The sequence below is a fragment of the Camponotus vicinus genome, unplaced genomic scaffold (assembly GCF_025532165.1).
Source record: "Camponotus vicinus isolate PSW18456_S1 unplaced genomic scaffold, iyCamVici1.0 SCAF_3, whole genome shotgun sequence".
Classification (NCBI taxonomy): Eukaryota; Metazoa; Arthropoda; class Insecta; order Hymenoptera; family Formicidae; genus Camponotus; species Camponotus vicinus.
The window spans coordinates 21,707,955-22,213,958 of NW_028141967.1; the positions used below are offsets into that span (position 1 = coordinate 21,707,955).

The 506,004-nt window shown below is 34.0% G+C and overlaps 49 protein-coding genes, 7 long non-coding RNA genes, 1 other non-coding gene and 3 pseudogenes across 89 annotated transcripts; 47 read left to right on the forward strand and 13 right to left on the reverse strand.

The window, feature by feature from the left end:
* Positions 1-3,113: 3,113 nt before the first annotated feature.
* Cpr21 (cuticular protein 21) lies at positions 3,114-10,612 on the reverse strand. Its single transcript, XM_083094345.1, has 3 exons — positions 10,516-10,612; positions 9,753-10,136; positions 3,114-3,643 (listed from the first exon to the last, which is right to left on the reverse strand). Exons 1-2 carry the CDS (start codon positions 10,525-10,527, stop codon positions 9,756-9,758), a joined length of 393 nt encoding a protein of 130 aa, XP_082950471.1. The 5' UTR covers positions 10,528-10,612; the 3' UTR covers positions 3,114-3,643; positions 9,753-9,755.
* A 7,487-nt stretch (positions 10,613-18,099) lies between these two features.
* LOC145967977 (cuticle protein CP14.6-like) lies at positions 18,100-19,769 on the forward strand. Its single transcript, XM_083093123.1, has 2 exons — positions 18,100-18,193; positions 19,006-19,769. Exons 1-2 carry the CDS (start codon positions 18,182-18,184, stop codon positions 19,411-19,413), a joined length of 420 nt encoding a protein of 139 aa, XP_082949249.1. The 5' UTR covers positions 18,100-18,181; the 3' UTR covers positions 19,414-19,769.
* Positions 19,770-22,122: 2,353 nt separating this feature from the next.
* Positions 22,123-23,753, forward strand: LOC145969109 (endocuticle structural glycoprotein SgAbd-3-like; annotated as a pseudogene). Its single transcript, XR_014437946.1, has 3 exons — positions 22,123-22,224; positions 23,056-23,285; positions 23,510-23,753. The product of XR_014437946.1 is annotated as an endocuticle structural glycoprotein SgAbd-3-like (transcript).
* Positions 23,754-25,825: 2,072 nt separating this feature from the next.
* Positions 25,826-30,684, forward strand: LOC145969110 (uncharacterized). The gene is made up of 3 exons (XM_083094964.1): positions 25,826-25,878; positions 26,586-27,005; positions 30,240-30,684. Exons 1-3 carry the CDS (start codon positions 25,867-25,869, stop codon positions 30,516-30,518), a joined length of 711 nt encoding a protein of 236 aa, XP_082951090.1. The 5' UTR covers positions 25,826-25,866; the 3' UTR covers positions 30,519-30,684.
* Positions 30,685-32,178: 1,494 nt separating this feature from the next.
* Positions 32,179-36,257, forward strand: LOC145968324 (uncharacterized). The gene is made up of 2 exons (XR_014437716.1): positions 32,179-32,304; positions 35,539-36,257. It is a non-coding gene; the product is annotated as an uncharacterized LOC145968324 (long non-coding RNA).
* A 3,693-nt stretch (positions 36,258-39,950) lies between these two features.
* LOC145968727 (cuticle protein CP14.6-like) lies at positions 39,951-44,174 on the forward strand. Of its 3 annotated transcripts, none has more exons than XM_083094438.1 (5): positions 39,951-40,006; positions 40,796-40,921; positions 41,008-41,109; positions 41,776-42,050; positions 42,907-44,174. In XM_083094438.1, exons 4-5 carry the CDS (start codon positions 42,039-42,041, stop codon positions 43,327-43,329), a joined length of 435 nt encoding a protein of 144 aa, XP_082950564.1. In that variant the 5' UTR covers positions 39,951-40,006; positions 40,796-40,921; positions 41,008-41,109; positions 41,776-42,038; the 3' UTR covers positions 43,330-44,174. The 3 variants fall into 3 exon arrangements, with proteins under 3 accessions (XP_082950564.1, XP_082950562.1, XP_082950563.1); XM_083094436.1 differs by having other exon boundaries at positions 39,966-40,006; positions 40,612-40,921; XM_083094437.1 differs by lacking the exon at positions 39,951-40,006 and having other exon boundaries at positions 40,424-40,932.
* A 783-nt stretch (positions 44,175-44,957) lies between these two features.
* On the forward strand, positions 44,958-49,408 carry LOC145968062 (endocuticle structural glycoprotein SgAbd-3-like). Of its 2 annotated transcripts, XM_083093290.1 has the most exons (4): positions 44,958-45,073; positions 45,668-45,818; positions 46,664-46,967; positions 47,930-49,408. In XM_083093290.1, the coding sequence occupies exons 3-4, from the start codon at positions 46,956-46,958 to the stop codon at positions 48,341-48,343; spliced, it is 426 nt and encodes a 141-aa protein (XP_082949416.1). In that variant the 5' UTR covers positions 44,958-45,073; positions 45,668-45,818; positions 46,664-46,955; the 3' UTR covers positions 48,344-49,408. The 2 variants fall into 2 exon arrangements, with proteins under 2 accessions (XP_082949416.1, XP_082949417.1); XM_083093291.1 differs by lacking the exon at positions 44,958-45,073 and having other exon boundaries at positions 45,556-45,818.
* A 703-nt stretch (positions 49,409-50,111) lies between these two features.
* On the forward strand, positions 50,112-52,294 carry LOC145968868 (uncharacterized). The gene is made up of 3 exons (XM_083094729.1): positions 50,112-50,171; positions 50,969-51,067; positions 51,180-52,294. Exons 1-3 carry the CDS (start codon positions 50,160-50,162, stop codon positions 51,576-51,578), a joined length of 510 nt encoding a protein of 169 aa, XP_082950855.1. The 5' UTR covers positions 50,112-50,159; the 3' UTR covers positions 51,579-52,294.
* A 237-nt stretch (positions 52,295-52,531) lies between these two features.
* On the reverse strand, positions 52,532-60,802 carry Cpr17 (cuticular protein 17). 2 transcript variants are annotated; one of them, XM_083094730.1, is made up of 2 exons: positions 60,679-60,802; positions 52,532-53,422 (listed from the first exon to the last, which is right to left on the reverse strand). In XM_083094730.1, the coding sequence occupies exons 1-2, from the start codon at positions 60,718-60,720 to the stop codon at positions 52,976-52,978; spliced, it is 489 nt and encodes a 162-aa protein (XP_082950856.1). In that variant the 5' UTR covers positions 60,721-60,802; the 3' UTR covers positions 52,532-52,975. The 2 variants fall into 2 exon arrangements, with proteins under 2 accessions (XP_082950856.1, XP_082950857.1); XM_083094731.1 differs by lacking the exon at positions 60,679-60,802 and adding an exon at positions 56,172-56,707.
* LOC145968871 (uncharacterized) lies at positions 52,922-57,016 on the forward strand. Its single transcript, XR_014437901.1, has 3 exons — positions 52,922-53,436; positions 54,064-54,276; positions 55,603-57,016. It is a non-coding gene; the product is annotated as an uncharacterized LOC145968871 (long non-coding RNA).
* Ine (solute carrier family 6 member inebriated) lies at positions 60,342-73,555 on the forward strand. 4 transcript variants are annotated; one of them, XM_083094722.1, is made up of 12 exons: positions 60,342-60,711; positions 62,656-63,480; positions 66,829-67,013; positions 69,590-69,724; positions 70,022-70,247; positions 70,438-70,705; positions 70,778-71,006; positions 71,206-71,318; positions 71,662-71,802; positions 71,887-72,087; positions 72,435-72,611; positions 72,889-73,555. In XM_083094722.1, the coding sequence occupies exons 2-12, from the start codon at positions 62,672-62,674 to the stop codon at positions 73,057-73,059; spliced, it is 2,655 nt and encodes an 884-aa protein (XP_082950848.1). In that variant the 5' UTR covers positions 60,342-60,711; positions 62,656-62,671; the 3' UTR covers positions 73,060-73,555. The 4 variants fall into 4 exon arrangements, with proteins under 4 accessions (XP_082950848.1, XP_082950847.1, XP_082950849.1 ...); XM_083094721.1 differs by lacking the exon at positions 60,342-60,711 and adding an exon at positions 61,796-61,896; XM_083094723.1 differs by lacking the exon at positions 60,342-60,711 and adding an exon at positions 61,825-61,892.
* Positions 73,556-73,796: 241 nt separating this feature from the next.
* On the forward strand, positions 73,797-80,515 carry LOC145968863 (1-phosphatidylinositol 4,5-bisphosphate phosphodiesterase). Its single transcript, XM_083094720.1, has 19 exons — positions 73,797-74,025; positions 74,121-74,180; positions 74,295-74,435; positions 74,737-74,816; positions 74,978-75,113; positions 75,517-75,617; positions 75,693-75,859; positions 75,958-76,168; positions 76,263-76,521; positions 76,619-76,810; positions 76,926-77,073; positions 77,526-77,683; positions 77,909-78,311; positions 78,508-78,678; positions 78,754-78,894; positions 79,041-79,215; positions 79,309-79,512; positions 79,605-79,851; positions 80,240-80,515. Exons 1-19 carry the CDS (start codon positions 73,855-73,857, stop codon positions 80,306-80,308), a joined length of 3,234 nt encoding a protein of 1,077 aa, XP_082950846.1. The 5' UTR covers positions 73,797-73,854; the 3' UTR covers positions 80,309-80,515.
* LOC145968872 (uncharacterized) lies at positions 75,288-78,690 on the reverse strand. The gene is made up of 4 exons (XR_014437902.1): positions 77,877-78,690; positions 76,598-76,870; positions 76,252-76,519; positions 75,288-76,158 (listed from the first exon to the last, which is right to left on the reverse strand). It is a non-coding gene; the product is annotated as an uncharacterized LOC145968872 (long non-coding RNA).
* A 126-nt stretch (positions 80,516-80,641) lies between the features above and the next one.
* On the reverse strand, positions 80,642-83,312 carry Aqp (aquaporin). The gene is made up of 5 exons (XM_083094728.1): positions 82,827-83,312; positions 82,281-82,465; positions 81,659-81,933; positions 81,199-81,337; positions 80,642-81,118 (listed from the first exon to the last, which is right to left on the reverse strand). The coding sequence occupies exons 2-5, from the start codon at positions 82,459-82,461 to the stop codon at positions 80,913-80,915; spliced, it is 801 nt and encodes a 266-aa protein (XP_082950854.1). The 5' UTR covers positions 82,462-82,465; positions 82,827-83,312; the 3' UTR covers positions 80,642-80,912.
* Positions 83,313-83,959: 647 nt separating this feature from the next.
* LOC145968862 (uncharacterized) lies at positions 83,960-96,836 on the reverse strand. 12 transcript variants are annotated; one of them, XM_083094709.1, is made up of 20 exons: positions 96,616-96,833; positions 93,773-94,136; positions 91,697-91,815; positions 91,358-91,503; positions 90,316-91,263; positions 89,624-89,814; positions 89,494-89,533; positions 88,234-88,389; positions 87,726-87,852; positions 87,454-87,660; positions 87,175-87,333; positions 86,920-87,096; positions 86,607-86,758; positions 86,407-86,495; positions 85,896-86,228; positions 85,553-85,820; positions 85,398-85,474; positions 85,078-85,297; positions 84,531-84,949; positions 83,960-84,228 (listed from the first exon to the last, which is right to left on the reverse strand). In XM_083094709.1, the coding sequence occupies exons 2-20, from the start codon at positions 94,000-94,002 to the stop codon at positions 84,102-84,104; spliced, it is 4,185 nt and encodes a 1,394-aa protein (XP_082950835.1). In that variant the 5' UTR covers positions 94,003-94,136; positions 96,616-96,833; the 3' UTR covers positions 83,960-84,101. The 12 variants fall into 12 exon arrangements, with proteins under 12 accessions (XP_082950835.1, XP_082950839.1, XP_082950836.1 ...); XM_083094713.1 differs by having other exon boundaries at positions 90,316-91,191; positions 96,319-96,833; XM_083094710.1 differs by having other exon boundaries at positions 90,337-91,263; positions 96,319-96,833.
* A 782-nt stretch (positions 96,837-97,618) lies between these two features.
* Tif-ia (RNA polymerase I-specific transcription initiation factor RRN3 homolog Tif-IA) lies at positions 97,619-100,423 on the reverse strand. Of its 3 annotated transcripts, none has more exons than XM_083094727.1 (8): positions 100,284-100,423; positions 99,869-100,072; positions 99,495-99,714; positions 99,303-99,408; positions 99,035-99,187; positions 98,482-98,964; positions 98,223-98,401; positions 97,619-98,147 (listed from the first exon to the last, which is right to left on the reverse strand). In XM_083094727.1, exons 2-8 carry the CDS (start codon positions 100,070-100,072, stop codon positions 97,825-97,827), a joined length of 1,668 nt encoding a protein of 555 aa, XP_082950853.1. In that variant the 5' UTR covers positions 100,284-100,423; the 3' UTR covers positions 97,619-97,824. The 3 variants fall into 3 exon arrangements, with proteins under 3 accessions (XP_082950853.1, XP_082950851.1, XP_082950852.1); XM_083094725.1 differs by having other exon boundaries at positions 99,303-99,411; XM_083094726.1 differs by having other exon boundaries at positions 99,303-99,411; positions 100,280-100,329.
* A 17,963-nt stretch (positions 100,424-118,386) lies between these two features.
* Positions 118,387-127,516, reverse strand: LOC145968320 (diacylglycerol lipase-beta). 3 transcript variants are annotated; one of them, XM_083093699.1, is made up of 14 exons: positions 126,592-127,516; positions 123,437-123,535; positions 122,918-123,130; positions 121,874-122,190; positions 121,207-121,350; positions 120,942-121,110; positions 120,689-120,812; positions 120,477-120,620; positions 120,289-120,400; positions 120,112-120,204; positions 119,798-119,952; positions 119,568-119,702; positions 119,316-119,431; positions 118,387-119,091 (listed from the first exon to the last, which is right to left on the reverse strand). In XM_083093699.1, exons 2-14 carry the CDS (start codon positions 123,529-123,531, stop codon positions 118,914-118,916), a joined length of 1,995 nt encoding a protein of 664 aa, XP_082949825.1. In that variant the 5' UTR covers positions 123,532-123,535; positions 126,592-127,516; the 3' UTR covers positions 118,387-118,913. The 3 variants fall into 3 exon arrangements, with proteins under 3 accessions (XP_082949825.1, XP_082949824.1, XP_082949826.1); XM_083093698.1 differs by having other exon boundaries at positions 126,556-127,516; XM_083093700.1 differs by lacking the exon at positions 126,592-127,516 and having other exon boundaries at positions 122,918-123,116.
* A 5,538-nt stretch (positions 127,517-133,054) lies between these two features.
* Positions 133,055-268,466, forward strand: Lov (BTB/POZ domain-containing jim lovell protein). Of its 6 annotated transcripts, XM_083093420.1 has the most exons (4): positions 246,956-247,585; positions 248,091-248,165; positions 255,017-255,422; positions 257,396-268,466. In XM_083093420.1, the coding sequence occupies exons 3-4, from the start codon at positions 255,232-255,234 to the stop codon at positions 259,395-259,397; spliced, it is 2,193 nt and encodes a 730-aa protein (XP_082949546.1). In that variant the 5' UTR covers positions 246,956-247,585; positions 248,091-248,165; positions 255,017-255,231; the 3' UTR covers positions 259,398-268,466. The 6 variants fall into 6 exon arrangements, with proteins under 6 accessions (XP_082949547.1, XP_082949551.1, XP_082949548.1 ...); XM_083093421.1 differs by lacking the exons at positions 246,956-247,585; positions 248,091-248,165 and adding an exon at positions 133,055-133,566; XM_083093425.1 differs by lacking the exons at positions 246,956-247,585; positions 248,091-248,165 and adding an exon at positions 192,583-192,639.
* A 5,722-nt stretch (positions 268,467-274,188) lies between these two features.
* Positions 274,189-281,934, forward strand: Nord (neuron derived neurotrophic factor nord). The gene is made up of 7 exons (XM_083095594.1): positions 274,189-274,622; positions 278,441-278,571; positions 278,997-279,303; positions 279,432-279,672; positions 279,936-280,169; positions 280,295-280,450; positions 280,706-281,934. Exons 1-7 carry the CDS (start codon positions 274,351-274,353, stop codon positions 281,072-281,074), a joined length of 1,710 nt encoding a protein of 569 aa, XP_082951720.1. The 5' UTR covers positions 274,189-274,350; the 3' UTR covers positions 281,075-281,934.
* On the reverse strand, positions 281,280-284,656 carry Smyda-5 (SET and MYND domain containing, arthropod-specific, member 5). Its single transcript, XM_083095595.1, has 4 exons — positions 283,879-284,656; positions 283,274-283,648; positions 282,824-283,159; positions 281,280-282,640 (listed from the first exon to the last, which is right to left on the reverse strand). The coding sequence occupies exons 1-4, from the start codon at positions 284,304-284,306 to the stop codon at positions 282,325-282,327; spliced, it is 1,455 nt and encodes a 484-aa protein (XP_082951721.1). The 5' UTR covers positions 284,307-284,656; the 3' UTR covers positions 281,280-282,324.
* A 378-nt stretch (positions 284,657-285,034) lies between these two features.
* LOC145969449 (calpain-D) lies at positions 285,035-297,085 on the reverse strand. Its single transcript, XM_083095593.1, has 11 exons — positions 296,207-297,085; positions 295,252-295,613; positions 293,805-295,171; positions 293,042-293,281; positions 292,555-292,947; positions 292,059-292,360; positions 291,919-291,955; positions 291,500-291,825; positions 291,086-291,428; positions 290,725-290,903; positions 285,035-290,653 (listed from the first exon to the last, which is right to left on the reverse strand). Exons 1-11 carry the CDS (start codon positions 296,638-296,640, stop codon positions 290,473-290,475), a joined length of 4,164 nt encoding a protein of 1,387 aa, XP_082951719.1. The 5' UTR covers positions 296,641-297,085; the 3' UTR covers positions 285,035-290,472.
* Positions 297,086-297,584: 499 nt separating this feature from the next.
* Positions 297,585-297,657, forward strand: Trnar-ucu (transfer RNA arginine (anticodon UCU)). The gene has a single exon. It is a non-coding gene; the product is annotated as a tRNA-Arg (tRNA).
* A 42,819-nt stretch (positions 297,658-340,476) lies between these two features.
* Etf-qo (electron transfer flavoprotein-ubiquinone oxidoreductase) lies at positions 340,477-347,557 on the forward strand. The gene is made up of 8 exons (XM_083094807.1): positions 340,477-340,617; positions 341,675-341,782; positions 341,864-342,212; positions 342,331-342,637; positions 342,727-342,968; positions 343,050-343,444; positions 343,548-343,769; positions 346,719-347,557. The coding sequence occupies exons 1-8, from the start codon at positions 340,587-340,589 to the stop codon at positions 346,880-346,882; spliced, it is 1,818 nt and encodes a 605-aa protein (XP_082950933.1). The 5' UTR covers positions 340,477-340,586; the 3' UTR covers positions 346,883-347,557.
* Positions 347,558-351,319: 3,762 nt separating this feature from the next.
* LOC145968928 (uncharacterized) lies at positions 351,320-353,552 on the forward strand. Its single transcript, XM_083094819.1, has 7 exons — positions 351,320-351,359; positions 351,425-351,753; positions 352,015-352,363; positions 352,631-352,861; positions 352,946-353,059; positions 353,245-353,400; positions 353,496-353,552. The coding sequence occupies exons 2-7, from the start codon at positions 351,497-351,499 to the stop codon at positions 353,544-353,546; spliced, it is 1,158 nt and encodes a 385-aa protein (XP_082950945.1). The 5' UTR covers positions 351,320-351,359; positions 351,425-351,496; the 3' UTR covers positions 353,547-353,552.
* Positions 353,553-354,001: 449 nt separating this feature from the next.
* Positions 354,002-355,485, forward strand: LOC145969111 (uncharacterized). The gene is made up of 2 exons (XM_083094965.1): positions 354,002-354,717; positions 355,131-355,485. Exons 1-2 carry the CDS (start codon positions 354,467-354,469, stop codon positions 355,483-355,485), a joined length of 606 nt encoding a protein of 201 aa, XP_082951091.1. The 5' UTR covers positions 354,002-354,466.
* Positions 355,486-357,834: 2,349 nt separating this feature from the next.
* LOC145968949 (uncharacterized) lies at positions 357,835-359,202 on the reverse strand. Its single transcript, XR_014437929.1, has 5 exons — positions 359,127-359,202; positions 358,813-358,997; positions 358,660-358,715; positions 358,420-358,545; positions 357,835-357,993 (listed from the first exon to the last, which is right to left on the reverse strand). It is a non-coding gene; the product is annotated as an uncharacterized LOC145968949 (long non-coding RNA).
* Positions 359,203-359,431: 229 nt separating this feature from the next.
* LOC145969112 (4-vinylanisole receptor-like) lies at positions 359,432-363,528 on the forward strand (the record flags this gene model as incomplete). Its single annotated transcript, XM_083094966.1, has 6 exons — positions 359,432-359,712; positions 360,180-360,537; positions 362,002-362,232; positions 362,312-362,440; positions 362,895-363,050; positions 363,341-363,528. Coding segments are annotated over 6 exons (1,206 nt in total), but the record flags the coding sequence as incomplete, so codon positions are not given.
* A 515-nt stretch (positions 363,529-364,043) lies between these two features.
* On the forward strand, positions 364,044-366,465 carry LOC145968929 (odorant receptor 13a-like). The gene is made up of 6 exons (XM_083094820.1): positions 364,044-364,394; positions 364,516-364,870; positions 365,284-365,505; positions 365,682-365,795; positions 365,892-366,047; positions 366,123-366,465. Exons 1-6 carry the CDS (start codon positions 364,117-364,119, stop codon positions 366,171-366,173), a joined length of 1,176 nt encoding a protein of 391 aa, XP_082950946.1. The 5' UTR covers positions 364,044-364,116; the 3' UTR covers positions 366,174-366,465.
* Positions 366,315-367,874, reverse strand: LOC145968948 (uncharacterized). Its single transcript, XR_014437928.1, has 3 exons — positions 367,380-367,874; positions 367,123-367,289; positions 366,315-367,064 (listed from the first exon to the last, which is right to left on the reverse strand). It is a non-coding gene; the product is annotated as an uncharacterized LOC145968948 (long non-coding RNA).
* LOC145968923 (uncharacterized) lies at positions 367,038-373,039 on the forward strand. The gene is made up of 9 exons (XM_083094812.1): positions 367,038-367,235; positions 367,453-367,807; positions 368,938-369,165; positions 369,237-369,350; positions 369,552-369,707; positions 372,246-372,476; positions 372,542-372,655; positions 372,766-372,921; positions 372,989-373,039. Exons 1-9 carry the CDS (start codon positions 367,081-367,083, stop codon positions 373,037-373,039), a joined length of 1,560 nt encoding a protein of 519 aa, XP_082950938.1. The 5' UTR covers positions 367,038-367,080.
* Positions 373,040-375,224: 2,185 nt separating this feature from the next.
* LOC145968945 (odorant receptor 22c-like) lies at positions 375,225-377,433 on the forward strand. The gene is made up of 6 exons (XM_083094836.1): positions 375,225-375,550; positions 375,639-375,981; positions 376,155-376,376; positions 376,724-376,843; positions 376,949-377,104; positions 377,294-377,433. Exons 1-6 carry the CDS (start codon positions 375,297-375,299, stop codon positions 377,342-377,344), a joined length of 1,146 nt encoding a protein of 381 aa, XP_082950962.1. The 5' UTR covers positions 375,225-375,296; the 3' UTR covers positions 377,345-377,433.
* Positions 377,434-379,239: 1,806 nt separating this feature from the next.
* LOC145968938 (odorant receptor 13a-like) lies at positions 379,240-381,538 on the forward strand. Its single transcript, XM_083094830.1, has 6 exons — positions 379,240-379,542; positions 379,623-379,962; positions 380,130-380,351; positions 380,746-380,865; positions 380,944-381,099; positions 381,295-381,538. Exons 1-6 carry the CDS (start codon positions 379,289-379,291, stop codon positions 381,343-381,345), a joined length of 1,143 nt encoding a protein of 380 aa, XP_082950956.1. The 5' UTR covers positions 379,240-379,288; the 3' UTR covers positions 381,346-381,538.
* Positions 381,539-381,780: 242 nt separating this feature from the next.
* Positions 381,781-384,197, reverse strand: LOC145968947 (uncharacterized). Of its 2 annotated transcripts, none has more exons than XR_014437927.1 (3): positions 384,074-384,197; positions 383,782-383,961; positions 381,781-383,389 (listed from the first exon to the last, which is right to left on the reverse strand). It is a non-coding gene; the product is annotated as an uncharacterized LOC145968947 (long non-coding RNA). The 2 variants fall into 2 exon arrangements; XR_014437926.1 differs by having other exon boundaries at positions 381,782-383,389; positions 384,077-384,196.
* Positions 382,111-388,910, forward strand: LOC145968922 (odorant receptor 82a-like). 2 transcript variants are annotated; one of them, XM_083094811.1, is made up of 9 exons: positions 382,111-382,613; positions 382,679-383,024; positions 383,191-383,412; positions 383,795-383,914; positions 384,091-384,246; positions 388,117-388,347; positions 388,413-388,526; positions 388,637-388,792; positions 388,860-388,910. In XM_083094811.1, the coding sequence occupies exons 1-9, from the start codon at positions 382,360-382,362 to the stop codon at positions 388,908-388,910; spliced, it is 1,650 nt and encodes a 549-aa protein (XP_082950937.1). In that variant the 5' UTR covers positions 382,111-382,359. The 2 variants fall into 2 exon arrangements, 1 of the variants encoding a protein (XP_082950937.1); XR_014437925.1 differs by lacking the exons at positions 382,111-382,613; positions 382,679-383,024; positions 383,191-383,412; ... (3 more) ...; positions 388,637-388,792; positions 388,860-388,910 and adding an exon at positions 383,952-384,003 and having other exon boundaries at positions 384,091-384,171.
* LOC145968942 (uncharacterized) lies at positions 385,540-386,932 on the forward strand (annotated as a pseudogene).
* Positions 388,911-391,094: 2,184 nt separating the features above from the next.
* LOC145968946 (odorant receptor 22c-like) lies at positions 391,095-393,305 on the forward strand. Its single transcript, XM_083094837.1, has 6 exons — positions 391,095-391,422; positions 391,511-391,853; positions 392,027-392,248; positions 392,596-392,715; positions 392,821-392,976; positions 393,166-393,305. The coding sequence occupies exons 1-6, from the start codon at positions 391,169-391,171 to the stop codon at positions 393,214-393,216; spliced, it is 1,146 nt and encodes a 381-aa protein (XP_082950963.1). The 5' UTR covers positions 391,095-391,168; the 3' UTR covers positions 393,217-393,305.
* Positions 393,306-395,109: 1,804 nt separating this feature from the next.
* On the forward strand, positions 395,110-397,611 carry LOC145968935 (odorant receptor 13a-like). The gene is made up of 6 exons (XM_083094827.1): positions 395,110-395,414; positions 395,495-395,834; positions 396,125-396,346; positions 396,741-396,860; positions 396,939-397,094; positions 397,291-397,611. Exons 1-6 carry the CDS (start codon positions 395,161-395,163, stop codon positions 397,339-397,341), a joined length of 1,143 nt encoding a protein of 380 aa, XP_082950953.1. The 5' UTR covers positions 395,110-395,160; the 3' UTR covers positions 397,342-397,611.
* A 207-nt stretch (positions 397,612-397,818) lies between these two features.
* On the forward strand, positions 397,819-400,567 carry LOC145968943 (odorant receptor 13a-like). The gene is made up of 6 exons (XM_083094833.1): positions 397,819-398,614; positions 398,680-399,025; positions 399,190-399,411; positions 399,794-399,913; positions 400,090-400,245; positions 400,458-400,567. Exons 1-6 carry the CDS (start codon positions 398,361-398,363, stop codon positions 400,506-400,508), a joined length of 1,149 nt encoding a protein of 382 aa, XP_082950959.1. The 5' UTR covers positions 397,819-398,360; the 3' UTR covers positions 400,509-400,567.
* Positions 400,568-401,407: 840 nt separating this feature from the next.
* Positions 401,408-403,970, forward strand: LOC145968930 (odorant receptor 22c-like). Its single transcript, XM_083094821.1, has 6 exons — positions 401,408-401,739; positions 401,983-402,337; positions 402,744-402,974; positions 403,057-403,170; positions 403,558-403,713; positions 403,890-403,970. The coding sequence occupies exons 1-6, from the start codon at positions 401,483-401,485 to the stop codon at positions 403,938-403,940; spliced, it is 1,164 nt and encodes a 387-aa protein (XP_082950947.1). The 5' UTR covers positions 401,408-401,482; the 3' UTR covers positions 403,941-403,970.
* Positions 403,971-406,540: 2,570 nt separating this feature from the next.
* On the forward strand, positions 406,541-408,948 carry LOC145968931 (odorant receptor 13a-like). Its single transcript, XM_083094822.1, has 6 exons — positions 406,541-406,797; positions 407,003-407,357; positions 407,668-407,895; positions 407,966-408,079; positions 408,549-408,704; positions 408,820-408,948. The coding sequence occupies exons 1-6, from the start codon at positions 406,541-406,543 to the stop codon at positions 408,868-408,870; spliced, it is 1,161 nt and encodes a 386-aa protein (XP_082950948.1). The 3' UTR covers positions 408,871-408,948.
* Positions 408,949-414,813: 5,865 nt separating this feature from the next.
* Positions 414,814-416,895, forward strand: LOC145968937 (4-vinylanisole receptor-like). The gene is made up of 6 exons (XM_083094829.1): positions 414,814-415,183; positions 415,271-415,628; positions 415,893-416,126; positions 416,215-416,328; positions 416,550-416,705; positions 416,845-416,895. Exons 1-6 carry the CDS (start codon positions 414,930-414,932, stop codon positions 416,893-416,895), a joined length of 1,167 nt encoding a protein of 388 aa, XP_082950955.1. The 5' UTR covers positions 414,814-414,929.
* A 994-nt stretch (positions 416,896-417,889) lies between these two features.
* LOC145968927 (4-vinylanisole receptor-like) lies at positions 417,890-421,094 on the forward strand. The gene is made up of 6 exons (XM_083094818.1): positions 417,890-418,231; positions 418,593-418,962; positions 419,715-419,945; positions 420,178-420,291; positions 420,584-420,739; positions 421,044-421,094. Exons 1-6 carry the CDS (start codon positions 417,954-417,956, stop codon positions 421,092-421,094), a joined length of 1,200 nt encoding a protein of 399 aa, XP_082950944.1. The 5' UTR covers positions 417,890-417,953.
* An 858-nt stretch (positions 421,095-421,952) lies between these two features.
* LOC145968925 (odorant receptor Or2-like) lies at positions 421,953-424,377 on the forward strand. The gene is made up of 6 exons (XM_083094815.1): positions 421,953-422,287; positions 422,506-422,848; positions 423,261-423,491; positions 423,551-423,664; positions 423,738-423,893; positions 424,016-424,377. The coding sequence occupies exons 1-6, from the start codon at positions 422,019-422,021 to the stop codon at positions 424,064-424,066; spliced, it is 1,164 nt and encodes a 387-aa protein (XP_082950941.1). The 5' UTR covers positions 421,953-422,018; the 3' UTR covers positions 424,067-424,377.
* A 1,533-nt stretch (positions 424,378-425,910) lies between these two features.
* Positions 425,911-428,147, forward strand: LOC145968944 (4-vinylanisole receptor-like). The gene is made up of 5 exons (XM_083094834.1): positions 425,911-426,179; positions 426,417-426,753; positions 427,146-427,376; positions 427,436-427,549; positions 427,632-428,147. Exons 1-5 carry the CDS (start codon positions 425,911-425,913, stop codon positions 427,797-427,799), a joined length of 1,119 nt encoding a protein of 372 aa, XP_082950960.1. The 3' UTR covers positions 427,800-428,147.
* A 1,148-nt stretch (positions 428,148-429,295) lies between these two features.
* LOC145968919 (uncharacterized) lies at positions 429,296-435,400 on the forward strand (annotated as a pseudogene). Its single transcript, XR_014437924.1, has 8 exons — positions 429,296-429,548; positions 430,339-430,684; positions 430,936-431,161; positions 431,231-431,346; positions 431,430-431,583; positions 434,264-434,494; positions 434,563-434,922; positions 435,094-435,400. The product of XR_014437924.1 is annotated as an uncharacterized LOC145968919 (transcript).
* LOC145968291 (uncharacterized) lies at positions 433,162-433,991 on the forward strand. Its single transcript, XM_083093668.1, has 2 exons — positions 433,162-433,430; positions 433,637-433,991. The coding sequence occupies exons 1-2, from the start codon at positions 433,162-433,164 to the stop codon at positions 433,989-433,991; spliced, it is 624 nt and encodes a 207-aa protein (XP_082949794.1).
* A 1,089-nt stretch (positions 435,401-436,489) lies between the features above and the next one.
* LOC145968936 (odorant receptor 13a-like) lies at positions 436,490-438,490 on the forward strand. Its single transcript, XM_083094828.1, has 6 exons — positions 436,490-436,749; positions 436,945-437,281; positions 437,577-437,807; positions 437,884-437,997; positions 438,070-438,225; positions 438,393-438,490. The coding sequence occupies exons 1-6, from the start codon at positions 436,490-436,492 to the stop codon at positions 438,441-438,443; spliced, it is 1,149 nt and encodes a 382-aa protein (XP_082950954.1). The 3' UTR covers positions 438,444-438,490.
* Positions 438,491-439,806: 1,316 nt separating this feature from the next.
* On the forward strand, positions 439,807-441,816 carry LOC145968934 (odorant receptor 13a-like). The gene is made up of 6 exons (XM_083094826.1): positions 439,807-440,075; positions 440,274-440,610; positions 440,854-441,084; positions 441,144-441,257; positions 441,347-441,502; positions 441,674-441,816. Exons 1-6 carry the CDS (start codon positions 439,807-439,809, stop codon positions 441,722-441,724), a joined length of 1,158 nt encoding a protein of 385 aa, XP_082950952.1. The 3' UTR covers positions 441,725-441,816.
* Positions 441,817-443,190: 1,374 nt separating this feature from the next.
* On the forward strand, positions 443,191-448,307 carry LOC145968921 (uncharacterized). The gene is made up of 9 exons (XM_083094810.1): positions 443,191-443,438; positions 443,638-443,974; positions 444,200-444,430; positions 444,490-444,603; positions 444,675-444,830; positions 447,357-447,587; positions 447,655-447,768; positions 447,843-447,998; positions 448,195-448,307. Exons 1-9 carry the CDS (start codon positions 443,191-443,193, stop codon positions 448,243-448,245), a joined length of 1,638 nt encoding a protein of 545 aa, XP_082950936.1. The 3' UTR covers positions 448,246-448,307.
* Positions 446,761-447,862, reverse strand: LOC145968950 (uncharacterized). Its single transcript, XR_014437930.1, has 3 exons — positions 447,440-447,862; positions 447,289-447,367; positions 446,761-447,157 (listed from the first exon to the last, which is right to left on the reverse strand). It is a non-coding gene; the product is annotated as an uncharacterized LOC145968950 (long non-coding RNA).
* Positions 448,308-449,616: 1,309 nt separating the features above from the next.
* LOC145968920 (odorant receptor 83a-like) lies at positions 449,617-455,305 on the forward strand. The gene is given in 8 exon segments (XM_083094808.1): positions 449,617-449,864; positions 450,069-450,405; positions 450,632-450,862; positions 450,932-451,045; positions 451,146-451,301; positions 454,443-454,673; positions 454,739-455,077; positions 455,255-455,305. Coding segments are annotated over 8 exon segments (1,707 nt in total).
* Positions 455,306-456,621: 1,316 nt separating this feature from the next.
* On the forward strand, positions 456,622-459,588 carry LOC145968933 (odorant receptor 4-like). The gene is made up of 6 exons (XM_083094824.1): positions 456,622-456,890; positions 457,069-457,405; positions 457,620-457,850; positions 457,916-458,029; positions 458,114-458,269; positions 459,342-459,588. The coding sequence occupies exons 1-6, from the start codon at positions 456,622-456,624 to the stop codon at positions 459,390-459,392; spliced, it is 1,158 nt and encodes a 385-aa protein (XP_082950950.1). The 3' UTR covers positions 459,393-459,588.
* Positions 459,589-460,704: 1,116 nt separating this feature from the next.
* On the forward strand, positions 460,705-462,863 carry LOC145968924 (odorant receptor 4-like). 2 transcript variants are annotated; one of them, XM_083094814.1, is made up of 6 exons: positions 460,705-460,982; positions 461,161-461,497; positions 461,714-461,944; positions 462,008-462,121; positions 462,206-462,361; positions 462,549-462,863. In XM_083094814.1, exons 1-6 carry the CDS (start codon positions 460,714-460,716, stop codon positions 462,597-462,599), a joined length of 1,158 nt encoding a protein of 385 aa, XP_082950940.1. In that variant the 5' UTR covers positions 460,705-460,713; the 3' UTR covers positions 462,600-462,863. The 2 variants fall into 2 exon arrangements, with proteins under 2 accessions (XP_082950940.1, XP_082950939.1); XM_083094813.1 differs by having other exon boundaries at positions 462,008-462,361.
* An 834-nt stretch (positions 462,864-463,697) lies between these two features.
* On the forward strand, positions 463,698-466,235 carry LOC145968932 (odorant receptor 22c-like). The gene is made up of 6 exons (XM_083094823.1): positions 463,698-464,007; positions 464,312-464,651; positions 465,042-465,269; positions 465,437-465,550; positions 465,645-465,800; positions 466,185-466,235. The coding sequence occupies exons 1-6, from the start codon at positions 463,757-463,759 to the stop codon at positions 466,233-466,235; spliced, it is 1,140 nt and encodes a 379-aa protein (XP_082950949.1). The 5' UTR covers positions 463,698-463,756.
* A 1,228-nt stretch (positions 466,236-467,463) lies between these two features.
* On the forward strand, positions 467,464-469,927 carry LOC145968939 (odorant receptor 22c-like). Its single transcript, XM_083094831.1, has 6 exons — positions 467,464-467,714; positions 468,026-468,368; positions 468,761-468,988; positions 469,142-469,255; positions 469,337-469,492; positions 469,877-469,927. The coding sequence occupies exons 1-6, from the start codon at positions 467,464-467,466 to the stop codon at positions 469,925-469,927; spliced, it is 1,143 nt and encodes a 380-aa protein (XP_082950957.1).
* Positions 469,928-472,174: 2,247 nt separating this feature from the next.
* LOC145968940 (odorant receptor 22c-like) lies at positions 472,175-474,350 on the forward strand. The gene is made up of 6 exons (XM_083094832.1): positions 472,175-472,428; positions 472,700-473,051; positions 473,132-473,362; positions 473,674-473,787; positions 473,854-474,009; positions 474,300-474,350. The coding sequence occupies exons 1-6, from the start codon at positions 472,175-472,177 to the stop codon at positions 474,348-474,350; spliced, it is 1,158 nt and encodes a 385-aa protein (XP_082950958.1).
* A 1,117-nt stretch (positions 474,351-475,467) lies between these two features.
* On the forward strand, positions 475,468-486,241 carry LOC145969113 (uncharacterized). The gene is made up of 11 exons (XM_083094968.1): positions 475,468-475,724; positions 476,100-476,448; positions 477,388-477,630; positions 477,759-477,872; positions 477,962-478,117; positions 478,562-478,605; positions 480,816-481,167; positions 481,914-482,144; positions 482,307-482,420; positions 482,511-482,666; positions 486,112-486,241. The coding sequence occupies exons 1-11, from the start codon at positions 475,468-475,470 to the stop codon at positions 486,118-486,120; spliced, it is 2,025 nt and encodes a 674-aa protein (XP_082951094.1). The 3' UTR covers positions 486,121-486,241.
* A 3,397-nt stretch (positions 486,242-489,638) lies between these two features.
* LOC145968926 (odorant receptor 4-like) lies at positions 489,639-494,378 on the forward strand. Its single transcript, XM_083094816.1, has 6 exons — positions 489,639-489,919; positions 490,362-490,707; positions 490,996-491,220; positions 491,472-491,585; positions 494,027-494,182; positions 494,328-494,378. The coding sequence occupies exons 1-6, from the start codon at positions 489,639-489,641 to the stop codon at positions 494,376-494,378; spliced, it is 1,173 nt and encodes a 390-aa protein (XP_082950942.1).
* Positions 494,379-496,383: 2,005 nt separating this feature from the next.
* Positions 496,384-499,238, forward strand: LOC145968118 (uncharacterized). Its single transcript, XM_083093365.1, has 6 exons — positions 496,384-496,786; positions 497,148-497,493; positions 498,044-498,256; positions 498,465-498,578; positions 498,723-498,878; positions 499,038-499,238. Exons 1-6 carry the CDS (start codon positions 496,530-496,532, stop codon positions 499,086-499,088), a joined length of 1,137 nt encoding a protein of 378 aa, XP_082949491.1. The 5' UTR covers positions 496,384-496,529; the 3' UTR covers positions 499,089-499,238.
* Positions 499,239-500,406: 1,168 nt separating this feature from the next.
* LOC145968748 (odorant receptor 13a-like) lies at positions 500,407-502,742 on the forward strand. Its single transcript, XM_083094464.1, has 6 exons — positions 500,407-500,663; positions 501,081-501,426; positions 501,513-501,746; positions 501,958-502,071; positions 502,165-502,320; positions 502,517-502,742. The coding sequence occupies exons 1-6, from the start codon at positions 500,407-500,409 to the stop codon at positions 502,565-502,567; spliced, it is 1,158 nt and encodes a 385-aa protein (XP_082950590.1). The 3' UTR covers positions 502,568-502,742.
* Positions 502,743-506,004: the final 3,262 nt, after the last annotated feature.

Consider the following 506,004-nt stretch of genomic DNA (forward strand, 5'->3'; position numbering starts at 1 on the left):
TTGAACGGGTCGCTATCTGGTCGATCACGAAACGACCGTCTGGCGAATATAGGGGAAAGTTTGCGCGATATGCGCGTTTGGGCTTTTAATTAGCTGTATTACATAACGCAACCGCGGTGCGGAGGCAGCCACAAAGGATGTGCGAATAAATATCAGTCGTGAAAGCGGCTAACTGGGTAACATTTGCTATCTTGCGATTTACGAGTACATCTCTCTTCGAAGAGGTTACACCCCGAAGAAAATCTCCAAAGAGACACCGCGACATCTTACGCGATTATGCATGTCGTTAATGCAATAAAATTTTTTTATCATCAAGTTCACGCTCATCGCATCATTAATTTTTTATATTTCTGAGTAACATTTGCCACTTTATCTAATCGCTTGTTAACGCGTACATTAGTCTTTCGAGTCGTCGTACCATGTCGCTTTATAGAAAAAGAAAAAAGAAAGAGAAATTCTATATGTGATATTTATTACGTACATTTATTCTAAAGAAAACTTGTGTTATTATGGAAATTGTAATATGAAACTTACAACCGCCCACGCGAACAATATATTATGTATAAATTAATGCTTTATTTAGATGATAAACTATCAACTTTTATATTTCCACGTACTTGTACCTTCCTCGAATATCATGCAATATGTCTCATTACTCATCATCAACATGAAGTATTTATAGTTGGTAAAACCTGCAATTGCGACTTCTCGAGCAATATGTCGCTTCGCTGACCAACATCGCGGACGATGCACTTCTCGATACCTCTCATTTTTTATTCACTTGACAGATCGAGCACCATCCCGATACGGACGTATCGCCGCTGGCTGTTCTTCCCACCCCTCTCCCCATCGTGCTGATTGTGATTTTATAATACAATCGCCATTTCCCCATACGACGAACGCGATAATGAGAAAGTTGTACCGTAACAACATTTCGTTACTTTAAAAAATGCCCTGGTATCGTATCGCGTCCCTGATTCTCGCCGGTCGTACCGTAATAGATTGCGTTTTCAAGATTAATGTCTCCGAGATCTTTTCGTAAGAGCTCTGAATTCGTGGCTTATAAAGTACATCATCCTGGCGACCGTGATTCGAATACCTTCAGCGAAGTTTTCTAATATAAGGCATCTATTGCTTCACACATACAATTTTTATATTAGAAATTAAAATAATATAATAATATTGGAGAGTTAAATAAATCATTTTTTTGTTCTACGAAAATTCTATAAATTTAGTTTTCTACACCTAAAAGTGAAAATTATATTCTATCTTGAATTTCTAAAGAAATTATTTTATAATCTTATTTATATTTGATTATTTAACGCAATAAGATTTCTCTATCGTAAACTTTTAAAATTACAAAACGAATTGCGTGTTGATGTAATATCGAATGCTGCCAGGGCCTATGCAAGGATCGATTTTCATAACGACGATGGACACTGTGTCGAATGTATGTTCTCGCCAAATGGGTACTCTTGCCAAATATTTTAATTGATGATTAAAAGACGTTCGAGCCGCACATGTGTCTCGTTATCGCGTGATTCACTCTTTTCTCCTCCTTTTTGGTCGACAGTTTCGCGCTGAAAAATCACCTCAATATATATTAAATTAAGCGTTGAATCTTTTTTTTTTTGATACTTTACTAGTGCTAACTAAATATAATTTTCTCGAATTTTTGAATATAATTATTTCAGCTAATTAATTGTATTTTAGAAATCTAATATTTTTATAAATTAAAAAAAGATATTGTTTAATTTTCTGAGAAATTTGTTTTATAATATTTTAGCAAAGTATATATTATTTCATAATAACTTTCTTATTCTTTTTATAAATTGAAGTATGTTTGCAATTGATATATTTACAAATTGTATAATTCTGTAAAATAACATAATCAGTGGAATAATCAATGATAGCAATAATTCTAATTGAAAATTTTGTTTTTGACTGTAATTGTGACATTTCTCACAAGAATTTTCTAGACGCATCATTAAAATATTATAAATATTTTAGATACTTGAGTAACATCGTACACTTTCACGTCAGTCATTCAGCATATAATAATATACTTTGTATGCTCTAAACTTACGCAAGGATTTCACTAAATGATGCCTGAAATATCGAAAACTTAGCTACATATGTATGCGCATATCCGAAAGGTTATTATATGTATATACGTAAGCGTATAATACTTGAACATACAACAACGACCACTGATGTAATCCTTCGAGCATTATCTCGTCTCCTAGCAAAAGAGAGAGAGAAAGAGAGAAAAAGAACACAGACACAAGAATGTACAGAATGATCAAATATAATTGCATCACTATTGGCCATTTACGCGCTTATACTCTGCATGCACATGTGCTCATATGATGCTGATATGTATTCCACGCAATCAGTAAAGTACACGCATAATCATTTTTCGCGATCTTTACAAACAATATAATTAAATTGACATTAACTGCGTTTTCCTAACCAGTCGGGAAATGCAAATCTTTCTCGCATATGATTTCTATATTTATGTGATCAGGATTAAAAATATCGATTTAGAAATTTCAGGCTGTACCAATCGTGTGAATCATAAAGTTAGCTTGAACACATCTTTTATCTTTATGCAAGAAGATATATATATATTTTTTTCAATATAATATGCTAGAAAATGTCATACACGAAGATTATTTTATGTTTAATTTGATTTATGAGATCGGGTCTGTCTCCATTATATTAATCGAGCAAACCGGTTCTGTTGACCTGTCGATTTCCGGCGCCGCGTTTTTCGCACGAACAAACCTGCCGACAAGCTCACGAAACTAACAACGGTGCACGAAGTTATTGATCATTACTCGAAATGTCAACGATAAACGCAGCCACTTCGGCGCCAGGCACTTGGTTTCTTCTGCATGAACGTAAGCGGATAATTTGTATTATGATCAGAGAAATGTCCTTCGCAGATTCAAAGAAAAAATATACAAGTTATTCCAGAAACTCTAGTTTTAACAATAATTTTTTAACAATCAATATTTGATGAATATTATTTTTACCTGAAATAATCAATAATTAAGATAATATTTCGACAAATATTATGTATATTTTATGTGACGGATATCGACGGTAAATAAGAATCAGCCAGTTTTATTTGAAATCTAAATATGTAATACAAGCGTGAACACTAGAGACTCTTGTTTCGTTTCATATAAAAACCAATCGCGATTCTCTCCTTGTGCACATGTTTGCCTCATCCATTCACACAGTCATTCGGCTCTACGCTCGCTCCACGTGTCCTCTCCTTTGCTCCATTCTGTCAATTTCGTCTTTCTCCGTCGTTTTTCTTTCTCGTAGCCTACAACGTAGCCGGCTTTCATTCAAGCGTGCATTCCTCAAGATGCGCCGCGAATGGTAGGCGCATCCGCGTGCAACCTTTCCTTTTCGACACGGCCTTAGGAACAGCCGGTGTGAGACGTGCCTCTATATTGCGACAACCAGTCGCCGTGGCTATATCGTACTTATAAGGCCGCGGATTGCAACGTGTTCCTATGCCAGATGATATTTCGAGTCTCTTGCGCGAGATGCATCTCCTTACATTTGAAACCTCGAGGATCCTTCGCCCTTAGTCGTTGTCATCTGGATCCATCGAGACATCTGATTGCTAAAAAATATTATTTTATATAATACGGATCTTGTAATATGTATAATCTTGTATTTATTACAACATATATATATATATATATATATATATATTTATTTATTTATTTATTTATTTACTTATTTAATGGAGACAAATATATGTGCTTAATTTATTGTAAACAGAGAACTGATTTTGTAACAGTAATTTCTCTATAAATCGACAATATTGTTTTGAAACATAGCAGACGTATTTAAAAAAAAATCCATATATCACAATAATTCTTTCTATCGTATATCATAATAATGTCTATTTTTCAATTGTTGATATTTAACAAAAAAACTTAATATCAGTATGTTATGTAATGATTAGCTTCTTGTCACTTAGTTGTTGCAATTATGGACGACACTTTAGTATCACTATATAAAATCGAATAAAATATTCGAAGCGCAAGTAGCATATATGATTATAATGTCAATATGTTTTTATTAAATTAAATTTAATTATGTTTTTTATTGATAATTATATTTTTTCGAAGTTTAATTAATTTCTACTTTATTTTGAAAACAAAGTTGAATTTTTATCGATAATAATTATGTCCATGTATTCTTTATTATAAGTAATCAAAAATAAAAAATCGAGGTTATTAAAAATATTAATGATATTATCAACAATATTATGTGCATTAATTTTATATATTGGCGAAATATAAAGTAAAAGCTAGTTATTAATATTATATGTCATTATATCTTTAAGAGATTTACAATTCTTTTTATAATTTATTATTTGTAATCCAAAAATAGAGTCTCAAGGTATTATTCTGAGTAACTGCATGAAATACATTTATTAAATACGTTATAGATATGTACGTGATTTTTATATCGTTATGAATGATTAATGAATTTCTTTACATGTTATTTCTACCTTAATATGAGGTAAATTGATAATTGGATTTTGCGTCTATTTTATTTCTTTTCATGTTATTTCTCAAAGGTATAATTTAAAAATATTGTTTCAATGACTCATCGCGTGATGAACATAATTACTCTAACAATAATGCTAATAATAATCCCGAGGTCTTGAAGCAGCGAGGCGGAAGTAATGGTGGTATAATTGCAAATTGATTTGTTGTTTTAAACTTGTAATTACTTGTTTAGCAACTTTAACGTTTTTCGTTCAGAAAATTATATAAGAAGATTCTTCGTCGATCTTTTCAAAATATCCATAATTTCTCTGACGTTTCTGAGATGTACCCGAGACAGTCGTGCAGATTTGTATCGAGGCGGGTGTCGCTCGAAGAAGAACAGTACTGTCTCACGAATATCAAACAGGCCACCGTCGGGGGTTTAAAAGGCGTGCAAATACTGGGGAAGGAACAGCCGGTGTTCTCATGTTAATCGGACGCCTTAAAAGTCGGTCGCGGGTCGTCTCGCCTCTCACGAGTTGTCAAAGTAATTTTCGCAGAATCCTCGCGCGCTCCTGCCTCTGGGAGAACATTCCGCTTGCGCGGGATGAAAGTAAAATTGAATTCGGCGTGCACACGTTACGTCTTCTCGCCTGCGGGCAGGCGCTCTCTTAGAACGTTCGTGGTATGTTCTTATATGTCAAGGTCGCCTTCCACACACTCTTATACGTCGCGCATTTGCCTCTTCTTTATCGGTTCACCAGAATAAGTTCGCACGATAATTAGCGAGAGATAACTTTCAGAATATCAAAATGACGAGCCTTTGTATAAATCTGATATATTATAATTGCTATCAATTAATTTATTCGTCAAGGAATCTGTCATTAAATCTGAAGTCGATACTTCTGAAACAAACCCTGTATTATTAACGAGAGACTTCTTTATTAAATACAATTTTCTTACGACCATTTCTTCGGGATTGGAATATTGGAAAAGACGAAAATTATAGTATTTTCTCTATTTTCACGACTGAATAATTCATGATTCATTATTCATACAATAATCGAACGATCCGTGATCTATGACATTATGTTGCAAGAGATGCGCGCACGAGGATCGTCTCGTTTAATCACGTCGAGACGAAAAATCTAACGCTCGTAATTTTTTATGAGCATTGAAACACGTTCCATAATGCTTTCGGCGTAAAAGACTGCGAAACAGAAATTTATCAGTGACATAATTTCATATCGAAATGTCACCGTGGTCATTTAAATGATTAAATGCATGAAACTAGTATTTTTCACAAATTACAGCTATAAATAAAAAAAGATTATTTAAGAGAAAGAATATTTTATTTATATCCATTCTTAAAAAGGTATGTTAAATTGATACTCAAATATATATTAAAATTTTCTCGAAACTTTTCAGTTTTATTGCTGCTTCTTTCCCATGATGCCCATTGGCTCTTTTAACTTATCAATTTTTTGTGTCAGTATTGGATCAACATTTTGTTGATTTTAATCGCTACATCTAACCAATTTGATCTCTATTAAAGATTTGTTGTCGATTAATTATCATTGCTAATATGTAAAATATAAAGATATAAAAGCGCCAACATTTTACGCTCTTTTAAGATCGTGCAAAGATACGATCGTTTGTTTAATATTTATTTTAAAATATAACTTATATTTTAATATAGTTTTATTTTACCATATATGCATATGAAGATACATATTTCAAGCAAGAATTAGAAATCCGAAGTAGATAAATATGAAATCGACGCGAATTTTGTTCGCCCGACACTTATCTTTCTCACAGCTTGTATATTTCAAAGTGTAAAAAAAAGGAGGCCATGGTGTTCAAGAAACTACATATGAAGACACGGCGACATGTTATGATGTATGTAATATGCACAAAAAAATTACTAATTATAGTCTATAAACGAAAATAATTGAAGTGCATTTTATTTAAACATGTTTGACCTGTTGGTGCTACACAGTATCATCATTTTCATCCCATCATCATTTTGTTATTTATTGTTTCTTAAGCGCACGATCGTGACTACATGATCGCGCAGGCCGATATGAGAATCAATGGGGATCATCGAAAAATCTATAACGAACACAAAAGAACACACTGAGATCGATGTCGTGACGAGGAAAACTTTCTCCTTGGCGAGGGTGCGATGTAACAAAAGAGAAATGACGAACGCGTGTACCTGGGAGGAACCGATACTGGTAATCGAATCTGATAGTCTAATTATGTTAGTTGCATAACCATATTGCTCGATTCAACATTGGAAATTAAAACTACTTATGAATGTCGAACGAAATTATTTTGAGGATACCTGTTGAGCAATCTAAAAAGAGAGATACAATTAATTTCTGCAAATTAAAATAATTTTTGATTACATAGAAAAATAATATAAATAACGAAAAAAGTATTATTCAAGAAAACTTATTCTTTTATCACATCCATAATAGACGAAAAAATTAAGTAAAAATTAAATTAAATTAAATTAAAAAAAAGTTTTTATATAATAATTCGTTCAAGATTTTATATAATAATTCGTTCAAGATTTAGGCTTTTAAAGTTGGAATTCATTACTTTGTTATTTACGCTAAAAGAGATGCTATTGGATCGATCTTTGAAACCGTTTCGCCTGCGCAGCAATTCGATCTCTGAACCTCACGAATTGCGATGAAACGCGAGAAGGAGAACGTAGTGCACGGAGAATGATCGGGATCAGATCATATCTTTCGAACATGCAGCCAACTATTGTATTTGCCGTCCGCGCGGAGGCGGGCTTTAGATTTGTGTAGAGATATTTCGCGCATTTAATTGGCGGTGCTAGACATTTATCGACAAGAAAACGGCTCTTACAATGAGATATTTGATAGTTGAGTAATGTGATTTCCACACGAACGACGATTGTTAAAGAATAATTGTCGTCTTGTTCTATATATAAAAAGAAAGAGAGAGAGATGATTAAATGAAATGTTGAATTAAATGGCGATCAAACGAAATCGTTTCGTTAATTTTTAAAGTTTTTATTAAAGTAATTTATCTCGATTATATTATATCATGTATAATAAAATATCTTATTTGCTTCCTGAAGTAGTTACCTTATATTAGGAAACATTCATGACAATTAATCATGATGCAATTTTTGAAGTAACCGCCCGGTATTCGAAATGTCGATCAAAGCCAACGTATCTAGAATTGTCAATCGCAAGTAGCAATTCGGTCGAGGCGTGATTTCGTGGCGGTAGCGTGAGAGATCTACGATGATCGGGCTAGCGATTAGATATTTCGAGGTGCATTCAATCGTTGCATCCGGCCTGATTGCGAGACTCGTATGCAGATTCCCGTACGGATATCACGGGATACAAGCTTGTAGAGATGTAGGCGATTTCGATCTGCCAGTATACCCAGATCAAAGAATACGAGATAAGAATTTATAGAAAAATTTAATGAAATTTATAGAAAAAAGAATGTTATTTCGTTAATCGTTTGCAACATATTGTAATATATTTACATTCAAAATATGGCCACATGTGTATTTCTCTCACTATTATTTCAAAATCATTAATCGGCATACTATATAATGCAATATAGGAATAGACAAATTTATTAAATAGCCGAATTAGGGAAACTGGGTGGAGCGAATGCCACATTTTCCCGTCCAACGTAGATTCCTTAAAATACGCCCCGGGGGCAGAGTGATTTACGAGAGAAGAGACGTCAGAGTCCGAGATTGAAGAGGCTTGTCTTGCGCGAAAAATATTTTCAATTTAATGTAACAGAGAGACGAGAATCTTCCCGCCGCGCAATTTCGTACTATTATCCACGCTATTCCTTGAAGCGCGGCATCACCGACGAACTAGTGATTTAATCGTTCCGACCACGGAGATATACACGTTGAATATGGAAAATACCTTAGGAATAAATTAATCTCAAGGACCGCCTCTTCCCGAGTAATTTGTAATCGCGCGACGCTCATTTAATTAACACAACATCGTATTTTATGTTTCTATTAATGCAAATGTAGAAGCACTAGTCTCTCTCTCCCTGTCTTTCTGTCTCTCTTACGTCGCCGGATCGATACGCGATTTTGCGACACAGTATATTTATTAATACGCAGGCATCTCTCGTCCTTTTTCGGCGCGAGACGCACCATGCATTGTCCTCGAACGTGGCATAAGTGAGCTTCTGAATGTAACGGACACCGGCTAATGCGATGTCGTAATTCTCGTTTTTATACTCACGGCACGTCCCGCCGTAAGATGCGCGCATTTATCTTATTTAAATCGCACGCTTTTGTGTATCCGCGAGGATACGTGCCACACGAGGATTGTGTCGCGTTTTGGATTAGCACGTGCTCCGTTCCCGGAATATTGCTCTCCCAGAGAGTACTATTTCTCAGTCGGAATTGCGAAAATCTATTTTCGAGGATATCCTTAGACAGAATAATTCAGTAATTGTATAATAATAAACACACGATGCGAATAAAAAATTCGATGCAAATTTTTCGCAGAAATTCTCTTCGAAAAATTTACATAGTAAATTACGCAATATATAAAAATATAGCTGAAAAATATACATATAAACGATGCTAAATTTTGCATCACGAGATATGTTTGATAGCGCTGACAATTATGTCAAAGTCTCCCGCTATTTCGCCACGTTCATTATTACGTCATCTACACATGCGGTCCGCTATTAAATATCGCTTTGTGTTATCCGCAAAATAACCAACCGAATTCATTCATCGATGTATTCAAATCACGAGCTATTTGATGTTTTAATGAGCGGAACATCCGCGATGCGTTTATAGCACGACAAAATCGAATGAATAAAATCTCTCCATCGAATAAAAACGCGTAACTAAATTTTCAGCATTTTTATTTCATCGCTAAGAGCAATACTTAATATAAACATTGTCAATGGTTCTTTGCACAGTGCACGCGCTGCAGGATTTCTTAATTAACACAATAGTACTAATTAGTTGTACTAATTTCGCATTCTGAAATGATGTTCTTCGCAACGCGAAAGGAATTTATCTTATGCAAAACTCGTATGATATATATGTAAATGTTAGAAAATAAAACAAAGATTGTGATATAAATATGTAACTTCAATGAACTCAATTTTTAGCATTATAAATTGATGAGAATTTTGAATTTGCTGTAATTAATCCACTCACACGATCTGAACATAATAATAAACCTTTTACAAGTTGTCCTCCTCGGGATGCTGGGCGATGTATTCCAAAGCTTTTAGGATACCAGAGGGGACCTTAGGCGTCGTCGGCAGATGATCACCCTTAGGCTGGAAACCGTTTTCGTCGGCGACATAGCTCAGGGAGACGGATTTGCCATCGGGATTAGGATAACTGAAGGATCCCTGAACATAAACAACGTCTTCCTTGCCATTTTCAGTTTTCACGATCTGACCTTCTTCTTGCACATGAATGCCGTTTCCGGTCTCATAATTATAGTTGTACGAACCGTCCGAATTTGGTCCGTAAATATTCAAAGTCAAGCTGGCCTTTGTCTCTGGTTTCGGTGGAGAAAGCGCAAACACTGCGGACACGCAGAAAAGTATGGCGATCTGGAAAAAATATTCTACGATCAAGCCAGGATGAAAGATTTTGAATAAATGTGACAGTTGAAATATATATCCCAAATAATATTTCAAAAACGTTCAAAATTCGAGTTTTACATTATTATATAACTCCTATTGTAACTCCTTATAATTAATGTATGATATTAATTTGACTCGGTATAATTAATTTTTTTTCTAACCTGATAATCTGAGACTAAAATATTACAAGTTACATATGCATAGGATATTTTCTTTTAGCTTTATGAAGAATCCGATATTCTTTAAATTAAAAATACAGAAAAATACAAAAAAGAAACCACAAAAATGCGAATAATTGTGTGGATCAATAATTCTCTATTAATTTTATTAAGTATATAAGACTTACTAAAGTATTCATGATGCTGATCGTGGCTGTTTATAAAATGGAAAAATTGAAGAGGCGCCTTTTATATATAGTATTGCCGAAACCTAGCTAAGGTGTGAGAATTCTCCGTCTCATTGAGATATTTTTAGCCAGTGTGTGTTGTCACACATTGATATATGTATGCTGTAACACATTTGATTTATAGTAAGAACGTAAAGCAAGATGAGTGTAAAAATAGCAACATAAAAATGAAATCTTTAGTGCAATATTGATATTTATCAAATATTGATTTTATTCGAAATTAAAATAATATATGTAATACTTAGAAATATTGGAGACTAGTTTGAAAATTTTATTGTTTGAAATTTTCAAGCTTTTCTTCTGTTTAGAGTTTTATAATTAATCATGATTTTCTTATTTGTTATAAAAATTAATAATAAATAATCTCTCTTTTTCTTCTTTTCAATAAAATTTTGTTAATATTTATTATCTTTTCCTGCGAAATTTCTTACACGTATTCCGCATGCTATACATGTTCACAAAGTAAGCACGTATGGTATGCGTTTACCTAAGGCTAACAAAATTCAAGATCAGTTTAGTCAAGAGAGCTTTAAGATATGGACATATTTGTAGATAAATTAAATTTGTAGATAATCTATTCTTCACACAAAAATTAATCAAAGACTATTTCATAAAATTAAGATATAAATTTTTTATTAAAGAATTTGGAAAACAAGTTCTTTCTTACAAAACAATATTAAATCCATATATGTAGTAAAAGAGCGTTTGAAAGATAGCTTCTCTCTTCCATCGGATAAATATTGTGCTGTAAAATATTAAAGGTAACAAGGTAAACATTGTCAAGCAAACACGTTGGTCACAAAGGATTATCCTTCGTACATATGTTTCAAAGAAATAAAAATTTTCTCTACGCTAAGTCGATTGTAAATTTTTCTTGGTGTTGGTGAAGGAGCGTGGAATCTCCTAATACGGTATACGTTTTGACCGCTTTTCGTTGACCCGATGATCTCGTTATGTTTCATTACATTATGTGCGTTATAAATTCAGCCAACGTGTAACAAATTCGCGGAGCCTTGGGACAACGCAAACCGAATACGAAAATTTATTTATCATTTATCCTGATCTGTCGCACGACAGGATGATGACAGCAGCTAGTATTCCTCAACTATTTTTTCATATCTTAAAAAAGTAAATAATTGAATATTTAGGTGTAAAAACCAAAACACGCTTTAAACATCTTTCAAATGCTAAGAAATTACTCTAAATAGTAATGTATTTAATATTTTATTACTTATTGTACTTATTTTATACTAAATGTAATAAATAAATAAAAATTGTGAATATAACAGTGTTTTTATTTTCGAATAATTTTTAATTTTATGCCACTTTTAATTTACAATAATTAAGATATTCATTAAAATCACAGCACATGATTTTTAGAAAATTTATTATTTTGTTTATTTTATATTTTATATTGTTTGTTTATTTATAATATTACATTTATACATTTTATTTAAAAGCATAAAGATGTTACATTCTAGTAATTATATTTATTCATTTCAATTATAAAAATAGAAACCAAGTGCGTTTATCTATTTCACTCGAAAAGTTCTCTCTGTAAGAAAATTATTGTAACTTTATTCTAAATACAGAGCTTAAGTAATGTAATTTAAGTATCATAATTTAAGTATAAAAAAATCAATTGGAGGATAACGAAACGCGCACACGATTCCGGTATCTTTTTTTCAGAGGCTATAAATTTCGCTAACGTTTCGCTAATCTACACACAATTGTAGCGCGTGTCATTAATCTCTCGATTAGAAAAAGGTCATAAGTCGAAGGACTGGCACGATCGTATCCTTTTAGTCGGTAGCAACTTGGATTTCTTCTTCTGAGGTGAGTAATGCGCAAAAACGAAAGTCTTTAGTGAAACTATTTGTATAAATCTATAGATAAACAAAGTGACTGTGAAGAGATGCAAATTCAGTAATAGGAATTAATGCTTACTCCACGACAATGCATTCTGAAATGCACCAACCGGAAATTGCATTGGTACACGTAAACAGATGTTAAAAACACGTTAAAAAGTTCGCTAAATCATACATTCATAAACCATAGTTGGAAACAAGGACATATTGTGTGTATTTCATGCTAAACAGCATAATATTTTTCTTGTCAAATATGCTAGAAGGATTTTATCTCCGAAATCGAAACTTATACGCGGATGTCATCCTTTTGCGCAACTCTTTTACTTCAACGTTAAATTATCTTGGTAATTATATAAATTTCTCTACAATAAATTCTCACACAAATCGCACAAATATGTATTAGCAGAAAAATAAAGTTACTCTGTCTATTTGTATCCTTGAAATTTAATTTATGAGAGTTTCAAGGTTTTTAATTTTTTATGATTCAGAAATTGTGTCGGCAAAATATCGAATTTTATTTAAAAAAATATATATAAATCAATTGTAAAATTTATGAGTCAAACTAACAAAAAAAACTCAAGATTTTCTGTATAATATTTTACCCCGAATAAAGGATCAAATTTCTCATTATGATTCTGCGGCGTCTTCGTAAAATTTTTCTGATACATCACTATGTTTCATCACTCGCAATTATCAATATTATATTAGCATTTCTATATATAAGTGTTAGAGACTAATTATTGTTTTAAAAAAGCATAAAAATCGACATGTCCTGCTTTCATGCATTAAATATTTGTAGAGTTGGGATAGAGTAATCTTCAGATAAAAGTAATTTACATGTTAATCATGTTTAACGTCATCCTAATTCTGTGTAAAAGTTACAGTGGAAATGTCACTTCGAGTCATCTAGCTGACTTCGTGTAGGATTCCATGCCAATCTCTTCTTATGCTATCGATAAAGCAGAATTGGGACTTGCGATTTTCTGCGGGGCCTTATTATATTTCGAAAAAATAATTATAACAGAAATAAATAAGACAAATGTTAAATCAGTAATAAAACACAATTTTTTCCTTTTTAAAAATTAAATATTATTTCAGAATTCTGACTTAATCTGAATGCTCGTCGTTTGTAGCATGATGATGATGTAAATATTAACGATAGATCATAAGCAGAGAGTAAGTAAAAGATATCATAGATCGCGCTATAAGATTAAAGAGAATAAAAAAGAAACACAATTTTAATGTTTTCAAATTTTCGCACAATAGAAATTATATCAAACATAATTTTTGCAAATATTAGAACAATAATTCACAATTATCTAGAGTACTCACACTAAGAATATTTAATTTATTTTAAATCAGTGAAATGAATAAGTAATGCGTCAAATCGTTTTTTAATAATAAACTTTATATCAATTATCATTTTTTTAGAAATTACTTAAATTGAGAAAAATATTAAAAACAGAATTAACCAAGAAATAATTTATTCGTTAAATTAGAAAACTTAATGTGAATTTCTATTTTAATGTAAGGGCAAAGAGATTTCTTTATTTTCTCTTTTCTTTCTTTTTTTTTAATTAAATTTTTGAGATTCTTTTATTCGTCGTATATTCACCGAACATTCAACGATATGTAAAGTGCCACTTCATGAAATGCAAGTGTAATAATGCACAGGCGCCGGATTAAGATTACATCAATTTATTTGAATAACGGGAATTTTTTCGCATCACGATTGATTAGTTTGCGGCTCCGCACAAACATTCTTTATGCTGCCGATCGGTAATTTCATTAGGTATCATTTTTCATCTCGATTTTTGCTCGCGCATTTCCAGTGAATACGCCTGCTGGACGTGCCTATGCTGTAAAGTGCTGCAAAGTATAGGTGATGAATTGTCATAATCTGTCGTCCACGGCTCTTTAATCACCGATTACATAACATTTCGCTGAAGCAACTTAAGTGAGTTGGGCTCATCTGTTGCGTGAAAGTAAAAATGCTGTGTATAATATTCAGGTTAGCGGGATGACCTCCGCGCGAGAACGAATTACAGCATATCTTATTCCATTTACCGCAGGAGGCAAATGGGATCATCGAAATATTGGCCAGTTACAATTAATAGGTTGCGAATTATTCAAGGTAAATTGTGGTAATAATTATTAAAATATTCTGAAATGCATTATTTTACATTATTTTGTAATATATGTATAATATATAATACCGGAACTGTTATAATTTTAATAAAATTGTAGAGACGCTATTTCTTTCAATGCTATTTTTATTGATATATAACTTATTTTTCAATTTAAATTCTTTATGCTTAAAAATTTTGAATAAAATTTGAAATGTCAATTATGTATATGAAGGAACATAGTTGTTTGTCATCTACATGAATTGAAATTCAGTGTAAGCGATCAATACCAAGATATACTGAAGTAATTGCACGTCGTCGTTCGTCTGCGTTACAATTTGCGCGTCATGGGAAAATTACAAATGTGGTATTAGATTAATTTAACAAGTGTATCTTGAAATTCGACAAGATAAGACTAACGAGGAACAAGGCGAAGGCGCATAATTAATATGGAAATTAGAAACCCATATACGCACGGGTTTAATTTTATTACGAAATACATTGTGTATGGTGAGAGGGGAGAGCGGAGGCGGCTTATCGGGATTCATTATGAAGTGACGATATCTAACAACGCTGTTCGCGGCGGATCCTGACCTTCGGCGATTCGGCGAGATTGGCGGCTTTCGCGCTTCGAACTTGGATGAAAATTGCACGATCGTAAAGTTTTGCAGTCCGGATGCTGATGATGAATGTCCACCGACCGTCATGTACGACGGTCTTGGCGTAAACAACGGTGATTTGAATAAATAATCAATGCGCGCACGATTTTATTTGAATACCAAGTACAAATTTGTCATTGACGTAACGGCTATCAATTTAATTCAACAATAACTTATCTCGTTGTCGTTTTCCACTATACGGAATATTTAATATATTGACTTTATTAAACAGGATTGTTCCTTGATTAATATTTAATTGTTTTTTTTGTTTGTATTTTTAATAACATTTTTGCATTTTTTTTGCGAAGTGACGAAAAGAATGACTTTTCTTCCTCTTTGAAAATTAGATATGTATGTTTCATTGTATAATATTGCGCTATAATACGATAATGCTTAATAATTTCTTGCGAAAACCGTTCACACGTGTCCGAAGATTATCCGCGGGCGATATTACTCAAAACCGAAAGTTGCCATTGCTAAATATTATTAATATTAAATTTATAATAGCATTGTAATCATATGTAATAGTGCGCGTTATAAATCGATTCTCGCTCTTTCATTCATGCTGAGCATAAAAAGCATGGTTTTATTATACGTATTACTTATAACTATAAAAAAATCAGTTGTACTTACATCTTGCATCAATCCCAATACTCGGAAACAATTCGCAATAAAAGATATTGGCTGGAGAATTTCGAAATCCAGGCTGAATGCAAACTCAATATATTTCGAGAAGAATATTTTTTCCCTCACGGAGATAGAATGGTCCAATGATTTGATTGCATTACATCAATCGTAGTCGATATCTCATATGTTGTTTTTAATGTCGTAAATATGTGGAATTCTCCGATGGTCACGAGTTGTCCTTTAACATAGATATCTGTCTTCTTTATATTCCAATGACGTGTTTATCATCGCTGCTTATGCATCCTTTTTGATGAAAAAAGAAATCCCATGGTGACTTCATCTGTTTTTAAATTTACGATATCTTCCTTTCTTTCTGTTCATTTTCGAACAATTTATGGATTTATGAATAGATTTTGACGATCAAATGTTTCTCTTGAATTAATAGAATAATTATCTTTTATTAATTTTATTAAAAGAATAAAAAAATTATATAATATTACGTGAAAAATTCCAATTCCAAATAAACATAATTACTACATAATTATAAATGAAACATATAATAAAATTATTTATAATACAAATACTTATCTCTGATGTTGCAGCTCTTTTAAAAAAAATGTTACAAATAAGATTTTATTGAATTTAATATTGAATATATTAGAATATTTTATATTGATACACACACACATATACAGGGTGGCCCATTTTAATCCATCCAGTCGAATATCTCGAAAACCAAGTCCGGGAGAGCAAAATGTTTCAGACAAAAGTTGTTTGGTTTCGAGGGGGCCATAAGATGGTACCATTGGTTTGACCTTGAAGAGTCACTTGAGGGTCACGTGAAGGTCACCTCAATTTTTTTAAATGGCACCCCTATTTTTTATTACATATTCTTATAGCTGACCTCGAGAGCTTTCCAAAAAACTATAATTAAGTACCTTTTCGTTAAGTACTTTTTGAGTTATGAGGCTTGAAATAATTTCTTAATTTTACATAAACCGTAAAATATGTTGTAAAATATTCATTTTTCGATTATCTTACCTTAATACTTTTACGTACAAAATAATAAGAGGAATCAATTGGTGTAAAGAAAACACATAGCTGTTTTGAAGAAAAAATATGTAATTTGCAATTAACAATTCCATATTTTCTCTTAAAAACAACTATGTTTTTTCTTTACACCAATTGATTCCTCTCATTATTTTGTACATAAAAGTATTAAGGTAAGATATTCGAAAAATGAATATTTTATTAGATATTTTACGGTTTATGTAAAATTAAGAAATTATTTCAAGCCTCATAACTTAAAAAGTACTTAACGAAAAGGTACTTAATTATAGTGTTTTGAAAAGCTCTCGAGATAAGCTACAAGAATATGCAAAAATATATAGGGTGTTCCATTTAAAAAAATTGAAGTGACCTTCACGTGACCTTCAAATGACTCTTCAAGGTCAAAGCAATGGTACCATCTTATGGCCCCCTTGAAACCAAACAACTTTTGTCTGAAACATTTTTCTCTCCCGGGCTTGGTTTTCGAGATATTCGACTGGATGGATTAAAATGGGCCACCCTGTATATATATTATATTTATTATTTTTTATTTATATATTTTTATTTACATATTTTTTATTTATATATTTCCTTATAATAATTTTTTTCCAGATTAATGCTATTTTTATGTATAATGCATACTGTGTGTGATTGTTCTTGATTTTTAACATATATTTATAATATATTTAATATAATATTTATTATAATATATTATCATATTTGTATATGTATATTTGAAGTTTTATTTAAAATAAATGGATTGTGTAGCTTGTTTTTATAACAGTTTTTAAATTCCAAATTTGCATCAAGAGTAATGCATGTACGTCATCAAATCATCGTTTGGCAATTGCTAGTAATTCTCCACAGTAATTATTATACATGGATTGCTATAAAACATATCATTTCTTCCTTTTATAATGACAAGATTTATAACTTTGTCCATCAGATCTTAAATGGGTGAGTTCATTTCTTTATTAAATTCAGATTCATTCGATCTTTTGCAATTTTAGGCACAAACATGACTAAATGCTATACGCGTGTGCGTGAAGCACGTGAATGCGCGTTCGACTCATCTGCAAAATTCGGATGTATAGCTCGCGGAGTGGGGCAATGGACAAACGAGGTCCGGGGCAAAGAGAAGTTTAAATAAGGTATTACCAGAAGATCCTAGATCTTCGGCAGATATATAAAGCGGAAGGCATGTACAAGATGTTAAGTCAGTGCAGTGAGAAACTTTCGAGCAGCAGCTAGGAAAAATAATATACCTTTTTTCAACATGAATTCATTGGTGAGTTTGAGTTTTTGTGCAAGTAAGAGACGTTACGTGAGCGTATGAGATATCTGCACGTGATCTCGCAGCATGTTTGTAAATGGAATGTTTTTCATAAATTGATATAAGTGATTTCTCTTTCAATGAGACAATACAGTGTCTGCAAATTTTCTTTAATTTAAAATTAAAATTCAAAATATTTACTTTAAAAATTAAATAATTACGCTAAACTATCAAATATTTATGCTATATATTGATAAAACCATGTAGTTTAAATATTTCAATTAATTAATAAATAAATATATATAGAAATCATTATAATATAATAAATATTACAATGCATAAATATATATTTTGCTACATATATTAAATTTCCCTTAAAAAGTTAACGAATGTATAGAATTATTTTAATCAAGACGTTAAAAATTATGACTGATTATAGGCTAATTAATATATTTTATTGTGATTTAATAACGCAAACACTAATTACATGGAAATGTAAATCATCACATATTACATATAAAACGAAATATAATATCATAAATTATTTCACTAAATGATATGCTATATAAATAAAAACATTTTGCACCAATACAATAATATTTTTTTATCTTTAATGCTCATTTAGTTGTAGATATTTATATTACAATCAAGATATTTTAAAATTTGTCAATTATTTGTTAAATAATCTTCTCTGTAAATATATTTTGTTATTTTCGTGAGTCTTTTCTTTTGTTAGTATTTACACATTATGTGATATGTAATATGTAATATAATTTAAAATTTAAAATATGCAATTCAAAATACTATACAATTTTCTGTCTTTACAGGTAATAACTTTATGCGTCTTCGTGGCAGCGGTATCGACAATAGCAGCATTCCCACAAAATGTTGTAGATGACGTGTTAGCTAGATCTAACAACCAAATTTCTATTGTCAGGCAAGCTTTAGATGGGCCAAATCCTGATGGTTCTTATAGCTATAACTATGAAACCGGTAACGGTATCCAAGCTCAGGAAGATGGTCATCTCAATAACGTAGGTACTGATCAGGAGGCCTTGGAAGCGCGAGGTAGCTACAGTTATACTGACAACGAGGGCAACACCTTCCAAGTCTCATATGTAGCCAACGAGAACGGATTTCAGCCAGAAGGTGCTCACTTGCCTTCAGTACCACCACTAATCAAGAAGGCTCTTCAATATATCGCCGAACATCCTGAGGAAAACGGACAGGAATAAGGCTAGTGGACATGACAGAAAAAATCGGCAAATCACAAACGAATCGGGATAAAATGACAAATCGGAATAAGTTCAACACGGATTCGATGATTGAATTGAGAATTAAAAGATATCCAATTCTCATGGAGGCTGACAATCTCGAGATGCCGTTATTCGTGGCGTGATTATTTTTATAATATTTGTATAATATTATCAATATATTTATATAATATATTTGCATATATTATTATTAATTTTATACGGTAAATATATATTGTAAATCTTGCAAAATGAATGTGTTAAGATTTTGATAATATTTATTAATTTTTGATGCGCATTATTTTACCTTTTCTTTTCCAATGACAGATTTTATAACTTTGTCTTGTCGAAACCTGAATAGTTAAATTCATATTTCTTTATGGCTGTATGAAGTTACCTCGACATGCAATTCCGATTTTTCTGCTTAGAGTTCTTGTTTCCTTTTTAGGAGTATAAGAGTTCTTATTAATAAAAAAGATTCCGTCAATTAAGAGTTCCAAATTTGAGTTCGAGAAATGGGATGCTAACTTCTTGAAAATTGAGAGTAACCTAATTGCTTTATTTTGAAAAATTTTAGAGTTCTTGTGTGTGTGTGTTGAACTTACAATTACTTTAAAAAAAACTTAAAATTTAAAACATTGCAATTAACGTAATATTTGGTAATAGTGCAGCAATATCGTGCTAGACCAATACAAAAATTTCTTATTATTAAATTTTAAGAAAAGACAAATTACTCTTTATATATTTATATATTTTTATTTAATTTTAATTGTAGTTTTATTTTTAATCTAAACTTTGATGTTGATTTTCAATTTGTCATTTTTATTTAATCTGTATTGTAATGAAAAGATAATCTTTCAAAAAAACTATCGACTGCACAAAGTTAATCTAAATATTTTATATTTTTTTAACATTCTATAACTACATTAAGTTTAATTTAAGTTTTAGTATTAGCATTGCAATAGTTTACATTTATACGTTGAAGATGGTCCGAAGAATGGGCCGAAATGTTCGCGTTAATGTTATTTTAATATTAAAATAATTTATAGTTAATAGTAAAATTACTCTGTACAAACTGCACTGCCTTTTTTTGCCTTTTCTTATTGCGGATTATTTTTTTAACATCGTTATAATTATTACAATATAATTATATTTCAAAATTATATCTTTTACATTAAATATTATATTATATTAATTTTTATATTAAATATTATTAAATTATATTATATTATTGCTATACTATTACTAAATATTATATTAATTTTACAATGTGTTTGATACATAATTTGTACGTTAATTGTAATGTGTTTGGAGCATAATTTGTACAATTTTATATAATTTGTTAATATACTCATATCCTGTGTGTGTGTGTGTGTGTGTGTGCGTGTGGAACAAAAATTATTTATTTCATCTACATATTGAATCAACGTAAAAATTTTTTTCTTATTTTTAATTAAAATTTTCCCTTGTTGCTTATTATTTTTCCTTATTATTGGAAAAATAATTTATTAATTAATTAGTTAATCTTCAACATTTTCTATAACACTTTACCAACTTAATTATATAATTAATTAAGAAATTGTTTTATTTTCTTGCAATAAAATCAATCTCTAGTTAATAATCGAACTAATCTTTTACTGATTCAATAATCTTTGCAACAATGAGATTTGTTTTGACCATAATTTATATAATTCTATAAACTGAGTCCTAATACATAAACGCTTTTTGAAAAATTCTAAAGTAGTAATTCTTAAAGTACGACATGTTGATATTAACTGAAGGTTTGAATAGCGACTCAATAGACACGTGACGTATTAGATTCTTCCAAGTTTGAGAGGCGAATATTATTTAAGGATTGTAAGTTCTGAGCAGTTATTAATCAATTTTGACAAAAACATTTATAGTGCAGATTGAATCAACGAGGCTTATGAAATACTCAATGTATTATACCGTTTATAATTTTCAAAAAATCGCGAAGACAAAAATTTTTTGAGAATTCTGAGGAATCTAATAAATGATGTTCTGTGGGTAGTTTATGAAAAATTCTAGAGAAAATTCTAACGATAAAAAGCAATGCGAAAATAAAGAAGTTATTTTACATTTTTGAGGTTTTTTTTGGAAATTCACAGAAAGATAGAACCTTTTTCATTTTTAAGTAATTTTTTTTAATTAGCAAGAACTCGCAGGAAGGAATATGAATGAGAGAACATTCAAAAATTATCAAAACTATTGTATATCAAAATTTGAATTTTCAAAAAAATTTTTCTTGATCGACTGATTTTTTTTTAAGTATCAGGAACTCTAATATTGTGCAACATAAAGCTATTAGGCTATTCTCAGAACTATTCCACCTCGATTTTTGATTAGAAGTTAGCATTCTATTTTTTAAATTCAAGTTTGGTATCATTAATCGACCAGAATTCTTTTTATTAATAATAAAGAACTCTTAAATTCTTTAAAAGAAAACTGGCTAGACTACTTTAATCAGAACTTTACTGAGTTCAAGTTCAGTCAACTTTTTACGCACATATAGGTAATATTAGATTTAAAATCTTGCCAAGGAGATCAGGTTTTGCATGCGTATGTGTGCATGCGCGTTCGGCTCATATACAAATGTGGTTTTTTTAAATAAAGATGACAGCAAGATAGAAGAGCCCAGGGTTAAAAAATTCCGGAATCTTTGATGCTAGATATATATATAAAGCCTGTACAAAGAGGATATTGAGTCAGTGTAGTGAGAAATATCCGAGCTGTAGCTATAAAATTATTTCTCTTTTCAACATGAATTTATTAGTGAGTTTAAATTTTTGTGCGAATACATTATATAAGGCAATGTCGAGAAATCTAAATATGTAATGACCTATTATTTTTGTAAATTGAATACTTTTGTGATATATGTAATTTCTCTCAGACAATCATAAAAATTTCATTTATAACTCATCAATAATATTTAGATACAAAATTTAATAGTTACGTTAAATCATTTAAAAGTGTTAATATAATTATATAATTCAAACATTTCTCTTTTTAATTGAAAAAAGTAAATTGTATGTATGAAATAAGTGCTTATAATAAATGTTATAAAATGCATAAATAAGTCATACAATTCTTTCTTAATAAGTTTTTTGAAAATATAGAAAACCTATCGCTATCATTAATTATATATAAATTGATTAATATTTTATTGCAATCTATCAGATAATCACATTCTATATGAAATTTTAATGAGTTGTATATTGTATATATATATGTATATATATATATAGCGCAAAAAAAAAGTTTTAAATATTATAAAGCGTTTGACTAGAATTGGTAATAAATTACTCTTCTGCATTGGATACATTATAATTTAATTTTTACACATTATATTTATAGTACATAGATATATCGGTGTTCCTATTGCTTGTTAATCGATCTTGTCAGTACAAAAATATTCAGGAATTTTTCGTCTTTGGTAATAAAATTAAAGAGTTTTTTAATAAACTAATATTAAAAAAAGAAAGAAGTGTTGTTGCTTCTCTGCGTTCCAACTACCGCGCGTTGGTCCTTATGCCATTTTCTTTTTAATAAAATTAAAATCCAATTTATAGTTTAAAGAACTGTATGATTTTTTATTTTTTTCAGATAATCACTTTATGCCTTCTGATAAAAGCAACAGTGATAATAGCCAAAACAGAAAGATTAACAACTATAACAACCCCTTCTAGTGTAAATTATGCCAAGCTAGCTTTGTATTATACAGTCCCTAATTATAATACCACGCCAAAATCAACTACGCCAACATCAACTACGCTACTGCGTCAGTATCCAAACATACAACCAAGCAAGCCTCTTTATAATTACACCTATAATTCAACATGAATTTATTAGTGAGTTTAAATTTTTGTGCGAATACATTATATAAGGCAATGTCGAGAAATCTAAATATGTAATGACCTATTATTTTTGTAAATTGAATACTTTTGTGATATATGTAATTTCTCTCAGACAATCATAAAAATTTCATTTATAACTCATCAATAATATTTAGATACAAAATTTAATAGTTACGTTAAATCATTTAAAAGTGTTAATATAATGATGCCGGTATTCAGGCTCAAGAAAGTGGTCATCTCAATAATGTGGGCACCAATCAAGAGGCTCTGGAAGCGCGAGGCAGTTATAGTTACACTGATAAGGATGGCAACACCTTCCAAGTCTCATATATAGCTAATGAGAACGGATTTCAGCCAAAGGGTGCTCACTTGCCCACAGTACCACCACTAATTAAAACAGCTCTTCAGTAGATCGCCAAAGAAGAACAGAAAAGAGGAAAGAAATAACAACGCTGGAAATGAGTAAAATTAGTAAATCAGAAACAAATCTTATCAAGATGATAATTAAAAGAAACAGTATTGACTCGATCGTGGTCTTTTTGCTAGTAATCTCGAGACACAGCTATTAGCATCGTTATCATTTTTGTATTTATATAATTATTAAATTTATACAATATTTGTACATGATATTAGTAATTTTGTACCATCGATAAATACATTACAAATTTTTCAAAATAAATTTGTCAATATTTGGATGATATATTAAATTAATTCTTTTCAAATAATTCCTCTCAAATTATTGTACATACATACATGCATACATATATATATTTTAACGATTTTTATTTTAAACATTAAATTTCTTGATGTCGGCTCTCGAATATAAAATATGTGATTTTTATTTTGTTATTATTATTCTATCTTTCATTATCTTATATCTTTTATTTTTCTTTCTTCAAACTTTACTTGACTTTTGCGAACCAAGCAGTCATGAATTCAGTCGAAGATGCCTAATAATATTGTCTAATATAAGCAATTTATGAATCTAGTGATTAGGCAATTTCATATTTGTGAATAATAGTAATTGATTCGAAACTTAACGATCATCTTTTTCATATATATACTGAGCACAAAGAATTGAAATATATATCTATTTATACTTACGAGAAAATTAGTAGCACGTATATCATCCGATAAAGCGCGACACTTTGATTTGCGAGACATTCGAAAAGAAGGTTTCAAAATTTTAGATCAAATATGAACTATCGCACGAGATGTGTGATTCGATATAATTAAAATCTCAAGAACAAAATATATATTGATGAATATGCTAATTCTCAATAATATAGTAATTTAATTATTATGAACCTTACATTAATTGCAATCTACACATTGTTTTATATATCATGAATAATAATATATCATGTAACATATCATCTCAAGATTGTTTGATAGTTACGAATCGTCCTTTAACATAAATATCCATCTTTTTTATTCCAATGGCGCATTTGTTATTACCTGCTCATCAAGTTTCACAAAAAAGATTCTGTCATTATCTGCTCTTAAATCTTCCTTTCCTTATGCATTTTTAAACAGATTCTTGCATAATCAAAAAATAGATTTTTACAATCGAATGTCTTCTTTTAAATGATGGAATAATTACTTTGATTAATCATGTTAAAAAAAATTATTGGAAGGTGTTGTTAGCATTCGTAGAACTTCTATTCCAAATGAAATAAAATAATTACAATACAATTATGATTGTAATTATCAGATGTAGGTATATGTTATCTTTTCTTTTTATTTTCAATGATATAATTTACCTTTTTCTTCAACGACAGAATTTAACTTGATCTTGTCGAATCTTAATTAGGTAAATTCACATATTTTTAATAATTAAATCAAAAATTGGCATAAGAGCCACAGCGCAGTAGTTGGGGCGCAGGGAAGAAACAACACTTCTTTCTTATTAATTATTGTTTATTTCAAATTAAAAAACTATAAAAATAACGGACGTTTCGTCTTTGATCCTTCTTCAGCGCGATTAATAATATAGAAAAAAAACTATTACATAGCAAAAAAGAGAAAAATTTATCTTTTCCTCGACGCGCAGGTGACGCCAAACTGCATCGCGCGGAGATCTAGTAAGCGTGCTGCTTCCAAAAGTTCATCAAAAATATTAAAATTTTGCTGTGCAAAATCGCAGCAGATCAGATTCCGCGCTTTTTCTTTTTTAATTCGTACACAAAATGCCATTAAGTACAGTAATGCCAGAATGGACACGCACCCGACAACGCAGCAGAGGGGACAGGCCTCATATTTTTAAATTCAAATTCAGTCGAAACTTCGACTTTTTGTGATCTTACGTTCATATAATTTCAGATTTAAAATGTCGCTAAGGAAATCAGGTTTTGCATGATGTATATGCATGTGTATTCGACTCATCCGCAAATATGGTTTATTGGAATGAGGGAAATGGCAAGGAGATGAAGAGAGGCATAATTTTTAAAAATCCGGAATTTTCTGTGATGGCAGATATATAAAGCTTGCACAGCATATTAAGTCAGTATAGTGAGAAATTTCCGAGCTGTAGCTAGAAAATAGTATATCTTTTTCCAACATGAATTCATTAGTAAGTATAAATTTTTGCGCGAATAAGACTCATTATGTAAGATAGTGTGGTGAGATCTATATGCAGTAATGAATCTATTATTTTTATAAATCCAATATTTGTGTTAGTCGAAACAAGCAATTTTTCTCAGTCAGTTAATCATAGTGAATATTTCATTTATAACTAACCAATAATATTTAGATATAAAAATTCAATAGTTACATTAAATTATTTAAAAGTATTGATACAATTATAAATTTAAATATTTTAATTGATCAAAAAATAAGTTGTATATAAAACAAATGTTTATAATAAATATTATAAAATATATAAATAAGCCATACATTGTCCGTCTTTCTTGACAAATTTTTTTCTGGATATATAGAGCAACTTAAATCACTAATTATTTATTATATATAAATTGATTAATGTTTTATTGCAATTTAAGATTATAATTATATATTATTCATATATAAATATAATTAATTGTATGTACATTACGTAAGAAAAGACATTGTACCGTATAATAAATTACTTGTTAGCACTAGACACATTATAATTTAATTTAGATATATTATATATCTACATTACGGAGATATATTATACTTCGGTGTTCCTATTGCTTGTCGAACTTGTTTATCAAAATATTTAGGAATTTTCTCGTGTTTTGTAATAGAATTAAAATTATTTTATGGTTTAAAAAACTATATGATTCTTTGTTTTTTTAGATAATCACTTTGTGCATTTTGATAGAAGCGACAGTGATAATAGCAAAAACAGACAGATTATCTGTAACAACCTCTGCTGCAACTATAAATCCACCTAAGCTCGTTCAATATACCAAAACCACTCGCTTTACGACGTCCATTACTACGCCAAAACCAACTATTTCGTCAACGCCATATTATTCACAATCAAAAAAGTCTCTTTACAATTATAACTATGAAACTGATACCGGCATTCAGGCTCAAGAAGATGGTTATCTCAATAATATGAGCACCGATCAAGAGAATCTGGAAGCGCGAGGCAGCTATAGTTACATTGACAATGACGGCAAAACCTTCCAAATTTCATATACAGCTAATGAAGACCAATTTCAACCGGAGAGTCCTCAATACTTATCTGCAATACCACTGAAAATTAAATTAATTTAACTATTCAATATATCGTCGAACATTCCGAAGAGAATAGAAAAAAAGAATGCTGAACATAACAGAAATATGGATAAAATCAGCAAATTGTGATGACAAAATACAACAGATCGACGAAAGCGTCATTCGAAAACGCGGATTCGATCATGGATGATTCGAGGATTGACAGATAGTTGATCTTCGTACACAGAGAAAAGTATTTCTTTACATTTAGTATATCTATTTGTTTGACTTATATTTGTCTCGCTAAAGAAAAAATTATTTTATACAAATATTATTTGTTTGAATAAAAATTTGATTGTTTCGTTGCATTAATTTATATTGTTTAACAGAAAAATGACAATTATTTGAAATAATACTGATTCAAATAAGAGTGTTGTTTGTTTCAATTAACTTATTATTTGGAATAGCCAATAGTATGTGGCACATGTTTCTTCGCTTATCGTAACGCGGCGCACCAGTCTTAACTTTTCTCGTATTCAATATTTATCATGAAATATATATAAAGGACTAGTATTAAACAGTAAGATCTAAAGTATATTTTTTCCATCTTAGCACTAGTGCGAGAAAGAGGATGCTACTCACACGCAGGTTCTCTGATCATGTGCATGTTGAGTATCCTCTTTCTGACGTATCACTGTTTATCAGTTTAATTTCAAACTGAATTTAAAATAATTTATTTAATAATCTGGATTCTTTGTTGGGATTTAGAATATTAAACAGATTATTTGAAATTAAACATAAAGAAACTTTTAGACGGTATGATGCTGTGTGGATTAATATAATTGTTAAAGGTTAAAGTCAAAGAAAAAGTAAAATTCTTCAAGATAAAATTTTATTTAAAATAAACATATACGTTATTTGAAAGTCAATCGTATTTGTTAAATCGAATATTAATTTGGTTGGACTATTCCAATAATTAAATTTATTTGACTTCAGCGAAATTTGTTAAATCCAAAGAAATATTTTTCTCTGTGTAAAGGCCGGCAGTCTCGAGACTATTATATCGCAACTATTAGCGTCATGATTATTTTTATATTTCTATATTATCATTAAATTATTTTTATAAATATTTATATTTATAAAAATATTATATTTTTATAAATTAATATTATCATTAAATAATATTATTAATAATATTAATTTTTTATATCTTCATAAATACATATTGTAAAATTTGCAAAATAGATGTGTCAATATTTAAATAATATTCAATTAATTTTTTTCAGATAAAGATTCATTTCTTTTTTTTTATTCTCCTCAAATAATTACTGAGCGTAACTGCGCGCTTATCATATTTTTAACATCAGTTGTATGAAATTAATATAAATTAACATAAATAAAATAAATTAATATAAACAAATTTTTATTTTGTTATTATTATTCTAGCATTTATTATATTATATTTGTTTTTTTCAAATTGTATTTTACTTTTGCGAATTAAGCATGAATTATGAATTTAATCGAAAAAATGTGGAATATGTCTAGCAAATTTGTGAATCTCATGATTAGGCGACTTCATATTTGTGAATCATGACAATTGATTCAATAAATTTAAATATTTATATATGATTCTTTCATTTATATTGAGCACAAAGAATCAATGTATGTAACTACTTCTACAAAAATATTAATAGCACTTATATTATTTGACATCATGCGGAGGCCGTTCATAAGACAATCGAGAAGAAATTTTCGGAATTTCAGATTAAATGCGAACTCTCGCGCAGGATAATTCAGTAATTAAAACTTTAAACAGAAGATTGTGAATATTGAGTACGGTGATTTGATAATATTATGATTCGATTATTATGAATGTTATATTAATTTATTAGACAATCGAATAAAAGTTTTTAAAATTTCTGATTAAATGTGAATTATGAGATATGATAGAATTTATAACTTTGTCCTGTCAAATCTTTATTAAATTCATATTTTTACTAAATTCAAGTTCAATCGACTTTCTGGGATCTGACGTTTATAATCTTAGATTTAAAATCTTGCCAAGGAAATCAAGTTTTGCATAAATGTGTATGTATGTGCGTTCGCCTCATTCGCAAACGTGATTTATGAAATGAGCAAAATGGCAAGGAGATAAAGAAAACTAACTTTTAAAAATATCAGGAATTTTCTGTGATGGTAGATATATAAAACTTGCACAGCATCTTAAGTCAGTGTAGTGAGAAGTTTCCAAGAGCTGCAGCTAAAAAAATAATATATCTTTTTTCGACATGAATTTAATAATGAGTTAAAATTTTGCGCCAAACGCATTATGTAAGGCAGTGTCATGAGATCTGTGTGTGTTGTGTGTCTGTGTGTATATGCAATAATGAATCTATTATTTTTATGAATCAAATATTTTTGTAAATCAAAACAAGCCATTTTTTCGGTTAGATAATCATAGCGAAAATTTCATTTAGTTTATAACTAATCAATAATATTTAGGTACAAAAGTTTAATAGTTACATTAAATCATTTAAAAGTATTGATACAATTATAAATTTAAACATTTTAATTGATTAAAAGGTAAATTGTACACATGAAACAAATGCTTGTAATAGATGCATAAATAAGCCATTATCTGTCTTAATAAATTTTTTCCTAGATATATAGAGCAACTTAAATCACTAATCATTAATTACGTATAAAATGATTAATATTTTATTTGTGATTTAAAATATTATAATTATATATTATTTATATAAAAATTTAATTAATTATATGTACATTACGCAAACAAAAGTAATATTGCAAAGCTCTTTACCAAATTATTATACTGTAAGACGAAAAGACATTGTACCAATAATAAATTATTCATCAGTACTAGATACATTATAATGTAATTTGGATATATTATATTTATACTACAGAGATATATTATATTTTGGTGTTCTTATTGCTTGTCAATCTTGTCAGTACAAAAATATTCAGGAATTTTCTCATGTTTTATAATAGAATTAAAATCCAATTTATGGTTTAAAAATATGATTCTTTGTTTTTTCCAGATAATCACTGTGTGCATTTTGATAGAAGCGACAGTGATAATAGCACAAATTCGTCCTGAAAGATTACCTACAACAAAACCACCTGAAACTATAAATTTGAACAAACCCATTCTTATTAACCTCAACATTTCCGCTTCAAATTTGCGTAAGCGCTATGGATACGAAATCATTTCTTTTACTACACCAAAATCAATGCTAACGCCCGCGTCAACGCCGTACTACCCAGGATCAAAAGAGTCTCTTTACAATTACAACTATAACACTACTGATACCGACATTCAGGTTCAAGGAGAGGGTTATCTCAATAATGTGGGCACTCATCAAGAGACTTTGGAAGAGCGAGGCAGTTAATTACGGCAATGACGGCAACACTTTCCAAGTATCATATATAGCCAATGAAGACGGATTTCAACCGGAAGGTGCTCACTTGCCTACAGTACCACCACTAATCAAGAAGGCTCTTCAGTACATCGCCGAACATTCCAAAGGGAATGGGAAAGAATAAGAATGCTAAATATTACGGGAATATGAGTAAAATTATGAATGAGTCCTCATAAGATGACAGATTGAAGAAAGCGTAGAGTGGATTTGATAGTGAACGATTTAAGAATTGATAGATATTCGATCTTCGTAAAGGAGACCCGGCAATTTTGACTATATTATATCATGATTCTTAGGGTCGGGATTATTTTTGTATTTGTATAATATTATCATAAAATTTATATGACATTATTACTTTTGCATTCATAAATACATATTGTAAAATAAAACAATTTGCAAAATGAATGTGTCAATATTTAAATAATGTTCAATTAATTTTTTTCAAGCAATTCTTCTCAAATAATTACTGAGTATAAATGCGTGCTTATCATATATTTAACATTAGTAAAATGAAATTAACATAAATTAATATAAATAAGTTTTCATTTTGTTATTATTCCAGCTTTCATTATTTTATATTTTTTTTCAAATTACATTTGACTTTTGCGAACGAAGCAGTTATGAATTAACCGAAAAAACATGCGGAATATGTCTAACAATCTGTGAATCTAATGATTAAGGAATATTTTTCACATTTGCAAATGATGGCAATTAATTCAATAAATTTATATATTTATTATTATGATCGTTCTTTCATTTATTTTCAGTACAACGATTTGCGATGTATGTATCTATTTATTAAGAAAATTAGCAGCATTTACATCGTTTGACAACATGAGCAGGACATTTATAAGACAATTGCGGAGAAGTTTTCGGAATTTTAGATTAAATGCGAACTCTCGTGCAGGATAATTAATAGTGATTAAAATTTTAAGAAGATTTGTGAATATATATAAATATATATTGAATATAATGATTTTTGATAATATGATTATTTGATTATTATGTTCTATATCATTAAAATCTTATATATATATATTGTGGATATATTGATGAATATGCTGATTCTCAATTGATGATTCTCAATTGTGATTCGATTATTATGAATGTTATGTTAATTGCAAATGACATTGCATTATTTTAATATATCATGAATATTTCGAGATTGCCTGATAGTGATAATCGTTCTTTAACACAAATATCCATCTTTTTTATAATCCAATTTGTTTGTTATTTCTTCATCAAGTTTGAAAAAGAATTCTGTCATTATCTTCTTTTAAATCTTCCTTTTTTTATGCATTTTTGAACAGTTCTTGCGTGATCAAAAAATAGATTTTGATTGGATGTCTTCTTTTAAATAATAGAATAATTACTTTGATTAATATTCAATATTAAAAAATGGAATACTTACTTTGATTAATTCATATTTAAAAGAACTATTGAAAGGAATTATTTGTAGCATTCTGTAGAACTTCTATTCCAAATAAAATAAAATAATTATATTTTTAATTGTAATTAGCGGATGTAGGTGTATGTTATCTTTTCTTTTCATTGACAGAATTTATAATTTTGTCCTGTTAAATTTTAATTAGATAATTTGACATATTTTTACTAAATTCAAGTTCAATCAACTTCCTGCGATCTTATGTTTGTAATCTCATATTTAAAATCTTGTCAAGGAAATCAAGTTTTGTATGAATGTGTGCACGTACGTTCGGCTCATCCGCAAACGTGATTTATTGAAATGAAGAAAATAACTAGGAGATGTCTAACTGTTAAAAATATCCGGAATCTTCTGTGATGGCAGATATATAAAGCTTGCACAGCAAGTATATTAAGTTAGTGTAGTGGGAAGTTTCCGAGAGCTGTTGCGAAAAAAATAGTATATTTTTTTCGACATGAATTCATTAGTGAGTTTAAATTTTGCGCGAATAAAACGCATTATGTAAGGCAGTGTCATGAGATCTGTGTGTGTGTTATGTGTCTGTATGTGTATACAGTAATGAATCTATTATTTTTATAAATTAAATATTTTTGTAAATCGAAATAAGCAATTTTTTTCGGATAATCATAGTGAAAATTTCATTTAATTTATAACTAATCAATAACACAGACCCACAAAAAAAAAAAGTTTTCAGTACTTTTGACCAGACATACTTTTTCTTTCGTATTTTTTGACGCTGAATCCGAATCTGCAATAAAAATATAGCCTTCTCCTGCATATTTTTAATTTTCCTTAGAAAAACCCCATTTTTTACGTTTTTTTCGTGGTTTTTTAAAATTAAAAAAAAATGGAAGAAAGATACGATTAATTTGACTTCAGAATTGAATTCTACGGTAAAAAATACATCAAAAACCATATCTTGAATATTTTTTTAATGAGATTTCAACCCCTCATACGGCGTTGAAAAGGCTAAAGAACCAGAAAAAGCCAACATTCATTCCAAATTTGATTAAAACGCGATTAAAATTGATTCTACCACTTTGAAAGAGTTTATAGGCATTATAAATACTACTCTGGGGATTTTTGAGGTCGCTGATCATGAATTTGATGTCAGATTTTTTAAAAGACCACTCCCAGGAGACGTTAGTGGATAGCATACGGGATAAATTAATTGGTTTTTGATAGTACCACTATTGAGTACTAATACTTGTTTGAGATATCATAATACGTCTCGAATACAAGTGACAATTGTGATTGGGCTTCTTTCACCCCAACTTGAGCTTCAGATTAAACTAACACTTTATGTTTAAGATGGCAAAGATCTATTCCTATCGGTTATGCTGATAAAAATCGAGCAGAAGAATATTTAGATTTACTTAAAACTTATTTTTCAAATAAAGAATTGTATTCGGTAAAACATATTTCAGAAAGAGAGAGAGAGAGGGGGGGAGAAAGAGAGAGAGAAAGCGTTGACACCTAGTATCCGTCACCTCACTGAAATTCAGATTTGTTAGCAAGTATTGCATTATCTCAATTACAGTATCATTAAAAGTATGAGACACTTTCTTGAAATTAGCTGAAAATACTATACCGGGGTTTATTAGCGTCGCTGATCATGAATTTCAAATCCAATTCACAATTAACAGTCCAAATAAACCTTGTTTTCATGAACCATGTTATGGAAAACCGCCAAAATAGTATTTGAAACATCGATTTTCAGAAAAACCAATTAATTTATCCCGTATGCTATCCACTAACGTCTCCTGGGAGTGGTCTTTTAAAAAATCTGACATCAAATTCATGATCAGCAACCTCAAAAATCCCCAGAGTAGTATTTATAATGCCTATAAACTCTTTCAAAGTTGTAGAATCAAATTTTAATCGCGTTTTAATCAAATTTGGAATAAATGTTGGCTTTTTCTGGTTCTTTAGCCTTTTCAACGCCGTATGAGGGGTTGAAATCTCATTAAAAAAATATTCAAGACATGGTTTTTGATGTATTTTTTACCGTAGAATTCAATTCTGAAGTCAAATTAATCGTATCTTTCTTCCATTTTTTTTTAATTTTAAAAAACCACGAAAAAAACGTAAAAAATGGGGTTTTTCTAAGGAAAGTTAAAAATATGCAGGAGAAGGCTATATTTTTATTGCAGATTCGGATTCAGCGTCAAAAAATACGAAAGAAAAAGTATGTCTGGTCAAAAGTACTGAAAACTTTTTTTTTTGTGGGCCTGTGTAATTTTTAGGTACAAAAGTTTAATAGTTGCATTAAATCAATTAAAAGTATTGATATAATTATAAATTTAAACATTTTAATTGATTAAAAATTAAATTGTATGTGTGAAACAAGTGTTTATAATAGATGCATAAATAAGTTATTATCCATCTCTCTTGACAAGTTTTTTTCTGGATATACAGGATATCCCCACAGGATATGCGTCAATGCCGTTGCCACGGACGGATTCTGTCGCTCGTTGATCAAATGAGCGTAAAGACACGTCCGACCTCCTCCCACATACATCCCTATCTTTCTCTGGAAAAGTCGTTTGAAGGTCACGTGAAGGTCACCTCCAACTTTTTAAATGGGACACCCTATATACTTTTGCAAATTCTTAGCTTGCCTCGAGAGCTTTCCAAAACACTATAATAAAGTATTTCTTCATTGAGTACTTTCCGAGTTATGAGGCTCGAAATAATTTCTTAATTTTACATAAACCATAAAATATCTAGTAAAATATTCATTTTTCGATTATCTTACCTTAATACTTTTATGTACAAAATAATGAGAGTAATCAATTGGTGTAAAGAAAACATACAGTTGTTTTTAAGAAAATATATGGAATTGTTAATTGCAAATTACATATTTTTTTCAAAACAACTATGTGTTTTCTTTACACCAATCGATTCCTCTCATTATTTTGTACATAAAAGTATTAAGGCAAGGTAATCGAAAAATGAATATTTTACTAGATATTTTATAGTTTATGTAAAATTAAGAAATTATTTCAAACCTTATAACTCGAAAAGTACTCAATGAAGAAATACTTTATTATAGTGTTTTGAAAAGCTCTCGAGGCAAGCTATAAGAATATGCAAAAGTAGGGGTGTCCCATTTAAAAAGTTGGAGGTGACCTTCAAACGACTTTTCAAGGTAAAACCAATGACACCATCTTATGGCCCCCTTAAAACCATACTTTTGCTTAAAACATTCTCACTGAAACCGCCATGGTTTCGAGTTACTTCGATGTCTCAAGTTAAATGGGACACCCTGTATATCTGCTCTATATAGAACAACTTAAATCACTAATCATGAATTATATATAAATTGATTCATATTTTATTTGTGATTTAAAAGATTATAATTATATATTATTTATATGAAAATTTAATTAATTGTATGTACATTATGCAAAGAAAAGTAATATTGCAAAGCTCTTTACCAAATTATTATACTGTAAGACGAAAAGACATTGTAATAAATTACTCATCAGTACTAGATACAGTATAATTTAATTTGGATATATTATATATATATATATATATATATACTACAGAGATATATATATATATTATATTTCCGTATTTCTATTGCTTGTCAATCTTGTCAGTACAAAAATATTCAGGAATTTTCTCATGTTTTATAATAGAATTAAAATCCAATATATGGTTTAAAAATATGAATCTTTTTGTTTTTTTTCAGATAATTACTGTGTGCGTTTTGATAGGAGCGACAGTGATAATAGCGAAATCAGTAAGATTATCTGTAACAAACTCTCCTGCAACTATAAATCGGGCTAAGCTCTATGGACATGGACATAGAAAAACTACTTCACATTATTCACGATCAAAAAAGTCTCTTTACAATTACAATTATAACACTGATACTAGCATCCAGGCTCAAGAACAGAATTATCTCAATAACTCAAAACTTGAGCACGGATCAAGAGACTCTGAAAGCGCGAGGCAGCTATAGTTACATTGACAATGACGGCAATACTTTTCAAGTATCATATATAGCCAATGAAGACGGATTTCAGCCGGAGGGTGCTCACTTAATTATAATATCACCACCAATTAAAAAGTTCTTCGGTACATCGCCAATTTCGAATGGAATGGGAAAGAATAAGAATGATTACGGGAATATGGTTAAAATCAGTAAATTATGAACAAGTTTGAATAAAATGACAGATTGAAGAAAGCGTAGAGCGGATTTGATCGTGAACGATTTGGGAATTGACAGATATTCGATCCTCGTAAAGGATAGCCGGCAATTTCAACTCTATTATATCATGGTTCTTAGGGTCGAGATTATTTTTGTATTTGTATAATATTATCATAAAATTTATATAACATTATTACTTTTGTATTCATAAATACATATTGTAAAATAAAACAATTTGCAAAATGAATGTGTCAATATTTAAATAATGTTCAATTAATTTTTTTCAAGCAATTCTTCTCAAATAATTACTGAGTATAAATGCGTGCTTATCATATATTTAACATTAGTAAAATGAAATTAACATAAATTAATATAAATAAGTTTTCATTTTGTTTTTATTCCAGCTTTCATTATTTTATATTTTTTTTCAAATTACATTTGACTTTTGCGAACGAAGCAGTTATGAATTAACCGAAAAGACATGCAAAATATGTCTAACAATCTGTGAATCTAATGATTAAGGGATACTTTTCACATTTGTGAATGATGGCAATTGGTTCAATAATTTAAATATTTATTATTATGATCGTTCTTTCATTTATTTTCAGCACAAGGATTTACGATGTATATATCTACTTATTAAAGAAAATTATTAACATTTACATCGTTTGACAACATACGAGAGACATTCATGAGATAATCGAGGAGAAGTTTTCGGAATTTCAGATTAAATGGGAACTCTCGCGCAGGATAATTTAGTGATTAAAATTTTAAGAAGGAGGTTGTGAATATATATTGATGGATATAGTGATTCGATAATATAATGATTCGATTATTATGAACAAATGAACGAAATATTAATTGCAATCGACATCTACGCATTGTTTTAAATATGAATACATTATTCTAAATATAAGTTTGTTTAGAGAGAGAGAAAGAGTGAGAGATTCTCTGATGGTAACGAATGATTCTTAAATACAACTGTCTATTTTTTTTATTCCAATGACATATTCATCATTATGATGATTGCATCATATTTGATGAAAAAATAATTTCGTCGTAACTTCATCTGTTCTTAACAGCTGTTAAGTCTTTCTTTTTTTATGCGTTTTAAAATAGTCCTCCCATGATCAAGAAATGAATTTTTACGATCAACGTTTTTGTCTAAATAATTAACTATATTCAAAATCTTAAAAAAAAACTATTTCAAAGAATTACTTGTAGAGTTTTATTATGTTGCATGCATTATTTCACACATCATCAAACTCATTTGACAATTGTTACAATTGTTTATTATAATTATCTGACGTACGTTATTTATATGTGTATATTATTTTTCTTGTCTTTCTACAATGAGGGATTTATAATTCTGTTCTCCTGGATTTTAAATGAGCGAATTCACATATATTTCTTTTATTAAATTTAAGTTCCGTCAATTTTCGATGATTTTACACATATAATCTTAGATTTTAAATCTTACTTACGAGATAAGGCATTTTTTGCATGCGTGCACGTTCGTTTCACTCATCCATCAAATATGATTTATTGAAATGAGGAAAATTATAAAGAGTCTAAGATATTTTAAAAAATTACGGAATGTTCGGGTAGCAAATATATATAAAGCTTGCACAGCACATTAAATCAGTATAGTGAGAAATTTCTAAGCCGTAGTTAGAAAAATAGTATATCTTTTTTCGACATGAATTCATTAGTAAGTATAAATTTTTGCGCGAATAAGACACATTATGTAAGATAGTATGGTGAGATCTATATGCAGTAATGACTCTATTATTTTTATAAATCCAATATTTGTTTTAGTCGAAACAAGCAATTTTTCTCAGAAATAATTTCTTAATTTTACATAAACCATAAAATATCTAGTAAAATATTCATTTTTCGATTATCTTACCTTAATACTTTTATATACAAAATAATAAGAGGAATCACTTGGTGTAAAGAAAACACAAAATTGTTTCGAAAAAAAAAAATGTAATTTGCAATTAACAATTACATTCTTTTTTTCGAAACAATTATGTGTTTTCTTTACACCAATCGATTTCTCTCATTATTTTGTACATAAAAGTATTAAGGTAAGATAATCGAAAAATGAATATTTTACTAGATATTTTATAGTTTATGTAAAATTAAGAAATTATTTCAATCCTTATAACTCGAAAAGTACTTGATGAAAAAATACTTTATTATAGTGTTTTGGAAAGCTCTCGACATAAGCTATAAGAATATGCAATAAAAATAGGTGGTTCCATTTAAGAAATTAAAGGTGTCCTTGACTTCACCTTAACGATGCCATCCAAGGTCAAACCAATGACACCATCTTATGTTCCCCTCAAAACCATACAATTTTTGTCGAAAACGTTTTTCTCTAAAATGCTTAGTTTTTGAAAGAAAAGGGGTGTACGGGTGGTCTAGGACACCCTGTATTATTAATTTTATATTTTCGTAAATACATATTATAAAATTTACAAAATGAATGTGTCAATATTTAAATAATATTTAATTAGTTCTTTTCACATAATTCTTCTGAAATAATTACTGAGCGTAATTGCGCGCTTATCATATACATATTTAATATTAGTTGTGTAACATTAATATAAATTAATATAAATAAATTTTTATTTTGTTATTATTATTCTAGCTTTCATTTTTGCTTTTTTCAAATTGTATTTGAATTTTGCAAACCAAGCAATTAAATTAGCTGAAAAAATGCGAATATGTTTAGTGAATCTAATGATTAGGCGACTTCATATTTGTGAATAATGGCAATTGATTTAATAAATTTAAATATTATCATTATGATCGTTTTTTTCTTATATTGAGCATAAAGAATTGCGATGTATCTATTTATACGAGAAAATTAGCAGCACTTGTATCGTTTGATAACATGCAGAGACCGCTCATGAAACAGTCGAGGGAAAGTTTTCGGAATTTCAGAAATGTGAACTTTCGCGCGGAATAATTCGATGATTAAAATCTTAAGAAGAATATAATATGAATGTGATATCAATATGTTGTAAATATATATTAATGGATATGGTGATTCGATAATATGACAATTCGATTATTATTACATTAATCGCAATCGACACATCTACGCATTGTTTTAAATATGAATACATTATTTTAAACCTGAATACCTTGAGATTCTCTGATGGTCACGTGTCATTCTTCAATACAAAATATTCATATCTTTTATAGTCCAATAATCATTTATCATGATATAGTATAAGCTACATCATGTTTGACGAAAAAATAATTCCGCTGTAACTTCATCTATTTATAACAACAGTTAAATTTTTTCTTTATATGTTTTAAAATAGTCTTCTAATGATTAAGAAGTAAATTTTTACGATCAGATATCTTTCTTTAAATAATTATTATTAATAATCATATTCAAAAAAACTATTTAAAAGAATTGTTTGTAGCATTCTTCTTATATGCATGCGTCATTTAGTACGTCCTCAAAATCATTCGGTAAGTATTGCAATTGGTTATTATTATTTATATGTTATTTTTCTTTTCTTTCTTTAATGATAGGTTTTATTAACTTTATCCTGTTGGATTTTGAATTGGCAAAAATTCACACATATTTTTTTACTAAATTTAAGTTCCGTCGGTTTTACATTTATATGTTGTAAATATATATTAATAGATATGATGATTCGATAATATGACAATTCGATTATTATTACATTAATCGCAATTGACACATCTATGCATTGTTTAAATGTGATTTTATACTTATATATAATATTAGATTTTAAATCTTGTCAAGGAAATCAGGTTTTGCATATATATGCTCGATCGGTTCATTCGCAAATGTGATTTATTGGAATGAGGAAAATGATACGATAGAAGAGTCTAAAAGTTCCGGAATCTTCTTATAGCAGGTATATATAAAGGTTGCACAACATATTAAGTCAGTTTAGTGAGAAATTTTCGAGCTGTAACTAGAAAAATAGCATATTTTTTAAATATGAATTTACTAGTGAGTTTAAATTTTTGCACGAATAAAATGCATTATGTGTAAGGTGTCATGAAATCTGCTACTATAGCAATAAATCTATTACTTTTGAAAATTGAATGTTTTTATAAATTGACACAAGCAATATTTCGTTCAGATTATAATATACAAAATATAATGAAATTTTATTTTAAGTTTAAACTTAATGATATTAAGATACAAAAATTAAATGATTACTGCAAATCAGCAAATGTGAAGACATTCGTCTCTAGGTGTTTATCTGTTCATTTCCCTCTCAATGATTGTAACTTTAAATCAAAGCAAAACGATTTATATATCGTAATTTATATATCGTATATTAATGTATATATTACATATATCGTAAGATAAGAAAAATATACTATACTAATAATAAATTACTGTTAAGTATACTGGACACTACAATTGAACTTGAAAATATTATATTTGTACTACAGAAATATTTTTCAGCGTCTCTACTCTATATCAATTGAATTCATTGTCAGTATAAGAATATTCAGGAATTTTCTATTTATTCTCTAACAGAATTTAAATAAAAAGGTTTATAATAATTTATGTATAAAGAACTATATGATTTTTTATCTTTCCAGATAATCACATTGTGCATTTTGATAAAAGCAATAATGATAATAGCGATTACAGAAAGGTTACCTCTAACAAATTCTTCTGCAATTCTTCTGTATTCTTTAAATCCGACCAAACTTCTTGATATACGAGCATACTAGCATTACATCAACACCACTCCTATCCAAGACAAAGAAAATCTCTTTACAGCTACAACTATAATTAGTACTGGCATCCAAGCTCAGGAAGACGATCACAATAATATAGACACCAACTTGAAGGCTCTGAAAATGCGAAGCAGCTACAGTTACTGATAAGGAGGACAACATCTTTCAAGTATTATATAAGTATATATAGCTAATGAGAATGTATTTCAGCCGAAGGGTGCTCACTTATCTACAGTATTACTAATTCTTCCGTAGGTAAAACGGGTCTTCCGTACATCGCCAAAATTTCGAAAGTGAAAAGAAAGAAGAACGCTGTAATATATACATAACAGAAATATGGGTAAAATCGGCTAAATGGTAGGCAACCTCATCAAAATGATTGATCATGAAAAGTCTAGCACATACTTATAGTCGCATTAAAGAGAGATATTTAATCTTTATGAAAATCGATTGCTTTGACTATTTATATTGTAATATTTTTTTTGTGTTTGTATATTCTTATTTATATTTACATTATTATCAATAAATTTATGGAATATTTGCACATAATATTAATTTTGCGATGCTATCGGTACAAAGATGCAATAAATGCAATTTATTCTTTTCAAACAATTATTATACATAAATGTGCACTGTAGAGTTTTATATAAGATTATTATATGAAATTAATACATTAATACATTTTTCGCGTTAATGTATTCTATTGTTTTTATGATTTTATCTTTTATGATTTCATGTCTTCTTTTCTTTCTGCAGATTGTATATTTTTTGCTAATCTTTAACGAATTAATTAAAAATTCTTCTGTTATAATATAATTTATAAATTTACAATTTAATAAATTTGCGAAGTTTATAATTCATGTATCTCTATTATGTAATTTACACATTAAAAAAGTTTTGAATAATAAATTAAAAATAAAACAATTAATAGTAAAATTTAAAACTGACCTATGATCTTAAATGAGTAAGTTTATATTTTTTATGTAAATTTATAGTTTCAATTTCAATTTATCGTGATTCTAGACACAGACAGATAGACACACATTTAAAATCTTACCAAGGAGAACAAGTTCTGCATGCGTGAGTGTATTTTATTCGTAAATCACTGATGGATATTTTTGCTCGTCGGAATGATGGACAAGGGGATCTGAGGAATGAAAGATTTAAATAAAATCCTAAGAACTTTGAATGGTAGATATATATATAAAGTCTGAACAAGATATTAAGTCAGTGCAGTGAGAAATTTCGGAGCAAGTAGTTAAGAAAATAGGATATCTTTTCTCAACATGAATCAATTGGTGAGTTCGAATTTTATGACGATAAATTACGTGACGCAATGTCTTATATACATGATCATATATCATAAATCAGCAGAATCATACTCATATCATAAATCAGCATAATTTTTCGAAAAATTGTTTTTATATATTACACAAATGATTTTTTTGGACAGATAATCATTTTCTTTAATTATAGATTAAAACTATAATTAGTAATATTGAGGTATAAGAATTAAGCTATTTTAAGTCTTTATCTACAAATTATATTTACTATTTACGATTAATAAATATATAATTTTTTAAAAATATTTAATAATTAAGTGTATATAGAATAATCCAATAAATAAGTGTATATACAACAAATACAAAGCGCTCAAATGTTACATATATTATCTGTTTTTCTTGAAAAAGTACTTTCGGAAATATTGAACTATCTCAATAAAACTACCTACTTTAATCAAGATGCCAAGTATATATAGACTTATTAATTTGTTTTATGCAATTTAACACATCATTATTACATATAAATTATATAGAAATGTAATTAATTGTATATATATTGCGCAAGAGAAAGTATAATTATATGCAAAATGTTTTAACAAATATTATATAATTATATAACGTAAAATAAAAATATATATTGTTTCAATAATAAATTGCTCTTGATGATAACATGTTTAATTTGATATACATTTACATTACAAAGATATTCTTATGATTTAATTGATTTTATCAATATAGAAGAGTATTCTTTCTGTCTGAAATCTATTTTCTTATTTAATAGTACAATAGTACAATTTAAATCAAATTTACAATATACACACATAATAGACAAATTTAGGTCAAAGAATTATATGATTCTTTATCTTTGCAGGGAATCACTTTATATATTTTAATGGAAGCGGTACTGACAATGGCAAAAACAGAAAGATTATCACCTCTCATAATAATCAAGACTAATCCATTACTAAATAAGCTCGTAGCACTTAGCACACCGCTAAATTATAATCCAGAACCAAGCAACAAGCCTCTTTACAGATACAGCTACAATACTGATACTGGCATTCAAGCTCAAGAGGAAGGTTATCTCAACTATATAAATGCCGAACAGGAGGCTTTAGAAGTACGAGGTACCTACAGCTATACTGATACTGTAGGTAATACCTTCCAAGTCTCATACGTAGCCAACGAGGACGGATTTCAGCCGGAGGGTGCTCATTTGCCCACAATACCACCATTAATTAGAAAAGCTCTTCAGTATATCACCGAACATCCTGAAGAGAATGAAAAGAAATAAGAACACTGGATATAATGGAAATATGGTTAAAATTAGCAAATTGCGAACGAGTCTTGACAAGATGACAGATCGAAGAAAGTCTAGCGCGGATTCGATCATGGATAACTTGACAGATATTGGATTCTTCTATAGGTATTCGACAATCTAAAGATTATTGTATCACAGCTATTAGTGTCATTTTTGTATTTGTATAATATTACCATTAAATTTATATATTATTAGTTTTATATCTTCATAAATACATATTATAAAATTTACAAAATGGATGTGCCAATATTTAAATAATATTTAATTAGTTCTTTTTATATAATTCTTCTGAAACAATTACTGAGCGTAACTGCACGCTTATCATATGCATACTTAATATTAGTTGTATGAAATTAATATAAATTCATATAAATAAATTTTTATTTTGTTATTATTATTCTAGCTTTCATTTTATATTTGCTTTTTAAATTGTATTTAAATTTTGCAAACCACACAATGAAATTAACCGAAGAAATACAGATATATCTAGTAATCTGTAAATCTAATGATTAGGCGACTTCATATTTGTGAATCATAGCAATTGATTCAATAAATTTAAATATTTATCATTATGATTGTTTTTTTCTTATTGTGAGCATAAAGAATTGTGATGTATCTGATAACATGCGAAGACCGTTCATGAAACAATCGAGAGGAAGTTTTCGGAATTTCAGATTAAATGTGGACTTTTGCGTAGAATAATTCGATGATTAAAATCTTAAGAAGAATATAATATAAATGATATTAATGTTGTAAATATATATTAATAGATTATGGTGATTTGATATGGTGAACATGACAATTAGATTATTACATTAATCGCAATCGACACACATTGTTTTAAATATGAATACATTGTTTTAAACCTTAATACTTTCTCTGATGGTCACATGTCATTCTTCAACAGAAATATTCATATCTTTTATATTCCAATAATCATTCATCATGATATAGTATAAGCTACATCATGTTTGACGAAAAAAGAATTCCGCTGTAACTTCATCTATTTATAACAGCTGTTAAATTTTTTTCTCTATATGTTTTAAAACAGTCTTCTAATGATTAAGAAGTAAATTTTTATGATCAAATGTCTTTTTTTTAAATAATTATTCTGAATAATCATATTCAAGAAAACTATTTAAGAGAATTGTTTGTAGCATTCTTTTTATATGGATGCGTCATTTCGTACATCATCAAAATCGTTCGGTAAGTATTGCAATTATTTATTATTATTATCTGACGTATATTATTTGTATATGTATGTTCTTTTTCTTTTCTTTCTCCAATGACAGGTTTTATAACTTTGTCGTGTTTGATTTTAACTGGATAAAAATTCACACATATTTTTTTACTAAATTTAAGTCTAAATTCCGTTGATTTTTTGTGATTTTACACTTATATATAATCTCAGATTTTAAATCTTGTCAAGGAAATCAGGTTTTGCATATATATGCTCGATCGGCTCCTTCGCAAACGTGATTTATTGGAATAAGGAAAATGATACGATAGAAGAGTCTATTTTAGAAGGTTCCGGAATCTTTGGATAGCAGGTATATATAAAGGTTGCACAACATATTAAATCAGTTTAGTGAGAAATTTTCGAGCTGTAACTAGAAAAATAGCATATTTTTTTCGATATGAATTTATTAGTGAGTTTAAATTTAAACATATTGATATAAAGATACAAAAATTAAATAATTACTCCAAATCAGCAAAGGTAAAGATATTCATCTCTAGGCGTTTATCTATTTATTTCCGTCTCGATGACTGTAACTATAAATCAATGCAAAACGCTTTAAATATCGTAATTTATATATCGTATATTAATTTATATATCACATATTGTATATCGTAAGATAAGAAAAATATATTATACTAATAATAAATTACTATTAAGTACTGGACACTACAATTGAACTTGAAAATATTATTATATTTGAACTACAGAAATACTTTTCAGCATCCCTACTCCATATTAATTGATCTCAGTCATTGCCAGTATAAGAATATTCAGGAATTTCCTATTTACTCTCTAACAGAATTTAAATAAAAAGTTTTATAATAATTTATATATAAATAATTTATATGTAAAGAATTATATGATTTTTTATCTTCTCAGATAATCACATTTTGCATTTTGATAAAAGCATTAGTGATAATAATCACTAATGCTTTTATCGAAACGATAACAGAAAGATTATTTCTAATAAATTCTTCTACAATTCTTCTATATTCTTTAAATCCGACCAAACTTCTTGATATACGAACATCAACATCACTCCTATCCAAGGCAAAGAAAATCTCTTTACAGCTACAACTATAACTGATACTGGCATCCAAGCTCAGGAAAACGATTATCTCAATAATGTAGACACCAACCTGAAGGCTCTGAAAGTCCTCCTGGAAGGCGAAGCAGCTACAGTTACTGATAAGGAGGGCAACACCTTTCAAGTATTATACAAGTAAATATAGCTAATGAGAACGGATTTCAGCCGAAGGGTGCTCACTTATTCACAGTACCACTAATTAAAAAGATTTTTTAGTACATTGCCAAAATTCCGAAGAGAGTGGGAAGAAACAAGAACTCTGTAATATAAACATAACAGAAATATGGGTAAAATCGACTAAATGGTAGACAACCTCGTCAAAATGATTGGTTATGAAAAGTCTAGCACATACTTACAGTCGCATTAAAAACAGATATTTAATCTTTGCGAAAATCGATTGCCTTGGCTATTTATATTGTAATATTTTGTGTTTGTATATTCTTATTTGTATTTATATTATTATCAATAAATTTATGAAACATTTGCACATAATACCAATTTTACATATTTCAAGATAAACATATCAAAATTCAAATAATGCAATTTATTCTTTTCAAAAATAGTTCTTTTTAAACAATTATTATACATATATGCACGCTGTAGAGTTTATATAAGATTATTATATATTATAATTAATACATTTTTCGCGTTAATATATTCTATTGTTTTTATGATTTTATCTTTTATGATTTCATGTCTTCTTCTCTTTCTGCAGTATATTTTTTGCTATAATCTTTAACACATTTATTAAAAATACTTCTATCATAATGTAATTTATAAATTTACAATTTTGTATAAATTTGCGAAGTTTCTAATTCATGTATTTTTATATAATTTAGACATTAAATAAATTTTTGAATAATAAATTAAAAATAAAACAATTAATACTAAAATTTAAAATTAGCCTGTGATCTTAAATAAATAAGTTTATATTTTTTATTTAAATTCATAGTTTCAATTTCAATTTATTGTGATTCTAGACACAGACACATAGACACACATTTAAAATCTTACCAAGGAGAACAAGTTCTGCATATGTATATATGCGTGAGTGTATCTTATTCGTAAATCACTGATGGATGTTTTTGCTCATCGGAATGATGGACAAGGGGATCTGAGGGATGAAAGGCTTAAATAAAGATATGAATTAGAAAGTCCTAAGAATTTTTAATGACGGATATATATATATATAAAGCCTGAACAAGATATTAAGTCAGTGCAGTGAGAAATTTCGGAGCAAGTAGTTAAGAAAATAGGATATCTTTTCTCAACATGAATCAATTGGTGAGTTCGAATTTTATGACGATAAATTACGTGACGCAATGTCTTATATACATGATCATATATCATAAATCAGCAGAGTCATACTCATATCATAAATCAGCATAATTTTCTAAAAATTGTTTTTATATATTACACAAGTGATTTTTTTCAAACATATGATCATTTTCTTTAATTATAGATTAAAACTATAATTAATAATATTGAAATAAGAATTAAGCTTTAAGTCTTTACCTACAAATTATATTTACTATTTACGATTAATAAATATATAATTTTAATAAATATATAAATATATAATTTTTTTAAAATATTTTAATAATTAAATATATATAGACTAATCCAATAAATAAGTATATATACAACAAATACAAAGCGCTCAAATAAGCATCACATGTGTTACATATATTATCTGTTTTTCTTGAAAAAGTATTTTCGGAAACATAGAGATATCTAAATAGAGCTACCTACTTTAATCAAGATGCCAAGTACATATAAACTTATTAATTTGTTTTATGGTAATTTAACACATCATTATCACATATAAATTATATAGAAATGTAATTAATTGTATATCTATTGCGCAAGAGAAAGTATAATTATGTGCAAAATGTTTTAACAAATATTATATAATTATATAACGTAAAATAAAAATATATATATTGTTTCAATAATAAATTGCTCTTGATGATAACATGTTTAATTTAACATACATTTGCATTACAAAGATATTCTTATGATTTATTAATTGATTTTGTCAATATAGAAGAGTATTCTCTCTGTCCGAAATCTATTTTCTTATTTATATATAATAGTACAATAGTACAATTTTCATATTCAATAGTACAATTTAAATCAAATTTACAATATACACACATAATAAGCAAATGTAGATAAAATTTACAATATACACACATAATAAACAAATTTAGGTTAAAGAATTATATGATTCTTTATCTTTGCAGGCAATCACTTTATATATTTTAATGGAAGCGGTACTGACAATGGCAAAAACAGAAAGATTACCACCTCTCAATAATAATAATAATGAAATACGAAATAAGATCGCAGTATTTAGTACATATAATCCCGAAAAACCAAGCAACAAGCCTCTTTACAGATACAGCTACAATACTGATACTGGCATTCAGGCCGAAGTGGAAGGTTATCTCAACTATATAAATACCGAGCAAGAGGCTTTGGAAGTACGAGGTAACTACAGCTATACTGACGCTGTAGGTAATACCTTTCAAGTCTCTTATGTAGCCAACGAGAACGGATTCCAGCCAAAGGGTGCTCACTTGCCTGCATTACCACCATTAATTAAAAAAGCTCTTCAATACATCGCCGAACATCCCGAAGAGAGTCGAAAAAAATAAAGATGCTGTATAATGGAAATATGCTATAGGCATACAAATATGTACACAATCAATGGTGAACTTGGACAAAATAAAAAATTAGGAGAATTCGACACGCACTTAATCGTAATTACATGAAAACATAGGACTCAATTCCTGAAATCAATCTCAAGATTTGATTCCCTTCTTGAGCACGTAGAAATATTTTAATATGTAAAATTATTATTTATCGTAAGGCTAATTTTTAATCTGCGAAAAGTCCGCTTGTTTTTTATAAAAATTTTTTATTATATATTTTATAAATTACTATTCTCGATTTAATGGACACTATTTTTATATTTATATGCATATAGAAAATTTTTTATTTTTTGCACGATATCTTGTTGTATAAAAAGAAAATCTTAATGATATTCTGTAAATATATATCATCGATTTAAATATATTTTATATTGAATTGATATTTATCAAGAATAATAACAAGTAATAATATCTAGTTTTTTAATTATTGTGTTAACGGTTGCTTACAATATTTTTAATTTACAGAAAGTTAATAATGTAATAAAAAGCGTTAAAAGGTGATTATGGAAAGATGATATGCAGATTTTTTCACACATAAGCGCCATTTTTTGGAAAACTTTCTTTGTAGTTTACTTGTATTATTTTACAAAGATTGCGTGTGATAATAATATTTCGTTTATTAAATAAATGGCAACCATCGTAATCATAATTAATATTTCAAATTCGAATGTTAATCGTTCTCATGACATTTTTATTTCAGAATTATATAAAATAAAAAAATTGCAGACACACAATTCCATAGAAGAGATAGAATATATGCTGTTATAAAAGTACACAAATTATGTGTGTATAAGTGATTATGTTAAAAAGAAATAAAAATAAATATAATACATTAAATCACATTAACGCACACATATAAAAAATGTATAAAAGTATGTTTTTGATGTTTAATATATTTTTAAGGATTTATATAGCTGCAGACACACAAAATTTATTCCCAAACCTGCTCAACAAAAATCATATTTTGTAAAGAGAGAGAAATAATAAAGTGCCCTTATGTGTGTTAAATAATTCCAGTATATGTTCTAGTTTACTTATTTATGCTATGTTTTTGCATATATATTCAAATAAAAAGGACATAAAATATCTTACTATAATTTTTTTCTAGTGATTAGTGACATTTAAATAATTGGTTGTATTGACATTATAAGTGTTTCTGATAATAATTATATCTATCATGTTCTTATATTAATATTTGTAATTTTGTTTGCAATAAGTATATATAGACTGCATAATGTTTTTACAATATTCAAAATACAAAATTGCATGAAACATATTGCATATATTATTTGGCATGTCAAATTTGTTTGGCAATTTCTATGATTTGATTATTGATTATATTATAATTATATGAAAGATGTAGATGCATATTATTTTTCTTTTCTATTTTTCCCCATGATTTATAACTCTGATCTGTCGAATCCTAAATGGATGAATTTACATTTCTTTACTAAATTTAAATTTAGTCGACTTTTTGATTCCACACGTTTAAATGATTTATCAAGTACAAATTCTGCCAAGGAGATCAGGTTTTGCATGTAGGTGCATGCATGAACATTTGACTAATTCGCAAACGTGGTTTATGGAAATGATGAAAGTGGCAAGGAGATAGAAGAGAAGAGAGCCTAAATATTTTAAAAAATTTCGAAATCTTTAGATGGTATGATAGTAGATATATAAAGCTTGCACAGAATTATTAACTCAGTGTAGTGAGAAATTTCCGAGCAGTAACTAGCGAAATAGTATATTTTTATATGATATGAATTTATTAGTGAGTTTAATTTTTTGTGCAAATAAGATGCGTTCTGTAACGTGATGTTGCGAAATATTTGTATACACAGTCTATGATTTTTATAAATTAAATACTTTTTTAAATCAGTGCAAGTAATGTCCTTTTGATGAGAATAAAAATCATAATGAAAATTTTTTAGTGTAAAACTTATTAATAATATCAAAATATAAAAATTAATTATAGTTATGTCAAATCATCTAATATTTAATATTATTGATAAAACTATTTAACTTAAACATTTCAATTAATGAATAAATATATATGAAATAAATGCTTAACAAATATCAATGTATAAAATGCACAAAAATTGTTATTTTTCTTGAAAAGTTTTTTTCAGAAATATAGAACTTGAATTTTCATAATATAAAATCAAAATTTTTATTCTAATAAATTTTTATGTACAATTACTATAAAAAAGTTAATTTTATATAAGATAATATATATTTGTAAGTTCGACATTAAATTATATTCTACAGGACAAATCTTTACTTTAATTCATAAATTAATTTTATATTTTAAAAGACAAAAAGTGTAGTGTCCAATTCATGAATCTCGAAATTATAGATTTATATTATAGATTTATATTAACTTTTGACATAGCTGATCCAATTCAGTTCCTTCTTAATTAATTTTGTCAATTTAAGAATATTTAGCAATTTTTTCTTATTCTATAATAGAATTTGAATCAAATCAACAATACACACATACACACATAGACACATAGCAATATATATATATATGATTTTAAAAAACTATATAATCCTTTGTTTTTTCAGACAATCATTTTATGCATTCTGATGAAAGCGGCAATAATAATAGCGAAAACACAAAGATTACCTGTAACACACTCTCCCGATATAAATCAGAATAAGTTCGTAAGTATTATATATATATACAACCCCTACTATATATATATATAGCATTACTACCCAGCTAGCAAGTCTTTTCACAACTAATTACAACACTGACACCGACATTCATATTCAGGGAAACAGTTACCCAACAGTTAGTAATGAGGTCGTCGAATACAAGATCCTGGAAACGCGAGGTGAAGGCTACAACTATACTGACGATGCGACAATGATAACAGTGAAAAGAAAAACGTCACCTATAAGATTACCTATACAATTCAACAGAATTCCACCCGAAAAAGAAAAGAAAAAAGAAGAATTACTTAATATCAACAAGTTCGGTGTACTTGGATTATCTCAGGATGGTATGAATGGGACGATAACACCTTCTGTATTTCCAACGATGCCATTATTTTCCCGTTACTATCTACCAAGCAAATCTCTTTATAGCTATAATACTGATACCGGCGTCCAAGTCCAAAAAGATGATTATCTCGATTATGTAGACACCGAGTTAAAAGCTCCGGAGGCATGAAATAATTATTAACGCTAAGGATAATGCCTACAAGGGCATATTATATATAGCTAATGAAAACAAATTCCAATTGAAATTAACTTATCTACACACACATTAATCAGATTCTTCAATATATCGCTGAACATCCCGAAAAGAACGGAGAGCAATAAGAACATTGAACTGGAACAATATGAGTAGAATCGATGATAAGCTTGGACAAAATGAGAGATCAACTTGATGACATCACGAAACATGGAGTACTTAGTTCCTGTAGCAATTCCAAGATTTGATGCTTCTTGTAATTATTTTTGCGCTTAAAATTAATTTTTATTTCCTGTATCTGTCTAAGAAAATCTCGATAATATCCTGTAAATAAATATCATCAATATTATAAGCATATCTCTCTTATTGAATTAGTATCTATCAAGGGCGAGGGCAGACAATAATATCTGTTTTTTAATTATTATGTTAACGGCTGCTTACAACGTTTTTAAGGAAGGAGCGTTAATAATGCAATAGGGCACAGAGGAGCTATAAAATTGCGGAAAGTTTGATGTACTATGTGTTTTTTCGAGAAAAAAATGGTAAGCATTATTAACGTCTCGATTTCGAATAATTATATCTTTTGACATTTTTATTTTCAAATTACTTCAAAATAAAAACCTTAAGTGCACAATTTCACGGAGACAACAATAATTTAATTTGCAAGAATATACATCATTTAGATATATAAATGATTATAATAGAAAGGAAAAAACATTACATGAGTAAATTATAATGCATGAAAAAATTGCATGAATATATAGTGCTTTCATTAATGCTCTTGAAAATCACATTTAGTAGTACCGTATTTATATGATCGTAAATTAAACTTGTTTTGTTGTAAATTTGTTCTACAAAAATCAATCTTTGTTAAGAAATGTTTAGAAAAACATCAAATGTATTTATGTATGAATTAAAAAAAAAAATAATAATCTCAGCGTATACTTACTTATTTGCTTGTATATACATTCGAATGTCATATCAACTATCAACTATTCATTTCAGTTTAAAATGACAACAATAAAAAAGTGACAATAGACGAAGATTATACTCGAATAACGTAAAAGAATTCTTCTCTTATTTTTATATTTTAAAGTATTTCATTTTCTGCGTTTAATTGTGAGATTATGCGCAAATTCTTCGAAGTATAAAAGTATGTGAAGAAAAATGAAAATATTTTTATTTATTTGTAGAAAAATTAGTAATATCTCGATTCTATCTATGATAGGAAGCAATGTAATCTCACTCAAAGTCCATCCAATGAAACAGTAGTATCTTGGGAGAATTTCTATAAAAATATAAGTTTATTGGATGTTACATTACGATGCGGTAAATATATGGGATGTGGGCGGACTTAATTCGAGGACGCGCATTTAGTTTCGTTTATTCGAGAAGAATCTCTGCGGACGATTGTCGCGAGGCACAGCATTTTGCGTCGGATTGTCTTTCTCGATCGGTTCCGGAGTGGTGGGCTGCTTAGCAAGCCATTCCAGGGCACGTTGGATCTCCGGTGGGATGGGCGGTGGAGTGGGGAGATGGGATCCGGCTACCTGGGTGCCGAACTCATCGGCGGTCCAGCTTATGGAGATAGGGGTTCCGTCCGGCGCGTTGTACTGAACGGAGCCCTGGATCAGCTGTGCCTCATCTTCGGTGCCGGCGTACTTGCGACTGCCGGTCTCTTGTTGGATGATTCCGCCCGCCGTTTCATAAGCGAAGGAGTAGTGTCCGCGGGAATCACCGAGATCGCGCGAGTAGCTGACGATCCTCTCCGGTTCCGGAGAGAATTGACCGTGAACCAATCCCAGCAGGCCTATTAACAGCTGAAAATGTAAAGGTAAAGTTATAATAGTATCTTTTTTCTTTTCGTAATCGTATCTATCTTTTAAAAGTAAATATATTATTGCAAATTTTGAAGTTGTTAAACGCAGAATCAATTTATGTATTATGTATCTGTGCCGTTTATTAGATTTTATGTTTGAAGATTAAACTTGCAGGGATTTCAAAATTACTGAATATTCGTGGAAACGTATATAAGTATCACGATTTGATCGATAATGTTTACGTTATTTATTTTAAAGGCGATGTAAATCTCTGCTTGATAAAATTTATATTCGTGTTTTACATTAAAATCTAAAATGTCTCAAAACTGTGCTTGATTTATTCGCGAAAACGTACGCGATAGTAGGTATAATGGCGGTGACTAATGATTCATCATAAATATCGAGTTAATTACATCATTCTATAATGGATAACATCGTTTCTGGAATTAATGGGACAGCGATGACACCGGGCGTCCTTCTCGTGACGAACTCTCACTTATCGAGTAATAAATACATTGACTTCGCATGGCAAACGTTTACAATCACACTACATTTGTTTCATAGACTTTGCAAGCGTAAAGGCCATATTAAAAATATTAAGAATGTAGCTCGCATTATTACATGAATATGTTAATGGACAGATTTGGCACGTGATAATCAAGATGATAGTATCCAGGTAGGAGCAACATCGAAAGGTTGGAGTCGTTTAATTGTAATTCCATCTCCAGGAGGATGTTTAATGGCGTCGATACGACTCCGAAGTGGAGAACTATCTATACACACACTACGCGCTTTGTAATCTTCGTCATGTCCGTTCTATAAAGAGACGCTGGAGATACCTTTCCCCGCGAAAGGTCAGCACAAGATGAATGCGTTGGTAGATAGGTCACGATATATTCATTGCGATCGGTAAGAGGAACGGGAGGGCATCGCACGCTAATGACACCGTATTACGTTACAATCGCTTAGAACGTAACTTTTTCCTATAATCATAGTTTCCAATTAGCATCCAAGACCGATTCGTTTTGTTGCCGGTTTAACAGGTGTGCTTGTCACCATTCATCGTGCAACACCGAACCAATCGACATAAATATTCCCTTAGATGAAAGAGAGAAGGAATCTTATAAGAAGCATCGATATTAACATAATTGTAATTTAAATTTAAAAAGTTGAAAAATATATTGAAATAATTTCAAATTTGTAATTTTTTATAGAAAAATAGAGTATCATACTGTTTTTTCTTTTTTCGAAATTTTTATTGTTTTAGAAATTTTACACTCTTAAAAATCTCTCTTAATTCATATTTTATAATATTATATTCTTTGGCAAACTATTGCGATTTTTGTTCGCTCTGCTTCAAGATGTATTCTTTACGATAACATCATTGATCAATAATAATATTGTTACTAGATATGGAGCAGATGTTTTGGATTGCTCGATCAATTTATGTCTTTTATACGAGAAAGTAGATGCTTAGAAAAAATATGTAAATTAATGATTTAGAATTTATTAGCTGTAGTGGACGATGGCTATCCTCTGTGCAAGATGCGCGATAATGTTGCCGTTATGTGAGCTTTACAATTTAATGGAGTTATGTAATTTAATAGATTATGTAATATTGTAATGGTTGTTTTGTGCCGCGTAACTTTCATGCGATGACGAATAGCCCTACCATATAACGTTAAATCATGTACGATCGAAATTATGAATATATAATATGTACACGTGACCAATTTCAATTTCGCGATTTTGAGAAATCAATGATCGGATTTGCGTTTATTGTTATGGAAATTAAATGTATGAAGTATGATTAATATAGAGATATGTATGGAAATTGAAAACGTCCTATTTTTCAAAAGGAATTATTGCAAGGAAAAATTTATATCCTAGTTTTATCGACATTTTTATCACGGTGATTTATCATAACTGTGTAATCATAAATAAAGAAATAGATGGCATTAATAAATGATTTTTAAATAATAAAATCTGTATTGAGAGAAGAGAGAGAGATTAACGATGCCAATTTAAAATGCACACATTGATGAATATAGTGAAAGCGCGAGTTGATTTGTTATTTTTTATATTGTCAGAGCTTGATATAGTGTTTAATGTTACGTCAAAAATGCACAATATATATATATTTTACATCTATAATTTATGTGTATGTTCCTTTGTTCCAGATACACATAAAGCTCGTAAAGTTACAAGAGTACGGTGGCACATCATACTTTATCTGCGCTACGCGTAAAAGCTTCTTCCACAAAAGCAGTCTCCCTCGTAAAATTACAACTTATGTTTATACATATATATAACATGAAAGTTATCTTTATAAGTATCGGACCAAAATTTGTTAGATATTTTTTTATATAAAATATATACATTTTTTTTAATACTTAAGAAGTTCAGTAAACATAAAACAGTTTTAATTATTGTCATTTGTTTTAATTATTGCCAATTGTTTTACGTCTGAACATTTGAATTATTCATATGACCACAAACTATGGTTTATGCACAATTGCCAGAGGTTTTCTGCAACTATATTCGGTATCACCATATCATAAAAGAAAGATATTGGTTTCCGATTTTCCTTTTCATTTTGCTCTTTTTACATATTTGTATTACATATTTAGTACATATTATTTATGAATCAAATAGATTATATTATGGCTCAACAATTCAAAGTTTAATTATACAATAAATTGTACTATTTAGTAAAATCTAAGAAAAATTTAAAGAGAAGCGCACTTACCAGGGTACGCATGTCGCTCGACGATAGACTCACGTGTTTTATGTTACGATTACAATGCACGTGCCTGAGAAAGCGAAGCGCCTTGAGTCGAGCTTGGAGTACGGGCGTTTTTTTAAGTAAAATAAATAATGCTGGCAAAAAGGCAGGTAAGCAAACAAACGCGACAGACAACGTCACATGTAGAGCGTCGCTCGCCTCTCTCGATGATTGTCGGCGTGGAGTTCGCGAACAACTCTCGGATCGTTGGGGGCAGAGCCGACCTTTATACCGGCGGAGTGCACGAAGCGGAGGCGCCGATCTTTACATAACCCGGGAAAGTTTATTTCGGCGTGGCCGCGCCGCTGCCCCTGAGGGTTCCAGAGAATCGGGAGCACGTCACCCAGGTGTCACCCCCGCTCGAAATCTCCGGGACACGCGGTCTTCTGCCACACTTGCGTTCTCCATCTGCCTCCGGAGATCACTTGCACCTGCGACGCGCGTTGCGTTCGTGTTACACGCGCGACACCGGACTTTTCCTCCTTCGAGTCTAACAAGACGGCAATGTCGGCCGTACGGCTTGCAGTTTTCGCGCTTACGTAATGAGACGATATGAGGCAAACGATGGTTGTGCCTTGCGCAACCTGCGAAGACTCTTGAAGATATGGCGACTTCTCTTTTTCGATTACCGCTTCCGAGATCGTTCTGATCTCCACGATTGCGTCGGTGAAAAAAAAAGATAATTGGTCGCATTTTTGAGAAAACGATCTAGTCTCCACGTGATGCTTTGACGATCAATATCAGAGATTTAAATCGATACGAGAGAGTCGAGATTTAATAATGTAGAGACACACATAATAAATGTAATCTTTTCACACATAATAAACACACATAATAAACACACATAATAAATGTAATCTTTTCACAAAAAGCATATTCTGACAGCGACCTGAAAGGCGATGACTTGTGCACGTTTGATTATTAATGCCATAACATATAAATTTATGCGTATTTTGGAATACATATACATATATGCATTTTCATGTGTTAACACATCGATAATCCGGTGTGACCAAATTAAAATAATTTAGCTGACAGCGATTTCATTACTGTTTTATGATCTTGCTGGATACGAGGTAGTAAATTGCAGCGTCTCTGGTTGTAACCGCGATCGAGGTATTTACGAAATACAGCTTGTATAGTTTTTATCGCATATTCTAAGGTTCTATGAAGAAATCTCTTCATATCTCTTCTATGAAGAGACTAGAGAAATCATATGATGTTCTTATCTGATACAAAGTCCCAGAAAAAAATATGAAATTCAGAGAAACAAAAAGTTATTTTCATGTAAAATGATGTAAGAAAGCATTCCGAAAAAAACTCTACGAAAACTAAATGTCAATCTTTATTATCATATAAATTTTTTAATGAATAATCACAGATTTTGGAATAGAAATCTTTATTTTACCATTATTCGAACGCCAGAAGCGCGAACGTGTTCATGAGGAGAAGATAATGATTGGAATTATTCAACAAATAGCTATAGAAACGTCTACGTGGGTTTTAATGTCAAATGCAAACGAACGCGTACAATGCACCGTGAAAGGGCTTCGTGAAAATCTGGATATCTCCATCGAGAACAGAATGGATCTTATAAAAATTAAGTAACGGTTGCTTTTAATACGACTAACGATTGCGAAACTCATCTTCGTATCGTTGTTTACGTCATCTATAATTTCTAATACGTGTAATATTACGATAGAAAAAACATTTTCGTTACCCAATCTACGAAATTGACTCTGCTGTGCAAATTTGAATAGTAGATTGCTCAAATTCTAATCACGCTGCTCGTAATTGCGCGGTTATTTTCCTCTTCACAATAAGCAGAGAAAGATTAGGTTCAATTGTACCTGTTACTTATCGGAGGGTAATGACACTAGCGTCTCGAACATCATGACCAGTTACCGTCTTCCGTGGGAATTGAGCATGACTGAGCTGCCAGCCTGGTCCTTGACCCAATGATCTTACCGTCGTGTTACATGAGCAAATGAGCAAACGCATAGATGAGAAAGTATTACAAGATAATCGATATTTATCGCGAAAGAGAAGGATCGTGCAGTGAAAAAACGGAATCTTTCTTTGTTTTAAACGGGAGGTGAGCCCTCTTTGAACAGATATATACATTATATATATAATACTATATAATATAACTATATAATACTGTATAATATTATATAGTACTGTATAATACTATATAATACTGTATAATACTATATAATATACTTGAGTCATCAGACAAATAATTGTAAATATATCCCGTGATTTTTCGTATTTTAATATTCCTGTAATTAATATAGTTTGTAAGCTACTTTCGAAAAGATTTACCTATAATGAAGATTGTTTGTATACAATCTTGTTTATTTTTACATATTTCTGTAATATATAATTATCATAAATAAATCATAATTTTTATTCTAAAAAATTATTATATAGAAAAATTTATGATAATTAAAAATCAAACGTAAATTTCTCCCTCCATAAGCTAAAATTGAGTTTTACATTTTTTGTTTTCTCTTGTCAATAGAAATTATAACTTCTTTTTATTCTAATATGTTTTATATCTTCTTCGAATATATTGTTGAAAAATATTTTAATTAGAAATATTAATTAGAGGTAATTTATTTAACCTAATAATTCTTACAACTTTATAAATGTATTTAGAAATGTTATTTTTACTATCTCACTTTTTAATTATAAGAATTATGAAAAATTAGAATAAAGTTAAAAATAGGAAATAAAATAATGATTAGAATAAAATAATTTTCTATGTGCAAATAACGATTGGAAGATAAACAATAGAACTGGATCCTTATGTCTATCTTCTGCAGAAACTTAAAGCATCGCAGTAGATACAGTTGCCACTGGACAGGCGAGCGACAGCGTTTCACTTGTTACCTGTATTCAAGATAAGGCCACTCTACGATCACTATTCAGTATCGTCAAGGTTGTGAATTAAATACCTTAGGAGGAGAAAGTTACATGCATTATAAGTAAATTATTACATCACTTGATTGTGTTACTTAATCGGTATCTATTAAGAAACATAAAAAGCTTTTGCTCTAATCTTTCTATAAAATCCATAAATCTCTTTCATTATAGATTTTCTACGAGATTTAAGAAGATAAACAAAGTACGATAACGTTTAACTATGGATAGACAATTGTTTTAGAATGGATTTAAAAGTGGCCTTGTACCGAAAGGCAAAAGTACGAGGCTATCAATCATTTACATTAAAAGTTAGTCGATTATATTAGTATAATGATATGATATCATTCTCAAGAGCAGAAAAAACCTTACATATCACGAATTTTTACAATCTTAATGTGGAGTAAAGTACAATCTCTTGAAATATTAATTTTTATTATTTATATGTAAAAATAAATGTGTATATGTATGTGAGTGAGTATGTGTATGTGTATGTGTCGGATAACTTTTCATATTTTTAGCAATATCTTAGGTCGAAATCAGACCAAATAAATGAGCATAAATGAATTAATTAACGAGAATAAAATAACATAAATTATAGATAAAAAAATTTTACATATTTTTGAATTAAATTTGCACAAGATAATTTTTATAAAATTATTAATTATTAGTAACGATTTTTTATTGATATTTATTCGCTTAATTTAGATTTCGTTTTATATCAGCTGATATTCGCATCTTATACGATTGACCAATTTGAAATCTATTTTTTCTCTCTACATCATTAGTACATATCTTTAGTACATATATTATCTATTATTACGTTATCTGACTTTTGTATTTTTGTCTCGTAATAAATTCGAAATTTCTTCTTATCTCTTCAAATCCCATAATCTAAATAAATCTCTATCACTTAATAAATTATCTATCACTCTCAGTCTATATACACACATTCATCTTTCTCTTTAATCATATGATCGAGCGTACATTGATGCCTCCTCCTACTCGACTCGCGAAATACTTATCGATGCGTTGGCCACCAGAGAAGTAGACAAGCATCCAGAAGAGGATATCACTGGTTCCCACCAGAACCGGTCGAGTTGTATGAGTTGTACAATTCAAGCTCGGAGTCTCTCTCTTTTTCTCTCAACTATACACGCGTCATGAATACCGCACGTATTGCGGCGCTGACATCGCAGTGTGCGGTATCATAAATGTATGCGTGCTCGTGCGTGTGCGTCACGATTCGCGGGTGATCACGGGCGCACACACAAATCTGGATCGTCGTGAAACGCGGTTCACGACGGTGTCGTCGGTATTTCGCAGTTCGAAAACGATCTCGCGCTTGCTCGGAGAAAGAGAGAAGACGGAAGAGAGGGAACGAAAAAAAGTGAAAGTGCATAGATAACGAATACGCGATCTGTTTACGCACTGTAGACGATAATACACGTGTGCAATATGTGTATATGTGTGTTTACGTGCACATCGGTCTCATTATCACTCGAATGATACGTAGATGAGTTTTATTCAGCTCGTTGGGACGCACCCGATCCACTCGAGGCACGCTGCGATCCGACAGGTAACACATGACACGTGACGCGCATGGAAGTGTCACTGAATGTGACGTTCACCCGCGACGACGTGCTCCAAAAAGCGCGCGCGCTCCGATCGGTCGATCGTTTGAATAGCGCTGATTGCTTTTCCTCGTTAATCGAAAGAGCAAATGCTTCCCGTAATGCTTGCACAATAAGCTGAGTCTTTGAAAATGTTCCATCACGTGGGGCGAACTGATATACGCTTGACCTCTTAGATACCCTAGTACAGTCATATAAAGTTGTTCGTAAAGTTAACGCAGATGTATATATATTTATCAAAGTGTGTTGATTCTTGTGACTATTGCAAGCATTTTTCTAACAGTTTGTCGAGACATCAATTGTTGCTACAAAAAGAACTTGAAAATTAAAGCTTAAGATTTAATATGAATGTGTTAAAAATATAAGCGCAATATATTTCTCATAGTGATCACTCAAAGTAACATATTGGTGGGAATTGTTTGAAATCGTAAAATGTGTGCAAATATTGTTGAGCGTAGGAATTTCGTAACAAATATTAGATTGATAATTGTACGCACCTGACGATGACGTTATCACTAGCTATCAGAGAAGTCGTAAAGAATCGTGTAACGCGATAGATCTATTTGTACTCTAACTATTTGTATTGAATCGCGTGATCTTTTCATGCTAAAATAAAACGATTATTTTAGCAAATTTAAGCTATTTGAAGAGACAATTAGATTATAAAAATAAAGAAAATTAGGTAATAAAAAAATAAGATTTTTAAAAAAATAAATTGAATTAAATCAAAAAACAAAATTTTTCAAGTTTTAAGAATCTTAATGCGTTCTCTGATTTCAAATGTTGCGATATCTGTACGAAAACAATTTTTGAATGATAATAAATTTTTAAATGATATAAATGCTTCATTTCTTTCATATTTAATGATGATAGATGAGATACAAACATTTGCACGTAAATATTTTATATTTCACACACGATTTGCGATTTGAGTTTTACAAGCGATAATAAATCATATCGTCGGGTAATAATTTAAATTATCAATCCGTACGATTTTCAAATTGAAATTTATCGCAGGATGCTGTCTAATATATCCGACAATTTATGTTAATCAAATGGATAGTATATCACAGAGACTCTTTGCTATTCAAAGTTGCTTCCATCGGTCAACGAATTGCGAGCAATAGTGAGTATGTATGTGTTATCATGTGACTTAAATATCTCATCTCGAAAATGCCGAAACAACATTCGAATATTTAATCGACATTTCGCTGTGGAATCGTCAATTGCTAACTGTAAAACTAAACGTACGCTTCGATCGATCAGTTCGATACCTAACAGTGCGCGTATTCTTTTCGTTTAAATCCCACGAGTATTCTATCGTGCCTCGCCGCCCACTATTACCTTCTCGATAAAATCGGCGGAAGCCCGCTCGAACACCGTCCGACATTTCTCTCTATGGTCCATTTATATAAAGTTCCTGGTGTCCCAGAATCACATTGAGTGTTTCTTCAGCTGCAAACTCTGCGATAACTCCGGAATTAATTTTTCATTTGAAAAAACTTGATAAATAAACTTGATAAATGATAAATTAATCGTTCCCGTGTTTTTCTCTTTTATCCGCGTCTTTGAAAGAATCGGATGTAATTATGCATGGACAAATTGACGATTTTAAAATTTACATTTTTGTGTTGCCTGAAAAGTGTCATACAAGAGATTTGAATCACTATTTATCCAATATTTTGATCAAATCTAGGGATTAACTTTAGTGTAAAGTATTAAAGTAGAATATGTGTGCACACATGTTGTTCAAACAAAAAATTGATTTGCAGAGAGATTCTATAATATCTATAATTACGCTCCCCTTCCCTCTTCCTCTCTATTAGTCTAAGATATTAATAAAGGTATTCTTTCCCCCTCCATCAATATTTCTCTTTCTCTGTCTACAGAGGTCGTCATGCGATCATGAACACCGAGAGCGGCAACAACGATAGCGGCGTCAGCGGCAGCGTCAGTGACGAACCGCGCGATAGTGGCAAACCCGTCCTGCCGAGGCATGGCAATGTCATCCACAAGTTCCACAACGGCAAGCAAGTCGCGAACTGCGTGCGCAAAATGAGCGCGATGCCGGAAGAGGAGGACATTGTGTCCGACGACACGGAGTCGAACGTGACCAGGAACGGTCGTCATCAGAAACATTCCGAAGTCGAATCCACCGAGTGGTCCTCGGAGGAGAGAGGTCACTTACTCAATTCCGCACGTAGAATCATCGTCGCGCCTTCGGCGGGAACGGACGCCGTGAGAAGGACGATCGCTAGTCGCGATGACAGTCCCGAGAACGTGGTTCGGAACGGCAGTCATCGTCCTCGTTGGCCGCGATCTCGGCCATTGACGATCGACCTGGTCGAGTCCGGATCGAGTTCGGGTCGTGACAACGGAATCCCGCAGAGTCCTGGAGGACTGAGCTTCAGGAGCATCGATCAGCCGTACCTGGTGCGACATCATCATTGTCTTAACGCGCGTTCGCCGAGGATCTCCAACTCTGCCATGGACGAGAGTCAGCTGCGCTGTTCCTGCTGTCATCAGTCACCTACCTGGCCTTCCATCCTGTACTCGGACTCCAACGGGAGTCAAGTTCCCCGTTCGTTTCCCGATACGATATCGATCAAGTCCCTGGCGTCGATCGGCCTAGGCTCTTCCGACGGCCGGAAACTGACAATACGTAGAGTTCCCACTTCGCCGTCGGAGCTGCTTAACGTGGTACATCCGCCGCCGTAAGTGAGACATATTACCTACGATCATGTGCCTCAACGCTCTCAAAGAAGCGGAACGTGAATCACGCTTTACACGTGATCGCGCACATGCATGACCGCTTGAGCGTGAATCTGTTTTCGCACGCTTTAAAAGTGAATGAAAAAATCTTTACTGCCATCAGCTTATGTTTTTGTCTTATAATGTTATTACATGTTAAAGTTCGATATATACAGATGTATCGGTTAATTCTTGTGTCATTATCTTTAAAAATTGATCTTGCGCTGAATTTTCTCTTTTATTCTTTCATTCTTTGAGAGAAAAAATTACTTCTAAAGGATAAGTTAAACAGATATAAAAAATGTAGGCTTATATTATTATTAAATTATCTAATTATATACAAAGAACACAAGTAATAATTCCAGTCTTTGTGTTTGCACAGTGCCAGTGAACACACGCGACAAAAATAATACTAGGTCAGAGATGAGATTTATTACGAGAAAAATAATGGCGTATGCATTTTAATGCTGTAACACCTGTGCCACTTTTGAATTTTAAATGCAACACTTGTGCTATTGCGGAATGCCAGTAAATCATCGAGATACTGTCTTATCTTAAAAATTGATAAACAATTGAAGTAACCGACAATTATCGTGTTTTAAATCTCTTTCATCTCTCTTCGCCGACACTGCTTTAAAAAAAAATTATTCATTTATTTTTCTCATTTTCAAACTTAAAAACATCATCATGCATCATAGTGACTAATGTCACGAGTGAGATGAAATGTACACGAAACTACATTCGCCATATGTTTCTCTCACGTGTGAGTTAATATTTGACGTAAACATTTTAAATTAACTAAATCTGCATATGACATATAAAAATGAAGTTGCATCCCGATGTAATCTTCAGTGCAAAAGATCGACAACAGCAACTTACGCGTGGGTTATAACGATCCTCTTTAGTGATTATCTGTGAGATAAGATTAATGGAATTTTTTGCTTAACGCACATTAATTATAATTATATTATATCTTGAATGAAGAATTTATCACGTTAAAGCAGCATTTAATGAAAATAATAACATTATACAAAATTCATATCATTAAAGATTAATTGCGGTAACAAATGATGTTTAATGATAATGGTGTCTAGATCACAGACTTTAATGTGATTTTAGTAAAGAATTAAAAATATAGAGAAGAATGAAATACATTAACATTAACACATTAACAGGGATTAAGAAAATAAAATAAATTAAAATAAATGCATTTCTGTTTTAGGATATATAAATCTCTCAAATTAATTTATGTAAAAATTAAATGGCATTTGTGTATGATTAAATTTGATGGGCAGCGAGCAAAAACGTCAAAGTAAATCAACTTTAGAACTTTGATTCAATTTTCCATTTCAGATGATCTTAAATAAACAATTTTTAAGATCAATTGCACTATTAATTAACACTAACTTGTTAATAGAAGTTCCTCGCTATGCATATCTGCATTATAGGCCAGACCTATGATCTGGAAAGGAGTAAGGGTCAAGTTAGTTAATTAACGACGTCGATGAAATTGGCTCTCAGTTTACCACGGATAGCTCTAATCAACATCGTTGCGCGATAGGCTGACGCTTTAAAGTGAATTAGAACCGGGAATCGAAATCGATATAATTTTCGTTATAATTTTCGAGTTCACAAATACATCTCAATGCTGCGAACGCACACGCGAAAATCATCTCTATTCGTGTGACGCGAATTATCGAAAATTGAAGTCGCCTAAATTAGACCCGATTTCGATTACCCTGATTAGAATCTCATCCCCCGTCGAGGGCTGCGGCGAATTCTACGTGACGAGAGATGCGTTACATGTCTAAGCTCGATGAGAAGCCGGCAGGTCTCGTTATCCAGGGATTGCAATTCCGGCGTATCATTTCAAAGACGTAAGTGGATAATAGATGTACAATGTAAGACCGTGTCGTTGTTGCAAGTATGTCGGTGTATTCGTGCGGTACGGCATATTGTTGCTCCGTCCCGCTTCTTCCATTGAAACGGGACGGCGTTTGAAACGATCCATAATCGTCGTCCTACATTTAGACCTCGTCACGTCTCTTTTTGAACTGAGCACATGAAAAAGAGACTGGTCACATCGCGTTAACGTTGTTAATCGAATAAAATAGAGTCCGAAACGTTAAACGTAAATCCGCCTTTATTTATTTCGATTCGAATAATCGATTCGCGCTCGAAGCAGAAAGGAATTATTGACAGAGATAATTGAAATTGTAACAAATACACGATATAATAGATAAGAGACAAAGACTGTCGATGCTTGTCTTCGTTATTGTTTGGAATAGCCATGTGCCGCGCATTTTACTCCGTTTTATTTTTTTTTTCTTTTAAAATATGACATCGAGTAACGGCGTGCATTATCGTATCCGCGGTATATTAGTTTTCCGTTGTGAAACGAACGGGAATGTACACAGGTGCGTCGCGTATATCTTTCAGCATTGTCGACCACCCTTTCCTACCCCTCTGCCCGCTCGTGGCCTGACACCATTTCTGCGCTCATCGCACCGTAAAGCATGAATTTATGCGATAAACGCATAAAAATTCCTATCCGATCGCGATTCTTACGTAATGTAACGCACACGACCGATTTTATGCTCCGCGATATTTCGCGACACTTTATCGTGATATACGACTCAGACTCCTCCATTTGGGTTTATCTGCGGCAGGTTTTTCTTCCTCCTTTCCAAATCAGTGCAATTGACAATCCATCTAATCTAATATAGTATTACTGTCATCGTTAATCGGCAATATCATGATAATCGAATTCGATGACTACTGCGTATATTACATTCTATAAACAATGACGATGAATATTTAATAGTTGCTAGTGGACTTGTTCGCGAACGCGTGTCATGCAAATTGCGCCGACGCGTCTACGCGTAACACGATTGACATGTGATCGACTCATGTGTGATTTTCCGTCAATTAAAATTCACGATGCATCAAATAGTTTTCATAGACGTGCAAAGTGGTTGTCAAATAATTGAAAAAAGACGCACTGACTGAATATCCGTCAATTTATATTGGTTGTTTGAGAGAAATTTGGCGGCGTAATGCTGTCTTTCAAAAACTTCGCCATCTTTTACAGGAATTACAATTATTCGCTCAACGAAATATTTCATAAAATGCTTGTTACGCTATTCTCTCTTTCGCTAAAATCTCATATCTCATAACATCATAAATTTGAATCTCGCAACATTTTTCCAGAGGTTCTCTCAATTTTTCTTTCACATTCCGTAGCGTAGATGTCTTTCGTGCTTGCTTCACTGCATTTGCAATATAAAGGCTTGTATGACGCATTTTTGCAGTTTCGAGGACGATCTTTCCACGTGTGCTAGTTATGACGGAGATGCGGATGATTTTGGTGATTATCGGCAACCCAGGAGGGCCCATTGGGAGAATAAAGTGCAATTTGTGTTGGCCTGCATAGGCTATTCCGTTGGTCTCGGCAATGTCTGGAGATTTCCTTATCTATGTTACAAAAGTGGCGGCGGTGAGTCTCGCGATAAGTAATATTAATCTATTAATCTACGTAAATTGAGCGTAATTGTGACGTGAATTTCGATTCTACAAAATTGAAAGACATGAGAAACGGGAAAAATACAGAGGAAGCAAACAACGTGAATAAAGAGTTACATAGATGTTATCTATAAATATAGGATTGTGGCCGAAAATAAATTTGTAAATGTGCAAATAAGCAGATGATGCAATCGGAACATGTCGCCGCGATTAGCAAGACTATGATAAGAGAACGCAGTTATTTTGCGCGTCGCGAATTACGTCAGTGACGAAACAGCTGACGAAGCAACATGCCGAGGTATCGTCCTCTAATTTTTATGAGCATCAGAGTCACGTTAAAGATCGACTTAAACTATGAAACAGCTCTTTATCTTTTTTTCTTTTCCAAGAGTCTTTCAAATATCTCTTCTTATTCTTCTTACATACATTTCGTCAAGGACAAAACAACGTTTTAAAACGTTTCAACACTTGAATTGTTATACTGTATGGTCAGTTGCGTGAAGAGTATCATTATTGAATGAAAAGCGCGTGCTCTAAGTGAGGGGAAGATTACACCGTGTCGCGGAAGATCGAATTAAGGCGGTTCCTGTGAAAAAATCGTGACGTCTTGCGTAAGTCGAGCTTCGGATTCAGGACAAGAGCAAGCGCTCTTGCAATCCCTGCAACGTGAGCGCGTATCGTGTTGCCGGCAATTTTCAAAGTCTGGAAGCATCCGGAGCCCGGATGCGTGGCGCAATTCGCTCGCGGAACTTGATACATGACCTTGCCGGAACGCGGCTACTCCGTCGGGCATAGTAAATGATTTCAATGACACCGGTGGAAATAATCGGTCGGGAATCACTTCGTTCTCTCTCTCTCTCTCTTTATGCTACCGGTTTAAATTGAAGAGCCGGAAAACCGGCTCGCGATCCGATTTACATGATTGAAACGATTCATCGTTTCATTCGAGCTAACGTCGAGTGGAATCTACACTTGAGAAAAATAGAAATGAAACATCAATCGAAAATCAATCAAAGAAATCGATTAACGATTCCTGTCGAAAGCATAAACTGGGAATCTATTTAGTTTTATCAATCACGCGCGTCAATTGTGTGTCAAAACATGCAGTCTCTGTCAGCGAATATTTAGAAACGATTTTAATGCTTATATTCTCCCCAAATTTCCACAACAAAATTTCTCATCTTGATTTTAATTAATTCTTTCTATTATGACTGCTGAATAAAGAGATGTAAAGTGCTTATTAATAAGAGCAAAACAATTTTTTTGGCGTTTAAATAAACAAATTAATTAATTAAATCATACAAAATATATATCTCTTAAAATTTTTATCTTAGACAAGCAACTGAAAGCAGCTTTAATTGATCGTAATTTTGTGTAGCTCATAATCTCCGCATATATGATAAGTTAGAAACTACTTTGTGTAATTTCAATCATGCGTACGCAAGTTAATTTATTGTACAAATAATACGCAGGATTGTGTTGTAAAAATACACGTGTATGAGTATGTAATTTTGCGAAATCATATATTAAACGGGAGACCGGAAAATCAGAGGAAATAATAATGGTTCTACTTGCACGAGATGCATGCTCCGATATTCATTGTGCTACAACGCCAAATTGCATTTTCGTGATAAAGACGACATTGTTGGAAATAACTGTAACAACATTAATGCGAATGTGTGTCATTATCCGCCTTGTAATTCGACGCGATTGGATTTTCGCCAGAAATTAAATCGCCTGCAATCTCCATTGATACGTCACGTGAAATCGGCCAATTGTTATCTCCGCGCGCATCCACGTTTAATATATCTGGCGATAATTTATTTGAAGTATAATCGCGCAAATATATATATATATATTATTTGTATCGCCAGTTAAACTAAACGAAAACTGTCATCCGCACGTTGTTCGTTAGATTGAAGTGACGAGGAAACAGATCGGATAACGTCCCACGATTTATGCGTACGACGCGATATAACATTTTGCGGAGGGGGGATTAATTTACATCTTCCCGAAATGTACGAAGCAAATTACGTATGCATGATCGTGCGCACTTAAAAAAAACCTGTGTGAACAATTTGTCTCTTATCTTGCGTGTAAATAACGTCGGGCCAAAATTTATACCATCATATAATTGCGTTAAATAAATAAGAAATGCGATTAATGAGATGGTAAATGAACCGGCGAGTTTTACAATTGAGGAAAACTTGTCAACAGCTGACTAATCGTCGTATCCAGTAAGAACTAAATGCTCGAATTAAGTCATAATCCGCGATACTACGATCGTCGTTTATTGCGAATAAAGAGTTACATCCAGTGACCTTGTCACTGCCCACATTATGATTAATGTCGAGTACCATTACGTGCATGCATGTAACCGTGTTTAGCGAAACGTTTGGCAAACCCACGTGTGTCTTGTGTAAACTGGATCATTTTTTTTTGTACTCGAGGAAAAGAGCTCTCAACGCTTTTTTAAATAGAAAATTATATGATTAATATCGAGCGCCTCCGATGGGAAATTTTGCTTATATCGTTCGCATCATATTTCAGGTGTGTTCCTCGTGCCTTACTTTTTAATACTCGTAGTATGCGGAGTACCATTGCTATACATGGAACTCAGCATCGGACAGTTCACTCGTCGCGGTCCAATCGGCGCTCTGGGTCAAGTGTGTCCGTTATTGAAAGGTAAATGAATAAAGTCATCGAATGATAGATTGTCGATAAAATCTGATGTTGAAAGCTTTCACGCGTTCATTTTTATCCTAAAATACACTAACTTGAAACACGCGTTTAACTTGGAAATTATAATTGGAAAATGTTCAAATTATAAGATTAGTATCGTCTTCTCTTGATTTTTTTGCGAATATAAACGTAAAATTCTAATTTTAATTCTTCTTCGAAAAATTTATATTTTAATCAAAGAGAGTAATATATGTGTTTCTCTTTCATGCTATTATCTATGATATATTTATACTTTTGCAGGAGCTGGTTTATCGTCGGTCGTGATATCATTTTTGATGTCAACCTATCATAATGTGATAATAGCCTACGCAATTTATTATTTCTTCGCGGCATTCCGAGCGGATGTCCCGTGGTCGCGTTGTGACAACTCGTGGAATTCGCCGCGTTGTTGGTTGCCCAGTTATGGATCCATCCATAATCGAACTCGACCAAACTTGACGAGAACACCATCCGAGGACTTCTTCGAGTACTCTTCTAAAAAATTTTAATTTATTAATTTATATAATTTCTATAATATTACATATTAACAAAATATACGTGTACTATTTCCAAAAAAGAAAGTGAGAAAGATTTAATTATAATGTTAAAAAATTCTTATAAAATACACGTAGTACGCAATTTCGAAATATCTGAAAAATAGTTATTTTTCTATTTAGCAAGAAAGTCCTGCAAATCAGTAGCGGTATCGAAGAGCCAGGAATCTTGAGGTGGGAACTTGTGGCGTGCTTGCTAACCGCATGGATCATAGTATATTTTTCTATTTGGAAATCTATCAAGTCATCAGCGCGCGTAAGATATATCACGGCAACGTTACCTTTCCTTCTGATCATCGTCTTTCTCACACGTTCTCTCACCTTGGAGGGCGCCGCGAAAGGTCTGCGATTCTTTTTTCATCCACGCTGGGAATTGCTCGGCGATGCCAAGGTACTGAAAAAATAATTAATTTTTCGTTAAAAAAGAAAAAAGTATTATATTGTCACTATTAATGCTATTTAGGTCTGGATAAACGCTGCAGCACAAGTCTTCAATTCTGTAGGTATCGCCTTCGGATCGATGATATGTTTTGCGAGTTATAACCGATTTCACAACACGGTGTTGGTAGATACCATTGCTGTCTCGCTGATAAATGCTCTAAGCAGCCTAGTAGTCGGAATATTTTCTTTCGCCACAATCGGCAATATAGCGCTGGAGCAAAACATGTCCGTCGAAGATGTCCTGACTGACGGTACGTATACAAGATTAGAAATAAATGTTTGTTATGTTACAAATGTAAAAGAGTATATTTTTTAAAGTATATATTATACACATCAACGATTCTCTTGCGAAGAGCTATATATTTTTTTTCTATTTTTTTCCCGCCACTTTGCATCGTCAGATTAATTCTCTGCCTGACATTTTATAGATAAATCATAATTTCGTTCAAGGACCTGGTCTAGTCTTCGTCATCTATCCGCAAGCGCTAGGCAAGATGCCAGCTTCTCAATTCTGGGCTGTACTATTTTTCTTCATGCTGGTCTGCCTTTCATTGAATAGTCAAGTAAGTATGTACAGGATGTGTATCAGAAAGCATACATTTCCTTTCAACACACATACATTTTCCTTTCATATATTATAAAATTATTCAACAAATAAATCAATCTCTTCCGTCAAATAAATTCAAAATTTAAATTATTATCAAACTGTATTCTCATATAAATCCGTAGACAAATAGTATTAATCATGCGTTGAACAAAAATTTGAAATTGAATCTCAGAGTTTTGCTCAATCGCGCTTAATGGAAATGCAAATCATATATTTTTACAAACTTTCTATTTTAGAGATCGTAATAGTTTATGTTTTGCAATGTTTTAACAAGTGTTACGTAAACTTTGGGATTTCAGTTTGCCGTTGTTGAAGTGGTCGTTACGTCGATCCAAGACGGTTTCCCAAAATGGGTGAAGCGTCATCTTCTCTGTCACGAAGTGCTGGTTCTTGTCATATGCGTCGTCTCCTTCTTATTCGGATTGCCAAATATCACACAGGTAGAATAAAACACATCGATTCGTTTTTCATAATGCTAAACTAGATGTTTATCTCTTACTAAGTTAATTTCTCGACTGTTGCAGGGTGGTATTTATTTCTTCCAACTGATAGATCATTACGCTGCATCGATGTCTATCATGTTTTTGGCGTTCTTCGAGGTAATCGCTATATCTTGGCTTTATGGCGTGCGGCGACTATGCAATAATGTTAAAGAAATGACCGGACACTTGCCCTCGATGTATTTTCGATTCTGTTGGTTCCTCGCTGCACCTCTACTCATAATGGTATGAGAGTATCAATATTTCGAGATATTATAATAAGATTCTCGTTTTCAAACGGAATTAATTATGCAACTACGTATTCGAATAAAAGGCAACATTTGAGATAAATGATTGTATCGAGTAGAATGCGATAAAACGCGGAACTGGGATTAAAGACGAGCAATTACTTGCGCGCAATCGATATCTTCAGAGAAACATAAAGTACTTTGTTTTTCCTCGGAAATAACGATTGCGTGGATAATTGCCCACTTTTAATTCCTGTTCCGTGTTTCGTTGCACTCGGCACTTTTGATGCAGTTGGCAATCTTTAAAATATGGCCGGTATTTTCATAATTATCTCATCTCCTTAGGCTGTATGGGTGTTCAGCTTAATTGATTACGAGCCACCGACTTACCACAACGGCGATTACACGTATCCATGGTGGGCAGAGGCGATCGGATGGGGCATCGCGTCTCTCTCCTTAATTTGCATTCCCGCTTTTGCAGTTTATGTATTCGTTCGAGCGGATGGTGTCACGTTCGCCGAGGTACGTCGAATTTTGTTGCACTTTGTTAGGTAACCACAAGATCAGTTTACGTATGATTAAATTCTTCTTAAAATTTAATCACTTATAAGGAAATTGATCGATTCTTCGTAGAATTTAATCATCTTATTTTGAAGTTTAATACTACAAAATACACATTTATAATATGTATATCAGTAAATACAGAATAACGTCTGATAAAAAGTACTAGGATACATTGTATGAAAATTAAACGGATTGCACTTATATTCTATAAAGAAATTGATAATATTATTTGCAGAGACTCAAGAATTCCATCAAGCCACATTTCGAAGCGTGCAAAGTTTGCGGTCAGGAATACTGCATGGAGCCTATGCACAATTTGGAGGAAGACATTCTCAAGGAACCTCAAACAGACGTGAATACTTCCATACAATTAAATTCGCATTATCTACTGAAGCCTCAGATATGATAACGTAATAGATAAGAGCAATTAAATAATTACAGTTAACTCATGCCCATAAGTTGAAATTGTATAATAATTATCTGGAGGAATAATTATTTAAAATTACAAGATGTCGTTTACTTACTTTATTTTCATCACAAATCATTACACCAACTGTCGCGTGACAGTTCACATTCCACTATTTATAGCTCGTTACAAAGGATAGCAATTACTTGCAAAAGAGTCATTAAAATAGGATTATATTTGTTATCAATGTGTTATTATACTTATTGTATAAACTATTACTTTTTGCGCCATCTCGTCATGTGATAGATATTACAGACCATCACTGATTCGAAATAAAATTGTATTTCTGTATATATCGCAATCGCCATGTGTAACATGTATGTAACATTGTTAATCATATAATTTTAATAAATTATATATTGTCAAAAATGTGTAATTTCTTTTTCAATTTAACTTCTTTAATAGCATTTAATAAAATTTATTGGTGTCACGTTCAGACGTCGCATTTATTCTCTAATCATTCCCTAATCATTGCATATATTTGGCTATTAAGCAACCATACAATAAGGAGAGCGGATTTCGACATAACGATGTACTTATGTAAGTTTAGAATCTCCGTTACGCAGCGAGTTTCGATCGTATTGAATCCTCATATGGTAAATTAGATATAACTAATTGCATTATGCGTCCCTGGGAGACGAGTGCTGCGATGGCATTTTCTCATTCGGGCACTGGACAAGCTCATGCTCACGTCAAAGTTTACCTTAATTGCGTTCCGCTTAAACTTATCGAGACATGACAAAGAAGTTCGAATTTAATTGGCGCATCGAAGTGCCGGAGCTCTTGACGAAGGGCGCGGTATTCGATCGATGGTTTGAAGACAAAGAGACGACCGAATACGAGCCGAATTGCCTATTCAAAGTCGATGAATACGGGTTCTTTATCTATTGGAAAAGCGACGGGAAGGTAGCCCAGTTTTTAGCTCTCTAAATAGATAATTATCTTATTATTATTTCTCGATAAACAAATACATGAATAAATTATTTACAATTTTTCGATAGGACGGGGAAGTCATAGAATTGGCTCAAGTAAGCGATATTCGTTATGGAGGTACACCGAAGGTAAATTTTCAAAATGAAAATAATTCGCGCGAGACCAAAAAATTATAATAAATAATAACGAATAACTATATCGAATAATTATATCGAATAACGATGGACGATGGGTCTGTCTAGGAGCCCAAATTATGCAACAAGTTAAGTAAACATGGAACGTTGGAACAGTTGGACGAAAAAAGTTTAACTATATGTTCTGGAGTGGATTATACAAACATCAATTATCAGCATATTGTATGTGCGAATGCACAAATAGCTAAGGTAATAATAAAAAAAAATTAAAAAGTATTAATCAATACCTATATCCGTGAATATAAGCTTTAAAAAATCAATAATATTTAGAATATTTAATTCTTTATTTATGAAACAGACAATTATTGATTTTTTGCTTCAAAGTCGCGATTAAATCATGTTTGCATTTAATTCATTATTTGAGAGAGAGAGATTACACGGTTCTAATTCTTTATTTTATATAATTACGCCTATTCTAAACTTATGCTGCTTTAATATAATCGATACATTTTATTTTCTATATTCTAATGCTGACTTGTGATTAATTCAGGATTGGCAGGCTGCTTTGCGATTAATTACGCACAACACAAAAGCGTGTAATGTTTGTCCGACGACACAGCTTATGAAACAGTATGTATTTATTAATTCGAACTCACACGATGTAGTTTCGCAAAATTATAATAAATATAAAATATAAAAATATAATAAAATATTTGTTTAAATGTTGGCGCTATGTTTTTCCTTTAATCATTACATAAAATGTGACTCTAATCGTTGATCAAATCTGCCAGTTGGATGCGGCTAAGTTTCCAAGTCGATCCAAAGGGAAAGGTCCCTGTGAAAGTGATATCAAAGACTTTTGCATCTGGAAAGACCGAGAAACTTGTTTATCAAGGATTATCGGAACTCGGTTTGCCCAATGGAAAGGTGAGTCATTAAATGCGAGAGTTTGTAGAAAGAAAAGTTCTTAATTAATGTTTAAACGCAATCAACAATTTAATTAGAAAAATTTCAAAGTCATCTTCAATTAATTACACGACGTATTGCTTTATTAATTCAATAGTAAAAATGTTTTACTCTTAAATGATATTTCGTAAAAATTAGTTCGTATAAATTTTATATAAAATATCTCGTATATATATAAAATTCACTCATTGTTTAACTGTTCTTATGGCATTATTTGGTATTTAAAAATGTTAGTGTTTACCAGAAAGAATTATTAAAGAGCATGTGTACGAGAAATCAAATTGTTCAAATAATTAAATAAATACAATAAAATATAATACAATAAAATAAAAATATGATATATTTCGCAAACCGCTTCTTTTAGAACGACAAAATAGAGCCTGAGGCTTTTACGTTCGACAAGTTCTACAGTTTATACTTTAAGATTTGTCCTAGAAATGATATCGAAGAACTTTTTCAATCAATGTAAGTACTTACAATCAGGCGGTAACTGTCAATATCAAACATTACGAAGCAAACGTTATTATTTTCGATTTACAGTACAAAAGGAAAAGCCGATGCTATAAATTTATCGCAGCTCGTGGAATTTATGAACACGAAACAGAGAGATCCACGACTCAACGAAATCTTGTATCCTTTGTACACTGAAAAGAGATGCACGGAAATTATCAATGACTACGAAATGGACGAAAAGATGAGAACGGAAAGTGAGTTTCTCTCTGACAAAAGAGAAATAATTTTATTTTATCACTATTAATTTTGAAAATAAAAAAATCTAATATTTCTGATTTAACTTTGCATATAGAAAAATTGACAAAAGATGGCTTTATACGATATTTAATGTCGGATGAGAATGCACCGGTATTTTTAGACAAATTAGAAGAATGGATGGAGATGGACCAGCCACTCTCACATTATTACATTAATTCAAGCCACAATACTTACCTCAGCGGCCGTCAATTCGGTGGCAAGAGCACCGTTGAGATGTATCGACAAGTTCTGCTTGCTGGTTGCAGGTAATGTTCGTTGTACAACAATGACAAAATAACTATAATATTGACAAAAAAAAAATAATTCTGAATAATAAAAAAAGATTTACCTCGATTTTAGATGCGTCGAATTGGACTGTTGGGATGGTAAGGGCGAAGACGAAGAACCCATCATAACCCATGGCAAAGCTATGTGCACTGACATTCTTTTCAAGGATGTGATCTACGCTATAAGGGACACCGCATTTGTCACTTCTGAATATCCTATAATTTTAAGCTTCGAGAATCATTGCTGCATGAAGCAGCAATATAAGCTGGCAAAATATTGCGATGAGATATTCGGCGATTTGTTGCTAAAGGAACCTCTGAAGGATTATCCTGTAAGTTATCGCGTGAAAAAGACGTCACATTTGATGATTATTTTTATGAATCAATTAATGAATTAATATTCAATACCTCGTAAATATATTTTTCCAGCTTGAGCCGGGGTGTCCTCTTCCTCCACCATGTGAATTGAAACGCAAGATATTAATAAAGAACAAACGGTTGAAACCAGAAGTGGAAAAAGTCGAGCTCGAACTTTTCCGTGCCGGACAATTCGAAGACAAGGATGATGATGTAGAAGATGCCAGCGCGCCTGCAGCTGCTCCACCTCCCGAGCCGCCAAAGGTTTATTAATTACATTAATGAACTTTTAGAGAAACGAAAACTAAGTTGCTCTTCCTTTCTCTGAAAAATTAAAAAAATTTTTGGAATTATCTTCGATATATTTACTGTCGTGTAGGAAAGCGAAGCTCCTGCCGGAGGCGAGGGAACCGAGGAGGTACAAGTGACTCAATACACGAGCAGCACTATGCGAGTTCATCCTTTACTTTCCTCGATGATAAACTACGCGCAACCGATAAAGTTTCAAAGTTTTGAAATAGCGGAAAGTACGTGGTATATTGACACCATAGAAATTTTTATGTCTATCTTTTTAGTAATCTCATATAATCTCATATAATTTTTAAAAATATCATGCCGTCCTATAATTAACTATATTAATTAATTATAAACTAACAAATCTGTATTTATTTCAAGAACCTATCAGTTGTGTCATTTTTTTGAAGTACTATTTGTCTTTAACTCTTGTCTTAGAAAGTACTCTTTTAAAATTTTATGAAACTACAAAAAAATTCTTTAATAAGTATGTAAATTTAAAAGTGCGTAAAGAATTTTATGTTACGTTTCTTTGCAATTTTTATGCACAAAAGTATTTTAAGTTAATCGAAATGGCAAAGCGTATATCCTGACTTAAGAAGGATTAAATGAATGAGCGTATACACGAGCGTGTGCACGAGTCGCATACATGACACGTACTAATGTCTCAACCCCGACATTCTAGGCAAGAATATACATCATAATATGTCTTCGTTCTCCGAGACTGCCGCTCTTAACTATCTGAAAACTCACTCCGTGGAGTTCGTTAATTACAACAAGCGGCAAATGAGTCGAATATATCCAAAGGGCACGAGGGCTGATTCCTCGAATTACATGCCTCAGGTAACTGCAATAATAACACAAACCCGCTCAAATTCCCCGTGGAGTTATTACTCATGTATTCCCGTTATTTAACAATAAGCTGTGCCAAAAGTCGCATTCTTTTTCGCTACGAACTATTTTTTATTCAATTTTTGATATTTATCTATATAGAACAAGAGAAAATAAATGAATTTTTTACATACTGTATAATTACCTTCTCATGTAATACGCTTGCACTTTATCTAGGTCTTCTGGAACGCTGGCTGTCAGATGGTAGCTTTGAATTTCCAAACTCCGGATCTACCGATGCAACTCAATCAAGGGAAATTCGAGTACAACGGGACTACGGGCTACCTGCTGAAGCCCGACTTCATGCGAAGACCTGATCGAAGCTTCGATCCTTTTTCCGAGGACGTCGACGGTATCATCACCGCGCAATGCACAGTTCAGATCATAGCCGGGCAATTCTTGTCGGACAAGAAGGTGGGCACGTACGTGGAAGTTGATATGTACGGTCTACCGGCGGACACAATTAAGAAAGAATTCAGGACACGAATGGTACCGGCGAACGGTTTGAATCCGGTCTATAATGAGGAGCCATTCTTATTTCGAAAGATCGTGCTTCCCGACTTGGCGATGCTTAGATTTGGTACTGAGATTCTATTTCTTTCCTCTACTTTTTACATATATAAAAAAATATAAAAATTATCCATGTATGTATCACAATATGAATTTGAAGCAAATTTCTCCTAAATATAAAAATATCAATTTTTAAAAGAGATGAAGAGATAAATGTGCCACCTATAAACAGGATATAATTTCTAATTATGTTTTATTTTACGCAGGCGTATATGAAGAGAGTGGCAAATTACTTGGGCAACGAATCTTACCTCTGGACGGTCTTCAGGGCGGCTACAGACACATCTCCTTAAAGACTGAAGCAAACTTCCCGATGGCGTTGCCGATGCTCTTCTGCAACATAGAATTGAAGATTTATGTTCCCGATGGATTCGAAGGTAACGTATGAAGCACAGCTCGAAAATAGTAGTACTTCTCGCGGCGTTTTCGCTCAAGTTCGCTTCCAATTTCAGATTTTATGGCCGCCTTGTCGGATCCGGGTGGTTTTAGCAAGGCTGCCGAGCAGCAGAATGAAACGATGAAAGGACTCGGAATAGAACAGACTGATGCCAAGGCTGAGGCTAAGAAGAAGAAAGAGGAAGAGGCAAAAAGAGGTATAACAAAGTCATATATAAAATACGATTGTATCTACTCTTTTCTTCTTACATCGGCTTGAAAAAAGTGATATCAAATTGAATGATAAAAGAACGATAAGAAAATTATATCAAACGTGTGTGCAATCTTTATTATACAATTCCAGAGGAACTAAAATTGGAACCCATCACCCTAGAATTCTTGAAGAAAGAGAAAGGTTTCAAAATCGGCAAAAAGCATCAGAAAGAATTGGATGCCATGAAAAAGAAGCATATGAAAGAAAGGCAAACCATGCAGAAGAATCATTGCAGTGCCATCGAGAAACTAACTAAAGGAAAAGAGTGCGTTTGCATTTTTTACTTAATTAATAATTCTGTGTTGAGAGAGAAAAAGAGAATTGTGCAAGAAAATTTATATCCTTTATACACTTTTAGCAAAAATTCTTTGGCGCAAGACGCTAATGTAAAGAAAGTTATAAGTGAACAAACGGCTCAATGGTCCGCTATAATGGAGAAACAGAGGAAAGAGGAATGGGAATTATTGAAAAATCAAACACAGGGCTCTCGCGACGAATTAAAGAGACTGATCGAAATTGTACAAGCCACGCAAGTTAAACAGATGCAGGCAAAGCACGACAAGTTGGTTTACATCTTAATTGATTATATAATACTTGCTGACGCACAATAATATAAATTCTGATTTACCACCAAATTATACGTTGATTTTGCAGAGACGCTAAGGAAATGAATACCAATCAAGCGAAAGCATCCGTGGAAACGGCGAAGGAGATAATGAACGACAAGACTTTGAGAACAAAAGGTGACAAGGATAGACGACTTCGTGAAAAGAAACAGCAGAACACGAAGAAGTTCTTGGAGGAGAGAAAGACTATGGAGATCAAGCAAGGTCGTGAAAAGGAGAAGCTGAAAGTTACGCACGGAAAGCAAGTGGAAGATTTAGACAAGGATATCGACGGGGTAAGCTTCTGCATAGAGATAAAAATTCGCTGTAATAAATATGCTAATTTTTGTAATAAAAGAATATATCGAGTTTTTTGTAATTGGATTACGAAGATAAATATTAACATTTAATTTTTTTCTTAATTTTAGAATAGTATTTTCGATTATAATTTTATATTTTGAAATTTGATTTTGTTTTTTAAATTACGAATGAAAAAATCACAATTATTATTAAATTTTGTTGTTTAACATTTATGAATAAAGAAGATAAATAATTAGTTAGTACATCGTACATAATTAGTACATAGTAAATAATTGAATAAATAATAAAGAAATAAAAAAATTGTACAATTTTTATTTATAAAATGTACTTTGAAATAATGCGCATCCATTAATCATGTTGCAGAATATTGAGATGTACAAGAATGAAGCGATTGAATATGATTTATCGCCTAAGACGGAACTTTATATATAAAACTATATTTTCTAATCAGCATACTTATCATATTTTTATATTCTATTTTATAATCTATTTTATAATCTTTTAATAATTATGATATATATCATAAATACTATATGTAAATTATTTTTAACAATTTATGACTTGTTATGAAGTTTATATTAAATATTTATAATATCTATGTATCGATCAATATATCTCTCAATAAATAAGAAAAAATGATGTTCAAGAAATATTTTATTAAAATACCCTACTATGAATATTCTGCTCAATTATAAGTATATAATAAATTTTTTCATTCATTTTTGAGAAGTTACAAAGGTAAGAACGTCTTTTCACAACAATACATTGTATAATATATTTTTTAAATATTTATTAATACAGTTCAACAACATCTTAAGGCATTTTTAAATTTCATCTTCCAAGATTGTGCGTAGCTCTATTATTGTTAATAATAATCACAATCGGAATGTATAATTCTATCTTTTGGCACGTAATTTTGTACATGGTTAATTTTTGTACGTTATTGGGAAACAAAAAATATATTATTAAATAAAAATCATAATTATATAAATACCGAGTATCTAAAAAATTTTCAAAAAATCCTTTTAAATTTTATCTAAGAATATACAGTATCCTTACTCTCTTGCAATTGAATATAATTTTGAACAAACGGCATACGATACACGCGCAAAGAGGCGATAGATCCGATACACGCTCCAATCCAATAAACAATCATATGCTCCGTAGACGTGGTTCCCAGACAACCGTATTTTAGAGAAGTCGCCAAAGCGGGATTGAAGTAACCACCGGTATAATTGAAAGCTGAAATACATAGTATGTGTGGAAAATATTGTAAAGGTAAACTGACATTTTTATGCCCACAAATGTATTGATTCGCCAACCTGCAACGACTAAAGCCGTCCCTACGAAAGCATCAATGATCGTACTAAATCTCGGATTCAAATCAACCAATGCACGAGATACCACTCTACATATACATGTTGCAATGCATTCCACAAGTGTTCCAATTATAGCAGATACCTAAAAGTCACTTTACATTTTCATCGATATTTAATAATAAAATTATTCTAAATTAAGCACACATTACGTATTACATAACAATATATTATATATATATATATATATATATATATATATATATATATATACCGGGCGTAAATTATAACTTAATTATAATTTAAATAAATCAATAATATGTATATATAAATTTATAATATATTTAAAAGTATAATTTGTGTATGATATATAAATGTAACATAAAAGTTAATAGGTTTACTTAATGAGACAACACATTATATGCAAATTAAATACTGTTGTGGAATTAAACGCTATTTCTCTTGCCTGTAAATCAGTAGTGCAATCTCCGTAGGCCCTGTTCTTGTGCGTAGAAACAAGTTGAAACGCCCACAACATTTGAATATATTTGAATATGATGAGACCGCCGGCCAATTCTGCACATATTGATAGAAAAGCAATGCCTAAAGGTTTTTTACCCTCAACTACATCCTCCATATGTGTGTAAGGACATGCTGAAGCTTCATCCCAATTCAGTGACCACCAAATCGTTAGCAAGAACAGATAAAGCGCGTACATCCATACTCCCCAATTGTCCGCAACTGTTTAGAGACAAATTTAACATTTTCGAGAGGAAATGAAGTACTTAAATAAGATAAATTGTTAATGCCATATAAAATAACATAGAAAATATTAATGTGAAAAAATTTAATCAAACATTTAAAAACAGATATAAAAAAACAGATACAAACGAATAATTATACTAAAAATAATATATAATAATATATATACAACATAAATATACAAAATAATAATTGCAAACTAAGTAATATTCAAATTTCATTTTTAAAAGCGCAAGTTTATCGACTATCAAAAATTAATCCTACAGTGTCGCACGGCTTTATATTGATATAAAGGAAGTAATTATTGTAGAGTCGCGCGAACTTACTTATAATGAGTTCGAAACATGCCCCACAAAGTTCCGCCGTAGCTATAAATTCTAAGACCAGAATTCTCGTGAGGGGATAAGAATTAAGATAGAATAATGCATAGAGCCTTAGCCAATACGCTATCCAAATCGTAACTCCAATGTATGCTGTAGATACTACCAAGTCTATTGATCCAACCATTATCCTATTAAGATACGTAACATTTAAAGTACAGGATCATGAACATTTACGAGCGCAATACAATACATTCGACCTAACTTTATATGCAATAAAGATCTATAATTTGCATCCAATATAGCGTTATGTAATTAAAAATCATAAAATATGATATACTTGTGCTTCTATCCTCATGTTATAAATTATTAAAACAAATTAACAAATACACTGTTAATAATAATTATCAATAAATATCTCGTAATATTATGCGTATTAAATAATAAAAGGGTGACAAGCACACAAGCACATTATGTAATTAATCAATTCTACAGATTATTCTCCTCTAATTTAATTGAGATAATAAATTTAATGAAAATATAAAAACTTACGAAATAAGTTGACCGAATATCACCGCTGGCTATTTTTTATTTCAGTTTCTATTATTTTGATTTTCATAAATACTTCACGCAAGAAATATTCACATTGAGAGTAGGTTCCGCGTAGCGGTTATTTAAAACTACAAGTATCGAATATATCTATACGAGTATGTCGCGCAGTCATGACCTTCGCTGAAATTGTCTCAAAGCGTAGTGGTCATATAGTGAATTCGGTCACCCGACTACATCGCATTAATGCGTATTAAAGGTTGTTATACATGTGAAATTATATAATAAAAAATATATTTAAATAATTAAAATTCAATTATATTATCATTCTTTTAGAGCGTATATATTATTTCATCATCAAAGTGTTTATATATTATATCATTGCATTTAGATACTTTATACATAGCAGCCTTTAATATGTACTAGTTTATAGTGCGAATGACTGAATTCACTGACAGACATATATGATAGACCAGTCTCCGCCACAAGAGGCAATGTAGAAACATATCAAGAACAGAAATAACATTTTAAGCATTTGTCTCCTTGTCTTGAGTAAGAGTGGGGATAAAATAAATGAGGGAAACGTATGTGAACATTGATATTTGAATATATTTAATATATTCAGATATCAATGTTTTTTTTCACATGTATATTCCCCTTATTTGATTTCATCCCTACTACTCTTATTCAAGACAAGAAGAGAAATACCTAAAATGTTACTTCATGTTTCTATGCTACCTCTTACGGCAAAGACTGGTCTATATGTCTATGATAGTAGTATCGTCTAACAATAAATTGCTGTTATTGGATCAGAGAAATTCAAAATAAATATTAAAGAAAAGTATATCGGAAAAATAAGATTATATACATCACAAGATATACCCCAATCACACATACTTAATTTAAAGATGTACTTTTATATTTTCCCGAATATATAATCGATGGAAATTCTCGTAGAAAATTGGGTAGTGCAATGTATCAATGATGTAGATATTGCGGAATGACACTCCATCAAAATTTGATACCTTTTTCTTTATTATTAATTAAAAAAAAACTTATGTCTAATAATCCGGTATTAAATAAACCATTACAAAGCATACGTAAAAAAGATCAATTACATAAAGAGACATTAGATGTACAATCTAAAATCAAATCTGCAATTTTATTCGTTATAAAGAAATTAACTACATATTTTATTATATAGGTTGAAATAAATGATTTCGTATATTTCATGAATGTGGATTAACATTAAGCTTATGACTGTAGAAAAAAAAACATTTATTTACAGGAATTAAAAGACTCTCCTTTGAGTTTTTTAGTAACAGGAGAATCATCTTGATTCTGCGTTCTTACTAGCCTAGGAATTCGTTTATTTTTTAAATAGGACATCGTTTCACTCGATGATCTAAAAATCAATAAAATATTTAATATATTAAAATATAATTGTTATATATTTTTAATTATATGAGAAAATATTGATAAAAAAATTGCATAATTTTTTATATAGTTGTATCACATTTTGATTGATATGGAAATACGTTTCGGAAGAAAGTGTATCTGGAGAATTTATCCATGGAAAATTGCGGTGAATGGGAACGAAGTCGAATCAGGAAGACGGTTCATGGTTGTATATGGTCATATTTTGATAGTGCGGAAAATAATTTTTTATCAATTACAAAACTATAGAAGGTATATTGTGTGTTATACCTCGTAATTTTTTGTTCAGTCAAGTTCATTTCCGTTGTATTACTCTCGGTCGAATTAGAACTTAGAGAATAAGGAATGATCTGATAAGTTCTACTACTAACAAGTTCATTAGATGATTCAGTATTTTCTGCCATAAATGAGACAATACGTGTTTCTGTATCTAAATTTGTAGGCTTTTTCTTATTCTCCACTTCCGACTTTGCTGCTTTTACGTCTGTCTGAGTTTCGCTCTTCGGCTTCAATTTGCCGTCTTGCGTGGGGAAATTTACAGTAGGCAAACTAATAGTTTTATCCCCTTTGGTATTGTTCATCAATTTAATTAATAGATTTGATAATTCCTCTCTTTTTCTTGTCACAATAATTTCCTCAAACCACGATTTCAAAGTTTTAATTGGCAAAGTATAATCTTTAATTGGATCCTAAGAAGGGGGACAAGAGTTCATAATTATATTAATACTTTAAACGTAATCAAAAGTGTATAATAGCAAATAATTGAAAAAAATAGACTTTTGTTTTCAATGTATATATGGAAGTTGTATATTCTTACCTTAAAAAAACTTTCCACATACTGTAATACATATAATCCACAATCTGTAAAATTTGATTGCTGAGGTACTTTCGGGCACGCTCCCTTAATGGTATCTTTTGAGAATGTCTTTTCTACACCAAGTTTAGCGATATATTCGCAACTTAAATAATCTCTTAATGTAGCGACTACTCGTGCTCTACTGGCGCCAGCAAGTGAATCAAATATCAATATGCAAGGACTGTAAATAAAATATTTAATTCATAATGAATTGTATAAATTACACCTGTCTGTGTGTGTGTGTGTGTGTGTATAATATATATGTAAACATGTGTACCTACATTTTTATAGTTTCTTTTTGTTGTTCAATTTTAACTTGAGTTTGGATTTTATTTTCTTCTGGTTGTTCCATCTCGTCCTGTGTAAGCAAAATATGTTATACTATGATCAACTGTTTTAGAACAGGAATAATTATCATTAATAAAATTTATCTTGCCTCTTCGTCGCTGTCCATTTCCATCTCCTCATCATCGCCTTCAGCTTCATCCCTTTCAGATCCATCATCCGGCTGATCTATCGTTATGGTCGTAGGTACAGGAGTGATAGTTGTAGAACCAATTGTAACAGCTTTTGCTTTCAATTCTTTCAGCCTTTTACTTTTTTTCACAGTCTTATGAACATCATCTTCGTTTGTTTTCATAGCACATGTGGAAACTTTTCCAACCAGTCCAGGAAAACAAATGATAGCCAAAAACCAGTGTGCACTACAAACAATATTATATTGTCATATAAAAAAATATAGCATATATTACTCATGTTAAAAATCTAAGAATACTTACTGTTCGTTGATAGGAATTATAATAAAATCTTTCTCAAATATGTTGACATTTTTTGTCCACTTCTGTACTCTTGCGTGTCGTTTGGCGGCAGGCGTTATTGGCACAATGCTTTCGGCAGCTTGAGCATGTGGACTGGTCAAACGTTTATAAAAGTATGAACTGAACACATGAGTCCTATGTTGATCAGATTCTGATAATATCTCTAAAGTTAGGTACTTTAAATAAAAATCTATAATCACGTCGTTCAAAAACTGATCTTCCGCAAGGCATAAATAATCTTCAGTATTGATGGCTATTCCCCCTTTTGCAGGAGGTGGTGGATATACAGTTATTCTGTAAACAGAAACTTCTGTATTTAAAAATTTAACTATACAGAAAGTAAAAAATACTAAAGATGAAACAGATAAAATTATAAATTATACTTTATCATGTGTGTGTATATATATTTGCATGCACATAAAAAATATTAAATAATTAAAAGACAAAGTTAATTATTAAATAAAAGTCTTACGTTTGTATGCTATCACTGACACTGACAGTATTTGGTACTGAGCTTTGACTCTGTTTTCGTGTAGTAGTATTAACCGACTGTTGACCATTCTGTAGAGATTAAATATATTATAGAGATTATATATATATATATATATATATATATATATATATATATATATATATATATATATATAACGAATTTAGTTTAGGAATACATACATCTCTGGGCGAAGCTCGTAAAAGTATATCATTTGCTTCTTTAGGATTCAAATCTTCTATTTTATTTCCACGTGAAAATAAAGTCGTTAATTTGGACTTCGAATCGTCTGGTAATTTGTCTGACAATAATGTAATACGTCTATGTGTATGATCTAAAAAATAATAAAATAAAAAAAATATATTAATTTACTCATTAAAAATCTTATACTTTTTGTATATATATGTTGTGTCGAAAATTATAAAGATTAAAAAAATGTATATATTGCTAAGAATAATTATTTGAATAAATAAATAATATTAATTGCGTAAATACCTTTTCCAGCAGGATCATAATATGGTCCTTTTGGATCTTGCATTCCTAACAACTCGCGTATCATGGCGGCTGCACTTGGAGATGTATAAAAGAATAATACCGGCATTGCCTTTCCAAAATGAATCAATAGTTTGACTATATCTTTATATTTCACATCCAGAGTAACAAAACTTGTAGCTGTAAAATATCGGAATATTTTAAAATGCTAATAAATATTTTTAAAATGTCTTTTTGTAATGAGTAAAATGAACTTACCATCTTCTAATAAAGGTACACTAAATCTTACACCACTATGGGAAATCACTACGTTTTCCCGAGGAATATATTTATAAGAACCTATTCTGACCGTTCGACATTCTATAGCAAGCTGTGGTAATTGTTCATTATCTGAAAAGCTCTGATTATCACATATCCCTGAAATTTTATATTACTTTGTCATTATATCCACTTATATCACTTTATGGAATTAACTAATATTTTAATTGTTCAATTATTTATATTTTGTAAAATATAAATTATATTATGAAATATTACCTTTACTGCTTACTTCCTTATGCACCATATAATCATTATATGAACTAAAAATAGAAGTGTTTGTAATTACTGGTTCTTTTTCTAGAATGGTGTCCATATCTTCGTTAAAAGCGTTACTTGTGTTGCTTAATGGTGCATTGTTATTAATGCTTTCAATTTTTTTACTTCTACTTTCCTCTTCTTCGTCAGACGATATTGTCAAACATTCTAAAAATTAATAAAATAAACATTAGCGCTATATTATATTTTGTGCATCAAATACATTCTTGTACCTGGCTCTTTATGAATAGGCTTTGGTTTAGCTCTACCCTTTCCTTTGAGTCGCTTGGATATAGGACCATCTTGCTCCATTTTCTCTATTTTTATGGCATTTCTTTCATTATTTTTTTTATAGAATATCTGTAAAGAAATATAATTATAATATATAACTAAATAACTGAAAAATATTGATGAAATAAAAATTACGAATAGAAATGTACAATAATATTAAGATGATCGTTGTAAACTGCTGTCAGTATGACCTGTAATATGGCAATAATACGAAATAATTGTAAACTAACTCTTCTCTCTAAGTCTCATGAAACACTTCTTAATGACTATGTGCTGAAATAAGAGCATTTACAATTTGTTACATTAAGAAATGCTATATTAATACACAAATCTTAAGTAATCTAAATTTGTTAGTCGTTGATCAGTCACACATTTGAATCATTATAACAGATGAGCATTGCATTAATAAATATAATATCGGTCTTCTGGCACCGCAGTCATTATCCTTACATCGACAGGCAGCCCAGTCTCCTTCCTTTTTGCTATAGGTATCGACTTGACTTCCTCATTTAATTTTGTATTACATCGTTCACATCGGTTGAAGTGGAGTGAACTGTAGCCGCAATGTGGACAGAGAGCAAGCATTCCATTGACGAAAATAGGCTCCTAGTAATAACACGGTATACTTCGTACTTGTAGCATACTTTGTTTTGAATAATGTACTAGGTGTACTCCCTTAAGTTATTACAAAATCCTTATCAATTGCAGCAATGTGATATTATCACACTTGCATTGTGATTATTATTAGTTTCATTATCATATATACTATTTATTCCCCGTTGTATTTTGCATTTTACTTTTTTAAATGTAGTATATTATAATTATATATATATATATATATATATATATATATATATATATATATATATGTATATATATAATTTTATATATCATTTATACAAATACATCAACTAAATACGCAATATATATCATTATCCATTATTATTATAATATTAAAGTAAAGGAATTGGCATAGTATATAAAAATATTATAAATATAAATAAATAACAAAATATATTGTTTTGTATATATTAATATTAAATTCAGATTGATACAAAATTCATCAAATACTTTCATCATTCAATATATAAGGCTGTGTCCTCACTGCAGCCATATTGAATTATGACGTCACAAGCGAGAAATCCTCTCTACGAATTTTATTCTTGTAAAATATATCGAAATAAATTTGTTTTGAATGTACCCACTCGTATTCGATAATATAGATTAGTAAAATATATCGAAGATTTACTTTTTAATTCGTGAATTAATAAATAGCTATTAATCTTGCTCAATTATCATAAAAGTTTTATGCCAAAATGAGTTTTACTACATTTGATCAAGATTTAGCTATTTATTAATTTACGAATAAAAAGAAAATTTTCGATATATTTTACTAAATGTATATTATCGAACAAAAGTGATCACAGTAAAAAAAACTTATATATTTCAATGTATTTCCCAAAAATAAAATTCATATGATAGGTTTATTCTTTGTATGAATTTAGATGAATTTTTTACATTTTTTTGCTTTTTCTTTCTTTCTCTTCAACTTCTAAATATATATCTATTTCATTTTTAGTTTGTTACAAAATTCTGTTTTTCTAAATATATTTACAATATGTAAAAATAGAATTAAAAAGATAATATAATTTTTATGCCAATATCTTTTCCTTTTTTCTTCTATATTTTTTAATAAATTGGCGATCTTACCTCAGTTGATAAAGATGCATTACTGTTTTCATCTGATGCACTAAAAACGTTATTGTTTTAGTAATTAAATATAAAATTTTAATAATTAAACATAAAATTATCAATATGTGAAGCAATTAGGATATCATACTTGGCATTTTGTGATAAATTTTCGGTGGTTGTAGTAGAGCTTACAACTTCTTGAACAGAATTACAATCACTATGATCATTGCCATCAAAAGATATAAGTGTTCCGACACATTCTTCCACTATATAATTTATACCCAATGTGGGATCATCTACCAAGGAAACTGTTGGTTTACCAGAGAAGGAAATGTTTATCTAAAAAAATATTTTATATAATAAATAATCATTCATTATTGCTTAATCATATATTGATAAATTCAAAATTCATATACATGTATACCATAATAACATGCAAATGGGTGCATCTAGAAGCACCCATACAATTAAATGTAATTTTTATCTTTTAATTTATCAATCACACATTTGTTTGTTTATTTAGCCATTCAGTGAGCAATTGTGCTTTTGGCTGCACACATTGTAAAAAATATTTAATCAGTGAAATTTTGAACATTAAAAATTTCAAAATTCATATATACGATAACTACATACAAAACATAACTACATACAAAAAAATAGCATGCAATTGTAAAAAAAGAAATAAAAAAAATTTAAACAAATAAAAAAACATGATATTATATTTATTATTTTAACATTATATAAAATCTCTCTGTTTTTTTCTTTCCAATTGCATAGCAATTTACTAATCATTCTGTACTGTTTTTCAAATGTACATATCTTCAACACATATAGACATACCTGACCCAAGACTGCACGTACCTGATCCAATAGGTCGTGTACAGTGCAGTCCTCGTTTGGTATCTCAAACGTGATTAATCTCTGTTCTCCACTAGCTAATATTACTAACATTTTTGCTTCATTTCCTTTAATTTGATGTTGAACTATGGCAGTTGATGGATCATTAATAATTTTTTGAAGATAAGCAACGCTCTCATTTGAATTATTTTCGTGTTCCGATTGTGGCGAAGAAACCTGTTGTATCACATGTATCTTCTCCTGCACGCATTCCAGAGGATCGACTTCCATACTAGTACTACTAACGTGCATATTATGTTCAGCTGAAGAGGGAGGCGACGTTACCATGGATGATTTTTGTTGCATTTGTTGCTTTTGCGAAGGGATCGAAATTTGCTGCGTCCTTTGTTGCACAGAATTTGCAGACGAGGCAAGGGTCAAGCGACGCGCGGGATTATTCGACGAATTTTGAACTGGATGCTGCGCAATATTAGAATGTTGTCGTTGTGCGTTATTTTGTTGAAACCTTAATTTCTCGACAGGCTGTCTTTGTAATTGCATTTGCTTCTTGGCTTGCTTGATTTGTTCATTCAAATGCTCCATATCAGGAGGTTGTATCCTTGTTGGTGTTTTAGAGATTTCGGGAGGAACTATAGCTACGGGCCGTAACGTATTCAGATCAGAAGCACGAATAGAAGCACGAATTGGTCTTACAGTTACAGTCTGTCCCAGTGAATTGACAGCTTTGTTGGAAATGGGCATCGCAAATTTGGAATTTCCTACCACAGTAGAATTTTGAATTCTATTTTCTGATGTAATTCTTGCATTTGCCCCATCTGGAGTTTGAGATGTCGCACCTGCCTGTACGTTATTGGACAACTGTTGATTTTTATTATGATAAGATTTGGCTAGTTTTTTTTCTGTTTGCCCAGAATTTACATAAAGAGGTGGCTAAATGTGAAAGTAGTTGTTAGATAGTAAATATGAAAGAGTTGAAATTATAAAGAAAGTTTTGTCTAAAAATTACTCCAATACATAAACTTACTGGTGATGCAATGTTATTTTGTACGTTATTTTTAGTTATAACGGCAGTTGAATTTTTTTCTTGCAACGTTTGTTTTGTCGTTGTAGCATTTTGCATTTTTATCCACTGTACTTGTTGCCCTTCATTATTACATTCCGTTTTAGTACCTGGAAAACAAGATTTATATTCACAATATTGTATGCAGATGTTGAGAAATTGTTGTATAAGTAACTAATGTTACTTATACAAGATAAATAACTAATGTTACTTATATATAAGATACTAATATATAATAAAGCAGCTTTGCAGACTTAACATTTTATAAAACACATTATAAAATAAAAACTTGCTGATATTTACCTGTATTATCTGCAATGCTTACTATATTTTCATTAACAACATGTGCATTCACCGTATTAGATTTTAATATGGCCTGTGTTGTAGCTATGTCATTTGTTTTGATTATAAAAACATTTTGTCTGAAAAAAGATAATAAACTTTATATATATATATATATATATATATATATATATATATATATATATATATGTATGTATACATACATACATACATACATACATACATACATATATATAATATTGTTTCATAAGTATTACAATCTTATTCTAACTAAAACATGCAAGATATTAGTATGTTAATTATATTAAATATGTGTATTAAAAAATATATTAATATAAGAAATGTTCATTAATAAAATAGTATATAATTGAATATTGTTACATTTAAAAAAAAGTTAGTTTTTATATGGATACTATTTATATTAATTAGATGAAGATAATGAAGAGGAGAGTGAATGAGAGTTAAAAGTTTTTAGAAACTTTTTACTTTTTGCATGAAAGACCATTTTTTATTATATTGCATTTTTATATTATTTATATAAGTATTTGATAAAAATTAATATACACACAAATTATATTTGATAAACAAATATTCTTTTCAGTTTAAAAAAAGATTAGATATTGTTCTATCATTTTTTATATAATTTAATATAATTTAAATTATTATTATTTATATAATTTTATATAATTTAAATTATCATTACTCTAACATTGCCAGTACTCATCACTTTTTTTAAACATATAGCTTTTATATAATATAATGAGATTCTATAGTATAAAATTAATAAAACAAGAATTGTTCACAAATTAATCATTAAAATAGCAATTTATGATTTAAATTATAATAAAATTAAAGAAACTTAAAACTTAAACTTAACTTATTTATAAAATTAAAAATATTTATCGGTATAAAAATATTAATATATAAAAATTGCTCATAGGCCACACATATTACGAAAAAATAAATTGCATGAAATAATGTGCACAATATATTATTTCAGTATCATTTATAAATACACATTCATATATATAATTTTCATATATATATTATATTTTATTAAATTTAATAACTGTATTTTTTTTATTTGTTAAGATTAATATAGATTCTTTATATTCGCACACACACATACAGGCACACAATACATCCATAATCAATAATATTAGTAAACAGGCTCTTATGACAATTTGGTAATATTTTCTTTGAGGCACACGCGTACAAGATATTTTGAAATTCTATATAAATTCTGAATTATTCTTTTTTGAACAAAAGAAGGGAAAGATTTATGAATCTTATTAAAAAATCGATTGACGAATAGTGTTAAAAGTGTAGAATCTCAAACTTTTTTTTAAATTTTTTTATAAAAAGTTTTAAAAATATTTAGAACTATAATTTTTTAATAAATATTATTACAACATATTGTATCATCCTATAAATATAGCAATATTATTATAAAATAATAGTGTATTATTTTATAATAATATTGTATTATATTAATAAGTGTATTATATTTTTTTTAAATATACATTTTGCAAATATAATACATATATGCATATAAAACACATAGAAGACAATGCAATAGAAGACTACTTTAAGAAGCATCTATTGTATCAATGTCTCTTCCGTGTTATGCCTAATATATGTGTTAATTCTGATATGTACAAGTTGCTTTTTCATATTGAATAAAAAAAATATTAATATATATAATATATTATTCAAATTGTACAAAATATTATTCTTAATTGTATATTCTATGTTTATAAAATTATACATTTTAGAAATCAAAACAACATTTCAATGAAAATGTATGGCCCATTGTATAATAAGATTATAATACATATTCCTACAAATTAAAATATTTAGAATTTTAAAATCTCATTCAAGTTTTTATTTCTAACAACTGATAACGTATATCCCAAATTTATCTCCTCTGAAATAAGCACTATACTCTCTTAAAATGGTAAGTTTAATTAAATTCTCGAGTTCTCGTGAAATATCAAGAGCTTAGAGAAATAGAACTGTTATTTCATTATTCGAGTACATTCAAAAGTAATTGAAAATGCATGCCATATGAGTTACCCTTGCTCCAATCGTGTTGCAGCTATTTGATTCCCTAAATTAATAGTTTGCGGGGAGAATATTGCCTGCCTGTTTTGTGGTGCAGCGGTATAAGTCACAAGCTGTTGTGAACCATTACCGCTGTTATTAACGTCTTCAACAACTAAAACCCGTTGCCCGCAGAGTCTCGGTACTTGCTCAAATGTAAAAGTACCGCTGGGATTCGTCACAACATTAAAATATTGTGCCATATTATTCAACACTTAACCGCTGGCAATTATATGATCTTTTCTCAATTAATAAAGATCAAGATTGGATTGTCGCTAATACAGTGAGATAGACCAATCCATCAATATCATATCTGCTAGAATTTGTGCGGTAAAACCTACGGAAAATAATTACGAATTATGTTCGATTTTCGCGATTATATTCCGTATAATTTTAAATAAAATATAATTTCTAGTATTTATTTACAAAAGATTAATAAATAATAAAAACAAAATTATTAAGAAAATAATGGAAATTAAAAATAGAAATGTAAATGAAAATCTAATGTGTAGAAAGTTATACAGTGTTGCAAACTTTAAATACACCACAAACTTTATTAAAAATATAGAAAATTGTATCTATATAATTATAGTTTTTATAGTTTTGTAACTGAAATTTGCATTTAATTTTATTAAACAAATATTTCATATATAATATCATGAGTAGAAATTGTATATTAATTATAATTTATTATATAATACCGACAAAGCATGCTTTTGTTTTAAATAAATCATAAAGATCTTCAATGTCTATCAAAGATAAACTCTCTAATGGAAATATAAATTTTCACACATTTGATATTGTTCAACTTTTAAAGTAGTCTCCTATAAAAATTAATTTCCCTCAAGAAATTTTAAGCATAAATTCTATTAATTGTAAAAAAAAATAAAAAATATAAACGATATATTTATATTACTCTAATATTCATCTAAATATTTTGTTCCATTATAAACAAATTATCAATTTTTGTACAACATGTGCTTCAAAGAACCCTTATTGAAAAAAAAATTAATTATAAATATGATCACATATGTTTTAGTCTAATGTTTAGTCTAATTGTAAGTTATACAATATGTTGATTTGTTCATCAAACAAACATTTTGCAACTCATAACAACATGCAAGAAGATACATATGAAATAATTAGATGATAAAACATGATATATTGTGAAAAAAACTTTTTGTGCGAAAAAAGCAATAACTATAATAGAAATAAATGTATATAACAAAACTTTCTATATTGTCTCAAACTACTTATAATATAAAATATAATTACTTATAATACAAAATGCCTGATGAGGCAACAACTACAAGGACTACTCTTTAATTGAAATTTCAAAATAATCTATATATTGCTAATTTACTTTATAAAAGATAGTTTTTCACAATTATATTTACCATTATATATATATGTATATGTTACATATATATATATATATAAAAGGATGTGTAAGGAATACATACGTATGATATGTTATGAAAAATATTACCTAAATTATATATCATGAGTTACGTTCCAATAAATTTTGGACAAATTTATACGTATCTCATGGCAAGTGAAATCAAAAAGAAAAAAAAAATGGAAAAAAAACATAATACTTATGTCTTTCTGATTAAGTTTATAATTAACAAGATTCATGTCCAAAATCAAAATCAAGTTTTTAATAAAATAGCATATAAATTAATATAAAAATCATATTTAAATCAATGTTAAAACAAAAAGAAAAGATTTAATAAATTTATAAAATAATTAAAATATTCTGATGCAATTTTAATAATTTATTAAATAAGTCTTGAAATACATATAACAAATCGATATTAATTTTTTATGTTACGTTACATTGGAACTGAATAAATTTCTAACAAAATATATAAATAATAGATTATATATATATATATATTTTTAAATGCTTTCTTGCAAAATGTAAGACAATATTTCTCTCTTTTTATGTTATGTTATATTAGAACTGAATAAATTTCTAACAAAATATAAATAATAGATTATATATTTATTTATATTTTTTAATGCTTTCTTGTGCAAAATGTAAGAAAATATCTCTCTTTGTCACATCACTGTCAAAAACTATATTATGTATTTAAAAAAATATACTTAATATTATATTCTAAAGGCTAGTCGCAAATATAATCAGAATAAGATAATTAACTGCAAACACTTGTCACAGGAAGCTTTGCGATGAATCGTAACGTGCGATAGAGCTGCAACTCTAATCCTCGTGGGAGTTGACACAAGATTCTCTCTCGTCCCGAAATGCTTAGTTGCATTAGTTAATACATTGGAAAAACGACGGTTAACGATCGCGCGAATTTAATCCGATCGAAGGGAACGGCATACGGGAAACGGCTACTCCGCTCCCGTTCTGATCATAACCTAAAAAGCAACGGACAAAGAGAGCCGCGCTTCTTCCCTTGCCTCGCGACGTCACTAAGATCGATCGAAATCTCCAGCGAGGACGCGAGACGAATGCTAAGGAGAAACGTCAAATAGGCACGGTTACTCACGATCAAATCAGGGGATCAGTCGCGGGATCTTCCGTTGCGGGAAACTCTCATAACCTCGTCGCGTGGATTACGGGGGATTAGTCGCCGAAGGCCGGTAGATCTTATCTCGCGGAAACACGAACGGTCGGACGCGACAGCTCGAGATCGCGGAACAACACGTGGCTAGTCCTCCGCGCGCCTGCAAGACACGTACGGCGTTGTACGGGGGGCGGACGATCCCTCTCGATCTCTCTTCGTGCACGCGCTTGGATAACCGTCTCGATCCCAGGAATCAACATATACAACAGCGATACTCACGATCGTCCGCGTATACAGTTTCGCCGATACGCGAGACCGAGCTTGATACGACGCGCCGTGAACAGCCCCTCGATTCGCTTTTCTCCCTCACTTCGCTGTGTGCGGCGCGAGTAAATAACAACTATACTTCGCCATTACGTATCCACTTGTACGAATCGCGCTGCGACCACTGCGATCGACGGACGAACCAGCGAGGTGGATGCAGGCGAGCGCGCCACTGCGCAATGTCCTACGCCGCCAACTTCCGGGACGCCGCTCAACCGCCAAGTTCAATCTCGCGCCGTCTCGCTCGAGGCGTATAGACAGTGTTAATACTGAAATATTATTAATACTAATTATAATGTCATAAAGCTCCTATAACGCGGTAAATAAATTATGTCAGAAATCATATGTATAAATCATCCTCATATATAACGCGTAAATAAATTCAAATTTTCTTTTATAATGAACAATATATTTAAAAATTTTTTATAATCCATGAATATCGTATAACGAACAAAATCGTATAATGTAAAATGTATCCTTCGCATTATATGGAGGCTTATTGTATAATATCTCGTCGATGATGTAAATTTGTCGAATTTTTAATACAAGTTCACTTACATAGCACACATCTTATATGCATTATATTGTCATTTAAATTTATTTGATAGGGTCCATATTCTGAATCCTCTTTTATCGATAAAAGTGCTCCTAAAAGCGGCCTGTAGCCAATCAGAAGGCTTATATGCCACTTTTAGAGGCACTTTTATCGATAAAAGAGGATTCAGAATATGGGCCTAGGTCTCTCTGAGAGCTTGATTAATCTTTCATACAAGGTGGGACGAATCTTTATTCACAAATGTATCTAGATAGATCTTGATACAAAAATTTGCACAACTCCAAAGATTTACTAATTTAACTATTTGGATAAGATTTCAGATTAAAAGACCCACTTAGTAAATATTCTAAAATGTTATCTGTAATTATTAAAAATTAATACATTAAAATAAACACACAAATATAATAGTTATATATACTTCATCATTTTATAAAGTATATAAATTATATTTTATTTATATACATTACATTGTTGTAGTTTCTCTCAATGGAAGTAAATTTTGAAAAATTATATTACATATGTGTAATTCGCATATTTCTGATAATTACGATGAATAGTAGAAATAAAACAAAATTTTATTATTTGATTTAAATATATAACAGCATAATTTATTCCTTACTTTTAATCGACCGACTATCAACCTCTACTACATTACTATGAAATAGAGAAACTATCCTTTGTCTGCTATGTTGTAACGTATAAGACTCAAAGGGGAAAAAACTAGAAATTAAAACGGGCAAGTGGGTTTTCATTCCGAAAATAGGCAATTGATTGCGTTCATTGTTTTCAATTATAGTGTAACAATAGGCAAGTTGATATGTGCTTGTAATATCGGCAAAACTGTGAACTATCTCACTGTTGCATATTTTCAAAGGATTTAATCTACAAGTAACGATCCTTGGTATATCAAGTTCTTGAAGAAATAACATACCTGAAAAATATCGAGTTTTCAAAGCTGTCATTGCTAAAACTATAACATACACATATACAGTAAATTTAAACTCACCATTTTTTGAGTTGACAAATTCTTTGTGTCTCGCGATAAATAAATGAAAAAAAGCTTGACATACGGAATAAAACACGACATGTGATTTCATGTTATCGTCAATATATTGCTTATATTCTTGTATATTGATATAACTACGTATCCATATTATCAATTGGGACATTGTCTGCTTCACTAATCTGAAAGATAGTAGCGTTGTATTGTTAAATATGCAAATTCATTACAAAATTGTTATAGCCTGCATAGATATTATAATTACCCATTAGAGATAACTGATGCAGTAGCGAGTAAACTGGCAATGTAACAAACAGCCGATTGCCGTATAACCGGCGCTACGTTTGGATCGATTACTTTACGCCATAACCAATCTGTGAAAGTCTCCGCAACTACGGCTTTGAAGCTGCAAATGTAGAACATGATAAATTGCACATATTGACTGGCATGCGTAGGTAATATTATTGTTTCAAATGCTCGAAGAATATCGACGTATAATATTTTCAGGGATTCTATTTGTAGAGCATTGTCTACAAAGCAGAACTCGTGCATGTACTTAAGAAATAATTCCATGCACGTGTCCATTGTGTGTACAATTAGAGGGGCAGTTTTTATTTTGTCTGCATCATTATTTACTGTTGTCGGATTGTCACCGTCAACTGTTTCATTAGTACATTCATTCATCGCATCATCTTCCTCATCATCTTTTGCTTCTTTACGAGGTATATTGACATCTAACAGTGTCAGCCTAAAATAGAAATATTAATTTTTTTATCAGTCATATCTAAAAAACTGTCATCTCTCATATATATACTTACCTATTAATGATTAAGGATAAAATGTCTGATCTCAGTTGAGGTGCATAATTTAATATTTGTAATAATGCATAGATATAAATTTCATGTGTATAAGTGCCATGTGCAATATATGGAAATTGTGATGCGAGAAATTGAAGCAAAACTTGGCTTGACCTAAAAAAATTGTATATATTGAAAGTATATGTATTTAATATACAACATATAAACTTAACATACCTATATATATGACAAAAAAAAAAGGTATTTTATATACTTTTCTACATCTTACATTGGTATTACTTCTAAAATCTTATGTAATATGTCATGTATATGGTTTAGCCTTTCTATATCTTTATCTTTAAATTTTCCAGGTTTATGTTCTGCATCATTATCTTCTACTGCAAAGAAATAAATCTTGTTAAGTACATATATTATATCTCAATATTTTTGAAGTATATTATTATTATATATAATTTATTACCTGATTTAAACAAGTGAATCAAAGAATTTATTACAGTTTTTATATAGAGTGTTTGCATGCACACTAAATCTTGTAAGAAGAGCTTATAAATAGAAATCACTTCCGCTGATTTAGAGGTCCATTGAATCCGAAGAATAATTTGAACAAACAATTCGTGTCTAGTATCTAATAAAGATATGCACTGTCTTGCCTTAGATAGAAATTTTGCTAAATCACTATCCTAAGAAACAAAAAAGAGAATCTTAAGTAAATGTATCTTACATCACAATATGCAAGTGATCAAGTCTTATATAAAGCATATGAAATATATTCATCATACATTAGCAGATTGTAAAGATTATTTGCATGTACATTTCACAAAATTTTCTTTTTACCTTTATAGCTCCTTCTTTAAGTGAATATATCAACTTCTCATATTCTTTAATTCCACTACCTGCCTTATAATTACATAATATACTTTTAATATCTTCAGGGAGTTTTAGGTATTGTATTCTGTTACATTGTTTGAGTTGCGCTCTAAGTCCAGTAGCTTTTATTATAGATGACACACTGCTAACTCTTGACGACACCACAGACATCTGTTAATCACCAAATAAATAATTATTAAATTCTGTTCTTAATAACAAATCTATCTTATGGTTGCTTTAAATTAATGACAATTGAAAAGTTTGAACCTTTCTTTCTCTTAATATAAATAGAATATTGTGTTATTGCAAAATGTCAAATACGATTATATGTAGAGAAAAGATTATACACACGTTAGAATGAATTATATTTGAACTTACTTACTTTGATAAATATATTACCATGCGCTCGTACGGTCACAACTCATAAGCCACATGTTCTTACAGGTTATGGAATAATCATAGATACAGAGAGAAGAATGAAAGGTGACATGGCCTGCTTTTAGGTGATCCCTGAAAGTGATACTCCCTCTATGGACATTGAAAACGTGGACATGAACTACAAAGCCAAAGTCCATGAATGTTCTCAGAGGGTAATATATAATGTGTACAATTTCTGGTTTTGTTCCGTGCTATGTGCACGAAATGCCGGTAGTACCAGTGCTGTATAACAAGATACTTCTGTATGTAAATTGATAGTAAATAAATTATTCAATCGCGAAAGATACTGTAATATTCAAAGATGAAATAAATATTTTTCTATATTCATTGTCATATTTATATCTTTTTATTTATACAAAACACAAAATGCCTGCTGTGGGATAAAAACATTTTTAACCGTATTTCTATAAATCTTCTTAATTAACAATAAACTGATCTTTGATATTTATCAATCATTTTTTAAATTATTTAAAAATTTAATTATTAATACATGTATAGAATTTGTCAAATTATATAATCACTGATTCTTCTAAAGTTTTTATAATTAAGACTCGAAAAATATAGATGTTGCAAAATATTTTAAGTCTCTTCCCTTATATAAAATATAAAGAATTCATATATTCTATTTTAATATAGCTAACATTATTTTTATATATTCTTATTATAATTTTCATACCAACATAATATTTTTATGCTTAATATAATATTTTTATGCATAATATTTTTATGCTAAATACATATTACAAAATATATGACAAAATATAATACAAATTTAATATAAAATATAATTCGAAATTTAATACAAAATAATTTATTACATGGAATAATTCATTACACGAAAATGTCCAAAATATACGTATAATATAAAATTTACTAAAAATTTTTACATGGTCCAGACGAGATTGATCAGCGAAGATTAATTACGCGACATTTATTATTAATAATAGATATGCAATAATAAAATTTAATAAGTTTTATATAACGTAAATAATCGTGATCAAAAGAGTCATTAATAAAATTATTGATCGCTTCTTCGATTGTAAAAGAAAGTATTTGCATTACTGGCGCACTTTGTATAGATTATCAAAGGAAATATTCAAAATGAAAAGATAGCATAAACTTCGAAATCAACAATTAAATTACTAAATAAATCGCGATTTAAAATTCGCGAGAAAACGCGACGAATAAATAAATAGACAATAATCGGAATATTCGATTGCGAGATACGCATAATTTTTATAATATGATAATCGAAACCATCAATAGACACGCGTGCGATATAATTATTATCACACAAATGATGACAGACGAAGATATTTTGACAAACATTTGTGATCCGTATTGTTTATAAACATAAAATTCACTGTCCGATTTATTTGCGATTAATACGCGACTTTATACGAATTTCACGGTTGAGAATAAAATGCATATCCTATTTCGCGCATGATTAGCTGAATAAGATGAAATGAGCTCTATAAGCTTTAAAATATAATTAAAAATCGCGTGTGGCCACGTTTAATAGAAAATAACGAAACGAATGATTTTCCAAGACCCGCTAATAATCGATATAATTGTAGAGTTTAATAAGATTTAAATAATGTAAAGAATTACGTTTAAAACTGTCATTAATAAAGTTATCGATCGTCTTTTAAATTATAGAAGAAAATATTTGCATTACCAGCATTTTGCACGAACTATTAAAAACAATATTCAAAGACGTAGAAAGATAAACAAAGCTTCAATGTATAAGTCAACGATTAAATTATAAGATAAATCGCGATTTAAAATTCCCGAGAAAACGCGACGAATAAATAAATCGATAATATTCGGAATATCCGATTGTGATATGTATACCTTTTATAATATAATAATCGAAGCGCCTCAAAAGCCATTATAATCGCGCGCGATATAATTATCACATAGATGCGAAGATATTTTGACAGACAATTTGATGACTGTAATATTTACGAATACAGTACTCACTGTTCGAGTCAATTGCGAATCTTTATAAGATAAATCGTGACTCGAATTCACGAGAAAACGCGACGAATAAATAAGTCGACAATATGCGGAATATTTGATCGCGATACGTATAATTTTTATAATATAATAATCGAAGCTCTCAATAGACACGTGCGCGATATAATTATTATCACGTAAATATAGAAAATCGGAAATATTTCGAAAAACATTTGAGGTCTGTAATGTTTGTGAATATGTAATTCACCGACCGATTTACTTGCGAATTTTTATAAGATAAATCGCGATTTAAAATTCGCGATAAAACGCGAAGAATAAATAAATCGATAATATTCAGAATATTCAATTGCAGATACGCGAGTGACATACCGGTAATCTGATAAAAAGAGGAGCGATCTTAAAAAATGGAGAACGATTAACATCTTGTTTCTACATCAGATTTCGCAAGATCAATCTGCGAAGAAAAGTTAAATGATCCATTGAACGTCGGGAACTTCACTGTAGGAGGGAACGAATCCTGGATTTTCCGGACTATTCCCGATAGCAATGATTTCAGTAATAAATCAACGACAATTATTTCTCGTCATTATCTTCAATTTACGAAATTGATATGCACATCAGAAAACATGTTCTTCCATGATTAAGAAATATATTTCTTTATTGAAAATTAAATGGATATAACGACCTTTTTTATTGAAATGTAATTACGAACGATTATATTTATAAATAATAAAATACATGCATTATTGGAGTTTGTGTTAATGTGCGAACACATAATTTAGGGTATCGTTCGCGCGCGCGAGACGAATCGAACCCGATATCAGCAAGATTTAAAAAATTTCAATTTGAACAGTGTGCAAAATAAAATAAATCAAATAATTTTAAACAATTAATTCTGGATTAATTCTCTAGATTCTTATTCTTATAACGTTTAAATTAATAATTTTTTTCCTTTTAATCAATATCTTACTCATATAGGGGTACCCATTCGATTCGTCTCGAAATTTTTAAGTATTCGCACATTTCATGTAACATTCATGTATAATTTCGCGTATATATAATTTATAACATTATTAAAAATTATAAAAATATTTTGGATACGTGAATTTGTGCATGTATTTTATTATACATATATATAAAATGGTATATACCTAAAAATTAATATTTCAAAATGGCGATGGATGTCCAATACCTGTAAATAGTTTCTTAAAAGAAACTAAAAATTAATGTTAATATCCCCAACACCTAGAAATAATTTTTCAAATGAGATAATTAATTAATAATTAATAAAATATATTCGTTCGTAATCATTTTTATCAAAAAATTAATAAAAATTAATTACAATATGAAATTTCTTGAAAAATTAAAATTTATACACAACGCTAAATCCATATTTGATCTACTATTAAATCTTTCTGGCATTATATATATAGACAATAATAATACCAATCCTAATAATGATAAAACATTTTTAACGAAGAAAAGAAAAGATACATTTCTCTCATCTAAATATATATTATTTAAATTAATTCGACGTTAAAGAAGCGTATCGTCGTTGAATTACTACCAAAATCATTGCTTTCGGAAATTGCCAGGAAAACCTGGGATTAGTTCCTTCAATCTTACAATAAAAATTCCCAATTTTTAACAGGGCACCGAACTAGACGTCGCGAATGGATCTCACAAGAACCGGTGAGAAATAATTCTCCATGATGAAAATCGTTTTGACTCCTCGGCGGTACGAGCCACGCAACTTTCATTAAAGTTTATTTAACGGAAGGAACAATGATAACTCTTTTATTAAAATGACAATCTCGTCTAAGAACGCGAAAAAGAACGCAAGAAAAACACGGTGTTTTCGCAACGGTAATTTATTAATTTATTTATGAATATTTTCCGATACGAAAAAAAAATTCGTAAATGCAAATATAACTGAAAAAATAAATTATTAAATTCATAATAATTAACTCGCGATTCTATAATATCGAAGGTGACCGTTAAATTTTGTGAAGTTAATATTTAATCGTTGACTTATCACGAATCTTATCGAATCTTCACTCTCTTATTCGACATTTCTTTATATTTAATTAGCAATATTTAGGAATATTATCTGACGAGAGGGACAGCGATAAAATTCTTCTGTTAAAATGATAATCTTGTATAAGGACGCGAAGAGAACGCGGAAAGAACACGGTATTTTCGGAATCATAATTTAATAATTTATTTTAAGAATATTTAGTTCCGCGCGATATGGAATTCATAAATAAATAAAGCTAACGGAAAGCATATCATTAAATTTATAATAATTGATTCGCGATTCTGTAACGAAGGCGTCCGTCAAAATTTATAATGCTTATATTTAATCATTAATTTAGCATCGAATTTTTACATTTTATATAAAACTTTTTCGAATTTATTAATGGCTCTTTGATATGAAAATACAAACAGTTACTCTTTTATGAATATTCCAAAAATATATACTACAGAAACAAATATTTTAATTTAATGAATTACTATTATGTTAATTACTATTATGTAATCATTATACGTATACTTTCGATAATTATCGAAAATTATAATTTTTCGTATAATTTACATAAGAATTTACAATCGTAAATACAATTTCATATAATATAATTATAGTCATAATTGTATTGTATTTTACAATTAAAATATCAATGTTAGATTATAATTAAAATACAATTATAACTATTTATAATTTACAATTTACAATTTACAAATTTATGATGCTATCAATATCAAATAATAATATTCCATTTATTCAAATATTTAATAACATCGAAATAATAATTTGATACTGATAGCATTAACATTTGGATTTAATATTATATTTGATTTAATACACATATATTTTTAAGTTTTAAAATAAAATATAACGTGTTAAGATTTCTTAAACGTTAATAATTATGCAATTTCTTTAATATTTCTGAAGATAATGTTGATAATTTAAATTTCACTTTTAAAACATTTTTATTTTTAAAACATGATATATTTATTTTTACGTTTTTAAAAATAAATTCAACTTAATTAAAATAATTTTAATTTACCCCTAGGATTATTGGAATATTAAAAGAAAGAATGAATCTTACTTAATAGCCCTAACAACCCTATTATTAAAGGCTTCTAATAATTTTAATAGCTCTAACAATCCTACTATTACAGAATTCTAATGATCTTAAGAGCCCTAACAACGCTAATATTAATAGAAGAATTCTAATGATTTTACTTAATAGCCTTAACAATCCTACTTCCTGATTAACTAAAATTATTCGAGATTTGAGGAATCTATCTCTAATCATCACCTCACCTAATCATGTATATATTTTTAGTCCCGTGCCCTAACCGCGTACCCTAACCGCGTATCCTAACCGTAGTTTTCGGGCCAGTTGAACCTACCTTTCGTTGATCCTGGCCACTTTCTTTCTCGATCTCTAATCAGAGATCGAAGAAGGAGATAATTACTCCTTCTTTTGCCGAATAATTACCGGCAAAAGAGCGTGAAATATTTACGCTCATTTAGTAACGATCGTTCGATTTCACGATCGTTCGTTAAATATTGAATATAACTTTATTTTAACTGAAATAAAGCCAAATTACTACAAATTTCTATAAATCATATTTTATAATAAAATATAAAATTAATGTGTGTATTTATCATATTACAAATTATTTAATTAATTCATCATTTGGCTTTATATTAAGTTAAAGTATAAAGTTTAAAAACAATATCTACAAACAAATTCTACGATGGATGAGCTATGAGCAATTAGAAGATAAGTGCGTATTATAAGAATAAATTAGCATAAAAAATTGATAAAATTGATAATTATTAATGCGTGTGCTTTATTTAATAAATTAGACAAAATCTTTACAAAAAAATCTTTTCTTGAGCTCTTCTTTTTTTAATTAATATTTCAATATATTTTCGCAATAGATGTAAAGCATAAGTTCGAAAGAACTTATTAAAATTATTTAATTTAATTGAATTAATTTAATTTAATTATTTAATTTAATTTATTTAATTTAATCCATTCTAGCTCATCCATTTTAAAGCAACGGATTTATCTACAATCTACAATCTACAATCTACAATCTACATCTACATCTGCAATCTTTACGAATCCGTTACCTTAAAGTTAAATAAAAGTTTTTTTCACTCACCGGCATTGATGCGCAACAGCGGAGTTGTTGTTATCGAAGCTAGTTGTCTGTAACATACAAATATAAAACTCATTTATAATAATGCTCACAAAATGCAATTAATATTTAAAAAAATTTTTATCGCGCGGAATTTTATATCCGATGTGTAAAATAATAAGCAGATAAACGTATGGAAAAATTTTATAAATTTTTGAAACTGTTTTTTAAATAGAAAATTTTATATGACTTTTATAAAAATCTTTCTCTTTAATTCATTTAAATAATAAGATCGAATTGTTGTTCGTTTATAACAAGTTAACGATTTATAACAATTAATATATAAATAATAGATATTCACCATCAGGTTGCTCCGCCGATGTAAGATGCCTCTCTCAGGCCTCCTCCTCCTCTCATGTTGTTGCCGCGCGATAACGACACTCCCGCACTCGCGAGCGATATTTTTATATCGCTATTTCCGCTATTTTACGCGCGATACTGAACGGCACTCCCGCACTATTTCGGTACGACAAAAAATTTTCTATTTGATATCGCGCGATGTATATACTTAATATGTATATACTTTCAACGACACTCCCGGTTTCGGTACGAACGAAAATCCCATTTTACTTACGAGAATCAGCTTCGAGTCAACAGGTCGGGAATGCAACGGTACAACGAGCAAGGACTAAGCCCAAACCGGAAAGAAGACGAAACGATTGACGGAAATAGAGGAAAATGAAGTTCATCAACTCTTTTTCGCGCATAATTATCTTATCTCGTATCGAACCTGGACCCGCTAAGCACGATTTCAGGTGCTCCGCCCGGACATATTATGCCTCCCGCGGTTGCTATATGCTACACCAGGCTGATAGACGGCAAAAGAAGAGGATACCCACATTTTTTAAACGCTAACATTCAGCAATTTAGAAAATGGGGAGGCAACCCCTTTTACCGAGCGAAAATCGTGTCTAGGGGAATCCACTCGACTCCTCGACAGGGTTAACACACGCAGTGCGTGTGGCTGTAGACGAGCAAAGAGAAGGGACCCATTGACGACCATTCCGAGCAATCGATCGAGTTCTAACTAATTCGGGCCGAATCACTTGACGAAGCACGAAGCACGAAGCGCGAGTGTACGTTGCATAGCAATGTGTGCAAACTCGAAACATCCCAGTTAGTTGGCATCGGAAGTAGAGACTCGTGACAATAAATAAAATTGGGATTTTATATGAAAAAGTCCAAAAGTTTCGCGAAAACGCGACAACGCGAGAATACTACAACGCGAAAACGCGGTAACGAAGCGCTTGCCGTCCGCGTCACGTTGACAGCACCGACGACGCGAAAGGGTACTTAGCTTCCCATTCAAGCACCTTAAGATTTATTATAAATAGAAAAATTTAAGATAAACCTCAAGGCACCATCCAAGTACTAAGCCCTCCCACCGCGACAAGGTGTACCCCATGGGAGGGTTATATTATATATAATACATAATTTGAAATTTATTTTGTAATACAGTCCGCATAGCTTGACAGCTGGGCTCAGACTCTCTGACAGTCGTTGTTTATAACATCTTGACAACGCGCGCGGAAACGATCTTCTTCGAAAGAATTCAACGGGTGACGAATACATTCAGCGGGATGAGACGCGGGGACGCAACAATATAATAAATAATGAATGTGATAAATAATTTATATCAATGACTTACATCATATCTTATTGGTCCATCCATTTCCAAAACCTTCATCTTTCTTTTGCTTTCTTCGCTTTTTCCTCGTGGCACTTCAATCCTCCTTGCACTCATTTGAATTCCTCGTTGCACTTACACTCATTCACGAAAAGTTCCTCGTTGCACTTGCAATTGTGTTCAGAGAAAGAATTTGATAATATATGAAACGTCTCACATTACTACTTCACTGTTCAAGAGTCACTGAGCGAATGATCGTAAGTCAGAAACATTACCGCGGTACTGTTTATATCGCCAAGGTTGACTATGTAAAGGAAGAATTTGATAATATATGAAACGTCACTACTTTACTGCTTAAGGTTACTGTGCAAATGATAATAAAGCCATGTGACGTATTAACAATAGCGCGATATTGTTTATCAAGGTCGAACACGGTGTTATTGATAATTCTCTCGTTGCCGAAATATTTTCTGTAATATAAAATATTTGCGCGAGGAATGTTAAATTATAGAAGTATTTTAATTTATTGATTAAGATTAATTAATTATTTATTAAATCATTCATCACTCGTGAAGTATTTCGTTATGCTAATTATTTGCATCTATTCGATTGTTTTACTTCGTGTTCTCTCACAATCCAAATTATATTGAGATTGTCAAGTAGAATGATAAAGTGTGTGTGTAACACGGATGGAATATATTTGTGACCCTAAGTATTAAAATAATAATTATTGTCCGTAAAGATTGCAAACATCGATTATTTAATATGTTGGATTCCTGTCACATTAAATCGATTCTCGATTAAATTGTATATTGTTTAATTAACCAGGATTGAGAAAATTTAAAGCATTGGTCGAAATATATTTAATTTTAATATTGTTAAAGGAATATTATAAGCATATAATAAGAATCGATGATCAAAAGATCATAATATATTTAATTCTCTTGTCCCCTTTCATGTATCCCCTGTTTCAATTTTTATTCGCAGTAATGAATGATTACGATTCGATAAATATTTATCGTTGCGATACAGTCATCAGTCACGTTTCATGTCGTTTATCAAAAGTTAATTAATTTTTAATTATTAATATTTATAGCAAATTATGTTTCGATACTAATCGTAATCGTGTTTAGTACAAAAATTACAATATACGAAGCGTTTCTCATCACTACTTTATTACTCGAGAGTCACCGTGCGAATGATGACAAAGCCGTAATGTAGCGCGCTACTGTTTATATTTTATATTGCCAAAGTCGAACACCGTGTTATTGATAATTCGTTGCCGAAATATTTTATACATTATAAAATATACATTAACGCAAATATACATTAAATATTAAATAACAGAAGTATTTTAATTTATAGATTAATTAATCGATTATTTATAAATAATTATTGTCCTTAAAGCTCGCAACGAAATGATTATTTATTATCTTAGATTTCTATCACTTATAAAATATTTCGGCAACGAATTATCAATAACACGGTGTTCGACTTTGGCAATATAAAATATAAACAGTAGCGCGCTACATTACGGCTTTGTCATCATTCGCACGGTGACTCTCGAGTAATAAAGTAGTGATGAGAAACGCTTCGTATATTGTAATTTTTGTACTAAACACGATTACGATTAGTATCGAAACATAATTTGCTATAAATATTAATAATTAAAAATTAATTAACTTTTGATAAACGACATGAAACGTGACTGATGACTGTATCGCAACGATAAATATTTATCGAATCGTAATCATTCATTACTGCGAATAAAAATTGAAACAGGGGATACATGAAAGGGGACAAGAGAATTAAATATATTATGATCTTTTGATCATCGATTCTTATTATATGCTTATAATATTCCTTTAACAATATTAAAATTAAATATATTTCGACCAATGCTTTAAATTTTCTCAATCCTGGTTAATTAAACAATATACAATTTAATCGAGAATCGATTTAATGTGACAGGAATCCAACATATTAAATAATCGATGTTTGCAATCTTTACGGACAATAATTATTATTTTAATACTTAGGGTCACAAATATATTCCATCCGTGTTACACACACACTTTATCATTCTACTTGACAATCTCAATATAATTTGGATTGTGAGAGAACACGAAGTAAAACAATCGAATAGATGCAAATAATTAGCATAACGAAATACTTCACGAGTGATGAATGATTTAATAAATAATTAATTAATCTTAATCAATAAATTAAAATACTTCTATAATTTAACATTCCTCGCGCAAATATTTTATATTACAGAAAATATTTCGGCAACGAGAGAATTATCAATAACACCGTGTTCGACCTTGATAAACAATATCGCGCTATTGTTAATACGTCACATGGCTTTATTATCATTTGCACAGTAACCTTAAGCAGTAAAGTAGTGACGTTTCATATATTATCAAATTCTTCCTTTACATAGTCAACCTTGGCGATATAAACAGTACCGCGGTAATGTTTCTGACTTACGATCATTCGCTCAGTGACTCTTGAACAGTGAAGTAGTAATGTGAGACGTTTCATATATTATCAAATTCTTTCTCTGAACACAATTGCAAGTGCAACGAGGAACTTTTCGTGAATGAGTGTAAGTGCAACGAGGAATTCAAATGAGTGCAAGGAGGATTGAAGTGCCACGAGGAAAAAGCGAAGAAAGCAAAAGAAAGATGAAGGTTTTGGAAATGGATGGACCAATAAGATATGATGTAAGTCATTGATATAAATTATTTATCACATTCATTATTTATTATATTGTTGCGTCCCCGCGTCTCATCCCGCTGAATGTATTCGTCACCCGTTGAATTCTTTCGAAGAAGATCGTTTCCGCGCGCGTTGTCAAGATGTTATAAACAACGACTGTCAGAGAGTCTGAGCCCAGCTATCAAGCTATGCGGACTGTATTACAAAATAAATTTCAAATTATGTATTATATATAATATAACCCTCCCATGGGGTACACCTTGTCGCGGTGGGAGGGCTTAGTACTTGGATGGTGCCTTGAGGTTTATCTTAAATTTTTCTATTTATAATAAATCTTAAGGTGCTTGAATGGGAAGCTAAGTACCCTTTCGCGTCGTCGGTGCTGTCAACGTGACGCGGACGGCAAGCGCTTCGTTACCGCGTTTTCGCGTTGTAGTATTCTCGCGTTGTCGCGTTTTCGCGAAACTTTTGGACTTTTTCATATAAAATCCCAATTTTATTTATTGTCACGAGTCTCTACTTCCGATGCCAACTAACTGGGATGTTTCGAGTTTGCACACATTGCTATGCAACGTACACTCGCGCTTCGTGCTTCGTGCTTCGTCAAGTGATTCGGCCCGAATTAGTTAGAACTCGATCGATTGCTCGGAATGGTCGTCAATGGGTCCCTTCTCTTTGCTCGTCTACAGCCACACGCACTGCGTGTGTTAACCCTGTCGAGGAGTCGAGTGGATTCCCCTAGACACGATTTTCGCTCGGTAAAAGGGGTTGCCTCCCCATTTTCTAAATTGCTGAATGTTAGCGTTTAAAAAATGTGGGTATCCTCTTCTTTTGCCGTCTATCAGCCTGGTGTAGCATATAGCAACCGCGGGAGGCATAATATGTCCGGGCGGAGCACCTGAAATCGTGCTTAGCGGGTCCAGGTTCGATACGAGATAAGATAATTATGCGCGAAAAAGAGTTGATGAACTTCATTTTCCTCTATTTCCGTCAATCGTTTCGTCTTCTTTCCGGTTTGGGCTTAGTCCTTGCTCGTTGTACCGTTGCATTCCCGACCTGTTGACTCGAAGCTGATTCTCGTAAGTAAAATGGGATTTTCGTTCGTACCGAAACCGGGAGTGTCGTTGAAAGTATATACATATTAAGTATATACATCGCGCGATATCAAATAGAAAATTTTTTGTCGTACCGAAATAGTGCGGGAGTGCCGTTCAGTATCGCGCGTAAAATAGCGGAAATAGCGATATAAAAATATCGCTCGCGAGTGCGGGAGTGTCGTTATCGCGCGGCAACAACATGAGAGGAGGAGGAGGCCTGAGAGAGGCATCTTACATCGGCGGAGCAACCTGATGGTGAATATCTATTATTTATATATTAATTGTTATAAATCGTTAACTTGTTATAAACGAACAACAATTCGATCTTATTATTTAAATGAATTAAAGAGAAAGATTTTTATAAAAGTCATATAAAATTTTCTATTTAAAAAACAGTTTCAAAAATTTATAAAATTTTTCCATACGTTTATCTGCTTATTATTTTACACATCGGATATAAAATTCCGCGCGATAAAAATTTTTTTAAATATTAATTGCATTTTGTGAGCATTATTATAAATGAGTTTTATATTTGTATGTTACAGACAACTAGCTTCGATAACAACAACTCCGCTGTTGCGCATCAATGCCGGTGAGTGAAAAAAACTTTTATTTAACTTTAAGGTAACGGATTCGTAAAGATTGCAGATGTAGATGTAGATTGTAGATTGTAGATTGTAGATAAATCCGTTGCTTTAAAATGGATGAGCTAGAATGGATTAAATTAAATAAATTAAATTAAATAATTAAATTAAATTAATTCAATTAAATTAAATAATTTTAATAAGTTCTTTCGAACTTATGCTTTACATCTATTGCGAAAATATATTGAAATATTAATTAAAAAAAGAAGAGATCAAGAAAAGATTTTTTTGTAAAGATTTTGTCTAATTTATTAAATAAAGCACACGCATTAACAATTATCAATTTTATCAATTTTTTATGCTAATTTATTCTTATAATACGCACTTATCTTCTAATTGCTCATAGCTCATCCATCGTAGAATTTGTTTGTAGATATTGTTTTTAAACTTTACTTTAACTTAATATAAAGCCAAATGATGAATTAATTAAATAATTTGTAATATGATAAATACACACATTAATTTTATATTTTATTATAAAATATGATTTATAGAAATTTGTAGTAATTTGGCTTTATTTCAGTTAAAATAAAGTTATATTCAATATTTAACGAACGATCGTGAAATCGAACGATCGTTACTAAATGAGCGTAAATATTTCACGCTCTTTTGCCGGTAATTATTCGGCAAAAGAAGGAGTAATTATCTCCTTCTTCGATCTCTGATTAGAGATCGAGAAAGAAAGTGGCCAGGATCAACGAAAGGTAGGTTCAACTGGCCTGAAAACTACGGTTAGGATACGCGGTTAGGGCACGCGGTTAGGGCACGGGACTAAAATATATACATGATTAGGTGAGGTGATGATTAGAGATAGATTCCTCAAATCTCGAATAATTTTAGTTAATCAGGAAGTAGGATTGTTAAGGCTATTAAGTAAAATCATTAGAATTCTTCTATTAGCGTTGTTAGGGCTCTTAAGATCATTAGAATTCTGTAATAGTAGGATTGTTAGAGCTATTAAAATTATTAGAAGCCTTTAATAATAGGGTTGTTAGGGCTATTAAGTAAGATTCATTCTTTCTTTTAATATTCCAATAATTTTAGGGGTAAATTAAAATTATTTTAATTAAGTTGAATTTATTTTTAAAAACGTAAAAATAAATATATCATGTTTTAAAAATAAAAATGTTTTAAAAGTGAAATTTAAATTATCAACATTATCTTCAGAAATATTAAAGAAATTGCATAATTATTAACGTTTAAGAAATCTTAACACGTTATATTTTATTTTAAAACTTAAAAATATATGTGTATTAAATCAAATATAATATTAAATCCAAATGTTAATGCTATCAGTATCAAATTATTATTTCGATGTTATTAAATATTTGAATAAATGGAATATTATTATTTGATATTGATAGCATCATAAATTTGTAAATTGTAAATTGTAAATTATAAATAGTTATAATTGTATTTTAATTATAATCTAACATTGATATTTTAATTGTAAAATACAATACAATTATGACTATAATTATATTATATGAAATTGTATTTACGATTGTAAATTCTTATGTAAATTATACGAAAAATTATAATTTTCGATAATTATCGAAAGTATACGTATAATGATTACATAATAGTAATTAACATAATAGTAATTCATTAAATTAAAATATTTGTTTCTGTAGTATATATTTTTGGAATATTCATAAAAGAGTAACTGTTTGTATTTTCATATCAAAGACCCATTAATAAATTCGAAAAGGTTTTATATAAAATGTAAAAATTCGATGCTAAATTAATGATTAAATATAAGCATTATAAAATTTGACGGACGCCTTCGTTACAGAATTGCGAATCAATTATTATAAATTTAATGATATGCTTTCCGTTAGCTTTATTTATTTATGAATTCCATATCGCGCGGAACTAAATATTCTTAAAATAAATTATTAAATTATGATTCCGAAAATACCGTGTTCTTTCCGCGTTCTCTTCGCGTCCTTATACAAGATTATCATTTTAACAGAAGAATTTTATCGCTGTCCCTCTCGTCAGATAATATTCCTAAATATTGCTAATTAAATATAAAGAAATATCGAATAAGAGAGTGAAGATTCGATAAGATTCGTGATAAGTCAACGATTAAATATTAACTTCACAAAATTTAACGGTCACCTTCGATATTATAGAATCGCGAGTTAATTATTATGAATTTAATAATTTATTTTTTCAGTTATATTTGCATTTACGAATTTTTTTTTCGTATCGGAAAATATTCATAAATAAATTAATAAATTACCGTTGCGAAAACACTGTGTTTTTCTTGCGTTCTTTTTCGCGTTCTTAGACGAGATTGTCGTTTTAATAAAAGAGTTATCATTGTTCCTTCCGTTAAATAAACTTTAATGAAAGTTGCGTGGCTCGTACCGCCGAGGAGTCAAAACGATTTTCATCATGGAGAATTATTTCTCACCGGTTCTTGTGAGATCCATTCGCGACGTCTAGTTCGGTGCGCTGTTAAAAATTGGGAATTTTTATTGTAAGATTGAAGGAACTAATCCCAGGTTTTCCTGGCAATTTCCGAAAGCAATGATTTTGGTAGTAATTCAACGACGATACGCTTCTTTAACGTCGAATTAATTTAAATAATATATATTTAGATGAGAGAAATGTATCTTTTCTTTTCTTCGTTAAAAATGTTTTATCATTATTAGGATTGGTATTATTATTGTCTATATATATAATGCCAGAAAGATTTAATAGTAGATCAAATATGGATTTAGCGTTGTGTATAAATTTTAATTTTTCAAGAAATTTCATATTGTAATTAATTTTTATTAATATTTTGATAAAAATGATTACGAACGAATATATTTTATTAATTATTAATTAATTATCTCATTTGAAAAATTATTTCTAGGTGTTGGGGATATTAACATTAATTTTTAGTTTCTTTTAAGAAACTATTTACAGGTATTGGACATCCATCGCCATTTTGAAATATTAGTTTTTAGGTATATACCATTTTATATATATGTATAATAAAATACATGCACAAATTCACGTATCCAAAATATTTTTATAATTTTTAATAATGTTATAAATTATATATACGCGAAATTATACATAAATGTCACATGAAATGTGCGAATACTTAAAAATTTCGAGACGAATCGAATGGGTACCCCTATATGAGTAAGATATTGATTAAAAGGAAAAAAATTATTAATTTAAACGTTATAAGAATAAGAATCTAGAGAATTAATCCAGAATTAATTGTTTAAAATTATTTGATTTATTTTATTTTGCACACTGTTCAAATTGAAATTTTTTAAATCTTGCTGATATCGGGTTCGATTCGTCTCGCGCGCGCGAACGATACCCTAAATTATGTGTTCGCACATTAACACAAACTCCAATAATGCATGTATTTTATTATTTATAAATATAATCGTTCGTAATCACATTTCAATAAAAAAGGTCGTTATATCCATTTAATTTTCAATAAAGAAATATATTTCTTAATCATGGAAGAACATGTTTTCTGATGTGCATATCAATTTCGTAAATTGAAGATAATGACGAGAAATAATTGTCGTTGATTTATTACTGAAATCATTGCTATCGGGAATAGTCCGGAAAATCCAGGATTCGTTCCCTCCTACAGTGAAGTTCCCGACGTTCAATGGATCATTTAACTTTTCTTCGCAGATTGATCTTGCGAAATCTGATGTAGAAACAAGATGTTAATCGTTCTCCATTTTTTAAGATCGCTCCTCTTTTTATCAGATTACCGGTATGTCACTCGCGTATCTGCAATTGAATATTCTGAATATTATCGATTTATTTATTCTTCGCGTTTTATCGCGAATTTTAAATCGCGATTTATCTTATAAAAATTCGCAAGTAAATCGGTCGGTAAATTGCATATTCACAAACATTACAGACCTCAAATGTTTGTCGAAATATTTTCGATTTTCTATATTTACGTGATAATAATTATATCGCGCACGTATCTATTGAGAGCTTCGATTATTATATTATAAAAATTATACGTATCGCGATCAAATATTCCGCATATTGTCGACTTATTTATTCGTCGCGTTTTCTCGTGAATTCGAGTCACGATTTATCTTATAAAGATTCGCAATTGACTCGAACAGTGAGTACTGTATTCGTAAATATTACAGTCATCAAATTGTCCGTCAAAATATCTTCGCATCTATGTGATAATTATATCGCGTGCGATTATAATGTCTTTTGAGGCTCTTCGATTATTATATTATAAAAGGTATACATATCACAATCGGATATTCCGAATATTATCGATTTATTTATTCGTCACGTTTTCTCGTGAATTTTAAATCGCGATTTATCTTATAATTTAATCGTTGACTTATACATTGAAGCTTTGTTTATCTTTCTACGTCTTTGAATATTGTTTTTAATAGTTCGTGCAAAATGCTGGTAATGCAAATATTTTCTTCTATAATTTAAAAGACGATCGATAACTTTATTAATGACTGTTTTAAACATAATTCTTTACATTATTTAAATCTTATTAAACTCTACAATTATATCGATTATTAGCGGGACTTGGAAAATCATTCGTTCCGTTATTTTCTATTAAACGTGGCCACACGCGATTTTTAATTATATTTTAAAGCTTATAGAGCTCATTTCATCTTATTCAACTAATCATGCACGAAATAGGATATGTATTTTATTCTCAACCGTGAAATTCGTATAAAGTCGCGTATTAATCGCAAATAAATCGGACAGTGAATTTTATGTTTATAAACAATACGGATCACAAATGTTTGCCAAAATATCTTCGTCTGTCATCATTTGTGTGATAATAATTATATCGCACGCGTGTCTATTGATGGTTTCGATTATCGTATTATAAAAATTATGCGTATCTCGCAATCGAATATTTCGATTATTGTCGATTTATTTATTCGTCGCGTTTTCTCGCGAATTTTAAATCGCGATTTATTTAGTAATTTAATTGTTGATTTCGAAGTTTATTCTATCTTTTCATTTTGAATATTTCCTTTGATGATCTATACAAAATGCGCCAGTAATGCAAATACTTTCTTTTACAATCGAAGAAATGATCAATAATTTTATTAATGACTCTTTTGATCACGATTATTTACGTTATATAAAACTTATTAAATTCTATTATTGCATATCTATTATTAATAATAAATGTCGCGTAATTAATCTTCGTTGATCAGTCTCGTCTGGACCATGTAAAAATTTTTAGTAAATTTTATATTATACGTATATTTTGGACATTTTCGTGTAATGAATTATTCCATGTAATAAATTATTTTGTATTAAATTTCGAATTATATTTTATATTAAATTTGTATTATATTTTGTCATATATTTTGTAATATGTATTTAGCATAAAAATATTATGCATAAAAATATTATATTAAGCATAAAAATATTATGTTGGTATGAAAATTATAATAAGAATATATAAAAATAATGTTAGCTATATTAAATAGAATATATGAATTCTTTATATTTTATATAAGGGAAGAGACTTAAAATATTTTGCAACATCTATATTTTTCGAGTCTTAATTATAAAAACTTTAGAAGAATCAGTGATTATATAATTTGACAAATTCTATACATGTATTAATAATTAAATTTTTAAATAATTTAAAAAATGATTGATAAATATCAAAGATCAGTTTACTGTTAATTAAGAAGATTTATAGAAATACGGTTAAAAATGTTTTTATCCCACAGAATGCATTTTGTGTTTTGTATAAATAAAAAGATATAAATATGACAATGAATATAGAAAAATATTTATTTCATCTTTGAATATTACAGTATCTTTCGCGATTGAATAATTTATTTACTATCAATTTACATACATAAGTATCTTGTTATACAGCACTGGTACTACCGGCATTTCGTGCACATAGTACGGAACAAAACCAGAAATTGTGCACATTATATATTACCCTCTGAGAACATTCATGGACATTGGCTTTGTAGTTCATGTCCACGTTTTCAATGTCCATAGAGGGAGTATCACTTTCAGGGATCACCTAAAAGCAGGCCATGACATCTCTTAGTCTTCTCTCTGACTATATTTAGTGTTACCAATCAAATAAAATTGCTATTGCTTGCAAAAATAAATGTCTCTATGATAACTTTTTTCTGCTTCATGCATATCGTAAGCTGATCGTAAGAAAATAAAAAAAATTTGCAATGTAGTTCAATTTTAGGAGAGTATGTATCTCGGGGTGATATTTTTGTTCTTTTTTATTTTTTATTAAAATTATAAAGTCATTTTATTAGATTACACTAAGGATCGAAGTAATAGGGTATATCATTCTGTTGCTCCAGTAACGTGGCTAATGCCAGCTCAATGTTCTCTGGCAAATGATCTAAAAGCATACGTGGCATCACCGATAATTTCGTAAATTCTTCCGCTTGCGCCCATCGCATTTCGTATTTCCTCTCTTTCGCGAGCTGTTTCTTGCTAAAATTTTATTTATACAGAAATAAATTATTACTATTAAAATTTTGAAAAATCCCCCTTTGTATAACTTAATTAATATTATTAATATCATTATATAAAACATTCTAATTAAAAACAGTTGTGTTTAAATTTAATATTTTTGGTAATACTGATATATATACTTTAGATAAAAGTCTGTAAAAGTTAATTATTCGAATAGGAAAATAAATAAGAACAAAACACACCTCTTTCCCTCTGTCTTTTCTAGTTTGCACCTTGTTATATGAAGAATACGGCCGGCATTAAACAATTGTTCTTTCGAATATCTTCTTTTAGTTATGTCACGTTCTATTATTTTATCCTGTAAAAAAATAGATGTATTACTTCGTATCAATTTTCACGCACATAAAATGTTAAATGTAATAATTACGTAAAGAATACATATATTTTTGTATATGTGTTTCCTAAATTTTTATAAATGCATTTTTGTGTCTTACCGCATCATTAGTCTTGACGAGTAAAGGTGATTGGCCCGGAGTAGTAATTATATCATAATTGGTCCATGTTTTACTTAAATCATTCTCGGGAATTCCAAATAAAGCGTATCCAAACCCATTCAGAACCACTCTATACTAAAGATATAAAAATATTAATTTTATTAAAACAGAATTTGATTTAATTATCTAAAAATCCCGAATTTTAAGAATCCGGATTTCCATCAAAATACCTTAGGTAATCGGCAAGCCCGAAGAGTTCCTAGTAATGCAGTCCTTAAATTTTCTATACTGTCCACGCTGAGCCTCATTACAAGATCATCTCCGAGTCCAATAGTTAACACGAATTCTTCCGTAATCCTAGCAGCATCTCTGCTGAGCAGGCCAGCTTTTTGAAAAAGCAGATTAAAAATTGTTAATTAATTTATGTTTTTAAAATTGGCGAAATATAATATAAAAATAAAATAATATAATAATTGACAATCAATGCATTCTTTGCTAACAAGTAAAATTATTATATATTAATTACAAATACATAAATAATTACCAGGCGTAGCAAATGCGTAGACTCTCAAATTCGGATAACGGGGACGTATCAATAATCCCAAAAGAATCGCTAAACCAGCTCCTAAACTATGACCTATAAAAAAATAACATGTTACTCCATTACAAAATTTGTAACCATGACAAAACTATAATTTATTAACAGTACGATTGTGATCACCTGTGATCGTTAGATTGTAATTAGGATATGTGGCAAACGCTCTTTCCAAGACTTTATAGTTTTCCAGTTGCTTCAAAATTATTTTTACTCCTATTATCATACCTTTGTGTGCCTATAAATTTTTCTTCGATTTAGAATTAGAATCGAATTATTTTCATGCATTTATGCGAAGAAGAGATTACACTAACCGTACTATCTGGAGGAAGACCAGGACATTCGAATGAATCGGATGCGGCTGCAATATCAGTGATTAAATCTCGCAAGGATAATGATCCTCGTATAGTTACAACGATATTAGCAGTTTTATGATCCGCAATTACGCAGAACGGTATCTGCAAGATTTCAAAGATTAATATTAAATGTCGAACAGATATAATTTAGAAGCACAAAATATACCAACTTCGCACAAATGATTTTTTAAAGAAGCAAACAGAATATCCTCTTCGGACAGCTTCGATAAGTATTTAATGCCAGAAAGATAACAGAGGCAACAATTATCGTCCAGAATAATGCTACGCTTTCGTCTAAAAATATATGTATATATTTATTAATACATTATCCTATAAAAATAATAATTTCTTCTTATATAAGAATATAAAAATTAATGAAAATATAAAAATTAAGTCATATAGTTTTATGTTATACTTTTTTACCGGAAACAAGCACAGCACGTCATGCCTCGTATTAAGCGAAAACATCCAGTACACAAATGCTGATATATTACGAAAAGCCAGCCATAAGAAGCGATCGATAATTGCAGGAAGTGATGAGCAGCTTCCAAGGACATCCAACTAGGTGTGTCCGAGAAGATCGCGCTGCTGTCTAAAAAAAATGTGGACGGCAAATATTTGATAATCAAACAATATTGATATTCACAGTATATATGCCATCGCATTCTTTTTTATGCAAATAACGTACCTGAAGTATACTTTGGACGCGTGATTAAATTTAACTTTCGCAATTCGTGAATTTCTCGTTTCTGTCGGACTCTGAGTAAAATGCATCCGGCTACTACATCCGAGGGAACCAAATCAGTACCGCGGAATAATGCACTTAAAAGACCTACGAAGATATTTCTATTAGTCACAAATAAAAAAAAATACAAAGAAATTGTATTATTAGAAGACTAAATAAACTGTTCTATTTCTCTCTCTCACTCTCTTAGTTTCTCTTATAATTGCAGACATTTGTAATGTATTCAAATCATTAAGAAGATAGTAAGGCTCTAATTCGTAAATATTAAGATATTCGTAATATTCAAATCAGTTATCTCTCAGCGAAATATTTCAATATTTTATAACATTTTTATAACTTTACCAAGAGCTAGAATTCCCGCTTATATATCGCGGTTACCGCATATATAATAAAGCAATCGCGTAATCGCTATCTTTAAGAGAACGGCGAGAGAGCGACACGCGAGAAGAAAATCCCACCAGCGCCCAAACCAGAACAGAGATCAGCGATTTGATTTATCACATTTCGGGCATTTCGGGCGATTTTTTGCGCTTGGTTTTCACTCAGCCCGCGTTCCAGTTTCCGGCATGCGGCAGGACCTCTTCGTAGGTCAGCCGTACCTATGTCTCACCAGCGACATGTTGAAAGGTCTCATTCGCGCTCTCGTCCTTGCGCATCCACCACAGGAATTTGAATCTGCGTAACCAGATACGTGAGATCTTGCCGTGTTCCACGGAACTCTCCAACTGCCGTCTCTCCAGAGAACCGATCGGGTCGAACACCAGGGCAAGGCCGAAGATACTGAGACCGATCAGGATCCAATCGAAGAACACCAGAGCTTCGACGACGGTGATGGAATAGGTTGCATGATTGCATTCTACGCTTTGCCCGAAAATCCACATGGTGCCTAAGACATTCCATCCAATCTCTGGCAGCAACATCAATATCCTGAATAAATAAAAAAGGCGTTTAATATTGAAATTATACATACAATAATTACCATATCTTTATTATATTGCAATCAGAAATCAAGGCTGATATTTTAATCGATTTATATTCAATAATTGTATTGGCAATACAGATGTATTTAGAGAATCCAGATTTCATTAAACTGCTATATTGACGACACATTTTTTAATAATTTCCAGATGTATATACATATATTTTTTACGTTATTGATGCTTGTTTCACGAGAAAATTACAGCCTTGCGTAACAGAACAAAATGATAAAAAATTGCTCATAGTGATTTATTTTTTCTTCAATATCTATTCATAGACAGGATGTATATTTATCTGCATTTTTTTATACAATCAACGGATTTGTATTCTGCATAAATGTATTATAACCTTCATGTAAATGACGATTAAAAATCTTTAGCAAATAAGGATTCAAGAGAAAATATGTAACAAAATCATTTATCTATAAATAATTCCAATTATATTTTAATAAAATTGGAAAATTGAAATCTAAAATTCCACCACAATGATATATAATATATAAAATTATGATAATAACTTTTATTTTCTAACAAAAAAGGTCTTTATATAGATACTGAGCAATTATTAAAAAATAATGCAATTGAAGTGTATAAAACTTTTCTTAAGAGCACCTGCACATGAAGGTTGGTCTATAGAAAGCTGGCTGATGTGATGCTAGTTTACTTTTATTGCTTACTTGATTATTAGAAGCGGTTCGACGTAGCGTCGAACATGCGTGTCCATGATAGTCCCTCTTGCGCTATGTCTGATGATAATAAGTATCAAGAGCGTGACGATGCTGAGCATGATCGCTTCGCCGAGCAGATACACGCGCACTAATTCACCTCCCAACCGACAATTCCACGTATCCTCGTAGTATCTTACGCAGGCGATCCCTATAAGAATCAACCTGTAAAACGCATAGTCGATTACGAGAAACAAACTAACAGTGATCGGAGCGATTTTGATCGGACGGTGCGTAAAATTTAATGTTGAGAATATAAACTTAAAAATGCCGAAAGTTCATATCTAAACAAAGAGATCTCGCTAGATTTTTCCTCTAACTTATTGCATCTCAAGAGACTTGACTTCACATAGAATGTGGTTTTAAAATAGCCCGTATCAGATATCTGCGGCTTTTTTACGACTAATATTGTATACGATCATTTTCCAACGATCATTCAATGGTTGTTGGTTACCTATTGTCAATACTTACCATACAATACGGATAAATAATTCGAACAAGCCGGGATACACAAGGTCGTCGGTTGCGGCCAACCATTTTCGCCCAAAGAGCTTCAACGCAGGCATTTCCCTATAGAAAAAAATTGTACTATGAATACCGCAATCGGGATATACTGAGAAATTTTATTAGTTGGAAATAAAACATGTGGCATTTATTTGTAAAAGAATTTTAAAGTATGTCTTTATCTAGATTCTTGTATCTAGATATTTGTGACATCAAAGTTAGATCGACCCGGTCACGTTCGCGACGATCTCGCGAAACGCGCGACGCGGAAAGTTTACTTAACGAGGTGCTCTTACGAGTTTCGTAATATTACAGAATAAAGTAGATACGGCTTTCTATGATCATAAATATCTTCAAGATTCGGGCGATGAAATATCTTCTTGATCGCGAACCTCCGCCCGGAGAAAGCGCCGGGAGAAAGTCCCTGTATCCATCCTACATTCGAAACCGTATTGACACAGCTTTCCGACATTCTTTTAAATGAATCGTGAATGCAACAATTCCAATAGTAATAGAAGCTGATAGCGCAGCTGATTGTAGGCGACACTCAATTATGTTCATAAGCGACTGGATAACGTGCACGTTATTGAATACATCTGATTATATCAGATGTACGTTTTTATTATGCTATACTAATCACTGGCAATCATCTTCTATAAAAAGAGAAATAAAACAGGCAGTACCATGAGCAATATTGACGCAATTTGGAAAATTGCTTGTTTTCTAATATAAACTTCTGATCTCTTTTAAAGAAGATAAAAACTTCAAGTTTGTAAAAAAACAGAATAGTTATATTTCTTCGAAATATATTCTTATTTATTAATACTTTTTAAAAAATTCTTTCAAAGAAGGAGAGGACACTTGAATCTCTCTCTTAATTCGTGATTCGTGAATATTTCGTTTCTGATTCTTTCCGATATTTTTAAATTTGTGCGCGAATTAACGTTCTCTAACTAGTTGCGTAAATAACTTTCAAAGTGTTTAATCGCGGGAAATCACGTAGTTTACATCATGACGCATGTACTTTTTGAACGCGTCAATTAGTTGCAGATATACGATTGCCCAACTACTTTCTTTCGTAAAGAACTCGATTACAAGAGAACGTGGAAATTATAGTGTATTATTATAAAATGGTGAAGGAGAAAAAATTGATACTAGTACTTCAGTAATTTCATTACCATTAACTACGAATAAAAATTCGAAATCTCGGGTTATACTAAATTGTATAATTATCTATCAGTGTCAAGATGCAAATTGTTGCTCATTATAATTTCGAGTCATAGCTTTGTAATATGTAACGCCGTTCCAATAAATCAGATACCAAGAAATGTTATATATGACACTTTTTACACTGTTTCCATGATTGAAGTAAGAAAAACTCCAGGAAAATTACGAATCTACAAAAAACCATAAATGCAACCGTGCAATTACGTTGAATCAACAGCTTCTTTGAAGCTCGTCATTATCTTACATTATTATATGACACAATAGTGCCGTGTGGAAAAGACAAATGTAAGAAGATTATTCAAATATATATCATCCTTGAAAAATAAATATATATTTACAGCGCATAAAAGACAGTGTTGCTATTCATGAAGAAGTATTTTTTATAAATTATACTATGTTTAAACAAAATTATGTTTTGACAGATTTAATTTTAGTAAAAAATGGAATAAAAAATAAAAATAAATTTTGACAAAAATTATAACTGCATATGCTTATATGGTTGTTTAGAATGTTAATGGATCGAATTACGCAAAATTAAATGCGTCGCATGCATTTTGTGATTTGAAATGTGTGTCATCACGAATTTAAGCAAAACATACAAATCGGAAATTCTTGCGTGTATATTAACTCATGCCGATGAAATTTTTTGTACGACGAAAGTCATGTATCATTAAATCTCGCAAATGAATATTGATACCATATAATTGGAGAATATTTAATGTGACAGGAGAGAGCGATTCATTATTTCGATGAAAATAGTTAATAAATTATTAGCAAGAAATTTCTGTTACTATGTATTTCCTAGAAATTGTATATAATATTGAATAATTAGTATTTCAAAAGAAAAACGTCTAAAATTTACATATTTATTTATAACAAAAAAATATAAGATATATTTGGCTGCATTTATATAGTTCGAAACATTGCATTCGTTAAAATTTTACTTTTAAATATTTATTTATATTTTATCAAATATTTTATTTTATTTATATTTTATAAAATATCACTTTTTTAATTTTTGGCAAAGAAAAGGATATATATTTCTTTTCTATATTATACCATAAAGATAATTATTATAAGAATATCGTCAAGATAACGCCTACTATTTCATTTTCTATACATGTATAACGTTTTTTATTAATTAAAAAAATTAACAAAACATATTATTCATACGATACATAATATCTTTCTCTAGTAAATAAAAATATAAGCATACTATTTTATTTATAACTAGTATGTTTAAAATAATATTAGAAAATTAGCAGAAAAAATTATATATAAATCGAGTAGTAGGTGGTTATGTTATACGGTATTTAAAATACATCACTCGTAACATCGTAAAAAACATTTTCAATAAAAATTTTTATTCAAGTCCTCCTCGGTCAAAGATTAGCAACTTATCTTTACGAGTATGAACACATAACTGCGTCTAACGGTTCATACTGATTTAAAAATTCTCATTTAGATTTCTCTGATAAAACAAGCCAATATTTAATTTGTTTATTTTTCTATAAATAATGAAAATACTATTAAATGTCTTTTAAACAATTTACGTATTTGTTTCAACAAACATTCCGTATAATTTAATATATTCAAAAAATTATTTGAATTCTCAAGATTGTTTAAAAAATTTTTTATTAGATTTTGAAAAAACAGTTAATTGTTTTTGTGAAATAAATACGATACCGATGTTTTGTAAAATTCTGAAACATTTTATCTTGATTAGCTGAGGACAAAGAAGACGAGCTATAATTTACCAATCTCTTACGATACATGATGTTTATGACAGTTGTACACTGATACCACGGAGTCGCTACTAAAAATGCATTATGTATAAATGTAATGATGTTCTTACTCACGAGGCGCGAATCGATATCCGGTGAATCCGGACGTGCCTTACACACGCATTGAAATCTCCCTTGAACGAATCTGCTGCGAACGCAGCGGCACTCCACTTTACGCACTTCGTGCTTTTCGCTCTCTCGGGAATTTACTGCCCGGCCCCGCGAAGGGACTCGAATATGCTCGAACGAATCCAACCGGAATTTCCGCCTAATCGTCAGGCTGCACCTTTCTCCGAGTCGAGCGCGCGTTTGTCAAACCGCAACGAAACTGGAGCACTTCCTGCGCCGCACTGCGTTCCCGTTAAACGCGCGTCACGGAAAACGTCGATTTTCGTGATCGTGTACCGGAGACGGATCTTCAAGTCACGCGAATCGTCGAGTCCTGGCCTCTCTTCCTCGATCGCTGTCACCGATCGCAAAGCGACGCGCGTGCGACAGTCGCCTCGCTCCGACTAATCGTTCGTTGCACACGACGATTTTAGCACCGTTACCAAAACCGCACTTATCGCACGTATGAAGAAATGCATATCGTCCGCGGCACGAGCATCTCTCAGCAGCCGATACCACTTTGGTTCTTTGCCACTCACGTAAATCGCGATAGCGTTAATGACAACAAACGCGCCGATTCAAAATCTCGATCCGATCGATATATAATGCGCGATATTTCGCGACACCGAAGACAATTGTTCGATATAGAGAATCATGACATCGTACTGTACACGTCTCGCGACTCGTTCACCTTGCGGCACTCTGCGCGAGCATCCGAATCCTGTTGACCGCAACTGTCCGGTACCGCTGCAGATACTGTAGAGAATTTTCCCTCTCTGCGCGCATACGACGGGATATCGCGGGCCGCGCTCTGGCCGCGAGGAGGAAAAATGCAGCGAAAAAGGAGAAAAGGAAGGAACAGACTAGGGATAAACGACCGCCGAGTGGAAGGTGGGAGCGACGAATCGACGGCGCACCTGGCGAACGTACCTGACCGTTCCTCTCGCGGGAATAAGAGATGCAGTGAATGCCGATATCCGGTGATGGATCTAGAAAGGAGGACTGATCGAGAAGGGGATATACGCACGATGTTTTTATTATCGAGAATAAAATTTATACATTACACAAGACAAATCCATTAATAAACTCGTTAAGTTAATTAGTCGTTTAAATTTCTAATGTGTACATTTTTTTGCACATATATCTCGAGTATCTCCAATTTATTATTTATCGATATTACTCATGCTCGTATTTCTTTCCCGCGAATATTTTTTTTTTTTAATTTCCGTGTAATTTTTCATATAACCATGATGTTTTAAGGGGATACTTTAGACGAGAGAATAGATAGAATCGAGAGAGAAACTTTTATTTCTATTATATATGCTTTATTGCTTGAATAATATCGATATCAATTGGTTTTACGTAAGCTGAAAATCGATCTGATAACCGCATTGCTACTATACAGATAGGAAATGTTGATCACGTACATGTACAATGATCATGTTGCATATATACTACATATATCAGTTTCTTAATTGCAAACATTGCGTGTATTATTGCAATTAGCTTGTGCTACAACAGGTTTCCGAATGTTACGAAGCAAGTTAAATATGCCGAATATATTTCACAACTATGAGTTCGGCAGGAAACGATGTTTCTAGAACATATTACACTGCAATAAAGAAAATAATTTCTCTCTTAAGGTCTGTGTCCACTATATTAGAAATCGGTCCGAGTTCTCGATCTGAGATCTCAAATAGAATTAGTTGTACTTTGATGACTGTAGATAGCGTTATAGTCGAGTATGCGAAAGAGAGAGAGGTTAGAGTTACTATAATTTATATCAACATTAAAATATTGGAAAGAAAAACAATATAAAAATATTGTGAAATTCTAATTGTTATAAATTGTAATAAAAACAATATCTTGTAATATATATAATAGATTTAGCCTAGTAACTAGTATGGAAATATGGGACAGGATGCATTTTTCTGTTCGAGATTTCTATTCGAGATATTCATTCGAGTTGCCTGTGTATACGATTCGAGTTTTAGTAACTTTTTCTCCGATCGAGAACTCGGACCGATTTCTAGCATCGTGGACACAGGCCTTTAGAAATATAACTTTGGACTAAATCAAAATTAAACTATATAATGATCGGAGCACACAGATAATAGTGATTCGAGAGTACGAAAATGCTTAATATAAACAACATACATTTTTTTTGTTTTACAATAAAAAGAAAAACAGGAATGTGGCCTTATATTGATGCAAATTTATTGCCTATTTACGTAACCGAAAGCATTATTTATGCAAGGAATCAGCATAACTGTGTACGTATGCAAAAAATCATTGCCTAAATTTCATGTAAATTGTGACTTTTTTATATATAACGTGATTTAACAAACAAAAACAAATTAATATTTATACATTCATACTTTGTCGTTCGCTTGGACTGCACAATTTGAGCGATATTTATGAAAAAAGAAGTAGTATAACGCGAAATTTCCTAAAATTTAATTAGGATGTAATATATGTATACGTAAATAAATGGCAACGTGTCAAGAGAATAAACATTTGAGGAGAATGACTAACCTTGTTTGCACATTCCATCGCGATTTTACGGACATTGAAATCAGTTCCGTCCAAAGACGTGCTCGAGAACAAAATACGTTCACGAAAAAAATGCATTATATATTATATATTCTTCTCATTCTCCTTGAAATAAAACGCATCTATGCTTACTAGTCGGAAAGTTGTGCGCTTTTTTATGCATCTACGCATTCGATTCGAGATACAAATTTTTTTCTTTTTAATTACGGTTGCCACCGACCTGAGTTTATAGAATGACGTCATAACCGACACTGCTCTTATACACAAAGGTCAAATTATCTTTCCAAGACGCTATATGCCGATCTTTGACGTTGCAGAACATATATGAGTGAACATGATATATACAACATGATGTAGCAATTTAAATAAAAAAGATAACCAAAGATTACAAACAAAAAATAAAAATACAATTTATAATCTACTGTTAAAATCGACATATACCGAAAAAAACGTCTTGCTTCGTAATTAATTTAAATTGATTAATTTTTTTTGAGAAATTCTTTATTCGTGATATATATGTATATGTATTTAATTATTTTAATCAAATCTTGGTTGGTTACGAAATAAATAAATATTTAATATCACATTCGATCAGAGTGGAACGATTGTGGTTATGTCATATTTCGCATTCTTTTCTTTTTATTAACGCGATAAAATAGACGGGAGTACGTGTCAAATTTCCATACGGATTTAATGATTTCGCAGAAGAGATCTCATTTCCCTGAAGAGATATCACTCTTTTCTTTTACGTAGATCAATGAAAAACTGATGCTCAATCATTCGGCAAAAATTGTTGTCGTGTATAATAATAGGTTTGATGAGGGATTCCGTGTTTGTTTATACTCGCAGGTTCCTGTATGTCAATATAACATAAGCGGCGTTTATTCGCATTCTATTTTATTATCTAGCGCAATAAAATAATAGAACTATATCTTCCTTTATTATACATTAATTTAATAACTTTAACGTTAAAGAATTAATATTGTGTAACATATATGTGTATTATTGAAACACATAAGTAATGGAACGTGTAGTGGCACGACAGGTTTGTGTCGCCGATAGCATTATAACAATCACGGGAGGGATAGCAGTGAGCGCAAGTTTGTATGTTGAATGAACTGTAACGTAAATCGTGCATTGGACAAGCAATTTGATTCTTTTCGACAAGTTTGCTGAGAGACAACGATGTGGACTTTCACTCGCGTATACCGAAACCACGACGAATTCCCTGGATTCTGTGCTGCGTATACACGTGCGTATCTAAAGGAGTAAGTGCGCTCGCATAATTGTTGTCGCGACCGATTGCAGCATCAGCAAGTTCGAAAAATAAATAATTAGCTAACTGCGAATTCTCGACCTATTTTCGTTCGGTCACAAAATTATGAATAAAAATTGAACTTAGAATACTGAAATTTTCAAATGCTGATATCAAAAATAGATAAAATTGACGCGTATACGCTATAAAATTGTAATAACAAAAATCAGTTTTTAATAAATTTCCTTAAAACTAAATTAATTTTAATGTTAAATGTGCCCAAATATATTTAGTAAAACATTGAATAATTATAATAAAATAATTTTAACAATTTAATTCGTTAATTTAAATTATACGTATACTTTGCACAACTAAAACGGTGCAAAAGTATAAAATTATGATATAACACAACAGTGAGAGATGAGTTTTCTTTAAATATGTGTGTTTCTGGTGTAATATTTCATATGTTTTTAATTTAATATTCATGTATTCCTAATTTAATATTAATTTTAACATTTAATATCTATAATTTAAATATTCATATTAAGATGACAAGATGAATTAAAATATGCGAATATTTAATTATACAAACAGATATTTTCGCTGAAAAAAGTGATTCATGATCGCGTTCTGCGTTAACAACACAGATTTTTTCGATGTAAAAAGAAGCTTATACAATTATCAGATAGTATATAATATTACATATCAATTATAGACAAAATAATATTCCAATGCAATATCTTCATAACAGATTTATTAACTGCAAATTACATGTTACTACAACGCTTCGTAATTGATCAATAATTTTGCAGCAATAATCAATATCTCATGGCAATCATAATTATTTTCACTATGCACATTGCCGTATAGCAAGTATAATCACGCATAAATTACTGTCATGCTCTAGCGTATTGTCATATGAATAAATTATAGTTGATAATAATAGCAAATTATATATTTTGCAATATTTGAAAGAATCTCTTTTTTATGTTAATTTCGCACGTTATCTAAATGATTTATATTTCTTGCATGATTTTTAATTCTGCGAAGTATATGCATAATGCAGGAAGGAATGTTCCACATACAAGTATTTTAAATACTTGATCGAGAATCGAAAATGTAAGCAATATGTTAATCAGTCATATAGTAATAAGTTAGTATTATATTATATTAATAAGTATTTTCAGTGAATTTCTTGTATATTTCTTGTATATTTTGACATTCTATGCTAATTCTACATTCTATTCTAATATGTTTTCGTTCGTGTTTGCGTCATACTTAAGCAGAGTTTATATTTTTGTCTTGATTTATATATATACAGGGTGTCCCTGAGCATGTGCTCACGCACTTGTGAGGAGGTAGAGCGCAGTAAATTAAATAAAGAAATCCTATTCCATGTAACGATTTTTGTAATAATAATAGAAATATTAATTATTGAAAGTTCATCATAGTTACTTTCAAGGTCAATTTTAAGATTGACAGAGGCACTTTCAGAAAAAACGTTTGATACAAAAGTTTCTTATTTTTTCACGTACAATTCGAATCTGTAATAAAAAGTACCATATTCCCCTAAAAAAATTCAACTTGCGATCCGGATGGCGTATTTCCGGTCGGAATCAAAAGTTGAAAATATCACTATTTCTTTATTTAATTTACTGCGCTCTACCTCCTCACAAGTGCGTGAGCACATGCTCAGGGACACCCTATATATATAATTATTTTAACATAATCGATCGTGCAATAAAAATTAGAGCGAAACGTGTTAAGCTCGCGTTAAACTCACCTGTATTAAGCGATAAGAATCTACTGATGTTCATCATTCGGCAAAACTACGATTGTGTCGTGTACGATACCTGGGTGGGGGACGCCGTATTTGTTTACATTCGCAGCTTACCGTACGTCAACATGACGCGTCATCGGTTTTTGTCCGCATTCCAGGTCATTATCGTCTAGCGTATACGCGGTGATAGAACGAACTTGCCTTGCTCTCATTCATTATATTAACCGGAACATTTTAAGATTAAAGAATTAAATTAGTATATATGTGCGTATTATTAAAACGCACAATAACGGAACGCATAGTGATACGATAAGCTTGCTTTGCCAATAACGTTACAACTATCACGGGATAATAATAAGAATTTATATTGAACAAGCAATAACGTAATCGTGCATTGAACAAGTAATTTGATTCTTTTTGACAAGTTTATTGAGGGACAACGACGTGAATATGTATACGATAATGAAACTTAATTAAACATTGGTAATGTAATCCACAGATTATCGTATCAACGAATATTCAATAATGATTATTTGAATATTTTACTTCCTGAATTAACATGGCAACACAGTTTGTATCTTTTGAATTATAAATATATTAAATAATATTTAGAATAATAAATATAATAAATAAATAAATTATGGGAAATAAATAAAATGTAGAGAAATAAAAATAATAAATAATTCCACTTACATACGCTTCTATGCGTTTGATTAATTCTCAATAGAGGATCAAGATCTTTTTTCCATTCTTATTGGTCATTCAAATTTGAAAATTTATGTCCCTAGTGAAGCGTAGCCCCCCCTGACGATGCGAAGTTAAACGCGTAATTTGGGAGATTGAAGTGAAGCGCTGCGCGAAACAGTTGCAATCGGGTATCGCGAGTGTAAACAATGTAACGTCGTATGTGCGCATCAATCTTTGGCTTGATCCTGGCAAGTTGCTGAATTCCGCGATATTCGAGTGTAACGCGCATATATCTGTCTCATCTGAGATAAGTATAATTGACGATCTTTGCGACCCATCGCTCTCACAATCGTAAATCACCTTCGTTCGGTGCTGTGTGGTGCGTGTTCGGCGTTGCCGACAAGATGGCCGCTTTTTCTTTTCCCGCCAAAAGCGTCCGCGGCGCACGAAACAGATTATGTACACATATCGTTGAGTATCGTAACGGAAGAGAAGTGTCAAATACGCGATGTCGAGCGATTGGAAGTGCCGAGTATATCATATGATACCGGGAGTGTCAAGTGCCATAAAGACTGTCATCAACAAGTGTTACGAGTGCTCCGGATCTCTCATCCTGGAGGATCATCCTGCGGATATCTCCGATCGAGATCAGACGGAAGTTGGAATCGGTGAAACGGCTGACAGGATGGCGACGCTGCAACTGGTGAGTATATTTATTGCGTCTGCATGATTTATTTCCCACGGTTATTATGTGGGATAATTGCGTCTTGCTGTGCTTGACATTGATTACGCACCTTACAATGTTTTAGTTTTCTACATTAATAAGAATGTAAAGAATGAATAAAAATCTCTCTCGTTTACAAGAAAAATCTTACTTGTTTATAAAATCTTTAATTAAAAAATTAGAATCCATAGATATGACGATTTTTTCTTACTTTTGAATAAATATAATAAATTAATTAAATAAATAAATAAATGAAATTTTATTAGTAATTTTCTGGCAAACAGATAATTGAAAGATTATGATGTTAATATAAATAATAAAAAAATATTTTAAATTTATGAAATTATTAAACGAAGAAATATACATATATGATACTATTATATTATTAATTAACGATATTCACAAATGCTTATTACATATCTTCTTATCACAGATCGATAAGTAAGCAAGTATCTAAATCATTTTTGGATTATTTTAAAAATATTTGTTATAATTTTGTACATAATTCTATATATGTTCAAAATTAATTTATGTATATTATAATTATATGTCACCATATTTTTTCCTTCTAAAAGTCGAAGTACTCTTTAGATAATATCATAGGAGAAATATTTCTAGCGTTGTACAGTCGATAATTTATTTCTACGCTAGATGGCATCACCGATGTTGTAAATAATCTATAATAATCAAAATTTGAAGCAATAAATTTGCTTGTGAACTCTAATATTGAGAGAGATTTTGTAATATTTAAATTCATAGTATCAATGAGGTAATATATTCTTATATTATGAGGAAATTTTGCAAATTCTATTCATTTTTTATTTTTTACGTACATATAAAGTCCAAAATCTAAATGCAAATTATTTAATTTTATTTTATTCATCAATCTGAATATATGGAAATAGCTTTAATGTGCAAATTATTGTTTCTTTTAAAAATGCATAATTTTTACACAAAATATAAATTGCTATATGAAATGTTTCTAGTTATTAAAATATTAAGAAAATATAATTTTCATGTATATTCTGGACAATTTTCATATCTATTGAAATATTATTCGTATTAATTCTTTATAGTTTAATATGACACTTTAATTTTTCATATTTATGTGACCAATATGATGATATACATCAAGTATTATGTAATTTTACAATAATATTAAATTGAAAAAACACATGATACACAGGAAAAAGAGAAGTTTTCATTAAGAATTTTCTATTTTGTTTATTTTTAATAAGTAATTGATGTTAATTTGATAGAAATAAATAGATATAAATATAAATATTTGTTTTTTTCTTATTAATATAATGGATTTACGTAAAATTATAATATATGTTCTTATTGATATTATATCACTTTTATTTTCTTAATCGTATATATGGATATGTGTCTAACAATAAATCGTCTAGATAATCTTTATTTTTTTTATCTAATATCTTTTCTCGTAATCGATCGCATAATTCACTAGATCAAAACTATGCAGCATTATATTCGGTTATATTTATCACATCATATCAAATGCATTATTAAAATAACGGATATATTATTAATTGACCCTATGTAACATTATAATGCATAATAGAATCATACAATACATTTTATTAAATTTTATCGCGCGAGTCTCTCTATTATTCTTTGCGGTAATTATAAAAATAAATAAAAGAATTTCTTGCTAGAATTCATAGCTAATCGGTCCATATGGAATTGCGACTCTGTTATTTATGTGTTTCCGTACGCGCTTTTACGGTAATAGAATTTATATTCCTATTTGCCACGCGATAGGATTCGCGGTGTAACGTGGATTAATCGATGCGGACTGGATCGCGGCGAAATCCTCCGTCTATCCGCTAACACTTGGACACGGTGTCAATCGAGACGATCCGCTAAACCGATCGCGTTCTTTGCCGCGTCGGCCACTATCTTTTGCATCTCGAAGACCGCCGTCGTCCCGACTCCGCCGCGTCTCATCTCCGTCGTCGCAGTCACGTCTTTCGAGGGTGGAAACGAGGAAGGAGGATGGCGAATTTACAAGAGAAAGGAAGAATGAGCTTAAAAGATGGAAAGAAGGGGGACGGGGAACGAAACGAGAGGATAGCGGTCGGGAGTGGCGCGAGAGAGAGACGCGGGGTGTCGGCGAGGCGAGGCGAGGGGGTGGGCGGTGGTGCGCGCGGGGTGGCTCCGTGAAGGAAAAGGGGGTGCACGGCCGGTGGGTCGTTATTTTTGTGCCTGCTTCGTCTTTAATTTCTCCCCACCTTTTGCGCGCCGCGGCGCTGACGCCGCTCCGCTCCGCGCCGCTCCTCTCCTCTCCTTTCCTCTCCTCTCCTCTCCTCTCCTCTCCTCTTCTCTCCTCTCCTCTCCTCTCCTCTCCTCTCCTCTCCTCTCTGCTCCGCGCCACGCCGCGCCGCGACGCCGGGCAGAGGAGCCGTGGCGCTGGTTGGTGTGCGGTTGTCTTAGTTCGTATGCATATCTCAGTGCCTCACATATTGATTCAGGGCGTCATTACGCGTCTTAGCTCGGCCCACTCCCACCACTGCTTAAACCACCCTCCACCACCCTCTTCCAGTTCTCGCCGGTCCCCTCGCTCTCCCCCCGTCCCCCGTCCTTCTCCTCCCCCCTGCCTCCCCCTCTCGCTCACGGCCCGTCGCCCTCCTCCACCTTCTTCACCTCCAGCCACCACCGTCCTCCTGTGGCTCTCCTTCGCCGACCCGACCACCCCGATCTACCCTGCACACGAACCTTTACTACCCCCCAGCTGGAAGAATCTTCTTGCAGACCGGTCCTTCCCTATCCCTCTTCCTTCCTCCCGCCCTCCTAGTTTAAGCGACACGCAAGTCTCGTCTCTCTTTCCCTTTCTATTCTCCCCCCTGTTTCGTGTGTGTTCGCGAGCGTGCTTGCCTTGGGGAACACGTGGGGCCGCGGCGCGTGTATATTCGCGTGTATATCGTCGTCTCTCGCGCGCCAACTCGCATAATCGATACGAGATTAATTTCGATCGCGATGAACGCTTTGTTTCTTAGCGACGACGAAGAAGTTTCCGAACGCTCGCGTTTTTTTGTCACGAGATAAGACATTGATATAAATTAGCGACTATTGCAGTTGACGATGAGTTACTTAAGTTAGTGTAATTTATTTAAATGAATTGTAAAATTTATCAAGTTTTTTTATTGCTTTTTAACTTGTTCGTTCTTGCAATTTAAGTTTGCATTTTGTGCTTATATGTTGATATTCGAAGATTATCTTCAAGTAATCTTTTCGAATTTATTAAATGCAATTAGTGTCAAAGAAAATTTTCATTTTTTAATTACGCTTCGATATCACGCACAAAGAGATTTTTTAATAGAAAAATTCGATTCTTTGCTGTATAGCAAAATCTTGGTCACATATTACATTGGTCGTGCAAGTTTTGATTTGAGACCTTCGACTTTAAGGAGACTTTCGTGAATCATTGTCGAGCGCAGCAAAGAGCACACGATTAACGACGAGACGCAAATGATCGGGCAATCTCGTCGAACATAAATGTGTTGATATTTATACTTAATATATTTAAAGAGACTTTTCTTTCATAGAGTAAAGCAGATTCAAAGTACGTCGACAGGTTAGCCTTGAAATCTGCTTACGATCTAAACTCTAGATAAGACAACTCAGTGGCGACTTTAAGTACTTTATAATATTCATTCTTATCGCATAGCGGGTTTAAATTTGATCGAAGTCGACAAGCGATCTTGTAGATCTTGTTTCAGTGTATTTATATTTCAAAGATTCTATGAATAATAAATTATAGATATATTCACGTAGATATACATACAATAATATTAGATAATATTAATAGAGTGCAACGCGTTATAAGATTGTTTGAGAGCTGAGAATACATGTCGCCACCTGTTGCAATTTCTAAAAAGAACGATCATGATAACATTTATCACATGATACCGTGCTAAGAATTTGAAAATAGATTTTGGATTCACGATTACATGATTTCCGCATAATTTGAATAATTTATAGGAAAAATTAAATAAATCATCAATATTTTCACTGATACCGCATAAGCATTAATTATAAGTAGATCAAGCGCACCGAGAGATACGTGAATCGTATATTATTATATGTATAGGACTCTATACACTTTAATCAATGTCATAGGGCTAAAGAACGTGAACTCGAAAAGCTTATTTAACCTGTCTAAACTTAGAATCGCGGTCGTAAAATTGTTGAATGTATAGATTACGCATTTGCATTTGATCTATATTCGCGGACACTATTGCGAATTTATGTGATATTATATGTATATGTAGGCATTTAGAAATTATACATGGGAAATTCTAAATTACTATAATATTTCAATAGAGATACTTTTGATCAATTCTAAAATAGAGAGAAAGAGAAAAACATATTTATATTTAGTATCAATTTTTTCCTCTAATTTTTTCTTTTAAAAAAGATGGGTTTCCATCGTTTTATTTTTACATAATTTTAACATATAATGTGAAATGTTTTTTTTTATTGAATCGAGCATTTTCTTGATTATTATACAAAGTATTAATTTTTATAATTGACATCCCACGATTTTTCACTTTCTACGAATTTCATGTGTACATTGTGTGCGCGGAGCGGCCGGCGCACACCATCTCACCGGTTTACATAAGTGAAGTTCCTTGGCCACCACCCTCAGTCACCACCTCTTATATACCCCTCTGTCCTCCCACGCCACCCCCGACCGCCCTCATCCTCCTCTTCCTTCTACTGCTCCTCCTCCTCCTCCCGTTTTCTGCCCAAGCGTTTCTAATTTGCATTCCCCTCCGTTGGCACTCCTCACCCCCCCTCGACTCTCCATCCGTCGTCTCCTTCGCGTCCTCATCCCCCAACGACGCCATCCGCCCAACAACCCCGTTGTCCGTCTTGCGAGGTTTCACGCACACGCATGTCCTTCGTCCGTGTATCACGCGTACGACGCGGGGATCGCGGAGATTGGGGGGAGGGAGAGACAAAGAGAGAGACTACCCTTAACTTTGGCCCACGGAGTAAGACGACCACGGGATACGAAATGAGAGTAAGAGGAAGAGAGAAACAGAGAGAGAAAGAGAAAGGTGAAGAGGAAGAGGGAACAACGAGGATGACGATCGGTCCAAGGGCTGCTGCAGTTAGGTTAGGGTTGCCTGTACCTTCTTAATACCTTTCGTCGGTGGACCTCGTGCATACTCTATACGTCGTGGTCCTAGTCGGTTTTCGGTAGTTAGGGTGGCGAGCGATTTGTCTCGCGCGAAGAATGTATAGAATGTAACTCTTTGAATATGATAATTTTTAGTTGTTCAATTTTTTTATCTAACATGCTTCCTCGTAATCGATCGCACGCCTCACTAAATCAACATTATATAACATTGTATTTATTAAACGAATCATATGAAATAACAAAAATTAAAATTACAAAAACGTCAAGTAAATGCTGTCTTGCTTGGAAATATTTATAAAATAATTGAACTTATATAATATTGTAATACATAATAAAAGCGTACATTACATTTTATAAATAAATTTTGTCGCGGATATTAATCGCGAATTTCCATCATTCCTCGAATATAACTAAGTTTCGATCGCTTTACGGACATAAAGATGCTCTGTGCTTATAACATCGACATCGATATCGCATTTTGATTCACTGTTTGCGTATTGCGGCAAAAAGTGGTGCGGATTACGGCGATCGCGTAAAGAAATCGTCTTTCGGAGAGCGTGTTCAGGATTGCTCATATATATTCCTGTATTCGATATAGCGTTGATATCAAAAGCAAATTTCGGGTTTAAATTTCTGAATCTATAGCAATTTCCAGAAATTTTTATGGAATGTTATAATTGGAAGATACGGAAATTATATGTAATTATCATCAATGCAATTTATGATTTTTTATAATATTTATTAGGTTTCTTATTTAAAGGCAGAGCATATTGCAAGGGAGAATTAAGAGTTAACCATTCCTCCTCGTTATGAAACAAACTTTTCCCTCTTTGAATTTAAATATTGATATTAGAGTATAAAAGCTAACATCTTCAGATAGACGATGGACTGTTTCATGAGTAAATTTACGTGTGAGCAAGAACTATGCATTATCTGGAAAATTAGTAAATATTAATAGAAAATATGGCTTTGATTCAAATTTTTTTTTTTTTATATATGTGATATAAAGATGTATTTAAAATTAATATATAAGATGCTAAATAAATAACTATCAAAAATATGTAATGAAATTATATATCATAACTAAATTATACATCATTAATTTTGCATACAGTTGAAATAATTTTCGATTAGTTCGTTTATTCGTGTAATCCCTCTGTCGTCGACAAAGCTCTCTTAGGAATAATTAATAAAAACGCGGCAGGTTCTGTGCAACTCGCGAGCGACTTCTAAGAAAAGAACTCAAAGTAAGATGGTCCCGATCAGTGGAAACTTTTCCTCTAATTAAGAAGACAATGTACGAGTCCGTACAACGCAGCGGGCTAAAGACGTCGCGCTTTTCCCGGCAGGACAATGCCGGCAATGAAGATAAAGAAGGGTCGTGGCAGGCATAATTCCGAAGTGCGTTAAGAGATCCGACTGACTGACGGATCTGTCGGGGATGGATGGCAGTAAGGGTTACGAGCATCACTCATCAGTAGCGGCCATATTGCCTCCCCGGTACCCCCCCACGGCACCCCCTCACGCGCGCGAGGAGAACGCGAGCCCTGATAATTCCCCAACCCCCTTGGCACTCTATCTCCCTTGCGTTCCCTCTTTTCACCCTTCTTCCACCCTCTGTATCCCTCGACGCTTCCTCTTCGCGCTCACGCTCGCGCTCGTTTGCTCGCTCGCCATCCTCCTCCCCCCCTTCCACCCTTGTGTCTTAGTCTTACTGGTTTCTTCTCCTTTTCTCCCTTCTTCTTCCAACGGCGCTTCTTCTTCTTATTTGAACCCCCGACGCGCGGTGCCCGGGCTGCTTAATGAGAACCTCCACCTCTTCGTGCCACCACCACTACCACTACCACCACTTCTACCGCCGCCACCGCCGCCGCCGCTCACTCTTGGCCATCCCCTGGCATCCCCTCGCCAAGCCTGCCCGTTCTCCACCGTCCTCTCCTTCCAACTGGCAACGTGGGGTTCAGCCGACTCCCGCCAACGAACTGCGACCCCTACACGCGGCCGGCTCGCCACATACGCGAGACATTTTAGATTTTTAATATTGATTGCATTGCGGAGATGAAGGTTTTTCTCCTTGGAAATTTGGGCATTTTCATACGTGGGTTTGGAGAAGAAATGGTTCGAGGAAATTATTTCGTCGGGAGGGATCGTTTTTCGGTGAATTTTAAATATTGCCAAAAATCTCTTTTGTTGCGAGTGAATAGTAACTCAGTCTCTGAATATGAATTTTCATGTATTCGATAAATAGAATTTTTTAAATTTGTGATACATATAATCACAACATATATATTGAAAAACTACTTTTTGCTATTTAATTTTAATTTATCATTGTTTTCTTCTCATCTGAATATTTGAATATTTTTATACTTGCCAACTTTGTGTGTGTGTCTGGCCGCAAGTAGAGCAGCGTCATATTTGTCCTTATTATCCGCTACGTTCTTCGGGTATATTTTTATATATAGATTGTATAAAATAATAAGAGAGACTATAAGAGAGATTTATAAGTTCGCACCGCAATAAATGGAAATAATTTTTGTTACTTGTGAAAGTAGTGGCGTTGGATACATATCGCTGAAACTTGTCTGAACTTCGAGGCGCGAATGTATGTGCCGAGATAGTTTGAGTCTGTAATTAACCCTTGCCAACTTAGCGGTGCCATGTGGAATCATATAGTGTCCTATTATCATTCGGAGTAAATTTATGAAACAAAGCTATTTATGCGTTATGTATCGTTGATAAAAATCGACTAATGACTTCATTAATCGATATTTTAAAATTTATTTATGTCGCAAAAAACATGAACATAATTATTATATGAATTATTTAAGGATCTATTCTCAATTTTCGTGACAAATCCTTTAATAAATTTTACACGCACACACGTGTGCGCTAATCTTTCTTTAGAAAACTATTAAAATTAATATCGGCAATTTTAGAATGTGTCTAGAGTATCGTTACTTTGAAAAAGTTTTTTATTGAATATTATACAGAGAAATGTGTTATGCGAAAACTTGGAAATTGTCAAGCGCGATAAATCCAATTAAGCATTACAATAGCGACAATCTTTGACATCGGATCACATTATATAGACGTCCGCGCAGCGCAATGCGACCTCATTGCCAAGCGCTGCAGGGTGACGCATATTTAAAATGGACACGATCGTTGACTTTCGACCTCCGTGATCAATACGGGTTCCCTTGTACATTAAATTTAGTCTACGAGGGGGAGTTATTACCGTTTCGTGTGTAGTTAACCAAATCGGAGTTCCAATCTGATTCGTATGTCCTGACCATTGATTACATCCGGACGAATTAGGTCACATGTAAATGAATGTCGTAAATCTGTCCCCACTCCTTTTCGATTTTTTCGGGGATTGTTCATTGGCATACTCACCGAAATTAAAATGTTGCGCGATAGGAACGGGTTGTGCGTGAAATTAATGAGCCGAAAACGCAAGTGTGTGTGTGTGTGTATCTCTGGAATCGCGTGTTTATACGTGTGTTTTGCGTGTGGGTGTAACGACAACGTAACTCGGTTGCGTGTGTGTATATATCGATTGCCGGCCAAGTCATCCCCCGTTCTCCTCCCTCCCTCCACCCCCTCCTCCCCTTGCGGATGGTGCACCCGCCTCGTCCTCCACTACCTATAGTAATTATTGTGCTCCTCCACACATGTGTGTATTTGTCGTGAGATTTCGCGCAGGATGGTATGCGTGCAGCCACACCGACTCATGGCCCGCGTCCCGCGTGTTTGTGTGTATTCGAGTTCCTTACATGCCTCGTCCGATAGTCTCCGCATCGGGGAGCTCCGGCATTTAACGGGTGTCATCTTGTAAAGCGTATTCGCGCGCGCTGCCGCCGGCGCGAATCGGCCGCGAATGGTGTCGATCCATCGTATCGATCGCTCGCGACGGCTGTTGCGGCGGACGTGTTCTTTTTCCGCCTCTCGAGGAACTGCTACTTTTCCGCGGCGGGCGTTCGGTTTCCTGCGAAAGGAAGAGGTCTTCGCCGTCGTGGATTGCTCGAGTTATCGCCTCGTAGATAGAATCATGGCAGCGGCGGTTATTGCGGATTTACTCGTTTTGTGAAAAAAAAAGGGTCGAAGAGTTTCTTACGATGGCGGCTGCGATGAAAAATCTTGATATGCGACATGCAAATTGATTCAGGATTTGTAAGATTAATGCTTTCTCATTCTCGCATAACAGATTATTGTGCGTCTTTTACCGCGCACTCTCGTAATTTTTCGCTCATAAATAAAGCCTCTTTTAAAATGCGTTTAACGTTTACATCAATTATACGTTATTCTTTTTATTCGTCTAAAAATAGTTTCTAAAATATGTAGCAGGGAAAAAAGGTTGTATTTAAAAATAGATACAAGTATTTCAACTTATTTTTTATCATATTTGCAAATTCTATCTTCAGTTCTACAAAATGCGTTTAATATTATAACTTTAAACCATTTAAGTGTTTAATTAACTTAACTATGATTTTAGAGATCTTTATCTAATTGTAAGTTATGCTAAGTTTGGAATCTGCTATTTCTTAGCTTTGTCAATATACATCTTTTGCAATGTCCTACGCTTAGAAAAGTCTCGTACATAGACATTTTCTTCAATATATATTTCTAAAAAATACTACATACGTAAGCGTCTCGGTTGGTTATAAATAGAATATAAATACGATCTCCGGCAAGTTACCGAATTAACACACCAGTGTCTAAGTAGTCGCGCCACCTGATAGATCAGCCCGGCGCTAATGTTCTTGTTCGAAATAAATGGTCAGGCGAGTGAGCGCGCGCGCAAACACACACACACACACATATATATATATACATGTATACATACACGAACGGTGGTGGTTTCTAACTCCTTAGCTGAGTCTCGGAGCCCTGTGCACGCACATACACACGTACACACGTACACACGCACGCGACACGGCAAGCCACCCTACGGCGTATGTTCGTCCGTATCTTGGCCCGCGCGCGCACACGTATGATATTCACTCACACAATGCGCGTGTGGGTTCACACACAATTTCACCGAGTCGATGATACACGCGAGAGTCTAAGCTACTAGCGAGCGCAAGAACATCTCCCGGAACCCTTCGCGCGCGCCACCCTCGCGCAACCACCTCGTCCATCCTCCCCCTCGGACACGGACCTTAAAGGAAGAGGATGAAGCGGGTGAAGTGGTTAGAAGCCGGAGCGGACGAGAAACGAACGGACCGACGGACGCGGGACAGAACGCGCGGTATATAGCGAACCCTATCTTGCGACACACAACCACAAGTCATCCTCCTTCGCTTCTCTCTCCCCCTCCCCCTCCTCCCTGCTCGCCTTCTCTGTCCTTCCCCGCGCGTACCTTGGTCGCATTCTCAGCCCTACGGTTCACCCTTGACTCACCCCATCGCCACTTCGACTCTACTCGGGTCTCCCTTACTTGCTCTTTCGGTCTCTCTTTGGTCTCTCCTCGTTTCCTTCTTCTCCCTTCCTCCGTCTTTCCGTCTCGTTCCGTCTCTCACACTGTGCCACTTCATCGTGAAACCTCGAAGGCAATCAATCCTCCGCCTTACAGCACACTGACCACCTTCCAGGAAACTTCCGTCGTTGCGGCGGGGCGAGCCTCCAAAAGAAACAGACGCTGAATTTTTTGTGCGATTTGCCCTCATCGACTAGTTAGATGAATTATTCCCTGGGATAATTAATGTCCTGATAACGTCGTTTTGTCGCTTTAATTATGCGCATGTAATTTTAATCATTACCTCAATGGCAATTGATATATTTTATGGATCATAGTACCTGCCGTAGAAAAAAGTAAAAAAGCTAAAAGTTGATTTTTTAAAAACCGTAATTAAAGGAAAACCGTAATTAAAGGAAAAAGTCTTATAAGTATTATTTTGAATTATATAACTCTCTCTCTCTCTCTCTCTCTTTTTCTAAAACAAAAAATCAAAGATCCGTTTCTTGCAACAATTTTATTTTACTTTTTTATTTTTACATACAAAAGCTCGATCATGAAAAACGCTTATAAGGTGCTTTTAATTAAAAAAAAAAAATGATTTTTTTACAATAGTAATTTCTTTCTACTGGAAGCGTGATGCGACTGTCACCTAGTTAGAAAAGCAACATTTTCGCTGTTGCACTTTCTTGCTCGAGTCTTGCGTCCGATGCATTTATTTTCTTAATTCCGCGTACTGCGCTCCAGTATCTGCCGCTCTCTTTCCCTCCTCGCGCCTCGAAGGCAATCGATTTAACGTCTTATAGCGTGCTAACCATCCTCCGAGAAAATTCCAGCAGCCGCTTGCAACTGCGGGGTAGATCCGACGAAAAAGAATCGCGAATGCTTAATCGTGCGTTCTACGGATACGACGAATTTGCATTATTTCGCTCCTCCGGCATTGTTTTAATCGATCTACCGTCTCACGACTACACGTTTTCGCGAAAGTTTCACTCGAGATGAATCTGCTAGCGAGAAGTCGTGAAATGTTAATCGTAATTCTACCGACTGTTCCACTGTTGACGATGCATTGTATTAGGAAATTCGCTATTCGATTCGAGGGACGAGGGCGTCGGAGTATCGAGACAGGCAATGACCGCAGCGAGTATTGTTTTTCCAATTTTTGCATATTTCCCTGCAGCGTCACTTTGCATTATCTTCGCACCGTCTCGCGGTTAAAAGTTTCGCAGGCAATTAATCTTTGGCTGTACAGTATACTGACCACGTTTACAAGAGAACTTTCACTATATTACAATGTATAACCGACTATGCTCCCAGAAACTTCCACCCGATTGCGCGTGATGGCTTGATCCGAAGAACAAAATCGTGAATGGTTAATCGTTGGTTGCGCCAGCGATAAATTTACATTACATGGTGCTCTCAACGTCATTCTGACACGAAAGTTTGAAGTTACGGGCTAAGTTGTATTTTTCAAAATTATATCCGTTTAAATAATTGCGCCGAGGCACGCATCACATATATCCGTAGTTTTGTTCTAATAATATATAATCCGTATTATACACAAAGTACCCTCAAATTTCTGCTATAATAACTTGCATAATAGCGTGTAAATCAGACAATCGCATAAGAAAATACATTAAAATATATTGAAAATAGTATTTAAATGAGGTGAAAAGTTTTACCGATATGTAAAATGTGTAAATTACTGTTGCTATCATAATTACATTTGAAATTTTTTATTTTACGAATATCGGCTTATTTACAAGTTTTAATCGACGATTAAATTAAGATTGACTCGTCTTCTTTTTGTCTCCTCTCTTCAGAAAAGATGTGTCCTTTACGATAATCTTGGGACAATACACACAAGGACGAGCATTGAAAATCGTCGATTTATAATTTAAAGATAGTTCTTCAATCAGAACTCGGGGTAAATCGCGGACAGTTAATTCGTTCGGCTACCCCAGCTCCTTGCGGTTATTTCTGCGGTCATTTCCATCTCGCCGCCAAAGGCTACGAAGTCAAATCGGGAACCAATCAATACCGATAATTAATTAGAAAAATTGGAGAGAAAAAAAAAAGAAGTCACGAGAAACTCGAGAGCTCGAGCGCCGCGTTGGAAAAATTGCCGCAGGCTTTCGTTTGACTCCGCATCGCCCCTTTCCACCCTTTCCTCGATCTCTCGTCCTTCTCGCGTTCAATCCTCCCTTTCTGTATCCGCGGTATCCTTCGCGCGCTCCTCCACTTCTCTTCTTCACCGTCGGGCTCATCTCTTACGGCGCACTCGTGTTTTCATGCCCTTTTGCTATTGAATAAATTAACGTTTTCAGTTTGCCGATATTCTGAGGAGACCGAGCGTCGACGAACGCGGCCGAATGCTATATCTTTCGTTCTATTGGAATGAATGAACTTCTTTTTCTTTCAAAGCCAAGTCGAGTCGGTCGGTGGCCATCGAGCTCATTCATCCGCTAAAATTCTGGAGGAATTTTAATAACTTGGATTCGTGCTGATTAAAACGGAAGTCGCGTCTGCTACCGAGCCGACGGCAGCGGCGGCGACGGTAACTTCAGGCTCTGCGATATTTTGCTTTTGTACGTTTATGTCCCATAGATGTATCGAAGTTCTTTTACACGCATTTAACAAGAGTTTGTTTTTATCTTCCGTTGGACTAAGTTGCTTTACTCGCGGATTCGGTTTGTTTGGAGAAGCATGGTATAATAATCAATTTTCATAACATAATGTTAATCGTAATATCAATGCATGCTTGCAATTGAATCGATATGATGTAAAGTTCCTCTGCCTTTTAAATTGTTGGATAGGTTTATTATGTTCATAGTTTATATATTGTTAATTCTGGCTATCAATTTAATAAGATATTTTACTAAACTAATAGCGATATAATTGCACAATGATTCTTCGGTTGTAAGAAATATTGTATCTTTTGAAATTTTTAATATTTTTTTTAATATTTTTTTCATATGCATAATAATTTATTTAGTTTTTTTTTGTTACTAATCATGATAGAGAAATATTAACTTTAATGATATTTATTTACGATAGAAATATTCTTTTTAAATATCAATTAAAAATTAACATCATATTTCTTATCATATATGCATATTATGCAGAATAATTTTATACAAAATTTGTACATATATTCGTCAGGTCTTTATAATTTTCTTTTTGATTGGTGTTATTGGGCAAATGACCCCACCGTGCCTTCTCGTCCATTATAGACTACGTGACTTTACGACCGCATTAACCATTTAATTCCACTCTACAAGTAGTATCAGCAGCACTATCGCCACCGACTGGCACTTCAGGGTGAGGGTGTCATTCGGTCTGCTGGTCTGTCGGTCTGTCGGTCGGACTAAGGGACAAGGAAAGAGCAAGAAAGAGAGAGAGTGAGAGAGGAAGATAGAAAGAGAAAGAGAGAGAGAGAGGGTGCATGGCGCACGTCCACTATCAATTTATCACCCAACCCTCGGCAACTTTCCCTCTCAGACCTCATTCTCGTTTTCCCTCTTTTCTCGGGTCGTCTACCCCCTCTTTCCTCCTTCTCGCGATCCGCTCGACGGTAGGGGGAGATGGAGGAGGCGAAAGTAAGCGAGATGGAGAAGAAGACAGAGTGAGAGGTGAAGAAAGAACGACGAAGAGAACAAGAGAAAAAGAGAGAAATGAGTCGAAACGACCATGACCAGCGCAACGTAGCGATGGTCAGTTCGGGGCCATAGGATCGCGGTTTCTACAGTGTCTTACTGCGAGCGGTGCATTCACGTTTCTCCCCTCTCCGTCCCTTCGGCAGTCCTCACGTGCATGCTACGAATGCAACCTGCTACACGCGCGCGCAACTGTGGCATGCACGTGCAATTCTCGTCGCCGGTGGATGTCTATATAAGTCAATGTCTTTCAATCGGGGAGATGCTCATTAGTCCGAATGAATATTAATTAGCTACATTCGACCTGTCAGTACATCGGCATTATGTCTATTTCATGCGATTTCTCATTCGAGAGGGAGAGTCGTCACGTGCGCGCGAATTGAGAATCATAACTGAATATGTATTTAAGTCGTACTTGATCAAGCAATATTATACCCTAATCAGGTGCAATAATCTACAAGCGAATTACATTACACACGCGCTTTAAATCTCTTTAGATAGGTGAATGAAACGTGGAAATTTCAGAATACGAGTGCAGTAAATCTGGACATCAATTTTACATTAATTTTTTTTAAATTTTGCTTTAAATATGAGATATCGTATTTAAAATGAATTTTATAAATTATGAACTCTTGAGTTATACTCTAAACATATGAAAAAAGACACAAAAAGAAATAAGCACACACACACACACACACACACACACACACACACACACACACACACACACACAGAGGAAATATAAGAATCCAAATCACAATATATATTGATGCATAATACGTTTATTGGAATTTTATCGGTGCTTTTTACACTTATAAGATTTTTTTCTTGACATTTTTTATTGTGTCATGCAGTGTGTCATACATTATTTTATTGTGTCGTGCATTATACACAATGCTAATGATGATTAATAGTAAAGAGAAATCACGTTGCATTGTTGACCTTTAGCATAGATAGCTTACAAGCACATGTAACATAAGATGCATATCCAGATGATCAAAGTATTAGTATAAATAGTATTTCTCGCAAATACTCGTCATTTTTCTAAACAAATATACGTGTCACAATTTCCATTTATTTACAGAAGATATATGAATTTGCTTCAGCAGAATTCAGCAGCTTCTGAAACATTCATGCAATATTTGCTAAGCTTGAGTATGTAAGCAAAAAAAAATTCAATTTAATTAACGATTAATCCATAATATAACAAAGAAAAGCAAAGCCTCTGGAGGGAAGCGTATATTAAAATTTACGTACATAATATAACACTTTGTCACAAAAAAAACATATGATAATTATATATTTCCCTCAAAGTTATACATATATTACACACACATGCACGTATCACTTTCAAGTAATTTCTCCTCAAATGAAACTGTTTATTTAGACATCAGTATATGAAATGTGTTAAAGTTGGCTCCTGCGATTTACCAACGTAATGCTAATTAATTACCCCAGTGGAAAAGAAAATGAGATCTCGTAAGCCTCGACCCTCTGGCAGTGAGCAAGATTACGACTCAACTCCGGCGGAAGGGTTGCAGCCCCGGTGCTTGATTTTATTGCTCCCCCCGCCCCCCGACCTCTTTCCCACACCGTTCCTCACCGTCCAAGATCCTCATACTTCATCACATCCCTTTCTTTTTCTTTCCTTCTTTCTCCTCGGTTATCTCTCAACCTCCATAGTTGAAAAGTTTTTCAGTATCTATTTATATATATATATATATATATATATATGTACGCATGTATGTATATATATGTATACATGTATATGTGTGAATATGTATATGTTTTGCACGTTTTATGTATCGCTTAAGGCCAAACTGACCCAATGATGACCGAAAGAAAGTTCTTTTTTGTATCAAGGTCAAGATAAGTTTTTTTTTTAATCATCTCTTCGATATTTTTAACATTATTCGATTCCGCGAAAATTTGAAACTTGTACGGTTAATGTTGCATTATATAAAAACGAAAATTTAGATATTTTAATGGTTCAGGAAATGTGAAGAAATATGATTTTTGTCTTTGCAGAAATAATTATGGAAATTAATTACCTTTGTCAAGATTTACAAGGATATGAAAAGATCTCGGCGTATAAAACTAATTTTATAGTTTGACTTGTTTGCGTGGATATATTTTACAATTACCTTTTCCTTAAGGCAGTACCTTTCTATTTTCAGATTAATGCGCCTAATCACCCTGTTAGAGCGTTCTTTGCACATTCTTTGCGCTCTTTGTGTTGTCTTTAAGCTTTGCTTTTACGTTCGAGTTAACATGTCCTCATGTTAACGCACTCTTTCTGTGCTAAAAAAAAAGTACGGGTCGAAGCCAGATATTAATTATTAATAATCTAACATTAATGTCGATAATTGTTATCATTATTATGTCGCTTGTTTGGCTTAAAGTATAGCAAATATTGTATTTAGAAGCTGCTTCATAAGTGGTAGAAGAACGAAGCCCATCTTTTTCGTGTCATTTTATTTTCCATTTATATCGATGATATATATATATATATAATATGTTGTGTTATCGTTATTTCTTTCGAGCGCACGATTTATATTTTTCTCTCTATAATTACTCGGTTCTCCAATAATCATCTAGAAATGCGCGATTGCGCGGCTCGATTATAAATAATTCCGATCTGTTTTTATCCGTAGCGAAATCATTAGTACATGAAAGCGTAGCCGCTCGTCCTTCCTCGTTCATTTTTAATGGCGGATTTTCTCCTTTAACATCTACAAACACTTCCGTACCCCACCGCGTAATTGCAGGACCTACTGAAGGTAAATGCACGTGAATGCAACGAAATCCGTCCCGTCGTCCGATGGAGGAAGAATTTCCGGAGGATTGGCGGAGGATGGGTGGTGAGATGGGGGGATGCGGGGGGAAGGAGGGGATAGAGACGGCGTAGCGCGTTGGTTGCTCCAAGAAAATTAAGTACCGCCTGGTAATTTGAAGTATTGATTTTTATAGCCTCTCTCGGTAGGCATACATTAAAGTTCTCCCTCTTTGTCTTCCACCCCACGACATCCACCCCTTTGCGAGCTACCCTTCCCTGCGGAGGCGACACGAACGCGGCAGTGCCTGGCGATCGTCCGATTTTCTCTCTCTTTCTCTCTTTCTTTCTCCACTTTCAATCTCCTCTTTTACCCTGTTGATGAAAATTCGCGACGATACGTGCTCCTTGCACAGTGCCTCACGTCAATTAAGCGTTTCTATACGAGGAAAAATTAATTTACGTAATAAAGCACGATCCGCCAGCAATTAAGCAAATTCGCCTTCTATTCACGGGACATCGAAAAAGAAAAGAAAGAAAAGAAAGAATTCATGATTATGTAAGTTCTCGAAGTAGTTGATACTTCTTTTTACTTCATGGAGTAATTTAATTTAATGGTTTCGATATGTATGAAGATATTATGTATATGTATGAAGCACAATCTATGCAATTTGCAACCATCAATTAAACACGACCCTGGATATTCTTACGCGAAATACGTATATCGAGGATTTATGTCTTTTATATGTATTATGAGTTCATAAAATGTCAAGATTAATCTTTACCTTTTGTAAAATATCACTGTTAAGTCTTAAAAGGATCGAAATTATTCCTCACATACGACACTCGTGATATAGGAAGAAGGAGGCTGTGAAATGAAATGGATGGCAGTGAAGTTACGGTAGAGAACGAAGAAGGTCAGGGGTGAGAAGTTCGATGGAAAAATGGTCAGATGACACGTGATCCGATGTTAAAAGACGGGGAAAAGGTCGCGCGCGCGGAAAGCCGCGAGCGTAGAGGCTGTACACGGTCCGTTTACTCTTCCTCCGTCTCGATGTCGGTATATGGAGGCAAAAGGGAAAAGAGAGAAGGGAACCTCTCTCCCGTTCCCAGTTCATATGTGAGCGTCGATTTCGCGGTCCGCTGCGCCGCGTGAGTGGTTTGCCTGCCGCTTAAAAGATCCGAGACACGGTCGTAGCGATGGGTACTCGGCACCACGCAAACCCACTCGAACAACTCGACGAACGATAAATCGAACTTGTAGACACGATCGTTATTAACTTGTCTCAAGTTATCGAAATTTTTCAGCACAATAGTGTGCGATCAAGGGTTCGAGAAAATATATTAATTTACTCACGCGAGGAGGCGGAGATATAAATCTAAATTTTTGCAAAGGAGATTAAGGTGCTTCATATTATTCACATTTGGTATAATATAAGTATTTTTATATTCGCGATATATAATTTAACGTAAAAAATAACATAAAAATAAAACTTTCTTCGCGTTTCTCTTGCGTATATTCACAGGTTTCACAATTGACAGTTTCGGTAGTCATCGAGCGGTTTCTTGTAGCGCTGGAAAAAAATCCAAGAATCTATGATCTCGGTGTTTGATTAGGAGTCGCGGTTTACCGAGGCCGGTTTCACCCGCTTGATCTCGTCGCAGATTCCCCGTAATTGAAACGCGCGATTCGTGTGCTCGCTTCGGCCTCACGTTTTATCCAATTCCTTACGCGATATATCTCAATTATGTCACTGACGGTCCTCACGCGAGAGTAATAATCTCGTGGACGTCGGTCGCGCGACAACGAAGACCGGGGCGGCGTGCTAATTACGACACCCTTAGTTAGCGTGCTTATCGCCGGACGACATTAATCGCTCGCGTGCCGCGGGGTCGAGCCTCTCTTTTTTTTCCTTCCTCCATGACCATTAATAAAGCGCAGCGGCCGCGGAGGTACGACTGTTTATTCGTGCGAGTTCTCTGTTAAATCTGAAGTGTCCGGGTTCCTGAAGCGTGCATAAGCCCGGACCTCACGCTGGCCTGGCATCAACATTTTTTACCTCTCGTCCCGTAGAATAGGCACGCCGTACGGAGCTCGGGTAATGATGGATTCGAACGAACGCTCATTTCGTATCAACGAACCATTCTCCTCGCGACATTAAACTCGGGTTTGATCTCTTATTTTTCAGTAATTTTTACATATATGACACATATAAGTTTCTGATAAAATATAATTATTATATTATAATATCAGTCTCTCTCCTGAGAATAGAGTCACACATGATTAACTTTTCCTCTCTTCTTTGATGTGACAATTAATTAAAATTTTTAAATACTAGAAAGAAATATAGAATATTGAATTCGCGTATTTTATCCTTTTTCAATAATATAATTACGTAATTATTTAAATTGTTATGCATAAATAAAATGTGTTATTAATTACGGTATTTCATCGATAGAATAGCGATATTAGGATAAATTAAAGCGGCAAGTAAATCTGAAAATCGCGTTCCTTGTTGAACGCACGTGTGTACATCGCGTGAAAATATATAACGCGCGCAAACTGTGTGCGAACGCTTCCACTTTATGAAATTCCATTTTATAGTATCTTGTCGGAGCCGAGGTCTTCGATTTGGTGCTGAGAACTGAAGCAACAGGTGTGACGCTCTAGCCTTTACGTCGTTGCCTTTAGAAGCTCAGGTAATACGTACGTTGTCGGGGCAAATCATTTTAAGAAATCTTTTATTCACCTTGCCACTATACCTATGTATCCGGTATCCCTTTATGCCAGTATATACATTACGCTCCGCGCACCATGACTATAAACGTTCTATCTCTCTTCAAAATTGTACATTCCGCCTACAGATAGACTCTACGTGAATGAAATCGCGATCTTCCACCGTACAACTATATATCGAATATCAAACGAAAGAAAAAATTAAGTAAAATAAAATTTTTCCGATGGATCTTTTCAACATTTATACAACTTTTTGATTTTTATCGCAAATACTTTTCTTCTCTTTTGCGTATAACGCAAAAGAGTGATAGTGCCCGTCTTTTGATCTTGAGGTTAGATGTCGCACCTTTAAAGGGCAATTGGTCACGAATAAAGCGTACCATTATTCATGTCTTGAGTCATTCTGTTTACAGAGTTCCCTCCAAATTGATGGCTTCGGATCGGTCGTGTTCCCTCGCTAAGTCGGCTATCTCCGTTAAATTCTCACGTTTTGAATCAATCGTGCAGTCGCTCTAATCTCGCGTGCGACAGCCGTTTTCGATCTGTCGACTATCACCGCGGCGGCGGCAACGTCGTCGAGAGAGAATTTCGTCGTTTCTTTCGATTCGTCGAAAAATCAGAGTCATTAATAGCGCGACGTGCAACAGGAAATCCGCGTTCTTGGCGACGAAAAAACCCGTCATCAGGCGACGGTACACATAACCGCGAAAGAAATTGCCGTCATTCGCAAGTAGTAATCTTTCCGCCGAGGCAATATATCCATTATTTGCCGACGTGGTATTTTGTACCGAACTGCGTGCTGCGCGACTTTCGCAGCTTCCTTCTAGTCTCCCATCCCATCTCACGCCCATTTTCTCATCGGGAAAACAAGCGTACTACGTATCTCGTAATAAAATTTCTCACGCGAATGAGAAAATGCATGCGAGATTTATCGTGGAAATAACATATCCAAGTGACATTTGAGAAATCTTCTTAAAATAAACATAATTTTCTTTTATGTTTCTTACTAATATAATTACGTTCCAACATTTTAAATCAGTCTTTACTCCTACAGTAAAGTGCTAATATGCGTATAAACAATATTAAAAAAGAAAGCAGAGTTCTAATTTTCATCCTTATTGCATGATTTGAAAGAAGGAAAACAAGTGCTAGTTTTCCTTCTTTTATAAGATTTTTTTTAATACTTTGTATCCATAAAATAATATAATTCAGGTTAAATCTACATTGAACGTGGTTTTAAATGCTCGTTAATGCATGTGCATCGAAAGATTTAGTCGCAAACTGGCCACGTAGCTTGTTACACATGCACAAACGTCGTAGACACACATATATACATACATGTGTTTGTATAGGGGGAGGTGGCACAGAGCAGGTTTTCGAGCTGATATCATTTATATCTCCCGCGGCCACGACCCGGAGACCTCTCGCACCTCGGCGTTTCCCCTGCGGCCCCCTTATCCACGGGGATCGTCTACATGATATTTATACGCTTCCCTCTGATTTTATATTTGGATACCGCACGCGCGCGTCTTTTGGGTGTATCTCGTCGAGATGTTACGCGCGTTTACACGCCGGCAAATACACACCATATTTACCCGCGATATGTGCGAGACGAACCACGACCGGGATAATTTAACACCTGAAACTGAGTACAACCACACGGGCGCGCGACGTGAGGGGCAATTACGGTTCTCACTGTATGTTGGCACGCCAAGCGTTACATCGGTGTAATATTGTGTTGAATGAGCAGTGGAAAGAGGGAAAGAGAAATGTACTTTCCTTCTCTCCGACAAAAATATTTTTTACGTCAAAAATCGATTCCTCCTTAGAAATCAATGTATTTGTGTAAATGCCTGATGATGTATATATTTAGTATTCTTTATTTTCTTCCAGTTTTCTTTAGTATTTTCTGCAGACCGCATCATTCACTTTTTAGCTGTTTTTCACCGCAACTTTCACGATTCTGTAATTGTGTTTTTTTACGCGACTTCCATGGCGTGAATAATTTCAAAATTCATGCATAAACAATCGTAAACGAAGTACTTTAAATATTTAATTGGAGCGGAGTAAATTATACATCGGTAAGGAAGATATGGTATATGCAAAATTTCTCTTTTTTTTTAAAACAATGAAAATAATAAGTACACTGAGAAAAATCATTTGATTGATTGTATCAACAGGACGTATCTGATAGAAGACATTTTGGTTAAACCAAGCAGAATTTCTAGTTATCATAATAAGACTCGATTTTTTATAACTAGAACGTTTAATAGACTTTACTACAAGGATTTGGTTAGTATTTTCTAGTTGGATCTATAAAATTTCTTGTTATATTAATTAAACATGGACAGTGATGCCATTTTTTTTGTAAATTTAGTATTATTATCAAGAAAATTTGGTAAATTTAACAGGAAGAAATTAATCATACTCATCTGGTGATTTCTAAAGGAATTCTGATTCGTCCATTTTCCAACAAACATACTGATTGAATCTACCAGATTTCTAATTAATGCAATCAGATTTTTTCTCGATTACTTCATAATTAAATAAATCAAAACGATTACTTCATTTTTTAACATCGTTGCGATTCCAAGCATTTCGTCACGATTATCCGAGTCGTTCCTCTCCTCCTCGAAAGGAACTTACCGGATGTAGCTCACGCTGTAGCTCAACTCTGACTTTATTCGAGCGCTAGAATATCGTACGATTGCAACGCATCTTTCGAGCGCGTCCGATATGCAACTGTGTACGCTTTTAACTGCGATAACCCGCTAGTTGGAATTTCAACTCGGGTAACGTAACACCTGAAACCCCCTTTATATACGCGTTTCACGTGTGCACGAATACTCATGCGCGCGCAATAAGCTGCGGGCTTCGAGGAAGCCAGGGCTGGGTGCATCTCCGATACAAATGCATCTCGCAAATCTTGGAGGAGGAAACAATACGGAAGCGGAATCGCATTAAATCTTTACAGGATCGATACGTAACGTTAGGAATGCAAGAGTATAAAATACAAAATTTTGTTGCTAAAAAATCTTGCTCCTAATTAAAGTATCGTAAAGGATCTGTAGCTGAATTTGGAAGCAAGGTACAAGAGGATACGATTATTCAGATCGGTATCTTTTCTAGTAAAATACACAATCGAAAAATCACGGCGCACCCAGAGATTACAGTCCATTTAGCCTAATGGTTAAGGCAGCCCTGCACGTAGGGCGAGCCGCGGGAGAAAGATGAGGCCGTGTCCGCGATCGTGACTGCCCGTGACATACACGCTCACGTTATACATACATCTCTCCCCGTTGCTGCCGCGCCATGGGATCTTCAATGGGAAAGAAAGAGAGGGAGAGAGGAGGAGAAAGAGGGAGACGAGGCGTTCGGTTACTTACACGATCGCACTGCCGATGAACGCCGTCCTCGTTCGGCCAACGAATCCGCCTTGCACGACTGCGCCGATAAAAGTCCTTATCCGAGTATCATCATCGTCCTCGAGCGTGCGCGAGGTGACGATAAAAATTATTACGGAGTATGTGTGATTCCATCCGAGAACTCGCGTGATTTTCGATAATTAATTATAATCGGGCTTGCGTTACGCATTCTAGTACACGGTGTTTGAAATATCGTCCGACAGATTGAATCGAACATGTTGGTATCATATCCGTAAAACGCTCGATCATACTTGTATTGGCTAGAAAAATACGTAAAACTCGTAAGAGAGAAAGAGAGAAAGAAAGAGAGCATTTCTCTTTTCTTGGCAGTCTCGAGTTATTATCGCTATAAAGCCTCTTCCGTTGGCCAACGAGCTATCGACATCTAAGCATCTCGCGCGAGTGGATGATAAAGAGAATTATTGCCTGAACGATCGTAATGCCCGCGGTATAAATCATACATCGTGCGACTGCCGAGACAAAAATCTGGCACTCCCAGCACGAGAAATGTACTCGAATATGTGGCATAATTAAGTGCTAATTTATTGCTAATTTGTTGTTAATTTGAAATTTATTGCTCTTACCAATTGACAGGAAAATTTATATTAAAGATGAGAATATTAATTTCATATCACGCTTCCACTTTCGAAGAACACTTATAGCAAGTAAACAAAAAAAAAACAAATATTATTTTCTAATTAATTGTTCAAATATATTGCAAATAGTTTTCAAAAATATTAAAATTCTATATGCACTAACACGGAATATTTAAATCAAATACTATAACTAATAATCAAAAGTAGAAATTTGACAATATAAGTTTGATATCAAACTGTTTAATTATTATCGAATTAATTACTATCGAAATTATTGCTCTCGAAATTTATGAATTTTAGATTAATGCAGTAAATTGACACTTAATTTTTCTATACATCTGAATTTGATTTTACGTAATGTGTGTGTCAAATTAACGGAGATGAGACAAAAATTACGAATATAATGTTGCACGATTTTCTTGAGCGAGCAAACTTTCTCGCGATCTCCTTTCCTTCTTTTTCCGATTGTGATTGTGATAAAAATATATAAAATCATGGACACGCGCGATTTATGGAAAGACCTTAACTTTATACAAATTATTAAATGCGTATTATGGGATCTTTGACGGCTCTCACAATAATAACTTTTTATAACTGCAATAATGAGTTACTTGAACAAATTTATCTCGTCGTGTGCATTTCCTTCATAAAATTCCACATTAGAGCATCGCAAATTTCATCCAATTTTTTTGCAATACATCGTAATAATATAAATTGTATAATATAAAGCTCCATATAGAGATATTTTTTTCATCAGTATTCCTTTTTTATATTATATTACTTTGATATTTTGTAATCGATATTATCTGGTGAGGGATATATTACTTGCTGGAGGGATAACTGTACTTTAATATTTCGATTTTTAAATGAAGTAAGTGCAACTTTGAAAAGATAAATTTGAACGGAATAATATATACAATAAGGCGAAAAAAAATAATAAATTTAACATTGAGAATACATACGCGAGGGTGTAATTTCGCAATCGCATTGATCACGATAGTGCTACCGCATGTAACTTCTGATCGAATTGCACTTCCGACTGCAGCCAATACGAAATCACGTGTCACGTATTATCCGCGATGCGTTTTCTCACGCGGCCGATCGGAATCGACCGAGGCGAGAGGTATCGGGGCAATCGGCGGACAGGCGGGGAAGATGAAGTCGGACGCGGGTAGGAGTAACACAAGATCTTCATCTGTAACATCGCAAATTGAACGAGGGTTTGCTGCGACCGCCGTCCCGTACCGCAAGTCAATGCATATCTACGGCGTGATATTGACCGGTAATTCGTAACGTATCGACTTGATTTAAATTACCTTGGACCGCCAGGTTCCCTGTTATTTGCGACTCGGTCCTCTTCGCCAGCGATAAATTAGACGTATGCGTGTGAATCTGCGTTGATTTCGAACATCGCCTCGTCGCTTTTTCATCATCATTTCAGATAGAGTACTCATTAATTTTACAATAATTAATATACGTACGATCTCGTCGAGAATTATGTCATCAAGAGTAGTACAATGGCAGAGGAAGATTGAACAGATCGCGCACGTACGTATGCTACGTCGAAGCGTGTAAGATTCCCTTAATGGAACTTATGCGATCTAGCGAGGGCGTGATTCTATTTCAATATCAGCCTGCCTGCGGTTCTTCGTATACATCATTCCCTGCCGTGAAGATCGTTCGACAATGAACTACATTCCACCGTCACGCGTAGGTTTCGCCGATAGAATAAGATCACGCGGCTAGCATAAGCTTTATGTTAAAAATGATTAGCGCGCTGATTGCGTGCAAAATAACTATTAATATTTGAGATGTAATGTTCGATAGTCATGATAATCCTTGGACATAAAGAGGATCTTCGAAATTTTGTAATATTTATATTTTTTAGAAGATTTTCAATATATACGATTAGTTTTTTCTTTTTCAAGGTAACTTTTTAAAAAATTTTTAATCTTTAACTTAGATTCGTCAAATCTATTTTTTTTCCAATAGTTAAAATCATAATTATGTTTGCTCGATTGTTTGACATTCAAATCAAGGAAACCTGAGTCGAAATTTTTCTTTTACTTTCAATCTCACAATGTAAAAAACTGTTTGTTTGCGTATTTGAGGTACAAAGTAAGATGTATCTCAAATAAAGTCAAAGTAAGATGTATCATAGTATAATATAGTTTCTACATAAATGAAACTTATTGTAATCCTCTCGAATCTATAAATATAAAGAAATAGAGATTGAGAATAGGAGTAAAATTTCGACTGGGAAATTATTGTAGGGATTCGATGTTTCCTGTGAGATTTTCGCGAATTCTTTCACGTGAAGATTGTCTGAAGCGCTTAACAGGTGTGTTTCGCTTCGTAAAGCAAGGAGGGGCACCATGCACATGTATATTGCGGTCGCTCGTCTTTATTGTTTTTCTTCTCCTTTCTCGTTCATGTGTAATGTTATCAATGTAACCTCGGCCACTCTTTTGTTCCAGCACATGCATGTGTTACAATAGGCGTCCCTTTCGAGAGGTAAAAGCGAACGCAAATCATTCACAAATAGCAAATAGGCAGGTAGAGGCGCAGTGCCTTAATTGTCGTCTTCCTCCTCGAGATTGTATGGCATGCCAACCATGAAGTAATACCTGCTCGTATGGAGAGTCACCGCGAAAGACGCGGAACGCTTCCTGCGACTCGCCGCAAGAGTCAAACGCCTCATTAGCGCCTTTCCAATCGACTTTCCAATGTGCATTAGAAGCGTTCACGCGATCCTCTCGACATCAATTCGACTTACACGGATTACAGATGAATGCGTAAAAGGGGAGGTATAAAAGAGGTAATTCGAGTCGAAATTTTGCTCCTATTTTCAGTCTCTATCTTTTCATGTTTATGGATTTTAGGGGATTTTGATAGGTTTCATTTACATAGGAATTAAATCGTATCAAGTATCCAATTTTGTATCTTAACGACTAGTTTCTCATTTATGTTAGAAATTTAAAAAAGAAGTTTATGCTAAAACTATTAATAGTTTCAAAATAAAGCGATCTAATTGCTTAAAGTATGTTCAAAGTAAATGTTAGATCGAGAATTGAGATTGAAAGAAGGACAATTTTGACTCGAAAATAATGTGACATGATACAGCAAGATTTTTATAGAGAGCGATACATCACTTTGACAAAATTTATTCCTCCGAAAAAATTGTTAGATTTTTTTCTAGTTTTTTTACTTCACAAATATGGGATTAATACTTGATTTTTCCTTTAAAGATTTTCATCTGCTACATCTCGGTTATATTAATGGTTTTTATTTTATTATTTTGCGTTATGTAACTAACTCTTTTACGCGACGATTATGATAGAAATCTCAGATGCCTTTGTTTTCAACGATAGAGGAATGCGATAGAGAAATTTCAACTGTACAATTTCGGTGTCGTCCAAAGTCGTTTTAGAAATTTTTCGGGATGCCATGCTAGCTCTCGTCAGACACAGACCGTGACATAGAACTTGCGTGCCGATCGAAGGCATGGTCGCTTTCCTTACAGAGGGCAGAAGGCGCGGCGTCTGTCAGGTACGTTTAAAGACAAGTTAAAGACTGAAATTACACAGTGAGGCGCAATCTATCTCTAGTCTTGCAAAATTCCTTCCCACGTTTAAAGACCCACCATCCATCAATCTATGTATAACAAAGAGAAGACCTTTGCATCTATATAAATGCGTTTATACACACATTAATTCTTTGACTATTTCATAAAAGCAATTATAAAATTATTTTACCCAAGTAGAGATTTTATCGGGATCGCTTTACAATAAAGAGATCACCCTTTTCGTTGGACCATCAACAATCGCACCGTATCTGCGTTTACTTTGCATCGCGCAGAATGGAATAATCGGTGGCGAATAGTAGCGGCGGAGTAGCAGAAGCGAACACGTGAGGAAGAAACAGCGAAACGGGGAGGCAGGAAGGGAAGCGAGACACAAATGCCTCACCCGGGATGACGGGTAGGGCCGAGGGGTAGGGCGGAAGAGAGGGTGGATATTCTCTCCACAGATCCGCCGCCACCGTCGTCACCGCGGCGCGTTAAGTCCAGTAGATAGTACGGCCTAAGTCACCGGACGCGGACAACGGACGTTCAAGCGGAGAGCTCAGTGATTACGAGGCTGATTGGCCGCCGCCGAGATGAGACGGCGGCGTCCGTTCTGTCGACCGCAGCTCGTGACGGAACAAGCGCGCGCTCTCTTGAGAGAAAGAGAGCTTTTTCTTTTTTTTTCTCTTTTTTTTTTTATTTATTCGCGTACCGCGCCATGCGCTGCCGCCGTCGCCGGCCGCGACTGCAACCGGAATACGGCGGTCGTACGCGAGGGGGCGATCGGGGGGGAGGAAAAAAAAAAGAAAGAGGAATATACCCTCTACACCGCGGTGTCCGTATATAATTTCATATCGCGGCGACCCGGTGCGCCGCGTAGGGATAGGCGCCACGCCCACCTGTGTGTCTCTTGGGCGCCAGCCCAAGTTGCGTCTCCTTTCGTCTCCTGTACCGCAGCGCGCTTGATGCTTCTGCTGCTATTGCTCCCGCTATTTCTGCTCACGACTCGAATCTTTGTGTCGTTTCTTCCTCGCCGGCCTGTTTGCCGCGGACAAGTCGTCCGAAGAATGGGCACTCGGGGGACACGGACGCGTAATTTCCCGCGTAATTTTCGGCCAAGAGTAACACGTCGCGGACAAACGTACGGCTCTTGTAGAAAAAAATACAAGGATAAAAAAGAGATGAAATACGCCGAGATGTTCTTCTACAAATGTAAGAAGATATAAAAGTATATTTTATATCTTATAGATAAAAGTATATTTTATATAATTTTTTACTTTTCGACAATTCTCGAGCATCTCACGGGAAATAGATGGACGATAAGAGTGCGTCGACGTCTTGATATTGAACATTAACATATCCCCTGCTCCTTCTCATCTGTTATTTATTTAATATTATACCGGTTCTTTGATTTTGCGCTTTTCTAACTTTACCGTCACCACTCTATCAACTTTGTTCTATTCCACCCGTCACTTGAACCCGCTCAATTTCCGCTGCGAATGCCGCGAATCTGCTAAACCGCAACGCGTGACGACCTAACTGCTTTTCGTTTGAAGCCTTAAGGCCGATCTCCGCCAAGTCAAATGGACCCTCGTCCTCCCCTCGCCACCCCCTTCGGCCCCACTTTACTCCCTCTTATTCGCCGCCCGCGCGATTCCATTTAGCGCGTCCCGCAAAACGCGCGAGTACGATGCCCCCGTCTTTTTCTACCTGTTTTTCTTTCCTTTTTGCATTGTATGGAGTGCCATTGTCTTTTCTTGCGTCGTAAGCGCGCGTTTCAGTAATTGCGCAATTTCTATGCGATGCTACGTCGCATTACTCTATTTTAATGTTGGTCATGAAAGTTATTCACCGCGCTATTAGCTTTGTGGGCGACTATTATTTTTTATATATTTTGTATGTACGGATTTATAATTACATATAATTACAAATGCGCAAATATGCGAGGAATATACATAAAACTACCTTTTCGAAAATTTTCTTGTTAAATTTTTTTTATCCGGAATCTATTCTTTTTTCTACTTCGCATGCCACTGAAAATTAATTAATTTGCCGATAATAAAAATAGATGGGAAAATATCGTAAAAGATAAAATTAAATTAAATAATATTGCATTCATCTCAAAGTTACACAATCGATGGTCACATGTTATTGACGTAATTATTTTTTTCGATTGTCCTGTATCTTTACCATTCTTTTTTTTTTGCCATCCACTATTCCCTTGCATATTTGAAATAACGTTACTCGAATTCAACTTACAAAATAGACCCAGGCGAATCTGGCATATCGTGCTGATTAGACGAAACGATCTCATTAGTATTTTGCTGCATACCACTTTCACTTTTCGGTTCTTCGTGTTTGCCGTCGCGGCGGATGACTTCGCGAACAGTCTTCATTTTCATCTATTAGCGAACCCTTTAATCAATATTTTTCATCCAGTATCTTCTCCTCGGAGAACTCGTGCTTCGTCCAGTTGCTTCCGCATTATTTTCGAAATTCGCTAATCACCTGATTATACGCCCGTCGTAACCTGCTTAGATGCAACGTTCGTCTATTATGCTTGAGAAGAGATTTTTCGAAAATAACATCTCGCGCCAGGTCTAGAATTGATCTATTGACTGATTATTGATTATGTAAGAGATTCTCTCTATATAATTTATATAAGTACATAAATATATAGATGTATTGGTCATTAATTGGAATGATATTTTTATTGTAACAGAATTATTAAATCACTGCCCAATACACGATTGATTGGATCTTTGATCTGATGTAAATTTAAAGATTCGATGAAATATCACGAATTAATCGCATTTCACAGAGCATCTAATAATAAATTATACCTTATGCGGAACTTTATAAGTTTTCGCATAAGGATATAGTGCTCTCTTCTGATATTTCCGTCTTCGATCTCCTTTTATAGATATTCAACTTGCATTATATATTCAAAGAATCCTCGTTTTAGCACAAATTGCTATTATGACATTTTATAGATATTCTGGCGTTAGGTCCTCGAGAGTGACTTTCAAGATTTTGACGATGTCTTTGGTCTTTGAACACTATCGCATTCCATCTTCCATCCTCTCTTAAACTCTCGCATTTTTTTTATTTTGTCTTCGGAATTTTCTCTCGCCTGTGTATACATTTTTTTCTGAGAAGAAGAAATATATTCTCATAAATAAAGAGATTAAATTAATATGAGAAGTTTTGCATGCTAGAAAGCCAAATTCTCTCGATACTATTCTGTTACAGAATTTGAATCTTTGATATAATAAAAATGGAAAATTCGGCAGAGACTCGTATTAAATTAATCGGGCGTTGAATATTAATTTGTAATGAATATACAAAATATATTGCAATATAACAAAGTAGCGAAAAATGCCTTTATGAGGAAGGATCATTGTATCACGATGATAATCTCGGATAAGTCTTCCGCTCGTATCAAAGAGCGTTAAACGACGGTATTCTTCGCGTCCAACGAACGAAGACGTCGAAGACGACGGCCTCCTGTGTCGCTTTTTTCATGTCCACGCTTCTTAAAGGCCCTGACGGATCAGAAGCTAGCCGATGTCCGGAGTCCTGCGCTTCCCACACTCGGCTCGCACGACCCCACATTAACTTCATTCGTAGCCCGGACCACGTCGAGATGCGCGACTGATGCGTGTCCGGGAGATAGAAGCCGAAGAGGGCGGAGGAGGAGGATGAGGGAGTAAACCATGCCCGAGTGTATTACGAGAATCGATCGGCTTCCCTTCGGCATTTACCTTTTTCTTCTTCTTGCCCGGCTTCTTCTCCTCTTTTTAACTCACGTCTCCGGCTGAATGAACGCGGCTCGCCGCATGAGCTTCCTCCGCGCGCCTCTTCTGCCCTCCGTCCAGTTGATACCGTATACGAATCTTTAACGCGATTGCGAAGTTTATCTCCGGGACTGATAGACAAGCAATTGCGTGAAGTGTAGAGTTCGCGATAGCTTTGCAGTCCGGAAGGATTAAGGTGGTTTTGTTAAGGGAGAAAACATATTCTCTTCTCTAATGCTTTATACATTTTTTTGTAGAATGAACTTATATTAACTCTTTCTAAACGTAATCTTAACAAAGTTGAGGAATTTGAAATCGAGTCTGCCTCTTGCTTAAAATTTGCCGAAATTTTTAATCCAAATTCTGAACATTTATTCCGTAAAATTCAACAGTAAAATTCTCGAGTTTTAACCGCAGACGAGACGCTTTAAATTTCCCGATCCTTTAACCTTATTATGCAGAAAGCTTTGGTTTCTCATCTCTTTTACCTCATAGACGGTTTGCTTAGCGAACTCGAATGATCGAATGTCGAATATTTTACATGTCGATATAGTACACAATGATACATATGTGTAAAATAATATGTCTTTATTTCGAAATATTAGAATTTAATGACAGTTCGGTCTTTGAATTGTCGATATTGTTATTCAAGATAATTATGTTGATAATTGTGATAATTATAAATCCGATCTTTTAACGATGAAGACATCTTTTTCTTTTCACATAAGAATGGCTTGACACCGCGTCCTCTCAAAGATATCTATATTAGAAAACTTATATACACCGGCAGGTGTAAAATTATCTGCTTTCGTCGCGCATTTTTTGTTGAACCTGATTTTTTACATGCGTGTTAGCATTTTTATACGCAGCATGCTTTTTTAAACATGACAGATACTCGTAGCACAATGACAAATATGACAATATAACATCTTATATAATTGAGCTTCCGAGTTATAGTTTCTTAAACTCTCGTTAAGGGGTATGAAATTAATGATTTACCAATTGACAGGTTAAAAATAAATGCGAGAAGCAAAGTCGAGCACTTAGCCGGCACGTGTGTTCGTTTCGCGCGTAGTTAAAAGTTATCGCGTTAACGCGATTAAACGACGAGATCCTGGCCCCCGACGAGGAGAGGAGCGCTAGAAGGCTAGAAGGTATCTCCCGTTCCAGGAAGACGCCGCGCGAGATGGTGAAACGCGATGCGCGGGGATGTTCGAGGCGTTCGTAGACCGATCTCTGCCACGACCCGTCAGCGGCGCAGAAAATTGCGCTCACGTGACGCCCGGATAGCATAAGTACACCGTGAGCATCGCGCCGCTCCGGGATTTGCGAGGTCGAACGGGCAGAATAGAACAGGCGAGAAGGGTGAGAGGAGAAGAGGAAAACGAGGGGAACAGGAGAGCTGAAAAAGGTGAAACGAAACAAAGCTATGGGACGAGCTCCAGGAAAAGCCTTAAATCCTTGAATGAGCCGGTCAAACTGGCCGAGCCGAATGAATGGTTTGCGGCAGCAGTTTCAGTCGATCGGGCACACAGTTTGAGTTCTCCGAGCGATCCCTCTTTTCCTTTCTGCCTCCCTCTACCCTCTCCTTCCCTGCACCATTCGCCGTTTTCTCTTTTTCGTTCCATCGCCGCCGGCATCACCACCTCGAGCGAGAGCGGTACCAGTATTCGAATCGCCCCTAATTATGTCATAACAATTTAACTGCGACTGGTCCTTCGACCCTTCCCTCCCGCTTCTTCTCCCCTTCATTCTGTCATTGTAAAGCGAATCACATTTTCATCCTCGATGTTTGTCCGTCCGTTCTTTTTCCTCGGCATCCGACTTGCTGGATTTCGGTTCGATCGTTTTCGCGAATCTTTCGCGGATGCGCTCGATCGATGAATTTCACGCGTCGATCATCTCGCGCCGCTCTGTTTGCTGACGATGGGATCGAATTAGACGCGAGAATGTTTCTTGCATGAGAACACTGTTCATTATTTGCAATGTAATAAATCGCGAAATTATTTGCGATTAAATGGTGAGCTTACAAGAGAAGAGAAAAGAATCGAGTTTAAAATAGAGGTAACTGAATTTGAAAAATGAATTTGGTACCATATAAACGAATTTTAAATTCTTCTTGAAATAGAATGTACTCAATAATTGAGAATACATATTGTATAGTGTAAAAATAGGGAATTCAAACTTTTAACATCCGGCGTTTGCTTCATTTAATTTGCACTATTTTCTCTCCCTCTTGTATCAAAGATCTAAACGTGTAAGTGCTAATATTTTCGTGCCACCTCGATTCAAATTTAAATAGCTGACGTATGAGAAGTAACTAAGAATTGACTAATCCCTCTCGCGTGGGGGAGGAAATACGAGTGATGGAAACGACCGCGTGGCTTCCTCTCGCAGAAACCGCGACTCGACATCGGAATCCCCCTCAATCTCCATTTCCTCCTCGCACCCGGACTTAGCAATGCCGGTCTTTTACCACTCTTCATATCCTGTGTAAATATTAAATTTGTGTCTCGATAAACTCGTAGGATGTAGTCGCGCCCGCGGGTCGATTCTCGTGCGTACTTGGTGGGCGATTGCTAATTTCACGCCTCGATCTTTCAATCTATCTTCGCATTCGGACGAACGCTTCGTTCGTGACATCTTCGTAATTATTTTCCATTCCACAAAGCGTGTTTTCTCGCAGGGAAGCACTTTTCGGTGACGATGATTTATTCCGTGCCTTCTCGTACCGGGTATCAACAAGGAACAATTGATAGAGAGAAACTGACCGTTCGACCGTGGAAGAACAAGCAGTGCGAGTTGGGCAAAAATCGATCCGTCTCGTAAAAAAAATGATAGATCTCAGGATAATCTCCATTAAGAGATTTTATAATTAAGAAATCTCTCCGACACATCTCGCTTCTTACATCGCGTGCGTTAAATGATAATCCAAAAAGAAGCTAAATGATACAATCCGGCTCCTTTAACCATTTCAATCGAGCTTTGTACATGCACTCGACTGTTTGCACTTAAATCTCGTTATATTGTTACGCGTGCGCGTAATTTAATTTGACTTATCTCTCGGGAAAGGGGTCGGCTTTCATAAAACCGCGACATATTTTCCTCGTCCATTTGCCTCTCTAATTAGTTGCCGACGAGGGGAAAAGGGTTCGAGCTCGAATGAGTCGCCGTAGGTGGACAGCGGCGTCCACCGTGTCCAACGTGTTGTCGTGGGCGGTACCAACGAGAGAAGCAGGAAAAAGTAGCCTCGCCCCGCTCTCGTATGTCTATATCGACGCATTTTATCCCGCATTCCTGCGAGTTAACAGCTGGCGAATGAAGTTACAATGCTGTCAAGATGACAGTAAGATTCTTCTCTCTCTTTCCCTCTCTGTCTCTCTTCTCCATCTTTTGCTTGAATATCAGCCTCGTTTTTATGACATTATGTTTTAGTGGTATTGAAAAAATTGGCGTTGATATAACGTCATGCTGAACGTGTTAATCATCGATGAGGTTCTTGGTTCTGACGTTCTAATTAACAGCAGTTTCTATTAGGCTCGGCGCGATATTTCTGTTATCGGACATCGCATCGAAAAGTATAATGCGGGAGGACGTTATCGGGCGCGTTTAACGAGTTTCTCGCTGGTCATCGTTTCGAGACCGAGTCCTTCTCGCTCCGCGTCCCTATCTCTTGTCGCGAAATTAAGCACACGTTCTCACACGAGCGAAATGAATTAAGATCGCGACGCGATACTTGTTTCCTCTTATGCCGCGTCATTGATTTCACCGCGGGACGCTTCTACTTTGCTCTATGTCGACGGAATAGGTTTATACGTCCTCGGCGCGCACAATGGTCGACGTCGAACAATCGGCCGTCGCTTACACGTGCGTCGAATCACGCGTGCGCTCGAGCACGAGACGGAGAGCACACACGGCCGATTTAATCGCGATCGTACTCTATAGTCTCGTCTTTTCTTTTCTCCCACAAGCCTGTCGTCAGGTCGTCTTTGAAACTGCCACGTTATATATTCTCCGTCTCTCTCTTTTTTCTGCGTCACGTTGCCATTCGTTAGCATCGAGCGTTTAAAAAGACCGAAACTCAGGCTGACTGGAATTATGTCGGGGTTGAGATTTGCTTTCGACTAAGTTGCGCGAAAGATTCGTGCCAAGTTTAATCGCGTTGAACATCGAACGGAATATCCGAGACTGAATATCCATCCAGCGTGGCTTCTCTCTCCGAAAATAGTCTTTCTCACTCCAACTTGCAACTTCTTTTTTACCTCGTAATTCATAGTCTTTTCGCGGAATTTCTAGCGAAAAATGTATATACGGATAATCTCTTTTTCTCTCCCTCTAATGATATCAACTTGGAATGTTTCCGCGACTTAATTATTTTATTTTAATTTTTCTCTTTTTTACGGGAAAATCGATATCAACATCTCATCAGTTTCGTATCGTTATTTCAATATCATTAAGTGAGGTATCATATTCTCTTCATCATAAAAGTTTCTCTTCTACGTAATTATTTTCAATTTAAAATTATTTCTAAGATTACGACGAATCTATTTCCGGATATATTTTTTCGTAAGTAAATACAAGAGATGAATGGAGAAATCTGATTGAAATGGTAGGATATATTTGATAGAGAGAAGCTCTCAGTGTTTATTATTACTCGAGATATTATTCTCTATTTTAGGACGTTATTCATCAAAAATTCAAGAGGAATCTTACGACCGTGTGATTGCTCGGCCTCGCGTCGTTTCGATAAATGAATCCATCGTTCTGTGATAAGATGACGCGTTAATTGAACACGATCGGTTATCGGCCCTTTTCGATCATCATGGATGAAAATACGTGCGTACAATCATGAACGAGCACAACACGCGTCATTGCTCGCGTAGCATGACTTAGGGAAACTGCGGCCGCCCGCGTGTGTAGTCCTTTTAAATCAATTACCGCGATAAAGATTCCGGGAGGGACATACGCTCGGTCACACGTGACGTGGTGCCCGCACATGTACACGTGTGCATGCGTGCGTGACATCCGATACACTCGGTTACATACGTCTCTTATCTTCCTTTCATCTTCTTTTCATCTCTTCTTTCTCTCTTTTCATTCTCCTACCATCCGAGATTTCTTCGACTTGGACCATTCGCCTTCTTCCTTTATAGGGCTATTCCTTTCCTCCTTCGCTCCAGCGTTTCCTCGCGTCTCCTCTTCCCTTCCCCCTCCCCCCCTCTCTCTCTCTCTCGCTATCTCGGATCTGATTCGATTTGTCGTACAATGCTGTTCACGATGTGATTACATGCCGGAGGTCCCTTGCAGTCTCGGCGCGATGCCGGAGCTTAGGCGGCGTGTAAGTTTACAAAGTACGACGCTTCTTGGGCGCCGACTTTCGTGGATGATCGATGCATCTAGTCGAATAATGATATTACTATGATATAAATGAAAGCGGTTTGGTTTCGCGTTCAAAATGGTGAAAAGATAAATTAATAAAAATATTAATCTTGTTCATAATCTTGAAAAAGTGTACATTTCTTATAAATCATTAATGATTAATTACATACACCGGATTATATTATTTTAAATATTTTTTTACATATGTTATTATATTATTTTAAATATTTTTTTATATTATTTTAAATATTTCTTTACATATTTCTCTACATATTTTTCTACATATTTTGAATATTTCTTTAAATATATTATTACATTATTTTAAATATTTTTTTATATATTATTTTAAATATATATTATTTATATATTATTTTATTTTTTTATATATTATTTTAAATATTTCTTTACATATTTCTCTACATATTTTAAATATTTTCTCATAATTAATTTATTATTAATTTATCAATATGAAAATTTTGTTACTCAATACAATATTTTATATCTGATTATAAGCGTGAAATGATAAAGAATTATAAGTTCCTCTTACTTTCATTAAAAATGATAGATGTATATCATATATTTAAAACAGATTTTATAAATCTTATATGCATTTATTATTATTTTTCACTATTAAATTACATAAATATATGTACTTAAACAATTAATTTTTTACATCTTTTCTTAAAGTATTTCGGACATACATATACTTACTATCAGTCAACATCGAGTAGAATTTAATCAGTAGTCAATTATCGTAGACAGCAGGTGTTATTAAAATTCTATTTATTTTTCTAGTCGAGACGCATAAGCCGCGATCAGTACGCACTGAATCGTGAAAACAGAAGCGCGAACTGATGATCGGGACGAAACCACACTGGTCTCGATGTATATGGACGATCAGCTTTTTTCTGTACGGGTTAGAATATGTTCAGTGCAGAGGCGACAGGAGCGAGACGGTACGGCTGTCTGTGATGCGTTAAATTAAAGTTTAACTCCGAGGCAGCTGATGGCCCGGGTCGCGACGATGGGTTAGAGATGAAATTCGTGATTTCCTTCGTCTCACCATCGGTGCGCATGCTTTTGAAACGATTCATTTGATAAAGCGGCGCGGCAGATGCAGAAAAGTATATCTGCGTTCAACTTCATTCATTTTCCTTTTCTAGACGAAGAATTTGTCTTACGGTTTATCGTTTATTCTAATTATTAATCAAAATGTGTAGGAGACTTCGTAAATTCGGATAAACGTGTGCTTTAATAAACGAAAAAAATCAACATTTTTCAGATGACAAATGAGTGTCTTCGATGATCACTTCGAGAAAGACGATTCGATAGCTGGTTGCTCTTAAAAGCTAAAGAACAGTAATATTCTTTGATAATTTTTTCCTTTTCCAATTGAATAAAAGATAACTCTTAGCAGTTGCAATTTTTTTACTCAAAGTACAATCTCGCCAACAAGGCGTTTTTTTTTCGAGGACATTACTGATTTTTGAATCTCACGTAGATTAGTCGATTCCGGGGAGAGCGTCATTAGTGTTTCACCAATCTGGGCATCTCCGCGAATGGACGTTTCTCTCTCTCTTTCTCTCGTTCTCGTCGTAAGCGCGGCGCATCACGGCCTGTATTAATCCGCCACTTTGATCGTAAAATTTACATTCGTGTACCTTCCGGGCTTCTTCCGTATGCGTTCGCCATCTCGGCGAGCCCTCCGGGCTATCTTTCCTCCCCTCGACTCCCGACGTGTCTTACAACCCTTTCCTTGCTTAAATCCAAATAAAGGTCGAGATTCTTGAGTCATTGGGTCTCCTTGCCTCTCGCGTCCACCCTCGTCGAAGGCGTCGTTTCTCAAATCCTCTCGGATTGGAGCCGCGCCTCTCTGTCTCTCTTGGTCACATTTGCTTTACAGACCTTCTTCTTCGTTCTCCTTTTTCGTCTCTCCTTCGTCTCGTATTTCTTATCCTCGTCTCGCGATCTCCCGCTTCCACGTCGCGATTTCCTCTTCATCTCTGTCTCTCGCGACCATATAGATCACCCTCTCCTTCTCCCTCTCTCTTTTTCTCCAAGCAATTGCTCTCTTTCTTTCACCATGCGTCCTCTTCCCTCGATTTTCCCCTCTCACTTGCCCGGCTTTTATCTCTCCTTTACCTCGACTCGACTCGCTCGCTCTCCGGTAACGAGAGGAGAAACACCCTCGCTACTTTTAATCGACCCGCGCTTTCTTCTGCTTATACATACCTAGCCAGCTCTGCGCCCCTCTATCCACGCCCTCGTCCTCATCTCCATCCTCCCCCCTCATGCCACCCTCGACCATCTCCCGCGTACCCCCGCCAGGCCCCGACCTTCCGCTTCTTACTTCTCATCTTTACCACCAACATCGTATATAAATACCTAAGGGCGTTGTCTTTGGTCTTTCGCGCGTTTTGCTACGCTTGTCTCGAGCCTGTCTTCTTTTTTTCGTCTAAAAATTCTAAGATAGAAATTTGCAAGACATTGCGCGATTTTACCAACTGACTGACCTTTGGCTTTTTTTATCATTTGATTGTTTTAAGGAAGCAGACAAATTTTAAATGTTAGATATATAGAGCGTCAGCAGGCTGGTTTGCATGTTAATTTTGAATGAGGTCGTTAAATGTTGATTTAACAGAGAAGCTTTGTAGTTTGATGTTACTCGTTAGAGATGTAGTTACAATAGATTCAACCTACGGGAAAATTAATCGCCGGCTGCAACAATCGATCCTTATTAGCACTGTGTGCAGCGTTGCAACGAGACTTATTCGCAATTCTGACTTTTATTCTTCTTAGTGACAATTTATTTAATATAAAGATGCTAGGAACAATACGTGAAGAAGCAGTGAAATATTTTGATTAGCGTGTGCTTCAATATAATTATGTGACATTGAGTTGAACGACTCTTAATTAATTGCTATCGGATTCACGAATTCGCGATTATAAAAAGATAACGCGGAACTTTGTTCACAATTCACGCAAGATATGATGCGCGTCTTCCCGCGAATTCTCAGCATATCTTGTCCATTTTCCCCGAGTATCCGCGGGAACTGAGACGATTCCGATAGACAAAGAAGATTGAGTGCAGGTGCAGGACCAAGGAGGGGAGGAGGGAGAAAAACAGTCCGGCGCTGTATGTAAGGATAGTTTCGCGGTTTATGGGCAATTACTATGGAGGTCGTAACGTCCTCTATATATACTACGTACGCATGTATAGTACATGTGTAACAACGACGCACAAACCTTTCGAGCCACACACAGATGAACACTTCGCGGCCGCACGTGCGTGCGTGTCTTTCTTTCTTTTCTCTCTCTCTCTTTCTCTCTCTCTCCCTCTCTTCTTCTCTTTCTCTCTTTCTTCCCGTGGCCCCTCACGACGCATACGGGAGAAGACGGTAGGGGGATACATCACCTTGCTTACCACACGGCCCGTACACCTCAAATACACTACGAGTCAGTCAGTTAACTCCGAGTCAGACCTTTCACTTCGTGGTCCAGAGAGCACGCCATGGCGCGCACGATGGTTCCCACAAGTGGAAGCCCTCGCCGGTCGGGTCTGATGCTACAGTTTGTTTCTCGTTTCCACGGTGGGCCGAGATGGGACGCGCGCGGGCAACAGGACTCTCGGCGCGAACAGCGTGTCGGGCGCGGACTTCTCGTATCCGGAAGATCGCTCTCATTTTTGCGCGGATCCCTCGGGCCTCGGACCTACATCAGATTCCCTTCTTCTCTTCGATCCGATAAATTAATATCTTTTAGCACGTTTTTTTTAATTTTAAATTCGTCATGTATTCTATATTTTATATCCATGTATTTCATGTTCTATCATTGTCATATAAAATTTTTTGTATTCAATTAAAAATCGATGAATCATACATGCATCTCTGTATACAAAAATCTAATAGTTTATCAAGTCTCGCATAAGTTTGTCGATAATATTTATTCAGCAATAGACATTTAAATTTTGATATAATATTCGATGTAATTATCATTAAATTTTCATGATTAAAATAATCAAATTATCTTAAAATATTCGCTTTTTTTTCCTTCTTGAGATTTATACAATTATTTACATAATCCATTTAATTTACTATTACAATTATTTTTAATGCACTTTTGGCTTCGTATGATACGTTAATTTGAAGCTTTGTCTTGGATTGAAAATTTGATGATACTTACATATCGAAATTTAAATGTCTATTGCTGAGTAATTATTATCGACAAATTTATGCAAGATTTGATAAACTATTAGATTTTTGTATATACAGATGCATGTACGAGTCATCGATTTTACAAGTGGAACAAATCCATAATACTAAGTTATAAATCATTATATTGGATAATAAATGACAAATTGCGCTGATAATATGCCATACGCTTACTTAGTACCACGCTACCAAAGCTTGACTTATCTTAGCTATTACTTAGTGCACGTTAATACCATGATATTAAGCACATCGGCCATGATACTTGTTAATGTTAGCGACAGAAGTTCAGACGGTGTGACCTCACACGATATTACGCGGCAGTATTATTACCGGTAAATATCGATCTCGCGTATTTATCTAACAACGGTGTAGTTATATTAGTGTAGTTATATTAAATATCATTTGTAACAAAAACGACATAGGTACATTAATTATTATTTGGCATATCAAACTACTAAGAAAATGACACATAATTGTGATTGATACAATTATTTATAATTATAACATTTTAATACATGCAACTTTTGTTTAACCAAATCAAATCTACAGTGTTTATTTAAACAAGCATTGCTTTCATTTAATATTCTACAAGTTAAATATACTCGCGACTTTATATTATAAATAAATATCGATCACATAAGTAAATATCTCGAAAGGTAGATTATGCAGAACTCGTATTAATACGACAAAGGGACGAAACGGGCGTCTATCAATCGATTATCTACTTTTTTCTATAACAAATAGCGGGTTCCTCTACATCGACATCGGGGTGAATACTTCAAAGGCATTTAATATTCCGATTGCCGTCGTGAACTCGCTCTTGTCTGGATTCGTTTCACACAACCGCGAACGAAAGTAATGGCATCTGTTACGCTTTGTTTCGCCGCCCAATCAAGGCGGACACCGCGATACACTCTTCGATGAAAGATTTATTATCGCCGTGATCGTATCAATTTAATCCCTATTTGATGTCTCAAGCACGGAGTGTGTAATACCTTGAAATGTAAAAATAACCAAAGCCGCAAGACTGCATATAATCCAGTGTGTTTGTTAATTTCATAAATTTAAAGAAAAATTCAAGAGAATTCTCTCTGTATAATTTCTTATGCAAGCAAACTTTAATATCGAATGTGAGTAGCAGCTGTAATGTCTTTATACCATTTTTCTGAAAGTTTCTTCGATAAATGAGAAAAAAAGTATTTGCTTTGCTTGTAACACGCATAATGCAGCTGGCAGGAATGTCGGCTCGTAAAGTTCTATCAAACCGGAGCAACGGAATAACAATAATGTATCCATATTTCGCGAGCAACATAGCTTCCTTTTTGAAATGTGCAGCATCTAATACGTGTGCACACGTTTACCATAGTGCGTTCGTAAACATAATTGGCGAAGCTGTGATTATTCGAATAGGATTTCACGGAATGGAGCTAAGTGGGGTAATTTGCGCGTCAGCTGATTGCTCATAAAGCCGTGTAAGTATCGGTGGATGTTTATTCTTTGGCGAACCCGATGCAATTACACTGCTGCACTTTTGATCCTCATGGCCGCACGATGTATACCATCGTATATTGTTGCGATCTGGTGCGTAGTAAATTTCCCTTTTGTATGGATTATTTCTCGGCTGAAGGCCCTCGATGTGACATTTCGCAAAAATGTTGCAGATCTTATTTTTCGACAGTGCATTGCATCAGAGATATTCGCGTATCTCCCGACGATTTTTCGACATATTTGGCAAATTTTCGAGTCGCGCGATGTACGTTCTTGAAGAGAAATGAATTTTTTACATACACTGATGGTTGGACAAGTGTAACAATTGATGAGATCGTAAAACGACGACCGTCCGGGATTTTTATCGCATCTTGTCCTTTGACGACACGCGCGGCCGATACATATACATGTATATGCACATGTACTTGGCCTGTTTCACGTGACGCGTGACGGGAAAGGTCACGTTCGACTCGAAATCTCGCGCACTCCGAGAGAAATATACCGAGCGGCGTATTAAAAACGACCGGCACGTAGTTACATCGTAATATAAACGAGCGACCGTCGTAAAGGAAGATGCAGCTCCCCCTCGCTATCGTTTGTGTATACGCGAATATCTCGTTCGTAACGAGCGACAACAATCCGAAGGGAGCATAAACGCGCCGAGTGTTCCAGGGGCGATGATGGTACCGCGACGTGGACGCAATTAGATGTCAGCCGTGGCAGTAAAAACGATCGTTCATTCGTCGGAAACAATTGAGCCATCAACGGAGTAAGTCGGTCTCTCGCTCCGGTCGTCGAAACATCACTTAATCCGCACCGAGACCGTTAAATTCTCGCCAAGTACAAAAGTGTCCTTGTGCATTTTCCTCGATCCTTAATCAATTAGAATCCGTGACAGAAAATTCAAGAAACTTTCTTAATTTGTAAAATTATCCGAATGAATACATTTTAATACCGAACACTTACTTACACTAATTTCAATGACTTTTGTAACATTGAAAATACATATTTTATAACAATTGCGTGTAATGATTATTATTATAAATTAAGATGTGTAAAAGTAACGCGCATAAATCCTAAAAGCGGAAAGTTTTAAAAATAGAAAAGGGAATAAAAAGCTTAGATTATTAAAAACAAATATATTTTACAGCGTTAGTTTACAGATTTGCACATTTTATATTGAATCACTTGCGAAAAAGATGATGGCAAGAAACTTTGCGAGCTACATGTTGAATTTACGAAAGAGAAAGACGGAGGATCTTATCGATAACCGAAAGGCGTCGCTCCGAAAATACCTGTTAACCGTGGAAACGCGCCGGATTGGGAACGAGGAAGGGACGAGCCGCGGAAAAGAGAGGAGCGCGCGGGTATCCCGACGCGGTGGGGGCGGGAACGGAAGGGTGAAAGGAAACAGAGGTGGAGGGAAAGAGAGAGGAGTGAAAGAGAGTGAGATAGAGAGATAAGAAAAGAGAAGCTGTCGCGCATTGAAGTCTCCGAAACGCCGCGCCGGGGTGCTCTCGGCAAGAGTAACACGAACGAACGAAGGAACGAACAAACGAACCAAGCGAGGCGAAGCACCGTGCGCGGAGGGAAGATGAAGGTGGACACAGCGAGGAGGAAAGGACGAAATGATCGGCGATGGGCACGGGAGGCTGCACCGGAGTAGATCGGAGCGAAACCGAGGCAGCCAAGCCATTGACCCGTAGAACGAGGGGGTAAGCCGTGTGCGGGTGCCGGACAAGAAGAGCATATGCGTGGTACATGTATGTATGCTGGTGATGTGTATCTTGCATGCGCTCTTCTTGCCCGGGACCAGCACATGGCTCATTCTCTCGTTCCTCGGCTTCGCTCCGATCCTCTTCGGTTTCGATGCAGTCTCCTGTGCTCTTTCCGTCTTGCTGGCCCGTTCTCCCCCTCCCCTTCATCGCTACCCGGTATGTCTATCTTCGTTTTCTCTGCACATGACGATTATCATGACGTGCACCACGTATGTACGAGGCGCATACATATGTAAGGCGCGCACGCGCTGCCTCGCAACAGATATTACGGTACCGATAGATCGAGAGCGATTAAGAAATCCGTGACGGGCATTGTGTTTGCCCGGCTCTCATAACGTGTCTGTATCTGCGGTCGAGCATGCTTTTGTGTTCCTTTTGTATCTCGCGAAAGAACAACGTCGAACACCATTGAAAATTCTGTGTACGATTCGTTATATTTCGCGATAATTTCGTCATCGGAAACATACGGATCATGAATATACACAACTAATATATGTCAGAATTGTATAAGTTGTAACATTATGTAAATAGTAAAGTATAAGTAGTAACATTAGTTAAATGATAATTAATGTCACAATATAATTCATTATAAAATTATTATATAATTACGCAAATCTAAATTTTAACAATGTTTGCTATAAGATGTATTTTCCCATAGCCTGAGTTTTTATTTTCTTTTTCTATTTTTGGAATACGTTTTTAAATGTTTAAGCTTTATGCGTATTATTTTTACAGGTTCCCATCAATTTATAGTAAATTATTAGTATGTATTTTATATGAGTTAAAATTTATAAAATAAATCTAGGGGCTTAGAATTAAATGAAACATCTAATATGGAATCATACTTGGAGCAAATACCTTGCACATACCTTGATCTGCATAGATACCGCAGATATTTAACGCCAGATAACGTTTACGATGAGATATAATTCGATCATCGAAACAAAAAATACAATTTCGACTACGTCGATCACGATTAAATTCAAAAGTATGTTAAGATATTTCGTCATCCTCACATTTTTCTCTTCACATATATCCGCAAGATTCGAATGTAATCTAAAATTGCCCGGCATTTTCAGAAAATACATCAACTTTCTTGATAGAAGGGGCATCGATTTACGTGGCTCGGGAATAAATCGAGTGTTACGGGATGATCGACACCTGTCGAATCGGCGACTCGAGCCGCGATTATCCACGCCGCCGACATCGCGCGAGAGCGGATAGATTGAGAGCGATTAAGAGAACTTCGTGACGGTGTTTCCTCGCTCTTTCCCTCGCGAGGGCGGCCTCGCATGTTCCTCCGCGGTTGCAACGTGTCGGTCTCGTGTGCCGCGCACACATGAGCATCGCGTGCACGTGCTCGCGCGCGCCCACGCACACATGTGTGGATACACGTGTGCGCAGCACACGCGGATAGACGCGGACGGCGAGGTTCTGCCGCGGTACCGATCTTCTTCGTGGCCGCCCAGGGTCATGCCCTACCCTCTCGCGCTACACAATAATCTTCTTCGTCGTGTGTGCTCTGGTATCTCCGCGAGAACGTTACCGCCCGTTCTTCTTTTCCTCTCCTCGCCGCCCGCCTACCCTTTTGTCTCTTGATCGGTGTTGCGGCCGTGTATTTCGTCCTTCTTTTATCCGCGTCTCTTCGCCCTTCGTGAACTCGACGCCGTAGGAGTTCCTTCTTCCCCGCCGTTCCTTCCGTCAGCGATTTGTTTGCCTACTCAGTATACCGAGTATGTATTGTATGTTCCTCTCCGCCCAATTGGGTCATTTATGAGAATGATATTTTATTGAAAGAACGCATGTGTCCAATGAAAAAAATTATGATTTTAATTGGAGACATAATGTTATAAGCCACTCCATATGATCGGTCTTTCGAATTCAAATGTTAATCATTATAAAGTTTTAATTTTTCCATTTTCTTTCGTTCATTCGTGGTATTTTTTTCGCACACGTGCGAGATATTTTTTACATTAATCCCATACCTTTCTAATAAATATCGCAAATAGCTTCGCGAAAAATCATGATGACAGATTCTGAAATAACTCAATCTATAGGGATGTTTGTATTGCGGATATCGACTTCTCTCCGCATATGGAATCTCGCATGATTTTCATGGCTCGTTCAATAACGATCATGCACGACCGCGTTGATTTGCGCGGGGGCGTATATAAACGCGCGAACCGTCGACTTTCTTGTCACTTGGAATGAACTAACTCGGGCCTCGAGTCATTGACTCCGCTTCCGGTTCAGCTCTCTATCGCTCGCATTGTTATCTCCGGCAGCTCTTCTCGTCTTCTCCTCCGTTCCCACCGGCTCTCTATTCTATCTCCACTACCGTGTCCGTCTTTTATTCGCGCATCTTTACTCTCTCCTCTTCTCGTTTCGCTCGTATCTCTTTCTACGGATTCGCGTTGATTCTTTCTCTATCCTTAGAATCTATGCTAGTGCTACCACAACGCAAGATTCTCTATAATATAAAAGTTTTTTAGTTTTTAGTTTAAAATCCAAATCAAATATCAAAGTTAGATGTTTTAAATCATTTTCCTTCTTTTTAATCATCTTTTTTCATATAAATTAATTTTATATAAAATTCTTAAAATATGTAAAATATTAAAAGAAATTAGAATATATTATATGTTGAGGAATATACGAGTTTCTCGTTGATCTTGAAGAAAATTGGAGCAAATTAATTCGGCAACAGTAATTTATACGCACGATTTATACGTTCGTGTACTTAATCTTCTGGCTACTCTTTTCCGTGACTACGCTGCGCGCTATCTTTCTTTAAGTGCCTCGGTGGTGTTAACTTTAGAGTTACTGTTACCGAGATTGTATAATAGAGCACCGAGAAGGATGGGAGAGGCCTCGGTTGATTTTCCGCGTCCGTCCACATACCCGGTGGCCGACGATGAATGGATACGTTTCAGGGGCTGCTGAATTAGTAACGCGATACCTGCCACCACGATTTACCCCGTGTTCTCTTGCCTCCGGTATCATCATACCGGAGAATCGACTTTTCCCCCACCGATTATTGCCGCGGCGGCGCTCGTCGCGCCTCGATATTCCTCCTTCGCGATCTGTATATTATTATATTTTCTCTTCTTCATATTCGGGTGGTATTTGTATGACATTTTATAAGTGATTTTTTTTCATGCGCTGTTACTTGATGTAGTCGACCAAATAAAATAAATTCACTGAAGTCTACGCATATTTCTTTCTATCTAATAGATTCTAATAGAAAGCATACACGAGCCAAGCCCACAGTGAAATTGTGTAGTATCCGATCTTTTTACAGGCCTACGATATACAATATTCTCGTGAATATGTTGCATATATTTTTTATACAATTTTATTTAAATCTTCAACTATTTTGCTATATCGCGTTTTTATTTTTTCTTTAATTTCCACATCATTTTTTATTCCTAAGAATAAAAAGTAATCAGAAGATTAAATACACGAGCGTATATAAATTACTGTTGCCGAATAAATTTATTCTATTTCAGAAGATTAAATACACGAGCGTGTATAAATTACTATTGCCGAATTAATTTATTCTATTTTTTGATTTTTTTTATTATCAAATTAATTATTTTGATGCTGCAATACATCGAATAAACCGTGTAGTCTAAAATTGATTTTATCATCAAAAACGTGAGACGCGCAAAAATTTTGATAATATCTGTTTTCTCATTGATTCTTTGTCGTTCATATATAAATCTTCTAAAATATTATTACTTCTTGCTATACATATATTTCTTTCTTATATGATCTCTCGAAAAAGATATTTCTTGTCGATCGGCAAAGGTCACGCGTTTCTTACCGTGGCTATAAAACGTCACATTATGCGCAATAAATTCGCTACGCTTTACACATACGGATTTTTTGTGCAACGAGCAATTGATAGAATGTGATGCATAAACTATGCTTTATATGCAGTTTATCGTCAAAATGATTACAATGGATTCGCGAAAAACCATCGCATTTTCGTATCGTTATTACTTATTCCTGACTTTTTTATCCCACGTCCATAGCATAATAATTACGGTATTGATAATCGTCCATAATTCTCTTATCGCAATAAGAAATTTTTTATTATTCTGGTCTCCATTTATAATTGCTAACCTAACATAATTAATTGCAATTTTTTATTCCGAAAAGAGATCCTATGGGTTATTATCCCATACTTTCTATCCCATCGCCGTTTATCGTAAAAATGATTATTTTGCATCGTCGCAGTCTGCGGAGAACTGTGTACCAAAGTCCTTTTCTCATCTTTCTTTTTCTTGATATATCCAATGCGGAATAGATGCTTCCCATGCTGCAGGTATGCGAGTGTCATGAGTAGAACAATGTGGTGTTTTTTATCCACCCGTTGCACGGGATACGTATAACAGTGCACGAGGCCTAGCCCACCGGTTTTATGACCGTATAATGGGCCCCTTAGCTTCTTCAGCAGGCAGGCTTCATGCAGAAATACGGAGCAAGGTTCCAATACTCAGACTCGCCGGCATTTTCTCAGTCGTAACGCATGTAAGCTACACGCTTCCATATACGAAAACTTTGCCAACCTCGCCATTTATTCATTCTTCTCTATTTTCTTGGAGCATAATTTATACATGAGGCCTTGATCAATATTGTTTGTAACGAAGATCTTAGCGGTTCTAATAATCTTTTTTTTGCTTCGATTAAGTTATTATAACGGTATTAATAAATAATACATAGATAAATAATAGTTCAGTAAAAAAGTAATCTACATTTATTTTAATTATATATGTATAATAATATTTTATTATATATATAATAACTCTATTTATGGATAGTTAACTCTTTCAGGAAATTTTCATGAAGGAAAAATTAATTCCAAATTTTCTAAAAGATTCGCGACATTAAAATCGCATTCAGCAGCTATGTACCTTCGAGATTGACGCATGTCTGGCAATCGTTGTGACTGCGATAAGATATTTATATTGCATCACCGTGCATTTGCAATCGCGTATACCGGATGCGTGAAATAATTATGCGCGCATTTATCTCATTCGGCAAATGACGTCTGCGATTCCGCGCATTGTATAAATGCCATGTTTTGGGACGAGAAAAATCGGCGCGGTTATTTCGGGAAAATCCGGGAAATTGCATATCGTTGTCTTCGAGGGACGGGTGAGTAAAACGGGTGACGGGTTTTACTTATGTATCGAATTTCCGTTGACGAAACGCGAAGAGACAGTGGATTCGCGCGACATTCGTAATGTCGTTAATTGCTTTTACATGATTAGAGTCGAGCAGCGCGACTTCTCGTCGCATGTCGCGTAATCGGCGGATATCGGCGAAATTTCCGCGCGATCGCGATATATTTTATTTCTGGAATCTCGCGGTTTTTTCTGAATGAACGCGCGGCAGACACCTGCCTATAAAAATATTGTAATGCTTCGACGATAACGTTGTAGCGCTCCGAGAGCGGCTGCTGAGAAAGAATGAGCGTCGAAGCTAACGATAGCGATGTTCTCGTACCTCGTTATTTCTTCGTAAAATGAGGAGCCGCACATGAATCAGAAATACGAATCGGGCAACGAACAAGTAAGAATTTTGCGCTGGTAAACTATCACACGATTAACATAAAACAGAAGCGTTTTCTTGCAATAAATTATTCTCACGATTTATCTTTACGATGAACATGTTGCTGCAATCGTATAAGATAATTTTGGTAACATGTCTATAAATAACTGGTACGTGACAATTTCATCGGATAAATAATGTTCATCATTATCAGAAACGTCAGTAAAAATCGTAATTATTTGAAGGGTTCAAATATTAAATATTACACACGCTTGATATTTGTTATTGAGGATTAGTTGTCAATTAATCTGTTAAAAAGAAGATAGAACTTGATATTTAAAGTAACATTTATTATATCAAGAAGAAATATAAGTATCTCAATGTTACATATATTTCAAGAATAATATCATTAAATGACAAATTATCATTTTCCAAGTTTCGATCATGAATCCTCTTACGCACCTGTTCTGTTTCTACGTACTTCGCGCTTAGGCTCATGTGCGATTGCCCGAGTACTCGTACGAAAGTTTTCCCGCGAGCGTGGGCCGGGTATCCGAGGAACATTTCTTCGGTAATAATCGTAAGAGCGCGAGAGGCATTTCGCGGTAACGGTAATAACAGTAGGTTCGAAAGTTCGACGTCATTATCCGCCTTCGACGAAAGAGCGCACGCGCGATCGCTTTGCACGAGAATCGACTTATCGTCTCGACGACGACTTGGGGACGGGGCACGATTCCGCGAGAGTTCGGATCGTGAAGGACCAGCCGATCATAAGTGCACACTGAGCCCCGCTCCTGATTTTCCGCACCACGAGCTTATGTATGTACCTGTGTGTGTGTAGGTGCGCGCATTTACGTGGGTGGTTGGAAGGAGGTCGGAGGTTGGTCGTTAAGCCTCAGCCTCCAGATTAGTACCGGCGAGACCGAAACTTTAAACGAGATCATTTCTTAGCTTAACCCCTTCCTTCCCGCCGTTCGCTAAATCCTCGATTTAAATCCACTAATTGAAGACCGGTCCAAACACCAGCGGATTCTTACTCCGCCGCGATAATTCCGACGATGCCGCGAGCAGCAGGAGACAAACATCCGAAACGTAACTTAGGAACGTCGTCGGCTCTCCTGTGCGAGTACTTTTTAACTAAGTTAACTAGAAATTTACGAATCTTCTAATTATTCCATGTGTAAATCGTGCGAGTTGAAGTCCCAGGGACGATCGAAGGACGATCAGTCTAGCGATCATAAATTACAGAAGTCGATAAATATCTTACGATGGAGTCAGGAATGATTGGAATAAAAATTTCACTCCGATCACAAAGATAGATCTCGTGGATACGGCGGTCATAGCAACGATGCTAAATTTCCAACTACTTCCTGTTGCTCCCAGAGAAAGAGAAACGCGCGTAAGAAATGACGCGACGTCTTCCGTGCCATCTCGAGTCTGCGAGCAGTCACAGTTCCTTCCGCGGTTCTTTGTGTGTGAATGTGCCCCGATTAACCGATCGACCATCGGCCGCCGACGATCGCTCGATCCGGTCGTCCAGTCCAGATTCGAAGCAACCGTATAGCGCTTAGTCATGCTTGGCGTTCCCAGGCGAGCGGCGGCCTGGCCACCGGAACATACACGTATACATGTACTGTATACGGACACAAGCCGTCCTAAAACCTTAATCTTCCTTTCAATTTTAATTCCACCACCTTAAATTTTTTTCGTCGCATATTTCTTCCATATTCAACATTAAATAAGCTTCGCAATTAAATTCTAAGAGACTCAGTTTTATTTAAATTTATGCACGAATGAAATAGAATATTGTTATTTTAATGCAACTTTATCAGCTTGCAAGGAATTCTTTATTTTCTATTTTTTTCATTCAAGAGAAAATTATATATAATAAATAAAAAATTAAAAAATTAATTTATTTTATATATAATAAAATAAAATATGTATAATAAGATAATTTTTCATTGAAACGAAATCAATATTATATTAAAAAATTTATTATCAAAGCTGATCGTTTTAGAACATGCTATACTATATATACGTGCGTATATACGTACATACATTGATGCGTAAAAGTGCAGCGTGCAAATGTAGCGGAGGATGGCAACGTAAGCGCACGAACGTGCATTCAAGCAAACCGAAGCGGGACGGAAACTAAGAAATGAGAGTTGGAAGAAGAGGGAAAGAGAGAAAGAAGAAGATGAGAAGGAAAGACGGACGCAAGAACGGCGAAGATATTCAGAGGATAGTCAGAGGGGTCAGGTGAGATGCTGCGTGGCGGGAGGACGACCACAGCGGCGTGCCGGAAGCGAGCAGGTGACTGGTAGTTCCGCTCCATCGAGCGCTGTTCCGCGCCATGGCCACTCAAGATCGGCTCTCGGTGGACTTCGGTGAATGGCGATTCCATATGGATTCGCAGACATCGTGCACGTTTAAGCTTTCGATGGCTGCGCGTTACTTTTATCTATCTCAGATTCTAGCCTCGATGCGTACACGTCGTTTATCTGGAACACATACCGCGTAGTTACACGGTCGTTTAACTCGCTCGAGACGATGTGCAGCTGATTCTGTTTTACGACAAATAACATGGCATATGTATAATTGCAAGAAATTTAATTTCAAAATAAAGAGGAGCAATTGATAATTGATATAATAATATGCGTATAGTTTACACACGTCTCTCGACGATTCATGGAAATGTCAGACGCTGCGTCCATTGAACATTATTGTCGCGTCTCGCAACGTTGCGGAATTTCGCGTTTTCCTGTTGTCGGCCGACAACATTTTCGGACGTTGATTCCGTCACCTCGCGAGTCAACCTCGATATACATCGACGTTAGATTCGATGACTCGCGTCAGCAGACCGCCAGTTGCCAAGCGAATTTATCGCACAACAGCAACTCGCGGCGAAGGGTGTTCGAGAAGAGAGGCGGAAGGGGGAAGACGGGAGACGCGTATAGTTCCATCGTTAAGGAGCCAGCCCGGCGGTGGACTGGATAGGGAGATGGTTTAGGGTCCATACATAGAAGGAGCCGGCACCAGCACGTATAAGGACGGAACGTGTGGGGTATTGACTAGCCGGCTGGTCCTGGCAAGGGTTGCGGCTAAGACGGAGAGAGCAACGGGAGGATGGAGGAGGCGGGAAGAAGAGAACGGGAATACTCGAAGGGACGGAGGGAGACGTGGCGCACGGAGGGCGGCGTGAGGGAAAAGGACGCGCGAACGAAGCCCGCGGTGGTGAGGGACGAGGGACGAGCTCTCATTGCTAAAGGTAGTTCCAGGACGGTGGGACGAGATGCGGAGGGGAGGCGGGGGGAGGACGGCAGGGTGGACTACCTAAGACTGATATGGATTGTAGATTATTCTGGACCTCGGGGTGCGGCTTGGCCAAGGGTTAGTATCTCAGAACCCTTGGCGCGCGCTCACCTCCGTCTCCCTCTTCTTCTCTGCCTGCGGAGCTCTCGTACTCGACCCGCGTTACCAAACCTCTCTCGAGCGTCCACCCGTTTCCCCCTGCTTCCTATCCCTCGCCCCCTCCCCCTCCCTCCTTCGTTTCCTGACCGGCTGCTCGCCTCCTCCTCGCGGTTCCTTCTCGCGGAGAAGTTCGTCCGTTCCGACTAGGCGGCTAGGCCTGCGGCCGATTACATGCCTTCCCGTAATCCGATGTTGCGCGAATCTACCCCCCTCTCTCTATCCCCATCGCGCCTGTCTCGCGGGCCAATTCCCTCTGTGTTCTCGAAGACTCAAAACCTGGAGAATCTCCAACGTCGGAGAGAATTTGCAATAATCACTGGCCGCATAATCGGTCGACGTATAATTGATTATTATTTCGCGTTATGTGAATCCCGCGTTTTCAGCTCGGTCTGCTTTCGTGAAAGAAACGTCGTCCTTCTCGCGAAAACGCATCCCTGCGAATAGGTAGCGATCGATCGATATCTTTCGATCGCACTGAGAAAATTCTTCAGGAATTTCTTCAAGGATCTTTCACGTTCACCTTCGTCTTCGTGAAACTTTGTTGAGTTTGTCCCGTCGACGAACACGACGGCTGTTTACATGTCCTCCCTTTACCCGATGTTGCAAGCATCGCGTCTTTAGAGGCAATCTCGGTTACAAAGATTCGTGCCAAGATTCAAGGGGTTTAAGGTCCCGGTGCTTGAGCGACCTTCTTCCGGCAGCGTATTGTGCTGTTTTATGTCTCTCGTTTTTGTCAAAATAGGGAATTTGCTAAATGATTGTACGTACTAGCCACTAGCCTTTTTTATTTATATATATAAATAATATCGTTTTTTTATACTTTAATCTGTTCTATGTTTTTGTTAGAGATATAACTTAGAATAAGAGATATAACTTAAAATGATATGTTATCAATTTTATTATTTATTCGAAGAAGCAATAATATAAAAACTTTATTTTATTTTTGATATTTTATAATTTTCTTTATAGAAAACTTAACAGCATATAATATACAACTGCCTCTTAAAAATAAAGATGGAGAGCATTTTTATAAAAATTTTTATTTTAGACGAGAACTACAAAAAAAGTATCTCGAAAATAATTTGTTGTGCTAATATAAACTTTGTATGAAGTTACAGTGCTAGAATAGAAAAAAATTAATAAAATTATTAATTATGATAATTAAAGTAACAATCAAAGTAACAATGAAAATAGAAATATATGTCATAAATAATATTAATAAACAATCATACAAATTTTTCATTTTCTCGCGTTACAGAGAAATGATCAATTTGTAATTTTTTTCATCAATATTAATAATATTAATAATAATTAATAAACATTATACATATATTACTTATTTGTAATGAATGAATGAGAAAATAAAAACGAGACAGAATTAATCAGCTGATTTTCTCAACATTGATTTCTCTCGCCGATTAAGCATCGCTTGTCTCCCCCTTCCTCTTCCGTTGATCTGCAAGGTAGCGATGCGTCGTTAATGACTGTTAATGACAGTTGTTACGACTCGGCGACTATTAGTTTCTCATGTACCTGGTACACCGCGGCACACGCTTCATAATTACGTATACATTCCATCGACCGATGTTCTACAAAGTAAAACTAGCACAGAACTGCTTTCAGTGATCCTGTTTGCATCATACGTCATTGTATTAAAGCAAAACTTATGTAATATTATCGGTTTTCGGTAACATCACCGTATGAATCGACGGAGAGAGATAAATCCGATAAATCTAATCGACAAATCTGATTTCCTTCAATTAACTCGAGACATCAACTTTACGCTTTAACAATTAATGTAATATATTTAGCTTCGTTCTTTTGTGTTTCTCTCAATTTTAATTTCTCGTAAAATAATAAAATTATTATAATTTTTTAGTCACTTGACATATGACTGGAAGAGTAGTAAACTAACAATAAATTGCACCGCAGAAGATATTGCATGTAAGAATATTTTGTGAATAATTATGAAATTTAATTTCATTAATAATTTATAAATCTTTATTATAGTAATCTATCATAAAATACATTTCATACGAGGGCACACGTTATTTTTTTCGAGTTCTTTATTTATATATACTATATATATATTTATTCTGATTATGCTTAATAAGCATACATCGTCATAGAAATCTAATCGTATCAATCTCTCTTGCTTGTCTCGATCATCGATCATAATAACGACGAGAGAGAGAGAGAGAGAGAGAGAGAAAATGATAATGGCTGAACCAGAGTTCGGGCCTCTCAGGTAGCGAAACGACGTTTCTCGCTTAAACCCCATGGACAGATACTCGAGGTCCCGTTCCATTTCCAGCATTGTTCTCACGAGAGGCAATCTTTCACATTCTACGCATACTTGCGCCCACCCGAGCCATTCCATTGGATAAGATAGGTGATATAAACCAAGGTGAGCCCACGCCGAGCATTTGAACCGCACCGTAGGAGTCTCGGCAGTTTCGCGGAAGCAACAAGCTGTTTATGGCTGCTCCATGCGCTCCTCTCTCGCTTCTCTCTTAACCTATCTATCCCTCTCTCTCTTCCTCCTTCTAGTCCCTTCGCCCGTCTACCCGCTCGCTTGCCGCCACCGCCGTCGTTCTTTCCTTGCAACAATCGCTGCCGTTACTTCCCGTCGCATCATCGGTCCTTACGTGTTCGTATCCGTACTCTCTTCTCTTCACAAAAGGATAAACACGTAGCTTAGGAGGAGGGAAAAGGAGGAAAGTGAGAGAAAGGCGCGAGAGGGTAAGAGGAGCATGAAAAAGGGAGATGCCGGGAGACCCTCCTGGGAGCAACCATCGGCGCGAAGAGCGTGCCAAGTGGCTGTTTACATCAATTTTATCGCCGATTTCTGAACCCCGCTGTCAGAACAGATTTCGCACGTCCGCGTTTAGACTGTCGTATGATGTATGTCGTTGAGAGATGTCAAGAGAGACAGAGAGAGAGAAGAGGGAGGGAGATAGAAAACAGAGATAGAGAAAGTGATCTCGACGCGATAGAGTCGAGATTTTGTGAAGTATTATCTCGGTCCATGATCGGAGATTTACTATCAACATGTGTTATAGTATTAATCGCCATTTACCAATTTTGTTGTTTTCTCCGATTATCTCTCTTATTGTAACTATAGAGCTCTATGACATAAAATTAATATTTAAAATTAAAGTAAATATATCCGATAAAATCATTGTTGGAATCATCTAGCAAACAATCAAGGCATAAAATATTTGATTTGTTTCGTAAAATATTTGATTTATTTCGCATTTATTTTGCGTCGAAAGACTGAATAAAACTGATCGCATGGGCAGCTCGAATTAACGAAAACGAATGGGATGAATTTTAGTTTATTCTCGATACACTGTCTGTCTCCACGCAATATCCGGAACCGCATACAAAGCATAAACCTTACGTGATTCACGGAGAATAGGACATATCCGCGATAGCGCGTGCAGCAAATAGTCGCGAAGTCTTTGTCTAACCGGATTATTACGTATAATATTCGGCCTTGAGGGTAAACGGCGCGCGCAATCCGCTGCTCCTAATAAGCATGGTGCATTAATTGAATCCCCAATGATGCAACCGGCAACGCTTTCTTTTCGAACGGTAAATCGTGCAGCCGCTGACGGAAACAGCCACGAATAATTATATAGGACAAATTGCAGGCAAATTGGTGATAATTGAATTTGCGGCTATTGCCACCCTGTCCGTTATTTGTGTCTCTTCTAAACTCATCCTATTTTGTTAATTAGCTGGCATCCCTCTTTTCCTCGCTCATTGACATTTGCTTTTTGTCGAAGTTTGATAATTCTTTTAATAGAATATTTCAATTTCTAACTTTGATTTTCAAATGTATATATATTTAAATAGCATTGCAGCAAGAAATGTATTTGCAATCCCCTTTAATCTCAGATATAAAGACATTATATATTAGATATTCGTTGGATATAAAAAGATTTTTAGATATATAAAAATATTAATAGGAAAAATATTAATATTATAAATAAAATATATTTCGCGACTTGATATTACTTTCAAAAACCTAAAAAATAAAATATTATTTTCATTCTAATGTGCTTTTGCAATACTAAGACGATGTTTATTTTTAAAACTTATTTTTAATTGTGATCTAGGATTATATATTTTTATGTTACCAGATTGATTTTCATATTTGCATAAAAAAATTATATTTTTTTAATTGTTCTCACATTGTTGACATAATCGTACGATGGTTTTTCTAAAAACTTTTCTTTCGTTATTTATCGATTGTCTAGGATAGATTTCGCTCGTACTATCACGATACAACGTTACGGCAATGAATTCAGTGCCGGACACGGAGAGAGCTTGACCACCACTTTGTTCGTCCGGATGATGGAAGGACGTGTCCATGGTGGACGAAAGAGCGCGCAGAGCCGGGTGTGGGTGGCAGGTGGGGTGCAGAGGGAGATTGGTACAGACTTAGGTGTGTATGCGCGCATCCTCAAGCCGTTGCATCCCTCTATCCGGGCAATAGCGGCTCCTCACCCCGCGGCTGTACACACCGGTACCGGATAGAGGGTTGCTCGGGAGCCGATCTGGGACGTGTGCTGGGCAGGCGAATACGAAGGTGGTCGTAGCGGGGTGAGAGTCGTAAGACGGCGAGCTTGATGGTGGCCGAGAGGCGAAGGGGGTGAGACAGAAAGACGTGCAGATATACATGCGCGCGTACATATAATAGAGAGACAGAGAGGGATGGAGTTGGAAAGATGGCAAGGGATTCGAGGGAGTCGCGGTAAGGGAGGAGAAAGGAGGAAGACGAGAAGGAAGGAACGGAGAGAGAGGATGAAGGAGCGAGAGAAAGCGCAGAACGAGAAGGACGAGAAGGAGGTAGAGGCCGGTAGTGGTTGAGGGGTGTCGGGTTGGTGCACGGGAGGGCGCGCGAGGGGGGAGTACCGTTAATTCCCCGATACAATGCTCATATCACCTTCCCCTCTTCCTGACCACCCTCCGCCGCCACCCTCGTCCTTCTTCCTGCGCACCCTCTCGCCAACTCTACGGCCCCCTGCCTGCCTGCCAGCCAGCCAGCCAGCCAGCCAGCCTGCCTGCCTGCTTGCTTGCCTGCCTGCCTGCCTGCCTACCTGCCTGCCTGCCTGCCTGCCTGCCTGCTTGCTTGCCTGCCTGCCCTGGCTTCGCTTCGCGGACGTTCCTTGTCTTACTGGCAAACTTAATCGATATTTCACAGTTTCTTACCCCCCTCCCCGTCTACGCCGTCCTCCTCCGTCTTCCTTTCTCCCTTTCCTGCCTTTATCGCGTCTTCCTGTTCCCACTCACGCTTCTGCCGCGCGCTCTTCGTGTCCGGCCGCAGAGGGTGAGACGAGGAAGGCGAGTTGAGAGAAGAGAGGCATCTTCCTTCCCTCCAATCGCACTTCCGAGAGAACGGCACGGGGCAGCGACGCGCCGCGCTGGCTCTGCTGTCTCACACTCACTCCCTCTCTTTCTCTCTCTCTTTCTCACTCGATGCGCGGGTTGCAAATATCTATCTGCATATTGTATTACACGTCACGATAATGTAGGCCCCCTCCCCGCAGGTCTCTCTCTCTCTCTCTCGCTCTCTCTCTATCTCTTATATCTCGGCCCAGTCGTTCTCGCCTTCTCCTTGCAGACACTGATCGCTAACCGCCTCGTACCCTCCCATCTTCTTCTCGTTTTCGGACGGGTATTGTGTGACGCCTCGCAACACGGAGCATCGTCCAGCATCCAGGCGGTGAGAGATGAACCCTTCCATTTTTCATGGACGGTCGCGAACGCGCCGGTATCTCATTATTGTAATTGGGTGACGCGCGCGTGCCTCGTGGCTCGGCAGAAAAGAAGATCGGTTTGTACCGGGTGCTGCTAAGTTGATGAGTTAACCTCGTCGAGAGTCTGTCGACCGTTCGTCATGAAAGAGAAAGAAAAAAAAACGTGAGATTATGCAATTTGCCGTTGCGCCGTCTTTGGGAAACTATTAAGCGCAGATGGGGATAGACAGGTCAGCGTTTGCATTAAAATTTATTTACTTGAAATTATTTTTTTTATATACTATATTCGTGTAGGTAAAATATTATATATTTATTATTTATACAGTATTATTATTAAATATTTTATATTTATATACATATAGTATTATGTATAATATATAAAAATTTAATCTGGATTGTGTATAATCTTCTTCCATTGTTACGTTCAATGGTTAACTGTAAATAGATTGCCAGTTATGAGAAAAATATGCGAGATATATCTAACATGTACTTAACGATTTATTAATGCGGCATACGGAACGGCAGGGCTTCTAACTCTCGAATTCTACCCACAATTTTCTTACAGATCTCTGTTCATTATTATGTCTTTACGTTATTATCTGCAATATCGCGCGCTTTGCGAAACCGCAAAGTTTGCCGACTATATAGACATTCTCTCCGTCCCGTACACCCTCATTCCAAGATCGCGTGTAGATATTTTTACCGAGACCACGCGATCGATTGCGTAGCAATTCGGCAAAAGCGATACGTGCTTATATTAATGATGAATTAATTTTATTAATGATTATTAACGTGTCTCAATGTGTGTAAATAATTTTAATCGCATCGGTTGTTACATTAACGGATTAATATAATGCAAACGATCTCGCGGAGTTCATTAGAAAATCATCGAACATTCTGCTGAGTAATACTTCAAAGGCGGATAACCGGCGAGATATCGCAGTGGCGAGAACGACTTGAAGAGTAACAGAAGAGGGTGCGAGTCAGGGCTTGTGGAAGCGCTTAGTGATACTCGTACATTTAGTATGACGTTTATACGATTTACCGCTCCTGTTGCATGTTACTTTCGAATTGGCAAACAGGCTTCGATCACGAACGTGTATGATTATGTGAACAGGGAGAATTAGAATGAACGTATCGCAGTCTTGTTTCAGAAATTGCGCGATTGTATAACATAGTTACTTTAAATTACCTTTGCATTAGTTTAAAAAAATGTATAGAACGATATATTTATATATGGGAATATTAATATAAATAATATATTAATATTAATATATATATATATATATTAATATATAAATATAATCTCTCTCTATTAATATATATATATATATATATATATATATATATATATATAAAATATAATATTAATATATAAATTGTGTACATGCAATGTAATATATTAAATAATCATTTTCTCCCCGTAAAAGAATTGTATAAATTATAAACATGCGACATAATATTGTTTAGAACAATATCAAAAGATCTTAAATTCTTCGAATGTTTCTATCGAGCGTTTCGCGAGATAGAATCGAATCGAGTTTTTTTTTCGTCGACTCGGAAAGAAAGTACCGATAGCCGTATCCGTGTAGGTATCTCCTCGTAAAGGGGAGGGAGATCCGTTACTGTCAAACAGTGGCGGTCGTCGCTGCTGCCTCTGCCCAAGCACCTTGTGCACGTGAATCAATAGCATTAACCCATTCCACCCTATCAAAAGGAGCCGGGGTGGGTGGCTGCTGGTCTGGCGAAGGAGGAGGAGGGTGCAAAGGGGTGGCAATAGTAACAATCCTGAGGTATTTAGCCGCTCGCCCCCAGGACAGCGAGGGAGCCAAGATACCGCTAAGACCGTCCGCGTACTGTGCAGCATCCATCCCATCGCGCACACCCCTTTCTCTATGTCTCTCTCTCTCTATCTATCCATCTATATATCCATCTATCTCTCTTTCTCTCTCACCCTCTATCTCTCCCTCCGACACTCTCTGCCTCCTCCGCTTTCGCTGCTCCACACTCCTTAGCGCACTCACCACACTCTCGAATGTATCGTAGTGTATTCTCATACGGACTCGCCTCTCACCCCGACAAGCGAGTGTGGATGCTCGTAAGTGTGTCCATACCGGGTGATCACCCGGAAAGCTGCCTGGCTCGGCGAGGCCCCAGGTCAACGCTTTCGAATTCGCGAATCCGCCGTTGGATCCGCATTGTCGAAATCCCGGATCGCCGTATTGTTTTGCGCGATCTCGCGCTATAGCGCCGGCCTGTCCACTAATAGCAGTCGTCGAGGAGATGATTACGGAGCCCCAGCATCGTACATAGTTATTATACGTATATACATAGGGCGTTGGATGCGCGGCCGTGATACACGGCGCAAATGAGACAACGATGGATGGCTCTTTGCGGGAGAAGAAGGCGGCGCGAAAGATTCTCTCGGATTTGACTTGAGTTTCTTGCTGGTTTATTTTTTCGTTCGTTTGAAATTACGCGATAATGAAATTGTATAATATTTTGCGCTGTGTCCGATAATTCGTCTATAGCTGTTTTTTTATTATTATAGAATCATCGATGTATTTCGTTCAATTGCATATGAATGTATTATTAATTTTAAGACATAGAGAGAGATGGATCTTACGCATTCTATATCTATAGCTGTTTAATATCATAATCTAAACACAAAATAAATGATATTCTGTTTTCATAAACGCTACTTGATGTCACGTATACGTTTCTAAAATGTCATTAAAGTTTGCACTTTGTATCTTATCTTTGTTGCGATTAAAATCACGACGCATTTTTCGACAAACACGATATAACTGTAACTTATAGTGTCTATGTATTATAATCGATACCGAATATGACTGAAAGTTATTTAATAAATACACCCGTATAATAGTAGACGGAATGATCAGACGTTGAGAAAAATTGAAACTGGGATCAGAGCAGCTTCGAATTTGAAGTTAGGGGGAAGAAACACATGAAATGCTGAGCCACTTTGTTAAATATTCATCGAGAGATTATTGTTGATAGAGAGATGATTGAGTTAAGTCTTATCCTAATCGATATTTTCGCTTCATCTTATCCATACCGCCGCGGTGGCGCGCGTTATTCGATTTGCTGATACGGAAATACGCTTGTCGCCCGATTCCAGCGCAACCCGCGCTCCTTCAGGCAGGGCTATTTTGCGACTTTATTTAATATGCGTATTTCACGTTTCCGTATTTTCGCGATCTAATTCGGACGTCTATCGCGAGATATAAAAGAGGAGACCTAATCCAAATGAATATCAGTCTCTGTCTATAGATAGATATTTTATTAGAATATGTTTATCTATCCCGGGACACAAAGATCAAAAATACCAAGCAATTGCCACGTCATATACTTATAATATATTTTTTCTTTCTTCATGTAGAATATTTTATTTGTTCGACAATTTATGAACCGTTGTGCAAATTTACTTTATTCAAATATTTCTAAGAAATGACATTGACATTATATGTGCAACGGTATCTGGTGCAGTATCGTTGTGAATGTTAACGTACATGTGACAGCAACTTGCTGGCTAGAACTGCTCGCCTTTAGATTTAACCAAGGTCTTCCTTGTTCCGGAGAAGTGGAGCCCAGCGAAGCTCAGTAGAGTGCAGTAAAGCGCGCCGAGTATTCGGCTACAGCTAACCACTCGAGTATGACACAAATCTTTGTTCATTTTTTTATTTTTTTTTCCATCGCATTTTTTTATTGTACGCGATTCGCACAAAAATATGCACTATATATTTTGAAAATCTTTCTCTCGATTTCCTAATTTTATGTACCGTACTTCCACCATACACACGTATATTTACGTATGTATTTTCATTCGCCATTCGAGATCCTATCAGAGTAGAATTACGTATTTTCCGATGTACAAGATAGTTACGAAAAAGCGAAAACGGCGATGCTTTCCACTTTTGATTCTTGCGATCCGACACGTTCCGTTGATTTTATTTGTTATTTACTATTTGTTCGGACGGCTTCTCGAACTTACTCGTACGAGGACTTAAAGTGTACCCTTCGGCCCGCGCCGGTATCCGAGTTTTCAAGTGTTTTTAGGAAAAGGCAACTTTCTCGACGGTGACACTTTTCTTTGCGTCTTGTGGGCAACGAATTACACGAGCGTCCCCGTCGCTACTCGAGCTTGTCGTACATCGAACGCCCATAAACTGCACTTATTTTCTACTCTCTTTTCCTCCTTTCTACCGCGTAACATTCTCTCACATTTGTAACAAATCTGTTCACGTAAAATCTATGCTTGTCTAGATTATCGATAGCTATTTATTATCATGTAATTTTCTATAAGTAAATCAAATATTATACGAATGTTTTTAAAGCAGAAGAAATTGGCAAACTTTTACGATAAACTAATCTTGAAATAGAGATTTTTGAAAAGATCTTGCAAGAGATTTATATCTCAAAAATAAAAAAATTCTTCAAGAAACTACTTTAAAAAATCAATTACCATTAAATTGCAACAAATTATAGGATTTTCATATTCTTCGAGAGATTATTTATCAATATCAATTTCTATCGCTATGAAACAACATATTATTAAACATATGATTTAACATTAAACATATCATTAATTTCAAAAATTTATATAAAGCAAAATGGAAAATTATTTAAGTCAAAAATAGATCTTTAGAATAATGTGAATGTAAAAAAGTAACGACTTGATGTAGTAGTTCGATGACGATGTTAAGTATTAAAGTACAAAAGCCAGAGGAGAGGAAAAGAAAGATAAGTGCAAAAGGGCTTCGTTGGCGTAACGATCGAGAGGCGAGCAGATGATAGCTGAACAGAGATGAAGGGTAAGACGTCTACCGTGGCCGGTCGATGATGCCGGATGTGGACTGCGGTCTGTGTCATGCATCAGCAATTCACATCTCTCTTCGGCCTTATTGTCTGTATCAAGGAAATCCTGGAATCTCGCGTCGCTAGTCGCTAATACGAGCAATACGCGTGCTCTTGCAAACCGGAAATTCGTTTTTACGTTTCGATGCGCGTATCACTCTCGCTACCGTTCTTGCTACTAAAAAAATAGATACGATCTTTATCGAAAAAATAACTAAATGCTCGCAGTATTAATCGCTCAGTAATATACTTTGACAAATCTTTAATCTGACAGTGAGTTTTGAATTGCAATTTTTTAAGTTTTTTTAATGCAAGGGAGGATCGTAAAATATAATATTACTAGAAAGATTTTAGATGATAAATAATTTACTTAGATAAATAGCTTTAAATAGTTAACTCTTTTTTAAGATTTCTCTCTCTCTCTCTCTCTCTCTCTCTCTCTCTCTTTGCCCCAGCTTAGATTTACAACATTCTCAACACTTCAAATACACCGAAACGAGTCTTTATCCCTCTCCCTCTGCACTTTTCCGAGGGTGAGGAAGTTTTAGTCGACGCGCGAAGTGCTTTGTTAGGAAATCGAAGTCGGCGGCGAGGTTAATGGTGTAGTATATATGACTGGGTGTGTGTAACGCGGAATCTCTCCGCGGAGAGCAGGGGGGATGGTCGCGCCTACGCGTAATCGAAGGGGGATGAAATTACACGCGAGACAAATTGAAGCACGGCAGCAGTCGTACATTGCGTGCTGTTCAATGTCGTATGAGTTGAAAATCCATACCACCCTATCGTGCGCTATACCATGCACGCTGTCCCGATTACCTCGATAATGCCGCGCTTCTCTGATTCTTATCGATACTTCGCGAGCTATCGTAAGCGAAACGAGTTGATCACTTTTGGAGGATTTTCGGGTGCGGCTATAATAATAGAGTTACGTAACGTAAGTGTATCCTAGACGCGAGAGTACACGAGGCAGGTGCCAGTCATTTCATTACACGTGGATAAAGAATTTCTCGGGAGACAAATTATTCGTAAAGAGAGAGAGAGAGAGAGAAACGAGGCGAATGTCTCTTTGCTAACAACATGAATCTATTATTTTATTTCAAAATCGATTGATTAATGACATGTATGAGACTTTGATGAATTTGGAATTATAACAACGCATATTGCATATTTTAATAATTGAAATAAAAGTAAGATATTTTGTTAAAGTTTACTTAAAATTAATTTAAAAAATTATGGAAAATTATGCGCTCTTATTCTTTGATAGCAAGTGATCAGTTTACAATAATTGAAGAAAATATATATGCGATTTTTGTATCATGCGATATTATTCTGACTTAATCGTTGCGTAAGAATCGCGCGTAAGAATCATATGAGCCAAAAATTCACGTGTCGAAACAAAATAAAATTTCTAACGAGACACGTGTATCACCTCCTTCCCCGCACCTGCTCTCCGACGTTCACGTAACGCTCACGTGTATCATGTTGTAAGTATCCGTAACACGCCATTCTACCCGGGTCATAATGCAACGTGGAAAAGGTAATAGCACAGGACAAACCTGCACGTGATGTGTTGCATACTTACGAAATCGCCTTCTCTTGTTCCTTGCTCTTCGAGCGGATCGAGGGGAACTTTCTCTCTCTCTATCTTATTGTCTCTGTGTGGGTGTCGGCACGCGGATACGTATGCGTGAGTTTCCGGGGGGATAGAAACCCGGTAGAAGCGCGGTAGTGAAGGAGACAGGGGGAGGGCGGCCGAAGGCAGAAATGGGAAGGAGGATGGTGGATCGGGGGTTCGAGGGAAGCGGCAGGCTGCTTGGCATGAGGAGCGTTCATCAGCCCCGAGGTTTTAAATACGAAGCGAGGAAGGGAACTAAGGAAGAAACCACCCCGTCTCTACTCTACCAGTGACGGATTGATTAAAAATCTAAGGGGCGAAAATAACATCGGGCGCCTCCGTCTCTAGTCGCGCGACGACTCGTTTGGGACAATTTCTTGAATGCGAAATCTTTCTCTCTCTCTCTCTCTTTCTCTCTCTCTCGCGATACAGCGCAGCGTGCTTTTGGTCCTTTCTGGTTCTTTTTCTCGCCGCACAAAGTTGCGGATTGTAAAAGAGAGAGATAGAGGGCAAATAGAATGATTATCGATCGCGATCTTTCTCGCGAAGAACGTTAAATCGGACTTGCAACTATGATGATGCTTGCATGTACATGCGATGATTATGTTTATTAACAAAGATGTCAAAGATATTTTATAAAAGAAATGCTTCGCTCGCGATATGTTTTAATGCGCAGTTCTCTCATTTGACATTCTGTATCGAATCGGTTTTTCGTCAGCTATTCGTGAATGATGCCTTAATTTGTTCTGGTTAAAGATATCATGAAATTTCCTCAATAATTAATAGGACGTTTATTACTTCATTGCTGATAAATATTACAGTAGATCTCTCAAACTGCATGAAATTAAGCTCTATCTCTTTAATAAAATTAAATATGTAAAATTGTGATCACAGTATCTCAGTTTGTGTCTAATCGGGAATTTATCTTAAAAAGTAAACTGTAAAAACAGACACACACACATACACATACATTTATTCATAAAAATAGTCACACACATGCATATACCATGCATATACACTTCATAAAAAGAGTTATACACGCGCGTGTATAAAAGAATAATGTAGTATAAAAAAGAGTGTATTTTTAAAATAAAATTGCTACATATGTAGAATTGTAATAAATAGTTTTTCATACAATATTTTAAAGTATTGTATATATATTCCACAGATATCTTGCATCTTTTAAATTGATTTCCTTAATTATAATTTACAAAGTGAGAATTATTGTTGGAAAATGGATATTTTGGCAAAGTCGAAAAATATTTTATTGCATTGATGTTTACACGATGTTCTACATTGTAAGTATTAGGTGAATATGTAGGATGATATAGAAATTAGAAAAGAAATTTGCGACGAGCTCCTCGGCCCTGAGCCGAGCCAGTCCGTCGTCTTACGCATTGGCTATGTGTAGTTTTAAATAGTCCGCTGAGGGGTGGGCGCCGGGCCGGAGCACGGGGTGCTCTCTCACGCTCTCGCTCTCTCGGCGAATGGGGTTGATGTGGGTGAGGTGGATGAGGTAGTCGAGGACGAAGAGGGTAGAGACAGCGGAGAGAGAAAGAAAGAAAGAAAGAGAAGGACACGGAAAGCGAGAGAAAGAGAACGGGGACGAGCAAGGGGGACCGGTCGAGAGAGAAACGAAGAGAAGAAAAAGCGGGGGGAAAGAGACGGGGGATAAAGAGCGGAGAGTAGACGACGAGGGCCGTCGGAGATAAGACGCAAACGAACCCCCTTTCGCGTGTCTCGATCGATAGCTCTACGCGGAAAATTCGAAAGTAAGATGCAATTAAACAGCGAGCGAGGGTAAGCAAGAAAAGGGGTGAGTTTTCCAGCCCCGTAGGCCCTCGTCCCTGTCCCCCTCGCGTCTTATCCCACTCCACTCTCCCCCCTCGCCCCGGTACTGCCATCCAGGCAGCCCTTCGACGCCGCTACCCACCCGTCCTCGACCCTCCTCGATCCACCACCTTTCCATCGTAGCCTTCCTCCGTCCACCTCCTCCCTGTCTTTCTTCCGCCGTGCTTTTCCTTCCACCTCCCACCGATGGACTTTCGTCTTCTCGTTTTCTCGCGCAACCCGCTTTTCTCTCCCTCATCGTTGAACCTCTCTTTCCTCCTTCCCTTGCCGAAGACGGTGCACGCTCCGGCCGGCGTCGTCGGCCCGAAGGGAAGCAACCCTTTTTCTCAACCCCCTCTAGTATTTATATTGAGCGTCTTAAAGCATCTCCTTACCGTCCTCCTCCCCCTCCCCCCTGTTCGTGCTCCTTTGCCACCTCTCTCTTCTCTTTTCTTTTTCCATCTCTCCTCCTATCTGTTCGTCGCCTACTACAAACCTTCGAACCCCGTCCACTTGTTCCTCTTTATTCCTCTTATTCTCTCTCCTCTCATTCGCGCGCTTCTTTTTGCACCCACACTCTTGTGACGTCAGCGCTCTGACGTTTAAATACTCTTTTCTTGGGCGATAGGTACAAGGGAACTGGTAGTCACTGTCTTTGCGGAAAAAACTTGGACGGTCTTCGTATCCATTCTTTCTCTATCTCTTCATCATCTCTTTCCTTCTTCCTAGACTTTCTTTATACGGCTTGTCCGATTCCGCGTCATGTTTCTCTCTTTATCTTCTTCCTGTTGCGTTCTCCACTTCCATGTTATTTTCCTTTATCTTTCTTTTCTCGCATTTTCTTTTGCGAAAATGTCCAACCGATGTGCGATGTTATATTTTTACTATGCAATGAGAATTAATAAATATTTTTGAGATTAATGATTAATGCAGACAGCACATATACTACGGTATGTTCCTTATACGGCCGGAAGTTTGCCGGAACTTTTTATGACATATTAAAGATACCCAGGTTTATTTTACGATATACTTGTATATTATTTTTTATGTTGCCTTTGTAGTTCTTAATTTACATGTTAAAGACGAAAAAAAAATGACATGAAATATTCGAAAACTTTTCGAAGCTAGGTATAACTGCATAAGCACGCAATACTTGTTCCAATTCACAATTCTTGTAATTTTTTTTTTTAATCGCATTCTCTTCAAAATTATCAAATTTGAAAAACTTATGGATATACATATACGTAGAAATTATGATAATAATGCCTTAGCTTTTAATTCGAAAACAATTGATTGTAATTATTGAGCAAAATCGATAAAAATTAAAATTTCTCTATTCTAGTTAAGAAAAATTTTATTTTTAAACTTGCTAAATGTAATTAATAAAAATGTTTTTATAAATGCGCTATGATTATGTATCTAGTGTTCCATCAATTATTAAAATTCAAAAATGAAGGCACATTGTCATTAACTTTTGGTATTTTAATAAATTTTTAGTATTTGATAAATTTGAGGAATTATATCCGGTCTCGCGAGAGCAATGACAGTGATACTGAAAGTGTGTGATTTTATTTCGGCAGCTGCTTTCTTCCGGCGCGTATTTACCAAAATCCTGCTACCTAACCTATCTCTATTCTGTTTCATTGTTGTAACGAAGAGCTTTTCCCGAAGTTAAAAAGCAACGTGCACAGTCTGGAACATATTTGCCATGAGTTTTTATTACCACCCAGCAACAGCGACTGCAAGACGCAAACAATATGCTTTGATTCCACGCATCTCGTCCGCTAGACTATTAACAGAAATAGCGTATTTTGTTGTGGAAATAATGGAGAGAAACCAATCTCAGGATTTAAGAGAGAATTTAAAAATATAAAATATAAATTTGTGTGTGTAAGAAACATATATAGAACTTGATGCACACTTATATGATTCTAATTATGTCGAAAGTGGCTCCATTGCTATATTTAATATAGGAAAGTTAATACAATATTTTAAGTTAATACAATATTTCTTTATCGAGAGACTCGTCTATATTATTTTTCCGCAAATTAATATTTCTTATTTAAAGTTCTTACATTATTTCAATATAGTATTTCCTATCTATATTTTCACGTTAGGTATGAATTAGACACGCGATTTCATTTCAACGCTTGGCTCTTTCGAGAGTCTTTATAGCATCCCCTCGAAAAATAAATGACGGCTTGGATGTAGCTTGTTGAATGCTTTGCTTATAATTTCTATACTTTTTGTCGACGTCTCATCGATTCTCGCACGAACATTCGCAGTTTGCGAAGCGTGATGGAATTACGTTGAACGGCATGACGCGTCAAGACTCCGAAAGATCCAAGACTCCAAGAATCGTAATTTATGAAAGTAATTAAAAAGCGATGGCGGAGAGCTTAGAAACGGGAATACTCTTTTGGCGAAGGGTGTAATACAGGACGGCATACGGTGCGCTCCTTATACAGGAAGTCCGTGACTTTCCTCGTGGAAAAGTGCATATCGTTAAAGACACACGGTTTCATTTAGCCGCGCGGCTTCTCCGCGTCTTAATTTCTCCGTCGTAGTATGCTGGCTGGTAACAACTCGCGAAGTTAAAAAGCCAGTAACGGCAGTGTCTAAAGATAGTCATGTTATACTTTTTATATTTGTCTTTTTTTTATTATATTCTGCGCGCGACCAAAACTTTTCCGTTTCTTCTCCCGTGTACAACAACCGTCGTAATGATTATGAAACAGATGCTGTTCAAAAAAAGATGATATATATTTCTGTAAGAAAAATAAATAGAAACGTTCACACACACACACACACACACACACACACACACACACACACACACATATATATATATATATATTCGATATTTTTCTATCTATAACATAATGAAAGAAACAAGCTAATCCTTTAAGAAAAAAAGATGTAGAAATTTATTTAAATCATTCATTTCGGCAAATTTCTTGTATCGATACATCATTGAATTTTCATCATATTTTTCTTTTTACTAGAAACGATACACCAGTATTACACGCGGAAGGTTCGCAATCGTTAAAGCCGGTCCATTGGGCAACACGACTGTGCAATCAAGTCATAATTATGAAGCGAGTGCAGAGTAAATATTCGTGAGACCCGGTCACTTCTTTAACAGACAATAACGGAGCTATTTTATAAGGACCAAGTCTCTCTTCCACGGCGAAGTGCATATCATTAAAGACACACCACTTCATTGCGCTGGCTTGCTTCGCTCGAGACTTAATTTCTTCTCCGTAGAACCGACTGGATAATAGCAGACCCTTCCTAAAGTTCACAAACGTGAGTATACATCGTGACGGCGACATTCGCGTACAAAGATACGGAATGACGTTTTTTTACGCTTTTTACCACAGCTTGGAGGACTGCCAAAGTTCGTTCATATCGCACAGTTGTAATTATAAAATATGCACGAGATAAATGTTCGCCAGGCCGTGGAAACCCTAGTAAAGCAATATGTTTTGTTACCTTTTTCCAAGCAAATGTTCGAGACTCTTTCTCGAGCTGTCTCACTTTGTATTTGTTATTTCATTAATCATATTTGAAGCTTTCGCGTTTTTTGTAGAGCTAAATTTAATTTGAACATTGGGATGTATTAAAAGCGTAAAATAATTACACATTGATTATTGGAAATGTAAAAATGCTGATAGTAGATTAAAAAAAAATTACACGAAGCAAACTAATAAAAGTTAAAAATGATAAAAATAAACACATCGAATTTATGTCTATTTTCATATGATTATAAGAGATGATTTAATCGTGTATAAATAATTCGTTTTATAAAAATAGCATGTTTACAAGATGAATATGTGATGGAAATTTGAATGTAGATATAGAATCGAGTTACATACGATATTGATTAGTCGGTCACTCACCGGTGCATCAATGATTTTTAAGTCGTCTCGAATCAGAATGATTGTACAATCGTTCTCTTGTGTTTTACTCCTCCCAAAAATTTCGATTCCGTTGGTGGCGAGAGGACGGGATAATGAGAAATTTTGCTCGGCTCGGTAAACGGAAGCACGCGAGTTCGCATAGAGTTCGTGCACGAAGATACTAATACTTTTTTCTATTTTTCACAACCGCCCCCTGCGCAAAGTTCGCCCTGGGACTCTGCAGTACTCGCGGCTGGAATAGTAATTACAAGATATGTATGAGGCAAAAATATATACATATACATATATATATGTATATAGTCCAAAGGAAAGGTGATAGAGTCGGATAATCCAGGACAAGTATGATCGATGCAAGAGATAAGGAGCCACCGGGTTTTACGACATCCTGCGACGGCGCGCAGTTTCCTGTACATTGTGAGGGAAGGAGGGGGTGGGACGGGAGAGAGAGGAGATGGGTAAATTCTTCGCAACACGTTCCGCCGCCGAAAGGATTCCTGAAACATTTTTTTCAGGTCGGATCATCTACCGTCTTCTCGTGCGTACGCTACGAAATGACGGGAGAACCGTTTTTCCTCCTCGCGCGCGTAAAAGATATCCGTAAACGTGGTAGCTCTACGCTCTCTCTACCCGCTACTCGTGATTTATTCACTCTACATACATAATCGTTCATCCATAAAGCGAACGGCAGATACCTTCTGCTCAGTTGCGTACGTACGAGCGCGACCGGTATCTGTAGCAAATTCGCGCGAGCTCCTCTCGTGATTTATATTTATAGCCGCCGTAACTTGGCATCTTTTCCCGTTTTCCTCTACGCATAATTAGCCCTCAGCCGCCAATCTCGGCCTAACGTAGGAAGGATCGCCATCCTATCGCGGGGAGCGTGATCGACCTTTCTTCTTCCCGCATAAAGTTCGATCGAAACCGGTGTAATTTGATCGAGTTCCATTTGCGACATAGTGTGTGACGAAAGGCACACGTACTTTATGCCAATCGTCGTCTCTCGTCGAAATAAGCACAGAGATCGTCGAGATGCTCGCCGAAATTATACGGAATTTCGATTTTTGCGGGAGGGAGGATAGCAAGAGGATCATCGTCTCTATCGCTTAATTATCAATCGAGTTAAAGTTCAGGCGGCGTTTTCACGACCATGATCCATGACTAGTGTACAACAAACAATTCGCTTGACGCTCGAGACCGGTCCCACATTCTACGGGCACGAATAGCTAGCTAGCTTAGCTAACTCGCTCGCTCGCTCACTCGCGCGCGGATCGACACGAGAGACGAAATAGATCGCGGGAGACCGCTCCCACATCAATCATCTTTTGCAGTTTCGTGGTAGAAAGGATCGGTTGCGGAGCAAATCGTTCCATTGGGGGTCAATCTCGCTTGCGCAACGAGTCAACGTCGGGCCGCGCGAGCTGAGACAGCGGGCCCGAATAGAGGAGAGGAATACACCGAGCGCGCGTATAACTGGTCTTGTTGACTTAACGGATCAATTTGATGCAAATCACTCGTTTGCGATATACACTGCCCCGTCGGCGGCGCGGATACCCCTCCGCTAATGCCAGCCGACTCGCTCTCGTGCGCGTTGCCGTCTCTCTGTCGTCGTGTCTGTTTACGGCGCAGCATTTGGAAATTAGCGAATGGGTCAATTATGGGCCAATGGAACGCTAGAGGTGCGGGCGACGCGGGGGAGGCCGTGGGCGGGGGGGTGGAGGGTAGCGGTTGCGCGAACTGGAAGACTCGCGCGGGTCACGGGGTGACTGTGGGAATCCTCGTGACGCGTCCCGATCGTTTACCGCGGTTACGTGCGCCCCGCGATGTCGTCTTTTCGTTTTCCTCGTTGCGAAAAGGCCGGCTTTTCAGCCGCGTCGCTTTCGTTCGATTCCCGGAGCGATAAATCTATGAGAGATATCTTTCTCGCGGTTACGCGTGGCGCGCGTCGTACATCTGGTCCATTTCATTGCTCTTACGATGCCTGATTACGTCAGAATAATGCAATAATAATTGAAGAGCTTGAGAGTATAAGATGGTACTCTCTTCGTCAGATTTACGGATTTATTTTCCTTACGTCTCTATATCGAATGCTTCATCGCGGAAATAAGATGAGTTCGTATATATTGATTTATTACATTTTGTTTTTTTTTTTATCTGGATCTGAAAAATATATTAAAATTAAAAATCTATTTATTGCGTTTATACTTCTCAAAATATAATATATCTCTGTTTATGAAACTGTATCGTTGCGTGAAGATGCGCGTGTAGATGTAATTTTTTTACGCTTTACATTCGTTACAAGTCTCGCTACTATTCGCGCTGCATCCTCAGTGTATCTCGAATTTCCTTCTCCTTGATATTGTGCGCTAGAATAAGGAGCGATTCTGAGCGGAATTTCAATTATCTGGCCCCAATTTAACTTCGCTGAAATTTAAAAATTATGTACGACCCTAGTGTTTCTCGCTACCGATTGCAGAGATTGTTGCTTCCATTAAAAGGTAATTAAATTACAGTCCGCGCTATATCGATTGCGAGAAACCCGGAGAGACGCGGTAGGTCATGAAGTAACTATACAAATCTTTGCGGCGCGCCTGTTTATCGTTCGCTCAAGTTGTAACAATGCAAATGTCTTCTACTGCTTTTAATCGACATTATGAACGAAACGCCCGAGGCAATAACATGCTGAGGCATGTATACGCTATGCGATATTAATTACTGATAATATCATACGATAGCGATTATCGATCTTTAATAATTTCGTGATAAAGGATAGTTAGTTGCTTCTGATTGTGGCCTTTTTCGCGTTTTATAAGAACGCATTAGAGATTACTGGAAGACCGCACGCCTCGAAAGTGAATTTGCATCGACAATCTATTTCGACCTGCAGAATCTATCGGGAGGTATATATAGAACGAGGTGTCTATTCTCCGATGTAATGCGAAACGCCTGGAGTCACGAATGTACATACAGGAATATCGCGGAGGAGTCAGTCTGGAAATGGACGATTAGGTTATCCGAGTTAAACGGGCAAACGACTGTCCTGCATTATTAAAGAGCTTTCGGTGGAGAACGACGGGGTGGCGAGAGCGCGACGGGGAACGGGCGGCGAATCTAGCATGGGGAGCCAGTAGACGAGGTATTTATTATGGCACCACTTCCTGGCATATAGCTATTTCAGTCTTCATTCATACTTAGAGGCAACGACGGGGATTTAGCTCCTTCGTTGCGTAGGAATAGTTAGATTCATTCACGGCTTCGATGCTCGGGGTTGCGAGAGGGTTCATTCAGGATTTAACCATAAGTTCGATATCACTACTTTTCGTCGACTTTGCCTGCGCGAAAAAATGAAACGAATAGCGGTCGGAACAGGAAAATATTTCGAAATCTACATTTCTCTTGAAATTTAATATCTAAGCTAAGAATACAGAAACTCGCCATTCATAGTAATCGCCAATTATTGAAGATATTTATGTATAAATCTAAATTTATACACAAGTGTTGCAGCATCGCTCAGGTGCTTATTTTTCGATTAAAAAACATATCAAGAATGCTATATTTAGAATAATTATAATAATACATGCAATATCATTTTATTTCATGAGCAATTTTTCGTTTCATTTTATAATACTAATAATAAGTTATTATGTTGAACGAGCAAATCTCTTGAATGAATTTTATTTTTCGGCCGGCATCTAATAACATTTAAACGCTGATGTCAAAAATCATTCGCTCTTTTCTAAATATGTATATGTATATCCACGTTGAAAATGTAAAGTAAATTTCTCTTTATGTAGAAATATTTTTATTAACTCAAATAACTCATTTCTCTTAGAAAATTGCATGTTGATTAATAGTACTATATATTTAGAAAGAAACACTTTAGATTTTTAAATGCTCATATAAACGTTGGTATTGAAAAAATTAACATATAACATTAATGTCGATTAAAAATTGAATTAATATGAATATCAAAATTTAAAAATTGTTAAAATTTTTATATTTATAATTTATATAATTTATATAATACAATATATAATACAATATAATTTATATAATACGATATCCATGTAAAAAATTTATGTATAATACAAAGTTGTTGTAATTTTAACATTTATAATCATAAATTTGCATTTGGCGATCTAAAAAAAATTTTTTAATTTCGATTGCAAACTTCTTTACCAAGTCACACAATACCATAATTATAAAATATAATAAAACAATACATTAAAATAGCAATTTCTAAATTTAACCGTAAATTTCTCAAAATTGTGATATAATGAAGCAATTTGAAAACTGAAATCGTATTTAGCGTAAGAAAATTTATACGAAGTTTTCGTTCTTATTAGAAAAAATTATTTTTTGTTGAACTACGTAATATTTCAACGAAACAAGAAAGACGGCTTTTATGAAATGTTTTGTTTCGATAAATTAAAAATTTATTCGTTATGTTTAAATGCAATTATATTTTTATATGATTATTATTATATCTAACGAAATTTCGAATTTGTATAAGAAAATAGATATATGTAAGTATATACAATCATGCTGAACTGATAAAAACAATAGCACTTGCAAATATTACATATCAAATTATGAACTATTTAAAATTGACATATTTTAAAGATAAAATAATACATTTATCTATTTTCTACGTAAAAATGTATACACAAATATAGCTTTATCAATTTATATCATTTAATTTTTTAAATAATGGAATACAAGTTTATATCAAAGTTTTGATTATCGAAATTTGAATAATTAACAAACATGCTAGCAAATAATCACTTGATACACTATGTGGAGACATGTATCTTCTAAAATTTTTTGTGAATTTGCGTTTTTTCGGGAAATACAGGTAGATTAGAAAGAATAGATTTGCATTTGTCCATGAAATGCAGGTAGGCAATCCATTCACTGGATAGCACCTTACAATAGTATATATATATATTTTTTTTTTAGAAATTGTTCAGAATTTCCATACTTTTTCCTCATCCTGTACCTGCACGAAGATACAATATGTTGCTCGTGCGAATTTTCACGAATGTGGAACGGTTGACCACTCATGCCGTCCAAAAGTGGTCAGGTATTCTCAGGTAAAACCGGCACTCTGTGTATGTAAGATATGCGACGCACAATAAGCAGAACATTAAAGCCTAATATGTGAGGAGGCACGAAGAAAAGCTTTAATCCTCCAAGATCCGTAGCTATTTTTAGAGACGTGTGGGTTAGATCTTATATGTCTTAGGTGTGCAACTGTCAAAAGATTCTTTGATCTCTGCGTCTATGTTCTTCGTTTTTTTACCTGTCTATCCTATTGTATGTATTGTATGTATTGTAGACATTGGTGTCTACATTCGTGTGCTAGAGCTAATTTAACAATTTTAAGTCCTGTGTAAATATCAGATGCATTCTTTTCCTGTATTGTTGAACATATAAGGAGACATATATTATATATATGTTTCTCCGGAAATTTTCGGCACCGTTTCATTGTTCTTTTTTGGCGAAACCGAATGATCCCCGGCGACATGGAAAAATTTCAGTGTGTGAATAGCTCTTCCAGTTTCTTTTAAAATTTATTATGATAAAATTCTATTATGCGAAAATGCGTACATTCCAAGGTAACCATTTATAAACTCCAAAATGTATTCTTATACGAACAAGTGAATCTGAAAATTCTTTTCCATTATACTCGATAATCGAATATTTTTAAAAATTTTACAAAACGTATAACATTTCCGATTCGGAATCTCTACAAAGAAAAGTTATTTTGTTTTAAAATGTATTACATACAATAAAAATATTAATTATTTATTTATGGCCATTGATATTAATCGGGAGCCATTCGCGCGACATGTCTCGCGATGATAATTGATGATAATTCTTCCGCAGCAGCGCGATTTGCGCACCCACCGCGATACATAATTCAAATATTTGCAAAGCCCTCGTCAGGGTTGCGGGTGTAATTATCAGGGAAAAAGGAAAAAAATGCTCATATACATGTCTTCGGTATTTAACAAACCCTTCGTCCCTTCCGATCCCCTATTCGCCATTGACCGTGCGCTTTTCTAGCCGAGTCGTTTTTCACGATTCAGCAATTTTGCCGTATAGTCCAGCGTGTTCTTTCAAAAACATGGAAACCCTTCCTTTCGTGCGCATTATGTGTTTATTCTTTCTTATACAAAATCTCTTGTTTTTTATACGATTTTCGCATGGTGTCCTGTACTATTTTTCTTTCCTTTTAAACTTGTCCATCATCGGCGAGCAGGTAGCATTACCTGTCGGGTCGGGTGCGGATGATTAATGTAGACGTTAACTGTACCGTTAGCAGTATCATAATCGATATAGACTTCATAGACTTAAAAAAACTATGAATCTACTCAAAACTATGAATGTATATTGCATAATTGAAAATTAATATTTTTTTTACTTTGATAAAATAGATGAACATAATTAGATGACAATAAATGAGCGGATACGAAATACAAATACACATTAGATACACTGAGAAAAATCATTTGATTGTACCAACAAGACGTATATGATTGAAGGCATTTTGATTAAATCAAACAGAATTTCTAGTTATCATAATAAGACTCGATTTTTTATAAGATATTTTACTAGAACGTTTAATAGACTTTACTATAAGGATTTGATTAGTATTTTCTAGTTGAATCTATAAAATTTCTCGTTGCATTAACTTCTTTGCTTGCCGTTAGGCGACGAGCCACTCTTAACTTTACACGTATTCGATATTTGCCATGAAATGTATACAAAGGACTAGTAACATTAAATCCAAAGTATATTTTTTTTCTCTTACGAGCAGTAGTGCCAGAAAGAGGACGCTGACTCTCTGATTGTGTGTGTTTGAGCTGCATCCTCTTCTTGCATCACTGTTTATCAGTTTAATTTCTAACAAACTGAATTTACAAAAATAATTTATTCAATAATCTGGATTGAATTTATCCAATAATCTTGATGGAATTCAGAATATTGAACAGACTTTTGAAATTAGATGGAAAAAATTTTAGACAACTTGGTGTTGGTGAGTTTAGTATTATTAACAAGAAAATTTAGTAAATTTAATAGGAAGAAATTAATCATATTCATCTGGTAATTCCTACAAGAATTCTGATTCGTTCATTTTCCAACAGACATACTAGTTGAATCTACCAGAATTCTAATTAATGCAACCAGATTTTTTTCTCAGTGTATAAAATAGCGATCGAGATAAATTTATTTTTTCTATAATTAATAACACACCTCGAAGTTTTTTATGCGAAATGCATCTTTCAGCGAAGCACGTTAACATTATATGCGACTATATTTTATATCTCGCGTTCGCTCTTCCGATTATCCCTCGGAACGAAAATCGTCTCTTCACTTAGCGCCTTTTTAATCATCCTTTGCATATCGCGGCGCATATCTCCGTTTAGCGTACGTGCACACAGCCCGGGACAGTTATCTGCCCCGGCATCCTGTTTTTCGTCATTCCCTCAGAAAGTGTCCTCCTCGTGGTCTTGAGACGCGCAAGGTACATACTTTTACCTCTGGCGCACGACCGCGGCGCACCTTCCAGCTACGCTAATCTCTCGCAGATCTCCCACGGAATCTCATTAGAAATTCATAACCGTCGCCCCTCCGCACCCCCGCCGTTCCCCTGTCCCGCCGGCCGCCGGAGGCGCGGGGGAAAAAACCCATGATACGAAAGAAATAAGCAAGCAAAGTACATTAAAAATTAATTACTTTGCTGATGGAAGCTAGAAGTGCCTAGGTGCGCTCTACACCTTCCCCCTCCCCTCCCCTCCCCCTCTTCTCTCACCCTCTCGAATAGCCTGCTTACCTCCGCATTCACCCGTCCGGGAACGAGGTGCTGCATTCCGCCTCCTTATTTCAAATACCTTAAGGCGCCGCGTATTTGTTAGCGCGTGCTTTAGAAATCAAATCGCCGTTACCTCCGTGGCAAGTGATTTTTTTTTCTTTTATTTTTCGCGGAATAAGTTACGGATTTATGAGTAGCTTTTACGACGGCGGCTATTGTTACCTTCGCGATGATTTTTAAGTATTCTTTTTTTTTATAATTATTCGCGGAGTGATTTATGCGCGAGAAAACTTCAATATCCGTATAGATGTTCATGTGTGTTGCTGTTATTATATATTAAATATTCTTACATATAAATAGTAATCTTAAATTATCGCAATTTGAATTTTTTTTTTCAAATGAATTATATGTTAACCCTTTGCACTCGAATGTCCCGTCTGAGGGGACATTGTAAGCCTAGCAAAGATGGCTCCGAGTGCAAAGGGTTAAATTTCGCTTATAATACTATCGAAATTCGTGCAAACGTAAATGATAGATTAGAGACTCGCATCGGTTCATCGATTCTAAGATACATGCGTGATGCCAACTCGATCGAGAAACATCGGTCAGGCCGATCGACAGCAAGTGGCAGTGGCCATCCGTTTATTTTAATATCGGCTTATTACCTCTCTCTAGGCCGAGATAAATAGATAAATAGATTTCGCGGAAAGGCCTCGATCGGATTTGCCGAGCGGCGAGGCACTTAACTCGCGACCCTCTTCCGCGACTGGTTGAGAGAGAAAGAGAGACGGAGAGAGAGAAATCATGTAAGAGAACGAGTGAAAGAGTGAGGTAGAGGGAGGAAAGGAGGCGCTCTCCTTCCGTTCTCCGCGTCTACATCAAATTCCGCCGTCACTCCCACGTCCATCGTCCTTCGCAGAGCGGCAGGACCCGGGACTCCAGGAGTAATTAACTCCTTAACGAAGTAAACACGACGCCATCTTAGCTCCAGCTACCTACCTACCTACCTACCTACCTACCTACCTCCAGCCGCCCCTTTGAGCATCCCCCCGTCTTACTTTCCCCCCTCCTCACCCTCTCGTACAGCGTGGTTGTTGGCCGTAAATAAAGTATACCTGCCTGCGCGTAGGAAGCCCGTGAAGGGGTCGCGAGGCGATCGCGCGCTTTTTTTCCCGTTAAATCCTCCCTTCTTTCCTCCGCCTCATCGAGATTGCGTCGGCGATTTTATTTGCCGTGTATTAATGCGATTCGCGAGATCTCAGGAACTGCGCGCCGATGAGATCTCCCAGGCCCACTACGGCTCACCTAATTGCATTTCGGTCGTTGCGCGTAGATTTTATTTTAGAAGTGACGCAAATCGAGAGACATCGCTAGGCACGATTACAGATTACAAATTTGCAAACTTGAGATAGGTCGGTTTTTCTCAATGATTATTTACAGCGTCAACAAAGTATCTATAAATACGGTGCAGATGGCGAATTTTCATCGTATTAAATTTTATTGCTTTCAAATAAACGCATGAGAATATTATCTTCCTAAGCTATGATTTTTTTCATAAGATAAAAAGCATGTCTTTTGATCATGGTGTTTTTTGATCGAACATAGATTGATGTCAAAGAAGAACAAAGAAACCAAAAATTATAAAATATAAAAAGTAAAATTTCTTGACATTTTTCTCTCGTCGCAAAAATCACAGAGTAAATCGAAACGAGTTCGTAGATAGATAAAAGTATCAAGTGCTCTGTTTTACTTCGATCGTCGGTCGGTTATCCAGAATGATAACGGCGGTTACCGTTTTATGCTTGAGAGCGTATTTATTTGAGTAAATCATTGAAACGTGCGTGCAAGCTTCGGAATCGAAGTCATGCGGTTAATAGCATAACGCTGATCTGCGGATTGTGGATCAAATTTTTCTCTTTGCTAAGAGAAATGTGAATTTTTATAATTTAATAATATAAGAGTATTTTCCTTGTATAAAAAATTTTCTTCAAATGTGTCAATAATTTTAAATTTTAATTACTAATTTTTAAAGAAAAATGTTTTAATAAATCGCATTATTTATAGTATCATTATTTACTCAACGTCAAAATAAGTCGAACTTTTTGTTTTGCAGATAATTATATTGAGTCTTTATTTTACCAGAGAAAGGAGAATTTTGTATCAAAATAAATCTTTAATGAGCATTTTATCGAAACTTGTCACACTTTAGACTTATATAAGATTACATAAGATTAAATCCGTACAAATATATTATTTATATTCTCTACAAACATATGTATGCGACAACTATAAGAAAGTGTAGGGCCATAAAAAAAAGACGATCAATATCTTGGTTTAAACTCTGTTGAAACTCTCTTTCTACTGATACGACTTCCTACGCACGTTGATTTTACGCGGTATTCCCGCGAACCCCTCTGTGTTTTCTCCCGTCCCATCGCCTGATACGTATATTCCCGCCAGATGAAGCAGGCGCGCAGTTTTGTACGATATTAAATAATCAGACGAGTCTGTACCAGCCCCTTTTATCCCTCCGGAGGATTGAATCGCGTGTTACATAACCCTCGTCTGTAATTCGTGAATAGAAAGAATTCGAGATTGCCATCGATGCCTCAGCCGCGCTATTTCGTTTAATTGCGATCCACAGCTACGATTGCTCGATCATATATAATTCTTTTCGATCGCGACTATTTGAGGGAAATGACAATTTATAATATATACTTTATTGATAAGATTAATAGAACGACTTCATTATTATTTTAGACGTAGATTGATCGCATATAATTATAAGCAATTATAAATGTATAATGACACTTAATATTATTAATATTTAATACGTTTGTGATTTGTATATTTAATGTGTAAGAAAAAATTTAATTTCATATATATAAAAGTTACCCAGAGAACTTAATTTCAATGCCTGAGATATAGAACTTTCTGAGATTTTTTTTTATTTCTTTACACCCTCTCTTGCGCGCAATCTCACCCCATGTTACAAAATCAACGCGAGACAACTAACGGCCAACGCCATTCGCATTGTCGGTAGTGAACAGCATCCTAATCTTCCATCTCGCCTATAAACAAACCGGCCCCTCTCTGGAATACGCGAACATGGCACGTTATTATACACGTATCGGGAGGAGCAGGAGAGAGAAGGAGGGAGGGAGAGAGGGAGCGAAAAGCCACGAGGAGGCTTCGCTTGATCTAGAGTCACTACGGGCGATAAATTCCGCTGACGAATAAAATAGATCCCGACTAATTGTGGGAGATGCACTCACTCACTTGCACGATCGCGCTCGCCCGTTTGTTCACTGCTCCCCTTCCTTTTGCCCGCCGTCCCTCCATAAGACACTCTCTCATCTCTCCCATCGGCTTTCTGTTTTCGTCTCTCCTTCAGTTTATTCCTCTCTAGATCTTCTTCGGTCTTTTGCTTTCTCTCCAGCTTCCTTTCTCTCTCTCTCGTTCTCTCTTTCTTGCACTCCTTCGCACACATCCTAGCTAGATCGCTCCTCATGCTCCAGAACGTGGCATGCACTCCTTATACTTCGCGATGTCCTGCACGGGGTGAATGGCAGCGGGGAGAAGATGCGAGGAAGAAACAAGAGGAGGTAGGCATCGGTGCCTGGTTAAACCTCTAGTAGATCGGGTTATGCACACCACAAGTTCGTCCACGGATTTAGCGAGTGATGGGTATGAACTTGAACGAGACATTATGTCCGAAAACTCAATTGACTCTGGCTCACTGGTATATTCCGTGATTTATCGGGAACAGTAACCGTTCATCTCAGTTCCTCAAAACGAGAAGATTATTAACGATCCTCAAACTTTATGCGATAAATGCAAACGGTAAACTTTACCGATCGTAATTTTTCATTTTTCAAAAATATCGTTTAATTTCTTAATAATGACGAGAAATTAGAAATTATTCATTATTAAGCATAGCATTATTCAACATAGCTTTTCCATCTGAAATTTCTGATGAATTGGTCATTTTCGGATCCCCTGTTGCCCATCGGAAATTTTGTTGTCTCGACGAAGGAATGCTTGATACCGCGGCCCTTAATTACTTTGAACAATTAATCATTTTTCGGTAAACGGACCAACACAATCGTGTCAATTTACCGTGTTAATATTTCTCATTTGAATTCATTGACTACTAATCTTCTTTCTCAAGCTATCTATCTATTTTTAAAATATTATGTAAATTTTTGAAAATATATTAATTATAAATATATATACATATATAAAAATTATTTTTCAATTTTATTTTACTTTAAAAATTCATATTTATTAATAAATGAGGGCTATAATTTTCATATGCAACTGGGAAATTGATTCTTTAATTATCTAACGTACATGATCCAGCAAAGCATAAGATTATCGATTATGATTTATTATCTCTGCTAATTTAATCTATCGGCTTTTACATATTTTAATACATTAAACTCGAATGGGTGAGAAAAAAGAGAAAAATAGAGAGAGAGAGAGAGAGAGAGAGGGAGGGAGAGGGAGGGAAAGAAGCATCCGTACATTGCACGATTTTCGCGAACAAAAACGTGGTCGCGTCGGCGCTCGTAGCCTTCGGTAGAGGGGCGCCCCGTGAGGAACGAGCAATCGCACGAGCGCGCAAAGATCAAGCAGGATCGTGCGACCCGGACCCCTCGACCTGTATGCCAGGAACGAAGGAATGGAGAAACGAACGAACGGGCCCCTTTCGCCCTCTTCTGTCCCTCTTCTGTCCGTGTTCGCGCGGCGCATCTGCTCTCCTCTCGCACCTCTCTTCCCTTTTCCTCCTCCTCTTCCTCCTTCCTCCTTCAGTTTGGTCACCTTCCCCACCGCTCCCGCCTCACGTGGCGAAGATGTGATCCACGCCTGTGATGCAACTCGGATTGTGTTACCTCACCGGCGCAACGGAGTCGAATTATGTCGGATACGGTCGCGGCCTCGTATACATTTGTCGGCGATCACGTGTCCGCTCGAAGAAGATGAAGAAGAAGAAGAAGAAGCGAACTCGGGATTGGCGTCCGATCGAGTCGTGGGGATTCGGATCGCTGATAGGGAATCTCGTGAACACGGTTCCGACGATACACCGTGCTTTACTGCAGCCGGACCGTTTATTAATCACGGTTTTCGCATTTTTCACGCCGCGGATGCAGTCGCGGATAGAGACTCGGCGGGCGAACTCGCCGCCGTGTTCGGGCTAGCTCGACAGCTGACAATGAGCGACGCGGTGGACGGATGACGGGATGCGACGAGATGGCAAAAACCGCGATAGTTACGCTTTCCTCTCCCCCGTCCTCCTCTGTCCGCCGCGGGCTGTTTCTCCATCTTCCTCTTTTTCGCTCTCCATTTATTTCTTTACAATAAGTCTCTTTCTTTCTCCGTTCACGACCTCCTATCTCGATAGTTTGCGAGTATCTTATACCTCTGTTCTTTCTTTTTTGCTCCCACCTCTTTCCGCTCCTGATCCAGGTTGATGTTGTATCGTTTCATCTGTGAGAAAAGACATCGCATGCATTTATTGCAATGATATATCGACATTCCAGTGGATTTGAAGCTCGTTTCACCTCAAACATCGTAATCAGAGATATGAAGATTTTAAACTATATTAATTAACTCAGGAGACATTTCTTCTCGACATTTAATAATTATTACACGTTTGCATATATAATTGATATTTTATTTATTTATTTAATTAAAAACAATTACTTCAATTATTATAGAGACTGTGTTAGATGTCATGTATTAGTAGTCAAATAAAATAAATTAATTTCTTTTAATTAAAACACTTTACTCTCTGTCTCTTATTCGGTGCACAATTTTTATGCGCATATTACGATTATAGTTAGAATGTCTTGAATTATTCTTTTATAGGAAGAAATAAAAATCAAATTTAAATGAGCAGAAACGAGAAATATATCGTTTGTCGCTCTCAGTCGACAATCACGTCAAAGACAATAGCAAAGATCGCGACGAGAACACTTAAAATCGGTCATCGGTTCTTACCGCTTTCTTTCGTCAAACTCCGTCAAAGCCTAGGAAAAGATTCGTCGGTCTCGTGAGAAGAAGCCGAAAACTATCCTCGAGGCTTAGGATCCAAAGGAAGCGAAAAGTAAAAGCCAACGCGAAAATAGTACAAGAAAACGTACGAGAGTCGTCGCTGGGATATCGAAGAAGGACGAGACGAGTCTTGAGAGTCTTCCCTCGCTCTTGTACCACTCTCCCTCCCGTTTCCTCATCCGCTTCTTCTTCTCCTTCTTCCGCTTCTTCATCTTCGCCCGTGTCTTTTCCGCCACTCCGCGATCGTCCCCAGGCACGAGGGAAATATTCGTAAGAATTAAAGCGCCGGGAATTAACATTCCTCGGAGTCGAGAGGGGGTTGACTGCGAGGGGGCGCGAGTCGCGGGGGAGGGGAGGGAGGGTGGTAGTGATGGGAGGTCGAGCGAGGGGGCCCGGGGGAGGGGGAGGGGGTGCGTGCGTGCCTCCCTCGCTCGCGAAACAACGGGAGCATTACCGCTCCTCCGCCTCCCGACTCCATCACCTCCTCACCTCTCGAAACTCACCCCCTTTCTCTCTTTCTCCCGCGCACTCTTTCTTCGTCCTGTTGTCCTTCTTTCTCTCTTTTTCTCTATAACGCTCCTCGTCGCACGAGTTCCGTTCCTTCTCTCCCGATTCCCGCGACCCCCTTCTTTCCTATACACGATGTCGTTCGCCGTCGTAGGGGAGGGCTCCCGCTTTCGCAGTAGGGGAGGCTGTCTTATTCTTTCCACTCATTAAGGCGGATCGATGTGGCAGTGGATGCCGCGACGACGGGACGAGACGGAGGGTTGCGGCGGGAGGTATACGGAAAGGGTGGCGAGGTGCGCGAGGAGACAGAGAGACGATGGGCTGAGGTGGTTGGAAGAAGGTGGAGGCGAGCCAGGCACAGCATGACATGTCATGTACCCACCCTCCCATTGACTCACCCCTCCCCCCCCCTGCGCGTCTCGACGCCACTGCCGCCGTCCCCTACACTCGGTCGCGCTCCACAATCCCCTTCGCTTCCCTCCCCCCCCTGCGTGTGTGTGTATATGGAAAATACTCGCGCGCGTCCGCCCTCTAATAAGCCGACGCGCGCTACACTTATCCGGCAGCCTCTTCTTATGAGGTATTCGTGCCCGCGTGTCTGGAAAGCAGACGTCGGTTCCGGCGATCGCACGCGTCTGTACACGAGAACGTATTAACCCCTCAGAAGTATCAGACCTTCGCTTAATTACGCACTAGCAGAGCGGTATCATAAACAGGACTTGTTATTAGGTAGCCGAAAGAGATTCGTGCGAGTCTGAGCATCGAAAATAAAGCTCTAATAAAGCGAAGTTTGGAGCAAAGTTTTTTTTTAAGTTTTTCCTCTCTCTCTCTGCTTATACCAATTGACTGCGCTTAATCTACATTTTGGAAAGATACTACGATCTGCGCGATGAAAAAATAATTCTTGCAAATATAAAAATCTCTTATAAAAATTTGCATAAATTCTTTTATTCTACTTAATCCCTTAATGTGTAGGAAAAGTGCGATATTAGTCTGTATTAAGACAATTATTCTTTTTTTCAATTATATTTCATTCAAATTATTTGTATTTATCAGTTTAAAAAAATCATATAAAAATAAGTATATTGAGTACAATTACACAAATCAAATTAATCTCTTAAAAAGGACCTTTCACACATGTACTTGAATAGCATAATTTTTTGTTATTGTCGTACATAATTATAGATTAATGATTTTTATTATTACGTACAACATTACATCTACGTTATTTTATAGTAGTTTTTTTTAAAATACATTCGCTTCTCTCTTGGTCGACTTGTCTGTTATGCATATTACACGTAAATGACGTCGACTCCTTGCGAGCTATTCGCTCCGCGCATAATTTAATTCGTGCGTCTACGTGTTCTTTTAACTTTAATCCGCAAGAACGGAGGGACGTACCACCCCTTATGCCAAATTCCACACGGACGCACACAGCGAGGATGGGTCCTTAAGACCGCCAATATTGAACGCCTCCTGCGGAATATCTGCGCTAATCCAAAGCAATTTTGACGTTAACACCTGGTACCCATAGCAACGCATCCGTGCTTTTTCCTATCGCACTTTATTCGCTTTAATTTCTCCCTAAGAAGACTGTACATCTCTCTTTTTCTCTCTTATATTGCCTGGGTCGCCGACGCATATACGTGTGTTTACTGTAAATGCAGTCGACCTTATGTAGTACTTCTTCCTCATCCCGATATTCTTCGTCGTTTTCGTCCTCCTCGTCGTTCTCGTCGTGGTGCCTCCACTTGTAATTCGCGCGATGGGCCGACACATGCTCGAATTAAACTTCGCGATGTGTCTTCCGTCGGCAAACTCCGCGCGTCCACCCCGCGTCTCCGTCATCTCCTCGACGTAAGAGCGATTGTAAGAGCGAGAAACGGCTTTATATACGCTTTTAACTCGTCGAAAGAGACTGCGAGAACACGTCGGCGGATAACACCGTCGAGGATTGGCACGCTTAAAGAAATTCTGTGTCAATTTTCAAGTGCGAAAATTCGGGAGAAGTCAAATCGCGACCATGATAATAACGGGAGAGATCGGGCTCTAAGATAAAACTTTCAAGTATCGAAGATATATTGAATGATTATATATATAATCCGTTTAATCGTTGAAGTTCAATATGATAAATATTTCTAAGAGCAATAAAAAATTCGATAAAGAAACGATTTATATAATCTTCTCGTTTGAAAATTATTTTCAAATATTGATAATAATATTTAAATATATTTTTTTCTTATAAAATAATTTTTTAAACTTTAATTTAGTTGTATTGAGAATTAAATTTTTCGTAGACTAAAATTAATTATTTTCTCATCTTCAATTATTATTCTTTGAAACTTAAATTCGACATTATTTTAACAAATGTTTCTACGAGAAGCGTTAAAAGAACCGTGCTGCATATCTATTCAGAGAAGTTAATTTTATCGTAAAGATAAGTTTACAACAATACAGGTATTCCTACATGATCGTTTGTTATACAAGATATGAGAAAGTTAAGCACCGACGTTAACATCCATTAATTTATCGATAAAAGCGCGAGGGCGAGTTGGATATAATTCGCGAGATAGATTTAACGCTCGTGTCAAAACTTCGCGATACATTTCTCCTCGGTGCAACGTCTCTCGTCCTAGATTACAAATATGTCGTTCAGCAACGTGCCATTTTATGGTAGGGGTGTTTAAAAGCGCGAAGATATCTTCTGCAATGAATGGGATTATCGAAAAATCTGAATTTTAGAGATATATTGTTTAAAAAATTATAAAATAATATCGCGCACCAAAAAGTTTATTTTTTCTTAGCATTATAAAATTCTATTCCTCGCAGAGAGAAATCTTTGATATAATATAATGATCTGAAAAATGAATTTTAGAAAGAGAAAAAAAGTTATTCTATGTTGAATTATATTAATATACATTATAATTATGTATTAATATATTCATTTATTAATATTAATTTATATATATATATATATATATATATATATATATATTCATTTATTAATTAATTCAAACTTTGCATTCTAAAGTAGCTTTTTCATTGGGAACGCATCAGAATTTCTCAGCAAAGTTCCTTTCCAATCCCCACGATAGGGATGCGTACACTACCGCGCTCCGTTAAGTGTATCTCAACCTCTACCATATGGAGCCACGCATCCGTGTTCCGCGTGAAAAGATACGTTCGCGGAATGTTGGAACACGTTTGAGACAGCGTCATCCCGGATTTGAGTATCAGCGCCAAGATTACGCTTAGATAATTAAACGCGAGTATATCGTCGTTACTCGTTGCCATAAATCTTAACTCGTAATTAGTCTCTCGGCACATAATAACATCTCGCCGAGATCTAACGTTGAAGCTAAAATTTCTCTCATCCTAAAACTTGCATACTCGCATGTCTATCATCTATGTTCATGAGAACGTTTTTCGCACCGTTTCTCGAAATGTCATTAATCACGATTGTTTATCTTCATCAAAATCGCACAATTAATTTTGTCCTCGTACAACCGATTGGAAGTTTGCCTTTATCCTTTTATTGTCGTCAATCACGAACGTCTGCGGATTCAAGTTCGAGAGAGTACCACCTATATCAGTGCGATTTCCCAAGAGAGAAATAACGGAAAAAGAAAAAAAAAAAGAATCGAGAGAAGAGAGAGAGAACATGAGCGCGCGAGAAGTAAAGTCAAACGACGGTGTTTGGGGAGCGTCGTAAAAACAAGCGGGGGAAGAAAAAGAGGAGCGGGGTGGTCAGTCAGCTGATTCCTTGTACTCGGACAGTAGTCACGTGCCGGCAGTGGCCGGACGGCCGGCCGGTCCGTCGGGTGACTTATGCCACGTGGCGGCCGCGAAAACAAAGCAAAAAGAAGGGAAAAAGCGACGGAGGCAGGATAAAGAGAGGGAGAGAGAGAAAGAGAGACTATTCGCAGCGGCGGTGCAACGGCACGGCAAAGGAAGAACGGAGGGGGATGAGAGGGTGGCGGCGGGTGAATAGCGGCGAGATTTTATTGGTGTCGGTAAACGATGGTCCATGGTCTGCGTTGGTCAGCTGGCGTCGGCGCGGCTTTAGCCGTGCGAGTCCCGTCTCGGACGGGGGTGGTGGAAAGTGAGTCTGAGGGGGCAGGGGATGGAAGGAGGTGGTTGGGAGAGAGTGCGAGCGGTCGTCGAGTGCCGAAGGGTGGGGTTCGGTCACCACGTGGCGGAGCACGTGGTCTTTACCCTCCGCCGAGTTTCGCTCTGCCTCTCAGTTTTGGTCTCCTTCTACCTATCTTTCAACATTAACATCTTTAGGTAGTGGAAATATAAATTGAATTTGTTGAATGCGTTTTAAGAACGAGTTTTCTTAAAAAATGTTTCGCATATATTTCATTAATTGCGTGTGAATGAATAATTAGAAACAGGCGTGACTTCACAGTGTTATAAGTCAGGCTTTCTTTATGCATCATCTCACTTTATGTATAATTATAAAAAAACAGCTTATATGATATTTATTGTAAAAAATTACAATATATCAAAGATGATAACATTTTTCGATTCCTTGGAAATTTTGCATATTTTTTCACTATTTATCTATCTGTTCTTAACAACTGTGAATCAATTTTGCAGCTTTTCTTCTTGATATTAAATCGTCATATTTTAATATATAAATTATATATAATTATATTGTTTATTTTTATCACGTACATTATATAAATCTCTCTTCTCTTCTTAAAGAACTCAAATTCTCATTATGTGAAATAAATATACTATATTATTTTTAGTTTTACATCTTATGTAAAACTTTCATTTATTCTTTCGCATTCTGTTTTATTTCGCTCAAAGCATGCATACACTCATATGTATTTATATTCACTAGTAATCATTCTTTCGTTTTCTTTTGATACAAAGATTGCAGATCGTACCATCACCTTTATGCTCGTCACTAAAGTCTCCTTGGTTTTCGTATCAATGGTCCCAACCACTGTGTGCAATGAGATTTATTCAATGTAACATGCATACTGGTATAATGGGCGATATTCCTAGTCTTTAGATTAAATATGTGGGAGCGCATGAAATATAGAGAGTAAAATAGCTCCGTGCCGAGAATGGACGAATCATTCGTGATACTATAATCACACGCTATATTTGCTGTCGAGAATCTGGCTGGCTTTACTTATATGTGTTGCATAATTCATTTCACCTCATTAGTATTATATATTTTTATATATTTATATTTTTTATCTCTCTCTCTCTCTCTCTCTCCTTCTCTCCTCTCTTCCTTATCTTTGCGTATTGCTATTTTTTGATTCTTGAAAAAGTCTTTCGTGGATTTTCTGCAATCTGTTTGATCGTACATACGTACATACGTTCGTGTGTGGTACTAAGGTCGTCTGCACAGGATGCCTATATGTAGATTGCAGAAGAACCACGCCCTCTCCCGTCGGGGGGGGCCTTCCCCCGCTCTTTCGCCTCATCCATCCCCAACCCCTAATGACGCAAGCAAAGCAAAACAAAGAAAGGTTTATATACCGGAGGAGCGCACGCTCTCTCGTGTTTCTCTCTCTCTTTATCTTCTTTCCACCCCTTTCTCTCTTTCTAATCTTTCTCTCTTTCTTGCTTCCTTTACCCTCAACGGGCCCCGTCTCTTTCGCGCTATTTCTTTCGTCCTCCTCGCACGCATCAACTCGTCCTTACGGTTTCCTTCGCTCGCATTCGACACCGTCTCCTTGTCCCACCCACATCCGCTCATTGCCTCTGTCTGTCTCTCTATCCTACCTACCCACCCCCATACCCACCTTTTACTCTTTCTCTCTTTCCAGGCCCGCTCGCTCGCTCACATGCGCGCAAATGAAATCGATTAAAATGCTGGGCGCAACTTCTAGGCAGAGCTGCTCTACCCCAACCCCCGAGCTTTCCTTTCGTACCTCTCGCCCCGTCCTGGCCGTCCTCCGCTCCAACCTCCGCCAAACTCCCACTCCTTCGCCGTAAGAAACCGAGAAAACCCTTACGTGCGTTCTCGCTACCTACCACCCGTACCCGCACCTCAAGTTTCTCAACCCCCGTGTACCATCGTCGGACGATGGTATGAGTAGGCTGCAAAGTTCGTACGCGTAAATGTATATGTAACGGGAGATGTGTTGCTACGTATGTATATACGTGCGCGTAAAGAGAACTCGTATGCGTGATTACCGCGTCTGCCGCTCACGCATTGCTTACACACACTTGAGATGCGTCTGTGTGTCGCACATGAGAATGTTGCCTCACCTTATGGCACTATTATCAAGTAATTAACAATTGACATCGGTGCAAAATCAATAGGTGTGACATTACAAAGTTGCGCAATTAATTCGTAAAAACGAGTAAAATGTGTTATTGATCGTTAACAATTAACGTCTTGCTTGCAGCTGTTATAACGCAATCCAAGATATCGCAGATTTAACATGCGTTTGAACGACAGCAAAATTATCGATAATTTTCGTTCTAGCGTTCTAGAATAGAAGACGATGTGTGTGTGAATTTAAATTCGCGATAAAAAAATAATCTTTCGTGAATATTTATATACATAATTCTAATTCAATCAAAATGATGCATTAACATCTTGGAGAAATAATTATTATCAACAATTGTTTATTTTATTTCAAAGGAGTATAAAAGGAAGGAAACGTTCAAGCACGTAGCTCACCCCGACTTTTGCCCTTGGGTCAATGACTAAAATTTGTTCGCTCTACAAAACGCATCGATATATCTTACGTTTAAATTCGCGCGGCCGCTTCAAAGTGTCCGACCGTTCTTGCATCCTTTTCACTCGACTCGTCCTTACCGGTTCAAATCGCTCGTCTCGTCTCTTCCGTTCCTTTTCCTATGAATATACATACACACGTATAATTTCTCGCGGAGGCGCACGTCGCGCAACGAACAAACGAGTGCGTTCGTCTCCGTTGCTCGAGCGTGCTCGAGCACCGCTCACGTATGCGATTTCGCGCGTGTGTGCGCCCTGACGCGCGCCTGTGTTGGTTTACCGAGAGTAAATGAGTACGCGGCAGTCGCAGGTTGGTTGGTAAAAACAGTGGCCCTCTCCTTGCCTACCCTTTCCTTCCGTCTCCGCCGCCCTTACAGTCCCCCCTGATCCTCCTGCTACCCTCTTACACGTCCCCCTCGCGACTCTCACCCCCCTCGGGCGACTCTCAACCGCTATCACCCCCTCCCCCTCCCTCCCTCTCTTTGCCACCCGCTTCGTCCTTCCTGCGCCCTCCGCCGCTGCTTCTTCCCTCGTTTTCCTTACCTTTCCGATATTCCACTCCCGGCAAGCTCGCGCGTAGACGTAAGACTCATTCGTCTTAAATCCCGGAGAGAAGCGACGAATTATTACGCGAGCTAGGGCGAAGTCGCGTGAACGGTAAAAACGCAGCAATTCTACCACGACGGCGGTTTATTTGCCACACCGTAAAGCGTGGCGATAAAAATCGTCGTCGAAATAATCGGCGTAAACAATGTTTGATTAATATAATAATTAATATATAGAAATGTGTCTTCTTTCTCGCGAGCAAAAATAAAGACTACTTGATTTGGAAATTAAAGAAAAATTTTTAACTACAAAGGAAAAGAGTTCCTCTAAATAAGAATTTTAGTATAATAACTTATATTTTATACTGAAATAGAAAAAATATTATATATATATTTTATGACATTAGTCGCTTATTAATTAATAAAAAAATTTTTTCTAAATATTTCATTCATTTCTATCAGTTTATAAAGTGGTGAATTATTGAGTGTACTAATTTTTTAAAAAGCTACTTATTCAATTATCAATATAAACGCGATAGTTTATAGAATAGCAATATAATTGATTTACAATTATATCTCGTTTGAACATCATTAGGAATGCTATGCGATTAACTAATAACTTATTTAATATTCTTCATTAATAAAACATATATATTTAAATATATTTAAATAAAACATATATTATTTGTATTTCAGTGTATTAGAATATGTATTAATTAAATTTATTACGTTTACATTATTCACTTTCACTTAATTAGATCAACATAATAAACTTACCTGGCATGACATGACAATCGATGCTGCATATTGTCCATCCATCTACTAGAGATAATTGAAAGAGAAAGATGAAGGGTTGTTGAACTGGTAACATATGCTAGACCAGATGTAGTAACATTTATATTATGGAAGATTAGTTGCGACGATAAAAATCACTCATCTGTAATGCATTAAGTAATATTTATCGTTTCTTATTAATTAAAAATTATGCACACAAAAATTATACCACAGATATTATTCGGAAAATAATTATATAACAATTATTTTTATGTTAATTTCTATTTAGCCTGTAAAAATTTAACAATTATTTTATTCAAAATAAACTTACAATTATATGATTATAAGATGGAGCTGTGATTTAATAATAAAGATTTTATATTTAATTTACATATGAAATGGGCATCTCACGTTATTTTAAGTGATGCTTATAACAAAACTTTTGACTGCAAAAAGTTTTCTAAACGCTTTAATGGAATGACGGAAAGTATCTCGTTATCTCGTTGTCCTCCTAAAACTGCGTTTATTAATGAAACGTACCGCTCTGGCTTTTAATCAATCGAGAATTCTCGCTGCAAAGCAGTTCGAAAGACACAATTAAGATTTATCTAGAAGTGCAAAGCGGATTGATAGTAGTTGCGATCGTTCTGAAAAGTTTAGATGCACTTTATTTATATGCGACCTAGATTACTGCAATATTTACATTAAAAGAGTATTAATGATTCAAGAGAAGCAATACAAGCGCGTCTTTTAGCTCAATATTTTATTTGGCGATTAATAATTAGCATTTTAATTGATTACCTTCATTTTGTTTTGTTCATTAAATTTTAGTTTAGAATTATATTAATTTTATTGTTTATTTCGAAGGTAACAATTAATTCGTAACTACATCTGTTTCCTTTGTTTATTTTCCTTTTCCTCGCAGTTTAATTTTATTAATTGAATATCATATTATATATTTTAATTAGATTCTAATTAAGCTTATAAAATATCGAGAGATTATATATTGATCCTTATATCAACTCTTTCGAATTCGTTTTATAAAATCATAAAATTTGTTTTATAAAATTTGTTTTATAATTCATTGCATGGAATTAAGATTTAATACACGAAGCTTAATTATTCCTGATTATTTTTCGACAATTATATTAATTTGATTTTATTTTAATATTGTAATAAACATATTCTGAACACTTTTTTAAGACGTTTATATCCGAACGAACTTGATAACAAGGTGCATGAGTTTAGGGTCAAAGACGATCGCCTCTCCTCCCTTCCTCCCTTCTCCCAAGCTTCGGATTCGAGGCTGTGCGAGCCAGGCAAGGGTTTTCGACCGACGCTCAAGGGTTATTGTTTCGGGTACCGCGAATTTGCATTATTTCCTCCGACCGGTCTCATTGTTCGTTCATTTTTGAATGTTGCATTCTCAGTCACGAATTCGTCCTCCTTGCGTATCGCGCGATGCATTTGTGCAGGCGTAATTAGCGATGCGATCGAATGCCGCCGCTTTTCAGCTCCTAACTTATTCAACGTTTCTCATTCCGCTGGTTCTCTGTACCCTCGCAAGGATGAGAACGTGTCACAACGCGAATCTGTATAGGGTTGTGCCCGAGATCTAGCTTCAAAAGTAGATCTTCCAGATCTCTGACGCATATTGATAGACGGGTAAGCTAACTTTTTGAAAAACTTTAACTCATATATATACACATACATACATATTGCATGACTAACTAATGAGATATTTAATTAATAGTAAATATACTAAAATTTTTATTAATCGTTAAATCTCTGAGATACCCTTATACTCGTATTTTCATTTCTATACATTTCTATATGTTTTGTATACGTACGTACATTTTTCAATGTCGCTTCAATGTTTACTACTATTGCTGCTGCAACTATTCCTAAACCTTCTTAATTCATGCATCATATCATTAGCGCAAGAAATTTAATGCTCATTTTCCGATGCGCATTTATTACTGCTCAATAGAGACTTATCTCGCATAGAGACTTATCTCGCGCGTTCTCTCTTCACGTCTTAACAATGTTAGCCTTCATAGCCCCAAGGGCCAATAAGGAATGGACGCCCACGGTTATAAATTCTTACCATATTATATAAGTGAATGTATTTTCATCATCGAAACTTTTAATTATCGATGACATTAAGCGTATAAAATATATATTCATACATATTTATATTATATATGTATATTTACCTAAATGTGTAAAATATGCAAACGATATAAAAAAAATACATGCAAGAATATAAGATAAAGATAAAATTAATGAAACCCGAAAAACAAGATATTTTCGTTTTTCTCTCGAATATTAAACGTTATCTTGTATAATAAATTTAACATAAGACATAATTCTAGATATAGCAATTATAATTGTAGAAACTTCTTCAGCCTTATATTAGAAAGATTACGTAGAAACTTGTTAATTATAAAGACTAATTCGTGATATGAAAATAATAATTTCATTGAAATGTGATTATGTTAAGTAATAAGAACTAGCAACTTTAATTGCGTGACATGTCTTTTTCTCACAACACACATTCAGTTCGCTTTAATAAATTCTCTGTTTTCACGATTATTTTCCCGTACACATTAGACGATGTCTAAAGATCGGAGAAGAAAGGGGACCGAGAAAAGGACTTGTACGGGATTCAGGGAAGAGGGAGACGAGAAGGCGACCCTCCACCTCGCGTGAAAAATATGTAAAGTATTGATTGCATTTTATAATTACTTGGGAGCCGGTCGTCTTAGCTACCCTATCCACTCTCGTACCACCCTCGCTTACCACCCTCTTCTCTGCTTTCTCGCACCCTCCGCGTTCCTATCGTGGGGTTTCTTCTTTCTCGTTTTCTCTCTCTCTTTCTCTCATTTCCTTCTCTTCCTCTGTCGTACTCCGGTTCTCTCGCTCTCGCAATTCCGTCGTTATCTCCGTCGCACCCTCGCGCGTTCTCCGTTTCCTTCGCCACCGAACTGACATGGATATGTGTGCGTGTCTCACCCCTATGTGGGTTGCCGCGCACGTTCTCATGTGTTTACACTTGAGCGAGCAAGGAGATAGTCGTTCTCGCTTCCTATACGATGCATATCGAATTAAGAGAGAGACTCGACGATATACTCCTACAATATTAAAAATACAATTGTAATTTTAAAGTGAAAAAATTAAGATAACGAAAATACTTGGAACTTTTTATTTATGTTAAAACATGCGACGTTCTTTAATTTTAATGAGAGATTCTTGGCATAAAAAAATGTCTTATATTTTTAGGGTTTGAGCTGCAGTTTAGAAACTTGCTTCTAAGTATGTATCGAAAAGTTTCCTGGAATGCAGCTTTTAGAGAATAAAGTGAGAAGATAGACACTTCTTAAGAGCCACTCCTAAGTCTATTCACCGGAGAGTTTTGCTATCAAGAGTTGTTCTTAAAGATTGACATTCTCGAATTGTACTACTACAAATCTAAGCGATACTTTGTCGAATTCTTAATTATTATTTCTAACGCACGCACGTCTTATTTTTCTGATTATTTTAAAAAATGTTGAAAAAGATTAATTTTTTAAATTTATATTATAAATAACAATTTTCTAATACTGTGTACACACACAATTTCCGATTTTCATTTTTATTTTTTATCTCTTACATTTTCGTACTCGTCAGCTTTAGTGAGGACGTTTCGATGATCCTCATTGAACTTTATAATGGACGTATTGTTTACGGCGGCGGCACTCGAAGGAGTTTGCGTGCGAGCGACTAAGAACCGAAGGGAGAGCTCTCGCTGCAAAGCAGCTCGAAAGATATAATTAAGATTTATCTAGAAGTGCAAAGCGGACTGATAGCAGCTGCGATAGCCACGGCTGTTACATCCCCTTCGTGCAGTATTCCTCAATACCACTTACGCTTCAAAACTTTCATCTGAGTTTCGACAACAAGATTATTTATACGATACGATTGAGAACACTGACGCAATATTCAAATTGATTAATTAACAAATTTTTATATTGTTATTTATCTGTTGGGTATAAAGTCACTCTTCATGCTGAATCTTTCAAGCTATGCATTAATTTGATATTTAATTGATCCGATGTCAATTATGTTAAGCTAATATAAACATATATATATTAATGGATTATAATTCTATATCATTAGCAGTGGTCCATTTTCAAATATTGAAGTGATAATCTCTAATCGAGCCATCCATAGTTACGCGTTTTCTGTGGGAAAAAACTACCGCAAATCGGACAAAATTGATAACAAACTATAATCAACGAAACGCGTCGGCGGTACTTTGGACGCGACGCGCGTTCAGAGAACGCGCTCCACGCAAATGTATATACATTCATCCCTCTGATTAATAGTCGAACGTTACTCCTCGCGGATACCTACGGTGCCCCTTGCTCTCTCCTTCTCACCCTCCCGGGCTACTTCCTTGCAACCACCCGCGAAAGTAAGTAGTGAGTGAGCGGCATTCAAGGGTTAGTGACTGTAAGGATGCGGAGATGGAGGTTGGGGGGAAAGGGAGAAGGAGGGTGGTAGCTCCAACGGCAAACCAAGAGTAAGAGTAGGAGGACTCGCGCGGCCGGGTGGCGGGCGATGGTGCCGGTGGGTGGCAAAAGGGTGGCGAAGGGTGGTGGGGTGAGTACACCGAGGGTACGGCCAGATTTTAACGATTCCTCTGCCACGGAGTCTTAAGAGAAAGAATGGCGGGGATGGGTGAAATGAGAGGGGAATGTCGGGGGTAGAGACGAGGGTGTTCGGGGGTGTGGGTATATGGGGTGTGGGCAGGGGACGGCGCGGAAAGAAGAGAAGGGAGGCAAAGGGTGGTAAAGGAAAAGACGACGCGAGGTGAAGAAGGAGGAGGACGGGGGGAAGGCAGAGAGAGAGACTCGCGGTGGTGGTCGGCGGGTGAATGGGGAGCAGGGGGGGACGAAGGACGCGAAATGAAGAAATTCTATCTACATTTCCAACCCTTCATGCAGCGTCTTACCCCCTTCGCGTCCCTCGATCTCTTTCTCTCTGTGTCTTTCTTTCTTTCCTCGCGCGTCGCAACCTCCTTGTCTTTCGTCTTCTTCTTTTCTCCTTCTTCTTCTGCCTCTTCGTTTCTTCTTCCGCAGCCGCGCTTCATTCCTTCAACCACCGCCAATGCCCCTTTCCGCCCTCGCTACCTCTCATCCTCTGACATCCGCCATCCCCCAATGGTCTCCTTCTTCTCTCCGCGCGATGTCCCCTCGATCCGCGCTCCCGCGGGCAACCACCCCGTTGAGACAATACGACCAACTCGACCCTCTATCTCCCCCTTCGTCTGTCCGTCTTCTTCTTCTTCTTCTTCCTTCGCTTCTTCTGCTTCCTTCTCGCGATTCTGTACTAGTCCTCTCCCTATGTACCGGTTCTCCTTCAAGTCACTCTAACCCCTTGAAAACCGGCATCGCCACCACCCACCCACTACCATCACCATTGCGACTAACAGAGAGTATACGGTAGGGTTGCTTTGGTGCTTTCATTCTTTCCTTATCATCTACCCCTCCCCCTCCTCTCCTTTCCAACCCTTCCTCCCATTTCCACCCAACGCTCGCGCTTTCCCCCTTTCCCCCTTCGCTCCTTTCACCCACGCGTACGACTGCGCTCGGCAGCACTTCTTTCCCTTTTCTTAAATACAAAAGCGAAAATTTTGCTTATTAGAATATTTCCAGGAGGCGCTCTCACCCGCAACTCTGGTGCTCATCACCAACCCCCAACCGCCCGTCTCTTAGCCTTTAGCGAGAGTTCGCGCACTCGAGTGTGACGGCACTGAGCTGTGTCGGTTGAATATCCTCTCTCGTTTCTGGCCGAGGAGCCGCGGACGACCGGTTAGCGGCCATTACTATGATTGTATGCGCGCGTAACTTTAATTATTATTACATAGAGGCCCCCTCTTCTATCTTTCTCGCTATATCTCTCGATACTCGCTAGACAATATAAAGCGCATCGGTTCAGATATTTCGCTCGGTCAGATGTGTAAATAAATCAGCATGTAAACACAAGACTTGACACATGCGCAAACAATGCAACTCGGAAGACAATGCACAAAGCCGGATTGAGATTTTTCGCATTCGTCGTGCGAACATATAGATCTCTTTTTAACCCTTCCATTGAGAACACAGTCGCCTTTTAGCCCTTCTCGTTCTTTTTAGAACGCTAATCGCGTAATGCGCTGCAGGAAGGTAGTGGATTGTAACAAGAAACGGCGAGAGGGGTTAATTACAAAAATACAATCTCGATCAAAAGTATGAAGTGTTTTTAGTAAAGCGTGATAAGTGCAACTAATCGCGACGAATTAAAAGTTACAATACATTTTCTTTTCGCAATAGTTGATAAAGTTATGAGACATTTTTAATGAGATATTATTAATATCTGTAATTGTTTTGTGTACTTTTTGAATGGCTATAATTTTTCCAAGTGTTTTTTCATTATTGACGATAATAATTGACGAATTGCACAATGTGAACGCGTCGACATTTCTCTGATAATGACGCCATTCTTCCTCGACTGCCCGCCACAAGACAACCACGGCGGTCGCATGACTGGCGAAATCGCGATGATGGATGTGACTTGCGAAGCGCATTGCATCCGTGCGCGACTATGGCAGCGCAAAAACTTCACACACTAATTTATAGTCGCAGGAAACGCGAGGTGCGCTCCTTCCTTGCTTTTCTTACCTTTAGTTTATCTAACACCTTCGGAAAACTGAGGGAGGTTCTCTCCGCTCCCTCTCGAAACTTCAACTCATATATATATCGCTTTAATCGGCAGAGTTTTATTTGATGCTGATAGCAAAGGGGAGAGAGGAACAAAATAGAACATATGACATCTAGACTCATCGAAATCGATTATTACGATTTTCTAATGAATCTAGGAAAAAATATTAAAGTTTTGTTTTGTTTAAATTTTTCTTATTTATATATATTGTTAATTGCAGTTTTTCAAAGTTGATTATATATAATCTCTGATCGTATGTCTTTCCTTAGGGAATTTTCCAGGGCACGGTGAATCTTTAGTATTTACGTGTATGTGTCTGTATTTATATATATATATATGGAGCAAGAAGTCACTATCTTCGTTACGATCCTAAAGGAGTCAGTCCCGATTCTGTTAGGTAACCGAAGAAAAGCGATGTATGTGTGGAGTCTCGCGCGAGCGCAGCCGACGCTCCTCTCGAGTGGCGCAAAACCCTCGAAATAAAGCTTGGGCGCGATGTAAGATACTGAACGACAGGGGTGGCTGCGCTGCCGTTGAAAGAGAGAGGGCGAGACTGCGACAAACAATGGGAAGGTAGTCTTCGCGGACAATAGCTCGTGTGGAACAAACACATCTTACCCGTTCGCCGTTTCTCACCCTCCGTCGTCCTCCCCCGCTCCCGAGCCCCTCTCCTCCCACCGCCCGCTGACACACAGAGCGTTCCCTAGCATCGGGGAGGATGCATTCTCTGTCCTCGCCGCTTACGTTTTTAAACCTTAAAAGGCCTCTAATATTTCTATGCATTATGCGTGCGCGGACGAACAATGGGAGCGCGAACGAGCGTCACGACGACGACGATCGGCCATCCGTGATTTTTCCATTCGTAAACGAGAATACATTCGTGTTGCGGACTTGTATTGCGGTATTGTACGAAATATTTGAGGGACGAAATTTTTTCTCTCATTTTTACGACGCACATCTCAATTTGTCTAGATTCATATCCGACCGTTTCCGCGATCCACGACGCTAAGTCCGATAAATTTGAAACTTCCTCCTCTCCTCTTCTCGCATAATCTAGTTCCCTTTCTACCGAATCGATGATAAGCTTAAAGTGAAAGATATATATTTTTATACATTATTTTAATTATCTCAAGCTTTATTCGAAATAAAGTTTCATATGTCCTATAATTTCGTCGATATCGATCGCAATATAATATCAAGAGTCAATTTTAATGTCTTTACAACAGTTTTAAGTCCACGATAAAATAAACAGAAAGATATATATTTCATATGTAGAGAATTAAAAAATACATAGAAAATTACAAAATATTTATGTTATTAAAGATTTAAGAAAAATAATATATTTGCAACGAATACTACAAATGCTTGCGAGAATCTTTGCAACGTCATTGTCATTTCACGATAGCTGCAGCAGACAAGAGAGTTCTTGAAAAAAAAGGAAGATCTCTTGGAAGAAAAAGGACTTTCGCGCACGTTCCAAGATTCGGAATCTCGTCCTTAACCCCCGACCTCCACCCTCCTGGTATCCGATGTAATTCCACCACGTACCTACATTGCCTCGGGTACCTTCGGCCTTCGCAGGTTGCGAGGGAGACCTACGAGGGAGAAGCTACGAGGGAAGAGGCCGTAACGGGATGAGAGAAAAGGAGAGGATCAGTACGTATACGAGGTGGACTGCGTAGAAAGGGAAAGGGTTACCTCGGTGTCTTAAGTATAAAAGATTATCGAGAGGCAGCGCGGCTTTAGTATCGAAGGAACCGTAGACGCCGCTGACGACGACGACGACAGCCCGTCACTTTTTCCTTGAACGAGGGGATAAGCGGGACGCGGGTGAGAGAAAGAAAAGAAAGAGAGAGAAAGAGAGGCTGGTAGAGGCTCGCCGGTAAGAGAGTCGGGGGTACGGAGCACGAAATGAGGGTTCCTGAGTTTTTGCCAGGCGATCAATAAAAGTCTCTGTGCTCTCCTCTTATACTTGTCGTATAACGAAGTAGGCTGGCTGCCTGTAAGGGGTTTGGGTGCGTGGCCCGGTGCGTGCATTAATTCCACCTCCGCCACCTCCGCGTCCATCTCTCTCTCTCTCCCTTTCTCTTTCTCTCATTCGCTCGCTCTTTTCCTCTTGGCTCTCTTTCTCTCTTTCTCTTTCTTTCGCTCACCCCAAGGTCTGCTTGTTCCTTACTTCCTCTTGCCTTGTCGCGATCCTTCTTTGCCCTCCATTCTCTTCAAGCTCGTTCAGGCTCCTCCAGCAGTGCCCGCACTCCGCTTTCTTCTCCCTTCATCTTCCCGCCTTGACTCATCAACGCTCGGTGCCTATGAGAGCAGCCTGATACGACGAGGGTACAACGAGGAGAGTTCGGCGATCCGTTACTTTCGCGCCGCGGGGATGCCTTGCTTCAAGGAAAGACACGTTTTAAGAAAGCGCGCTCTTCGACCGATATGCTGCACAATTCTTCTTTTTTTTTTCATTATTTTCACTCTTAGTTCTACCTGTACGCGAGTACGACTTCTCATCTTGTAAACGGACAATGAACTTCACGAAGACAAGTGCTCTGTCTTTCGGTCGGAGCGATGACCGGAACTTTTGTATGCGAAACTCCGAGATATCGATCTGCAGGATCATTAAGGATTGATTCGTATTATGCGACACGACACAATGTTTTCTTTTGTAATATGTAATATAAATGTATACAGGCTGCGCGTTTACTTTATTATCTTTACGCACGCGCGCATACATTATGTCCTGAGATCTGTAATTGTCGCGACATCGTCGTTGCCGCCAAATCTTCTTCCTGATCGTTCGGTTGCACACGCAACTTGTTCGACTCTATTCACTTGGCTTACCTTCGTCTTCCCATACGCGATGTAATGGCATATCATAGAACGATTCGCGCGAATAAATTAAAGCAACGTAAATTCGTATGCAAAGAGACGGTATGATTCTATTCGCGATACGCGAGATTGTAAAATTTTTATTCTACGCGTAAAATCAGATAAATCTTTCAGTTAGGGGCAAGGTTCGATAATGAAATTGTGCCTGAGTAACCCTGTAATCTGAATCATGCTTTCTTTTTTCAAGGAACACGATTAAGAGATTAGACTAGACTAGTTACAGATTTTACTGCAAGAATCGTCCGTAATCTGGACACTCGCCAGGACACGCGTTGATTGATACTGATTGAGAATCAAAAATCAAGAAGCTTGGGAAAGCCATTAATCCTACTTGTGTTAATTAAATTGGATATACGTGGAATTTTTTAAGATGCAGAATGTAGGAGACAGTCTTATTCATCAAATTGACTGCCGTTTAAATTAACGTCTCAAAAATTCTGAGATTTTTCACATCAGGCTCTGCTATTATTTTTATTGAGATCTGCATTTGCTCCATTTGTGATTTATAGGGGAAGAAAGACTCTAAATTGATGAAACTCTAATAATATCGTTGCTAGATTTCCATTAATTTATGCAAGTCTATTACGCCGAGAAAATATAGTTTTCTATATATAGTATAGAAAGGAGAGCGTCAGGCAGGTGAAAAATATGTGCCCGCGCAAAAGTCCTTCGCAGGATACCGTTGAGGGACGGTTACGAAATTTATGTGCCCTCGTGTCACGCCGGAACTTTGCGCGCGAACATAACGCGCCTCGGGATGTTCTCTCCGTTCTAAACCTCAACGGATGCCGCGATCTGATCTTGTTCGCTTCTTCTTGTGCGCTTTTTCTCACACCCCGATCCGTGTCCTCCCCCACCTTGCTCCATCCCCGCGTCTTCGGCGCATCTTCCAAGCACCGATACACTCCTCGCGTTACACTATATCGCGCGATCACCACCGCTTATTCCTCTCCCCCCTGTCCTTTTTCCTCACATCTTTTCTCTGTAAGTCCTGTCGCGTATCCGAGTAAAGGTAAGTATCATAAAACTGCGAAGCGCTCGTAAACGCGGTCGACCGCATCGATTCTCGATCGCTTTTCGAAGGTGATAAATAACTCGCGTGTCTCTCTCATGTCACGGCAAGATGATTCGCTTGTCGTGCTCGTTGTTTGATCCACGTTTAGATTAACGAGACGTTTGAGTCGCCGGTCCTGCTTAAAGTATTATCTCGCTCGACAGTCGAGTATAAAATTGCGTTAGGACAACCGAGTTACAAGGACGGGATGTCGCGAGTGATTTTGATGTCACGCGAATTTCTCGTCTCTGTAATTGAGTGTCATTTTTTCAATGATATCAATTTTAATTTATGATGGACTAATAATTACCTGTAATATGATAGACTTATAATTACTTCTGTAATAGCTATAAAATTTGTGATAAATTTTTTTATGTAAGTAAAAAAATTTTATTACAAATTTTATAGAGAGAGAGAGAGAATGAAGTTTCGAACAAATTTTATAATTTTGTGCTACATGATTTTATGATGGATATAAAGGCAGAGGTTTTTATATAAAATAAAAGATACATATCTGCAGCTCGTTTGCATGTTTGCTTATTTGATTTATCATTCGAAGACATAATATGACATGATGTAATATTTTTATATTTTACAATATTGAAAGATGAAGATAAAAATTCTCAGATAATTTATACACAATTCTTGTACACGAATAATGTAACTTTTGGCACGATCATAACGCGGACGATCCCTCGCTGGTTAACGGCGGGAAGATCAACAAAATTACGCCGAGCGATTCACTCTTTCCGGTCCGATCTCTTTTCTCATGCCTCGGACGCTGAGCATCGATCGAGATTTACTGGACCGTCGCGCATTGTCTGCTTTCACAGTGTTCTTAGGATACGCGGTCTTTGAAGCGTGTATCGCGGCATTGTCGCTGAAAGAGATTGGCCTACATATATATATACGTCAACGATGGGAAGCCCGCATAGCTTCTTTTTCAAAATATACACGACTTATATATCCGCGCGATATATAAAAAAAAGACAGCTTGCGCTCGTGCATTTCTCCGCGTAAAATATTAATTATCTTTCTGCAATTAATTAAGTTTCGTATACGTATCGAGACGATCGTGCGAAATAATTACCGAGTCACCCTGAAATAAATATCCGTTGAAATCGCCGAAATAGCGGATGACATTAAGTGATATTGTAACATGCACGTCAATTTGTTTAGATTAAATTAGCGGATAATGTTGCGAACCACCTCTCTCTCTCGCGTTCTTTTCTTGGATCATATCGAAGCAAAATTATTAAATTAGATTCGCGCGTGATAAGCGCGTGGGATCCAATTTTCAACGGTATCGATCCTCTCGATAAATACAAACGACATTCTTAATTCTCCCATGCATATCGGCCAACTCATTGATCCGATCGCACGCGTGTGAAGAGACCAGTTACGCTGGAGAACACTTGGCGCACGTTCGTTCGTCCTGGATCACGACGTTCGATCGCGGACTGTCGCGTTGACTTCACGAAGACTAGGTCCTCGGCTCGACTCTCTCGCACCGATTAGATTATCGATAACTATTTAAGCGCGGTAAAACGACAGCCGGCCGTAGTGAGAATTAACGAAAACGTGACTCGGCGTTGACTCGATGCGCCATGGCGCTGCCCCCCGCGACGATTCTGGGTAATTAATTCACAATGGGCGGCCTCCGACTGTCTGATTCTCTCTCTCTCTCTTTTCCTCTTCTCTTCTCACACGGCATACCTAATATACGAATCTTCACCCTTGCGATGATATCGATCGCTGCTACGCGAGTTGATCATTCTTCTCTTCTCGTATGCGCGCGGACGTTCCTCGCGTAGATTAAGCATCGAGGATCGATTTCGTACCAGCGTACCTTGCCTTCGAGTTCCTCCGCGCTGGGATACGGGCATAAGCCGATAAACAGCAAGATTTAAGCGTTATCTAAACGACCTCTTCTCGTAATCAGAGGCGGGAGAAATTTTCGCTGGCTCAGTTTGCCGGATAGTAATCTTTGACAGATGGAAGTTAAGATACCGGAGAGTAAATTCAATGGTTCTTCCATCATTCATAGATGTGCTATCTCGAGCGTTGTTACCCGATTGAGGATTAATTAGGCGAAGATTTTTTCGAGTCTCGCTCTCTCAAGTTCTGCTTGATGACAATCATCTGTTTCGGTCAATTAATTTAAATGCAAGTGCGATTTTTAGGATAATTTTTGAGAGATGATCAAGACATATAATAGCTCGAATCGAATTTTTAATTTAATTAATAAATTTATGTGCGAGACAAATGCATTTATTTTCATATCCTAAACTGAAGTTTCTCCTTTCACTAAATATATTTAAATGAACCTATTTCTTTTTATACCTTTAGAAACGTCAGAGGTTAAATATTTAATCAAAAAAATTCAATAAATATATTTAATCGTGAATGAATTTTTTAACTCGATTGCTTTTTCAGGATATCAAGTTTTTGCATAATCAAATGCATCCAATTTAAACGATCCCGTTTATTTCCATATGCATGTGCATTTGCATCTCCTGTGAATGTTGATTACGAGGCGTTATTGATATCACTGTGGACTTTTGATTGCTCAGAAATCTGTGAAGCACGTAACGTTCGAGTAACAATATTCGAGCTAATTTTACCGATGTACTTCATACATAGCACGTCTCATATGCAGGTCTCATTTTTCATTTGCTGTACACGCACTTATACTCCGAACATGTACTTAGTTACTTATTACAACACGTAGAGAGGAGAAGAATTTTGCTGTCACGGTAAAAATCGTCGTCGTTACTGCATATTCAATGTAGTTCGCTACTACAGCGATCAATTTTTGCTATTATAATCGATTGTTTGATATTAACTGTAAAGCAAATTTCATTGGAAATTTCATTTGAAAAATAGAAATTTAAGAAATTTATTTGGAAACACGAATTTTTCTTTTGCTGTTAAAGCAAAATAACTTATGTATAGCAGATACATTTTGCAGAGAAAACTTATTACTGTTTCGAATAAGATTTAATTTACAGAGCAAAAAAAATTTATATATGTAATAAAATTATTTTTGACAAATAAGATTAATATTTTAGACGTTTTTTTTTTTTGTTAAATATATATAAAGATATACGATATAAAGATTGACGAGATTGAAACACAGCATAAAATATGCAGTATCATTTTCTTTCCTCTAGATAGATCCTTCAAACAGATTTATATATATTCTAGAATCTAATAGAAAATATATAAATTTAGAAAGAATTTTAAGATGGAATATTAAAGATATTTAATATAATATAAGTCGGTCATTTAACTAGCATTAGAAACTTTCGAAATAATTTTATCCTTGTCGTCGCGTAATTGGCGTCATATCTTTCTTATTATATAATAATCTGTTTCAACAAGTCTATTTTAAAAAATAGATAGCACATATATATGAATATTTATCATAAAATATTTCACACAATTTTAAAGTTTGATAACTTTTTGGAAATTTTGTCTTTAAACTTGGTATATTCTTTTGATTCAAGAATTTTTTAAACATATGCTTAATAAAATTCTGTGTTAATCTGATACATTCAATAGTCCAAGCGCTCTGTCATGAAAGTTGTGATAAATGCCACCAATTTTCTATTATTTCTATATTTAATAAAGTGCAATCAGTGATTAAATTCATTCCAAGGTATTAATAGAGGAAGGATTAATTACGGTAGGGATTAATTACGGTATCGTTAATGTTTGAAAGTAAGCAATTTTCGAGGAACCGCTAGATCGATTCGTTACTCGCATATCGACATTGATCGATATTTCTTCCTGAAACCGCCGATAATTCGTGTTCATCGACCGCGTTCGTCCGATAATAGTCGCGCTAAACGTCCTTTCGCGAAACTATCAGTAACAAATAGCAGACAAGTCGGAGGCATTCTCTGCGGACTATGATGCACGCGACAAACGTGTAACCGCAAGGAGGGAAGGCTCGCGGGGAGGAGAAAAAAGTTTGGAGGGAAAGGGAGGCAGACGAGGATAGAGGGAATGAACGAGCGGAAATCAAGCGGCGGAAAAAAAAGGAGAGAACCCGCGACCGTCAGGGAGGAGGGGGAAAAAGTGCAGTGGAGAGAATCGAGAGAGGAAAAGAGGAAGAAGAATCACCGGCGGTGGAGAGAGAGGAGGAGGAAGACGAGGTGGTGGAGAACGCGGCGCTGCGGGGGCGGAGGTACCCGGCGTCGCGGCGTTGTCCTCACACGTACCGGCGCTTTCTTAATCATCATCTGTCTATCTCTCGGCATTAGTAGAGAAGAAAGAGGGAGACCGCGCGGTGCGAGCGACGACGGTGGGGTTCGCGGGGGTACCGAGGAAGAAGCGAGGTAGGATGTGTTGGAAAAAGAAGGAACGACCGGCGCGATGAGAAAGAAAGAAAGAGAAGGAGCGGCCCCCGAAAGAGTCGCGGAAGAGAAGCGAGAGGAAAAGAACGAGAAAGAGAGAGAGAGGGAGAGAGAGAGTAGTGGCAACGAGCGAGAGCGTACGAGGGGGGCAGCGGACAGAAGGGGAAAGGGGGAGAGTAGAGAAACGCTTCTTACTCCGCCCAGCATCCAAGATGGCGTTGGCAGCGGCTCCCCTCGTCATTAAAATCAATAATTAAAAAATACATCCGTGGGCACCTTCGCTTTTCTAGCGCCTCGTGACGCGCGCCCGCCGCCGCCCGCCCTCCCCCGCGTGCGCGCGCGCGCGCGCGCGCCACCGCGCACGTGTGACGGTGCGGCGGGCGCGACGCGCAGAGATGAGAACCCCTGCGGGCTGTTTCCTCCTCGCGGATGAGGAAAACGAACGGGAGTGGGGTGCCGCGCGCGCGGTACGCGTTGAGAGCAAGCGGGGGCGACCGGGGCCAGGGGGAGAAGAAGGCCAGGGGGGGTATGTAGTGGTACCAGGCACTCCGCACCGGCGAAATCCTTAAACAGGGACACAAGAACGGGCGGATGGCTACGGGAAGTGGGTACTTCTCTACGACCACCTTGTACCCCCTGTCGTCCCACGCGTGCATCCCCCGCCTCCGATGCTCGAGTCACCCCCCGCGTCCCCCCGTTCTACTTGCGCTGCGTTCGAAACTTGCTGGCGAACTGGATTTTCGGAGTCTTTTAATTACCGCGATTATTATCGCGCTATGGAATACTAATTAATTCCGGCTGGGTCGAGTATGAGAGGCGGCGAGCGCGAACGGACGCGGGCCGAAGTTTCCTGCCGCGCGCGAAAAATTATGCGAGGCAGCTTTTCCGTACCGCTCGTAACTTCTCGAGGAAACGTAACGCGATTTTTTTTTTCGAGTGAAATAGACTCTACGTGGTCACGATTACCAGAAGAAATGGCAAAATTTTTGGCGGAACTTAAATTAGTCGCGTAAAGAAGTTTCTTAATTGCGATCAATTCTTTGTTTTCTTTTCTTTTTTTCTATAAATCGATTTTACCTTCTTTCTCAACAATTCAAAAATATAATCATATTAAGAATGTATAAAATTTATTAATTTATTCATTAATCTATAGAACTTTTTATAAATACTGTAAATTATATACAATTCATTTTTAATTTCTTCTAAAATTACATGTGTAATAATTGATACATGCACGCATAATTAATATATGCCTATACAAGTGTGTTAAAATTCAATATATACAACTGATGTATGTTTCATGTTTATTCATATCTCTCTCTCTCTCTCTCTCTCTCTCTCTCTCTCTTTTCTTTTTTTAACGCTGAGAAATTTATGATGGAGGAAGAAAAAATATAAGCACAGTAAGTACTGTTTATTTAAACCGAAAAATTCGTTAACTAATTCTTTTTTATTACTCTGTTTGCTTTCTCCATTTTTCTCTCGTTTCCTCTCTATCTTCTTTTGTCGCGAAGAATTTTTCTCGAGCTTTTATGGCACATGTAGCGATTAGTCATGCACTAGCTAGTTTGCGCTACAGAATTTTTCTCGGCAGGTGAAGGCATGCACCCTCGTTTATGGGCTTAAGTCTTGCTCCGTTGCTCTTTCTTACCCCACATGATGAAAGATCTTCAAGGGAGGCTCGGCACATATACAACTCGAGGACACCTGTACCGTGCGAATTGACCAGTCGAGCGATGCTTTGTGTCTCGAGAAGCTCGGCTACGTGGCGCCGGGCGACCCTCCAGTTGGGCCGTTATGGTTGACTATGATCAACTTCTCGTTACTGTTCGAAGGTCGCATATTATCTAATGTTTTGCTGCAATCAATTTCAAAAGTTTCGGAATAATATAATTAGTCTAACACATATAATACTAATCTAATATATATAATACAAATACTAATCTTAAAACAGTTAATGCATGTTGAAAAATGAACGAAAGCAATCAGTGTTTATTATATACCATGGAAACAAAAGTATCGAATATAATAATAATTGTAAGTGCAAGTTTTATCATCATTCTTAATTTGGTAAAAAAAATGAAAATAAATAAAAATAAAAGTAAAATGAGAAAACAAGTGTACAATAACGATACATATCGTTGTATTGAAGCATTACGTACTTGTGGTATATGTTTTTTTCCTATTAAAATAGAAAATAATTTTCTCACATTGAGTCATACTGCCTATGGTCTTCAATTAATGTTATTGCAGCTTCTTTACCGTATATTTAATTTATGCTATATTTTGATGGTAACACGATTGAGTAAAAAAGGGTTTATAAATAATATATAAATTATAAATATATAATATATAAATTAATCTTGGGAGGGAAAAGCAAGTGATATTTTCTCTCGTCCATCGTGTATAAATTTACCTTGATGCACCATCTTCACAAGCGAATCGAACAGATCAAATGCTAACAAAAAACTTATGGTTTACATAAATCATGTATGCATTTTTCAAACTTGAACCGGGGAAATTAACACACTTATTCGCCAGGTATTAAGTCCAGTTCAAGGATTGTATTTTTTTGCCCCATTGAATTAGGCCGCAAGTATGAATATTGTATTACAGTATTGTGTGCGTAAGGTAAGATTGCGCCCCGGTGTTAACCGTCCAACAGAGTGGAAAAGGGTTTTAGGTATGAGCAGATAATCGAGAAAGGTTTGTTCTAATATCCATCACAGATCCCTCTCGCATGTTGCATAATCGTATAAGTTCAAGAAGTCCATCGGTTCGGAAGAAAAACATCTTTTAATATGTCGGGAAACAACGTGGAAGAAGGTTATCACTTTCTCTATTACGGTATGCATTTTTATTAAGACCTTTCGGGTTTGCTATTAATTATGGTTCAACCAGAATCAAAATGATTGCTACTTGTGCGGATACAAATGATGATGACGCGTTAAATTTGAGTTTTACAAAATTTTCACTAAACACTAGACTGAATGTGTCATGTTATTCCGATAATAACAATGTGCATCAGAAGAATAATTTTATTTCGTTGTCAATCTCTTTCTTAGTTTTTAATTTTTTTTAACTATTTATGAAATTTTAAATTGTACATAGTTCTAAAAAGTTTACGTCTCAATTTACGATCTATTATATATGCACTTATAAAAATTTCATTCTATCAATATTTATAATCATTTGCTTTATGATTATTAAGATCAACAGACATACTTTATTATTATGAAAGAATTGCTGAAAATATTTGTGATTGATTTAGGAGTGATATGCTAGAAATATATAAGATTAAAGAGGCCTCTTCTAATATAATTAGCGTCATCGCCGGTCTTTATCCGCATATTAATAGTCGACGGCAAAGATAACACTAAAATAAGAATATTGATTATAATAAGTAAATATCGAAGTTACATATCGCGATACATCTCGAAGGGCGATTATCTCGATAGACTGCGTTCGTTATAAGGGCTATATAAAATTCCGTGAATTCTGTGCCAACTTCAAGCAACATTTTGTTAAATATCATGTAAATCATATTATCGATATTTTGTTATATATATAATACATGATGTCGCCGTTTCTCCTACGAAAAGTCGCCAGAATATTATTTCTTCATAATGATTTCAATGCACTATGCCTTCCCGATGTAATGCCGGTAAGAACATTAAGAGTTGATGAAAATTAGCGAGAATTATAAATACACGCACACAGTAATATCTTTTGGAGTCCGTACGTAAGCGGCTTATTGCACAAACAATTGCAAAGGCGGGATTCATATTGTTAACAAATTCCTTTTGGTCGGGATACTTCATAATGACGCGAAAGCGCTTTTTAACTGAGATGCGAAACGCAATATAAGGAAATTTTTGTCGACGCGATTCTTCATTGGCATCGGACACTTTTTATATGTGTCCATCTTCGTAATTAAAACCAAAAAATTTATTATATAATTATAAAAAAAACATAATGAAGTAATTATTAGATTTTTTTTCATATTGCAAGATAATTTCTTACGAGTTAGCAGACGAGACGTCGGGTAATTTTATCTACAATAAAATTAATTTTTAATAAAATATTCTATCCTTCTTTTCTTTTAATCTTTTTGAATTCCAAAGTATCCTAGTATTTCCGACATAAATATTCTAAACAGATGTTCTTTTCTCTCACAGTTACAATTACATTTGCACTAAGGGGATATACATTTTAATTGTTAAAAAAGATGCTATGGTATATATTTCTTTGAAAATATTGTTTACTATTCTTTTTCATTTTATTTTACATAGTAATTTTTGCTTCATTATAATAATAGATTCATCGTCAAAATATTAGCCCAAAGAAGAAAAGAAGCAAAATTTTTTTAAGAAATATCCGTTGGTTTCGTATTAATATATTTTGCTTCACTCAGGTATTTCGACTCAACCTTTTAACTGGATCTCTATGGAAAAAACGCAGGTAGAATAACAACTTACAATCATCGTTCACAACTTGATGACGATAAAATGTATAAAAAGATTAGTTTTGTAGATCGTTTTTTGAACAAATTTGTCTCTGTTGATGATGTCGAAGGTGTCGTATGAAGGTATGTGAAGGTTACGCAGTACGTGAAGGTTATTCAGAAATATTTGAAATGAAAATCTCTATGAATGCATGAGACATAATTCAGTTAGGTGTATAAGATCTCAACACTTAGGTATATAGAGAAAAAGAAAAAGAGAGAGAGAAAGAACGGAAGGAGGGTCCGATGGGCTGGTACCCACTCGGTTGGAGGTGGCACAAGGAGGTGGGACTCTTCGTCTCGTTCTCCACTTTCAGTAGCAAGGCAGTAACAACTCGACCGCTCTGAGAGCCAGGTTGTCCGGTCACCGCTCGACCGCTTTCCCGCCGCGTATTAGGTGCATACAGGTGTACGTAACGCGTCGTGCCACCTGCGGAATTACACGCGCGGAGATCATGGTGCAAGTTAGCGATTGGTGAAGGGATAATATCTTCGTTGTGTTGGTTATACATACAGCATCATACTGATACGTGTGAGTGCGCGACCGAACTCGACAGGGAGAACCGAAGCCCTATGAAGAGCTGATGACGACGATGATGATGATGCGAGAATCCATAATATGCGCGATCATCATCGCCCTGTCAAGACGGGTCAGCAGCTGACAATATTCTAATTTCAGCACGTGCGCGTGCATTTGTTTGCGGTGATTGTGTCATGTGTGTGCTTGCCTCTGGTGGTTTGTCCCGGTTATTATTCCGGCCGTCGTTTGGAAGATACCTGGAGGTTACAAGGACCGGTCATGTGACAACGCATGAACAGAATATGCGCGATTGTCATAGAAAACTCTGGAATTTCCATTTTGTACATATTTCAATGTAGTGCCGCGGTGTCGTTCGAGATTTTCGACGGTCCAAAGATCCTAGATTTGGATCTCAAATCCTTTGTCTCGGTGCTTCGTTTTAAAAGTGTAACTATTATTTATTATCTATATTATTAAGTATGAATAATAAGACCCGCGATGTTAAAAGATAGCTAATCTTTAATTAAAAAGTAAAATAAGAAAAATGAACAAAAATGAGTAAGAAATAAAATTAAATAAAAAAAAATTTTATAGTGATTATTAAGTTAAACATGTATGCTAAAAAATTTTTTTATTTTTCTTTTTGTTAATTTTATAAGTAAAACACAGAAAAGAGGGAAGGACTTTTTGGGACTCTGCTTGACGAGCAAAATTTTATAGTTATAACATCGTATATTTAAGATATTCTTTTCTGAAATTTATTTTGAGCATGATACCATCTTGGACAGCGACGTTGACTATTTGACTTTATCAGCAATATTCTCATCATCCGTTATTTCCGTGTGTCTTGATCTTAATATACATACTCGCTGCCGATCGAGCCTTCGACGGCGACGCGATTCAGTTTTTCGCAGGACTCTAATTCCGTATAAACCGACACATTTCTACACAGAAGATAAAGCGAAGAAAGGAAAGGAAAGGACGCCATTGTGTCAAAAAGACGAGATGAAATTCTCAGAATTTGCAGGTACTTCTTTCAGAAGATAATCTAAATTTGTGAATTCCTTAAATTTTAACAGTCTGACAAAACATCTTACGCATTTGGAGACTTGCGATTTTCTTGTAGCATGTAAAACTAAAAAATTCGTTAAGCAGTTACATAAAAAAATATTTATTTTTATATATATTTTTATATATATATTTTTATATTTATTTTTATATATCATCACAGAACAGCTCATAAAAATTGGTCCCGTTAAGATTAAATGGATATATTTTTACGATATAATTATTGTATTCGATTTTTGAAAGAAAGAAGATAAAATCATGGAAATCATCGAAATATTACGGTAGAATCTGAAAGAACCAAATCAAAGAATGAAGACGTAGATATGATTTTTTATGACGTGAATGGTAATGAGGTGTAATTTACATACCGTTTATTTTTAGTAACATATTGTGCGTAAAGGTACCACTTTATTTTTTATAAATATCGGAGAAGCGGCGAGTATGTGTGTGTGTGTGTGTGCGTGCGCGTCTGTGTGCATCTGTGTGCGCATGAAGCATATGCAACAGGGCATTTTTATTTTCTACCTTAACAAGTTGAATTTTATTAATAATTATGTGCAATTTTTTCTTGTCTACGTAGTATGTTAAATAATTGTCGTACATGTAGAAAAAATCAAAAATTTAGTTTACAATTTGAAAAAGTAATATATATAATGATATATTAATATATAATTATCACTTATATTTTTATACATTGATACTAACTATCTCTACATCTCTATATTTCTTAATTGTGAAAAATCATTTTTTCTTCTTCCGAAAAAATTTTTCCAAAGAAGCTCTTAAACGATTATTGTTGATTAATATGCAGCATCAAAGCGTCTTTGATTTTGAGCCAGCAAAATTTGCAAATCTATTTGATCATAAATATCCAAAGAATGAATGCAAAAAGTGTAAAAAATAATGAAAAATTATAATTCTTTTCGCATTTATACATATTTATATGACATACCTTAGATTAAATACACGTGTCTTTAAATTGTTAAACTCGTTCCTGTGCACTCCAACGCACCATATATGTAAGATAAATGTCATAAAACAATTGTTAAAACGCGATAAAATACTCAAAAGATTTTCGCATAAATGGAATATTAATCAACAGTTGCAACAAGGAGCACGTTTAAAAAAATCATGGTACCTCCAACGCGTCGAACTTTTCGCGGCCGTTGATATCCTGAGGAACCGCGCGACGATTCCGGCGGATTCAGGAGGGTTAGGTCGCGCGCGCCCGGTGGTGAAAAGGGGTGAGGGGGCGACGAGTTAGGGCAACAAGAAGCGGCGCGTCTCGCATCGGAACAAGCGGCTCTCCCCAAAGTAGAAAGCAAGGAAAGGGGTAGTTCGCGGTCCGCGAGCGTTGGTTGGAGCGGCGCGGGACAAGCGTCGGGGGTGGCGAGGAAGAGAGCGAAAGAGAGTGGGAGAGAGAACGAACGAACCGGCTCGTACGCGCGAGGATGGGACGGGTAGGAAGGGAGAGCGTAGTGACGGCGGAGAAACCGAAGGGAGGTGGATTCGAGATCGCACATGAGCGAGAAAGCGGGAGTGAGAGAGGGATAGAGCCGAAGGGAAAGACGCGGGCTAACCGGCGACCGAGCGAGAGCGAGAGCGCCCCGCGAAGAAAGAGACACGCCGACCGCTTGAGAAACGAAGAGATGGGGAGGGGAAGCATGTGAGGTTTAAGGAGCGAGAGGGGCGGAAATCTTAGGAGGGGCGCCTAACGTCACGGCGCATTCACTCACCGGCCGTCGCCGACGCCGCTCTGTGTGCCGCACACGCAACCCGCACGACACGGTCAGTTCTCTCTCGACCACCCCCTCGCGCGCACACACGCGTGCTATTTCCGCCAGTCGACGCACCCCGTGCGTCTCTTGCCGCGCGAGATACGCGACAACCATCCCTGCGTCTCGACCCTCCGTCGTCAATTCCCTCCGGTGTCCCACGACTTCGTGAAAGCCAGTGTTTACCCGGCCGCGCGGTGTTTACCAGAGATACACGCGACGAGAAATAGCGCGGGATCTCGCTTGCAGGTGCTCGCGATTGTTTGCGATTGTGCGGTGCCCCGCAATGTGTTACACACGTGTGTGCGTGTGCCGAGATATACTTTTGGAAAAATTCGGCACGTGAGCCGGCCGCCGCCGGTAGTTTCCTCGTGCGCTCTTGTGATCTCTCCCTCGCCGCGAGCTACACGGTGGGTGACAGTGAGGATCAGCTGATCGTTTAGGAGCGCCACGCTCCCTGCTTCCCTCGTACATTGTTCCTCTTTTATTTTTTTATCATTTTTGAAGACCTCTTTGCAATTATTATACGTGTATCTTTTTGCCTATCGGTTTGATCGCGCGTGTATTATTTGATTGAAACTTTTATAATTTTCTGTTAGCATGTATTTAATTATAACTTTATTTAATGATTATACATCTTTTTGTTACTCGTCTTTATTATGTTTCTTGCGTAATGATTTCTTCATTTCTTGTTTAATTACAGATAGTTGTAAACGAGGTAAATACTGAGGCGAGTAAGAGAAACAAGGGTGTTTTTCTTTGTTTTTCCTTGTTTATTGTTCTCTCCTTTTCATTCATTCGTCTTGACTTCTTCTCTGGCGCACACATTTACACAATGAAGATGTTTTGCCGTGTCTCTGGAGATTCGCAGTCTTCCCGCGCAAGATTCCTGCGTCGTAAATCGGCGCCTTGTGCGTGATCCTTTGTCAGTCGAGTATTCTACGAAAACGTTTGAGATTTCGAGGACGATAAAGTGAGCTGAGTGCCGATAAAAGATTCGATCCTCCGTGCAGTGAGCCTTCAGATTGTCAGTGGCGCAAGTGCATCATAAGAACGCGAGCGCATAGGTGTGATTGTGCATTGCTCTTCCATGTGTATCCGATTTTGAGATTGCATTCTCTCTCGGAAAAGTTCTCTCTAGTGGCAAGAAATCTGCGAACATGCGAGCCGAATAATTTCGATGAATCTCATGGTATCTCGGAAGGACGAGGTTTTTCGTAGATTCAATTACTGAATCGAATAATTCTAATTTGGAAAAAGAGGCGAGTTGTCTAACGAAGAGGATTTATGTTCTACACACGGGGAGGAATCGAACTCGTGAGATCCAATCGTAGATCTGTGAGAGCTCGATCAGATCACTCAAGCGAGACCGGTGCTTTAACCTTCAACTAGCAGCATCCATTGTCCGAAGATTTGTGTGATGATCATCTCTAAACCTCATTGCATGTCTGGTATTTATGATTGCGAGTTTTACGAATCGAGTTTAAATTGACGTTTATAACACTGTGTGCATCTGTAAATTTTTAAGTTTATTCTAAGTTTTTTTCTCGGTACATCGTACACGAGTTCTGATAAAAAAGAAGCGGAATCGGACTACTAATATACGCAATATTAACAAATAGATTACGTGGTTATCTGGCGCAGTTTTTTCTCATTCAATAAACGTTGGAATTGTATACAGGATTTATGTCCGCGATTTATGTGAGATATTCTATATTATTTTCATCGACAGAAAAATTTAGAATATTTACATTAAGTTTTTAGTTTCTACAAAAATAAAACTGATTAATTTACGATAATATGTTAAAATTATTAATTATATATTAATTATGTGTTTATAAAATTATAAAAGAAGCACACGTCTTTTTTTGACATAGAGGATATAAAGAGACCTATGATAAAAAAATCATGAAGAAAAAGTTTCAAACGTTTCACGAAACGTGGAAGAAAAATAGGGAAAAGTACTTATTACATGTTAGAACCAACATTACATGTATTTTAGAAGACAATTTATGCATTCTCTAATTTATCAATAATAAAAATTTTTCTGACATTTAAATTAAGTTACTTTTCTTTTTGTTTTGTCAAATATTACAGTCGGATAATGATTCATGTAAAAATCATAATGATACCATGCAGCAATTAATTTTCTCGCATCTTTTGGATATCGAGATTAAGCCAGTTGAGGGTTGAAGCACGTGGGAATCCGGTCAATCGACCAGCGAATTGTCGCGCATATTTTATTTCAATTTCATTTATTCCATTCATTTGAAAATCTCCAACTTTGATTAGCGTCGTGATTGTTTACGTATCGCGCGAACCGCGAGCATCGACATTAATCTTTGCTCTTTTTCACGTATACGTCCGACGAAGTTTAGTACGCGATGTACCGTTACTGACTAATAGTTTGCGCGCATCGTCTCTTCGAAACGCGGACGTGAAAAATAAAAAAGAAAAATGAAGCAGGAGCAAAAAGGATATCGCGAGAGAGTACCGGTCGATGTAAATCCGCGCTTTTTCCGAACACGTGCGAGTTTGACAACAAACTTGCGGGGAGTTTTCGACGGCGCACAGTGACGTATTCCGGTTCGGCGGTTCCCTGGGATACGTTTTACGAAACGAACCAGAAAGAAAGAGAGAGAGAGAGAGAACGAGTGTGAGAGAAAGAGAGAGACAGGGAGAAATGTTCTCCAGTCTCGCGATTTATCATCAAAGCGATCGAAATGTGGTCGTATGTTGCTTTTACGCTCATCGTCGAAGTATGTAAAAGGGTAGTGGGTCGAAAAGCGAGTTCGATTATTTGATTTTGTCGCGTGACACATTGAAACTCGTCGTTTTCGTTTGTACTCTGTAGCGGTTCGCTGTTTGTCGTGTTCGCCTACCCCGGTCTCTTCCACCAGAGAGATTGTTTACTATTGTAAGAGAGCTGTCAGCTAACTGTTAATTATGCGATGCGACGTAAAACGCACTTTTATTAATTGCTTATTCAACGCCGATGACTGACAGTGATTTTGACGCTTGACACAAACTTGAGTAAAATCCCTCTATTCTATTCAATATCGATTATATTTTTCGAGATTTTCTAACATCGCGACACTATCAAAGATATTCGTTTCACGTAGAATCTCTTTTGAGCGCAAATTACGCGGGAGGATTCCCCCATTTCGCATGTAATGTGTACTTGTGTTTCTCTCTTTTCGAATAATTTTATTATTTTTATCGTTATTGTAAATATTGCATAATATTAATATCATTACAGAGTGAGTTATCGAATGCATTGTAACTGATTTTTTCTTCGGTTTAACAAGATGCAATTTACAATCGCATATGTGCGAATGACGTGACGTTGAAGAGGTGCGTGCGCTCGTTTCAGATCATATTGCGTGTCTATGCATGTATGCCACCTTTTCTGCATTAATTATGTTTTAATTATAAAATAAACGCACATGAACGCGCGCCAACGTTACATTATTCGTTTTGATTTGTGTCGCGTACAGGTGACTAGAGCAACGTGTAGAGGCTCAAGGGTCATCCATTGTGTTAGAATTGCGTACGCTTACCTATATGTTAAATAGTGTATTTTATTGACGTAGAGAGGGAAAGAAGTGAGTGTACACGAGCTAATTAAAAATGCATTTGTAATTTTGTTAAGTATAATTTACGTTATTGGATACACTATCGACCTAATTTAAAATCGTGCATTATTTATACGGTAACGTTAATAAAGGGAATGGCGCTCAAAAGCTCTTTGCTTGTAGGTGTAACGTGCGTTTCCTCGACAAGTTCACGAATCGCTGTAATTTAACGGATGATTGATAAAGACGAGTTACTCTCAGATAAGTGTCTTCTAATAACTTTCCAAGGGTTGGATGGTAGAATGTCAGTGAACGATAAAAAAAGACGAGATGTACGATATATTTGATTAATCTCTCCAAGAGAATCGTAGAATTTATTCCGTTGCCATTTCGTTCGCGTGGGTGTCTCTCCATGTGACTGATATAACTTTCGAATCCGCTCATGAGATTTCGCATGTCGATTTGGAAAATTTCCCTCGCAACGAATTGAATGGTAGCCGGCACCATAGGAAGCGTGCGAAATTGATCGTATGGCCGCCAGTCTTTCCCTTTTTCCGAGAGGTTACCCCTTTTTATCAGGCGCAAAATTATTCCCAAATTATAGCCAAACACTCGATCGTCGATGAAGCGAATCCGTCGCTATTAAATACTCGGGGAAGGGGATGAATCACGCCCGAAGTGCGATTCGATAATAATTATCACGTATTCGACCAGATGAATAATTAACGCATAGACAGTTCTTAGGAACGGCACGCATCTGATGATTGTCTATCAGAGTGATAAGCCAGCCTGTTGCATAATGCAATTTTATTTTACAATTTTTGTAAAATCATACACTCCCTCAATACAAACGTTAATCTTTCCTGAAAGATATACATCTGTGTAAGATTCTATAGAAATTTAAATTGGATTTATTTTTTTAACAACAGTTTATTCGATCTTTATTTAACGGAATATTTTATAAATAATTTTTATTTAGTATAAATATTTTTATATAATTTTCGTAAAAAAAGTGCAACAATGTCTGTAAAAATTGAATCGACGAGGAGCTCCTAAAATTTTAGTGTCGCTTAGTCTCGTTGAAATCTGCTGGATAAATAAAGAAGCGCGATACAAGTGGAAAGTGTGGTCCAAGGTGTAAATTGCCGATTTATTCAAACAAAAATTTGCACGCGACTTAACGTTTACCGTATCTCGAAGCACGATATTGCAAAAACTTTCTAATAGCTTGACTTGTGATATCGGCGCGAGCGCACATCTCGCCATCGTAGATCCTCCGAAACTCCGAGCGGCGGGAAAACTCGAGGGGAGCACCTCTGCGAAACCACCCCTCTGCCATGACCTTTGGGAACGTGGCGTCGGCTGTCCCTTTCTCTCTGTTTCGGAGACTTGGTCCCCTTTCCCACTCCGCTAGTGGCGAGCCGCGTTTTAACCGGTCATTCCGCATTCTCGGATTTTAGGAGAACGGCACGGTGCAAAATAGCGACGACGCGGCCGAAGAGGGGGAGAAGAACGAAGAGGGAGTTACCTTGATACGTGCGTGGCCACATACGTGCGTGCATGGAAGAGGAAGGACCACGCAGGACCACGAAAACACGGCACGAGAGAGAACGGGGCGGGGCAAGGTGGCGGCTCTGCTAAGTCACCAGCTTCCGGCGCTAGCGGCGGAAGAAGAATGTCGAGCGTCGGGAATAGTCCCGACAGGATGGGTGTCCAATCCCTCTATTCTTTACGGTGGAACAATCATCAAGCCCACATACAACAGTTCTTTCAGGAACTGCTACACCAGGAAAATCTGGTCGACGTGACCCTGATCTGCGCCGAGAGCAGCGTCAAGGCACACAAAGTCGTCCTCAGCGCCTGCAGGTAGAGAAGAGAAGTATAAAATATTTTCCAAAAAATAATTTTTTTAATGATTACTTTTTTTTACATTAATTTTTTATTCTTTTTCTCTTCCCCCTCTCTCTCTCTCTCTCTCTCTTGGCAAAATTTTTATTTCTAACACAAAAGTTTATTTTAACACCAAATTTCATTCTAACCCGAGGGAAAAATTACAACAATGTCTTGTTTTCTATTCTAAACTCTGCAGCCTCTCAAACTAACAATTGTTAACAACATTTGGAGATTACGATAAGGAAATTTGTTAGATTTTTTATGATAATGCGCCAATAATAAAAGAAAATAGAATTATTTTATGAAATGATAGTATATCCGACAACTTGTGAATATGAGTGTTTCTTACCTGATAGTTCAAAGAATCGTAGGCTATATAAACTTTCACATCTTACTGGTCTCGTGAAGTAAATGTTTTAATTGCAATAAAATATTAAAAAAAAAATGATAGAGATAAAGATTTATATTCACAATTTTCAACGTTACATTTACATACGGTAAAAATTGTATATTTTGTATCTGCAGGTCGGTAATTGCAGGCGTTTCTTATATTCGTAAATTTGCTAAAATTCTTTTATCTCCTGCACAGCCAAAAAATGGAATGAAATAAACAAATGAAGAAAAATTTATTACTAATGATAACATTTCGTATCTCTTTAACGAAAAAGATTTAAAAAAAGTGAAAATGCTTACGGAACATGCTGAGAGAGAGGAGAGAGCTATATCGAAATCGAATGTATTTCTTCATTCTTTTGTAATGGTTAAACTATACTTTTTTATAATTTGCTTCCGAATTTTTTTATTTTTGTATACAAATTGGACACACTATTATACTCATTACTTTATTTTTTGCTTATGCAAAATTTAATTTTTGCAATTTTTTCTTATATAACTTTTTTAGTATAATTTATATCATAATGATGAGTTTTCGAAATAAGCATTCTATATATAATATAAAATCCCTATTCTTGATACGTACTTGATTTAATATAGACTTACTATTTTTAAGTAAGAGTAATTTAAAAATCAATATAAGAAATTGTATATTAAATTTTGATCTTAATTAAACATTAAAATCAATTGAACAACGATTTTCATGTTCGATGAGGCTTTTCCGTTGTATTAAAAGAAAAAAGAAAAATTTTGACACAATAGATTCTCCAAGATTGTGGAACCGATAGTGTGACTCATGTCACTGCAGGTGAAACGCCATTAAATGAAAAAAAGTATTACTATTGCGCATAGAGTAAGAAATATATTAGCTTGACGGCGATGATTTAAAGCTTTCTAACTAACCCGCCTTCGCCTGTATATCTCGTGACAATAACTTCCTACATTATTTGTTCCTCTAGCGGTTCCACGTACTTGGACTGAAAACGATCGGACCGAGCGAGTTTTATCGTGCTTGACAAAAGTGTACAACATATCTTAAAAAAAAAACGTCGCGTTCTGAAACAACGCGAGGAAATAGTATTTTGCGCGAGCGAGTCTTTCTCTCATTCGTGAAAAAATTTCTCCTCATCGTTCCTTCCTTCGTGGTTTACGACGGCGGCGCCGCGTCATCGTCTACACGTTACACCGCAATGCTCTTTCTCGCTTCGCGCCCGGGACGTGTGACGTAAAGTTGACAACGAGCGAAAGTCTTGTACCATCTGATTGATTCGCTGTCGCTCGATCCAGAGAAGTAACGCTAATCCTTGCGGTGGCTTTTTGCCCGCGGTTTCTGGCCGACCGTTCTATCTTACTGAGCGAAGACACGCAACGTTTCTTCGCCATGCGATGCATGTAACGTTGTAAGTAGCGCGATGCGAAAGTTTCGTGGGCGATTGTGCGCCGTAACGTTTAATTAACCGTAAATCGATCTTTTGTAGAAGAATGTAGTCTCCTTGCGCGACCAGCAACATTTCGAAACAACCTCCTAATCATGGAGTGATTTTATGTTGCAGTCCTTTCTTCGAGAGGATATTCGCGGAGAATCCATGTAAACATCCCGTGATTGTACTGAAGGACTTTTCGAATCATGAATTGTCCACTATAATCGACTTTATGTATGGCGGCGAGGTGAAGATCGCTCAGGAGGAATTGCCAGGTTTGATGAGAGCCGCGGAATGCCTGCAAGTGCGCGGTCTATCGTCGTCGGAACCTAGACTGGTGTCGGAGGAACCCAGACCGTCGTCATCTTCGTCGACGCTTCTGGAGTTTACCACACCTGAGGACGCGCGACACGGTACTCCGGAGGAGGACGACAACGCGTTGGAGAACACGAGGGAGATAAAGCCCACGCTGTTTCAACAAACGAGGGACCATCCAACCAAACCGCTCATTGGCCACATGAACTTTGGCATCCGTGAGAGCTGTAGCTCGCCACTGATGCCGCGTCGAAAGCAGGCGCGTCCGCGCCGACGTTCCGGCGAATTGCTGCCGCAGGACCTGAGCAGACGCTCGACACCGCCGGCCAGTTTGAGTCCATTGCCGAGCGTTCTTAATCTCAGCGGGAACCAGCACCAGGCACAGCAGCAGCAACCGCATCTGCAATTACAACAGCCTCAGTATCCTCAACAACAAATAATCAATAGAAACGATCAACAACAAATGATCAACGTTCAGCAGAATCAACAGCATCAGCAAGAAGATATGGCGGAGAATCTCTCGATGAAAAAGTCTTTATCGCCGAGCGGACTGGATCAGCATCGCGTCAAGACAGAGGGCAGCGAAGCGACGAGTAGTCCGCGCGGTTCGCCGCTTACGGGGACGAGTCTGCTGCATCCGGACGGTTCCATACAAGACATACCGGCGGCCGTAGCGGCGGCGGTCGCCACCGTGATACCGTCGATGTCTCTGACGCAAACGCAGTCTCCCGAGTACCTGACAAGCCTCGGCCATCTGGCGAGCCAATGGCTGCCCGGGCAGAGTCCACTGCCGCCGCCTCCACCACAGAGTCATCATACGCGCGAAGACAGTCCGCATGGGCCCGGTAGGTCCCATCCGTATCAGCAACAGCAACAGCAAGAATCGTCGATAGTATCGCGACGTTCCTTGGCGATGTTTACGCCATTGGACGGCGTGACTCTCGGTGGCGGACTTTTTTCTCACACGGCCACGTATGACAGGGCAGTTCTCCCGGACTCGTTTCTCACGGATAACTTCAAGCAGGAGACACTGCAGAACATCTTTGGTGCGCCAAATCTTGGTCCTCCTCCGAAAAAAACGAAAAAACATCGGAGCGATAGCGATGGGACACCACGTAGGTGGAACGATCACAACAGCCGCGCGCTCGCGGTAAACAGGCCAAAGGGGCAACATAGTGCGCCGCGAGGTGGACCGCCGAGATCGTGGACGAATAACGAACTTACATTAGCTCTACAACATGTCTGGGAAAAGAAGCTCACCACATCGCAAGCTAGTCGCTTATTCGGCATTCCTTACAACAGCCTGCTGATGTACGTGCGCGGCAAATATGGGAAGAGTCTCAAGCTGGAACAATTGCGTAGGAATTGTACCGGCGCCAACACTCCCGAGATTATGAACAACAATAACATCAAGCCCGTCCAGCAGTCAGCGCAGATAAGCCACGCGCTCGCGTTGTCGTTGCAGCATTCAGACAACAGCGGCTTCGCTTCTCATCGCTCCCTAATCGGCAGCAATATTACGCAAGGCTTCTATCCCGCCGATTATGCCGCCGCGCCCTATCCCCTGGTGCATCTGTTACCTCCGAGCGAGCAGAAAACCTTCGAATCGTCCGCGAATTCGAGCGGCGACGGGGGTGGATGTCTAGGAGGTGGTGGAGATGGCAACGGTGGCGGCGATCTGACGAGTTCGCAGACCAGCGAAACACCGTCGCCTATAGTCGATCATCATCATCATCAGGAGTCGTCGTCGTCGTCGTCGATGCAACCGCAACCGACACAATCGGCGCCTACGTTGCTACAACAGAACGGTTCAGATTAGAATTAAGTAGAATACCGTTTGGATGCTGTACGAGGTACGTGTTGATGTTAAGCGACGATTTATTTGTTACCTTTGCTCGCGAGGACTGGCGGATGGTCGCGGATGATTAGCAAATTTGGTTACGAACGACGTACATATTTATATACTGCTGCATATAAATCCAAAGATTCGCGAGTTGCGCCGCGAACGCGAATACAATAAATCTTGGACGTAACTTCCCAAGATGTTGCGGCCAAAGTTATCGCGGTGCGTACTCGCGTATTTACGGATCTAAAAGAATATATGAATTTTTAATATACTCCTCCTCGGAATGAGACTATCGATTTGAATGCGGATGCAACGACACGTCTAGCTAGAATCGAGAAGTTCATCTGTGGACGGGAAGAAACAGTTTTACGTTCCTCGCAACCGATTGGGTTAATTAATCGCGATAATTAATCGAGCGGCTCCCTCCTTATCGCAGGTGTGCGGGGTATATACATAGATTTACACACGCGCGATTCTCACACTATCCTTCACAAGACTGACTTTTACCAACCGACTCGCAGCTCTCCCAGGGAGAGAACACCCTCGATGAACATTCGAGCTTTTGCTCGATCCACGCTTAACCAGCATCAATTACTGTGCTTGCCATTGTTTTAGTTTCATCTTTCTTCCGTCGGGTCGGATATACACGTGAGATTTCTGTTGTCAAAATCACTGTCTTTGATCATGAAACTCTCAGCGAACGCAATTTAAAAACTGGGTTTTTTTCAATGAACGTCTCGTCTGCCTGATAATTTTACTATCGATAAATCATTAAAAATGATTATCAATCATACATTTCGTTAAATGAATGTAAAATCGTCAAAAGTGAATCTTGATGATAAGATTCTCGAGTGTACATCCTACCTTTCGATGTTAATGGACGATGTTCATTTGTTCGCGTTCAGATTCGGTCGCAAATTCGCGGACGACACCGAGGATCATCGTCTTGCTTTATACATCGTTCGCCGATTATCTCGAGGAGAACGTCGCCGAACCGAGAATTTGTCGGATCTTTTCGCGCGAACGAAACGACATCGAGAAATTTTGCCGACGCGATCGAGAAAACTTTCGCATCATTGCTATGAAATAGTTCCTGCTGCAAAAGCGCGTCATATACCAAATAGTATTGCGACCGGTTACGTAAAGTATATATAACGACGTCTGTGCTGAATTAACTTACAATCGTTGTCGGTGTAACGGGTGTCTCGAACGAGAAGTGACGATCATATTCTTGATAGATAATAAAATCATAGAAGACATAATTTTTTTTTTAAATATATGTCATAATTAATTAACGATAGTCGAGAAACTTGCCTTAACTTGCTTTTGATTGAAATTGGTATCTCAATCTTTCTTAATGGAACAATGGAGAGATTTTGTTGGATAATATTTTCTTCTTTGATCTTTTTTGTGCTTTGATTTTGTTATTATTTGCTATTATAGATTAAAGCTTAGGACTTTAGGAATGCGTTACTATAAATAATATTTAAGTTGATTTGCGTTTCTGAATTCAGTTGTACATATATAACTGAATTAAAACATGTACATGTACATATATAACTGAATTAAAACAATGATAAACATATGGGCGTATTTATATTTCAGCGCGTAATTTATTTTGTCTAACTAGAGTAAATTAAATTGTTTAGCTAGTTGATTTATCTCATTTTTTTTTGAGATAGAATTGCTCATTGTTGGAAAAAGATTCCATAAAATATTTAAACATAAATTATAAAAATTACATGACATTTTACATTACAATTATAAATAAGTATAAAAACATTCATTAATATAAAAATATTTAATGAAAAAGGAATCATTACATTTTGCTTTTTTTTATAATCAAATTATGATGAATTAAACTTTTTTAAATCGAATCTTCTTTTAAAATTAGGAATGTATCTTAGTTTTAGTTTAATTGTAAATTAGTTTTAGCTTAGAATTTATATAGTTTTTACTTTTTAATCGAAATGCGTTGATCGCCGCTACATCGTGCAATTAAACCAAGTTTCTCGAATGTATCCCAGTGAAATAGACAACGGTACATTACCGGCAAGGAAATCGATTGTTCGTCACTTTCGCGCGAGTCGTCCGCGATACTTTTTTCTATTTATTTCTACGAGGAAGAAAAAAAATCTTGCCGAATTGCGCGACGGCCGTGAATTACTCGATAACAGCGAACCTGCCAAGATTTCCCGTTTGCCAATCCCCGAGAGCCTGATCCGCCGTCACGTCAGCGCGATTGCCTCGTCGCGCATAATTTTTAGAAATTTTATGCGCTCGCCTCCTTTCACTCCCACCCCGCCCTCCTCTCCCCGGTAACACGTTACATCTGTAAATAATATCTTTAATTGTTGACTGTTTTTTATTTCGCGCCAACTACGCGAATCGTTCTGTTCGTGTTTTCCGCGATGTGTGTTACGCGTTTTTAGAAATCTGACGACTCGCGAATGATTGAAATATCGCTCAATCCGTCGAGAGGCGAACGACTATCTCTGGCCGACTCGTTGCGAACTGATAATTTGATGATGAACGAGGCAAGCGAGCGCGATCGCTGATCTTGGCGACATGCCGGAACGCGAAATGCTTCTTAAACGAAAATTAAACATTGGGTATAGCGGTATAATTGTTCGGAGAGTTCGATTCGATGGTACGGATACGGAAAAAGGAAATATGTTTGCGTACCCGTACCGAAAGCTGAACTCGCCGAAATTGTGCTGATTTGAATCCGGAAGCAAGAGACGATAGGAGGAGAAATATATATGGAGCAAAAACGTTGAACACAAACTCTTAATATATATCGTAGACCACAATTTCACAACAATATTTCGACAACCAGACGGAAGCGCAGGGTAACTAACACATCAGGGATAGCCACAGACAAATCTACGATAGATAAAGAAAATGCTACATATTAAACTGTAAAGGTAATGGTAAATTATTAATAATGTTATAATACGATACGATTATTTCGTTAAAGAGATTAAGAATAAAAAAGAAGGGAAATGAGAAAAGAAAAGAGATAAGAAATGGCGAGGAATGGCAAAGATAAGAATCATATGCTAGGGTCCGTTATGTCACACTCCTTACTAATCCTAGAAAGAAATAAGATAAGATATATTATGAGAAAATAATAATAGTAATATTAAAATAATAATAATAAAATAGCAACTTAAGTAGAGCATAAACGACGGAGGGAGCGTATGAAGAGGGTTTGAAATAAAGATTGGAGAGACCACGGTGTTTTTCGGACCCCGCACCCCCCGGAACAGCCTGTACAATACAAACTGATATTATTATTGACTATTAATATTATATATTATATATACAGGGTGTTTCAAAAGAGTTTATAACTGCTCCAGCGTTCTGTACCATCGATTCCGTCGCTCTTACAATTATTTATTTTTGCGAATCTCTTCATTCTTTCGAATTACATATATATTTATTTCTTTCATTTTTCTTTTTATGGCTTACAACATTGTTAGATAAATGAACATCTATATGCATTGATCCACATTAAGAGTTTACATTTTCGCACATTAAAAGTATACAAATTTACATAAACATAGACAAATCGCGTAACTAATGAAATATTTTATCGTAATTGTTTGACAGCATATGAGCATTGAAATGTACATAACACACTTCAACGCTTATATTGTCCGTTTGCTTTTAGATAAATCATCAGTGATAGTATTGGTACATCTAATTGAATTCGTTCTAACGCTAGTTTTTTCCAATTAAATGCCAACATTTGGCGAACGTTGACGGAAAAATTTGCATTTTTCTCCTTTTTTTTGTTTCTTTAGATTTGAAATACTTTTTCTTTCAACAGCTGATTGTGTAACAGCTCTCGTTTTGGTTTTCATTAGATAATTTCGTTTCAATGATTAATCGCGAAACGACGCTCGAGCAACAGACGTACAAGATGGTACAGCCACATTGAAAATGGTTTTAACAATTTTTTATTCACTCTGTTGACGAGAGAAGAAATAGAGACATAGGATTACGTCTTAACTGTGTGTGATGACTCTCACAAAGGTTTAGCATACAGTTAGGCAATGACTGCTCGTATGCGTGTGAAAATGCGTGCAAGAGGTATACATGAGTGTTACGCATATAGATATATTTGTGATAGGCACTATGTGCAGAATTCAGTATTATTTTGCAGGTGATTGAAAAAAGAAGCGATCGGTACGTTTCTTTTCTCAATTAGTGTTTCGTTGTTCGTAGACCCCTCCCCTCCTTCCTTTAGAATATTAAACATGCGAGAACTTTTGCCTCCGATTGTGATGTTCATCGTCTTTCGCCTTTTTCGCGAAAAACGACGCGCAAAGCTTTAAAGGAGGGAGAAGACGAGATGATTCTAATGTGCGTGAAAGAAAGAGCGAGAAAAAGGGAAAAGAGAGGCAGAGAGATGCATGAAAGAGAGAGGGTGAGAAAGAGAGCGGGGAAACACATACAAGCACAGAGAAAAAGGAGTATTATCATTGTCACATAGGGTGCGGATAGAGACGCGTATCGATTGGTTACTTTATTATTGCGAAAGGATACTACGCTTATCACACACGTTAGTTGAAATTTAAATTTATGCATTGGCTTGTTTATGTTGTGATGTGTTGGGGTATACATTAAGCAATATACGTATATTAAATGGATATATATTAGAATGGTGGGTACGAAAGAAAGTCTTTAATCAATTTTTGGGTAAAATCGTTTGTACTGTTTATCTGCTCGAATTAAATGGTCAAAAAGTTGGGCGCATAAGTAATGATAAATAATTATAATTCTTATCAATTAATTATGCAATGGTAATTCGCATTAAAATATGTTAAAATGTCGTAATAGACATACAAGAGCACTAAAGAAGAATGGAAAGACAGGAAGGGTTGTATCCGAATGTTGGAATACGGATTATTTTATAAATTTATGGATTATTTTATAAATAACGTCGCGCCATTATTTTCATTATCTAGGAGGTATTAGAAAAGAGGGTTCGAAACTTGTAATAGACGCATGTAGTATTCATTCGAAAGAAGCTTTCGCTTCTGACGAGATTGATTTTTCAGCATCTTTTGTTGGGTTTAATGAGTAGTACATGCTTTTTAAAAAATTGAATTCTTTTTTCTAGATTTGTTAATTTTATAAACTAATTCTAACATCTCGATCTTTTTATAAATCTCCTAAGAGGCAATGCTTTATAAAAAGATTGAGTTTTTTTATAAAAAAAAATATTAAGCACCGGTGATTGACGAATGGGACAGAATGTTTTATTTTTCTCCGAGACTCCGATCACAATGAAGTCACCATTTTAAGTTCCTACAGTACGAAGATGACTATAATACGACTTTCCACTAAATAAAAAGAAAACATGATATTATTTTACTTGTTGCGTAAGAGAAAGTAATGAACGAGAAAAAAAAACAGAGAGGGAGAAATCACAGAGTGAACAGAAAAATGAGAGAAATGAAAGAGAGAAAGAGAGAGAATGAATGAGACAGTGAGAAAGAAGGAGACACGTCTCCGTAAAATATTATTTTTAATTTCGTGTAATCTACAATTGTACATAAGATCAGAGATAAACGCGCTGTCGATTATTTATGCGTAAATATATAGGTATACATACTTATATATACATATATTATACATATACGTATATTTATCGATAATTGTGCGTCGCGAAAAAATATTGTTCTTCGGATACAATCTTTAATCGAATGAGGAAGGAAAGGCGGGAAGCAAGACACAAATGACGAAGTAGGCGAGCACATTGTAAGAATACGCGATTTCTGTGTCGCGATTAAAAAAAAAAAAATGCAAATGTGTAAAGCGCGATATTATTGCACAACAGTCCGTAATGAGTCAACGCAATTAGCGTATCTTACGCAAGCCGCGACTGTAATTTGACGTTTAATTCGGTCTTGACAGCCGCGGATATTCCCGCCGAATACGAGTCGAATGGAAAGTCAGGTGCGCGGTATTCGAGGCGGTCGAAAGATGTCGGTAAAACGCGTTCTCGAACGAATCTCTCTCGGGCTTCCCTTCCGAGGAGGAATGTACCAACCAACGGCACACTTCCTAGAGATTCGAGTTACCGGTAGCCCGTACAAGACCCGTGCGGCCATACGATTGCCTCGCACGAGAAGGATCTCTATCATCCCCGAATGATACGATTGCCCGCCGCCCCCGCATCCCTTTCTTGTTTATTATTTTCCATTCGACGAGTAACGAGTGCGTTATCGCGATTGTCACCGACACAGAAATCGCCGTTTCGAATCTCACCATGGACTTCATACTGTATAAAGAAACAGAAACCGGAAACGAAACAGATGAAATAGTTACTTGCATCGGTTGTGCTGTCACCGTAGTTCCTAAATCGCCCTAGCCTCGCCCCGAGCGCATGATGAAGTAACGAAAGAATGAATGAACGAATGAATGAAAAGTATGCTATAGAGTTGTTATCTCGGTAGTACGGTAAACGATACAGCGCGCTCTTACTCTCGTATAATCGCTTATCGATATTCGGATTGTCATTAATTTCTCTTTCGTTCAGTTCGCTTTCGAATGTGACAATCGATCGATTTCCCAGTCTCTCGATATCGTATGTAAAATATTTATATGGATTTTTTAAATTAATTCTTTCAACTTTTTTAATTAATTATTTAAAGAATAATTATTAAATAGCTATAAATAATTATTAACTTTGTGATAGTAATTGCGTTATCGCAATTGATTTCGAATTGACTTCTCTTTCATTTTCGCGGATAACTATACGAGTCTTCTTAAGTATTATTTATTTCACCACTTGAGAAATCTTTTTTAGAGGAACACTTTTCGCGTGTGACAAACGCTTATCATGTTTGATAAAAAAAAAAAGAATGAGAGATCCGAGACACGATTTTAATAGAGAAATTTTTGTCGATATACAAAAACTCATTGTAATTAGTGTCATAATTTTGATAATTAATCGTGCAGCTTTGAATATAAATACGCTTTAAAAACCCCATGAATATCGTATTCGGCACGTGAGGATAAAAAGGGAAGAACAAAGACTGATATTCTTACTTCGTGCTTTTAGGCACGATTTAAGTAAAAACGTCTGTCATACGCGAATTAACGTGTCGAGGGAACGCTTTTAGCTTAAAGCCATCTTTCGAAAAGCGTGGTATAACCAACGATAAAGAGCGACGCGCTTGTACACCATTATATACATATATATATACCGTTTCTCATAAGAAGTGGAATATGTAGATACCGGTGGATCGTATTTTACCGTACGACGAAAAAGAAGTGGGAGAAGGAAAGAAATCGAGAGAGTGTGCGAGAGAGAGAAAGGGAACGAAAGAAAGAGAGAGAGAGATAGAGAGAAAGAGAGGGAAGGAAAGAAAAACGGCGTGCAATAAGAGTGCAATGAGAAGAATCGTGAATAACGAAATAGAGTGTGACTATAGAATGAATCTCCGTGTGATACGTACGTATGAATGAGACATATAGAGAGAAAGAGAGAGAGAGAGAGAGAGAGAGAGAGAGAGAGAGAGAGACATCTCGGTTACGGAGCGAAAGCAGCACATCGCAGATTATACGATATAACGATATATTTATACTAATTACACAATTGTACCATAACGATTATAATACTACTTATTATATTATACAGAGCCGCCGCCACCCAGTATATTTTTTACAGGTTTACATTGTATTACAGTTTATAAAGTTTGATATACAATAAAAAGGAACGATTACCTAAGCGCAGAGCGCGCCCGCGGCGGCAGCCGGCGCGTCCCGTCTATTTATAGGGGTGGGAACAGCGGAGCGATTAGCGGACGCCGCGGCGCGCCCTGCGTCACGCTATAACTACAATACTTCCGAGTGTTGGAGGAGATCGACGCCGCGCACGAGAGCGGGATCGCGTTGTCGGGATGTCCCCCGTTCCTCCGGATGAAGAGCGTCGTCGACAATACTATCCAAGGGAAGCTTCTCCTTCGGCGGAACGGCGAGCGCGATTAATTAAACGACGCGATTAATTCGAAAGCGCGAGTTGTTTAATCGGGAAAGATAATCGGACGGAGAGAAGGGAGGGAGGGGAAATTCGCCCCGTTATCCGTCAGCGTTCTTTTATGAATGGACAGGTTTTCTTTTGGGAGCGAAGAACCGAATCAGCGAAGATGTCACTGATTAAAGCGCTTCTTTAATCAGTGATGATATACTGATTCATTTTAAAAGGAGGGTATCCGAATCCCCGATCCGAGGTGTTGTGCATTAACACGGACACACGATGTTAGATCGGCCTCGAGCCTCCAACACTCGCGCCGATAATGAATAAATAAATGCTACATAACTTGTGATACGTTTACCGCTGGTTACTACAGAGACTTCCTAGCCGATCCTACGACAGGCTCGGCACCACTAGTTCACTCACGCACACGACTCAACGTTTATACGGATTTATTATTACAGATTTATTGATTAATCGAATTATTATGTAACGGTGATTAGATGAGATACTTAAACAGAGAGACTACAAAGCGAAAAAAAAAAAATAAAAGAAACAAGAGGTTTCAAAGTGAATCTCAATTATGTGGTGTGAATGCGCACACGAGGCTAGGACGAGGCTAGCTACCTAAACCCCACGTTCATTCTTCGGACTAACACGATACACATGGATTATACACACAATACACATCCATATGCAGACACGAATACACAATCCAATCGTATTCACTCTCTAAACCTTAATAAAATCTGTACATACCATTGCAACGCTCGTCTGATTTTTTTCCATCCTACAACCGCTTCTGCAAATGTTATTTTGCGCTACTTTTATTTTCTTATAATATAATATTTCGTAACGCGCTCTAAAGAGAAAGTTCTCGCTCTCGGTTTGCATCTGATTCGTATTAAATATTTGCCGTGTCACGATTTTTCATCGCACATGGGCAAATCGCACAATGTGGGATCATATGGGATAGAGAGCTCGTGAAACACATGAAGATAACTTGCAAAGCTATCTTTATGCTCACCTGCCGTCCTCAGAAACGCAGCCGGTGGATCGCTAAATGGCCGATGCCTACGCGTAGCCGCGGGTAACCGGCTGTCACTCAGATTGATGAGCAGTCGAAACAGTTTCGGAGCAAATTATTGTTATTCTGATTACATAATAAGCTGACGGGCAAGGATACGTGGGAGAGGGAGATGGATCGACGCGATAGAATCAGAGTGCCTTTAGATGCATTCGAGGAGGGGAGGTGAAGGGCAGGAAAGACGAGAGAGGGTGTATAAGTTTAAAGAAGGACGAAGGGAGGGCATGAAACGCGAATAGAGGAGAAAAGAAGGAGAGAAGACATAAAAGAGCGAGCCGAAAGAGGAAGAGAAAGAAAGAGAGAGAGAGAAGGAGAGAAAGAGACAAAGGGGGAGAGAGAAAGAGACGGAGAGATAGGCCGAATCTGAAGGAGTGGAAGCATAATTCCGAAGGGGCTTGAGCCAGGAAGGCCGGTTCCGCGAATTCGCGTAATCGATTCCGTCATGTCGCGGACCACCCGGGCACGGTCCTAATAAATAAGTAATACGTCGGTTCAACCGGGAGAAAGATCGGGATTCCGGGAGGGGGACGCGGGCCCCGGGATGCATCATGTGTCGACAGTATTACGCGCATACGCACTCTCTTTCTCTTTTTTTTTTTAATTTTTCTCTCTGTACTCTTTCCTTGTTTGAGAAATGTGTGCTCTATGAAATTTTCAAATTATCATCCTAAATGCTATTGAAGCGCAATTAATAGACCAGGTAGCTTCGAATACATATATTTTTTGCTCGTTGAAGTGGCATGCGTGTTTCTAGACGAGTGCTGGAAGAATAGGGTTGTACCCTAATGAAATGAAATGGCTTCGTTGTCAGATAGACTGTTTAGCTCTTAACATGTTTGAATACATGGCTGGGTATTTCTTTCTTTTTTCTCTTTAATAGCATTTGTAGTACGAGTAGTAGTAAATTAATGTGAAAAAATTAGATTAATATTTTTAGCAGAAGCGATCGCACGATAATTAATGGAACGATAATTGACAGAGATTTGTGGAAACTTTAAGAATATATTCCAATTTGTTACAAGATAATTTTCATATTTCGGGCCGATATGCGCTACCAACGGAAACGGGGATAACGTCCTGCAAGAGGATGAATCCGAGGGAGCGATGTGACATATCACCCGCGCGTGTATTCGCTCGAATTTCTACGGTCTTTGCAACACTTTGCTCTCGAACTATTTTGAAGACACCTATAAATACGTGTGCATGCCGCGCGCAATATACGACAAGTGCTCCCGCAGACGGCAAACATGCCGTATCTGGCCTGTCGCTTAAATAAAATCGGTCGCATCGCCGAGAAATTATTAACCGCGACCCATTACACACGCATACGTTCAAGGCCGTTCTCGAGATGATGCATCCTCGTGCGTGGGATGTTAAATCAAATGTTTAATTACGCGAATAATGTTTACGCGCGTGGACAAATTTTTAAGACAGCTCTATTTGACTGAACGGAAGAGAGCCAAGTCATTATTTTTATTTTCCGCGTAGGAAAGTTCTCTTAATCTTTCTTGAAAAATAAATTTTATTAATGAATTTGCTTGCATGTATCTGCACGACTGATTAAAAATGCATTCATATCTAGTAATCCCTTTTATTTATATCTCATTTATATTAAAAATATTTTTAACATAAATTATTAAATATTTTTAAAAATATTTTAATCATAAATCAGTTCTTAGAATTTTTTAAAAAATCAATAATAATTTCAAAAAAGGCACAAAATTAATGATAGTGATGTATAATGATTCAATGCATACAATTAATCAGCAAGATAAGAAAAAAAAAAATTATAATTGGATATAATGCAAAGATTGAAATAAAAAATATACTTATAATTGTACATGATTTTTAGCTTATTTTAAATAAACATCTGTCGACAGAATTAATTTCATGTAATTTGCGTTTTATATAAAAGTGTTACGATCCATAATGTAATACATTTGATTTACTTTACGCACTGCCTTCTGCGATCTTGGTTCTACAGCCTTAAGTGATTAATTGATTCATATCCTATGAACCTCTCTTTACACGATTACTTATAATTTAAAATAAAAAAAAATTATTTTTTAGGAACTGTTTAGAATAAATACATCATTTTGTAAGTTTTTTCATATCTGTTAGTATTTTCGAAGTATAAAGTGTTTTAAGTTTCTGAGAAACGCTGCGTTCTTCTAAAATTAAAAGTCACAAATTATTTTTAAGTCTTTGTTTTATAGAAAATCACTCCATTGTCCAAATTCGTACTTCAACATTCGCTGCACGTTACATACGGACATGTTCTAAATAAGATCTAAGGTTGCCAATGTGACACCCGACACCCTTGAACATGTGTAACACTTGGACTATGTCGGCAAGTCCTCCGTCAAAATCAGTATTACGAGGTGTTGAACACCTAAAGCGGAATAGGTCTTCACTTGGCAGAGAGCAGAAAGGACAGAGGAGGAGAGCGAACTATTCGAGCAAATTAAACTCGATACACAGATGGATCATCGAAGCCGACATTCGAGGCTCTTCCAATCGAGCGAGAAGCAGAGAATATATATATATATATATAATCTTCGAAGTGAAAGAGAAAATTTATCATATAGGCTATATATACATGCTTTTATTTTCAGTTTTTTCGTTCGAGCTAATGGACCGATAAGCAGAGATATAATAAGAATGAAATAAAAAAAATATAAAATAATATAAACTGGTGAATACTGCGCAAAAATTTATTTTTCTCGATCAAAGTTTAATTAATATGTTTGTAAATAAAATAAAAAAGTATTTGATATATTTTATGAATTCAAAATACATATCGTGAAATTTCTTACGTGATATATAGATAACTTTGGCGGAATTTATATTAATTCATATTATTTTATAAATTTATTATTTTTTTTTAATAAGGGAGTATTTCGAAACTCGATCGATTAATCAATTTTGCTTTGGTTTGAGAAACACGTGCGAGATGTTCCAGACGGTGTTAAATTTAGAAATTTCGCACGACAGCATTAGTCACGACGATCTTTGTTCCTCATTTTGCGGTTAGAAGTCTCGCATTTCACTGTTTTCTAGCCTGCAGTGATCTTTAATTTTCGGGACCAATGATTGAAAAGTTCGCTCTCGTTTCGATCCTGCTGTGATATTTGCATGCAAGAAGCAAATCTAATGCAAATAATATTTTATTTCTAGTGATTTCATTATTTTAATATTTTCGTCATTAGAACATTTAAATTAAAAAAATCAATCCTATGCGAATTTACATGAAAAAGAGCAATTATAATTGTACTATTTAATTAACTTTATGTATGCACTAATTACAATAAAAATTTACGAAATTAATAACAACTTTATGTATTATTTTCATGCAAGAAAAAGTTTATCAAACTCGTTGGAAAAAATAAAGTACTATAATTTAATATTATTATTAGATATACTCTCTCTCTTGACATGTATATAATATAACATTTGTAAGAATCGATGTATTTAGCGATGTATTAGTGCCTAATATTTATATTGCTCGTGAATATATTTTTTATTTCACGCAGAATCGGCTAGCGAGCCAGCGTAGGGCTGTGCATTCGATGGAAATTTATGCGTGAGACCCGCCTCCTCTTTCTCCTCGCAGAGGCCGAGAGAATTCGGTCGATGTATGCGGACGCCAAGTCTCGCAAACCCCATCTGGGCCCTTTACGAGCATCCGATTGCCTCCCTTTCGTCCGCAAGTCGACAACGGTATACGAGAATCGTAGCTTGTTGGACACACAGGAACCGCCAATATGCCAGAGTGTGTATGCGTGTGATCTCGGAAACTTTTAAAATAGATCTAAAACTAATCAACCTGACGGAACAGGCCCTTGGCCCGTTGCTAAAATATAAACGATCTCGCTTAACAATGGGGCTGGGTGTTTATTTCGCGCGCACTTTATAATTAGATATATAATTAATATAATAAGATAAAAATGTGCGAAATTTCTAATATAGATAGATGTGGAGAGTAGAATAGAAATTATCTAATATAGTGGAGCAATTTTTTTACGCTATAATTATTGTAGCGGGGAAAAATTTCTTGGAGAAAAAAAAAGAGAGAGCTAGTATATTTTCTACACTTGACAATATAATCAGCAGCTTCTGCGGAAACAATGTTTCGTTAACGCGCTGTGACGGATTGCCCGTTGATCTGTGACCCTGCCAAAGAAATAAGCGAAAAATCCTTTCCTCTCTATTGCATTTTCTTTTCTTTTCTTTCCTTTTTTTTCTTTTTTGACGTTCGATAAGCAACGCCGTTTTTGGAAGCGAGCCGTTTGCGTTACGAAGCGGCCATCGTACCGCGGCGTCCCGCGGGTCCGGGCCCGGGCGGGCCCGCAAAAATGACTGCCAAAAAAGGCTCAACTTCATGAAGTCGAACCGTCACTCATCGCGGCCAATTGGCTTCCACAACGCAACAATGTAACGCGATGTGTGCATAACGATGCCCCGCTCGCGCGCACATACACCCGTACGCGCCGAGTGCGTGTGCGTGTGCGGCCCGCGCCGAGATCGAACGGCGCAAGCACGTGGTGCGTGCACACGTGTGCGTATACGCATGATTCGCATGCATTTACATATATATATATATATATATATATATATATATATATAAACACACACACACGTACGTCGTTACACACCACCCTCCCCCCTTCCCGCACTCGGGGCCCGCACGGGAGTAAAGGTTTTACCGATGGCGTACGCCCATACGCACGTAGCATGTAGGCAGAGGTTCCCACACCGCAGGCCATGATTTATTGGCCTGCCACTCGCCAGACCTGCTGTCATCATCGTCCCATGGTTGGTCCATGATACAGCGCGCCGTGCCGTATATAACTTCCCTCTATGCACGATCTTCGCGTCATATCGGCTCCTTCTTTCCTCGCGCCCCGTTGATACAGGAAGGCCGTTCGCCGCGTTCGGCCCCCTCTAGTCCGTCTACCTTGTTTTACCTTAACCAGCCGATACCCACCGCCCGTATTGAAGCCGACAATCACCTTCTTTCTCTCGAAGGCTTCTCCCCGGCGTGGGTGGGAGGTGCGAATTTCGCAAACTCGATCTGGATATCGTTATCGCGCGTTCCCAGTTTATACGATCAATTTTGTTCTTCGCAGGGCATAGTGGCATGTATGAAGATATTAAAACATAATTTTCACAAGTAAAATAATTAGAAAGAAATAGATGAATGGCATTTAATTAAAACTCGAAGCTAAAAAACGTGTGCATATTTAACTTGAATACATCATTAGCTAATAAATAATATAAAAAAATAAAACAAAGAAATATTAATAAATAAAAATATTTCGAGATCTAAATTTTATATTTCGTTTAAGTGACCTTTCTTAAATAAGAAGGAAGAAAGATGTGCGAAGTAAACTCGCTCGATTCGTGTGAACAGTCATAGACTATCGTCTAAAACGTAAAACGACAATGCGAACGCATTATTACGAGCGTTTCGCCGCGGGAATTAGGGTCACCCACATACGCGACCGCGAGCGAGGAGGTCGCGAGGGGGTAACAAGTTCGCTACACGAGATATCAGACGAAAGACGAGGGGGCGCGATGCGAATAAAGGAAGCAGAGAGGGGAAGGAGGGTTCTTCCCAGAACACGGGGGGCGAACGCGAGGTCGTCCGATTAGGAAGCGAGAGGGGTTACTTCGTTTCGTCGGCCGCCGGCGGCGGCGGCGGCGGCGACGGCAGTCCGCTCGCTCGTTCGGCACACAGTCGAACTCCTTCGCCACTGGACGACGGACGTCGCCGTCGTCGTCGCCGTCGTCACTGTCCAGATCGTGAGATCGAGGGGTGCAAGGGACCATCGCTGGCGCGCATCATGTCGTGCATCATGATCGGCATCCTGATGATACTCGCGTCGATCGCGCGCAGCTGCGCCGGTTGCCCTTTCTGTGCCAGGCAACAGCCTTCCGAGCAGCAGCAGCAGCAGCAGCAACAGCAGCAGCAACAGCAACAACTGTACCGGACGATCGGCAGCCCGAGACCGTTCGGCGCCGACAAGCCGACCCGCGTCCAGGAGTTCAACCGGACCGGCGTCTTACATCCCGAGTACCAGATACCGGCGACCATCAGGCCCGGCAACGTGTCTCAGTGAGTATTTAGTAGATTGTCGTAGATTCATGCCGAGGCTTCTTCTCACGATTGCGAGACGTCGTCATCCGCGACGATGCTAGTTGGACCGATAGCGCAGCGAGAATTGATACCGCCTGTATCGTTTCATTGGCGACGGTGTCGATTCCTCGTCCAGCCGCATTTGATTATCCGAGATGACTACTGGTATGTTTAGTCCGGATAATTATTATACCGCACTGTTGCGATTATCAGATTATCGTCTGCACGAGTGCTCCATTGCTTCCATGTAATTTTCATTGCAAATTTAATAGATTTTCTCTTTATTTCTGGAAAGGATCGAATTTATCGAAACTAGAAGGTATAGATATAGTTTTGACATTATCATTAATCTTCGTCGAGAAAATCTACTATGTGTTATAAACTTGGCACAAGACACTACTATGCTTCTTTTTGATGTTATTATTATGTAAAATTACATATTGCTTCAAATATGCATAACATAATTCAACAATTTATTAAATTTTTCCAATCCATTTCAATTATATTTTATTATTTTATCTAGCTTTAAGAAAATTGTTTGTATTTTTATCTCATTTTTATCTTTATTATCATTTTGTAAGATAAAATTGCGCGCAAACAATTTGTGCCGTGATATTTCAAATTAGAATGCATTCAAATTATGTATTATAATCCATGATACATTAAGAATATAATTGGCATCTAAAATTAAAAAAATGCCGAGGAATTTTTTTCACGATAGTCGCGGATTTGCGATAAAATCGCTTTTCGTTTACAAATTTCGAGCGGCAAAATTAGCAAGCGCAATTCTAGCGCAAGCGTGCTGCATGCGTATGCCTGTGCGTAGTCGACGCGAAGTATTTAAACAACTATTTTGAGTGCGTAAATTGTTTGCTCGATACGCACAACGGAGAGAATCGCGAACGTTTACACTAACGTCACGCACCCCGTGCCACGTTTCGTCAACCACGACGAACCGACGCTCGTTCACGTAATTTGATGCACACATTTTGCGTACGCATGCGACTCGATACATTCGACCCACATCGCGTACAGAGAGACCGGCTATAGCCAATATTTTCGTTCACTCGCAAGTGAATGAATACAGCGAGATGTAACATCGCACGCGGAAAAGGCAGATGAGGGCCGTTGACGAGCGTCATAAAAATCACTTCTATTTCCACGAGTAATTCGCTCTATATATAATGGTTCAAGGAATTTTTTTTTTAGTTTTACAGCTCTATTTCTCCTTCTAATTCGCGCGAACGCCGGAAGTTTTAATAATTACTTTTCATGATAGCCGTTGAATAGGATTGGAGGACAAGCGGAATGTTAATTGAACGGTAATAGAATGAATAATGAAATCGTTTGAGACTCATTCTTGCTCATTTTAATTTACTTTACGAATTCTCTTAATTGAAAGATATCAGTTATTGTTTATACAGTTAATCGAAATTTTGCTCGAAATTTCCTGATGATGAGAAAAAATTAAAATTGTCGATTGTTGCACGCGCGATGAAGTCGGACGCTAAAATTTTACCCTTCCGTTATTGTCCTCTTGTATCCCTTTACACCCTTACAATATGCACCGGCGTCTAATGGTCCGATCCGTCGCGACGCTACGCGTCATAAAATCCTTCTATCAGATGGTTTCCACGAAACTCTGACTAAAGTCGAGGTACAGAATTACATGCGCTCTTCTCTCGGAGGTTACAAATTTCCAATTTTACGAAGAACAGGCATTTAGGTTCAATCTTTCGCTTATGAAGGTTTTTGGAGCCTGAAGAAATACGCTAAAACCTAATGGACATGATACTCTTCTCGATACATTCGTATCCTGATAAATGATGGTCAGACTGAGATATGATTCTACTTTGCAAAACATCATCGAAAAATATTCTACAAATTCATTCTCGAGTTATTTAACAAGTTTGAAAAGGGCAATTTTTTATGCGTGTCCTTTTGAAAAATTGTGAAAAAAAATATCTCGTAACGTTTAATTATTTTAATAATTACAATTTAGCATAGGAACACTTTTTGCACGGATAAATAATAATTTGTCTCAAAGGATGGCAGAGAGATAATTTATCTGTCAGCGCAAACAATAAAGCTACATTTGTCGAATTATTAATAGAAAACGTTTTCTGGATCCTCATACTTCGAATGTTTGCACGTGTGCAAATTTGCTACACGAAGACCACGATACTTCCTACGTCGTTGATACCACGTGCCGCGGATTCTGTTGGTAAATTATGTGTTTTACATTTTGTTAGAAGTGGTGATTTCAGAGTCAATTTATTTTTGCGATTTTCAAGATGTTCATTATGTAAAAATCATCTTCCACGAGCGTAGATCAAATAACTTTGAAAGCGTTAAGTTTGAAAGAAATATTTCAAGTCTTCTTTTCATTTCTCGCACAAAGATTTTTCAGTCCTCTATAACTTGAAAAAACGATCGTTACCATATTTTTTATATTTGAAAACAGTTATTATAATATTTGTTGTATTCTAAATTTAACATAGACCCGATGACAGAGATATGATCAATTGCAATTCAACTTTCAACTTCACTTTAACGGCGGTCATCGATGCTATCATGGTTCTTGCGATGTGTCCACCATCCACAGGGTCGCTCGTTTCGCGGATCGCACGCTAGAATAGGGAAGAGCGTGGCCACGTGCCGTGAAGCGCCCTACCTATCTCGGTCCCGACTTTCCACGAAATTCGCGGCAGAAAGCCGCGACAAGGAGGACAGAGACATCGGGCTGAGGGGAAGAAGAAGAAGAGGAAGAAGAAGAGAGAATAGACCGTCTAACAGGATCAATTCGGAGCTCTCCCCGCCTCTCCTTCTCTATTTCTTTCTCTCTTTCGCGGACGACTCGACGATGCTGTATTTAGACCACGGGGGTCGTGGCTGCGCGACCCCAGACGCCGCGACGCCGGCATTGTGCCCCGACGCTAATTTTACAATAGCTGTCTCACACACCGCCAGACGCGCCAACGAGAGGAGCACGTGTGATGGCTGCAGCAACGTCTCGGCGTTCCTCGCAAACGACAACGAAGACGACGAAGACGACGACGACGACGACGACGACGACGACGCTTTGGAAGCTAACGGGTTGAGTCGCGCGCGTTGTCGACATCGACGTAAAAGAGAGACAAAAAAGAGCGTCTCCGACCAGACGCACGAAGGAGAAAGAGAGAAAGAGAGAGCGGGGGCGGTACAGGATGAGCGCGGCATCGTCGAGGCGTAAAGTTAATCGGTGTAACTTTCGAAAGAAGAGAGAAAAGATTGAGTGACCGAGGAGGGTGGGGTCGGAAAGTAATATCGTATCAGTTCGATCTCAAATATTGTGACTAAATATAACGGCACGATGGATGCGGAGTATAATGCGTATGCGTGTACACGTATGTTGCGTGACTTCAAGACTTGCGGCGACTACCAGGTAATTATGTCGATTACACGGTCTCCATCGGATTAAAGTTGCCGATCGACGCCGATTATGATAACGAGAGGTTTGCTCCGGGTTAAAGCCGATAAATCGGTGGCGATTTTTGCGCTTCGCGACACGTGCGGAATGCGGCATCCGCCAAGTCCGAGTCATCTTGGCCGATCTCGGCGAGTTCTCTCTGTACCGGTGATAAAGATATTAAAAATGAAGTGACTTCCGCGACGATACTCCGAGAGGATTCACGTCGCGCATGCCGTTACACCGATCGTATTATACGTATGCAATATCGCGCTTCATTCGACGTTTGCGTACGCTCAACGTGCCGCGAACACCAATATCAAACTGGATGCAGATGAAATTCTTGCAGGTTCTATTACCTGAGCCCACGGGAAGGCCCGCCTCTCACGTTACTCGTTAGCCCGTGCAGCGGCCCGATATCTTGGACGGTCAGTTACGTGGAGCCGCCCGAAAATGATCAGGAAGCGGAAGGAGTAAAGTGTACGGTGAAATTCTGCTCATTCTTATAATAACTGGAAGGATATGATAAAGAGCCAGCGGCGCTCGACGTTATTTTGTCGTTATTAACACACTACTTATCCGCATCTCGTCCATCATCTTCGTCTCTTTACATGACTCGACATGACATCCTTTTTCTATTTTTCTATTTTTTTAAAAGTTTCTTCCATATTTTCAATTTATTATATGTGATTTAAATTGATGTAAAGTATTTTAATTGTTGCGATAATCTGCGAAAAACGATGAAAAATAATTTCCAAAAAAAATCTAATTTAACTTGACAAATATCTACCTTGGAAAATATTGCTTACGATCGCGTCGCGGATGAGACGAAGCTCGAATAATCGAGCGCCCCTGCAAACCCCTTGTTGATCGATCGAATGATTCCGAATCAATTTACCATGTAGCGCAAACGCGGTGGCCCGTGAAGACTCTGAAGCCGGGCTCGCCTCTCTTCACGTACGTGGGCGCGGACGACCAAAATTTCACGATACCAAAGACACGGGCCGGTCTTTACTGGTTCGAGATCAAGTCCGTGGAGTCCGCGAGCAACGTCTCGACGGAACCTGGCACGGTGCTCCTGTACGCGACGTCCAGCGCCCTGGACTACGTACCAGGTGTGCTGTACGCGAGCGAGAAGGAGCACCGACATCGCTCGCTGAGGTTTCAGCAGCGGCGCAGTAAACGACGCCTGACGATATCCTGGAACAAAAGGTATCGATCTCTTTCAGCTTCATTCTGATGCAAAGACGCGTGATGAGATAAGAATGCATCTTGCGCAATCTTGGTACAAGATTGACTCGTGCGTTGATGATTTCGAGACGGAACATTTGTTTTTACAGCCACGTAGATCCTCATCTCTCAAACTACTGTTTAGCTGTCACTTCGGGCTCGCAGCCGCATCCGTCGACGCTCTGCGCCGCGCAGAACGTTCTAAAAGTTCATCCGCACTCGGCTTCAAGAACCGCCTCGAAGGAACATCATCACCGAGGCATCCCGGAAGGTCTGCACTGCGTGCGACAGACCAAGCTGACGCTTCATAGAATGAGATACGACACTACGTACAACTTTACTTTATACGTGGTTGGTATCTTGAATCAATCATTTGTGAAATTGCGCGATCGGTTTTGACAGAAGCAAAGTATACTCGAGAGAAATATTTTTCCAGTTTTCGTTTTGATTCTCACGCGAGAATAAAAAATGATCGCATAAATATTATTAATTTCTCCAATTAACAATTTTTTTTTTATAGAGCAAATTTTACTTTTCTGTAAAAATTAAATTTAATCGTATTACGCTATATTTCGCGTGTCGTTAAGTTGTGAAAAAATGTATATTCGACACAGGTAAACACCCGGAATAACGTTTCAAATCGGGTCGCCATCGACTCAATCAGATTCAAAAAGACGCCGGAGCTGACGTTACGTACCGGTCATTATACTACCGCCAATCTACGAAAAACAGACGGTTTCGTCAATTTCCGTTACCGCCCGCCGGACAACACCTCGAGCACCTTTCACATACTTCCCTGCGGCGGAGGCATCGTGAAGGCGAAATTGAGCGGACAAGGAATATTGCGGGTAAAAATTACGGAAAGAGCGATCAGATGTGACCAATGATAGAACAGCTGATCGCTCATTGATCGAAATGCTTTAGCGCGACGTCGTTGACATTTATATAAGTGCATATTTCGTATGATCGATAGGAAAAAGAGGTGGTTGGATATGCCTCATTACGCGTCCCTCCTCTACCTCCCGGTAAGACGTACACGTTACGTATATCGACCACACCGCAGGAACTAGTTCGAGTATCCACGATAAAAGTGCTAGCCACACAGGAGTCATCGACCATTTATCCGCAAGTACGTTACGAACTAGATACACAAATTTCCTTTTGTATATATTAACGAGCGTGAGAAAGTCTTCTGTGTGTGTTTTGTTCTCTATTTTCTTTCCATGCTTTCTAATGTCGCGGAACTAATGACTTTCCAGATGAAGATACATCCAAATATCGTTCTTTAAAAATTTACAATAATATCCAACATGAAATCGCATCATCGAATTGAAATCGAATCTCCAAATCTTATCGAAAGTACAAATTCGCATTCTGGACGCAGATACCATCTAGAAGCCCGCCGCGCGAGTACCGATCCCTGAGGACCTGCCACGAGGTGACGATAGGCGTGGAACCGGCCGGCGCCGCGAAGTACTGCATCCTGGTGAAGGAGCTGCGGAGTTCCTCGTCCCTGACCAGTGTCACGACTGTGCCTGATCAGTGCGGACTCCATCGGCGCAGGCGGTCTGAATACACGTTCGAGGTGTGCGAGGAGAAGCCTAGCCCTCCGAAGGATCGCGCGCTGCCGTTCACCTTGAGGAGGCTGCAGCCTGGCAAGGCCTACCTCCTGCAGATCACGGCGCAACTCAAGGGCCAGTCCTTGTCCTATCCGCTGCTGGGTGTGCGCACGCGACGTTCCTGCGTAACGTAATCCACGTGACTCCTGTCAAGCGAGTACTATATAATAGCGACGCGATGATAATCCACCGTCGGTGAGTCCAGGGTCAACTTATTTTCATTAAACAGTAATATGAAAAGAGACAGCCGTTCGCGCGATATTTCGAGAATCGAGGTATATCGTAAATCGTTTATTTTGATAACGATGCTCGACCTGAATTATATAAATCTAATATTAAAGTGGATGTCACGTTGAAATATTTATATCCTTCAAAATTGTTCCTTAACAAAATGTAAGTACAAATATGTGCGACTATACGTTATAAAGTTTCAAAAACTAAAGTTTTTGGTCGATAAATATATCTCTTTCGCATTAGTTTATCTTGCTGTTAAATTCGATCGCCAACCAGACGTGAGACATTGTAACAGATCAACGAATAAATATAACACGGAAGAATTACTTCCGGATTTCGTTCGCATTTCATGTGGCACAGTCATCTAGTCTAGATTTTACGACAATGTATGTACAATCAGCACCCGCGGCAAACGCGGAGCGACCATAAGATACACATGTACATCATCAACGTATATTTTGATATTTACGTAACACGTGTATGTACATTCTTTGCATAATTATAAGCCTTTTTATACGTACACCTTTATCCTAAATAAGTACATTAAATATTTTTGCCACTTTTATGGCTACCTGTGTATCTGTGAATATAAATTACACACTCGAAATCGAGAAGACGAATAAATAAATTTAGACAAGTAATGACAAGTGATATTATTCACGCAATATTATGTAACGCGTGCATGATTTTTTTCGCATATTTTTAATAAAAATCCTTTCTCACTCGACGCTTTGTTCGAATAATAAAATTATAACTACTAGAGTCTCGGACAAATCTGCTCTCACTCCCGCTTGTTCCCGCTAACGAGACTGAATTCTTGATACGAATATTATCGAGAGCACTGTTATCGAGAATATACCGGGATTTCGAGTTCTGATGCTCGCATCTTAGATGGACTGGGGAAAAGTCTTCCCTATTAATTCCATTCGCAACACGCTGTATCGTCTTGACTTCGCCAGGAATCAAAAGATCTATCCCGAGTCCCGAGTTACCGAAAGGTCTCGATTTCCGTCATAGCAGGTAGTCTTTATCTCATCCCCATTCTATCCATTTGCGAGTCTGACCGAGACACATGGCAAGGATTGTCGAGACCGAGCGGAAATAAAACGATATTTGTCCGCCTCTAATAACTACCTCCGTTCCTCTATCATTACGAGGAGCAGAGTTCCATTTCGACAAGTCTGAGAAGTTTCTGGCCAGCCGAATCCGGTGGTTCCGTCTTCAACAGCGAGGCTGCTCTGGAGAGATGAGCTTGTCTGTCTTCGCCAGGACACGACGCGAGCTCTCGCAGAGTAACGGCTGTATAAAGCACCAAACGCGCACCGTGCGGATCCAATCGGGTTACCGTATCCAAGATGAGCTTACATAATTCCAACTTTCGTGGATCATTCGACGGCAATAGTTGTATCAGCGAATGGCTCACGGATATGCAATGTTGATGACCGGGATGTAACAAGACTGTTAGCCTAAAATGAATAAGTTAATTTAATTATCACATACTATATTAATTATTACATAAAAAATTTATATGTATCAATGCTTGTTTTACAATTTTTAAAAAATTTATACAACTTAATTACTCATTAAATATTAATATGTTTTTAATTAAGGATTTTAATGTCATAGAGAATGACAGATGTTACTTTTACCGTGATAGAAGATCGGACAAAGTATGCTCGGTTGCCTGCTTCATAATCCCCGTGACTTCTTCCTCTAATCTATCTATCAACTGCGCGACTTCCGAGAACGTCACTATCCCCGGACATACGTTGCAGGACCAGTCGGTGTTTGAATTCAAAGGATCGTTTGGTAACATGAGTCCATTTTTGCAAGGACATTTTAGAGTGCCTAAATGCGTGCCCAATTCGGTCGGATCGGCGCAACGTTTGCATCGACAAGCAAAGTATTTCGTGGCAAGGAGATGTTCTCGTCTGATCCTAGTGGACCAAAGCGCGTGCGTGTACATGATACTCAAGTGTTCCCCTCTGAAAATAATTTTGATTTGATGAAGATAATAATAAACTTTAAGGATAACAATAATAAAAATATAAAGAAGGAGATGTGATTTTTTAAGGAACCGAATAAAGATATATACGTACTTTTTAATGGACGTGACAGCGTACACCGTGATACGCGGTCTGCCTTTATCGTCGATGCGGAAGCTGTGTCGCGTGTTCGCCATACAAGAGTGCTCCAGAAGGGACGCGTTCTCGTAAATTGCCATCGAGCCTTCCGGTGGCATGGTCTCCAACGCGTTCACATCGATCAGCCCACAAATCTTGGGCAAAACGTCCTGGCAGTCGAACGCCATCAAGAGCGGCCCGAGATGCTGACTTATGCTCGTCACTTCGTCGTGAGCGTCCGTGCCGGGTCCCCGCGAGCCCTCGTGACTCTGCAGATTCGCCAAGGACGTCCAGCGTTTCGACTTTGTGCGCCACAGTATCAGCATACGAATCACCAGAAGAACTTCGCATCTGCGGGCGTAGAGTCATGAATCGCGAAGTTAACGACGGAACGAAGACAAGTGTGACTTGAGAAACGCTCGCGTCTTTAGGAGAGGACGCGTCTAACGTTTCACGACGAGAGATCGCGATGTAAAAATCGCGATTAAATAAATTTCCCCAGCCTTGTTAAACATTTCGCTAATTAAGGCTCGAACGGTTTAAAACTTATTTGCCTGGATCTGTCGGGACACGCGATATACCTGGGAATGATTCTAGCGCGCGCAAGAAGAGCGCACTCCGACTCGTGCCTCTTTTTATCGGACAGTCCCTCGCAATCGGATCTGCAAGCGGGCCAGCGACACACGCCGCATCTCATGTCGATGTCATCGTTGCACCGTTTGCCGCAGCCGACGCAGAGCCGCTGTGTCGCGTGTATCGACGGTCCCCAGACCAGGGGAGCTTCCGACAGGATCGCGTCTCCGGGTGCCAGGTCCCTGGTCGCCAGCAAGTATCGTCCGAGATCGGCATCGCGACCGATCTCCCAGGCGATGCACGCGGATCTATGACGCGGCCAGTCCCGGGACTGATGCGACTTGTCGCAGTAAAACTCGCGTCTGCAGTTGCCGCACTTCAACGTGGCGTTTTTACCGCACACCGGACACACCCCATGACTCGGAGCGATTTCCATGCTCGATTAATTCCCTGAGATTATTAGCGAAGGTTGATAAAATTTCATTTAATTTAGGTCTTAATCTACTCAATCTTCTAAAATCTGATCCGATTCAATGAATTTAGAATTGGAAATTAAACCGGAAAAGAGTGTGTATCAAAGATGTATCTCGTACGTCACTTTGCACTATTGAATTTTTTTGCTGCTTTATTAATGTATTTAATATACTGCTATATTTTTAATTCGAGAAAGATGCTGAAGCAAGTATCGGACTGTCGAAATTATGTTATCCACTCATTCAAAATTGGAATTACAGAAACATCGTGCACTGGCCGCTAACTTTATCGCACTGAACAGCAGACATTTGTGCTACGGCGGCTACGTTTAATTATAGGCCGGACGTATACGTTACTATTTTAAGGCAAAGGACAGGGAGATCTATGTATTGATGCATATAAATCGCGCGAACACATAATTCACATATATTCAATATATGTTTTTTTCTATCACTCGAATCTAAAATTAAAAAGATTACATAAATTATGACAAATATAAAATCGATCGTATGCATTTAAAGCAAATTATCTGGCAATGATATTACGCAATGGCAACTTTATTTTCAGACGGTTTGTGGCAGGGGAAAAATAGAATCGTATTTTGTGTAAATTTTCATTGAACTGATTGAATCGGCGACTATTTCGGGGTAAATTTATGCGGAATTGTAGAACTGGAAACAACGAAAACAATCTAGATAATATTTCGATTTATTATTAAACGTGCCTACATGATACAAATCAGGGGACAACACAATCTCATTATCGTTTTATGACGTAGTAAATATGTTTTCTCCTTTGCGTGTGTATTCGTATGTATTTGTGTATGTGTGTGTGTACGTGTATGTGTGATGAGAGTCTAATAATTATTACACCTTACCTATAGGGGATGGGATTAGTTTAACGATGTTCATCAGATACGGTACACAGACTATCACAAAGTTGATTGCTGGTTCGGGTTCGTACATGGGTGTTTCTAAAGTGATCACAGCCGCGAGCTGAACGACATAAAAGTGAACGCGCATCCAAAAGCATAATTTCTTTCTTCATATATTATATTTTGCTCCATATAATTCGATTCTCTTTAAAGTAGTAAGTTCCTTTAAAAAGGTCGTCGATAATCCACGATGCGTATGATATAATGTTTGCCACGATATTTTTCCATCCTCGATATCCGCGTATCTAGGCATTTTGTCGCTCTTGTAAATCTTTCTCGAATATAGATTTTAATTTCATCGTAAGGATACTAATATATTGAAACAATAAAAAATCAATATTAACGCGCTCGGCCTGTGAAATTAAAACAGAGACCTTTTTTATATCAAATTCAAAATCTACAGGGCGATCGGTGAAGCACCGCCAGAATCTCGAATCGCACTAGTATTAAAGTTTCACCTTTCGAATTTTTGACATTGTATTTACTATATTGGACAGAGTGATCCTCGTTCTAATTCCATCGCATCGAGATAAAAATTATATAGACATTTAATTAACGCTTGTATGCAATTTAGAATGCACCCGGTACGTATGTAGCATCATTTACGAAGTATGAGTCGCTCATGAGAATGACACCATTGTTTTTTTTTTCATTTTTCTCTTTACACCTTATTATACAAATACAACGAGACACCGTTACTTTTCTTATATTTTCTTCACATATTAAGAATATATTCCTAGATACTCTGCGATGGCGTGCGACCGTCCGTAAATAATTCGCCGGGCACTCGCGTGACGACGACGCGCGGAGAAATGTGTCGCCTTAAAATAATAAATAATGATAATAATAATAAATAGAAATAATAACTGGCAAAATCCTCCAACAATTCTCTGAGACATGACACTTTATACAGATCATGCGCCGCCGACGCGAACGGATATTTACGCCTCGTACGTCATCGTCATATCTCGATCTTGGTATATCACTCTCTAAACTGCGCTATGTGTGTGTGTTTGTGTATATATATATATATATATTTTATATATTTATATAGAATGCATTATACAAACTCGCCACGCGGCTTGCAACCGCGTGTGACAGAAACACCGAAGCACATGCAAAACAACTCAAATATAACACAACGCCGGCTCCCCTCCTCTTTCTCTCTCCCATAAATAGAATAAATTATTCGTCTTTATGTACAAATGGTACTTCCTCCATACAGGATGTTTGTGCTTACGTAGGCCTGCACTCTCGCCGCGCGTTTAGCGTTAAGAGCTAGTTTTGTGTCGATACCACTCGTAGATGTGTCGAACTTTATTCCGCTTAAATGTCATTTCCGCGTACACCTAAAGAACTTTCTACGATATAGAGAAGGAAATTTCGATAAATCGTGATTGCGTGAAGGGCCAATCGAGGATTGGTGGTGCAGCTGATTTGAAAAATATGGATGTGCGATTACTTATCAGGAACAGCTCGAAATCAAGTAAGTGTAGCGCTAAACGCACGATGAGTTATTGCTCTTAAAATGTACATCTTGTCCGCTTCTAGCTTGTGCAGATCTTTCACGGCGATTGTTTGACAGAACGGTGACAATCGAACTTTGCCTCTTTTCCATTGTATCAAAATATATTAAAATCGTGCGAGAGACTAAAACAAACGATATTATTCAATGTTGCTTGAAATTTTTATCTCCCACTGACATGCATTTACACTTTTCTTTTTACTTTCAAGCTGTAGAATAACTTCGATTGTTGTAGTTCCTCCTGGTATGTCGATATATCTCACAGAGCAATAAAAATCTGCGGGAAATGTATTGAAATCGATCCCTGAATTCACATATGCAATTTCGATTTCTTGAGATATTATCAATATATTATATGTAAGAGCATATATTATATATTGATACACTGAGCTACTGCTCAGAAAGAATATCTCGATAAAAGACATGGAAATTGCAAAAAAAAATTTTGATGATGATATCCTGAGAATATCTTGCGAACGTCACAATAAAACTATATGTACACTCCAACAAGAGCGAGATGATATAGTTACATTAATACATCCTTCAAACATTTTTCTTCATGTGTTTATGTGAATTATTCCAGGGATATTACACGATTTTCCAGCCAGAAATCATCCAGCAAGATCCCGTGACAGATTTTCTCGCTATGTGGGACTCTATCGATTTGTTCTGTATATGCGTGCACAGGAAAAATAAAGAGCGCGTGCACCGCAGATTACCGCACAATATCCGTTAATAAATTAAATGTTCGCATTCATCGTTTTGACAAACAGCGCCAAACGGTGCGGCCTTAAACGCCGCAAAACGGGAACGCTCTCTTAACGCTTTCAACCTCGGTGATTATGCAATATGTAAAATAGATTATTTGTTTGCTTATTCCGCAGGGTGGAGATGGGGGGGGGGGGAAGAGAACGCTTACAATATGACATGCGAATATGTACGGTCATCGTCGGGGCTCGCCGTTCGTTTACACGGGGAGGGTTTATCTCGTCGTTACGACGACGACATCGTATGGCACTAGGTGTATTAGCGTTTCCGTATAATCTCCGAAGCACTACCCTCGCGTAAAATGCAACTCATGCCTGGTACAAAAAATGAGATTCTTTCTCCATCTCCTTCGGTATCTTACGGTTTGTTTAAGAAATGTGCGCGCATGATCTCACAATAAGAGTATTGTACGTTTCGAAGGGAGTGGAGAGGAGTGATGCGAGGAGAGACACGACGCTTCTCCTCTCTCTCTCTTTTAATTAGCTTCTTCCTCGCTCTCGGTATTTGTGTTAACGAATTTTAAGATTTTGTATCCCAATTTCCTGAAACTCCGGTAGTCCGTGTCTTATATTTACGAAACTAGTATCTTTTGTAAACGAAGGCCACTCAATACAGAATCTACTGCAAATATTATAAGAATATTCGTAGAATACTTCGAGAATAAATTCCTCGAATGTTTCGATGAGTTAAACGACATTTGCAGGCAATTGGCAGACCGATGCTAAAACGTCGCGTCGTTTAAATCACGAGACGAGAGAATTGATTCTCGATCATAAATGTTTACTGAACTTTGAGCGCGTCACGCTGTAAAGATTGATTATCTGGACGTATTTCCGTCAATACACGCATTACGAACATTTCTTCAAACTATGTTCTTCGTTTAATTCTTAAAACTATAGTTACTAACACTTAGGCCTCGCTAAGACAATTCGGCCTGCTGTTTTGAGATCGATGGGGAGGGGGAGGGGGGAATAAACGTCTCGCTTGCGTTTTATCTCTTCGCAAAGATAATCGCATAAGTGGGACTGCGATTTGCGATATGAAAAAGGTGACTCTCTTGAATAATAATCTAAGCTCGCGCAACTTAAGATACGTGTAAAAATCGATATAAAGTGATATATTTACTAATTATTTCACTTGAAAAACTTGAATAATTTAAGCTATAATTCATGCAATTTAAATTATTAACAGCAATATCATATAATTTACAAATTGTCAACAGAAAAATTGTCTAGAAATAAAACGATTATACGATTCTATACCACTCATTTTTATATAAAACGAGCGAATTTAGAGTAGACGGGAATTTTGTACTGTTAATTGAAATAGCGTTCGCAATGCTCTCTCTCAGTCTCTGTTAAATAAAAGATACAAGAGAGAATTAAATTTTCGGTTCGAGTCAAAGCATTATTGACTGATCACAGCATCGCGTATTGTCGCATCACCACATTCAATGTATATAGAGAGCACTAAACAATTTTTTGATTCAATAGAATTGCCATTGCAAGACATGCCGCGCGTGCCAATCGACTATTGTCTTAAAACATGGAATATGGCAGTTTGACATTAAAACAGAAATATTGAGTTTTCTCGATAAAATTTCATCTTGCGACTACATTGTCGGCTGGATGGACGAAAAAGAGAACATTTTTTTAAAACACATGTTTTTAAAAAGCATACAAACACAAGATTAATTACTTTTAACCCGCTGACTGCCATGCTTGCCTCGTGTGTATTTCGCAACCAATTTATCAAGATAAAATAGTAGCCAGTATGCGAGGAATATCACCGACTATTCCTTTTGTCCCCCAAAAACTAATTAAGTATAAAACTAATAACAATTTTATAATAAAAACAAAGCTTTATACATACATTGCATAGAATGGCAGTGAACGAGTTCAACTATTTTAAAACTTTCAAGATCTTTAGTTCACTCTTTCTCTCTTTTTCTCGCTTTGTAGTCGTACGCTACATTCATTTTAACATTCTCCAATTGCAAGACGGGGAACAACAAAGTCTAAACGTTCTACCCTATAGTCGATACATGGAAATTCTTGCATAAAACTCCAGCCTCTCCTTTTATATCGCGCACGCGCGCGCGCGTGCACGCATTGAATGGAACTAAGAATTCAAGTTCTCTTAAATGCGGGCTTTGAATACGGCCTTACGTATTACAGCAATAAGATCGGCATGTAAACATTGGTTAAATCGGAAATGTCCCGATCCGATATAATCGTACTACATCCTAAGCAATTCCAAAAACAATGTGTCCACACACATCCTTATATTATAATTTACGGGTTTTCTCTAATGGTTTCATTTTACATTATATTATTATGTAATCTTTAGATTTTGTCATTTCTTACGACGCGTAAACGTTAAGTTGAGAAAATAATTTTTTTTTGTTTATATAACAAGCAAAATGTTCAACTTGTTTTCTTCATAAATATTCAATTTTCCATAAGTCTTCTTTATGGGGTTCAATGGTTCCAGCAGAAACACTTAATTTGCACGTACTTTATATTTTACTTTTTTTTTTTCATTTTAGTTCTTCCTTTTCCCCGTCAGCGCGCGCAAAATGCATGAACCACTATCTATTCGAAAGAAGATATCTATTTTTTTAATCACTGGGTCCAGAACCATTGTACATTAATTGTTACTTATTGTATTACGTCCAATGCTGAGCATGTTGCAACGCTAAGAGCATCCGTGAAATATCATCAGCTAGAAAGCACAAAGAGTATTCTAATATCTTCAGAACGTCTTATAGTATGCTGAAATGTTTCTAGCTTGCTTTGGTTTTTCTCAGTCAATTCTCTTGACGTTCCGAGGATCCCAATTACACTTGACAATACTTTCCTCCAGTAATATCCAACTTTTGTTCGGTCTGTATTTTATGCTTCACGTTATTAAGCGGGGACTGTGCAAACCCTCCACCTGAGTGTCAATTTGAGGACAATGTTGTGTATCAGGCGGTCCCCAGTCGTGCAAATTTCCACTGTTAGCTAATCTGTGCGTGAGTCGATGTGCTATAGAGAAACCTCCACTACCTTCCAATTGCGTTAGAACTATGATGACTTGTCTAGAAAAAGCAATAGAGTAATGTAAAATTTAATCTTGTACTGAATGAAACGAGGTTAAATAATATCTTACCTGTGAAGGGGGGGAACACTATCGGCAGTTCTGAGTTGTCCTCTTGTGGACACGACGTTATAACTTTCATGGCAGTCGCATTTTACATGAATCCACTTGTTTACATGACGATTTTCGACCATTACAACTAAACCGGCCCATCCTTTAGTTAAATAATAAGCGGTCATGCCTTCTCTACCCTGTTTATAAATCAATATGAATTTAAGCAATAATTATAGCAAATATAAGCAATGTTCATTTTATTAATGTAGTATTATATTGTGAATTTATTATATTAGTATAATTATGTATTATATTATGCACATATTATGTATTATATAATGTATTATAACATATTATTCAAAATATTTAAATTGCTTACTTCGTGTCGTTGCCCTTTAGCCAATGTTAAACTTATAATAGCATCAGCTAAGACAAAGGCAGGCGGTGATATCTGTTCGACCAGAAGCCTCTTTGAACTATGAATGGCAAGAACATATTCTGGATAACTGGACGTATCTTCCATCCCAGTATGCCAATGATTAAAAGCTAGGCACACAACGATATACAGATCTCTCTCCAACATCTTGTGACAGCCAACAAAACCGCGTACTTGCCGTTTACTATGCTCTACTAATCTACCAACTTCCGGAGCAGCCGGAGATCTCGTGCGAAAAACTACTACGCACAAATCCAATTGAGAACGTTGCGACTTTTCCGAATTTCTATAAAATTATATATTTATGTTATATTGTATGATATGCTTGCGTGCGCGCGCGAGATATAAATATTTTACCTTTGACCCTCTTGGAACAGCGTAAATTCCGTTTCGGTGGGTTCTAATACTGTTAAAAGCACGCACGATAAATGTCTGAGGGATGACAATGGAGGAAGAGTGCCGCGTAATCTCACTTCGCTCCATCCGACTCTTGTCTTACAAATGTCAATGCAATCGAAATACTTTAAAACGTCGTCGAAAGATATCCAAAAGACGCCATCCGAAGCACCATGCGGCATAAGCATCTCTCGTAATTGCAGAGTCCATATAGGACTGTCGTCCGACCAATCCCCTTTCCAACTGTAGTGACCCCAAGGATTGCGTAGTCGTAATAATCGTATTCCCTGCGTAATATGGTAATTTCCTTTTATCGTCGAGACGATATGCGCGGCATAACACATATTTTAAATGATAAACTTGGTATCTATGAAACTTACTTGTACATCGCGTACATCGAGGACAGAATACGCATGCCTGAAAAAAATGTATGTTTTGATTAGGAACGATCGACAGAAAATAAAGCATACAAAATTGAATTCATATGAATAACACAAAATAAATTAAATTTTCGACTTACCTCGGTCTTAAACCTTTGCGTTGATATTCTTCTTCGTCAACCTTCATATTACCTCCTCCACAGCTAGCACCCATTAAAAACATAGCCTGCCTCGAGGACAAGAGTTGTGCCCATATTAGGTCCCTATCGAGTTCGTCTTCGCTTGGCAATGCTGAAGGTTGTAAAGGCACGCTCTCACACGGGGCACCAGTTAACGTCGCTAGACCTTCTATAGCACGGCCGGATACCAAGGCTTCATAACAGCCGTGTATTTTAGCGACTGCTTTCTCAATTAGCGGCACCCAAAGTTGTTTTCTTTTTGCCTTCAATGTAAAACATATGTCACTTTTAATAATGGCGCGAATAAAAATAAAGCGGATTTGTAAATAGATATAAATGAATATAATAGGATATGTCTATATATATTAAAAGAGAAATTGACTATTAATTTACAGAAATTAATATATTATTAGTATCTATAATGCGTATCTTTTGGTAACATACAGACAAAATATACCTGAGAGTACACTAAGTGACCTCTCTTATCACAGGGTAATAGATCATCAACGAGTACCGTCGTCCATTTTCCATCTTTACATAGTCTAACTTGGTAAGCACCTTCGGGGCATGTCTCCTTCATGACCAAAACTCTTCTCACGAGCTCGTCACTCTCGGCGAGAACAGCCAAAGCCGACAGTAACCAACAATTTCCTAAGACACCTTGCGAGATATCAGAGGGTAGGGGTGTCCTAAAGACAGCCCAAGGCAGTTTAGAATCGACACTTGAATCCACGTTAATTTGGTGTGGCCTTCTCCATTGAACGACATGATTATCCTTTGTATCCGCGGGATTATAGTACAAGGATTTCGGAGCAGGAGGAAACGAATCGTCGACGAACGGCTCATTTGTCTATAAGATAAATGTGTATGAAAAGCAATTATTTAATTTTCATTAAAAATTTATGATATTTGAGTCACAGTGCGCTTTAGATTTATGTCGTTACCTCTTTGCAATATCGAACAATGCGCTCCCATTTCTCTAGCGCTTCTCTCTCTTCTAGCTGCCTGAGATTTTCCATTACTACGCTTTCTTGCCGTTGTATTCTAAGAGTACTAGTGCCTGATTCGAGGAGCCTAGGTATCCCTCTATCTCCAGATACTTGGGACAGCGACTTTGAGCTTTGGCACATTTCGCAAACAACAGTCGTACTCTTGTTTTCGTACGTGCACAATTTGCATTGCCACTAAAATATGTAAAAAATTATTAAATAAGACAAAATTAATAATATTTACGCGTTTATTTACGCTTTAGGGTGAAAAAGAAGCATCTTTACATTTAGTGTTTATAGGCATTGAGAGGAATATCGGTATCGGAGAGTCTGAATAGCTCAGTGGTGAGAGCAGTCGCCCGGCAAGCGAAAGACTCGGGTTCGATTCCCGATTCAGCGGCTTTCGGACCGATATTTTTCTCGCCTACTTCCATCTAGGGGGGTTAGAGGGGAATTCGTTGGAATTAAATCTCAAACCAAGAGATTATTCCAAATAAAGTCTTGATCATTGTATCAAAGAAAAAATTTTCGCGCAATTACATCCGCGATGGACTCTTATTACCCGAATATTAATATCACACAAATTTAAAATTAATAATATTTTAGCTTCTAATGCAGCGAATTAAATAAGAATTAAAATTAAAAACTGTGTAGTAAACTAAGAATTATCATGTACAACTTATTTTCGTAAGTCTCAATGAAAAAGAAGAATACTAACTTGAGTATGCGAAGGATCTCTAGTTCTCGAGTGCCTTTTGTCAGCTGCTGACGAGCCATTTCTTCTTACAGAATTTCTGTGCCTTGGAGTAACTGCTTTGGAATTTGTCGGGGTCGAGCAGAGTCTCGGGCTTGGACTCCGTTGACCTAGAGCTCTATTATCTTTCGGAACTTCGAGAAAGTCTGCCAAAGTTTTGCAAGCGTTGCAGTTTTGCGCCGAGAGCGGATTCCTCAGCGTGCACGACGGGCATACCCAGCTCTCGCCTTTTCGCAGAGTGGCATCTTCTAGATGCATGATGCTCTTCAGCTTCGAGCCGCAGCAAGCCTCGCATGTCGTCCTCGATGCGGCATTCAACAGAGTACACTTTTTGCACGTCCACACCGGCGACGGTGGATCTATCTGATCGTCTAGATCGGATTCTGCCGTAGCCAAGGTGGCTGATTTCGGTGGTATATATCTGACACTATCTCTCGACACCACGATCGGCGATTGTGCGTGCGTCGGATAGCTACTCGTGTCCTTCGTGACAGTTATCAAGCTGGGTTGTGTCAACGATGGAGGTGATCTGGACGAGCCACAAATATCGCAACCACTGGACCACAACGGGTTATATGCATAAGAACACTTTCTGCAGGTCCACATACGCTTAAGTGGACTCATATTCGGTACATCACCCACCGGACTGGTCGCCTCGCTGTGCGCTTTCGTCGGCACCAGACCTAACTTACTGCTCTGTTTCTTTGGCAATGGCGGCGGTATATCGGGATCTGTGATCCCAATGTAGGAATACTTTGGTCTCGAGTTGAAGCCGATGGAATGTGGCGGTACCGCGGGCGGTTCCTCATCGTTCAAACTTCTACGATTGACAGTCTTCTTCTGCGTCACGTTCGCAACGGAATCGGCGTCGGAAAAGGATCTTCTGTAAGATAGAGGTCCCGCGGATGATAGCGCGCGTGGCACCCAAGCCGGCACACTGATAACCACTCCGCTGCAGGGTGCGGGACTCCTAGGAGCGTCGCACGCTTCGCACTGTTCCAAACCAGGCGCATTGTCCAGCGTGCAATTGTCGCAGCTCCATAAGCCATCGTCTTGACGCGTTTCCGGTACTACTAGGCTCGTGGGTCTTTGTACTACATGTTCTGACAATTTTTGAACAACGGAACCATTCGATAACGAACGACTGACTTTAGATTTGACCCGTTCATACATAGAAGGACTGTGCCGTTTCGGAGAGCGTTGAGAGGTATCGGTATTTTCTGTAAACGGAAGCGCAGTGGACTCCATTGCTCCAATTGATGGTAAAATCCAGTCTTTATGGTCCACTCTTTGTCTTTCGTTTCGACTTATGCTTGTCAACTGTGCCATGCCTGGAAAATTTGATAGCAACAATTCAGTAATGTACAATATATTTTGATCAACTATAATATAATACTTGTATAAAACTCACCTGTATTATTAATTTTATCATTATTACTGGAGTTGCTTGTACCAGCATTCACATCTAGAGCATTGGCCAAAAGTCCAGAGGTGATTTTAAGACGATTTTCTTTATGCAGATTAATCTTTTTGCTCTTGCGTGCACCAATCTTCTTTCCATCGATTTGAGCTATTGACGCACTGGCATCACAAGCAGCGCAAATCAATGAACTGCAGTTATTGTCCAACAGACATCGAATACAAGTCCATTGTGTGATTAAAGAAGGTAAAGATGAAAAACGTTTCAGTGGTTTCCTCTCAGATGAGCTGCCATTCCATGAACCACAACGTAAATTTTTCTTAACTTTGCATGCAGACAGATATCTCTCGGAACTGCAAGTTTATAGAAATACATTACATAAGAATATAACAATATTTTGCGTAACAATATCATAAAAGTAATAAAACATTGCATTCTATAAACAATTAAATAATGTATGTAAGAATGTAACAAAAAATATCAAATCAAAATTGATATTAGTCTCGTAAACAAGGCAATATTATGTTTACTATAGAAAATTAAATTTCTTTGCCAAGTTAAAAAAGATAACACAATCCTACGATGCAGACCTAATGCAACCTTGACATGTACCTAAACACTTTCTTAGCATAAATAAATAAATAATTAGGCAGCCTCATCAAAGGCTAAATACATAACGAGAGACACAGATCTAAATGTTGCGGCTACATATGATTATTATGTTCACTGCTCGATATAAACATGATACACATAACAGAATCATATATAATCACATTTAATACCAAAATAGTACCGATATCCATGTAGAGTGACAAGATCGCCGGTTCCTCGAGGTACACACGAACACGTATGGGACGGGGGGAGGCGGGAAGGGGTGAGAGAAAAGGGGAAAAAAAAGTCACGAGAGAAAAGGACGGTGGGAAGGGGATGAAATCGCGACCCTCACCCGTTAGTAACAGCGCGTCGGGACTCGCCGCGCTGGCTGACAGGTAGCGACGTTTCCGTCTGGGGGTTGCGCGCCGCCAATCTGTCGGTCCTCGGCGGTGGCGTCGGCGGCGTCGATTCCCCGGAGGTGGACGACGACGCCTGTGCCCGTGGGCACTCTTCGTCCTCGCGTCCTCCCCTCGTCGACCGTCGCTCGCGCGCCCCCGCACCTTCCTCCTCCTCCTCCCCCTCCTCCTCCTCCTCCTCTACCTCCTCTTGCCGCGCGCTTCCGCTACGCTCCGCGGCGATCGACGGGACACGGTCGTCGTGACCGCCGGCCCTCTCGTCGCTCCTGAGCCGCGTCAGCCCGCACCTGGCGCATCTCGCGCTCTCCGTCGGATTTATCAGGGCGCACTCCGAGCAATGCCATTGCAACACCGACGCGATCGAGCCCATTCTCCACGCGTAGTCATGGCTCCCCCGCTGCGCCGCGCTATATCACCACTATGTCACCACGGACGCGGGCAGGACGCGACGGCGTCGACGGCGGCACCACCACGAAGCAGCACCGCGGACGCGACGACGTCGATCTTCGATTCCGACTCCCCGAGTCGCGCTTACCGAGACACCCACGCGAACTCGCGTATACACGCAACGCACATACACAGTCTGCTCTTTCTCTTTCCCCGTGTCTGGTCTTCCTGATCGCCCCGTCGCCGCACCTGGAGAAACGCGACGACGCGGCCGCCGACGGGCGGCGGTTAACGGCGACGATCAGCTGTGCCGCGTCCCGCTCGTCGTCGCGAGGATGTCGCCGTCGTCGGATGCCGCGACAGGAGCCCGCCGTTCTTTGTCATATGTTCCGCGACGGCCATCTTGCCCGTCGATCCCCTCCACTTGTCGACTGTCCCTCTCGCCCCCGTTGCTCTCGTTCTCGCAGGAACGGCGCCAGATTGTTCGCCCTGGACAATTCGTCGTGAAACATGGATCAAGTTTCTCGGAACTGATATATTGATTAGTGAAAATATTTCTCTCTCTCTCTCTCTCTCGCTCTTTCGATAAATTTCTTACCCACATTTTAGAAAAATTTATATGCATACTCTAAAATGCATAATTATATTTATAATTACTGGTATACTTTGTAAGAATCTTTTCTAAAGATAGCAAAAGAATCGTAACAATAATAGTCAGTAATCATATGTTGTTTTGATGACACGTCTTCAGTCTAATCGAATATATTTACACGATTGGCTCTGCATGAAAATTAAACGTTAATTATAAAATTTCGGAAGGTGCGTTACTGGACGTTTTAATTACCGTACGTACTGGCGGCATCTGTCACAGAACAGATGAAAGATGTATAGTTTCTATTATAGCAATCGAGGCAATCCCATCACCAAGTCCCTGTGGCGCAGAGGATAGCGCGTTGGACTTCTAATCCAAAGGTCGTGGGTTCGATCCCCACCAGGGATGCGCGAGCGGGATATAAAACCGTTTGTATATATTTTTTTACAGATGCGTATTATTTATTTTGACATTTGGAAATAGATTTAATAAAATAAAATACTTATCGATAAATTTATTATTATTTTTATATTTTAAACATAACATTAAGAAAAAAAGAATCCACAAAAGAATTGCGATTATTTATATTTGATTCTTTTTCAATATTCTTTTTAAATTTTGTACATTTTATGCCATCACGTAAATATAAATATATCTTAAAAAACAAGATTATTATTCTATACGTCATATATTATACGTCATATATCGCGTATGGGTAAGATCACGTCAGCAGTATTATGTTAGAAGGACGTTCGATTTTATTTTACGTAAAAATGAAAGAGCTCATTGTGTGTGTAAACGTCTATAAATATATTGTATAACAGTTAGGGTTTTGTTGAATTAAAATGTATTTTTACGTTAAGTATAAAGCAAACTCTTTTTAAAAAATATAAGTATATATATGCATATATATGTATGTATATTTTTTTCCGAGAATATTAAAATTTCTCGGTAATTTTTTATAAAATAAAGAATATGCAGAAAAGAATTGTTTTCGAGAAATCCAAACGCGAAACTAAAATTTTTAGCATAAATCATATTTAACGAGCCTTGTACATTCGGTGGATCATTAAGGGATGACACACGAAACTCTCCGTGCTCTCTCTGGACCTACCAGATTTATATTTCTCCGCAAAAGCTCACGTGCCATCCCCTTTTGGTCACCGAGGCAGCACGCCGTCAGTTTATTTACGGAAACGCTTCTTCTTTGCTTCTTACCGAGAAGTGTCTTACTTTGACTGCACTCTTGACAGTCTTTCAGTTTTGTTTGATTTTTCGGAGCGAAAATAATTCTGGAGTACAACATACAAAGAACAGCGAGCAAGATAAATATACTTTCAATTAGAAAAGGAAACAAGCGTCATATTTTATTATTTTTCGATTAAAATTTTATTCTCATTCTCGTAAATAAATTTCACATTGTATTTTATATTTGAATCCAATACACCATGCAAACTTGAAAGACAAAAATTATATTATTCGAAAAGAATAACGGAAATACATTTATTGACATTAATTATACACAAATAAAACGTTATTAATTACATTGCGCTGTGTAAAAATCTTTCATATAATTTATGAATTGCGCAAGCGAATGCGTAAAATTATAATTGTATTTCAAATAACACGACATTTCTATATATTTTTATATATATGTCAAGATATATTCGAGAGGACATTTCCACTATTACAACGAAGTCTTTGCCAAATAACCATGACATTCTGAATTTTCCGTTCTTTGATGCTTCCCCCAATATTTCCATTGTCATTCATTAGGGGTAATGGTGGCATTCAAATTTTCCGTTTTGTCAATCATTACCTGTGTTTTCACAAACTTGGCTAACTTGGAATGACGTGTGCTTAATTTTCCATTTTATTTCTCGGACTTTCAAATCGCGACATAGATCGACCTCGCGCGTTTCCGCCGCGTTCACGCTCTTTGGAATGGAGCCAACATAATCTACTACTAGACAGCTAGTCGCCACTAGACCACGATTCCAATTCGTAATCATAGAACAGTCTCATAAATAATTGCGTTGTTCTTCCTCCATCATTTGTAGCAACGGCGGAGCTCTTAATTAACGGCGATTATGCACACGCGATATCTACGCATTCTGCGATTTTTTCGCGAGAGTATCGAGTGTCGTTATATAATGCTCAATTTATTGCTAGCAGCGAAAAGACGCGAAAGTCTTCGGATACATTAGGTCTCGCAGAGATCATATAACGAGTATAAATGACTTATTTCAATTATAATATGTTAGTATTTTGTTTATTATACGCTTTTGCTCTTTATATTATTCTGAACGCTTCGAATACGAATAAAGAAATTTTTATACTACTTATAAAATTTTATACTGAAATAAAGATTGCGTTTTTACGATCATCTATAATATATAACACCCCCTGCTGCTTGAGGAATTCTTAAATCCTGGCAATTGACATCGCTCTGTCCGTTTACCCTGAGTCAACTAACCGTTTAACATCTCTCTCGAGAGGGTCTCATATAATCACACTTGTAAATGGAAAATTTTCCGCGTGACGATATCATGAATAAATACGTTACACTTATATTGCTTTCGTATCGCGCGCAAAAATTGCATCGAGTGTTTGCTAGACTTTAGCGTAAAAAATGTGCGATTTTATTTCAAAGTATATAATACGTTTTTAATATTTACTTGCGATAAAATTAATCTAATCGATCGTTCATCAGACAGTCATTCATGTATCGTTAAAAAAAATAGATGTCATTATTATGTCAAATATATCGGATGTCTTTAAAAGAGAGCTGGCTTGAAAATGCGCTGTTTCGTGACACTTTTTATAATTTCGAGATTTAATGTTGAGACCGAGAGAAAATATGTAATTAAATTCTAATTAAATTTTCGATAAAATTGTTCGAGAAGAAAAATATAGTGCTTACGCGGGAAAATATTATGTTTATCGCATGAAAACGTGATTCTGTCACACATTACGTCATTTATTTTCTACAATATTAACTGATGCATGTCTAATAACGGTTAACACTATGACGCAGTTTCTTCACGCGTCGATAGACTTTTTCTTCGCTTCTCTTTGAAGTAAACAACTCACTGCGAAGAAAACGTTTAAAATGCCGTGATTATTTATAAAGAACTTTCTTTTATAAGATCGATAATGAATATACGAGAAAGCATCTACTAGAATTCCTGTGCTTTAAGGTCGTACTTTGCCATAATTTTTTTTCGATATATTTAGAAAATTGATCATATAATTACCATTTTGATCATATAAATTGATAAAGAATTTCAAATATATATGATTATTGTAAGATATTTGATTTGCAAATTTTTCGTCTATTTTTTATAAATAAATATACTATTTTACAAATAAAAGTATATTAAGAAAAATCTTTCTAAACTCTGTGTTTTAGATAAAAATTCATAAGTTTCGAAAAATTCCTGAAAAGGATTATTGTATCAAGGAAGCGTAACAACAAATGTATGTCTTGCCATGCTTACACATTTATTTTTAAATGAGGACATACTAAATAAAATAGAAAGTACTTTCTAAACTTTGCGTTAGATAAGAATTCAAAAATTTCGAAAAATTCCTGAAAAGGCGTATTGCATCAAGAAAGCGCATAATAAATGCATATTTTGCCAAGTTTATGCGTTATCCTGTTTTTTACGAGACGTTTTTGATTCGCTGACATTTGCGGTCGATATTTACTGCTATCTTACCGCGGTAACGCAAAAGCATTTTATCAGAGCGACAACTTTCGACCTCATATATGCAGACTGTAGGATGGATAAAAATACAAGAATTATTGACGTGAGATGGGTTATCAAAGTGGCAGCTCTTCGCGCGGTTTTCGCGTGTTATGAATACATGTAAATCGATATTACGTATCGGCGGTCAATGGCATCGGATCCGGTTGGCGACTGCTGTAAAATTTGTCTGGCGATTGTGTTACGATTATTTACGAGAAAAATCGAGCAAACATCATTTGAATCAATCTTAATCACTATATTATCTACATCACATAATATGATTTGCAAAAATATCGCTCTCTACGCACTATGTCTAAAAACAAACTTGCAATTTACGATGAGTTTCTGTTTTTTTTTCTGTAATATATTTATATTCTAATTACAGAGAAACGCTGATTTTTTTTCCATAAATTTGCCGACTTCGCGATAAACAGCGTGCGTCGCGCAAGCGTAATTATTTGCATTATGGTAATGCATTCCGTTTGCCAATAAATTATACATGTGAATCAGTACGAGCCTGTATTGCTAAAAGCGACACTGTATGTGCGATGAACTTTTATCAGTGATACAGCCAGGAGCGGAGTAGGTATTTCCCGTTGCTAGCGGAATTTTGTGGTTTGGGAAATTTTACCGTTCATAATCTGCTGATAAAAAAATTTTTTCTTATATCAGACTTCTTATTATATAAGATTATATCATATGTATTGTTTAAATAGTTAAGATTTAAAAATATATCATAGATTTCAATCATATATAATTAAATAAAAATATCAATAATTTTTCTAATATAGTGTCTCTCTTTCTCTCTCTCTCTCTCGTGTGTATCATTTCATGCTTACATATTACTACTTAATTTAATTACTTTTTCTTATTTATAATTATATTTATATAAGTATAAATAAAAATCATATAAGAATTAAAAATTTTTTTTCAATTCTTGAATTCAATTATCTTAAAGTCCTCAAGTTTTTAATGTAGATGTATTGCATGTACTATTTTTCGCATTTATTCCAGTCGATTTTTCAAAATTGTTTTCAAATAGTTCCTATAATTATAATAAACGAGAAGAAAGGGAAAAAAATTTTGATTCGTTCTACATAGATGTATTTTGTTATAGCATAATATTATGTGCTCGTATGAATAGATACGTGAATGATTTTCTTATGCACGACGCTTCGCATAATCACTGCTGTCACGTCTTCACTCTGTAATTCTGTTCTCGTATCGCGAACAAAAATAGATAAGCTATCAATTATTAATGAGCGGCGTTAACGGTATATTCCGGCATATTATATTTTTATGCAGAAAATAGATACCAATTTTTTAAATTCAAGTTTAAAATATGCTTTTCGCGAGCAGTAGAGAAGATGGTAATATTATTTATAATTGCTAGCAAATTTCTTGCACATTTGCATAAATGTAAGAAGAAGAAAATAACTTATATAATCATTTATATATATGTTTGTTTGTGCAAAGACTTTTTTTATGGATTTTGATGAATAATTTAAGATAAATATCTTAAAAATTCCTTTATGTGACACACGAATAATTATTTAACATAAGTTTTGTACAATACTATTTACAAAAATTATTGTATAAATTATATGAATAATTATTCATATAAAATGTGATATTAAATTTTATTTTTAGTCTTTCAACGTGACAATATGTATTATTACGGGCTTCTGACTCACTCAGTATAAATTCATCACATCATATTGCACGTATTTTGTACATATGGATCATTATTATAATCCAATCCATGAGTCATCTCTTGTTTTACTTTGTCATGCTACATTAAGCATGCAAATTTCTTTATTGCGATGTGCTATACGTTTTTGTCTGCTCTAAGCGTTCTTTTTACCGAACGCTTTAATGTGCGTATCGCACATACAAATGTGTGACAAATGTTAAACAATCAAGAATCTGTTTTCCGGAAGCCGCACGTACCGTCCAAAAATAACGAAGACGATATTCATGTAGCTCGCTAACGAGAAGTTGAAAAAAATTCTGGTTTCTTCACGAGATAACACACTCGTTGGCAAATAAACTCGAGATAGTCTCGTTCCACTTGTAGCGCGCGATTACTCCTCGTCGAATGAAAACTTGAGACTCGGTGTAACTTTTCGGTGTTACGAATATGCGAAAATATACGCTCATAAGCGTACGATAAAATCACAATTGGAAGTAAAATACACTTTTCATGCTGTCGAAAGGTCGCGCGAAATTACGCCGTTTTACAATATCTTATTGAAACTCTATCATTGCTAATAGTCATTGATATGCGTAGAGATTGCATCAACTGATTAAATATACACACGTGTACAATTACTACTCGTTTCAGGTCACGTGTATCGGACATGTTCGCCGCATGCATACGGGTTTTATGTAATTTCCGGAAGCTTTCCTGTTGATCGCTTAATTTTTATTACGCACTTCTGTAGAATTTTTTGTTATTATGATTCAGAAAGATAATACGCGAACGTATAATAAAAACCGGTTATCTTATTTGCATTATGTCTGGCCTTGCGTATATATTAAAGAATTTTTCGCAATTAATTCTGATTGATTTCAGCACTTTGAGTTCAATTTTGAGAGATTCAATTTTACATTTTGGAAAGCTCGAGATCCTTAACGAAAGTCGGTGAAGTTATAAAAACATTCTGTTACACCTCTGCATATCTTTCATCTCCATATCTCATTCCATTTTATGACTCTTTAATGCGGTGCGTTTGCCGTAGAACTGGAATAGATATAGCATCTAAGACAGTCATAAAATCCTATTTCAGCGCGGCGTTTCGTGAGCTCATCCTCCGGTTGGGGCCGCATCTATGCGTCACGCATACTCTACTCCACGTTGCAGTAAGATTCACTTTCTAGCACAGGGTTATTCAAAGATCTCTCTCGGATGAAATGTACGTCGCAATTCCAACACGATCACGTTACCGGTTCTCCATCCTTTGTTCGCGTATCTTCCTTTCTATTTAATATAATTAAATGTTGCTCAAAATTCTCTTATTAATATTAAATGTGTAAGGACATGACAAAGCTAATTCATTGTAAATATGAAAATTGATTTTCGCTCGATTGATTTTATTCGCTGTTTTGCAACTGCTTCTGTCGTTTATATACAATAATAAGTTTTCGAACACAAGGCACTTAAAAAATTTTACTAGTTTTAACTTTTAATATTATCATATAATTATTGTGCATATTATAATTAAGCCTCCCCTTCGTTAGTAAAATTCTTTTTAAGCTAAAACTTCAATTTGCGTTGATCAAAGAACAATATAAAACAAATTATTAATAACAAGCTAAACCATAATTTCGAATTTACAAAATTCTGTTTTTGGAATAGTATATAGAAAATAGGCCTATATTATTAGAAAAGAATATTATTTACGTCTTTCGTCTCTTTTTAGTTGCTCATATCAACCCTATATTTATGCGGCTCGATGGATTATTACCTCTAGGCCCTTAAATTATACGTTCGAGGAGAAACACGCGTTTAATGTGTGTTGCATGATTTCGCAAAGAGCAAACAACAAACAGATGTGAATACTCAATTAAGACGTAATCAAGATAACGCTCGTAGGATATGTATGTATTCCCAAATTACGTTGCTTGACAGTCGGGACCTGGTGGATTAACGTCGATGGTGCAAAAGCGCTTCTCTGCATTTCATTATATACGCATGCACGCATGTATGCAGGTATGGTTTACTAAATCGAGTGGAAAAAAATGTAAAGGTCAATACGATGTCTCACTTAGTCTTCGAACGCAATTTTTTTTACGACGTAAAATCAATTTTGGAAGGACAAAGGTAGCTGCAACTGACAACAGAGTGAACTCTACCGTATAATTGGAATTTACAAAGGGTGATAATGGTCAAATCTTCCCTGGTGACAGAGATACCATTCGAGATGCTATTATTTCTTATTTTACATGTAATGATTAGAAATATTACGAATATAAAGTATTAAGATTCATGGATTTTCACATGTTTTGTATTAAAAAATTTTTTATGGAAAATACGGACATACGATCGACATAATATTTATCATTTATTTATCAATCGTCTAGCTTAGATAATTGTATAATAAAATATATATATAGGTTAATGCACATACTAATTTATAAAACTCAACGATAAAGCGAAATAATGTCGTAAAAATCTTATCCAAACCGCATGCATTTATCACACTGCATACGTTCATAATACTGGAGACTCGAGGCTTTCAATGTAAACATGCGCAGTTAGAAAATGAAAAATAGTTAGGTGAATAATTTGTTTTGCGTAGAAATTTATTATGGAAATCTGTTTCGCGGTGACATTGCGAAAAGTACTGTATCAACAGCAATTTAATGTTATCAAATTATTTTTTCTTTTAGATTATTTTATTTATTTATTTAATTATCGATTAATATATAGAATCAAATTTATATCTCTATATTTTGTATTTATATTGCATTTAATGTTAAATATAATATTAGCCTATTTTTTTACAAGCTTGATTATTTAATACATTACGATTTATATTAATTTTAATAAAACGATTTATATTAATTTTAATAAAACATATTTAATTTTTATTTTATAAATATAGAATTAAAGAATTGTATAACGCCGGCTACAGAACGTAAATTATAATTCTGATTAAATTATTTTTCAAAATATTTGTAACAGTTTATAGGACACACATATATAAGATATAAAACCCACCAACAGTAAGTCTAGTGAGTAGCCATAAAGCTAACGTTCTAGTCAGCCAATCCGCAGTCGTTAGTTCAAGTCCATCTCCTTTTTCTCACTTAATAACCTTTCTTACTTCAAGTCTCAAAGTGTTATCTATGTGTCTTTATTCAACACATAAGACGTCAAATGGGACTGATATAAACGGACCGATTTCCAAAAGCCAATATTCTTTGTCCTTCCATGACATGAATGTTGGATAAATCGGTTACATTTTTCTTTTTTTGCCTTTAACATGGAGATATAAAAATACAATTATTAATTACAATTTCGTGTATTAAAAAATTAAAAAGTATATAAAATTATATTAATTATTTAGATTGAAATTTTTGATACGCTGTTTAATATCGAAATATTTATTTTGATTATGTAGTCTTTTTTTAAACTTGTAGTTAAAGTTATTTCCAATAATGCAATGTGCATTTCTCAATGAACTACATTTTTAAAAGATCGTTCCATAAATTTCTCAAATAAAAGAAAGATGTAAAAATGCAATAATTTATTATATTGACTAATATCACAATCGAATGCACATATATGTTTATTTTAATATGAAATAATACGGAAAAGCTATGTATGAATTATAAATTTTATTATGGCGGAACATTATGAATTATAAATTTTATTATATGGAGAAACACTTAACTTTCTATTTATATCTTTAATATTTGAAATATTAAAAGTAGAATAAAAACAGAGATCGTACGTCACACATATAATGAATTCAGGAATGATTTCTTTCAATCGCCGGATAAAATCGCCTCGTGGTAATTTTGCCTTCCTATCAGTATCTCGTTCCCTTAAATGAAACATGTTCAAATAAGTGCCGCCTACGCGTGCCCCATTAATTCGATAATCGATCGTCGTCATACGTCACGGTCATTATCGAGGCGACTGCGCGGCTAAAACATTATCACCAAGGGACACAACTTCGTGTTCTAAAAATAGAGGAAAGCTCAGGGCGCACACAGTATGTATTAAGATGTAAAAGAGACCTTCGAGAGATACGCACTTGCATGTCGAGATACAATCACGCTTGATATAAATATTTATTCCTTTTTGCGAGATTAAAAATTTCTCGACAAAAACAAATTATTTCTCGTTAACATAATTTATCTGATAACTTGGAGACACTTATGATATATTACAATCATTCTTATATTATTATAATATCGAGTTTATCGAATCAATTTCGAAAAAAATTCTACAGAAAATAAATTGTATATAATAATTTTTTTCTAAAAAGATTCTGCATTTACAATAATTTAGAATTTCAAACCTATTGAATAATTTTTGACGAAATAGAAAAATTTTAATAATATTTGTCTTTAAAGTATCATATCGTAAGTTTCGTTACATATGTAATATATAATAACAATGTCAAAATAAAGAAAAACATGTAAACGAAATTTTGTGTGAATCTGACATCAATTCTTACAAAAAAAATTTTGATATTCATAATTATTTCTATACATATTGTCTATCAAATTTTCCAAAAAATATTACAAACATGTAACAGTTCTCCAAAATAATATATCGATGACTGCATTCCTGACAATGAAGATCTAGTACGTGAGAGACCTTTGTTCAGTCGACGTCATTATTCTGCCTCTCTAGTAGTGAAAGTCTGACGCGAAGCGGAACGATAGCGACCACAACATTAAAGCGTTCTATGAAACTGCGTATAACTAACTTACAAACAACCGGAAACATACATAAAGATTATATGTTATATAATAGACAAATCTAATTTGCTTCAAAATGGTCATCTAATTAAGAATAATTGAGGAATTGCAACAGCAGAATTATCAGAAATGTTCTCTCATAAATTATATGTTAAAATTAAGAAGTAAAAACATATAATCTTAATATTAAATGTGAACAAAATTTTATATAAACAAATCTTACAGTAAATAAATCTTCAAAATATTGTAAAGTTTATATTATGTTATTGCATCACAAGTCCTCAACTATAATATAATACAATTATTTTCCAACAATATGTATAATTCGTTTTTTTATGTAATATTTGATATTATTTATTAGTTATAGATTTTTAGGTGACCTAGTAAAAAATTTATGATTATTTTAAAAAAGATTTTGGGTGACAATAATACATAAATTAAAGTAAAGATTTAATTTAGATTGCACGAGACATTATATGACTCATATATTTGTCACGTGTTAAGTTTTATAGTTGATGCTAATCATTTTATTGACCTATTGTAAGTGTCCTAATGAATGTCATGCTTGCGTCAATGTACGATACGCTAATAATTATATAGAAAGAATCATATTGAATTATTTAATGAGCGAGCGTATAGTAATTGTCTCTCAAAAAAAGTGTAAATTTTAAGCACTGCGCGCGTAGGCGCATTATTTAATATAAAATTATTTGATTTAATTTATAAATTTAACATTTTAATTCTCAAATGACTTATTTCGTTATGAATTTTTCCATGTATGTTACGAGAAATTATTAAATTTCATATCTGCGTTATCGTGTCACGTATATTTTTCTCTCGCTTTCGCATAACCGAGATATAGACAGATGTTCGTTCTCCAGTTCTCCATATGACGTAGTGCATATTTCACAATTCCTGCTGTATGACGATCATTAACGATGATTCTAATCGTGTATAGTAACACAACACCGGAATCACGTGCAAAAAAAACGAGCACGAATGAATGACAGCTTTACGCTCTTCAGTATGCGTCAACGCGCGTCAGTGGACTATGTCATCCTATGTAATATGCATATGCACTCGACGCGTGCACCACGGGATTCATTAGCAAGTGGACGTGTTAATAAATTAGATTCAATGATTTTGTGGAACCTGACACTACGTACGGTCTGCGACATCAAGTGTTGCTGGCTTTTCTTGTTAACGTTGCAATTATTGTGCGAAAAACAGCAGATGTTTTTTAAACAGAAATCTCTGAAGCTACAAAAGATATCTGTATCAGAACTATATATCTTTTATAAAACAATTTTCATTTTTATAGAAAAATATTCGTAAATTAAATTGAATTTTAAGCGACGAATATAATTTTGAGCAAAAGAACAAAATCTTTTTCTTACAAGAAAATTGAAAAGGTACAAAATAATTAAATAAAATATTATATAATAAAAATCTATTTTGTCTAAAAAAGGAGTGTCGCAAAATGCGTTTTTTAGTAATAAAATAAGCATTATTTATCTCGATATCAGGTTCAGTTTAGAAGGCTAACACAAGTAGTTGCGTGTTATTGAGAGCATTTAATCAATTAACCTCATACGAACTGGACGGACCCCCCTATGAGGACTGTTTATCAATATTACGCGAGCGAAATCAATTAGATATCGCTATCGCTATCTTGTACACCAACACATTGTCGATATTGATAAATTACATTTTGGTTGTCACAACGTAGATCCACTAAATGCACGTTATTAGATCGGGTAATACACAGAATATCCCAGAATTATATTACATGTTTGGTCTCATGCAAATTTGTTGATTACATGTATAATTGATCGATGTTACGATATTTTTATAAGGATAAATGGATATCGACGTTGTAAAAAAATCCCATCGATAAACGGGACAATCTATGTATGTGTGATGTTACTAGTTGATCGATCAGATTAAGCACTTCGTATTAACCATGTGTTTGATACATCTCGATACTTAACACAGTTCGTTAACAATCAATCCGTGAAGTCTCACTGGTGGTTATCTTTTTATTATATTTTATCGTGTGGTTTCAATAGGCGTTACGAAACACTGAATTATTATCTCAGTCTATTGCATTCACGAGACAAAGACATTTACAAAGTGATTTTCGCAACAGTATCATTATGTAAGGTTCGCAGGATTCGCGACGAGCGAGATGATAATCCGAAGTTAATATTACAAAAAAGATTTTTATAATTTATATATTTATTTATAATTTAGATATATACCTATATAATTTATAATTTATAATTTATAATTTATAATTTATAATTTATATATTTACTTATTCTTAAAGATTCAATAAAATAATCGAAAAAATACACCAATTTTATATAGTATGCATACATCCAACGATTGATAAAAATTTAAAATGGTTTAAATTTGACGACTTGAATTATTCTGTGTATTATATGTATATATATGTAACTTTTAATTATTAATTAAATCTAGATCATTCTAGCTACCGCTAGTTTTCTCATGATTCGCGTCACTCGTATGTGCGGTGTCAAATTAATTAATCCTAACGCATCGATCGCGTGTGTTTATTCCATCCCGTTCCATTGATATCACATGTCGCGTTGATTCGTCACAATTCTTTCGGAAAGGAAATCGAGAAGTTTCTTGCGGAATGTGCGAGTCACATCGTTTTCAAATATTGCGTGGAATCATGGAGAGAGAAAAAATTTTTGGAGCGCAATGTTACTTGATATATTTTTTAATTTTTCTGTCGACTATCATGCTTTACCGATAGCGATCACGTGGATCAATTAAAATTCGATAAGAATTTCGAATTCGGTTGATTACGAGCTCGGCGCAAAAAAAATTTTCGTGGAAGTAGTCGCGTTAAAATGACTCTAAAATATTTTTTATATTCCTCGATTTTATCTTGAATTAACAATGCATGACATAAATATTGAGACTAAATATATACCGGAATAAATTTGATCGTGATTGATTAATCATTGACAATGATAAGCAAAAAACAAATTTACACGATCGCGATATATCGCGAAATCGTTGATGTTCTTCAAACATGGGTGCCATTTAAAAAAATTGAAGTGACCTTCACGTGACCTTCAAATGACTCTTCAAGGTCAAACCAATGGTACCATCTTATGGCCCCCTTGAAACCAAACAACTTTTGTCTGAAACATTTTTCTCTCCCGGGCTTGGTTTTCGAGATATTCGACTGGATGGATTAAAATGGGCCACCCTGTATATTATTCTTGTAAAAATCTAAGAAATTTGAGAGAATTCTATTAAAATTTATTTTATATAATTCATTAATCGCGTAAGAAATAATGCAATAAGACATTTTATAAATAAAAATAATATTTATATAATATTAAATATTAAAAATATAATTTGATGTACATTAAAATAAATATATAGTAGCGGTGAATATTAAATAATATTTGTACGTATCTTTAGATCTGAAGAAATAGAAGAGAGCTATTTTCTTCAATTTTAGACTCTCTTAATTTTAGATTATTTATATTCGAGAGTCGACATCAAGAATCTAAAATTTAAAGTTTCTTTAATTTTGTTTTAATTTTTTCTCTCGATTATTATACCTTGCCGATAGCGATCATGTGGATCAATTATAATTCCATAAGAATTTCGAATTCGGTTGATTACGAGACAAAAAAAATTGTCGTGGAAGTAGTCGCGTAAATGACACTAGAATATTTTTTATATTCCTCGATTTTTATCTATTATTTAATTAATAATGCATGATATAAAGATATTATGATTAAATATATACCGGAATAAATTTGATTGCGATTGATTAGTCATGGACTCAATGATAGCAAAAGACAACACCGCAGTAATTACGGAAATATTGACAATATTTTGCTTAAAAGCCTTATTGATTTTATTATCTGCATTTCATTCCAAATTTTAGCTGTATTTCTTGAAATATTGGATGGATAATCGAACGATCGGTGTTATTTCCGTTCGTATCGGTTGTTTGCCGATTTGTTTGTTCACTTTCGAAAACAAGTTCAATGTACAATTGACCTGCGGAATGTATATTTCAAACGATACTGCACTCAACAATCGTGTCTCGCGATTTACATTCAAGAAAAATATACTCAATTCACATGCTTCCCTTTGCTCAAGTTACTCTAATAAACAAACATACTTCCTCTACGGAAATGAGAATCATAATTTATAAATAGTCTATTATAAATGAGATTAATAATTTAATCTTCTAAATTGACTGATTTTTATAACGATTTCATGCTTGTTATCAACAATGATGTTTCATATAAACTGGATCAAACGATAGGTTTTTAATCTCTCTTTGACGCATGTAAATCTGGGAGTATTAATTGCGAATTAATCGAAAGAGAAGCATGAAGCTGTCGCTCCTTGACGGTCTCTTTGGGGCCATTGACTCGTCGCTATGACAACCCGTAGGGTCTATCCTCTTTCATGATTCTGAGGTCAAACAAGGACGTTATCCAAAACTGATATCGATTTTGACATCACTTCTTGTACGAATTAATTAACTATCGAATTTATTTGTCTCTAATTTAAAAAACGATAAAATTAAATTAATATCTTATGTAAAAGATATTTTTCTTTCTAATAATGATTATTATATCAGACATTATTAATATTGATAAAATAAGCTGATAAGGAAATAATTTTCAACATATATTTGCACGCACTATCAGTACGTAAATCTCGAGATATTTTAAATATTTTTTTTTTAATAGCATAATGTTATGTGTGATATAATTTCGCTTTTCTTTCTCGCGGAAGTCGGAGGGAATATCTACTTGTTACATCTACGAGAAACTATTAGATTCGTGGAAATATTCCCGTGCATCGCTCTTATTCTTTCTTTTAACCTAGAAATAGGACCTTAGTGCAAGCCTGGAAACTGGCGCAAAGAAACTCGGTCGTAGTGTTTGGCAAGAGCTCGTTGGGCAACGGTTACCATTTTATCTCCATTTCGAATGAATGGTTTTCGTGGGCCAGTTTCTGGCTCGAAGCGCGGCTGGTCGATAATTTCGGCTCCTATCGAAAACAAGTCGAATCAACGGAAGGACGAGATAGGATAGGTGTGTCCTCAGTGAATAACTATGAATATTCGCTGAATTCGTATGCGCTTATTTGCGTGTGGAAATCCTAAATTAATATAATTATAATCTTTCACAAAGATATCAAAATTCAACGCCAAAAAGAAATCTTAACTCGAATCAAAATAAATAAAAAAGAGAAATCTGTTATACTGCTATAAAAGTTTCAAAATTAGGACGGAAATGAAAGAAAGCGGTCGTCTGTCGAGATATAACAAGAATATTGCGTAATGTGCCATAAGATTGGAATATCCCAATGGACCGTTCGCCCACCGAATCATCGTGACATCGGTCTTCAGGAATGAAACGAGCACGTCGAATATCACGCAGCTGAAACTCGTTTTTTAAGTAGTGAGTCATAATCCCATTACCTTTTCCGAAGTAGCTCACGGTAAATTCGATGAGAAAAAAATAAGAAGTACGCATATTTCACAGTTCGTGTCACTTAAGCGTGCATTCCAAAAATACTATTCGTGCCTTTGCGTTCATTTTATTGCAACGCTCGTTTAAAGAGCAACATATAGTGGTAGACGTAGAGGAGAGTCTATAGAGAGGAAAGTGCAAAAAGCCTGCTCCCATGACATTCGTAAAAGCTTGTGACATTTAGAAATACTTTTGTAAAGCACACTATTCTACATGAATAGCCTCTAGATGAATATTATCATTTTTGTTATTATATTTTGTTCATTGTTAGATTAAATAGAGCAAAAATTTAATTATTTTTATGTATTTAATGCACGGATTTACGTGGAAAATAAATGTGAAGTAAATAAGGTGAAAAAGAGATTTCTTGTGCCAGATCGCGTTTTTGTTCGCGGTGACAATGACGTTAAATATGACGTCTAGACATCTAGATGAGACATATTGCTTTTCATGTAAAAGTGGCAGTTTTGTTAATAATAATAAATTCAAAATATAAATTATTTATTCTTAGTTTATTTTTAATTTAATATATTCTTCTCATAGATTTTTAATTTAACATATTCTTCTCATTTAAATTGTGTCGAGAAATTTTTATGTTACAAGAATTTTTTTCTCGATATATATCTAAAATTTTTAATGAAATAAATAAAAAAATAAATAAAAATTTAATAATTAAAAATTTAAATGAAATTAATGGGAGAAGGAAAAATGATAATTTAATATTTCAGACTTTTATAATTGCATAATTGCAGTATTGTATAGACGATTTATTTAATATTTTGTCTCATTATTATATTCTTTTTAAAGATATCAAATTATATGTAAAAATACATGCAATTGTGCTTTCTTCGTACAGTTAAATAATGAAAACAAAATATTTCGCATTAATATCTCTAATATTTTATTGTAATTACAGATAATATTATTTTGATTATACCCAGAAAATATGATTAATGTCAATTTCATGAGCAGATCGTGGAACGCATTTTATTGCAATCCACTGATTGTATAATATTACATTGAAAACCACATTCGTCTTTGTCAATGTATTACATAAAATTCGTGATAAAAGTTTCGATTTGTTCTGAACAATTGTGAATGTGGTAATAATATTTTTTAATTTTCACTGGTAATAATATTTTTCAATTTTCAATGAAATAAAATAAATTTAATGTAAGATTATTTTCATAACAAATAAATGATATCGGATGATTATGTAACAATCATGATCCTCCTTAATCTTTATTTGTAATATATTTTGTTGTTTAAAGATATAAATTTTTCTACTAAGCTTCAATTTTACATTAACATTTTTTATCAAACATTATATGACTAAATTAAAATAAGATTAATTAAATAAAAAATATAAATACATTATTTAGCAGTCGCCAAAAGATATAATGTCATCATTTTTAAGAAGAACATGACAGATCGAAAGATTCTTTTGTAACTTAGTATTAAAAAAGCGAGATTTTTTCTCTTGATATGTTTATTTCTAAAGTAACTGTTCTATAAGTCTTAAAGATCGATCACTCTCATAGGTTGACCTAATCGGTTGTTTTCCACGCACATCGTTGTTTTCCATTGTTCGATGTTGTTTGTTGGTTGTGACTTTATTTCTTTCAAGTAAATGTCACGGATCTCCGACCTCCTCGATTCTCATATGCACGAGATCCATGAGATTACAACACACCTCTTTGCAATATTATCTCAGAATCTCTGACGTGCGAGCAACGAATAAAATCGTTGTCATGTTTGCATGGTCAACAGGTTCGAAGTTTTCCAAACATTAAAAAAGACATAACTGACATGTTTGACGTCAGAATATTTTTTTTCTCTGAAGTGAGATTTGACTATGCGTTTTGCGACATTAAGATGTTATTCTACACCAATTTATTATTAAGTAAACATGCTTATTTTTTGAGTTATTGAATAGATTTTTTGCAAAAGGATCTTTTCTTTTTATTTTAATAACAAAGAATAATTTGTCTGATTCTTTAATATCACAAAATTAAATATTTTATAGAATTTATATATATATATATATATATATATATATATATATATATATATATATATATATTATATATAATACATACATTATATACATATATATATACATATATATATATATATATATATATATATAATTTTATTTATATTTATTTATATTACATAATATAAAAATTTTGAAAAATAGATTATATCCATATGTATATATAATATTTTTTCGAGATATTTATATTATACATGAAAATAAAAATAATATTAGACTTTGTAATTCTTCTTGTATAAAAGTAAAGATAACAGAGATGCAGAAAAAGATAAATTTTTGTGGATATATGTATCTTATAGCATAATCAAGAGTAAGAATTGCTATTATTATTTTGCGTGGATAATAATTTTAGCCGACGAAAGCTGATTTGCATACATGAAAAGCATTAATCATACTGTAGTGTGTAGTACAGCCGATAGAGAAAATAATTAAATTTAAAGAATATATGAAAGGGAACTGCTGCGCATGTGAGTACATTGCTGTGAGAGCCATTATGAGGCCTAAAGGTGAAAGGTAATAGCGTAATTTAAGGAATATAAAGGAATTATAAAGTAATTCTTTTTCTTAGTTAGTTAAAAGGAGTTTTCAAGATTATCTCTATAAAAAAACTGGTGATCGGCAAATTAAAAGAGTACAATTTACATATTTAGATATATTTGCGCTGCACTTTACAACCTTTTCGCTTATGTTAATTTACATAAAAAAGAAAATATATTTGATTCGGAATAATGATAATTATTTTACAAATGTTCTTTTTAAATGCTTTAATTATATCACGATGAAAGATTATGCGTCTTTTACTATTTGATTGTAATAATGAAATAACAAGACACTTTTATGTTTTAATATAAATTAATTTTATATGTCTCTTAAAAATTATTCAAGGAAATGTATTCATCAAAAACATTATATTTGCAACTTTATAATATGCATATATCTTAAATGTCTCAAAAGATGAATTATGAGTTTAATTTACTAAGAATTACAGTGAGATCCATTAAATGAGACAGGTATATTTTACGTCGTCATGAAATTATGGGATAGTAATGACTCCGGAAGTGCGAATTCGTTCTCTATAATCAAGCAGAGATTTTATATGTAGTTACAGTATATACACATGAGGATAAATTTTTTTAACTATAAGTTACAATTTATGAGGGAATGGAAATCCTAACTTTCAAACTTTTTTAAATTTATTAATTATTCGATAAAACTGAATTATCTCAGTATAATTCAGTTTATCGAATGGCTTATAAGTTGAAAGCGCAAATTGATGGTACATATATGGCCACAAGTTTTTATTATATATTAATATCTCTTTTTGTATGTTGTAAAGAATAATTTTAATAATTTAATAATTATTAAGAGAGAATATTTTAAAAATTATATATAACACAATTTCGTACTCTCTCGCACACAATATTTGTTTGTAGCTGGAATAGAATACAAATCTTTTTTTTTTTAAAGAGCTAAATGGAAGCCAAAATTATATAATAAATTTTTATAATTTTTTGTTTTCAAGAAGAATGGCTTTAAAAGTTTATCGAATATGTCTGAGAAATATGACAAGATTTCAAAAATCTTACTTCTCTGCGATGTGTTATTATATATCTCTAGTTATTCCATAATTTTCATCGTACTTTATATTTTTGTCTTATCTCATTTCTTGGAAATAGATATCGCGTTCATTTTAAACGAAAAATTACCTCTATCTCATGAATCGTGTAATCTCATACATGTTATGCTCAATTCGCGGAATGCTTTGCGCAATGTATGCAACTATATAAAAGACCACACGCACATATCGTAATTTTTACGATTTGTTTGTGAAATAAATCGCACTTGCGACTGTGATTTTCGTCTTTTGATTTGCAACTCACGTGAGATTTGTATCATCTTGCGGAAGAAACCTGCATGCCAAAAACAATTCGTTGCCAAGACGTTCTATGTGCTCGGCGATTTTTCTTAGCTATTGTGAGCTCATTGTGCGTGATATAAATTCTCACAATTGTATTATACAATTCTACCTTCTCACGAAACACTTTTCTAGATACTTGAGAAATATATTAAGAATCTTACTTCCTGTTCTTCTTATACATAATAATTTTATGCGTAATAAAATTACAAAACTAGATATTAATTAATGTATAAATTAAAAGATTTTCTAATCTTCATTTATATTGATCTAATTCAGAAATTACTTGGCAAAAATTACGTATGATATAAATATAAGTTAAAAAATATATGACTAAATAATATATGGTGTGAAATAAGATGTTATCTCTCTTTCACAGACTATTCAGTAAAAAACTATTATAAGACTATTAAATGAAAAATACATGTGCGTAAGCTCTAAAAAATTTATATTTTTCAATAAATTTAAAAGAGTAAATTTAAAAAAAAAAAAACAAATCTATCTAACCAAACTTATAAAAAACAAATTGAATTTTTGGAATATATAGCTATACTATAAACTTTTATGATTGACTATCATGTATCGAGTAGATGTAGTTCTCCTAGATATTATGTAGATTCTTCCACACAATGGTTCTGCTCTTCCAAAGGAGTATGCTATATATTTCGACCCACGAGTAGTCTTTATAATAGCAGTCTTTTCTTTACTTTCCGACCCTGAAGCGTTGCAGATGCGCAAGAACCGTTGAAACATCTTATATAAAGAGAGAAATCATTTTTTTTCTCAGAGATATGTATATAGAAGCGCAATTCGACAAAAGCCTATGTAAGATTTTACAAATTATCACATATACGAATGATATATTCATCGATCGAATAAAAATAGTTGTTTATCGTTTATAGTCGAGCAAATATTCCGACATGACGTTTTTGTATAGCGCGACCTCTCGCTGAGCGAAAATAATAAATTATCTTTGCAAATGTTATATTTGCTAACACGCGACTTCTACGAAAACGTACGCAGAAGCCGAGAAATGAAGTATTGATCGGTCGCCACGTGTATATACATATATTAATAATCGTACGATTCTTCAATTGGTTGATACACAAAATAAGAACAAAATTAAAACTTTTTTCTATTAATTAAAAAATGAATATATAATGAATATAAGATGTATTTAGACTATAATGACACGTTTCAATTGAAATAAAAAAATATGAAACTTAAAAATTATATAATTGAAAGAAAGTTATAACGCGCGCGATTCTATTTGTCATTAAATACAATTGGAATTAACATAAATTTGTAATATGGAAAATAAGAACACGTAATAATCGTAAGAAATAAGCTATATAATTTTAAAAATTCCAAATTATATAGAGATTTTATATAATTATATACTTATATAATATTATTATATAAATGCTTGAATTACGTGATTTTTAATTGAATATTTTCATTGTATTGTGCATCGTTCGCGAAATAATATTTATAGAAATCACTAAAACGTGCAGATATAAGGGAGAACATTTCCGTTTATCAACGTTTCCGTTTATCAACCGTTTATCTTTCACAGGCAATATATTATTTTCTTCAGTATGATAAGATATTTTAAGAAAGACTAAATATTGAGGCTGCGATCTCTTTTATTTTCTGTATTAAAACTTGCTAACAATAAATGGAAACCGGAAACGTAACGTTACCAAGCCAGTTCTAGAACAGGAATTGCGCGGTGTGCACGGTAGCACAATGACCGAAAGGTTGCCTTTCATGCAATGGTCACGATCGACTGAACACTGCCGACTACAATTTAAATCTATCGGTAATAATGTGCAAATTACAATATGAACAATTAAATAAAAAATATTAATAATCAACCAAGGTAAAAAAGCTGATATAATCATTAGAAAACCTGTCGAATATTAATTATTATAATTCTTATATTTATATAAAATGATTATCTTTATAATATTAATTACTATAATTTTATAATGCTATGAAAATCAGAATATGAATTTTATCAAAAATATTACAGTCATTGAGACGTGAAAATAAATAAAATAAATTGACTTAATGATAATTAAATAATTAGCACAAAATAATAGTAAGCTGATAATTATATATGGAAATTAAATACTAAAATCGAGGAAGGTTAGCGAATCAACGATGCAATTCGAAGACACATTGACTACATTTATTTTCGTAGTATATTTTTATATACAAAGGTAATTATACGCAATGCGCATATATATGTATGTATAAGTATACGTGAATGAATAAGTATGTTGTTTGTTTTGCTTATGTTACACTATGAATCTTAATTAGGAAAGTCAGACTAAATGGAAGAATTCTGGAAGTAGCTCAATGGTCATGCTCTTATAAAAAGTTCAAAAGACTAGCTAGAGTAAGCTATGTAGATAGATCTAGTAGGAAATTACGATGAAGTCGAATCTTCTGTGAACTTTCGCGCGGTATATTTGCAATCACTCGCTCATTAATTAACTATTATTTACAAGGATATCACGCCTTATTTTACTAAACTCTTAACCTTCGAATGACAATCGGCTCTGCAAAATTAGCGTAGGATGATCGGATGAATGTCGGATCGATGTAAAAGAGAAACGACAAGTCGAACGCAATGAAGGAATGAGTGTAATCTTACTATTCAGACTTCCTTATTTATCGAGGACCACGTTACAATTACGTTACGATACTCAAATTTATCGCGCATAATCGTAATGGAATCCCCCTAGAATTGTGCAGTGTTATTTCGCACATGACATGCGGATGATACGCTATTTCTACATTAAAGAGATATCTCGATGCCTATCGCAACGCGACAGAGTTATCGTCTACGTAATATCACAGACAATCTTAAAGTTTTATCATAAGAACTTGTATATTTGTGTTAGTGGCTATAACGATTTTCGAACAAATGTTTCGATTATTTTTACGAACTCTTCCGCACGTCGTCCATCTGAAAATTATTTGTAAATTTAGAAATATCCGATATTAATCAGTCAGTTTAGATATAGATCATCGGCGTTTAACGTTAATTGTGACGACACGAGTACGGTCCATTATAATATAAAGCGATCGCGTATTTCTCCATGAAAAAAAAATATTCTTACATATAAATCATATCGAATGAATATGCGATTATTCGATATTCTCTTTCAGAATCGAATTTAAAAGTTAACTCCCCCCAAATATTTAAATTATGTTATAAATCAAGATTATTCTTCTTTATCGATTGCGAAAAATATCAAGCTTGCTGAATCTAATCTTACATTTCGAACATATGATGTTTGCATTCAATAGCAAATTTGATTAAAAGAGAAAAATGAATGAACTGCGCTTGAATGAATCTCGATGCTATCGTTTAAAAGGAACCAATCATACATTCGTTGCATATATTACAGTGATAATCATAACGATGCCGTCTCTTTCTTATTCGCCGGAAGAAACTTTTTGAAGAAAAAAAGGGAGAAAAAATCAAACCGCGTTCTTCCGCCACGGGGTCGTGAACGTGCGCGGAAAGGAAGCGTAGCGGCGGCGCTCATTAAACATTCAACGATATCAGGCCTGAGTCTCGATCCGGTTGCGGTAATAATTGGGCGCTCCGAGGCCCCGTCAAGGTGCCCGGGGGAAGCCAAGCGCGAACGAAAGGAAACGAAGGCGCTCCCACCCGGTCTCTGACATCCGAGTCCCGAGTCTCGAGGCTCTTGTCTCGGGAAAGGTCGTTCTCTCCTCTTGGCCGGCCGGGAGCGGATCAAGAATACGGCGACGGCGGTTGCCAGGTCGAAGTTAACGGTTGTTTCCCGCGTAGAAAGGGGACGAGAGCGAGCTGTCGGACGTGGCGCTGTCGATGCATAGGCAGTCTCCCGCGGGAAAAATGCCGTTGTTGTCTGGCCGATTCCCTTCTTCCCTACTCCGTCGCTCCTTGTCCTTCCCCTCGCGGTTCTTCTTCTCCTCTTCCTCCTCTCACTGCTTCTCCACGCAGTGCTCCGACTCCGGTTGGAAGGTACGTCGCGATTGGTCACAGCTGGCCAGGATCGATGATGCTGGCTGCTAGGGTTTAATGCCAACATGGCCTCGCGACACGACTGCCACCGAAGCGCGGCAACGTGCGCGATGGAGTCGATCAGAGTAAATCTCTCGATCGATCGATTGTTCTCCTGTTCTGGACACTCAAAGATCCGGATCTTTGCATGCTCGTTCTTTACAGGATCCGAAGCTCCAGGTATCGAAAAGCTTGAAAATCCGGAAGACCTCGTTCCTAGAGGAAGAGAAGGTTGCTCGCCGGCATATTGGCACTTGGCGATTCGCCGGTATCACGTACGGCAGCGTCTCTCTTTCTCTCCTGCGAGAATATATGTTCGAGTGTTTAAGGAACATTCATCTCCGCGAAGTCCTCTGCATGTGGAGAACCGGCGACGGTTCTCCTCTCCTCGAGCTCGCTCGATTCGGCTTTCGGCCATCCAGCGTCGTGTCGACACAGCTGACACGACGCATGATTACGGTAGGATGAGAGATCCTTTAGATCTCCTCTTCCTCGACGATCGGCAAGCTGCTCTGGTGCACCAGCGGGCTGGTCCTAGCGGTGAACGCGAGGATCCAATAGTCCAGCTCCTTCTTGTTCTCCATGAGGAAGGTCAGGGGGATCGGCGAGTCGAAGCCCTTCTGCCTCACCAGGAAGCCCTCGTCACCGTAACGTTCGATCGTCGTGTTCCTCAGATTCAACACGCCGAGTGGTCGGCAGACCTTTTTCTGCGGATAGATGACGGCGAAGTGTTCCACACTGGTGCGATAGACTTTCACCTGAACACCCTGCCGATGACCGTTCGGCCCGACCAAGGTCATGTAGCCGCTCATGTTCTCGGTGTTCCAGCAAGAGTCCACGTTCGAGTCCTTCAGACTGGACTGGTTGAATTGCAGGAAGTTGGTATGCATCGCTACGTCGGCCGGCATCCTGCTCCTCTTTTCTCCCTGCTTCGATCCCTTACACCTTCTCTCGCTCGCCTTGACGACGAACTTTGTCGATGACCGTGGAAGGTCGACCTTTGCGCGAGTGGAAACCTTGTTGAAGCTTGTGCGTCGCGGAAGCGAAAGCGTATTTCGGAATGAAATGAAAGGGAAGCGCGGTGTGTCTCGCAACAACAAACGAAATGCACTAGACGATCTCGCGCAATCTACTGCCCGTAGAAACTTTCACCGCCGCTACTTATAGCGCACGCGATTCGGCGCTACGCGCCTGCGCTACGCCTCGCTCGAGATGTCATCCTGTGTGGCTCCCTCGACGTCCATAATACGAGCTACGCGTCGTAAATCAGAGCCGTAGCAACTGGCACTGATCGAAAAACACCGTGTCGCAATTTTTCCGGAGATTTCTCGTCACGTCTCTATGAAAGGAAAACGATGAATCGTTCTTCCGAGGAAGATATAACTTTCAGTATCACCGCGTCAGCCTCAGCAATACATATATTGTTCTAATTTTATGATTTAAATAATTATTTTATCATAAAAATAACAATTAAATATATTTACGAATTTCGAAATTCCAGAATATCTACAGAGCTTGAGAAAATTACAATCAAAATTAACGCATTATAAATAATAATGAAATATTAGTATCCTAATTAAAAATTTGATACAATTTTCGTTATTATATAAAATGTATGTCAATCTGAGTTGTTGAAGTAATTTATTAAATTAATAGTATGTTTATGGAGTACAATATTTCCTTTATATATAATCTTGATACCTTAAAATTTCATGACACATTTAAATCGATACGTATCAATCTTAGTAGAATTATTTAATTATTAAATATAATTATTATATATTAAATTAATATTTAATTATATTATAAATTTAGAATAACTGCTGTGTCAGGAATTTTTGTTATTTTCTTCATTCTTGACCTGCAATTATATTTGCAATTATTATTTATTTTCTTCATTCTTGAACTGCAATTATATAATCTTATTATCATGTTTTCATGTTGATTACTCGCGCTCTCACACAAGATTTGTCTTTCATTTCGTAAGATAAAAAAATAATAAAATAGATTAATTACAAAAATAACAGCATGTGTATAAATCTCGCGTTATTTGGTACCGGATAAGAGATAGCTACGTACGACGTTGCATCGCAAATGCATGGAATGCATGCATTTCGTTGTGTCTCGTGCTGCGTATGACGCATGAGACACGCATCGAGCCACGCGTTACAAATAAAGTGACAATATCGCATGGTGATAATAATTAGTGCGTCGTGTTAATGGCAAAGATAAACGCGATGGCCTGATTCTTACATGCATTTAAACCATGTATTTTTTGAATTGTTATATTTTTCCTTTATAATTATGTTTCTTAATACAGTGTAATATGTATTATCAAAACATGTTGTGATAGAGAGAATAATTAAAATCGTTTTTTATTCTTTTATAAATGATTCTATAGGATCTGTCAAAATTGACAGAGAGACTTGATGATAATAACGGCAAGGAAAATGAATCAATGAAATAAAACGCTTTCCTTATGAAACGATCTCAAGATTGTCCGATTACGTAGGATTCCGTGTATTACCTCACGTAATAGGTTTTTCAAGTATTTCATTTAAACAACTACTATTTATAGAAACAACGCGTGCGTGCGACAGGTTTTCCCATCGTCACGAATAAAATGAGATCGATCGAGTTTTACAAGAAACACATTTTATTTAACTTCGTCAATTCCAAGGAGAGAATTATATGTTCTTGATAAAAGCACGCTGACTTTTTTTAATTAAGTGATAAGATAAAGAAAAATAAATTAGCAACAATTTTTTGTTATTTTATAAACTATCTGCGTGTGTTTTGGAACGAGATTTTACTTCATGTAAATAATTAAAACTTTAATATAGATTAGAATAGATTATTGCATATTATGACATTATACATCATATTTCAAAGAATTGGTCCTACTGAAAATCTCAATTGACGATAAATTAGTTGTCCCTTCTTCGTACAACGCGTGATACCTCCGACCCGGCGTTCAATTAACGCGATGGAGACGATAAGATATCGATCCCCCGCCATGATTAGAACCGGTTTATCAAGCTACCAAGTTCCAGTTTCGTCGTTCTAGGCTATTCTGGGCGCATCATGGTTCGTGAACAACGGTTCCCATTGGACGACGATCTCAATCGAATCATGCATTTTAGAGCATCATTATCATTCGCTGTTAAAGACGCTCGTTGTTTAACGAGAACGAAGCTGGAAATTAAATTATTCTATTGCGACTCGCTCGCTATTTCGCGAATTTTGACGGAAATTGGCAGCGAACGCGAATCGATAATTGTTTTTCGTTGCTTTATCATATTGCGTTCTAATGGTTGTACTGGGTCGTTGCACCCGGTGCGGTCTCTTTGGGTGCAAAGTTCGCAAAGACGACGACGACGACGACGACGACGACCACAACGACGACGATGACGGCACCGTTTGTCACCGCTTTCTTTACAGAAGAGCGCGTTTTGGCGCGCGGCCGATTTTCCTGTGTTTCGTTCGGTCTTTGGAACGAGTCGCTCGAAATTTTAGCAATCCGTATGTATGATTCAGAGTCGAGAGAACTCGCGCGTTCCCCTGCCAAATAGTCGCCCGACAGACTCATCGGTATTTATTGATCATCAGCTCTTCTTGATTTTTACAGTTAAATTAACCGTTTCTCCGTAAAATGGATAATTCTCGCCTATCTCAGAATCGTTACAGTTTCTCTTAAAGACATTCTCTCGAAGAGAACAAAGAATAATAGTACTAAATTAAAATTTTTCTATCTTCAAGAATAATTTGTTAAATGTTATATATCAAATGGTTAAAGCTAATAGTTTAGTCATCAAAAATATTATTCATATAGAGAATGTAATAATTTTAATAAATTATCTCTATATGAATAATATTTTTGATGACTAAACTATATGAATATCATTATTACCTTATTTATTATCTTATTTATTATCTTATTTATTATCTTATTTATTAGTAATTTTATTTACTAGAAATTTTAATTTATTAGATATATATTTCATTTCTTTTTCTTATCCTAGAAAATTTCGATAAAGAAGTTTTCGACAACTTTTTTAATGATTTTGTTGATGTATACAAAATATGTATTATTTTTGTATATAAAACTTTAATTATAAATTCATTGACAACTTCTCTTTTTTTTATTGAAAATATAAAAAGAAAAACTTGGGAAATATTATTTCGTATTAAAGAATCCACAGAGAACAAAACTATTATTTTATCTAATTAAGAAGATATCAAAAACATTATTTATATAGAGAAAATTGTCGAAAATTTCTTTATCAAAATTTTCTAGGATAAGAAAAAGAAGTGAAATATATATCTAATGAATTAAAACTTCTAGTAAATAAAATTACTAATAAATAAGGTAACAATAAGAAATTATACATTCTCTATATGAATAATATTTTTAAATATTTGTATATTAATTTATCATTTCAATTATCATTTCAAATTTGAATATATTTTAATTAAATAAAAATTTTTTTATATAAAGCTTAACGAGAAAGCTTATACGATATAATATTAAAAATATAATAAGAAACGATAAATAATAAGCATTTATTGGAAACAAGCATTCAAGGAAACTCAATATTAAAAGCATTAAAAAATATCATGCGTGTGCGATGAAGAAAATGTAAATCTATATAAATCTGCATATTTGTTGTGTACATTCAATATTGCGACACCGATCAAAAATGCTTCAGAATTCGCATAAAATCAATAAAATTAGTTGTATGCGTATTATGATCGAGAATTAACGAAGAATGTACGCGCTTCCCTAATTAATGAAAGTAACGCGTAATAGCGATTCGTAAACAATGAGAAAGCATGTGGAACGCAAAGAGTCATGTTATCTTTTGCGATAGCATGAGATTCTTATGGAATGCGTCTGCATTTAAACGAGTATCATTTGTGCACGAGCAGAAATCTTCGACGGCCCGCAAAGAAATTTCTTGCTCTTTTAAATGGAATCAGTGTATATATTACTATTGGAAAATAGAAAATAGTCATTGATGATCCCAGTTATAAGAGAGAATATAGGACTGCAAATCAATTCAATCAATAATATATTTTAAAATACGTTTTATATTATTAACATACAAGATATAAATATCAATATATTTTGTTAAAAAAATATATGAATTTGATCATTTTTATGGATTTTAAAGATAAAAAATATTATATATATATATATGATTTTGAATTTTCTCTCTCTTTTGAATAGCAATTATATATGTTTTATATGTTTATATATGTTTATATATGTTTATATATGTTTATATATGTTTATATATGTTTATATATGTTTTAGTCCCGATATATCTGCGAGATTTTTTTCTAAAAAATAGCAATCTAAAATAAATAGAAAAAAGTTACAAATAGATAAAATTTAGAATAGAAAAAAAATTGCAAATGTGACTATTACTGATTTTTCAGTGAAATTTTACTTTAATTAGTGGAATATATAGCAAATATGTAGCAAAATATGTTTTCTAAAATCATGTATGATTACTTTAATTAATGATATTTTCACTGATTCAATTTAAAAGAGTTCTTCATAAGAGCGAGCGCCATACTTGTTAAATATGATTGACGACATATATGTTATGAATGAACACTCGTATTATGATTGTTGAATTTGTCCAGAGGGCGATCGTTTAAAGCGTTTACGAAAATCAAATCTTTCATTGCAATTTTCGAAGAATAAAACAACAATTAATTATGCGATACTCGACTAAGAAAAATTTATTCTGCATCTCATATCCGACTTTAGAACTATAAACATGATGTTATTCTTTAAATTTATATGTTTATTTATTTATTGTTTATTTCTTTGCGTGTTTGTGTTAAAAACAACGTACAGGAAAATATATGCCAGAAAACATCATCGGCGATTTCCTTTCTGTAAAATTATTAACAGAGAGCAATTTGTGGGAGGAATCGTAATTGCATTTTGGCTCCATTTCATCGTCGCATTTAGAGCGTATCTCACGTGGTTGCATGAGCTACATGGGCAATACAGCATATCCATAATGATAGAACGTAATATCTCATTATTGTATTGTAAATTGCTTCACATGTCATATGTAATTACGATGCACGTAGTGAAGCACGTGCAGAAACAAGACAAAATGCTACACGTGACACACGTGGCTATTGGATGCAAATTAAAATGTATAAAAATGAAGAATGAATACAATATTATTTTTATTTTTCTAACTTTTTTCATTTACATATTTATTTTTCGTTATAATATTTTTAGAATATTATTTTAGAAAGTTATTGTTTATAATGAATCTGTCAGCGACACTAAGAGTAATTTTAATTAATTATTATAATTATGTCGCATATCATCTATATTAATTATAGAAATAATCGAAAATTGATGAGTTGATATTGTAGTTAATTAAAAGCCTAGCATTATTATTTAGCATGTATCGCAAATATTCTATCATCATTTAATTGAAGTTTTATTGTACAATAAAGATATTTCATAGATGAATTTCAAACATAGAGCTCGATATTTTTGTCGTCACTCTTTTCATGACGAAGGCGACGCAGACTCTCTATCTAGTTTAAATACTTAACCTTTCTAAAAATCGATAGAAAGTCTCATCAATGAAGCGGTAAAAGCTTCCACTCGAACGAAAATTGTGCGAAAGTGTCGCGTATTACTATATTATTTTTAGAAGCGATCAAGAATATCTTAAGATGTATAGTACCCTCAGGCAATCTTATTTCATCATCATTCTCTATCATATCATATTTTTATACAAATATTTTATACTTTATATTTTAATATTTTATATAGTTTTTGGAAATAATACATGAATTAATCAAATTTTTTATTAAGTTATTCAAAGCTTTTAAAAAATAATAAAACTATTTAAAAAATAATTTAAAAATAAATTATATATATATAATTTATTTTTGATTAATTAATTTAATTTTGATTATATAATTTAATTTTGATTAATTAATATATCTAATGATATTTACTTATTAATATATTTAACTAGGAGATATTATTTTCTATAAGAGTTAATGACAATTGATAAAAATATAAACGACAAATGAGAATTTATCAACATCGGCTAAAATACCGGCTAACAGTATGTGATTATCAAGTCATCTACTATCACATAGTTCGAAATCAAGAGATAGCTAAAGAGAACCAATAGCCGATTATCGATAATATCGTATAATAAACATGTACCAACTTAAATTGAGTTATACATATAAGAGAAATATACGAGAGAATTTAATATAATTTTTCTAATATATAATAATAATTATTGTAGTTATATTTCAATTATTATTCGAGTAATAGTTTATGTACAAACGCACAAATATTTATATTGTTCTATTGTTTATTAAAATAAATGAAATCATCACACAAGACGACAAAATTATTATTTTCAATAATGAGAATGCAAGAGAAACAACATAAATATGATTAATTATAGATTTTATATTATCTTTTATATTATCTTGTATAATTATAGATTTTATATTTTTTTTTATCTTGCATTGTTGTCATAGAACAATAATATGTATACACATATTTAATATAATCGTGCATCAATTATGCTTTCGTTGCATTTCGACAAAACAGTGGTATAAAATAATGTGCGAATAAAATAAAATGCGAAGAGGATTATTTTGTCTGTTTCTGATAAAACTAATGAAAACTGATGAAATGAATCAAATTAATATATGTACGCGATTTATAAATAATAATACTCACCATCAGGTTGCTCCGTCGGTGCAGGATGCCTTTCCTAGATCTTCTCCTCTTCTCAGGCTATTAGGATTGCCGCGTTGATCTATAACATAACAAATAGAAGAAAAATTGTAACAGTATTTAAAATAATTAATATTTCAAAAAATTATTATTGTCGAATTTTATATTCCATGCATATAATAATAAAGCAGATTAATAAAATAATTCTATAAATTTTAAAAAAGAACGTTATTAATAATTCTTTAATAACTTTATAAAACTTACCCCTTTAAATTATAAAAAAAAACTTTATAAAATTTACTCCTTTAAATTATACCCCTTTACAAGATTATAGTTTTTATAAAAATCTTTTTCTCCAATTCTCTCTTATTTAAATTACATAAGCAAAAAATCAAATTATGCGATTATTTGTTTGATTTAAATTTCGTGTATGCAATTACAATAAATATTTAATATTTAATATATATAATTATAAATAAATATATAAATTATTTTTACCTTAGGGTTGCTCCATCGGTGCCCGATGCCTCTTCTAGGCCTCCTCCTCCTCTCAGTCTTATTATTAGACGCGCGATACTTTTATTGGCTCTCCCCCACTATTTCGGTACGATCAAAAATTTTCTATTTTTTTTTCTATTTTCTATTTTCGCGCGATGTATATACTTAATATATATATACTTTGAACGGCACTCCCGATTTCGGTACGAGCGAAAATCCCATTTCACTTACGAGAATCAGCTTCGAGCCAACACGTCGGGAATTCAACGATACCTCCGAACAAGAGTTAAGTCCGAAACGGAAGAAAACTATCGATTGATGGAATCAACGCGAACGGAGTTCACTCGACTCTTTTTCGCGCATAATTATCCTATTTCATATCGAACGTGGATCTGCTAAGCACGATTTCAGGTGATCCGCACAGATGCTATATCACTAACGCAGTACACAAGGCTGATAAACGACAAAAGAATGAGGATACCCACATTTTTTAAATGCTAACAATTAGCAATTTAGAAAATGGGGAGGCAACCTCTTTCATCGAACGAAAATCGTGCCTAAGGGAATCTACTCGACGGAGTCTCGACAGGATTAACACACATTAACAACGCTGTGCGTTGACTCCGCTATGGCTGTAGATGGCAAAAGAGAAGGGACTCATTAACGACGATTCCAAGCAATCGATCGAATTCTAACCGATCCGTACCGAACTAGAGCCCGAAGTAGAGCGTGACCTCAATCAGCCGGACTTGAGCAGGAGCTCAAAACCGCGCGCCCATGTACATAGGTACTGGACATACGTCCTACGCGGCCGGTATCACCAAGTGCCACGATGCATGAGGCGTGAGAACGTTGCATTGGCAACGACTTAATGAGACATCCCGGTTAGTTGGCATCGGAAGATGACAACTCGATGACAAATAAATGAAATTGGGATCACGAAAAAGTTCAACGCGGAAACGCGAAAACGCGATGACGCGAGAAGCTAAACGCGAAAACGCGGTAACGAAACGCCACCGTCCGCGACACGTTGACGGCACCGACGACGGAAAGTCGACGACGCAATGTGCGTCCAACACATCAAATGCGCGTGCCACATATGAGCCACTGTGCGACTCGTGGCAATGCTGTGCAAATGGGTACTTAGCTTCCCCTTCAGGCTCCTTAAGATTTATCTTAAATAAAAAAATTTAAGATAAACCTCAAGGCACCATCCAAGTACTGAGCCACCCCACCGCGTCAAGGTGTACCCATGGGGGGTATTAAATTTATAATATAATTTAATTTATAAAAGAGAGAGAAATTTATATTATACATAATTTTATATAATTTGTGTATGGAATTTATTATATCATTCAATAATGCAAGCTGAATTATTATAGCGCTATCGATTTTTATGTCATGTACGCAATAAGTGCATTTAGTTAAAATAACAATTTTTTTTCATTGTAATGTCTATTCTTATATATTATTATTGAATAAAAGATTACACGACAATTATTTTCTTTAATAAAGGAAAATTGGAATGTAATTCACAGAGATGTTATAATAATAAATAACAATGAGAAAATTATATAATATAATTATATTGTATATATAATATTATATTGTATATTATATCGTATATTGTATATAATAATTATTACCACAATTGCTGCTATTCTTAGATTTGCAACAGCGTTCATATTAATACAATTGCTTAACTCTTTTTCTTATTATTTATTTCCATTTCTACATGCAAAATGTCTACCGAAAGAAAGCAATCTGGATAAGAAAGATGTCTAATTATATATATACAGGGTGACCCATTTTAACTTAGGCAGCCAAATAACTCGAAAAATAAGCAAGATAGAGAAAAATGTTTTAGACAAAAGTTGTATGGTTTCGAGGGGGCCATAAGATGGTATCATTGGTTTGACCTTGAAGAGTCATTTGAAGGTCACGTGAAGGTCACTTCAATTTTTTTAAATGGAATACCCTATATATTTTTGTACATTCTTGTAGCTTATTTCGAGAGCTTTCCAAAACACTATAATTAAGTACATTTTCGTTAAGTACTTTTTGAGTTATGAGGCTTGAAATAATTTCTTAATTTTACATAAACCGTAAAATATCTTGTAAAATATTCATTTTTCGATTACCTTACCTTAATAGTTTTATGTACAAAATAATGAGAGGAATCAATTGGTGTAAAGAAAACACATAGTTGTTTCGAAGAAAAAATATGTAATTTGCAATTAACAATTCCATATTTTTTCTTAAAAACAACTATGTGTTTTCTTTACACCAATTGATTCCTCTCATTATTTTGTACATAAAAGTATTAAGGTAAGATAATCGAAAAATGAATATTTTACAAGATATTTTACGGTTTATGTAAAATTAAGAAATTATTTCAAGCATCATAACTCAAAAAGTACTTAACGGAAAGGTACTTAATTATAGTGTTTTGGAAAGCTCTCGAAATAAGCTACAAGAATGTACAAAAATATATAGGGTATTCCATTTAAAAAAATTGAAGTGACCTTCACGTGACCTTCAAATGACTCTTCAAGGTCAAACCAATGATACCATCTTATGGCCCCCTCGAAACCATACAACTTTTGTCTAAAACATTTTTCTCTATCTTGCTTATTTTTCGAGTTATTTGGCTGCCTAAGTTAAAATGGGTCACCCTGTATAATTAACATGCTATCTTAAACTATAATAAACTACAATAAACATACTATCTTAAACTGAATCAATGAAAATTTTATTGATTAAAAATGTAATACAACGTATTATTTAAGTAAGCATTGTGTCTTTTTAAAACATTCTTTGCGAATTATTTATATAGAATAAATGTGTTTTTATATAAAATCTGCAAATAATTTTTTAGAAGATATAGTTAAAATGTTTTAAGTATATTTTTTTCTAAATGTGAATCAAAATCATCAATGAATTAATCAATTAATATTAATCAAATAAAATCAATGAATTAATAATAATGTACTTAAGTTAATTACAATACTTTATAGCTGAAAATTAAAAAAATATATGTATATGTAAATATTTATACAAATGACATTGATTGCTTTAATCGTAATATATATAATATATAAAGTGTGCCTTCAATAAATCGAGTTTAAAGAGAAAATGCTAAAAACTACACCGTTATAAACGAGTGTGTAAGTAAATGAAATATACATAGGATAAATTTGTGTGAGTAACTAAATTGAGACATAAATCTTGTACGCGATAAGAAAGTGATGACAAGTGAACACATAAATTGGTTCATTATTTTAGTATAGTTTTTATTTGCGTATCGAGTTACAATAGGTAAAGCCGAGCGATGCTCGCTCGAGCTTGCTTTTTAAAGCAATTAGAGATAAGGCGAGAGAGAAAAGGATACGTCGAAGATATGACAAGGATGCGAGAAGAAAGTTGGAACACGAATAAGACGCGAGATATTTCGCGAGTTGACGAAATCCGAGTTTTCTATTGGATTTGAGGAACAAGGAACTATGATTATTGGCTATCGATCGAGTCCGCGTGGAGTATTTAGCTCAACAGTCCGCGCGGATTATGTAAGTCAGGAAAAATGCTATCGATATATCGAACATCTGACGCGAATATTAATCGTTACGCAAAGGCCAAATACAATTTAATGTAGATACATTCAATTTTAATATTTATAAATCTATTTTGTATAAAACTAAGTATCTAAATTAATTGATTGTAAAATTAATTATTACGCACAATCAATTTTTTTGCTTTCTAAGCAGATAATATTGTAAATTTTAATTATCAAGAATTGTTTTGAAAATAAACTTTTAATAAATTTAATCTATTAAAAAATATCTAATTCTTATATATAAAGTATGTAGTAATTATACATTATTGAAATATTTTACAAAATATTGAACTATTTACATAAAAATATTAATTAAAAAGAAGTATTTTATAATATTTGAAATATTTTAAAATAAAAACAAAAATATTTTTTACATGCGTTATATATTAGATGATAATTTAGAATAAATTATTTTTGAAAAAATGAAAAAGTAACAAGCAAAATATGTCTGAAAGTAATATGAATGATAAATAAATGACTTACCTATATTTCGTTGCTCCGTATGTTGCCTGATGCTTTTCTCAAGTCTCCCTTTCTTTTCTAGTTTGTCCTTCAGTATTTCTTCATAGCACTCACACTCACGCCTGAAAATACGATTAATAATGATTCGTTATATATGGAATGATCGCGAAACACTTTGCATGACACTCCCGATCGTGGAATAATTAAGAGAAACGCACTTTAATATATCGTATAAGGGTATAGAGAAATATGATTCGCTCGACGTTTATATGAGATCAAATTAAATATTAATTCGTTATAAATGTTGTTTTCATTATTAATATATATATATATATATATATATATATATATATATTAATAATGAAAACAACATTTATAACGAATTATAATTTATAACGATTATTGTATCATGACTTTCAATTATATTAAACTTTTGATCCTATAATTCGTATTAATACACATGTATATATATATATATATATATATATATATATATATATATATACATGTGTATTAATACGAATTATAGGATCAAAAGTTTAATATAATTGAAAGTCATGATACAATAATCGTTTAATTTTTAATTAATAATTAATTTGACAATATACGACGTATTTCGTACTACTGTTTTTATTGCTCGAGTGTTGTCGTGCGAATGATACCAAGGCCGTAGGATGTAAACACTAGCGCGCTATTCGTCAAGGCCGAACACCATGTTATTGTCCGTTCGTCATCGAAATATTTTACATACTTTAACAAATATGTACGCGAAATATTTTAAAGTATAGAGAAGTTTAGATTTTAGATTATATATAGATTATTATGTGATTATTTATTGAAGGATTAATGTACACGGAGTTTTTCATTATTTTCATTATTTAGATTTATGATTCGATTATGCGCGATCTCAATCCGAATTATATTTAAATGATCAAAAAATAGAAAAAAGTCGCGGACGAATTATTTTTTACTTTATGTAGATCATTAAAGAAATAATTTCTGCTCGTAAAAATCAATTATCGAAACGATAATTTATTATTTTAGATTTCTGTTTACGATTTCTCTTATTAATTAAATGAATAAATTACGCGAAATACAATATAGTTGGAGAACTTTTGCCGCGATATACATAGATATTAATTATACCGTATTTATAGAAGTTAATTAATCATATTATTATAAATAATAAATTTCCGATATCAATCGTGTTTGCTTTTGAAAAGAAATTTAACGGAGCGTTTCGCACCACTTTATTTTTCGAATGTCATTGCGCGAATGATAATCGAGGCACATAACATTAGCGTGACGTCATATGTCGCCAAGGCTGAAAACTATATTATTATTTTTTTGCTGAAATATTTTATATACTATGGCACTATATACAGGGTGTTCCAGACCACCCGTACACTCCTTTTAAAATGAAAATAAATGGCTTTTATCAAAAATCGCGAACAATTTTTAAGTAAATTGGGTACGCTCTATCAAATGGTAATATTTTCAATTTTTGATTCCGACTGGAAATACGCCATCCGGATCGGAAGTTGAATTTTTTTAGGGGAACATGGTACTTTTTATTACAGATTTGAATTGTACGTGAAAAAATAAGAAACTTTTGTATCAAACGTTTTTTTTGAAAGCGCCTCTGTCAATCTTACAGTTTCAATTTTACAGTTACTTTCAAGGTCAATTTTAAGATGAAAGAAGCATAGAAGAGAAAAAGAGAATAAAGAGGAAATAAAGATCTGCAAGTAGAGTAAGATAATTTAGGATAATATAGAATATGTTAAGTAGTCTAATTTAATTTTAAGTCTGTACTTGTTATGATTCGATTAAGATTTTGGTTTCAGTTCTAATTCGATTTTGTGTTTTGTTTTGATTTTGATTTCATTATGTTTTGATGAGAATATAGACTTTAGGATAAAGATTTAGATACTAAATTTTAGAAGTAAGAGAGTTCAGATGTTAGATTAAATTTAGATTTTAGATTGAGATGTTAGATTTGTAGATCTAAAAAAATTTTAAAGAAGGGAAAGTAAGGGAAGAGAAACAAAGGAAAAAGATGTACGGATAATGGAGAAACATGAAGAGAAGAGAGAAGACTGGAAATATTAGGGGCAGAAGAGAAGACGAAATGGAGTGACAAGTAAAGAGTGAGAGAGAGAGAAGGCAGCGACAAAAAAAACAGTAAGAGAGGCTGATAATTTTCGATATAGAGAACGGAATACAGAGGAAAGGAAAATTAAGAGATAATCGAGCAGAAGAGAGAGAGGAGAAAATGAGGATTTACAAGCAGAAAAAGTGAAGAAGACAAGAGAAATGGAGTAAATGAGCGCAAAAATGGAAAAGGAGAATCATGAAGAGAGGAAATGAGGAGGAATAAGTAAAAAGCAATGACAGAGCAAAAGTAAGAGAGGAGATAACTAGAGAAGGAGAACCATGTTTATATAATTAATAATGTATAGAAGGATAAGAATGGAGAAGAGAGAAGAGAGAGAACGGAAGAGTGAAGAAGAAATGAGGAGAACAGAAAGAGAGAATGAAAAAGTAGAATAGAAGAGAAAAGAGAAAAGAAGCAGAGAATAGAGAACAGAAAAATGAAAATTCTCATGAAAAAAGAACAGAAGAGCAAAAGAGAATTAATAGGAAATGAAGAGATGTAAGTAGAATAATTTAGGATAGTATTATTCAATTAGAAAAGTCTAGGGTTTAGAGATATAGAGAGACAAGGATAGGAGGAGAGTGGGTGTATCAATATGAATGAATGAAGATAAAAAATATTGTAAATTAAGTCTCATCCACACATAAAGCCGAAAAACATGGATTATGATTACAAAAAACATAAGTTTTAAATATTTATCTTATCTTTTTATAAATGAAATATATAATTGCAATTAATTTGATATAAACTGTTAACTCTTTTTTTATTATTTATTTCTATTTTTATATTTATCCAATATAACAACTATCAAAAATAAGAGCGATTTGATTAAGATATATGTCTAAATATAAAACATGCTGTCTTAAAAACTGAGTTAGTATGATTATATTAATATGATTAGTATAATTATATTAGTATGATTAGTATAAACAATCACAAAATTTTAGATATACTGATTTTATTTAAGAGAGTATTGTATCTCAAATGTTATAATATTACTTGTAAATTATGTTTATAGATATGAATATGATTAAAAATTTCCAAATAATATTTTTTAGAAAATATTCTTCAATTCTTAAATATGAATAGAAATTATCAAGGAATTAATATTAATATGCATTAATTATAACTTTATAGCTGAGAATTAAAAGAATAAAGATTACATAATGTGCAAACATTTACTTCTTATGCAAATGATGTTGGTTGTTTTAATCGCAATATACATATAATCAATTATATATTAAGTGCGCCTTTAATAAACCGAGTTTAAAGGTGTACTTAAAGAGAGAATATTTAAAGAGAAAACACCGTTCCAAACGCATGTATGAATACCTATACGAATGAAATAAATCTGTGCGAGCAACTAGATTAAGATACAAATCACTTGTACGCGATAAGAAAGTCAATGACAGGTGAATACGTAAATTAAACATGTTATTTCACATTTTCGATATGACATGCGACATCTAAACGGCTGAAAAAAGTATCGGTATTTTTTGTTTTAATTTTTATCTGCGTTACGAGAAAGAAAAGCCAAGCAATGCTCGTTCGAGCGTATGCCTTTTAAGGAATTAGAGATAAGATAATGTGAGAAGGTGTAATAAGGATGAAGAGAAAGAGAGAGAAGCCTTGAGGAGAAACACCAATAAGATGCGTGATGTTTCGCGAATCGACTAAATCCGAGTTTTTTATTGGATCGAGAATTAAATTTACTATGATTATTCGCTATCGATTATGAGTCCGCGTGGAGTATTTAGTTCAGGAGTCCGCGCGGATTTTTCGTCAGGAAATGCGGGATGCTACCGATATACCGTGCGGATAATATTTGTTATAAACGCAAAGATCAAACGCAAATTAAATGTAAATAAAATCAATTTATACTCTTACAGATCTATTTTATAAAGCGGAGTGTTTAAAATTGATAAATTGATTAATAAAAATTGATTACTACGCGCAAATTTATTTGTTTATTTATCTTGTAAACAGAGATAACTGGAAATTGCATTTAATTACCGGAAAGTTTTTTCTTGAATATAAACTTCTAGAAAATATGATTAATAAAAAAAAATTAATTCTTATATATATATAAAACATCTAAATTTATATTATTTTGAAACAGTTTATAAAATATTAAATTATTTATATAAAAGTATTTTTAAAAATATATTAAAAATATTAAAAAAATATTTTATGACATATATTTTACTATAGATATATTTTAAATATTTTAAAATAAAATTTAGAACATTTAGAATATTTTTATACATGTATTATATATTATATGATGATTTAGAAATCATTATCAAAAAATGGAAAAATAACAAGCAATATGTTTGAAAATAATATATGGATGATGATATGATAAATAATTTATAAATTATTTACCTCATGTTGTTGCTCCGTAGGTTGCTCGATGCTTTTCCAGGCCTCCTTTTCCTCTATGGTTCAGCCTCTGCTATTTTTTTGCACTTACACTCACTCCCGAAAACACGATTAATTATGATTAGACACATAGCAGTGATTGCGAAACACTTTGCACAGCACTCTCGGTTGCGGAACAATCACACAAGATACATAGTTTATTATATCATAAGAAAAAATACGAGAGAAGTACGATTCGTTTGATGTTTACATAAGGCCAAAAAAATTATGCGTTACTCGTTACAAATGTTATCATTTTAACAATCATTTTATTAATAACTAATTTATGCTCGATTTTAGGAAAACTTAAGGTTATTGAATCTAATATATATGACTAAGCATTATTAGATAAATAGCTATTATCTGTAAGAATCAAGAGTCGAAGGACCGTAATAAAAATTATAATTTTTACCTCTGTCGCTTTAATTTTGCAATGGATGATCGCGCTTTAATAAAGAATTATCATGATACACTCATAATACAGTCGTTTATCAAAAATATAATAATTGTTAATTGTATAATCTTCATGAATTATATTCCGATACTATTCGCGATCGCGTTTAGAAAAGGAATTCGATAATACGAAGCGTTTCATACACGGAGAAAATTTTATATTAATATGTAATACAATTTTATATCACATTTTACTATTTTTTGTATGATCGGTGGACCATCATGACTTTATAGAATAAATTACAGTACAACATAGTAAAATTTTAAACTAACACTTACATAACATGTTTTATTATTTGCCATAGTAAAAATTCGTAGGTGCTAAATTGTAATCTTTATTATGTATTATTGTAAAACATTATAATACTAAATCTCAACTTCGATAAATGTATTTTTTATTCTTTCTTTTATTACTTTTTTCCGGATTCTTCTTTTTTGCTTTTCTTATTAATTTTACTTATAATTAATAATATTTCATTCATTATTGAACGGATACAATAAATAATATACAATTTTATTTAATCTAATAAAAATTTATTAAAGACAGATACAAAATGTATCTGTAAGTATTTATAATTGAATCTTATATCTAAGATCTCTTAAATATGATCAAACTATTATATGTGCTGTAAAGCTATTTTTCCCATACACTTTATTAATTAATTTAACAGCACTCGGAGATATTAATTATAAATAGATGAGATACATTAACAGAAAAATAATAGATAGAAAACGATAAATAAATATGTAATATAATAATAAAGATTGCAAATCGACTTATCGAAGAGATACTTACGCTTTCTTTTTCGTTTATCTTCACAGCATTTTCATTCACAACACTTTCTTTTATTCTTCTATAACGAATAAGAAAGACAATAAAATAAGCGTTAAACAAAGCTCAACAAAACGCATACGTTATCGAGTTAACGATTGATTGCGACACGCGGTAGCTGCAGCCAGAAGTGTATACTGTATGATAAAACAAGCTTCTGCGTGTTTCGGCTTATTCTTGCAGGCGACACCTATCGCTTTCCTCTTCTCTCCGATTTCTTAACAACTAGTACATGATTTTGACGTAACTTTTACTATGGCAACATTGTTTTTTATCACATAAGTAAAGTAATTTTTGTTAAACCGACACTCAAGCCATATTCTAAGGTGGGAAGAGTTAATTTTTACTATAGTATACAGTAAAAATTGACTTTGTATATATTTTTTATTTTTCTTTTCAATACTAACTTTTATCCAGCAAGTTTTGCTTTAAAACATAATAATTTCTACTATGAGAAAGTGTAAAAATTACGTTGCTTTCTTGTTTTTAAAATAATGACTATAGCATTTAAGCTTATAAATTCTCGATGGTCCGCAGCTACTATCACATTATAGTAATCTTTGATATAAAATTTTCTCCGTGTATATTACGATTTACTGCGCGAATGTCGCCGTGTGAATGATACCGAAATCGAAACATAAACAATAGCGCGTCATACGTCGAACAACGCCAAGATCGAACACCGTGTTATTGCCCGTTTGTGTTGCCGAAATATTGGCTGCGTTCAGCAGAAAAAGCTGCTTTGCAACTGTTGTAAAATTCGTGAGCCTGATTGGTGTATGCTCTTAATTTTGACTGAATCTAAGAGCATACACCAATTAAATTCACAAATTTTACAACAGTTGCAAAGCAGCTTTTCCTGCTGAACGCAGCCATTTTACATGTATTCTATAACTATGTATATATACAAACACAAACACACACACACACACACACACATACACACATGCGGAATATTAAATTATAGAAATTTATAAGTTAAACGAGATTGATATACGGAGTTTTTCGTTAAGTTAATTACTTACTTAACGACGTACGATTCGATTGTTTTACTGCACTTTCCCAAAAGACTTTACGGTATAATTTTTAGTTTTGCACTTCGGAAGACTGACTTTCAGGAAGTTAAGTAAATAAATAATATTGAGAAGGAAAAGACACACTGACAAACGATTTTCAAAATGTCGAATGACTGACTCGAGATATCGAACGACTGTACCGAGCGAATGACGTGCATTGTTCGGCTGGCATAGCACAGATGTCACTTAAAATGCGTTTACAAGCGCTACTTGCAATTGAACGCGGCGACAAGTGTCGCGAATATATATATATTTTTTAATAATTCTCGCTATCAGCGTTGATCAGCACTTGTGCGCGATCATGGCTTTCGTATTCAGTAGCTCTGGGACTAGTAAGTATATCGATGCATAACTTTATATAAATATTACAGTGTTCGATAATAGCTGTTTGTTGGTTAGGGTACGCTCTGACTTGTCATGGAATAAAAGAATGAATATTTATTCGAGTAACACGCACGACTTCGAAAAATATACACATGAAACATGTAATAATTTAATCGAATATCGTGTTATATAATATGGTGTTTAAAGAAATTACGTTGAATATATATTGCACAATTGTATATAAATACTTTTATTTGCTTTGTGATTATTGAATAGTTCGTGCGTTTTGTGTATTATTTAGAATGTAATTATTGGCTTTGATTGCATTTTTGAGGTAGACTTTTTTATATATATATTAATCGTTAATTGCGAATGTGATTGATCTTTTATTACATGATAATGGACAATATAAACACGAGTGTACTTTGCCCTCGCATCATTTTTCGTCAGTTGTACCGTCTGCACTTTTTTTACACTTTGATTTCCTTTTCTTTTATTGTAAAGCACGAGAATATTTCATTTTTTTTTTAATATTAAAGGAGAGTGTAAGAAAATGTAGTCGAAACAAAATCTAGTTTTTAAATTTTTTGCCAATAAATATTTGAAATAACAAAAGGCGATACATACATACACGTATCAAATTAAAATTATCTAAAATTATCGTATAAAACAAGTCAATAAAAATTTATTTAAGGTAAAATTATTAAATATGTAAAATTTAGACTAAAGCTTCATAACCGATATATCGATAATGTCTGTGCAAATGTACGAATTAATGTAAGTTTGAACTTTGAAATTTCACAAATGTAGTTTTGAAATTTTCGAGTATATTATATTTTCTTCCTTTATTTATGTATTTCGATATAAATGTATAAATATAAATATATATATATATATATATATATATATATTTTATATATATATTATGAATCATTTTACGATTGCTATATACAAGTATGCAAATGTATTTATTGTTAATACGTAAGACTTCAATTTAAATGCAATAATCTATGTTTAATTTAATTTTTATTCATAAATTATTAATTTTTATTGCTTTTTTGATAGTACAGAGACTACAAAGGTTCTTCCAGAGAGCTTACTCAGATGCCAAATATCCACAAATCACAACTCATTACACAGTAATACCCAGAGAGACAGATTCAAGATGGAAAGGTATATTTTTCTCTTGATTTTTTTATCTTTAAAAATAATATTAAAAGAAAAAGAAAGAAAAATATGTTCTTTATCTTCTAGATGTAAATATGGAGAGATATGTGGACGAAACCGACATTCTAATTGTTGGTGGTGGTCCAGCTGGATTATCGGCAGCTATTCAGGCTCGTAGACTGGCAGAGAAGCATGGCAAGGAACTCAGAGTTACTCTTGTTGAAAAAGCATCTACAATCGGTGGACATATTCTTAGTGGTGCCTGTTTGGATCCAATTGCATTGAACGAGCTCTTTCCAAATTGGAAAGAATTAGGTGCACCGCTAAATACTCCTGTTACGGAAGACAAATTTGCTTTCCTTACGAAAAATAAAAGAATATCTATACCTATTTTTAAAGGAATGCCAATGTATAATCATGGAAATTATATAGTAAGGTGAATGAAATTTACTATAAATATTATAAAAATTATAAATATTATAAATATTATAAAAAAGTGATTAAAATAAGTCATAAATTTATTTTGATTGTACAAATTCGTATATCTATGTTAGATTAGGACATGTTGTGGCATGGCTTGGTGAACAAGCAGAAGCTGCTGGTGTCGAAATGTATCCTGGTTATGCTGCGTCAGAAGTTCTATATTATGAGGATGGATCTGTCAAAGGAGTGGCCACAAATGATGTTGGTATTGCTAAAGATGGTTCACCTAAAGATACATTCGAACGGGGCATGGAACTTCATGCAAAGTGTACCATATTTGCAGAAGGCTGTCATGGCCATTTAACAAAACAATTGTCAAAAAAATTGAATCTTAGGAAAGATTGTGAGCCACAAACATATGGCATTGGATTAAAAGAGGTAATTATATCATCAGTGTTATTTCTTAAAATTTAAAAAATTGTAAATGTAAAAAATATATATAGTAAAATAGAACATATCTTTGGTAGGTTTGGGAGATAGAGCCAAGCAAACATAAACCTGGAGCAGTTGAACATACAGTTGGCTGGCCGCTTAATAGAAATACATATGGCGGATCATTTTTATATCATTTGAATGAAGAAATACCTCTAGTTGCTGTAGGCTTTGTTGTAGGATTGGATTATACCAATCCCTATCTGTCTCCATTTAAAGAGTTTCAGAGATTTAAACAACATCCTAGCATTAGACCAACATTTGAAGGAGGAAAAAGGTTAATATTTATAATAAGAAATTTATTTTTATTACATGCATAGTTTTGTATTCTTCTTACATTTTTTTTTTTTTTTTACAGAATAGCTTATGGCGCTAGAGCATTAGTAGAAGGTGGATTTCAATCCATCCCCAAACTTCAATTTCCTGGTGGTTGCCTTGTTGGATGTACAGCAGGTTTTCTAAATGTGCCCAAAATTAAAGGAACGCATAACGCTATGAAAAGTGGCATGTTGGCTGCAGAAAGCGTTGTTGAAGCAATCATAGATGCAGAAAATAATACCTCATCAACAAAAGGCTTAGAACCGAAAACATATGCAGATAAAATAAAAAGTAGTTGGATCTATAAGGAATTAAAAGCTGTAAGAAACATGAGGCCTAGTTTCCACTCTTCTCTTGGACTTTATGGTGGTTTGATCTATTCAGGATTTTCCATGTTAGCAGGTGGAAAGGAACCGTGGACTTTTTCCCATGGAGGTAAATAGAAATTTCTATAAAATATTTGAAGAGATTTTTTGAAAAATATCGTAAATAAAAAATGATATTTTTAAAATTTGTTTTTTATTTATTATGCTCACAGGACCTGATTATAAGAAGCTGAAATCTGCAGCTGAGTCGACGCCCATAGAATATCCTAAACCAGATAATGAAATATCCTTTGATCTTCTGTCATCAGTGGCTCTAACTGGTACCAATCATGAAGCTGATCAACCAGCCCATTTAACTTTGATGGATGATACCATTCCAATAAAGAGGAATCTAGCTGAATTTGCAGGTCCGGAAGGGCGATTTTGTCCTGCAGGTAAGTCAATTTATTTCATGATTACATTATTTTAGTAAATATATCAGTATAATATTATTATTGCTAACATCGTTTATGAATTCTGCATCGCAGAATGTAGTAGATGCATTATCTTCTGACGATTATCTTAATATGAATAACAATAGCTTTCGCGAAATTAATAAAAAAAAATATATATATATATATATATTTTTTTAAATTTATTTATTATATATCTACATAATGATATATTGATGCACATGAATTACATGTTTGAACGAAAAAAACCAAATCCAGCTAAGAGAAAGCTTCTTCACAAAATTATTTTAAAAGCTTCTTTATAAAATTATTGTTAGAATCATAACAAAATTAATGATTTCATTGATTTAATAGATTTTAATAAAAATTATGTTCTCTCGTGCGGATACATTTAACGAGTTTATTTCGCAAAAAGTATTTATTTTTAAAAAGTATAAGATAAGGAAAATATTATATTTATATTTATCTCACTATTCTCTTTATCTTTTAATTATTTGTTTAATAATTTTTAATAAGTTCTTTGTCAAAAACATATTTAATTTTGAATTCTAAGGTTAACTTTGCAGTATTACAATTTTTATAGAAATTATATAAAATGAAAAAACAGTTTTTAAGAGAACTTTTATTTTTCTAAAAAATTAGCTAGTAATCTCACATATTAACAAATTTATTAATTACAAAATATAAATGTATTTCATATCATTTCTTCTTATTTGGCTGTGATTTGAATTAGATGTATTTAGTATAATACAAGTATTTATTCCGCGTAAATGCTAAAAGTGCTTACTAATATTGAAATCAATTTACTCAAGAATATTTAAGAAGCTTAAGTTGACATAAATAGAAAAATTCAATACATTGACGATGAGAAAATAAATGCATTGCGAAAAAAAAGTTTGTTTCGCGTAATTTTACGCCCTATTAATTTTATTTTGTTTTATTTTTTAATATACAATAGAAAGGAGTTCTAAAATAATCTTTTTGGATCTTTTTGGCAAACAAATTGCTTGTTATCCATTAAAATCCTATGTATCCATTAAAAAAAGATGGCTCAAAATCCATTATAGAATCTTATTTTGCTGTATAAATATATCCATTATGGGATCTTATTTTGCTGTATAAAATTTATTACATTTATAATGAATCTATTTAGCTTTCAACTTTTTTACTTCTTACGTACATGTATGATTTTACCAAATATTTAACATACATAAACATACTAATATAAATTCGCTTCTTCGTGAAAATCTGTTTTATGTAAAATTATTCGACCTTTCAAGAATATTACGAAGCAATCAATTTTGTTCGCGATAAATTTCCGCAGTCTGCAGACAATCCAGCTCCTTCCTCTTCCGCCCTCAAACCACTCCCTCCCCTCCCTTTTTCCAGTCTTGTCGGGGGTTTATCGACCGTTGTGTCCTTGAACCTGAGCCACCCGGACAACCCCCGCATGGCTAGACAACCCCGGACCAAGCTCAACCCCCAAAATCGAACAGCGCCCTGTAGCTCCGGCCAACAACCTTGCCGCTGATTTATCCTTTCTCTCCCTGTTCCTTAATAATTTCTATCATTGATCCTGAAATGATAATTTCTATCATTGATCCTGAAATGAAATTCATTAATAATGAAAGATGTTTCAAATTGTTTATAGAATGTCATTAATCTTTTAAAATTATGCTATATTATCATAAATGCTAAATAATCAGAAATTACATCAACATGGATGTAATTTCTCGTATTACATATAAGTTGTTTTATGTATGTGACGCAGAAATACTCTTGTTGAAAAAAGTTTATTTTTTTTTAAAAGGAAAAATTTTCATTATTTCTGCATTACGTACATAAAGCAACTGTAATTTATGTTAAAATGATTTTATGCAATTATAATTATCACGGAGAGTTGTCGAGCTGTTATTGTGATATGAAAAAATATATTAAAAAATATGTTTTGTAATATATTTTTTCATATCACAACAACAGCTCGCGAGATTTTTAATATTTTATTATATTAATAATAATTTTATCTTTTTTTTTGATGAATTTTAAATATTGATTTTTTTAATGACATGTCATAATTTCTTTCTTTGAACTTTAAATATTTTGGAATTTCAGTAAAACTTCATTAAAACTTTATCGGAGTAAAATTTATATGAAATTCTGAATAGAATTTTGTAATTCTTGACTACTGCTAACCTAGGGTTGTTATCTGATTAAATTCTTGAAATTCCGACTTATTGAAATTTGTACGAATCAAAATCTATTGATGCTACAAGTTTGCAACAACCAGCATTTTTTTTTATTTCTCTGTCATTTATGCCTGAAAACTTATGGACATTTCATACATCGCGTTGCTTTCGAATCAGATAAATTTATGCGTCTATCCTCACACCATTGTTTCTCGAATTTCCACCCTTGATTCTTACCATGTATTCCTTCTTCCTTCTCTGGTCTCTCCTTTCCGTTTCCGGGGTTACGTCTTCCTGTTCCCCTTCACGGACCCAAGACATTGGCGAGAAGCTCGTCTGGGAGATTTTCTACAGGATAGCTGCGCCGTCTGGAAGATGGGAGGGGACCAGGTTATCGACTGTCTGGCCGAGGGCATGATGTGACCTTCGCGGCGTAAATCTTACACTTCGCAGCATTGAGGATATACGTATCTGTTGAATAAATCGTACTGAATAAATTCGTTCTTCATATCGCGAGATTTTTAATATTTTTGTACAACAGAAACGGAAACGAAGCAGTAATGAATTAATTAATTAAGTTTTATTTTACATTTGACAGTAAATTTCCTGTTTGATATGTTGAATAATTTTTCGATGGTTTCCGGATATATGTATCTATCTCACTTCTCTGGTGTTCGGATTGGAAGATGCCAAGACGCATGTCAGTTTTGTAAGCCCAAAACGCATGTGTGTAATTTGCTTTCAGGTGTTTACGAATTCGTACCGTTGGAAAGCGGAGACGGCGAAAGATTACAGATCAATGCGCAGAATTGTATTCATTGTAAGACTTGCGACATCAAGGATCCGAGCCAGAACATCAATTGGGTCGTGCCTGAGGGTGGAGGTGGGCCAGCTTACAACGGCATGTAAATTTAGTCGATTAATTCGTTGAACGCATTTGAATGTGCAATGTTCGGTAATTATTTCATTGCCAAATATTGGCTTTATATTCTGTTCGACGAAGCACAGATACATCATGGCAATCGTAATTATGTTTTCAATCCTGTAAATATAATTGGGTATTTTTAATGATTATATACAACGAGTTTTCTGGATTTCGTGCGTTACAGTGATACAATTATTGAATATATTGCACAAATAGTGTAATTATTTCTGATTCGAACGCATTAATATGATTACGGATTAATTCGGGATTAATTCGATAAAGAGATGGGCAATTAATTTTTTTATCATGTGTACATACACACGTCAATTTCGTAAATGTATATATAAAACTTTTCGTCCATCGCCGGGCAGTTTATAAGATTTATCACTTGTTGGGATAATATTCATTGAATCGTTGAACAGATTGGGAAACATCATGTGATATGTTAATTTGATAAGAAATCTATGTGTTCTCTTTCGAGATCTCTTTGCAATACACTTTTATATTGAAAATAGGAAAAATAAAGTGTTCTCGAATGCAAAGAGAATTTATACAACAGTGCTCTATTGTTAGTATTTTTTGATATTTGTTTAGAAATGAACCAATTTGTATATTATATTTTTATACAAGAAAAAATATATATATATTTACACTTCCAATTCGTTGTGTCATGGGATGTAATTTTCATCTGTATTCTTGTCCGCTTTGTGAATAATAATTTAAGTCCACACATAAGCTTTTATTCGATAGCGCGATTATGAATATTTATAAAAATCCAAAGAAATATATTTTCGAAAATCTGACATTTTTTGGAAGTCTAGAAAGCAGAGCAATCTTAAAATTTTTTTTATCAAAAATATTCTTATTCTGAATTTTAATTAAAGAATTATAAGATTATATCACTTTCATGTAACAAAAAGTTGAACTTGATATTTTATACATTTTCGAATCTCTATTTCTGAGAAAACATTTCACGCTTTGGAATAAAATTAAAATTTTTCATAAAACATATACGATTTAAAAATATCATATAAATATACTTATATTTATATTGTATCTTTTTTAAATTGAAGAATTATCGATAAAATGCATTTTTATCCGGAAATATCAAAGTTGACTCGATATTGTTCAATCTCTTGCTGTTCTATTGGAATTCGCGTCCCAAAGCGCGCGTAAATTTTTACAGTATTATTTCGTATGTATTCGCAACACTTTCTGCCAATATTATGATTTCCTGTGAGACCGCGGATGATGACCGAACAACGTCTAACAGTTTGCAATAACTTAACTGCAAGGATGATTTATAGAAACAATTATGAAGCATTTTGCGCGAAACGCAACGAATAATAAATATAAGTCGACATATAATATCTATTTTTTTCAAATAAATAGCTTCGTGAAAAATAAATTTAATGATATCGAGCGCGCGATAATCAGTTTTGGTTTATAAAAAATATGAAGATCGTTGCAATTTTTCACTGAGAATTTTTCGAAATCAAGTCGGTTTTCGCCGAGAGTATTCTCGTAACATATAATTGTCGCAGTACATTACATCCTGCGTTGTGTTTCTCGTTCTCTTATTTTCACTCGCGGAAAGTTAGAGGAACGAGAAAAGAGGAAAATGACGTTTATCATCGCGCTCTTCCGAAGGAATTGTTTCACGCAATACATTTCTTTTGGAAATGGCAGTGATGTATACATTTATATGAAATACGCGAATCTTACATCTGCGTTCGTCGAGAGGAAATAGCGCATCCACTCTGCCGCTGATACGGATAAAATTTATTACCTGATGTAACTTTACAGGAGCAGAGGGATAAGAGAGAGACTTCGTTCTGCACGTGCAGTTGTAAAATTGTCGCGTTATGTCACATGAAAGCCGACCGGAGGTGCTAGAATTTTAGCAGACGTGAATTCATGCAAACACAACAATATTTATTCACTCGTCACAGCTATTTTAGATTGAAACCGAAGGAACGATTTCAGAAAAGTTATATTTCTTCCCGAGGCGGATATATTTCTTTTACACAAGCGATATATTTTTTTACGCGTAAAGATATATGTATGAACGTAAAACTTAAAATTCACGTTTTACATTTAATTAATTTCCGATGTATTTTAAAACTTGTCTAAAATATTAATGTATTTTAAAACGATTTATGAAAATGTTGGTCAAACATAATGTGAATACATAATAGAGATGATAAATTGAACGGTTTGCTGTTATTATATTTTATAATCTGTAGATAATTATATTTCGATTTTTCAATTGCTCGAGGGACAGAAAAAGTATTTATTAAATTATAGTCGTGCATTTTGAAAGCTCACATGTCGTGATCGTATCGTGAGCGATGTAAAATTTGATAAAATGCGCACGATCAGTCCGCATTTTATCTCCGATAATTCCATTTTCCCGAGGATCGTATATGAAACGGTCGTTACACATTTAGATGCACTTCGTACAGTGGTCTTCGACCTGGCAATTGCAATTGGATGATAGTCGTTTCGAGCGCAAGCAGCATTTTATTCGCTGCTTCTATTCGGGATCAATCTTTTATAGACGGTTTTTATGTTATAGTTGACCGTACGCTTTCATCTAACATCAGTAGTACACATGACTTACGATCAGTCATGCTTAATCAGGAATGGTCCAAAGGAATCTCCTTCATAGGAACGAACGTGATAAAACTGCGAAATACATCGGTTTCACGATGATTTTACGTACATGCAGTTGGCTGTAACAATTGTCGGGTTTAATCAATTGTCGAGAAGCTCTGACAGAGAGAACGATACTTACGAATACCATCGGTGGTCCGATGGAATTCACTTTGCGGCTGATCGGCGTTTGGATGGATTCCTCATACGAATTCCTGCAACGCGTCCTTTGGGCTATTTGCTGCTAGTCACTGCAGCTCTAGTACTGGTACTTCTTCATTTACATCGGTGCTCAAACATTGCCGGATTTCCTAGACTTTTTGAGTTTAATTTTTAATGATCAACCTATAAAATTAAACATTCTTTGATTAGACGGGCAGTAAAATATGAAATAGAAAAAATTGTATTGATTATAAGTTTTAATATAACATTTTACATCTGGCAATAAATTGTCATGTAAATTGATGCGCTTTTTGCACTAACGGGAAATTAAATCTCGAGATTCTTTCAGGAATGATTTTATTTTGTTGAAAAATATTTTATTTCACTTATTTTATATATTAAGAATTTATACAATTTACAATTTGTTTATATATTATTTAATTCAGGATCAGATAATATTTTTGCAACAATGACGGAAGATTATAATAAATGCGCATCCGTTTGTTCAAAGACACAGACGATAACAATGAACAATTGACTTTCAAAATGCATTTTACTTATTTTACATATTATTTTTATATATTATCTTTTTAATTTGATTTTGCAGTTTTTTATCAGATGATTATGTAATAATTCTCAATACGACACTATTTGATATTATTTTGATAAATTTTACTGAATTTTGCTGAATTTTGTTTTAAATTAATTTTGTATTATAACAGAATTTTGATTGTCAGATATTTGATTTAATATATTTTAGATTGTTGGTAAATCGTAGCTGTCAGTATAATTTTGAATTCATCAATCATTTATTGAATCATTTTTAGCGATATTTTACATTGCGGATGCGTTGATGTTATATATATCATGTATTGAAATTTTAATCTATTTTAATTAATAACAATAGAAATAATTGCAAATAATTATTTAAAAATTGTGTGCAAAAATACTTGACTACTATTCATTTTTTGCTTTTAGTTCATTTTCAGCGTAAAGGTAAGTTTGTCAATTAATCAAGAAACAAGAGAATCGAAATTTCGATTTGTAACGAATTTATTTGCTCATTAATGTGAAGAACACACACACACACACACTATGTGAATCATAACAATCGGCACTTTTTATTAAACTCATTTTATGTGTGTCTACGTGTAATTAATGTGTATTATGTAGTAATGAATTGTTTTTTAACACCGCACATACAACACTAGTTTTAGAGAACAGTTTTAGGAAAGAAATCTGCACTCTTAACGCTGGTCATGCCAATGGAACACTCTCATGCTTCGCATTTCGTGTCGAGAATATTCGATTCTCTCCTTCGTGGAGTCTTCCATCTTACTATCAAGTAACTCCGTAACTCAGTAGCAAAAGCGCAAGTTTACCGCCTGCATTTTTAAAGCAAATAACATTGCGCCCTCAACGACATCCGACACGTAAAGCGCAAAACTTGTTATTTCGATACAGCTCTTTTTTTCGTCGACAAAAAGTCTGAAATCATACGGTTGTAGTTCCTTCTCTTATAATATACCACTTATATATGCGATGAATAATTTCTAAATGATTATCGGTCACCGTGGAAGACTCGTGCTTGGACGACGACCCCTCCGGAATCCTTGAGGATTACTCTGCGTTGCGTGACGAACGGTGAGATTTCCTATGTCGTATCGAACTAGTAACAATGTAGTAACTTTTGGACATCTACCATTAAGGACGGCATTAAGGGAGGCTATTGTCGGACGTACCGAAGAGGAGTTATCTCGTTAATCGGAAGTTAATGTAAAATGAGCTTCACGACCACTGTGAGCCCCATGGTCGAATTCGGGCTCCGAGCCATCGGGATTTGGCCAGGTTCTCCGCGCAGCACGTTATATCGGATCTGTTGGACGATCTCCTTAGGTCTTGCGCAAATGTTTCAGTTCAGATACATCGTTGCCTGCATCAAAACTAATAATTTTCTAGATCTGGTGGACAGCATAAGCACCACGCTGCCTTACAGTTTGCTTTGCTTGAAACTGATTATCCTTTGGCTCAATCAGAGGTAAGATATTTCATTATATGTAACTATTTTTCGATACACAAATTGAAAATATTCTATTAAGTTGCTCATATATAGTATAATAATTTTTTGTCTTACCTTCTTACTAAAAAATCGACGATGAGATTTTTACAGAAATTAGTTATTTATCGACGGTGAATACCATATCTGCACAAAGTTACAATTTTCTTTTTTATAATATATATTAGATGGATATCTAATTTGATCGATTTGCGTAATGTACATTAAGGATAATCTTTTCAGATTATTTAACAATATTTTAACATCGATATCGCGAGATTGGCGCAACTGTGATTTTATAGCTTGCAATATGCGTATCATGATGAACAAAGCATATCTCTCGCATCGTTGCTCGATGTTGATTATCGGTGTATATGCGATGGCCGTTATAGTATACAGTTCCGTAATAATAGAACTTAATAACATCGATACCGATGTTGAACCCGCTGAAAAAGAGCTTCTCCTTAAAATGCAATTTCTCTTTGTTTACGAATTCTCTCCTCTTCGTGAAATCGTTATGTTCGTTCAATTTATTCAGTTATTAAGTCACGCCTCAATAATTGGGATGCTGGATGCACTGATCATAACATTAGTAAGTTTTTCATTCTCTTACTTTGACAAATGCTGCGTTCTTTAAATTTAATATATTAACATCGTTTAGCAGCATAAACGATTATTCTTGTCTCTCTTTCTAAATTTGCCTGAAAATTGAGATTAAAAAGAACTTGTATTAATTAATTGATGTTGTCACGTGTATTAGCAATCATATATTTCGAATGTAAAAATCTAAGTCGCTTCTCTAAGTCAGTTCTCGTAAGATCTATTTGCTTTATGATGCAGTACACTATCTTGGTTTTAGATACTACATGTAAGTGGCCAGGTAGATATTGTGTGTCGAGGATTGTTCGAGCTATTTTCAGGAAAACATGAGTACAAGTCGTACAAGGATGCAACAAGCACAATTATTCGCAAGCATCAAGATATTATTGCGTTCTCGAATGATATCGAGAATCTCTTTTCTTACATTGCGCTATTGCAGTTTCTTACGAATACACTTGTCATATGTTGCATAGCATTTGCCATCGTAACAGTGAGCCTCGTTTACGAAAATTTCGTATTAATGAAACAATATATATGCATAGGTCTGGTAGTAACGATCTCTCTGATATTTTAGTGTATTCAAAGCGATCAAGGATACGCCTTGCTGTTGAAGTCCCTCTTTTTTTATATTGCTATCACTTTGGAAGCTTTCATCTTTTGCTTTGCTGGAGAATATCTTAGTAATAAGGTTTAAATAAGTCCTTGTTGTATAAATATTAGTGATATGAAATAATATTTTTTATTTTACAAAAAATTATTTTATTGCACAAATCTTTCAACATGATAATATTATCTTAAAAAAGCTGGTTTTCTAAATGAAATATATAGCTGCTTAAATATTCCATCTTTGTTAACGATACAATTTTTTTGCAGAGCAAATCGGTTGCAAATACAGCTTACGAGGTTCTTTGGTACGATGCGAAACCTAGCGAAAATCGAATTTTATTGATTTTAATGCTAAGATCACAGAAACGATTGACTTTAACAATCGGGAAATTTAACGATCTGTCATTGGAAGTTTTTATGAGCGTAAGATAATTTAAAAAGTATATCTTTTTTAGCTGTATAAGATGTTCTTTCTTATTTAATAAAAAGGTAATTGTAAAATTAATATTATATTTCAGATTTTAAAAGCTTCTGCATCTTATGTATCGGTATTGCTTGCAATGTCTTGATTAGCGAAAAATATTTATTGCAATGTACATATACATATGTATACATATATATGTATATGTATATTTTATTATCATTATATATAAGTTACATTTTATATAGTGTATTTTTATTTTTATATATTTTATTCAGTTGTCGTTTCCTTCATACACGTTTCACATTTTCCTTAAATTTCAAAAATGGAACGCAAAGATATACACGCTGTGCTCTCATGATTTAAAAATATATAGCAAAGCATTTATCCTACGGTGTTTTTATACCTCTCACATCGTGCAAAATTCAGACGTTTATCGAAATTCTCTCTCTCGTTCAAGGTAAGGTAGATATAAGCATCAGATAAATGTGTCAAGAACTTCTCTCTCCTGATATATTATAAGATATACCCTTGATTTCAAGATCCCTTTCCTATACATGTATATATAAAACGATATTACATGTATTTTGAAAATTAATTTTTTTTTTGCGTATTGCGTATTTCTATGCATTTGTACCGATCGTCCGCGAAGATTCACCACTATCTTTTATTCCGGAAATTTCTCTTAAGGATGGTCACTCCGACTTTTTACGCTTTTGCACTGACATACCGCGCTTTTCCTATTTCCGTTTGAATTTTTAAAGTAAATCACCTGCAATAACAAGGAGAGGTGGTTTTCCTGTTTCGGAAGTTACCAAGTACTACTCTCGCCGATTCCTCGTTCGAAGTCTGCAATCATCGTTCGATCGCAGCAACTTTTTCCTGCATTTCTGAGCACTTTGACGAAAATACACGTCTAGCGTTCGCGATTGGTCAGCGACTGTTAAAGTGGGGTCACATCCGAGATTCATATTAACATCCGAAAGCTCATCCTCCGGCGAGCGCGTAGCGATTGTACGTAGCTTCGAGCACTTGTAGTTGGAACTTGTGTGAAACGGAAGTGGCGCGATGATACCGACCAGCACCGTCAGTCGACCGGTTGAAATCGGTCTGCGTCTCACTGGGATTTGGCCGAATTCTTCTATTTTCTTTAGATTACTTTGGTCGATTGTGATGGGAACAGGGCTGATCTTCCAGTATCGATATCTCTTGACGCACTTCAGCATCGAAGAGCTGCCGAATCTGATAGACGGATTAAGCACTACTTTACCGTACACTCTTCTCTTTTTCAAGCTAATTATCCTGTGGATTAATAATCGGTATGTATTTTCTATATTTCTCCACTGGTTTAAAAAAGCACTATATTTTTGTGATGTCAAATATATTTAGGAACTAAAGATAATAATATTATGTGAAATACGAATAAATTTTAAAGTTTTCTGCAATTTAATCTTTAATATTTTAGAGGTTGAAATTCTTTATGTGTCTGAATTATTGTGTTATTTCTTTTATGTGTTAGAAATATATAATTTATATAGAATATACTTTTAACATAAAGATATTTGGTAATCACAAATTTTGTTTTTGATGAAAAAATGATATTGATAATTAGTTTTTTGGATTCCTTTTCGTGAGCTTTGCTTCCTTTTCAGTGAATTGGCAGCGCATTTTACACGCGCAGCTTGTAAATATAAAATACATTATTATTCACGACATTATAATTGTATTGCAGAATTTTCAATGATATTCTGAGGACGATGTCTAACGACTGGTACGAATATTCCAGCATGTACACAATGATCGACAAAGCGAGCCTCTCACATCGTTATTCAAAACTGGTGATCGGTGTTTACTCAATGGCCGTTTTACTTTACAGTATCGCGACCATCGATTTTCGCAAGCCGATCAATGACGATTGTCGGCAGTTGCTTATAAAAATGGAATTACCTTTTGTTTTTTGCGAATCGCCGATCTACGAGATCGTGGCGTGCGTCCAATTTGTTCATTTAATGGTGGTTGCCTCTACTATTGGTATGCTCGATGCATTAATCGTTACTTTGGTAAGTTATTATTGGCAGCATTTGTGATCTCTCTTACTGTGTTATTTATATTCCACAGTTCGTGATTCTTATAATTTTATAATGTAATATTTTTTTTAAACTTCGATGAGATAAAACACAAATACTAGATGGATTAATTAGAAGTTGTCTCCACGATGAGTTTCGATAGGTCAAAATTGTGATGAATAATAAACACTTGATGATATAATTTCCCCAAGGAATCTGTATCCTAGAAATTTTCTCCTTTTTTCTTCTTAATTAAGTTATGAAAAAGTTGGAAAAAAGGAAGTTTAATAAAGGAAATCTATTCTAGGAAAAGATTGCATCAGATATAAAAGTCAAGTTACTGATAATTAAACAAAGCTGTATTTTGTTTTTTGCAAAAATAATAAAAATATCAACCAAAAGTCGGATAAATATTTCTCTATACACATTTTTTCTTAAAATTTTGAACTGATAACAATTAACGATATGTATTAATATTTGGATTATTACGAGATACGTAAATTAAAAAAAGGCGTTGATTTAAGGAAAATAAAATATAGGTGAAATAAAATAGAAGAGATTTTTAGATGACACGAAACGGTACGATATAGGACGCATGCACAGTAATACGCATGCGTCATGCAAAGATTGACAAATTCGATCCCGAAGAGCGATCGATATCAGGTCATATATTTTTATATCGTACCTCCCTTATATAAGGGTTCCACGTATCCCCTCTCTTAAATCTGTCTCATTCTTCCCATTTGTTCGTACTTTCGATCGACGATCCTTCCGCAATGTAATATTGAATTTTTCACGATTCCATGTAGTAATGGTCTTCAGGGATGGGCTAATTTCGCTTCCGGTTATTTTATTTTACCTACATTCCCGTAGTGACATGACCACATTCTTATCTTGAGTTTTATCAGCTGACTATTGCTATTTGTTTCGAATTTTAATAAATAAAGAAGTTTGGAAAAAAAGACAAGACTTGTCCATCTGTCTTTTCCGAAACATTCCTCTTTTAAATTGTGCACATTTGTGTATTTTGTAGCTTCTTTTTCATATTTTTTATTCGATATATCGATATATTTATAATTTTGACATATTTTTATATTTTTTATTAAAAAATTGAATGAAAAATTAAAAATTAATTTTACATTTAGTATAATATTTTTTGATATATCACATTTATTTTTCTTATTCTCTCTCTGTTGAAGTGTATACTTAGTCAATATTAATCATAACTGAATATTTATGATATGCGTAGATGATGCACATTGGTGGGCAAATAGATATTATGCAACAGCAGATAGGAGAGATTTGTCCTAAGGATAATAAATATGATTTATCTATTACTATTGTGAGATCTTTAATCAAAAAACATCATAAAATTATCGCTTTTTCGAACAACATTGAGAGTCTTTTCTCCTCTATCGCGCTGATGCAATTTGTGTCGAATACGGTGATCATATGTTGCATTGGATTTCTCATAGCAACTGTAAGTATTCTGCAAGTATTCATTATATTAAAATCTTCTAAATATCTTTCATCTTGCACATATTTCAGATCTTTTTACTAATTTTTCTACTGATTATTGCACTTTATAAAAAGTTGCAACGTGTGTATAAATATTATTTTACTTGTACATGGATGTAGTTTAAGCTTTTTTGAGGTTTTAGCCTAATTGAAAACAGATAATAACATAAACTTTCAATTGTATCGTTTTATACACATTTTTTTTTAATATCATCTGCTAATATCATTCTTGTAGCAGTGGTCTCAAACTGATATATTCCCATGCCGACAAACATGAGTTTCTAAATATACTATTAAAATCACAAGTACAAGGTTTATATATGTGTACAATTAAAAACGATTTTTGAATGTACGAGCATTGTTTTTAACTGTTTTGATATAATGATGCATATCAACTTTGCATCCGCTGAAAAACTACGGAATTGATCGAGGGCCCGTTGTGGGCCGCACATGATAGGGGGAGGGAGAATTCACTTGTTGCTCCCTTATTGTCTGAGGCCTCTGCAGCGATCGAACTCTTCCTAATCATTTCTTCTTCAATGATCTTGATTTTTTCTTCAAATCTTCTTCTTGATCATTTTCTGGCTTATAGTCGTTAGGCACAGATGAAGGCGTCAGGATGTTAATAAAGACTGCATTTTTCTACATTGCTATCGCTTTGGAGGCATTTATTTTTTGTTTCTCCGGCGAATATCTCAGCAATAAAGTGAGTATCTGAAATCACCATGGCAAAAGCTTTTACGCGCAAAAAAATCATTAAATTATATTGCTCTAAAAGTGGAGCTAATACTTACGCGAGAAGAAAACGCTACGTTCGCGAGTGCCGCTTCTGAAGATGACTTCTCGCGTTTTTCGTCCTTCTATCCTCTCCATGCACTTGTCCCTCGTTTGTATTCTAGAGCAGAACAATCGGTGATGCGACATATGAATCGCTTTGGTACGCTCTCAAACCCCGAGATAGCCGTATTCTGCTGTTCGTGATAATGAGATCGCAGAGGCGGCTGACGATCACTGCGGGGAAATTTATGGATTTATCATTGGAAGGATTCACAAGCGTAAGATTTCTATAATGACGGAATTTTTTATAGCTACACATATAAATTTAAGGACAGATATTGTAATGTACATCTACATTATAATTTGACAATGCACTGCTTACGAGATCAAAATTAGCTATTCATGTTTAGCACTAAATGTCCAAGTATAATTATGAAAAATAATAGCTAATTAAATTACTATAATATGAAACAGGACAATATAATTTAAGAACAAGGCAATTGACAATATATCACGTGTGAAAGTAATTTTGTGAATTTTACACTTATTTTACAATATTTGTAATAATTGTTAAAAAACTGTCGTAATTAAATATAATTTATATCATTTATTTCGCTTATAATATAGTTAAATTGTTTTGTTTTATTAATATCTACTTACTAGAGTAAATTGATTCATTATACACTATTTAATTTTCCAGAGTTTGAAAGCTTCTGCGTCGTATATATCTGTTTTATACGCAATGTATTGATGTCGATGAAGCGTATACAAAACTGTATATACAGGCTGTAAACGTCAAAGTATTATCCATTTTCTATTGTAAATGGATTGTACTAAAATAATTTGATTTTAACATGACATAGAGAAAAGCCGTTTAGTTTTAATATAATTTTATCTCACCTATAACATTATTTTTATCGTGAATTTTGCCGTCCTTTCCTCTTCGGATCAAATATCTGACCCCGATACAAGAATGAATGTATATAAAAGAAAAAAATTTGAAAATACTATCGTGCTATTTTAATTAAGAGAAGTGCCATTATATATATTCACCAAAAATTTTATCGTTAAAACCGTTGAAAATCGGGAATCTGAAACTCTCTCAATTCGCGATATCACTGCGCTTCCATAGAAATCGTCGTTTGCATACTGTACGCGCTTGGGAACATCGATGCGCGCATGATCGGTACCATTTCCACCATTTTTCTGAACTTCTTGGAAAATTATTCGTCATTATCCTAGATTATAAACGTTTGCTCTTGCGTAAAGCGTAGAAAAAGATACTTCTTGCATTTTTCAAGCAAATAATCTATCCCTCCTCCTTATCAGCGACATTTTTTTATGATAAAATGAAAACAACATTGTACCTCTTCGATTTTGCAAGTCTTCGTAATCATAACTCGATTGCTGCAACTTTAATCCCCTCTGCCTTGTGTATAACTCTTGTATTCTCGATCAGTTACAATTGGCCGGCGATTATCTTGCTACGGCCACGTTTAATCGAGCCTTGCGTGATTAACTCGCTATTCTAGAGTCGTTTTAGAATTGTAGCTTGATATCCGTGACTTTACAACGTTAACGAAGTCATAAGTGCATTTTGGATTACTTTGCTGTGGAATTTTCAGTCAAATTTCACAGCTAATAGATGTAAATTTCGGTATAAATTTGATAAACTGTGCCACGCGAGAATCGTAAAATGATACTTGCAAATATTGTTGCCCTCTCGGTGCAAATCGGTCTTCGAGTTGTCGGAATTTGGCCAAATGCACCATACACATTGTTGTTTCGATGCGGGTGGATATTCACCACAGGCATAATACAAACTTGCCAGTACTGGTGGATCATTATCCACTTCGGAACTGAAGATCTCTCGCATCTTTTAGACGGTTTAAGCGTCACTATGGAATACACTGTGATGCTTCTGAAATTGATTATACTATGGTTAAATAGTCGGTAAGAGAACATCTCTCTCATACATCTTTTAATCGAAGATGGAAACTATGTGCGTGTGTGTGTGTGAGAGACCATCGTGTATTATTTACTTTATTTTCCAAAATTTTTTTCTTTTATTTATCCTTGTGATAACAAAAGTATTTTCTCTCTCAAATAAAAATCTTATATCCCATATATCTCTTATCCTATCTCTGTTCTTGAAAATATAAAGGCTATTTTTGTATTTATAAGAAATTGATTTATAGAAGAGAGAGAAGAACTTAATATAATTTATTCCTGAGGATTTCTTTGTTTTCTTTTGCTCGCATCATCGTAATAATATTCATATATATTTTAATAGAAAATAAAGAACATCTATATTTACCGCTAAGTGTGCGTTTGAAGGATCAGCCCTGCTTTCTCCAATTGTTTCCATCTTAGTTCGAATCATTATCTATAGAGTAAACGAATAGAGTAAACTGCCGCAGTATATTTTACGACGCCCTAGCTGCGATGGTCTCGGATTGGAAGGAAGCCACTATCAACGACGTGCATACCATGACGAGCAAAGCCAATCTGTCGCGACGCTTTTCCAATGTGATCATCGGGCTTCATTCAGTGGGAGCGTTTACTTACGGCATCGGCGTTCTCGTATCCCATACCGACGACCATGATGCCGATGCGATTGAGCCCGTTCGAATGCAACGCGAATTCACGCTGAAGATGCAGCTCCCGTTCGAATGCAACGAGTCGCCGTTGTACGAGCTCGTTATGTGTCTGGAGTTCCTCCACCAATTGGCATCCTCTGCCGTGACCGGCATACTGAACTCTCTGATCATCACGTTAGTGAGTGAAATCTGCAAAAAAAAATTCCTTTCTTCTAGGCTATTACTTCTTTTATACATAACTAAGCACAATATCGACGGAGTCATTTATCTCTTTCGCATGACAATTATATCTGTAATACGCTATATATACAGGGTGTCCGATTCGTGAGAGACCAAACGAAAAGTGATGATAGATTGGGTCAAACTAAGAAGAAAAGTCCTCTACCATTTTGCAAAATTCGCAATAATTATTAAGTAATAAGCAAAAATGTCCCGGCACATGAGAAGCGGTAAACCGCTTGTAGTGTGTGATTATTAAGTGATCAAACGAAAAGTGGTGATAGATTGGGTCAAACTGAAAAGAAAAGTTCTCTACTATATTGCAAAATTCGCAATAATTATTAAGTTATAGGCAAAAATGTCTCAGAGTATAAGAAGCGGTAGACAGATCGCTTCTCATGCGCTGAGACTTTTTTGCCTATAACTTAATAATTATTGCAAATTTTGCAATATGGTAGAGAACTTTTCTTTTCAGTTTGACCCAATCTATCACCACTTTTCGTTTGATCACTTAATAATCACACACTACAAGCGGTTTACCGCTTCTCATGCGCCGGGACATTTTTGCTTATTACTTAATAATTATTGCGAATTTTGCAAAATGATAGAGGACTTTTCTTCTTAGTTTGACCCAATCTATCATCACTTTTCGTTTGGTCCCTTACGAATCGGACACCCTTTATACTCGTGGACAAAATTAACGCATAATTTTTTTTTTACTTTTTCTTTAAAATTTTTCGTTAAAATTTACATATCAGCTTTTAAAGAAAAAGTGAAAAAAAATTATGCGTTAATTTTGTCTAGGAGTATATATATGTATATCAGCACACACAGGAAAGAACGAGATACATCGAATGTCCATTATCGTTGAATATCGATAAGTACTCTTTACCAGTCAAAAGGAGATTTTTTCTTCTTATTCTCTCTCTTAATTAGCTTTTGTAGCATGTATAACATGTGGGAGTTACATTCCGGAATCTCAAATCAAAGAAAAAGATGCTCGTGTAAACATACATCTGTTAACTTTTCTGAGTTTCTTATCCGATTTTTTGTTAGCATACAGAAGAGCATGCGAGATTGTTAGCGAGGATGCTTAGAGTAAAATATTAATCTTAGAATCTGTAGCTTCTCGCATTCTATGATTCGGCGCTTTTTTCAAACTTGATAGTTGTCGCAAAAATGATTGCAACTTTAGAATTGAGAAAAATTAAACTTTTTTTTTACATAAACTCTATTCTTCTTGTTTTAAGATTTCAAAATTATGAAATCTCACAAAAATCTTTATATAAGTTTTATTCTTCCTGTTTTTAGATTCTAAAATTTCTCATATGTTTTATAATATATCATAAATAATATATTTATAATTTTTTTCTACGTATCAATTATATTTTGATTGAAGTTTCTTAAGAATGTGTGCTTTCAGATCCTTCATGTGAGCGGTCAAATAGATATCTTGTGTGACTCATTGAGGAAAATCTGTCCGGAAAAAAATAATCGAAAATTAGCCGTTTCTATCACGAAAAAACTGATTGGTAAACATCAGAAGATCATTATCTTCTCAAACAAAATCGAAAAGATCTTCTGTTACATTGCATTAATTCAATTTATGTCAAGCACGTTAGTAACTTGCTGCTTAGGGTATATGATCGTGACAGTAAGTAGATCACTAATTGTAAGTAAAGCGCAAGTAAGTTGCGCGAAAAGACGATCTACAACGCAGTTCGATGTTGCAGTCAATCAGCGCGATACAAGTCTCCGATACGATCGATGGCTCGGCATTAATGAAAGCTATAGTGTTTTACATGGCTGTTACGGTAGAGGCGTTTATCTTCTGCTTTTGCGGGGAATATCTCAGTGCCAAGGTCGGAACGCACAATCGAAATCCTTAGACTCGATTCACATTGTAGAGACGACGCAGCGTCAAAACGCGGTTCGGCCATGATTTCAGATAATGGCAATTGCATTTTCATAATGGAGAACGTATCCCTATTTATAATCATAGATTTGAATCTTCTCTCTTTCAATATAACGTTACGATGTGTCCACAACAATTACATATATGTTTCTTATATAAGTTTTTTTTAAATCATGCTTTTTTACGTATTAAATAATTTCAATCAGTAACATGACTTTATAATTTCTTGGCGAGAACGCAAATATATAATAATTCACAATGTGATAATTTTAACAAAAATACTATGTCCGAATCATTGCTATCTTTATGGTATGAACGATGTTTTATATCGATAATATATGATATCGATTTATACATTTGTCTCATTCTGACAACGCGACATCTTTGCAACACTTCTCCAGAGCAAAATGATCGGTGATGCAGCATACAAATCAATATGGTACGACTTGAAACCCAACGATAGCAAACTCATCCTGCTTATAATGTTGAGATCACAAAGGAGGATCACCATCACGGTTGGAAAAGTAATGGACTTGTCGCTAGAGGGATTTACGAGTGTAAGATTTCTGTATATTACATTTTTCCCACCTGATTTCAATAAAATCCTATTCATTTTAGTTGAATACACTGACATTCTGAATAATCGATTTATTTTATGATTATCGATTTTATAAGAAGCTCTTGATCGAAAAAAAAATATTTGCATCATGAAAATATTTAATTGATTATTACTTGATCGATTTATTTATTCTTATTATATTCCTTTTTCTATACTCTTTCTATACTCTTTTTTTCTTTATACCTTTATTTTTTTATTCTCATATTGTTTAATATGATATTTTTATAGATCGTAAAGGCTTCTGTTTCATATGTATCAGTATTGCATGCGATGTATTGAAAATCGAAGATAAATCAGCGTGTCTAGATCTTCATTAGATATATGGATCTAAAAATATTGAAATTTCTTTATCGATTCTCGTTTATGGATATCGATTCGATGTCTATGATGTGAATCGATGATGATTATAGATAAATATAGACAATATGTGTGATGGTGATGTATGAAAAATTACCTTCCGCAGTTAATAATAAAGTGCTTAATTTTCACAAGTGCTTATTTTTCATATATACCTTTTCTATAAATCTCAATAAAAAGAAATAATTTATTAATTTATATTTTTATAATTTTTGTTGTACCTTCAAGTAGAAGTAATCGGCAATAGAAACGTTTCAGTTGACAGAACTTTATGATTAAGCGATGTGTCTTACACTTTTGTTCATCTCTTTATGTTCGCATTATGTTTCTTACATCGTATATTTTTTGTCTCAGTATATTTAATTTTTTCTTTGCATTTTCAGCGAACGCTGAACAGTCTTTAGAAAGTTTTATGCATTTTTAAGATAAATGATTCGATAAATGGCGATTTTTCTCATGTTTCTTTCAAAGACTATAATCCAGCAAATTGGCAAACATTTAATTCGCGTTCGCCATTTCTGCGAAGTTCAATTACGATTGATCGACGGCTTATTGTCGCATCTTTCTCCCCCTTCCCATCTTCTGTATTTTTTGCCACGATTGCCAACGAGATGCGCATGTAGAGGTCGTAGTTTCTCGTAAGAAATATGAAGTTGGATAGAGGTACGATGGGACGTGCGAGCACCATCAGTGAATCAGTCGAAGCAGGCCTACGTTTCATCGGCATGTGGCCGCATTGTATATACGCGAACATTAATTGGTGGACTTACATCGCATCGGTGGCGGTGGTGCAGTATTTTCAATATTCGTACATTCTGGAGCATTTCGACATCAGTGATCTTTCGGTTATTATAGACGGTCTAAGCATCACGTTGGGTTATAGCCTGTCGTTTCTCAAACTGATCAATCTCTGGTTCAATCGCCGGTATAAGTATTATCTTTAATGCTCCGCGGATGAGCACAAATCATATTTACCATGAAAATCATTTCGACTTATTTTCTATCTTGCTGGAAATATGATACTGAATGTTTGAAACGTTCCGTAGAAAGCTACATGTCATTCTGGATACGATAGCTAAAGATTGGAGCGACGGAATCGCGATTCATTCGGATGTATCCACAATGATCAGGCACGCCAATCTATCTCGTCAATGCTCTAACGTGATGATCACGACGAACGCGCTGTCTGTGTTTTTTTACACGATCGGTGGGCCGATACTTCGATCGGTGATCCATAAGAACGATCAGGAAACTATAACTCGCGAGTTACCCATCAAAATGGAATTTCCTTTTAATGTTGACAACTCTCCGATTTTCGAATTGGTATTAATAGTCCAATTGTTTCATGATCTATCTGTAGCTTGTATAATCGCTATGCTAAACGCTTTGCTTGTCACATTGGTAAGTTTCGATCATATTTTATGTATGGAACAAATTTTAGAAAATTATCAAAATCAATTTTGTTGAATTCATATGAAAGAAATCGAACAATTATGTTTTATTCATGTATTCAATAAGAAAAAACGATATGTATGTATGCTATTTTTTTTGCTTTGTGCATTCGAATGGTTGAAATTAATTTTATCTTCTTTTGTATTATTTGTTACAGTCTGTAATTTTATTTTTATGATGTACATATTATATTCTGCGTTATTCTTATTTATTAGTGTGTTTTGTTGTTTTTTCAATGGTATAAATTTTTAAAAACGAATCTTGCACTGCAGTCTTTTATTTTTAAATATGAGTTTGAGCTTTCAGATTTTTTGAGAAAATAGTATATCACGTTGAAGTGTCTGTAAAATTAAACGTTCTAGGTACTGCACATAAGCGGTCAGATTGATATCATGCGGCAAGGCCTCCTGGAAATTTCCTCCAAAAATCACTCATCTCTAACCGCTATTAAAGTTTTGATTAGTAGACATCAAAGAATCATCAATCTATCAGATAATATCGAAGATCTCTTCTCAAATATTGCATTGCTTCAGTTCATCTGGAACACTTTGGTCATCTGTTGTATAGGCTTCTTGATTATAATAGTGAGTTATAACTTTATATGTATATTTTTTTATTTACTCTTTCTTTTCCCTCGTGTGTATGCGATATATTCATCTGAAATATTAATTTCTGTAAAGCGTGCAAATTTAAATAAATATACATATGTAGTAATATAAATTTACGATATCGCAGCGACCTACATGTTTCGACATTGCAGTCCATCGGTACGGAAGAAGGTGCTACGATGATAACGAAGTCTCTCATCTTTTACGTCGCTATAACTCTCGAGGCATTCGTCTTTTGCTATGCCGGGGAATATCTCAGCGCTAAGGTCAGCGCAAGGGAGTGTAATGGTAGCGTTGTAGAATTCCTCAGATTTCGAGAGAGGCACAATTAGACGCGATTCATCGCGTAATTAATATTGCAGAGTAAATCCATCAGTGACGCCGCATACGAATGTCTCTGGTACGATCTGACGCCGAGCGAGTGTCGAATCTTGATGTTCCTGATGTTGAGGTCGCAGAAACGATTAACCATCACCGCAGGCAAAATGACCGATTTATCCTTGGAAGGTTTCACGACCGTAAGTCTATGTAATTGTACGTCGAAATTTCTATCATTGAAACTGAATTAGAAACTGGATGTTTAATTATTTCAGATTATGAAATCGTCTGTGTCGTACATATCTGTGTTGCGTGCGCTGTATTAAAAAAGTTTGCGAAAAGGATTGCATTTGGCAAGCCTCTCTAGAGAGAAACGGAAAGAAACTAATTTGCATCTCTACGGCTAACACAAGAAGTTTATGCAAAGAAAATGCCATAATTCTTATACAAAATGGCAGGAATAACTTTAGTTTTATTCTGTTGAACGGAATGTTATAAAATATGTACATATAAATATATAAAATTCTATATTTTATCGCATATTCTTTGATTTTTTTGAATAATACAAGCTAAAACCCTGCTGTGCAAGAAATAACAATTTAGAAAATGTGTAAAACATTACTGTCATTAGTAATAATCCAGCTTTTCCGCTGAGTGTTATTAATTCAGAACTTTAATAAATATTTTCTATTATATTACGTTTCGTATTACGCTTTTTGCTCGCAGATATTATTTCTTTTTTCAAAAAACATCGCGCACAGGTCTTTTTCCGTTGGATATAGATGTTATTAGAAGTGATCTTCTTCAAATCAAGAAATTTCTAAGGCAATTATGCACTATTAAATGCTCTATTTCAGAGGATAATAGAGGGTAGTTAAGTTGCGTTTTGTTTTTTATCCGGTATATAAGCTTATAAGTTTTTAAGAACTTAATAGCTTTTTGGAAGCTTAATGGAATTTTAATGGCATTAAAATAGTCGACGTATAATTATAATCGATCATAGGAAGACCTGCGCTTTATCAACTTCGTACAATTATTCAGCAAACGTTCACTGAGCAAAATTTATTTTGTGGGACTTTGACATCTCGATAGTCATCAGTTTGTAGCGTTTAGTGGCCGTCATACGGAGCAATGAAACGCACAAGTACCATCAGTCGTCCTGTCGAAATCGGCCTGCGTTTTATCGGCATGTGGCCGGACTCGGCTTACGCGACTCTCTGTTGGTTAATTTACATGGTGACAATGGTGATAGTACAATATTATCAATACGCGTACGTTTTTGCGCATTTCGACTTGAATAATATTCCGCTTCTCATGGACTGTCTCGGTCTTACTTTGGCGTACACTCTCGCCTTTTTTAAGCTTCTTGCTCTATGGTGGAATCGCCGGTAAGACGCGTTCCGTTGCAGACATATGATTTCAAATAATTAAATGTCCCTCTTCTAGAACAATGGAACATTATTACTAAGAAATTTCGACGAAATAAATAAAGATCTAAAATATAATACATTTAAATATTTTTGTACATGTACTTTTGTAAATGTGTTTTCCATAAAGAAGCCTTTTAATATGTACAATACTCGATATATAAGCCGCTCCCTGCAGGAGATTTTATTTCATCCTGGCGGCGATGGATCGTGATGGGAGAGAGTGTGATATCAACGATTCGTACGCGTCTATGATGATCAATGTGGCCGATGTATCGCGACGTTGCTCCAGTGTGATGATCAGCATTAACGCTCTAGCTGCCTTTTTCCTTTCGATCGGCGAACATCTACTTCACTCGTTGAATGATGTCAATCGTGTTGACAATAATTCTCGGGAACTTCCCATAAAGATGGAGTTCCCGTTTGACGTCAGCGAATCGCCCATCTTCGAGTGTTTTCTGATCGGACAATTTCTCTACGAATTGCTGCTGGCTTCTATAGTTGGTATGGTGAATGCGTTACTCGTTTCACTGGTAAGTTTCACGACTCTGCAAAAAAAATGTTTTCACATGTATCTTATAATATTTAATCATTCTTCATAATTTTATTGCTTCTAAATAAATGTATCCTGTCATCTGTTATATTTACATATTTACATATATATATATATATATATATATATATATATATATATATATATATATATATATACAGGGTGACCCATTTTAACTTAGGCAGCCAAATAACTCGAAAAATAAGCAAGATAGAGAAAAATGTTTTAGACAAAAGTTGTATGGTTTCGAGGGGGCCATAAGATGGTATCATTGGTTTGACCTTGAAGAGTCATTTGAAGGTCACGTGAAGGTCACTTCAATTTTTTTAAATGGAACATCCTATATATTTTTGTACATTCTTGTAGCTCATCTCGAGAGCTTTCCAAAACACTATAATTAAGTACATTTTCGTTAAGTACTTTTTGAGTTATGAGGCTTGAAATAATTTCTTAATTTTACATAAACCGTAAAATATCTTGTAAAATATTCATTTTTCGATTACCTTACCTTAATAGTTTTATGTACAAAATAATGAGAGGAATCAATTGGTGTAAAGAAAACACATAGTTGTTTCGAAGAAAAAATATGTAATTTGCAATTAACAATTCCATATTTTTTCTTAAAAACAACTATGTGTTTTCTTTACACCAATTGATTCCTCTCATTATTTTATACATAAAAGTATTAAGGTAAGATAATCGAAAAATGAATATTTTACAAGATATTTTACGGTTTATGTAAAATTAAGAAATTATTTCAAGCATCATAACTCAAAAAGTACTTAACGGAAAGGTACTTAATTATAGTGTTTTGGAAAGCTCTTGAAATAAGCTACAAGAATGTACAAAAATATATAGGGTATTCCATTTAAAAAAATTGAAGTGACCTTCACGTGACCTTCAAATGACTCTTCAAGGTCAAACCAATGATACCATCTTATGGCCCCCTCGAAACCATACAACTTTTGTCTAAAACATTTTTCTCTATCTTGCTTATTTTTCGAGTTATTTGGCTGCCTAAGTTAAAATGGGTCACCCTGTATATATATAATTAATTAATTAATGATTGGAAAAATCTTGTACTTTGAATAATATTAATTTTTTTTACAGATACTTCACGTAAGTGGTCAGATTGATATTATGCGGCAAGATATAAGTGAAATTTCCAACAAATATGATCCCAATACATCCTTAATCATTATTAAAACTCTTATTTGCAAACATCAAAAGATTATTACTTTATCAGAAAATATCGAAAATTTATTTTCTTATATTGCTCTGATGCAACTTCTGTGGAATACTTTGGTTATCTGCTGCACTGGTTTTGTAATTATAATTGTGAGTAACGACTAGACGCTCTTTTCTTTCATCTCCGATTGAGAATAACTTTTCCTCGCTTTACGTTGTAGAGCATAGGTACTGATGAAAGTGCGACGACATCAATTAAATCTGTGAGCTTTTATATTGCAATAACTCTGGAAGTTTTTATACTCTGCTTTGCTGGAGAATTTTTAAGCGCCAAGGTTTGTAAATGAGTTTTTTCATATAAAAGCACTCGTCTCGTTCATGATTATCTTCTTTTTCTATCGTATCTTAAATTCAAAAATTAATTTTTATTATAAAAAATATACAAATTTAAAAAACGTATTTTTTGAATGACAAGAAACATTTTCGACTTTATCATTATTGCGCATTTCAAATTGGGAATTTTGTTCTAATCCTAGAGTAAGTCGATTAGCGATGCGGTGTATAATTCACTTTGGTACAATATGCCACCCTCTGACAGCCGTATTTTATTATTCGTGATATTAAGATCGCAAAAACGATTAACGATCACTGCAGGAAAAGTAGTCGATTTAACTTTGGAAGGATTCACAAGCGTAAGATGTTATATTCTTACAAACATTTCATTTTTTAAATATTTATTGCATCAACTATATATTTTAGTTTATGCACAATTTTTTAGATTATGAAGGCATCAGCTTCTTATGTATCAGTATTAAATGCAATGTATTGACTTTGGGGTGATGATCCACTGAATATATTTGCTATTGTCTCAGTTATAACAATTTTATTAGGCAATCATTATCGTTGAACGAATGAAAACTATGCAAGTTATAAAATTATATATTAAAATTATATATTAATATAAAATATTTCTTATACATTCAATGTATAACTATTTTTTATTTATAATAACTAATTTATTATTTTTTGAAAGTTTCTATAAAATTTTCTTTATCTGAATTTTTTGTGCTTTCCTTTCCAATGAATTATTAATAAAAATATTGCAGATCTAAAGGAGAAAGTACGGAAAAGAGCACACAATCTTATAGATTTCAAAGGTTTGTTCACGTTTATTGAATGTATGTTTATAAAGCTATTGCTCAAAATTTTAACTGTTGCTTCATCGAATCCTAAATTAATAATTTTCTCTTTTTTAATTAATACAAATACTTGACTATTATTCTTACTATATATTAAATATAACAATGTTATTTTTATAATTTTTTAAATGTTTACATGAATGTTTATATGAAATTTTTAATCTGAAGTGTTTCTTCCATTTATTATTAATTTATCACAATTATTTTTGCGTTGCATTTATAAAGAAAATTATTGCTGTTCTATATATACTGTTCCACTTTTAATTTTTGTAATGGATGGAAAATAATATGAAAATTTTCCGTTGCAAATTATATTCTAATATTTATGAAATAATTTGTTAAGATTTTTGTATTCACTTTCTTTATATCTATTTGAAAATCGATAACAAAATTTATAAATTGATTTAAAACAATTAAACATTTTTATATTGCAGTTCGCCGGTATGATATGCAAATCCGCTTTTACGCTATAACATTGAAGATTTCAGTCTTTACTTGAAAATAAGAGAATATAAATGAGTATACGAGTGAAAGACAAAAAAGGACTCGTGATTATGTAGCAAACATATTTAATGTTCTGCTATAATAAATGTTTTTAAAACTTTTGTGCTATTTTGTATTTACGTCTCGCAGATATCGATATTTTTACTTAGATGTCGCGCATAATTTTTTCTGTGATGGATATAAGTGAATATAAAACTGCTTTTCAAAGAATATACAATAAAAGACATATTAAAATAATTACAAAATTAAACAATTACAAAATGCAATATTAAAATATTCACTGAGTCAAAGCTAAAGCAAATTATTTATAATTATATACCTTTTCTTATTTTTAATCGATAGAGCTAAAAGGCTGTAGATAGAGATCTAATGCGATGAAGAATATAAAGTATAATTATGATTGATTACGTTCAAAATAGCTTGCGGTTTATCGTTTTTGCCAAGACTATTTAATGCTTTAGTTATCATGCAGAACATGTTGAAAAATATTCACGTGTACTTTATTCTCACTGAATTCGAATTTCCATTCTGGTGGATTTGTTGAGACAATAGTTCAGTGTTTAACAAAGAACAATGAAACGTGCGAACACCATCAGCCGCTCGGTCGAAATCGGTCTCCGTTTTATCGGTTTGTGGCCGGATTCGACTTACGCGACTTTCTATTGGTTTAGTTACATGACGTCGATAGTAATAGTGCAATATTATCAATATGCGTACGTGCTTGGACATCTTGAAATAAACGATGTTTGGCTTCTTATGGATTGTCTTAGTCTCACTTTGGCATATACTCTCGCCTTTTTTAAACTTCTTGTTTTGTGGTGGAATCGCCGGTAAGTGTGTTTTATTGTAAAACAAATGATGTAAACTGTAATCAATAAAATTAAAAAATTGCTATTAATGTTGACGCATGAGGCATGAATGAAAATACGAAAATATTCATTATTATCTTTTAAATAAAATTACATGTGCAAATTTATTCGTGGCTTGTACACATGCGAAAAATATATTAATACATAGAGTGCTTTATATTTATTGCTATCTGCAGAATATTTTATCGTATTATGAAAGATATGGATGAAGATTGGAAAGATTGCATTGTCAACGGTTCGTATATGTCCACGATGATGACCATGGCAGATCTGTCGCGTCATTTTTCCAACATAGTGTTCACTGTAAATGGCATCGGTGCATTTTTTCTTTCGATCGGCGAGCATTTGTTGCAATCGATGAACGATGCCAATCGAATTAACAATAGTTCTCGAGAACTCCCTTTAAAAATGGAATTTCCTTTCGATATCAGCGAATCACCAATTTTCGAGTGTTTTCTAATTGGACAGTTTATCTATGATTTGATCATAGCTTTTGTAGTTGGTTTGATGGATGCATTGCTTGTCACATTGGTACTTTTAAAATAATTGTTTTTACGGAAATTAAAAATTGCAATAAATTTCAGAATGATATTAAATGAATAGCAAGATATTTTTACTTATAATATTACTTCCGATAAAAATTATTTCGTATTTCTAGATACTTCATGTAAGTGGTCAAATCGATATTATGCGACAAGATTTAGCCGAAATTTCCCAACACAATTACGATCATAATACATTTGTAATTATTATTAAAGACCTCATCTGCAAACATCAAAGAATCATTGCTTTATCGGAAAATATTGAAAATCTTTATACTGAAATTGCACTGATGCAAATTCTATGGAATACATTGGTTATTTGTTGTACTGGTTTTTTGATTATAATTGTGAGTAACTTTGATTGTTTTTTCACTTTTTAGAAGAAGATGACTTCTTATTTATTTTATTGTAGACTATTAATACCACTAAAGATATATCGACTTTGATCAAGTCTGTAAATTATTATATTGCAATAACTCTAGAAGCTTTCATATTTTGCTATGCTGGAGAATTTTTGAGTGCCAAAGTATGTAAAAGAGCTTTTACTACGACAAGTTTTAAATATCTATTATTTTCTATTTACGTTATTTATTTTATTATTATATACATGTTTGACATGATTTATCCTGCTTTCAGAGTATGTCGATTAGCGATGCAATTTACGAATCACTTTGGTACAATGTGTCTCCAAATGACAGTCGTATTTTATTGTTCATGATGTTAAGATGTCAAAAACGATTAACGATCACTGCAGGAAAAATCATTGATTTGACGTTAAGTGGATTTGCAAGTGTAAGGCATTATATATTTTATAGATACATTTTTTAATATGCCGTATTAATTACATGTAACTTTTTAGATTATGAAAGCATCAGCTTCTTACGTATCAGTATTAAATGCAATGTACTAAGTTTAGAGCAATGTTGATTGCTATATATGTATATTCTCTATTAGCTTGGCTGCGATAGTTTAGCAAGCGATAATTATTGTTGATCAATTTGATTACACAAATTACGAGATATAAAATTATTTTGTTGTAAATTAACTTTTATATTTTTTAAAAATAGACAATTGTCTTTGTTTGTGATAACAATTATTTTGTATTTCCCTATAAAATGTGAACTTCTTTTGTCTCAGCTTTCTATGTTTCCATTTTCAATGTTAATAAGAATATTGCAAATCTATTAAGAAGAAGAGGTACAAACATATAGTTTATTATAACTTGAAAGGTATGTCTGCACATTAAATATACGTTTTGTTTATGAGTCTTTTATTCAAAGTTCTAATTATTACTTAACTTTCCACTAGCATTTTTTTTCACTAATATTTCATTATTATTTTAAAAATCATATATATTGCATGCTTTTCTTTGTCAAATTTAATCTTCACATTTTCTATAAATATTCAAGCACTATGCAGGTTTTCATAATCAATTGTATTAATTTATTATGGTACCTATTCGCGTTGTAATTTGAAACTGCAATTTAAGGAATTCTTACTATTGTTTATTATTGCTTTTTTGTAATATTAATCGGGATTGATATGCGAATTTCTTTTGCAATAATCTTTTTTTATAAAAAAAGTGTGAAGATTTTTGTATCGGTTTTTATTGGTCCAATATATATTTAAAAATTAGCACAAAATGTAACATGGTTATGATACAAGTTTATATAATTTAAAAACGATTTACATTTTTACACAGTTTTATGCAGTTCAATGACATGAAAGAATATGTTCGTCCGCTTCCCTACACTGGATTTTTATATTTTATCGAAATGGGAGTGGGAGTACATGAACAAGAAGATGTGAATAAAAGGCAAAGAAAAGTGGATCGTATGTATTACAAACATATTCAATATCTAGTTATAATAAACATTTTTCACTTTTTTCTGCCTTATATTTGCGACTCACAAATATCATATTTTTAACTTTGTGTGTAATTTTTTTAAAGAAACTTATTAAATGGATGTGAAACTGCCTTTTAAGAAACAAATGTACAATTTTAAAGCAATTATTTTATAATAATAAAGTGTTCACTCAAAGGCGAACATAATTGCATTTTCTTTTCTAACATGTTTAGGACTCGAGTTACCCCTTTTTCAGAATAAATCAATTAACTAATTATTAGATATGAATTACCTCGATAAAATGTGGTACATCTGAGTCTCTTTAATTTCAGTTTTATCGTTAGTTCACGTTGGTGTGATTTTATTGATCTTAAAAACGATTGACAATTATTTCTAGAAAAATTATTAATCTCTCTTTGACAAATTTCATAAGTGTGAGATATCACAGCGTAAATGCAACTTTTAATTTTTTAAATTCTTTTTATCGAATCCATTTTTTAGATAATAAAAGCTTCTGTCTTCATGTATTTATATCGCATGCGATGGATTAAATTAGGAATTGTCTATCTAACATTTTATCAAATATTTTGCATTTGGATGCGATAAATTATCCATCAAATATTTTTAACATAAATATTACAGTGACAGAGAATGGAGATAGACACAAATATATATATTTTAATAATATGACATATTAAATACTTTTCTCTATATTACAAATATACCTTTATTATCTCTACGTTTGAAGTACACACTTTAGTCTTCTTGTCTGTAATATTTTCCATTTTCTTTATAAACTTTCAATATACTAAACGTCCGTCTATTATTTGATGACAATTGCTGTACGTTATTTGTATAATTTATTACATGGCTAGACAAGAGATCCAATTTTTAGATCCATCAAGAACATAAAATCACCATTCGTTTTTTTAACGCCACTTTTAAGTTAAGTTTATTAATAATGTTGACTATGTGTCTGTTCTTTTGAAGATGATTATTATGTAAAGATACACGTATATCTTTCTTGCGTGCAAAAACCAATAATCATTGATCTATTATCGCAATTTAACTCATCGTCCTACGGTTTATATTACATGATTACGTAATTGCAATTGATCATTGCCCTTCTATCTCGTGATAGTTTTAGTTCATAAAATTGCTACTTCTGCGACGTCGAAGAGGGGAGCGTATTACAAAGTAAGACAGAGAGATTCGATCGTACATTACCTTTGAAAAATAGAGGCATCGTTCACTTCGTCGGAAGAAAAGAATGTGCACAGTCGATTGGAGTAATGGTTCAATGTAACGTTACGCGCAACTATGTCGATGAGTACTGTAAGCCCGTTGTTGAGAATCGGTCTCCGCGCGATCGGTATGTGGCCCGGTTCCTCGTACGGGACGTTTTGGTGGCTTTTTTACATGACGACCCTCATAATAATGCAGTATTTTCAATATTCATATGTCTACGCGCATCTGGATTTCGGCAATCTGACTAAATTGATGGACGGTCTGGGTCTCACTTTGGATTACACCCTGACGATCCTGAAGCTGATCAGCCTCTGGTTTAACCGCCGGTAAGATTAGCTCGATGATCATTCGACACGATTGATCTCTCGAGAGAATTCAATCATCTCGTGAGATCTTCGAGAAATCGAGTTGTAGGATATTCGCAGATATTCTGACCGCGATAGACGACGATTGGAACGACCGAGCAACCGATTTGCGTCAGTGTGTAATGATGGATAAAGCTAATCTGGCGCATCGTTGCTCAAACGCTATAGTATCCGTTAATGCCGTTGCTACCGTTCTCTACTTCATCGATAGCCACGTACGTCGCCGTACAATTTCCAAGGACGGACAACACCGAGAGTTTCCGATACAGGTACAATTCCCGTTCGAGGTTCACGAGACGCCGATTTTCGAATTCGTCGTCCTAGGGTTGTTCTTTCATGTGTTAGAAACGGCGACCGTGATCGCGATACTAAACTCCTTGATCTTAACGCTGGTAAGTTAAGAGGGAATTATATTGTTTAGTTAAGAGTGTCACATACTTTTTAGATAAGACATTAGTTGCGATAATATTTAAAATTTTTTTTTACCAAATTAATTGAAGTTCTCATCGAATCTTGTTTAAACGCATTACTTATTTGATTTGATTTGATTTTTTTTTGCTTTAAGGTACTTCATGTAAGCGGACAAATCGATATCATGTGTCAAGAGTTGAAAGAAATCTCTTCCACATTGAAATCTAAGGTATTTTCTCCCAAGTCGCTCATTGAGAGACATCAAAAGATTATATCATTGTCGAATAATATTGAGAACTATTTCTCATTCATTGCTTTATTACAATTCATATGGAACAGCTTTGTTATCTGCTGTTTAGGATTCATGGTCATAATAGTGAGTAAAATTATTTTAATTAATATATAATAATAATAAATTGTATAGTACATTTCTTACTAAAAGAAAATATTTTAAAATTATGCCGAATGATTATTGTACTAATATTGTCCAATTAAGAACTTTTTTACTATACATGAAATAATAAAATGGTTTAATTAATTATTTTAATATTAATAAAATATAATTAATTTTAATTAACTTTTAAATCGAATAAAATTATGTCCTGTACTGCACGTAATATAATAATACTTTGAAAAGATACCTTTTCATCTATTTTCAAAAAATGGTAACTATAATTTTATATTAAAAACTTTAAAAATTATTTTTAATGTTTCATTACACAGTCCTTAGGTATGAATATAGAGAGTAAATCTGGGATTTTTATACAATTTATGATGCCATATCTCGCAGTAACTATAGAAGCTCTCGTTTTTTGCTTCGCTGGCGAGTATTTGAGCACTAAAGTTAGCATATTACTTTTGCTACTATTGGATTAGACCAGATATAATATAATTGTATTTAATCTATTTAATTTAGAACAATATCTATAACCTATCTTTCTTTTCCAGAGTAGATCCATTGGCGATGCGGCATATGAGGCAGTTTGGTATGATTTATCTACTAGTGAATGCCGAATTTTATTATTCCTGATCCTGAGATCGCAAAAACGTTTGACGATAACAGCTGGAAAAGTTATGGATTTAACATTAGAAAGTTTTACTACTGTAAGTTGTTGCCTGATATAACATCATCTTTTTTTGAATAATATTAGTATTATGATTGACTAATATTGCAAGAGACAATAAAACATAACATAATTGATAGGAAAATGTCAATATATCATTTTTAATGATGTTTAGAATTCAAAGAATATTCTTTTTGTTACTCTTATCTTCATAAGAATGCTCTTTTAGGTCATGAAAGCTTCGGCTTCGTACATTTCGGTTTTGCACGCAATGTACTGAAATTCATATCAAAATGTATGCTGGTCATATATATGCATCTGTCAAATTATCGCGTAAGTAGTAACATTTGTAGATTGAGAAATCATAGATAAAGAGATAATTAACACTAATTTTGCCTTTTTCTTTTTAATTTCCAATAATTAATGTAATAAATATTGTACTTCTATATTTATTGCCTTTCTTTTTAATCGAACGCATAAGTAAAATAAAAAATTATAAATTCTCCTCTCGATTAATTATACTGATTGTGAGAAATATTATGTTGTGATTACAAATGAGATTTTACGAAACAGGTATTTTTCTACAGAGCATAAATTGTTGCAAATTTTTAACAACAGGTGTTATCAAATTTATTAATTAAAGTATCTACACATATTTTAATTAATAATATAATATCAAAAATATATAATAATATGTGCACATACAATATATTTTAATATGATTGATAATTCGTCTTCTTTTACAGAATTTCAGTAAAAGATATAATAATGGTTTAAATTTCAGTATTAGTTTTAAGTTCAGCATTTTTGCATATTGCAAAAAGTTTTTATGTCCTATTATGTTGAAAAGTCTTGAACGCCAAAATTTTTTAATTGAATCCCAAATTTGTGTGTATAATAAATTATATATGCACCATTATTTATTTTTTCTTATTTATGGTTAACAATAAGTTGCAACTAGTATTTACAAATGAAAAACAATAAGTTCGATAAAGATATGTGCAGTTACAATAATGTTACAATTGCCATTACATAATGGCTCTTTTATTATATTATACATCATCCCCGTTAACAATTACATATGTATGTATCTTGAACAATAGCAGCATATAAATCATTGTTTTATGCAATATATTATGGCAGCTTTGTTTTATTCAAATATGTTTTGGATTTGAGTTATACTCTTTTCAAAATAAATCAATTAACTTAGATACAATGTACGAATTATTTCGATACAATATAATATATCTGACAGTCACACACATTTTCAGTTTTATTTTTAATTTATCTTGAGATCAGCTGCAAAAACGATTGAGTTATATTTTTATGAGGAAATTGTTAATCTCACTTTTCAAAATTTTATAAGCGTGAGATATCACAGTGCAAATGCATTTCTTAATTTTTCAAGTCTTTTTTATCGAATCTATTTTTTAGATAATAAAAGTTTCTGCCTCCTATATATTTGTATCGCATGCAATGTACTAAATTGTTTATCTAACACTTTGCCATAAATTATCTTCGAATATTTTCGATATAGTTATTACAGATGCAAAGAATGGATATAGACGTAAATATATTTTAATAATATGACATATTAAATATTTTTCTTTATGTTATAAATATACCTTTATTATATCTCTACGCTCCATGTATACGTTTTAGTCTTCTTGTCTGTAATATTTTTCATTCTCTTTATTGAGAAATGTCAGGTTACCATTCAATGACAATTGCTGTGCGTTATTTGTATAATTTATTGCATGGCTTAGCAAGATCCAATTTTTAAATCCATCAAGAATACGTAAAAGCTTTCTTTCTTTTTAATGCCATTTTTTAAACTAAGCTTATCAATAATGATGACTACGTGTCTGTTCTTTTCAAGATGATTATTTGTGTAATGGTACATGTATATTTTTTGTGTGCAAAGACCCATAATCATTGATCTATTATCACATTAGTTCGTCGTTCTATGGTTTATATTGCATGAATACATAATTACGATTGATCGTTGCCCGCACTCTTCACCCCGTAGTAATTTTAGTTTATAAAATTGCTATTTCTTCTGCGATGCCGAGGAGGGGAGTATATTGTAAAGTACGACTGAGAGATTCGATCATGTGTTTCCTTTGAAAAGTGAAAATCGTTTTTCTCATCGTTCACTTCGTCGGGAAGAAACAACGTGCATAGTTGATTGGAGTAATGGTTCAATGTAACGTTACGCACAACTATGCCGATGAGTACTATAAGTCCATTGTTGAGAATGGGTCTCCGTGTGATCGGTATGTGGCCCGGCTCCTCGTACGGGACGTTCTGTTGGCTCTTTTATATGACGACCCTTTTAACTATACAATATTTCCAATACTCGTATGTTTACGCGCATCTGGACTTCGACAATCTGATCAAACTGATGGACGGTCTGGGCATTACTCTGGATTCCACCCTGACGTTTATGAAAATGATCAGTCTTTGGTTTAATCGCCAGTAAGTCAATGATTATTCTGTATGATTGATTTTTCGAGAGAGTTTCATCATATCGTAAGATTCGATAAATTGAATCATAGGATATTTGTGGATATTTTGGTCGCGATGGACGATGATTGGAAAGATGCAACCGATTTACACAAGTGCGTGATGATAAACAAGGCTAATCTGGCACATCGTTGCTCGAACGCTATGATATTCGTTAACATTGTCGCTACCGTTCTCTACTTCATCGATAGTTACGCACGTATCCGTATATTTTCCAAAGATGGACAATACCCAGAGTTTCCGATACAGATACAGTTGCCATTAAAGGCCCACGAAACGCCGGTTTTCGACTTCATTGTTTTAGGATTGTTCTTTCATGTGTTAGAAACGGCGATTGCGATCGCGGTATTAAACTCCTTGATCTTAACGCTAGTAAGTTGAGAGGAATTTATATTATTTAGTTAAATGTCACATATACTTCTTAGGTAAAACATTAATCGCGACAATATTTAAATTTTTTTTTAACAAATTAATTAAAGTTCTCATCGAATTTTGTTTGAACAAATTGCTTAGTTTATTTTTATTTTATTTACTTTGAGGTACTTCATGTAAGCGGACAAATCGATATCATGTGTCAAGAATTGAAAGAGATTCCTTCTATATTCAAATCTAAGGAGTTCTCCACCAAATCACTCATCGAGAGACATCAGAAGATTATATCATTATCGAATAATATCGAGAATTATTTTTCGTTCATTGCTTTGTTACAATTCGTATGGAACAGTTTTGTTAGCTGCTGTTTAGGATTTATGATTGTAATAGTGAGTAAAATTATTTTAATTACTAGTAATATAATAGTAATAAATTGCTTAGCATATATTTCTTACTGGAAAAAAAGATTTTAAAATTATTAGAATTATTATTATTATTAAAATTATTAGAATTATTATTATTAAAATTATTAGAATTATTATTATTAAAAATATTAGAATTATTATCATTAATTTTATCCAACTATATATAAAATATTTCTTTATTTAATATATGAAACAATAAAAGTTTGTTTAATTAAATATTAGATTTATTGCAAGTTTCAATCCAAATGAAATTTTGTTTGAGGTGTTATTTAATATAATAATATTTTAAAAAGAGAACTTAAAAAGTAATTATAACTTTATATTAAAAGCTTTTAAAATTATTTTTAATCTTCCATAGTCCTTTGATACGAATATGGAGAATAAATCTGGGGTTTTTACACAATTTATCATACCATATCTCGCAGTAAGTGCAGAAGCTTTCATCTTTTGCTTCGCTGGCGAGTATTTAAGCACTAAGGTTAGCATATTACTTTTGTATTGGTCAAATGTAATTGCATCTCTCTAGAAAAATCTGTAACCTTCTTCTGTTTTCCAGAGTAGGTCTATCAGTGATGCGGCATATGAGACAGTTTGGTATGATTTATCTATTAGCGAGTGTCGAATTTTATTATTCCTGATTCTGAGATCGCAAAAACGACTGCCAATCACGGCCGGAAAAGTTATGGATCTAACATTGGAAAGTTATACTACTGTAAGTACGTTGCTTGATAAGATGCATCTTTTTTTTAATAATGTATATTAATTATGATTGTCGAACAATATTGCAAGAGACAATATTTAACATAATTCGTAAGAAAATATGAATGTCTCACATTAATGATATTTAGACTTTGAAGAATTATTCCTCTCTTAGTACTTTTATCTTTAAAAGAAGGTAGTTTTTTAGGTCATGAAAGCTTCGGCTTCGTATATTTCGGTTTTGCACGCCATGTACTGAAACTTGTATCAAAATGTATGCTGGTCATATATACCTACGTATGTTGTCGAATTATTGCGAGTAAGTATGTACATTTGTAGAAAGAGAAATTATAGATAAAAGGATCATTAATTAATTTTGCCTTTCTTCTTTAATTTTCAATAATTATTAATCCAATTATAATATCTCTATTTTATGTTGCTGTTTTCTTTTTAATTAGATATACATATAAAATAGAAAATTATAAATTTCCTAATAAATTCTAAGAAAAATTATGTTGTTTCAAAAATGAAAGAGAGATTCAGTGTAATATTTTTTATTATTTGAATACAAATTATCGTAAACTTTTAGAAAGAGACAATAAAGTGTCATCAGAATTATTAATAAAGTATTTACATATAAATTTTAATTAATAGTGTAATATTAAGTATATATACATTTATACGTACAATATATTTTTCCCATACGTATTCGCTTACAAACTTTAGACTAAAAATTTTATCTCCTGTTCTCTCATCACTTTCTCTGCAAAAGCGATATTTTTTTCGTTAATATGGAGCTAATATTCAACCAATTAATATGTCCAACTTTCATCAACTGACCATTTCTATCAAGTCTAATTTTTATTCGTAATTGTTTTTTCCTATGTACGATGCATATTGGAGGGCTGCAATTGCATTATTAAAGAAAATGAGATATTACTTTTTGCATTTTGTTAGAATTGACGATTGATATTTTTCACGTGTATACTTTTTTCGAGCGCGAGAAAACCTATAATCATCTGTCATCGCAACTTAGCTCTTCATGCATACGTCGTTGTCGCATCGCGCGATAGTTAATTACAATTGATCGATGTTGCGTGTATAATTTTACTTCCTATGAAATTGCAAACTTTGCGCGAGGTTAGGGTAAAAAAAACGTCGCTCTTTTCTTTACCGCGCAAGATTTTTCTTTCAATTCAGTTGAGATTAAGAGCAACAACAGCGCACAATTTGGTTGAAAAACCGCGTTTCGATAAATGCGTGAATTGTAATTATGTCGACGAGCACTATAAGTCTATCGCTAAAGATCGGTCTTGGTTTCATCGGTATGTGGCCCGGCTCCTCATACGGAACGCATCTCTGGCTCTTTTACATGGCTACCCTCCTCGTCATGCAATACTTTCAATACTCCTACGTTTTTGTGCATCTGAATATGAACGATTTCTCCAAGCTAATGGACGGTCTGAGCGTCACTCTAGATTACACTCTGACGTTTTTAAAGCTGCTGAGTCTCTGGCACAATCGACGGTAAGGGCCACGATCGACGTCGATATCTAGATTGCATTATTGGAAACGAGTGAAGTCGTTTGCAGAATATTTTCGGATATCTTGGATGCCATGGAAGATGACTGGAACAACCAGGTCACGGATTCGCACGTGTGCGTGATGACAAGCAAAGCTAATCTAGCTCATCGATGTTCCAAAGCTATGATGATCCTAAATAGTTTGTCCACTATCTTCTATTTTGTGGGAAACTACTTGAGTCATCGTATAATCTCTGCCGGCGAAGAACCTCGGGAGTTTCCGGTACAGATGCAGTTCCCGTTCGACCAAGCCTCGGACTCGCCAATCTTCGAGCTCATCTATCTAGCAACCTTCTTTCATGTATGGGAGACGGCGACCGTAATCGCGATGCTGAATTCTCTCATCCTGGCACTTGTAAGTCAAAAGGAATGTAAAACTGCTTAAAAGATCATTAGATAATTGTTTCCATGAAGCTATCTCGTTAAAACATGTTGTAAAACGTGTGGTCCTTGATCTATCAAATAACATGTCTCTTAAATTTCGTGAGCTTTTCTTAAACCTTCAGTTTTCCTATTTCGAGATACTTCACGTGAGTGGCCAGATTGATATTATGTGCCAGGAATTGAGAGAAATTTCCTCCACGAAAAAATCTCATCCATCAGCCACAAGATTACTCATCGAAAGACATCAGAAGATTATAGCTTTATCCAACAATATTGATAACTTTTTCTCCTTCGTTGCACTGATACAGTTTGTATGGAATACCATAGTTATCTGCTCTATAGGATTCATGATTATAATAGTGAGTAAGGCTTCTTTGCTTACAGAGAGAAACCAATGAGTTTTTCTAAGAATCAATTTGCTTCTTACTTGCACAGAATATCACTCATTTTATTAAATTATATTTGATATATTTACTTTATTTGATCGCCTTAAATTATTCGGAATGAAAATAATTTCAAATAATTTACACGAAACAATTTCGAAGAGAGAGATATCTCATGTAATATTTATAGTAACATTTTAGAGAATAATGTATTATTCCTTTTTTTGTGACATTGGAATTCTGTCCTTGCAAAATCTCAAATGTATGTAGAATATATATGTTAAATTAAAAGCATAATCTCATGCGTGATATTAGGATTTTTTTTATTAATATAATTTAACGTACCATTTTTATGCAGTCTCTAGGCACAGATATAGAAGGTAAATCCGGAATATTAATACAATCCATTATTCCATATGTCGCTGTAACGTTAGAAGCTTTCGTTTTTTGTTTTGCTGGCGAATATTTGAGTTCTAAGGTTAGCATCATCCTCTTGTTTTTAATGGATGCGAGTGTTTATATTCTCTGTAACACATAAATAAAAGTATTTGTTAATTTTATGTTAAAGTTATGTGATTGCACGTTTCTTGTATTCAGTGTGATGTTTCTATTGTCGTATTGCATTTTAATCCACAACTACTTTTTCTTTCTCAGAGCAGATCTATCGGCGATGCGGTATACGAGATACATTGGTACGAATTGTCCACCAATGAATGCCAAATTTTATTGCTCATAATCGTTAGATCCCAAAAACAATTGACGATCACAGCCGGAAAAGTTATGGATTTGACTTTGGAAAGTTTCACGACTGTAAGATTTTAATGAATTTTAAATATTAGATAATTAATCTAAATTATTTATACAGAGATACATCGCATAAATCCAATAATCATAAATATTATAAATATGTTAATGTTCTTAAAACTAAACCCACACATGTATATATCACATTAATGAGATGTATATAGATGTTAAAAAATGTGCTTCTCTCATTAGATATTTGGTAAGAATAATTTTTTCAGGTCATGAAAGCTTCGGCGTCATACATTTCAGTATTACACGCTATGTATTGAAATTCAAAATAATTGACTCATGAAAACATATTTCTTGCATCGGTTAATCACATATAATATATAATATTGATAAAACAGTAAGACTTAATAAAGTTAATATAGATGGACGAATCTTATATAATTAAATTATCCGTTATTGAACGATTTTTATATTAATAACATAAAAATTAGCATTACACATTTAATACAAAATAATATATATATGTATATATATATATATATGTATATATATATATATATATATATATATATATATATATATAATTGCTTTTTCTATATTGTATAATTTTTAAGTTGTAGAAAAATGTTGATCTAAATTGCGACAAATAGATCATTGAATCTTCACTAAAAGATCTGCGTTTAATTTGTACGGCATATGTATTTTGTTGCGTGTACTTGCAACTAAACTTTTCTTATTTGACCAAATGACTCAAACTTTTTATTTTTAAAACTTTTTCCATTTGCGTTCGGCATAATAACGTTTCTTGGATTATTAAAGAAAAATACTCACCATTGTGCAAATCGATTTCAAGCACAGAAATACAATGTTTTTGCTTACTTATCTCTCTTTAAAAAAACTCACTACAATTTAGTTCCGTTCGTTTAAAATATTTAGTTAGAATAATGCGCGATTGTCCAATCAAATTGTCGTTAAACTATCTTCATGTAGAAAATGCGACGAACATTCGTTGCAAACATATCGTATAATAAGACAGGAGAAATTATGAAAAATCTAGCAATTTATTCACAATATTTTCGCTTCTTCATATAAGAGTACCTACGCATTATTGGCTTCAATAATGGAATTAGAATAGAATATTACCATACAGGTAATTACGGAAAAAACAGGAGCTATTTTGATTATTATGCGATGCATAATAGCGCGATTGATCTACACTTGAATGGGGATACACCGTGTGGGGATGAACTCGGAGAAATGGACAATGCTTTCTCAGTTTTGTCTCGTACTCAGACAAATGTATCGCCTATACTGATTCTTATTTCATCGCGTTTATAAAAATATTGACGAATGATAGCGACAACTACCATCAGTCCGTCGCTGAAAATCGGCCTTCGATTGCTTGGTATGTGGCCGGACGTACCATACTCAGCTATTTAATGGCTCATGTTTATGTCGAGCATGCTGATAATACAATATTTTCAATATCTGTACGTAATGGAACATTTAAAGATGAACGAGTTATCGGATCTCGTGGATAGCTTGCCTGCGACCTTAGATTATACTTTAACGTTATTTAAAATGATCAGTCTTTGGATACATCGTCGGTAAGATATTATGTGATATTGGTTTATTCAATCATTATGTTCGTGAGAAAACATTCTTTAATTTTCTAACATGCATTATTGTGAAGCTTTTTTGTGTGTGCATGCATGCATATGTGTATGATCAAAGTGAATGACTTTTAATATCATAATCTAATTCTTAAAAATTCAATGTTTATATTTTTTTTATAAAAAGACTAGTATCTTCGTTCCATATATCGAATCAATTAGTGTCACATATTGCAGAGTTCTCCATAAAATTCTAATAGCTGTGGATAACGATTGGCACGAGTGCGTCAATGTTGAACAGCATTTTTATGTGATGACAATTAAAGCCAGTATATCACATTTCTGTTCTAACGCTATGTTGAGTTTCAATGCAATTGCTGGAGTACTTTATGTTTTGAGCGATTATGCGATTCATTTTGTCTCTCTAGTCGACGATTACAATGATACTCTGCGGCAACTTCCTATCAAGATACAACTTCCTTTTGAATATGAGCAATCGCCTATTTTCGAGCTGCTCGTAGTAATTCTGTTTATACATACAATGTTACATGTGTGCGCAGTCGCTATTCTAAACGGATTGATCTTTACTTTGGTAATTTTTCCACGTCCTATATTTCGAATATATTTCGAATCTTCTATCTTTTATCAGAATTATATTTAATAAAAACTATTTGTGACCTGTATTGAAGTCTGACAATAGAATCTATATCGTAGAAATTTCAATTTCAATATATTGCAAATTACATATTTTATAAAATCCTTTTACATACAAATTTACATAGAATTTACGTAGATTTTTTGAGAAATTTTATTGCATAATAATTAAAAATATAATTAAAAATATTAAGAAAGTTAAGAAATATTAATAATATTGTAAAATATATTTAAGATCTCTTGTGTACATATACCAAGAATATAACATATAAGTTTATGGCAAAAATATTTATTTATGTATAATACGTCATTGGAATCTTTGCAGAATATTAAGTAAATTTTAGGTACTTCACGCAAGCGGACAAATCGACATTATATGCCAAGAGTTCAGAAATATTTCTGACAAAACTTCTCTTTATGATTCTTCTGCACCAATATTAAGGATGTTGATCGATAGGCATAACAAAGTGATTTGAGCTAAAAGGCTGTAGATAGAGATCTAATGCGATGAAGAATATAAAGTATAATTATGATTGATTACGTTCAAAATAGCTTGCGGTTTATCGTTTTTGCCAAGACTATTTAATGCTTTAGTTATCATGCAGAACATGTTGAAAAATATTCACGTGTACTTTATTCTCACTGAATTCGAATTTCCATTCTGGTGGATTTGTTGAGACAATAGTTCAGTGTTTAACAAAGAACAATGAAACGTGCGAACACCATCAGCCGCTCGGTCGAAATCGGTCTCCGTTTTATCGGTTTGTGGCCGGATTCGACTTACGCGACTTTCTATTGGTTTAGTTACATGACGTCGATAGTAATAGTGCAATATTATCAATATGCGTACGTGCTCGGACATCTTGAAATAAACGATGTTTGGCTTCTTATGGATTGTCTTAGTCTCACTTTGGCATATACTCTCGCCTTTTTTAAACTTCTTGTTTTGTGGTGGAATCGCCGGTAAGTGTGTTTTATTGTAAAACAAATGATGTAAACTGTAATCAATAAAATTAAAAAATTGCTATTAATGTTGACGCATGAGGCATGAATGAAAATACGAAAATATTCATTATTATCTTTTAAATAAAATTACATGTGCAAATTTATTCGTGGCTTGTACACATGCGAAAAATATATTAATACATAGAGTGCTTTATATTTATTGCTATCTGCAGAATATTTTATCGTATTATGAAAGATATGGATGAAGATTGGAAAGATTGCATTGTCAACGGTTCGTATATGTCCACGATGATGACCATGGCAGATCTGTCGCGTCGTTTTTCCAACATAGTGTTCACTGTAAATGGCATCGGTGCATTTTTTCTTTCGATCGGCGAGCATTTGTTGCAATCGATGAACGATGCCAATCGAATTAACAATAGTTCTCGAGAACTCCCTTTAAAAATGGAATTTCCTTTCGATGTCAGCGAATCACCAATTTTCGAGTGTTTTCTAATTGGACAGTTTATTTATGATTTGATCATAGCTTTTGTAGTTGGTTTGATGGATGCATTGCTTGTCACATTGGTACTTTTAAAATAATTGTTTTTACGGAAATTAAAAATTGCAATAAATTTCAGAATGATATTAAATGAATAGCAAGATATTTTTACTTACAATATTACTTCCGATAAAAATTATTTCGTATTTCTAGATACTTCATGTAAGTGGTCAAATCGATATTATGCGACAAGATTTAGCCGAAATTTCCCAACACAATTACGATCATAATACATTTGTAATTATTATTAGAGACCTCATCTGCAAACATCAAAGAATCATTGCTTTATCGGAAAATATTGAAAATCTTTATACTGAAATTGCACTGATGCAAATTCTATGGAATACATTGGTTATTTGTTGTACTGGTTTTTTGATTATAATTGTGAGTAACTTTGATTCCTTTTTCACTTTTTAGAAGAAGATGACTTCTTATTTATTTTATTGTAGACTATTAATACCACTAAAGATATATCGACTTTGATCAAGTCTGTAAATTATTATATTGCAATAACTCTAGAAGCTTTCATATTTTGCTATGCTGGAGAATTTTTGAGTGCCAAGGTATGTAAAAGAGCTTTTACTACGACAAGTTTTAAATATCTATTATTTTCTATTTACGTTATTTATTTTATTATTATATACATGTTTGACATGATTTATCCTGCTTTCAGAGTATGTCGATTAGCGATGCAATTTACGAATCACTTTGGTACAATGTGTCTCCAAATGACAATCGTATTTTATTGTTCATGATGTTAAGATGTCAAAAACGATTAACGATCACTGCAGGAAAAATCATTGATTTGACGTTAAGTGGATTTGCAAGTGTAAGGCATTATATATTTTATAGATACATTTTTTAATATGCCGTATTAATTACATGTAACTTTTTAGATTATGAAAGCATCAGCTTCTTACATATCAGTATTAAATGCGATGTACTAAGTTTAGAGCAATGTTGATTGCTATATATGTATATTCTCTATTAGCTTGGCTGCGATAGTTTAGCAAGTGATAATTATTGTTGATCAATTTGATTACACAAATTACGAGATATAAAATTATTTTGATGTAAATTAACTTTTATATTTTTTAAAAATAGACAATTGTCTTTGTTTGTGATAACAATTATTTTGTATTTCCCTATAAAATGTGAACTTTTTTTGTCTCAGCTTTCTAAGTTTCCATTTTCAATGTTAATAAGAATATTGCAAATCTATTAAGAAGAAGAGGTACAAACATATAGTTTATTATAACTTGAAAGGTATGTCTGCACATTAAATATACGTTTTGTTTATGAGTCTTTTATTCAAAGTTCTAATTATTACTTAACTTTCCACTAGCATTTTTTTTCACTAATATTTCATTATTATTTTAAAAATCATATATATTGCATGCTTTTCTTTGTCAAATTTAATCTTCACATTTTCTATAAATATTCAAGCACTATGCAGGTTTTCATAATCAATTGTATTAATTTATTATGGTACCTATTCGCGTTGTAATTTGAAACTGCAATTTAAGGAATTCTTACTATTGTTTATTATTGCTTTTTTGTAATATTAATCGGGATTGATATGCGAATTTCTTTTGCAATAATCTTTTTTTATAAAAAAAGTGTGAAGATTTTTGTATCGGTTTTTATTGGTCCAATATATATTTAAAAATTAGCACAAAATGTAACATGGTTATGATACAAGTTTATATAATTTAAAAACGATTTACATTTTTACACAGTTTTATGCAGTTCAATGACATGAAAGAATATGTTCGTCCGCTTCCCTACACTGGATTTTTATATTTTATCGAAATGGGAGTGGGAGTACATGAACAAGAGGATGTGAATAAAAGGTAAAGAAAACTGGATCGTATGTATTACAAACATATTCAATATCTAGTTATAATAAACATTTTTCACTTTTTTCTGCCTTATATTTGCGACTCATAAATATCATATTTTTAACTTTGTGTGTAATTTTTTTAAAGAAACTTATTAAATGGATGTGAAACTGCCTTTTAAGAAACAAATGTACAATTTTAAAGCAATTATTTTATAATAATAAAGTGTTCACTCAAAGGCGAACATAATTGCATTTTCTTTTCTAACATGTTTAGGACTCGAGTTACCCCTTTTTCAGAATAAATTAATTAACTAATTATTAGATATGAATTAGCTCGATAAAATGTGGTACATCTGAGTCTCTTTAATTTCAGTTTTATCGTTAGTTCACGTTGGTGTGATTTTATTGATCTTAATAACGATTGACAATTATTTCTAGAAAAATTATTAATCTCTCTTTGACAAATTTCATAAGTGTGAGATATCACAGCGTAAATGCAACTTTTAATTTTTTAAATTCTTTTTATCGAATCGAATTTTTTAGATAATAAAAGCTTCTGTCTTCATGTATTTATATCGCATGCGATGGATTAAATTAGGAATTGTCTATCTAACATTTTATCAAATATTTTGCATTTGGATGCGATAAATTATCCATCAAATATTTTTAACATAAATATTACAGTGACAGAGAATGGAGATAGACACAAATATATATATTTTAATAATATGACATATTAAATACTTTTCTCTATATTACAAATATACCTTTATTATCTCTACGTTTGAAGTACACACTTTAGTCTTCTTGTCTGTAATATTTTCCATTTTCTTTATAAACTTTCAATATACTAAACGTCCGTCTATCATTTGATGACAATTGCTGTACGTTATTTGTATAATTTATTACATGACTAGACAAGAGATCCAATTTTTAGATCCATCAAGAACATAAAATCACCATTCGTTTTTTTAACGCCACTTTTAAGTTAAGTTTATTAATAATGTTGACTATGTGTCTGTTCTTTTCAAGATGATTATTATGTAAAGATACACGTATATCTTTCTTGCGTGCAAAAACCGATAATCATTGATCTATTATCGCAATTTAACTCATCGTCCTACGGTTTATATTACATGATTACGTAATTGCAATTGATCATTGCCCTTCTATCTCGTGATAGTTTTAGTTCATAAAATTGCTACTTCTGCGACGTCGAAGAGGGGAGCGTATTACAAAGTAAGACAGAGAGATTCGATCGTACATTACCTTTAAAAAATAGAGGCATCGTTCACTTCGTCGGAAGAAAAGAATGTGCACAGTCGATTGGAGTAATGGTTCAATGTAACGTTACGCGCAACTATGTCGATGAGTACTGTAAGCCCGTTGTTGAGAATCGGTCTCCGCGCGATCGGTATGTGGCCCGGTTCCTCGTACGGGACGTTTTGGTGGCTTTTTTACATGATGACCCTCATAATAATGCAGTATTTTCAATATTCATATGTCTACGCGCATCTGGATTTCGGCAATCTGACTAAATTGATGAACGGTCTGGGTCTCACTTTGGATTACACCCTGACGATCCTGAAGCTGATCAGCCTCTGGTTTAACCGCCGGTAAGATTAGCTCGATGATCATTCGACACGATTGATCTCTCGAGAGAATTCAATCATCTCGTGAGATCTTCGAGAAATCGAGTTGTAGGATATTCGCAGATATTCTGACCGCGATAGACGACGATTGGAACGACCGAGCAACCGATTTGCGTCAGTGTGTAATGATGGATAAAGCTAATCTGGCGCATCGTTGCTCAAACGCTATAGTATCCGTTAATGCCGTTGCTACCGTTCTCTACTTCATCGATAGCCACGTACGTCGCCGTACAATTTCCAAGGACGGACAACACCGAGAGTTTCCGATACAGGTACAATTCCCGTTCGAGGTTCACGAGACGCCGATTTTCGAATTCGTCGTCCTAGGGTTGTTCTTTCATGTGTTAGAAACGGCGACCGTGATCGCGATACTAAACTCCTTGATCTTAACGCTGGTAAGTTAAGAGGGAATTATATTGTTTAGTTAAGAGTGTCACATACTTTTTAGATAAGACATTAGTTGCGATAATATTTAAAATTTTTTTTTACCAAATTAATTGAAGTTCTCATCGAATCTTGTTTAAACCCATTACTTATTTGATTTGATTTGATTTTTTTTTGCTTTAAGGTACTTCATGTAAGCGGACAAATCGATATCATGTGTCAAGAGTTGAAAGAAATCTCTTCCACATTGAAATCTAAGGTATTTTCTCCCAAGTCGCTCATTGAGAGACATCAAAAGATTATATCATTGTCGAATAATATTGAGAACTATTTCTCATTCATTGCTTTATTACAATTCATATGGAACAGCTTTGTTATCTGCTGTTTAGGATTCATGGTCATAATAGTGAGTAAAATTATTTTAATTAATATATAATAATAATAAATTGTATAGTACATTTCTTACTAAAAGAAAATATTTTAAAATTATGCCGAATGATTATTGTACTAATATTGTCCAATTAAGAACTTTTTTACTATACATGAAATAATAAAATGGTTTAATTAATTATTTTAATATTAATAAAATATAATTAATTTTAATTAACTTTTAAATCGAATAAAATTATGTCCTGTACTGCACGTAATATAATAATACTTTGAAAAGATACCTTTTCATCTATTTTCAAAAAATGGTAACTATAATTTTATATTAAAAACTTTAAAAATTATTTTTAATGTTTCATTACACAGTCCTTAGGTATGAATATAGAGAGTAAATCTGGGATTTTTATACAATTTATGATGCCATATCTCGCAGTAACTATAGAAGCTCTCGTTTTTTGCTTCGCTGGCGAGTATTTGAGCACTAAAGTTAGCATATTACTTTTGCTACTATTGGATTAGACCAGATATAATATAATTGTATTTAATCTATTTAATTTAGAACAATATCTATAACCTATCTTTCTTTTCCAGAGTAGATCCATTGGCGATGCGGCATATGAGGCAGTTTGGTATGATTTATCTACTAGTGAATGCCGAATTTTATTATTCCTGATCCTGAGATCGCAAAAACGTTTGACGATAACAGCTGGAAAAGTTATGGATTTAACATTAGAAAGTTTTACTACTGTAAGTTGTTGCCTGATATAACATCATCTTTTTTTGAATAATATTAGTATTATGATTGACTAATATTGCAAGAGACAATAAAACATAACATAATTGATAGGAAAATGTCAATATATCATTTTTAATGATGTTTAGAATTCAAAGAATATTCTTTTTGTTACTCTTATCTTCATAAGAATGCTCTTTTAGGTCATGAAAGCTTCGGCTTCGTACATTTCGGTTTTGCACGCAATGTACTGAAATTCATATCAAAATGTATGCTGGTCATATATATGCATCTGTCAAATTATCGCGTAAGTAGTAACATTTGTAGATTGAGAAATCATAGATAAAGAGATAATTAACACTAATTTTGCCTTTTTCTTTTTAATTTCCAATAATTAATGTAATAAATATTGTACTTCTATATTTATTGCCTTTCTTTTTAATCGAACGCATAAGTAAAATAAAAAATTATAAATTCTCCTCTCGATTAATTATACTGATTGTGAGAAATATTATGTTGTGATTACAAATGAGATTTTACGAAACAGGTATTTTTCTACAGAGCATAAATTGTTGCAAATTTTTAACAACAGGTGTTATCAAATTTATTAATTAAAGTATCTACACATATTTTAATTAATAATATAATATCAAAAATATATAATAATATATGCACATACAATATATTTTAATATGATTGATAATTCGTCTTCTTTTACAGAATTTCAGTAAAAGATATAATAATGGTTTAAATTTCAGTATTAGTTTTAAGTTCAGCATTTTTGCATATTGCAAAAAGTTTTTATGTCCTATTATGTTGAAAAGTCTTGAACGCCAAAATTTTTTAATTGAATCCCAAATTTGTGTGTATAATAAATTATATATGCACCATTATTTATTTTTTCTTATTTATGGTTAACAATAAGTTGCAACTAGTATTTACAAATGAAAAACAATAAGTTCGATAAAGATATGTGCAGTTACAATAATGTTACAATTGCCATTACATAATGGCTCTTTTATTATATTATACATCATCCCCGTTAACAATTACATATGTATGTATCTTGAACAATAGCAGCATATAAATCATTGTTTTATGCAATATATTATGGCAGCTTTGTTTTATTCAAATATGTTTTGGATTTGAGTTATACTCTTTTCAAAATAAATCAATTAACTTAGATACAATGTACGAATTATTTCGATACAATATAATATATCTGACAGTCACACACATTTTCAGTTTTATTTTTAATTTATCTTGAGATCAGCTGCAAAAACGATTGAGTTATATTTTTATGAGGAAATTGTTAATCTCACTTTTCAAAATTTTATAAGCGTGAGATATCACAGTGCAAATGCATTTCTTAATTTTTCAAGTCTTTTTTATCGAATCTATTTTTTAGATAATAAAAGTTTCTGCCTCCTATATATTTGTATCGCATGCAATGTACTAAATTGTTTATCTAACACTTTGCCATAAATTATCTTCGAATATTTTCGATATAGTTATTATAGATGCAAAGAATGGATATAGACATAAATATATTTTAATAATATGACATATTAAATATTTTTCTTTGTGTTATAAATATACCTTTATTATATCTCTACGCTCCATGTATACGTTTTAGTCTTCTTGTCTGTAATATTTTTCATTCTCTTTATTGAGAAATGTCAGGTTACCATTCAATGACAATTGCTGTGCGTTATTTGTATAATTTATTGCATGGCTTAGCAAGATCCAATTTTTAAATCCATCAAGAATACGTAAAAGCTTTCTTTCTTTTTAATGCCATTTTTTAAACTAAGCTTATCAATAATGATGACTACGTGTCTGTTCTTTTCAAGATGATTATTTGTGTAATGGTACATGTATATTTTTTGTGTGCAAAGACCCATAATCATTGATCTATTATCACATTAGTTCGTCGTTCTATGGTTTATATTGCATGATTACATAATTACGATTGATCGTTGCCCGCACTCTTCACCCCGTAGTAATTTTAGTTTATAAAATTGCTATTTCTTCTGCGATGCCGAGGAGGGGAGTATATTGTAAAGTACGACTGAGAGATTCGATCATGTGTTTCCTTTGAAAAGTGAAAATCGTTTTTCTCATCGTTCACTTCGTCGGGAGGAAACAACGTGCATAGTTGATTGGAGTAATGGTTCAATGTAACGTTACGCACAACTATGCCGATGAGTACTATAAGTCCGTTGTTGAGAATGGGTCTCCGTGTGATCGGTATGTGGCCCGGCTCCTCGTACGGGACGTTCTGTTGGCTCTTTTATATGACGACCCTTTTAACTATACAATATTTCCAATACTCGTATGTTTACGCGCATCTGGACTTCGACAATCTGATCAAACTGATGGACGGTCTGGGCATTACTCTGGATTCCACCCTGACGTTTATGAAAATGATCAGTCTTTGGTTTAATCGCCAGTAAGTCAATGATTATTCTGTATGATTGATTTTTCGAGAGAGTTTCATCATATCGTAAGATTCGATAAATTGAATCATAGGATATTTGTGGATATTTTGGTCGCGATGGACGATGATTGGAAAGATGCAACCGATTTACACAAGTGCGTGATGATAAACAAGGCTAATCTGGCACATCGTTGCTCGAACGCTATGATATTCGTTAACATTGTCGCTACCGTTCTCTACTTCATCGATAGTTACGCACGTATCCGTATATTTTCCAAAGATGGACAATACCCAGAGTTTCCGATACAGATACAGTTGCCATTAAAGGCCCACGAAACGCCGGTTTTCGACTTCATTGTTTTAGGATTGTTCTTTCATGTGTTAGAAACGGCGATTGCGATCGCGGTATTAAACTCCTTGATCTTAACGCTAGTAAGTTGAGAGGAATTTATATTATTTAGTTAAATGTCACATATACTTCTTAGGTAAAACATTAATCGCGACAATATTTAAATTTTTTTTTAACAAATTAATTAAAGTTCTCATCGAATTTTGTTTGAACAAATTGCTTAGTTTATTTTTATTTTATTTACTTTGAGGTACTTCATGTAAGCGGACAAATCGATATCATGTGTCAAGAATTGAAAGAGATTCCTTCTATATTCAAATCTAAGGAGTTCTCCACCAAATGCTTAGTTTATTTTTATTTTATTTACTTTGAGGTACTTCATGTAAGCGGACAAATTGATATCATGTGTCAAGAATTGAAAGAGATTCCTTCTATATTCAAATCTAAGGAGTTCTCCACCAAATCACTCATCGAGAGACATCAGAAGATTATATCATTATCGAATAATATCGAGAATTATTTTTCGTTCATTGCTTTGTTACAATTCGTATGGAACAGTTTTGTTAGCTGCTGTTTAGGATTTATGATTGTAATAGTGAGTAAAATTATTTTAATTACTAGTAATATAATAGTAATAAATTGCTTAGCATATATTTCTTACTGGAAAAAAAGATTTTAAAATTATTAGAATTATTATTATTATTAAAATTATTAGAATTATTATTATTAAAATTATTAGAATTATTATTATTAAAAATATTAGAATTATTATCATTAATTTTATCCAACTATATATAAAATATTTCTTTATTTAATATATGAAACAATAAAAGTTTGTTTAATTAAATATTAGATTTATTGCAAGTTTCAATGCAAATAAAATTTTGTTTGAGGTGTTATTTAATATAATAATATTTTAAAAAGAGAACTTAAAAAGTAATTATAACTTTATATTAAAAGCTTTTAAAATTATTTTTAATCTTCCATAGTCCTTTGAAATGAATATGGAGAATAAATCTGGGATTTTTACACAATTTATCATACCATATCTCGCAGTAAGTGCAGAAGCTTTCATCTTTTGCTTCGCTGGCGAGTATTTAAGCACTAAGGTTAGCATATTACTTTTGTATTGGTCAAATGTAATTGCATCTCTCTAGAAAAATCTGTAACCTTCTTCTGTTTTCCAGAGTAGGTCTATCAGTGATGCGGCATATGAGACAGTTTGGTATGATTTATCTATTAGCGAGTGTCGAATTTTATTATTCCTGATTCTGAGATCGCAAAAACGATTGCCAATCACGGCCGGAAAAGTTATGGATCTAACATTGGAAAGTTATACTACTGTAAGTACGTTGCTTGATAAGATGCATCTTTTTTTTTAATAATGTATATTAATTATGATTGTCGAACAATATTGCAAGAGACAATATTTAACATAATTCGTAAGAAAATATGAATGTCTCACATTAATGATATTTAGACTTTGAAGAATTATTCCTCTCTTAGTACTTTTATCTTTAAAAGAAGGTAGTTTTTTAGGTCATGAAAGCTTCGGCTTCGTATATTTCGGTTTTGCACGCTATGTACTGAAACTTGTATCAAAATGTATGCTGGTCATATATACCTACGTATGTTGTCGAATTATTGCGAGTAAGTATGTACATTTGTAGAAAGAGAAATTATAGATAAAAGGATCATTAATTAATTTTGCCTTTCTTCTTTAATTTTCAATAATTATTAATCCAATTATAATATCTCTATTTTATGTTGCTGTTTTCTTTTTAATTAGATATACATATAAAATAGAAAATTATAAATTTCCTAATAAATTCTAAGAAAAATTATGTTGTTTCAAAAATGAAAGAGAGATTCAGTGAAATATTTTCTATTATTTGAAAACAAATTATCGTAAACTTTTAGAAAGAGACAATAAAGTGTCATCAGAATTATTAATATAGTATTTACATATAAATTTTAATTAATAGTGTAATATTAAGTATATATACATTTATACGTACAATATATTTTTCCCATACATATTCGCTTACAAACTTTAGACTAAAAATTTTATCTCCTGTTCTCTCATCATTTTCTCTGCAAAAGCGATATTTTTTTCGTTAATATGGAGCTAATATTCAACCAATTAATATGTCCAACTTTCATCAACTGACCATTTCTATCAAGTCTAATTTTTATTCGTAATTGTTTTTTCCTATGTACGATGCATATTGGAGGGCTGCAATTGCATTATTAAAGAAAATGAGATATTACTTTTTGCATTTTGTTAGAATTGACGATTGATATTTTCCACGTGTATACTTTTTTTGAGCGCGAGAAAACCTATAATCATCTGTCATCGCAACTTAGCTCTTACGTCGCTGCATACGTCGTTGTCGCATCGCGCGATAGTTAATTACAATTGATCGATGTCGCGTGTATAATTTTACTTCCTATGAAATTGCAAACTTTGCGCGAGGTTAGGGTAAAAAAAACGTCGCTCTTTTCTTTACCGCGCAAGATTTTTCTTTCAATTCAGTTGAGATTAAGAGCAACAACAGCGCACAATTTGGTTGAAAAACCGCGTTTCGATAAATGCGTGAATTGTAATTATGTCGACGAGCACTATAAGTCTATCGCTAAAGATCGGTCTTGGTTTCATCGGTATGTGGCCCGGCTCCTCATACGGGACGCATCTCTGGCTCTTTTACATGGCTACCCTCCTCGCCATGCAATACTTTCAATACTCCTACGTTTTTGTGCATCTGAATATGAACGATTTCTCCAAGCTAATGGAGGGTCTGGGCGTCACTTTAGATTACACTCTGACGTTTTTAAAGCTGCTGAGTCTCTGGCACAATCGACGGTAAGGGCCACAATCGACGTCGATATCTAGATTGCATTATTGGAAACGAGTGAAGTCGTTTGCAGAATATTTTCGGATATCTTGGATGCTATGGAAGATGACTGGAACAACCAGGTCACGGATTCGCACGTGTGTGTGATGACAAGCAAAGCTAATCTAGCTCATCGATGTTCCAAAGCTATAATGATCCTAAATAGTTTGTCCGCTATCTTCTATTTTCTGGGCAGCTACGTGAGTCATCGTATAATCTCCGCCGGCGAAGAACCTCGGGAATTTCCGGTACAGATGCAGTTCCCGTTCGACCAAGCCTCGGACTCGCCAATCTTCGAGCTCATCTATCTGGCAACCTTCTTTCATGTATGGGAGACGGCGACCGTAATCGCGATGCTGAACTCTCTCATCCTGGCACTTGTAAGTCAAAAGGAATGTAAAACTGTAAAAAATCATTAGATAATTGTTTCCATGATGCAATCTCGTTAAAACATGTTGTAAAACGTGTGGTCCTTGATCTATCAAATAACATGTCTCTTAAATTTCGTGAGCTTTTCTTAAACCTTCAGTTTTCCTACTTCGAGGTACTTCACGTGAGTGGCCAGATTGATATTATGTGCCAGGAATTAAGAGAAATTTCCTCCACGAAAAAATCTCATCCATCAGCCACAAGATTACTCATCGAAAGACATCAGAAGATTATAGCTTTATCCAACAATATTGATAACTTTTTCTCCTTCGTTGCACTGATACAGTTTGTATGGAATACCATAGTTATCTGCTCTATAGGATTCATGATTATAATAGTGAGTAAGGCTGCTTTACTTACAGAGAGAAACCAATGAGTTTTTCTAAGAATCAATTTGCTTCTTAATTGCACAGAATATCACTCATTTTATTAAATTATATTTGATATATTTACTTTATTTGATCGCCTTAAATTATTCGGAATGAAAATAATTTCAAATAATTTACACGAAACAATTTCGAAGAGAGAGATATCTCATGTAATATTTATAGTAACATTTTAGAGAATAATGTATTATTCCTTTTTTTGTGACATTGGAATTATGTCCTTGCAAAATCTCAAATGTATGTAGAATATATATGTTAAATTAAAAGCATAATCTCATGCGTGATATTAGGATTTTTTTTATTAATATAATTTAACGTACCATTTTTATGCAGTCTCTAGGCACAGATATAGAAGGTAAATCCGGAATATTAATACAATCCATTATTCCATATGTCGCTGTAACGTTAGAAGCTTTCGTTTTTTGTTTTGCTGGTGAATATTTGAGTTCTAAGGTTAGCATCATCCTCTTGTTTTTAATGGATACGATTGTTTATATTCTCTGTAACACATAAATAAAAGTATTTGTTAATTTTATGTTAAAGTTATGTGATTGCACGTTTCTTGTATTCAGTGTGATGTTTCTATTGTCGTATTGCATTTTAATCCACAACTACTTTTTCTTTCTCAGAGCAGATCTATCGGCGATGCGGTATACGAGATACATTGGTACGAATTGTCCACCAATGAATGCCAAATTTTATTGCTCATAATCGTTAGATCCCAAAAACAATTGACGATCACAGCCGGAAAAGTTATGGATTTGACTTTGGAAAGTTTCACGACTGTAAGATTTTAATGAATTTTAAATATTAGATAATTAATCTAAATTATTTATACAGAGATACATCGCATAAATCCAATAATCATAAATATTATAAATATGTTAATGTTCTTAAAACTAAACCCACACATGTATATATCACATTAATGAGATGTATATAGATGTTAAAAAATGTGCTTCTCTCATTAGATATTTGGTGAGAATAATTTTTTCAGGTCATGAAAGCTTCGGCGTCATACATTTCAGTATTACACGCTATGTATTGAAATTCAAAATAATTGACTCATGAAAACATATTTCTTTCATCGGTTAATCACATATAATATATAATATTGATAAAACGGTAAGACTTAATAAAGTTAATATAGATGGACGAATCTTATATAATTAAATTATCCGTTAAGTATTGAACGATTTTTATATTAATAACATAAAAATTAGCATTACACATTTAATATATATATATATAAAATTGCTTTTTCTATATTGTATAATTTTTAAGTTGTAGAAAAATGTTGATTTAAATTGCGACAAATAGATCATTGAATCTTCACTAAAAGATCTGCGTTTAATTTGTACGGCATATGTATTTTGTTGCGTGTACTTGCAACTAAACTTTTCTTATTTGACCAAATGACTCAAACTTTTTATTTTTAAAACTTTTTCCATTTGCGTGTTCGGCATAATAACGTTTCTTGGATTATTAAAGAAAAATACTCACCATTGTGCAAATCGATTTCAAGCACAGAAATACAATGTTTTTGCTTACTTATCTCTCTTTAAAAAAACTCACTACAATTTAGTTCCGTTCGTTTAAAATATTTAGTTAGAATAATGCGCGATTGTCCAATCAAATTGTCGTTAAACTATCTTCATGTAGAAAATGCGACGAACATTCGTTGCAAACATATCGTATAATAAGACAGGAGAAATTATGAAAAATCTAGCAATTTATTCACAATATTTTCGCTTCTTCATATAAGAGTACCTACGCATTATTGGCTTCAATAATGGAATTAGAATAGAATATTACCATACAGGTAATTACGGAAAAAACAGGAGCTATTTTGATTATTATGCGATGCATAATAGCGCGATTGATCTACACTTGAATGGGGATACACCGTGTGGGGATGAACTCGGAGAAATGGACAATGCTTTCTCAGTTTTGTCTCGTACTCAGACAAATGTATCGCCTATACTGATTCTTATTTCATCGCGTTTATAAAAATATTGACGAATGATAGCGACAACTACCATCAGTCCGTCGCTGAAAATCGGCCTTCGATTGCTTGGTATGTGGCCGGACGTACCATACTCAGCTATTTATTGGCTCATGTTTATGTCGAGCATGCTGATAATACAATATTTTCAATATCTGTACGTAATGGAACATTTAAAGATGAACGAGTTATCGGATCTCGTGGATAGCTTGCCTGCGACCTTAGATTATACTTTAACGTTATTTAAAATGATCAGTCTTTGGATACATCGTCGGTAAGATATTATGTGATATTGGTTTATTCAATCATTATGTTCGTGAGAAAACATTCTTTAATTTTCTAACATGCATTATTGTGAAGCTTCTTTGTGTGTGCATGCATGCATATGTGTATGATCAAAGTGAATGACTTTTAATATCATAATCTAATTCTTAAAAGTTCAACGTTTATATTTTTTTAATAAAAAGACTACTATCTTCGTTCCATATATCGAATCAATTAGTGTCACATATTGCAGAGTTCTCCATAAAATTCTAATAGCTGTGGATAACGATTGGCACGAGTGCGTCAATGTTGAACAGCATTTTTATGTGATGACAATTAAAGCCAGTATATCACATTTCTGTTCTAACGCTATGTTGAGTTTCAATGCAATTGCTGGAGTACTTTATGTTTTGAGCGATTATGCGATTCATTTTGTCTCTCTCGTCGACGATTACAATGATACTCTGCGGCAACTTCCTATCAAGATACAACTTCCTTTTGAATATGAGCAATCGCCTATTTTCGAGCTGCTCGTAGTAATTCTGTTTATACATACAATGTTACATGTGTGCGCAGTCGCTATTCTAAACGGATTGATCTTTACTTTGGTAATTTTTCCACGTCCTATATTTCGAATATATTTCGAATCTTCTATCTTTTATCAGAATTATATTTAATAAAAACTATTTGTGACCTGTATTGAAGTCTGACAATAGAATCTATATCGTAGAAATTTCAATTTCAATATATTGCAAATTACATATTTTATAAAATCCTTTTACATACAAATTTACATAGAATTTACGTAGATTTTTTGAGAAATTTTATTGCATAATAATTAAAAATATAATTAAAAATATTAAGAAAGTTAAGAAATATTAATAATATTGTAAAATATATTTAAGATCTCTTGTGTACATATACCAAGAATATAACATATAAGTTTATGGCAAAAATATTTATTTATGTATAATACGTCATTGGAATCTTTGCAGAATATTAAGTAAATTTTAGGTACTTCACGCAAGCGGACAAATCGACATTATATGCCAAGAGTTCAGAAATATTTCTGACAAAACTTCTCTTTATGATTCTTCTGCACCAATATTAAGGATATTGATCGATAGGCATAACAAAGTGATTTCGTTTTCCAATAATATCGAGAAACTTTTCTCTTTCGTCGCATTAATGCAACTTATTTGGAATACTTTAGTTATTTGCTGTTTAGGATTCATCATCGTAATAGTGAGTGCGATAATTGTGCGATAAATGTGATTCATATTATTATCTATTCACATTTTTTTCTTCTTATTATTCGTTGAAATAGTCTGTCAATGGTGGAACCAGTGTCATGATTTTAATAAAAACCATTTTCGCTTATTTTGCCATAATGATTGAGGCCTTTATTATTTGCTTCGCCGGAGAATACCTCAGCCTTAAAGTTAGTGAGAAAAAATTTATATAACTGTAAATGCATAATTTTTTAAAAGATTTCTAATATTTTGGTGTTATGTTAATCCTTTTATTCTGTGAACAAAAATGGATCAAAAAATTAGTAACGCATATATTGCTGTAATTACTGTATTATATTTTAAATATTTTACGATGATCGATATTCTCACTATGAATATGTTACCGCCACTGACACTATATAAAAATAAAGAAAGATGAAAAAAGAGAAAATATATCTTTCAATTCAATTAAATTTTTTTTTATTTTATACAGTGTCGGCGTTCATAGATCCATCAGACAAAAAATTGAATGAATAAAAAAATAGGAATATAATACCGTTCCGTGTCATTCAATTCTCTTTGCGGTTTTTTTTTAGAGTAAATCAATTGCCGATGCAGCATATGAAACATTCTGGTACAATATGCCATCAAGTCAGAGTAAAGTTATGACATTTATAATAATGAGATCCAATAAGCGACTAGCAATCACGGCAGGAAAAATGACAGATATGTCCTTTGAAGCTTTTAGTAGTGTAAGTATTTAAATCTTTTTTAAACATTTAAATACATAAACATAAATAATAAATAAAAATGATATTTTGTTTACAATTAATTTATGTTACAAAGTGTATCTTTAATATCTTTATTAATTTATTACAAAATATATCTTTCACTCCTGTATTAAATTTATTTGTTCTAACTTTTATAGATGATAAGAGCATCGGCATCATATATATCTGTTTTACATGCAATGTACTAATATTCAAAAAAACACGACAACTTTTTATTAAAAATACAATATGATAAGAAAACATTATTTATACAGATTATAATAATAAATATTTATTAATTACTCAATTTAAAATGACTACTTGAATTTTTAAATTATTTTAGTGTATCTTTTAAAATTTGTAGAAAGAAAAACAGAGAAAAAAATAGAGATTACAAATATTTGAATTACATTCATAAATGTAAATAATTATTCTTTCTATAATACTATTGCATATACTAGATTCATATCTATAAAAAATATAGTTTACGACTTTGTTGAATCGATCATTGAATTGTTATTGAAAAATCTGTTTATGCAATTTGCAATTTTATTAATGTATCTTTCTCTTCTTAAGCTTCTATAATATGATGAATGAACACATTTTTTGTTGCTTTTAAAACTTTCTCTACTAGCGCGTGGGCTGCAAAATAATATTCTCTCGCAAAATTATTAAAAAAAATTACTCACCATTACGCCCACACATTCGATCGCCTCAGGAAGGTAGAGTTCTCTCTCATTTATCTTTCTTAAGACTTGTAATCGGACACATACACAGTTAGTTCCGTCCTTTTAGAGTATCTAATGCAGAAGTATCTAATGCATGATTTCTGTCGTTTGATCTAATTATTGCACGTTAAGTGATCTCCTCGATATATACAGAAAATATGTTGAATTTTTCTTCTCTTATCAAAGATATTATATTATCAGAAAAAAATTTACTAAAATGCTAGGAATTGTTCCACAAACTATTTATTGAGTGAGAGAGAATCTTCTCTTTTATACTTTTTTTATTTCATAATATCCTTTTTTCGAACATCTTTTTCACATTATTAGATTTGAAATAAAATTATAAAATAATATATTTTATTAAGTATAAATATAATAAATTCTATCTTAATTTACTGTTATACGTCATATGTAATGACGTATTTATAATCACCTAAATAAGAATGCATTTAACATAGAAATGGATTTGCAGAAAGAGAGACTCTCGCAATTCTGCCTCTGGGCAAATACACTGATCTCGCTTCCTCGCAATCTCATTAAAAATTTGCAATTGAATTATGAATACAATTCAATTTCACTCGCTTGAAATATCTCTATTCATGTGTTTTAATTCTTTATTGAAAAGGTTTGCAATATGATCTTCTATGGTCAGGAATGAAATCTATTCCTGACCATATTGGCGTATGCAAATTTTATTTTAATATATAATTAAAAAAAGTTTTTTATATACAAAGTGCAGCATTACTGTAAATTTAATTTCATGAGAAATATTATGTTAGGAAAAATTTCATATTGTAAAGTTTTACTTTTTATTTTTTCTAATCGTAGTGTTAATAATAAAACTGAAAAAAATTTGAATCTTTTTGAATAAAATAATTATTTAATTAAGAGGGAAAGTATTTATAGAAAATATATTTCTCCGTATCGTGTTAATTATATTTTTTAGAATAAGTTAATTGCTAATGTAGCAGTGAATGATGCAACGAATCCCTATAATACCCCATTAAATTAATAGAAAGTTGTTATATTTATAATTATGAGGTTTCCTGCAAAAAGCAATTGATAATCATAATAGAAAAAATAATATATATATATATATATATATATATATATATATATATATTTTTTTTTTATATATATATATATAAATATACATATATATATATATAATAATAATTAAACTGTTATGTGTGCGTGTATGTATGTATTAATATATTATTCTTTGAAAAAATTTTTGTCTTTTTATGTTAATTTAATTTAGTTTGCAAGGTGCACAAGTTATATCAAATCTAAAATTATATTTAATACAAACGCGAGAAATATTATCTTTTTTATTATCTTTTTATATTTTTGCTATATATACATGTAACAAACTTCTTATCGAGAAAAGAAATGCATCTTAGATTGTATCATATACTTAGTAGTGAATTTTCATTGGAAAAATCGCATATATGCAGTTTGTATATATGTAATTGTATTGCATACACATCTATAACTATAAGTTTCTACAATATATTTAATTAATCTATACTTTTTCCTTCAATTTTCTTCAATATGCGTATTCTGCAAAAGTTTTGTCGAATCATTAAAAGAAATTACCCGTTATTATGCACAATTGAGTCCCACAGTCAAGAAGATATAATATTTTTCTTACATTTATCTCTTTTAAAACTTGCACTCAAACGCTATGAAAATAATTGAATCCTACTCGCTCAGAATACTTAATGAATAATTGCGATCATTTAATCGAACTGCATGTTTAGCTTTGTGATATGTAAAAAATGCAATAGACATGTGTAATTAGTTGTTCGTCTTCCTCCTAATATCTTTGTTAAATCGTTTTCTATCGAAATACACAATATTAAACTTCCAATGAAATTGTAGAAAATTGATACGAATAATGAGAGCTATCTCGATTTATACTGCACAATAACGTATAATAGCGATTGATCCGTATTTACTTGAGTGGGGATGCATCGCGTGAGGGTGCATGTGAAGAAGCAGACGGTGCTGTCTCTCAGTTTACAAATGCGCTGACACTGATCTTCATCGTTTCTTCGAGTTTTTAAAATTCTTGACGAATGATAGTCACGAGTACCATTAGTCCGGCGCTGAAAATCGGTCTTCAATGCCTTGGTGTATGGCCGAATGTGCCATATTCCACCATTTATTGGTTTCTTGTTATGTCGAGCACTCTAATCGTACAATATTTTCAATATCTCTATGTATTCTCTCACTTTAAGCTTAGCGAGCTTTCCAATCTCGTGGATGGTTTATCTTCGACTTTAGAAAGTAGTTTGATGTTTATTAAGGTGGCTAGTCTTTGGAAGCATCGTCGGTAAGATATCGAGAGAAGATGAATCTTTCATCTGAAGTCTGAATAATATACTGTCAACCTGATCTTTCTTAAGCAGAGCAAGACTTATTGTTAATGTCCTCATTTCAATCTTAAACATCAATCTCGAACATCAATGTGTATAATCTTGCTTAAGAAAGGATATCTTTTCATCTCCTAAATATTTGATCAATTAAAATATTTGTAGCATCTTTCATCAACTCCTGGCCGCGATGGATAATGATTGGCGCGATTGCAACGACGTTCATCAGCATTTAAACGTAATGGCAATTAAAGCCGGTATATCGCATTTTTGTTCCAATGCTATGTTCAGTTTTAATACATTTGCTTCGGTGCTTTACCTCTTGGGTGATTACGTGATTCGTTTCGTATATTTAACAAAAGATTACAATAACAGTTTGCGGCAATTTCCTGTCAAGGCACAATTTCCCTTCGAAACGGAGCAATCGCCCATCTTCGAGTTGCTTGTCTTAGGCTTATTTTTACATGTGATGTTAGATTCGTTCACAATCGCTATTGTAAACGGATTGATCTTTAGTCTGGTAAGTCTCGCACTTTAAATTGGCGCATCCTTATTTTCTGTCAAGACTGTGTAACAAGAAAATTTATAATGAGCGCTTAGATCTAAAGAAATCGTCGCGAAAATTTTACTTTGCACTTTTATATACGAATTATGGCATTGCACTACACATAATTTATCATTGTTGAAGAAATTTTACGACTGAATAATTAAATATTTTGTGTAAAAACGTCTATTTCTTTTGCACATCAAACTGATATCTTCTGCAGGAAAAATACTTTTTATATATAATATTTATCTTAATACGATTTTTTCAAGTATACATATTGTAGGTGTTTCACATGAGCGGTCAAATCGATATCATATGTCAAAGCTTTAGAACTATTTCTAAGAGTATCCATGACGGATCTTCCATGTCTACATTAGGAACGTTAATTGAGAGACATAACAGAGTCGTTTTATTTTCCGAACAAATTGGGAAACTTTTCTCTTTTATCACGTTAATGCAAGTTGCTGCGAATACCTTAGTTATCTGCTGCATAGGATTTCTCATTACAATTGTGAGTATTATCGGGATTATGCAATCATCGATATTGCAATTTATTTATCCCTCTTTTCGTCTTAAAATAGTCCATTCATAATGAATCCGGTTTTTTCGTATTATTAAAAGCTATTTTAGCTTATGTTGCCATAATGATAGAGGCCTTTATTATTTGCTTTGCTGGAGAATATCTTAGCGTTAAGGTTAGTAAATTTCAAGTTATTAATTATAAACATAATTTTCTAATGCGATATATAATTAGTATAAGCATAATAATCATTTTCCAATATGTTGATCGTAATATAGCAAATAAAGTAATATTTTGTTGATTTTTTTTGGAAATATAAAAATATTCTCTTCTAATTTTTTTGTTTAAAATATATATTTTTATTTAAAAATGAAAAATATAAGCTGAATAATTTGTAATATGGACTATTAATTTGGATTACATATTTTAAAAACGTGCGATATATGTACATATTAAAAAATTTACAATATAAACTTTGTATTTATATTATGAAAAATATTACTTTAATTTTTTTAAATTTATATGTTATATGAATGAAGCTAACAGAAGATTAATCTTTTATACATAAAAAAATTATTGTTCATACGAAAAATATTCTGACGTTTTTGACAAACTTTTTTTACATTATTTTATATTATTATTAGAGTAAATGTATCTCCGATGCAGCATATGAATCAATATGGTATGATTTGCCACCAAGGGAGGGTAAAGCTATATCATTCATGATATTAAGATCTCAGAGGCGATTAGTAATCACAGCAGGAAAAATCATGAATCTATCTCTGGAAACTTTCGCGAAAGTAAGTTTTTTGCCTTTGCTATATTATTAATAAAACGTTATTGTTCTTATAAATTGTTTCTTATAATTAATTTATGTATTTTTTATTTATGTATCATATAATGTTTTTTTTTTAGATCATAAAAGCATCCGCATCATATGTATCTGTCTTGCATGCAATGTATTAATATCAACAAGATTGCAACAATGATTTATTAAATCCAGATTATAATTAGTATTTAGGTTAATAATTTAGAAATTGTTATTATTGAGAAAGTAAATATTTAAATTGTTATATTAATAAATTAATAATTTCTATTATAAATATTATATCTCTTTACAATCATTTAATATAATTTACGAGATTTGCAGGATTCACAATTTAAAAATATATTTAATAAAAATGTATTTTTGCTTTGTTACTTTGTTAAAATTTGATCTTATCGAAGAAAGAAATATCTTCATACTGCATCAAACTTATCTACATTGGAGTCTTACTGGAAAAATTTGTGCATATTAAGTTTGTATGATATATTTTTTTCAATATTCTTATAATGTCTTAAATTAAGCTTTGATGATGTTTTTAATTAATTAAATTTTTTTTATTAAGACTTTTCTGACATGTGTTCTTTGCAAAATTCTTTTCTGTAAATTACTAAAGAAGATTGCTTGCTATTATGCAAAGATCTTTTTAGTCGCAAGATTATGTAATATATAATAATATTATAAAATAATATTATAAAATAAAATTTTATTAAATTTGAAATAATATTATAAAATAAAATATAAAATAAATTTATGTTTTTCATTCATACATTTGATTTGTCTAATTAAAACTAATTTGAGGAAGAAACTATTATCAATTATCGTGTAATATAAACTTCATTCTGATTTATAGCCAGATACATCATCTTGATGCAGTTGTAGGGTATCCAGATGGATAATAAGCTATCTCGAATTGCTGTTCGACTATGCAGAGTACATAATTACGATCGATTGCCATTCGAATGGAGATGCATATCGAGCGTTCGAGAATGATTAGGTAATTTCGATGTATTATGTAAAGTAGCTTAGATGAAGATGCCGATAATGATTTTCATACTCTCGTGTACCAGGAAACTATTAACGTAATTTTGTCAGTTATCTATTCTCTTATCTCTGTATCTAGTCTATCACGTGTCTTTAAATTTCAAGTTGTCATTGAATAATAATCGCGAATAACATAGTTCAAATTTATCGTTCAAAGTTTACATTTCTCGATCGAACTTGACCACTTGTTGATTTATTTATTGTCTTTAACTATATATATCGAACATATAGTATTATCGGCACAAGTATAGTAAGTAAAACAAATTTGTGCATTCCTTAGAAAAGTATGTTGTGGTAATATAGTTTTCTCTTTTTGTAAAATTATATCAGAAAACGTGCACAAAATTATTTTCTTGTATTCATACATTTCAGATATAGCAGTCGAATTACATGGATGGTCTGACTGTGTTTGTAAATTATATTTGATGTTTTTCAAACTGAGCATTCTCTGAATGCATCGTTAGTAAGTTTGCGCCGCTTTTTAACTTTGATAAAATACATGCGCCGTTATGATTAAACACGCTAAATATGATTAAATGTTTGTTGCGCGCAAAACGGGTAATATGAATATAGAAAGCATTTGAAATAATCTAGTCCGTTTGTAAATCTGAAAATGTTTTCAAATATTTATTAAAAACACAAGAGAAATGTCAAATTGCTATTAAATATACAGTCGTTTATACGAATATTCATCGTTTCTGACTTTTTAATATTTTGAATCATCACCATTTATTATTAAAAAACAACGTCCTGTAAGAAACATTATTTCCAATGCTTTGTATTTATACTAAAATATCTGATCAATTTATAAATAATAAATTATAGAGCGAAATTCTGTGATGAAGAATGATTGGCATGACTACTAATGTCGATCGACACTTAAACGTGATAACTAAAGCCAATATTTCAATATTTTTGTTGCCAATTTTATATTGAGCATCAATATGTCATTCGCAATACTTAGGAAAGGCATGCAATGTGTTTGCTTTTTGGAAAGAAAAAGAATAACGTAATAAAACGCGAGAAGTTCCTCTTAAGCGAGAAATGTTCTTTAAAATTCAGCAAATTTCTCATCGTAAGCTTGTTTTGCATATTATGTAGTCAGCAGCAATCATTATTTTTAAATATCCGTGTCTTTATATTGATAAATCTAGCACTTTTATATTTGTTTTATCAATGTCAATATTATTTAAACGCAAAAATATTGTCACATAAAAATATTGCTTTTTATGCATATTATTTTAAACGAATTGAATGTTTAATCTCCACTTTAACAATTATGTTATTATTATGTATGAATCTATTATATAAAAAGTTTATATTTCATAATTTGTGTTAAATTTCTTTTTTATACAAAATGAAGCTGACTACATTAAGATTATAATATAATTGAATATTAATGTGGAAAAATCCTGATTAAAGAGTCCATTATTAAAAAGCTGGTTTATTTACTGAATTTATTAATATGCAAAATTATTATATATTTAGTATTATATATTAATAATCAGTTGCTCCACTTTTTTATTGTACAATGAAATGTAATATTACTCGGAAAAGAAAGCAGCAAATTCGCTTTTATTTCTAACATTAAATTCTTGCCGGCCCACGTTTCTTTTCTTTATTTTTGCTCGACCTCAAGATTTCCATTTCTTTCTTCGCTCCAATTGCTTTTTCTCGATAATATTACAGGTAATACGACTACAATTAGATATGAACAGGCGTACGCTTGGAGAAGGATCTGCATTTTTAAAGCAAATCATTCGCTATCGCGCAATACGATAACTGAGGGTAGCCTGTTGCTCGTTCTTGTCTTCAATCTTTGAACAGCCGGTGCTTTAACGTACAATTATGATTGATCGATAACTATCATATAACTTTGTCATCCTCTACGATCGGTCAGTTCTGTTGTCATTATGCGACGACACATTGGATCAATCAATATGAGTTTCGCATCGCTCACTCGGTAATAAGCCACTTAGCGAAGTAAATCGTCTCGTTCCAAAAATCGCTATAAACGCGAAATGATTATAAGCGTATAAGTTTATCGATCAAGATCGAGCTTTCGATTTACCATACGTGACTGTGTATATTTTCAAAATATATCTTAAAAAATTGGACTTAAATGATCTATAGATGTAGATGCATTGAATATAATCTAGTCTAATCTATAGATGTAGATGCATTGAATATAATCTAGTCTAACGTTTTTAAAGTTAGCAAATCTTTGATAAGCATATGGTTGACCAGTAAAGGACGGATTTGATGGACAGAAAGATTCGGCATACGTTACTATTTTTTGTTTTCATTATCCTTGTGTCCACATGTTACTTCTTAAATAAAAGATAGAGAATATAAATTCAAAATTTCTTCCCATAAATCCGCTTTTGAACTTCAGTATCCTAGAATGCCCTGGAACAAAGCCGTTTACTTTTGCACTGTGAGATACATTTTCTACGAGTCTCCTTATATTTCGAATCCAGTGTTTATAAGAGTTCCTTTCGAAATACAGATGTAAAAGATACCATAAAGACATTTTCACGCAAGATGCACCTCTTTCCGGACGTCTTTCAAAAGTCTTTTATATTTTCGCGTTGTTTACGCTGCACATATTGCCGTAATAGATATTCTCGTATCATCTTGCATAGAGTGCTTTACGAGATTCTAGCAACGATGGATTGAAGAGAATATATGGTCGCTGTAGCTCGTGTAGCTACCCGATGATAATCTATGCCAATTTATCGCGTCGACGCTCCAACATTTTAATATCCATCAATTCCTCGATTGTTATCTTTTACGCCCTCAAAGACCTCGCTCGATGTTCCGCGAAGGATGAGGACGACTCTCGCGGGACCGGATTCGATTTTCGCGTTAAAATGGAATTCCCTTTCGAGGTTAATGAGTCCCCCAGTTCGAGATTACGGCAGCCCAATTTCTCCATGAATTATCTCCAGAAATTATCGCTCTCCTCCCTGCTCTTTTCGGTGATAATCAATTTCTTTGTCACACTGATAAGTTTCAGTCGGCGCTTTGCCATTCTATTTATGATAATTTTATAAGCTTTTGTACGCAGTAAAGATGAATCACTTTAACTCAACTATCCATTCTTCACGTGAGTATAATTGGATTGATATAGGCAAAAATTGGACAGAAATATTCCACCGGAAAGTTATCAGGAGTTCCTTATTTCCACCGGAGATTAAAATCTTCATTTTGAAGCACTAAAGAATATTGTCGCATCGTCCGACAATATCTCTTCTCCTGCAGTTCTAACACCTTGATTAATCTGCCTAGGATTTATGATCATCTCGTCGTGAGTAAGACTCGTAATTACTTCAATTCGAATATGAGCAAAAATTATCACTAACATTTCTTCAATTAATTTAGTAATTATTACTTGCATTATTGTCTTATGCGTATACACATACATGCACATAATAAAATAAATTATTATTACACAAAAGGTCATATTTTCGTAAAATGTTAACATCGTAAATTTTCCTTTGCTATCACGTAACCAATTTACATTATCTCCTTTTGTAGGGCATCATAACAATCAACGGACTACTAATGAAACGGTAATATTAATGAAATCCATTTTATTTCACATCGCGATTACCCTGGAAGCATTCGTTTTCTGTTTCAGAGATCTCAATGAGTAGAATTTTTCTCTGAATATTTTATCTATCACACAATCCTTTTTGCTTTTTAATAAATTGTTGCGTTAACAAATAGTAAAATTATGTTACTTAATTTTGCTCACAATATCCTGCTATTGTAAATTTATTTGATTCGAATTAAATTAAATTTTTGGGGGAAAAAGAGCCGTTCTCTCTTATATGAATACATATTTGTTAAATTCGGTTGTTCTTCAGAATTTTTCGATCTCGTAAATGTCGTTCACGAATATGTTTGATACACTATGACATCCAGCCAACGTCGAACCCTTTTATACGCGATCGTGAAATCGCAAAAGAGATTGACGAGACCATGGCCGAAAAGATGATGGATCTTTGAAAAGATTTATCAGCACGTAAGATTCATCCCTACCCACACAAAATGCTGCTCATGGATATTAAACATGTTTCGAACAAACTTCACAGAGATGACTATGTAAACAGTTTACGATGCAAATTATTCTGTAGCTTTCGTATAACTATATATACGGTATTCGCAAGATAAGATATTTATAATAGTAATTCACACACACACACACACATACTCTTTATATGCATGTAAATTTGTGCTTCGTATAAATTGTATATTAATGCAATGCGTCATATGCAATGCATTAGTTATTCGTGAAAGAATTGTTGCTTATTTGTTTTATAAAATTGATTGTAAAAAGAAATAAAAAATTGCGCGTCAAAAATTATTTCTTAAAGTAAATCAATTATTGTAATAAAATGCAATACATGCTTTTATTTCGCGTAATATATCTGTTGAAGACTTGAATTATTTACTGGAAATTATATATTTTATCCAAAAATACGAGTTCCTTTTAAATTATATTATTTTTAAATGTAACTATAAATTAACAAATTTTCTTATAATATAAGTTAGAGCATTATGTATAATCTTTTGTGCAATATAAGATATATAGTGAAATATTTAATTAATTAATGACAAATATAATTCATATGAATTTTTCTTTAAAGAGCAAGTAAATTATAATGTATATAAAACATTGCTTAAATCTTTTCACGAAACCCCATAATTTTTTCTCCCAGGCCCTCTTTCTTCTTTGCTCTCGTACTTTTCAAGTCTTGCGATGGCTGTATGTACTATTGCGTATGCGCGATGTCTCAGACCCTCCGCATTTTCTAAGTGAATAATTCATGTTCTCTTCCCATTCGCTTTCAGTATATTATATGTCTCCACAAATTATATTTTTTTTTCTTTCTAATAATCCGTAATTATCGAGCAAATGTAATACGTTTTTTTGCCGTTGCACGGCAGGAAAATAAGCGTATAATTGCGAATGATCGATAATGGCCGATAACGCATAGTCGACGTATCATCGCCTCGCGTAATTCAGTGCGATTCCTGAAGTTATAGTCCCGCCGAAACTCATGCTTAATTTCCGACTAGCGTCGTTCACGCAGTAATCGTCCAACTTCCCGACATCGAGAAACGTTATTCTCCGATTCTATGCGAGATAATGCGCGCGACTTCCATTAGCACTTCCGTCGAGTTCGGCTTCCGCTTCGTCGGGATCTGGCCGGGCTTGCCATACGGAACCTTCACTTGGTACACGTTCATGACGAGTATAGTGGTCGCTATGTACTTTGAGTACGTGTACATCTTCGATCATTTCGACATCGACGACATCTCGAATCTCATCGACGCGCTCAGCATCGCGTTGGCTTGCAGTCTCAGTTTCCTAAAGTTGATCTCTCTCTGGTCGCATCGTAGGTAGGGAGAAGTTCTTTGAACAGTTAAGGACAACAGTTTTCTCTTTCTCTCTTTTATAATGCGAAATACGCGAGCGATTTCCTACAGGATATTTTACGATATCCTGCTAGCAATGGACGAGGATTGGAGCGACGTTCTTAATCACGACCGATCGATGTTGCACACCATGTCGAGTAATGCCAATCTGTCACGTCGCTGCTCGAACGTGTTGATCAGCATCAATGCCACCGCCGCGGTTTGCTACGCCGCGACCAGTTTTACGCGACGTTCGACAAGCCTTGAAGAGAATTTCAACGATAGTTTGAGAGTACTACCTCTAAAGATGCAGTTTCCTTTCGAGGTTAACGCCTCACCGTTCTTCGAGCTTCTAGCGGTCGCTCAGTTCTTTCACGTGGTATCGGTCGCCGCTCTAACTGCCACGATAAATTGCATGATCATCACGCTGGTGAGTTTCACCGATGAAAAATAGACGTGATTCTACATCAATTTTATCCTTTGCTTATAATACAAGTTTAAAGGATGTTTCTCTTCACAAACGTTAGTTGAAATTGATTTTTGTGCTTCTTTCTGATCCTGTATATATTTTATATTTTGTTGTATTCTTTTATATTATATTTACTTTTTATTTGAATATTTCTTTAAGAGAATTTTCGTTAATAATGGTTCGAAAGCTTATCTTTGGCAGATTTATATTAATAGTTGCATTTAGGTACTTCACGTGAGTGGGCAGATCGATATTCTTCGTCGAGATTTATTAGCGATTTGCTGCGATGAAGACTCACAGCGCGATTCGATTGTCACGAGTATCAAGCTTCTGATTACTCGACACCAAAGGATAATAACGTTCTCGGATAATATCGAGGAACTTTATTCCGACATCGCTCTGATGCAGTTTCTGTCGAATACTGTGGTTATCTGTTGCATCGGCTTCACGATTATAAGCGTAAATCGTATCATTTAATTAATCGTGACCACAATTTATAACTTTAAACTAAATTTTTCGCGTATTTTTTCCGATTTTTTCGCCAAAGTCTCTCGCCAAGGACGGAGGTACCGAGGTACTATTGAAATCCGCTATCTTTTATGTCGCCGTAACGTTAGAAGCCTTTATCTTTTGCTTCGTTGGAGAATATCTCAGCGCCAAGGTTCGCACAGGATATTTTATATTTTACATATACAATATTATATTTTATTCTTTCATGGTCGAACCAGTTCAATATGTCTTCATAGTCTTACGGTTCTTTTCCAATTTTTCTTGCGCTTCTCAAATGTATGTAGAAACTTTCGAACGGCTGTTGCATTCAAAATCTAATTCAGATGAAGTCAATAAATTTTTATCTCTCATTCTTCGCTGTTTTTTTTTCAGAGCAAATCGATTGGCGATGCAGCGTACGAGTCGCTCTGGTATTACATGACACCTGCCGATTGTCGGATTATATTATTTGTGATATTAAGATCGCAAAAAAGATTGACCATCACCGCCGGAAACGTTATGGATCTCTCTCTGGAAGGATTCACGACCGTAAGAATTCTTCGCCTCGTGGATGTGTGCTAGAACAAGATAGAACGTCGAGTTTTTTAATGTTTATTAAGGGGCGGAAAATATAAAATACTCACGCGGTCTGTTACACGAATGAAATTTATCGTTTTATTTCGACCAGGTGATGAAAGCATCCGCTTCGTATATGTCAGTACTGCACGCGATGTATTAAACGAGAGACCAACAGATAACAATTACTTGTGCCAAGCGCATCCATCGTGGTTACTGACGTATCGGACAGTAACAAGTGTAGCATTATATGTAGCTTGTCTGAAAAGGGCGGAAGTTGTTCTCTTTCATACTTATATATAAAAAAATAAAGTTTGTATAAAAGAAGACATAAATAGTAGAAATAAATTAATAGAAAAATAAATTCTCTTTTTCGACAGACATATACAATATCATAATTATTTAGGAGAAAATCTCGATCCATCTCGACGTTCGAAAGATATTTTCAAACATATTCTATATATTCAATTTATTTCGTATTATGACGTTAGTAAAGTGCGATTTTTTTAAGCAACTTTTAATTCTCAATTTTTTATTAAATTTTTATTAAGTAACTTTTAATTCTCAATTTTTTATATTTATAAGAAGAAAACAAATTATTTAAAATTATTATAGACAATAAACAAATTATTATAACAAATTATTATAAATTTATATGAAATTGAATTTATACGCACATCGTAGTTCCGTTTTTGCCGTCACTCACGCTCACTAAATGACATATACCTGTTGTAAATAATTATCCCTCGTCGTACCGACGGTCCGGACATATCAATTTAACTTTCCCCGTTATCGGATGGTTCATTTTCTCTACATTTTATCATTTTAAAGCGTCTCGATCTATCCAACCATTATCTTGCTGGGATCTTCCCGAAGGTCTCGTGCATGGTTCTTGAATTTTTAAAATTTAGGATGATGATCCCAGGAATCGAGCGTTTTTTTCTTGCTCGTTATCTATACCTGCACTTATCTTACTTAATTGTTGCAAGCTCGACCAGCAATTTCGCTCGGTCGGGAATATTTTGCGGATATTTCCTATTGGCTCACGTCGAAGGTGGGGGATCGGTACGCGCAGCGTAATCCTCTCGTATTCACTCGCGTTCATCTCGCGTGTTCATCCATGTGTTCGATATCTCTGCACGAGATACACGGTCGGCTTCTCGACGGAGATATCGATGTAAAGGGACATTTCGGTCGGAAGCGTTTCTATTCGAGAACAGAATGGACTCGAAGATCGATTCGATCATCCTCGGCGGCACTGTTAGTCGTTCGATCGAGATCGGTCTCCGCGTGATCGGGGTTTGGCCCGATTCGTCCTACGCTTTCCTTCATCGCGCTTTTTGGATGATCACTCTTATGATGGCGCAAACTTTTCAGTATCGCTATTTCGTCGTACATATCCGCACCGACGATCTGTCGCATCTCATGGATGGTCTGAGCACCACGATGTCCTACAGTCTGCTGCTGCTGAAACTTACAATATTTTGGATCAATCGACGGTGAGCCCTTATTTCGCGAGAACGACACACAAATTAACTGAAAAAAACTAGGATAGAAAAATCAAGATAAAATAAAACTATGCAAGAAATATAATTAAATAAATAATAATTAAATAATATAATTAAATATAATTAAATATAATAAATATAAAAAAATAATGCTATGCAAGAAATATAATTAAATAACAATCAGATCGTGCGATTATGTATATATGTCATATTTCACGCGTGTATCGTACAGTAATTTAATATATATCAAAAATCGTGAAAATAGAGGATATTCTGTTATATGAAAATTAATGAGACTTACCGCGAAAACACTATTCGTCATCCTTGTTTCTGACAAAACACTTTTTTGTAGGATATTCCACGATATCCTGACGATGATGGCTCGCGATCGAAGCGAGTGTGCGACCGACTGGGCCGTCTGCTCGATGTCGAGGACGGTCTACGTTTCGCATCGGTCCTCCAACCTGATCATCGGTCTTTACTCTATGTCAGTGTTTCTCTACGGCACCGGCGTACTCGTCGCCCATGCCGACGAGACCGATGACGACGAGGTCAATGATGTGCAGCTCGCGGTGCCGGCGCGGGAGTTGTTTCTCAAAATGGAACTACCCTTCGAGTCTAATGTCTCCCCCGTTTACGAGGTAGTCATGGTCACGCAGTTTTTTCATCAGCTCGCGGCAGCCACGATAGTCGGCGTGTTGAACGCCCTAATTGTCTCGCTGGTGAGTGAATAAATCGACATAGATCTAAAGGAAAAAAAAAGACGTGAAGAGACCATCTTTTTACTTTTTTGTGAGATTTTTCATGACTAATGGCGTTTTTTTTTTCGTTTAAGCAAATTTGTTCGGAAGTGCAAAAGAGAGAATAATTTAATTTATAAATAATTTATTTCGTTAAAAATTTCTCTAGAGACAAATTGAAATCTAATTTCTAAATTATTCGTGATTAAATTAATATGTATTACGCTATATCGCGTAATTATACCGCGCGATAGAAATGCATAATTTATACAAAGAGTTTAGCAGAATAATAAAATAAATCACAAAATAAATCAATTGGATTTCCTCGCTTGTTGCGTCGCATTGTTCGAGATAATGAATATCCTGTATTATCCACGCGATTAATAACTTACTTCATTTATTTCATTTATGGATAATGAAAAGCGCTCTATGCTGAGTTTAATCGATAAATTCAATATGAACTTTTCTGCTTTTAGTTTCTTTTCTAATAAAAGTTTATAATTATATAATATGTTACACATACATTTTATACACACATTTTTCTTCTGTTCATTCAAAAATTGTAATTTTATTAATTATAGGAATTTAATTATACAAGAGAGATATTTCAATTCCCTCTTATTAATTTATATTACTCTTACATTGATGAACCTTTTGTATGCGTAAAGCTGTTCTTTGCGTTGAGTCACGGTGATATCGAGAACACACTGCAGGGCGTTGACCGCTATTTTTAGATTCTTCACGTAGGTGGTCAAATCGATATAATGCGCCGAGGGTGGGAAGAAATTTCCTCAGACGACAACGTGTTCGACTTGCGAACCACGACCATCAAGACACTAATACGTCGACATCAGAGAATTATCGCGCTATCCGCCGACATTGAGACTCTCTTTTCATATATAGCCCTAATGCAATTTTTGTGGAACACCTTAGTCATTTGTTGCCTCGGATTTTTAATTGTAACGGTGAGTAATTGCTTTATGGAATGCGCGAATAAATGCAAATAGTATCAGATTGCTGTTATATACATTGAACATTTCTACATTTGATACTGACGGCTCCTCGATATGCAATAAAATGTCAAAATATTCGATATTCGAGTATCCAAAATAATTGATGGCACTCATATCTGGGTTTTAAAGTCTCATTGCGTTCACGATTCATGTTTGACATGCATTATTTTCGATCACGTTGCAGTCAATAGGCGATACGCAAGGCTCGACGATGCTGATCAAATCTCTCTTTTTTTACGTTGTCATCACTTTGGAAGCGTTTATTTTTTGTTACGCAGGAGAATATCTCAGCGCTAAGGTCCGAAAAATAAAATTTTGAATGTTATTTTTGTGAAGATATTATATATTCCATTTCATAATATGTTCACGATTAGCATAACAATTCTTTGACACAATTATTATAATATGAGGAAAATCATATTCAATTTTCGTGCCAATTTTACAACTTTCTGCATCAAAATAAATTTTTTTAATAGTACTTTTTCAATTAAATTATTTATATCTAGAGAGTATTTTGTAAAAAAAAACTTTAAGCTTAGCATTATATTTTTTTCTATTATAATTCTAACTAAACTCAATAATCATTGCAGGGTAGAATGATCGGCGATGCAGCATATGAAGCGAAGTGGTACAATTTGAGTTCTACGCAAAGCCGTACTTTATTACTATTGATTTTGAGATCACAGAGGAAGTTGACTATTACAATCGGAAAATTTATGGATCTCTCCCTAGAACGTTTTACGACAGTAAGATGCATACGGAGAATTGCGTTTTCCTTTATTGTGTATCTGACAATATAAAATTTGCACTTACTTCGAAAAAAATACATGTTGCATTAATTCCTTTCTTTCCATTAATTCAATTCATAAATGATTGATAAAAAAATACATATGTATATTTTTTTTCAAGTATATATATATGAGAAACACATAGTTTAGTTCCAATTTCTTCTTGTTTTATTAAATTTTTATATCAGATTTCTTCTTGCATTTCTACAAAGAATTTGTCTCGCATAAAGCACAACAAATCTCTATTTTTCGTTTCTTTTAGATTATTAAGGCATCAGCATCTTATGTCTCCGTGCTGCATGCTATGTCTTGAAGATATAGCAAATAATAGAAGAGAGGCAATACACCCCCTCCATGTATATTTGTAGCTATTACGAAAGAAATGCAACGATTCTCTTGCGATTCTAACAATTGAACGACGTTCCAAGAATATATATAAGATATAATTTCACATGTAAAAACTACATCAATATATCTTAACAAAATTGACAATTGCGTCGTACTTTTTATAGATAGATGTCTTCGTGCACGGATCTTCTAGGGATTTTTCCTCAGGGGAACTCTCACTCCCCCGCGTTTTCATATATATCTCCTTATAAATTTACGCTTCACAATTCCCGCCTATCATTTCTTTTTGCCATTTGAAAGTTCCAAGTATTCCGCGCATTTTACTGTCGTGCATTCAGCGCACGTACTTGTCTTGCATTTTTAATGCAAATAACGAACAATGCTTGCAAGGGCTCTTGCCTATCTGTCTGTTCTTATAATCGCGGCAATCATTGAGACATCGGTGTATAATTTTTGCTCATGACTTTTAAGAGACAGTAAAAAATACGAAATATACGGTGAATAACTAACGTGACTGATCGTGATCGAAGTGGGGATTACTCGATTGCTGAGTAGAATTTTACAGTTTCACTGAGACTTCTCGACTGATTGTGAATTGAATCGGAACTATCATACTATATGTTTCGATATTTGCTTTTTAATCCATGACGTTGCGAAATCTAACATCGTCAGCGTATCATAGTTTCCGCGAAAAATTTAAACTTCTATCATTTATCATAGTTAGATTAAATAATTCTACGTATTGCAAATTAATATCCCTTTCTGGATATCAATAATGTAGAAAGAAAAGAAAATAGGAATTTTAATCAGAATTAATGATAAATCGCGATTGATTGAGAACTGAGAGTTAAAGAGAAGAGAAATCGTAAAACTGACTTATTTAAATTCAATGAAGAACGAAATGGAATCGATGACTACTGTGAGTCGCTCCGTGGAATTTGGTCTTCGCGCAATCGGTGTATGGCCGGGTACATCGTGCGCAATCTTATTTGAAGTCTTCAGCATATCGTCGATGGTGATATTTCAGATATTTCAATATCGGTACGCGATCGTGAATTTTGGACAGGAGGACTTTACGCTCCTCATGGACGCGTTAAGCGTAACTTTCGCTTACACCCTCCTACTTATCAAAATGATTATTTTCGCGCTCAACGCTTGGTAAGCTCATCTGTCGCGATACATACTAATGTGAGCACAAATTTAAATCCGGTAAAATAAGTACACCCTCTCCTCCACTTTGCAAATCTTATAAAAGAAAATTTCCTTCTTCGAGTAGAATTTGATTCATCCAACCGCGATAATGTTTCGCGAAAAGAGTCATCTCTTATCGCGTGCGATTAATTATATCAATCAGTATCTTTAAATAATTCTTATAGTCTGCTGAATGAAATCATAGAACACGTGGTCAAGGACTGGGAGGAATGCAACATTTTAGACAGGTATACCATGACTAGGATGGCTTACATCTCTCGTCGGTTTTCCAACATGATAATCTTCTCGCACACGATATCAGTGTTTTTCTACGCTACTGGTGCGCTTCTTAAGCAGAAGGGTGACAATCAAACTGACGCTCGAGAACTTATCGTTAAGATGGAGTTACCCTTCGAGATTGAGATGCTGAGTACACCAATATATGTGACTATTCTCATTACGCAGTTCCTTCATCAATCGAGCGCGGCTGCTATGGTGGGCGTGCTGAATTCCTTTCTGATAACATTGGTAAGTACAGTTGCTTTATCATTATGTGCCAATATTTTAAAAAATATTACAAAAAAGATTATTGGATATGAGATGCAGAAGAAGAGAATTTACATGTGGTTTTAAATTATTTCAAATATATGCGAATAAATATGTAAACAGATATGTAATCAATAATTAATTATATAAAATATTATATATAAATTATTATATAATTTAAATTTAAATTATTATATAATTATTATATTATATTAATTACATAAAATTATTATATATTAATTACATAAATTATTATATATTAATTACATAAAATTAAATTATGATATATATAATAAGTAAATATAAAATTATACTATAAAAATAAAGATGATAAGGAAACATTCTCATGCTTTAATTAAATTAAATTAATTGAGACTATTGCTGACGTGCACAGGTTCTTCACGCGTGTGGACAGATTGATATAGTACGGCAGAAATTTAGTGAAATTACTCGAAAGAATGACGAGCGAGACGCCACCCAAAGCATTATGAAAACACTGATTGTCCGGCATCAGAGGATCATCGCATTCTCCAAGAACATCGAGTCCCTCTTCTCAAACATTGCGCTGATACAATTCGTATCGAATACTCTGGTTATTTGTTGTCTGGGATTTCTCATCGTGATTGTGAGTACAATAAAGTAACGCAACTTGCTCGAAAGATACAAAGCATTCGAAAATTACAGTCGATCGGTGTACCGGGTGGTTCGATGATGTTGATAAAGTCCGTATTCTTTTACATCGTTATGAGTTTGGAGGCATTCATATATTGCTTCGTCGGAGAGTATCTCAGTACGAAAGTCAGTATAAACTATACTATGATGCAGATATTGCAATGCTATCCTTTCAAAAGGAATTTATCGTGCGATTCAGAGTGAAATGATCGGAGATGCGGTGTACGAATCAAACTGGTACGAATTGAGTCCAAGTCAGAATCGAGATATCCTCTTAATGATAATAAGATCGCAGAAGCACTTGACGCTTACCATCGGAAAAGTCGCGGATCTCTCCCTCAAGCAATTTGCCGATGTAAGAACTTAGCAAAATGTACTGAAAATGACCAGGAAAATTCACATTTAGAATGTTATCATAAATGACATTTTGATAACCGTTCTCTTTCGTGACGGCCGTAATTGCTTCTATCATTGCAGATTGTGAAAGCTTCGGCGTCGTATGTGTCGGTGTTGCACGCGATGTATTGAAAGCTCCAACGTGTGCTTCGCATGCGCCGCTTATATCTCTTCTCATGCAAAGGGATATACTATTATTACTAGTCCCAGTCATTTACACGATTAATAATCCTCCTATTCGGAAACGAAGTTTCACATTAAATTACGCATGCGAAGAAAAGCAGTGGATATATCATTTGAAGAGCATCGATTCGCGATAATTTTTGCAATGCATAGAGACAAAATTATAATTGCAATATTGATCTTCTCCATCTGTATTTTACTGAATTCGGTAAATGTCAAAATAAAAGGATTCAAACAAAAACTCGATTTAATCACCGAGGGACGTCTTATGTCAATCTTTTGCATTAATAATTCGAATCCAGTGGTAATCTAGACAATTGATGAGTGTAAACATAAAAATGCAAAAAGTTAAAAGTCTGAAAATTGAATTCTGGATTCTTGGAATAAAATTACAATTTATATATATTATATAAATATATGAGTATATATATATATATATATATATATATATATATATATATATATATATATATATATATACATATGTATATGTAAAAGATATTATAATAGTACTGTAACATGTTTTCATAATATTAATATAATCAATATTAAAATCAATTATATTAACATTAATATCGATATAAATTTAATTGTTTAACTTTTGCAAGCTTGTAATTAAGCGCACTGTTCGATCTTCTTTGTAACCAACTGTGATCCTCATACTGATCTTTTCGTCGCGACAAATTGCTGCGATGTGTCATCGTCTTTCTTCTGTCTCACGATCCCCTACAATATGTTCCCCCAACAATGAAACTTTTCAACCTCGCAGTATTTTGCGAGCATTTCGTAGAATTTGCGTTTCTTCTTATTTTGCTCGCATTGCTTTTTTAAACGAAGCACACAGTTGCACATAGAACACACACACATTGTTGAAAACTCAAAGATAAGAAAAGAAAGATTTCCAACGCTTATCGTTCGTGAAATAATAATCTTTATGTATGTGTGTTATAATAAAAACATATATATATATTTGACAAATAGTAGTTATGATAGTGATTCCAGATTGCGTTCAATCAGCTTTTCTTCAAACAGCTTTTAATATTAGAGAAGTTCGGTGAGATTGAGATCGATCTTTGAAGCGTTTCTTTCATTCTTAAAGAAAAAATGCGAGCAACCACATTCAAAGTCAGTTTCTTTTCACGTTTATAATATCTGACTACATGCATCAACCATGCTATTTAGATCATGATGATGAGCATGTTTCAGGTCTTCCAGGTTTTCCTGTTACGTGATGAAGAATATTTCATTTGCATTTTTAATGCAAATAACGGACAGCAGCTTGATAATAAAGCTTGCTCGAGCATCTGTGTCTCCCTTTTCTTTTTTATTTTTTGCAACCCCGTCAATTATCGGTTCATCGGTTTATAACTTTTATTTCAAAGATAAAAAGAAATGTGATGGAAATAAGCAATGAGTAATTTCTATTGGTCGAATGTTCGGTTGAAGTGGGAGTCACTTGATTGCTCAATTTTACAGTCTTATTGAGACCTCCCGACCAACCACAACTAAAATAAGATTATCGAGCGCGTGCAGCTGGAAATTTTGACGCTCGTCTTTTAAATGATAACTATACAAAAATTTGCCATTTCATCGATGCAACCTCGTATTCGAGTTTCAACATTGTCAATTGTTTGCATTAAATATTAGACAATTTTATGTTAATGCAAACATGTGTCTTTTGTAGACTATAGTGTTACAACATTTAAACTGAGAAAAAAATGGAGTAAATACAAATAATGATAAATCGTACTGTGTTATTATATTGCAAAGCTAGCTTTCATTCGATTGAGTCAATGAGAAACGGAAAAGAATCGATGAGAGCTGTGTGTCGTTCCGTAGAATTCGGTTTGCGCGCGGTTGGCGTATGGCCGGGCACATCGTACGCAATTTTACGACGATTCTTCTGTATATTCTCGATGGGAGTGTTTCAGACTTTTCAGTATCAGCATTTGATTATGCACATCGGCGAGAAGAATCTACCGCTCCTCATGGACGTACTAAGCGCAACAATTACTTATAGTCTTCTGCTTGTCAAGCTCATTATTTTTGCGTTCAATGCGAGGTAAGCTTTCTTCGTATATACACTATATAGGATGTACACTGAGCACAGGATTAAGTCCAAGTCGTGATATAAGCACACGCTGGATCGTACATCCTAGATTCGAAATTGCCAAACGCGAGAAATACGATTTGAAATTTTTATATATTTCTTATATTCAGCACATTTGCTCGATTTGTATCAACTCCAATGCTTCATACATCTTTATCAGTCAATATTTCTTCAAATAATCCGTTATAGTCTGCTGAACAAAATTATAACAGTCATGGTCGACGATTGGAAGGAGCGCGAAGTTTCAGATAATTACACAATGACCAGAATAGCCTACATATCTCGTCGTTTCTCCAACTTTATAATTGTCTCGCACGCGGTGTCGGTGTTCCTTTACGCGACTGGTACTCTGTTAAGACACAGAAACGATAATCAAACTGACACTCGGGAGCTCATCCTCAAAATGGAGTTACCATTCGCAATCGAGAGCACATCGGTATATATGGCTGTTCTCGTTACACAGTTTGTTCATCAGACGAGTGCGGCTAGTATGGCCGGTGTCATGAATTCCTTGCTGATAACATTGGTAAGTGCATCTCTCGTGAAAACGTCAATGTTTCTGAAAATTATTGAAAAATATAAATGCAATATAATGTAAAAAATGAGAAATTTAAAAATTTTTTTAAATTATTTCAGAAATTTATCAATAAATAGTAAATAATAATTATTTTGTTTGTGAAAAATAAATAATTGAATCAAACTAATTATAGAAAATTATCTAATAATATCTCCAATTCCTCTCTTTGAAATTACTAGAAATATGTAAGAGATAGAAAAATAATAAAATTTAGTAACTTATAATATATTAAAAATCTAGAGATATTAAAGTCTATACATTAAATATACAAAATGAAAATGTTTGTTTTCGTTGTTTTCGTTAAATGTTAAAATGAATTGACTGCATTTCGTGATGTTTAGGTTCTTCACGTGGGTGGACAGATTGATATAGTGCGAGAAAAACTGAGTAAAATCTCCCGAAAAAGCATCGAGCGAAGTACGAGTGACAGCATCGTGAAAACGTTGATCGTCCGACATCAGAGAATTATTTCGCTGTCCAAGAACATCGAGGCGCTTTTCTCGAATATCGCGCTGATACAATTCGTATCGAACACTCTGGTTATTTGCTGTCTGGGATTTATCATTGTGATCGTGAGTACAGTGAAGTGACATAATCTCTTCGGGATGCAAGGCATTTTTGAAAATTTCAGTCTATCGGTGTACCGGGTGAATCGGCGGTGTTAGTGAAATCCGTATTATTTTATATTCTTATCAGCTTGGAGGCATTTGTACTTTGTTTCGTCGGGGAACATCTCAGTATGAAAGTCAGTATATACTATTTAACGAATATATCGAACACGATATATGCTGTGTTACATGTGAGAAAGATTTAATTTAAAATTGTAGAGCGAAATGATCGGCGACGCCGCCTATGAATCACTTTGGTACGAATTAAACCCGAATCAGAATCGAGATATCTTTTTCATGATCTTAAGATCGCAGAAGCACTTGACACTTACGGTCGGAAAAGTCATGGATCTTTCCTTGAAGCAATTTGCTAGCGTAAGAATTTAATGTGATAATAAGAATGAAAAAATAAAGGCACGTTTTATTTGTGCGTAGGATGTGAAGATATAATGATGTTTTAACGACCAAATAACATTTTACAATCACTTGGCGTGGCATGATACATACATACGTACGATGGTAATTGTTTCTGTCATATTGTAGATCGTGAAAGCTTCGGCGTCGTATATGTCGGTTCTACACGCGATGTATTAAAGCCCTAACATATATTATATCTTAGCGTGCAGAAGGAAATAGTACTTTTACTACCGCCAATTACACGATTAGCAATTTTCTTAGTAAGAGCCATGTATAAATGAGCAGAGATGTCGTTTATTGAAACACGTCTAGTTTTAATAAAACAAAATATTTGATTCCCTGAATCGAAATGTATTTCTGATAAAATCAAAATAAAAATATTTAATTAATGATTAAATTTATCCAATGTCAAAGTATCATTTTACCTTATAAAATATAAAATTGTCTAGGGAGATTTTTGAAAAATAATAAGAGAAATATATACATACAAATATATAAGTACATATAAGTACACATTCACACATATAAAAAATACTACATAAAATTAATTTTACATATTGCCCCTTTCTCCTATATATATTTATACGTTATATATATATATGTAATATTCCATTACGTTGCTAGAAAATATTGGGAAAATATGTCTACGAAATTGCAATTGTATTTCTTTTAACATTGCAGACAAATAATATTTAGTCCATATTAAAGAAAAGAGACTTCAGTTTTAGAGAAGTTAGTTGAAAACGTATGGCGATTAATTTTTTAAGTTTCTAATTGTTTTAAGAAAAAAATGCGAATAACAATGATAGATAATTTGCATTTTCCATTTACGTTATTCAATCGTGTGTACCGTCTATCATGCAATTTGAATTATATGGCATTATAATGCCGAGTACAGCGCGAGTCTTTCTGCACGTGAACGATTACTTTGCATTTTTAATACAAATGACAGACAGCGATAAGTAGAAAAGAAAATGCATGGACGTCTTCGCGTGGATGTTCCTTTTTTGCAATCGCTATAATAGAAGAGATCTCGGTTTACATATTTTTTTCACGACTTTCAAGATGGAAATAATTACGCGACAGAAATACGTAATGAACGATATTTATTGGTTAGATGTAGCAAAGGTGGGGGTTATTCGAATAAATCTATAGAAAAATTTACAGTCTCGCTCAGACCTCTCGACCGATAGTCAGTCACGACTGGATTACAGTTATATAAAACATGTGATCGAAAGTTGCTTTTGATAATTTTACAAGATTGAACGTACGGTAACAACAAAACACTTGAGTTACATCATAGCAATAATTCCTGGCGAGAGCCAGTTTTGTGTGAGCCCCTTTTAAAATATATTTTTATCCTTACAATGTAAACTGACAAGAAAGAGAAAGAGAGTAGAGTAAGTTTAATGCTATCGTGTCTGATTTCTATGCCGATTCTATGAATAACGATGTGGGCTTGAATACCGTGATGAATACCGTGTGTCACTCCGTGGAGTTCGGTCTGCGTGCAATCGGCATATGGCCCCACACGTCATACGCAATTTTGCGCCAAATCTTATGCATATCCTCGATGGCAATATTTCAAACGTTTCAATATCGATATTTGTTCATGCATTTCGACGAAGAGGATCTTTTTATCCTGATGGATGTATTGAGTGGAACTATATCTTACAGCCTTGTGTTTCTCAAGTTGATAATTTTCGCGTTCAATACTCAGTAAGCTTTCTCGCAGCTAAGTATAGTAGGATTTGCAAAACCAGCAAATACCAGTGCTTCATATTTTACATCTAAATTTAAAAAATTGTAAAAATACAACTTCTAATATCTAAAAATTTTACACTCTGCTTCAATTCGTAACAATATTTTGCGAAATAATCCGTGTTGCAACTCTATATATACACTACCGCTCAAAAGTATTTGGCCACCTAGGTAAATTGTGTTTAAATGACTATAAATAAATAAAAATCATTCATTTATATTAATCTATATATTACCATTATATACCATCTATATATTAAATATATACCATTTATATATTTATAGATTATTTTAATATCACGTGGAAGAAAAAAAACAGATTTTAATATCACGTGGAAGAAAAAAAACAGAAAATTATTTTTGCAAAATATGCGTCGAGAGATGTGTTTTCTGTTCAAATGGCAGCAGATAACTGACGCAAATCTATATCCGTTACATTCTAAAATATCAAATAAACAAAAAAATTCCATGAAACACGCGCCTTTGTAGTAAAAACTTAAAAGTATTCATTCTAGGAAAAGAGCCATAAATACCTTATTTGGCTTTGTAGCTATCTGTTAGTAAACATGAAGTGATATTTATAATATAGCTATTAAGAACGACTTTCCGTTAGCGCATAAACAGTAAACATCGATGAAAGGCAATAGACACAATTTCGTTTTCGAGTTTTCTCTTAAATTAAGGGTGGCCAAATACTTTTGAGCGGTAGTGTATATATGTCGTTCAATATTTCTTCAATTCATTTTAGTTTATTGAATGAAATCATAGTGCACGTGGTCGAGGATTGGAAAAGACGCGATCTCTCTGAAGAATACACGATGACCAGAATAACCAGAATAGCTTACATCTCTCGTCGATTCTCCAATTTGATAATCATTATATACGCGATGTCGGTATTTCTTTATGCTATCGGTACTTTGTTTAGGTATAAGAATAGTAATTAGAACGATGCTCGAGAGCTCATTCTTAAGATGGAATTGCCTTTCGAAATCAAAAATACATCAGTGTATATCGCTGTTCTCATTACACAGTTTGTTCACCAGACGAGCGCAGCTAGTACGGAGGGTGTGTTAAATTCCTTGCTGATAACACTAGTAAGTCTTTTTCATAATTTATCGGTTTTTACACGGAAAAATGTATAATAAAAAATATAATAATAAAAAATAATAAAATATAATAATAAAAAAATTTTTAACTGAGATTAAAAAAATAACAGATATAAATTAATAATTAATATGCTATTTGTTTTTTTTTTAATTTGAGAAATAAAGTAATAATACGAAAGAAATTTTATGCATCAAGTTGGAGTGTAAAATTGAATCATGCGCGAATTGTGTTTATTTAGGTGCTTCACGCTTGTGGGCAGATCGATATAGTACGTCAAAAGTTGAGAGAAATCACGCGGAAGAATATTGAGCAAGGTGCTACCGAAAGTATCATGAAGATGTTGATTATTCGTCATCAGAAGATTATCTCGTTATCCAAAAATATCGAGAATCTCTTCTCAATCATCGCATTATTTCGTATCAAATACTTTGATTATCTGTTGTTTAGGATTTCTTATTGTAGTTGTAAGTAATACTCTGTAATACCGAAATAAATCTTTTTTCAGTAGACAAAATATATTTTAAAACTTTTAGTCCATCGGAGTACCAGGTGGAACGATGGTGTTAGCGAAATCCGTGTTTTTTTACGTTGCAATTTGTTTAGACGCATTTATATTTTGTTTCGTCGGAGAGTATCTCAGCACAAAAAAGTCAGTATGTATACGAATTATAAATACCTATCTGTACCTTTCGCTGTTTTACGATGAAAAATTATTATTTCTACATTATAGAGTAGAATGATCGGCGACGCGGCATATGAATCGCTTTGGTACGAATCGAACTCAAATCAAAATCGAGATGTTTTTCTAATGATTATAAGGTCACAGAAACATTTGACACTCACTGTTGGAAAATTTGCGGATCTCTCTTTGCAGCAATTCGCAAATGTAAGAATTTAGTGAGATAATAGAATTGGCTATGAAAAATCTAGATATTCTTTTAAGGGCTATAATTGCGTGGATATAGGATTTTATCATGATTGATGTTTTGACAACCGATTAACGTTCTCTCGTCATGCTGCATAATATTCGCGTATGTTTGCCGTAATTGCTCATCGTATGTATCATATTGTAGATTGTGAAAGCTTCAGCATCATATGTATCGGTGTTACACGCGATGTATTGACATACATCGTGCATTACATGCCGCTTACAGCTTTGCGTGCAAAGGGACATAATACTCTTTTATTACCTACAACCATTTACACGATTTTCTTGTTAGTCAGAGACGTAGACACATATAGAGAAATAGAAATAAAAACTCATCAAGTTCTGATAAAATAAGATACTTGATTCTTTGACTTGAGATGTATTTTATTAATTCTGTTAAAATAAAAATAAAAACATTTAATTAATTACAAAAATTAGTTATCTAATGTCAATATAACATTTTACCTTATAAATTATGAGATTCTTTATCAAGATTTTGAAAAATAATGAAAAAAATTTACAAGTACATAAATATGTACAGAAATATATAAAATGTTTTATATAAAATTATTTTTTTATATTACCTCTTTGTCCAATTTTATATGTAAAGTATTATGTTGAGAAAATAGTGTTTACGGAATGTATTTTTTGCATAGTACAACATATATATTTGACAATGATTCATTCATGTTAAATGGCACAAAGCTGCGTTACGTTGTCATCACGAGGAGACTTTAGTTTTAGAGGAGTTATTTGATAACCATTTGCATCATGTGCGATCTTCCAAGTTTCTAATCGTCTTTAAAAAAAATGTGGATGCATAATTAGAATTAGTCTTTTCATTTGTCATATCTGATTATACGTATCATTCATTGTGCTATTTAAATTATACGGAATTATAATGCGGAGTATGGTATATTCCGTATAAATTATACGGAATTATAACGAGTCTTTCAGTTTTTTGTTCACATGATAGTAAGCGATTATTTTGCATTTTTTTTATGCAAACGGTAGACATCGACCGAGCAATGAGAACACAAGAAAATATGTAGACGTTTTCTCGTAGCAATTTTTTGCAATTGTTATAATCATTGAAGAGATATCGGTTTATAAATTTTTCTTTATGCGACTTTACGATGGAAATAATTACGGAAATACGTAATGAACGATTGTTACTGGTTGAGGTGAGAGTTAGTAAAGTATTGAAACCATAGAACATTTTGCAGTCTCGCTTAGAGCTTGCGACCGACTATATTCAACCTGAATATATTACGGTTACATCGAGCATGCTACAACCAAAAGTTTCGATTCTTTTTTTCTAATCGATGATCTTACAAGATTGGACGTGCAAACGCGTTATGATTTCAGTGAAAAAACACTCAAGTTATATTATAATATAACAATCATATAAGTAATAGATAATTTCGAGCTAGCATGAGCCTTGTTTCCTTCTATATTATAGTCCTATCCGTATTGTAAATCGACAAGGGAGAGAGAAAATCGTGTTAATATTAGTGTCTGACCTATTCCGATTCGATGTGTATCGAGATGAGCACGATGAATACCGTGTGTCAGTCCGTGGAATTCGGTCTACGCGTAATCGGTGTATGGCTCCACACGTCATATGCAATTTTGCGTCGAATTTTGTGCCTATCCTCATTAGCAATGTTTCAGATCTTTCAATATCGATATTTGATTATGCATTTCGGCGAAGAGGATATTTTTATCCTGATGGACGTATTGAGCATAACTCTGGCTGACAGTCTTCTGTTTATCAAGCTGATTATTTTCACGTTCAACGCTCAGTAAGCTTTCTCGTAACTAAGTACGATTTGCAAAACGAGCAAATTCTCTGGTCTTCATGTTCTAGATTTGAGGTTGTAAATTATAAAAATATAATTTCTAATTCACATAAATTTTACACTCTGCTTTGATTTCTGATAATATTTCGTAAAATAATATATGTTGCTCTATATAATTTTTAATATTTTATAAAAAAAATGTATTATAGTCTGCTGAACGAAATCATAGCGTGCGTAGTGGAGGACTGGAAGAGACACGATGTTTCCGAAAAGTACACAATGACCAGAGTTACTTACCTTTCTCATCGGTTGTCCAACTTAATAATCACTATGTACGCCATGTCTGTATTCGTCTACGCTAGTGGTGCTTTAATTAGGTATAAGAGTAGTAATCAGACCGATGCTCGGGAGCTCCTTGTTAAAATGGAATTGCCTTTCGAAATCAAGAGCACATCAATATATATTGCTATTCTAGTTACACAGTTTATTCACCAGATAAGCACGGCTAGTACAGAAGGCGTGTTAAATTCCTTACTAATAAGTACTAGTAAGTCCTTTTTATAACTCATCGATGTTTCTGCAAACAAAAATTGATATGACATGACACCAATAAAAAGAATCTTAACTGAAATAAAATAACAATAACGTATTAATAATTAATGTGTTATTTCTTTAATCTGAGAAATCTTAGTCGAAATCAAATAACAAATAATTTAATGTATTTTGTTTTCTTTTAAATTTAAGAAAAAAATTATTAATATTAGTTTTACGCAGACAGCTTTCGTGTTTCTTATATGCTGCGTAAAATTGAACCGAACGTATATGATAATATTTAGGTACTTCACGTCTGTGGACAGATCGATGTAGTGCAGCAAAAATTAAATGAAATCACGCGGAAGAATATCGAGCAAGGTGCCGCCAAAGGAATTATGAAAAGATTGATTGTTCGTCATCAGAAGATCATCTCGTTCTGCAACAACATCGAGGGCCTCTTTTCAAGCATCGCATTGATACATTTTGTGTCAAACATTCTAGTTATCTGTTGTCTAGGATTTCTTATTGTGATTGTAAGTACTCTGCAATAACAAAATTTTGATCTCTTTTTCAATATATTGATATATTTCAAAATTTTTAGTCAATCGGTGTCCCAGGCGGATCGATAGTGTTAGTGAAATCCGTGTTATTTTATGTTGCGATTTGCTTAGGCGCATTCATATTTTGTTTCGTCGGAGAATACCTCAGCACCAAAGTTAGTATGCAACATGCGCTGTAAAGCTTACTATGGATGCTGTGCTACCATGAAAATTTGTTATGTTATAGAGCATTTGTTATGTTACAGAGCAGAATGATCGGCGATGCGGCATATGAATCGCTTTGGTACGAATCGAATCCGAACCAGAATCGAGATGTTCTTCTAATGATTATAAGATCGCAGAAGCACTTGACACTTACAGTCGGAAAGTTTGTGGATCTTTCTTTGCAACAATTTACCGACGTAAGAATTTAATCAGATAATTAAATTAGTTATTAATCTAGTTATTTCTAACACGTGATAGTGTAATAGTATGTATACTCTTATCACGACTGATGTTTTGACAACCGAGTGACATTTTCATATTATATCGCAATATATTTGCCATAATTGTTCATATATATAATTTTGTAGATTTTGAAAGCATCAGCGTCATATGTGTCGGTGTTACATGCGATGTATTGAGTGCATTGTGCAGTAAAAGTGGCTTGCGGCATCGCGTGCAGAGGAATATAGTACTTCTTTTACTACCATTTACACGATTTTCTTAGTAAGAGGCATAAATGAGTAGATATGTCGTTTACCAAAGCACATCAAGTTCCGATAAATCAAAACTTGGATCTCGATAAAAGAAGATTTTATAATTCGAAATGTATTTTAGCAAAATTGATAAATATAAATAAAATCATTTATATGTAATTAACAATTAAATTTAGATTTAATGTTAAAATATTATTTTACCTAATAAAATATAATATTCTTATGTAGGAAAATTTGTGAAAAATAATAAGGAAAATATACAAATTTATATGTACATATGCATATGTATAAAAAGTACTTTATAACATTCATTTTATATATCTCTCTCTCTTATTTTATGACATATTACATTAAGTGTATACATATATTACGTTAGTAACCAAATATTATTACGAATATATACGAAATTACTGTTGTATTTTTCAGCATTGTAGATATATTTGACAAATAATGTTAAATAACACGGAATTGCCTTAGATTATTGTAGCGAGAGACTTCAGAGACTTTTAGAAAAGCTGGTTAATAATGCATCGCGATTAAACTTCAATGTTTTTAGTATTTTAGAAGAAAGATACGGATAACCACAATGGATAATTAGAGATGGCATATACATTTACGATTTTACTGTATGTATCGTGCAATTTGAATTATACGGAATTATAATGTCGAGTAGAGCTCGAGTTTTTCACATGGTGGCGAACCTTTGCCTTGCATTTTTAATGTAAATGACATACAACGATCAAGCGATGCGAACAGAGAACGCATGAATATCTCCTCGTGGCTATTTTTTTGTAATCGCTATAATTATTAGAGGGATAACGGTTTATAAGTTTTTGTTGCACGACTTTGATGAAAGATGCGAAGAAGTAATTATGCGACGGAAATACATAACAATCGATTTTTATTAGTCGGCTGTGGTGGGAGTTATTCGATCTACAGAAAATTTTACAATATTGCTTAGACCTCTCGATAGACTACATTCATCCACGTTTGGATAACGGCCATCAAGCATGTTGCAATCGAAAGTTTCGACTCATCTTTTCTAACCGATAATCTTACGAGGTCGGACGTGCAATTGTGTTGTGGTTTTAGTGAAAAAAACCTAAGTTATATCATAACAACTGTATGAAGTAGATAATTTTGGATTAACTCTAGCCTTGTTTCTTTCTATAATCCTATCTGTACGTTGTAAATTGAAAAGAGAGAGGAAAAGAAAGAGAAAACGTATTAAGATTATTAAGTGCTATCGTGTCTGACTTATTCCAGTTCGATGTGTATCGAGATGAATACCGTTTGTCACTCCGTAGAATTCGGTTTGCGTGCAATCGGCGTATGGCCTGATACGTCATACGCAATTTTGCGCCGAATCTTGTGCATATCCTCATTAGCAATGTTTCAGATATTTCAATATAGATACTTGATCATGCATTTTGGCGAAGAAGATATTTTTATCTTGATGGACGTATTGAGTGTAACTCTGGCTTACAGTCTTCTGTTTATCAAGCTGATTATTTTCACGTTCAACGCTCAGTTAGTTTTCTCGTAACTAAGTACGATATATAAAACGAATATCCCTGGTCTTTATATTCTAGATTTGAAATTGTAAATTGAAAAAAATATAACTTTTAATTCACATAAATTTTACATTCTGTTTTGATTTCTAATGTCGTTCCGTGAAATAATCCATGCTTTATATAATCTTTAATATTTCATTCAATATTACAGTCTGCTGAAAGAAATCATAGCACGCATAGTCGAAGATTGGAAGAGACACGATGTATCCGAAAAACACGCAATGACTAGAGCAGCTTACATCTCTCGTCGGTTCTCCAACTTGATAATCACCATGTGCGCCATAGTTGTGTTCATATACGCTACCAGTACTCTTATTAAATATAAGAGTAGCAATCAAACCAATGCTCCGGAACTCCTTGTTAAGATGGAGTTGCCTTTCGAAATCAAGAGCACATCATTATATATTGCTATTCTAGTTACACAGTTCGTTCACCAGATAAGCACGGCTAGTACAGAGGGTATGTTAAACTCCTTGCTGCTAACACTAGTAAGTTCTTTTTTTTTAATTTATCAATGTTTCTATAAAGAGAGATTGATGTGATGAAAAAAATCTTAACTTAAAGATAAAGTATAAATAAATGTTAATAATTAATTATGTTATCCTTTTTACCTAAAAAATAAATTAATAATACAAACATATAAATAAATATAATACAGAAATAAATTAATAATACAATCTTTTTTCTTTAAGAAATAAATTAATAATACAAGCTTCACGCAAATAACTTTCATGCTTCTTATATGATGCGTAAAATTGAACCGAGCGCATTTGTGACATTTAGGTGCTTCATGTCTGTGGACAGATCGATATAATGCAGCAAAAATTAAACGAAATCACGCGAAAGAATAAGGAGCAAGATGCCGCCAAAAGTATTATGAAGAGGTTGATTGTTCGTCATCAGAAGATTATCTCATTCGCCAAGGACATCGAGAACCTCTTCTCAATCATAACATTAATACATTTCGTATCAAATACTTTGGTTATCTGTTGTTTAGGATTTCTCATTGTGATTGTGAGTAGATTGCAGTAACGAAATTTTGATTTTCTTTTTTTCAATATATATTCAAGATATATTTCAAAATTTCTAGTCAATCGGTGTCCCGGGCGGAACAACAATATTAGTAAAATCCGTGTTATTTTATGCAATAATTTGTTTAGGCCCATTTATATTTTGTTTCGTTGGAGAATATCTTAGCACAAAAGTCAGTATGTAATACGCGGCAATGTAAAGTGCATCAGATGTTGTTATACGACGAAAAATTTTTACGTTGCAGAGTGGAATGATCGGCGATGCGGCATATGAATCGCTTTGGTACGAATCGAATCCGAACCAGAATCGAGATGTTCTTCTAATGATTATAAGATCACAGAAGCACTTGACACTTACGGTCGGAAAATTTGTGGATCTTTCTTTGCAGCAATTCGCAAACGTAAGAATTTAATGACATAATAAAATTGGCTAAAATTTAGATGTTTTTAATGCGTGTGAATGTGTGCGCGTATGCTCTTATCATGACTGATGCTTTGGCAACCAAGTGATGTTTCCCGATTATGCCGCATATGTTTTCCATAATTATTCGTATGTCTCACGTTGTAGATTATAAAAGCATCAGCGTCATATGTGTCGGTGTTACACGCGATGTATTGAAGCATAGTGCATTGCACGATTACGGCATCGCGTGCAGAGGAATATAGTACTTCATTTATTATCGTCAATCATTTACACAATTTCTTAGTTAGAGACATGTATAAACGAGTATATATGTCGTTTACTAAAGCATATCAAATTCTGATAAAACAAAATACTTGAATTAGACAAAAGATTTTATGGAGATGTATTATATCAAATCTGATAAATTCAAAATAAAATATTTATATATATATATAATTAATGATTAAATTTAAACGTCTGATGTTAAAATATTATTTTATCTAATGAAATATGATATTTTAATAGGGAAATTGTATAGAGAAATTTCTAAAGAATAATGAAAAAATATACAAATATATATATACATATGTATACACATATACAAAAAGTATTTTTCATAATATTCATTTTATATACCTTTCTTGTATTTTATACATATACAGTATTACGTCAAGAAAATTTAAGAATATTTTGTACGAAATTATTGTTGTATTTTTCTACATTTACATATATTTGATAAAGAATGTTTGTCCATATTAAATAACACGGAGTTGCCTTAGATTATTGTAGCGAGAGACTTCAGAGACTTTTAAAAAAGCTGGTTGATAATGTATCGCGATTAAACTTCAATATTTTTAGTATTTTAAGAGAAAGATGCAAAGTACGATGGATAATTAGAGTTGACATATACATTTACAATATGACCGTATGTATCGTGTAATTTGAATTATACGAAATTAATAATGTCGAGTACAGCATGAGTTTTTCACATGGTGGCGAACGTTCGTCTTGCATTTTTAATGTAAATGACTGATAGCGATCGAACGATGCGAACACGAGAAAATATATGGATGTCTTCGGCTGGCTATTTTTTTCTTGCAACCGCTATAATTATTAGAGAGATATCGGTTTGTAAATTTCTTTTATACAACTTCGAAGTTATGAAGAAATAATTACGCGAAGGAAATGCGTAATAATCGATTTTTACTGGCCGATTGTGGGGGGAGTTATTCAAATGCTTAATCTACAGAAAATTTTACATTATTGCTTAGACTTCTCGATCGACTACATTCACCCTTGATTGGATAACGGCTATCGAGCATGTTGCAATCGAAAGTTTTTGCTGCAACCGCTTTTTTTTAATCAATGACCTTACGAAATTGGATGTGTCATCATTTGTAGTTTTAGTGCAAAATACTTCAGTTACGTGATAACCGTACGATATAAATAATCCTAAACTAGTGCGACTCTTGCCTCCTTGCGTATTATAATTTTAAATAGCGTATAATATAGAAAAAAGAGAGACAACCAAGTTAAAATTAGTGCTATCATAAGTATTATTATAACTCATTCCGGTTCGATGAGTAACGACACGGATACGATGAATACCGTGTGTCATTCCGTGGAGTTCGGTCTGCGCGCAATCGGCGTATGGCCGGACACATCATTTGCAGCTTTGCGTCGAATATTATGCATATCTTCGGTGGCAATGTTTCAGATCTTTCAGTATCGATATTTGATCATGCATTTTGGCGATGAAGATCTTTTTATCCTAATGGACGTATTGAGCGCGACTCTGGCTTACAGTCTTCTGTTTATCAAGCTGATTATTTTCACGTTCAACGCTCAGTAAGCTATCCCGTAGCTAAGCACGATTTGCAAAACACGCAAATCCCGGGTCTTCCTAGAGATTTGAGGTTGTAAAATATAAAAATATAAACTTCTTAAACATTAATTTTACATACTGCTTCGATTCGTAATAATATTTCGTGAAACAATTCTTGTTGCCACTTTACATATCGTTTAATATTTGTTCCAATATTGTAGTATGCTGGACAAAATCATAGCGTGCGTAGTCGAGGATTGGAAGATACGCGATATTTCCGAAGAATACGTAATGACAAGAATAGCTTATATCTCTCGTCGATTCTCTTATTTGTTAATCACCATGTACGCGATGTCCGTGATCCTCTATGCTGCTGGTACTTTACTTAGGTATAAGAGTAACAATCAGACCGATACTCGAGAACTCATTCTGAAGATGGAGTTACCTTTTGAGATCAAAAGCACATCAGTATATATCATTGTTTTATTTACGCAGTTTGTTCATCAAACGAGCGCAGCCAGTACGATTGGCGTGTTAAACTCCTTGCTGATAACACTAGTAAGTTTTCTTCAGAATTTAACGGTATTTCTCTAAAAAGAACTAGCTACGACATAATACCATGAAAAAAATCTGAAGCGATATCAAATAATAAATATTAATAATGAATATGATTTTTTTTAATGTGATATTAATAATGAATATGATTTTTCTTTTTTAATCCGAGGCAAACTAATGATACAAATTATGTAGAATCCATCATACTTTTTATATAAGGTATAAAATTAAACACAATCGCGACAGGTGCTTCACGTCTGTGGACAGATCGATATAGTACGGCAAAGATTGAATGAAATTACGCGAAAAAATATCAAGCAAGGTGTCACTGTAAGTATCATGAAGACATTGATCGTTCGTCATCAGAGAATTATCTCGTTCTCCAAAAACATCGAGAGCCTGTTTTCAAGCATCGCGTTAGTACAATTCGTCTCAAACACTCTGGTTATCTGTTGTCTAGGATTTCTCATCGTGATTGTGAGTATTCCATAGAAACATAATTTTAATTTTTTATAAAATTATTTCAATATTTTTAGTCGATCGGTGCCCCGGGTGGATCGACAATGTTAGTGAAATCTGTGTTATTTTATGTAGTAATCTGCTTAGACGCATTTATATTTTGTTTCGTCGGAGAATACCTCAGCACCAAAGTTAGTATGCAACATGCGCTATAAAGCTGAATATGGATGCTGTATTACTATGAAAATTTGTTATAGAACATACATTTGTTATGTTACAGAGCAGAATGATTGGCGATGCGGCGTATGAATCGCTTTGGTACGAATCAAATCCGAATCAGAATCGAGATGTTCTTCTAATGATTATAAGGTCGCAGAAGCATTTGACACTTACAGTTGGAAAGTTTGTGGATCTTTCTTTCCAGCAATTTGCCAACGTAAGAATTTAAGATAATAAAATTGATTTCAAAAATCTAGATATTTTTTTACACATGTGATTGTGATTGTGTACGCGTATGCTCTTATCATAATGTGTTGACAATAGAGTGACATTCTCTAAACATGCTACGTATATTTGGAGTAATTGCTTGTATGTTATTATATTGTAGATTGTGAAAGCATCAGCGTCATATGTGTCGGTGTTACACGCGATGTATTGAAATACATCATGTATTGCACGTTGTTTACAAAGTAAGACAAGCGTCGCGTGCAAAGAGATATAGTACTTCTTTTACTACCGTCATTTACACGATTTTAGAGATATATATAAAGGAGTAAATTTGTCGTTTACTAAAGCATATTAAATTCCGATAAAGCAAAATACTTGAATCTGATAAAAGATTTAATAAATCGAGATGTATTTTACTAAATTTGATAAATTCAAAATAAAAGTATTCAATTAACAATTAAATTTAGACATCTAACGATAAACAATATTTTGTCTGATAAAATATGATATTTTTGTATAAAAAAATTTTGGAAAAATAATGAAGGAAATATATAAATAATATATATAAATAAATATATAAGTAATGAGAGAGAAATATATAAATTTTGGAAAAATAATGAAGGAAATATATATATGTACATATACACATCCATAAAAAGTATTTCATAATATTCATTTTATATATTACCTCTCCCCTATTTTATATATAGAATAATAATGTATTAAGTTAAGTTACAACAGAATATTTTCTATAAAATTACTGTTATATTTTTCTGTATTGTAGATATATTTGCCAAATTTGTCAATATTTGCCAATATTTGTCCATGTTAAATAATACGGAATTACATTAGATTGTCATCATGAGAAATTTCAGACTTAGAAAAGATGGTTGATAACATATCGCAACTAACTCTCGAAGTTTTTAGTATTTTAGAAGAGAGATACGGATAATCAATGATAGATAATTAGAATTGGCATATACATTTACGATTTTACTGTATGTATCGTGCAATTTGAATTATACGGAATTATAATGTCGAGTACAGCGTGAGTTTTTCACATGATGGCGAACGTTCGTCTTGCATTTTTAATGTAAATGACAGATAGCGATCGAGTGATGCGAACACGAGAAAATGCATGGATCTTTGTGTGGCAATTTTTTTTGTAATCGCTAGAATCATTAAAAAGATATCGGTTTCTTTTATGCAACTTCGAAGTTACAAAGAAATAATTACGCGACGGAAATGCGTAACAATCGATTTTTATTAGACGACTGTAGTGAGAGTTATTCGAGTGCTTAATACAGAGAAAGTTTTACAGTATTGCTTAGACCTCTCGATCAACTACATTCACTCACGATTGGATAATGACTATCGAGCATGCTACAACCGAAAGTTTCGACGTTTTTTTTTTACCAATGATTTCATAAAATTCGACGTGTCATTTGTAGTATTAATGTAACCTGTTGCAGAGTTTTAGTGCAAAATACTTAAGTTACGCGAAAATAACCATACGGAGTAAATAATCTTGAACTCGTGCGAATCTTGCCTCTTTCTGTATTATAATCCTAAATAACATATGATATAAAAAAGAGAAAAAGGAAACCGAGTTAAGATTAGTATTATTGTGTCATGAGTCTGATCCATTCCGATTCGATAAGTAACAAGATGGGCACGATGAATACCGTGTGTCATTCCGTGGAGTTCGGTCTACGCGTAATCGGCGTATGGCCTAACACGTCATATGCAACTTTACGTCGAATATCATACATATCTTCGATGGCAATAATTCAGATTTTTCAATATCGATATTTAATCATGCATTTTGGCGATGAAGATCTTTTTACCCTGATGGATGTATTAAGCGCGACTCTGGTTTATAGTCTTCTCTTTATCAAGCTGATTATTTTCACATTCAACGTTCAGTAAGCTTTCTCGTAGCTAAGTATATTTGCAAAACGAGCAAATTCCAGGTCTTCATGTTCTAAAGATTTGAGATTGCAAATTATAAAAATGTAAACTTCTAATACATTAATTTTTCACACCGCTTCGATTCGTAATATTCCGTGAAACAATCGTGTTGTCGCTCTATGTATTATTATAATATGTGTTCAAATGTTGTAGTATACTAAACAAAATCATAGCATGCATAATCGAGGATTGGAAAATACGCGATATCTCCGAAGAGTACACAATGACCAGAGTAGCTTACATCTCTCGTCAGTTCTCCAATTTGATAATTACCATGTACGCCATGTCCGTGTTTGTCTATGCTACCGGTACTCTGTTTAGGTATAAGAGTAGCAATCAGACCGATGCCCGAGAACTCATTCTTAAAATGGAGTTGCCTTTCGAAATCAAAAACACATTAGTGTATATCGCGGTTTTAATTATACAGTTTATTCATCAGGCGAGCGGGGCTAGTATGGAGGGTGTGTTAAACTCCTTGCTGATAACACTAGTAAGTCTTTATAATTTAACAATGTTTTTGGAAAGGACGCTAACTACGACATGACACCATAAAAAAATCAGAAGCGATATTAAAAATGACAAATATATATTAATAATTAATGTGATTTTTCTTTTTTAATCCGAGAAATAAACTAATAGTACAAGAATAGTTACAAAGAATCCATTATGCTTTATATATGTGGTTTAAAATTGAACCAAACACATACCGTGACAGGTGCTTCACGTCTGTGGGCAGATCGATATAGTGCGGCAAAAGTTGAATAAAATTACACGAAAGAATATCGAGCAAGGTGTTAACGTAAGCAACATGAAGACGTTGATCGTTCGTCATCAGAAAATTATCTCATTCTCCAAGAACATCGAGAGCCTCTGCTCAGGCATCGCGTTAATACAATTCGTCTCAAATACTTTGGTTATCTGTTGTCTAGGATTCCTCATTGTGATTGTAAGTATCCCATAGTAACATAAGTTTAATTTTTTATAAGATTATTTCGAAATTTCTAGTCAGTCGGTGTCCCTGGTGGATCGACAATGTTAGTGAAATCCTTGTTTTTTTACACAGTAGTCTGCATAGACGCATTTATACTTTGTTTCCTTGGAGAGTATCTCAGCACAAAAGTTAGTATGCTATATCCGTTGTAAAGCTTACTATGGATGCTGTACTATGATGAAAATTTGTTATGTTACAGAGCAGAATGATCGGCGATGCGGCATATGAATCGCTTTGGTACGAATCAAATCCAAACCAGAATCGAGATGTTCTTCTAATGATTATAAGATCGCAGAAGCACTTGACACTCACAGTTGGAAAGTTTGTAGATCTTTCTTTGCAGCAATTTACCAACGTAAGAATTTAGCCAGATAATAAAATTGGTTTTAAAAATCTAGATAATTTTTTACACGTGTTTGTAATTGTGTACGCGTATGCTCTTATCATAATGTATTGACAACCGAGTGACGTTTTATGATCATGCTGCGTATATTTACTTAGTAATTACTTGTATACTATGTTGTAGATTGTAAAAGTATCAGCGTCATATGTGTCAGTGTTACTCGCGATGTATTAAGGTACATCGTACATTATGAGTCGGCTTCGCGTGTAGAGGGATACAGTATTCTTTTGCTACCATCAAAATTTACACAATACTCTTAGCCAGAAACATATATAGACGAGCAGAGATATTATTTATTGAAACATATTTAGTTTCGATAAAATAAGATTCTTAATTATCTGACTCGAAATATATGTGTTTTTTATTAACTCTGATAAAATCAAAATAAAAAAGCATTTAATTAATAAAAAAACTTAGTCATTCAATGTTATAAAATTATATATATATATATATATATATATATATATATATATAAGATATTATATAAAATTAATTGTATACATTGCCCCTCTCTCATATTTTATATAAAATCTTATATTTATTACGATATAAGAAAATATTGCCTATGCCATTACAATTATATTTTTTACATTATACAACAAACCATATATTTAACAAATAATGTTTGGTTCATTGCTAAATGACGCAGACGTACGGCTCTCGCCGCAAGGAAATTAATTTTAAAGAAAGATTTCATGGTAACATATCGGGATTAATTTTTCTAGTCTCTTTTAAAAGAAAGATCCGGATAACTACGATGAATAATTAAAGTTGGCTTTTACATTTACGATATTTAACTGTGTATAATTTGAATTATACGGAATTATAATGCCAAGTACAGCGCAAGTCTTTCACATGCTGGCGAACGTTTTCCTTGCATTTTTAATGCAAATGACAGACTGCGACTGAGCGATGCGCGCAAAAGAAAATTCATGAACGTCCATGCGTGTTCTTTTTTTGCAATTGCTATAATCATCAGAGAGATGTCGGTTTAATTTTTTTTTCGCGACGTCCAAGATGGAAATAATTACACGATGGAAATACGTAAGCGATTCTTACTGGTTGACTGATGGCAGAGGTGGGGATTACTCGAATGTTGAATCCGTAGAAAATTTTACAGTCTTTCTTAAACCTCTCGATTGACTATATTTCGCGATCAACTTAAGGCTATCAAGCATGTTGCGACCGAAAGTTTCAAATTCTTCTTCTGACCGATGACTTTACGAGATTGGACGTGCATTCGCGTTTAGCTTCAGTGCTAAATACTTGATATACATCGTAACATACGGAGAAGATAATCCCGAGCTAGCGCGAGTCTTGTCTTTTTCTGCATTATAGTCTTATTCATATAATGTAAACTGACAAGAGAGAGGAAACTAGATTAAAATTTGTGTTATCGTGTAGTAAGTTTAATTAATTCCGGTTTGATAAGTAACGAGATAGATTCCATGAATAGCGTATGTCAGTCCACAGAGTTCGGTCTGCGCGCAATCGGCGTATGGCCGAACACGTCATATGCAATATTGCGCCGAATTTTGTGCATTTTCTCGATGGCAGTGTTTCAGACGTTTCAGTATCGATACTTGTTCATGCATTTCGAGGAAGAGGATCTTTATATCCTGATGGACGTATTGAGCGGAACTGTGGCTTACAGCCTTCTGTTAATTAAGTTGATAATTTTCGCATTCAATGCTCAGTAAGTTTTATCGCAGTTAAGTATAGTAGGATTTTGGAAAACAAGCAGATGGCTTCATATTCTAGATCTGAGGTTGTAAATTATAAAAATATATCCTCTTATATTCGAAAATTTTACATGCTGCTTTGATAATGATATTTGGCTAAATAATCCATGTTGCCATTTTTTATATATGTCATTCAAATATAATATTATTTTTTCAAATATAATATTATAGTCTGCTGAATGAAATCATAGCGCATATAGTCGAAGATTGGAAGGAACGCGATGTCTCCGAAGAATACACAATGACCAGAATAGCTTATATCTCTCGTCGGTTGTCTAACTTTATAATCATCATGTACGCGATGACGGTGTTTCTCTACGCTACCAGTACTGTGCTTAGGTATAAGAGTACTAATCAGACCGATACACGAGAGCTCATTCTTAAGATGGAATTGCCTTTCGAAATGAAGAGCACATCAGTATATATCGCTGTTCTAGTTATTCAATTTGTTCATCAGACGAGCGCGGCCAGTACGGAGGGCGTGATAAACTCCTTGCTGATAACACTAGTAAGTCTTTTTATAATTTATCGATGTTCCTACGGAAAAAGATCGATACAATATCAGCTATAATATACCATCAATAAGAAAAATGTTGATCAAAAGTAATAGATGTATATTAATAATTAATACATTATTTGTTTTAATCTGAAAAATAAATTAATAATACCAGTTATGGTAAAAATTTCCATGTTTCTTATAAGACTTAAAATCAATCGCATATCGCGTGACATATAGGTGCTTCACACCTGTGGACAGATCAATATAGTACAACAAAAGTTGAACAAAATCACGCAGACGAATATTGAACGAGGTATCACCGAAAATATCATGAAGACATTGATCATTCGTCATCAGAAGATTATCTCGTTTTCCAAAAATATCGAGAGCCTCTTTTCAAACATCGCACTAGTACAATTTGTCTCAAACATTCTGGTTATCTGTTGTCTAGGATTTCTCATTGTGGTTGTGAGTATTCTGTAATAACGATACTTTAATCTTTTTTTAATAAACGAGGTAATTTCAAAATTTTTAGTCAATCAGTGTCCCGAATGGAACAACAGTGTTGGTGAAATCCGTGTTATTTTACATTGCGATCAACTTAGACGCATTTATATTTTGTTTCGTCGGAGAATATCTCAGCACAAAGGTTAGTATACAATATGCGCTGCAAAATATATCCGATGCTGTTGTACGATGGACACTTTTTTCGTTTTGTTACAGAGCAGATTGATCGGTGACGCGGCATATAATTCACTTTGGTACGATTCAAACCTTAACCAGCATCGGAATGTTCTTCTAATGATTATGAGATCGCAGAAGCACTTGCAACTCACGGCTGGAAAGTTTGTGGATCTTTCTTTGCAGCAATTTGCCAACGTAAGTATTTATTTAGATAATGAATTTTTTATGATTATGAGAATCTAGATATTTTTTTCCGCATATGATCGTATGCGTGTATGCACTTATTATGATTGATGTTTTGACAACTGAATGACTTTCTCTGGTAATGCTGCGTGATATTCGTGTATGTCTACTGTCTACCGTAATTGCGCTCGTATATATCATGTTGTAGATTGTAAAAGCATCAGCGTCATATGTGTCGGTGTTACACGCAATGTATTGAAGTACATCATGCATTACGCCGCTTAGGGTTTCGCGTGCAAAGGGATATAGTACTCTTTTACTACCGCCAACAATTTATATGACTTTCATAGTCAGAGATATGTATAGACGAACAAAGATGTCGTTTATTAAAACACATCAACTTTCGATGAAAAAGATATTTAATTCTCTTTGCCAAAATCTGGTAAAATATCGATTAAAATCAATATAGAAGCATTTAATTATCGATTAAATTTAATTATTTAATGTCAATGTGACATTTTATCTTATGAATTTGAAATAATCTCAAGAGATTTTTGAAATATAATAAGAAAAATATACAAAAATATATGAATAAATATACATACGTGTATAAAAAGTATTATATAAAATTAATTTTTTATATTTCCCCCTTCTATCCTATTTTATATATATAATGTATTACATTACGTTATGAGAAAATTGTCTATGAAATTATACTTTTATTTTTTTGCATTGCACAACAATTCATTATATTTGACAAATAATAGTTGAATGACATGAAACAGCATTCAGTTGTCGCTGCGAGGAAACTATAGTTTTAGAGAAATTGATTGATAACGTATCGATTAATCTTCCAAGTTTCTAATCGTCTTTTAAAAAAAAGATGCAAATAACCATATGAATAATTAAAGTCAGCATTTAGTTACAGTTCCTGTATTATATGTATCGTCTATCGTGCTTTTTGAATTATACGGAATTATAATATCGAGTACAGCGCGATCTTTCAACACATGGTAATGAACGAATGCTTTGCATTTTTAATGCAAATGACAGACAGCGACCGAGCGATGCACACACGGCAGAATGCATGGATGTCTTCTTATGGCTATTTTTTTGCAATCGCTTTAATTATTGAAGAGATAATATAATTTATAAGTTTCTTATTATGCGATTTCCAAGATGAAAATAATTATGCATCGGAAATATAATAAACGATTCTTACTGATATTTACCGTCAGCTCTGGTAAGGTAGAAGATATTCGAAAGTTTAATCTACAGAAAATTTTACAATATTGTTTAGACCTTTTGACCGACTATATTCACTTAGGACTGGATTACAACTATCAAGCATATTGTGACCGGCGCTCATTTTTTAACCGATAACCTTACATGAGACTGGACGTTCAACCGTGCTGTAGTTTCACAACAAAATACTTAAGTTAGGTAGTAACAACCGTACGAAGTAGATAATTCCTGGCTAACGCAAATCTTGTGTCCTTCTGTATTATAGTCTTAGTCATATAATATATACACTCTCAAGAGAGAGGAAACCGAGTTAATTTTAATGCAACCGTTATAAATCTAACTTACGGCACGTTATTCTGGTTCTGTAAGTAACGAGATAGACTCAATGAGTACTGTGTGTCAGTCGGTGGAATTTGGTCTGCGTGCAATCGGCGTATGGCCGGACACGTCGTACGCAATTTTGCGCCGAATCTTATGTATATCCTCGATTATAGTATTTCAGAGTTTTCAGTATCGATACTTGATCATGCATTTTAACGAAGATGACCTTTTTATCTTGATGGACGTATTGAGCGGAACTCTGACTTACAGCCTTCTGTTTATCAAGCTGATAATTTTCACGTTTAATGCTCAGTAAGTTTTCTTTCAGCTAAGTATAGTAAGATTTGGAAAACAAGCAGATTTCATGGTATCATATTTTACATTTGAAGAGAGTTAGAAATTATAAAAATATAATTTTTAATATACATGAATTTTCTACTTCGATTTGTAATGATATTTGGCTAAATAATCCATGTTATCGTTTTATATTATTAAATATTTTTGTAAATATTATAGTCTGCTGAATGAAATCATAACGCACGTAGTTGAGGACTGGAAAAGGGACGATGCCTCTGAAGAAAACATAATGACCAGAATCGCTTACGTTTCTCGTCGAATATCTAACTTGATAATCACCCTGTACGCGATGACAGTGTTCTGCTACGCTACCAGTACTGTACTTAGATATAAGATTAGCAATCAGACCGATGCTCGGGAGCTCATTTTTAGAATGGAGTTGCCTTTCGAAATCAAGAGCACATCAATATATATTATTGTTCTAGTTACACAGTTTGTTTATCAGACGAGCGCAGCTAGTACCGCGGGCATGTTAAACTCCTTGCTAATAACACTAGTAAGAATGTTTCTATAATTTTTAAACGACTGTACACAAAATAAGATAATTGAAATATGATATTAAAGAAAAAAATCTTGATGGAAATTAAATAACAGATATATTTTAACTTTAATACATTAATTTTTTTTTAATCTGAGATATAAACTGATAATAGAAGCTATGCAGAGAACTTCCATATATTTTATGAGATATAAAATTGAACCAAATACATTGTGACATTTAGGTGCTTCACGTTTGTGGACAGATCGATATAGTGCAACGAAAATTGCACGAAATTACGGGGAAAAATATCAACCGAAATATTACCGAAAACATCATGAAGACGTTGATCATTCGTCATCAGAAGATTATCTTGTTTTCTAAAAATATCGAGGGTCTCTTTTCAAGCATCGCGTTCATAGAACTCTTCTCAAATACTTTGATTATATGTTGTCTAGGATTTATCATCGTGGTTGTGAGTATTCTGCAGTAACGAAATTTTAATCTTTTTTTCAATATACAAGATCTATTTCAAGAGTTTTAGTCAATCGGTGTTCCAGGTGGAACAACAGTGTTACTGAAATCCTTGGTATTTTATATTATGGTCTGCTTAGATGCATTTGTATTTTGTTTTACCGGAGAATATCTCAGCACAAAAGTCAGTATATAACATATGTAAAGTATATCGGATGATGTTCTACGATGAAAATTTATTATCTTTTATTTATTTATTTATTTATATATGTTATGTGTTATAGAGCAGAATGATTGGCAACGCAGCATATGAATCGCTTTGGTACGAATCGAATCCGAGTCTGAATCGGAATGTCCTTCTAATGATTGTAAGATCGCAGAAGCACTTGCAACTCACGGCTGGAAAGTTTGTGGATCTTTCTTTGCAGCAATTTACAACCGTAAGAAATTAATCAAATAATAAAATTATTTATAAAAACCTAGATCTTTTTACGTGTGTGATTGTGCGCGTAGGCTCTTAACATGATTAATATTTTGACAACTGAGTTACATTCTTCGATCATGCTGCATAATATTCATATATGTCGGTCATAATTGCTCGTATGTATCATGTTGTAGATTGTGAAAGCGTCTGCGTCATATGTGTCTGTGTTACACGCGATGTATTGAAATATATTGTGCATTACACGCACGCTTACGGCCTCGCGTGCAGAGAGAGATGTAGTATTCTTCTACCACCAACTATTTTTACACGATTTTGTTAGTTAGAGACATGTATAGACAAACAGATATATAGATTACCGAAACACACATACAAGTTTCCATAAAATAATAATACTTGATATTTTGAATCGAGGTATCTTTTATCAAATCTGATAAAATCAAAATTAAAGCATTTGATTATCGACTTAATCTAGTCATCTAATGTTAAAGTGCCATTTTATTGATTGAATATGTTTAGGAAGATTTTTGAAAAATAATATTAAAAATATATATGTAAATATATACAGGGTGTCCCGAAATTACCACTTGATATTTTAAAGGCAGATTCTCTGGCCAATTTAAAAACAATTTTTCCTCAGCGAAAATGTCGAGGGAGATCATTATTTTTTGCATATTCCCAATTTTTGTCATCATGTATCTTTCTAACTAAGCCTTAAATTAAAATTCTATTAAAGTAAACTCTACCTAAAATTAACTAAAGAATGTGACTTTATTAATATTTTATTCCCATAAGCCTTAGTTTGCGAAAAACCCTTTATTTTCAATCGTTTATAACTCGAAAATTAGTGCCGCGACATTTTCGCTGAGGAAAAATCGTTTTTAAATTGGCCAGAGAATCTGCCTTTCTTTTTGGACGGAAGATACCTGGGACACCCTGTATGTATATATATACATGTATAAATGTATAGAAAGTATTATATAAAATTAATTATATATATTGTTTCTTTCTCCTATCTTTTACATGTAAGAGAGATAGGATTTACATGTAGGATTTACATGTAAGAGAGATAGGAGAAAGAAACTTTAGATACGAAAAAATTTTGGCTACGAAATTACAGTTCCAATTTTATGCATATTATCATTTTTATGCATATAGCAGATACATATATTTAATAATAATTAAACATATATTTAATATTAATTTATATTTAATAACAAATAATGATTAGTCTAATTAAATGATACGCATTTGGTTATGACCGCGAAAAAAATTTCAGTTTTAGAGAAGTTGGTTGATAACGTAGGATTAATATTCCAAGTTTCTAATCGTCTTTTAAGAAAAAGATATTAATAATTATGATGCATAATTAGATTTAGTCTTAACATTACCTGAACTTATGTTTCGTCCGTGTTCATCTGTTCACCGTGCTATTTGAATTATACGGAATTATAATGCTCAGTACAGCGCAAGTCTTTCAGCACATGGTAGTGAACGTTTGCTTTGCATTTTTTAATATAAATGACAGACAGCGACCGAGCAATGCATATTCGAGAAAATGCATAGACGTCTTTTCATGGCTGCTTCTTCTTGCAATTGCTATAATCATAGAAGAGATATTGGTTTATAAGTTTTTAATTATGCGACTTCCAAGATGAAGATAATTACGCGACGGAAAAACATAATAAACGTTCTTTACTGATCTTTACTATTGGTTGTGACAAAGATGAGAATTATTCAAGTGTTTAATCCACAGAAAATTGTACAGTCTCTTTATACCTCTCGGTTAATTATATTCCCACGACTGGATTACGATTATCAAGCATGCTACGACCGGAAGTTACGATACTCATCTTCTAACCAATGTGACCTAGGATGAAATTGGACGTGCAACCGCGTTGCAGCTTCAGCGCAAAATAATTAAGTTACGTCGTAACAACTATACGAAGCAGATAATCCCTGACTAACGCAAATCTTGTTTCCTTCTGTATTATAGTCTTATCCGTATAACATATATGAACAAGAAAGAGAAAACGAGTTAATATTAGTGCTACCGTGTTATAAGTCTAACTTGATAAGTTATTCTAATTTTATGAATAACGACATAGGTTCGAAAAATACCGTGTGTCATTCGGTGGAATTTGATCTGCGTGCAATCGGCGTATGGCCTAACACTTCATACGCAATTTTGCGCCGAATCTTATGCATATCCTCGGTTGCAGTATTTCAGAGTTTTCAGTATCGATTCTTAATCATGCATTTTAACGAAGAGGACCTTTTCATCTTTATGGACGTATTGAGCGGAACAGTGACTTTTAGCCTTTTGTTTATCAAACTGATAATTTTCACATTTAATACTCAGTAAGTTACATATAATAGGATTTGCAGATTCTGGTGCTTTATATTTTAGATCTGAAATTGTAAATTGTAAAAATGTCTAATATACATATTTACACTCTGCTTCGATTCGTGATGATTTTTCGCGAAATAATTCGTATGTTGCAGCTCTATATAAATAACCATTCATTACTTCTTCAATTGTTCAATATTTCTTCAATTCATTGTAGTCTGCTAAGTGAAATCATAGCGCATATAGTCGAGGACTGGAAAAGACGCGATGTCTCCGAAGAATACACGATGACCAGAATCGCTTACACCTCTCGTCGGTTCTACAACTTGATAATTACCATGTACGCGATGTCGGTGTTCCTTTATACTATGGGTACTCTGCTTAGATATAAGCACAATAATCAGACCAGTGCTCGAGAACTCATTCTTAAGATGGAATTGCCTTTCGAAATAAAAAACACATCAGTGTATATTGCTGTTCTAATTACACAGTTTGTTCATCAGACGACTGCAGCTAGTACGGAGGGTGTGTTAAACTCCTTGCTAATAACACTAGTAAGTCTTTTTCATTCAATCAATTTATCGATACTTTTACAAAGAAAAATAACTACGATACATGTGCGTATATATACATAAGAAAAATTTTAACTGAGATCAAATAACAGATATAGATTAATAATTAATGCGTTATTTATTTCTTAATTTGAAAAATAAAATAATAAACTAAATAACGTAAAGAACTTTCATGCTTTATATACAGAATGAATCATACACAAATCATGATATTTAGGTGCTTCATGCCTGTGGGCAGATCGATATAGTGCGGCAAAAATTGAACAAAATCACGCGGAAGAATATTGAGCAAGGTGCTACTGAAAGTATCATGAAGATGTTGATTATCCGTTATCAGAAGATTATCTCGTTCTCCAAGAACATCGAGAGCCTTTTTTCAACCATCGCGTTGATACAATTCATGTCAAACACTCTAGTTATTTGTTGTCTAGGATTTATTATTGTAGTTGTGAGTATTCTTCAGTAAAATTTTGATCTTTTTTTCACATACAAGATCTATTTCAAAAGTTTTAGTCAATCGGTGTTCCAGGCGGAACCACAGTGTTAGTGAAAGCTATATTATTTTACATTATCATCTGCTCAGAGGCATTTATACTTTGTTTCGCCGGAGAGTGTCTCAGTACAAAAGTCAGTATACAATCCACATTATAAAATATATAAAATGCTATTTTACGACGGAAATTTGTTATGTTACAGAGTAGAATGATCGGTAATGCAGCATATGAATCACTTTGGTACGAATTTAATCCAAACCAAAATCGAAATGTCTTTCTAATGATTGCGAGATCACAGAAGCACCTAAAACTCACGGCCGGAAAGTTTGTGGATCTTTCTTTGCAGCAATTCGCAAACGTAAGAATTTAGTTACATAATAAAATTGTTTATAAAAACCTAGATATCTTTTTACGTATGATTATGCGCGTAGACTCTTATCATGATTGATGTTTTGACTGAGTTATTTTCTTTAATCGTATTACATAATATTCACGTATGTATCGGACGTAATTGCTCGTGTGTATCATGTTGTAGATTGTAAAAGCATCAGCGTCATATGTATCGGTGTTACACGCGATATATTGAAATACAGGTACATTACGCGTTGCTTATGGCCTCGCATGCAGAGAGGGATGTAGTACTTTTTTATCGCCAACTACACTTAGTCAGAGATATATAGACAAGCAAAAATATCGTTTACTGAAACACAGGTTTCTATAAAATAAGACACTTAATTCTCTGAATTAAGATGTATTTTATCAAATCTGATATAAACAAAATGAAAGCAAATTAATTATAGACAAAATTTATTTATCTAATGTCAAAGTATCAGATCTATCTTATAAAATTTAAGATTATATAGAAAGATTTTTGAAAATTAATGAAAAAAATATACAAATATATACATATATAGATGTATAGAAAGAATAATATAAAATTAATTATACGTATATTATATGTATATTTCCTCTTTTTCTTATCTTATATATGTAATATGTTACATTACGTTAGAAAATTTTTTCTACGTAATTACAGTTTAATTTTTCAATTATTGCACAACAAACACATATATTTAATAAATAATGCTTGATTCATATAATGATTAAATAATGTAAAGCTACATTAGAAGATTTCAGTTTTAGAGAAGATAGTTGATAACGTTTTGTGGTTAATCTGCTGTTTCAAATCGATTCTTAGGAAAAAGATGCTAATAACCCAATGGATAATTAAATTTGACTTATGCAATACAGTATTGTGTATATCGTCCATCGTGCTATTTAAATTATACGAAATTATAATGCTCAATACAGCGCGAGTCTTTCAGCACATGAAAGTAGTGAACGTTCGCTTTACATTTTTAATGCAAATGACAGATAGCAACCAAGCGATACGTACATACACAATAGAATGCATGGACGTCTTCGCATGAGTTTTTCTTCTTTTACAATCGCTGTAACTATTGGAGAAATATCATTTTATATTTTTTATCGCGACTTTCAAGATGGCAATAATTATGCGAAGGAAATACGAAACGATTTTTACTGGTCGTCTGTGGTAGGGGTGGGAGTTCGAGTTGAATCTACAGAAAATTTTATAGTCTCGCGCAGACCTCTCGACCGACTGTTCAGTCACATTTAGAAAAAGACTATATCGAGCACTCTGCAACCGGAAGTTTCGTTGCTTCTTTTCTAATCAATGACGTTACGAGATTCAACGTGCAACCGCATTTTAGTTTCTGTGCAAAATAAAATTACATCTCGACAATCGTACAAAGTAGATAAATCCGGGTTAGCGCGAATCTTACCCCCTTCTATTATAATCTTGTCCGTAAACCGACAAGAGAGAAGAAACCGAGTTAAGATTAGTGCTATTGTGTCATAAGTTGAATTTATTCCGGGTTAATGAGTAATGAAATGGATTCGACGAATACCGTGTGTCACTCCGTGGAATTCGGCCTACGTGCAATCGGCGTATGGCCAGACACGTCGTACGCAATTTTGCGCCGAATCTTGTACATATCTTCAATGGTAGTGTTTCAGATTTTTCAATATCGATATTTAATCATGCGTTTCGGCAAAGAGGATCTTTTTATTCTGATGGACGTATTGAGCGCGACTCTGGCTTACAGCCTTCTGTTGTTCAAGCTGATTGTTTTCGCGTTCAACGCTCAGTAAGCTTTCTCGTAGCTAAGTACGGTTTGCAAAGCGAGCAGATCCTGGATCTTCATATTCTTGTAAATTGTAAAAATATAACTTTCTTAATACTCTGCTTTGATTCGTAATAATATCGCGCGAAATAATCCATATTGTCTCTCTATATATTGTTTAATGTTTGTTCAAATGTTATAGTTTGCTGAATGAAATCATAACGCGCATAGTCGAAGATTGGAAGAGACATGATATCTCCGAAGAGTACACAATGACCAGAATAGCTTACCTCTCTCGTCGGTTCTCCAACTTGATAATTACCATGTACATGATGTCAGTGTTCCTCTATGCTACTGGTACTCTGCTTAGGTATAACAGTAACAATCAGACCGATGCTCGAGAGCTCATTCTCAAGATGGAATTACCTTTCGAAATGAAGAGCACATCGGTATATATCGTTGTTTTAATTACTCAGTTTATTCATCAGACGAGCGCGGCTAGTACAACAGGCGTGTTAAACTCCTTGTTGATAATATTAGTAAGTCATTTTATAATCGTTGTTTCTGCAAAGAAACACAGCTACGACATAACACTATGAAAGAAATTTTAAACAATATCAAGTACAATAATAAATTCTAATAATTAATGAGTTATTCTTTTTTTAATCCGAGAAATAAACTAATAATGCAAGCTATATAGAATATTTCATGCTTTTTGAGGCGTAAAATCGAACCGAGCAGTGACATTTATAGGTGCTTCACGCCTGTGGGCAGATCGATATAGTGCGCCATAAGTTGAGTGAAATTACACAAAAGAACATTGAACGAGGTGTTACCGAAACTATTATGAAGACTTTGATCATTCGTCATCAGAGAATCATCTCGTTCTCCAAGGACATCGAAGTCCTCTATTCAAGCATTGCTCTAATACAATTCGTCTCAAACACTTTAGTTATCTGCTGTTTAGGATTTCTTATTGTAATTGTAAGTATTCTGTAAATATAATAATGTAATTTTTTAATCTTTTATGTATACTTCAAAATTTATAGTCAATAGGTGTCCCGGGAGGATCGGCAGTGTTAGTGAAATCTATTTTATTTTATGTTGTCATCTGCTTAGACGCATTTATCTTCTGTTTCGTCGGAGAGTATCTCAGCACAAAAGTCAGTATGCAATACACGCACTGTAAAGTATACTACGGATGCTATACTAATTGTAAGATGAAAATTTGTTACGTTATGTTACAGAGCAGAATGATCGGTGATGCGGCGTATGAATCACTTTGGTACGAATCAAATCCGAATTTGAATCGGAATGTCCTTCTAATGATTGTAAGATCTCAGAAGCACTTGACACTCACGGCTGGAAAGTTTATGGATCTTTCTTTGCAAGAATTTGCAAACGTAAGAATTTAATAAGATAAGATTAAGATAAACTTATTCATTAAAATCTCCTATTTTTTTACGCATATGATATTCTTATACAGGGTGACCCATTTTAACTTAGGCAGCCAAATAACTCGAAAAATAAGCAAGATAGAGAAAAATGTTTTAGACAAAAGTTGTATGGTTTCGAGGGGGCCATAAGATGGTATCATTGGTTTGACCTTGAAGAGTCATTTGAAGGTCACGTGAAGGTCACTTCAATTTTTTTAAATGGAATATCCTATATATTTTTGTACATTCTTGTAGCTTATTTCGAGAGCTTTCCAAAACACTATAATTAAGTACCTTTCCGTTAAGTACTTTTTGAGTTATGATGCTTGAAATAATTTCTTAATTTTACATAAACCGTAAAATATCTTGTAAAATATTCATTTTTCGATTATCTTACCTTAATACTTTTATGTACAAAATAATGAGAGGAATCAATTGGTGTAAAGAAAACACATAGTTGTTTTTAAGAAAAAATATGGAATTGTTAATTGCAAATTACATATTTTTTCTTCGAAACAACTATGTGTTTTCTTTACACCAATTGATTCCTCTCATTATTTTGTACATAAAACTATTAAGGTAAGGTAATCGAAAAATGAATATTTTACAAGATATTTTACGGTTTATGTAAAATTAAGAAATTACTTCAAGCCTCATAACTCAAAAAGTACTTAACGAAAATGTACTTAATTATAGTGTTTTGGAAAGCTCTCGAGATGAGCTACAAGAATGTACAAAAATATATAGGATGTTCCATTTAAAAAAATTGAAGTGACCTTCACGTGACCTTCAAATGACTCTTCAAGGTCAAATCAATGATACCATCTTATGGCCCCCTCGAAACCATACAACTTTTGTCTAAAACATTTTTCTCTATCTTGCTTATTTTTCGAGTTATTTGGCTGCCTAAGTTAAAATGGGTCACCCTGTATATGACTCTTATCATGATTGATGTTTTGACTGAATTATTTTCTTTAATCGTATTACATAATATTCACGTATGTATCGGACGTAATTGCTCGTGTGTATCATGTTGTAGATTGTAAAAGCATCAGCGTCATATGTATCGGTGTTACACGCGATGTATTGAAATACAGGTACATTACGCGTTGCTTATGGCCTCGCATGCAGAGAGGGATGTAGTACTTTTTTACCGCCAACTACACTTAGTCAGAGATATATAGACAAACAAAAATATCGTTTACTAAAACACAGGTTTCTATCAAATAAGACTTAATTCTCTGAATTAAGATGTATTTTATCAAATCTGATATAAACAAAATGAAAGCAAATTAATTATAGACTTAAAATTTATTTATCTAATGTCAAAGTAACAGATCTATCTTATAAAATTTAAGATTATATAGAAAGATTTTTAAAAATTAATGAAAAAAATATACAAATATATACATATATAGATGTATAGAAAGAATAAAATAAAATTAATTATACGTATATTATATGTATATTTCCTCTTTTTCTTATATTATATATGTAATATGTTACATTACGTTACCAGAAAATTTTTTCTACGTAATTACAGTTCAATTTTTCAATTATTGCACAACAAACACATATATTTAATAAATAATGCTTGATTCATATTAAATAATGCAAAGCTACATTAGCAGATTTCAGTTTTAGAGAAGATAGTTGATAACGTATTGTGGTTAATCTGCTTAATCCAAGTTTCAAATCGATTCTTAGGAAAAAGATGCTAACAACCCAATGGATAATTAAATTTGACTTATACAATACAGTATCGTGTATATCGTCCATTGTGCTATTTAAATTATACGAAATCATAATGCTCAATACAGCGCGAGTCTTTCAGCACATGAAAGTAGTGAACGTGCGCTTTGCATTTTTAATGCAAATGACAGATAGCAACCGAGCGATACGTACATATACAATAGAATGCATGGACGTTTTCGCATGAGTTTTTCTTTTTTCACAATCGCTGTAACTGTTGGAGAAATATCATTTTATATTTTTTATCGCGACTTCCAAGATGGCAATAATTATGCGAAGGAAATACGAAACGATCTTTACTGGTCGTCTGTGGTAGGGGTGGGAGTTCGAGTTGAATCTACAGAAAATTTTACAGTCTCGCGCAGATCTCTCGACCGACTGTTCAGTCACATTTAGAAAAAGACTATATCGAGCACTCTGCAACCGGAAGTTTCGTTGCTTCTCTTCTAATCAATGACGTTACGAGATTCGACGTGCAGCCGCATTTTAGTTTCTGTGCAAAATAAAATTACATCTCGACAATCGTACAAAGTAGATAAATCCGGGTTAGCGCGAATCTTGCCCCCTTCTATTATAATCTTGTCCGTAAACCGACAAGAGAGAAGAAACCGAGTTAAGATTAGTGCTATTGTGTCATAAGTTGAATTTATTCCGGTTTAATGAGTAATGAAATGGATTCGACGAATACCGTGTGTCACTCCGTGGAATTCGGCCTACGTGCAATCGGCGTATGGCCGGACACGTCGTACGCAATTTTGCGCCGAATCTTGTACATATCTTCAATGGTAGTGTTTCAGATTTTTCAATATCGATATTTGATTATGCATGTCGGCGAAGAGGATATTTTTATCCTGATGGACGTATTGAGCATAACTCTGGCTTACAGTCTTGTGTTGCTCAAGCTGATTGTTTTCGCGTTCAACGCTCAGTAAGCTTTCTCGTAGCTAAGTATAGTTTGCAAAACGAGCAGATCCTGGATCTTCATATTCTTGTAAATTGTAAAAATATAACTTTCTTAACACTCTGCTTTGATTCGTAATAATATCGCGCGAAATAATCCATATTATCTCTCTATATATTGTTTAATGTTTGTTCAAATGTTATAGTTTGCTGAATGAAATCATAACGCGCATAGTCGAAGATTGGAAGAGACATGATGTCTCCGAAGAGTACACAATGACCAGAATAGCTTACCTCTCTCGTCGGTTCTCCAACTTGATAATTACCATGTACATGATATCAGTGTTCCTCTATGCTTCTGGTACTCTGATTAGGTATAACAGTAACAATCAGACCGATGCTCGAGAGCTCATTCTCAAGATGGAATTACCTTTCGAAATGAAGAGCACATCGGTATATATCGTTGTTTTAATTACTCAGTTTATTCATCAGACGAGCGCGGCTAGTACAACAGGCGTGTTAAACTCCTTGTTGATAATATTAGTAAGTCTTTTTATAATCGTTGTTTCTGCAAAGAAACACAGCTACGATATAACACAATGAAAGAAATTTTAAACAATATCAAGTACAATAATAAATTCTAATAATTGATGAGTTATTCTTTTTTTAATCCGAGAAATAAACTAATAATGCAAGCTATGTAGAATATTTCATGCTTTTTATGAGGCGTAAAATCGAACCGAGCAGTGACATTTATAGGTGCTTCACGCCTGTGGGCAGATCGATATAGTGCGCCATAAGTTGAGTGAAATTACACAAAAGAACATTGAACGAGGTGTTACCGAAACTATTATGAAGACTTTGATCATTCGTCATCAGAGAATCATCTCGTTCTCCAAAGACATCGAGGTTCTCTATTCAAGCATTGCTCTAATACAATTCGTCTCAAACACTTTAGTTATCTGCTGTTTAGGATTTCTTATTGTAATTGTAAGTATTCTGTAAATATAATAATGTAATTTTAATCTTTTACGTATACTTCAAAATTTTTAGTCAATAGGTGTTCCGGGAGGATCGGCAGTGTTAGTGAAATCTATTTTATTTTATGTTGTCATCTGCTTAGACGCATTTATCTTCTGTTTCGTCGGAGAGTATCTCAGCACAAAAGTCAGTATGCAATACACGCACTGTAAAGTATACTACGGATGCTATACTAATTGTAAGATGAAAATTTGTTACGTTATGTTACAGAGCAGAATGATCGGTGATGCGGCGTATGAATCACTTTGGTACGAATCAAATCCGAATTTGAATCGGAATGTCCTTCTAATGATTGTAAGATCTCAGAAGCACTTGACACTCACGGCTGGAAAGTTTATGGATCTTTCTTTGCAAGAATTTGCAAACGTAAGAATTTAATAAGATAAGATTAAGATAAACTTATTCATTAAAATCCTATTTTTTTACGCATATGATATTCTTATATATGACTCTTATCATGATTGATGTTTTGACAATTGAGTGACGTTCTTTAATCATGCTGCATAATATGCATGCATATCGGTCGTAATTGCTCGTATGTATCATGTTGTAGATCGTGAAAGCATCAGCGTCATATGTGTCGGTGTTACACGCGATGTATTGAAGTATATCGTACTTTACGCGTCGCTTACGACCTCGCGTGCAGAGAAGGATATAGTACTCTTTTACTACCGCCAGCTGTTTACACGATTAACAATTTTCCTATTCAGAGACTCGACGGGGTTTTACATCAAGTGTACGCATGTAGACGAGCAGGAGTATCGTTTACCAAAGCATCGATTCTTCTGACAGCTTTACTTTGCCCGCAGTGCATAAATAGGAAGTTATAAATACGATATGGGATCTTTTAATCAATGTATTTCACCAATCCTCATAAGAGTCAAAATAAAATTATTTAATTTAGTCATCTAAAGCATTATTTTATCTTAAAATACTCCAGATTCTGTTTTTGAAGTAAATAAAAAGTATACATATACACACATGCAATACAAGCATCATTATGAAACTTGTATATTACTTCTTTCTCTTTGTATACAATACAGAAATTAATCACATAATAAGATAAAAAATTATTATGACTTATTATTATTTATCTATTCAATAACGATATTTTTTCTAGATATTTTCTAAATTTTTTCTAGATATTTTCTATTTAATTTTGGAAACTTATGATTATATATATATTTATATAGATGTGAGAAAAACGTAAAAATAGAGTTACATATAGTATCACGACATACTCGCCTTACGATAAGGAGGAGAAATTGCTCTTTGATCATCTTCTTCGTCATGTGCTCCAATCTCTAGCATTGCTGTCAAACTGCTTGAGCCTTCATGCAACCTATAGCACTAACAGTGACCTTCAAACTAGTCTTTCCATTGCAAGACTCTCCTGCGATATGTCTCCGCTTTCTTTTCCGACGTTCCTCCCCACGACGTGCTCCCCCAACATCGAAACTTTTCAACATCGTCGTCCGTGGAAACTGAGTTTTCCCCTGCTCCCCATGCCTGTTGCATTTTTAAAGAGAGTATGCAATTGCATCGCAATCAGAAGGAGGAGGGATCGAGGGGGAGCGTCATTTTCGTGGTTCATAATACTACACTTAGAGTTCTTTTACAACAGAAATAAATATTTAACGAGTAGTAATTGAGTCAGTGGTCAATGACACGGTTCGGCTGTCAATCCGCGGACAGATTTTAGTGTTGGCAAAATTATTCGTCCACCAATCCTCAAAGTTCTCCCGTCTCACAAAAATAAAAATGCAGACCACAATCAGCCGACTCGTTAGATTCAACCTTCACATTTACGGCATCTGGCCGTACGTACCGTCCACTGTGCTGTTTAGATTGTACTGGATAATAATGCTAAGCACGGCTCAAGTCTTTCAGTACCGATACGTCATAGTGAACATTCATATGGACGACTTCTCGGAATTAATGGATGGAATAGGTAGCGCGATGGCTTCCTCCCTACTCTACATCAAACTCGTTCTTCTATGGTCCAATCAACGGTATAATGCATTTACGAAATATTACACAAATCTCGCGTGTTATAGAATACATTACAAAAAACTAATCTCTTTTATTCGTTACCGAATCACCGATTAAAAAATCAATCTCGTTGAATTTAAATTTTTTAATTTTAATTAATCGATCTAAATGAAGAGAAAACGGAGCTTACTATTGCACAAATTGTCTGTTTTTTTCTATATTATGAAATGAATTCGTAGTCGCAATTTAGTTTCGATTCAATTTCACGCGGGTTGAAAGTGAAACAGGCGTTAACACGCACGGTGTGAACCCGATCTTCCGTAGAATATTTTTCGATCTGTTACAAATGATGTCCGCGGACTGGCAGGATCGGCAGGACACTATAAATTCGCGAGTAATGACAAAAACGGCAAATGCCGCACAACGCGCCTCGAAATGGATCATTGGTCTGCAGATATTCGCTGTATTCAATTACACTGCCGGCGTCCTTGCCAATAACATGGATAGAGAGGAACCCTACAAACGGGAACTTATCCTGAAGATGGGACTACCATTCAATATTAGTACGAATTCTATTTATACGGCGGTTCAAAGTGTTCAATTTTATCACTTGTTATTAGTCGCCTGCGGCATCACGACGATCAACTCGCTTCTCGTTACTCTGGTAAGTTCGATATTCATGCGATATATTTAACATTTATATAATTAAATCTTTTTAACAAGACGAATCCGTCCAATCATACTTTTAACATCGCTTTCCATATATTTCTTTAGATCTGTCTGCATGAATTTAAAATTGTCCAATTCGTAAAAATCTTTCAATAATTTAATTTTTCAAATATTATTTCTGCGACATAATTAAAGAATGTAAAATATTTTGTTAAAGTTACGAATTCGTTTGAAAAGTTAATCAATAATAAATGTTTATTATTTTATAATATCTAAAATTAGACGTAAATAGCTAAAATAATTGCAATTTATATTTTCTCTTGATATATCTTCGAAGAAACAATTATTTATCTTCTTAAGAAAACTATCAACATGTAAATTTTAGATTCTTCACGTCAGTGGTCAAATCGATATTCTTCGCGAACGATTGATGAAAGCTTTTTCCAAGAGTACGATAGATTCGGAGGAGATTACGATGCAATCGTTGATCGCGAAGCATCAAAAAATTATTGTATTTTCGGAAAGCATCGAGAATCTTTTCACATATATCGCGTTTATGATACTCTTATCCGATACAATCATCATATGTTGTCTCGGATATGTTATCGCCACCGTAAGTTTAAAATGACACCTTCAATGTTTCATAGACATAAATAATGCATAAAAAGTTATCGATATCGGAAAAATATGGGTTACAAATATCGTATCGTTGTGTAAAAAAATTAGTAACAAGATATACTAAATTGTCAATGTCTTTGTTAATGTATGTGGAAATTACAGTCGTTAGATATGCCCAACGTTGCAGCAATCTTGGTGAAGTCCGTGGTGTTTTATATCACGATAAACATCGAGGCATTTATATACTGCTTGTCTGGCGAGTATCTGAGCGCCAAGGTTATCTTTGAGAAAAATACCTGTTATTTCGTAAAAATTTTTATTAATTCGTTTCCAAATCTAAATCTAAATCTTTTAATTTGTTTCTTTTCAGAGCAAAATGATCGGGAATGCAGCGTATGATTCTCTCTGGTACAACTTTCCATCCAAACAAAGTCGGATTATATTATTTGTCATTTTAAGATCGCAGAAAAGATTGACGATCACGAGTGGAAAAATCATGGATCTCTCTTTGGAGCGTTTTACTAGCGTAAGATTTAACTTAATGTATTTATTTTTGTTTCATTTATCACAACTGCTACACAACATGAAATTTAAATATCTTTTTGACCGATCTTATATTTTTATAAACATCACTTTCTCAAGATTTCAATTAATATTAATTATACGTGAATATCCTTGTTTCTTATGTGCAGCTAGTAAAAATAAATTATATTATTATTAATTTCTTAAGATTAATCACAGATTACGAAAGAGTTTAAATTATAGAAATTGACATGTTAAAAAGTTGCTACATTAAAATTGTATAGATAACTTTGTTCTACATGCTATTTTTTATTTATTTTTATTCCCTTTTATGTTATTATTATTCATATTTGAAAGATTATGTGCACAACAATAATTTGATTTATAGGTTATAAAAGCTTCAGCATCATATCTATCACTATTATTAGCGATGTACTGAAGGTAGGTAAGATGTTTTGCGACAATAGTTGTAACAATAATATGAAGCAATAGTTCATGAATAGTAGAGTTCAAAGAGTGACATATAAGATAAAAATATATCAAGTTTGTTTTAATGCTTTTCTATTTATTTCTCAGTAAAATAATATTATGTAATTTGATAATGCAAAAAATTATATATCTATATATGTGTTGAGACGTACTTATTATGTCAAAATTTATCTCAATTATTGAATCTATTATTTTGTGAATTTTTTAAGAGCGAAGTATATATACATATATAACATATATAACACACTATTATTTTGTCATTCGTATTCTTGTGTTTATATATTTAAAAATCAAAAAAAAATTATTACTAAATAAGCACACAAAATTAGTAATAAATAAACACATTGCGAGAGATGAGTCCGATCCCATCGTAGAACATTCTTCGATATATTGTAAATGATAGCTATGGACTAGAAGAATTACATTTTAATCGAGTGCAGTCTACGGATTATGACGAACAGAGTTAGACTCTCGTATCGCTTCTCGAACTGGATACATGTATAATATTACTTCCTTTCTTTATATTATAAAATTAAATTAATCGTATAATAAGAAAAAATATTATTGTGAATACTTATCTATCATTAAGGATACATCTTCTAGATATTTTCTATATTATCTTAAAGCTTACGATTATAAATGCTGCACGAGAAAAATATGAAAACAAAGTTACGATGTACTCATCTTAATAAGGAAGATAGATCACTCGTTGGATATCTTCTTCGTCACTTCAACTTCTAGCGTCACCGCCATTCTGCTTAATCCTTCACGCAACCTACAATACTAACTGTGACCTTCGAATCAGTTTTTTCATCGTAAGAAACTCTTGCAATATATCTTCGCTTTCTTTGCGATGTTTTTCTTCACGTGCTCCCCCAGCAGCAAAACTTTTCAACATTGTCGTCCGTGGAAACTAAGTTTCTCCCTGCTCCCCATGCCTGTTGCATTTTTAAAGAGAGCGTGCAATTGCATCGCGAAGGAGGGATCGAGGGGAAGCATCATTTTCGTGGTGCATAATATTGTAGTTAGAGTTTTTCCACGACAGAAATATATATTTAACTAGTAGTGATTGAGTCAGTGGTCAATGACACGGTTCGGTTGTTGATCTGGGGACAGGTTTTAACGTTGGCAAATTATTCGTCGACCAATCTTCGAAGTGCCGTCTCAAGAAAATAAAAATGCGGACCACGATCAGCCGACTCGTTAAATTCAGTCTTTATATTTACGGCATCTGGCCGTACGTACCGTCCACTGTGCTGTTTAGATTGTACTGGATAATGATGCTAAGCACGGCTCAAGTCTTTCAGTACCGATATGTCATAGTGAACATTTATATGGACGATTTCTCAGAATTAATGGATGGAATAAGTAGCGCGATGGCTTCCTCCCTACTCTACATCAAACTCGTTCTTCTATGGTCCAATCAACGGTATAATGCATTTACGAAATATTACACAAATCTCACGTGTTATAGAATACATTACAAAAATCTAATCTCTTTTCTCGTTACTTCAATCACCGATTAAAAAATCAATCTCGTTGACTTTAAATTTTTTAATTTTAATTAATCGATCTGAGTAAATGAAGAGTAAACGAAACTTATTATTACGCTAGTTGCCTGTTTTTTTCTGATATATTATGAAGTGAATTCGTAGTCGCAATTTAGTTTCCATTCAATTTCACGCGGGCTGAAAGTGAAATAGGCGTTAACACGCATGGTGTGAACCCGATCTTCCGTAGAATATTTTTCAATCTGTTACAAATGATGTCCGCGGACTGGCAGGATCGGCAGGACACTGTCTATAATTTGCGCGTAATGGCAAAAACGGCAAATGCCGCACAACGTGCCTCGAGATGGATCATTGGTCTGCAGATATTCTCCGTATTCAATTACGCCGCCGGCGTTCTTGTCACTAACATGGACAGAGTGGAACCCTACAAACGGGAACTTATCCTGAAGATGGAATTACCATTCAATATTAGTACGAATTCTATTTATACGGCGGTTCAAAGTATTCAATTTTATCACTTGATTTTAGTCGCCTACGGCATCACGACGGTCAATTCGCTTCTCGTTACTCTGGTAAGTTCGATATTTATATGCGATATATTTGACATTTATATAATTAAAGCTTTTAAACAAGACGAATCCGTCCAATCATACTTTTACATCGCTTTCCATATATTTCATTAGATCTGTCTGTATGAATTTAAGATTGTCCAATTCGTAAAAATCTTTCAATAATTTAATTTTTAAAATATTACCTCTGTGACATAATTAAAGAATGTAAAATATTTTTGTTTAATTACGAATTCATTTGAAAAGTTAATCAATAATAAATGTTTATAATTTTATAATATCTAAAATTAAATGTAAATAGCTAAAAAAAATTGCAATTTATACTTTCTCTTGATATATCTTCGAAGAAACAATTTTTTATCTTCTCAAAAAAACTATTAACATGTAAATTTTAGATTCTTCACGTCAGTGGTCAAATCGATATTCTTCGCGAACGATTAATGAAAGCGTTTTCCAAGAATACGATAGATTCGGAGGAGATTACGATACAATCGTTGCTCTTGAAGCATCAACAAATTATCGTATTTTCGGAAAGCATCGAGAATCTTTTCACATATATCGCATTTATTATACTTTTATCGGACACAATCATCATATGCTGTCTCGGATATGTTATCGTCACTGTAAGTTCAAATGATGCAACCAATGTTTTATAGACATAAATAATGCATAAAAAGTTGTCGATATCGGAAAAAATATGAGCTAAAATTTCGTATCGTCGTATAAAAAATTCGTATCAAGATATATTAAATTGTCAATGTATGTGGAAATTACAGTCGTTAGATATGCCCAACGTTGCAGCAATCTTGGTGAAGTCCGTGGTGTTTTATATCACGATAAACATCGAGGCATTTATATATTGCTTGTCTGGCGAATATCTGAGCGCCAAGGTTATCATTGAGAAAAATACCTGTTATTTCGTAAAAATCTTTATTAATTCGTTTCTAAATCTTTATTAATTTGTTTCTCAGAGCACAATGATCGGGAATGCAGCGTATGATTCCCTCTGGTACAACTTTCCATCTAAAAAAAGTCGGATTATATTATTTGTCATTATAAGATCGCAGAAGAGATTGACGATCACGAGTGGAAAAATCATGGATCTCTCTTTGGAGCGTTTTACTAGCGTAAGATTTAACTTAATTTATTTATTTTTGTTTCATTTATCACAACTGCTACATAACATGAAATTTGAATATCTCTTTGACAGATTTTATATTCTTATAAACGTCATTTTCTCAAGATTTCAATTAATATTAATTATACGTGAATATCCTTGTTTCTTGTGTGCAGCTAGTAAAAATAAATTATATTATTATTAATTTCTTAAGATTAATCACAGATTTCGAAAGAGTTTAAATTATAGAAATTGACATGTCAAAAAGCTGCTACATTAAAATTGTACAGATAACTTTGTTCCATATGCTATTTTTTATTTATTTTTATTGCCTTTTGTGCTATTATTATTCATATTTGAAAGATTATGTGCCCAATGATAATTTGATTTATAGGTTATAAAAGCTTCAGCATCATATCTATCACTATTATTAGCGATGTACTGAAGGTAGGTAAGATATTTTGCGACAATGGATGTAACAATAATATGAAGCTATAGTTCATGAATACAGTAGTAGTAGAGAGTAATTGTAGTAATAATATGAAGCAATTGTTTTATGAATAGTAGAGAGTATATAGTGATACATAAGATAAAAATATATCAAAGTTATTTTAATGCTTCTCCATTTATTTTCCAGTAAAATAATATTATATAATTTGATAATGCAAAAAAATTATATACATATATATGTATTGAGACGTGCATATTATGTCAAAATTTATCTCAATTACTAAATCCATTATTTTGTTAATTTTTTTAAGAGCAAAATATCTATAAGATATGACACTATTATCTTGTCATCCATATTCTTGTGTTTATATATTTACTTAAATAAAATAATTATTATTAAATAAGCACAGAATTAATATTAAATAAGCACACATTGCGAGAGATGAGTTCGATCCCATCGTAGAACATTCTCCGATATATTGTAAATGATGGTCATGGACTAGAAGAATTACATTTTAATCGAGTACAGTCTACGGATTATAACAAATAGAACCAGACTCTCGTATTGCTTCTTAAACTGGATACATGTATAATATTACTTCCTTTCTTTATATTATAAAATTAAATTAATCGTATAATAAGAAAAAAAATTATTGTGAATACTTATCTATTCATTAACGATACTTCTTCTAGATATTTTCTATATTATTTTAAAGCTTACGATTATATGTACAGCATGAGGGAGAGAGAGAGAGAGAGAAACGTGAAAACAAAATTACGATATACTCATCTTAATAAGGAGGATAGATCACTCGTTGAATATCTTCTTCGTCAATTTCACTTCAACTTCTAGCGCCAATCTGCTTGATCCTTCACGCAACCTACTGTGATCATCGAAGTAAGACGTATTGGGACAATGTTGTAACAATAATATGAAGCAAAAGTGCGTCAACAATAGATTTCAGAATGATATAAAATAAGATAAAATATATCAGAATAAATATATGAAGTTTGTTTTACATAATGCTTCTCCATTTATTTTTCACGAATTGCAAGTAATTCAAGCTGCATTCGACTTTGCTATTATATTTTTTAATGCGAAACCGAAAAGAAAATTACATAGCAAAATTGCATTGAAGGTTTTTCTTTGGTCAGATATTTCACATTGTTGTTAATAACATAGATATTTTTCAAATAAGATCTAAATTGTTTTACTTGTTTTCCTAAAGATTTTTGTTTGCTTGTCTATGGCAAAAAAAGTAGTGCTGAAAACTACTTTAGCAATTTTACTCTCTTTTATTTTTCTTCAGACCCCAGTCCTTAAGCTCTGGATTACTTTTTACGGTCGTTGCGCATACACTGAAAAAATTGCATTCTCAAAATCCAAGAATATATACTTATCTTTAGAATATATACTAAAAAAAAGGGAGATCCTCTTGGCGCTATTTCTAAAGATAAGTGGCACATTCTTAAGTTGAGAATACAATTTTTGCAGTGTAGATTTGCGTCTGATTTACGTTCATGTTTCATTCGAAATATCGCAAGTGGAAAGACCCTTTTTTTCATAATTAGATCCATCTTCCTTCGTTGCTGTGTAATTTTAGATTTATTTCTTCAGTTTTATCAAGTTTGAAGAATTGAAGGCGCATCGTAAAAAATAATATTTTTAAGTATCCACTCGGTTTATAGAGAAAAATCTAGTGCGATGAACTTTTTATCTTTCTTCGCCAAGGGAAGTGTATTCTGTCACGTATCGCGGTACAAACACGTAATCTTAGTCACTCTCGTCAGAACAAACTCCCGCGTTTTCATATTCCACCCTTCATAACGCTCCCTCAACAACAGGGAAACTTTGCAACTGCGTGTTTATCGCGCAGGTCATGGAAGCTGTAAACTCCCAAGCTTACTGTAGGCATTGTTACATTTTTAATCTACAGTTGCATCGTCCTGAAACTCAACTTCAAGAAGGGAAGAAAAAAAACTCTTCCTTAGCTCCCTATTTTCCAGATTCACGCAACCGCGACGTGTGACTGTCGCACGTGATACCCTCGAGTTTGTCAAAGTTCGCGACACATACGTGGCGATAGAGAATATTTAACGAGTTATCCGATTGGTGAACATTTTTTTTTTGCGTGTCAGCGACACGGAACTATCTCAATTCCACCTCCCCGGATTTTCCGGCGTAAAATTACTTGACGATTCGCGCGCATATCCTCGACGCATCATTTTATTTATGGAAAACATGGAGATGAGCACGGTTAGTCGCGTGGTGAAGATCGGTCTTCGCACTTATGGTATTTGGCCGTATCTACCGTCGACTGCTTTGTGCCGATTGTTGTGCATCGTGCTATTGAGCGCGGTTCAAATCTTTCAATATCGCTACGTGCTAATAAACTATTACACCGATAGTTTCTCTAATTTTATGGACGGAATAAGCAGCACTATGGCATACAGTCTACTGTTTATGAAACTTGCTATTTTGTGGATTAACGAACGGTAAGATTTGTGTCGCTATTTTATCCTGTTGTAAAATTATATAATTTGAATATTACAAGAAAATTATACAGATACACACATATCTTGTCAAAATTTATATCAATTATTGAATCCATTATTTTGTGAATTTGTATGTAAGATGTTACATTATTATCTTCCGTTACATTATTATTTCATCTCATATTCTTGTGTGTATATACATATTTACCTAAAAAATATTAGATATTAGTGTTAAATAATCACACATCGCGAGAATTCGATTCGATCGTAGAACGTTCTCCGATATGTTGCAAATGATGGCCATGGATTGGAAGAATTGCGTTTTAACCGAGTGCAGTCTGCGCATTACGTGGAACAAGGCCAGACTCTCGTATCGCTTCTCGAATTGGATCATCGGCCTTCAAATGACCGCCATAGCTTTATACAGTTGTGGCGTTCTCGCTGTCAACGCTAGTGACGTTCAGAGAATGAATGTATCTGCGCGAGAACACATCCTGAAGATGAAGCTACCATTCAAGGTAAACACATTTCCTGTTTATACGCTCGTTACGATCTTCGAGTTCTTTCATCTGGTGATGTGTGGCTGGGCGATTTCTGTGATCAATTCACTCATCGTCACTCTGGTGAGTTTGCAACATTATTCAGCCTCTAAAAAATGAGATAATCGCGGTTTATTATCGTTCACGTATCTTGTGGATCTTAGATATTGCACATCGATGGTCAAATCGATATCCTTCGCGACTGGTTGCTGAAGGCCTTTTCCAAAAATATGATACTCACCGTGGACGGGATAACAATGAGAATGCTGATCACGAAACACCAGCGGATCATTACGTTTTCAGAAAATATCGAAAACCTTTACACGTACATCGCGTTGATACTGTTCGTGTCGGATACTCTCATTATATGCTGTTTAGGATTCATTATCGTCACTGTGAGTAACGTTCGGCAAAAATCACTGCCACAATGCTTATTATCGTTTCTCCGAGAGAAAAAAAAATACACTTTGTGTATGATGTGTAGAAATCACTATTCTATCCCGACTCAAAAATATGAAGTCTTGTGCGTTTCATATTATTTTTTCTCGCATTTTAGACACAGTAACCACCAGAAAACGCGCTCGAGAGATTCATTGACATATTAACAGAATAATATTAATTAACAGAATATTAATATAACAGATAGATATTACAACACACATAGAAATATATGTAATGATTTTAAATAATCCGTTCGGTATTACAGTCGATTAATACACCTGGTGGCCTGGCGATTCTGGTAAGATCCGTATTATATTACTTCGTGATAAATCTTGAAGCGTTCATATATTGTTTCGCTGGTGAATACTTAAGTGCCAAGGTTAGCCGAGAATTAATGCGGCGACATTCGTGAGAATTCCTAATCTACCTCTTGTTTCTCTTGTAGAGCAAAATGATCGCAGATGCGGCCTATGATTCTCTTTGGTACGACGTCACGTCTAAACAGAGTCAAATCATACATCTCATAATCCTGAGATCACAGAAACGATTGACCATCACGATTGGAAAAATCATGGATCTCTCCTTAGAACGTTTTACTAGCGTAAGTTTTCATTTTTCTTCTCCTTTTTTTTCTCCACTTTGTAACATAAATTTTAGACACTTATATTAAATTATATTTATATTTATAAACAGTAAAAGAATTTGATTAATGTTAAAATAAAAATTTATTATTTTATCGAATAACTATAAAACATATTAATGAGAAAAATTTAATTTTTAAACGTAAATTGTGCTATGGTTTTATTAAATTAAACTGACTTTATTAATTGGTTTAATAAATTAAAATCACACATTCATAATATATTATGTCACTAGTAATTAACATTATAGGTATTAAAGATATCAGCATCATATGTGTCTGTACTATTGGCACTATATTGAAGCCTAAATTTTATCTCGATTGATGAAATTTTGATAGTATCATTGTTATACAATAGATGAAACAATATATAATAGAATCGTGTCAACAATATTCTAATTATTATTATTGTTATTTTGAATATAATTGTGCATTTATATTTTATATAATTTATTTCACATACACTTATATCTTTTCTTTCATGCGAAAAATGTTATAGCAGTATATGAAGTACCAGTATGAAACACTTTCATAAAAACTCTGCTTACATCGTTGCATTACACGTTTAGATTCTCACAATATTTAAATAATGTTATATAAAAGTCATAATTTTTTCGAGAAAATTAATGTATTCTCTTTCGTCTTGTGATATTCTTTTAAATTTATATATCTTTATCTTTATTATTAGCTTATTTTATTACACTGTGCCTATGAAAATCGACGCAGAAATAAAACTTTTCTCAGTTTCTTCGTTTCCTCGTCTTTTCAGTTTCTAGTTTTTTTTACACGATTATTGCGCACAAACTTATATCTGACATACACCTCGCGTTTCATCCGAAATTGGCCGACTGACATTTTTCATTGTAGTATTCACTATAACATACGTGAAGAATTTCCTTCGACATTGAGGAAATAAAATCTCAGAGAGGGAAACTTTGTCGTTTCTTCCCTCTTTCTCGAAAAATCCCCTTATAGAATCACAAAACTTTTCTTACGGTCACTAACCACGGTTTAAGCTTGTTCGATGTAAGCTTGCGTGTGATCTGTTGTTGCTTGAATTTTTAAAAGATAACGCACTGCGCGCTATGCCTTACCCGAGAGAAAGAGAAATAAAGAGAGAGAAAGAGAAAGATAGACATAGAGAGAGGAAGATCGCGGAACCCGGAAGCTTTTTTTTATCGACATGCAGGACAAAGCCATATGCAATCTGTGCGCTTTTCGATCAAAATATTTAATAAGCAATTGCTCGCTCCTTTTCTACATCCTTCTGGGCTTTCAGTCTGTACAAAGATTCAATATCGTATACATCATACGATCGATTGGATGTATGTCTCATAATGTAAACTTATTGTCCTATCAGAATCGGTGTATCGACGTTGAAAAAAGAATAATTAAGAAAAGTGATAATAAAACAAAAATATGAAAATAGATAACTCGCTTAGTAAATCGATGGTAATTTTCCTTCGAATTTTTGGTATCTGGCCGGACGCGTCGCATATTCCGTTACGTAGAGTATTCTGGACAATTGCAATCATGATGGAGCAAGTGCTTGAATATAAGTGGATCGTAGTACATTTCTATACTAATGAACCTTTCGAAGTGATGAAATTTTTAAGTGAAGCAATGACATATACGATAATGTTCCTTAAAGTTATCATTTTTTGGGTTAAAAAGAGGTGAGACAATAATATATGGTGATATAATATGTATAGTGATATATATAGTGATACAATATCGATAAAAAGTTATCTTATTGTTAGACTGTGAAAACTTATTACAGTAATATTATAAAACTTATTTTAATAACATATTATCTTTTTGTAAATTTGATTTCAATGTTTGTTACTTAAAAGTTTGTAAAATTAATTGTTTAGCAATTATAAACAATGATACATATGATAAAGTTAAATAAAAAAAATTAATAAATATAATTAATTATTAAGGAAAGATATTAAGCGAATATAACGATAAATATCTATGTCATCTTTGATTTATACAATGATTTGTTGCAATAATTTTCACGATAATGATCAATCGAAAATTATCCGTAGAACATTCGTCAGAATATTAACGATGATGTCAATTGATTGGGAAAACCGTACCATCGATAAAGTTAGTATGATCACGACGACACATAATGCTAATCTGTGTCGACGTTTCAATAATGGGACAGTTATCCTTTATACAATAGCCGTAATATTTCATGTTAGCAATGTATATACCAATATTATGGATGAACCAACTTCCAATACTTCCACGCGACCATTGGTTATGAACATGGACTTACCATTTGATCTCAATCGAACATTAGTATACGTGTCGATCCTAATTATTCAATTTATTCATTTAATATTATGCGCCTATATAAACGGCCTATTAAATATCTTATTAATAAATTTGGTGAGTTTTATTGTTTAAAAAACAATAATAATAATAATAATAATAATAATAATAATAATAATAATAATAATAATTATTATTATTATTATTATTATTATTATTATTATTATTATTATTATTGTCAATATTATTGCTATTATTATATATTTATATATATTTATATATTTATTAATATTTATTAGCATTTTATTAACTATTATTGATATATGATATACAGGATAATTCATAAATGCACGGCAATATTTTAGAGAAAATATATACATTAAATGTATACATTAAAAATAAGAAAAATGTTATTTGAAAATATAAATTATATATATTATAATTTCTGAATTATAAAAGATTTAAAAAATGTTCGATTTCACTCTCTTATTACAATTCGAATATTTTTAAACAACTTTTTTCAGATCGATGGATGGTATAAGATAAATTTATAATATGGGCCTGCAAGACCTTCTAATTTAAATTTATTAGAGTTTTATTTTTTTCATTTAAAATCTTATGTATGCAATACAAATTAATAATGTTCATGACTTGCAAGAAATCATACGAAATGAATTCGAAACAATTCGAACAACGCCTGGCATTTTCCAGCGTGACTCGATATTAAAGCGTGTTGTAACGTATGTTGCATAAGACGGATTATTTGAGCATTTCCTTTAATCTCCGATAACTCAGAAGCTATGGTATGTACAATATATAATCAAAAAACATATTTTGTTTTAGTGTGTACATTCATCCCATGTATTGATGTATTGCCATGCATTTTTAAATCATTCTGAATATATGTTAATAATGTTAATAATTTTGTTACCTACATGTGCTCAGAGACTTACTTTTCAAACTTCCAGAAATGTTGTATCACAAATTTAATCCGAATATTAAAATATTCTTTAGCGATTTCCAAGTGTAACGGTTGAGAAATGTCATATATTTTAGATATTGCATGTAGGCGGCCAAATCGATATTCTTTGTAAGTGGTTGATGGAAATGTTTCCACCGGAAAGAAAGCTGTCCGAGGAAAGCAGTCTGAGTCCTTTAATAGTAGAAAAAGTAATCAAAAAGCATCAGCGAATCATTACCTTTTCAAAATACATCGAAGAAATGTATACGAATATCGCGATGGTGCTGTTCGTGTCGGATACTTTAATTATTTGCTGTTTGGGTTATATACTCGTCGCGGTAAGCAACATCTTGATCTTGCAGCGTGGAGATTTATAGAGATAAATCTGCAACGTGAAAAATGTCAATTGCTTTTAATCATTCACTTACTTATCGCTTTCTCATTAGGCCTTTCCTTAATATTCTAGTCAGTTGGAACGCCCGATGGTCTAACAATTATAATGAGAACAATTTTATTTTATGTCGTTTCAAATATGGAAGCGTTTATTTACTGCTTTGCTGGAGAATATCTAACTAATAAGGTTCAAATTTTGGAACAAATATTATGTCAGCGATGAACAATTGGATATATTATTTGCTTTTGAAAATCATGTAATTTTTCGTTTAATAGACTAGCAGCATTGGGGATGCTGCGTATAATTCTTGCTGGTACGAAGGAAATTCCAGAGAGAGTCAATTTATTGTGTTTTTGATAATGAGATCGCAGAAGCAATTAACTATTACAATTGGAAAAGTCATGGAATTGTCTATGGAGCGGTTTAACAGTGTAAGTTTACTGTACATAAATATTTATATTAAAAGTAACCTTTTATAGCGTCCCAGCTATGTTTTCTCATACATATAGTGAAAAAAAAATTCATATTTATTTTTAGCAATAAAAAAAATAATATTTATTTATTTTTTTAGAAGATATAAATATTTTTAAATAATTATAAAATATAAAAAATATTTATATCTTCTAAAGAAAAATAAATTTTTGCATGTATGTGCTAATTTTTGATATATATTTCACATTTTTTTTTAAATGATATACTAATTAATAGTTATCAAATAATATATTTAATTTATTAATAATATATTTAATATATTTAAAACATATTTACTATACATTATAAAAATCAGTCATAAACAGACATAAATTTAAATATTAATATTTTCTATTTCAAGATACACGTGTATCTCATAGTGATTGTAAATAATATTATTACAGATTATGAAAGCTTCAGCTTCGTATATATCGATTCTAATCGCGATGTATTGAAGCGAAACTATATCTTGTAGAGAGATCAAATGTTTAATAAGTATTAAATGCTGATGAAGTTTAGTTGATAAAAAATTTGCACATAAAAAAATTAAAAATATGACAAAAAATATTTTGCGATATTATTCATCTCTCTCTTCTTACATGCATCGTACGCATTCGCACGTGCGTGCACTTTTTTTCGAGTAAGAATAAACACGAGGTTATTTGAAGGTAAATCAATAGCCCGTATTCAATGTTTATTAAATGAGGTCGAACTTTCCGTCGATTTTTCTGTTTTTCCGCGAGAGTTTCATTCGAACATAATACACTTTCCATGCTCCCATCTTGCATTTTTAAACTAATAATTCGCATAATTGACCTCTATTGCGCTGCAACGTCGAGAGAAAGAGGAAACAGAGCGTAGAAACAACAAATTTTCCTCTTTCTTTGACTCTTATCGAGATGTAATTGTGATGTATAGTTACAGCCGTATTTATATACCGATAGCAAAAGAATATTTAATGATCGATCGATCTCGATCAATTACGTGCAGTGCGTTTTCACAATAAAGTTTCCATCTTTAGCTAGAAATTGCTTTCTAATTTCGTTTCAATTGAGAAAAACACAACATCTGTCAATAACTTCATGTTTTATAAGCCATGAGTGGAACAGTTTATTTCTTACAAAAATGATGACGAGCAGTGTGCTTTTCTCATAAAGCTTGTTCTTCGGATGTTTGATATTTGGCTTGATGTGCATCGTTCTGCGCAGATTCTTCTGGTTCGCGATGTTAACTATCGTACAGATCTTTCAATATATTTACTGATTGTATTGCACTGATCTAGTGGCTTGATGGACAATCTAACTTCCTCTTAGTCTACAGCTTATTACTCTTCAAAATAATTGGATCAATCAACGATAAAAATCAGTTTTATTCATATTTAAAATACTCCTTTTCACGTGTTGTATTATAATTATAATATTTAAAATTATTCAGAATTTGTTTTCTTATCAAGTTTTCTTATCAAATTTTTAAACGAGCTTTTTATGTGAGATTAGTCTCATTAGCCTGAATAAGCGATTTTCTTCTTTGCTTCAAATTCCGTCAATTTTTATTGGACATTAGTGGACATATCTTTTCTACGCGCATGGCGTTTTAACTGCATTACTTCGCTATTATTTACAGAGATAAAGGGAACAAATCGAAAATAGAAAAATACAAAGAGAGAGAGAGAGACAGTCAAGATTCACTTTCAGATTATAAGTACTTTTTATAAGTACTTTCTTCTATTTATTTTTCAATTATAAATATATGACAATGGTAGGCATTTTCTGTTTTCTTTGAACATATGCAATTTTTACGAGGACTGAAAATTTTCTTGCAGACCAAGAATGATTTAATGTCCGGTGTAAGTTTGCGTCTGTTACATGAATTTTTAAAGGAAATAATGCACTACGCTACATCAGCGATTCATCCGAGGGAAAGATAGAGATAAAAAGAAAGAAGATCGGATACCCGGAAACTTTTTTTTATCGATGTGTCATAACGAAGACATATGCAATACGTGCATTGCGATCAAAATATTTAATAAGCAGTTGCTGAAGGGAGAATTCCGTTCGTTTTTCTCTTCAAACATTTAGTCTGTACAAAGTTGCAGTATCGTGCACATCATACAATCGATTGGATGCGTATCTGATAATGTTTAAAATTATTTTCTTAACAAAACCGTTGTATCAACGTTAAGAAAAATTAATAAAGTGATAATAAAACAAAAGTATGAAAGTGAAAAATGTACTTAGTCGAACGATAGAAATTTGGCTTCGAATTTTCGGCATCTGGCCGGACTCATCATGTATCTCGTTACGCAGATTATTCTGGATTATTGCGCTCGCAATCGAACAAATTCTTCATTATCAATATATTATAATACATTTCTATTCTATCGAGTTTTTCGAAGTGATGGGCATATTAGGTGAAACAATGACATTCTCGATAATCATAATTAAAATTGTCACTTTCTGGTGTAAACAACGGTAAGATATGCAATAATTTTATCAGTAAAGTAAACCGCTTGCCAATTATAAATATAAACAGGATAATATAAAACTAAATAAAATAAATATTTAATAACTAAATAAATGTATATAATTTTTTATTCGTTAATTTATACAATGCTTTGTTGCTATCATTTTCGTGATATAACTATTCGAAAAATTGTAGAACATTTTGCAACATGTTAATGATGATGGCAATCGATTCAGAAAAGTGTTCCAGCATGGAATTCAGTATGTCCGTAATGACACGAAACGCCAAATTGTCCCGACGTTTCGCTAACCTGACATTGGGCCTTTATTCTACGGCTGTAATTTTACACAGTAGCCATATTATCGTAAAACACACAGGTGACGACAAAATTTCCAATACTTCCACGCGAGCGCTCGTTATGGACATGAACCTACCATTTGATCTCAATCAAACATACGTATATGTGCTGATCATAATTATTCAATTTGCTCACGTACTGTTATGCTCTTGTGCAAACGGCCTTTTAAACGCCTTACTGATAAATTTGGTGAGTTTTATTATCTAACAAGTTATTGTTATTGTTATTATTAATATTATTGTTATGATATGTTTAGTAATATTTTATTAATTTAAGTCACAATTGACAAAACAGAATGGTTTTTAAATGCAATACTTCGAGTACATTTAATACACTAAAATATTATATGAATATAAGTTGTACAGAATAGTAGTATGTAATAGTTTCCGAGTTAGGGAAAATTAAAGAGAATGCTCGACTTTATTCCCTACTGTTTACAATATAGATATTTTTAAACTTCTTTTTATATCGATGGATGAGTAAACTCATAGCGTGGTCAGCACAATTTCTTGATTTAAATTTATTAAACTTTTAATTTTAGAATCATTTAACATATATTATGTACATACTATAAGCTAATAAAGTATACCATTTCCAAGAAAAGATATGAACTAACTCGAAACAATTCGAACAACGTTTAGTATTTTCTAGCGAGTCAAGAATTTAATATTGAAGTATGTTGTTGCATATGTAGTTTACAAAACAGATGCTTCAATTATTCATTTGATTTTCTAAATTTCAGAGATTACGTTATGCACAATTTATGTTCAGATAGTAATTTTACATTATTTTAATGTGCATATTTGATCCTCTGATATTACAAAAATTGATATGCGATTATAAATCTATATATGTGTGCAAATAAATCTTTTAAAAAAAATATATAATAAAATAAAATAATTCTAGAATAATCTTTTAATAATCGTATATCTTAGACACTGCACATAGGTGGTCAAATCGATATTCTTTGCGAATGGTTGATGGACATTTTTCCAATAAAAGAGAAGCACAAGCCAAATGTCATCATGATAAAAAAAATAATTAAGAAACATCAGCAAATCATCAAATTTTCAGAGTATATCGAAGATCTGTATTCGAATATCGCGTTGGCACTATTCGTATCAGATACTTTAATTATCTGCTGTTTGGGTTTTGTAATTGTTACGGTAAGCAGCTTTCATTTTGCAGCGTGACATTGTTGCAATAAAGAAAGACATTTTAGACTTGTAACAATAAATCTGCAAAAAAGTGACGAACATTAATTGCTTTTAATTATTTAGCCTTTTACCGTTTTGTCATTGGCATTAGGTTTTTTCTTAATATTCTAGTCAGTTGGAACGCCCGATGCTATGAAAATTATAATGAGAACACTCTTATTTTACTTCGTTATGAATATGGAAGCGTTTGCGTTTTGTTTTGCTGGAGAATATTTAAGTACTAAGGTTAAACTTTAGAATGAATATTATAGCTGCAATAATATGAAATGGATGTATTATTATCTCTAAAAATTATTAAGATTTTCTATTCAACAGAGCAACAGTATTGGAGATGCTGCGTATAATTCATTCTGGTACGAATCGAATTCAAAAAATAATCAAATTACATTATTTTTGATAATGAGATCACAGAAGCAATTAACCATTACAATTGGAAAAGTTACGAATTTGTCTTTGGAACAGTTTACCAGTGTAAGTATATATATGTACATATTTATCTTTACCTTTACAGATCTTTCATGACTTTTTACAGACTGCTGTATTCTCTCATACAATGACAAAAGGCAATTAATATTTGTAATAAATGTATAATTATTTTTTAGAACATAAATATTATCTTCTATTTCATATTAGTTAATTTTCATAATGTTTACGTTTACATAAATGTGTATATGTGTTTGTGTTACTTGTTCTCTTATATTTTCCGTAAATGACGAAATATTAGCCGCCATTATTAATATTTGGTCATTAGAAAATATAAAACAACAAATATTACTTATTATATTATACATTATAAAAAGACATAAGCATTAAATTTGGAATTAAATTAATATTTTCTATTTCAAGATACGCGCGTATCTTCATAATTATTACAAATTTTCTTATTATAGATTATGAAGGCTTCAGCCTCGTATATTTCGGTTCTACTTGCGATGAATTAAAGCGAGATTATATCTTATGCATCAAATATTTTTAAGCGTAAAATGTTGATGATTATTTAGTCAAAAGAAATTTGCACATTAAAATATTAAAGACAAAACCTGTTTTGTAATATTATTGATCATTCTTTTCTCATGTGCATTTTCTCCCGCGCATTTGCACATATGCACACGCTTTCGTCATAAATAAGAAAATAAATTTGAGATTGGCTGAAAGTAAATGAATTCGTGATGTTAAGTGTCTATTAAATGAGGTCCATCGATTTTTTTCTTATTTTTCCACAGGAGTTTTATTCAAACATATATATATATATATATATATATATATATATATATATATATATATATATATATATACTTCCTGCACGCGTGTTTTGCAATTTGAAATCAATAATTTGCTACTATTGCAGTGGAACATTGCAAAAAAAAAGAAAATAAAACGAGGAAATCTCTCTCTCTCTCTCCCCCCTCCCCCCCCCTCTCCCTCTCTCTCTCTCTTAGTTTTATTATATTTGAAATACTCTTGAAATACTTTGAAATACTATATTTGAAATACTCTCTTACAATTAGTTTTATTTATATTTGAAATACTCTTTCTTACGCATTTCTTACGATTTCTTGTCAAATATTTAAACGGATCTTTTATGCGAAATTAGCTTTATTAATCCGATTCAGCAACTTTGTTCTGATATTTTTTTGCTTACACTTCCTCAGAGAGATAAAGAAAGCTGTATTAAAAATCTCGAATTAAGATTTAATCATAAGATTTAATGATATATAAATTAAGAAAAATTTGTGTCCTGTGTACATTTAAGTTTCAAAATTAATTTTCGATGAAATTGATACCATCCGTGTCTGGTTTCTCATCTGGTTTGATGAGAAATTCAAATTTGTTATTATGTTGTTAATTATAAAAAAAAATGCAATTAAACATTAAGAAATTGATTAAAAGATTTTTTTATACATGCCTTTTTCATCGCGTTATTTCTCACATTTTTACCCTAATCATGTTTATTCTATCCTATTCTTTATTCTTCTTTAATTGTATATGTTATTTATCGTCAATCTCACATATCGCACGCTCTTATTGACCACGTTTTTATTAATATACTTCATTTTATTTATTATTTCTTCTTATCTCTTTCATCCATTCATTTTTAATCGATGTTTGCTATTTTCTATTTTTCTCCTTATCATTTTCCATACTCCTCCAATATCATTTTCCATACTCTCACGTTTCCTTCTCATATAGTTGCTGCATATCTTCTTTATTTTTTCCCTTATACTGATCTGCACACCACCCTACTCAATTTATCCTTGACCGCACGTTAGTCAGGTACTTCGATATCCCCCTATTTTCTTAATAGTCCGTACTTCTCTGGTGTGCATCTCGAGTCTCTCATCTATTCCTATAGTTGTATATTCCTATAATTTTCTAATCGTTTTTCTTCTGGTGCCTTAACTATATCTTAATTCGTACTTTTTTTATTCTCCCATTTTCTCTCTCTCTCTCTCTCTCTCCCTCTCTCTCTCTCTCTCTTTCTTTTTACCTCCTTTATTACACATCACTTTTCCTGACAGAAATTCTTTTTTTTTTTTTAAATAACGGTTTCTGTAATTAAAATCTATACAAACAATATTTAACTGTAAAAATTTGCATATAAATTAAGATTTGGAAACTGTTTCAATATTACTTCCTATTTTTTTCTATTATATGTGTATCAAGACAAGAATAAATTTGGAAAGAAAATCAGTAACATAAAGTACGTAAAGTTGTGTTAAGTAATATCGAATGAAGCGAATTTATCCGTTTTCTCTCTCACTTTTACCTTATTTTCCTCTGCTTTAAATTCCGTCGACTTTTATGTGGACATTATACCTTTTCTACACGTATAGATTTTTATATTTTAACTGCATTACTTCGTTTCTATTTACAGAGTTAAAGGAAACAATGAAGAGAAAGATGAAAAAGACAGAGAGAGAGAGAGAGAGAGAACTAAGATTCACTCTCAAATTATAAATATCTTTTTATTCTTCTATTTTTCTTTCAATCATAAATATATGACAATGATAGACATTGTCTGTTTTATTGAACACATGCAATTTTTATAAAGACTGAAAATCTTCTTACAGTCACCAAACATGATTTAATGTAAAGAATAAGTTTGCGTGTGTTGCTTGAATTTTTAAAGGAAATAACGTACTGCGCTACATCGATTCATCCAAGGGAGAAATAGAGATAGAGAAAAGGAAGATCAACTACCCGGAAACTTTTTTTTTATTGATGTGTTTCAACAAAGATATATGCAATCCGTAAGCTTTACGATCAAAATATTTAATAAGCAGTTGTTCGAGGGAGGGTTTCCGCTTGTCTTTCTGTTCAAGCTTTTAGTCTATACAAAGTTGCAGTATCGTGCACATCATACGATCGATTGGATGCGTTTCTGAAAATGTTTGAAATTATTGTCTTAACAAAACTAGTGTACTAATATTAAGAAAAACTAAGTGATAATAAAATAAAAGTATGAAAGTGGAAAATATACTTAGCCAAACGATAGAAATTTGGCTTCGAATTTTTGGCATCTGGCCGGACTCATCATGCATTTCGCTGCGTAGATTGTTTTGGATCATTGCGCTTGCACTCGAACAAATTTTTCAATATCAATATATTATAATCCATTTTTATTCTATTGAATTTTTCGAAGTGATGGGCATGTTAGGTGAAGCAATGACATTCTCGATATTGATAATTAAGTTAGTCATTTTTTGGTGTAAACAACAGTAAGATATGCAATAATTTTGTCAGTAAAGTAAACCATATGACAATTATAAATATAAACAATATAATATAAAATTAAATAATATAAATATTTAATAAATAATAAATAAATAAATGTAAATTTTTTCTCGTCGTTGATTTATACAACGCTTTGTTGCTATCATTTTAGTGATTATAACCATTCGAAAATTATCCGTAGGACATTTAGCAAGATACTGACGATGATGGCGATTGATTGGAAAAAGTCTTTCAACACGGAATTCAGTATGTTTGTGACATCGAACGCCAAATTGTCCCGACGTTTCGCTAACGTGACAGTGGCTCTTTATTCGATGGCTGTAATCTTTCACAGTAGCAATATTGTGAAACACACAGATGAGGATAAAGTTTTCAATACTTCTATGCGACCTCTCGTTATGAACATGAATCTACCATTTGATCTCAACCAAACATATGTATACGTATTAATCATAATTATCCAGTTTGTTCACTTATTGTTATGCTCTTGTGCAACTGGCCTTTTAAATGCCTTATTGATAAATTTAGTAAGTTTCATTATCTAATTATTATTGCTATTGTTATTATTATATGTTTATTAATATTTTATTAATTGCATTCAATTCACAATATATATAATGATTTTTAAATGCAATAATACTCCGAGTGATAAATTTAGTATACTAAATTTTATGTAAACATAATTTGTACATGTCATAGTTTCTAAGTTATGAAAGATTAAAAAGAATGTTCGATTTTATTTCCTGTTTTTGACATATTTAAATAATTTCTTTTTATATTGATGAATAAGATGAGTAGACCCATAGCAAGAGTAAATTCAGCACAATTTCCTGATTTAAATTTATTAAATTTTTATTTTTGGAGTCATTTAAAATCTGTTATATACTATAAACTAATAAAATTTACGATTTGCAAGAAAATATATGAAATAAATTCGAAACAATTTGAACAGCGTCTCATATTTTCCAGTGAATGAAGGATTCAATATTAAATTATGCTGTAGCACGTGTAATCATATAATACAGAGATAGTCCCAGTATTTTACTCAATTTTCCACATTTCAGAAATTACAATATGTACAGTCAGATAACATTTTTATTTATTTTAATGTACACATTTGACTTTCTGACATTACAAAAATTGCTATGCATTTATAAATCATCCTGTATATATGTGTAAATAAATCCTTTTAAAAAATGTATAATAAAATAAAATAATTTTAAAATAATCTTTTGATAATCTTATATCGTATATCTTAGATACTGCACATAGGTGGTCAAGTAGATATTCTTTGCGAATGGTTGATTGACATTTTTCCAATAAAAAAGAAGCACAGTCCGAATCTCTTTGTGATAAAAAAAGTAATTAAGAAACATCAACAAATCATTAAATTTTCAGAATATATCGAAGATCTGTATTCGAATATTGCGTTGGCGTTATTCGTATCGGATACTTTAATTATCTGCTGTTTGGGTTTTGTAATGGTTACGGTAAGCAGCGCTTTCATTTTGTAGCGCAACAATTTTGCAGTAAAGAAGAACTTTGGACTTGTAACAATAAATCTGTGTGAAAGTGACGAGCATTAATTGCTTTTAATTATTCATCCTTTTATCGTTTTCTCGTTGCCATTAGGTCTTTTCTTAATATTCCAGTCAGTTGGAACGCCTGATGCTATAAAAATTATAATGAGAACACTCTTATTTTACTTCGTTATGAATATGGAAGCGTTTGCGTTTTGTTTTGCTGGAGAATATTTAAGTACTAAGGTTAAACTTTAGAATGAATATTATAGCTGCAATAATATTAAATGGATGTATTATTATCTCTAAAAATTATTAAGATTTACCATTCAACAGAGCAACAGTATTGGAGATGCTGCGTATAATTCATTCTGGTACGAATCAAATTCCAAAAATAATCAAATTACATTGTTTTTGATAATGAGATCACAGAAGCAATTAGTCATTACAATTGGAAAAGTTATGAATTTGTCTTTGGAACGGTTTAGCAGTGTAAGTATGCATATGTACATATTTATCTTTACTTTTTACAGATTTCTCACGATTTTTTACAGACTGTTATATTCTCTCATACAACTGTAAAAAACAATTAATATATATTTAATAAGTGTAATTATTTTTTAGATCATATAAATATTATCTTCTATTTCACACAGTTAATTAATTTTTATAATAATTTATACTCATATGTACGTGTGTGTCTGTGTGATGTAATACTTGATTTTTCATGTTTTACATTTTCTTTAAATGACTATTAGTCACGAGATAATTATATTTGTTGTACATTATATATTATAGAGAAATATTACTTATTATACATTATTTATTAAAAAGTTTAGTCATAAAAAGATATAAGCATTAAATTTGGATATTAATATTTTCTATTTCGAGATAAACGCATATCTTTATAATTATTACATAAATTTTCTTATTATAGATTATAAAGGCTTCAGCCTCGTACATTTCAGTACTACTTGCGATAAATTAAAGTGAAACAAAATCTCATATCACATATTTTCTAATAAGCGTTAAAAGTTCATTATTATTTTGTCAAAAGAAATTTGCACATTAAAACATTAAAGATGAAAACTATTTTGCGATATTATTAACCACTTTTCTCACGCGCATTGCGCGTTTTTACACGCATGTATACGTTTTCATCGCGAATAAAAAAATAAATTCAAAACTGTCTGAAAATAAATGAACTCGTGATACTAAATGTCTATTAAATGAGGCCGAATTGTATGCCGATTCTCCTCTTTTTTTCCACAGGAATTTTATTTGAATCTTGTAAATATTATTTTTTAATTTCATTCTATTATTCGATCAGTTGCATCCTTTTACTGTTTGATATTTTAAAATTCGTATAAGTGTTAAAAACCGGTTAATGTGACTAGAAATATTATATATTTTTGATTATCTAATTAATCTATGAATTGATCATTTTATTTGCGAAAATCAGCAAACTAATTGTAAACTAATTATATTAAAATTATTTAATATATTTTATCCTTTCTTTCGTAATTATCGTTGATTTATATGGATATATTTAGGAAATTGTTCTACACATATGTAAATTCCTATATTTATATATATATATATGTGTGTGTGTGTGTGTGTGTGTGTGTGTGTGTGTGTGTGTGTGTGTGTGTGTGTGTGTGTGTGTGTGTGTGTGTGTGTGTGTGTGTGTGTGTGTGTGTGTGTGTGTGTGTGTGTGTGTGTCGTAGTGTCGCAATAGCTGTTTATACACCTTTCTTTATGAATACAGTTCTGTTTATCCCCTATATTAAAACAACTTTTCTGAATGATCGCGGACACGCTTAAACGTCAGATGTACATCATCCCACGAATCATTGCATATTTAAAATAGACGATTCACAGTTGTATTTCCAGCGATTAAGAGAAAGAAAAAAATGATTATCTATCTTCCATTTTCATGCAAAAACCACGATGTATTTGCGATGTGCACGCAATATGAAAATAATTAATGAGAAACTTCGATTGGTCAGTTGTGCCAGGCTACACGATCTACTTAATAATATTTCAGAATTTTCTTATGAAGTCTTACGAAGGTGTTCTATAATATCTCGAAGAACATAGTTGATCAGAGCATATTTCTTTTTACTTTTCCAAGCGTATATTTCTTTTTCTTCTTCTTTATCTATTGTATATTCTAATAGATCGTAAAATGAGTAAAAACGAACAAGATATTATGATTCGACAGAATATTCTCAATCGCAAAGTGAAATTTATATTCACTTTGTGCGGCATCTGGCCAGGCATATCATGCGTTCTGTTCTATAGAATGTTTTGGATCATTACAATGACAATTGCTATATCTTATTTAGTCTCTTATTTATTGGCGCATATATATACCGCTGAACTTATAGACTTGATCGACTGTCTGTGTACCATACTGGCGCATATCAAAGTGATCTCTAAGTGTTTTATATTTTGGTTAAACCAAAAGTAAGTAACATAATGTAATATACAATATATAAGAAATCTCTGCGAATATATTGCACATTATATTCCACTGATAATATCCCAACGAAAAATATTGCAATCGTAAAACCGTAATGTTTCAAGAGATTTATCTATACAATGTTATCTGCTTTCTGAAATTGTACTTTGAAATTATATTTAAATTAATATATAAAATAAAATTTTATTTTATATTTATAATCTCAATTTTAAATGAAATATTTAGACAAGATAAAAAACAGTTTAACTAAAAAATGTGCACTTATAATACATTTCATGAATATCATTATTATCAATAATCAATTATCAGCATTATTTACGATTAAAAAGATATTAACAATTAATCTAAAATACATTGAAAAATGACAAATTTCTAACTCTCAAAAATCTAAATTAATTTATGATCGACGAATACAAACATTTTCAGGACATTGATCGAAATTCTGGCGTTAATGGCGGAAGATTGGGACGATTGCACTGATAACGATATTAGCATGCGTGAAACATCGAAGAAAGCGAAATTATCGGATCGTCTCGTAAATGCAATCTTTATTTTACACACAACGACAGTTTCTGCATATTGCATCGGCATTTTCCTGAGTGATATGGATATCACTGACCAGATGATAGAATTACCTTTCGTAGGCAAATTAAAAGTTCCTTTTCACATAAACACTCAACGCGTGTACAGATTAACGATAGTCGCAAAATCTTTGCACATAATTTTATGTGGCTGGGTGGCCGGTATAACAAACGTTCTGCTATTGACTTTCGTAAGTTGTTACGATAATACGCGAATCGATACACTCGTGATGTTGCGCATGATTCGAATGATAATCGTAAGATTAATCGACGCTGCGATTAATCATTGTATGTGTTTTGCAATCTCAATGTGATAGATACAAAAAAATTTAAACCAGATATTTACATTATTAATTTTTTATTATTTCGATGTACTTCAATAATGTCATTTCTCATACTTTTCTGTATCGTTTTTTTTTTCTTAATAGCAAATATCTACGTGAAGACAATGTCCTATATAATCCTCACCTCAATTTCAGACCCTACATGTAGCTGGTCAAATCGATATTCTGTGTTATTGGATAACGCAGTTGACATCCTGCGAAAATAAATTAATCGTCATTACAATGAAAAAAATTATTCAAAAGCATAAAAAAATCGTCACTTTTTCAGAAAATATCGAGTATCTTTATACATATATCGCATTAGTGCAATTTGTGTCAAACACAGTAATGATTTGTTCGCTTGGCTTTCTTATTGTAACAGTGAGTAATATTATTGAATATAGAATTACTGTAATTGTACTCGATTAATTGTAAGATTTAAAATATAATTCATTTTCTTTTAAATTTTCTCCATAGTGTTTTAAAAAAATTAATTGTTATTCAATTTATTTAAATATTAAATTTAAATATTGTATTCTCGCAAATTTCATTAATATTTATTGCATATCGTGCAATATACTGTATAGTTCGTATTCAATAACTTTGCACGTCACTTTTGCACAATATTATAGGCAATCGGCAGTCCCAATGCGATAGAGCAAATAATGAAATCTCTTTTATTTTACACCATAACAAATTTGGAAGCGTTTATATTTTGCTTTGCTGGAGAATATATGAGTAATAAGGTTAGTTATTATAATACACTCGTCAAAAAAATTATCGCAACACGCAATTAATATTAAAATTTCACCTAAATTCAAATAAGCGTATCTCCGCGAAAAATTATCGCATTTGAAAAATTTTTTTTTTGTTTTAAAGGGTAAAGTCTCCACTTTAAGAAACTTTCGTTAAATTTTGATTTCATTCTCTCTCCCTCTCTTCATCCCTTTAAAAGTAAGGACGTGTTTTTTTTTTCAAAAAATTGCAAAGTTTGACGAACTCTACGGGGTGTACTAAATTTTTTTCGTCAATATCATCATAACTATCATAAAATATGGACTTTTCTTTACAAGTTTAAAAAAAAATTGAAGCCCGTGCGATTTTCTTTCGCGGAGTTACGGCGTATCAAAATTATCTATGCATTTTTGTGCAACCGCCAATTTGTATTAACCGATGGGCACCACGGGGACCACTCCACATAGCGTATCGCTGTCATTCCGGGAGGTAATAAAATTACGGGATTTGTGCGTTTATATGTGGATATTCCACCCCTAATTTTCGTTTAAACGAAGAATTTTTGTTTTCCGAATGAACAACAGTATTTTTAATACTGTGAAGTTTCGTACGTACTGAAGTAAGTACTTACAGTACATAATTTCACAGTACTGAAGTTCTTACAGTACATAACTTCACAATACTGAAGTTCACACAGTATACACTGTGAAGTTATGTACTGTACTTACTTCAGTACGTACAAAACTTCATAGTATTAAAAACACTGTGTTGTTCATTCGGGAAACAAAAATGCCTCGTTTAAACGAAAATCAATGTGCGCAAATTATTGCTCTTTTGGAAGAAGGGGCAAGTCAGGCACATGTTGCAAGGCGAATGGGTGTGCATCGGGTCTCAATCTCTCGAGTTTGAGCTCGTTATGAAGAAACAGGCGGATTTCGTCGGAGAAGAGGACAAGGTCGAAGACGAGCAACATCAGCTCGAGAAGATCGTCTCATCGTAAACGCGGCAATACAAAATCCAGTAATAATTGCGCGACAAATCGCTAATGACATTCTGCCGTACAGACGAATAAGCGATCAAACAATCAGGAATCGTCTGCACGAAAGAAACTTCAGTTCGCGAGTTCGTGCTCAAGTACCAATGTTGTCTGTGGCTCATCGACGTAATCGTTTACAATATGCACGCAGTCATCAGAACTGGACTGCAAGACAACGTATTGTTCACTGACGAGTCGCGATTTTGCCTCTTCGGTTCTGACAGAAGAGTTCGTGTTTGGCGTCGTCAGGGACACCGTTTTGAAGAGAATTGCGTCGAACCTGTTCGAGCATTTGGTGGTGGTTCAATTATGGTATGGGGTGGAATATCCACACATAGACGCACAAATCTCGTAATTGTACCACCTCCCGGAATGACAGCGATACGCTATGTGGAGGAAATTTTGCGTCCTCACATAATTCCGATGCGTCGTCAAATGAGGTGCAATTTCATTCTAATGCAAGATAATGCTCGTCCACACACTGCCAGGATTACAGTTGACTTCTTCGAAGAAAACAACATCGAGGTGTTACCACATCCAGCGATGAGCCCGGATTTAAATCCCATCGAACATCTGTGGGATATAATGGAAAGAAGGCTGCGTGATTTGGAGAGGCAGCCAACCAATCTCCAGCAATTGAAAGCAGCTCTACAGCGAATTTGGTTCGAAATTCCGCAGGCCACAATTAGAGCTTGCATTAATATGCGTGAGCGCCTGCAAGAGGTCATCCGAAGACGAGGCGGAAATACACATTTTTAAATACATACAACATACATCCCTTTTCCAACACACACACACACATACACACACACACACACACATACACACACACACACACACACATGATGGGCAAAATCCGATCAACAACCTCCCCGTGGTGCCCATCGGTTAATACAAATGTTGGCGGTTGCACAAAAATGCATAGATAATTTTGATACGCCGTAACTCCGCGAAAGAAAATCGCACGGGCTTCAATTTTTTTTTAAACTTGTAAAGAAAAGTCCATATTTTATGATAGTTATGATGATATTGACGAAAAAAATTTAGTACACCCCGTAGAGTTCGTCAAACTTTGCAATTTTTTGAAAAAAAAAACACGTCCTTACTTTTAAAGGGATGAAGAGAGGGAGAGAGAATGAAATCAAAATTTAACGAAAGTTTCTTAAAGTGGAGACTTTACCCTTTAAAACAAAAAAAAAATTTTTCAAATGCGATAATTTTTCGCGGAGATACGCTTATTTGAATTTAGGTGAAATTTTAATATTAATTGCGTGTTGCGATAATTTTTTTGACGAGTGTATTTATAATTAAGTATTGATAATTTATAAAATAATTTTGCCTTATTATATAAAATGAATAAAAAAATATAAATTATATTAATAAAACAAAATTTTTTTAATTATTATCTTATCATAGAGCAAAGAAATTGGTGCTGCGGCATATAATTCTACATGGTACGATTTGAAATCTAAAGATAGCCGTGTTTTGCTATTTGTTATGTTGAGATCGCAAAAGCAACTGACGCTTACAGCTGGAAAGATGATGGATCTTTCCTTGGAATCCTTTAAAAATGTAACGTTTATGCGTAGACAAATTTTGCCTCGATATTTTATGATATTTTACCTCGATTTTGCCTCGATAAAAAAATAATATTTCTAATATAATGTCATAATTATAAATATATTGATTTTTAATACAAAAAGCAAAATTGTTTCAGATCATGAGTGCTTCAGGATCATATTTATCAATGTTGTTGGCGATGCAATAAATGTCGATTCATACAATAATATATTGACTTTTCCGTAAATCATTGGTTAAAATTTACATGTAAAATTATATTTATACCTGAAAATTATTAAGATTTTCCATTCAACAGAGCAACAGTATTGGAGATGCTGCGTATAATTCATTCTGGTACGAATCAAATTCCAAAAATAATCAAATTACATTGTTTTTGATAATGAAATCGCAGAAGCAATTAGCCATTACATTTGGAAAAGTTATGATATTGTCTTTGGAATGGTTTAGCAGTGTAAGTATATGTACATATTTATCTTTACTTTTTACAGATCTCCACAAGATACTTTTTACAGATTGTTATATTCTCTCATACAACTGCAAAAAACTATTAATATATTATATATTTAATAAGTGTAATTATTTTTTAGATCATATAAATATTATCTTTTATTTCACACGATTAATTAATTTTCATAACAATTTATACTCATATGTACGTGTGTGTGTCTGTGTGATGTAATACTTGATTTTTCATGTTTTACATTTTCTTTAAATGACTAAGTATTAGTCACGAGATAACTATATTTGTTATACATTATATATTATAGAGAAATATTACTTATTATACATTATTTATTAAAAAGTTCAGTCATAAAAAGACATGAGCATTAAATTTGGATATTGATATTTTCTATTTCAAGATAAACACATATCTTTATAATTATTATATAAATTTTCTTATTATAGATTATAAAAACTTCAGCCTCGTACATTTCAGTACTACTTGCGATGAATTAAAGTGAAACTAAATATCATATCAAATATTTTTTAATAAGCGTTAAAAATTGATTATTATTTAGTCAAAAGAAATTTGCACATTAAAACATTAAAGATGAAAACTGTTTTGCGATATTATTAACCATTCTTTTCTCATGCGCATTGCGTGTTTTTGCACGCATGTACACGTTTTCATCGCAAATAAAAAAATTAATTCAAGACCGTCTGAAAATAAATGAACTTGTGATACTAAATGTCTATTAAATGAGGTCGAATTGTATGGCGATTCTCCTCTTATTTTTCTACAGGAGTTTTATTTGAATCTTGTAAATATTATTTTTTAATTTAATTCTATTGTTCGATCAGTTGCATCCTTTTACTGTTTGACATTTTAGAATTTGTATATAGAAAAAAAGAATTTGTCGCAACTTCGTTAATTTAGAACAAGTTACGATTTGTTAAAGAGATTAATGACTAGGCTGCAAAAAATCATTTACACTGACATATAATGATGCAAATAATAATCACGATTAACTTACCAAGTACCTAACTATCTATATATACATATATATATTTTTTTAAAGAATAATTTAAAGAATAATTTTCTCTTAAAGAAAATTAATTATGTAAAAAATTAATTTGTTGAAAAATTATTATTAATTTAATTAGATCGAATAATAAAACATATCTAATTTATTCAACTTTACAGAGACTTTGGTAAGCAGGTTTGATTTTCATATACACTTGCATACGATCCACGATATTGCACGATACTCTGAATTATTAAAGGTAAACTACGTAGGGTACATAAGAAATCGACAGATACTTCATTTTCTTCCCTCATCAAAATGCCGTTCCACGAAAAGTTAAGGAAGCTAGATAATATTTTATGCGCTTATTAAGTGATGCGTTTTTTTGTTTCTCTTTTCTCGGATCTGTTCTTTTCTTTTCTTCTAGATTTTAAAATTTTTCAAAGATAGTTGGACACGGATATACATCGTCACTTATATTGCGTCCATTAGATAATTATATATTCAAGAAAATTACTCGCGAGTGCACATTAAAAGGAGCGCAAAATGACCCCATCTGTGTTCCCTCTTTTTTTAAGCTGCAAGAAATACGGACTTCTTCGTATGATCTGTATGCAGCAGAATACAAATATTTAATGAACACGTCCCATTGGTCAATTGTTCAAGAGTACCGTTTGCCTCGTGATGCTTTTAAAAGCTTCCAGTCTTCACGCAAATTTTCCGTAACATACATCGAGACCTGCAATTGAAAAATATAATTTTCTCAAGAGCATATGCCTCTTACTTTGACACGAGCGTATTTGTTCTATCGCGTACATCTTGATGCCCCGGCTTGTATATAGACCTATAAACGCGTAGAAAGATAAGAGATTATGACTAACGGACGTACAATTAATCGCACGATAGAACTTTTGCTTACCGCATTCGGTGTCTGGCCAGGTATATCATGCGTTTTATTGTACAGAGTATTTTGGATGATTACGCTAGTGATCAATCAATTCTTCCACTACCGGTATCTTGTAACACATTTTCATGTCAACAATCTTTTCAACTTGATGGACTGTTTGAGTAGCTTCTTGGCACACGTAAAGTTGACCTTTAAACTCATTATCTTCTCGTTAAAACAAAGGTGAGTTACGATTTAGAATCTGTAAGTAAACAGAGATATAACTACTATATCATAAATACATTTTTAAATAAGATATTCATAGATAATTCTTAAGATAATGGCATCTTTATTTTATTTAAATAATTATGCAAAATAATCATATAAGATGGATGCCAAAATTAATAAAACAAATATTTTATTTTTTTACGGTTATAATTGTTTATCTCCACATACGCATCCAATTATTTTCATATCCATTTTTTATTCCAACAAAGAGAAAGAATACAATCCTTATATATCTCGAAAATTAAAATTTAAAAAATCGCATTGTCGTAAAAAAATATGTCTATGCAACTATTTCAATATATTCGATCCTTCGCAGAGAATTCATTGGAATTTTGACAACTATGTCGGAAGACTGGAGCTATTGCGGTGACAATGGTATTGTGTTGCACGAAACGGAACGTAAAGCAAAACTATCGAGCCGTATTTGTAACGGGCTAATTATTCTTCATACAATTGCCGCGCTCGCATACGTTATTGGTATCCTCCTGGCCGATGCCGACATCACCGATCGAACGACCGAGCTGCCCCTTATGATGAAAATGGAATATCCCTTCGTTATAGACACGCTACGCAAGTACAGACTGGTGTTAGCTACGCAATTCGTGTTCGTGCTGGCGTGCAGTTTGGGGGCTGGTTTATTCAACGCCCTGTTTCTAACTCTGGTAACCTGCATCTACATCTAAGCAAGTATCATGTGTAAGATGTAATTATAAAATAAATATGCTGTTCGCATTATATAATTACCTTTATTAGATATTATTAGTATTAAATATTTTATTATTAGATATTAAATAATAAATATAAAAAAGTGTCTACTTTTAAATTGAGTCAATGGAAATATTAATAATTAAAGCAGTGACACACACAAGATTTCACCACAGATCAGCGAGCACTTTACCGATTTTCAGTGAAAATACTCATACTTTATTTTATGTCTGATTACTGACAGTAAGATTTCACTGCAAAATCAGCCACTACCATTAACTGATTTTTCTCTTGAGATTTCACTATTTGTAATACTACATTTACATAAGTAAAGCCATTCAGTGATACAATATTAATATACCATTTAAGAGAATATTCCATGAGATTTGATTCACTTTCGTACATTTTGTCAAATTTATTTCTCATTACAACATTTTTATATTTCTTGCTCTCTTCTAGGTAAACAATTACAATAATTATCATAAATGACAGAATCTTTATTCCTAGACTCTACATATAGGTAGTCAAATAAATATCTTGCTTCGTTGGTTGACGGAAGTTGGATCAATAGAGATCGGAAGAATGACGAAAATCATTCAAAAACATCAAAAAATTATCAGCTTCTCGGAAAAGATTGAGAATCTTTATTCGTACATTGCTTTACTGCAATTTACATCTAATACGGTGATGATTTGCTCGTTAGCGTTTCTCATCGTAACCGTAAGTGAAATTGTCAAAATTCTAAGAATACAAATACACATTTTATTTTAAAATCAATTAATTAATTTAATAATTTTATTTATATTTCTGTTGCGCGAATTAATTTATTATAAATTATACGTAATAATGCGTAGAATTAATAAGTAATTGAAAAATTACTTATAATTTTGAAAGTACGTTATATATTCAGCTTGTCTCGATATTATAGGCAATCGGTAGTCCCGATGCTACCGAGCAGATAATGAGATCTCTTTTATTTTACGCTGTAACGAATCTTGAAGCGTTTATATTCTGTTTTGCCGGAGAATATTTGAGCAATAAGGTTAGCAACTAAAAAGATAATTGTTACGATAATAATTGTATAAGATATGATACTGCGTACGGTGTTTGCGATATTAGAAATAATATTATACAGAAGGAAACGTACTATATATAAAGAAATATCTCTTCGTTATTTTTACTTTAGAGCACTGCGATCGGAAACGCGGCTTACAATTCTGGTTGGTACGATATGAAGACCGCAGACAGTCGCATTTTATTGCTTATAATTTTGAGATCACAGAGAAAATTGAAGTTTACGGCTGGCAAAATGACAGATCTCTCTTTAGAATGCTTTACTAATGTAAGAAATATAAAGAAAAGATTTTTATTTTAGATCAAGCGTCTTCTTCGCATTACATGTCCTTATATATATATTTATATAATATATATTTATATATTTATATAATATTATTATAATATATTTTGTATTCTCCTCTTACAAAAAGCAATATTGTTATAGATCATGAAAGCTTCGGGATCCTATTTGTCAGTACTACTGGCGATGAAATGAACACTACAGTCATAGATTCACTCACAGACTCAAGTCATTTCCTGCGCGACAATCGTGAACTAACTCAATCATCTAACGTGTAGACATAACTTCATCACTTTAGGAAAACATCGAGAATAATATATATAATAGTATATATATTTTCAAGTACTTTTAGATGAATAAATAAAATAATATAAAATAATAATATGTGATATTTTTCCGTAAAAAAATATCATAATTATTTTTTTCTTCTTAAATTATAGAGAAAAGTCATCGATATTCTTTCTTTGTAAAGAAACTTATATCCTTGAGGCTTCTGTTGAAAAGGCACATCATTTCTCAATCTTTAAAAAAAATATCTTCTGCACATATAAACGTTCGACATCATATTATTTCATGTGTATTTTCACTCGTTAATTTCTCATAAATATTGCCACAGCATGCAGATAAGTTTCGAAAGTTGTTGCACGCAAGAAAACTTCCGTAATATATATACAGGGTGAGTCAAAAGTATGTTTTAAAAATTTGTGAGCGTGTTCCTGGATAAAAAGGAAGAACAAATGTTCATATGAACATATGGTCGCAAATGCTTTGTTGTCGAGATAATGGACATAAATCAGCAGTATCAAATAATGCTTTATTTGAACGTTTACAATTTTGTATTGTAAACGTTCAAATAAAGCATTATTTGATACTGCTGATTTATGTCCATTATCTCGACAACAAAGCATTTGCGACCATATGTTCATATGAACATTTGTTCTTCCTTTTTATCCAGGAACACGCTCACAAATTTTTAAAACATACTTTTGACTCACCCTGTATATCACACATTTCGATCACTTCTGACTGCTTCTGTGACTCTCAAACTTTGAAGAAATATAAGTGACCAGCGAACGTACATGGTCGCATTTACCTTCGCATAGATCATATTGCATATTTAAAGTAGGCGTGTAATTGCGTTAGCAATATCCAAGGAAAAGAGAGATACGCTCCCTCTTTTTCTTGTATCGGAAAGGTCGCGATAAATGCGTATTCGTGAACTCTACGATGTAGTACGATAAAAGATATTTAATGATTTACTTCTGTTAAATATTTAATGAATTACTACTATTGGTCGATCGCTCTAAGGAAGCGCTCATTTGATGATCCCTTGAGAATCTCCCACAGTCTTTTCGCAGTCGTTCTAAAATATACATCGAGTTGGGAGATATAGCTTTCGTAGCTTTTTTAACCTTCCTGAAAGCGCGTTTATCTTACTGCGTAAATATCGATGTCTTTCCCTGTGTGAGAAACACTGTGATCCTTCCCTGTGTAACAAATAAGGAAAGGACTTATGACGCGTAAAAGTACAATTAATCGCACGTTAAAATTAATGCTCACTTTGTGTGGCATATGGCCGGGTACGTCGTGCGTTATAATCTGCAGAGCATATTGGATCATCGCATTAGCAACAGATAATATCTGCCATTACCGGTATCTTCTAATGCATTTGCACTCGAGCGATCTCTTTGACTTGATGGATTGTTTCAGTAGCTTCCTGACACAAGTGAAGTTTATGACTAAGTTGATCATATTTTGGCTGAATGAACGGTAAGTCGTATAGCGTGTAAAGTAATGTTACACACACACACACACATACACAAGTAATAATCTAAATATATGTTATCTTCAGGAATTGGTTAATTCATTATTTTGTTCATAGAATATATATTTCTTTCCATACTCGCACAATCAATTATATATGTATGCATATGTGTGTGAGCGAATAAGTAAAATATATTTTTTTATTCTAAATTTTATTTTAAACATGGGAAGATATAAGAAAAATTGAGATTTGTTCAAAGAAAATAATACGGACATTAACGTGTATCGCTATAATTGTTTTGCAATTTATTTACAAGAATGATTCTTCGGATATGCGAATCTCTACGATGCAAGATATATTATCTGCTTGTTATGATTTGCTTCATAACTGCTAATAATAGATGATTCTATTATCATTTGTAGAAAATTCGCCGAGATTCTGACGATAATGAAGGAAGATTGGAATGATTGCTGCAGCAGCGACATTAATATGCGCGAAACAATGTGCAAGGCTAAATTAGCAAGTCGTATCACTAATGCGATGTTTACACTTCATACGTTAACGATCGTTGGGTATAGCATCGGCATTTTCTTAGCCGACGTTGATGTCACCGATCATCAGTCCGAACTACCTTTGCTCTTAAAGGTGACGCTTCCTATCGACATAAAGACGAAGCGCAGGTATAAAATACTGTTATCTGCACAATTTATCCATCTCATCCTGTCCGGCTGTGGAACTGGTTTACTAAATGCTCTTCTTTTAACTTTGGTAAGTTGTAATACACGCATGTGTCATAAATAATGCATATATATCTTTCCTGAAACTTTAATAGCCAATAGGATTATTATTTTTAGATTCTGCACATAGGCGGCCAAATGGACATCCTGCGCTGCTGGTTGAATGAGATTGTAATTAAAAAAAACAAAGAAAGAAGCGAATCTATCGTCACGATGAATAAAATCATTCGAAAGCATCAGAAAATCATTAACTTCGCAGAATACATCGAGAATATGTACACATATATTGCGTTGTTGCAATTCACATTAAACACTGTGCTAATTTGTTCGTTAGGGTTCCTCATCGTAACCGTAAGTAATAAAAAGGGATATTTAATTTATTGTTCATGAGAGAGAGAATGGATACACTCATAATTTTATTAAATCGCTACGGCTTTTGGCTCTTATATTTTCATTATCTAAAAATAATTTCTCTGGATTTTCAAGTTTACATTAGAACGATAAAGACATTTATGATTTTGCAAAAAATAATGATTTAATAATTGCTGCTTTGATATCGCAGGCGATTGGTAGTCCCGATGCGACAGAGCAGATAGTCAGAACTCTTTTATTTTATACTGTGACAAATCTCGAAGCGTTTATATTTTGCTTTGCAGGAGAATATTTGAAAAACAAGGTTTGATATACGGGATAATGTGACGATAATACATTATTGCAAGTTTGTTAAATTAAAAGAAACATTTTAACTGATTGTTAATCAATTTTATAGAGTAAAGCTATTGGAAATGCAGCGTACTATTCTGCATGGTATGAAATGAAACCTGAAAATAGTCGTAATTTGATATTCGTCATATTAAGGGCGCAGAAGCAATTGACACTTACGGTTGGAAAAATAATGGATCTTTCTTTAGAATCATTTACAGACGTAAGATTTATACATAGAAAAATAATTCTGGATAAAAATATATAGCAAGATACTTTCCACATGAGATTTACTTATTGCCTATATAATTTTTTCATATCCATCTTATGTATGTAAATTTTTTATAGCAATATTTAAAACGCTCTTCTTTAATAAGATTATAATTTTAAAAAATATTAATCTCTATATTTTATTATAGATCATGAAAGCTTCGGGATCATATTTGTCAGTATTGCTAGCCATGCAATAAACATCATGCGTTGAAAGATTTTTAAACAATAGTCGTGAGAGATGTATCGTGTGATATGTAAATATGTCTGCACTAGTGATAGAAACATGCATAACGACATAACAGATTTTTCATGTTTATATGTTCTAAAAGGACGGTAGTAATTTTTAGAAAAATATAAAATGATAAGTCGTTATTTTTTGTTCATATCACGATATCTTAATTAAATCCAATATTTATCACAAGAATCGTAAAGTGTTACATCGAAAACATTTTATATTATAATCGCGATAATCAAAAATAAGTTCATAAGAAAATTTTATATTAATTTGATTTTTCTAAAGCGACTGTATTGATATGATATATACATATATTTGCGCTTCCCATGTTGTAACTGAAATTGCTAGAGAAAAAACCAAATAATTCGATATATATATATATATATGTAACATTTATATATTAAGATAAGTCAATGATGCAAATTGTTTGCATAATTAGAAAATACAATATTCATAATATTTTAATGCAATATATCAAAATATAAAATTTAAGTTTAAAAAAAATTTTGAAATCGTTGCCACATACAAATCCATGTATTCTTTTTATATATTCTTATATAAAAAATTCTTATATCATATAAACAAATATTAATATTCAATATTTCTACGATGTATTTTTAATTATTCAATCACAGCAAAGTAACGGAAATTGTTCTGGTATTATATTTAGTTATTTTTGGTTTTTTTTGGCTTTTGTAGATTACAAAGTTTCTGCAAAATCGTGAGCGATCATCGGACATATATTTCTTTACATAAATCATATTTAAACAATTATATTTAGACAATGTAATTGTTTAAATATAATTGTTTAAATATGATTTATGCAAATTCGTATTATTAACATCAAAAAGATAAACGGATCTTATATTTATATTCTTTCTTCTTATCTTAAAGTTGCAAGAAACTATGATATATTTGTGATACGTGCATGCAATACGATAAGAATATTTAATGAAAAACTTCGATTCTCTTTAATCGATTATCAAAAGCAATTTAAAGACTTCGTAGTCTTTCAGTCTTCGCTCAGATGTATGTATAACTGTCATCGAGACATACATTTATATAGTTCAAGTATATTACTTTTATTTTCTCCCGAAGGTTTTTCTTCTGTTATTTCCTCACTTTTATATCTTCACTTGCGCCTGCAAACAAAAGAAAAGAAGGCAAATAAGAAATTATGGTTTGTAAAAGTACACTTAACTGCACGTTGAAATTTATGTTCGCTCTACGTGGTATTTGATTAGACGCGTAATTTTTTTATTCTACAGCATATTATGAATCATTATAATGATTCTGTTTCATAAATATCAATTTCTTGAATTATTTTGCTGAACTTTGAATTGTCTAATTCTTATATATTCCAAAATAATTATAATTTTTTCTTATTTTGATTTAACCAAAAATAAATAATTTAATGCATATGCAACATACATACACACATGCGCTGAGAATATTTTGTAAAAATATTTTGATTCACAAACATTTATACTAAAGACACTAATATGAAATATTATAATTTATATATAAAGATCAAGTTTTTCAAAAGACTAAACAATATATTTTTAAATATATAATGATGTCATCTCAGATAAGAAACTGTCGCAAAATTTCTTTGCTCATATACAATTATAATATTTTTCAATATAATGATCAATATAATAATATATCAATATAATAATAATAATAATAAAATAATAATAATAATAAATATAATAATAATAATTTATTAATAAGAAGCCCCTACATCCCTGAAAAACTTTAGAAATTAATTTGCAATAAATCAGAAATGACAAATCTCTAGAGGAGTAAATTTCCATGACGTTAAAATTAAAATTTGTTACAATTGGCAGCATATAAACGACAAATACACATCATTCACAGAGAATTCATTATCATCAATGATGACAGAAAACTAAAATAACTGCGCGAACGGCAATATTAGCATGTAAAAACCGCGAATAATTCTTTACACAATTCACCAATGTTGCATACTGCATCATTTTGATCAATGCACCGACAAAATTATCTTTTCTGAGCAAGAGAGATAGAAATTACCTGCAACATAAACGCATAATGTATAAATTTGTGTTAATTGTACAGTTGATTCTTTGCAACTGAGTGACCGATAAAACTCATTGCTTTGATAAGTTGAAAATAAAATCGAACCAAACTCGAAAGTACATCTAATTATAATAATATTGGATTTGATGGATGAAGCGGTTGCATTATACGCAATTCTGAAACCTCAATACGATCGATACAATAGATGTAGAAATTGATTTTACTATCTCACACAATAGACATTTATTTCACCGCTTGAATATCAGTTATTCCACATTTGAATTCCACAACTCCATTCTATTAGCACAATGGGATCTTTATTTTCAGACCTTATATACGGTTGGCCAAATTGATATTATGCGTTTCTGATTGATGCATAGCTACAACTGATAGAGCTTGTATTCCGCAATAATGAAAATCAATCGCCACTGCAACGAATAAAATAACTCATTATCAGAGATCAAAAAATCATTATTTTTTTCGATAAGTAATCAAAAATGTCTATACAAACATAGCGTTATTGCAATTTCAAATACGATAATAATGTGTCTATTGTTTCTTTATCACAATAGTAAAAATTATAATAAATTATAATAATTATACAAATTATACATTATAACATTATATAAGTTAATATTATTATAATAATATTATAAATATTATAGAGAGTTTATTCTTCATAATATTCTACTGTAATTAATTATTTTTTGTAATTCTTATAACTTTATTTTGTATTTTCCACATAATATGCATAATCAGATAATGCAATAGTGACAGTAGATTATTATTATCGTACATAATAACAAAACTCACGAAGCTCATATATATTTTGCTTTACCGAGAAATATCTGAATAAGATTAGCATTGAGACACAATATTCGATATATTAAAAATTTATAAAAATAATTCTATATTTTTCGAAATAAAAAAAATATTTTAAATAAAATATAATCAATATATAAAAATTCCTCCATTATTTTCCTCTTCGTAGAACAAAGAAATAGTCTTGTGGCGTATAATTCTGTATAATACGAATTGAAATCTTAAAACAATTGTATTTGATTATTTGATTTACTTATAAATTGTCCACATTCAATGCACAAGAATTCGTAATATCGACTGAATATTAAAATTGTGTCATATTGTTTCTTTCCTTAACAATTAACGCTAATTTACACGGATTACAACAAATCATTTTATGCACTTTTATATTCAAATCCATGCACTTGTAATTTTTTTTATATTTTTCGCTAAAGCACAAATATTATTATAACATAAGTTTATTTTTAATTATTAGAAGCAAAATAACGTATTCAGTATCGTATCCACTTGTGTATT

What these genes read in the sequence shown, in the direction of transcription:
- LOC145968937 (XM_083094829.1), top strand. Translation starts at nt 414,930, where the DNA reads ATGCGCGCGACTTCCATTAGCACTTCCGTCGAGTTCGGCTTCCGCTTC. An exon ending in GAGAATATCTCAGCGCCAAG is followed by an intron (nt 416,329 to 416,549) that starts GTTCGCACAGGA and finishes TTTTTTTTTCAG; the next exon opens with AGCAAATCGATTGGCGATGC. An exon ending in CTCTGGAAGGATTCACGACC is followed by an intron (nt 416,706 to 416,844) that starts GTAAGAATTCTT and finishes TATTTCGACCAG; the next exon opens with GTGATGAAAGCATCCGCTTC.
- LOC145968320 (XM_083093699.1), bottom strand. Translation starts at nt 123,531, where the DNA reads ATGCCTGCGTTGAAGCTCTTTGGGCGAAAATGGTTGGCCGCAACCGAC. An exon ending in GTCTTCCTCCAGATAGTACG is followed by an intron (nt 120,401 to 120,476) that starts GTTAGTGTAATC and finishes AAAAATTTATAG; the next exon opens with GCACACAAAGGTATGATAAT. An exon ending in GAAAAGACAGAGGGAAAGAG is followed by an intron (nt 119,092 to 119,315) that starts GTGTGTTTTGTT and finishes ATAAAATTTTAG; the next exon opens with CAAGAAACAGCTCGCGAAAG.
- Lov (XM_083093421.1), top strand. Translation starts at nt 255,232, where the DNA reads ATGTCGAGCGTCGGGAATAGTCCCGACAGGATGGGTGTCCAATCCCTC. An exon ending in GTCGTCCTCAGCGCCTGCAG is followed by an intron (nt 255,423 to 257,395) that starts GTAGAGAAGAGA and finishes TTTATGTTGCAG; the next exon opens with TCCTTTCTTCGAGAGGATAT.
- LOC145968932 (XM_083094823.1), top strand. Translation starts at nt 463,757, where the DNA reads ATGCAGACCACAATCAGCCGACTCGTTAGATTCAACCTTCACATTTAC. An exon ending in TCGGATATGTTATCGCCACC is followed by an intron (nt 465,270 to 465,436) that starts GTAAGTTTAAAA and finishes TGGAAATTACAG; the next exon opens with TCGTTAGATATGCCCAACGT. An exon ending in GCGAGTATCTGAGCGCCAAG is followed by an intron (nt 465,551 to 465,644) that starts GTTATCTTTGAG and finishes GTTTCTTTTCAG; the next exon opens with AGCAAAATGATCGGGAATGC.
- Etf-qo (XM_083094807.1), top strand. Translation starts at nt 340,587, where the DNA reads ATGGCTTTCGTATTCAGTAGCTCTGGGACTA. An exon ending in ATGGCATTGGATTAAAAGAG is followed by an intron (nt 342,638 to 342,726) that starts GTAATTATATCA and finishes TATCTTTGGTAG; the next exon opens with GTTTGGGAGATAGAGCCAAG. An exon ending in AGGGCGATTTTGTCCTGCAG is followed by an intron (nt 343,770 to 346,718) that starts GTAAGTCAATTT and finishes ATTTGCTTTCAG; the next exon opens with GTGTTTACGAATTCGTACCG.
- LOC145968930 (XM_083094821.1), top strand. Translation starts at nt 401,483, where the DNA reads ATGATAGCGACAACTACCATCAGTCCGTCGCTGAAAATCGGCCTTCGA. An exon ending in TAGGATTCATCATCGTAATA is followed by an intron (nt 402,975 to 403,056) that starts GTGAGTGCGATA and finishes TCGTTGAAATAG; the next exon opens with TCTGTCAATGGTGGAACCAG. An exon ending in CCTTTGAAGCTTTTAGTAGT is followed by an intron (nt 403,714 to 403,889) that starts GTAAGTATTTAA and finishes TAACTTTTATAG; the next exon opens with ATGATAAGAGCATCGGCATC.
- Aqp (XM_083094728.1), bottom strand. Translation starts at nt 82,461, where the DNA reads ATGGTTGGATCAATAGACTTGGTAGTATCTACAGCATACATTGGAGTT. An exon ending in ATTGCACTACTGATTTACAG is followed by an intron (nt 81,338 to 81,658) that starts GCAAGAGAAATA and finishes AGTGACTTTTAG; the next exon opens with GTATCTGCTATAATTGGAAC. An exon ending in GACGGCTTTAGTCGTTGCAG is followed by an intron (nt 81,119 to 81,198) that starts GTTGGCGAATCA and finishes TATGTATTTCAG; the next exon opens with CTTTCAATTATACCGGTGGT.
- LOC145968863 (XM_083094720.1), top strand. Translation starts at nt 73,855, where the DNA reads ATGACAAAGAAGTTCGAATTTAATTGGCGCATCGAAGTGCCGGAGCTC. An exon ending in ATTGGAAAAGCGACGGGAAG is followed by an intron (nt 74,026 to 74,120) that starts GTAGCCCAGTTT and finishes ATTTTTCGATAG; the next exon opens with GACGGGGAAGTCATAGAATT. An exon ending in CCTCGAATTACATGCCTCAG is followed by an intron (nt 77,684 to 77,908) that starts GTAACTGCAATA and finishes CACTTTATCTAG; the next exon opens with GTCTTCTGGAACGCTGGCTG.
- LOC145968935 (XM_083094827.1), top strand. Translation starts at nt 395,161, where the DNA reads ATGCCGATGAGTACTATAAGTCCGTTGTTGAGAATGGGTCTCCGTGTG. An exon ending in AGTCTTTGGTTTAATCGCCA is followed by an intron (nt 395,415 to 395,494) that starts GTAAGTCAATGA and finishes ATTGAATCATAG; the next exon opens with GATATTTGTGGATATTTTGG. An exon ending in CATTGGAAAGTTATACTACT is followed by an intron (nt 397,095 to 397,290) that starts GTAAGTACGTTG and finishes GTAGTTTTTTAG; the next exon opens with GTCATGAAAGCTTCGGCTTC.
- Smyda-5 (XM_083095595.1), bottom strand. Translation starts at nt 284,306, where the DNA reads ATGGAAATCGCTCCGAGTCATGGGGTGTGTCCGGTGTGCGGTAAAAAC. An exon ending in CGCGCTAGAATCATTCCCAG is followed by an intron (nt 283,649 to 283,878) that starts GTATATCGCGTG and finishes CTACGCCCGCAG; the next exon opens with ATGCGAAGTTCTTCTGGTGA. An exon ending in TTGTCCGATCTTCTATCACG is followed by an intron (nt 282,641 to 282,823) that starts GTAAAAGTAACA and finishes TATTCATTTTAG; the next exon opens with GCTAACAGTCTTGTTACATC.
- LOC145968945 (XM_083094836.1), top strand. Translation starts at nt 375,297, where the DNA reads ATGTCGATGAGTACTGTAAGCCCGTTGTTGAGAATCGGTCTCCGCGCG. An exon ending in AGCCTCTGGTTTAACCGCCG is followed by an intron (nt 375,551 to 375,638) that starts GTAAGATTAGCT and finishes ATCGAGTTGTAG; the next exon opens with GATATTCGCAGATATTCTGA. An exon ending in ACTCCTTGATCTTAACGCTG is followed by an intron (nt 375,982 to 376,154) that starts GTAAGTTAAGAG and finishes TTTTGCTTTAAG; the next exon opens with GTACTTCATGTAAGCGGACA.
- LOC145968933 (XM_083094824.1), top strand. Translation starts at nt 456,622, where the DNA reads ATGAGTAATGAAATGGATTCGACGAATACCGTGTGTCACTCCGTGGAA. An exon ending in TAGGATTTCTTATTGTAATT is followed by an intron (nt 457,851 to 457,915) that starts GTAAGTATTCTG and finishes CAAAATTTATAG; the next exon opens with TCAATAGGTGTCCCGGGAGG. An exon ending in CTTTGCAAGAATTTGCAAAC is followed by an intron (nt 458,270 to 459,341) that starts GTAAGAATTTAA and finishes ATCATGTTGTAG; the next exon opens with ATTGTAAAAGCATCAGCGTC.
- LOC145968291 (XM_083093668.1), top strand. Translation starts at nt 433,162, where the DNA reads ATGTGTATCGAGATGAGCACGATGAATACCGTGTGTCAGTCCGTGGAA. An exon ending in ATTTTCACGTTCAACGCTCA is followed by an intron (nt 433,431 to 433,636) that starts GTAAGCTTTCTC and finishes AATGTATTATAG; the next exon opens with TCTGCTGAACGAAATCATAG.
- LOC145968921 (XM_083094810.1), top strand. Translation starts at nt 443,191, where the DNA reads ATGAATACCGTGTGTCATTCCGTGGAGTTCGGTCTACGCGTAATCGGC. An exon ending in ACTCCTTGCTGATAACACTA is followed by an intron (nt 443,975 to 444,199) that starts GTAAGTCTTTAT and finishes ATACCGTGACAG; the next exon opens with GTGCTTCACGTCTGTGGGCA. An exon ending in GAGAGTATCTCAGCACAAAA is followed by an intron (nt 444,604 to 444,674) that starts GTTAGTATGCTA and finishes GTTATGTTACAG; the next exon opens with AGCAGAATGATCGGCGATGC.
- LOC145968944 (XM_083094834.1), top strand. Translation starts at nt 425,911, where the DNA reads ATGAGAAACGGAAAAGAATCGATGAGAGCTGTGTGTCGTTCCGTAGAA. An exon ending in TGGGATTTATCATTGTGATC is followed by an intron (nt 427,377 to 427,435) that starts GTGAGTACAGTG and finishes TGAAAATTTCAG; the next exon opens with TCTATCGGTGTACCGGGTGA. An exon ending in GGGAACATCTCAGTATGAAA is followed by an intron (nt 427,550 to 427,631) that starts GTCAGTATATAC and finishes TTAAAATTGTAG; the next exon opens with AGCGAAATGATCGGCGACGC.
- LOC145968929 (XM_083094820.1), top strand. Translation starts at nt 364,117, where the DNA reads ATGAAGTTGGATAGAGGTACGATGGGACGTGCGAGCACCATCAGTGAA. An exon ending in AATCTCTGGTTCAATCGCCG is followed by an intron (nt 364,395 to 364,515) that starts GTATAAGTATTA and finishes AACGTTCCGTAG; the next exon opens with AAAGCTACATGTCATTCTGG. An exon ending in CCTTGGAAGGTTTCACGACC is followed by an intron (nt 366,048 to 366,122) that starts GTAAGTCTATGT and finishes TAATTATTTCAG; the next exon opens with ATTATGAAATCGTCTGTGTC.
- LOC145968927 (XM_083094818.1), top strand. Translation starts at nt 417,954, where the DNA reads ATGGACTCGAAGATCGATTCGATCATCCTCGGCGGCACTGTTAGTCGT. An exon ending in ACGCCCTAATTGTCTCGCTG is followed by an intron (nt 418,963 to 419,714) that starts GTGAGTGAATAA and finishes CGCTATTTTTAG; the next exon opens with ATTCTTCACGTAGGTGGTCA. An exon ending in TCGGATTTTTAATTGTAACG is followed by an intron (nt 419,946 to 420,177) that starts GTGAGTAATTGC and finishes ATCACGTTGCAG; the next exon opens with TCAATAGGCGATACGCAAGG.
- LOC145969113 (XM_083094968.1), top strand. Translation starts at nt 475,468, where the DNA reads ATGAAAATAGATAACTCGCTTAGTAAATCGATGGTAATTTTCCTTCGA. An exon ending in ACGCCTTACTGATAAATTTG is followed by an intron (nt 481,168 to 481,913) that starts GTGAGTTTTATT and finishes CGTATATCTTAG; the next exon opens with ACACTGCACATAGGTGGTCA. An exon ending in GAGAATATTTAAGTACTAAG is followed by an intron (nt 482,421 to 482,510) that starts GTTAAACTTTAG and finishes TCTATTCAACAG; the next exon opens with AGCAACAGTATTGGAGATGC.
- Cpr17 (XM_083094730.1), bottom strand. Translation starts at nt 60,720, where the DNA reads ATGTGTTACCTGTCGGATCGCAGCGTGCCTCGAGTGGATCGG. An exon ending in GCGTGCCTCGAGTGGATCGG is followed by an intron (nt 53,423 to 60,678) that starts GTGCGTCCCAAC and finishes TTACATTTTCAG; the next exon opens with CTGTTAATAGGCCTGCTGGG.
- LOC145969111 (XM_083094965.1), top strand. Translation starts at nt 354,467, where the DNA reads ATGATACCGACCAGCACCGTCAGTCGACCGGTTGAAATCGGTCTGCGT. An exon ending in ATCCTGTGGATTAATAATCG is followed by an intron (nt 354,718 to 355,130) that starts GTATGTATTTTC and finishes ATTGTATTGCAG; the next exon opens with AATTTTCAATGATATTCTGA.
- LOC145968940 (XM_083094832.1), top strand. Translation starts at nt 472,175, where the DNA reads ATGGAGATGAGCACGGTTAGTCGCGTGGTGAAGATCGGTCTTCGCACT. An exon ending in TAGGATTCATTATCGTCACT is followed by an intron (nt 473,363 to 473,673) that starts GTGAGTAACGTT and finishes TCGGTATTACAG; the next exon opens with TCGATTAATACACCTGGTGG. An exon ending in GTGAATACTTAAGTGCCAAG is followed by an intron (nt 473,788 to 473,853) that starts GTTAGCCGAGAA and finishes TTTCTCTTGTAG; the next exon opens with AGCAAAATGATCGCAGATGC.
- Ine (XM_083094721.1), top strand. Translation starts at nt 61,811, where the DNA reads ATGTTAATCAAATGGATAGTATATCACAGAGACTCTTTGCTATTCAAA. An exon ending in CTGCACCTCTACTCATAATG is followed by an intron (nt 72,088 to 72,434) that starts GTATGAGAGTAT and finishes TCATCTCCTTAG; the next exon opens with GCTGTATGGGTGTTCAGCTT. An exon ending in ATGGTGTCACGTTCGCCGAG is followed by an intron (nt 72,612 to 72,888) that starts GTACGTCGAATT and finishes TATTATTTGCAG; the next exon opens with AGACTCAAGAATTCCATCAA.
- LOC145968923 (XM_083094812.1), top strand. Translation starts at nt 367,081, where the DNA reads ATGGTGACAATGGTGATAGTACAATATTATCAATACGCGTACGTTTTT. An exon ending in ATGCGTTACTCGTTTCACTG is followed by an intron (nt 367,808 to 368,937) that starts GTAAGTTTCACG and finishes TTTTTTTTACAG; the next exon opens with ATACTTCACGTAAGTGGTCA. An exon ending in CTGGTTTTGTAATTATAATT is followed by an intron (nt 369,166 to 369,236) that starts GTGAGTAACGAC and finishes TTTACGTTGTAG; the next exon opens with AGCATAGGTACTGATGAAAG.
- LOC145968862 (XM_083094709.1), bottom strand. Translation starts at nt 94,002, where the DNA reads ATGGCACAATATTTTAATGTTGTGACGAATCCCAGCGGTACTTTTACA. An exon ending in TAAGGAAGTAAGCAGTAAAG is followed by an intron (nt 87,334 to 87,453) that starts GTAATATTTCAT and finishes ATAAAATTTCAG; the next exon opens with GGATATGTGATAATCAGAGC. An exon ending in ACTGAACAAAAAATTACGAG is followed by an intron (nt 84,229 to 84,530) that starts GTATAACACACA and finishes ATTGATTTTTAG; the next exon opens with ATCATCGAGTGAAACGATGT.
- LOC145968868 (XM_083094729.1), top strand. An exon ending in ATATAAATCAGAATAAGTTC is followed by an intron (nt 51,068 to 51,179) that starts GTAAGTATTATA and finishes ATTCATATTCAG; the next exon opens with GGAAACAGTTACCCAACAGT.
- LOC145968931 (XM_083094822.1), top strand. Translation starts at nt 406,541, where the DNA reads ATGATAGTCACGAGTACCATTAGTCCGGCGCTGAAAATCGGTCTTCAA. An exon ending in AGTCTTTGGAAGCATCGTCG is followed by an intron (nt 406,798 to 407,002) that starts GTAAGATATCGA and finishes AAATATTTGTAG; the next exon opens with CATCTTTCATCAACTCCTGG. An exon ending in TAGGATTTCTCATTACAATT is followed by an intron (nt 407,896 to 407,965) that starts GTGAGTATTATC and finishes GTCTTAAAATAG; the next exon opens with TCCATTCATAATGAATCCGG.
- LOC145968922 (XM_083094811.1), top strand. Translation starts at nt 382,360, where the DNA reads ATGTCGACGAGCACTATAAGTCTATCGCTAAAGATCGGTCTTGGTTTC. An exon ending in ATTCTCTCATCCTGGCACTT is followed by an intron (nt 383,025 to 383,190) that starts GTAAGTCAAAAG and finishes TCCTATTTCGAG; the next exon opens with ATACTTCACGTGAGTGGCCA. An exon ending in CTGGTTTTTTGATTATAATT is followed by an intron (nt 388,348 to 388,412) that starts GTGAGTAACTTT and finishes ATTTTATTGTAG; the next exon opens with ACTATTAATACCACTAAAGA.
- LOC145968928 (XM_083094819.1), top strand. Translation starts at nt 351,497, where the DNA reads ATGAGCTTCACGACCACTGTGAGCCCCATGGTCGAATTCGGGCTCCGA. An exon ending in ATCCTTTGGCTCAATCAGAG is followed by an intron (nt 351,754 to 352,014) that starts GTAAGATATTTC and finishes TAATCTTTTCAG; the next exon opens with ATTATTTAACAATATTTTAA. An exon ending in CATTGGAAGTTTTTATGAGC is followed by an intron (nt 353,401 to 353,495) that starts GTAAGATAATTT and finishes ATTATATTTCAG; the next exon opens with ATTTTAAAAGCTTCTGCATC.
- LOC145968938 (XM_083094830.1), top strand. Translation starts at nt 379,289, where the DNA reads ATGCCGATGAGTACTATAAGTCCATTGTTGAGAATGGGTCTCCGTGTG. An exon ending in TAGGATTTATGATTGTAATA is followed by an intron (nt 380,352 to 380,745) that starts GTGAGTAAAATT and finishes AATCTTCCATAG; the next exon opens with TCCTTTGATACGAATATGGA. An exon ending in GCGAGTATTTAAGCACTAAG is followed by an intron (nt 380,866 to 380,943) that starts GTTAGCATATTA and finishes TCTGTTTTCCAG; the next exon opens with AGTAGGTCTATCAGTGATGC.
- LOC145968934 (XM_083094826.1), top strand. Translation starts at nt 439,807, where the DNA reads ATGAGTAACGACACGGATACGATGAATACCGTGTGTCATTCCGTGGAG. An exon ending in ACTCCTTGCTGATAACACTA is followed by an intron (nt 440,611 to 440,853) that starts GTAAGTTTTCTT and finishes CAATCGCGACAG; the next exon opens with GTGCTTCACGTCTGTGGACA. An exon ending in TAGGATTTCTCATCGTGATT is followed by an intron (nt 441,085 to 441,143) that starts GTGAGTATTCCA and finishes CAATATTTTTAG; the next exon opens with TCGATCGGTGCCCCGGGTGG.
- LOC145968936 (XM_083094828.1), top strand. Translation starts at nt 436,490, where the DNA reads ATGTGTATCGAGATGAATACCGTTTGTCACTCCGTAGAATTCGGTTTG. An exon ending in ACTCCTTGCTGCTAACACTA is followed by an intron (nt 437,282 to 437,576) that starts GTAAGTTCTTTT and finishes TGTGACATTTAG; the next exon opens with GTGCTTCATGTCTGTGGACA. An exon ending in TAGGATTTCTCATTGTGATT is followed by an intron (nt 437,808 to 437,883) that starts GTGAGTAGATTG and finishes CAAAATTTCTAG; the next exon opens with TCAATCGGTGTCCCGGGCGG.
- LOC145968946 (XM_083094837.1), top strand. Translation starts at nt 391,169, where the DNA reads ATGTCGATGAGTACTGTAAGCCCGTTGTTGAGAATCGGTCTCCGCGCG. An exon ending in AGCCTCTGGTTTAACCGCCG is followed by an intron (nt 391,423 to 391,510) that starts GTAAGATTAGCT and finishes ATCGAGTTGTAG; the next exon opens with GATATTCGCAGATATTCTGA. An exon ending in TAGGATTCATGGTCATAATA is followed by an intron (nt 392,249 to 392,595) that starts GTGAGTAAAATT and finishes TTCATTACACAG; the next exon opens with TCCTTAGGTATGAATATAGA.
- LOC145968939 (XM_083094831.1), top strand. Translation starts at nt 467,464, where the DNA reads ATGCGGACCACGATCAGCCGACTCGTTAAATTCAGTCTTTATATTTAC. An exon ending in CTTCTATGGTCCAATCAACG is followed by an intron (nt 467,715 to 468,025) that starts GTATAATGCATT and finishes GATCTTCCGTAG; the next exon opens with AATATTTTTCAATCTGTTAC. An exon ending in ATTCGCTTCTCGTTACTCTG is followed by an intron (nt 468,369 to 468,760) that starts GTAAGTTCGATA and finishes TGTAAATTTTAG; the next exon opens with ATTCTTCACGTCAGTGGTCA.
- LOC145968943 (XM_083094833.1), top strand. Translation starts at nt 398,361, where the DNA reads ATGTCGACGAGCACTATAAGTCTATCGCTAAAGATCGGTCTTGGTTTC. An exon ending in AGTCTCTGGCACAATCGACG is followed by an intron (nt 398,615 to 398,679) that starts GTAAGGGCCACA and finishes AGTCGTTTGCAG; the next exon opens with AATATTTTCGGATATCTTGG. An exon ending in CTTTGGAAAGTTTCACGACT is followed by an intron (nt 400,246 to 400,457) that starts GTAAGATTTTAA and finishes TAATTTTTTCAG; the next exon opens with GTCATGAAAGCTTCGGCGTC.
- LOC145968748 (XM_083094464.1), top strand. Translation starts at nt 500,407, where the DNA reads ATGACGCGTAAAAGTACAATTAATCGCACGTTAAAATTAATGCTCACT. An exon ending in ATGCTCTTCTTTTAACTTTG is followed by an intron (nt 501,427 to 501,512) that starts GTAAGTTGTAAT and finishes TATTATTTTTAG; the next exon opens with ATTCTGCACATAGGCGGCCA. An exon ending in GAGAATATTTGAAAAACAAG is followed by an intron (nt 502,072 to 502,164) that starts GTTTGATATACG and finishes TCAATTTTATAG; the next exon opens with AGTAAAGCTATTGGAAATGC.
- LOC145968924 (XM_083094813.1), top strand. Translation starts at nt 460,714, where the DNA reads ATGAGTAATGAAATGGATTCGACGAATACCGTGTGTCACTCCGTGGAA. An exon ending in TAGGATTTCTTATTGTAATT is followed by an intron (nt 461,945 to 462,007) that starts GTAAGTATTCTG and finishes CAAAATTTTTAG; the next exon opens with TCAATAGGTGTTCCGGGAGG. An exon ending in CTTTGCAAGAATTTGCAAAC is followed by an intron (nt 462,362 to 462,548) that starts GTAAGAATTTAA and finishes ATCATGTTGTAG; the next exon opens with ATCGTGAAAGCATCAGCGTC.
- LOC145969449 (XM_083095593.1), bottom strand. Translation starts at nt 296,640, where the DNA reads ATGGGCTCGATCGCGTCGGTGTTGCAATGGCATTGCTCGGAGTGCGCC. An exon ending in TGATAAAATTAATAATACAG is followed by an intron (nt 295,172 to 295,251) that starts GTGAGTTTTATA and finishes CAAATTTTCCAG; the next exon opens with GCATGGCACAGTTGACAAGC. An exon ending in GTCACTTAGTGTACTCTCAG is followed by an intron (nt 292,361 to 292,554) that starts GTATATTTTGTC and finishes TTTACATTGAAG; the next exon opens with GCAAAAAGAAAACAACTTTG.
- LOC145968926 (XM_083094816.1), top strand. Translation starts at nt 489,639, where the DNA reads ATGAGTAAAAACGAACAAGATATTATGATTCGACAGAATATTCTCAAT. An exon ending in ACGTTCTGCTATTGACTTTC is followed by an intron (nt 490,708 to 490,995) that starts GTAAGTTGTTAC and finishes CCTCAATTTCAG; the next exon opens with ACCCTACATGTAGCTGGTCA. An exon ending in GAGAATATATGAGTAATAAG is followed by an intron (nt 491,586 to 494,026) that starts GTTAGTTATTAT and finishes ATCTTATCATAG; the next exon opens with AGCAAAGAAATTGGTGCTGC.
- LOC145968925 (XM_083094815.1), top strand. Translation starts at nt 422,019, where the DNA reads ATGAAGAACGAAATGGAATCGATGACTACTGTGAGTCGCTCCGTGGAA. An exon ending in TGGGATTTCTCATCGTGATT is followed by an intron (nt 423,492 to 423,550) that starts GTGAGTACAATA and finishes CGAAAATTACAG; the next exon opens with TCGATCGGTGTACCGGGTGG. An exon ending in GAGAGTATCTCAGTACGAAA is followed by an intron (nt 423,665 to 423,737) that starts GTCAGTATAAAC and finishes CGTGCGATTCAG; the next exon opens with AGTGAAATGATCGGAGATGC.
- LOC145968118 (XM_083093365.1), top strand. Translation starts at nt 496,530, where the DNA reads ATGACTAACGGACGTACAATTAATCGCACGATAGAACTTTTGCTTACC. An exon ending in TAGCGTTTCTCATCGTAACC is followed by an intron (nt 498,257 to 498,464) that starts GTAAGTGAAATT and finishes TCGATATTATAG; the next exon opens with GCAATCGGTAGTCCCGATGC. An exon ending in CTTTAGAATGCTTTACTAAT is followed by an intron (nt 498,879 to 499,037) that starts GTAAGAAATATA and finishes ATATTGTTATAG; the next exon opens with ATCATGAAAGCTTCGGGATC.
- Nord (XM_083095594.1), top strand. Translation starts at nt 274,351, where the DNA reads ATGTCGTGCATCATGATCGGCATCCTGATGATACTCGCGTCGATCGCG. An exon ending in AGGCCCGGCAACGTGTCTCA is followed by an intron (nt 274,623 to 278,440) that starts GTGAGTATTTAG and finishes AAATTCTTGCAG; the next exon opens with GTTCTATTACCTGAGCCCAC. An exon ending in ACAACTTTACTTTATACGTG is followed by an intron (nt 279,673 to 279,935) that starts GTTGGTATCTTG and finishes TATTCGACACAG; the next exon opens with GTAAACACCCGGAATAACGT.
- Tif-ia (XM_083094725.1), bottom strand. Translation starts at nt 100,072, where the DNA reads ATGTCTGTGGTGTCGTCAAGAGTTAGCAGTGTGTCATCTATAATAAAA. An exon ending in ATTTTAGAAGTAATACCAAT is followed by an intron (nt 99,188 to 99,302) that starts GTAAGATGTAGA and finishes CAATTTTTTTAG; the next exon opens with GTCAAGCCAAGTTTTGCTTC. An exon ending in GCATCAGTTATCTCTAATGG is followed by an intron (nt 98,402 to 98,481) that starts GTAATTATAATA and finishes ACTATCTTTCAG; the next exon opens with ATTAGTGAAGCAGACAATGT.
- LOC145969110 (XM_083094964.1), top strand. An exon ending in TACCACTGAAAATTAAATTA is followed by an intron (nt 27,006 to 30,239) that starts ATTTAACTATTC and finishes CGTACTACCCAG; the next exon opens with GATCAAAAGAGTCTCTTTAC.